At 41.2% G+C, this 518652-nt stretch overlaps 5 protein-coding genes and 1 pseudogene across 11 annotated transcripts; all 6 read left to right on the top strand.

Annotated features, from left to right (window-relative positions):
• Window positions 1-23438: 23438 nt before the first annotated feature.
• GRAP2 (GRB2 related adaptor protein 2) lies at window positions 23439-84083 on the top strand. Of its 3 annotated transcripts, XM_037847235.1 has the most exons (9): window positions 23439-23665; window positions 40058-40125; window positions 65136-65227; window positions 72542-72633; window positions 75704-75823; window positions 79659-79827; window positions 81570-81752; window positions 82951-83073; window positions 83692-84083. In XM_037847235.1, exons 2-9 carry the CDS (start codon window positions 40116-40118, stop codon window positions 83869-83871), a joined length of 969 nt encoding a protein of 322 aa, XP_037703163.1. In that variant the 5' UTR covers window positions 23439-23665; window positions 40058-40115; the 3' UTR covers window positions 83872-84083. The 3 variants fall into 3 exon arrangements, with proteins under 3 accessions (XP_037703163.1, XP_037703164.1, XP_037703166.1); XM_037847236.1 differs by lacking the exon at window positions 40058-40125; XM_037847238.1 differs by lacking the exons at window positions 23439-23665; window positions 40058-40125; window positions 72542-72633.
• A 54-nt stretch (window positions 84084-84137) lies between these two features.
• Window positions 84138-93153, top strand: LOC119543136 (annotated as a pseudogene).
• A 13749-nt stretch (window positions 93154-106902) lies between these two features.
• Window positions 106903-138326, top strand: FAM83F (family with sequence similarity 83 member F). Its single transcript, XM_037848189.1, has 5 exons — window positions 106903-107493; window positions 125906-126073; window positions 126602-126723; window positions 128049-128743; window positions 135776-138326. Exons 1-5 carry the CDS (start codon window positions 107011-107013, stop codon window positions 135823-135825), a joined length of 1518 nt encoding a protein of 505 aa, XP_037704117.1. The 5' UTR covers window positions 106903-107010; the 3' UTR covers window positions 135826-138326.
• A 13783-nt stretch (window positions 138327-152109) lies between these two features.
• Window positions 152110-467219, top strand: TNRC6B (trinucleotide repeat containing adaptor 6B). Of its 5 annotated transcripts, none has more exons than XM_037846118.1 (26): window positions 152110-152306; window positions 258490-258564; window positions 271575-271663; window positions 315003-315070; window positions 398919-399006; window positions 403528-403549; window positions 418714-419055; window positions 421413-423755; window positions 426152-426310; window positions 429416-429591; window positions 432082-432156; window positions 433056-433101; window positions 434335-434483; window positions 435563-435724; window positions 439692-439814; window positions 448111-448242; window positions 448525-448620; window positions 448826-449018; window positions 455380-455517; window positions 457729-457905; window positions 459292-459438; window positions 459697-459792; window positions 461759-461983; window positions 462456-462526; window positions 465226-465365; window positions 466369-467219. In XM_037846118.1, exons 3-26 carry the CDS (start codon window positions 271619-271621, stop codon window positions 466754-466756), a joined length of 5601 nt encoding a protein of 1866 aa, XP_037702046.1. In that variant the 5' UTR covers window positions 152110-152306; window positions 258490-258564; window positions 271575-271618; the 3' UTR covers window positions 466757-467219. The 5 variants fall into 5 exon arrangements, with proteins under 5 accessions (XP_037702046.1, XP_037702044.1, XP_037702043.1 ...); XM_037846116.1 differs by lacking the exon at window positions 435563-435724 and adding an exon at window positions 273952-274040 and having other exon boundaries at window positions 466369-466756; XM_037846115.1 differs by lacking the exon at window positions 435563-435724.
• Window positions 265860-267236, top strand: LOC119541833 (keratin, type I cytoskeletal 18-like). Its single transcript, XM_037846120.1, has one exon. It carries the CDS (start codon window positions 265897-265899, stop codon window positions 267190-267192), a length of 1296 nt encoding a protein of 431 aa, XP_037702048.1. The 5' UTR covers window positions 265860-265896; the 3' UTR covers window positions 267193-267236.
• Window positions 467220-483831: 16612 nt separating the features above from the next.
• Window positions 483832-517508, top strand: ADSL (adenylosuccinate lyase). Its single transcript, XM_037847097.1, has 13 exons — window positions 483832-484050; window positions 487137-487340; window positions 489012-489056; window positions 490861-490940; window positions 506778-506949; window positions 507147-507193; window positions 507765-507855; window positions 508344-508413; window positions 508550-508697; window positions 510031-510121; window positions 511886-511975; window positions 516474-516650; window positions 517391-517508. Exons 1-13 carry the CDS (start codon window positions 483880-483882, stop codon window positions 517475-517477), a joined length of 1473 nt encoding a protein of 490 aa, XP_037703025.1. The 5' UTR covers window positions 483832-483879; the 3' UTR covers window positions 517478-517508.
• Window positions 517509-518652: the final 1144 nt, after the last annotated feature.

Here is a 518652-nt window from a genome sequence, read left to right as displayed (position 1 = left end):
TTTAATTGAGATATATTCACATACCATACAATCATCCATGGTGTACAATCAGCTGTTCACAGTACCATCACATAGTTGCGCATTCATCACCCCAATCAATTTTTAAATGCAATTTTATTGAGATATATTCACATAACATACAGTCCTTCAAAGTGTATAATCAGTTGTTCACAGTATCATCATATGGTTGTGCACTTATCACCACAATCAATCTTTGAACATTTTCATTACTCCAAAAGATAAAATGAAAATTGAAATAAAAAAGAACATCCAAAACATTCCATTCCTCTCCTCCCCCCATTGTTGATTTACTTTTTTTAAAATTAAATTCAGTTTTATTGAGATATATTCACATACCATACAATCACCTATGGTGTACAATCAACTGTTCACAGTACCATCATATAGTTATGCCTTCATCACCCCAATCTATTTTTGACCACTTCCCTTACACCAGAAATAATCAGAAGAAGAAATAAAAGTAAAAAAGAACACCCAAATCATCCCCCCAATCCTTATTTTTCACTCAGTCTTTGTCCCCATTCTTCTACTCATCCATCCATACACTGGATAAAGGGAGTGCAATCCACAAGGTTTTCACAATCACACTGCCACCCCTTGTAAGCTTCACTGTTACACAATCATCTTCAAGAGTCAAGGCCACTGGGCTGGAGTTTGATAATTTCAGGTATTTACTTCTAGCTATTCCAATACATTAAAACCTAAAAAGCGTTATCTATATAGTGCATAAGAGTGTCCACCAGAGTGACCTCTCAACTCCATTTGAAATCTCTCAGCCACTGAAGCTTTATTTTGTTTCATTTCACATCCCCCTTTTGGTCAAGAACATGTTCTCAATCCCACGATGCGGGGTCCAGATTCATCCCCGGGAGTCGTATCGCACATTGCCAGGGAGATTTACCCCACTGGGAGTCAGGACCCACGTAGGGGGCAGGGCAGCAAGATCACCTGCCGAGGTGGCTTAGCTAGAGAGAGAGGGCCACATCTAAGCAACAGAGGCATTCAGGGGGAGATTCTTAGACACAGTTATAGGCATTTCCCTGTTAGACTGTGCTCTAAGATTCAATTCTGAGTTTACACTTTGCAGTTGCCTCCATATTGGTGAGGCATTATAGTATTTGCCTTGGTTTCTGGCGTACTGCTAAAAATGCTGTCTACAGGATCCATTCACCTCCTGGCATGTCTCACAGCTTCACTCCTTCTCGTAGTTGCTCAATATTCCATTGCATGCTGTGGGAATTTGTTTTTTGTGCTGCTTGTCTTGCAAAGGCAGAGGAGGTGGAGGCGGCCAATTTTCCTCCTTTTTAATTACATCTTTTTTTTTTCAGACTCCTCAGGGGGAGCCCTGGGCTGAACGAACAATTGAAAGGGACATAGGGCAGTACGAACTAGCCCCCAGGTCATTTAGGTTGAGATGGATATTTTGCTTCCTAATTCATGTTTCTTCTTAAGGACATAGCTGACCAGTTCCCAAAATTCCAATCTAAAGTGCCTCCGCTGGGAAACCAAGTACAATAAGCTTCAATAGTTTGAAGTAGATTAAGTAACTGAGTTTCTTTTACAAGGCAGTTAGCCGCCTTTAAATGCTGTTGTAAGGTTTTAACATATAGAGATTGTTCCTTTGTAAGTCCTGAGTCCATGATGAAAGAAAAACTCTCGCTGAAACTAAGCATGTTGGCAGCTATCCCAAGCGGGTGCCACTGTTCCTTACTTTAGGGATGAAAAATTGTAGTCCAGATGAAATTTTCTCCTTCTAAACGTGCTGATTGCTTCACCTGGAAATCCTGATGCTGCGCCTCACACGGGGCACCAATTGTGGTTTTCTGTCCAGCAGTTACCACAGTGATGCAATGAATTACTTGAGACAAAGGTCAAGAGAGGCGAGAGTGAGAACAACTCAAAGTAGAGTGTCCTCCCCAGCAATTCTCATCTCGGTTTTTATTGAGATTTTCGGGGTAGGGAGACGTGCTGGCACTTAAAGCTGTTTAAGGAGGCAGGAGGGGAGGCAGGACATTTTGACCTTAATAACACAAAGATCAACAGGCAAGTAGACAACAGATAAACCTGGCCTTGGGAGTGGAATGAACTATGTGCAAGAACATAGCGTAGCAAAGTGAGACATTCTAGTTTACAATATTTTATCTACAGTATGCATACACCACAGTTCATCATTCTGTTCCTCAGTCAGTGTACCCTTAGGCATCTCCACCCATTGCAAATCATGAATTCTGCCTCCATAAACACCAATGTGCAAATGTCCATTCATGTCTCTGCTCTCAGTTCTTCCAAGTACATACCCCATAGTGAGGTTGTAGGACTTTATGACCCCTACATACCTAGCTTCTTGTGGAACCACCACACTGACCTCCAGAAAGGCTACACCATTCTGCCTCCTCATCAACAGTAAATGGGTACATCCCTCTCTCCATGTCTTCTCCAGCACTTTTACCCATATTTATATTTTTTCCTACAATTTTATAGATATATTCACATACCATACAATTATCCACAGTGTACAGTAAGTTGTTCATAGTTTCATCATATAGTTGTACATTTATCACCACAGTCAGCACTTGAACATACTGATCACTAAGAAAAAGTTTTTTGGGGCGAATAATAAAAAAGATAATAAAAAGGAAAATAAAATGTCATACAGTACAACTCAATTAATTTTTGAATGTTTTCCTTACACCAAAAAGAATAAAAATAAGAATAAAAAATAAAAGTAAGAAAGAACACCAAATCATTCCATTCCCCCATCCCATCTTACTTTTCATTTAGTTTTTGTCCCCATTTTAAAAAAAAGAAGTTTGAGCTTAGGGTTAAACAGTGTCAGCAGTAAGATTCAAACAGAAGGATTTCCCTAAAACCTGGAATGATCGGCATGTGTCTGTCAGCTCTCTAATCACACACACACAGTCTCATTTGGGTTGATAAAGTGATATGCTTATTACTTCTAGGGAGTATGTGGCCCCCAAACCTTAAATGATGCTTGGGACTTGCCAATTCATAGCTCACATGAAACCATTCCCTTTCCTCTTTCATTACTTTGCATTAAGGTGGGTCAGTTAATTTGCAATTTCCCTAGTGAATCACCAGACCAACCGCCACAAAGATAATGTACCAAATTGATTTCAAGCCCTGACAAGCATCCAGACCCAAAGAAGACTAGATGATCTAAAATAAGAAACTGCACACATACAAAAGAAAAACTGTTAAAATCCATAACAAATGTGTTTATTTTTAGTTTTGTTTCTCCATCCTAATATTCTCTACCCCAGCTCAGATTTGATTAATTTCTCTATGTATTTTTAAGGAACACATAAATTTTCAGAAGCATCTTAAATGAACTATCACTTTTTTTAAAAAATGGAGAAGGGGTATAATTAACCTTTTTTATAAAAGTACGACACATCTTCAAATAAGCAAGATAGAAACGTATTGGTTTAATTAAGATTTCTCAGAAAGAGACTATCATCAACCCACAGAAGAAAAGAGAAGTTGTGTATTTTTACAACTTCCTGATTTTCTCATTTGCACTTCAAATATGAAATTTTTATCTGACTCACTCCTGTGGTGAAAACTTGATTTATAATGTGTTTCAATAAGCTATTAAAATTTTCAATCATTAGGGCTTTCTTTTTCTATTCTCCTTTTTTCCCTACTACCAAACTCACTCACTGTAGAGATGCACTGTGACACTGGCCTAAAGCAACAAATATTGATGTTTCCTTGCAAGCCTATTTAAAAATAAAAAATAAAAAAACACAATCCTGTTAGAATCATTTGTTGGAATTAAACAGCTGTCTTTAGAACCTCTTTTTTTCCTTTTTGGAGAGCTATGTATCTATATTTTGGAAAGACAATCCTAATTTTTAGATCTTCCTATATTCTCTAACCTGCATTTTAAAAAAACTTTCTTCAGAAAATGTTTTCTTCAATGAATTTTCTGCCCTAGAAAAATATCAAAATAAAAGCCTGCTATTATATACAGTAGTTCAAAATGGATGTGCTTGATAACATACCAGAATTGAATACATTACATATCAGTAGAAAAACCATAAATAAAAAAGTGTGGATAAATGAATATCATTTACTCATGTTCAGCACTTTGTGACATGAACAAAGAATATGTAAGCCACCATTCTACTATTGTTGTTTTTACAGACTAACAAGGAGTTCAATTAATTGTGTTAGTTGTAGATTACATGTCAATTTATTATGTATGTTAGTCACCTGACTACATACAAATGCTCAGTGTACTCATACCATCAAATATAATTATAGTGATGGTACATTTGAGACAAAATTACCCAAGAGGTAATTGCCCAAGAGGGTAAATTTCTACACCTGAATCTGTTTTCTGGCTACCCCAATTTCTATATTTTGAAATGGAGGGAAGAAGCAGAGTATTTCATGTCACAAATCTGTTGCCTCTTCTGAGAGACCTTCACCAACCTCACTAACTACTTACAGCTCCCCATCCTGCTCCTTTCAGCATCACTTTATTTCTTTCATGGCACTTGTCTTATGATCTTGTATCATGTACTCATGTATTTGTCCATTTGCTCATTGCCCTTCTCCACCACCAGACTGGAAGTTCCTTGAGGGCAGGGACCTTGCACATCTTATGAACCACTGTAATCCTGTTGCCTAACAGGTATCTGGTACATAGTAGGTACTCAAGAAACATCTGTTGAGCGAATGGCCAAATGCCTGAACCATTCTGCCTTGGAATCAACCTGCATTGATTCTACAGCTTTGTATTAGAAACATGACATTTAAAATATATAACCTAGCCTATGAATTGTCAAGTAAAATTCTGGAGTTTTGAGTGAACATTTTCAAATCAATCAACAAATATTTCTTGAGTACCTGCCATTTGTACAGCTTTGTGAAGGCTATAAGGAATATAAAAATTAAAAATGTTTAATTTGGTTAAGGAGATTTATCCCTTAAATAATTCCAAAATATACAAATGATAAGGTAGAAGAAACAACTCAGTTTTTGCTTTAGAACTGCCCACTTCCACAATGCTCTGGCAAGGCTGTTTCCTACTCCCCCACCACCACCACCACCACCACTTTACCGAAATCATAAGAGGAAATCATGTAAATTATCAAGTGGCATTAAACTGCTGACCCACAATCTCTTATCCAAATCCCTTGGGACTAGATGAGTTATGGAATATAAATTTTTTGGAATTTTGAAGGGTAATGCAGTGTCTATACCAGATATTACATGATACCCATAGTAAAGGTGGAGCAACTCTACAGAAATACATTAAAATATCTGCAATCGAACATGTAAATACTCCCACCAGATAGACTACATTAAGACTATAAATGGCCTCACTTGAGTTCCGGGTCAGGTTTTCCCACTAAATAAATTAGAAAAAAAAAAAAGTTTTCAAAACTTTTTGGGTTTCAGAATTGAGGCGCTGAAAAACTTTATCCATAGACTTAGGGCAATAATGACACCAGCATCTAAGTGGTTGTGTGCCCAGCAGCATCTCTGGAAAGACACACTTCAGGTGGTGCTATGAAGAGGGCAGCTCAAGTGTCTGCACAGGTGTTGCCTATTGATAGTTGTGCCACTCAGGAGGAAATAGGCTCCAGCCACGATTGTTATGGGAGGATGATTATAGAAGAATACCATGGCATTAGGGGTGTTACTGGTTTCATGGAAAGAACACTGCAAGGGAAGGGGAAAACTTTTTTGACCCCCAAATATGTTTTCATTCATTCATTCAGCTAATAATTTTCAAGAGCTTACCATGTGGCAGGCTGCTCTCTAGGCTATGGAGAAACAGGTACACAAAATACAGTTTAATGGCTACTCATTACTGACCGCTCAGCATGTGCTCCCACAGTAATCTTATTTGGGGACTTCACATACCTCATCTCATTACTTTAATTAGGATTCCAACAGCATGGATGTAAGTCCTGCTCTACTAAGGCTTAGCAACTTCTCTGAACCTCAGTTCCCGCACTTGCAGCATAAGGAATAATTTCCCGACAGGGCTACAAGAAGAAGAAATAAGGGGTGGAGGCTGAAGTAGAAACAGCCTCCTGTAGTCAGGGGGAAGCCTTGGCCACGACGAAGCTTCTAGAAGTGGGGAGGGACGTGATGGCGTCACACTGCACAGACCTTGTCTCACATAAACAGAGCCGCATCACCCTTTTGTGGCGGCCTCGTTGCCCTCCCGGTTGAAGACTGAAGGGAAAGAGAGTCGGGCCGGAACAGGCTGTTCCAGGCCTCCACCCACCCCCACCTCCAAACCAGAGCATTTTACCTGCGGGGAAGATCCAGCTGCTCCGGGTGTCACGGCCTTTTCCCGCTCAAATTCAACGCCCTGTGCGAAGTCTCACCGACCAACCAGTCTCCTCCAACCAGCACCAAGTGCCCAGGCCCCACCCCGCTTCCGCTTCCTCTTTCCGCCCTCGCACTTCCGGCCCCTCCTTAGTCTAGCTTTCGCCCCTCCCATGTTCTGGGAGCCAGGTGAGTGCAGGTGGGTTTGAAATGCGCGGGCCAGGAGGCTTGGAATGGAGTGAAGCCACTTATCTTCATTTCACAATCTGCTGGGCTGTGGTGCAACCCTAATCCTCCTTTCATAGAATAATTTTTTACAATTTGTGTTGCTAGTGTAATTTTAACTGACTAGAAATGCCACCTGCAGCAGATTTCCGCCTCAAAGGACAAAGAACTTAATAGTAGTCTCTAGAGATGAAAAGAGCAGTGTGTGTGCAGGGCAGTGATGGAGCAATTCCTAGGAGAGACGTGGGTACTGCTGACAGGCAGTCACTGATTGATTCAGCAGATCTTCAGTGAGTACCCACTAGGTGCCAGACATCAGCCAAGCATCAAGGACCCAGAGATAAAATCACAGAACCTACGCCGAATTGAGTTTATAGGCTAGTGGAGGTGACAGATACTGTCAGAGAACATCATGACAAAGTAGGTATAGTATAACGAGTGAGGAGAGAGCATCTAATTTTGCCAAGGAGTATTTAAGGGAAGGCTTCACAGAAGAATTTACATCTGAATTGAATCTTCAAGGATGATGGGGAATTCACTGGATAGACAGAGTAAAGTAGGACATTAGAGGCCCAGGACACATCATGTGTACAGGCATGAAAGCTGAAAGAGCCTATTATCTGGGTAAAACTGCAAGTACTGTAGTTACTATGGCTGTTGCAAAGGCTGTTAGTGGAATAGCAGAGGGAGATAAAGTGGCAGAGGGAAGTCAGATGATGAAGAACCTGGTACATACTACTGAGTGATTTTAACAAGTAAGCAATGAGTAGCCATTGAAAATATAATCAAACCCACGTTTTAAAATACCTTGGTAGGCAAGTGGACTACTGACTAGGAAGGGGGAAAGAGACTTAGAAAATAGAAGACTAGTTAGTAGGCTAAAGTCAATCCTATTACTTTAATCGTAATTATAATGGTAATAGCCTACATTATTGATACTGACATGTAGATTGGTAAGTACAATATAAAATGATAGGAAATATGAAAGAACTTGGTGTGTTTGAAATACTGCTTCGCTGGCTATAATATAGAGTAGTGCAGGGAGTAGCCAGAAAGAAATTTAAAAGGTGGCCTGGAAACAGATTGTTCTGGGCTTTGAATGTCGTGCTAAATGTTTGGACTTTATTTTATAAAGTAGTGGGAGACAAACAGCATGTATTTTATACATTGTGGTATAGATTATGAAGTTTTTAATATGAATATATTATGTAAATTTCAAAGGAACCCTGAAAAGTAGATATTATTATCCCCTTTTACAAGTGAGGAAGCTGACATTGGGGAACATGGATTCATTCTACATTATTGAGTACCTGCTACATGCCAGACACTATGCTGGGCCATGGGAATACAAGGAAGTTATAGTCTAATAGAGAAGGCAGGAATAAATTAGCAATTATAGTACAACGTAATAAGGGCCATGATAAAGGCAAGCCTACGGTGTTATCCGAGTAAGAGGGAGGTTTGTCTAAATCCACATAGTCAGGGAAGACTTCCTGGAGGTGACCTTGAACTGAATTTGTAAGAACAAATAGGTTACATGAATTGCCCAGGAATATTGAACTAACCAATCAGATTTATCTGGAACTTGAACCCCAATCTCCTGAGTCCAGATTCTATGATCATCCCCCTGCCCTAGGGACCAGTCTTTGGTCCTTGATGTTGACATCCCCAGTCACAAGCCTACCTGTTATATTTTGAGAAGGTTTTTTCTTTTTAAACCCATTATTTTCTCATTTTGGAATGGATCTCTGGTGCCATTTGAAAAACAGATCAGAAGCGGAACAGAGGGACCAGTTAGGGGAATGTTCTAATAGTTCTGGCAGTAAGTGATGAAGGCCATAATTAGCAGAAGTCTGGAGTGATACTCCTCTTTCACATACACTCTTACATGTAATGTTAAAGGGGTAGAAGTTCCTGCACTTAGCTTCAAATGCATGTGAGAGTGAGGGAGAAGGAAGAATCTACAGTGACTCTCAAGACCAAGATGAGGAACACGGTCTAAGGAGCAGGGTTGGCAGGAAAGATGATGAATTCTGTTTTGGACATTTTGAATGTGAGGAGCCTGTGGTGCAACGAGATGAAGATGCCCAGAAGGCAGCTGAGTAGAGAGTACTGGAACAAAGGAGAGCTTTGTTCTGAGCTACATTCATAGACATCGGAGAGTAGTCAGCATATTGAAGTGATTGAAGAGGCAGATGAAAATATGAGAATAGGACAAGACCAAAGACCTCTGTCCCAGGGAGGCCAGCAGTGGTGAGTGAGTTGATTAAGCTCTGCAAAAGTGTAAAGCATTTGCTGGCCTAGAGGAATTAACTCTTGTTAAAGCAACAGGAGTCCTTCTTACCTGCTTTCCCCTGTATGGGGCACCAGAATTTAATTGCAATGCTGCGGCATCCACAAATACAGATGTCATTCTATGATAATAACTGGTTTATTTCTTTGTTTCTGAACTCAAGTTTTATAGAAGAGAACAAAGTTTTCTTCACTTGGTTTCTGGGATACCATGTCTTCTCATTTCCTTTGCTGGTTACTTCTCATTTCTCTCACCTGTCAGCTTTGGCAAGGTCAGTCCTGAACCTCTTGCCTTTTCTATCTCTATACATTCACTCAATGGCTTAATCCAGCCTCATTACTCTCAACACCCCTCTATACTGAAAACTCTCATGGCTCTATCCTTAGCCCTAACCTCTCCTGATCTCCATCTAACTACCTTCTTTATGTCCCCACTGCTATGTCTCAGAGACATCTCAAATTTAATATGTCCAAAACCAAACTCCTGATCTTGCCTCCCAAGTCTGCTTCCACACTGTCTCTCGTGTCTCATGAAATGACAAATCCTTACTTCTAGTTTTCAGGTCACAAACCTTGGAGTCATCTTAGACTCCTCTCTTTCTCCCACAAGCTTCACATAATATCCATCAGCTTACCTTTGTAGTACATGTTTGCTATCAAGACTAGATAATAAATGGCTTATTGATAGTACATCTCAATACATGATGAAATAATAGTATCCATGTTTCCAAAGTTTATGGTTACCCTATATATTCAGAATCCAACCACTGCCCACCACCTCCACCTCTTTAATTCCCTGTTCTAAGCCCCGACCACCTTTTGCCTGCACTATTTATTACAGAAGCCTCTTAACTGGGTTCTCTGCTTCTGCTCTTGCTCCCTTATGATCTCAACACAATTGTCAGAGTGATACTTTTCAAATGTAAAACCTAAGTCAGAAGATGTCACCCCCCAACTCAGAATCTTCCATATGCTCCCATCTCATACAGAGTAAACTCCAAAGGCCTTGGAATGGCCAGCAGGGCCCTACGTGTTCCGACCCCAGCTCCTTTCTCTCACCTCCATGCCGACTCCTCTCCACCTCACTCACTGCTTTGAACATGCTCTCACCTTAAGGCTTTGCACGTGCTTTTTCCTGTACTTGAAAAAAACTATTTCCCCAGATATTCATAGTTCTTGTCCCTCATTTTTTTAAAATTGAGGTAAAATTCATATAACAGAATTCTCCATTTTAACCACTGTAAAGTGTACAAGACTGATATTTAGTACATTTACAATGCTGTGCAACCATCACCATTACCAAATTCCAGAATATTTTCATAATCGCAAATTGAAACCCAATACCCATTAAGCAGTCACTCCCCATTCCACTCTCCCCCCAGCTTTGGCAACCACTAATCTACTTTCTGTCTCTGTGGGTTTGCCTATTCTGGATGTTTCATATAAATGGCATCATACAATATGTGGCCTTGTATGTCTGGCTCCTTTCACTTAGCGTAATGTTTTTGAGAGTCATCCATGTTGTAGCATGAATCAGAACTTCATTCCTTTTTATGGCTGAATAATATTCCATTGTATGGATGGACACAGGTTATTTCTAGCTTTTGGCTATCATGAATAATGCCGCTATGAACATTGTCATACAAATGTCTGTTTGAATCCCTGTTTTCAGTTCTCATGGGTATATATCTAGGAGTAGAATTGCAGGGTCTTATGGTAATTCTATATTTAACTTTTTGAGGAACTACTAACCTTTTCTACAGCAGCTGAACCATTTTACATCCCCATCAGCAATACAAGAGGGTTTCAATCTCTCAAATTCTTACCAACACTTGCTATTTTCTTTTTGTTTTACAGCCATCCTAACGGGTGTGACGTGGTATCTTGTGGTGTTGATTTGAATTTCCCTGATGACTAATGATTTTGAACCCCCAAACTTTTTTTCTGGACTTGCTCAAATATCCTTTGATCTCCCAAAATGGAAATAAATGATATGGATAACAACAACAAAAAAAAATAGAATAAATAAAACCAAAAGTTGGTTCTTTGAGAAAATCAACAAGATTGAAAAACCCTTAGCTAGACTGACAAAGTCAAAAAGAGAGAAGACCCAAATAAACAAAATAATGAGAGGGGGAACATTACTGCAGATCCTGAAGAAATTTAAAAAATCATAAGAGGATACTATGAACAACTGTACACCAACAAACTAGATAATTTAGAGCAAATGGATAATTTCCTGGAAATACATGAACAACCTAGACTGACCAGAGGAGAAATAGAAGACTTCAACAAACCAATCACAAGCAAAGAGATCCAATCAGTCATTAAAAAGCTTCCTACAAATAAAAGCCCAGGGCCAGATGGCTTCACAGGAGAATTCTACCAAACTTTCCAAAAAGAACTGACACCAATCCTACATAAATTTTTCAAAAAATTGAAGAAAATGGAACACTACCTAACTCATTTTATGAAGCCAACATCAATCTAATACCAAAACCAGATAAAGATACTACAAGAAAGGAAAATTACAGACCAATCTCCCTAATGAATATAGTTGCAAAAATTCTCAATAAAATACTTGCAAATCGAATCCAAAGACACACTAAAAAAAATCATACATCATGACCAAGTGGGATTCATTCCAGGCATGCAAGGGTGGTTCAACATAAGAAAATCAATCAATGTAATACAACACATTAACAAATCAAAAGGGAAAAATCAAATAATCATCTCAATAAATACTGAAAAAGCATTTGACAAAATTCAGCATCCTTTTTTGATAAAAAACACTTCAAAAGGTAGGAATTGAAGGAAACTTCCTCAATATAATAAAAAGCATATATGAAAAACCCACAGCCAGCATAGTACTCAATGGTGAGAGGCTGAAAGCCTTCCCCTAAAGATTGGGAATGTGACAAGGATACCCCCTGTCATCTCTTTTATTCAACATTGTGTTAGAAGTTCTAGCCAGAGCAATTCACCAAGACAAGATATAAATGGTATGCAAATTGGAAAGAAAGAAGTAAAACTATCATTATTTGCAGATGATATGATCTTATATTTGGAAAATCCTGAGAATTCGACCACAAAGCTACTTAAGCTAATAAACAAGTTCATCAGAATGGCAGGATATAAGAATAATGCGAGGAGGGGCAAGATGGCGGCATAGAGAGGAGTGGAAGCTAAGTAGTCCCCCTGGAACAACTACAAAAAACCAGAAACAACTAGTAAATAATCCAGAATAACTGCGGGGGGACAAACGAGACCATCCACTCATCATACACCAACCTGAATTGGGAGGAATGCCCGAGAACACAGCATAAAATCTGTAAGTAAAACCTGCGGATCCAAGTCGGGAGACCCCCTCCCCCATAGCCCGAGCTGCAAAGCCTCGTGGTGCCAGAGAGAAGCTCTCTCCCAGCAAGCGAATATAGCTCAGCTGAGCTCCAACTGGGGTTTTAAGTAGCGAGTGTGGAACTGCTCACTACAGGTACGTATCCCCAAAAAACAGACAGAGGCTTTGGGTGACGACTGACCTGGGAGAGCCGGAGGGTCACCTTGGACTGGGTCTGAAGGGGACTATCTGTTTCTTTTTTGGCTCAGTGGAGAAAGCCCCAGTCATTTTCAGTTTCCAGGGCTATGAAGTGGAGAAGGGTGGAGACAGCCCAAGCAGAGAGTGAGACCATTGAAATGCTAATGACCTTCACCTGGGGGCTCTGTCTTCTCTAGGAGGAAAGGGGTGGGGCCCTTTCCATTCAGAACCAGACCCCAGAGCCTGGGGGAACACGGCCATACCTCCTCACACCAGTCAAGAATTATAGGCTAACAGGCGTCACCTGCTGGGCAGAAAAGCACAGTGACCCCAGGCATCAAAGGGTGGAGCAATTTTCTAAGACACACCTGCAGAGAAGCCAGATACTGAATATTTCTTCCCTCTGGGACCTGAGCCTGTTCTGGTCTGGGAAAACCTGATTTGGATAACCAAGGAAACCATGCCTAGACAACAGAAAATTACAACCTACACTAAGAAAAACAAAGTTATGGCCCAGTCAAAGGAACAAACGTACACTTCAACTGAGATACAGGAATTTAAACAACTAATGCTAAATCAATTAAAAAAGTTTAGAGAAGATATTGCAAAAGAGATAGAGGCTGTAAAGGAAGCACTGGACATGTATACGGCAGAAATCAAAAGTTCAAAAAAAACTAGTAGAATCTATGGAAATGAAAGGCACAACACAAGAGATGAAAGACACAGTGGAAACATACAACAGCAGATCTCAAGAGGCAGAAGAAAACACTCAGGAACTGGAGAACAAAACACCTGAAAGCCTACACGCAAAGGAGCAGATGGAGAAAAGAATGAAAAAATATGAGCAACGTCTCCGGAAACTCAAGGATGAAACAAAGTACAATAATGTACGTATCATTGGTGTCCCAGAAGGAGAAGAGAAGGGAAAGGGGGCAGAAGCAATAATAGAGGAAATAATTAATGAAAATTTCCCATCTCTTATGAAAGACATAAAATTACAGATCCAAGAAGCGCAGCGTACTCCAAACAGAAGAGATATGAATAGGCCTACGCCAAGACACTTAATAATCAGATTATCAAATGTCAAAGACAAAGAGAGAATCCTGAAAGCAGCAAGAGAAAAGCAATCCATTACATACAAAGGAAGCTTCATAAGACTATGTGTGGATCTCTCAGCAGAAACCATGGAGGCAAGAAGGAAGTGGTGTGATATATTTAAGATACTGAAAGAGAAAAACCGCCAACCAAGAATCCTGTATCCAGCAAAGCTGTCCTTCAAATATGAGGGAGAGCTCAAAATATTTTCTGACAAACAGACAATGAGAGACTTTGTGAACAAGACACCTGTCCTACAGGAAATACTAAAGGGAGCACTACAGGGTGATAGAAGACAGGAGTGCGTGGTTTGGAACACAATTTGGGGAGACGGTAGCACAACAATGTAAGTACACTGAACAAAGGTAACTATGAATACGGTTGAGAGAGGAAGGTGGGGAGCATGTGAGACACCACAAGAAAGGAGGAAAGATAAAGACTGGGACTGTGTAACTTGGTGAAATCTAGAGTGTTCAACAATTGTGATAAAATGTACAAATATGTTCTTTTACGAGGGAGAACAAGCAAATGTCAACCTTGCAAGGTGTTAAAAATGGGGAGGCATTGGGGGAGGGATGCAATCAGCATAAACTAGAGACTGTAACTAATAGAATCATTGTATTATGCTTCCTTTAATGTAACAAAGGTGATATACCAAGGTGAATGCAGATAAGAGGGGGGGATAGGGGAGGCATGTTAGACACTTGACATTGGTGGTATTGTCTGATTCTTTATTCTACTTTGATTTAAGGTTATTTTTCCTTTTGCTGCTTCCTAGCTGTCTTTTTTTTTTTTTTTTTCCTCTTTCTTTTTCCTCTCTACCTTCTTTGACTCTCCCTCCTGCCTTGTGGAAGAAATGTAGATGCTCTTATATAGATAATGGTGAAGGTGGTGAACACATAAATGTATGACCATGCAGAAAACCGTAGATTATTTACTTGGGATGGAATGTATGGTGAGTGAACAAAACCATATTAAAAAAAAAATGGGTTGATGACAAAACCTCGAGGGCAATATACTGAGTGAAATAAGCCAGACACATTAGGACAATTATTGCAGGGTCTCACTGATAGGAACTAATTATAATATGTAAACTCATAGACATGAAATATAAGGTACCAAGATATAGGACGAGGCTTAAGAATGGGGAGTGGTTGCTTATTATGAGCAGAATGTTCAATTAGGATGAACGTAAATGTTTGGAAATGAACAGGGGTTTTGGTAGCAAGATGTGAGAATAACTAACAGTGCCGAATGGTGTGTGAATGAGGTGGAAAGGGGAAGCTCAGAGTCATATATGTCACCAGAAGGAAAGTTGGAGGTCAAAAGATGAGAATGTATAAAACTGAATCCTATGGTGGGCAATGTCTATGATCAACTGTACAAATACTAGAAATCACTTCCATGAACCAGAACAAATGTATGACAATACAATTAGAAGTTAATAATAGAGGGACGTATAGGGAAGAACTATATACCTATTACAAACTATGTACTACAGTTAGTAGTATTTCAAAATTTTTTCATAAACAGTAACAAATGTATTCTATCAATACTACGAGTCAACAATTGAGGGGGGTTGGTTAGAGATAGGGGAGGATTAGAGTTTCCTTTTCTTTCTTTTTTTTTTTTTTTTCATCTTTCACTTTATTTCTTGTCTGGAGTAATGAAAAGTTTCTAAAAATTGAACAAAAATTAAGTGTGATGGATGCACAGCTGTATGAGGGTACCCAGGGGCAAGTGATTGTACACTTTGGATCTTTTGATAATTGTATGGTATCTGAACAATCTCAATAAAAATGGAAAAAAAAAAAAAAGGAATAATGCACATAAGTCAGTATGTTCCTGTACACTAATAATGACCAAACTGAAGAGGTGATTAAAAAAAAAAATTCCATTCACAATAGCAACAAAAAAAAAATCAAGTACCTAGATATCAACTTAACAAAGGATGTAAAAAAACCTCTACATAAAAAATTACAAAATCTTACTAAAAAAATTAAAAAGGACCTAAATAGATAGAAAAATATTCTGTGCTCAAGGATAGGAAAACTAAACATTGTTAAGATGTCAATTCTACCCAAACTGATCTACAGATTTAACACAATTCCAGTCAAAATTCTAACAATCTACTTTGCAGACCTGAAAAAGTTATCAAATTTATTTGGAAGGGAAAGGGGCCTTGAACTGCCAAAAAATCCTAAAAAAGAAGAACAAAGTGGGAGGACTTACACTTCCAGACTTTGAAGCCTACTATAAAGCTACAGTGGTCAAAACAGCATGGTATTGGCATAAAGATAGATATATTGATCAATGGAATTGAATTGAGGGTTCAGAAATAGATCCCCAGACCTACGGTTGATTGATTTTTCATAAGGCCCCCAAATCCACTGAACTGGGACAGAATAATCTCTTCACCAAATGGGGCTGGAAGAACTGGTTATCCATATCCAAATGAAGGAGGACCCCGACCTCACACCCTAAACAAAAATTAACTCAGAGTGGATCAAAGACCTCAATATAAGAGACAGTACTATAAAACCCCTAGAAGACAATGTAGGGAAACATCTTCAAGACCTAGTATTAAGAGGTTGCTTCTTAGACCTTATACCCAAAGCACAAGCAATGAAAGAAAAAATAGATAAATGGGAACTCCTCAAATTTAAAAGCTTCTGTATCTCAAAGGAATTTCTCAAAAAGGTAAAGAGGCAGCCAATTCAATGGGAGAAAATATTTGGAAACCATGTATCCGATAAGAGACTGATAGCTTATGCATAAAAAGAGATCCTACAACCCAACAATAATAATACAAACAGCCCAGTTATAAAATGGGCAAAAGATATGAAAAGACATTTCTCTGAAGAGGAAATACAAATGGCTAAAAAACACATGAAAAATTGTTTATCTTCACTACCTATTAGGGAGATGCAAATCAAGACCACAATGAGATATCATCATCTCACACCAGTAAGAATGGCTGCCATCAAACAAACAGGAAACTACAAATGCTGGAGAGGATGTGGAGAAATTGGAACTCTTATTCATTGCTGGTGGGACTGTATAATGGTACAGCCACTGTGGAAGACAGTTTGGCGGTTCCTCAGAAAACTATGTATAGAGTTACCCTACAATCCAGCAATTTCACTTCTCAGAAAATTTGAAAGCAGTGACATGAACAGATATTTGCACACTGATATTCATAGTGGTGTTGTTCACAATTGCCAAGAGATGGAAACAATCCAAATGTCCTTCAACAGATGAGTGGATAAACAAAATGCGGTATATATAGACACAATGGAATACTACACAGCAATAAGAAGGAATGAGGTCATGAAACATATGACAACATAGATGAACTTTGAAGATATAATGCTGAGTGAAATAAGCCAGACACAAAAGGAGAGATATTGTATGTTACCACTAATGTGAACTCTGTGAAAAATGTAAAATAAATGTCTTATAATGTAGAATATAGGGGACCTAGAGATAGTCAGAAGCTAGTGAAGGGGGAACGGTAATCTAATATGTACAGATATGACAGTGAGGGTGAAATTAATGGTGTGGGAATGGTCAGGTGTCACTATGGTTCGTTAATGGGTTTATAAGTATCAGTGGCACATTGAAGGCATGTGTTCGTAAATAGTTGTTTAAAGGCATATAACCCACAGAGTAGGACCACAAACCTAAATAAGTGTTAGCATGATATAAGGTATGACACTGGTGCAGAGGGTTAACAACAGAGTGGTATGGAAAAACTACCCATTATGTATTAATGACTATATTTAATAGGAATATCTTACCAACTCCACATTAATACTAGGGATGAATAATTAGAAGCTGATAAGAGCTCTGGGATCTGTTGTGTTGTGATAATTGTTTAATGTTGAGAGTGATGATGATTGCATAACTAAGTGAAGATAGTGTAAGAAACTGACCATTTATCTTGGGATAGAATATATATTAAGTAGAGTTAGGAACCCACTACTTAATAAATTAAGCCCTTGACTTGAGGCTTACTCTTGTGAAATTTAGGGGTGTAAAATAGGAGGCTGAGCCCTCCTATAATTTTGCCTAAGAGGCACCTCCAGGGAACCTCTTTTGTTTCTCAGATGTGGCCTTTCTCTCTCTAAGCCCAACTTGGCAAATAAATTCATTAGCCTCTCCCCCCACCCATGAGGGACATGACTCTCCCTGGCAATGTGGGACATGATTCCCAGGAATGAGCCTGGCCCTGACAGTGAGGGATTGAAAATGCCAACTTGACCAAAAAGGGGAAAAAAAGAAAGGTAACAAGCTGAGGTCACAGTAGCTGAGAGATCTCAAATAGAGTCGAGATGCTATCCTGGAAGTTTCTCTTATGCAGGCTCCAGCTAGACATCCCAAATGGCCATGGTATGCCATGCTCTTACCAAAAGTAGACCCCAAATACCTAGGCCCCTACCTTAGATTCTATAAAAGATGCACTCGCTAAGTTTTATCTTTCAAAATCTTAAATCCACTAGAGTGTTCCTACACCAGACAAGTCCTAAAACCCAGAGCCTCTTTAAGATCATCAATCAGATGCAGCCCTTTTCCCCATACTATTGATACCCCATTTCAAAATGAATGTTAGGGTGCTTACTGCCTAGACATCCCTGAAGATGGAGAAAGATTGAGTGAGAGGAAGGGGTAGAAACAAACAAGGTAAGATTTAACAAAGGTCTACGAATAATGAAACTTTACATAATTATACATATTTTTTTTTTTGATGCTGGGGTGTTGGAATGGCTGGAAGGAGGTAAATAACATGGTAGCCTATAGCATCCTTTGGAATTTGCTCTATAGCTGCTCGTTGAATTGTGCCTTGAAGGTCTTCACCTTTCTGTATATACCTTGTATTTCATAATAAGGAAAGAACTGAAACTGTGGAACTGTAACCCTTAACAATTTTGAAATTACCTGTGTGACTGCTTGTTGAGCTGTACATCGAGAGCTGACACCTTTCTGTATGTATGTTGTATTTTACAATAATGGAAATGGCTGAAGTTGTGGAACTGTGACCCATGACATTCTTTGAAATTTGCTAATTGTGAAATTGTGCTTTGAAAATTATCACTGTTATGTATATATGTTAAAGTTCACAATAATAATTTTTTTAAAAAAAGGGAAAGGGTTGTGTTTCCCTTCCTGTGGGATAGCACCCTGTAAAAAAGTTCCCTCCTTATTGGGGGCTGTTTTAGTTTCTGCTGCTAAAACAAATACCATACAATGGGTTGGCTTAACAACAGGAATTTATTGGCTCATGGGTGCTGAGGCTAGGAAGCCCACATCCTCCAGGAGTCAGGATCTTCTGGATGGCAGACAACCTTTGGGATTCCATAACTTTTCTGTCACGTGGCAATGCACATGGCAGTGCCTTCCTTTTTATCTTCCAAGTTCTGCTGACTTTCAGCTTCTTACTTTTCCTGTGACTTCTTTTTCTATATCCAATTTCCTTTGCTTATATGTTTCAGCCATATTGGATTAAGGCCCACCCTCATTCAGTGTGGGTGCACTTTAACATTCTCAAAGGCCCTATTTACAAATGAGTTCACATCCAGAGGCCCGAGGGCTGAGACCTGAACGTGCCCTTTGTGGGGGACATGATTCAGTCCCCAATAGGGTTCAAGTTGAAAACGCCATATTTCCTAGGTAGCACTATTCAACATTTCCCTTTCCTTCTCCCTCCCCAGCCATGGAAGTTTAGGGACTCACTGTTTAACCACTTCAAAAACACTGTCCTGGGAGCTGCTGAAGAATAAGGATTCAGTGTTTGAAATCTTAGCAATGGAGCTATTCAATATAACAAGGAAATCCAAGAAGGTCCTTGGGATATGAAGGCTAACAATCTCAGACCAGAACACTTTCTGACTTATTCTATGAGGACAGCATGGCCCTAATACCAGAGCCTGATAAAGATACTACAAGAAAAGAAAATCACAGACCAGTGTCCCTCATATATATAGATTCAAAAATACTCACAAACTGAATCCAACAGCACATTAAAAGAATTATACACCATGATGAAGTGGGATTTACCCCAGGCATGCAAGGGTGATTCAACATAAAAGAATCAATTAATGTAATATATCACATTAGTAGGACAAAGAATAAAACCACATGATCATTTCAATTGACAAAGAAAAGGCATTTGACAAAATTCAGCACCCCTTCCTGATAAAAACACTTAGAAAACTAGGAATAGAAGGGCACTTCCTCAACATGATAGAGGGCATATATGAAAAACTCACAGCTAACATCATACTCAATGGTGAAAGACTGAAAGCTTTCCCCCTAAGATCAGGAACAAGACAAGGATGCCTACTGTCACCGCTGTTACTCAAAATCATACTCAAAGTTCTAGCCAGAGTGACTAGTCATGAAAAAGAAATAAAGGGCATCAAAATGGAAAGGAAGAAGTTAAACTCTCCCTATTTGCAGATGACATGATCCTCTACATAGAGAATCCTGAAAAATCCAAAACAAAGCTACTAGAGCTAATAAACAAATTCAGCGAAGTGGCAGGCAAAAATCAAGAGGCAAAAATCGTTGGTGATTCTGTACACTAGTAATGAACAATTGGAAGAGGGAATCAATAAAAAAATTCCATTTATAATAGTGACTAAAAGAAATAAATATCTAAGAATAAATTTAACCAAGGATGTAAAGGACTTGTACTTGGAAAACTACAAAACATTGCTGAAAGAAATTAAAGAAGACCCAAATAAATGGAAGGACATTCCTGTTCATGGATTGGAAAACTAAATATTGTTAAGATGTCAATTCTACCCAAAGTGATACACACATTCAACATACTTCAAATGAAAATTCCAACAGACTTCTTTGCATAAATGGAAAAACAATCATCAAATTCACATGGAAGAGTAAGCAGCCTTGAATTGCCAAAATCATCTTGAAAAAGAATGACGTTGGAGGACACACACTTCCTGATTTTAAAATTTATTATATAGCTACAGTAGTCAAAACAGCATGATACTAGCACAAGGGCAAACAGAGAGATTGGTGGGCAGATATAGAGACCAAGAGAGTTCAGAAGTAAACCTTTGGCCAACTGATCTTTGACAAAGATGCCAGTTCCACTCAATAGGAAAAGAATAGTCTCTTTAACAAATGGTGCTGGGAGAACTGGATAGCCATATGCAAAAGATTGAAGGTGGACCCATACTTCACACCTATACAAAAATTAGCTCAAAATGGGTCAAAGACCTAAATATAAGAACTAAAAGTATAAAACTCCTAGAAGAAAACATAGGGAAATGTCTTCAGGACCTTGTGACAGGCAGTAGTTTCTTAGATGTTCCACCAAAAGTACAAGCAAGAAAATTAAAAATAGGCAAACAGGACCGCATCAGAATTAAAAACTTTTGTGCCTCAAAGGGCTTTATCAAGAAAGTAAAAAGACAACCCACAGAATTAGAGAAAATATTTGGAAACCATATTTCTGATAAGGGTTTAATATTTAGAATTTATACAGAATTTCTACAATTCAACAACAAAGAGACGCGCTACCCAATTAAAATAAGGGGAAAAGGCTTGAATAGATATTCCTCCAAAGAAGATATGCCAATGTCCAAAAAGTACATGAAAAGATGCTCAAAGTAATTAACCATCAGGGAAATGCAAATCAAAACCACAATGAGATACCATCTCACACCCACTAGAAAGGCTACTATTTAAAAAAAAAACGGAAAATAACAAGTGCTGGAGAGGATGTGGGAAAACAGGAACACTGCATATATTGTAGGTGGGAATGTAAAATGGTTCAGCCTCTGTGGAAGACAGGCTGGTGGTTCCTCAGAAAGTTTAGTGTAGAATTACCATATTGACCCAGCAATCCCACTTCAAGGTATATACCCAGAAGAATTGAAAGCTGGGACTTGAATAGACATTTGCACACCAATGTTCATAGCAGCACTATCTACAGTTGACAAAAGGTTCAAGCAAGCCAAGGATCCATCTACCAAATGTGATATATACAATGGAATATTATTTGGCCATAAAAAAGAATGAAGTTCTGATACATGCTACAACATAAATGAACCTTGAAGTCATCATGTTGAATGAAATAAGCCAGACACAAAGGGGAAAATACTATGTGATCTTATTTACATGAAATACAGAGAATAAGTATTTCCATGAAGTCAGAAACTAGAATACAGATTACCAAGGGCCCAGTGTGGGGGTGGGGTATGGGGATTTAATGTTTAATTGGTGTGGAGTTTCTGTTTGGGGTGATGGGAAAGTTTTGGCAATAGATGATGGGGATGGAGGCACAACCTTGTGTATTGTAATTAACACCACTGAATTGTATATTCAAAAAGGAAAAAAAAGGGAAATTTTAGATTGTATGTGTTAACATACACACACAAACCCATAGAACTGTGCAACATAACGTAAACAGTTCACTGAAGTTAATAGCAAAATTATAATAAAATTGTTTCATGAATCATAACAAAGGAACCCCACAAATGCAAAATGTTAATAATAGGGAAAACTATGTGGGTCAGAGGAACTCTGTACCTCCTGCATGATGTTCTTGTAAACCTACAACTGCTCTAATTAAAAAAAAAACAAAACAGGTCAACGTTGAGATGTTATTGTTTTAAATCAGCAACATATAGTTATCTTTGGAATTCTATCTTGTGGAAATAGTAGGGACCCTGTTCAGAGGGAATTTGGATTTAAGAAAATTTCACAAATTTGCATTAATAAAAAGAAAGCCCATTATTAAAGAGTTAAGAATAGCAACTGATTTCCTTTAACTCATTCAACAAATATTTACTGAGCACCCACCATGACCAAGGTACTCTGCTGATTCAACACCAGATTCTTCTTTTTTATTTCAATAAAAATGTTGAGCAATTACAACCAAGAAATTTTTCAGAGAAAAAATTGTCTTGAGCAAGATGTAGTCATAAAGGGGCAAAGAGATAGAAGAGATTTTTTTTTTTTAAAAAAAAGGATTCCATATCATATTGCAGAATAAGTTTAAATTTTAGAGCCCCCAATTGAGTCTTATATGATACCCTCCCTCTTGACCTTCAAGTGGTTAATGCCAGAAACACCCTTGTGTGCCAAAATTTCCCTCTTTATCTCTGAAATCGGAATAGTGCCACTTAACAAGTAGCATTGTCTTTAATTTTGTGCAAAAGATACAACACTGGCAATCATTCTGTAGCACAAGCAAAGAGAAAGGAAGAGGCCTTCACACATTGACTTGGTATTGAGTAGCGGGTGGGGGGAGGAACTTAAATAGGAGGGTGAGTTATAGATTTGAAGGTAAGAGCTAAAAGTTGAAGATGACAAAAACTTTAGGTCAGTGAAAAACCTTAAAATACTAGAAATCCTTTAGTCCAGCCTTCTCAAGAGAAAGCAAAGGCCCAGAAATCTAAGTAGCTAGTCCAAGCTTATCCCTGACTGGGGCAAAATTGGGGTTAAAACTCAACCCGTCCCGGAAATTTGTTTTCTCTTCTTTTTCTTTTTTTTTTTTTTTCTGTTTTATTTTTAAGGGTAATATTTTGGGCTTAGTGCAATAAGAAAGCATTTTCTCTAAGATTTTAACATTGTGAGTAGTTCAGGATGGTATTAAGTAAGTTCACCACAAGGAACCCTGATGCTTCTCAGGATGCATGGATATCTGAAGAGAAAATGAGGGGTTTTGCTTAAGACCAGCTGCAGCTTTTTCATGGACCTTCTGTAGGATTACACATTTTCTTATGTGAACATAAGTTTTTGGGGGGAGATTGTTAAAACTGAAACCAAGCATAAAGAAGCAAAAGTGTTTCGCTGAACTTCCTGCATTTTAGTTCAACCTTGGCAGCAAGAAAACAAAACCACATAATCTAAGGCTCACGCCCAGCTCTGAAGCATTGTATCTGCTAGTTCCTGTGTGGTTTGCCTACTGACTGCAGGGCTGGCTTGGGGTAGTTTAGAGGAGGGAGTAGGAGGTGGGCAGGAGGCGTTCCTGATGGGTCTCTGACCTGCACCCTCTTTTAGTGTGGGACTTGGAAGAGGGTATAAGGTGGAACCGTGTTATGGAATGCAGCAATTCTGATGTTTGAATTTCATCTTCCTTCTTGCAAGAGAGGATTCTAGTAACTCGGTGTCAAAGCCAAGACATAGATTCAACCTCTTCTCTTCCAACAGGTATGTCATTATTACAACATCAATACTCTAGGAATCTCGAACAGTTTTCTAACTTGCAGAATGTTTTCTATGAGTCAGATCTAACTAAAAAGGGGCCCCGTGAGCTCTGTAAATATTGCTTTTAATATTTTGGCCCATCACTCAAGGTCTCTAAATCTTTTGCTGTAATCTTAGGTAATAAAATTCAGCTTCTGTCAGACAAACTGAGAGGAGACTTGTTCCTCATCCAGCCTACAACACGCAAGCTTCCACTAATTAGCCTCTGAGCCATCTTAGAGAAAGACTTTAGACCTTGAGGTCACAGGTGTGAAATTCCATGTCACCCTGTTCAGCATTTAATCCAAAACGGGAGCAGGAATGGGGTGCTGAGCAGCAATGAATGAACTCCGGTGCTCCAAGGCCAGGATTCCTCTGGATGCTTCCATTTCTGCGTCTATGAGTAGTCATCTTACCATTACGAACAACACCAATTTGAGTTTCTTTACGAAAAGAAAGCTTTACCCTGGGATGTATTTTGAGAGGGTGTTCTTTGTCCTTGTCTCTTTATTGATATTAGGCTAGGTCCCTAATGCTCTCTCCAGTGAGGTGTGCAGGCTGTAGAAGGTACTTCCTGTTTCTTCCAGCTGTTCCCTTTGCCCACCAAAGCTTTCACTAACCTCAAAATACCGTATTTACATCCCTGAAATTAGGCCTTGTTAAGAAAGTGGATATAACTTAATATTGAAAGTATACATTCCCAGATAAATTAGAAGAGGGGCAGAAATGTTTAGGATCTAAAACTCCAATGGAAAAGATTTGCCTGTGCTTATGTTATATGATCTAAAGCTGGGAAACCTCAGGATGAAGGATCTTTTGTGCTATACAACCACATTTATCATAAACTGTTTAGTTCTTAAATGGGTCCTTTCTGTCTCAGTTTTAGTTTCAGGAAGAACATTCTGTAGAAGCCTTTGTATATAAAATTTCATTTTATAAAACAATTTAAAAGTGATCCTTTTTATAAAAGGATCCACTATTAAATGAAGAATACTGTAAATAGAGCACTTTTAAATACACTTTCGATGTATTTATCGATTCCCAGAAAATGACACCTGCTTGAGAAGGCTGTTACTGACTCGCAGAGGTCCTGCCTAAACTTGAGCACAACTTGCCCCTTTTCCTAGATCAAGAAAAGTCTGCAGTTGTTCAAAAAGGTCATTAAGAGTGATTCAAGTTGGCTTTTTAAAAATTCTGCTTTGTACCCTTTTTGAGAACTTTATTTTTGTAAAGAGAGACAGCCCTGTATCATTGAATCAAATTGCCTTTTTAGATTGAATTTTGCATGTTTCCCATGTCATAAGCTGTAGTCACACTTTCCCTAAATTGGAATAGGTTTTATCTTTTTAAAAATGACTTTACTGATTGTATGGTGTGTGAATGTATTTCAATACAACTAAATTTAATAAAAAAAAATGACTTTACTGGAGCAGAGAGAAAGGAGGTGAGCAACCTGTTCAATTTGAAGAAATCTCTATGGCTAATACAATATCCTTTTGAATATCTTCTACATCTTAGGCCCTGAAGAAAATACTCTCTTTTTTTGTTTGTGTGTTTGTTTCAGTTGTTCTATGTCTACCTCATAGGGATATTATAAGAATAAATGAGTTAACAAAGATAAAAAATGCTTTAGGGAAAAGTCACTATGAAAATGCAAGATGAGTCATTATTAATTATTTCTTTGAATCTTGATCATTCTCTTCCTACTTCTTCTACAAAATGTGTCCCCCTTACTGCCTGAAGCTATCTTTCTTAGAACCATTAACTTGGGGAAGAGCTGAAAGGTTCCTAGTCCCCACAGGTTTATTGATTCCCAGAGAATAACACATGCTTGTGAAGGCTGTGACTGACTGGCAAGGGTCATGCCTAAACTTGAGCAGAACTTACCTCTTTTCCTAGATCAAGAAAAGTCTGTAGTAGTTCAAAAAGGTCATTAAGAGTTATGATTCTGTTAGGATTTCTTAAGTAACAGTTGCTGCCAGATACCAGTGCTGGAGACAGAGTCTTCTTTCATGCCCCCATAAAACAAACACAAAACTTGTTCCAGAATATCCTCGAGCTGAGTTATTTGAACCAAAGGGTAGGGCCCACTGGACCCCATGTTGTCCACCCAACGTATTTGCCCAACATATCTTGATCTGTAAAACAACAGCACAGGTTCATAAGTCTCTGTCTTTTTCTTTTTCTTTTTTTTGTTTTTGCCACTTTACAATTCTCAGGAAAGCATAACCTATCTTAACAAATAAACCTTTTTACAGACATTTTATTGAGCATTTACTATGTGCCAGGCTTGGTGTTAGATACTGGGTTCTCTAACAATGTTAATGTTAGGTTTCAGTAAGTTTGAGCCAATGGGAATTCAGTAAATAGTTTTTAAAACAGTTTTCTTTTTCAAAATATGATTCACAGACACATATTCTAGAGAATTAATAGACACAATTACATCATACATGAAGATAAAAATTGTACATGTTCTCCAAAGAAGATGTAAGACATCTTATGAAGATGTCTTATGAAGAAAATGGCCAAACATAAAAGCTGAAATATTAGTATAACGAACACATATACTCACAACCTAGGTTCAACACGTGCTGACTTTTTGCCATATCTGCCTCATCTACATGTATTCTTTTCTAAACTAGTTGTAAGTTGCAGACAAAATGATATTTCACCCCTAAATAATTCAATACGCATCTCAGAATAAGGACATTGGGGGAGTGTTTATTTGTAAAAAAAAAAATTTAATTTAAAAAAAGTAAGGGAATTCTCCTATGTAACAACGATACCATCATCACACCTAAGAAGATGAATAGTAATTCCTTAATGTCATCTAATATCTAGTCCATATTTAACTTTTGCCCCCCCCAGTCTTTTACACCCTAAAAACAAAAACAAAACAGGATCTAATTTTTAAAATGGAAAGTACATTTTGCATTTGAGTTTTATGTCTCTTTATTTGACATTGAATTTTTTTTAAAGGTTAGGCCAGTTATCTTGTAGAATGTCCCACATTCTGGATCCATTGTTTCCTAATGGTATTATTTAATTTGTTCATCTACTCCCTGTATTTCCTATAAACCTAAAGTTAGAACTAAAGGCATGATTAGATTTGGAGCGAACATGTTTTACAAGGTGCCACTGGGTGCTTTACACTGCATTTCAAGAGGCACATAATGCCAGGTTGTCCCACAATTTGTGAAGCTAAATTTGATCATGGATCTAGGTAGTGATCACACTCTAGGGATCTCTCTGGAAAGGTATTCTTTTCTCCTTTGCAATTAGCAAGTAGTCTGAAGGGGTGACATGTTGGCACTGTGATAATATCCTATTTCCCAACAAACTTTCACCCAGTGGTTTTAAGTGATAATCCTTGCCTGAATCAGTTTTTCCACTGGGGGTCTTATAAATGTGTAAACACTTCGAAAAAAGGATTAGACACGCAGATTCATCCTTATCAACAGCAGCGGTTGCAAATATTTATTGAGTGCATAAGTTCAGGTAATAATACTAATAGGTAACATTTACTGAGTGCTTGCTGTGGAGCCAGATGGCCGGGATTTTAGCCCAATACTCCACTCACTAATCGGATGAACTGGGGCAAGTTAATCAACCTTTCCGAGCTTTGATTTCTCCAGCTATAAAGTGAGAGTAATAGTATCTTTCTCATCAGGTGGTTTTGAGGATTAACTAATTTATATGTGTAAAGTTCCTAAAACAGCATCTGTTGTTATTATTTTCCAAGTGCTGTTCTAACACCTTGCAGGTATCAACTCACTTAATTCTCATAAGGGCATGATGAAGAAAGTGCTAACATGGTCTTTATTTCACGAGTGAGGAAACTGAGGTACGAAGAGGTTAAGCAACTTATCCAAGGTCACTTAACTAGTAAGTGGCAGGTGGTCTGATCCCAGAGCATTCTCTCTGAGGACTGGAACATGTAATAACAAGTGACACAAATGGAACTGAATGCAAATTGGTTAACAGGATTCCCACTCCCCACCCCCACCAGGTTTCAAGTCATTGAAAATCTAGGAACATTGCCTCCCAAATACATTTAGGTTTCATTCATCTGAATAAGAATAGCATTCTATTGCTCATGGTTGAATGTACTTATTTCATTTACATAGCTTAAGGCTCTGCACAAGAAACTTTAAACATAAAAGATGACACTGGAGACTGAATGCTGTAGGAGAATTGTGAAGGAATAGGGAGGGGAAAAAAGGAAACCACAAAAGGAACATACAAGATGGCAGTTATAAGACCTCAGGGCCTCGGGGCAGAAGATGATATTTTTTAATATAGTTGGGGGGAGAACTCCCCTTCATTTTTCACATTCCTGTACTGTATAAGATTTCACCACTAAAGCACAAGAGTATAAGCCATTATCAGATTTATAAAAGACAACATGGGATTTCTTTAAGAGACGATGGATGGGATTTCTTTACGGGACCATGGATGACTCTTGTTAGTAGGAAACTTTCCTGGTTGGTTATCTTATATGCTCAGATATTCTGTAGGTCACTCCGTGGCTTCTGGAATGTACAACTTTATACAGAAAAGGCCTTACATACAAGGTATTGATCCATGCCCCTTCATTAGCATTACAAATGGATTCCACTACTGCATTAGGAGTTTTATTCATCCCTTAAATTGCCATTTCAGAAAGCTCCCAAGTGTAATTTTCAGAAGAGAACTAAAGATAAATGAGAAAAATAGTCCAACATTAATAATGTTTTTTATGCATTTCTAACACCGTCGTTGCTAAATTGGTTCTGCCCTTTTATGTTTGTTTTTTTTTTAATGAAAAGCAGCCTAATTGATCAATTGGTCATGAGAATCCTTTTTTGTTTGTTTTTCTCCACACTCTCAGCCTTCTAGAACCAAAGGCTTAATGTGGAAGCCTAGAAATGGCTTATGATTTGTGTCTTTTGTCTGCTGCTTTACGAGATAGTATTAGAAATAAACTGCTGAGAACTCAGTAGGAACTCAGTAACTAATAGTAGCTAGCTCTCTTTTTAAATATGATTTTAAAGAAAAATCTTTCTAAATAACTAGGAAATATTGCTAGGGAATTATACAAGTAGAGGAAAAAAACATTGATTTGTAATTTGAAATTTCTATTCATCATTTTATAAGTTATGGATTTTGGTATTTTTATGGGGCAAAACGTGAGGTCAGATGGCTGAAAAGATTCTCTTCCTCCAAAATATTTAATCTAAAAATGGGGGATGGGGGTTATTGAGTCAGTAGGGCTAGACAGAAAAGATCTCAATCATATATGAAATCTAAAAAAATCTATATTATATCAATTCAAGTTGATCATAAATATGCTCAATATGATATCCATAGCATACAGGTTTCTTAATTGGCAGAGGAAGGAGGAAAATATCACAGATACATATGCAAAACTGATGAAAATATGGAAACCCCTCCAGAAAAAATGTGCCTGGGCACACACAATTTTACATATGGATCCCTGGAGTCCATCCATAGATCTTCCATAGGAGAAATTTCCTTTATCTGTAGTTATTTTACGATGAGCCTTAAAAAGCTTTAAAAAGAGTTTCATACATTATCTCATTTGATTTGGCAAAGATCTTTGAGGTATAGACCACATATTTTACCTCCCATTTTGCAGAGTGGGAAAAGCAAAGCTCTGAGAGTTTAAGTGACTTGCTCAAGGTAATTTTACTTCTTTCGCCTGGGCTTAGCACAAAGGCTAAATTGTAACCCAGGCTTCTTTCCACGACACTGGTAGCAACTGGTAGGAACACAGCATTCTGGAGAGGTAGAAACCTTTGACGCAGCTTCGGGAAATCTGAATTTGGGCGCTACTGTGCATGGAACTAACTGCGTGACCCTGAACAAGTCGTAGAACCTGTTGGGTCTCTGTTTCCTCTTTGGTCAAGTGACAGGGTAGATCACTTGTTCTCTGAAGCCCCTTCAGTTCTCTGTTGAAAACTATCTAATCCCACTGGGTCTGAGAACAGAGGGAAATGACCTTTTCTGCTATTGAAGGCGAGACCCCTTGCCCTTCTTGTAGGTCACAAGAGCTGGCGTGCAACACTTGACGGGCTTCTACATAATGTCCAGGTCCAGTTAGAAACTACAAACGTTCATCATGTTTTTTGTAGACTGCTTGGGAGTCTTTCTGCCAGTGCCTTCATTTTCCTTCAGGGCTGCCTGTCTTACACCATTTATGCTCTAAGCCTGCACTCTGCATCAAGCAGACATACCACGGTGTTTTATCATCCCTCTCGGGTAGTTCCATGTATAATATGGAAATAAATAATGCTGATGGGCTTATTAGGCTGCTAGAACCCTGTCTTTCTAAAGAGGTAATTCCTTTTAAAAGACACAGAATCTTGCACCTGAATTTTCATTGAGTTACATCTTTAATGTCACTGAAATGTGCTTGGATGTCAGACGCTCAAGAGAGGGCCTGCAGTACTGAACCCAGAGGCCCTGAGATGAAGAAAGAATGAGATCAAGCTTTTTGTGGTATTTAAGTATTTGGAAAATCTTTGGGTCAATATAATTAGGAAAATTTTTTTATGTTTATTTTTTTAATTAAAAACTTCCCATAGCGTATGCTGCAAATATACAGAGTCCCATTTAATTCTTTTTTAAGTGCTTTAGTCAACATAAGTAATCTGGGTCTTTCCACCAAAATAAAACAAACAGAAAACATACTTCATCTCATGCTCTGTGTGTCAATAAACTAGGGCTTTCTAACCTCGGTTGTCAAATGGTGGCATCTCAGAACCAAAGGGTTTCTGCCCATGGCAGGAACCACCCTCCCCGGGCTCTTGGGCTAATCCGTGCCAAGTACTAGTAGCACGGGCAGGCTGGCTCCCTCGGTAACCAGGACCATTTCTCGGTCTTTTGGCTCTTTAAATTTTTGAAGCGGATTTCAGGCTGGCACACAGAGTTATACGAATTTTTTATGGAGAGATGTATAATTTGGTCCATCTTGAGTCAGGTCACTGGACTGTGGGAGGCAATATGGCCCAGCGATGAGAGTGATGGAGAGTGAACTTAGCTCTCGCATTCTGTGTTCTATTCTCAGCCTCCAGCATGACCCTGTGTGCTCCAGGCACTCCTCTGTCCTTGAGTGAAATGCTACTGTTCTTTAATCCCCTAAAAAGGAGACTTAGGAAGATTCATAAATTGCCACCCCAAAGCATTTTTTATATCACTGATATAATATAAATATGCATTATCTCATTTATACAATATATAACATGGCATTTTTATTTAAAGAAACTCATTTTGTGAAATTTTGGGTTCCTAGATCACTATTTTCAAATAGACCACTAATTCATTTTATAAACCATGAAGCTTTAAACCCAGATACAGTGTGAGGCTGTGACTTGCCACTTAATATCCCTTAAATATCCAAATATCTCCCTAGCTGGAGAGAAATTCCCAAGACCTAGAAGAAGGAAGGTGGAGCTCTTGGATAGTAGATTTTGTTTTTCTCCACCTAGATTCACAACTTCCAGTTTTAAATATAAGGAAATAAGATTTACTACACAGCCAACTTTGTCAGCTCATATTAATTCATAAAGTGAAGGGTCAGTTCGTTGCTATCATCAAGAGAGCATGCCACAATACTTTGTCATGTACACACTATAAAAAAATTACCTGTCTGGTTACTTCAATTCATCTTTTGCCTATAGTCAGCAAACATTCCTTCCATCCCAGATGTACTGAGAACATTTAGGATAACAACAAAAACAGAAAGAGAAGGATCATTTTCTCTAACTAACAATTTATTAGGGAAACTAGGACAGTCAAATAAAAATGTTCCTGCAATGCAAAACTCATGATAAGGAGAAAACAGAGTAAGTGGCTCAAGGTGGGGCTTTTTAGAGAGGGCTTCTAGGTGGAGGTGCACCTGAAGGGCAGGGGGAGATGGGTTGGCAAAGAAGTGTAAATTCATCCCCAGATACTTTGCACTTCAAGGAATTCATAGAGGAAGAGGGTCTTCTTCACTGAAGATGGGTTTATTTTGCAAAAGAGAAAGAGTAAGAAGGTTCCTATGAAATTTTTTTCTTGGCGATCTAGAAATTAAACTTCAGCCAATGGAAACTGTACCTCGAGCTCTTTTTAACCAGAGAGCCTGCTCTTCCCCCACTTCTAGTCATGGCCCCTAAGTTTTCTTTTTCGAGTGTAAATATCCTTAGTTCTTTTTATCACTCTTCTTTTGATGTGGTTTTGCATGTTCTCAGCACTTTAACTACTCACCTGTGGACTGTTTCCAGCCTCTCCTAAATCACAGTGCCCAGAATGGAACAGAGCTCTCCAGAAGTGGTCTGACAATGCAGAACACCACAGGCCGGTTGCCTCCCTTGATCTATACCTTATACTTCTATTAATGTGACCCAAGAATGCATTAGCCTTTTTAACATTCATGTCATACTGCTGACTCATACTGCAATTGTGGTAGATTAAAACTCATGAGTTCCCATGAGCTACTGGTAAGCCAGATCTTCTTTATCCTGTACTTACACTGTTGTGTAAGACACAGGGGGTTAAATGAAGAGATATTTATCACTATTACACATAGCCATATTGAAAACCTGTCAGAGTGCTTCACAGCTGGCATATTAGCTCTCTCCATATTAGCAGGGAGTACTTACCTGCTGGCTTAGTAGCTGGTCTCATACATAGCTGGATCCCTAGAAGAAGCCTCAAAAGAGTCAGGACTTTATTCTCTCCTTCCTTTGGATAAATTGTCTGCAACTCTAGACAAATCTGCATCTTTAGACCAATTAATGAGCATCAGTCTTCCTGACTGTAAAACAGTAACAGTTAACGGCCATTTTCCTCCTAAGCATATGCGACAATGAGTTGGATGTCTGCAAAACCCTAAGTAAAAGTTATTCAGAGGCAGTGTTAAATGAGAGGAGAAAAATTTTATTTCAGGCTGTCAGCAGCCTTCAGAAGATTTCTTTATCCTTATCACTATACATCACAGTAAATGACAATCCTTTTTGCATCTGTTTTAAAGATATAACTGTGTTATCTGAATTTTGGTTGTGGTAACATCATGTGATGTCAGTATAATTTTAATGTAAAGTTTTTTGTAATTTGAGTAAATGCCATAAGGTATATCTGTTTCATTGAAAGGCCCCATTTAAAGTGATTCTCTTCCCTCATCCCCTCCCCCAGCTTCATCCTCACCCCTACCCTCTTCCGTTAGTTAGTTAAGAGGACTAAAGAGACCTTGAAGTTGAGGTTTCGGTCAGACTTTTGAAAACTTCTAAAAGTCTTACCAGACTAGCTTAGCGGTTCATAGGTTTTCATCCAAAGCAGCGAGCTCACAGGTAACTTGTATGATATTTACAATTTCAAGCTAATAGAAATGTCATCTTTCAAAACTTGTCCCTGTTAGCAGTTCCTTACAGAAAAGTGCAAGGAACATCCAAACATTTCTAGTCTGTCATTCTAATGGAAATTTAATGCTGCTTGGTGACCTTGTATTTATTGATTGGAGTAATCCCCCCACTCCCCACCACAGATTCTGCTCTTAGGGCCTTGCAACTCACCGTGTGGTCTCAGGACTGGTAGCAGCAGCAGCACCTGGGAGCCTGTTAGAATTGAGGCTCTCAGACCTACTGAATCAGAATCTGAATTTTAAAAAAGATTCTTATGCACAGTAAAGTTTGAGAAGAACTGATCTAGGGTGAAGGGATTTCACCCCATTTTACCTAGCATCTACCTTGTGTCATTATACAAAACATACAAAACTGCATTTGATGTTTATTAATAATTTAGAGTTGTTAGTTAAAATTTTACAAATTTGAAAGTACTAATATACAAATACACATGCAGCTATTTCATATATATATATATCTAGCTCTAAAGTACTCTTGCCTTTCTGGGTTCTTGTAGAACAGTGGTTCTCAGTTGGGGACAATTTTGTCTCCCCTGCCTTTCCCTGGCCAGGGACATTTGGCAATGCCTGGAGACATTTTTGGTTGTCACACCTTGGGGAGGGGAATCTATTGGCATCTAGCATGTAGAGGCCAGGTCCAAAGTATCAATAGTGCCAAAGTGGAGAAACCCTGTTGTAGAGGCATGTGAAAGACTCAGTTGCACAACCATAAATAGTAGAATGCCACTGCAAAATGTGGCTATGTGGTCAGGCAAAGAATAAACAGGCTGGCAGTGGCCTGAGTGATGTTGGTGGGGACATGGAGGACAGGGAATAGAGTATCCAGCCGCAGGTAAGAGGCAACATTTAGGACAGACAATAATAAACAGTGCCATGCACACAAAGGCCGTCAGCTTTAGGTTAACAGGGCTGGGTTCAGGGACTGAACACCAGGTATGAGGAAAGGAGGGCTGGAGGGGAGGTAGGAACTGGCAAAAGACAGGTAAGGCTTCTCTCCAAAGTGGATACTAGGTATGATCTCAAAATCATGTTAGGCCAGGAAAACAAGGAAGGATTTCGGGTATTCAGATAGGAAAAACAAAGATGGATTTCCAGTAAATCCAGTAAGATTTGGAATTTGGAGCAAGGCAGAATCCTGCTTGTAAAACTGGGACACCTCAGAGCCAGGCCAGCTGCAGGAGGTGACCCGATGCTGAGTTAGTTGTGTTCAGCTGGAATGAGCTTCTTAAACCCCTCTCAAATGAGGAAAGGATTAGTGCTGAGTCTACAATATGGTTGACTTGCAAGAAGGGTCAAGTGCTTTCAGCCATGGAGAAAGACGGGTAAGGAGCAAGCCAGGCCCTGACATTGGCTGCTGAAAAATCACAAGATAAGAGCTGGAATAAAATTGGAGAGGTCTTTTGGGTTGTTTCCCTACTGTACTGCACCTAAATCGTTTCAGGAAGAGATTTAGTCTTCAAGTTTAAAATTTCTAGAGAAAGATTTCTTAAACTCGTTAATGTCTCATAATCCATTTAAGTCAAGACTTCCTGCCCATTGCTAACCTTAAATGCTCCTTACTGGAATGTGAGCTGACTCTCTTTATCTCACCCTATCTCCATATAATATGCATGCTAACGTTCAGCAAAGATAAACAACGCAAACCACCCTCCACCACTGCCAAGCCCAGCTTCCCTTTTCCTAGGCTAAAGAATCTCAGTTTCATTTGTGTGTCATCCATCCTTTTAATCCCTTTGTTATTCTCTGGACCTTCTCCAAGTCTTGCCTGCTGTGAGAGTCACCACTGAAATGTATTTATTAAACATACACTTGGTGTAGACTGCCCTTTTGACCATGGAAAGCAAAGAAGGGAGAATATAATAGAATACACACCGTTTTGTTGGTTTCATTAGTCTCTCTCTCCAAGGAGGTGTCAATCTTCGCAGCGTTTATTGTCTGGTTGAGAGCAATAATTCTTAGGCTAAGTTTCTCCTGAAGTCTTTTGGTCGTCCTGTGGATGCTGTCACTTGACCTTCATCTAAGGACAGTAGAATACACTATCATATAAAATTGCTCTAATATGAATTTAGCTGTAAATAAAACTGGGATAAATGCATTTGTTTAGTTCCAGAGGAGCTATTATATTGCCATGTGGATTGTGTTTCAAATGAGCTACAAAACAAAGTTCTTTTGCACTGAAAGGGATTCATTCAACTGAATTTACTCACTTTGCTGCAACCAGATTAATTTCATTTCATGTCATGTCCCTAAGCAGAAAAGAAAATTGAGTGGCAGCAAGCTAAATGGATATGTTGATGCATCTGACAACAGTGAGATTTATTCCAACTAGATTACAACAATAACAGTGTCCTGGTTGTTTTGACTTCTGTTAAATGGTTCCAAAAGTACACCACTTTATTACTTGCTTTGAAACACAGTAAAGTTACGATAGATGGGGATGCTGTGGAATGAAAGAGAACACAGATGAGTAAAGAGATGAGCATTCCTCCCTTCCTAGAGCTTGAACCAGACCTTCACTCCCCAACATTATAAAACATGAACATTTTATTCTCTACCCATGTTCTAAAAAGCCATCATTTTATATTTTTCAATTGTTTCACATGGCCCCGCTCAAGCTATACACCCGTTCCCACTTGCGGGTTGAACAAGCCGTGACCGTGCACCTGCCGTGTGCTCAGCTCTCTGCAGAGTACCGCTGCCAGCCCAGTAGCAGGCCAGCATCCCTCACCTCGCTGCATCCTCCGCTTTCTGATGCAGCCACACTATCCATTACCAAAGCTGCCCTCTCACCCTTCTCCAGGGACTCACATTCTCTGCTGGGTCCTCTCCTCTCATTTCTCCTGAATTGCTGACTTTATCCTGGCCTGTGCTTCTAACGCAATGAGGCTGCTAGTGGAAAATTCCCTGATTTCTATAGGTAGTGGTTTCTATAGGTAGCAGTTACTTTCCGAAGGAAATAGCTTGTGGAGGTGAGCCTGTGGTGTCACAGGGTTGTTATATGGATCAAATATAAAAAAAGCAATTTGTAAATGGTAACATGCTCTCCAAAGGTAAGATATCACTGTATTAGATGACTTTATAAAAGCAGCTGGATGACATATAAAAATTCAGTAAGGCTCGGTAGCACAGTTGGAAAAGAAAATTAGAGAATTTGGGGCAGTGATCCTACCATCAATAAGCAACATTTTTTACAACCAAAGTACTCCCTTTTGTCAGGAACAAGCACTCTGTTCCAAAAACTGTCAGTGTCCGCTCACCATTCTGGAACAAGGCCGTCTTCACTCTTGCTCAAACTAGAGTTCTCCCTGAAATGCTCTCCCATCCCCTGCAGAGCCGCTTTCCAAAATCCTACCCAGTCTTCAAGGGGTAGCCCCAAACCTACTCCTCTTCCCACCTGTTTCCAGAGAGAATTCATCTCTTTCTCCTCTGCTCTCACACCCGATTTAGGTGTCAATATTATCAGTGTGGGCTTCCGTCTCGCTCACTCACCCCTGAACTACTGGAGGGCAGGGGCGTCCTGGCATCTCCTGCAGCCTCGGCCCGGGATGCTCTCAGCCCTGAGCTGAATGAAACTGAACTGAAGGAGCAGCTCAAAGAAGAGTGACGGGAGGGTAAAGGAGAGAACTCCACAGGCCGGAAGTGCCCTGCAGGAAGGTTTTCCCTCAGAGGCAGATGGAAAAGTCCTTACTTGGGCAACTCTAGGATTCCTCTGCAATGGATCAGGGGCTCATAAAAACCCTACGAGTGAGGGGTTCATGGGGCCTCGTTATTATAAGTTTATCTATGTTTAATGAAAAATGCCACTTTTTAGCATACTAAAAAAAAATCCTTGAGTTATTTTGTAATTTTAGTACTTTACCTTTGGCAGAGTAGAAAGGGTTTTTTGTTTTTGTTTTATTTTGTTTTTCAGCCCCATCTCTGAAACAATTCGCCATATCACACTTACCAAGAAGAGGTGCTCACTACATATTTTTGAAATAAATTAAAATATTATGCACATCTGAACAAAAGATGCCCTCAGTCATTTAAAACCATGAGCAAAGGGTATAGCTTCCGATTGTTTCTCTATTTGTGTTCATTAGAAAGCACAGAAAAATGGGGAGTTGGGAAAAGGATCTAACACTGTTAGGAAAACTGCATTTATGACAGCAATTGGTAGTTTTATTTACAGTGATTTGATACACGACTAATTGGGGGATTTATGTCATGGGTTAAAACTGGGTTGTTACTATAATAGAAGATTCGCCTGACCCCTCGCCCAATATCATGTTCTCTAGCATTGCCTCTACTGTTTCATCACAGCCCAAAGTGCCCCCCTCCCTACAACTCCAAGCGATCCAGTCCTGGCACAGACCCCTAACCTAAAACTCCAGCCAAATTTCCTTAATGTACCTTCTCCTCTTCACCTGCCAGACGCTCCTTGTTCTCAGACACTGCACCCTGAAACTGGGAGCTTTCAGCGAGTTAAAAAGGGAAATATAGAATTACCTAACTCTATCAGTATTTTAAGTATTCTTGTAGACTTAAATGAGAGCTCTTGTACAAAACCACTTGAACTCTTTCTTAAGATATGCTAATTTACTCTCTTTGATTGAACTGTTGACCTTCTGGATATCTGACTAGTTATTACCTTGAGTATGTTTGGAACTATTCTTGCCCTAGCCATTCTAGAATGTAATTAGCACTAGGATATTATTATAGAAGCACATCACCTTGGGGTGGGATTTCATTAGACGGTGCAAATCGAGCAGAATTGTGCATGTTTCATGCTCAAAAAATCCATAAGGAAAATTCATGATGTTGGGGGGAAAGTTAAAATTGATGATATAGCTAAGCCCTCTCTCTCTCCTTTGCCTTTGATTTGTATAAGAACCCAAACACAAAGAGGGGACTGTGTAGCTTCTGTTTGAAAAAATGAAAGTAACTCTGTTTTCTCTGAATTATGCTTCTGCAATTTGGCTTCTGTCACAGCTCTAGGTCAACCAAAATCAAAATAATGTATTGTACAGCTCTAGCTTTTTCCCCCAAGAAATGCATAGCATTTTAAAGGAAAAATCCCACTGATCTTTGCAATATCAGCTATTATAGAGGATGAATATTCTTTAGGAGGAAGTTAACAAACATAGGAAAACTGAGACCCAAAGAGGTGCAATAACTCATGCTCCACTCTACACACTCCCATTGCTTCTGCTGCCAAAGGAGCTCTTTATTTCCTGAATTAAAAACCATTTCATGCTGCCTGCTCGGTTGTTTCATTACTCGCTCCTAAGTTTGAGATTCAACCATTACGAAACCTTATATGAATAATAGTAATCCAGGTTTTTGTTCCTGGGATCCCAAAAGGTTGCCATTTCTAGTTCATTGCAGGGCATTTTAGATGCCCTGATCAGGCTCTAAATGATTGAAATCATCCAGAGAGAGCTTTGCTTGATTCTGACAAGTGCCTCGTTTGTAAGTCAGTATGTGTTTTAATACACTGAGTTGTGTCATATACACGACAATTTCTTATTACTGTAACATTTTTCCTTAATTGCAAAAATATTTCTGACCTGCATTTTTTCTTGTTGTGGCTCTGTGTGCAAGCAGAGTCTTGTTTGCCTCAACAATATATTAATAATGTATTAATTAGCTTCCCAGTGCTGCCCAAACAAGGAGCCCAAAGGATTCATCTAAATCATGAAATTTGCAATGAAGCTAACACTCTGTTAATTATATTTTAAGGCCCATCTTAGCTTAGGTGGTATAGCAAAATTCAGGCCTAACTTTAAAGAGAAAAATAAGAGAAACCACCCAGTTAAGAAAAGCATTTGTTTAGCACTTGTACAAATTCTGTGACTGGATGTTAGGTTTAATCTCCTATGGAGAAATATTTCAAAAAAGGAAAGTGTTCTGTAATCAAATGTCTCCATGGAATAGAAGAAGGGAATGGAGAGGATGACTTTGCACAAATATTACAAAGGAAATAGCATGAAGAATTGGGCTGAGGAATATCACATCCAGTTTTGCTGGTCTGTCCCTGAATTACAGATTACAGAGCAGACAAAACATGTATCCATATGTGTATTCCACTAAATCTTTTCTTCTGGTTCCTTCAACATTTAACAAATATTTACCAAGTACTTTGTGTAAGCACTGGGGTAGGTCCTGGGCTGGGTATGAAGTTGTATAAATAAAAGTGTATACAAAAACACAAATTCAGTGCTGACTACATACTAGGCACTGTTCTAAGCACTTTAATGTATTAATCCATTTAATCCGAACCAGTGAGGTAGGTTCTGTTGTTGTATCCATTTTAAAGATTAGGAAACTGAGGCTGTAGGGGTTATGTGAGCTCCCTCCTTGGCTCCAGAGCCCAAACTCTTAACCGAGTCACCAATAATTTATCTGGTTATTGTGGGGATCCGATGTTAGACAGCAAAGTGCTAGATCAGACCATGAACTCAGTGTGACAAATTAGCAGTGCATCTTGATGGCCTAAAATAGTAACTCTCGACCCAGGCAGACCTGTGTACAGTGTCAGAAAACACTTGGACTGGTCAGACTGTGTTTTCCCCCAGCTCAGGACATGTACCTGTGCTCCCGTGAGGGCCCATCCGCCCTCATGCCCCCAGCACACACCGGGACCCACACACTATGCACGCAGCACTTTGTTGCAGAGTTACGTCTTACCCCGAATTTTATCAGAACCCTGCTAAGAGCCAGGAGCTATCATGTTCTTCCCGTTATGCCCAATGTGTGAACACTGATAACACATCTAAATTCGAAGAAAATCAACATAAGTCATCTCAGTCAACCTGAAAAGTCTAGTGACTCATTCATGCCCTCCTTGCAGGCTCCTGCTGGGCCGCCCTGGTTCTCCTGTACCAGCCTGCAGGCCCCCTGCAGCCAGGGTGCAGCTCAGCTCTTGATTGCTCTCCGCAGATCGGACCACCGTTGTCTTTTCTCTTGTGCAGGCATTTGAGCTGCTCGGCGAGCTGCCACCGTTCTGCGTTGATCATAACCTCACTGCTTATGCCCCAAGGTAGGCCAGACAAGGTCGCCTTGGGAAAGATAATAGGAAAAAAAAACGTGCCTGCTTTTTCAGCCTCAGGAGTACATTCCATCACCTCGGAGGTAAAATCGTAATATCTAAATGCGACACGATTTATGTCAGGTCACATAAATACAAACAAACGTGTGGATGCTTAAACCGTGTCTGCCCTGATTGCTGACAACAAAACAAAACCAAACAAACTTGCTGTCTCATTAGAAAGACCAGACCTGGTGGACCAACTAACCAGAACACAGAATAGAAAAATGAGCTCTTTAATTTTTGTGGACACACACACATGCATGCACACATTGGCATAGGGAAAGACCACATGGCAACTAGCTGTCCTGCCAGTGAAGGACAATTATTATATTCAAGGATTTTCTTGTTTAAATTTAAACTAGTCACATGAACTTAATGAGGTTTCCTGAGCTTAGTGTTAGGCCCCATCCTCAAACTTTGAGGTCTGGCATCTCTTTCAGCCACTAGTAAGGCAGTAAGCAGAATAGATAAGAGCAAGAACTCAGGAGCCAGATGGCTGGGTTGCAATTCAGCACTACCATTTACCAGCTGTGTGACCCTAAATAAGTTACTTCCCCTCCCTGTGCCTCAGTTTCATCACCTGTAAAATCGGAATAATATCACTAAAACTAACCCAGGTGGGTTCATTGCGAGGATTAGGTAATACAACAGATAGTAAAGCATTTAGAATAGTGCCTAGTTCGTATATGAGTTATTTGTAATAGTAACTTGAAATAGGCTCACTTATCCTGGAAGGAAACCATTGGGTTCCTTTTTATTTTTAACTTTACTCTTTGAATTGCTTTAATCTCATTTCTTCTTCTTTTGTGCTCTTGGAGAAGCAGGACATCTAGCTGTCCTCGGAGCACAATTTTTCCTTTCATTAAAAACCATTATTAAGTCTCTTCAAGTTTTTCTTCTGCAGTAAATGATCCTGATTATTTAATGGTTCTGTTTTACATGCTGTAATCATTTGTTTGAACTTCTCAACCATCTCCAGATTTAGTATGCAAAGAAATATTGTCTGAAAATTTGGTTTTGGAATTCCTTATCATCTGTCACCCCATTAACTCAAATGTTTAAAACCCAATGTTCATAAGAGCCAAGTCAAGTTCATTACTGCATTGTTTAGTTGGTTTTACTCGGTTACAGTGTTATAACCACCTAATTCTCAGATGCATAGCTCAGCAAGAGCAGGACCAGAAGAGACTGTAGATCATTCGTTTGTTCATTCATTTATCTTTTACCGAGGGCCTACTATGTACCAGGCCCTGTGCTATGCTCTAACATTGCAAATAAATTACTCCATACTTCGAGGAGCTTACAGCCTGGGAAGGTTGACACACAAGTAAACAAATCATTGCAAATGCCTTGTATTAGGTGCCATCTTAGTTTGCTTAGGGCTGCTATAACAAAGAAACACAAACGGGGTGGTTTAAAACAACAGGAATTTATTCTTTCACAGTCTGGAGACCAGAACTCTGAAATTCAGGTGTTGGCAGGGCCAGGCTTCCTCTGAGGTCTCTAGGGTTCTGCCGGTGACTTGCCGGGAATCCCTGGCCTTCCTTGGCTTGTGGCACAACTCAAGCTCTGCCTCCATCACATGGCTGTCTTCTCTCTGTGTCCAAATTTCCTCTTATAAGGACACCCATCAACTAGATTAGGGCCCACCCTAATCCACTTTGGCCTCGTCTTGATTAACAACATCTTCAAAGATCCTATTTCACGCTCACAGGGCCAGGGGTTAGGACTTATCTTTCTGGGGGGCACAATTCAATCCATGATGGGTATGATACCTGAAGCGACACTGTAGGGCCAGGATGCTGTCAGGACATAAGGGAGGGAGAATCCAGCTCTACCCAGTGTGTCAGGGAAGGCTTAAAGAGAAGGTGACATTTGAGCCATATTAAAAGATGGCAAGAATTGAGCACAAGAGAGAGAGCGCCTTCAAGGAAAAAGAAACCCCAAGGAAAGATTTGTCTGTAGTGTGACCAGGAAACTTGAAGTGGTGCTGGTGTTGGCATGACCAGGGCCCAAGCTCAGGGAAAGACGCAAAGGCATAAAGCTGAGCAGGTCAGCAGGGGCCAGGCCACACAGTGTGCAGACTCAGAAGTCTGGGCTTCATCCTGCAGGCGTGGGGACCCAGGGAGGGTGTGCAGGCAGAGCAAGGGCAAACGGGATCCACGCAAGCAATGAATAGGGGTGGACTGGAGCCATGTGAGACTAGCGTCAGGCTGGGAAGTGGGAAGCAACTGCTAGCATCCTGGAGAAAACTCGCTAAGGAGGGGGTGGTGTAAAGAAGGGGGTCAATTTGAGGTTTTCGTCAAATATAGGGTTTAGAGACCCGTTCAATGGGGGTGCCAGATTTCGGGGAGAGGAAGAAAAAAGAGGGAGGAGTCCAGAAGGAATTCCAGGTCTTGGGTACGACAGCAGTGAGATCTAGAGGGACACAGAGTGCCAAAATGGGGTGGATACAAGTTGGCACAAATCCGTCTCCTGGAAATGCAATTCAAAGCACACATCCTGCTGAAGATCAGAAGGGAATGTCAATGGCATGTGCAAAGAGCAGTATATGTATTCCTTACTAGTCATTCTTTCTAAAGTATGCCTTAATATATGTGGCACTTATGAGCTAAGATAATATTCATGTAGGAGTTTTCATTTTTAATTTTCTGGCAAATTTTCAAATATAAGATTTTAGCATTATTTCAGATATTTAAGCCTGATATAGTATATATCTACTTATTTATTTACCTATTTATTATCTGTCTTTCCCCCACTAGAATATAAGCTCCATGAGATCAAGGACTTCACCTCCTTTGTTCACATCTGCATCCCCAGCCCTAAAACCATGTTTGACTCATGATAGGTGCTCAATAAATATTTGTTGAATAAATTAATGAATTTCCATGTGCAGAAAAAGAAACCATTATTTCCTTTGCTAATGAGGAAAGAAAACGGAAACAAAAACAAAAACAAAAAAACTCTAGACTTACAATGGCTTTTCACTAACAGATCCAAATTTGCAAAAATGGAACTGAAGTGTAAAAGCTATTTTTCTCCCTGCAGCTCTACTTCTGGGAAAATCACAGCTGCCAGCTTAGATGGTGGTTTTAACTGCCCAGTTACAAATTCTGCATAGTTGTACATGTTGGCAGAGCTCAGCTTCCTTAAATGCTGTTGGATCAGTAAGGAAATTGTGATTTTTCCTTATTGATTTAATGCCAGTTCCTCTTTTGTGAAAAATCTTATGTGCTGCTCATGGGAACACATATACTAAAAACTGAACATTAGGGGCCAGAAATTAAGTAAGTTACTCACATTCCTCTCCAGTCATGTGTTGGTAAACCATTTCTACTTTGAGGTTGGAGTGTTCAGACATTTCTCCCTTTAAATTTAGCAGAGCGATTATTCCTCCTGGTGGATTGCACATATGCTTCTTTTGATCTGCGAAATAACTCATTCCTGGATGAACTTTAAGCTCCAGAGAAACGCATGTAAAATACTGTTGATGACTCATGGGAATAATGCTTCATATTTTCATTACTCCAGGATGGTTGCACCAAACCACTGGCTCCAAGAGAGGGAAGACCTTTGGGCCACCGCATTATATCGAATTAATACTAATAATAACAATCCTTTTCATGGATTTTACTCAGTAATCTCATAGGGGCTACAGTGTAGCAAACATGTCATCAGCAGACATTTATCATGAGCCAGACATTGTGCTAGGTCCACAGACTACAATAGGGGTAAGACTTGGTTACTGTCCTCTGAGGTTTACAAGTCATCTGGAGAATTAATTCCACAGAGTGAAATTAACAGCGCTAATGAATGACACAGTCAGGGCTACACAGGGTTCAGAAGAGGACAGGGGTAACCATACAGCATTCCCAGAAGAGGTGGGCTTGAATTTAAGTCGGACCGTGAATTTGAGCTGGAGTGAGAAAAGGAGAGCAGTAGGAACATTCAAGGACACTATTGCAAGAGAACCTTGTTTGAGGTGGGAGTTGTGGCAGATATGGTTGGGGACATATTGGGCACGGCTTTGAATGCCACTCTAGGGACTCTGAGTCCGTACCATAAGTCAAGTGGAACCATTCAAGGTTTTGGAGCAAAAAGGATGTGTGAACTGAGCAATGCTTTAGAGAAACTAAATCCTGCAGGGGTGGGTGCTGTGAATTTAACCAGGGATCTTGCAGACTCAGATGTGAGCCTGACCTAGGGTGGTGATAGGAAGGTTGTCCTTCTTAAGGATTCGTATAAAATTGTGCCCCAACCTGCCATACTGTCTCTGCACCCTAATATTGTGACATTGCATGCTGCTTGGAACTGATCTCATTCCTTTAGAGTGTCACAATTTGTACGTGGAGTAGGTCCAGGCAGTCTGTACATAAACCTCAGAGAATCTAGGTAACATAGAGTGTACACACTGGGAGGAGTCTTAAAGACTCAATTTACAGATCTGGAGAGCCTGCCCTTGCTCAGGTTCACAGCTTGTCAATGATGGATTCAGGCCATGACCTCAGATCTGACTGCCCTCCAGCAATGCTATCCAAGCTGGTCCAAACCCTGCTTGGAGGTGTTATAGACAAATTCTGGCAAATCAGAAGAATTTCAGATGAGTAAAGAAGCTGCTTATATGCAAGCATCTTAGATATGGGTTTTCTTGCCCTACTTGAGATAGTTAAATCTCCTCTCCTTTACTTGTTCCCTGGGTCCCCGAGGATCCAGGCCCTGTCTGAGGCTCCCACCTCATCTCTGCTGACTCCCTGTCTTGCTGCAATCCCTCAGTACCTTTCAGCTTTTCCTCTGCCCAACACTCTGTTGTTCCTTGCTTCCCGCCATCAACTGTGCCATCCTTTTAGCCTGGAATCCTTTATGGCCTGCAGGAGACCCTAGGCAGCCTCAGCCCTTCCCCTCGTGGGCTAAAACCTCCCTCCTTGGAGCTCCCCTGCCACCCTGCACATGGCTGAATCACTGTGTCTCCATGATGATTTATAATTGCCTGTTTATGGGCAGGGACTGTTGGATATGCATCATTTAATACCCAGTGCCTAGCACAGTGCCTGAAAACACTAGGCACTTAAATGTATGATGAATGAATGAATGGCATTTACCTATTTGCCTTCTTGGTGCATTCATTCATTTAATAAATATTTATTGAGCACCTGCTTGTGATCAACACTGTGGAAATTGCACTTAAATGTCAAAATGTACCTATGCACTCAAGCTCCAAATTATGCTCATATAAATTATGCATGTAGAGTGTTAACACGCACACCCAGCAGAGACCACACGCATATCTACAAATACCAGAGCTAGCAAATGCAGTAAACTGTGTGCCTGCCAGATGTCCCTGAAATTTACAAAGAACGAAGGACCAAAAAGCGACAGTTGCTCCCTAAGCCCTATAAAAGAAAAGAAAAAAAAAAGGGAGGGGGGGGTGATGCAAAAGAACAGAAGAACCTCATGCAGAAGGAAGTGGCTATACTTTTGATGTGTTTTTTTTTTTTTCTTACCCTGTGCATTTGAGCTGGGGGTGGGGAAGATTTATAAAAGCATTCTATGCTGAACAGGTTCATGTAATTCTGAGTTCCTCCAGGGCTGACTCTCAGGAGTGGTTTGGAAAATCCATTGCCATGCACGAGTCGGGCGATTGTTTTTTATTCCACTGGAAATTGTTAATGGGGAGTGCATTAGTGGCCCCTTATTGCTTTGCCTGATAGCGAGACAGCAGGTTCACCCAAGCAATTCTGGAACCCTGATCACTGCCAATTAGGGGAGCATTGTCTGGCTGACATAATCAAGTGAGTATAAATATATTTATCATGATTGGAATGGGAAAGGGAGAGAAAAGAAAGATTGAGGAAGAAGCTGCCACCACCCCCCAGCCTTGCCCTGCCTCCAGCCTGGGTCAAGCCCACCGTGTCACCTGCTGTCCAGCAGAAGGGTCACCAGCTTTCTGAGATGGAATGCACAGTAGTGATTTCAGGATTAGAAGTGTTTTTCCCAGAAGGGGCCCTGTCTCTCCTTATTTCCCTCCCCTCACTTCTCCATTTTTTTATCGTATTCACTTCTGTAAATGTTGAATAGAGAAGAGAAGCCAGATGCCACATTGATCACATTTTAATTCGGCCCTGTTGGCCATGCTGCCCTCACTTAGCTTATCTGCATTTCAAAGTGATGGCAGTGAATATTGCTGCCAAAGCACCGACCACCATCACTGTCTGCCTGGGAGTGCAAGGCAGTCTGGCATTGGGTTTGTTTGTCACTTATGGAACTTTTATGGGAGTACCTGTGATGTGTCTCAGAGCTGGGCTTGAAAGACCCGGATAAAAATAGTCCTCTGTGGGGACTAGAAATGGGACAAATTTCTCACATTTAAACAGCTAAAAAAGGAGACATGTTTAAGTCACATCTGATGACATTCTTGTTGTCTGGCTGAAGAGCAGGATCTGTTTACATATCTGCACAGATTTTAAAATGCAGGCTGCGTCTATTCATCCCCAAACAAATGGCTGCGGTCTGCTACAAATGACCGAACCCCATGGCTATTGGGGCAGATCAATGACAAAACTCTTCTCAGGGCTGAATTTCAACTCTGGTGCATGCCGGGCCAGTCCAGCAAATGCATGACATTTTCCCCTCACCCTTGACTGTTTGATAATGGCCATTTATGGAGCCAAATGGATTTCAGCTATTTTCCTCGGCCCCTTGTCACATGTATGCTGCTGTCTCAGCACTTGGCTCTCAGGACCCTTCTCTGTTGATTACAGCAGGGTAGAGGGGACCCCTCCCTGTGTCTGCTCCCTACGTTCTGTCTTCACAATTGCAAACTGCTCTCAGGCTGCCTTCTCGAATTTGACAAAACTATATTATTACCAGTATGGTAGATGGGCTACATGAAGACGTAAGCAGGAAGGTGTCGGTACACTAAATAAATAAGGCACCTGTGTGGGAGAAAGGTCACTTACAGAGATCCCTCTTCCGAAAGACATCTGACCACCTGCCCTTTCCTGTTTAAATTTTCCTCCTTTGGCCAATCTCCTTTCACCAGGCTACCAGAAAATGTGTTTCCTTTGCTTTCCATATTTTAGTGGATGAAACACCTCTGTTTGCTGTCTTCCACCTCTTGCCAGATATATATATATATATTGAAAACTAGAGCTCATTTATCTCCAGGGGAGAAAGAAAGCCATTCTATACTTGCCCGTTAACAAATTACTACTCAGAGGCACAGGGGTTCTCCTTCTCCCTCTCCATTCACCACTGTCCCTTGTCCCCACTCCGCTCTCCCCTCTCCTCGCTCCCTCTCTAATGGGTAATTTGCTTTGTCCCAACCTTGGGACCAATGTTTCTCTTCAAGTTGGCTTAATTCTCTCTCACTGGTTTTTGTTTCCTTGAAGCAAAGAGATTTCTCTGCTCTTTCTTTCTTGGAGTCTGCCTTTGAGGAACGTGACTGTCTCCTTTGGGCCTATTTGTTTCGTGAGCTGTTTCAATTAAACCCCCCGGCACCTGCCGAGGAGCCTACCTGTTGGACACTGTGGGTTCGTCCAAAGTTCGCCCCATTTGAAAGCTGGACGGAGTTGGCCATCTCAGTGCTGACTCTCACCTCATCCGCTGGTTTTCTGCTGTGTAGGTGGGGTAGGAACTAGCCATCTGCCAAGAGAGAGTGCGGCACATGAATCGAACTTGAGTTCTCGAGTCAGGGAGAGCTGGTTTGTACAGCAGTGCAAACGTGGGCATGCGGCTTCCCGCTGTGAGCTGCACTTCCCTTGTTACAGATGCTGATGGGAGCAACAGAATGGTCTGTTCATTTTTGCTGTTTTGTAAAGTCAAGCAGACTGTAAAGGGCCTGGTCTAACTGCACAATGTTGTGCAAATTACATATAGCTATAAGAAGGTATTTTTTTCCACCCCAATTTTATTATAAGTTTTTAAACATACAGCAAAGTTGAAAGAATTTTACAAGGAACACTCAAATACATAGATTTTGCTATTAACATCTTACAATAGTTGCTTGATCATATGTTTATTTGTCTATGCATCCATTTCATGTATTTTTGACCTGGACGTTTAAGAGACATTTACCATTGTATTTGATGCATGTCATTTATTATAGGGCTAAGACCTCCAGAACATGCCCAAAGCTCTTGACCTGGTTAGACATTACTTCTTGCATTGTTCAGACTCTTTTTACTCAGGGAGTATTTCTAAAAAAGTTTAAAAGAAGAAAGAGAGAGAATGGAGTAGCAATTAGAAGAAATGAGTGCTGATCTTGGCTTTAGTCCCTGACTGGACAAAAATTTATGTTTTGTTTGCTTTTCTTCTCCTTTCCACACATAGCTTTTGTGAGCATTCAGGGAGGAAGTCTAGGGCTCATTGTTCTATGGGAGAGAAGAAAGAAAATAGAATGAACTGAGAGAACTCCTGCCAACATCAGGCTGGAAGGCCACCTGCTTCCTGCGTCTCCCCACCCTTTACCTACAAACTTCCCTTCTGTATCTACACTCACCTTGTCCTCTTTCCTTCCCCTTCAGAGAGGAGCTGCCTCACCTGCTTCACCTGCACAAGGTATCCCAACCCCACCCACTGTTTACAAACGCTTCTCCTACAAGATCTCCCTGCATGAGCTCCTTCTTACCCAGGGTTTTATCAACCATCTATAGGGAAATAACCCCCAGATTTAAGTCTCTATCCGGCTCTTTTGACTGAGATCGACATCTACATATTCAACCCCTAACTGGGAAACTTTACCTGGATGTCACACAAGCCTTTCAAACTCTTCCCAAATTATCTCCTCTTCCTACATTCCTTTATCTTAGGAAATGCTATCACCATCTGCCATATTGCCCACAGCAAAAATCTGAGAGTCATTCTAGAACCGCTTTGTCCAATATGGTAGCCACAAACCACATGTGCTGTTGAGTACTTGAAATGTGGCTAGTCCAAACTGAAATGTACTGTAAGTGCAAATACACATCAGATTTCAAAGACTTAGTTTGGAAAAAAAAATTAGCAAAAGATCTCATAAATAAAATTTTATATTGATTTCATGTTGAAATGATAATATTTTGGATATATTGGGTTAAATAAATTACCAAAAATAACCTCCTTGTACTTTTTAATGTGCTACTAGAAAATTTAAAGTTACATTTGTGGCTTGCATTATCTCTTTATTGGACAGCACTTCTCTAGACACTTCTCTGCCTCTCAGAGAAGTGCCACTTTCAGTCAGTAAGTCAAAGCTCTGGCAAAGTTCTGGTTCTGGCATCTCACAGGTTCAGATAGCAGAGAACCCTGGTTAAGTGCACAGGGTGAGTTTGAATGCTGGCCCCACCACTTTTGATCTACGTGAACCTGGGCAATTACTTAATCTCTTTGAGCCTCAGTTTGCTCATCTGTCTATTGGGTATAATAATAGTTCTTACTTCTCAGGTTCTTGCAAATATTAAATGAGATGACATGTACAAAGCACTTATTGTGGAGATAAAAGCATTTGCAAAGGCCCAAAGTCAAGAAAAATGGCATGGTCTCTCTCTGCCACAGTTCAGGCACTCATTATTTCTAGCAAAAACCACTGAAGTAGTTTTTCCATCTCTGCTTCACCCTGCCCTCCAATCCTTCACAGTGCCAACCAGACTGAACATTTCCTAATGCAAATTTTACAAATAATTTCAGTGGAAATTAGTCCAAAGTCCTTGGCGTGCTATGCAAGGCCCCCATGATCTGCCCCCCACCCCGAATCTCTAATCCCAAGTCCTGCCAGGCCATGATAGCTGTAATGAAACAGCTGAAGGTTTCCCGATCCCATTTGCCCACATCATTCTCTTTATCTGTGACATATGTACTTTCTATTCTGCCTGGCTAACACTGAGGCCTGAAGACTCAGTTCAATTGTAACCTCATTTGGGAAGCTTTCCTCGATCCCTCCTGCATCCATTTCCTCCCCAGGCTGGACTGATCCCCTCCTCTCTGCTCCTCGACCACTTTAGGTTTTGCAACTATATCACACTACTCTCACTTGTTTGGTTGACTCATCTGTCTGTCCTACAAAACTGTGAGCTGTCTGAGGTCTAAGACTGGCTGGTCCACTCCAGATCTGCACGCTCAGCACAGTTCCTGGCACAGAGTAGGGCTCAGATGTTTGTGAGTGAATACATAAAAACATGTATTCACCGAGAGAGATGAGCACGGTGAGGGCCCAGTGAAAGAATACAGCAGGATATCTGAAGGCGAAGCCAAAGAGAAGTCATGGCCTTCAGACAGAGCCAGGAATGAGAAAAAAGAATCTGGGCAAGGAGTCAGTAATGAAGGATTTGAGGTGAAAGAATATAAAAAAAAGAGACGATCATTAAAAGAATGGAATCACATTTACCCTGTTGGTGGTTTAATAACTTCCTCTAAAGTGGTTTCAGGAAGAGACAAGGTTCTAGAAAGGCACAAATCATGTAAAAGAAGGATGAGGTATCCACTGATTCAAGGAATTATTTGTCATGAGGACTAGATACACGGGTGATACAAGTAAATGTCAACCTGGTGACCACGTGATGGAACTACTAATAATTTACTAGGGCTAGTGTCCAGGAATCTTTTACTATGGTGCAAATGCCAAACATGGAAAAATTTGACAAGTTATAGGTATGAGAAAGTAGATGGTGAATTTGAAAATAGCTATGTGAAATGCCAGAACAATCACAAGAGAAGTATCAGGATATGTAGGCGGACTTGGAGGATTCCTGCTTTACCACAAATGTGGATTGCAAGAAAATTCACTTAGAGAAACAGAAAACCCAATATATAAAACCTACTTATCAAAACACATAGTATTCAGAATACATAATGCCTTTTGAACCACATGATATTAAAAGTAGCAAACAACCCTAGAAAGGTAGAAAAAATAGGGGGTATGATAATTTGTGGCTCAGAGAATATATAAATGAGAAAATATATACTTCTCCAAGCAAACCACAACCTTCATAAGGACATCTAGAGACTTTGTTCCAGGACCTGAGGTGTGATCCTAAATACTCACCCACTCCCCTGCTTTCATGAAAGAACATGTGGAACAGGCATTTGGGTGAAGTAAGGGGGGACAGAGAGAATCGAGGTGAAAAGGTGGAAAAATAAAATGACTCCCTGCCATTATTAACTGCATCTCAGTCTACCACCTTTGATATGTCTGTGGGAAAAGTAAACTTTTGGGACATACTTAAAATTATTACTAAAAATATTATATACTAACTTATATACTAAATAATTATCCACTGCTTATTTGAAATTCAGATTTAACACGTGTTCTGTGTTTTATCTGGCAACCCTACTTGGAGAGGTATACATTTTCTTTTTCATACATCCTATGAGTCCCAAAGTGGCTAAATAGTTGTGAGCCATTGAGGAATATGCATAAAAGTAATAATAACTCACAATTGTTGGGTGCCTTCTGTGTTCTAGACAACATACTAAGTTGTTTGTATGGATGCATTCACTTCTTCAGAAGAATTCCATACCACAGATGCTATTATTGTTCCTGTTTCAAAGGTAAGGAAACTGAGGCTCAAAGAGATTAATTATGTTGCTCAAGGTTATCCAGATAGCTTATGATAGAGCCAGGATTTGAACGCCAGTAACTGACTGCAAAGCCCATGTGCTTGTCCACGTTCATCAGGATGGCGGCAGCACCAGGCAAGGGGTGGGTACACCAAGTACCCCAAAAGAATAAGAGAATGAAAGCACAAGGTATGACAGGGACAGGCCCCAAGGAAAGCCTTGAAGGAGAGATTAAAGCTAGACCAATTGCCTTTAAGTAAGAAAAATATGCCCTAACTCTAAGTAGATGCAGCCCTGCTCCAGGACTCACAGCTTGAGTAGCAGAACATGGGATGGATTTAATCAACAGCCCAATCCCCCTGCAGCCTCAGCCACGGGTCCTTGTGCAGTGAACAACCTGCACAACTGCACACAACAGCCTGAATTAGAGGACAGAAGGAAAACCATCTCAGAGGCAAGAATGAGAACAATGAGAATTCATTTAATAAAGCATGTTTGCATGGGGTAGGTAGTGTTTTGAAGGCATTTTAGACAGACAAGATGGGAAGAGATTGCTGAAGACTCTAAATGACAAAAGAAGCTTGAGTGACTCTGGGAGGTAATGTGATATCATTGACAAATTCTGAATAGGAAATGACCCACAGAGAGTGTGTGTCAAAGTTTCATCACAAGAGGATCTTTGCTCCTTCAAGCAGGCAGGATGGGTGGATAGAGGATGGTGACAGGGGAGCTAAGGGGACAGCAGCCTCCTGAAAAGACTTAACAAAAGGAAACTCAATGGATGGGAAAAAAGGGGGGGGGGGCAGGGGGCAAGGGAGAGGGGAACAGAAAACACAAAAAAGGGAAAATGAGCGAAAAATTTGAACTACTTCCACTTTGCACTTCCCCAGGTATGGCCCTGATAGACATGGCCCTATTATGGTTTGTTTTCTTTTCCTAAGGAGTTATTAGACTGGCATATCAGGAAAGGGTCACAAGCGTGGCACATCTTGATTTCAGCAAGGCATTTGGGCCCATTTTTTAAGATATCACAGTGAACAAAATGAAGAAATTCAAGCTGAGTGATAATTACATAACCTGGTAGATTAGGTTGATAATCAAAGAATGCTGATGAAAGGGTTAATGCCAATCTGGAGGGAGTTTTTAGGAAAAGAAACTGGGTCTAGAGATAACCAACTTGCTTATTATGGTCACAGTTACTGAATGAAGGAGCTGGAATTTGAACCCAGCTCTGCCTGGCTTCCAAGACCTTGTTTCATTTATTATGGAATAAAGACCAAAAGGGCTAAAGTTTACTTATGAAGAAAGAGCTGGGAGAGATAACCAGAGGGTAGGAATACAAATCCATGCTCAAAGGAATTGTGATGGACAAAAGCAATTGGCCAAAGGGAAGAACAAAAACCAAGATGAAAGTCAAAAGGTTAAACATGAAACCCTGCATTTTGGTTCCGAAAAATAATCCATTGAAGAAGTGGAGCAGCCTGGCTTGACAGCTCTTCATGTTGGAAAACACTTGAGTTTCTATTGTAGTTGTTGTTGCTTAACTCCCTAACAGCCAATAATGTAGCACAATTACAAAAATTCTACAGATAAAGCAATCAGTAGTCCCATTCTACCCAGCCCAGCTCAGACCATATCTAGAATGCTGTGTTCAATTCTAGGTAGTGCATTTTGAGAATAGCATTGAAAAACTGATATGTGACCTGAGGAAATGACCAGGAGACCAAGGATCTGAGAATGAGTGAAGACACTGGGGATTTTTAAGCTTAGAAGCAAGAAGAATTTGGGACTTCTAGCCTTCATTTCATATGGTTTGCTTCTTAGGGCAGATTTCAAACTAAGGAAATTATCAGGGAATGCTTGGGTTTAATATACCCAATTCAGAAAGCCATTAGGCCCTCTTTTGAATTCCATCTCTCCCCCATGCCCACTGGCTATCATTTCAGTGAACCGGGGAAAGACTGGACTTTCTGGGACACTTCCAACTTTGAGAATCTAGGATTTGAAGCCCTATTGATTGAACCTGGCAATTAAAAAGTGAACTATTTTGAACAAGGTAAATACAAGTGTGCCTCAGTTCAAGGAATCTCAACTTATGAAGATCTAATTTTCCCAAAAAAAAGGCTAGTTATAAGTAATTTGCAATATCATCCCTTTCAGTGGCAAGTTTTTAGTACCTTTACAGGGTGACTTGACATATAAAAATATAATTACCTCCAGCTTTTCAGTGGTTGAGCAAAGCAAAGTATGCTGTTTTATGGGGTTAATGTCCACTTTTGCAAGCCTTGAGACCAGGGAACCGAAAAATGACCAGCAATCCAATAATAATCAGGGGTTGGGGAGTATAAATTAAAGTGACAAAAAGATTAAAGTGGTTATGGTCATGCAATCATCTGTTCTACGTTTTTGTGCTTTGCCCAAATAATAATTAAGGTAGCAAAGAACACAAATCCTAAGGGGAAAGAGAGGGGAAGTAGCGCAGATTTGTAGGATTTGTGAACAATATTACCGCACTAATAACAATAGAGCAAGAGGGTGGAGGTTTTCAAATATGTGATAACTGAGCCAAGCTTTCAGAGCCCAAATCAAAAAAAAAGAACATGACGTGAACAGAAGGGAAAAGAGAAAGAGAACGTGAAAGGACCATAAAATCCTGGTGATACATTTGAGGAGAAATCATGATGAGAATAGAAAATGGGAAGAAAAAAAAAAAAAATGAAGCCTAGGGATTTGTAAAATGTCTGTCTTTCTGTTTCTCTCTTTCTTGCCCTCTGCTCACATCCTCTCCCCACCCTACAGGCCTTCTACCCTTTTAACAGGGCTCATTAAATGACTTCTGATTCCGGGTGGGTACTTTTAATGCTTCATTTATGTTTGGGTTTTGCCAGCAGGATTCATGATGTTTCTGTAGACGGTGGGTATTGCTTTAGGAAACAATAAGGATAAAATGAAGAAATGGCAAAAGATAGATCAGTCTCCCAGCGGAGTGAGGCTAGAAGCCTCTCATCAGATTTGGTGGGTTTTTTGTTTTGTTTTTGTTGTTTTCGATTAACATTTTTGTGGTGTCATTTTAATAAGGAAAGTTTAAGAGACTTAGAAACAAAAGCATTTTAGATTCACTTCTAACTAGGTCCATGTTAAGTTTTTTACGGCTGTTTCAAGGAGAAAGCAAAATATATTGTGGAGAAAGTTGATGATGGGAAAGATAGAAAACTCTGACATCTGTTTCAAGAGAGAGAGGGAGAGAGAGAGAAAAGAGAGAGAACAGAAAAGCAACAAAAGAAAGGAAAAGGAGAGCAGCTTGGAAGTTTATTAGCTGAAATTTCCTTTTTTGCAATTGCTTTAAAGCTCCTGATTGCTAGGTCCAGACCAGCCGAGTTTACTGCAGTCTTTCACCAGGGAGTTAATGGGATCTAATTCCTCGGGTATGTGAGAATTGCTCCCATCAATTTCTTGGCTGAAGGACAGCACCCAGGAAGATTCAGGGGCCCAAGCTAGTTAGCAATTCTCTGGAACTGGTAGCAGGGCTTCGGTTATTTTGTCAGTAGCAGGAGAGGCAGCACGGTGAAGTAAAGAGAGCACAGACTTTGGAGCCAACAGATCTGGAACCTCAGTTTCCCATCTATAAAATGTGGGCAATAATAGCACGTGTTGCACAGGTGACTGCTGGTAAAGTCCTTGGCACATGATGATAGACCCTATCAATAAATGGTGACTCATTCTTAGCTGGTTCCTGTTTCTAGAAGTTGACAAGGCTCCATCAGTGCTTCCTATTTAAAGATAACAAAACGGTGGCTGAGCTCTGTGAGGGACGGCAAGGTTTAGAAACCAAATCAGTTCTCTGTTTCTCAATCCTTCCGTTCCCCCACTTCCCTGGTTATTGCTGTCTTCACCCTTTTCTTACAGGGTTGTCTCTATTACAATGTTTTGTATCTTCTGGTAACATTGCAATCAGAACTTCATAATAAGTAGAGAGAAGCTAGCGCTTGCCCAGGGTAAGTGAGGAAAAGGGAGGCTGGAAAGTTGAAAAGGAGTATATGGTTGATGGGTTTACACTTTTTAAAAAATGTTTGGAATTTTTTTTCTCTACAAGAAAGGATGGTAGATAACTGAAATGCAAAAATGCTTTGGAGAAAGGAACACTAAACTGTTCAACAACAGGGATGAGCCAACCATTCTATAACCTCTTCGCAGCAACACTGTGGGATGAGGATTATTATTTCAATTCCTGGTGAAGAAACTGAGGCACCAGTAACCATAAGATTACCCAGTTACCAAGTAAGCAACAGACCTGAGATTTGAAACCAGGTCTCTCCGATACCCACGTGCTGAGAACTTCTCACTGTGTAGTGCAGCCTCACCCTGCTGACAGAGGCAAGTTAGGGAAATAATAGAATTTGTTTATATACATTATACTTAAAGAAAAATATACTTTTCTTGCCAAAAATATTTGAAGACAAATGAGATTTTATGTGATGTGCTTTGAACTAAAAAAGTTAGATTAAATAAATCAGACTGGAGTTGATTGAGCGAGAGTAAGGTAAGACCCAGAACTTCCATTCCTAAGTATGATACTGATCAAATGTGGCCTGATGTGCACAAATGACCAATTCCTGAAACACTGGGGTTTCAAAGGGAAAAAGAGTTTATTGCCAAGCACAAAGCAAGGAAAACAGATGGCCTCTGGGCCTAAAGCCTATTTCCCAAACTCCCCAAACTCTGAGAGTTTTATAGCATCAAAAGAAGGGCAGGTTTTAGGATAATGAGTGTAATGGCTCCACATGAAGTTAGAGATGATTTAATTATTGAGCATGTGCAGATTGATTGCATGCCTAATCACAGAGCATAAGTAAGAAAATGGCGGCTATAACACGTTAATGGGCATGAGTTTTAGTATTATAATGAGGTTTAGATCTCTTATAGGTTAAGGCTTAAGCTACTGCACATGTAGGTGGGCCGATTTTGGTTAGATCTGGCTTCATCTAGTAAGATAGCTTAGGAATTGGGGTGGGTTAATTCTGGGCTGACTCAATTTCCTTCATTAAACACAAGTGATCACAAGACTTCAAAGTTGTAAAACAGGATAAGGGGTACAAGGGGGGCCAATTATGAGTTATCACAAGGCTTTTACAATCATCAAGATACAATCATTTTCAAAGATCAGGGTATCTGGATTACAGTTCAGTGAATTTCAGAGGATTCAGGCATTTATTTTAGGCTATTCTACAATATACTAGAAAGTAAACAAGGCATCTATATAATGATTCAGTAATCATAATTATTTGTCAACTCTTAACTTCTAGGTTACAGGTATATACCACACAGAATTCAAAACAAGGACCCAAACAAATACATGGACACGTATATTCATAGCAGCATTATTCACGATAGCCAAAAGGTGGAAACAATTCAAATGTCCATCAGCTGATGAATGGAGAAGAAAATTGTGGCATATCCATACAATGGAATGTTATTCAGCCTTTTTCCATAAAAAAGGAAAGAAGTACTGATACTCGTTACAACAAATACATGCTACAACTTGGATGAACCTTAAAAACATTCTGCTGAATGAAAGAAGCCAGACAAACACAAAAGATCCCATATTGTATGATTCCATTTATATGAAATATCCTGAATAGGTAAATCCATAGAGACAGAAAGTAGATTGGTGCCTGCCAGGGGCTGGGGTAGAAGGGAAAAGGGAATAAGTGCTTAATGGATACTAGGTTTTCTTTTGGGGTAATGAAAAGATTACTTGATACTAGGTAGAGGTGGCGGTTGCTCAACATTGTGAATGTACTAAATGCCACTGAATTGGTTATTTTTAAATGGTAACTTTTATGTGATATGAATTTCATCTCAATTTTAAAAAAAGAGTAAGGTAAATAATCCAGAGAAGGAAGAGCAAATGGCTCTTTGTCTTGAGCATCAACAAATGTACAAAGTGAGTTGGGGGAGGGACCTGCAGGGGACCTCGTCTACTTCCCTCTCCTCTCACCACCACCACTTGGGGGGTGGCAAGTAAAACAAAAACAAATCAAAACAAAAAAATCCTTAAGCAGAAAAAGAGGAACTAATTAAAAAGAGAAAAGCATCTTTGAAACTAATGAAATCTCTATAATCCACGGTGAATGAAAGGGACCTGCAGAACAGCAGTTTTATTAAATAAGGATATAGGGGACTTAGAGTGACTCTCTTGTTGTATCAAGTTTGCTTCGGTAAGCCTTTGAAAAACATTATATTTATTTGACTTCCAAACCTGAAAGCCAAGTATCTTCTAACTGGGGAAATGGTTCCACTTGGAAAATAGGAAATAATCACAAGGCAAGGTCAAAGGGTCCAGGTGGGGCTAGGTACCCCAGGTGGGACTGAAACCCCAAGGGGTTGGGAGAGGGTCTGCAGGAGGTGCACTGGCAGAGAGGGGCCAGTCTCCCTGTGAGCAATTATGGGCTGAGCTTGAGGCCCATCCCAGACTGGGAGGCGAGAGCTCACGTCCCAGCCCACGCACGGCTCAGAATCTCACTCAAGTCACCTGTCCATTAGTCACCTGTCATCAGAGACAGCTCTGTTGGCCACTGTCAGCAGACAAAGCAGTGAGAGGACAAACTGTTTTGTAGGGGACTAAGAAGATACCTGCACACAGTTCAGGAATGCATGGGAGATGGGGAGCACCCCGATGACTCCTGCTCATAAACCACTTCCTTGCCAACTCCAAGACTGGCATCGGCCAACGAGCCACCGATGAATTACTGTTCTTGGACAAGCTGCAGAGGGCCCTCTCCAGTTCCATGTGTTCACCCCTTCAGTGATGCCAGGGGATTTATGCTTTCCTGAGGCTTAGGAAGGGGAAAGAATGAGTCACCCAGGGACAAGAGAAAAATAAGAATGTCCTGTATCTGCAAAGTCACATAAAATGGAGGCTTTTAGAGGGTAATAAAATCTCAGCCAACTAGTCAGAAATGATTTGGTGGGGTATATTTTGCTTGTTTTGCTAACTTAAGCTGCAGTAAAATCAGTAATGTTTATATCCCTTAGAGAGTGCACCTATGGAAACAGGCCAGGTCCTCTTGAAAAGGCTGTTTATTCTCTTGGGATCCTGAATGTGTAAAGGAACAGTCTGCATCTCTGACATGGGGAGTCCAGATAAGCATAGAGACTGTTGGCTGTAAATCTTTTCAAGCAGAGGCCCCTGATAGCCACATCCCAAGTACACGGCTATCTGCAGGCTCATCTGGTGCAGGCTGGGTGGGGGGAGCCGGAGGCCCTACCTGAGTTGGTTGTAGCTGCTACGATTCCAACTGCCACTGCACCCTCTGCAGCTGGTCACAGATCCAAGTCTCCAGAGAAAGCAGAAGGTGGATCTTAATAGAGGAGGATTTGAGGACCTCTGATGTCAAGGCCCCAGAGGATGAGTTAGAAGTAATTCAAGAGCAAGCACAGTAAAGAAATAGTTAAGTCTTCTTATATATCCAGTAAGAAGATTAACATTGCCAACATGGCCAGCTGATTAAGAGGTATCCTGTAAGCAGGGATTCTGCTGGTTGAGAATAGAGCAAAAAGAATTGCAGTTTGAGAGCCCAAAATGGGAAAAGGCCAGTCTTTTTTCTCTTGCCTTTGCTCAGCCTTTTATTTATTTATTTATTTATTTTTTTTACTCTAGATTGGTTCTGGTCTCTAGAGGAATATTTAAGCAGCTGCCAACAGGTGACCTGAAAGGTAGCTGTTGATCGTATGCTTAGAAATTTTCAAGCCATCTGTAACCTTCCTCAGTGGCTGTTCTGTGTTCAATGCCCAGTAACAGGAAGTAGAATCTGCAGAGGTTAAGGCAGACAGGCCCCAAACAGAGCTGTAAGGTTCAGAGAAAAAGAAAAACTCACAGTAGAGATTTTCAACCCAGAATCATTAACCTGGAAATAAAAGCAGGAGAGAGGGGCTGGTCACCTTGAGATGAGTGAATTTAAGCATCAGAAAATGAGTTGAAGATGACTTCCAATTCTTTTCCATTTAAACAATTCTGTATTTTATGACTTTTAGACTCTTTGAAATGTTGCCATTTATATATACCTTAAAATTCACAAAAGACAATGAGGACAGTCACCAAACCTGTCTAGATAAAGGTTATAGGGACTCGAGAGGCAAAGAAAAGTTACCAGATGAAATTGACGATTTGGGGTGCACCATTGCCCTCTATTGGATTAAATAAATCAGACGTCTTAGTTTGGGTTTGTGTTTCATTATCTTTGACTGATTTTGCCAAGAAGTCAGGTCACCTTTGAGTGGGAAATTAATTGAACCTTGTAAATGGTTCCTTCTGCTGCCACCCTTTCCCTGAGGAAATCAATTATAGTAGTAACTGTGATGGCAGGTCATTTATCATGTTTTCATTCATTCAACAAACCCTTACTGCATGCCTACTAAGCACTGGCTAGGTATTGTAGGGAATCTAAGAATACATAATAACAACAACCACCACCCTTCATTGGACACCTACTATGTGCCAGGTTCTTTATGCACACTAATATACAACCCACCTCATGGAGCCAGTGGAAAAGGAAACTACACACTCAGGAAGTAAGTGGCACATCTTGGATTTGAATCCAGGTCTGTCTACACCTAAGCCCATGCTCTGTCCACTAAGCTACAACCCTTCCCCTCAAGAAGTTTACAAACTGTTAGGGGAGACAGGGTATAGATATAGTTGTCTACACCAATGGTCAGCAAACTACAGCCAGTGGGCCAAATCCAGCTCACCGCCTGTTTTTGCATGTACTGTGAGCTAAGGTAGCTTTTACATTTTTAAACGGTTGAAAAAAAATCAAAAGGAGCGTATTTTGTGGCATGAAAATTATATAAATTCAAATTTCAATGTCCATAAATAAAGTTTTATGGGCACTCGCCACACCCACTTGTTCCCTGCTGTCTAAGGCTTCCTTCCCCACTATGACGGCATGGCTGATGGGTTGCCACAGAGACCCTGGGGACCCCAAAGCCAAAATATTCACTCTCTGGTCCTTTACAGCAAAGGTTAAACGACCCTTCGTCTATACACCCCAAAGTGGAATGTGATATCTCAATAGGAGAGGTTTTGCAAGTGTCTTGGGAGTTAAAAAGAGGAGAGACTAATATTTATTTAGCCCAGTATATGTGATGCTGGAGGGGATGTACAGGTGTGTTCTAGGACTCAATACATGAAACCCAGTCTTTTAAAATGAAAAATTAAGAGGTAGTTATTTGCATAACAAATTTTTCTTTTCATTTTATAAAGGGATTCACCACAGGGTTCCTTTATAGAGTCAGCCTCAACAATGCATGCTAATATGATTCCATTAACAAATACTCTATTCAAAATAACTTTTCAAGAACATACCTATTGTGTACAGTGAGGCTTAGCTATAATCATTTTTTTCCTCTGGCAGTGTAAGGTTTCCTACTTCTGAAAAGGAATTGAGCTGGCCTTGTCAGTTCAGTTGGGGGAGGAAGCTTGCTGCTTTCTTGTCGTCTCCAAGATAAGCTTTACCTGACAAATGCAAAGGCTGTGGATTCTAAGTCTGCCTTGTGTGAAGTTACATAGCTGGTGTAATTGTACATTTTTAGCTAAGCTCCTCTCGGTAGCTGCAGCAAAAGTCCTAAAATGTAAATTCTTCATTATTCTAACACTTCATTTCATGCACAAGATAAATTAATAAAAATTACATTTGCTGCTGATCTCCTTAAAATATGCGACAAGCACTACTTATAAAGAGCAATGTTTCTGTCTTCTCTTTTTTTAAAAGACGTTATCTTACCTGAATTACAACATAAACTGGAGCAAATCATAAATATTCAAATTGGAGCTCTCGCCGACAAAATAGGAAATGGTATCACTGATTCAATTTAGGACACATCTCCCTGTTTTGCTGGGTCCAGAGCTTGAAACTTCTCATAGCCTTGAGATATTATGCAATTGCTCGTTTTAAGAGATACATAAAACAGAAACCTCGGCTATTCATAGCCAACTTAAAGAAGCTGAAATTGTTCAAGATCTTTTTTGCCAAAAACCATTTGGACGGTAAATACATGTTTCTGGACAAATCCACTTAGTCTGGTTTTCAGATGGAAGTGTTTTTAAAGAGCTGTCTCATGGCTTTTGTTTTCTTCTTCTGTGGTGACTATGTTTTGGAAGTTGTTAAGCATTCCCTGTATATAGTCTGAATATTTTTCAGGTTCTTTGGCGGTGAAAGACGCTGAAATGGAAATGCAAGGGCAGAGGAAATCACGCCTGGGACAGACCCGTGTGGTGCTGCCCTGTGGTGAAGCAGGTCTGTGGATCCAGGCCGCTAACGGAGATTATGTGCAATTCTTTAAGAGGGTAGTGAGAGAGACGTGGAGGGCTGCTGAGAAGCAGGGTTGCCATTAGGGGCCAGACCACAGCATGGTTCTGAGGTGGGCTTCCTGGACAAATGGCACTGTCACCTGCAGGAGGGAGGCTGACGGAGGGGACCCGATGCTGCCGATTCTCAGTATGTATGGCTTGCAGCGAAGCAGCCATTTCTAAAGCTGGAGACTGACAGGGAAAGGACATTTGTTCCATCTGTTAGGTTCTCTGAAGAGTGGTCTCTCCCTTCATCTCCCCCTGAGGTCAGAAGCAGTGAAATTGCAAACAGCAGCAAGAAAGCTCAATTGCATTCTTGATGCTGTACTTTTTTTCTCTCTCTTTCCTTCGCTCCCTCTCCCCTCCTCCCTCTCTCTTCTCTTTTCTCTTTTCTCTCTTGGGATTGTTGCTACCTGGTTTTTATCTCCATCATTTATTTTTTCATTTTCCAAACATAGTCTGTGGGGATGGCAGATACAGGTTATATAAATACGTAGCTAATGAATAAACGTGCTAGTTTGTCGTCCCCCCACCCCCGGTCGTAATTTAAAACTTTTAAAAATGAAAACTAATGGATACTAATGGAATGGGATATAAATTTCCGTGCATTTTAATGATCACCCAGAGGACCGACCCCTGGTGTGGCACATTTACACACCCTCTGCCATCAGGGGCTCTTCACAGTTTGTGAAGCCGGATGCTTTGAACGAAAGCAGAGCGGACCCCGCCCCACCCTGAGCACTGCTGCCTGCCAAACAGCATCTGAACAGATTCCGCTTCACAATTGGAAATGGAATGAAACAAAAATTTTTAAAATGATTTTATGAAGAGTGGGCATGTTTAATTTGATTTTTTTCAGCCAGAATTGATATTATAAGCTGGGGAGCTCTGTGAAATGCCTGTGTCTGGGCTTTGCCACACTGCCTGCCTCCTGGGGGGAAAGCAGAGAAAAGAGCCGCTCTTGGGAAGCAAGTTTATTTCTGCCTCAGCCGTCTCATGGAAGTGACTGACAGCCAGCCTGGGCCGGGCACCCAGGCCTGATCTGAGTTACATGCAATGTCGGCAAGATCTTCCTGTGCTCAAGGTCACATCTAGAGCATGCTTAGATATTTTTTTCATCCCTAATTTATGTGACTTTCTAATAGGTTTAGCATTTGCCCTCCTCTTGTCTCCATCCTGCTTATTAAGGTAAATTTGCATGGAAATGGGATCTTGATTTTCAGGGCTGTTTCACCTGACACTTGATCTCTTGAGAAGACCACGTCCACTGCTGATACCTTGACAGTGACCCACAGAAGCCCGTTCCCTGAAAACTGGAGGCCAGGCCTTAATTAGGATGGGCTTTGCATGTTAAAATACTGAGGTGAATCAAACCAGAAAAGGCATTTAGCATTAACTAAAGAGGGCGGGATACTCCTTCAGGCTGAGTGGGTCATTCTCAGTCACAAAAATTTTAATTAGCCTTAGATAGATCTTGAAGAAAGCGTATATAAAAGTGTTATTTTTATTGTTTGGAAATAAATCTTGGCTCAGAGACATGGCTATGACATTTTACTTTGGCTCCTGAGATTTTTTTTTGCTTTGCTTAATATCTATCTTTGGAATTGTTAATATGCATATCTACAAATTACCTTTGGAACAGCAAGAAAATATTGAAAAACACAGAGACGAGGCCCACTGCTGAAGTTGGCTTGACTCCTCCGATCTCCATGGGCTGCACCCGCTCCACCTTCCTTCTCTACTCAGATCTGGTCTACTGGGGCTGAAACTCCCACCCAGAGGACAATTGTGGTCTTAGTTTACTGGTCACTGAAAGTCAATTAGGCTTGAAGGTTACTTGTTAACTAACCGAAATAAAGAGTTTGAGACCTAGACACATTTCAAAAAACACACAAATGCCAAACAAAAGCTTTCAAGACTGTGTGTGTCCTGACTGTAGGCTGTCTTAGCAGAGAATCAAAGGATTTGATGATTATGGAGAATAAGCATCAAATTTCAATGAGAAAAAAATTGCAGGGGATGTGAGAAATCAAAATGAAACTTTCTTTGCTTTTGGCCAAACTACCTTTGCTAGGGAAAAAGTCATTCTGTAAAATTATTTTTGAATACAAATAATACTTAACTTTGTATGGTGTAATGCTTTGCATTCATTATTTAGCTTAATCTCACAGTATCATGGGTTGAATATTACGATCCCCATTTTACAGATGAGGAAAAAGACTCCAAGGGCTTTAATTTCTTGCCCGAGATCATACGGCTCTTCAGCGCCAAAACCAGGACTCAACCTACCTTTCCTTCTCTTATATTCCTGCATCTCCTAAAAAAAACAACTACATTTCACACTAATCGCAGTGTGTAAGCTGCCTTGCTTATCTTTACTCGGGTCCCATGCATTAGTAGAGGAGCCAGTATTTTAACTCAATTCAGAAATATTAAAATCAGGATTTCCAAAATGTACTTGGCTTACCCTAAAATAATAAAATTAGGAATCCAACCACTCAAGACTCCCTGCTTGAAGACCAGAATGCTTTCTACACTTAAACCATGCAGAAGGACGTCAAGCTCCCCACTGGCCAGTGCTGTCTAGCTCTCTTAAACGATTCAGATATAAAAGAGAAAATGGCATCTGTCTAATTTACGCTGCCTGGTTAAATATAGCTGCCAAGGGACGGCCTCGGGACAGTGTTTACAGAACAGACTTCCCAGCCCCTTGAGCCTCAAGTTAAAGGAATAGCCAGCCTTCCGTTCCTAGCCTCCGGAAACGGGATGCCCCAGAAATGGTGACCAGCCACGGTAGGCAAAGGGAAATGAAAGGAGAGGGGAAGAGCTGTCAGTGGCCTTTGTTTCCTCCTTCTGGCCTCTTGGGATTCAGAGGATGATCAGGGGAACCAGATCCGAAAGGCTCAGGCCACGCCTTCCACCAACAGAAGCCCTTGCTGTGCACTGCCTCTCCTGCCCCAGCCTGGAGACATCCGACCACCCCCCTAGGACCTGCCAAGACTGCTGCACATCACCAACTTCTCTGTGGCCCCTCTCCTGGCAGAAAGGCACAATGACCCCATTGTTTCTCTTCCAGCTTCAAGTTACGAGATGGAAGCCATTGCCAAGTTTGACTTCACCGCCTCGGGTGAGGACGAGCTGAGCTTCCACTCTGGAGATGTCCTGAAGGTAGGTGACGTGGGTCCCAGAGGAGCCACGGGGAGTTTAGGTTACTCGAGTCTGACAATCCATGCCTTTGTCTCTCAAGAGCTACACACAGTTCTCTTTTTAAAAAAAGAGGTGCAGTGGAGGGTCATGTAGTCAACAGGGTTCCTTCTGAGCACCCATGTGCCAGACACCAGGCTGGGCGGTGGAATTACAAGGCTGGCGAGACTCCTCCCTTGTCCTGAGGTGCTCATGGTCTGGAGGAAGAGCGGCCAACGGGCTGTTACAGATGCTCTTACCCGAGTGCTCGGGGAGCACCGGTGAGGGAACAAGTGATCCCACCTTTCAAGGTTGTAGGAATGTATATCAGTATCAAGTGTCAGGGAGTGCAAGGAAGGTGAGTTGGGCTTTTTCAGATGAATTCACCAGACCAGCCAGGTGGGAGGTTGTCCAGGCAGAAGCACCAGCTAAATCTTAGAGATGGGACAGTCTGGGCCAAATTCAGGGAGTATCATGAGGTTCAGGGTCGCTGGAAGTTATAAGAAGAGGCTGCAGGTGGGGGTGGCCTGGAAAATGTGACTGGAAGAGGTGTGGCTTGACAAAGGCCATGCATGCTCAGCCACTCAGACCCTCTTAAAACTTGTCTTCAGCCAGCCCTTGAGTTGTAGTGGCCACTTGCTGAGCTGAAGAGGACTTGGACTTCTCCCCCCTTCCACGCACTGCACTTGTTTCTCAGATATGTTCTCAGACTCTGCGTCTTACTTAGCCCCTGTTTTCTGCAAAAGAGCACAAGCCCTTTAAGAAGCCATTTGGGAGTAGGTGACACCAGTGATCCCTGCCTGGCCTCAGAGCACCCTTGGGTATCGTGACCCCTGCATTGAGTCTTGGTTTTATCGTATGATCTCAGTCAAGTAATTGGAGTCTCAGTTTCCTCTTCTGTAAAGTGGGGATCATTCTGCTCAGACGGCCCTTCTCAGACTGCCTGAGAATTATGCTTTGTAATTATCAGTATATGATGGGGTGACTCAGAAAGTGTCCGTGAAACGCAAACCATGCAGAATTGCTTGTTTTGGAAGTTGAACACCCCCGGTTTTTAGCCTTCCCATTGCTCTCAGCTTGCACAATCTGGTAATGGGGTTGTAAAGAGTAGGCCTGCAGTGTTGAAGCTTCGCAAGGTCAAAATATTGGTTGAGCAGCCGACCCAGGGGAAGGTGGCTTTCACTTCTTTGGATCTTTGAGATCACAGAGGGACTCCCCATGTGCTGGGCAATCACTCCATTGTCTTTGGGGTTCTGAAACCATGAAACCTGCCACTCTAGAGCATCCTTATTCAAAAGAGGATAGGAGCCAGTCCCCACCCCTCATCTCCCATTGGAAACAGAACCTGATGTCTTGCTTAACTTTTCTGTATTCCCCAGAAAAAGAAAAGGGGAAGGAAAAAAAAAAAACTTTCCTCAACTCTGCTTCCTCCTCCATCTTCTTTCCTTGCCTTTGCTGCCAATACCAGAAGGAATTATCTACAGTGGAGCCCCCACTCCCTCATTTTCCATTCATTCCACAACTCTCTGGAATCTGCCTTTTACCCCCAATGCTCTTTTAAAGCCCACCAATGATCTCCTTAACGTGACATAGAACGACCCTACTAAAACGCCTTAGAACTAGGCCCTGTTAACGTCCTTTTCTCCCTTGCTTTGGTGACCATCCACTGTCTTGCTTCCTCTCCTACCTTCCTGAACACTCTTTTAGGGCTCATTTTTCTGTGTTCCTCTTCCTCTCTCTACCCTGAAATATAAGCTTCCCTGAAGGTTTTGCCCTTGGCTTTCCCATTGCTTTTGTCACCTTGAGCCATCTCATCCACTTCTCCGGCTTCCACTCTCATCTCTGTGCTGAAGACCCTCAGGTCCACAGCTCTTGCTCTAGCCCCGACCTCTCTCTTGAAGTCCAGACCCACTTGTCCACCTATCTGTGGGTGTCACCATGTGGCTATCTGCTCCTAACTTGGAGTGTCCAGAATCACAATCAAAGCCCCACACCCACCTCACCCCACTTCTACCCAAACTGCTCCCCTCTCCATGTTCTAAGTAATACCATAGGTCAGTCACTGAACCAGGAGCCTCAGTTGTCATCAATCCCTAAATTCCTGGTGATCCAGGACCTGGCTGAATGGTTGCAGGCATTATTTCCATGTCTCAGCAAACCTATGAGGTAAAGGCTACTTTTCACTCCATTTTACGCAGGTGAAAACTGATGATACAGGGTGAGATCACTCGTCCAAGGTCACACAGCTAGAATGTGACTGAGCCAGGACCTGGAGGGAACTCTGTCTGACTCCAAAGCCTTTCTCCTAACTCTGCTCCGAATAGTCTTTTTTCACTTTCTCTCTCAAGTAATCTTGTTCACTAGAAGGGAGTGTGGTGCAGTCAAAAGGACTGTGGACTTCGGGGCCAGCCAGATCTCACTGCTAATTTCTGTTTACTAGCTCGGTGGCCTCGGGCAAGGCATTTGCTCTCCCTGGGCTTCAGTGTCTTCATCTAGAAATGGAGATAGTATCACTCTTGCAGGGTTGTGGAAAGGATTAGAGCTAACAGTCTGGGCCCAAAATGGATGCTCAATAAACAGTCACCATATTATCAAGACTACTCATTCCTGCTCCCTCTGACTCTGCCACCACTGCTGTCTGTCTCTTCCCCCTTCAATCATTCTACCTATTAGTCCCAGAGGGATCTTTCTGGAAGACAGAGCTGATCATATCACTTTCTTGCTCAAAAGCATTCAGTGGTGCCCCATTACCAGTTGATTGAAATCGAAACCATTTGGCCCCAACCTACCACTCAAACTCATGCACACATGCAGACACACACACATGCACACACACACGTGCGCACACACACACACGTACACACACATGCATGCACACACATCTTTGTGTACCTCATGCCTCCAGGTCACACTGCAATTCACACACCCTCCTTTCTCAGCTCTTCCCTATAAGCGTATTTCAACACCTCTGCCATGAAACACTCACTGATCCCCTCCCTCCCTATAGCCCCAGCAAAATTAATCGCTCCCTCTTCAGCTCTTCCACGGCGTTTCACACACACTTCATTTGAGGCACTTATGGTCTTGCCTCATGTGACGGTTATTTACGGGCATGCTGTCCTCAGTGCTCCCAGGCACCCTGTATATCCCTCTCTCCTTGCTGCCCTTACCCTGCAGGATCCTAACTACCTGTTTGCGTGTTGGCTACTCCACCAGCCCGAGCACTGTAAGGTCAGGGGCTGTGTCTGCTTCAGTGTCTAGGGAGGCACAAAGTTGTCCCTTCCTAAACGCTGCTGAATGAATGAATGGCTGACTCCTCTCCTGGCCCGGGAGCTCCCCGAGAGCAGAGCTATGCCGGGTCATCGCTGTATCTTCCCAGTGTCTAACACAGCTCATGGCCCCACATAGGTACTCAGCACCTATTTCTTGAATTGTTAAATTGCATTTCTGCAGGCTTATTTGAAATTTCATGAGAAAGCCAAACTCCTCCTTCTGTTCACATTCTGTCCATTGCAGCTGTGCCGGTAAAGAGAAAAATGGAGAGGGGCTTGTTGGTTGATCCTCATGGGAAGTCTGCACCGTGGTGGTTACTGTCCCTGCCTGTGGCTTCCTATGGACTGACTGCAGCATCTTTCCCTCCCCTCCAAAGCTGCGTAGCAGGCCACAGGGTCCTCGCAGTTGTTTCCAAAGCCAACTCTTGACTGCCCCCACAATTCACTTCTGGGATGCTCGTCTCTTGTTTGATCTCCGGTGCCAAAGACTAAACAGTTTTTCGTTAGAATGTGCAAACAAAATGTCTGAATAGCTCACCAATCACCCACCCTCTCCGGACTGTGTGCTCCCGGGACAAGAGCCCCAGCTTAATCTTCTCTGTGTTCCTAGCACCTTACAAAGTACAAGCTCACTAGATACTGCAAGGATTAGAAAACAAGATAGTGGACAGGGTAGAGAACTCCTGCTGAATACTTAGATCCCACTTCTCTTGTGAGAAGTCAGGAATAGGGTTTTTCATGTTTATGTAGCAAATCTCTGTGCCTGCTCCAAGCCTAAGACTCATTACCTATTTGAATTTGCCAGTCATTTTTGAAAAAAAAAAAAAAAAAAAATCTCTTGACCCAGCCCATTTCTACCTGCTTCTGTAATGCTGCTAGCCTGACCCATTTCTTCTTACTCAACCAGTGACCTAAGAGCACTAAGAGTTAATCCTACATAATTAACTTCTTCAATACTCCAGATTTCTGCTGTGCCTCTAAGAACTATAATTCCATCCAATTTTGAAATTCTTCCAACTGTACACTTTGCCCTTCTCTTCCCATGTCTAACTTAATTCTCAGGCCACATAACCCAGATAATTACTCTCTTAGACAACATTATGAGAATTACGGTATAGCAAACTTAAGTGTAAAACTTCATTTGTTTAGGCTGAACCCCTTGTTGGGTTGACTTGATGAGTACAAGAGATAGGGGGAACTGAATAGATGGGGAGATGAGAACAGGAAGTCTGGGCCCGGGGCCAACAACGGCAAGAGGAAAACACCTCCCCCCAAATACTTTTCTTTGCAGAAAATTAGATCTTTTAAAAATCTTGCCTTCTATATGCCATAAAAAGCCTACAGATTCATCTCTCTGGAAACACAACCTCAGGCAGACCAAGCACCAAGTGGTGGAGAGAAATGGCCGGCATTGTGGGATAATCTTTCCGTTTCTAGAGGAGGTAAATGGGTGTGAGCCATGATTACTAAAATTACAGCTGGTTTCAGGTCAGAGAACTAAGTACAAAAGGCAGTTCTTACTGCGATGAGCCAATTTCCAAACAGCCACTTCTACCTCATACCCACTCCCCTGTGTATCTGACGTTGTGGCTCTGGCCAAACACCCCATCCCCCTGGAATGGGAGAAAGGATTTCCAAGGCCAGGCATTCAGGAGAGATGGCATGGAGTAAAATGTTCTTGTGTTCTTTATATGAACACAAGGCCCCGGGTGCTGAATTTCCTAGTTCTTCTTTTGACCTAGATTTTCTTCTCTCCCCTCTTCCCCCGAGAGTACACATACCCACACAACCTGAGTGATACCAGCAGTCACCTTTGAGGTTAGAAACTATAAAATTGTCTGTTCTCAGCAATTCTAGAACTCAAATATGGGACACACTTCTATTTCTTCAAAAACAGACACATATAATACTTGAAAGAACTTATAAACCCTTCGGCTTCTTCAGAGCTGGTGTCTTCCATCATAAGAATATCACATCTTATAGAAATATGTAATAAAAGAATATACACACTCTCTGAAGGACTTTCATGTACCAGGGCTCATTTGAGCCTCACATCAGCTCTGGGAGGTGCTAGGTGGTTATTATTATCCCCATTTTTTCAGATGGCTAATTGACTTGCCCAAGGCCACACAGCCAGTGACAGAGTCAACTAGACACCAGATCTTTTCACTCCAAACTCATTACTCTATCACCTTTCTTCTACCTTGGGAGTGATACTAGAAATAGGTCATCATTGCTTCTCAATTACTTAGCTCTCTCCAGTTCTCTTCCCATCTCTTTCTCTGGGTCAGAGAAACCAAGGGACCCATGACTTCAAGTCTACGCACACTCAGATGACTCTAGAAACCCAATCCTCAGCCTGGACCTCTCTCCCAAGTCCAGACACATATACCCAGTTGCTCACTGGGCTTTTCTTCTTAGAGGGTTCCTCAGGCAACTTGTACAATCTGGAGTCCACAGTTTTCCTTCAGACCTGCTCCTCCTCATGTATTTTTCTATTTTGATAAAAGGTATCACCACCCATTCATCCCAAGCCAGAAATCCCGTCATCCCAGAATCCTCCTTAGCTTCTGTGAACACTCACCAAATCCTGCCCATTTTGCCTCCTAAATTCCTCTAAAATTTGTCCTCACATCTTAGCCCCATCCCCCAGCACCTCTTGCCTGGACGACTGTGTCTTCCCCCTGTTTCTCCCCAACTTTGCTCCACCAAGCCACCTTCACACTCTGATATGGAGCCCTTTCTTAAATCTAATCCTTACTCTGTTCTTTTCCTGATTAAAATCCTTTAATGGCTCCCCATAACTTCCAAGATGAAAGCCAACTTTTCAGCCTGGGCCACAAGGCCCTGTGCCTCTAGCTTCCCCTTTTTCCACTCCTGAATTCACAGTTTAAACTGCAGCTTTAGTTCCCAGAATGTGCCGCACTTCCTCACATCCTGGATGGTGCTTCTGCTGTCTAACATCACCTGGGCAGCTCCTTTCATTACCTGGGCAACTCGACCCAGATGGCCTCTCCTCCAGGGGAGCTTCCCCAGCCACCTCCTGCTTCCCCCTTTATCACAGTACCTCTATCAGTTTAGGCATTTTCAGCTGCAAGAAGCAGAAGCTGAAAATGGCTTAAACGATAAGGGTGATTTCTTCTTTCTCATATAGAGTGGTACGTTGGAGGGCTCCTGAGGTGGTTAGCTCAGGGGCTCAATGAAATCATCAAGGTTCTTTCCACTTTTTGCTCTGCCACCCTCATCTAACTTTGTTCTTCAAGTCTATGGCACATATTTTAGAAACATTCATGGGGGAGTTAGTAGCAAACATTTGGCTTTTAAGGGTGAATCTCATTTTCTGAAATAACCAGAAGCCAAGAGAACTGAGTCTGGTGAGTAATGAGTAATCAAGGTAGATAATAATATCTGGGATCCTGGTCAAGCTGGGACCTTGTTTTGCTCATAATCTGGCTCTAAAACTTAGTTTAGAAAAGGCACCCCAAAGTATCTTGAGTTATGTCCAAACTCTGTTTAACATGGAGAGTGTGAACACAAGGAGTAATTATTTTCAAAGCTGGTCCCTACAGGGATGTTTAAGTTTTAATCTGCTTATTTAAAAATAAAAATAAATTAAATTTTGAAAAAGTTTCCTGGTTACCTGGCAGAGAAGATAGGACCATGGAAAAAGCACCCTTGTCCTCCCTCCATTTGCCCAGTTGCTGAGATCCAGGACAAATGATTTTCCAAGAAAGAAGGAGAAAGAGGTTGAGGAAATCTGGGAGTCCGGGAGGCCAAGCCACAATGGGGTGACATGAGTGGGTGGCACAAGTGGACAGAAATAGTTTGGGGCCAAGAGAAGCCCAACTCCAAAGGAAAACCCACTACTTCCCCACTGGGCCTGGGATAAATCCTTGAGCAGTCTTTTAGTTCCTTTAGCTTATTTTCCTCTTAACTCCGAAAGGGTGTTCTTTGCCTTGAAGCTCCTTTCTCTTACCTTGCTGTGTCCTCCCTGCAGTGTCTTTGTCCTTCATTCTCTTCCACATAGATCTTAAGTAACCAAGAGGAGTGGTTCAAGGCGGAGCTTGGGAGCCAAGAAGGATACGTGCCCAAGAATTTTATAGATATCCAGTTTCCTGAGTAAGTATTTCCAGCCTGCTGAGATGGGCCTACCCACACACACTCCTCTTACTTCTTTGGTAGTTGCTAAAATTATCTGTGCATACCCAAGATGCTGTAAAAAATGGCTGCCTCTGGTTAGGGAACCACACAACTGAAGGCCCAGGGTGGGAGGAAGATTTATTATATTTCACTGCATCCTTGTTCTCTTTTGAACTTTATACTCTGTGCATGAATTTCCTATTTTAAAGTTTGTATAAAATAAGGCTATAAACTGAAATCATCTATAATGATTGCAATCACAGCACAAAGTTTCCAAGAATTCCAACAAGGGCACTACTGACCACCCCACTTGAAGAGCTGCTACTTCGAGGCATTTCTCTGTTACCTCCCGGCTCTACTTTCCGTCCTAACCAGGCGTGCGGACACTCTCACCTCCTCTGAACTAACTATGCTCACACCAGTGAGAGAAGTCAGTGTGGGGAGAAGGGGGAACTCCCTTCATAAAGAGGAAGTGAAAAATTGAGATTGGGTCTTTTTTGTCTCAAGAGTTGACCACAAGAGTTAGAAAGAAATCTGATCTTGTCGCAAAGCCCACGTCTAGTCCAAAGAGCAAAGTTTTGTTAGAAAACCACAGTGGTATTGGTGACTCTGATAGGTGCAGCCACACCCTTCTTGGTAAACTGTTCTCCATCTGTAGAATGACTGTGGATCTCCCATGGGCCGGTGATGCCACCTGGAGACCCTGTCTGTCTCCTCTCCTACTCTCATACCTTCTCCTTGCTCCTCAGACCTCCAGATCATCCCCTCCCACTTCCAGGGTCGCTGGGAACAATACAAGCCACCTGAAGAGAACCCCCCTCAGACCCTCTACCACCTCCATCCCCCTCCTGCAACGGGGCTCAGGCACTGTGCCTGTCCTGCAACTGTTGGGAACGAGCTGGCTGTGCTTCCAGCAGAAATTCTCCCCTCTCTCGCCAACGTCGACTTTCTTTCCCTCTCAGCAGGATCATTCCCAATAGCAAACAAATCTGCTGCAAATTCTCCCATCTTATTAAAAAAAAAAAAAAAAAAAAAAATCCCCTCGATGTGATACCCCTTCCAGCCACCACTCCATTTCTTCAAAAAAATTGTTTGTACTTGCTGTTTCTGACTCCTCTCATTCTCTCTTGAGCCCCTACAACGCCACCGAATTCCTTATTGTCAAGGTCCTGGTGATCAACGGGTCCCAGCGGTCAGTTCTCGGTCATCTTCTCAGCATGTTTTGACCAGAGGCATCTCTTCCTCCCACTGAAACACTTTCTTCACTTGGCTTCTGGGACACCCTCTCTCCTAGTTCCCCTCCCACCTCCCTGGCTGTTCCCCCTCAGTGTCCATTGCTGGCTCCTCCTCATCCCCTCCAGTCACCCTTCTCAGTGAGTTCATCCCCAGGACCACATTTTAAATTATTCCTCCACTTCCCATTCCTGCCCCTGCTCTTTGTTTTCATTTTCTCCATAGCACTTGTTGTCATCTGACATACTATATATTTTAATTATTTTGTTATTTATTGTCCACCCTCTTACCCCTACCCCCCACTAGAATGTCCGTTCACTGCGGGCAGGGGTTCTTGTCTGTTCGGCTCTGTGGTAACCCCAGTGCCCAGCAGGGGGCCAGCACATAGTAGATGTTTCGTAAATAGCTGTTACATGAATCGCTTTTGAATGATACATAATATCGAAACCCTGGCCACTCATATCTAATGTGTAATGTGTGGAAATTTCTGCAAGCCTTAAAAGAAGTCACCTATCAAGTTCCGGTTGGAGGACAAATGTGTATTTTCTGAACAGTCCTCCTAGCTGCCTGCTGCACCCCCCAAAACGTTCCCTTTGAGATATGGTTGCTGAAGAGCAGGTCCTATCCCATTCCCATCCCTTACATTTCCTACATGAGGCAACGATGGGGTGGCTACTGTGGTTGGCACTGCGGGCTTGTATGGCAAACACTCTGGCAGGAGCTCCGGGGAGATGACCCCGGAAACCCCCTGTTTCCAACCCCTCAGAACACAACCAACTTCCTCCACAGTCCTAGATCTGGAATGAGGACCTCCCTCTCATCACCCCGGTGTCGGGTTCAGGTCCCTAAACTGTAGATAGCCCCAGGGACTGCCTACAGAAGGATCCAAACTCTGTCCTCTTGAGCATCCACCTGAAAGGGGCCGCCCAGGGGCAGCCGTTCCAGCGGCCACCTTGAAGCTGTGTGACATGTGCCGCCTCCAGCAGCTGAGTGACTGCAAATGCTCATTTTGCTTTTCTAGGTTGAGAGAGGTTTCTGGCCTCCTGGCCACTGTTGGCCTTGCCCCCGTGTAAGTGTGTCACCTTTTCCATGAACGCCGTGAGCGTGCAGCAGCACTCCTAAGGCTGCCCCCGGCCACTCTCATCAAAGAACTCTTTCTCCTCAATTTCTCCTTTTCCACAGTGAGATTATTTTCCAGCCTGAATTTTTTTGAAGGGCTGAGGGGCTGGCTGTGTAGACGCTGCTCTCTCGCTGCTGCCAGCTGAGCTCATTTCCATGTATGTGCAGGACTCTGGGTGTTTGCGGTCTCTGCTGGGTACACTGAGCAACCCCCCCCCCCCAGGTAGAGCAGGCCCCAGGGCTCTCTCTCTTCTTTAATTCCCCAGGGGGGGCTCTCCAGGCTGGCGGAGACCTCAGACTGGGAGGGAGCACCCAAGGCCCTGCCCGATTTGGTGGTCCCTGTGGGTGTCTCCCAGAGCATCCCTCCCACAGCTGCCGGCAGGCGGCTGCTTCCCGCCTTGAGTCACTCCCACATGGTCCCAGTTTGGTGCAGTGCCACATTTCCATGATCCGAGTTTTCCAAGCTGGGGAGAGACTTCTGGAGGGAAGGAACAAGGAGGGCAAATCAAGGAGATCGCTCGCTTGCCTTTCCTGAAGATTTATGTACTTTCAAAAGCGCCTGGCCCCTCGTTCGCCTCTCTTCTGTCCTCTGAGCAGAGGCCCCAGACTCTCTCCCTTTGGGTCCTCTCGCCTCCACTTCCCCCTCCTGTCACTCACAGAGCTCACCACCGTCCTCTTGTTTCATCCCACCCGACAGATGGTTTCACGAAGGCCTCTCGCGGCACCAGGCTGAGAACTTGCTCATGGGCAAGGAGGTTGGCTTTTTCATCATCCGGGCCAGCCAGAGCTCCCCAGGGGACTTCTCCATCTCTGTCAGGTACTGGCCATTCCCAACACCACGTGAACCTTCTCGCCTGAAACTTGCCCAGACTACTGAAGCCCTGTGGTGGTCTCTCAAACATGAACAAGTGATCGGAAGCACAGATGGCGGGGGGTGGGGGGTGGGGTGGGGTGCATGTATGTATGTGTGTGTATGTGTGTGTGTGAGGTGGCCTTATCCCCTGGGGTGCTATGCATTTCCTCCCTGTAACACTTGTTCATAATTCCTCAGTACACTGGTGTGTGTATTAACAGTTATTTGTACACTCATCTGCCTCCCCCTCTGGCCCGGGGGCTTCTGGAAGGACAAGATTTTTATCTTCTTCACCTTTACACCATTAACAGTGCCCTGCATACGGCAGAAGTCCAATGAATATTCATGGAAGAGAGAACTCCCAAATGTCCACAAGCCTCTTGGGATTTAAATCTTAATTTTTTTTTTTACTCCTGATATATGTCTGAAGCAGGGCCAGAGAAAACCAGAAATCCCGAGTTGTTGCTGTAGGGTGCATGTGCAGTTGTAGGTAGCTGTATAAAAATAAGGGCTGAAGAGGGACCTCAACCCAGGACCATGCAGCAAAACTGAGAACAGGGCAGTAGAGTCAAGGAGGGCAGGGGATGAGGGGGCTGTAACAGCAAAATCTCGCTAACACGCAGCCCCCAGGAGGAAATGACTCAGCCCAGCCATAAGCATGACTCAGCCCCAAACTCAGAAGCCCCAAGTCTGAACACACTCTGCATGTGGTCAGCATGTCGGAGATTGCAAGTCACCTGTTGGCCTTGGTGACCGCATTTGAAATTGCAGGAAATAATGCTGACGGCAGGACAGAAGGCATGACAACCTGTACAGTAAAACCTTACTGTCAAGTTGACAGGAAACGCTGGTCAAGCCTATCAGATATTTTGAAAGGCATGCAGCTGTATTGCTTTAGGTACATAAATCCAGTCCTGGGTACTCAGGTAATAAATGGTGGCCACTTTACTCTTTAGAAAGAATGGATATTTTAAAGAACAGGCAAGAATGACTTACAAATAGTGGGTTAGCCATCGGTAGCACATGTGCTTCTAAAGAGATTGAAAGGTGTTTGGTTTCTTTAGCATTGCTCTTGCAATCTTGTTAAACTCTTGATTTTCCTTAATTAAAGCTACTGTTTTCACAGCTTGGGCAATGGTAGGCTTTAGCTCAGGTCAGTGTTGGTGTATCATAAATTCTAAACTGGTTAGTCTCAGTTCATGAGATTTTACTCTATTAATACACCTTACAAGTCAAACTTATTTCTTAAGTGTCCACATTATAGACAGGACCAAGTAAATTGTTAGATTGGAGGGAATCTCTTGGAGACTCTGGTTTGCCTGAAGGTGACTCTGACTTTTTCGGCTAGGAATTCTGGTTTATATTTCCTTTTTTAAAGTGAATTCTACAAAACGGTTAGCCTTACTTCTGGCAGTCTTCCCCTGATACGAAGGCAGTTCAGCTTCTTGTTATAGTGATTATTACCGTAATCATTATTACATCTTCTGCAGAAATGTGGTATAATGTATTCCAAAGCAAAGCGTTTTTATTTATTTATACATCTGCTTTCTGCCACAAGCACAGATAATTAAGAGCTAATTGCAGTTCTACCACTTAGTGTTTGTTAAGTACCTGGAACAATAGACTTGAGAGTCTGGAGCCCTGAGTTACAGGCTTTTCTCTGCCCCTCTCGAGACTATGGTCAGGACCATTCTCTCTCCATAGACCCTGATGACCAACTGCAACCCTGACATCCGTCCTCACAGTTTACGAAAGTGAAATGGTTAATGTTGCACACTCTGAGTTCTTTGACTACAAGACGGTAGATGCATAATTATAATATCATAAGAATATTTTCCTCCTCCTCACCCAGATGTGAGGAGTTATGACTGTGAGTCAAGCCATGTGGTCTTAGAAGGAAGGGGAAGAAAGATGATATGTGATCCCAATATGTTGTTTTCTAACCCAAAACAGTCCAGCAGGAGGTTATTGTACAACCTTGGGCTTCACTTGGCTCTGAGCAGAGCCCAGCCCATAGGTAGGAGACTGAAAGTGAAAATCCAGGGACCACTAAATCCATCCCAGGGAAACCTCCACTATCTTTCAGGGTATCTTTACTCTCCAAGACCCTTTAAGTTCTAGGCTTTTTTACTGGATCAGGCACTTGGTATCGTTGGTACTAGTTCATTTTTAGATATGAACCAAATGTACTTCCACTGGAAAAATAAATTAAAATGATTTGGCAATGGAGTAAGAATGGAATGAATAGTAAAGGCCCCATCCCGCCTTCCCAGATGAACAATATCCAATTTCTCCAACCCTGGTACAAAGCGCCTCATCACTTGTGAGCCCACGCTGGTGTGAAAAGGTTCTGATCCAAAAGAACTCAGCATGTTTAAATGGTGTAGCATTGGAATCAGAGACCCGAGGCTCTTGTCTCATCCCTGCCCTTCACTCACGGTGACCTTGACCAAGCCCCTCCACCTCTCTGAGCCTCAGTGTCCCGTCTGTAAAATGGAGAAGTTAGGTTAAACAACCTCCTTTCCAATAGTAAAACTCTACAATTCTGTATTCCACTTTTTTTTTCAGAAGAGCTCACAACACATTGTAACTTAATTTATGCAAAACATAAACCAAGTCCAAGAGCTCCCCATTAAGTAGAGAAAAAAATGTGCGGTCGCAGTTGATTCGTCGGGGGGGGGGGGGGTGGCGGCCGGTTGCTAAATCCTAGGCTCTTAGGATTGCTTGGAGGGTACCGGCGGCGGGGGCTCTTTCCCGGAGGCGAAGGCGAGGCGGGGGACTTGGCCAGGTCCCCGGCGGGGTGGCGTGCAAAGTATGGAGGGCGGCGAGAAAGGAACAGGTGGGACACGGTTCTTTTAGGGTGAAGAAGCCAAGAGAGAGAGTTTATTAGGGGAGAGTACAAGCTTATAACGGGCGGTCTAGAGGGCGGGGTAGCTGTAGAGGTTAAAGGCTTGGATTGGTTCTGAGAGGGCGCGGAGGTTGATTGAAAAGGGGCGAGAGTTGCTCCGGTAACGGTGTCTGGCAACAATGTATGCGCACTGGTGGTGATGGGAGTTGCACTGGCAATGGGGAGTGTCCGGGCAAGATAAGGGGGTGGGGAAAAGGCGGTTCCCTCCGGCAAGCCTCCCCTAACAGTGTTATTTTGGGTGAGGAAACGGGGCCTGCCTCCGGCCTCACTTTCCCAGGCCCGGGGGGCTGCGGAGGGCGCTGTCGCCCGTGCCCACCACCCTCCCCAGGGGCTGATCAGGTCCCCCAGCCCAGGCCCGCCAAGTTGAAGCACATAATCAGTGTCCCGCAAAAATGTGACTAATTTCTTGGGGAAGAGGGTAATTTCCTACTGGGCAGTGCTAGTTTATGTGCTTAAAGGAGACACTTCAAAGGATTTCTGATACCAGAAAGTTAACAGGGGCTTAAAAAAAACACTCCCGTCTGAGTGTTGATGGACTCATTAGCATGCTACAGGATTCACCCGTGCAGGTGTTGCCATGTCTCAAACAACTTTATAAAAAATGCCTGGACCTCATAGCACTGGAACATTTTTTTTTTCTTGGTCTCATGCAAATTGCCTCCTGCTGATGTAAATCCCTCACCCTCCTAGTGTAACCTGTGTCCTGAGCAGTTCCTCCTGCCTGCCTCCTGTTAAAGCTTGACTAGTACAGCCCACCTACCCAGTGATGAGAGCCACAGATATCTACATTCCCTCCCCACACAGAACTCTGGCATCCCTGTTGCAAGCAGCCTGGGAGGCGGGAACATTATCACCGTGTAATGTACAATTTGGATCTTCATTAATCTCCAGGCACGAGGATGACGTTCAGCACTTCAAGGTCATGCGAGACAACAAGGGTAATTACTTCCTGTGGACAGAGAAGTTTCCATCCCTAAATAAGCTGGTGGACTACTACAGGACAACTTCCATCTCCAAACAGAAGCAGATCTTCCTGAGGGACAGAACCCGAGAGGATCAGGTACGCTTTGGGTTCCTAGGCTGCCCCATCAACTCCAACTGGAGATTTAGGTGGCCCGAGTACTGCATGAGCCGCCGAGAAAATCCCTTTGATGGGCAGGTGCTCTGAGCATTCACGAAAAGCAGAATAACTCTGAAGTCAGACAGATCTCAGTTTCATGTTTCCTAGCTATGTGACCTTGGGATGTTCTCTGATCCTCAGTTTCCTCATCCATAAAATGGGGATATCGTGGCATCCACCTCATACAGTGGTTGGAATGTTAGAGAAGATAAGGTGTCCCCCTCCCTTTCATCATTCTAACCACTCTGTAAGCACTCAATGAACATTAGCTCTTATATTGTTTTGTTATTTAAGTTTTCAGCCTGAGCTCAGGAGTTGCCCAAGGATGAAGGAGTTGAGGGCTATAGATGGGGATGTCGGAGGGCAGCCTAGAGTCTGGGACTAAAGTAGCAGGGAGGGCTTTGTGACAGCATTGGGTGGGGCGACACTGGAGTGGACTTGGTATTCTTGCTTCTTGGAACTGTTTGGAATATGGAGTATTGCCTAGTCGTAAATGTGTAGTTTTTGCACCAGACTTTAAATCCTGATTTCCTCTCTAACTACCCACTTTCTGAGTATCAATTGTCTCATCCATAGAGTGGAGATATTAATAATATATCCTCCCCTGGGCTGTTGTGAGGAATAAATGAGACAGTATCATTACAACACTTGCCACAGTGCCTGGTTCATAGCAGGTGCTAAGGAAATGTTAACTTGCCTCCCATAAGTAAATTCACACACACACACACACTTTACATTTTTCAAAGGAAATCACATGGTTGTAAGAGATGTGCGTTATAAGAAGAAGCATTGACTGGAGTAGTTGAAATCACAGGGACGTTTTTTTGGAAAAGACATTGGTACTCCTGAAGCAACATGTGCTTTGGGGGAAGTAAAGCAAACCCTCCCTTTCAGGAAATCGGTTGATTTTAAGCTTGAGAAGTTAGAGTTAAAGGAGAAAAGGGTGTTCCCACCAAACACACACAGGAGTTCAAAAGGAAAGCAAAGGTGAACCGAGACCATGCAAATTCTTTTAACCAGGAAAGGGACAGAGGTATTAACTTACTAGGATGTGCATTCAGAGAGGAGAAGGGCAACATGAAACTGCATTAAACTGGATTAAATGAGTTAATATTTGTCAAGAGCTTAAAAGGGTGCCTGGCACATGTGAAGCCCAGGGCCCCGTGGAAGTGTTTGTTAAATAAAAATAACAATAAAGCATTTCTGATTTGCGAGGCTGCTACAGCATTGAGCAGAGAGGCCTTGCTCCTCCCCAGCCAGCCCAGCGGCAGGCCTGGTTTCCATGGTGCTGCAGGGACGTGGCTGTCCGGGTCTCTATCGCCAGGTTATAAACGACAGCTGAAAATAATGCACAGTCAATAGCTGGGCTTATCTGGAGGGTAGAACGTCCAGCAGTGTGGCGACATGCGATAAGGAGTGGCATTGTATCGGTAAAATGGAATGTTTAAACTTGGTTGCACAGATTAAAACAAGCCTACTGGGGAAGGACTCAGTGGGTACCATGTGGAAATTGTTAGTCCTGAACCAGAGATCCGAACCCCCAAAACTGGGAGGATCTGAAAAAGTGGGGGTCTGAACCATCGAAGCTCTTTCAGCTGCCTTCCCAGCCCCTCCGTCTGCTGCTTCTTGGAACCATGGCGAGCAAAGGTGGATGGTCGCATCATCTTTGGTCTCTCTCCCAGGGTCGCCGCGGCAACAGCCTGGACCGGAGGCCCCAGGGGGGCCCTCAACTCGGTGGGGCTGTGGGAGAAGAAACCCGGCCGTCAGTGAACCGGAAGCTGTCGGATCACCCGACTCCCCTTCCACCGCAGTACCAGCAGCCGCCTCCGACGCAGCGGTATCTGCAGCAACACCATTTTCATCAGGTAGCTCTAGAGAACGAAGTGGGGGCCTGGGGGGGCCCTGCCGCCCTCCCTGGCTCAGGCTACCCAGTCCCATTGCCACATGGTGTTTGAAAACTCCCCCCAAATGCTGGAAACAACCATAGCAAATAATTGCCCAAGGTCTGTAGTCGTCCAGGGGCTGCCTGCCAGGGAAGGAGCGTCCCAGGCCCAGCCCAGTGTCATCGGTTATGGTCACTTACTGAATTCCTGAAGAAGATCCCAGGCCCCCCAAATGGCAGAACACTACTCTTGGCAAAGAGGTTTCTGTGAATTAAATGGCTCCCTGCCCGAAGATCCATGCACACATTCTGTCTTTGAACTGGAGGATTCAGCAAACAATTGCTTCATTTTCCTCCCAGCACAGTTCCAAATCTATTCACGCCCCTTAGCCCATCTGGCTGTGGTGATCCATGAGAAAGAAGGATTAACGCCCACAATGGAACCTGCTTATTTATTTATTTGTTCCCCGCCTTATTCCAGATGGGATTTTAGACGGCTTATGGAGCTGGACTACACAGCCAGATAACATCATTTGTAAATTCCTTAGCAAAGCATTCAGAGTCCTTTGTGAGCTGCCCATATCTATTTCCCCAGCCTCCTCCCCTACTACTTCCCACCTCCCCCACTCCCCACACAAACACACATCCAGCAAGGCTGCTCTACCTTTGGTTCCTGAATGCTCCATTGTGTTTTCTCTCATGTGTTTGTGGCTTTGCATATGCCATTCTCTCTGCTGGCAATGCCCTTCTCTGGCTGGTCCTACTTCTCCATTATACTGGAGTTCAAACCTCGCCTCCTCTGTGAAGCCTTCCCTGAATACTCAGATGGATTAGGTTCTCCTCTACTTGCTAGAACACTTACCACATAAATTTGGGTGATTTCCCCCTCTAAACTGACACTCCATGAATGCAAAAACCATCTCTTTCTTTATGGCTTGTGCCTAGTAGATTTTTAGACACACGGCAGAAGACTGAGAAAGATTTCTTGAATAAATGAAACCTGCCATCATCTTTGCCAGCAGAATCTAAGTTTCCTTTGTCCTCCTCCCTCTCTCCATCCCCTACAGCTTGTGATCATTATCTGCAAGTATTCCCCGAGTACTGTCTAGGCCCACGGCCTCCAAGCAAGGAAAGTGAGGGGTGGCAGGGCTGTGACAGGTCCTCTGTTACATTGTTTCCAGGAACGCCGTGGAGGCAGCCTTGACATAAATGACGGGCAGTGTGGCATCAGCACGAGCAGTGAACTGAATGCTGCCCTCATGCATCGGAGACACACAGACCCTGTTCAGCTCCAAGTGGCTGGGGTATGTGAACATTTCCCCTCTGGGCTCACTAGGAAGAGGCTGCAGGGACAGAGCTCAGTGGAAGAGGTGAGAGGGGAATTAGAGAATCAGGAGAGATGTCAGCCTGCACTGAGATCGCAGTAGGGGTGGCGGGAGCCCCAAGAGCACGGGCGGGAGAGGGTCGGGGACAAGCAGATCCCGGACTAGTGGAGTCCAGTGTGTTCTCTGTGCTCCTGTTTCTTGGCTCCAGTTCCGGTGGTGGGTGACGCTGCCTTTATCATTGTGATCCATCTGGGCTGTTATCTGGGGCACGTTGCTATTCCGCTTGTCACTTGACGAAAATAAACATATCACCCATTGATGCAGAAAGAGGAGTTCTCAAGGATTCTCCTGGAGCCTTGGAGAATAACATCTCTGTCAGTAAAAGTCCCGGGTCTGAAGATTGACTTCGCTCTGGGCTAAGCGTCCTGGCTCTGCTTTAAGTTGGCCACGGGGTTTTTAAATATCTCCGGAGAGCCGTTTGTCAGCCTTCGGAGAGGTGGCTGTGGACAGCTTTACCGTGCGAGCAGCCCGCAGATCACCTTCCGTGTAAAGGGGGCTCCCCTGGCTCAGGAGACCCTCTCTGTGTTTTCCCAACAGCGGGTGCGGTGGGCCCGGGCGCTGTACGACTTCGAGGCCCTCGAGGACGACGAGCTGGGATTCCGCAGCGGAGATGTGGTGGAGGTCCTCGATAACTCCAACCCATCCTGGTGGACCGGCCGCCGGCACAACAAACTGGGCCTCTTCCCCGCCAACTATGTGGCGCCCATGAGCCGCTGAAGCTCTTCCGGGGGGTCAGATGCTCCGTACCTGAAGCCGCCAGCAGGAAACGGGGCAAGGAAAAATGCCAGAGCCTCGCTCTCTTTTATTTGCCTATGTACACACACAGACATTTTATAATAGTAATTTATTAGCAATTTGGTTGATTGGTTGAGATGAAAAGTGCTCCAGCGGAGATTTACATTCACGCGTATTTGTCTACCGCCCTCCATGGGTGTGTAGAAGGCAGTTGGGTGGGTGGTGGTTGGGGATTGGGAAGGGTGGGGGCAGGGAAAGGAAACTGAAATTCTTCCTGTCCTGAAGATCTCGCTACTTCCTCCTTGTCTGGGGAATTTTCCCTGAGAGCAGCCAAGCAGAGAGCCACGCCCTGGCATTGGATGCAGAACAAGGTGGAGTTGGACTTGTCTGGGACATGTTCCAGCTTACCTGCAAGCCCCACTCACCTTGAAGGTTTGCACTGGGGCCTCCCTCCTTGTCTCTAAGGGGTGGGCACTGCTGGATTAAGAACTAAGGTGCAGCTGTCCCAGCACCACAAACAGCCCAGCGAGTCTGAGCTTGGGGCGGGAATGGGTGAGAAGGTGAGACAGGAGAAGCAGGTGTTCTGGGGCCTGTTGCAGAGACCCTGCTGGGCAAGCCTCCCTTCTGGCCTCCCAGCCAGTGCTCAGCCGAGACTTCCACCTTCCTCAAATGAATGTTCCTAGGAAAATCCTCACATCTTCCTGGTGGCTGACCTAGGAGAGATTCTCCAACATGGAGCCAAGTGCTGGGAAATCAAGGGATTTTTCACAAATTCTCCAGTGGCTTATTTGGTTTCATCCCCGTCTCCCTGATTATGAAGGAAGCAGCATCCTGGATTCTGCAGAGTGTTTGGAGAAGCCCTGGCTGAGAAGGCTGAATTTTAGAGCCTTCGCTCTGTAGTGACGAGGGTGTCTCTTTAGGCTCTGTCGTTGTCCCTCTTGATTTTCTGTGTTTTTGAAGATGCCTTGCCCAGGGGCCCAGAGAGAAGCCCACTTCACAGGAGTATTTCCTAGTGTTTGATCAAATGATTGATTGACCGTGACCCCAGATCTGGCTTTGAGATGAGCCTCCTGTTCCATCTGGCTGCAGCCATCCTTCCCCTAGAGCTGAACCCCACTGCCTGTCTGTATGCGTCACCTCAAACTAGAGCTGTGTTTCCTTGTGCTCGCCCTGGGGCTGTGCAGCACATCTCAGCCTGACTGGGAAGGAAGGGGCACTGCAGAAGGAAGTCCAGTGTTTCATGAGGTCTGGAACAAACACATCTGCACTGGGGGTTCTTAGAAGGATGTGTGTGTGTGTGTGTGCGTGTGCGTGTGTGTGTGTGTTTGCTGAGACATGAAAGAAAGTGCTGGTGAGGGAGCCTGCGAGGATGGGGGGCTGGGAGGACTGTCCCTTCATTTTCTTCCCAGCCGTCCTGCTCTATGGAGGGACGGGGGCAGCCTTCATCGCAGGTGACAGGAGACAGTTTCTGAGTCAGAAGTTAACTGTCAGTGTAACGTAAGCTGTGTCCCTTGTGACTCCAAATCTGATTCTCTGATCCCCATGATCCCTTTAGAGAAGAAGGAAAAAAGAAAGGACTCTGCGGTGGGTATCGGGAGGGAAGAGAAAATAGCCTGGAAGAGGCAGTGGGGAGCAGAGAGCGTGTGAGGAGCGTCTCACAGCCCCTGGAAATGAAAGCGTGGAAAGGAAAAGGTATCCAAGACATTTCAAAAGATCCAGGAGCAGCGTGAAAGGCACAAAGGAAGGAGAGGGCACGAGAGGTTAAGTGGGACGAGTGAGGAAGACATTGGCGCACTGAGTCAGTGGGCGGACAAAGAACAGGAAGGCGGGTGGGGAATTAGAGCAGAGAAGTGAGCCCTGGGAAAGGCAGGGGGGAGCAGAAACGGCAGCGAGAAGGACAAAAGACGGGAAAAGGAGCACAAAGGCAAGGAAGACCTCATAAGCTATTTTGGTGCTAGGTAGTATGAGAATGTCACAGTAAATAAAAGCCAAACGCAAAAATGTTTGATTTTACAAACCACATGCTTTAAACAGCCCACAAACCTCATCCACTCGTCGTCTGATTCCGTGGGAGGACCAGCCCCATTTAAGACAGAGGTCAATGATTTGGTTCTTGTCTAGATTCTGTGCCTTGAAATGCTTCTCAGGAAAGCAGTAAAAAAGCAAGTGACCTTTTTTAGAGGGGCTGTCTCATATCTGTGTCACATTCCAATCCCAGGAGGGGGCAGGGAGTGAGAACAGGAGATGGCAGGGAACACTGGCCTGGAGAGGCTGACCCTTAGGTGCAAGTGGAGCTTTCAGAACCTCTGGACCTAGGTGTTCTGTTCCACTAATGGCCATTTGAGCGGGGGAACGGGGGTATCTTTTACTGAGGTGCTAAAACTGCAGTGGCCGTGCTTATCAGTGTGGCTGCAATTCAGGAGGAAGCCAGAGGGTCACCCAAGCAAGCCCCCATCTCCATGGAGAACAAGGGCTTAAGGGACCAAATTAGGAGGACAAGGACCAAACTGTCCATCCTGGGAAGGCCCCGCCCTCCTCAGCCTCCTGGCTGCCTGGAGGGAGTGGGGGGGGCGGGTTCAGTGCAAGGGGCGTGTCCACTCAGCACCTCCCACCAGTCACACAGCCAGCCAACAGGACATTGTCTTTGACTTCAGCTAAAATGCTCCATGTGACCTGGAGCAGGGAACTTCCAGAGAAAAGCTGGTTCCTGTTGGACCCTTTGAGGCTTGCTGCATTTCAAATATCTGGCACCTCTTGCTGCCTATTAACTCTTAGATCACCTTGGGTGATCCAAGGCAGGCATTCTTAAAATTTAATGTGAAGATTCCGAGTCTCTCCCATTTCTAACAAGCTCCTAGGTGATGTTGCTGATCCACAGACTACACTCTGAGTGGCAAAGCACTTGGCAGTGAGCTAAACCATCTCCCACAAACTTCTAATTGGATTCCTTTTCTGGGGATAGTCAGGCATTTTTATTTGTTGCTAATGAAGAAGTCACTTAGGCTGTGGGACAGGCATTTAAAACTGTCACAATGACATCATTCATATTTGGAGACACAGATGACTTATATTTTAGCTTCTTCACCTCCATCCAGAATCAGATAACTATAGAGTAAGAGCCATTCAGATGAAATACACACCAGAGTTTCCTAATAGCAATTATTTTAAACCCTTGCAGAGGTTACATAAGAAGTTGTGAAAGCTTTTTCAGGAAATCTCTAAATGTAAAATTGACTCCCATCAGGTGTAGCCCTTGTTGGAGGCAGGGGGATGGCCTGTATGACATCACTAGACCTCAGCCAATCCAAAGAAGCCATAAACAGCCCCCGCTGGAGACAGATTAGCAGGGTCAAAATATTTGCCCTGTTGGCCTTGTCTAAAGTTAACACTCTAGCTTGCTATACCACCAGGGGTGAGAAAAACATTTACTGTCTCAATTCTTCTCTTTAAATACTCCACTTCTCTCCACCAGCACAGCCATGCCACCATCAGCTCTCACTTGGGCAGCGATATTGGCTTCCACACTTTTCTCCCTGCATTCTCTCTTGCCCCCTTCCAGTCCATTCTCTGCATAGAAGCCAGCATGATTTTCATAACAAATAAATCTAGTTCACATCTCTCACCTTCGCATTGCACTTAAGTTTAAATCCAAAGTCCTAATGTGTCCTGTGAGATCTGGCCCCTGCCCTCCATTTCCAGCGTCCTCTTGTGCTTTGCTCCCTTGCTCTTATGCCCCTGCCCCACTGGCCGCCTTTCAACCTCCAGATGACCAAAGATTTGTCCCCCAATCCTTCACACGTACTGTTCCCTCTGCTTGGAAGGCACACGCACTGCTCTTCACCTGGCTAATTCCTATTCATCTCTTGGTCTCGGTTCAAATGTCACCTTCTCAAAGAAGCTTTCCCTGCCCCCTAATCTAAAAGATTCCTTCTCCCCAGGTTCTCTCATGGTTCCCTGTGCATCTCCTGAACATGCACAGATGATGGCGCTAGATGCTAGACTGATTGGTGTGACCACTGGGCTACAAGCTCCCTGGGGGCGGGATCTGTCTCGTAAACCATTGTACGCCCGGTGTCTAGATGTGCATTGCCCACAGAGGCTCCACCAAGGTTTGGTTAATGAATGAATCAGAGAAACCTGCCACATCTCATCGATTCATTTGTTCTGTAACCCAAATGGCCAGCCTTACAGACCCGTAGGTGCAAACCAGGTCATATGAACACTGATGTCCAAGTTATAGCAATTTTAGTCACCTGCCCTCCAAACCTCCTCCAGTGACACCTGAGGGCCCAAGGCAGGGAGGCTGGATCACTCGTGTGCTTAGGCACTGGTCTGCTTGTGTCTTCTAGCCTGGCTGCATTTTGTCGCCACCACACATCCTTTGCTGCCAGTGCCTTCCCTGATGCTGTGAATCCACCACGCACTGCATTTCTCTGCTGGTGGCCTGATCCTTCAGGAAACCAAATTTGCCCTGAAGTCTATGTAGCAATTGGGTTGGGATGGAGAATGGCCAGCGCCCAACCCTGAGTAGTCTTTGTCCCTGGGCCCCAGGGAGATGCTGCTTGGGCCCAGGGTCCCTCACAGTCTTCCCTAACACAGCTTGTTTCTCTGCTCACCCAATCTTGCTTTCCACCTCTTGTCTCTCTCCCCTCTCTCTCCTTGTTGTCCCTTTCTCCTTCAGCTGAAAAGAAATGCCCCTATCCCTCTCCTCTTGTGCAAAAATTACACATAGGGGCCCAGAGGGCATGCCCCCAGCGGTACAGCCTGTGCTTAGCTGGAACACCTGACAAGAATTCATTCATTTTAAGCCAGCAGACACATTCAGGGCACCTCCTAGGAGCCAGGCACACTCCGTCCCCGTCCCTCCCATCTCTTGCCTCTGTCCTCTCTCTGCGTCAGTGCTGTGGTTGCTCCCACTTCTCCCCTGGGCAACTGCAGCAGTCTCCGAACTGGTCTCCCTGCCTCCTGGCTGCCCCCCCCCCCGCCCCAATCCAGCCTCCATGCGGCCGTCAGACAGATCTGATTAAAATGCAAAGCTGAGGATGGCCAGCTCCTATTTAAAGTCCTTCAGGGGCTCCCCACGGCTCGAGTCTAAACTCCTTAGCTTAGTGCTAAAGACATTTTGTGATCTGGCTGTTGCCTGTTTGTCAGCCGTAGCTCCCGCCTCCCGGCTCCCACACACCCTTTTATGCAGCCATGTGGAACTATTCGTGGTCCCCAGAGAGCCATGCTGCCTCAGTTGGCTCCTCTGGGACTTCTGCTCTCTGCCTCCTGCCCGGAATGCCTTCCTCTGACCAGCGCCATCCCAGGACTTGCAGCGATGGTGGGAAGTTGTCTATCTGTGCTGTCCTATACAGGAGCCCCATGCCACACGCGGCTATTGGGCATTTGAATTGTGGATAGAGCAAGTGAGAAATCAATTTTTTTATTTAATTTAACGTAATTTAAATTTAAATAGCCACATGAGCCAAATGGTTACCTTATTGCACAACGCAGGTTCAGACAACCACCGGCCTCTTTGAAACACTCGGCTCGGGGCTCAAGGTCTCCCCCAGGAGGCCACCCCACCTTCCTGGCTGATATAGATGCCCCTCCTTTATATTCAGTGGCACACCTGTTCTGTCTCTGTCCCAGTACTCAGAACACTCAGTAATACATTGGCCTGTCTCCCCCACTGGACTGAATACTTTTGAGGGCAAGAGCATGCAATTCACTCAGGAAATAAATGCAAGGGGGTGCTGGCAAATGTTTAAGAACTGGCTCTGAGGTGAAAGCCCTGATTTGTTGCATTTGCCAATTGCAGCGGTGTAACTATACCCAACACAGCCGATTCCAAGCTGCCAAGATGACATTATATGACGTGGATTTGGGAAGAATTGTGCACAGATGTGTACAACTGGCTCTAGTGAGCAGGTAGAAGCCGACTCCAGCACGCCACTGCAGAATGAATGAAGTGTGCTGGACACTGGGAATGAAAACTAAGGCTTCAGGCTATTTAGGGAGAGTTCTATTCAGACCTCACGAAGCCGGGCATCCAGGTGCAGGCCCAATTTCAGTTTGGACCCAGAAGATACAAAGCCAGGGGGTCATGTCTTTGACTTATTCAGGAAGAGGCCTTTGTTCCCTTCCAGTCCTTTATTTTTAATACTAAGACTTATCCAGGCATCTCCTGAGCCCCTCAGACTAGTGAAAAAATGAGTCAGACCGAGACGGTGAAGACAAGGGGATCAGTTAGGAAGCTTTTGCCAGTAAGAAAACGGAACCCTGACCAAACGTGTCCTAAACAACAAGGGGTTTATGATCTCCCCCCACAAAAAAAAACACTCCAGAGGTGGTTCTCTCCCCTTCTCTCCTCAGCTCCACAGTTCCCTCAGACGCTACCACCTCCAAGCCCCTCATCCCCCATCCCCGCCACAGGCTTTAACTTTAGCTGAGACACCCCCTACCCCAGGGCTCCCCGAAATCCAGTTCCCCTCCCCCAACCCATCTCACGCCCCAGCTCCCGAACCTCAGGGCTGCCAGCACCCAGTGCCCCTGTCCCTCCTGAGAATTGGGATGTGCTCCCCAAGCCCCGTCCCCTCCACTGAGGACCCCCTTTTAAAGGCCTCTTTCCCTCCCTCTGATGCTCCCCTATCCTACCCTTCTCCAATCCTTTCCTGCCCCTCCCACCCCTCCCCCATCCTGGGCCCCCCTGCAAAAGTGGGGTATGGAGGGGGAGGAACCTGCAGAGGGAAGGAATGAAATTCTGATGGAGTCAGAACCCCTTATCCACTGCTGCGGCCAGGTGCCCCAACATGGACTGTCTCTGTAGAGTGACAACCAAGAAATATCCTACAAGATGAGGACACGCCTCTCCAGGCCAATTCTCCTCCTGCAATTGTCCACTGTCGTCACAGATACCTTAGAAGCCCCAGGACAGGAGCTGCAGGTGAACAGTCGAGGTGGAGACGGAATACAAGGAGAGCACACTGGAAAAGCGCAACTCAAGTCTGGGCTTCCTCGGCATGGTGGCACTGACGACCCACCCATCGGTGACGGCCATCCATTTTCATTGCCAAGATCATTCCCGGTGGGGCTGCGGCCCAGGACAGCTGCTCCAGGGTCAACAACAGCATCCTGCTGGTCAGTGACATGGACATGCAGCAGGTGACCTGCACAGCAGTGGTGGAGGCCCTCGGAGAGGCAGGCGCTGCTGTCCGGAAGCCCCCTGCTGAGAGGGCCGTGGAGATCAAGCTCATCAGGAGGCTGAAAGGGCTTCGCTTCAGCCATGCAGGGGGTGTGGGAAACCAGCAGGTAACAGCATCTGCTTAACGAAGATCATTGTAGGGGGAGGTGCCCACAAGGATGAGAGGTTGCAGACTGCGGACAACATCCTGGCGGTCAACAGTGTGGGGCTGGAGGACATCACGCACGAGGATGCTGTGGCAGTGCCAGAGAGCACATATGACATTGTCTACCTAAAGGTGGTGAAGCCCATAGTGACAGCTGTGCTCTCCCAGACATCACAACCTCTTACTTCCAGCTCCTGAACGAGATCAGCCGCAGCAGCTACCTGGGCACTGACTACCCCACAGCCCTGAGCCCTGCTGCCCCTTCCTGCTACACCCCAGTGGCCAAGGACCTGCTAGGGGAGAGGGACATTCCCCGAGCACTGAAGCTAGGGGCCCTGCTGATCTCAGTGGGGAGATGCAGAAGAGGAAGCAGCTCCTCTCTGTCAACAGGTTGACTTCTGCAGGCTGCCACTGTCCTGAAGAATGCAGATTAGATGATCACCATCTTCACTCAGTATAAACCGGAAGAGGACAGCCAATTCTCAGCCAAAAGCCACGAACTTTGGAAACAGCTCATGAACAGCAATCTGGGCTCAGGGACTGCCTCCCTGCAGAGCAGCCCTAAAAGGGATTTCTACATCAGGGCTCTGTTTAACCAAGGACTGTGGCTTTCTGAGCCAGGCCCTGAGCTTCCGCTTTGGAGATGTGCCGCAGATAATTGACGCCAGTGATGAGGAGTGGTGGCAGGCCCCATGGATCCACTTGGACAGTGAGACTAACGACATTGGCTTCATCCTCAGCAAATGGCAGATCGAGTGATGAAAGTGGTCAAGGTTAAAGGCCAACAATTGGGCTCCAGCTCTGGATCACAGGGTCAAGAAGACGCTATAGTGAGGTAGGAGACAGTGATGCAGACGGAAATGCACTGTGCTCCCCCCATCGTCACCCTTGTGTCCACTGAGGAAAAAACGATGACTTTTTCTCCAAGTCCCTGACTGTTTGGATCCTGTGTTCCCCACATGACACGGCCCAAGAGGGAGTACAAGATAGATGGCCAAGATCACCACTTTGTGTCATCCCAGGAGAAAATGGAGGACAGTCAGGTGCACAAGTTCGTTGAGGCCGGCCAGTACAACAGCCACCTGTAGGGGACCAGTGTCCAGTCTGGGTGAGAGATGGCTGAGCAGGAGAAGCAGTGTACCCATGATGTCTTGGCCAATGCCACACGGCAGCTGCAGGCAGCCCACCTACATCTGTCACCATCTTCACCATCCCCACTCCCTGGAGATTGTGCTAGAGATTAACAAGCAGATCACAGAGGAGGAAGCCCGCAAAGCCTTCAACAGAGCCACCAAGCTGGAGCAGGAATTCACAGAGCGCTTCTCAGCCATCGTGGAGGGTGACAGCTTTGAGAAGATCTACCACCAGGTTCAGCACATCACCAGGTACCTTTCAGACCCCTACATCTGGGTCCCGGCCAGCCAGAGAGGGGCTCTGCCTCCTGCCCTGACCTGGCCTGGACTCGCCTCATTGCCCTGCCCCGATGTGGACCAAATCACCCAAGCCCTTTGCAGCCCCAGCCTGCCTCCCACCCCTTCATACTTATTTCCCTTCTAACTGGATCCAGCCTACTGGAGGTGGGGGACATTCCTCTGCATGTATCCCTGTACCTCAGAACCAGGCTTCTGAACCCCAGGAACCTGTGGTCCCGGGGGGAACTGGGCTCCTGGTCCTAAGCCCTTGCTCCTCAGGACCCCCACCCACTACCAGCCCCCAACGTGCACACAAACCCACTGGGGGCACCTGACTTCCCCCATCTTCTCCCATACACGTTCAGAAGTCAGGCCCCCCTCCTCGAGGAGCACCCCACTGCAGGGGTACAGGGCCACCGCCCTCTCCTGACGCTGGATCTGGGCTCACTCCTGCCCCATCATAACTCCCCATGTCCCTTAATTTCTCTTTTTTTTTCCCATTTTTTTTCTTTGGGAGGACATCACTGTGGGCCCCCTACCTTCCGCATGCCACCCAACTTTTTTCTTTGCAAGTTTGTATGAATGGAAGGTCTAACTGTGTTTTGTTTTTTTTTTATCCTGGGATCTTTTTGGGAAAGGGGAGGCATGGGTCCAGGGTATGGGGAATGTGGGAGGGGGGTGGGGGCAGCACGGGTCCAGGCTCCAGGAGCTAGGGAGATGCTGCCTTCTGCAGCTTATTTATTTTTTCCTTTTGAGAGCAAGAGAAAGAGAGAGAGACTTGGGGTGAGGGTGGGGGAGTCCAGATATGGGGCAGTTCCTGCCTTGCTCAAGCCAATGGCTCAACCACGCCAGCCTCTGCGTGTCCCTGGCATCACTTTTAGTGGCTGTTGCAGTCCCAGACATCACATGCAGATGTGACAACATCCATGAAAAAGAGGGACATTCCCTCCCAATTTTAATTAGTGATAAAATCCTTTCCAGAAATGCTTCCGCAGTTACACTCTCAGACCCCCTTGGCAACGGCTGGATCACCTGGCAAGGGAACGGAACCACCAGGATGGGCTTAGATCACTCAGGATTCACCTTCTGGGGCTGCAGAGGGGCCTGTCTGCCCTGCCCAGGACCCTGCAGGGGCAGAACCTGGGACCCCAAGCAGGGCTCTGCGCACAGAAGAGTCCGGTGGGTGGGGCAGGGGCAGGGAGTGGCTGTCGAGACCCAATCTTCAGGGAATCCTAGAGGAAGAGTCCCAAATTTTATGACCAGGTCATTCCATGAATGTGAGAATTAAGGAACAAGAAGGTGGAGAGAAGGGGAGCTGTGCTCCCCCAACTTTCCCCACTCTAGTTGCAATGCCTACATGGACACACACACACACACACACACACACACACACACATTCATCAGCCTTGCTCTCTGGATTCCCGCATAAAGACTAAGCCAGCAAGTTTGAACAGGTGCCATGTTGTTCAAACAAACCAGACCCAAGTAGAGTGCAGCTTGCGTCTGCTGCCGCCTGGGACGGTCTGTCCTGGTCCCAGCATCTTGCTCACCCCTACGCCACAGGGGCTTCTGGGTCTGGCTCTACCCGGGGTCATTTGTGGCCACAATCTGCTGCGGGTGATCCCACTTCTGCCCGTCTGAATTTCCCGGGGCAGGTGGCATCTGCTCCAGCGTGGTGTCTCACCTCCCCGGCTCTGACCTGGTTATGGGGAGTTGCTAGGTAACTGCTCCGCAGCCTCTGCTTCCCACGCTGGAGGAGGTGCAGTTACCATGGCGAGTCTGGATGAGGTGGTGGGTGCAGAGGAGACGGAGCAGGGTCTGGGAACCGGCGGCCTGGATCGGGGCCTCACTCCCTCCCAGCTGCTGGCCCTTAGGAGGGCTCCTAACCCCCCTGAGCCTCAGTTTCCCCACCAGAAAAGAGAAGGAGGGGCTCAGTTTCTTCTTGCTTTAAACCTCTGATGCACATAGATGGCATAAACTAAATAAACACTGATCCTCAGACATACACACACCCCCACCCCAGGTAAGGAATGACTCAAGATGGGTGTGGAAAATAAATGGACTTGAGTTATTAGGCTTTAAGGACATTAGAGAAATTAGCAATCCTGTGTCTCCATTAGGACAAATAAAAGTTTCGGAGATTCTCCCTTCTGTTGGCAGAAATTTAGCTTCTGGAATCCCTGGGGGTCCCCAGGTCCTTTTCCAAAACTAGACTTCTTAAGGAGTAAACTGCGGGGTGGTCCCCTAAACACACCTGGCTGGCCAAAGCGTGATGTCATCAGGCAGGGTTCTACCTGTTCCTGGGCCCTGCTGGCCTTTCCACCCCAGCTGGAGCCACACACAGGTCTGGCCCTCCCCAGGCCACCGGAACCAATCCCGACCTACAGGGCGGCCTGTGGGCAGCCTCTCCGGGCCGCGGAGCCTCCCACGGTTCTGAGACCCAGCCCCCACCTCCTTCCCTAGTTCCTGTAATGAGATCCCCAACCAGGCCCAGATGCCGGGACCTGGGAACACCCAGCAACCCCTCACCCCACCCTCCTCCTGCTCTTGCCAACCCCCTTTGCAGAATGCAGAGCCCTGCTGCTGGATTCCCTCCCTGCCTGTGGGCCCCAGCACCTCGGCTCCCCTGGGACCTCGTGCGGGAGCCCCTGATGCTGCTGGCTGCTCACAGGTGGCTCCTGTGGCCCCGGAAAGGCTGGACCCCATCCCACCCCCGGAGCTGATCTGTCTTCTGCCTTCCCTCTACCTCCTCTGTGACCCTCCTCCAGGGTCCAGCTCTCAGCCTTCCCCACCCACATCCAAGCATGGTGAACAGGGTCCTGCCTGAGCATGTCCCAGGATGCTAGTGTCATATCAAGGAACACTCTCCACCCTCCTCCACAGCCGAGTCTTCCCTGGTTGGACAGAGAAGAAGGAATTCCCACCTGGTACTTAGGGAGCAAGACCCATTGGGCTGTCATGGTGAGAAGTCCGAGGGTATCTATTTCTCAGCTGCCAGTGGGATCTGGGGCAGGCTAGAACTTCCCAGCCCCGTAGAAAAAGCCCCATCCAGGAGTTGTATATCCCTGGTCCCACACTCCTTTCTAACTGCCCTACTTTTACCTCCAGGCATGTGGAAAAGTGGAAAAGGCACAAGCTTTGAGTCGGACAGACCTGGGCCCCAGTTCCAGCTCTGCCACTTACTGTGTGAGCTTGGACAAGTTACTTGTCCTCTCTGAGCAGGGTCATGAGAAGCAGATAGTATTATAGGAACCGTTTGATAGGGGCCAAGCCAATGGTGGGTACATGATGAAATGTTCGTTTTCTTCATTCTTTCCATGTTTCAGGCCAAGCAACAGGGCATGGAAGCTGACCTTCCAAAGCCAAACTGGGAGGGAACCCACGTCCATGTCTGAGGCTCCTGATCTCTTTTGACCTCTCTGCCCTTCTCGTGAATGTCGCCTGCCCTGGCTAGGCCCTTCACCTCCACTGCACCACCCACCTTGGCAGACACAGCCTCCTTCACCACCTCACCTCCACCACACCCCAGTGACGGGTAGCTGCAAAGGCCTCCTCCCCTTGCAAAACTTGTCTGTCCTGTATTCAGTCCCCCTTAGGGTGGGGTGAGGTCCTCTGCACCTACCAAACTGATAACTTGCTGATGGAGCAAATCAATTTGTGCCTTTGGGAGACCTCACCCCTCTCCACCTACTTCCGGGTGATGGCTCCCCTTTACCGGCAGCCTGCAAGGGATAAAGTGCTGATGGTCTTGTCAAATAACTGAGTGATTCTCAAAAGGAGAATGCCAGGCCAGGCAAGGGATCAGCAGCACCCTGGGGCTGCTGTTACTTCCTCTGGGCAGAGGGTGGGGTCTTCCTGCCTCCAGGCTCTCCACTACTTTGCATATCACCCCACTCTGATTAGGCTCTTTACTAGAAAAGCCTCCCACTGCCTCCCATTTCCTCCTCCTGCCACCTGCTGCTTGGGATTCAGGATGCCTCCCAGTGTCCGGGAGTGGAGTGGAGGCAGGAATCGGTGCTACTCTCAACCCCTGGACCATGCCCTGTGCCCTGCGTTCTCCTTTGGTGATTTTGCTCATGTAGCCCCTCCCCTGGAGCGCCTTTCCTTTCTACTTACACATGTCTGAACCCTAGGCACCACCCTCACAAAGGCGCCTTTGATTCTGCGCTTGGCCTGGAGCAGCCCCTCCTGCTGAACCTTCTCCTGGCCTGGCCTCTTCTGACCTTGCACCCAGGGCCTGTGCTCTGTGAGCTCCGGGCTCCAACCGATGTGCCTCTCAGTCCCCGAGGACAGGGATGAGCAGACACTTTGCAAACACATCATTCCGGCCAGGTCCCTTGGATGGGGGTCAGGACTACTCTAGAGTTTGTCTAAATGTGTTTTAGACATGCCCTGGTTCCCGGCAGTGCCAGAACCTGAGTGCTCAGTCCCAGCAGGCCTGACCTCCGGAGCACAACCTGCCTGGCAGGGATGAAGAAGGCTCACCTGCTCCAGGAACTCCCTGTTTCTGTGCTGCTGCCAGGAAGACGTGAGAAAAGCTCCATCCCTCCTCAGGCTCTCTTCATCAAACTTCCCCAGACTCAGATCTTGAGCAGCCTCCTCCTTCCAACACTAAAGTTGTCGGAGCCCACCGTGGGCTCTCCCTGCCTCGGGTCCAGCCCACGCTCTCGCCAGGGGCATCCATCTAAAGCACCATTTTCATCCAGCTGTTTCCCAGTTCACATATCATCCACTGATCCCAACTGCAGACAGTTAACCCTGGAATTCCAGGATTTGAGAACTTCCATGATGCAGCTTGCATTTCTGGCCAGTCTGTGGCCAGTCCCCTGTCCTTCCTGCATTTCTGAAACACATATGCATGTAAATATTTACACATGTGCACACAAACACACACATATGCACATTTGCACAAATGCACTCTGTCATGGGTTGAATTGGGTCTCCCCCAAAATAGATATGTTGAAGTCCTAACCCACAGTACCTCAGCGGGTGACCTTATTTGGAAATAGGGTCATTTCTAATGGAATCTGTTAAATTAACATGAGGCCAAACTGGATTAGGGTGGCCCTAAGGTGCCTGGTATCCTCATGAGAAGAGGAAATTTGGACACAGACACAGAGAAGACGGTAGGGGGACGGAGATGCCACCAGCCAAGGATTGCCCGTCACACTGGAGGCCAGGAGAGAATCATGGAACAGGTTCTTCCCTGCAAACTTCAGAGGGAGCCTGGCCCCGATCCACCTTGATTTCATGCTTCCAGCCTCTGAGCTGGGAGACAACACATCTCTGCGTTTAAAGCCACCCAGTCTGTGGTAGTACTTTGTTGCTGCATCCCCAGGAAACTAAAACACACACTTATACACAGACATACAGACACTCAAGTGTTCGCTTATACACACATATATGCACAAGTGCACATTTACACACACACACGCACACAAATGCACACATAGACATGTGTGTGTACTCATTCACATACACCATGACCCGACACAGTGTGCTGATTTAGTGTGTATTTGGCTTGAGTGTTACATGCATTCATTCACGCATTCACTCATTCATCTAGTCTCCATCCCTGCAGTGTCAGGTCCTCTATTAGAGCTGAGGATGCAAATATGAAGGACACACTGAGCCCTTTAAGGGCTGGTTTGTGTTCCACCACCCTGCAAAAGCCTTCCCAGCTTCTGAACACTCAAGTACCTGCTTCTGCTTTTGAGTTTCTTTCATAGCTTTGTCTAAACGGACTTTCTGTGATGATGGAAATGTTCTATACTTGTATTATCCATTGCGTAGCCACATGTGGCTATTGAGCACTTCAAATGTGACTAGTATGACTGAGGAACTGAATTTTTAAGTTGTATTTAATTAATTTAAATTTAAATAGCCACTCATAGCTAGTATCAACTGTATTGGACAGTGCTGTTCTACTGTATAGCCCACCTGGCCCTTGAGTCCTGTGGACTTGGTGGCAGGTGGGCCTGGCTTTGGGTCCTTAGCTGTGTGACCCTGGTCAGGTTGCTAAACCTCTCTGAGGCTCAGCTCTTTCAGCCATCACATGAGGTGTTGAATTAAATGTGAGGATGAAATGAGCTAATCTATGGAAAGCCCAAAGCACAGGGCCTGGTGCCCAGGGAGTGCTCAGAAAACATTTGTTGAATCTGAATTCTCTAGAAACTAAATAATTGTTTGTGGATGATGATCCCTAATTTATACTGTTAACCTTAAGTCAATATTTTTAAAGGCTTCAGAATATATTCAATTGGACTGAAATATCGTCGAATTCCTACCTCTACCTTGTCTTCAGGGGAGAGCTAGATGGTTGGGGAGATAGAAGAGCTTTGGAAACCCCTTTGTTTTCTCATCACTTTGAGCAAGTCGAGGAGGAGGCCCCTGTTTTTTCCTTAAGTCCTTTATGACGCAGTTCTCCAGATGTGTTTGCTGATAGAATGATTATTTTCATTGAGAATAATACTCAAAATTCAATCCCCCCCCCAAAAAAAAAAAAAAAATCAGGCAGAGCAGTTTGCAGTGATGTGGGGGATTTTTTTTTTTTAATCTTCATTTTATTGAGATATATTCACATACCACGCAGTCATACAAAACAAATCATACATTCAATTGTTCACAGTACCATTACATAGTTGTACATTCATCACCTAAATCAATCCCTGACACCTTCATTAGCACACACACAAAAATAACAAGAATAATAATTAAAGTGAAAAAGAGCAATTGAAGTAAAAAAGAACACTGGGTACCTTTGTCTGTTTGTTTGTTTGTTTCCTTCCCCTATTTTTCTACTCATCCATCCATAAACTAGACAAAGTGGAGTGTGGTCCTTATGGCTTTCCCAATCCCATTGTCACCCCTCATAAGCTACATTTTTATACAATTGTCTTCAAGATTCATGGGTTCTGGGTTGTAGTTTGATAGTTTCAGGTATCCACCACCAGCTACCCCAATTCTTTAGAACCTAAAAAGGGTTGTCTAAATTGTGTGTAAGAGTGCCCACCAGAGTGACCTCTCGGCTCCTTTTGGAATCTCTCTGCCACTGAAGCTTATTTCATTTCCTTTCACATCCCCCTTTTGGTCAAGAAGATGTTCTCCATCCCATGATGCCAGGTCTACATTCCTCCCCGGGAGTCATATTCCACATTGCCAGGGAGATTCACTCCCCTGGGTGTCTGATCGATGTGGAGGTTTTTAAGCTAAAAAATAATTTGGTCCAGTAAATATTTATTGCACACCCTCTGGGCTAGAGCCTACGGGTGGGAGGTGGCAAACAACACGTAGTCACTCATCCTGGGAAACATAATCTAATGGTGGAGGCAACATGTATGCCAGCGATTGTGTTGCCCTCTGACTTTGGAGGTGAAGCCCTTGGAAGGGGCCAGTTCTGGTTAGGCCAGGTGGCATCTGAAGAGGTGGGAGCGGGATTAAACCCTGACTTGGGGCCTCAGGTTGTCTTAGTCCATCTACTTCATCATCAGGAATCCTCTCCTTCTGATACCAAACCAGCAGAAACAGTCAGAGCACGAGGCAGTGAAGAACAGAGGGCAGAACTAAAGCTAATCACTTTTGGTCACATCTCCAGTGACCAGCTCTTGCTTGGGGTCACTTCAGTCCCAAGACACACAATAAGCTGACACTGACAAATGACCGCTGGACTAGGCCCCAGGGGAGAAGGGGTCAGGGAGGGGTCTCCAGGTGGGAAGAAGCAGCAAACACCTGGGACCTCTTCCCAAGCAGGCCTTTGGTTCCACTCTGTCCTCTGTCCCCTTCCTGATCCTGGGCCCCCACTGCCATCGGAAAGCTCGAGGCTGGAGAGAGACCTCCTGCCATCTGAGCCTCCCAGGAGGGCATGAATGCCAAAATCCTTCTTCATCTTTGAAGATGATCCAAAATGTTCTGTGTCCCCTACTGCACATGTTCTCTCTTACACACACCCACAACACACACACATACGCAATCTCACAATCACACTGTGCAATTGAATGGCCCCAAGAAGGACTCACACTCAATCTTATTGCCTTTTGCATTCTAAGTTCTTACTCTTATATTCTTACTGATCCATGGCAGGGGAAGAGAGGGAATGCTACCCAGTTTTAAGAAAGAATTCCTGGTTGGTTTGAAATAAAGAGAGTGGGCATTGGAGGTAGGGAGAGCTGGGGTGAAAGTCCAGTGGTTAAGGTCTAACACCTGGGAACATCACGATGCATAGTGGAGAGCCTTCCGGCAGCAGGGGCTCCTTAAGTAGAGACATGACATGGCCAGGAAGGGGAAACAGACTAAAGAGACCTGCAGATTTGGATCATAAGTGGCCTTGAGATGCTTGGACTTTAGCCTAGGGACAGCAGGGAACCTTTGAAGAGTTTTTAAGCAGGAAAATATCATGATTATATTTGTATTTTAGAAGGTACTTGAGAGGAGAAATCTCAAGTTGGGGAGACCAGTTAGGAGGCCCTTACAGGCTAGAGATGGTGGGGAAGTGGGTGAGTGTGTGACAGGGGTGGAGAGAACAGGGCTGATGGGGGGAATATCACAGAAGCAGCCCCCATCTGGCAATTATGGAGAGGGAAGAGTCAAAATGAGTTCCTTGTTTCCTCTTGGGCAACCAGGTGGATGGTGGTGTCATTTCAGAGGAGCAATAGGTGTGGGGAGCAGAAGACAAGAGGATGTTGGGTTCCGCTTGGAACATGTTGCATTGTGGAGGTGACCGGCAGGCAGCCTGATACATTAGTATGGAGTCAAGGAGAGCGTTCCATCACTGAGATAGAAGCGAGAGTCATCAGAGTGACTGGGAGGCAAGATTGCCAGTGGCACCTGTGGGGTGGAAAAGACAAGAGGCCAAGGATGATCCCTGGCAGGGAGGTGAAGAAACACCAGGCAATCGTGGTGTCTGGGAAAGCAGGGGCATTTGCAGAGTGGTTAGGGGAGAGTGAGCCTAGAAGCTTCCAGGGCTATAGATACAACAAAATCCCCAGTGTCAGGAAGAGCTATGATAACTTGTCTAGTATGCAATGAGTGCTCAGTAAATGATTATTGAATAGATAGATGAAAGCCTCAGATAGGCTGCAAACTGACAGGTGAGAGGTCTCACTGCATTCATTTCTACAGGTAGCACAGTAGGTCGGAGTCGAAAGTTGCTCAGCTTGTTCGGAGCTAGGATCTATGTCTCTGGTCCCCATGAAGCCAGCTATAACCACGTCCTTAGTCTCACTCTCTCTTGGAGAAAGCAGCAAGCAAGGGTTTTGTAGAACTGGTGTAACAAGAAGTTAAGAGTTAACAAATGATTACGATTACTGAATCATCATTTAGTTGCCTTTTTTACTTTCTGGTATATTGCAGAATAGTCTAGATTAAATACCTGAATCTACTGAAACTCACTGAACTGTAACCCAGATACCTTAGTCTTTGATTATGATTGTATCTTTACCTTATGATAGTAAAGCCTTACGGTAAATCGTGACTGGCCCTGCTTGTACCACTTTATCCTGTTTTACAACTTTGAAGTCTTGTGATCGCTAGAGAGCCTTTAATGTTTATTAATGAAGGAACTTGAGTCAGCCCAGAACTAACCCACCCCAATTCCTATCTTACTAGAAGAAGCTAGATCTAACCAAAATTGGCCTGCCTGACATGCTCAGTAGCTTAAACCTTAACCCATAAGTGAACTATACCTCATTATAATACTAAAAATCATGCCTATCATCATGTTAAGGCTGCATTTTCTTACATATGTTCTGTGACTAGGCATGTAATCAGTCTGCACATGCTCAATAATCAAATCATCTCTAACTTTGTCACGTCAAGCCGTTATACTCATTATCCTAAAACCTGCCCATCTTTTGATACTATAAAACTCTCAGAGTTTGGGGAGTTTGGGGAGACAGGTTTTAGGCCCAGAGGCCATCTGTTTTCCTTGCTTTGCACTTGGCAATAAACTCTTTCTGTCTTTGAAACCCTAATGTCTCAGGAATTGGTCATTTGTGTTCATCGGGCAGAAAATCCCTGCATTTGATGGGTAACAGTGGCAGAGAGACCCCAAAGCCTTACAATAGGTGCTCATGACACACACTGCTACAGAGAGAAAAAAAGTCACCCCTGGAAAACTTATCTAAGAATATATCATGAGGTGGGCTATTTAGGGATTCAAATTACACAGGAGGGCCTGGGAAAAGAGACATGTGCAGGGGGTGGATGCAGCTACAATTAATGTTAACTATAAGGTGTCATATCTGTACTGAATGCACAGCCCGTGGCACATGGTAGAACTGACGAGAAGGTGAATTAGAGCCAAGTATCCAGGAGGGAGGAGGGCGGAGGGAGGAGGAGGAAGGAGGAGGGAAGAGAGCTGCTGGAGGAGGCATCATTTCCCAGGAAGGTGCTCAGTCCTCTTGGGCAAGGTGGCCTCCAAGGTGGGACGAGCCACCGTGATGGGGCCCACCTGGCTCCGGGAAACTCCAGGTCCAGGACCAGAAGGACCGGTAGAGGACCTGGGGCTTTCCTAGGGTGTCCGTGCCACCTGGAGTGTTTCCGGACAAGAAATGACTTGGCCCAACATATAGGCCTAAGTCTAAAAAAGATCCATTTCCCAGAGGGTAAGGTGGAAAGGTTTTTCTAAAAATCTCTGTAATAATGCACAGAGGATTTAGCTGTGCAGTAGGGTAGGAAGCCTGGGGGTCAAGCCAAGGGATTCTCTCCCAGCATTTCCATTTGCCAACTGACAACCTTGAATAGGGCATCTCACCTCCCCTAGCCTCATTTTATTCACCTATAGTTCAACATCATAATGATCCCTTTCTCGGTCTACCTCACCAGGTCAAACTAGATAATTGTACGTAAAATTTCGGTATCTAATTCCCGAGCCACCAGGGCAGCTGGTTCCCAGGTCTGATTTCTCCTTTTCATTCTCAATGCCAAGCAGTTATCTAGCACCCATGAACTGCTCAAAATCGTTGGTTGAATAAAGAAGTCATTGGCATGCAAAGGCTAACAGGACAAAAAGATCTTAGTGTGCTTCACATCAATTAGAATCTAGGAAAGATCTTTTCCAATGTTCAGTGTTACTAAAATATTGCACTCTGCTTCTAACCCGCTGTTCAATCCCAACTTGCATTGCATAACATTTGTGCTCCTGGAGAGCACAAGCCTTGTCTTATTCATTCCACTCCTGGGAGGCACCTCCGTGCTGGCAAGCGCTTGGTTCTGTTCAGAGCTGCAACCCCAGGTCCAAGAACAGGGCCTTGCACTTAGTAGGGCTCAAAAAGGATTTGCTCAATGAATGAAAGCTTTGTAACCCTTAGCACAGCATTAGGCATTCAGCAAATGTTTGTTGGATGAATAAATGATTCAACAAGGGGAACACTTTCCCTTTCTTATGTCCCTTTCTAACATTCTCAACCGTGGCAGTACAGCAAAGTGGGCAGGTGGGCAGGCTCTGGAGCCAGATGGTCTGGGTTTGAATCCAACTCTCTATCTTCCAGCTGAGTGACCTAAGGTGAGCTACTGAACTTCTCTGTGCTCCAGTTTTCTCACCTATAAAATGGGAATAAGAGTAATTTTTCCAATAGGATTCTATAATTCATTTAAAGTATACATAAAGTATTTAGCACAATGCCTGGCATATAGTAGTTGCTGCTATATATTTTTTATGATCATTTCAATCTTCTTCTTTATAAACTTCAGTGGCTCCCCTTTAGCTTCAGAATTCAGTCTTGGCCCAAACGTCCCTCCCTTTACTGACAGTGACGTGGGACCAGACAGTCTCCTAAATAGTTTACATCTGTTAACTCTTTCCTTCCTCATGACAACCCTGTGAAGTAGGACTTATTATTGTCCCTATTTCACTGACGATGAAACTAGGGCTTAGAAAGGAAAAGTAATTTTCCCAGTGACACACAGCTAATACAAAAAAGGCCAGATTCCATCCCAGGTCTGACAGCCTCCTAAACCCTCAGTAAGCAACGTGCAGTCTGCAGGCAAGTGCTGCCAGCATCACCAGGGACCTTGTTAGAAATACAGAATCTCAGGCCCCACCCTGACCTATGGAGTCAGAATCTGCATTTTAACAAGAAACCCCACCCCCACCAGACGATTACTCTGCACAATAAAGTCAGAACCGCAGTCATAAATCACTTTCTACCAGTCAGATAGGGCTAATTAAATCAAATACATGCTCTCATTTAACCCCAACAACCTGGGAAGTTAGCATTATTAACCCGTTTTACAGATGAGGATACTACAGCTCTGAAAAATTAAGTATCTTGAGCTGAACCTATATGTGCCTGATGCCAGCCTGTTACCATGACCAGAACCAATCTCAACCCCCTCTGCCTGGGAGGTCTTCACTCCCTTCTGCTCCTTAAATCCCTCTTATCCTCTTAGGTTCCACTCAAAATCCCTTCCTGCCAGGCGAGGACTTTCCTATCCATATCCCACTGGAGAGGTTCATTGCTCCTTCTACCCGAGTTCCCACAGCACCCTGCAGAAACCTTTCTCTTGGCCCTAATTCATTTGTTTAATGCTTATATTATTTTTATTATTTATTTACAAACACTCTATAACCACCAAGCAAAAACTTTCCCTTCCTCCCTGCCCCCATCCCCTGCTGAACCATTCTTTGATTTAACAAATAGGTACTTAGCTCCTCCCATGTGCCAGGCACATAGTAGGATGGAGAAAATATTTGTTGGACGAGTTTGCTACCAAAGCATTTCTGACGGTGTTTATTAAAGAACTTTCATCACCCTTGTGTTATCCTCTTCCATGTTTGTTTGTCTGATCCTCCCACTGCCCTCAGCTTCTCTTGACCCCAGGGCATCAGGGCCAGGCATTGGTATTTATGAGTGGAGTGTTACTAGGAGTGAGGCCCTCCAATTCCCAAGAGTGGCAAAGGGCACAGGTGACATGGGGAAAGGGGACCCCCTGCTCACCAGCTCCACTATTTGGACTTACATAGGATGCCAGAACTGACTATTGTCACAAAATTTGCAGATATTTGCAGATCCAACCCTCTAATTTGTCCAGTCTATCAAAGGAAGGCCCAGAAATGTCAGGTGACCTCTTCAAATTCTGTGAAGTTAAAACCAGGTCCTCAATCACCTTCCATTGTTTCACAAAATAGAGACAGCAAAGGTGGCTTTGATGTCCAGGAAAGAGCTCCAAGACATAAAGAGGCCCCGAGACTGCCTCTCCTTAACAGGGGACCCGGACAAATGCATGTCTCTAGGCCTCAATTTCCTCATCTGTAAAATGAGGGGATTGGACAAGTTTCTAATGCTCCTTCCAGCTCTCAGATGCTGTGCTCTGAAATGAGAGAAACGTGAACCTTTGGTTGCTATGATCTGAAAATATTTTGAATGTGGAGAATCAAATTGTACAGCAGCACACAAAAACTAATATGTTAATGACTAAGAAGATTGTATTTAATCCGATGGGAACCAGCAGAGCTGCTGCAGCTGCTGGTGTGTGTGTGTGTGTGTGTGTGTGTGTACATATGCAGCTTCCTTCCTTGGGCTCAAACATACATTTTGAATCACTAACCTAGTAATCAGGCCTCTGGCAGCCCATCTTGCCTAAACACATACACACACACACACACACACACACACACACACACACACACACACACACAGGCACGCACGCACACATGCTTCAAATTAAAGTGGGGGAAATATTCCACCGCTGTTACTTGCATCCTTTTTGTGTTTGGGTGGCTTACTTTTAATTTTTTATCTTTAAGAAATTTTTATAGCGGTGAAGGTGTTGGATCGACAACCCCTGGAGGCCTTTCGAGAAGAGGCTCAGAACTGGGTCGCGTGAGTGGGGAGCTGGGGGTTTCGTCAGCCTTTTGCTCTCCACACCAACCGCCCCCTCCCCAGCCGTCACATACAGCAGCAGTCTGCCGGGCCAGCTCCCGCAGGGCCCTCAGATCCTCGACGGGGGGTGCGCAGACCCGCTGCCAGAGACGCGCACCGGCCCCAACACGTGCTCGGGGCCCTACCCGCCGGGTCAATGAACGCGCACACGCGACGGGTCTGACGGGGGCCAGCCGCAGGGAGCGTCGAAGAGCCTGGGCCAGAGGCCGCACGTGGGCCCCAGTACGGCTCCGCTCCAAGCTTCGTTCCACTCGGGAGCTCCTGACCCCAGCCCGGCCCGGCCCCGGCCGCGTGGGCGGGGGGCACCCCCCCACCCCTCCCCGCCCGACGGCCGCGCCCGCGCTCGGGGCCGCGCGGATTGGCCGGCGCGCGTCCGCGGGGCGGGCCGAGGCCGACCTCGCCGCCAGGTGAGGAGCCCCGCCCCTCGGCGGCTCCAGGTGCGGCGGTGGCACCTCAGGGCCGCTGGCTGGGGCCGGGGCTGGCGGCGGCCGGGGCGCCATGGCCGAGTCCCAGCTGAGTTGCCTGGACGAGGCGCACGTGAACGAGAGGGTGACCGAGGCGCAGGCCGCCTTCTTCTACTGCGAGCGGCGGCGGGCCGCGCTGGAGGCGCTGCTGGGCGGCGGCGAGCAGGCCTACCGCGAGCGGGTCAAGAAGGAGCGGCTGCGGGACTTCCTCTCCAGCCGGGAGCGCCAGGCCCTCCGCGCCGCCTGGAGCCCCTACGAGGACGCCGCCCCCGCCGTCCGGGGCAAGAGCAAGGCCAAGGCCAAGGCCCCGGCGCAGGCCCGGGCAGAGTCCGGCGAGTCCCTGGCCTACTGGCCTGACCGCTCCGACACCGAGGTGCCCCCGCTGGACCTAGGCTGGACCGACACCGGCTTCTACCGCGGCGTGAGCCGCGTTACCCTCTTCACGCACCCCCCCAAGGAGGAGAAGGCGCCGCATCTCAAGCAGGTGGTCAGGCAGATGGTCCAGCAGGCCCAGAAGGTAGGCCCTGCGCCCGCCCCCCGCAGCGGAGGCCCCCGCTACCCGCACCCCAGGCCGGCGTCTCCGAGGCTGGGCCTAGGGCTGTCTGGAAAATGGGTCCAGAGTCCGCCCTCATCCCCTGGGGCTGTAGCGAGGCGTCTCTAGAGGATGGACGTGAAGTGTCTGGCAAATTACAGAGATGCCGGAGAGATGTTAGTCATCATGATTACAGTGTCCAGAGGCGCTGGCTTTTTTTCTCCGCTGGCGTTTCTGTCTCCCTGTCCCTTCCCTTTCCCGAGGGAGGCGAGGGGGCTGTGGGGCTCTGTGGTAAAGTGGGCCACTCAAAGGTCTTGATAATAACCTATATGGTTGGCAAAACACATCCGTGGTCCTTTCTCCTTCAAAACAACCCGCAGCGCGTGGGTGGTAGTGACCGCCCTCCCTCCCCGCCCCCCCATGTCCCGCCATGCTAGCCCGGCCCCCTCACCTTCCTTCTGGGCCGCGCACTGGAGCTCAGGCAGCCTGGAACCAGTGAGGGATTGGATTTTGAGCACCTAGTATGTGCCAGGCACTATTCTGGGCACTTTGAAAAGGCAGGTCCCCGGCCTTAGCAGCTCAGGAAGAATGCTCCCACTTATCGCTTATGGCATCAGCTCGGCTTGAGAGTTGAAAGGAGGAAGCATTTCCCGGGCAGCTGGTTAGAAGGCTTGGCCCTGCGGGGGGTGGGGGGTTGTGGGGCAGGGGGAAATTTTTAACCTTTACGCAGTAAAGGTGGGGTAGGGTTTCCAGTTAAAATACAGGCTGGCCAATTAAATTTGAATTTCAGATAAACCACGAGTTTTTCAGTATCAGTCTGTCCCAAGTGGACATCTGAAATTCAAATTCAGAGCGCTCTGTATTTTTATTTGCTAAATCTGGCTCCCCTACCCTGAGATTTGTTAAAAAAAGAAAAGGGGAAAGAAAAAAAAACACACCAACAGTCTTTGGTGACCAATTCAGAATATAAAACAGGGGTGGTTTGAGGTCACCATTTTAGCCCATCTAGGGGAGCGTGGTTGGAGTCCTCTTACTCCTGGAGGCTGATGGGGCCTGGGGAAGGAAGATTGACCTAGGAAGGTCAGTGGTGGGCTTGTCTTTCTCAGAGGGGTGATCTGGATTGTTTACTTAGACTGGAAGCCAGAAGAAGGGGTTAATTTTTCACTGTCCATATTTCCATAATGCCTCTCTAAGTAATTCCTCCTGGTCTGACTGAGCTTTCTTTGTATATTGCATTCTGCAAAAGCAAAATGCAAGTTTGAACACAGAGGAGGGGAAAGCGAAGTGGGTGGCAGTGATGGGCAGTAGACTGCAGCTGGGGTTGCCTCATGTTGTAATACTTAACAAAGCCTCGATTTATTTAGTGTTTAATGTATGCTACCCAGTGTGCTAATGATTTACCTGCACTTTATCATTCACTTTCTGCAGCAACCCAGTGAGGTAGGTATTTTCCTTATTTTTAGAGAAAAAGATATCAGGATTCAGTACAGTTAAATGACTTGCTAAAGGTCACATATAGCTAGTAAGTGGCCAAGTCGAGATTCAAATGCCAAAGCTCTTGCTTTCCCCCTGCCTTGTACCCTGCCATGCTGTCTGAAGAGCTGGTGCAGCAGGATGAAGCCAAGAAGGTGGAATGAGCTAGCATGGTCATTTTGGGTTGTATACCTGTTCCCACTGGGCTCTCCTATGTCGTGGGGTGTTTTTCTCTCTTTAAATATTTGGCAACAGAAACTTTAACAATTGTGAACCGATCCAATGTGTACATATTTAACCAGAAATTGTTTCCGGATTGCCCACTGTGGATCAGGAACTAGTCATAAAAAGGATATGAGCTGTGGCCTTTGTCCTCCAGGAGCTCACTCAAAAGCTGGGGGAAATTGCTGGAAGGAAAACAGAGTTTTTGAGGCTGGGAGTGCCTAAGCTGGGAAGACTTCCTGAGGGAGGTGAGTTCAGAGTTGGAAGGGAAGAGGGAAGTAAACTGGAATGGGCAGTTTCTTGGTAAGAGACTGTGAGCAGGAGCCAGAGATGTTTACTCCAGAAACGCAAGCAGGGTTGATTGGCAGGAGGCAAGATTTTCCTGGTAGGAACTAAGTACTATGTGGACCCTGATGCAAAGGTCCTAAAACTTCCCATGGAAGAAGCAGCTTTTGGTGCTGTCTGTGCCCACCTTCTGCAACTGTTAATCACTGTCTTTCACATCTGTGTCTTCTCAAAGAGTTGGCAAAGTGGGTAGGTCAGAGAGCTTGATCCTTTCTCACAGGTGAGAAGAAAAGGGGAGTGCCCAGAGGTCATGAGGTTGGTCATAGGCCAGCCCAGAAGTAGAGCCTAGATCCTACACTTCTGCTCTAAGGCTGTGCCCTCTGACTTTCACAGCCTGCCCCTCCACCCCTGCATGTCTGATTGGGAAGCAACCGTCCTTGGCCATTAAATTAGATCCTACCGCCTCCTTTCCCCCCTGAGGGAGGGAGTCTCCTGTCAGAGTCTGACTTGACGGGAGGCATATGAGGTGATTTAGTGTAGAGGCCCGGGGGGGCTGCCCACGTGAAGGCCAATTGTGTGCTGGACCGTTGCACGGTTTGGCTCATTGACTCCTCAGCATAACCTGGTGAGGTGCTGGCATTTTTATTCCCAAATGACAACAGGAAACTCAAGCTCAGGGGGAGTTGTGTGACTTGCCCTCGATCACAGACCGGTGAGGGATTCCATTTGGTTCCTGGTCCTCTGGGATATGGAGCAAGGAGACAGGAGCCTGTTTACGGGGGACGCTTAAAAAATACGCATGGGGAAGAGGGGCAGAGGGTGGTGAACAGTGAGCAAACAGCGCAGGCTGGGGTGGAGATGGACCCATGTCGGGTGGGAGGAAGCCCTGCTATCTGCTCTCTGGGCCTCAGCAAATGACACGAAGTCCTTCCCAGGCTGTCTGATAACTGGCATTCGGACATTATGCTGTGTTTGCTGGTGGGGTGAGGTTTTCTTCCCCTTTGAGTTATCTGCTTATTTTAGTGTCACCAAATGATGTTCTTTATCTGCTTAAACTACAGGCAGAAAGGGTGCCTTCAGGGACCCAGAAAAGAGCTCCCGGCCTGACCCATGTTAGCAGAGAAGACCAAGGGACATTGCTGATGTTTGGGCTGCTAAGATTTCCCTGTAACTGCCAGGAGGTGGCCTGGGAGACACTTCGGTTCTTATTTACAAAGCCAGAGACGGAGAGCCAAACAATTGCAATTTAGAGCGGTCAACGAGTTGGAAGGACAGTGCTTCCATTTGGCCATTTGACAGATATTTCCAGGTCTACTGTGCATGAAGCACTTTAGTAGAAAACAGACTTGTAAAACACTCTCTGCTCTTAAAGATTCACTGTGGAATCCTCGCTCCAGAAAGGTGAAATGTGTCTATTTTAGGCCAAGGACAAGGAGATTACACAGCTTCTCTAGGTCCTTGATCAGGATTACCAATGATCCCACGAAGATTATGAAAATGACCCAGGAGGGGGGTTGCTGGAATAGGTCATTGTTGTTAACAGGTGCTGCTCCTTGCCTGGGTGACTGGGGAAGGGGTGGGGAGGGTAGCCAGGCTGTTCCCTGTCCTGTCCCCTTTCCTTCAAGGCCCAGCACAGATGCCACCTCTTCCTTGGCACTTTAGATTCTTGATCCAGAAATGAATTTTCTCAGACATGGGTCCTTGTTTTTACTACTCTGTGTGCCTGGCACGTGGCATCTTTGGCAGAGCCCAATCTTTCCTTCCTCTTGAATTGGAAGCTTTGACTCTATTCTCCTGCCCTCAGTTTCATTAGTGGGGCCCCAGTGGGGGCCTGCACTGTCACAGGCTGTCAGTTATTTGTTTAAATGATTGAAAACCGTCTCTATTGGCCACCCATTCCTCTAGAGAAGCAGGTGACTGGAGGAGCTTCTGTTGAATTGTACATTACCCAGGGGGCTTCTTTAATTCCCCATTGTAACAAGCTGTCTGTCAGCAGAGAGAGGAGTGCTCCAACTGGGGGTTCAGGGGTGGAGGTGGGTCAGAGAGATCTGGGGAGAGGCTCCGGAGTAGGAGGCATGACTGGAAGAGATTAACAGCCTTGGTTAGAACCTGTGGGTAGCTGTTGGGGCATGAACATCTGGGATACAGATGCCAGGAGGTGTGGCAAAGTCTGGGAGTCAGAAGATCACCTCGCCACGAGACTGGCTGTGCAGATGGCAGCCTCAGCCACTGAGGCTTAATCGGTGCTTCCCTCATTGAGCGAATTGTACTGAGCACCTCCCCCAAGGCACTGTGTTGGACATTGGGATTACACACACACACACACACACAAACACACAAACATACATAAATATATATTTAATGATACTAGTTTGTGAAATCTGAGAATCTGAGAATACATTCGTCAGCCATTTTACCACCTTGTTTGAGAGCTGGTTCCAATGCTTGACCTGCTCCTAATTCCTCCCCACTTCCCTCCTTCCCCTTTTCTCCTCTCCTTCCAGCTCAGCGACACAGTTGACTTTGTCCAGGAGTGCCTAGGCTGCCTTTTAGAAGCCTGACCTAAGTGCATAGACACCCCCTCCCCCTCCCCACACCAAACTGGCTGACATCCCTACCCTTCAGGGTGAGTGCAGAGCAACAGGAGGCTTCTCAGGACAACCTGGGGACCTGGAGGCCCCCACGCTGTCCCCTGGGCCCAGCCCTTTCTCCCCACTGCAAGTGGCTATTTCGCAGCAGCTTTGTTTTGGAGGCTCTGGGCAGCTCCGGAGCCCCTGTTTCCTGTCTCATTAAGGCTGGTGGATCCTGAGACAGCTGCAGCTCCAGAGGTGAGCACCTCCCCGCCCTCCGGGATCTTGCCCCAGCCTGTCTGGGCATCCTTGTCAAGTCCCCGGCACTTTGGCTACTGCTTTCTGAGTCTCCTTTCTGCTCAGTCACTGATCCCAGTAGCTGAACACCCAGGCTGTGGAGACACAGCTTCATGTCAGGACAGAAGATGGGCCCTGAGGTTGGAAGGTCTTGGTTTCTCTCCTGGTTTGGCCACTTGCTGGCTGTGTCTCCTCCCTGTAGCAAATCACTGACCTGTGGAGGCTCCTCACCTGTAAAGTGGGGAGGATAATACCTGGGTCTCTGGATGCTGGAAAAAAAAAAGGCAGAAATGGAAAACTGAGGGTACCTAGAAAGTATTGCACACGTAGTTATTCTGGAAAGTAACTGGTGCCGTCTGTCTTTTTCACAGAGCAAGGGCGGGGTGTGTGGCAGAATCTTCCCTCCCAGGAGGCGCGGTGGCCCCAGCCGGGAGGTTTGAGTTAGGAGTTGCTTCTCCTTGGTAGGGTTGGAGGGCCTGTGCGTGCGTGTTTCCCGTTTCCTCCTCTGAGTGAGAGGGGAGCAGCTGCCCCCTGCGCTCCTTTATCTGTTGGCCTTGATTTGTCTGTGGCGGTTTGTCAGGGTGGCTGTCTGCCTGCCTCCCAGCTCGCCGTCTGTGGGAACCCTGGCGACCACTGCTCAGGCCAGGACAAGCAGGAAGGTTCAGAGACTCCCCTGTGCCTAAACCGGGGATCTCCAACGGTGTTCCCCTCACACAGTCATCCGGAAGGTGTGATGACCGCCCAGGCCCAGCCCAGAGAGCCCAGGGGCAGTCTGGAAAGTTGCTTTTCTCTTGCACTGAGGGAGGGGGCCCCTGTCAACCTGGGGTGGTGCTTAGTGTTAGCCATGAGGTAATTGTGGCCTGGGACTGTTTCCCTCTGTGGAGGGGATGAAGGACAGGCTCCGCTCCTTTGTGGAGGACACCCTAAAATCTGACGCTTTCAGTCCCTGAAACTCTGAGGATGAGTTAGAAGGTAAAAGCTGGGCCTCGGGAAATGGGTGCCTCCTTCACAGCCAGCTCTGCGCGGCAGCGGTCTCAGGAGCGCAGGCCTGGGAGCCGGGGGAGCCGGGGAAGCCGGGTGCCCTCCTTGCTCTCACTCGCTCCCTCCTCACTCACAGGGTGACCCTGGGCAAGTCGTCTGACCTTGCTGGGCCTCTGTTCCCACATCTGTAGAATGGGGGCAGTCCTTGCCTTGCTTGCTCTCACGAGATTGCTCTGAGAATCTAATGCAAGACCACAAAAAAGCACTTTGAAAAAGGTTCGAGTGGCGAATGCAGATGAAAGAGGTTTCTTTTAAGAGGGGTTAACATGTGGAGCCAGAGGTGCCGTGCGTATTATTTCCTTCAGTTAATCCAACCCTCAACATCTTGCAAGGGAAGTGGCATTTTCACCGAGGCACAGAGAAAGCTCAAGATCCTGGAACTCGGGAGAGGCCAGCTGAGATTCCAGCCCAGTCTGAGTTCAAGGCTTGTGTCCTGCTGCAAATGCAGGTTACCCTTGAGTTGCCCTCTGGGGTCATCTGTTGCCTCTAAAAGTTCCAGAAGCATTCAAAGTATTTGTTGCTGGACAGACCTGGGAATTTTATGGGCTAGCTCGGGAGACAGACAAATGCACATGTGCCAGTGCTCTGATCCTGCTGGGTAGGGAAGGTTCTGCTTGCCTGGCAGCATCAGGCAGGTATCACCGGGAAGCTGGGTCTGGGTAGCTCCCGGGGGCCTATTCTGTGCCCTTCCCTGCCAGGCTGAGTCCTTGATGGGGTCCTCAGCCCAGCAACGCTCACTCCCTCCTTGTTCCCACCCCCTGGAATGCTGCCCCAGTGAAGCCGGTGGCCACATCCGCCTCCCTCTTTTCAGTGTCCACAAAGCAGAGCCTGTTCTGGGGCAAGCTTTCAATCCGAGCTGGGAGGCGGGGAAGAGCAGGGCAGAGACAAACGAGCCCAGGGCAGGTCCTGGCCGACAGCCTGTCCCTGCTCCTGGCACTGTCCTGGGCCGGCCGGGTCACTCTAGCCACCCCTGGACCTCCCCCTGCCCCATCGTGCCCCTCCACCCCACCCCAGGTGCACGACCCTCAGCCTTTGCTGGAGTCGCCGCCATTCCTAGTTCCTTCTCTGAGATCCGTGGAGTCTGTGAACTTGCTAATGATCCTAGCATCTCAGCCCTGGAAGGGAGACTAGGGTATTACCATTTGTTGGTTTCTCTGGCCTGGGTTTCCAGCTAATCTGGAAGCTCGTCCCTGGCCTGGCTTTGTGCTGTGGTCATGATCCTGCCTGACCCGCGCAGTCCCGGCCGGGTATGTGGGAGGCTCCGGACAAGTTGTGCTTCTTGCTTGGCTTTTTAGCAGTGAGTCAAAAGATGGTTGGGACAGGGCTGGGAGCTCGGGCTGTTTACCGTTACATGGATCTTGGAGGACAGACTGTGGGTCCCGAACTCCCCGTCCCAGGAGGGTGCCAGGGCTGGTTTCCGGACTGCCTGGAGAGGCTCCACATTTCTTCACTCATCCGGTGTATTTTACTGAGAACCTACTATGTGCCAGGTACCAGGAATTTACAGACAAGTAAAACAAGGACCCTGCCCTCAAGTCTAAAAGAAAGTCTAAAAAATAAACAAAAAAACCCAATTATAATATGGTGAGTGGGTGGGTGGTGTTGATAGCTATTACTTATTGAGTACTTAAGTGCCAGACACTTGCCAGCCCTTTTAGAATCTATTATTTCATTTAATTTCCACAATCACCCAGCGATTTCCATTTTACAGATGAGGAAATGCGTTCAGGGAATGTAAGGTCACACCTGCTGGTGAACAGTGGAGCAGATGGGAACTGAGGCGAGCCTGACTCGTCCCTTCCTGCCCACCGAGCTCCAGCAGCACTCTGCGTGGGTGCGGAGGCAGAGGCAAGCCCCGGCGCAGAGGGCAGGGGCACCCCACCCAGGCAAGGAGAGGCCAGGCGAGCGGAGCCCTCCCGAGGGGATTCACAGCTGAATTCACCGGTTGTGAAAGAAGAGCAGGGCAGGCAGGGGGTGGGGCGTGGGTGCAAAGCCGAAGGAGCGTGTGCACTCACACTCTTCCTGTCACCTGAGTGCCCTCCTGGCTCCTCACCAGCCACACCCTTCTCTGCACTCTCCACCTGGCCTTCCCAGGTAACATCGCCTGGCCCTGGCCACGCAGGTAGCCTTAATGCTTCTGAGAACCTCCCGGGGCAAACTGCCAGCTCTGGTTGTTGTGCCCTGACGGACCCATCAAGAAACCTTGGCAGGTGTCGCTTGAGTCCTGCCTTGCTCTGCCCCTGTGTCCTCCTGTGCTGAGAGCTCCCGGCTAGGAACCCAAACCAGCAGATGATCCTAAAAATCATTTGTGTATCTTCGCTAGATTATTTTTTTAGCAGCTGATTTATCTTCCTAATTATGTTTAGCTTTAAGCTAATGTTAAAATGAGCTTGCATTAGATAATTTTCACTAATTAACACCAACTTAATGCAGGGGAAGTCATCCCAGAAGCATGCCGTGGGGCAGGGGAAAGCTGGCCTAGGATCTTTAAAAGCGTCGCTCTGCTCACTTCCTGTTAGGCCTAGTTGACCTTGCCTATGTGGGTACATCCGTCCCCTTCCTCTGGAGACCCACCCAGGTCTCGTGGTATGTCCCTTTCATCATCCTCATTTGGGATGTGGGTGTTTACTGACAGCCTCAGAGGACTAGGCCATCTGAGCCTGGGGGGTTGAGGGGTATGCAGACGGGAGAAGGGGCCTCGGGGTTGGGAACAGAGCCCCACTCGGGGCTGAGCCGTCTGGGGGAGGAAGCCGGCCTGGCTGGGTGGAATTGGGCTCCAGCCGCTGCCGGTGCAGCAAGAGAGCCTGGTGTTTAATGATGTCTAATTAGTGAGCCTGAAATAATGTAACATGGCTACAGGCAGCTGGGAAGCCTCAGCTGACACCACACAGATGCCTCGCTGCCGGGGTGGGGGCAGCCCAGCCTCCAAGCAGGGAGCAGGACCCGTAAGAACCCGGGTCTGGGCTCTGCCCTCTTGGCGGGTAAGGCTCAGCCCCAAATGGCGTCCTCGGCTCCCCAGGGAAGCCCCTACTTGGGGAGATTTCGGTTTAGAGCATTTGCTGTGCTCCAGGGGCATAGGAAGGAATGGCAGGCTCTGTCCCCTGCCCCTAACTGACCAGAGTTCAGGCGTGAGGGCCAGAGCTGCCAGGTGTGCCCGGAGACCACAGAGTCATCTTGTGATGGGCGTGAGTTCACTGTCAGGGGGCTGGAAGACCGTGGAGGGAGGGCTGTGTTAACCTGTGTCACCTGTGCTTGCATCCATCTGCCTGGAGGGAAAACGATTGGCAGTCTCCAACAGGCCAGCATCCTGCCAGGCTGCAGTGAGTGCGCATGTGAGCCAGGCATTGCTGGGGAGGGAGGGCAGGGTCTAGCCCTGGATTCCATCCAAGCACATCTCATTTCTCTCCTCACCAGAGCCATGAGGTAGCTCGTTTACAGGTGAAATCCAGAGGGGCTTTGTGTAACTTGACCAAGGTCTCACAACTGGTGGGGAGCCTCTCACCCCAAAGCCTGTGCTTTCCCCACCGCGGTACACTTTGGACCATGAGGATTTAGCGAAATGACTATATGGAGTCCATGGGTGGGAGGAAGCCATGGGGCAGGGGGGCAGGCAGTGTCCCGGGTTCCGGCAGCACAAGCCCCTCCCTCGTGGTGATGCGGACCCCTTTCCCGTGCCCTCTTCTCACCTCTTGTACCACAGAATGCTCAGGTCAAGCTTTGTTATTCAAATGTTCACACCCAAGCTTTTAAATGTTGGCAATAATCCAGACCAGCAGCCCTGTGGCAGCCTTGATGACAAAAGAAAGTGCTTGCAGTATTTTAACCCACCTCCCCTCGGAGCTGGCTACTTTCTGTGTCCTGGAGCACCTTTCCGGGCCCCGGTGGGGTCCGTGCCAGTTCCCAGGAGCCTGGCCAGCCGTGCTGTGCTCTGGCCGCGGTTTTCTGAGCTCTCAGGCTGCCCAGGGTGCGGCTTGGGCACCCGCGTGGCCCGGAGAACAGTGCATCGAGCCGACTCTTCAGGTAGTCAGGCCCCCTTGCCCTCAGTCAGTTCCAGGGTTGACCCTGGTGGGAGGGGGCATTTCTAGGCTCTGGGCACGGTGCTGCGCCGGGGAAGGACACCTCCCCCTTGCTGGTGCGTCCTCCGAAGGGACGGCGTGTTCGTCTGGGCGCCCCGTCTAGCTCTGGGCTCGTGGCCCTGCGTGCCTCACCTCCTTTAAACCCAGAATGGCCCTGGGAATGCACCATCTCCACCTGAAAATGAGGACGGACTCTACTGCTGGAGATTCCCTCACCTGCATTCACAGCACCTGCGGGGCGTGGGCGGGGTGGGGGCGGTTTAAAATGCCTTTTCATGAGCCTGCTGAATCAGAATCTCTGGAGGGGGCCCTGGAATCTGCATTTCCATAACCCCAATACCCCCTTCTACACTGAGGTTTGACAGCCCCTGTCCTATACCCCTCAATTCCTCTCTTTGGGGAGAGCAGAGAGGGAGATTCCACAATCTCAGCCAGCTGAAGCAGGAGGCTGGCCCCACCAGACAGATGGGGCCCTCCCCACCCTGAGAGGCCTTTCGGGCTTAAGGTGTTGGGGAGCGGGGCTAGCCCCATTCGCCTTGTAGCACGTGGGGGCAGGTTATCCCCATTCGCCTTGCAGCACGTGTACAGGTTAGCCCCATTCGCCTTGTAGCACGTGGGGGCAGGTTATCCCCATTCGCCTTGCAGCACATGTGTGCAGGTTAGCCCCATTCGCCTTGTAGCACTTGTGTGCAGGTTAGCCCCATTCACCTTGCAGCACATGGGGGCAGGTTGTCCCCATTCACCTTGCAGCACATGTGTGCAGGTTAGCCCCATTCGCCTTGCAGCACGTGTTTAATGATCCTTCACGACTGCACAGCGTTTTCCTGGGATTTCAAGGGCATGATCTCATCTGAACCTCCCGGCAGCCCTGGGAGGAAGGCAGGGCAAAAGGGCAGGTGAAAAGTCAGGCTCCGAGCTCCCGAGTAAACAGTGGGGAAGCGTAGACAAACCCTGGAACCGCGGCTTCCGGCTCGGCACAGCCCGGGTCCAGCAGGCTTGTCCTGTGGGCTTTCATGGTTTCAAACCTTGGATCTGGGTGGGGAATGGCTGGGGTTTAGGCGGGGCTTTTGCTGCTGGTGCCTAGAGCTCCCTGTAAGCAGAGCAGAGGAAACCAATGAGGAAGGGGATGATGTCAGTGTCTACCTGATGCATTTCGATTTGTATCCTGGTTTTGCATAACTGGAGGCAGGCTGGGGTCCCAGGTCTGGGGTCAGGAGCCTAAGCTTTAGTCCCACCTCTGCAAAGACCTGTCTGAGACAGCCAGGTGCTGTCCAAGTTTCCTTCTAGCTACAAGACTCTGCAAGCGGGGATGTCCTTTGGTGCAGGGCCAAGTACAATGGCACAGTTTGTGCCCTGCACATGTGCTCGTCTGAAGGCATGTGTGGGAGCTGGCAGATACGTGTCTCCCACGCACCCTGGTCCCACTTGCAGGCCTTGACTCTGTCACAGGGAGGACAGGGTGCCTTCTGATAATTTGCACAAAGGTGCTCGCCATGGGTGCTGGCAGCGGCCCTGCCTCCTGACCTGATTTCCTTGGTGGGGGCTTTTACCCCGTGGCGGAGTAGTGTCCTCGTCGTGGGCTGGCCGCTTCTTTGCAAAGATCTTGGGTAGCACGAAGGCAGACACCAGACCTTCGAGCTCCTTGGGCAGTAGTCCCGAAAGGTACCGACTTCTTTTTCTTTCTCTGTGCCCTTAGTTTGAGGAAGGTCAACTCTGCCTTTCAGCAAAAATATCTAACAAGGAATCTTGCTCGGCCTCCTTTTTTTTCCTTCACCCAGTGATTTGACATTGATAAAATAAACAGGAAAGCTACAGAGCTGTATCCAACAAATAAAACCATAGATTTGAATCTCCCTCCATTTAGACATGAGGGTGGAGACTGTGAGAAATCAGATGGCCCCTGCCACCAGGAGCCTGCAGCCTCGGAGGGGACAGAGGTGTTCAGCAGACATTACAAGGAAGTGCCGTTTGCCTGGAATACAATGTGGGCAGGAAGGAATTGGGGATGCAGGATGCATAGATGTTGCACAAGGGTAGGAAGAGTGGTTGTCACAACTGAGAGTGATGCTCCTGGCGCACTACTGAACATCCTATAGTGCCCAGGACAGCCCCTTACAACCAAGAATTATCCGGCCCCAAAGGGCAGTAGGGCCGCAGTGAGAAGCCCTGTGTACGAACTGTAGGTTATCTGGTGCAGCTGGGACCAAGGGACAGAGGTGAGACCGGGCCCATGGTGAAGCTGGAGTGGAGGAAAGAAGCTGATGAAGACCCTGTACATGCCAACCTAAGGAGTTTAGACCCCCCCCCCCCCCCCCCGAGGGCTGCAGGATTGTCTGCTCATCGGTCTGTTGTTTTAGGAGGCTTACTGCCTTGGAGAATGCACTGGAGGGCAGTAACAAGCAGGAGAGACCAGTTAGGAAGCTATTTGGGTAAGGAATGAGAAGGCTTGGAGCCCAGCAGCAGTGCCAGCGGGAGCAGAAGGAGTTGGCCCCAGAGGTCACCGAGGAGGTGGTTGCTGAGTGGACTCGGCAGCCAGCTGGGTTTGGGCAGGGGCAAGGAGGAGGAGTCCGCATCATCGGTTTCTGCTCAGGCGACCGAGGATGGGTCATGGTCCCTGTTCGCCGAGGATCAGGTGGCCAGGGGCCGAGTTCAGACGCTGGTTGACTCCGTAGGTGTGGAGATGCAGCCCGACGGTGGCGTTTGTGTGTGGGTCATCCAAACACCCCAGGGGTGTCCGTCCCCAGCCGTCTTGAGCAGAACAGCCACAGTGCGTTGGGAGGGTAAAGCCCTCTGTTATTTTTGTTATCTAGTGATAATTAAGGAGTCCAGAAAGAGAATTGGAAAAGCTGGCTGTTTTTAATTAAAATTGAATGACGGAGAAAAGGGAATTCTGAGGCTCTTGAACCCCCCACCCCCACCCGTCCCTGCCACTCAGGCAGGATGTCAAGTGAGGGCACATTGAGCTAACGAAACGCTGGCTGAGAAGTATGACATCAGAGCCCCCTTGCCAGCGTGCCCGTGACAGCTTCTAAAAACCACTGCCATCTCAAATTAACCTCTCTCCGGGGTGTTGCACAGCAGTGGTGGCCAGGTAGAGGACGCGGGGAAAAGGGGACAGTTTTTCCCTCCTGAAAAGGTCCATTTCTGAGGATTCGGAGCCCCTGCTGTCCTTTTTCAGAACCTGGCTTTCTGTCTACACTGGGAGTCTTGAAGTCAGGGTTGGTGTGGGGAGGTCACGTGGGCACATTTGACACCCAAGCAGAGGGAGCAGGAGTTGGTTTTCCTGGGCCTGATGCCGCCGAGCTGAATGTCAAGCGGCGCCCTCGGAGACCAAAGCGGAGGGTAATTATCACTTCTCCTCCAGGACTAGATTGCAGCAGTCTGAGCAATTGATTTTTTTTTTTTTAACTATGATATTTCACTGTTTAATTGGTGGTGACACAGATGGCTGGCTCTCACCAGGGTGCTGCAGACTGAGCCTCCTGAAGGCCTGGCCCTTGCGGCTCCCTCCTCCCCCCGACTGGTGTGATCTTCTCATGTCCCTAGGCAGACGGGAGAGAGGGGCAGGTCGGCTTGGCTGCCTGGCTTGCCTTCTCAATTACATAGCAAGAGTAAGATCGCAGATCTGAAGGCACCTGGGTGAGGCAGCTGAGCCATCCCCAGGCTGTACTGAGAGTGGACTCTGAGCTGGAACAGTGGACAGTTTGGAGATTAGAAGATCGTGATGGACTCTGGCCTCGGACAGCGCTTGTACAGATGAGATAGAGATCAGGAGCACAAAGACATGGATCCATGCTCCAGAACCTGCCGCGGAGAGCTGGAAGCCTGCAGTCTGCCACGTCGGGCCCCAGCCTTGTCTCCCACCAAGCCCCCTCCCAAACCGACTCTGACCTGCTCCAGCCAAGCTGGAGGACTGGAATGTTTGGGTTTTTTTGTTTTTTTTTTGTTTGTTTGTTTGTTTTGGCCCTAAAGTGCAAAGAGCTGATTGTATCTCTCTCTTCATGGTCCACTGCTCTCCTCGATCCAGGGAAGGCCCCTCTTGATTTGCTTTTCTCCTTCCCTTCCATGCCCTTCTCCTTCCGTAGGCAGCCACTCTAATTGTTCAGGATATGTCCTTCGATATGTTTGTGTCCTTGAGAAACATGCAGTGTTGTCTTATGTAGTCAGTTTTTGTTGACATAAATGGTATTAGGCTGTAGCTCTCATTGTCTAACATTTAAAATGGAACCATCCATTTTAAAAAGAATTATCTAACTCACGGCACATGGAACTGGTTCACTGCTTCTGCCTGAAACAAACCACGCCACTGTTACATTCCTCACATTTCACTTGCCCACTCTTCTAGCAATGCCCGACGAGGTTCCTGCAACTCCTTACTCCCAAAGAAAGCTGCGGTGAACATTGTCGTTCCTGCCACCTGAGAGACCTGTGCAGCGATCCAGGAGCTCCAGTGGGGCGCGTCGCCAAGTCGTGATGCTGGCGGTGGCTGTGCTTAAAGCCACTGAGCACTGCCCTCGGCTCCTCAGAACAGCTGCACCAGTTTTCCCTCCCGCCTGCAGTGAACGAGGGGCCCGCTTTCCCACGTACCAACCTCAGGATTATCCAGCTTTCCAAGTTTTACTTAATCTTATAGTTGTAAAGTGGTATTTCTTGCTCATCTCTTTTAATTTGAATTCTTCTAATTACTAATGAGGTCTGCTTCTCTTTATGTGCTTATTTCCCATTCACGTATCTCCTCCTGGGAATTGCCTATTCTTATATCCCTTGTCATTTTTCTAATTAGTGTCCTGTGATTTTCTTGCTGGTTTGCGGAATCCCTTGTATATTTTTAATTCGTTTTGGCTGTAGACAGGGTAGATACCTTCTCCCATTCACCTGCCGGTTCCTTTCGTCTGTGCTATCTTGCTTTGAACAGAAAATCCCTAGTTTGTCAAATTCATCTTATTTATTTATTTATTGCCATATGGTTTCTGCCTTGGAGATCTTATTTAAAAATCCTTTCTTACCCTATGTCATGAAGATATTTTCCTACATCTCTTCAATTCCCTTTTCAGTTTTATCTTTTACATTTAAATATTTAGCCCAACTGAAATTCGCCTTTATATATAGTAGGGATCCATCTTTATTGTTCTCTCTATAGTAAGCCAGTTGCCAGCCTCCTTTCTCCACTGCGTTGTTTTAATGCATGTGTGTGTATGTGTGTGTGTACATATGTTTCTGGTTTCTCCATTCTGTTTCCTTTGTCTATGTGTCAATTCCTTTCTACCTCAGTTCCACAATTCTTACTACTATAGCTTTGTAATACGTCTTACTATCCAGTAGGACGTGTCTACTTTTAGCTTTCGTTTTTCAAAATCGGCTTTTTCCTGGGCCTTTGTTCTTCCTCATGCATTTTAGAAGTTTTTGAGTTCCTCCAAAAAATTTTACTGCATTTTTAACTGGAATTGCATTGCGTTTTATTGATTAATATGAGACTTGGATTTTTAAAATATCAGTAAGCATGATTTATCTTTTCATTTATTCACTCTTTTTTCAAATGTCCTTTAAAGGCATTTTCAAACTTTCTCCATAAAGATATTCCTAGATTGGTATGTTTAAATTGCAATTGTCAGTTGTTCTGGCTGAATTCTCTTATTCTAAGTTTTTCTCTTGACTGTACTGGATTTTCTATAAAAATGATTATATCGTCTCTAAATACTTTTTTGCTAGTCATTTTGTCTCTTCAGTCCTTATATCTTTTATGTCTTTTTCTTGTTTCATTGCATTTTCAGGATCACAGGCTGGTAGTATCCTTGACTTGGCTGAGATTTCAAAGGAAGGCCGCTAAAGCTGCTCTGTTAAGCCTAATGTTTCGTGTGGGTTTTTGGTGGATAGCCCCTCTCAAGTTCCCTCCTATCCCTAGTTTTCTGCGAATTTTAATCACAAATAGGGATTTACTGTCATCAAATACTTTTTTTAAAAAAATCAAATACTTTTAAAAGACATTAAGATAATTGTATGATTGTCCCCTTTTTGACCCCATTAATGTTGTGATTAAAATAATGGATTTTTCTATGTTGAGTCATCCTTACATTCCTAGGATAAACCTTACTTGATTATGATGTGTTATGTTTACTCTTTTAGAGTGTTATCCATGCCATTTGCATGTTCAGATTCATTGGTATGTAATTAGTCTTAATATTCTTTTTACCATTTTTACTAATTTCTTAAATCTCTATTATCTCTATATTTACTTCTTTTTCATTCAGTATTTTATTTGCTTCTCCTCTCTTTTTGTCAGTCTTGCCAGAAGTTTATCTATCTTGTTTTGTCCTTTTAAAGAATCAGTGCTGTCCCCTCCCCATGTGAGGCTATGCAATGCAGTGAAATGAAGCCTGGAGTCAGACAGACCCACCCGAGTTCAAACTCCTGTTCTGCCACATGCTAGTTTGGACACCTTACTTTGTCCCTCTGCCTTTACTTCCTCATCTGTAAAATGGGAATAACAATCCTTCCTTGTAGAATAGCTGTGTGGGTGGGTTAAATTAGAAAATTTACATAAAGCACCAGAAACCGTGTGGGGCACACGGGAAGTGTTCAGTGCGTGTTCATTCCTGTCCTCCACACCTTTATTTGTGCTCGGCTCTTTGCTTGAAATGCCCACTTGTCAGGCCCCTGCTAGCCCATGTGGCACCTGTGTGCGAGTTAGAAAAAGGCGTCCCTCCCTCGGGCAGGCACAGCTCCCACCCGTCCCTCAGCCCGGTGCCCGTGGGCATGGCGGCCCTGCCCACTCCGCTCCTCAGTTTTCCTCTCAGCTCGTTCCTCGTGGTGTCCAAAGGCTTTGTGTTGTTCAGGTTTCAGCAAGATTCCTCGGTGACATCTTTCCCACCCTCCCTTGGCTGTAATTAATCTCTCTCTCTTTGCACTCATATCGCATGCCATTCATGCAGCTCTCAAGGCATGTATCCTCCTTTACCTTATGTTTTAGTTATTTCTTGCAAACGTCTGATTGGTCCAACTGGATTAACCCCTTAAAGTTAGGGAGGGTTGCTTACCCGTCTTTGGATTATTTCTCTGCCATGGGCTCAGCAGATGTTACTTGTGTGAATGATTGAGTATCAAATGCAGGAGCTAAGGAGAGCCTTAGGTGATACTGTGTGAACTGGGGGGTGGAAGTCTTTAGAGGCAGGGGTGATGTTGGGGCACATGGGTTGAGGTGGTGGTGATGGTGAGGACGATGGGGTTGGAGGGGAACACTACTGAGCTAAGCACATTTGCGGTTTTTCTCACTTATTCTTCAGGACAACCTGATGAGATGGGTGCTACTATGATGTCCATTTTCCCGCTGAGGGAGAGGGGCACCGAGCAGTCAGAGGTGGAAGTGGCATGCCAGGCCTGGTGTCCTGACTTCAGAGTTTGCACTTTCAGCCTCTGACGGATCACACTGACCACATGGGGTATTTGATGAGGACTCACCGCTTACCGGGGATTGTTTTATACTTTACAGATGTTATCTCTGTTACACACTTCTATTATACATTGTTATACAGTCCTAGCAGCAAATGTATAAAGTGCAAGGCATCTCCACTTGGCTGATGGGGAAACAGAGGCTCACAGAGGTTAAGTGACTTGCCTAAGTTCACATAAAAAGAAAGTAGTGGATCCAAGGTTAGAACCAGATCTCCCTGTCCCCAAAGCCCACACCCTTTCCTTGCATCATGTGCACAGTGTTTGGGGCCAATAAGAAAACCCTTGCAGCTAGAATGGAGGAGGGTTCCTGTAGGAAATGGAGGAAGCTAAAGTCAGAAAGGCAAATCTGCCTCAGGCTGCAGAAAGCCTGGCCTTCCAGGATGGATAATTAGGACTTACTTTTATAAATAAAGGGGCCTGAGAAGTGACCTTGATTTGAGGATGGTGTGGGATGGACTGGACACCTGGAACCAGGGAACCCATGCTGACTGGAGCTCTGCCAGGATCTGCACTTGGGGAAGTACAGGGCTTTGCGCAGCTGCAGGGAGATCAAAGCACCAGGCCTACTGAGAAAGTGATGTTTGAGCAGGTCTGTGGCTTATGGTAATGAACCCATCCCTTGTATCTCAGCAATTGCATCTCCTTGAGCATGCTTGTTTCCCCTAGGGAATCAGGACCAACTTGTCCCTACCCCCTTGATCTATCCTGTATGGCTTCTGGAGAATTCTCAGGGAGTGTGGTGGGGATTTGTCAAGGATGAAGTAGAAGCTGCATAGCCGCACCCTCAGGGGGTTTCCCAGAGCAGAGAGCCTGTACCCTGGCCTGGATGTGCTCAGAGGCAGGTGGGGACATGTAGGACCCATGAATGGGGCAGATGAAGTTTGGCTCTTAGCCACCAGTTGCCCCAGGCTGAGCTGGTCCTCTCTGGGCCGGGGTGTGGGTATAGGTATGCAGTCGTGACGGGATTCTCCGGTGCCTGTCCAGGTCATTGCTGTGGTCATGGACCTCTTCACCGATGGCGATATCTTCCAAGACATCGTTGATGCTGCCTACAAGCGCCGGGTCCCAGTGTACATCATCCTGGATGAGGCAGGAGTGCAGTATTTCCTGGAGATGTGCCAGAGCCTGGAGCTCACTGACTTCCGTATTCGGGTAAGTTGCACCACTCAGGTGGAGCCAGGAGATGAGGCTGAGCCTCCCTCTGCCTCCTTTCTCTGCCTCCTCCCCAGCTCAGTGGCTCAGGTGAACTTCAAGATCTCAACCCCTTTCCTTCTGTCTCATGAACCAATAAACCCTGGATTACATGCCTGGTGTAACTTTCATCCCAAGGCTGCTGAGGCTGAAGGAGGCAGTTCCGGCCTAGTCCTGGGGTGCTCGGTCTGCGGAATCTCTGAGTTCACCGTGAGGCTCAAATACTGGGACTCTGGTCCTCTTTTGGGGACCTTTGGAAATAGGCAGGGGCCACCCTGAGCTGATCCATGCCTGAAGCATGATTTGGTGACTTCCTTCTGCCCTCCCGATGTTGTTCCATCTGTAAGGCCTCAGGAAGCAGAGTGTCTGGTGAGGACAGAGCCAGCGGGCAGGGCCCTGTGGGCAAGAAGGCCCCTCCTCTGCCCAGAGCCTCTTGGGCCCGCCCAAAGCGGGTGACCACGCTTTCACGCTTTCCTCCTCTCTTGACAGAACATCCGTGTCCGCTCCGTGACAGGTGTTGGCTTTTGCGTGCCCATGGGGAAGGTCAAGGGCACTCTGTCAGCAAGGTTCCTGATGGTGGATGGTGATAAAGTAGCCACTGGATCTTACGGGTGAGTAAGGCCTTTGCTTATGGTAATTGTCCAGGAAGATGCCAGCCTGAGACTTCTGCAGTCACACGTTTAACAGGTGTCATCTGACCTAGTGACCTGTCCGGGCCAGTCCCTTCCTTCAGCATCCTGGTTAATGGTTTACTCAAGAAAGACAGTCAACCTGACTGTTACTGGGCATTAAGCACGGCCTGTCTTTCATGGTTCGTAGCAACCAGGTGCATTTTGAGGCTAGTGGTTAGGCAGAACAAGCAGGAAGTAGAATGGACCACATCTGGGATAGAATTGTGAGGGCGTGGCGTAGAGAGTGTGGTCTCCAGAATTCTGATTCAATTCAGAATTGGGACAATTGGGGAAAAAAAAAAACTATCAACTATGTTTTATAGCAATGTTAAATTTCTTGACCTAGATAACTGTTCTTAATGAGGTCCCATAAGTGAATATCTTTGTTCTTAGGAAAAGTACATGGAATTATCAAATGTTTAAGGAGGATGATTTATGCAACGTAACCTCAAAATGTTTAGGTAGGTAGGTAGGTAGAAAGAAAGAAAGGTGTGACAAATGTGGCAAAAAGTGAAAAGTTTATAAATCTGGGTATCTGGGTAGGGGGTATATTAGAGTTCTCTGAATTAATTTTGTATTATTTTTGCAACTGTCTTTTAAGTTTGAAATTATTTCAAAAATAAAAAGGTGTTTTATTTTTTTAATTAAATCTCCGGGAACATGAGAGCCTATGTCCCTGCCCTCCAAGTAGATGAAAATCTAGGTGGGGAGAAGAGACCTGGGCACACGTAACAATTAATAAGTAACACAAGCCCTTTTACATGGTTAAAGCATGGGTGTTGGCAGATACCCAGTGCTCTAAAAATTCAGAAAAGGACCACTGGGGAATGGAATAACAATAAGAGCAGTAGCAGCCGCAGGTACCATTTTTAAGTGTGTGTATGTGCCAGGTACTGAGCTAAATGCTTTATAGAGGTTATTTCATTTTAACCTCACAACCCTGTGAACATAGGCCCCTACGGCCCCATTTTACAAGGCATAAAGTCAGCGAATGTCAGGGCCAGGTCTGAGCCCAGGCCGCCTTCTCACACCCTTTCCCTGCACCTACTATCTGCTTTCTGCATTGAGGCCCAAACCTGGAGTAAAGGGAGGCTTTGGGTCGAGGAGGGAGAGCATCCCAGGGCGAGGGCTGGGAGGCAGCGGGAAGTCAGGCTGCAGTGTTGGGGCAGGTTGGGGCGGGGGCGGTGGGACACTGGGGTGGACCTGCCGAGGAGCTGCGGCAGAGCTAGGCACACATGTCACGCTTTTCTTCCCCACCTTGCCAGATTCACCTGGAGCTCCTCCTACATGGACAGGAACCTTCTCCTCCTCCTGACAGGGCAGAACGTGGAGCCCTTCGACGTGGAGTTCCGGGAGCTGTACGCCATCTCTGAGGAGGTGGACCTGTGTCGGCAGCTGGGCCTGGCCGGCGGGGCAGGCAGGCTCAGCCTCCACTACTCCTCCACCGTGGCCCGCAAGCTCATCAACCCCAAGTATGCCTTGGTGTCAGGCGGCCGCCACCCGCCAGGGGAGATGATGCGCAGGGCTGCCCAGCAGCAGCGGGAGGCTGGCGGCCATCCCGAGGGGCAGGAGGAGGGCGCCGGAGGGGGCGAGTCGGCCCGGCGCCTGGAGAGCTTCTTGAATGACCTGGTCATGCTGGAGCAGGTGCTGCCTCCCGTGGAGCCCATCCCCTTGGGAGAGCTGAGCCAGAAGGATGGCAAGATGGTCTCTCACCTGCACGTGGACCTGAAACCCAAGCCCCGGGAGGGGCTTGCCCGAAACGGCAAGGGAGAAACTGCCAATGGAGAGGCTGCCCCGGCCAAGGAGGGCAAGCGCTTTGGCAGCAGGCTTTTCATCCGGCGGGCCAAGAGGCCGGCAGCTCCCAACGGCATGGCCAGCTCCCTCTCCACTGAGACCTGTGCTGAAGCCGAGTTTCTGATGGGCAAGAAGCCCAATGAGGATCCCAGTGCTGACGTCTCAGGTGAGCCCCTCGTCTGCACCCAGGGCCCCCAGGCCCCTGGCCTTGCGACTGGTCCTCGCAGAGAGGCCACGTGCTGGATGGAGAGAGCAGGGCCTCTGGGTCTGCACAGCCCTCAGCTTCATTCCAGCTTTGGCCTTCATCTATCCTGTGACTTTGGGCACATCATTGTAGTTCTGAGTTAGTTTCCTTTTCTCTAAAAGGTGACAGTGACATCTGCCTTGCCCACCTGTTCTGAGGATACAAAGTGCTGAGCGTGGAGTAGTCTGAGAGCTCTTATTATTCTACTAGAGGGCATTTCCTAGTAGCCCTCACAGGACTCAAGCCTAGCAAGTTTCTCTCTTCTTTCTGACATGTTCCCCCCTCCCTGCCCCACCCCCATACCCTCTAATTTGCTTTTCTAAGTGATATCATACAATTTTTGCCCTTATGTGCCTTGCTTATTTCACTGAGCATAATGTTTTCAAGGTTCTTCCAACTGCAGGTTGTCTCAGAATTTTATTCTTTTTGTGGCTGAATAATATTTTGGTGTTTTTGTCTTTGCAAAGGAAAAAATGGAGGCACAGTGCAGCTGAATGGCAGAGCTAAGGCTCGACCCTTGGCTCCAAGTCTAGGGCTTTCTAGCAAACCTTGTTCCCTGCCGGGTCCCTTGTTGTCAGGATCTAGCCTAGGCAGACACACCCCACCCTCCCCTGCCACCCCACCAATGCCCTGACCCACTTTCCTGGTTTCTGTTGTTTGACTTGGCTCCTCCCTGTGTTTGTTTGCTGAGTGGTGTTTGCCTGCTGCTTGTCCTCTGGGAGAGAGCACTCCTACTGGCCGTGGCTTTCTTCCTGGCTCTTGGATCCCCTGCAGCCCCTGGCCTTTATCTCTTTCTCCAGAGCAGTCTCCAGAGAGGCCTTTCAGGAGGGGGCGGCACAGCCTCTTCTCTTTGCAGCCTTCTGAGTTGAAGGGGTTACCATGTTGGGCCTTCTCCCTCAGAGGCTGTGGGCATTGTCAGGAGGAGAGCTGGGCACCCTGGTGGGTGACAGCAGGGCCCAGGGTCTTGCCCTGGGCAGCCGGAGTGCTCCCAGGACCCCCAGCTTTGCCCCGACTGCAAGTGCCTTGAGCTCAGGGACTACTGGCATCTTCCCCAGCACTTGCACCAGAGCCTAACATAGTCTGTGCTCAGGCAGCATCGGATAAATTTGCTCCTTAAAGTTAGATCGGGCCCTGGAGTCTCTGTGAACTTGGGCATGGCAGGAGCTTCAGGGCTGTACCTCCATTCACTCAGGAAGCATTTATTGTGTGCCTCCATGTGCCAGGTACTGAGCTAGGTGCTTTCTTTCTATCTCATGTCACCCTCACAACAACTTACTGAGCGTGGAGGTGGCCGGTGGAAGCTCTGAGGGGTGACTTAAGTGGTCCCAGGGCACAGTAAGTGGTAGGGGCCAGGACTAAACCCTGGCCTGCGCCCAGGTCCTGGGGCCTGCCCCAGGAGGGATGGCTGGCTCTCGTGCCTGTGCCTCTGCCGTGCCCCTGTCCCCACCCCCATCGGCCCCTGCACCAGCTGCTGTTGCTCTGCACCTCTTGTTTGGAGGAAGTGTTGCCATGGTGAACACCTGGCAGGGAGGGGAGGGGAGGGGAGGGGAGGGGAGCTCAACCGCAAAAGGGGCCGTTCCCCCAGTCCTGGCTGGAGGTGAAGTGGAAACCTTCTCTGCCTTCAGCCTCTCCCCGAGGTGCTGTTTCCATAGAAACAAAAGGCCCATTCTCTTGTCTGTTCCCCACTGGGTCTTTCTGCAGCTCCCGGCACTGGGTTCTCAGGTTTCCTGCTTGGGGGTCTTGGGCTGTCACTGCCCAGCTGCTCTCTGGATGTTCACACACTGTGCCCGGGAGCCAGCCGAGCAGGCCAGGACCGAGCCCTTAGGAAGCCCCTCCCCAGCGTGTCTGACACCCCGATGTGGGGGTCAGGAAGGCCCAAGAGACACCAGCAGGGTCACCTGGGCCTTCTCCATCCTTTGGAAGAAACAGAGTGGCCCCCTCCAGCACTGCCTCGCCCACCTGAAATTCAAGTTTTCTAACAAGGCTTTCCTCTCACTGCTCTTTCTCTCCCCAAAGGAAGGAGCCCCTCTCCCAAAGGCCCTTTTTCTGGCCTCCAGCCTCTCAAGAACACAGAGGCAGATGGGAGTCCTACTCCTGGCAGCCTGGGGCCCAAGGCCGAGTGGCTCTCTCAGGAAGCCTGCCACTGCTGTCTGGAGGAAATTGCCCTGGGGTCTTCCTGGGGCCCCTTCAGGGACGGCCTGTTTCCCTGTGAGCGCTGAGATCCCCATCAGCACAGCCGCCCCGTCCACTTCAGCTCACAGTCCTTTGCTGCCTGTTGCCTGGACACATCCTCCGGCCCCTGTGGGCCTGTTTCCCATCTGGAGGGGAAGGAGCTGAGCGGGGGAGGGTTTCCAAGGTCCCTTCCGGCTCAGATTCTGACTTGTCAAGGGAGAACCTGGGAGATGACAGGGTGGGCGAAAAAGAGGGGAATAGAAAAAGCTAAGAGCTGACATCCTGTAAAATTGCTTGATAAAGTATATCGTTGGCAAACTGTATGCAAATGTTTGTGAGCCCAGATGTGGCCCTTGGGAGAGCATTGCAGAAGCCGCTTCCTGTAGGTCCTGGGTCTGCCCGCGTGGTTTGAAGGCTCACAGCCCCCTCTAGTGGCGGGAGCTGGGCACTCCTCTCGCCTTGGCTCTCGGCTTTTGTGCCGGGTGCATTTGGCACCTTTCCCCACGGGCTTGCCGGGGCCCAGCCAAGGGCTTGGGCCAGGCCCCTGGGCAGAGATCCCAAAGCTCAGGAAGCAGCAGGCACCTGGAGTCCCGTGTTGAAAATGCTTATGCCTGGCCCCAACCCTTGAAACGATTGTGTGCGGCTGGGCTGGGCTCAGGAATCTGCATTTTAAGCAAGTGTCCTGAGGGTTTTCCCAGGTACAGGGCTCCTTGGTCCAGCAGACTGCAGGTGACATGCAGGAGACTCAGACAAGGCTGTACCCTCGAGGTGGTGCCCCTGGGGGCCGTTCAAACATGCTGGCTCCTTTGCTCCCACACGCCAACCCAGACGTGCTGTGCAGCAGTTGCTGGTTTGGGGGCAGGGACTCCTTTGGCTTCATTTGCTGTGGGGTCACAGTGCCCAGCACTCTACTGAGAGATGTACTCAGTAAGCAAAGGATTGAGGAGGCAGAGTCGGTTCCCAAGTCGGCTGTGGGTGGGAGCCCACCTTCAGCTCTGAGAGCCTTAGGCAGTTGGATTGGATGGGGGTGGGGATGGGGATGGGCCAGGGCTGGTGTGACACCTCAATATGGTGCAGCGGGGACCCTGGAGGTGACATTCCAGGTCACCTAGGCCAGCAGGAGCATCCTCAGGAGCCTACTTCCCAGACAGTCTGTTTTTCAGTCTGGATCATTAAACCTGCAGACCCCCAGCCCTTGGGCCCAGGGCTCCAGGTTTCCTTTGCCCTGCTCTGGCCTTTCCATTGCTTTCGGTGGCCTGTCGCCAGGTATCTCCTGAGTCCCCCTGGTACCTGACAATCTGGTAGGTACTTGGGGTACTTACCAAGTAGCAGAGGTCTCTGCCCTCAAGGAGATCACTGGGAAATGGCCAACACTTTTGCAAATGGTTAGGAGAAGGAAGAAAGGAACAAAATTGACCGAGTACCTTCCCTGTGCTGGGCAGACATGGTGCTAAATTCTTCCATGTAGAGTCGATGTAGTCCTCACAGCTGCCCTGCCTGATGACATTATTTCCCAAACACGACCTGCGGGGTTCAGAGTGTGAGCCCCTGTGTCCACAGTCACATATAAGAAAGCAGCAGCGTGGTGTCCTGCCTCCCAGGGCCTTCCCCAGAAAATCACGGCTGTCCCCACCGTTTCCCTGTGTCTCCAAAGACTGCTGGGTCCAGGAGCCCAAGTGTATGACTGACTCCTCCCCCAGTATCCCACCGTCCGGGAGGAAGGTGAGGGCAACAATTGACTTCCCAGTGTGCCTTGGTGAGTCCCACCAGGTCATTTCCTTCCCGAGATCCCGAGTGGAGGCTTTCTTCCCAGAGCTTGCTGAGGGGTCCTGCAGTGACCATTGCCCTCCCAGAATTTTCTCGGGTTCTCCCGAGCCCCAGCTGGGCAGCGCGGTCTGACCCCCACCTACAGCTTACAGTGCCTCGGCTCACAGTGGGGGGCCGCAGGCTCCGGTGTGTCCTCCTGGGGCTGGGGGTCCCATGGCTCTCTCCTGGAGGTCTGGGCCCCTGCCTTGGCTGCAGTGTTGGGGAAGTGGTGCTGGTTTTAGACCAGGGTAAGCCTGCCCGAGAGCTGTCTTGCTAAGGCTGGATTTAAGAATCTGGGGTTGTTCCTGAGAAGGGTGGTGCAGGCCCGAGCCGGCATCTGGAGGCTGCGATCTGATCTGAGAGCTCACGTGCCATTCTCAGCAGGGAATCCCGATGGATGGCGCAGCACTGGCGAAGGGGTGAGCGAGTGTCCTTAGAGTGACTGACCCGCTCAGCTCTGGAGGAGGGTAGTTGTCCTTGTTCCCGCTGTCCTGCTTTCTCTGGGGCCCTGCCAGGCGTACATCACCCTCCAGGGAGGTGAGGGCGGATGCGACACCCATTTGACGCCACTGTTGTCACTGCTGTTGGTATTGATAAAAACCCCTCAGTGGCTTGCCATTGCCTGCTCATTTTAGTCTGCAAGTAGATTTTTATTATATATTTGTGTAATGTCTGCTCTGTGCCAGGACTGTTCTAAGATCCTGGTACAAGGGTGAACAAAAGGGACAAAGTCTCTGCTCTTATGGAGCCTGTGTTATCCCGGGGAGGGTGGCAGGGACGGGCCAACCCTTTCCTAAAGGGGCGTTTGAGCAGTGATTTGGAAGAGCGTCTGGGGGAAGAATCTTCCAGATAGAGGGAATGCTGACGCTGAGCCCTCTGGGAAAGTGCAGCCCATCATCCTTGTCGCCGTGGCCTTCCCTGACCCTGTCCCCTGCCACCTCTCTCCACACTAGTTGTGGGTCCCGAATGCCCTGAAGCCTCCCCTTCTGTGCCCCTACTCCGTGCACCTGCTCTACATTTAGTGGCCCTTTCCTCCTCCTCCCTCCTCCTCCGTCAGCTCCCTTGGGCCACCCAGAGCACATGTATTTTGTTTAAAAAAACAAAACAAACTATTCATGTTTTCTTCCCCATCCATCCGCCTCAGTCCTGCCAGATACTGCTCACAGGCAGGTGCATCAAAGGAGGGATGGGGCACAATTTCCTCAAACCAGTTCCTCTGTCAGAGGCAGGGGATGAATTCTGAGTACAAGGCGTCGTTCGAGGCTCCCCCACAGCCTGAGTTAGTGAGGAGGGAAGCACGTCCTGACAAATGCACCTTCCAGCCCCAGCCTCCAGAAGAGGCTCTCTGGGAAGGAGCTGGGGCAGAGGGAGGTTTTGGAGTCTGGCTCCCCTGCCGGCCCTGCCCCCTCCCACCCCCACAGCTGCACTCCTTTCCTGCTGCAAGATCTGCAGGTAGGTGTGCCTACCTGTCTCTGAAATGCTGCTGCCTCTGGAGAGGAGCTTGGCGTCTGCTTAGTAGGCCATGCAAATAACCCAAGCCACCAAGGAGAGGAAGTGGGGAAGGATGTGCCTGTCACAACAGTGAGGGTACTACAGAAAGGCAGAATTTATCACGTTGGCAGAGCCACCCCTGGCACAGCGCTGGGTGCCCCGGCCAAAGGGGCTGGGCCACCTCCCTTCCCCCATCAGCTTCCCATGGGCACAGCCATCTTTCTCCTCGGGGCTCTGACTGCATCCACATTGCCTCCCCGCAAGAGGAGGAGGGCTCTGCTGGATTTGTAGTAAGCCCTGTAGATCTGGTGGACCGCAGCCGAAGGGCGGGCTCAGGGGCCTTGCAGTGGGCTTGTGGGAGCGGGGAGGGAAGGGGCCGCCAGAACTAGAGCTTGAAGTCGGCTCTGGTTAGCATCTCTCTTGCTAATGGCCCGGAAGAGGAGGCAGACGCCACCTTAATTAAATTCACAGCTGAAGTGATAGTGGAAGGTGGTGTGAGCACCAGGGAGACAGTCCTGGCTGTGTAGAGAGGAACTGGCAGGAAGTAACGGAGCAGGTTCCACCTGGGAGAAGGGCAGCCGGTGCTGCCGAGGTCTCCAACACCACTGCCGCCTGGCACCGCCTCCCTCTTGCCGAGGTCCAAGAGCAGGGATCCAGCCTGAGGCGTCGCCAGCCCGTCGCCAGCCTTGCCTGGGACTGCAGAGGGAGTGGAAATGCCTAGTGGGGGCCTGGAGATGAGGAGAAGCTGACTTCTTTGGCTTTCTCTTCCTCCTCCTTTCACCTCAATGCAGTGTTCCTCTCTGTCCTCTACCCTAAAACTGTCTGCCCCCCCAAACACACACACACAGTGTAATCCCACAGTGCCTGGCTCTCAGTAGCCAAGCTGCCTCCCACTCTGACCGGGCAGCCTGCTGTGGTGGAAGGAGCTGAGACCCTGCATTTAGAAGCCCAGCTTCTGGTGCAGGCTCTGCTGGGCCCTGTGAGTTGCCGGCTTCACTGTGCTCGGCTGTAAAATAGGGCTAACGACACCTGTGTGGCAGGTTCCCACCTGCGGGGTCTAAGGATGACTGCGGCTGCGCCTGGGAAGCTGCACACAGCACTGGGGAACCAACCGCCTCTGGACAGAGTTAGACATCAGTGACGGTCACTGCAGAGTCTTGAGTCCTTCCCAACCCTGCTGAAGGTGGGAGACGGCAGACAGCGCTCCCCCTGCTTTTTACAGAACTGCAGTGGGAAGGCATGGCTGACAGATCCCTCGTTGCTGTAACAGGAGGGATCTTCTGAAGCTGCCAGGACAGGAAGGATCTTTCCTTTTGCTTTCCTGGGTGCCCTGTTGACCTGGTTTTAAGATCAGCGGCCTGGGAGGGAGATAGTAAGCCCAGCCCCCAAATGTGAGGTGTGGGCTGCACTCAGGAGATGGGCTGGAGGCGAGAGCCCTCTGGGTTCACTGACACCCTGCCCTGCCTGTGCTCCTTGTCTTCACAGGTAAAGCAAGTCCCAGTTCTGCCAAGCCCAGCAATTGCGTGATTTCCTGAGCCACAGGACAGCAGTGGGCAGGACCCGTGAATGCCCCAGACTGGCTGCCCACCCCCTGCCCTGTGGAGGGCACAGGACAAACCCTGCACCAGTTTGCACATCAGACCCCTGCCAGCCTCCTGCCTGGCAGCCTCCATTCCGGCCTGAGGGACCCTGAATCCCAGACAGGAGGGTCCTCAGCATCTCAAGGCAATCACGTCTCCACAAGACGACTGTTGGCTGGGCAGGGGTCACCACGTCCTTTTTTACATGAAGTGGAAGTTTGAATAGTGTTGGCTCTCCTTTCTGCCCTGCTCGCTCCCTCTGCCTGGCCTAGCCCGGCCCTGTAGACCCCCAGATGGGGTGAGAGTCGTGTCCTTATACCTCAATGTGATGGGATCTCCAGGCCCCCCCCCGGCCCCCCCACTTATCTTTCTTTCCCTTCTCTGGGCCTCCCAGGGCTGCAGGTTCCCCCAAGAAGTTGGTGGGGTAAAAGGGAAGGGGGTGTGGCTCTGAGGCAGGGAGCCCAAGGTCCAGTCTTGCTCTGGCCTCTGAGTGCAGGGAGGAAGATGCAGCCTGGCCAGCTGGGGCCTTCCTGGCAGAGTCCCCGCAGGCCCCTGCTCGGGATCCAGAGCAGAGTGAGGGAAAGACGCTGCAGCCTTCCCTCAGCCAAGGGCAAGATTTGATGCCACCATGTTGAGAGCCCTTCACTGAGGTCTGCTTTCCCTCTGGGTGGTTCTTGGCGTCTCGGCCCTGAGTGGTCCAGGCCTCCTTGGCTGTTGCCTGCTGCAAGTCCTGACAGGGGGTTCCTATGGTGTCCTCACCTGGGGCTGCCCCCTCCCCTTCATGTGCCTTGATCTGCTACCCGAGGCCAAGGGCTGGGTTGTGGGAGGCCGGCCCCGTGGAGAGCAGTGTTCGCCCTATTCCCTGAGATCGTCCTGGGTCCCCTTCACCAGCCAGGACTTATGTGCCTTCCCTGGTTCAGCCAAAGACCAGCCTTAACCTCCTGCCAAAAGTCAGGCTGTACTTAGGAACCTTGGCCTCCCTGTGTGAGGCTGGCCTGATTGCCCCGACTCCTGGCCAGGGGAAACCAGCCCACACTGCCCCCTCCCCGCCTGTGGGGCAGGTGGGGGGCCTAGGGAGAGTTCATGAATGGACAAGGGAAATGGCCAGACTGTAGACTCTGCTGATCCTGCATCAAGCAGAGATGGAGGATCCAAGCCACAAGATGAGGGGCCGGAACACTGGTAGAAAGGACCTTTTTTCTAGCCTTTTGCTTTGTAACCAAACTTCTGTCCTCCCTTCTGGAAACCCCTGGGACACCACCAGCACCTTCGGGGAGGGGCATACCTCTCAAGGCCGGGAAACATGCAGCAATACTGGCTGTGCTGTGGTAAACCAGATGTTCCTGTTAAGAAGGCAGGAAGTGGGGGCAACACATTGCACTCATTTCAGGAGAATCTGATCTCTGGGGGTGGGGGGAGGGCAAGGAAGAGTGAGCCTGATTCTCAGGGGCCTCCTCTGTTAATCCTGGGGTTAGGGGGCAAGGGATTGAGGCTCCTTACCCCCCTCCCTGAGCTTCTGTGTGGATTAACTTCCTGGGAAGTGCTTCCTTGTGTACCGAGGCCTGGCAGTGTGGCACGTGCTCATTCTGGAGAGGCAGGGAGCGGGGTATGTTACACATCTGCTCAAAGTCGTTCACAGATTAGCCACCTCTAGAGTCTTGAAAGCATGGGACATAGATGGGTGCATTGCAGTGGGGAAGGGGACCCCCCTCAGAGTGGGGGTGGGCACCTTTGGGGTCAAAGGGGGAGGCCGGGGGAAGAGAGCAGCTTCTGAGCAAGAGAAGCAGGCCTACCTCATCCCCTTCCCCTCTACTGACCTAAAACGCCCCGTTCCCTGCCCTGAAGCACCAGATCAGAAGTTCCAAGTCACTGCTGCCTCAGTTTTTCCATGTGCCCAGTGAGGTCACTCTCATTTTCTTCATAGAATGAAGGGGGAAGGGGAGAGCAACTCCATGTAGCTGGACGGGTGCTGGCCTTCAAGGCAGGACCCCGTGGGCAGGGCACTCTCCCCTCCGGCCTCGGTTTCTTCTTTCTTACAGAGGCTTGAACAAGATGGTCTCTGACCTCCTCCAGCTCTGAAATGCTAACAGTATTCTTAGGAGAGAGACTATAGTCCAAAGGTTTCTGAGGATCTTGAAGTCATAAAATGGAGCTCTTAATGTTTGCTTGTCTGCCAAAGCTCCGGCCCACTCAGCTCTGCCTCCTGGCTTTGCAGTTTTTACTCTGCCCTCTGTGCTAGCACTTGCACATGTTTGTGAAATATTCTCTCTGTCATCAAATCTCAAGGGAACATCTGGCGTTCCCAGTTGGATGGCAAGTTCAAGGGCGGATCATGCCCTTGGTCCCTCCGTGGCAGCTTCCACAGGCTGGAAGCATGGGAAAGGCTGCAGGAGGAACGGGGATGAAGCAGCAGAGCACCCCAGGGCCTCGGTCTGGCGCCACCGCCCCTACCCTCCATCCCCACCAAACCCTGCTTCTCCAGGTGGAGCGTCAGCAATTGGCACTGCTCTTTTGGAAGGCCACCCCCCCCCACCCCCCCCAGTGAGTAGAGGCACAGGCTGAGACCCCTCAGGCTCTGCCACTGGGTTCTGCCTCACGAGGCCAGGATGCACAGGACTCGTGCACAAGGCTGGGAGGCTTTCCCTTGAGCTTTGGTGAGACTTCCCAGCTCCTCAACTCTCTGTTCTCTGGGTGTGGTTAGTTCTATCCCTGATTCCTCAAGGGTGCTTTCAAGACTACATCTGCTAACACCACTCACTGCCTGCTGAGAACTTTATTTATGGGCTAGACCAAAAAGAAGGCCTAGAGAATTGGAAGAAACAGGCCTGGAGAGGGGAGCAGCTTGCTCAAGCCACAGCAAATCACAGTAGAAGCCAAGGAAGGGAAACTGGCTCCTTTTTACTACTTTGTTGCTTTTCTTTTTCATTTATTGAGCACCTACTATCTGCCAGTCACTGCTAGATGCTTTACTCCTATGCAGGTTTTCGTTCTAAGAAAAGCGAAGTCAAAAGTTTTCCTGTGTATTTGGGGACTGAGCCTCATACAGTCGTGTGCTGAACAGGGCAGTTCTTATTATGCCCACTTCACAGATAAGGAGGTACCCAAGTCTCCTGAGATCCCATGTCACGTTAAGTACAGACTGAGCCAGCTCTCCTAGGCCAGGGCTTCTCGACCTCAGGACTATTGACATTTGGGGCCAAATGATTCTTTGCCATGGGGAGCTGTGCTGTGCATGGTGGGATGTGTAGCAGCACCGTTGGCCTCCACCCACTGGATGCTACTAGTGCCCTTCCCAGTTGTGACACCCAAAGATGTCCTGGACATTGCCAGATTGCCGCTGGTTGAGAGCCAACTGTTGTAAACCATGCAGCCCCAGTGGCCCGAGCAGGTTGCTTCTCTGTCTGAATGGCTTTCACATGAACTCCACTCTGTGAAACAGTCCTCTTTGTTTGGCAGAATGCTTTGGCCCAGAGAGATTGGCTGACGTGCCTCTGGTCTCCCTTTCTGGGATGTGCATCCAAATCTTTCTGTCTTAATCACCTCGCTTAGCTCTTCACTCCCCAGCACCCCAGAACAGGTATGTTTACGTGCACACATCTGCCTTATTCCACTCAACTGCCTGTCAGCTTTCCACCCAATCTGCTCCCCTTCTCTCAGTCTGTTAAATTCTGCACAGAAAGCACCTGTGTGTCCCCACCTCAAAGATGTGACCAGAGCTGATAGCAGAGAGCCTTCCCTGTTCCTTGACTCAGGCCAAGCAGGAATCACTCCCTCGAACGTCCTGATCACATTCTGAATGAGCATCGGCAAAGCCCCGCAGCAGCTAATTAGCCCTGCTATGAGACACGGGTATAGTTTATCATGTAGTGATGCTCCGTGATCATTCTTCCTTGCCCAGAGGACCCAGCTGCTGTCAATGTGATTGCACTGCTGTTCCAGTGGCAGGAGGTTTGGTACAGAGCAGGAACCCCGTGATCAGTGAGCTGAGTTAGACCAAGATTGAGAGGATGCAGGATGTTCACGTTAGGGGAGAAGGGCAGGAGGAGGCAGGTGCGGAAGTGAGTGTTTAGGCTAAATAATTGCTGGATCAGCTCAGAGCCCTTGCAAGGCTAGGCAGGCCTGAACCTGGGGCTGGACTTCCCCCTACTGCCCTTTGAAGCTCTTGCCCTTCCAGCTACAGACTTAGGAAGGTGCTGCTTCCAGACACCTGCTGTGCAGTGTGGTGCTTCTGCCTGGCATGACAGGGACCCATTCTGCCCTTGGGGTTGTGAACCTGAAGATAGGCTCCGTGAGTAGAGTGGCCTTGTCTGTCTTGTTCACGGCTGTATCTGCGGGATCCGCTCAGTACTTATTTGTGAAATGACTGAAAACTTGACAGCCATGCAGTATGGAGAATAAGCCCAGCTGATACACTTGGGAAGTGTCAGAGGTTCTCGAATTGGCCATGACCCTTTCAGTCTTGTTCCTGACTTCTGAGATCACACATGAGAACTGGATGGGATTCTGTCCTCTGCTGTTCAATCTCTTAAGGGCTGGGTTTATCAAAACTCTCTCCTGACCCAATCCTTTCCTCTGGGAAGGATCCTTTTCATCTCCCAGGCCCTTCAGACTTGGTGGAACCAGGTCTTGAGGCTTCTCTGGCTGCTCAGGGATGGCCCTCTGCATGCTTCCTCCTAAAAGGCTAACACAGAAGCAGGGTGGGAGGAACCAGGCCTTGAGTGAGAAAATGGGTCCAAAGCCATCCGACCTCCCGTTACCCAGACCCTCCCAGAGCCCTTTCACCACACCATGTGGCCTCTCCAGGTGACAGCCAGCTGGAAACCAGTTTTCATCCAGAAAAGTGATGAAAAGTCGGCATTGTCTGCAGCCTCTAGAAAGCAGCTCCAGGAAAGATGTCCTAGAAGGAAACCGGGTAGGACCTGCTCCAGAAGGCAGCAAGTGCATGGGAGCCTGGAGAGGGAAAGAGGAGGCAGGAACCAGGCAGTGTGCCCACAGCACCTGCAGTCCTCTGGGCCAGGCAAGGAGACGATCCCGTTGTGTGCTGAGAGCTGTGCCTCATGATGCCCTCGTTCCTGCAAGTGGCTTTGGCCTCCTGGCTCACCTCTTCCCAGAAGCATCTTGGAAGTTGGATGGTTGGTCAGGGGAAGGCCCTTGCCCAGCAGTGTTGGAAGGCTGTAGCCATTTGTTCATTCAATGGATGTTTGCTGTGCACTAGGCCTGGGGATAAAATAGTGAGCAGGGAAAACCCATGAGGTCCCTGCGTGGGTGGAGCTCCTGGTTTCAAGGTGGTTGGGGTTCATGTGGCTTGCTGTCACCTTAGCTGATGTAAGCAGTGGTGGGAAGACAGGTTTCAGAACAGGAAGACTCGTTTGGGCTGGGATCCTAACTCTGCTGCTGAAGAACTAAATGACCCCAGCAAGCCACATCACCTCCCTAACTTCGGTTTCTTGTGTGGAAATCCTGAGTATGTGGGGGTGATTACGTGCCGCTCAGTGAACAGCCAGGGCTTCCGGGGTGCGTTCTCTCAAGTGGTTTATTATTTTCCTCTAGGGACATTCTTGCCTGCATTGTCTCCCCTGTTTCCTCCCTGGATTTGCCACTTTCATGGGTGGCGTTGGCACAGGCTTGAATTCCTGTCCAGCTGGAGCAAGTTTCAAGGCCCAGGCTTTGAATGAAAGGCGGAAAAAAACTGCCAGGGGTGCTGTTTATAAGCAGCTCTGCTCTGCGTGGCCCCACATGTCCCCTCACTTCCGGGCCCCCCTTTAGCCTGGGTTGTTGATTTCGTGGGTGGAAGATGGCCGTCACCTTATCCAGTTGTGCCAAAGTCCCCACTCATAACTTTTCTTCACAGTTTTGGGTGAAATAAAAAATTATTTTTTAAAATTTCGATACTCCTTTGTGTATAAAGCACAAATAAAACCTAAGGCAAAGAAAGAGAACCTGTCCAGAGAAGACTGCCAACCCAGCACCAAGCCACTTGACTTTCCAAGCCAGGCCCAACTCCAAACCCTCCTCCAGTTCTGCATGTCGCCTCTGGTGCTGGCCCTCACTACAGCCGCCCGTACCCCGGCTGGGCCGGGAGGGGCTCAAGCACGGGACAGGGGCCCAGGGCCCAGCGGAGGCGGCCCTAAGAGGACTGGTTCTGGGCTCGCCTACTCGAGAAGAGCCGAGGGCATCGTGGACTGCGGTGAAAGGCTGACACCGTGTGGCCGCTTGGCGGCAGGTCTCCCTCTGGGTGAGGGTGCTGCGGCCTGGAGGGGCAGCTAACGTTTTCTGTAAAGGGCCACAGAGCAAATATGCTGGGCTGTGGGGTTTCTGTCACAGCTACCGCTGTTGTAGCACTAAAGCAGCCATGGGCAACATGTAAGCAAATAAAACCACTGAAACTTTATTTATGGACACTGAAATGTGATATTCAGACCATTTTCATGTGTCACAAAAAAAATCTCTTGATTTTTTTTCGACCGTTAAAAACCATGAAAATCATTCTTAGTTTGCAGGGTCATGCAAAAACAGGTGGCAGCCGGATTTGGCCCGCAGGCCCTAGTATGCCGAGGGCAGGGCTCCTCTGGGCCTCTGCTCCCAGCACCAACTCTCAGCTGTCACACTGGGATCCTTACCTTGTCACTGTTCCCGTCAAGAGGAATCCACTTGTCTCTCCCCTCCCACCAGCCAGATTGTTGCCACCAAGCCCTCCTCTTAACAGAAACTCTGGAGCCATCGATTTTCACCCATGTCATAAGTTTACGTAAGTAACTGTCAGGTGCCCAGCCCTATGCTAAGGGGCATACGGGAGCCTGCAGTTTAACCAATATTTATTTAATGTTTACTTTTATTCATTCATTCACTCTTTTGTTCAAACAAGCTTATTGAAAACCTGCTGTGCCCCAGGCACTATAAGACAGACCTGTCTCTGCCTTGATGACGTTCATAAGCAACTCAGAAAGACAGATGCTGGAAGGCAAGTGTGATGATGGGGAAACACAAGGGGTGTGGGAGCTCAGAGGAGGTACTTAACCTGCAAGTGGTAGTCAGGGAAGGCTTCCTGGAGGAGGAGTTTGATCTCTGAGCTGATACCCGAGGAGTGAATGGGGGAGGGAGGGAACAGAGCAAGGCATTCTAAGAAAAGGTCAGAACCTAGAAGGAACTTTGTCTTTGAGGGGAACCATAAGGACAGGCATCAGGGACATAGCAAAGACTCAGACACGGCATCTGCCCTCAAAGGCCCCTGATCTGATGAGTGAGAGGTTGTGATGAGAGGTTTAAAGACGTTTTCTCTCTAGCCTTTTAGAATTGGTTACCACTGAGCCTAGAGAAGGTAAGTGATGGTGGGCGGTGCTCCTAAGGCTGTAAATAATCCCCTTGGCCAAGGCTCCACAGTGGTACTGAGGAAATCTGGGGTGGGGCGGGGGAGGAGGCTGCCTTCTCTGTCTTGAGGCCTCTTAGAGGAGGAGGGGCTTGGACTCAGCTTTGAAGAAAGTGTAGACTTGGGTACACAGAAGGGAAGGAAGGGGCATTCTTGGCAGCAGAAACTACACGGACAAACTCCCTATGGAGGGAATGGGCACAGTACGGCTGAGGGGCCACCGGGAAGGTCTCTTGAGGGGGTCCCAGGGAGGGAAGCTTCCTTCACTGGGGGCCAATCCCAGGGGCCTTCACCATGTGAGTCACAACAACCCCAACAGGCAGGAATTATTTTTCACAGTTACACTGTGGCCATGAGCAATTATCTAACCTCTCTGTGCCTCAGTTTCCTCCTCGGTATTGACCTCATAAGGTTACTGTGAGGATTGAATACATCGAGACATATAAAGTCGCTAGATCTGTCTTCACATCTTGTGACCTGTGCAGCCCCACAGGGCCCCGTGCTGCAAAGGTGAAGCATCCTGTATTTGCTGTAATGCTCTGCTGAGGACATCTTAACATTCTTAATAATTTTTAAGCAAGGTGCCCCACACTTTCATTTTGTACCGGGCCCCACAAATTATGTATATGTTCCTGCCAGGTACATAGCATGTGCTTTAAATATGTTAGAGTTTTATAATTATCTTATAGTCTAGAATAACAAATCTGATTCAATATACTCATTTAAGAAATGAGGAAATTGACGTGTAGCTTGTTTACGTGACTTGCACAGACTTAGAGCATGCAAGCTGCAGAAGGAAGTCTGGGGATGGAGAGATGAAAATGGCGATCTTGGAGGTGAAGGTAGAAAAACAACCCATCCCATGCCCCTGGAAGACATAAGGAGAGAAGGGCAGACAGGGTCCTTTGAAGGAGCTTCGAGAGAGAGATGATAAGAAAAAGAGCCACATGAACAGTTGTAGAGGTAGGAGGAAAGCTGGCTATTTTGAGAAGCTGAGAGAGGATTCTCAGAGTGAAACATAGTGGTGAAGTCATGGAGACAAGGACTGAAAAAGTCTCTTGGATCTTGGCCATAGGAGGTCATGAGTGAGCATAGAGAAATGAGTTCCAGGAGAGAGTTAGGGCTGGAGGCCTGGTTTAGAGAATGAGGGAGCACCGATGGCAGTGGAGATGGCTACAAGTCTTTATATAAGAAGCTGAGAAGGAAAACAGAGAAAAACAAGGAAGGAGAGAAGGAAAGAGGCGATTTGAAGAGGGTGGGAGAGGAGCCAGATCCAAATTAGGATTCAGACGAAAGACACACCAGAGGCAGTAACTTAGGAAGAGGTGTGTGCTGGTTTGAATGTATTATGTCCCCCAGAAAAGACCATATTCTTTGATGTAATCTTGTGTGGGCAGACATATCAGTGTTGATTAGATTGTAATTTGAGTGTTTCCATGGAGATGTGACCCACCCAACTGTAGGTGATAACTCTGATGAGATAATTTCCATGGAGGTGTGGCCCCACCCATTCAGCATTGGTGTTGATTACTGGAGCACTATTTAAGAGCTCAGACAGAAGGAGCAAGCCTACTACAGCCAAGAGGGACACTTTGAAGAAAGCACAGGAGCCGCAGATAAGACACAGTTTGAAAATGGCCGTTGAAAGCAGACTCTTGCTCCAGAGAAGCTGAGAGAGGACAAATATCCCAAGTGCAACTAAGAGTGACCTTTTTGTGGAACTGCAGCCTAGAGAGGAAAGTCCTGGGAGAAAGCCATTTTGAAACCAGAACTTGGAGCAGACACTGGCCGTGTGCCTTCCCAGCTAACAGAGGTTTTTCTGGATGCCATCAGTCATTCTCCAGTGAAGGTACCCGATTGCTGATGGACACTTTATGGCCTTAAGACTGTAACTGAATAACCAAATAAACCCCCTTTTGTAAAAGCCAGTCCATCTCTGGTGTTTTGCATTCCAGCAGCATTAGCAAACTAGAACAAGACGCATCTCTTTTCCTGAGTCTGTAGGGAAGCAGGGGACAGGGTTGAGATAATAAAGACTATGAGGGTAACTGGTTGTCTCCCCAGCTGTGTTGGTGAGCCCTTGAAGTAGACATCTTAGGGCTATAGGGTAGCATGGGTACCAGCTGGCTCATTAGAGTCTGGCTGCCTGGGTCCATCTGTGGTGGCCTTGGGCGAACAAGTTAGCCATTCAGTGCCTCAGTCTCCCTTTCTCAAAAACGGGGATAACCATGTTTGTTGTGAAGATTAACTCTATGATCCATCCACAGCCCTTAGCACTGTGCCTGACACACGGCAAGGGTTCACAAAACGATAACTGCTAAGATCTGCATTGCCTGGGTCTCTTGTGAACTTCCTTGCATGTGTCCCAGTGTTGGGTGGTCCAAAGAGGAGCCCAGTGTTTGCTGCTTCACTGAGAAGCTTTTCAGGAAGCGTGGTCATAAAAATTGAGGGATGATTTAGAAGTGGTGTAGCGTCTGTCACAAGGGCTTTGTTGCACAATAAATACTACCAGACTTGTAATAAATGCTTATGAGCACGTCCTCTGTAACCAGCACCTTCCGAGAGTTCTCCTCTTGGCCTTTGGCTAAGGCCACACCTACTGCCTGACCCCCAGTGAGCTGTATCAGCTGTCAGCTGTCCACTTGTCTTTTGGATTAGGTTCTTTTACAGGGATCTTCCCGTTGTTATAAGCTTTGAGATTGAAGAACGCTTTACACAAGATGCAGAACAGTGGATATGATATGCTACCTTGTGTGTAAAATGGGCTGCAGGACAGGGGAGTTGGTGGATAAGGGTAGAGAGAATAAACACCTGCTTGCTTGTGTATGCATAAAATATCTGTGTAAAGGAACACAAGTAACTGGTAAAGTTTATTATCTCTGGGAAGTAAACAAGGGTGGAAGCAACAATTTTCATTGTACGTACTTTTGTACTTTTAAAATTATGAACCATTTTATTATTTAAGACACATATTGAGAAATAAATAGCTGTATAAATCTTCAAAAAAAAAAAGAAAACTAGATATAGAGCTACCATTCGATCCAGCGATTGCACTTCTCGGTATATACCCGGAAGATCGGAAAGCAGTGACACGAACAGATATCTGCACGCCAATGTTCATAGCAGCATTATTCACAATTGCCAAGAGATGGAAACAACCCAAATGTCCTTCAACAGATGAGTGGATAAATAAAATGTGGTATATACACACGATGGAATACTACGCGGCAGTAAGAAGGAACGATCTGGTGAAACATATGACAACATGGATGAACCTTGAAGACATAATGCTGAGCGAAATAAGCCAGGCACAAAAAGAGAAATATTATATGCTACCACTAATGTGAACTTTGAAAAATGTAAAACAAATGGTTTATAATGTAGAATGTAGGGGAACTAGCAGTAGAGAGCAATTAAGGAAGGGGGAACAATAATCCAAGAAGAACAGATAAGCTATTTAACGTTCTGGGGATGCCCAGAAATGACTATGGTCTGTTAATTTCTGATGGATGTAGTAGGAACAAGTTCACTGAAATGTTGCTATATTATGTAACTTTCTTGGGGTAAAGTAGGAACATGTTGGAAGTTAAGCAGTTATCTTAGGTTAGTTGTCTTTTTCTTACTCCCTTGTTATGGTCTCTTTGAAATGTTCTTTTATAGTATGTTTGTTTTCTTTTTAACTTTTTTTTTCATACAGTTGATTTAAAAAAGAAGGGAAAGTTAAAAAAAAAAAAAAAGAAAAAAAAGAAAAAAGATGTAGTGCCCCCTTGAGGAGCCTGTGGAGAATGCAGGGGTATTTGCCTACCCCACCTTCATGGTTGCTAACATGACCACAGACATAGGGGACTGGTGGTTTGATGGGTTGAGCCCTCTACCATAAGTTTTACCCTTGGGAAGACGGTTGCTGCAAAGGAGAGGCTAGGCCTCCCTGTATTTGTGCCTAAGAGTCTCCTCCTGAATGCCTCTTTGTTGCTCAGATGTGGCCCTCTCTCTCTGGCTAAGCCAACTTGAAAGGTGAAATCACTGCCCTCCCCCCTACGTGGGATCAGACACCCAGGGAAGTGAATCTCCCTGGCAACGTGGAATATGACTCCCGGGGAGGAATGTAGACCCGGCATCGTGGGATGGAGAACATCTTCTTGACCAAAAGGGGGATGTGAAAGGAAATGAAATAAGCTTCAGTGGCAGAGAGATTCCAAAACGAGCCGAGAGATCACTCTGGTGGGCACTCTTACGCACACTTTAGACAACCTTTTTTAGGTTCTAAAGAATTGGGGTAGCTGGTGGTGGATACCTGAAACTATTAAACTACAACCCAGAACCCATGAATCTCGAAGACAGTTGTATAAAAATGTAGCTTATGAGGGGTGACAGTGGGATTGGGAATGCCATAAGGACCAAACTCCACTTTGTCTAGTTTATGGATGGATGTGTAGAAAAGTAGGGAAAGCAAACAAACAGACAAAGGTACCCAGTGTTCTTTTTTACTTCAATTGCTCTTTTTCACTCTAATTATTATTCTTGTTATTTTTGTGTGTGTGCTAATGAAGGTGTCAGGGATTGATTTAGGTGATGAATGTACAACTATGTAATGGTGTAAACAATCGAAAGTACAATTTGTTTTGTATGACTGCGTGGTATGTGAATATATCTCAATAAAATGATGATTAAAAAAAAAAACTATTAAAAAAAAAAAAAAAAAGAACGCTTTACAAACACTTCTGCTTCACAGCCACAAGAGGCCAGTGTGAGGAGTGGAGGAAGTTCTCTGTGCCACAGAAATCAGAGCTGGAGCAGATCCAGTTGGCTCTACCATCCTAAGCTTGTGGGTCATAGCAGAATCATTTGCAGAAATTCCTGTTGCACTGGACTTTGTCCAGGCAAGGGCAGAGATCACAGAACAATCTCACAAGGGAAAAAATGGGAAGGCTTGTTTGGGATGGCTCAGAGCACTTTTGGTAGTGATCCAAGATAGCTATCACTCATTAAATCTGTCTTCCCCTTCAGCAAAAAGCCAACTGTATAGAACACCACATATAGAGCTCTAAGAATAGTGTAGCACTCCAAGAACAAAGTGCACTTGGCCTGCCTATAAGTGTGCAGGGCTTAGAAAGTCTTTTTACTCTCAAAGCTGGGTAGGTTAGAACCACCAACCAAAAACCCAAACCCAAAACCAAAACTGAAACATTTTCCCTAAGTAGCACCCAGAGAGGAAATAAGAAAGAGAGAGTAGGAGAGCACCCTAGCATATCATTCTCTGATTCAGGGGATGGGTGGACCACGGCATAGCTGTAAGCCCTAGGGCAGTGTGGTAGATTGGAGCTGTATGTACCCCAGAAAACCGTGTTATTAAACCTATTCCATTCCTGTGGGTGCAGACCCATTGTAAGTAGGACCTTTTGATGTGGTTACTTCAGTTAAAGTGTGGCCCACCTCAATCAGGATGGGTCTTAATCCTATTACTGGAGTCCTTTATAAGTGGAAAGAAATTCAGACACAGAGAGAAAGCTACAGGGAGCAGCCAGAAGGTGAAATTCAGTGGAACCCACAAGAGAATGGAGAGGCCAGAAGAGGCCGCCATGTGCACTGCCCCGTGACAGAGGAGCCCAGGACCAAGGATCACTGGCAGCCAGCCCAAGGACTCCAGTCTTTGGGAAGAAAGCATTGCCTTGATGATGCCTTGATTTGGGCTTTCTTTTAGCCTCAAAACTGTGAGCCAATAAAATCGCATTGTTTAAGCCAAACCATTGCATGGTATTTGCTTGAGCAGCCAAGGGAACTAAAACAGGCAGTGTCTGACAAGCACTGCACACCCCACCCCACCCCCAACTCCACATCCGCACTAGGCTGAGTGAGTCCCAAAGTCCTGTAACAGGTGGTAATTTGTCATTTGCTGTGGCAGGAATTTGAAACCTTCATCCTCCACAAGAAATAGTTGATTAATTTATTGGCTTCCTTCCAGTAAATGTGGGAAGGGAGGACAGGAGCCATCCAAAGCTGTGACTCTGAACGTTGAGGGCTCTGAGCCCAGAGAAGGCCCTGAACCATAGCCCACTGTTCTTTGGAAGGAGAAATCCACATGTGAGTCTCTTCATGAGATTCTGGGAAGAAGTTCTCCTTAACAGTGGTTGGCTCTAGTAGTGGGATTATTGGGAGCCTTTTATAACTCTCTGTATTATCTGAAATTTTTACTCAATGTTACTTTTATGACCATAAAAACAGAAATGTTATTTGGAACTTATTTTCCCTATTCTCAAGTGGGCAAACATGACAGGGTTTTAAGCTTCCTGCTTTTTCCCAGGAAGGGACAGCACCATGAGGTGGAATGGAGAGAGAGCTGAAGGCATCTCAGAGATGAAGATTCTAGGAAGACTAGACTTTTACAACTCCTGGCTATGCTTGTCCTGCTCCCTACCCCAGGGAGCAAATGTTGCCAGTCACCTTCATATCACCAGCCTCTTGCCTAACTAACCACAATTGGTTCTCTGTGGAGATGCAACTTCCTCTGGGAAGCCATTCTTGTCCCTCCAAGATTGAGTCCCTTTCTCCTTCCAAGGCACCTTATCCTATTACTCAAGGTGATTATCTGTTTACCTGTTGGTCTCCCCCACTAGAGATGAGGTCCCAGAAGGCAGAGAAGGTATTCTATTCATCAGTGTAGCCCTTGCACCATAGGAGAGTGCCTGACATGCTCAATAAATATTTACTGGATGATTATTTATTTGTGATCAGAGTGCTGTAAGGGATACAAGGATGAAAACAGCACCAGCTGTTTCAAGGAACTTATAATTGAGTTGGGAAGACAGATGTGTCCAACAATTAAACATAAAACCAAGCACTAGATTAAGGGTTAAAACAGAGATACAAGCAACAAACTATGGAGATAAGGAAGGCTTTGGACCTTGAACATTTTTGTCAGTGTGTTTACTGGTTCAGAATCACCATATGAGAATGCTGGTGTGAGGTGTCTGCATGGAGCTGTAAGAATCCAGGTTCTCAGGGGCTTTATTAGAACTTGTCTGATCTTTTTTTTTGCTGGCAGTTGCCCGACGAATACCTGCCATTTAAACTTAATTGATGTTTGTGAAATGCCTTGTCTTCCTCTGCTGAAAGCTCTAAGTGTTGAGCATTATTACGCTGTTACAGTGGTTGTTTTCTTATTAAAGCAGTGCCAACGAGGTTACACAACAGCTTGGATCAGGAAATGAACCGAGGGCGATGATCGCACTGAAGCTACAAGGGATGGGGATTTGGGATGGTTGTTAATTACCCGAGGCGGAATGCGGGCTGGAGTCCAGCCCGGTGCTCCTGGAGATCATTTCGGTCCCAGAGGCTTGGGGCTGGCTCTCTGGCAGTGGGTCTTAAGCATCCTTGCCCTCCCCTGGCTAGAATGTCAGATTTACTTCACTGAAAGCTGCCACAGAGCAAGAACCCAATGGCTGCGAGCCAGGAGCACATGTCTTGCTTGGCATCAGGGGCTACCCTGGAAGGTTTCCAGGAGCTGAAGGGCTGTTCCATTTGCATGCAATAAATTATTTATTTCTAAAGCGATCTGTTCTTTATCTCTTTTCCACTCTATTCCTCTGTGTTTCCGGCTCTTGAGAACTCTCTCCAAAGACTGAGATGGAGATGAGTGGGCAGGGGCCAAGGAGGGGAGACCTTGACACACAAAGATAGTAGAAATGTCCATTTATAAAGCAGAGAAAATGAACATAGATGTAGATGGGCTTCTGGTTAGGAAATGCTAGGGTTATTTAATTTAGGGTGGGAATGGCTGGGGGCTGGGAGGAGGATGCAATGGAAGCCATGACAACGTCTCTGTATTTGGTCCCCAACAATGTCACTAAATGTTTTTAGGGTGTTGGGTTGGCTGACAAGTAGGATTCTGAACAAAAAGGGGAGAAACTAAAGCACAGAGAAAAGAGGGCAGACTCTGGAGTTGGACAGACCTAGGACCAAATACCTGGTCCCCCAACTACTTTCTCTCTGGGTGACCCTGAATTGTCTTTTGAGCCTCAGTTTCCTACCTGTAAAATGTAGGTAATGTCAAACTCACAGACTTAACGAGATAATCTGTAAAGAACTCAGCACAATACTCGGCACAGAGGAGGCACGCAATAAATGGCAGTCTCTATTCACATCAATTTCTTGCCAAATAACCAGAGCCGATCCAAATTCCCTAGCAAACAATTAACCTTAGCACAGCGAGTCTACAGCTGACTGACGCACCTGTTTGCCCAATAAGGTGCTAGGAAAAGACTCAGCGGAGTCAAAACCAATGGTATAAGCCCTTGCTGTCGGACGGGCTTTCTTGCTTGTCCACCAATAGTTTGAAGAGTTGATGTGGGAGTGACATCTTGCCAGTCCAATGATGCACACAACAGCCCACACTCCTCTCTTCTGAAGGGATAAATCAAGGAGCCGGCACCTATAGATTCCGTTATTAGTCAGTACTGGATGAACAGAGGAGCTTGGGACGAACAGCACGAGGGCAAGGCACGAATGCGTTAATAAATTATAATAATAGTAAACGAAAGACGATGGTTGCGCCAAGCGAGCTCGGCCGCCATCATGCTCTAGTTTCTCCTTCGCCTCGCTGCGTCCGCCACCGAGGAAGGAGCCTCTGGGATGTCGACGGGGTGTGGCCCCGAATGATTGGCGCAGGTAGCTCAGCCAATCCAGCTCGTCAAACGGGAAGCATTTAACCAATGAGGGGCGACGGCAGCGGCGAGGAATTGGAGGGGTGGGACAGCAGCTTGACGGGCACAAAAGCCAGCCAGTGAGAATTGGAAGCATCCTCCCTGCGGCCAATAGAGTGGGTCTCTGGGCGGGCCCCCTGTGTTTGTGTTGTGGTTTGGGGGGAGGGAGGCGGAGGGGAAAGTTTGTTTATTTTGTTTTTAGTTTCTGGGGTCCCCGTGTTTCTGGGAAGTGAGGCGGGAGGGACTGACCCCCGGCACCCCTCATTCGCCTCACAACGTCGCCTCCGTAGCCTGCAGAGAAGCGGGGACCGCGCGCATCGCATCGCCTCAGAGCGGAACGCCGCGCACTCGGAGCCGACAGCGGCTCAGCGGTGAGTGGAGACCGACGGCCAGTGCCGTCCGCCCCTCCCCCGCGCACCGCGCCGGTCGGAGCTGGGCCGCCGCGGGTGGGCGAGGACGCCCGCGGGAGCGCGCGGCGCGGATCGGGATGTCAAGCTGAGGCACGGCGTGTGCGTGTCCCCGCGACTGAGCGCGCGCACGCGCGGGGCCCGGCGGCTCGCGCGGTGAGGGCCTTGAGCGCGCGCCCGGGGGGGTGGGGGCGGCCCTCTGGTGGGTTTGAGGAGAGGGGCGCGCGCCAAGATCTTGCGCTGCCGTAGGGGCGGGGCGGGGGGCGGGGAGGACGAGGCGAGGGCGCCCGGAATGGCCGGAGTGCGGGCGGCGGCGCGCGCGCGCCCGTGGCGCGGGACGTCACGCGCCGGCAGGTGTGAGCTGGGGGAGGGTTTCCGGGTGGGCCGGCAGAGTCAAGTTCGCTTCCCGTCGCTGGGGAGGGAATCCCGGGCGGCCGCTGGGAGGTCGGGCCTCCGAGTCTCCTTGTCCCTGCTCAGCGTGGAGGGAGGACCTGGCCCTGATGGAGGAGCGTTTGCATTCCGCTACTTATCCCAGGGCTGAGGGTCCCACCACCCGTATCCCCTGGAGCCCTGCCTTTGTGGCCGCGCACTCAGGAGGCTCTTCAGACTTTCGACTAGGAAACGTGGGTCTGGAGGAGTAACCGCAAGAGAACGGCCCCGGGGAGGGTTTTTTGCCTCCCCTGGTCCGGTGCCCACTAGTTTCAACCCCTTAGTGGCTGAATATCCGATTCAGTTCAGTGCACTGTAGTGGCTGACGACGCTTACCCAGAAAGAGTAGGCTCTTCTCAGGCGCCCTAAGGATCTTAATTCTTTGGGCATTGGTTGTTAGCCTGGGACTTTTCAGGCCCTTTGCTTTTCCTTGTCATTTTATTGCTTTTTAGTATCTGTGCGAGAGATTGAGCGAGGGAGTAGAGTTAATTTCAAGTTGGTTACTTGTATTACAATATAAGCAAAATTATGCAACAGAAAGTTGGCCAGAGATATTTCTTCGTGGTTAGTAAATAAAAAAACCAGAGTTGGTGAATAAAACATCATTAGTGCCCCTCCCAACAGTTAAGCATATAGAATTGGAGAGTTTAGTTTACACCTTTGCATTGTGTAAAAGTTTAAGAGTAGAGGCTATTTTCCTCCTTGTGGGAAATTTCAACCAGATGATAATTTGCCTATTGATTTGGAGAAGGATCAGTGATCTTGGTTTGAAACTAGGTTTATCTTCTTAAATGCCTGTTAAAGAGCAGAACTTTCAGCATGCTGTCTTGCGCTTATACAGCGTGTGGTATCCCTGTAGGTAGGAGATTTTTTTTTTCCTAATTTTCAACTCAAGCCTGTGGGGATAGATGCCTTTACTGTTTTATGGGTGAGAAAAAGAGTTTCAAAGAGCTGTGTCCAGAGCAACGCAGCCAGGACGTTCAAGGGCTTGGGTTTAGACTCAAGTCCAACTGGTTTCAAAGCTCCTGCTTGTTCCATTTTGCCTCCTAAATTATAGTGAGGAAGAAAGGAAACTGAAAAGAGGAATAGAAAAGGGGAATGCCTCCAAGATTAGGTTGCCCGTACCTAATTTAAGAATGTAATGCTAAATTAAGTTTGTTCTTGGTGTTTAGAAATTAAGAGCAATTTAAAAAATAAACCTAAGCTTTGTTTTTATTTTCTGTTTGATTTTTATAAAGATAAATAAAACTGCATTTTAGTTCATACGCCAAGGCTTTCATAGCCCTTTGTGCAGATCTCTGCTCCAGTAGCTTGCTGTTGTGGTAAATCCTGCACACTCTTCCAGGGACCAGATGTCTGTCTTTGCATCTAGCACAGTGCTTGGGACATGGTGGGGGCACAGTAGATGTTTGTTAACTAAGGGGCAAAGTTTAAAATTTAATGACTTAAGGTACATTTTAGTCGTTGAATCACACAGTTTTTGTTTAATGGGACAATAAGAAAGTAAATAGTTGCAGAACACATGTTCTGGAAGCATACTTAAATGGAGCAACTCATGGCATCTTGAGAAATTTTCCCAGTTGTCTAGATCTCTCAATTCTACTTATCTGCTTCAGCTACTGTGCCATTCTGTTCTTCTTTTCACTTCCAGAGTTCTAAAAGAGGACAATAATCCTGATTGAGTCCTTTCCTTCACTACTCAGTTATTTAAACCTTGGCAGTCTGGCTCCCAACTGCACGCCTCCACTGACACTTTCTCTAAGGTTGCCAATTGTCCAGTGGTTCTCCCAGAGCATCTTTTCAGACTTCGTCCTGTTTTGTCTCCCTGCAGCAGCCAATCCCTTTGAACACCCTCCCCTTTTAAAAAATTAATTTTAAAAATTACATACAGTAAATGGACTTTGTGTACACCTCTATGAATTTTTTTTATTAAATTCAGTTTTATTGAAATACATTCACACACCATACAATCATCCATGGTATACAATCCACTGTCCACAGTATGATAACATAGTTATGCATTCATCACCACAATCTATCTCTGAACATTTTCCTTACATCAGAAAGAACCGGAACAAGAATAAAAAATAAAAGTGGAAAAAGAACACCCAAATCATCCCCCCATCCCACCCCATTTGTCCTTTAGTTTTTATCCCCATTTTTCTACTCATCCATATACTAGATAAAGGGGGTATGATCCAGAAGGTCTTCACAATCACACTGTCACCCCTTGTAATCTACATTATTATATAATTGTCTTCAGGAGTCCAGACTGCTGGGTTGGAGTTTGGTAGTTTCAGGTATTTACTTCTAGCTATTCCAGTACATTAAAACCTAAGAGGTATTGTCTATATAGTGCATAAGAATGTCCCCCAGAGTGACCTCTCGACTCCATTTGAAATCTCTCAGCCACTGAAACTATTTCGTCTCATTTTGCATCCCCCTTTTGGTCAAGAAGATACTCTCAGTCCCACGATGCCGGGTCCACATTCATCCCCGGGAGTCATATTCTGCATTGCCAGGGAGATTGACACCCCTGGGAGTCGGGTCCCACGTAGAGGGGAGGGCAGCGAGTTCACCTGTTGAGATGGCTCAGTTAGAGAGAGAGAGGGCCACATCTGAGCAACAAAGAGGTACTCGGGGAGACTGTTAGGCACCATTACATACAAGTTTAGACTCTCCTTTGTGGTAATGAGCTTCATAAGGGCAAGTCCCATGCTCGAGGGCTCAGCACATCAAACCGCCAGTCCCAATGTTTGTGACAACATCAACACCAGTCCAGGTGAGGATGTCCAACACATCCGCACCTTCCCCCAGATCCTCGGGGCTGGGGAGGGGGAGGCTGTAAATATATTTTTTATTATCTGCCCAAATTACTCTGGGATGTGTCACTATTTCACTCCAGGCTATACTAACCTACCGTATCTCACTTCCTATTCAAAGTTCCATGCAATTGTGGTGTTTGAACAAATCGACTGTAGAGTTGTACTGTTTAGAAAATTTAGATCCTGTACCAAATAGATACCTATTCCCTTGGTCTCATATGGAAGTTGAAGTTTTAAAACACAATTAGTTTCAACCTTTACCCTTTGGCCTAGCTTGCCCTGGTCTTAACCAGACCTGCTTCATTCATATCACTAATTGAAGTCTGGGCTCTTTTTCAGCTTTTTTTTTTTTTTTTTTGACAGTGGCTGTATGCACTAATACTGACATTCATATCTGCCGAGCTCTAGCTCTGAGTTTCAGGTGTCTCAGAGATATGCATTGTTCCAGAGACCAATCAGGTTATACGCTAGGGGATCAGCATCTCAAAGTTTAGAGATAGGCATTACAATTCAGGGGTAGAATTAACTGCTGTAAGAGTTTACAAATCTAGGGACTGTTGCAATTATTATGTCCACATTAGGCTATGTTCTAAGATTCAATTCTGAATTTACACATTGTAGTTAGTCCATATTGGTGAGGCGTCATCCCTCTCACCATGTTTTCTCCAACACTTTTACTCATATATATATATTTTTCTACAAATTTTATAGAGTTATATTCACATACAATACATTTATCCACAGTGTACAATCAGTTGTTCATGGTATCATCATAAAGTTGTACATGTATCACCACAATCAGCACTTTAACATACTGATTACTACAAGAAAAATTGTTTTTTTTTTAGCAATAAGAAAAAAATGATAAAAAGAAAAATAACATGTCATACAATACAATATACTTGTAAGGACAGCAAATAACACCGCTACCAAGAATCCCATATTCCTCCCCTATATCCCCCTCTCATATACATTTAGCATTGGCATATTGCCTTTGTTACATTTAATGGAGGTATATTGCAATGTTACTGTTGACCATAGACTCCAGTTTGCTTTATGTTTTTTCCAGAATACCATTCCCTTTTCAAATTTCTACGTGGTTGACATTCATTTGCTTTCCCACACCTCTGTGAATTTTTAACACATGTATAGATTGATGCAACCACCACCCCATTTAGGATACAGAAAGTTCTAGCACCCCCAAAATTCTTCATGGTGTTTCTTTCACTCACCCTTTTCTTAATTTTCTGTCTTTTGTTATTTTTTTCTAATGTTTTACTGTCCTCCCTTTTGTCTTTTTTTGGGCATTCTTTTCCTGCCTTCTGTCTCAGAGGTAAGATCAGAGGCTTAAGCTGCTGCTGCTTTTTAATTTTGTTTTGTTTTCCTCTTTTTCTACTCTCTGAAAATGCCCTTTACTTTTGGGGCTTAAATTATCTCTCATCTCCATATATATTAACCCACATTTCCATCCCTGACTTCTCTTTCATACTCCGAAATAGCATCCATATTTACCTGCTGGGAGTCTTTGCTATTTCATATTTAGTATTTTTAAAGCTAACTAATGCCTCCCAAACCAGCTTTCCCATCAGATTTTTCTATATTTTTGATGGTGCCATCATTCTCCCTAGCTTGCAACCTGAGGCACTTGGAGGGGCTTCTAATAGTCTCCTGTCTGGGACAGATCTGGGGTCCTGCCACTTTGTTGCCAACTTGGGTTTTTTGGACCGAGGGAACGTGGTAGTTGTAGCACAACTTCCCTGGGGAGAAGCCCTTTAGTAGCTCCCGAAGCACTTAGACCTGTTTGGGATTTTTTTTTTTTCCTGTGAGGCTCGGCATGATCTGGCCTCTGCCTGCCTTTCCATCGTTTTTTCTCACCTCTTTTACTCACCTTTTCTGACATTCTAACTAACCAGTCCATCTTTTAGTTCTTCAGATTATCCAAGCCTTTTCCAGCCCTAAGCTTTTTGTACATACCACTCCTCTCTGGCTTGGACTGTTCTTTCCCCACTTCTCCTACAGTCTTCACCCACCTCATTTCAGGGTTCACATGTAATTGTCACTTCCTTAGAGAGGCCTCATCCTGTCCGCCTCACACTCTCAATTAGGTCTCTCAGAGCTCCTTTTCTTTTTCAGTAACTCTCACCACAATTTGTGATTTTTTAAAATTTGTTTGTTTAATATCTGTCTCCCCATGGGCAGGGACCATGTCTCTTTTGCTCACCATATCTCTGGAGCCTAGCTAAGTGTTTGGCATACAGCTGACTCACGGTAAATATTCCTTGGCTGTGTTGTGAGTCTGGGCTCTTGCTTTTATTCCCTACCTTGTAGTTTCTGGTAGCCTTGCCTAACCTTCGGCCTGTTTGCTTTCGGACTTGATCCCACCATTGGAGGTCTTACCCCATAGAAGTAGGTCTGAAATTGCTGAAGACAACATGGATGCTATTCTCCTGAATTGTAACTGTGCTTGAAAGCCCGTACCACCAAGCCAGACAAGATCTATACCATGACTGAGCATTGCACCTTGGTTTTCCAGGCTGGGGTCAGTGCCTGCAGCTGTGTTATTCTGCCCTCGTCCCAACTTTGATTTCTACCGGCTCCCCACCCAGCATGAGGCTTCTGAAGACCTTTATACTTTCCTGCTGAGCCTGCTTGCCCTTTGACATTTGCCAGCCTTTTGACCTTGAAATAACTGCCTCTTATGTCTCACCCCTACATATTGCCCCCACACTAAGCTTCCTGAAACACTGCTTTGTTTATGTCTCCTGCCTGCTCCCAAGTCTACCACATGCAGTTAAGTTTGAAAACCTTCCATGGTGCTTCACTGCCCAGAGGGTTTAAACTCTTTAGCCTGTTATTTAAAGCTCTCTGGACTAGCAGTGTCTAATAGAAATAGAATGTAAGCCACAAAAATTTTCTAATAGCCACATTAAAAAAATAGAAAGGGTTGAAGTTCATTTTAAAAACATTTTATTTAATTCACTATATCCAAAAAAATTTTATTTAAATATGTATTCAGTATAAAAAATTACTAATGATATATTTTACATGCTCTTTTTCACATTAAGCCTTTGAAATCTGGTGAATATTTTATGCTTACATGCATCTTAATTCAGATTAACCACATTTCAAGTGCGCAGTAGCCTCATGTGGCTAGTGGCAACCATGTTGGACAGTACTGCTCTGAATTGCGTCCTCAACATAGTTGAGGGGCCAAACTTGGGTGATTCCAGCTATTGGCCTTTTGATGACTCTGTTCACCTCACCTAAAACCAGCTTCCTTATCCAGATACGCTCACTTCTTGCAGAAACTCAGGAGACCCCCAAGACAAGATCATCCCGAATTTAATTGTTACCATCTCCTGTAAACCCTTCTAACATTAATTTTTTTGGTAGCATTGATATTTCATATGTCAATTATAATATTTGTCAATTTATATTGTAATCAAAGGTAATTTTTATATTATTTAACAACTAATGGAATTGGGTGCCTGAAGAATTGGAACTAATGCTGGCCGTACACTGGCTGTATATCTCAGCTGTGTGCCAGCTGACAGCTCAGATTGTCTTGGGTCATTTATTGTCAGCGTCCCCAGTAAGATTGTGAGTTCCTGACCGGGCCTGTAGTAGGTGCTCTATAAATATGTTCAGTGAATGAACAAATGCTACCCTGTATTTTGTTTTAGTCTTTTTGTGTGGTATGTTTTCTCTTTCCAGTTAGAAACTAAAATATAAGCCCTTTGAGGACAGAGACTTTGAATTATGGAGTACATGGCAGGTTTTCTTGATTATCATAAGGAGCGGTTTCTCATCCTCTGAATGTAGATTTGCTTCTAAAAAATGTTGAGATAGGATAGTGGGATTTCAGTCTGGGTGAAATTAGGTTTGACTTTAACATAATGAGACTTATTTGTGTACATTTGTGTGGTTTGTAAAGTGTCTCTGAAAGCAGTTTCCAAAGAAGAATTCCAAAATAGTTCCAAAGAGATAGCCCAAGTTTGCTATTAGAAAGACACTGAACTCTAATTCAAAAGTCGGAAGTGGTCAGAAGTCCTGGGTTTATTTTTATTGTAGATATTTGCTTGAGCACTTACTATGTTCTAAGCAAGGGAATGATTGAGAATTCAAGCACTATACTAGTATGATAAAAATGCTACCTTAACACAGAGGTGGAGTGATTAATCTTCCTAGAAAGATTTCATTCCTTTCTACTCCTTTACACTTTACTTCTTTTGAGTATGGACTGTACTACATCATGTTTCTGGATCTGTCTGTCCTATTAGATTGTGGGCTTCTTAAAGAGCAAGTCTGTGTTGTCTTCATCTCTGTATCCCTGAGCCTGCACTGTACTATGCTTTACATATTGTAGACACATATTTGCTTAATAAATAACCCCAAATAAAGTACTTAGCTTTGCAGAGCCTCGGTTTTTTCTTTTACAAGTAGGGAATTCTCTGCCTCGGAGAGTTGTTGAAACTGCAACCATAATAATCTTTTAAAACCGCATGTCTGTCCTGTATGTGTTATACTGCATTGAAACATTTACTTAAAAAACAAGTGTAAATCTGATGACATTTCTCCCTTCTTAAAACTGTTAATGAGGCCCAAAGGCCCTGTCACTCCCACCCCCTCTGAAATGGGAACACCATGAGAATAATACTCTGTCTTGTTCATGGAATGCCCAGTGAAGACCCTGTGTGGGTCAGGGCCTCCGTGGGCTCGTTTCCTGCCATTTTCCCCTTTGCTACCTGTACTTTCACCACACTGACCCTCTTCTAGTTCCTGGAATCCATATTCCTTCCTCCCCAAATATGCATGTGCTTTTCCATGGTCTGGAAAACCCACCACACCCATCTTAGTTGTTGTACTTCACTCCTCAGAGCTCAGTTTATGTATCACTTTTTAAAGTGATTTCCTGATCACCCCTGACCCCAGGTTAGGAGATTTGTCTTGTTAAACATTCAGAGCATTAACAGTTATAATTAAATAATCATTTGATTTGTGTACTATGTTTCCCTTGTTAGGACATAGCTACATGAATAAGAAGACTTGTCTGTATTGTTCACTTACATATCACTGGTAGCTAGCACTGTGAGTTGTACATAATAGGTCCTCAATGTCTTTCAAAGGAAGTTAGGACAGAAAGATAGGAATTAAAAAAACAACTAGTTATTCTAATGGTATTCAGTAAATATGTAGGGGTTGGGAGGGACTTCCCTTTTTTCCTATTTTCTAAATTTTTGCTTGTAATAGGTAAACATTTTAAGAATATAAAAAGAATATTGTAATTAAAATTTTAAATTTATCTGAAAATTTATATAATCATCATAGAATTTAATGAGTATCCTTTTAATACTGTTTGTAGAAATGATCAGAATGTTTATTCTTTTAAAAATTTTGTTAAATGTGAGAGACTAATTTCACCAAGCATTTGAGTGCATACTGGGTGCTGAATGCTCTGCTAGAAACTAGGACTATAAGGATGGGCTGATAAGAGAAAATCTTTGCTCCCAAGGTGTGTACACAGCCAAGTGGATGAGGCAGATGTGTAGACAGGTGAGTGCCATTTGGCGTAATAAGTGGTATAATACACAATTAAAGGTATGGGGCAGAGGGTGAAAAGGAGAGTCATCAACCCAACTGGGAGAGGTCAAGAAAACCTTCCCAGGGAAAGAGACACCAACACAAAGCCGTGGAGGAAAAGGGCATTTCCAGCAGAGGGAACAGCCTGTGCAGGCATGAAGGAGCATGTTTAGTATATGGAGAAGCTGATGTGGGGGTTCAGGGTCAACAGCTGATTTACAGGTTAACTGCGACATGTCAGACTATGGACTACACTGAATGTTAGAATTGAAAATGACCTTAGATATAATGATCTGATTCAGTATATTTTAATTCAGAAAGGATATTATAAACCTCTATTTAAAGATGATAATCATAATCATAAACCAGAATGCTGCTTGTTACTTCTTCTTAATATACTTACTTGAGAATCTTACCCATTCCATGCAAATGATTTCAAGTGGAATAAGAAAGTGGTAATTCATTTAAACTTACCTGTTTGAGCAGAGAGTAAAGGAAGTGACCTCTTAATCACCTGAGTCACGTGTCTATGCCTTCTCAAGTGGACCAGTGAAAGGGATGAAGTGAGAAAGGATTACCCAGAAGGACCTCTGGGTGCATGTACTGGGAAAGATGGATTCTACTGCTTGAAGGTCTTTACATGTCTTTAAGACTCTGAGTAGTGCACTGAGCTAGCTTTAGTCTAATTGGATTCTCAACCAAAATTAAAGAAAGGAAGATTAATTGAATGGAAATCTAGCCCATTTTCCTTCATTTAACTTCCTTTTCATTTCATCAGCCAGCTCTTTTCTTTCCTGTCCTCTTCCATTCCTCCTCTTCTGCCCTATTTCTCTAAAGCTGTTTCTCTTTTACCCCAATCTACCCCATCTGTTGCCATTTTCCATTCTTTTATTGTTAAGTTATTTTTAATTACAGTTGTGGGACGTCTGTACTTTGGTTGGCTCACCAGTGTTTCTCAGCTTTCATATTCTGAGCTTATATCTTTCACAACGGGAGGAGGTGACTAAGCTCTGGTAGTACTGATCAGAGGATGCTGATTGACCTATCATAATGTCATATGGCTAAAAATTCTCTACATCCACTTATTGACCCAGAATACAAGAGGTTAGGAAGTAATGGAAGGAAGGGGGAATGGTGGAGTGAGTATAGCTTATTTCAAGATGTTTGGAAACGAAAGGAAAGAGAAAAACAGAAGCTGGATGGGGTTGAGAAGCAACGACATCTTAAGGTAAGAAAGAAGATCTATTTAAAGGTGTACGGGAAGGACACAGTGGAGAAGGAAAAATTGAATGGGACAAGGGGACAGGTAATTGATGGGCCCAGGCCACCAGATTCCTTCCGTGGACATAGGTGGAGTGATAAGCATTAGAAGGAGGAACAAGAGAAAAGGGAGAGGTCATGGGTTCTCATCTTGGATGCCCACATTTGGAGCTTGAAACAAGTTTACACGACTGTTTTTTCTGTGGCACCCAGCAGAATGGTTTGCATGGGTTAGGTATAAAGAGTCAAGGAGAGAAATTCAAAGGATTGAAAGAAGATACTCACATAACTTTAAACTTGTTCCAGTTACTGCATCACACTATCTGTAGTTTATGACAGATTAACATGTTTATTAACACTATATCTTGTGAATAGTACAGTTACATTGTATTTTTTCCTGAGAGTGTTAATTTATCAAATGTGTACATTTAAAATGTATCACAGATTTTTATTGTGCTATCTAGCATGTCTTCATTTAAACAAGTAAATATCCTAGGAGCCTCAAAAAGTACAAACAGCCCATGCTTCCTAACCTGGAGAGGCCCTAGTCCATATATCATGAGACATGTCTTAAGTACCAGCTGGGTACAAGGTTCTGATGTGGAGGAAGGAGAGCTGAAAGTCCAGTATGAAACTGCTGCCCTTCAAGGAGCTAGATATTTTTCCTCCTGTGGAAACCTCGTTGATGGTGTACATGGTTGGTAATATTTTTTTTCATAAGGAGATATTTTACCCAGATGTATCTCCCTCTGGAAATTCTAAATATAGAATCTCTCCACTTGGAGGTACCATGGACAACAGATTTTAAAATAATCTTTCACCAATTCCTCTTTGTCAAACTTCTTTTTGTTATAGTAGAGTTTTATAGTTCTACACCAATGTGTTTGAAATTTGTGATGTTTTTATTTGGCAGTTTGGCTCAATCCTCTTAAACAAAAGAGCATCATTACTCCTTCCTGTTTAAACTGTGCAGGTGGGTCTGTGGATTGGTATAAGGAGAGGAGATCTGTTTATGCCCTCATCCCCACACTATATGGCTGCTAGACCATAGAAAATTAATGAAAAGACCCTTTGTAGGAATAACAAAAACAAAAGAAAAGAATGAAAATGCAAAAGACATCATTATTTCAAGCCAGAAAGTGCTGGTTTAAAAACTTTTAAAAGGGGACCTTCTGCCCTGCACAGCTTGTGCGCCTGCCTCAGCACATTGTGACACTACCTTGAGCTTCTGGAACCTGCCATAGCCAGTTTACCACTGATGCAGCGTGTTTGCTTTGGAAGCAGATGTTCTCCAGACCTTTATTTACTGTATTAAAAAATGTGTATTTTCTCGTTTTCCTTTAACCTTCTATTTTTCCAAATTTGGGTTTATCATTCAGAAAGGTAACTCTGGAAGCTGAGAGGAGCTTCTGCCTCACCTCCCTCTGAAGAGTTGTGAACTCTCTTGGGTCCCATTATTGGTAACCACCCTTCCAAAACCTGAATCTTGAAATCCTGAAGCACTGAATCTTGAAACATTGTCACATCCTTTAGTTAGCTCTTCTTTTTCTCTGTGGCTTTGGACTTTGACCCTCTCATTTTGGTTTCCATGCTATCATGATTCTAAGTCATCTATGGGCCATCTCTGGATTATTAAAATACTGTCTGCCAGTTGTCCTGCCCCTAGTTTCTCTCTGGAAAATATTTCCTGCATACTCTTTCCTTTTCCCTTCTTTATCAACTTGTGCTTTCTTATTCTGTGAAATCCAAACACCTGTGCCTGAGCCAAGCCCCTTTACTGCTTCCATCTATCAGCTGTCATACCCTAGTGTTGAATCTTTGCCTTCTCCCATGCAGTCTTTTCCCCATTTTCTGTGATTTTCTCCCTTTTTGTCTCCATGCTTTATAAAAACTTTATGTAAAATATTCTCCCCACTTCTGGATGTGAATCCATTTTTCTTCTTACTCTCAAAATGCCTTCTCTAAATTTGTCTTCCTGGGAGCCTTTCGTAATGCCTTCTTTGTTTGGATACACAATTTGTTTTTATTGATAATGATTGTGACTATAATAACTAAATAAATAAACCTTGCTAATTGTACTTATTAGTTCCAGTGGCATTTTTGTAGATCATTTGGTATCGTACACAATGATATCACCTGCAAATAAAGACATTTCTTTTTTTTTCTTCTCTTCTCTTTGAGTTCTAATTCTTGCCTTACTGTATTGGCTAGGACCTCCAGTATCATACTGAATAGAAGTGATGTGAGGGACCATCCTTGCTTTCATAGTCTCAGGAGCAAATTATTTAGTCTCATACCATTAAGTGTGATGTTAGCAGTGTTTTTCTAGTTGCCCTTCATCAGGTTGCAGAATTTCCTCTCTGTTTCTAGTTTGAGAGTTTTTATCAGGAATTTTATCAAATGCTTTTTCTGCATGTATTGAAATTACCATATGGTTTTTCTTTTTTAGTTTATTAATACGGTGAATTATTTTGATTGAATTTTGAACGTTAGCCAACTTTGCATTCCTGGAATAAACTCCACTTGCTCATGATGCAGTATCTTTTTAATATATTCTTAGATTTGATTTGCAAAAAAATGTTGAAGAATTTTGCATTTATGTTTATGAAGAATATTGGCCTGCAGTTTTATTTTCTTGTAATATCTTTGTCTGGTTTTGGTGTTGGTGTAATGCCAACCTTATAGAATTTGTTGGGAAGTTTTTCCTGTGTTTCTGTTCTCTGGATGATTTTGTGAAGAACTGATATTATTTCTTGTTTGGTAGTATTTTTGATAGAATTCCCCAGTGAAGCCATCTTAGCCTGCTGTTTTCTTTGTGGGAAGGTTTTTAACTACAAATTAAAATTTAGTAGTTGCTGTTCAGGTTATTTTTCTTCAGTGAGTTTTGGTAGTTTGTGTCTGTTAGGGAAATTATCCATTTAATCTACATTGTTGAATTTATTGGAATAAAATTGTTCATAATGTTCCTTTATTAGCCTTTAAACATCAGTACAATACGCAGCAATGTTGCCTCTCTCATTCCTGATATTGGTAATTTGTGTCTTCTCTCTTTTTGTCCTTTCTTCTAAAAATTTTATAGTTTTAGCTCGTACATTTAGGTCTCTGATCTATTTTGAGTTAATTTTTTGTGTATGGTTTAAGGAGAGGATCCAATTTCATTCTTTTACATCTAGTCCTTCCAGCACCATTTGTTGAAAAGACTATTCTTTCCCCACTTGTCTTGGTACCCTTGTCAAAAATCAAATGACCATAATGTAAGGGTTTAATTCTGGGTTCTCAATTCTGTTTTGTTGGTCTGTATGTCCATCCTTATACCTCACTGTCTTGATTTTTGTAGCTTCGTAGTAAGTTTTGAAATTAGTAAGTTTAAATCCCCCAACTTTGTTCTTTTTCAAGATTATTTTGGCTATTCTGGGTTCCTTGAATTTCCATGTGATTTTTAGGATTAGCTTGTTAATTCCTGCCAATAAGTAAACTGGGATTTTGATAGGGATTACATTGAAATCTGTAGATCAATTTGGGGAGTGTTGCTACCTTATAATTTTAATGCATGGACGTGAGGTGTCTTTCCATATTTCAGCAAAGTACAAGTTTTACATTTGTTTTGTTAAATTTATTCCTAAGTATTTTACTGTTTTTGATGCTTTCATAAATGGAATTGCTTCCTTAGTTTCATTTTTTTTAATTTGCTTGTTGCTAATGTGTTTTGTACAGTACAACTGATTTTTGTATGTTGTCTTGTGTCCTGTAACTTTGCTGAACTCCTTTATGAGTTCTGACAGTGTTTCAGTAGATTCCTTAGAATTTCTGTATACAAAATCATGCCATCTGCAATAGAGGTAGTTTTATTTCTTTCTTTCCAGTCTGGATGCAGACGTCCTATCTTATTCCTGATTTTAAGGGTAGAGCATCCAGTCTTTCACCATTAAGTTGGATGTTAGCTGTGGGATTTTGTAGATGTCTTATCAGGTTGAGGAAGTTCACTTCAATTCGTAGTCCGTTTAGTGTTTTTTTTTTTTTTTTTAATCATGAAAGTATGTCACATTTCATCAAATGCTATTTCTGCGTCTGTTGAAGTGATAATGTGGTTTTTGTTCTTTATTTTAGCGATGTGGATGGTGTATTACGTTAGTTGATTTTCAGATATTAAACCAGTCTTGCATTCCTGGGATAAATACCACTTGGTCATGGTGTTTAATCCCTTTTATATATTGCTGGATTTGATTTGCTAGCATTTTGTTGAGGATTTTTGCATCTATCTTTATAAGAGATATTGGTCTGTAGTTTTTCTTTTTTTATGATGTCTTTGCCTTGTTTTGATATCAAGGTACAATGAATTGAGAAGCGTTTCTTCCTCTTCTGGGTTTTCTGAAGAATCTGTGAAGAACTGGTATTATCTTTAAATGTTTTGTAGAATTGCCAGTGAAGCCCTCTGGTCCTGGGCTTTCTTTGTAGGAAGTTTTTGATTACTAATTCAATCTCTTTACTTGTTATAGGTCTTTTCAGATTGTCTGTTTCTTCCTGAGTGAGTTTCAGTAGTTAAATCTTTCTAGGAATTTGTCCATTTCATTTAAGCTATCTAATTTGTTGGTATACACATTGTTCATGCCTAGTAATTTTTTAATGGATGCCAAACATTGTAAATTTTACTCTTTATATTCCTATAAGTATTATTGAGCTTTGTTCCATGATGTGGTTAAGTTAGTTAGAATCTGTTTGATCCATTCAGGTGTTGCTCTTAAGCTTGGTTATGTGGGTATGGGATAACATTTTGGATTAATTTTCCCCACTATGAAAGCAGACCCTTCTGTTGCCCCATGAATTATGAAGTTTTCCACTCTGGCTGGTGGGATTAGGCCCTATTCCTGGCCCAGTGTGAGCTCAGTGGATTGTTTCCTTTAATCCTTTTCAGTCGTTATTTCCCTGGCCTAGGGTATTTCTTCACGTGTGTGTGCTGTTTTAGTACTGGGATGACTACCCTAGGGAGACCCCTGCCATCTCTAGAGCTTGCTCCTCTCCAGGACACAACCCCGCAAACTCTAGCTGCCTTGGTCTTCCAGAATCTCAGCTCCTTCTCCTCAAGTAAGGGAGATCTCTGAGCTCCCCACTCCCTTCTCTGTGGCCTGGAAACTTTCCCCAGGCAGCAAGCTAAGGCATTTGTAGGGCTCCCCCTTGTTTGTTTACCAGTCTTTCAGGGATCACTGTCTTTGGTTGCCTGATGTAAGTGTGTTGAGAACTATTGTTGCATATATTTTGACCAGTTTTTTAGTTGTTTCAGGTGCAAGGGTGAATCTGGTCCATTTTTCTGAAAGTGGAAGTCCTGCTTTTTCTTAAATCGTCTGAGGAATCCTTTAAGAATTGCTTCCAGATGATGAGATATTCTTCGGAATTTCTGTAGGGGAAAACATCTTTATTCTTTCAGTTTGGATTTGATTTAGAGGAGCAACCAGGAGATTTTTCAGGTCTGGTTAAATGATTTGTCTGGTTAATACCTTTTGGGGACCAAAATGAATTCAAAGTAATGAGGCTGATTTCCTGTGATTTACAGACTTGTTTGGAAGCAGAATAGGAGTTGCAGTATACTTTGTGTGACAGCAACAGTGTTGAAATAAGTATAAAACTTATCTTAAACAATAAATCTCATTGAATGTTTCTATATGTTTGCCGGTATATATTTAGTTTCTTTCATTTATATTTATAACCTTACTTAATTGCTTCTTAGTAAGCTTTCTAAAATTGTTTTTATGTGAATACCCTTTCTCCAGCTTGATTATAAACTCACTGATGTCTGAATACTTTTGTACATTTCCTCACTACATGGCACTCTTAACTATGGAAGTTCTTTAAATTTTGATAGTCAATTAGCTCATTTTCTGTGTAAGGAAACTGAGATCACACTGTACGACATAAAGTGTGTAAAATTAATCTTTTCTACCTGTACATTATAATCAATGCCTTCATAATTATAGTTAAAATATATTTACCTAAGACATTGAATTTCATTAGCATGACCATGTACATGCATTTGTCTTACTCTGTAGAAATTATGTGAATGACCTGGTTCAGAGAAATGCCTTGACTCTGAATATATTATGTAATTAACCAAGAAGTAGCCTAAGAACTTAGTCGACTGTATATACACTACTTTTATGCACCTTAATCACGGGATAAAATTCTTTTTCCACAGTCTTTGTTTCTAGCACCTGATAGTCCTATTAAATCCTCCCTTCACCTTCAATTAGGAAATATAAGGACTTCAAAAAAATATTGCTAATGGATTAAATTCTTAGATTTTTAGCTTTCATACTTTGATTTTTTTTTAATTTCATAATTTTAATTTGGATACTGTTTTACTTATGTGTTGTCCACTTGATTTGCTCTTTATACTTGATATCCTAGTTTCTTAGTATTTTTTTGTTGTCTTCTTTTATTTTTTCTCCTTTTTTCTTCTAATTCTCTTTTCGTTTTAAGTAAAAGGAAGTTTACAATAGGAGAAAAATTTATGTATATGAGGTGGACTATTTTCAATCCACATTTTCCCTGAAGTTTTTTTTTTAATTCATTTTATTGAGATATAGTCACATACCATGCAGTCATACAAAACAAAGCATACATTTGATTGTTCACAGTGCCATTACATAGTTGTGCATTCATCACCAAAATCAATCCCTGACACCTTCATTACCACACACACAAAAATAACAAGAATAATAATTAAAGTGAAAAATAGCAATTAAAATAAAAAAGAACGCTGGCTGCCTTTGTTTGTTTGTTTTTTCCCTTCCCCCATTTTTCTACTCATCCATCCATAAACTAGACAAAGTGGAGTGTGGTCCTTATGGCTTTCCCAATCCCATTGTCACCCCTCATAAGCTACATTTTTATACAACTGTCTTCGAGATTCATGGGTTCTGGGTTGTAGTTTGATAGTTTCAGGTATCCACCACCAGCTACCCCAATTCTTTAGAACCTAAAAAGGGTTGTCTAAAGTGTGCATAAGAGTGCCCACCAGAGTGACCTCTCGGCTCCTTTTGGAATCTCTCTGCCACTGAAGCTTATTTCATTTCCTTTCACATCCCCCTTTTTGTCAAGAAGATGTTCTCCATCCCACGAAGCTGGGTCTAGATTCTTCCCTGGGAGTCATATTCCATGTTGTCAGGGAGATTCACTCCCCTGGGTGTCTGATCCCATGTAGGGGGGAGGGCAGTGATTTCACCTTTCAAGTTGGCTTAGCTAGAGAGAGAGGGCCACATCTGAGCAACAAAGAGGTATTCGGGAGGATCCCTGAAGTTTTTAAATTCATTTTTAAATTCATTTAGGATTTCATAAATATCAGTGATGTTTTTGTATTTCTTTTGGCCTATTTGTTGTACTATTTCTGATGGCCCCGTGTTTTAGTTTCCTTGGCTGCTCAAGCAAATACCATACAATGGGTTGGCTTGAACAATGGGAGTTTATTAGCTCACAGTTTTCAGGCTGGAAGAAATCCAAATCAAGGCGTCATTAAGGTGATGCTTTCTCCCTGAAGACTGTGGCGTTCTGGGGCTGGCTGCCAGTGATCCTTGGTCTTTTGCTCCTCTGTTGCGTGGCAGTGCACATGGTGGCCTCTCCTGGCCTCTCCCTTCTTCCTCGGGTTCCCTTGACCTTTAGCTTCTTGCTTCCTGTGGCTTTCTCTCTGTCTGAATTTCAGTCTGTTTATAAAGGACTCCAGTAATAGGATTAAGACCCATCCTGACTGAGGTCGGCCTCCCCTTAAAAGTACCTCATCAAAAGATCCTACTTATAGTGGATTCAAACTCTCAGGAATGGATTAAGTTTAAGGACATGTTATTTTGGGGTACATAGCTCCAAACCTCCATACCATGTATTTTTCAGGGATAGTAAAAACCACAATTTAGTAAATAATACATGTAAAGGTAACATTATCCTTTGTTTCCAGGATGTAGCAACAACCAGTTTTGCTTCAAGTTTTAAGGAGTGTTTTGAGTTATTTTTCAGTCTTTAGTTTCTTTGAGTATGAGCGGCTTTAGGCAAAAAACAATTTGGGGTTCTTCTCCACCCCATACATTTATTGAAGGAGGTTTTCACTGTTTTCATGCCTACCAGTTGTGAAATGAAGTTCCTGCTTAGCAGCGTTGTTTTTAGCATTTATTAGTTGCTGGGATGGGGAAGGGGCATCAGAAAAGGAGAAGCTGGGAGAGGGAGGAAGGAGAGAGAGAAGGTGGAGACAGGAGGAGGTGGATTAATGTGTAGTAAAAAAATATTTAGCCAATTTTGTTTCTTATAGGTACAAGGATTTAAAATACAATGCTATATTTGTCTTTATTAAAATAATGTTCATTCTGTCCCTGTTTTGCATGTGAGATCTTTAAATTACTCTTCACTGTAATTAATTGTAGGTTCTTAGTAGTCTTATGTCTTAGTTCTTGCTTTAATTTGGCATTATAGTTTTCTCATATAGAGACCTTTAAGTTTTGCATGTTTGGTTATTGTCATTCAGTCATATATTATAATGGAATCGGTACATAACTGGGCCAAATTATATAATTTTCCTAATTCGTAGATATTCTGTTCCTTGATTTTGTGATCCAGTAACTACTTGGATTCTGTAACTTATTTTTTTATTTTGATACTTTTAATGATTTAAATTGGTGCTTATTAACTTTTTAAATCCATGTTCCTTTTTGAATCAATAAAAATCTCAGCCTTCTTTTTTTTAACACAAAAAGGAAAAATCAAAGCATTTTGACAAAGCACTGCTTTTTAAACTTTGTATCTTCACCTCATTCTGATATCCCCTTCCTTTCAAAGTCTGATTTAAATGTTGCATTTATTGAGAGGTCTACTTAAAATAATGGTTGGTGCAGTATAAAACTATTATGACTAATAATATCAGCCATATCTTTATAGATATTCAAAGTAGAATATTTTTAATACCTACATGTTTTAGGAAAAATTAATTAATTGGAATTTCTAGAAATATTTTTTAGAAAAAATTATGTATTTTAGAGGACTTTAATTGGGCCATTTTAATTTAAAAATATACATATTTAGGTTCACAGTCCCTTATTGATAAGTCTTACAGTTAGATGTATTTTAGAATTCAGAATTTTTTTATTTTTAAAAAACTAACAAGATGCAATTACCAAATATTATATAATCCCCCTGCTGGGTCAGGGGCAGCACTTAATAGTCCAGTGCATTGATATTTTAACAGCCAAAGCTATGACTATTCTCACTACTGTGATAGGCTATAAATAGTCTTATGTCAGTTCAGGTCAGCTTTTGCTGCCACTCAAGTTCAGATCAAATTTTGCCACCAAAGGGATTGCGGAGATCTTTTGGTTTGCAGATTTTTTTTGGATTTTGAAATTTTATAGTTAAGAGATTATGGACCTGTGTTTACTTTCCTAGTTCTAGCTTCTGTTACTTTTGTTCCCTTCAGAAAATGAAACCTGCTTTCCTTTTTCTCTTCTACAGGATATGAGATTAAATCTGTTCTCTACAGACCAGTTTAATAGAAATTAGGACAGCTCTTCACAAAGCTTGATACCTTAGGCAGCTGTCACTGTCACATGACCCCTCCACTAGCTACTTCCTACACTTGACTGCCTTTATATTAAGAATCTTGCAGTTTCCCTCTTCTCCACTCCCCTTTCAGAAGTGCTCTCTGTAATAAATAGTATGGAAGAGGGATTTAAAATTTGTAGTACTTCACATATACCCCATCTCAAGTAGTAAGGTTTCTGAAGGAGCTGCACACTTTCTCTGGACTGACCTTTCCTAATTTCAACTAATGTGGTAGCTTAAAAATATATCTTTGTAAAAGTAGCATGTGCTTGTGGTAAAACAAAAATCAAATAGTATAGATATATAAATGAGAAGTAAAAGCTTTTTCCTGTCCTACCCACCTAACCAGCTTTAACTACTTGTTTTGTAGTTCTTCTAGGGCTTTGGATCCTTGTAAATTAGCTTTTTAGTTCAGACATTCCAGAGACCAGTTTGGTAAATCCTGAATAGGCATTGTAAACCCACCTGGATTGATTCTGAGTTCATTGTGTATTAAACTACAGAGATGATCTTTTTCATTCTAGCAGGTAGGTGTAAATTTTATTTCTAGTATTGTAAGTTCAACATGCATGGTTTTGAAATGTGAATTAAATACATTTGTTGAATATTAATTATCCCTAATTGAAATTGTATATTATCCATACACAAAAGTAGAAATGAGATAAATTATCAATATTTTTAGCAAAAAATAATTACTTAAAAGTCAACAACAGTACTTAGTATTTGATGGTGAGGTTTTCTCACTTTTAAGAAGTAGGATATTGGCTCATTCACCGGGTCAGTAGTTCTTAAGGTAAACATATAGGCAACTGGAGGCAGATGTAGTCCCAGTGATTACTTCGAAGAACATTAATGTAATTATTTGTGTTCTTAAACCCATGATAAATGTAAGAGTAGAATGCTCCTAAATATAAATGTCCTTGGGAAAGTATAAACTTTTGTTTTATATGTAATCCAGATTCTTTCATTGTCTAGCACAAGAAACATTTATTGAGTGTTATGTCAAGAACTGACTTCACAGTAGAGATAGAGAGTGATGGGAAGCTAAAAAAAATTTCTAAGTCAAAATAAGGCCATTAGATGCACCCTTTTAAATGAGGAAATGTTAATAAGCATTCACTGAAATGTATTCAATTTAGGAACATTCAATCTCAAATTGTTTGGTCCCAAGTCCCTAACTGGCACTGTCCCCCCCTGCCCCGGCCATCCCTACAGGTCTGGGATTTTTTTTTTTCCAGTCCTTGTACCTGGAGTCATGTATGTGGGACAGCAGAAATAAATAACCATTGTGGGTTCCAGGACGTCTGTTTTCCCAGCTTAGAGCCTGAGTCCTTGTTCTTGCAGAGTGCAACATAGACGACTTTTCTTTTTAAGTGAAGGTCAAGGGCTCGCTGTCTTCCTTTAGTGACAATGAGTCGTTGTCCTCTTGTGGTGGAAGCTTGTTAGAATTCAGTACTCTGCAGTGAACAGGAGCTTCTCTGACATGGCCGAGAATTGTGGGAGTTGGCGGAGAGATTTCTAAGGACCCTATGCCAACACTTCGACTGGTGGGGTATAAGAATCTAATGGTCTCTTTTCCTTTTTATTGGTATTTTGAAGGGGCTGGGAGAGACGGTCTATTATATAACAAAAAGCCTCTAGTCATTAAGGAAAGATGAAGGAAAAATTGCTAGTTGATGAAGAGAAACTTGACCATAAAATTAATGTAGTAGAAGTAAACTGTGAAGTAGAACTAACATAAGGATAACAAACAAAAGGTTGCCAGAAAGTCAGAGAAAACAATCTCAAATAGTAGAAGCCAATCAGTGGATTAAAGAATAAGAATCAAATTTTAAAAAAGAGCTGATTATTTTAGGCCGTTAGGTAGAGCTTAGAAGAGCAATATAATTGGCTAATATAATAGGAAATGGTAAACAAGTTTAAGAGTCAGTAAAGAATGTAGTTGTGGAGAAGCTATTTTAGAGTATATGAATTCAGTACATTTAAAGAATGAAATATTTAAATTATGAACTTCAAAAAAGGTATTACATACATTAAGAGTACGCTTTGTGGCTATTGCAGATTCTAAATTTTATGTTTATCATTTAGGCAAAAATAAATACCATGTTCTTAGTTAAAAGCATCATTTCTTCATTTTTATCTTTGTTTCCTTGAATTATATGAATTTTATTTTAATTCAGGATCTATTTGCCGACAAATGTGAGCTTTCATTGTTCTTTTTTTTACATATTTTTCCTCAGGTTGGTTAGAGATTACAAATCACTGTCACACTCTGTATTTCATTTGATCATCCCTTGAAGTAGCTAGAGAGAGGGTTTTTAAAATAAACTTTATTGACATACAGTTAAATTGTCAGATTTTAGGTGTAGAGTTTGATGAGTTTTGACAACTACCGTGATGAAGATACAGAACATTCTCATAACCTTCTGAGTTTTTTCTTGCCTCTTTGTAGTCAGTCCTCCCTGTTATGCTCCAGGCAGTTACTAATATCATCATTCTGGTTTGCTAATGCTGCTGGAATGCAAAATACCAGAATTGGATTGGCTTTTGTAAAGGGGGTTTATTTGGTGACAAATTTACAATGCTAAGGCCATAAAAATGTCCAAACTAAGGCATCAACAAGAGGATGCCTTCACTGAGGAAAGGTCAGTGGCATCCAGAGCACCTCTGTCAGCCGGGAAGGCATGTGACTGGCATTTGCTTGTCCTGGGTTGTGTTTCAGCATCTCTGTCTCAGCTCCTGTGTCTCCTTGCTTCTTTCTCCTAGGGCGTTTCTCTCTAAGTGTCTGGGGGTCCTCTCTTAGCTTCTCCAGGGCAAACTTGGGGCTTCATCTCTTAGCTTACCATCTCCAAGCATCTTTCTGTCCACATCTTTGAGCATCTCGAAGAGTTAGCAAGCATCTGGGTCTCTCACAAAGCTCTTAGCTGCTCTGAGCTCCTATCTGTGAGGTCTGTTATAGGACTCCAGTGCTTTAATTAAGATACACCCTGAAAGGGTGGAGTCCATATCTCTGTGGAAACAGTTTAATCAAAGGTCTGGCCCAGAGTTGATTGAGTCACATCTCCATGGAAACACTCAATCAAAAGATTAATGTCTGCCCTCATAAGATTGCATTAAAGAACATGGCTTTTGGGGGACATAATATATTCAAACTGGCACAGTCATCATTGCTTTATATTACTATAAATCAGTTGTGCTTCTGCTGTCTATTATTATAAATTAGTTTTGTTTGTTTTAGAATTTTAAATGAAACCATGCCGTACATATTCTTTTGTGTCTGGCTGCTTTCACTAAACCTAAAGTTTTGAGATTGATCCATGCTAATGGGCAAATCAGTAGTTTGTTTTTGTTGCTGAGTAGTATTCCATTGAATGGATATGCCATGATTTGTTTATCCATTTACCATTTGTTGGACATTTGGGTAGTTTTCAGGGTTTCACTGTTAACGTATAAAGTGCTGTGAACATTCCTGTACAAGTCTTTTGTGGAATATGTTTTCATTTCTCTTGGTTACCTAGGAATGGAATTGCTAGGTCATTTGGTAAGTCTATCTTAAACTTTATAAGAAACTGCCAAATTGTTTTCCAATATAGTTGTATCATTTTACATTGCCAGTAGCAATGTGTGAGAGTCCAGATATCTTTACAGAATTTAATTTTGTTGGTCTTTTTAATTTTAGCCATTCTAGAAGGTGTATAGAAGTATCTCACTCTGGCTTTGATTTGCATTTCTCTGATGACTAATGATGTTGAACATCTCTTTTGCTTATTGGCTATTTGTATTATCTTCTTTTGTGTAGTATGTGTTCAAATCTTTAACTTAGATATTTTTAACTATTAAGTTTTAAGAGTTCTTTATATAGTCCTGGTACAAGTCCTTTGTCAGATATGTATTGTGGATATTTTCTTTCAGTCTGTGGCTCCTTTTCATTTTCTTAATGGTATTTTTTGTAGAGAAGATATTTTTATATAATAACATTTTTTTTATTAATGGTTAATGCTTTTTGTGCCCTGTCTAAAAATTGTTCACCTACTTTAAAGTTGTGAATATTTTCTTTTATTTTTTCTGATAGAATTTTTGTATTTTATAATTTCAGTCTTTACACTGAGGTCTGTCATCCATTTCAAATTAATTTTGTGTATGTTGTGAGGTAAGGGTCAAGATTCATTTTTTTTTCCATATGTATATCCAGTAGTTTCCGTTTGTCTCTTTTTTCCTTATTGCCTTGGCATCTTTGTCAAAAATCAGTTGATCGTACATGTGTGGGTCTGTTTTTGAATTCTTTTTGGTTCTCTTGACCTGTACATCTTTCCCTACAATAATACCACAACTTCTTTTGTCTTGCAAAGAATCTGGTAACATAAGTCCACTAACATTGTTCTTTTTCAAGATTGTTTTGGATATTCTAGATTCTTTGCATTTCCATATAAAATTTAGAGTAAGATTGTCAGTTTTTGCAGAAAAAAAAAAGCCTGCTGGAATTTTGATTTGGATTGTATTAAATCTATAGATTAATTTGAGGAGACGTGATAGCTTAGCAATGTCAGATTTTCAATTCATAAACATAGTATATCTTCCCATTTATTTAGGTTTTATTTAACTTCTCTCAGCAGTGTACACATCTTGCACATAATTTTTTAAATTTATCTTTCAAAAAGGTGCATTTTATGATGTGGGAATTCTGTGTCAATAAAACTGATAATTATCTGTAAGTATTTTTTGGTTTAAATACAATATTAAATGATTGTTTATAAATTTTGTTTTCCAATTGTATGTTAGAAGTTTATATTTAACAATACAGTTGACTTCTATGTGTTAACCTTTATTTAATGACTTTGCTAGTTTTAGTTATGATTCTAGTACCATTTTTGTAGGTTCCTGAGTATTTTGTACAAACACAATTATATATTGTTTGCAAATAAAGTTTTACTTCTTCCTTTCCAATCTTTGATTTCTTTTCCTTACCTTACTGTACTACGTAGTACTTCTGTTGTTATGTTGAAAAGAAGTGGTGTAAGTGGACATCCTTGTCTTTTTCTCAGTCTTAGGGGGAAGCATTCAATATTCCACCATTAAGTGTGATGTCAACTGTGGGTTTTTCCTGGATGCCCTTTCTGAAGTACAAAACATTCCCTTCTGGTCCTAGTTCACCGAGAAGGATTTTTATGAATAGGTGTTGAATTTTGCAAAATGCTTTTTATGCATCTACTGAGATAATTCTGTGGTTCCTCTCATTATTTTATTAATAAATAATTGAACTGCACTGACTTATTTTGAATTCTAAAACAACTTTACATTTCTGGGATAAACCCTACTTGGCCATAATGTATTTTTTAAAATATTGTTGGGTTTAATTTGTTAAAATTTTGTTAAGAATTTTTGCATCTGTGTTCACGAGGGATGTTTGTCAATTGTTTTTTATTGTTATGTCTTTGGTTATGTTATCAGGGTAATGCTGACCTCATAAAATGATTGAAAGGTTTTCCCTTTGTTTCTGTTTTCTGAGTTTTTGTAAGATTGGTATTGTTCTTTCTTAAATATTTGATGTGATTCTCCATGAAAGCCGTATAAGCATGGAGTTTTTTTGTGGGATTGATTTTAATTACAGAATAAATTTATTGAAGAGATACAAGGCTATTCATATTTTCTATTATGCCTGTGTCTATTTTGGTAATTTGTGTCTTTCAGGAATTTGCGTACTTCATCACAATTGTGTAATGTAGTGGCATAGAGCTGTTCTTAACATCTTTTATTATCCTTTTGATGTCTGTAGTACCTATGGTGATGTCCCTTCCTTCATTTCTGATACTGCTAATTTGTAGTTTCTTTTTTTTTAATTCTTCATCAGTCTAGTTAGAGTATTTTCAATTTTAGTGATGTTTTCAAAAAACTAGCTTTAAATTTCATAGATTTTCTCTATTATCTTACTTTCTCCCATTGATTTCTGGTATTACCTTTATCGTTTCATTTTACTTGCTTTGGGTTCCATTTACTCTTCTTTTTCTAGCTTCTTTTTCCTAATATTGATATCATACCTTTCTTTTTTCCTAATAGAAGGATTTAAAGCTATAAATTTCACTCTAAGCACTGCTTTGGTACATCCCACAAATCTTATCTGTTGTGTTTTATTATCATTAAATTTGAAATATTTTCTCATTTCTTTTGTGATTTCTTCACTGACCCATGTGTTATGTTTATTTTTAAAATTTTCACATATTTGGGGATTTTCCAGATAACTTTTTGTTGCTGATTTCAGATTAAATTCCATTGTGGTTAGAGATCATACTCTATGTGATGTCAGTTGTTTGAGATTTATTGAAACTTTTGTTATGGTTGTCTTTACTGAATCTTCTATATGTATTTGGAAGGAATGTGTTTTCTGCTGTTTCTAGGTGTAGTGTTCTATTAATGTCAATTAGGTCAAGTTGCTTGATTGTGTTGTTTAAGCCTAATATATGCTTATTCCCTTTCTACTTATACCAATTTCTAAGAGAAAAGTACTGAAATTTTCAACTATAATTGTGGATTTTTCTTATATCTCTTTTCAGTTTTGTTCATTTTTGTTTCATGTATTTTGAACTCTATAATTAAGTGCATATATGTTTAGGATTGTTGTATCTTCTTGATGAATTGTGCCTTTTATGATTATGAAATGACTTCTTTTATCTCTGATAATATTCCTTGTCCTGAAGTGTACTTTGTGTGATAGTAATATGGTCACTCTGGATTTCTTATGATTAATGCTTGCAAGGTGCAAGGTATTATCTTTTTCCATCATTTTACTTTCAACAAGTCTATGCGTTTCTGTTTAAAATGAGTTGCTTTTAGATAGCATATGGGTGGATCTTGCTTTTTGTAATCCAGTCTTACCATCTTTGCCTTTTAATTGAAGTGTTTAGACTGTTTACATTTATGTAAGTTTCAATATGGTTGGGTTTAAGTCTACCATATTATTTGTTTTCCATTTATCCCATCTGTTTTCTGTTTCTTCTTTTCTCCTTCCTGGCTTCTTTTTTATTGATTTTTTTACTATTCCATTTCCTCTGTTGGTTTCTTAGCATAAATCTTTGTTTTCTTTTTATAGTAGTGGCTCTGGGGTTTAAATTTGCATCTTTAACATATGCAGTCTGCCATAAAATAATACTATTCAACTTTATAATTATTCTTTATAATGTAAGAATTTTATATTCTTTCACTTTCCCCTTAAAATTTTGGACTAATTTTGTCATACATCTTATTTCTATATATATTATAACCCCCACAATTCGTTGTTATTATTTTTGCTTTTAATGAAATTTTAAAAACTGGGGGAAAAAGTATTTTACATTTATCCACATTTCCATTTCTCTTCATTCCTTGTTTGGATTTGAGTTCCCACCTGGATCATTTTTCTTCAGCTTGAAAAGCTTTAACATTTTGTGTTGTAAGGATCTGCTAGCAATTAATTCTCTCAGTTTTTGTTTGCTGGAAAATCTGTTTTTCTTTCAGTTTTGAAGGCTTTATTTGCTGCATATATAATTGTAGGTTGACAATTTTTACCTTTCAGCACTTTAAAGATGCCTTACTGTTGCCTTCTATCTTGTATTGTTTCCACTGAGAAGTCAGCTGTCATTCTTAGCTTAGTTCACTGGAATGTAATGTGCCTTTTTTCTGTGGCTGCTTTATAAGATTTTCTGTTTCCTCACTGGCCATCAAATTTTAGCAGTTTGATGGTGTTTTTTGCTTTGGTGTTGTTTTCTTTGTGCTTGTCCTGCTTGGGCTTCCTAAAACTTATTGACTCTGGGTTTAGAAATTTCAATAAAATTGGAATAGTTTTAGCCATTATTTAAAAATATTTTTTCTTCCCCTCCCTTAACACATGTTTTTTTAGGAGTCAGATTACATTTTAGACCACATGATATTCTTCCACAGGTCGTTGAGGCACTTCTCAGTTGTTTTAGTTCATGGGCCTTTTTTCCTATAGTGTCTATTGTGCTTGTAGATCTAACCAGTGAATTTTTCTTTTCATTTATTGTATTTTTCATCTCTAGAAATCGTGTTTGGTTATTTTTCATATTTTCCATTTCTTTCCTCAATTTGTTGATGCTTTTCTTTAAATTCTTGAATATGCCTGTAATAACTTTTTTAATCAAATTTTATTACTTAATTTTATGTCCTTTCAAATATTGTTCCTTCTTAAAAATTATCATCATAATTGCATGACAAAAAAAAAAAACACCTTAACTTGAAAGCTGTATCATTTGCTTTTAATTAATGGCTTTTTTAAAATTTGAATTTCATTGAGATATATCATATACCATACAGTCATCCAAAATGTATCATTCACTTTCAGTTAAAGGCTTTTTAAAAAGTTTTATTGAGATATATTCACATACCATACAGTCATCCAAAAGGAACAGTCAGTGCTTCACAGTACCATTACAGATTTGTGCATTCATCATCACAATTAATTTTTGCACATTTTCATTACCACAAAAAAAAAGAGAGTAAGAACAAAAATTAAAGTAAAAAACTACACTCCAAACTTCCCATCACCCCATCCCTCCCTATTATTCATTTACTTTTGTCCCCATTTTTCTACTCATCTGTCCATACACTGGCTAAAGGAAGTGTGAGCCACAAGGTTTTCACAATCACACAGTCATACAGTGTAAGCTATATAGTTACACAATCTTCTTCAAGAATCAAGGCTACTGGGTTGCAGTTAAACAGTTTCAAGTATTTCCTTCTAGCTATTCTAGTACACTAAAAACTATGAAGTGATAGCTATGTAACACATAAGAATTACTTCCAGAATGTCCGCTCAACTCCAATTGAAATCTCTCAGCCATTGAAATTTTATTTTGTTTCATTTCTCTTCCACCTCTTGGTCAAGAAGACTTTCTCAACCCCATGATGCCAGGTCCAGACTTATCCCTAGGAGTCATATCCCACATTGCCAGGAAGATTTACACCCCTGGGAGTCATGTCCGATGTATGGGGGAGGGCAATGAGTCTATCTGCCGAGTGGGCCTGGAGAGAGAGAGACCACATCTGAGCAACAAAAGAGGTTCTCTGGGGGTGACTCTGAGGCACAATTATAAGTAGGCTTCACTTTGTTTACAGGAACAAGCTTCATAAGGGCAAACCCAAAGATCGAGGGCTTGTCCTTCTAAATTGGTAGTCCCCAATGCTTGTGAGCATATCAGTAATTCCCCAGGTGGGTAAATTTAATATTTTCACATTTTCCCCCAGTCCCTCAAGGGGATTTTGCAAATACATTTTTATTCTGTGCCCAAACTGCTCTGGGATGTATCAGGGCTTCACACTAACCTATACAAACCAACAAGATCTCACTCCCTATTCAAAGTTCCATGTAATTATCGTGTTTGAATAAACTGACCATACAGGTTAAATTGTATAGTGTGCTACCAAAAATATAGATTTTGCACTGAATGCACTTTGGTCTCACACAGAATTTGATGTTTTAAAACACCATCAATATCATCCTTTACCCTTTAGTCTGATTTACCTTTGTCCTAGCTAAGTCCATTTCACTCATATCTCTAATTGAAGTTTGATCTCTCTTTCAGCCTCTTTAACATTTGCTGTATGGGGTAATGCTGACATTCGTAGCTGCTGAACTGTGACTCTGAGTCTCAGGTGTCACACAGATACCTGAAATTCCAGGAACTGACCAGGTTATACACAAGAGCTTAGCATCTCAGACTTTAAAAATAGTCATTACAACTCAAGAACAGATGTAACTGCTGTAAGAGCTTACAATCTAAGAACCTTTACCATAACCCTTCCTGATAACTTACGCTCTTAGATTCAGTTCTCAGAGTTTACACATTATAGTTAGTCCATATTAGTGAGACATTATGTGTTTGTCTTTTCATTTCTGGTTTATTTCACTAAACATACTGTCATCAGGGTACATTCATCCAGTTGTATACCTCACAACTTCATTCTTCTCATAGCCACTCAGTATTACATTGTATTTTTATACACCACAGTTTGCCATTATGTTCATCAGTGGATGTACCCTTAGGCCACCTCCATCCATTGCAAATTGTGAATACTGCCACCTATAAACCCCACTTTGCAAATGTCCATTTGTGTCCCTGTTCTCAGTTCTTCCAAGTATATATCCAATAACAGGATTGCAGTACCATATGGCAACCCCATGCTTAGCTTCCTGTGGAACCACACACTGCCCTCCAGATGGGCTGCACCATTCTACTTCCCAATCAACAGTGATTAGGTACATCCCTCTCTCCAAATTTTCTCCATCACTTGTATCCTTCTGTTTATTTTTTTATTTTTTTAGGTCTGGGAATAATTCTTTATTATGCCAGAAAATAAAGAGTTGAGTTGAAATTTATAACAATGCCTTACTTCTCCTAAACTATGTAAAAGTTTGGAAAGCAAATCTAGTTTATATAAATTACATGTTATTTTTATTTAGATGTGATGGGTTTCATACTGTTATTTAATTTATAAATATTTTAAGTTTTCCAGTTTTAACTAATATGGTAATCATTATTACACATTACCTACATAAATAAAATATTTTTGGCATACTCAATAATTGTTAGGAGGATAAATAGGTCATGACACCAAAAAGCTTGACAAGGCTGACCCAGTAAGGAAATGCACAAAATAGAAACTTTTTTTCATGAGTGGTGAGAAGTTTGTTAACGATTCTTTTCTCCTTATATATTTTATCTTATATTTTCTCCTTGTATTATTTTCTCCTTCTATTGAATCTTGGATGAACCCTCCTTATACAGCTGCTATGACCCCCTGGAATGCTTAGCACCCAGCATGAAATTCTCTCTGTCTACTCATTGCTAGGGGTTCTCTGAAATTTTGCAACCACATCAGTAAAACAATAAATATTTATTCTATACTCTTCATTGTAAAACTTTGTTCCTCTGAACTCTTTTCATGTTTTACTTTTTGGCATATATTTCCTGGATTAATTTTTTTTTAATTTACTAAATTTTGTTTTGAAATAAATTCAGTCTTACAGGAACAATTGCAAAAACAGTACAAACCCTATACATAAAACTCCATCATACCTTGGTCCCCCTCCCCCGATACCCCGATCCACCACCTTTAACATCCTATCACATCACCATTTCTTTCTTTCCCTCCCTCCCTCCCTGTCTATTATCCGTCATCTATTGCTCTGTCCTCTAAACATAGAAGAGCAAGCTGCACGTATCTTTGAACAAGCAATGTAATTCACATATACCTTTCCCATGATATATATTATATCTGATATAATATATACCATGAAGAGTGGTTCTAATAAGTCTGAAGAGTGGTCCTAATAGGTCTACCTTAAGGAAGCTGAGAATTTTAGGGCTTGGAGTAAGGTTTTCCTGGTGGCCTTTCCTAGGTGGACCCCCAAAAGACCCATTTCCATGCCCTGGCACCAAGCCCAGGCCCACACCCCATCCTGATGGCATCTGAACTTGTCATCTTCTGGGCCACTTTATCATTGTAAGTCTATGCTCCAAAGATACACTGCTTCAAGGAACAACTCTTTGTGTTGTTTCTAAACCTCCATTTCTTCATCTTACTAGAGGTTAGCCCACAGAGCCGTTAAGTAGTCCGTGGTCTCCTTCATGTTCCTCATGTCATCACTCTTGTACTCTTCCAGCAGCTTCCGGAGGACATTGTCAGATGCCATCACCACACCATATCTGGGACCCAGTTCTTGAAGTAACATCTTTTTTTCCTTGTTTTGCACCTCTCTTCCTTACAGGAACATGCGTCCACATAGGAATCATTTGCTACGGAGGCCCTCAATGACTGCCTAGAGCCTCTGTTTATTTTTTAAACAGATTTTTTCACACACCATACATTCCCTCCTGAGTAAACAATCAGTGGTTCCCTGTATAATCACAGTTTTTCATTCAGCACGACAATCTATATGACATTTCCATTTCTTCTGTAAAGAAAAAGAAGAGAAAAAAAAATGACAACTAAAAAAATAAAATAAAAATACAGTACAATACAATAAAAAGGTCAGATAACAACACCAGTGCCAAGAATCCCATACCTCTCCCTTATATCCCCCACCTTACATTTAGCTTTGGTATATTGCCTTTGTTACAATTAATGGAAGCATATTACAATGTTGCTGTTAACTATAGACTCTAGTTTGCATTGATTGTATTTTTTCCCCAATACCATCCCATTTTCAACACCTTGCAAAGTTGACATTTATTTGTTCTCCCTCATGTAAAAACATTCTTATATTCATACATTTAATCACAATCATTAACCACTGTAGGTTTCACTAACTTATACAGTCCCAGTCTTTATCTTCTATCTTTCCTTCTGGTGTCATACATACCCCTAATCTTCCTCTTTCAACCGTACACACAGTCATCTTTGTTCAGCATACTTAAGTATTGTGCTGCCTTCACCCAGTATTGTGCTCTCCATTTCTGGATCTGTGCAAACAGTTTTCTTGAACATTCTATGGTCCTTCAGCATCAAATGCCCGATTTCTACCCTCTTTTTATCTCTTGATATCTTCATTTCTAAACTCTTCTCCAAACCTCTTTCTCCTGTCTTTTTCTATCTGTCAGTAGCACTCCCTTTGGTATTTCTTGTAGAGGAGGTCTCCTGTTCATGATCTCTCTCATTGTCTGTTTATCTGAAAATATTTTAAACTCTCCCTTAATTTTGAAGGACAGTTCTGCCAGATACAGGATTCTTGGTTGGCAGTTTTTTTCTTTCAATATCTTGAATATCTCATATCACTACCTTCTTACCTCTATTGTTTCTGCTGAGAGATCCACACTTAGTCTTATTGTGCTTCCCGTTTATGAGATGGATTGCTTTTCTCTTGCTGCTTTCATAATTCTCTCTTTGTCTTTGACATTTGAAAATCTGATTAGTAAGTGTCTTGGACTAGGTCTATTTGGATCAGTTCTTGTTTGGGGTATGCCACACTTCTTGGACATTTTACGTCTTTTCATTGATTATTTCCTCTCATTGCTTCTGCCCTTTTTCCCTTCTCTTCTCCTTCTGGGATACCTATAACATGTATATTCATACACTTCATGTTGTCATTCAGTTCCCTGAGACCCTGCTCCTATTTTTCCATTCTTTTCCTTATCCTTTTGTGTGTAGGATTTCAGATGTCATATCCTCTAGTTCACTTCTGCTTTTCCAAGTCTGCTCTTCTTCTGCTTTTCCAAGTCTGCTCTTGTATGTCTGTATGTTTCTTCTATCGTGCCTTCCATTCCCATAAGTTTTTCCATTTGTTTTTTGAAGCTTACGAATTCTTCTTTATGGTCACCCAGTGTCTTTTTTATATACTTCTCTTTTGTCACATTTTTTTTCAACTCAATGTGATTTATAAGATTTGTTTAAACATCCTTAATTAGTTGTTTCAACTCCTAAATCTCAATTGAGATGTCAGTTTCTTCCTTTGACTGGGCCATATCTTCATGTTTCCTGGTGTGACTTGTGATTTTTTGCTGGATAGGTATCTGATTTTCTTAGTTAGTTAATTCTGGGGGTTGTTTTCTCTCTTTTGCCTAGGGTTTTCTTGTTGGTTGTCTTTGAACTTTTGATTTCTGGCGTATACATGTCCAGTGCTTCCTTTACAGCCTCTATCTCTTTTGCAATATCTTCTCTAAACTTTTTGAATTGATTTAGCATTAGTAGTTTAAATTCCTGTATCTCAGTTGAAGTGTACGTTTGTTCCTTTGACTGGGCCATAACTTTGTTTTTCTTAGTGTAGGTTGTAATTTTCTGTTGTCTAGGCATGGTTTCCTTGGTTATCCAAATCAGGTTTTCCCAGACCAGAACAGGCTCAGGTCCCAGAGGGAAGAAATATTCAGTATCTGGTTTCCCTGCGGGTGTGTCTTAGAAAATTGCTCCACCCTTTGATGCCTCAGGTCACTGTGCTTTTCTGCCCAGCAGGTGACGCCTGTTAGCCTATAATTCTTGACTGGTGTGAGGAGGTATGGCCGTGTTCCCCCAGGCTCTGGGGTCTGGTTCTGAATGGAAAGGGCCCCACCCCTTTCCTCCTAGAGAAGACAGACCCCTCAGGTGGAGGTCATTAGCATTTCAATGGTCTCGCTCTCTGCTTGTGCTGTCTCCACCCTTCCCAGAGTCACAGCCCTGGAAACTTAAAATGACTGGGGCTTTCTCCACTGAGCCGAAAAAGAAACAGATAGTCCCCTTCAGACCCAGTCCAAGGCAACCCTCCGGCTCTCCCAGGTCAGTCGTCACCCAAAGCCTCTGTCTGTTTTTTGGGGCTGCGTACCTGTAGTGAACAGTTCACACTCGCTGCTTAAAACCCCAGTTGGAGCTCAGCTGAGCTGTATTCGCTTGCTGGGAGAGAGCTTCTCTCTGGCACCATGAGGCTCTGCAGCTCGGGCTATGGGGAAGGGGGTCTCCCGACCTGGTTCCGCAGGTTTTACTTACAGATTTTATGCTGTGTTCTCGGGCATTCCTCCCAATTCAGGTTGGTGTATGATGAATGGATGGTCTCGTTTGTCCCCCCGCAGTTATTCTGGATTATTTACTAGTTGTTTCTGGTTTTTTGTAGTTGTTCCAGGGGGACTACTTAGCTTCCACTCCTCTCTATGCCACCATCTTGCCCGAGTCCTCTGTTGGTTGTCTTTGATCTCTGTCTTTTCTCTGTTTCTTTTGCTGGGCATTTGTCAGATTGGCTCTGCCCCCCAGGTTTCCGCCCAAATCAGGCACTCACTGTGGCCTGCCAGAGGGATTAGAGGTAGGCACTGGGCACCCCAGCAAGTTCACTTTGTGTGGCAGATCTGCTGGCTTCCAGTGGTGTTCTGTTTTTCGCTGGCCATCAAGACCTGGGTTTGTTTTAGACCCCTGCTTCAACAGTTGTGTTTTCCATATTTGTCAGCCAAAACAGGGCTGGGTTTCCATAAATGATCAGCTCCTGTGGTCCTAAGAAAGGGTCTAGAACATCTTTTTAAAGGTGATTTAATTCCGTTGCACCTTCCAGACTGTCCAGTAGATGGCTCTGTTTGGTAAATTAATTGTCCTCAGAGGCTGCTTTGCCTCCAAGCACAGGCCACATCTACACTGAAACTGCGGGATTCCTGTGCCCTCACTTTGCTGGTCAAAATTTGGCTTGATGTGGGTTTCCATCTGTGGCAAAGTACTCCCTCAGCTGACGCAGTACTCTAGCCATCCTCAAAGCATGGATATGACTGACAGCTGCTGTTTTCTTCAAGGGTGGGGGAAGGGCTTTCAGACCCAGGGCTGGAAACACAGTTTCTGTCCATGTTTTCTCAGTCTCTGTCTCTCACTGACCTGGGCCTTGAAACATCCTCTCCTGTCCCTCAGGTCTTCAAACGCTGGGGGTGTGTGTCATTGCTGTGAGAGATTTTATAGACTCTGTCCCTGGTGGGAGGGGTCCTGTCTGCTGATTCTGTGCCTTTCCCACATGGGGAATGAGTGAGGGGGAGGGAGAGGACTGGCTGGTCTGGGACAGAAGATTCCTACCTGATATTTCTTCTCTTTCTTCAATTTGGCATTTGCAGGGTCCTTCTCTGGTATGTATACTTCTCCAGAGTTTCAGACAATTCACAATTGTCCTTTTTTTCATTGAATCTCTGGAGAGAAGTTTTCAGTAGCTGTTTACATCACCATGTTGATGATGTCACTCTGTGATAGCTGTTTTAAAATCCTCATCTGCTAATACCATCATTTTTGTCATTTCTGGTCTATTTGTGTTGACGGATTTTTTTTTTTTCCTTCTGGTTATGGGTCATATTTTCCTGTTTCTTTGCATGTTTAACAAACTTTGTTTGGACTCTGTCTGTTGCAAATGTTACATTGTTAGCTATCTCAAATTTGTTGTCTTTCTTTAAAGAGGATTGAGTTTTGTTTTGGAAAGCAGTGAAAAGTCATTTTTTTTGACAGATTGACCCTTTCTAGGCTAGTTTTTAAACTCTTTTAGGGTGGTCTAGAATAGGCTTATTGTAGGTTTTTTTTTTTTTTTTTTTTAGCCGATTGACTATGGTGTGACTCTTGCAGGGTCTCTCCTAAATTCCTGGGTTATTCAATAAAGTCTTTCTACTCTGGTTGGTTGAAACTCAGATGTCTCCCAACTGCATGTAAACTCTGGGAACTGTTCAGTTTTAGTCTTTCCAGGTGTTGTTTTTTCCCCAGTAGTTTGTCTTGCCTGGCTTTGTGGAGTTTCACGCTACATAGATTGATATTTAGCCAAAGACTGCACAAGACCTCTATGCAGATTGTTGGAGCTATTCCTATACGTGTGGCTGTTTCCTCCCTGGTACTCTGCCTTGCAGGTTCTAGCCACCACGGTCTCCCCAAACCCTTAATTTTTTAGCTCACTGTGCTTCACCAGGGTTTTCTCTCCTGGTGTGTCTGGAAAGCACCTGATGCAAATAGCCAGAGCCATTACAGAACTTACCTGTTTGGCTCCTTTCTCTCAGATATCAGTCCTAACACAGCGCTAACCATTGTTCAGTGTCTGAAACCATTATTTCATATATTTCATCCAAATTTTTAGTTGTTTATAATGGGAGGGCAAGTCTAGTACTGGTTTTTCCATCATGGCCAGAAGCAAAAGGCAAGAGGTATTGTTTTTTTTTTTTTTTTTTTAATCATCATTTTATTGAGATATATTCACATACCACGCAGTCATACAAAACAAATTGTACTTTCGATTGTTTACAGTACCATAACATAGTTGTACATTCATCACCTAAATCAATCCCTGACACCTTCATTAGCACACACACAAAAATAACAAGAATAATAATTAGAGTGAAAAAGAGCAATTGAAGTAAAAAAGAACACTGGGTACCTTTGTCTGTTTGTTTCCTTCCCCTACTTTTCTACACATCCATCCATAAACTAGACAAAGTGGAGTTTGGTCCTTTTGGCTTTCCCAATCCCATTGTCACCCCTCATAAGCTACATTTTTATACAACTGTCTTCGAGATTCATGGGTTCTGGGTTGTAGTTTGATAGTTTCAGGTATCCACCACCAGCCACCCCAATTCTTTAGAACCTAAAAAGGGTTGTCTAAAGTGTGCGTAAGAGTGCCCACCAGAGTGATCTCTCGCCTCGTTTTGGAATCTCTCTGCCACTGAAGCTTATTTCATTTCCTTTCACATCCCCCTTTTGGTCAAGAAGATGTTCTCCGTCCCACGATGCCGGGTCTACATTCCTCCCCGGGAGTCATATTCCACGTTGCCAGGGAGATTCACTCCCCTGGGTGTCTGATCCCACGTAGGGGGGAGGGCAGTGATATCACCTTTCAAGTTGGCTTAGCCAGAGAGAGAGGGCCACATCTGAGCAACAAAGAGGCATTCAGGAGGAGACTCTTAGGCACAAATATAGGGAGGCCTAGACTCTCCTTTGCAGCAACCGTCTTCCCAAGGGTAAAACTTATGGTAGAGGGCTCAACCCATCAAACCACCAGTCCCCTATGTCTGTGGTCATGTTAGCAACCATGGAGGTGGGGTAGGCGAATACCCCTGCATTCTCCACAGGCTCCTCAAGGGGGCACTACATCTTTTTTTTTTTCCTTGTTTTTCTTTTTTTTTTTTTTTTAACTTTCCCTTCTTTTTTTAAATCAACTGTATGAAAAAAAAAGTTAAAAAGAAAACAAACATACAATAAAAGAACATTTCAAAGAGACCATAACAAGGGAGTAAGAAAAAGACAACTAACCTAAGATAACTGCTTAACTTCCAACATGTTCCTACTTTACCCCAAGAAAGTTACATAATATAGCAACATTTCTGTGAACTTGTTCCTGCTATATCCATCAGAAATTAACAGACCATAGTCATTTCTGGGCATCCCCATAACGTTAAATAGCTTATCTGTTCTTCTTGGATTATTGTTCCCCCTTCCTTAATTGCTCTCTACTGCTAGTTCCCCTACATTCTACATTATAAACCATTTGTTTTACATTTTTCAAAGTTCACATTAGTGGTAGCATATAATATTTCTCTTTTTGTGCCTGGCTTATTTCGCTCAGCATTATGTCTTCAAGGTTCATCCATGTTGTCATATGTTTCACCACATCGTTCCTTCTTACCGCCGCGTAGTATTCCATCGTGTGTATATACCACATTTTATTTATCCACTAATCTGTTGAAGGACAATTGGGTTGTTTCCATCTCTTGGCAATTGTGAATAATGCTGCTATGAACATTGGCGTGCAGATATCTGTTCGTGTCACTGCTTTCCGATCTTCCGGGTATATACCGAGAAGTGCAATCGCTGGATTGAATGGTAGCTCTATATCTAGTTTTCTAAGGAACTGCCAGACTGACTTCCAGAGTGGCTGAACCATTATACAGTCCCACCAACAATGAATAAGAGTTCCAATTTCTCCACATCCCCTCCAGCATTTGTAGTTTCCTGTTTGTTTAATGGCAGCCATTCTAACCGGTGTTAGATGGTATCTCATTGTGGTCTTAATTTGCATCTCTCTAATAGCTAGTGAAGCTGAACATTTTTTCATGTGTTTCTTGGCCATTTGTATTTCCTCTTCAGAGAACTGTCTTTTCATATCTTTTGCCCATTTTATAATTGGGCTGTCTGTACTATTGTCATTGAGTTGTACGATTTCTTTGTATATGCAAGATATCAGTCTTTTGTCAGATACATGGTTTCCAAAAATTTTTTCCCATTGAGTTGGCTGCCTCTTTACCTTTTTGAGAAATTCCTTTGAGGTGCAGAAACTTCTAAGCTTGAGGAGCCCCCATTTATCTATTTTCTCTTTTGTTGCTTGTGCTTTTGGTGTAAAGTCTAGGAAGTGGCCGCCTAATACAAGGTCTTGAAGATGTTTTCCTACATTATGTTCTAGGAGTTTTATGGTACTTTCTTTTATATTGAGATCTTTGGTCCATTTTGAGTTAATTTTTGTGAAGGGGGTGAGGTAGGGGTCCTCTTTCATTCTTTTGGATATGGATATCCAACTCTCCCAGCCCCATTTGTTGAAAAGACCATTATGGCTCAGTTCAGTGACTTTGGGGGCCTTATCAAAGATCAGTCGGCCATAGATCTGAGGGTCTATCTCTGAATTCTCAATTCGATTCCATTGATCTATATGTCTGTCTTTGTGCCAGTACCATGCTGTTTTGGCAACTGTGGCTTTATAATAAGCTTCAAAGTCAGGGAGTGTAAGTCCTCCCACTTCGTTTTTCTTTTTTAGGGTGTCTAGCAATTCGAGGCATCTTCCCTTTCCAAATAAATTTGATAACTAGCTTTTCCAAGTCTGCAAAGTAGGTTGTTGGAATTTTGATTGGGATTGCATTGAATCTGTAGATGAGTTTGGGTAGAATTGACATCTTAATGACATTTAGCCTTCCTATCCATGAACATGGAATATTTTTCCATCTTTTAAGGTCCCCTTCTATTTCTTTTAGTAGAGTTATGTAGTTTTCTTTGTATAGGTCTTTTACATCTTTGGTTAAGTTTATTCCTAGGTACTTGATTTTTTTAGTTGCTATTGAAAATGGTATCTTTTTCTTGAGTGTCTCTTCAGTTTGTTCATTTCTAGCATATAGAAACATTACTGACTTATGTGCATTAATCTTGTATCCCGCTACTTTGCTAAATTTGTTTATTAGCTCTAGTAGCTGTATCGTTGATTTCTCAGGGTTTTCTAGATATAAGATCATATCATCTGCAAACAATGACAGTTTTACTTCTTCTTTTCCAATTTGGATGCCTTTTATTTCTTTGTCTTGCCGGATTGCCCTGGCTAGCACTTCCAGCACAATGTTGAATAACAGTGGTGACAGCGGGCATCCTTGTCTTGTTCCTGATCTTAGAGGGAAGGGTTTCAGTCTCTCACCATTGAGTACTATGCTGGCTGTGGGTTTTTCATATATGCTCTTTATCATGTTGAGGAAGTTTCCTTCAATTCCTACCTTTTGAAGTGTTTTATCAAAAAAGGGATGTTGGATTTTGTCAAATGCTTTTTCAGCATCTATTGAGATGATCAATTGATTTTTCCCTTTCGAGTTTTTAATGTGTTGTAATACATTGATTGTTTTTCTTATGTTGAACCATCCTTGCATGCCTGGAATGAACCCCACTTGGTCATGGTGTATGATTTTTTTAATGTGTCTTTGGATTCGATTTGCAAGTATTTTGTTGAGGATTTTGGCATCTATATTCATTAGGGAGATTGGCCGGTAGTTTTCCTTTTTTGTAGCATCTTTGCCTGGTTTTGGTATTAGATTGATGTTAGCTTCATAAAATGAGTTAGGTAGTGTTCCATTTTTTTCAATGTTTTGAAAGAGTTTGAGTAAGATTGGTGTCAGTTCTTTCTGGAAAGTTTGGTAGAATTCCCCTGTGAAGCCATCTGGCCCTGGGCATTTATTTGTGGGAAGATTTTTGATGACTGATTGGATCTCTTTGCTTGTGATGGGTTGGTTGAGGTCTTCTATTTCTTCTCTGGTCAGTCTAGGTTGTTCATATGTTTCCAGGAAATTGTCCATTTCTTCTACATTATCCAGTTTGTTGCCATACAGTTGTTCATAATATCCTCTTATAATTTTTTTAATTTCTTCAGGATCTGCAGTTATGTCACCTTTTTCATTCATTATTTTGTTTATATGGGTCTTCTCTCTTTTTGATTTTGTCAGTCTAGCTAGGGGCTTGTCAATCTTGTTGATCTTCTCAAAGAACCAACTTTTGGTGATATTTATCCTTTCTATTGTTTTTTTGTTCTCTATGTCATTTATTTCTGCTTTAATCCTTGTTATTTCTTTTCTTGTACTTGGTTTAGGATTGGTTTGCTGTTCATTTTCTAGCTTCTTCAGTTGATCCATTAGTTCTTTGATTTTGGCTCTTTCTTCCTTTTTAATATATGCGTTTAGTGCTATAAATTTCCCCCTTAGCACTGCTTTTGCTGCATCCCATAGGTTTTGGTATGTTGTGTTCTCATTTTCATTCGTCTCTATATATTTAGCAATTTCTCTTGCTATTTCTTCTTTAACCCACTGATTGTTTAGGAGTGTGTTGTTTAACCTCCAGGTATTTGTGAATTTTCTAAGTCTCTGATGGTTATTGACTTCTAATTGTATTCCATTGTGGTCAGAGAATGTGCTTTGAATAATTTCAATGTTTTTAAATTTATTGAGGCTTGTTTTATGTCCCAGCATATGATCTATTCTGGAGAAAGTTCCATGAGCACTAGAAAAGTATGTGTATCCTGGTGATTTGGGATGTAATGTCCTGTATATGTCTGTTAAATCAAATTCATTTATCAGATTGTTTAGGTTTTCAATTTCCTTATTGGTCTTCTGTCTGGTTGATCTATCTATAGGAGAGAGTGATGTGTTGAAGTCTCCCACAATTATTGTGGAAACATCAATTGCTTCCTTTAGTTTTGCCAGTGTTTCTCTCATGTATTTTGTGGCACCTTGATTGGGTGCATAGACATTTACGATTGTTATTTCTTCTTGCTGAATTGCCCCTTTTATTAGTATGTAGTGGCCTTCTTTGTCTCTCAAAACATCCCTGCATTTGAAGTCTATTTTATCTGAGATTAATATTGCTACGCCTGCTTTCTTTTGGCTGTAGCTTGCATGAAATATTTTTTTCCATCCTTTCACTTTCAGTTTCTTTGTGTCCCTGTGTCTAAGATGAGTCTCTTGTATGCAACATATTGATGGTTCATTTTTTTTGATCCATTCTGCGAATCTATATCTTTTAATTGGGGAGTTTAATCCATTTACATTCAACGTTAAAACCGTGAAGGCATTTCTTGAATCGGCCATCTTATCCTTTGGTTTATGTTTGCCATATTTTTCCCTCTGTCTATTAATATCCTTTATTGTACCCATACCGAATCTCTTTAGTACTGAACCTTTCTCCAAGTCTCTCTGTCCTGTCTTTGTTTCTCTGTCTGTAGGGCTCCCTTGAGTATCTCCAGTAGGGCAGGTCTCTTGTTAGCAAATTCTCTCAGCATTTGTTTGTCTGTGAAAAATTTAAGCTCTCCCTCAAATTTGAAGGAGAGCTTTGCTGGATAAAGTATTCTTGGCTGGAAATTTTTCTCACTCAGAATTTTAAATATATCGTGCCACTGCCTTCTTGCCTCCATGGTGGCTGCTGAGTAGTCACTACTTAGTCTTATGCTCTTTCCTTTGTATGTGGTGAATTGCTTTTCTCTTGCTGCTTTCAGAACTTGCTCCTTCTCTTCTGTGTTTGACAGTGTGATCAGTATATGTCTCGGAGTGGGTTTATTTGGATTTATTCTATTTGGGGTTCGCTGAGCATTTATGATTTGTGTATTTATGTTGTTTAGAAGATTTGGGAAGTTTTCCCCAACAATTTCTTTGAATACTCTTCCTAGACCTTTACCCTTTTCTTCCCCTTCTGGGACACCAATGAGTCTTATATTTGGACGTTTCATATTATCTATCATATCCCTGAGGTCCATTTTGATTTTTTCAATTTTTTTCCCCATTCATTCTTTTATGCTTTCATTTTCCATTCTGTCATCTTCCAGGTCACTGATTCGTTGTTCAACTTCCTCTAGTCTTGTACTATGAGTGTCCGGAATCTTTTTAATTTGGTCAACAGTTTCTTTAATTTCCATAAGATCATCCATTTTTTTATTTAGTCTTGCAATGTCTTCTTTATGCTCTTCTAGAGTCTTCTTGATTTCCTTCATATCCCGTACTATGGTCTCATTGTTCATCTTTAGTTCTTTGAGTAGCTGCTCTATGTGCTGTGTCTCTTCTGGTCTTTTGATTTGGGTGCTTGGGCTTGGGTTATCCATATCGTCTGGTTTTTTCATATGCTTTATAATTTTCTGTTGTTTTTGGCCTCGTGGCATTTGCTGAACTTGATAGGGTTCTTTTAGGGTTTGTAGACCTATTGAAGTCCTTATCTCTAATTTATCAGATCTACAGCTTCGTGGAGTACACTTTCTCTAACTAACCAGCAGGTGGCGTCCACGAGCCACCTGTTCTCCACAAGCCAGTTCTCCCCTGCTTAGCCTTTTTGGTGAGTGGGGGAGTGAGTCTTGTGGGGCCCAATTGGTGTACCAAGCTTGCGTGTGTAGTTGGTGTTGTCTGCCCTGTATGTGGGGCGTGTTTCTGGGCAGTCGGGGCGGGGGGGTGGCCCTAACAATCAAATCTCCCTGATGATCCTAGAGTTTTAACGCTGCTGCAATAGTCTAATCCTTCAGTTCAGTCCTGCCACAGTTTGTCTCTGTCACTGACCCACAAGTCTTTGGTATTGGCGTATGGCTCCTGAGACTTGCAAGTGGGCCCCTCTTCCAGGCTGTGCACCCCGGGTCCTCTGTTGAGGGATGACTGTGCTATGTCACAGGTGAGTGCCGTCCCCCCAGGGCAGTTCTGCGCTGCTGGGCTGTGTAGGGAGGCTCCCAGTCTGCTCAAATGATGGCTGAATGGGGCTTTGTTAATTCACACTGCTCCACCTTCCCAGCTCTGGGACAATCAGCTGAGGTTGCAGGGAAGGCTAATGTCCACGCCCAGTATTGTGGGGTATGCCTGTTATTTGAAGCACTTCCGTCACACTGGGTTGTCTGGGGCAGCTCTGGGTTATGGGGCTGGCGATGGGCAGGAGTGTTTCCTGTCCACCAGGATGATGGCTGTGAGCGGACACCCCCCTTTTCTTGGGAAGTTGTGTTGTTTAGTGAATTTTCTGAGCCACTGGATTATTGCCTTTTGTCTCAGAGCTCTCTTAGTTCTGCTCTTGACTTGACGTGCCCAAATTGCAATTCTTTGAAGCTTTCTGTATTGAGCTTCTTAGAGTAATTGTTTTAGAAAAAGCAAAAAGGATTTAAAAAAAAAAAAAGGGCCCTCCTCAGAGATCTAATGGGTTATTGAAATGCTAATAGACACAGCAACCAGGGCCATTAAGGAAAGGTCCACAGGGCAGAGAGATCAGCTTTTCTTCGGGATTTGCATATGCGCCTCAAGGCCTGAGCTCCGCCCTTCCCCTTTCTGTGTTCACCAGAACTCCAAAAATCCTCTGCTTTTATTTTGGAGTTTTTCGTGTTATTTTTATTTTTTTTTTTTCTATGCCTGTCTCCTCTCTGCTGGGCTGGCAGCTTTCAGATTCTCCGGTGTCTGGTCTCAGTCTATCTATGGTTGGAATCTGGATCAGTAGAATGAGTTTCCGATAAGAGCAGCCACTGCAGTTCTCCCTTCTCCTTCCCGGAGCTGACAGCCCCTCCTCCCACGGGACCGAGCCTGGCAGGGAGGGGCGCGGGTCCCCTGGCCGCAAAAACTTACAGATTTCGCTGATCTCAGCAGTTCGACATTTTCATGAGTGTTGTATGAAGTATGCCCAAAGACAGATTGCTCTGTGGTGTCCAGTCCACGCAGTTCCTGGCTTTTTACCCACTTTCCTGGAGGAGTAACTAAAACCTACAGCTCACCAGTCTGCCATCTTGCCCCAAGAGGTATTGTTTTTATCTTCAGTTTACAGGTAAGGAACCCAAGCCCCAAAGCATTTAAGGAATTCATCCTCTAGCACTCCTTTTCCCCCAAAAGGCAGTCTTCATGTTTGTATCCTGAAATCCACATAATTCACCAGCAGCCACAGTGAGCCCTCTTTATTCTAGACCTGGTATTGGGAAACATTTTCTGTAAAGGGCTACAGAGTAACTATGTTAGGCTTCGTGGGCCATGTAAGGTCTGGGTCATGGTTGATTTTGTGTGTCCACATATCTAGGTTATGGTGTTCAGTTTGTCAAGCAAACACTGGCGTGGTTGTTACTGTGATGGTCTTACATGGAATTAAATCATTGGTCAGTTGTCTACCTCCACAGCTGATTGAGTCTACAATTAAGGAAAGTGCTTTCAGCATTTAGAGGCGTCATCTCATCCAATCAGTTAAAGGCCTTAAAGGGAGAACTAATGCTTTCAGCAGTTAAAAAGAAGACTTTCTAACTCTACTCGAGACAAATAGCTTCTCCTGGGGAATTCAGCATCACCTTTACTGAGTTTCCTACTTGTGGCCTGCACCTTCACTGGGTTTCCATTTCCCATGGTTACATGAGCCAAATACTGTAATAAAACTCTTAATATTTACATGTTACATCGTGTCGGTTCTATTTCTCTGGAGAACTCTAACGCATTCCCTCACATAGTCTTTGGTTTCTTTTGCAAATTTTTACAAGTGTAAAAGCTGCTCTTAGCTAGTGGGCTGTTCTAGTTTGCTAATGCTCCGGAATGCAAAACACAAGAAATGGACTGGCTTTTATTAAAGGGGATTTATTTGATTAGACAGTTACAGTCTTAAGGCCATAAAGTGTCCAAGGTAATGCATCAACAATTGGGTATCTTCACTGGAGGATGGCCAAAGTTGTCCGGAAAACCTTTGTTAAAGCTGGGAAGGCACGTGTCTGGCGTCTGCTCCAGAGTTCTGGTTTCAAAATGGCTTTCTCCCAGGACGTTCCTCTCTAGGCTGCAGTTCCTCAAAAATGTCACTCTTACTTGCTCTTGGGTTGTTTGTCCACTCTTAGCTTCTCTGGACCAAGAGTCTGCTTTCAACATCCATCTTCAAACTGTCTCTCATCTGCAGCTCCTGTACTTTCTTCAAAGTGTCCCTCTTGGCTGTAGCAGCTTGCTCCTTCTGTCTGATCTTATATAGTGCTCCAGTGATTTTACTCAGACCCATCCTGAATGGGCGGGTCAACACCTCAATGGAAATTATCCAATCAGAGACATCACCCACAGTTCGGTGGGGCACATTCCATGGAAACACTCAAAGAATTACAATGTAGTTAATACTGATAGGTCTGCCCACACAAGATTACATCAAAAATAATGGCATTTGGGGGGACAGAATACATTCAAACCGGCACATGGGCCATACAAAAAACAGGCTATGGGCAGGTTTTGTCCTATGGATGATTGTATGCTGACCCCTCCTCTAGATTGTGATGATTTAATGCCTTGGACTTTGCTAGGCCCTTTTACCCATCAAAACTCATGTGCTTTCTATTTATTCCCTCAGTATTTTGTTAACAGCAAGATTGAAGCTTTTGATTTGGGGCAGGCATATTCATCATCATTTCAATTTTCAAATAAAGAAACTGTGGTTCTGAGAGGTTAAGTTCTAGACACACAGTAAGAGGCAGAATAGGGACTTAAATAGACTTAATTCTATCTGTTCAAAAGACTGCTTTCTTCCTTCCCTTCCCCTATGACATTTGAAGCTATCCACTATACTACCTCTAGAACTGACAGAATAGCTAACTTGATAAATAAATTGGTGCTAAGATGTTATTGGATGATAATGGCATAATGTGTTTCTCATCCATAAGAATTACAAATATATAGGCTTCCAGGGTTGGAAGACACATAAAGACATCAAGGCTAGACTCTTGCTGAAATTGGAGTCCTTTCAACAGCATCATTGACAGCTATGCAACTTTTGTTTGAGTACCTTGACTGCCTCCATGGGCAACCACTAGTTTTGGTCTTGACTTCTGGGGTAACCCAGAACAAGGTCATTCTCCATATGGAAGTTCTTCATATGTACTCCCTTCCACTGTTGACCAGATTTTTTCCAAAGGTTTTGGGTAGAATCATTGGCTGCTATTTACCTCATGGTCCTAGTCTCTTTTCTCTTTATTTTGGTCTTATGAATACAATGCTCAGACATTAAAAAGCAATGAACTGCTGATACAGACAACAGCATGGCTGAATCTTAAAAAACATGCTGAGTGAAATAAACCAGATGCAAAAAAAAAAGTGCCTAATGTATGATTCCATTACATGAAACTCTAGAAAAGACTGATAAATCTAACTATAGTTACAGAAAGTAAATCAGTGGTTGCTCAGAACTAGATATGGGGTGACACAGATTGACTGGGATGAGGCGTAATGAAATTTTGAGGGTGATGGAAGTGTTCTATTTTGATAGTGCTAGAGATTACATGGGTATATAAACATGTCAAAATTTATCAAACCGTATACTTGAAGTGAGGATATTTTATTACAGACTATATCTCAGTAAAGTTGATTAAAAAATATACAGTTCTCAGAAATGAATGTGGTACTTTAGCAGTGGTTCCACCAGTACAGGGTATAGTAGAACGATTACTTCTTATTATATGGGTGCTTTGCATCCCTGATAATAATTTACTTGTTTAAAGGAACTTCATCATATTGTTGGTCAATATTAAAATCATAACTTCACTAAAACCTCTTACATAGGTATTGTTATCAACCCATACAAAACCCCTTCTACTTTTACGATTGATTTCTTAAATATATCCTCTGCCTCCCAGAACACTTTGCTCATCATAGCACTGTGATAATAGCATTTACCTCATTGTGTTGTGGTTTCTTTAAGTGTCTGCCTTTCCCTGATTAGACAGTGAGCTCCTGCGGAGCCTTAGTTCCTTTTGTGTGCTTGGAACCCAGCATAGTAATTGGATGTAACAGGCACTCAGTAAGTATTGTTTGGATGAATTCTAATGAATAACAGAATAAACTCATTCTTTTGAACCCAGCTCAGATTTACCTCCTGCAACAAGTGTTTTCTGATTTTCTACTACTGAAGATTATTAGGTTAGGTGTTTTGCCTGTTTCCGTCACTAACACCCTGGCTTATCCATCAGAATGTACCACTGTTTCCACACTCAAGGATGTTCACTGCACTATTCATAATAGTGGAAAGTGGAAAACAATTTACCTGCCCATCAACAGGGAAGTGGTTAAATTATGATTCATCATGGCAGTGAAATTCTGCTTTCATTAAAATAATATATTTAAAGAATTTTTAAAGACATAGAAGATGCAAAAAATTACATGTGTAGTCTCTTGGTTTAAAAAAGAATTATATGAAACACATATAGAAAAAAGACCAGTAGATTATATACTAAGATGTCAGTAGAGCTCATCTCTGTGTAGGGAGATTTTCAGAAATTTTATTCTCTCTCCTCCATTTCCCTTCATTGTCCATTCTAGAGAATGTGTTCCTATAATCAGAAAAAAGCTATTGAAAATGTAATTGAGAGGAGACAAAGGAGACATAACAGCTACTAATGTGGGATCCAAGAACAGAAAAATGACATTAGTGGAAAAACTGGGAAATGAGATTAAAGTTATGCAATTTAGTTAATGTGTATGTAAATGTTAATTTCTTAGTTTTGCTAATTGTACCATAGTCATCTAATGTGTTAACAGTAGGGGAAGCTGGATGAAGATGATATGAAAACTCTCTTTACTATCTTTGTAACTTGTCTGTAAGTCTAAAATTATATCAAAATTAAAAGGAAAAAAACATGATTACTAATGAATTATAAGCTCTTTGAGGATAGAGACTGCGTCTTGTTCATCATGGGATACTTTGGGCTTTTTTAGGCATACAGTAGATGTTTACTAAATATTTACTGAATGAATAGAGATGAAATTGTGTATTTTCTCAGTTTCCTGTCATTCCAGTGATTTTGAGTTGAGGCTACAACCTTTTCAGGCAATTTTGAATTTTGAGTGTGTCATTCACACATCAAATTTATGTTGAACATTTATCATGTGCTGTATACTGTGCTAAGCCCCATAAGAAGTCAAGACAGTCCTCGGAACAGCAGTGAGGTAGTAGATGAGATGAAGTGCAAACAGGTATTTATAACAAGAGGCTGATAAGTATCACCTGAGAAGTATTAAACAAACTATTGTGGCGGTGGAGAAAAGGAAGACAGCATATCCATTTGGGAGATTAAAGAATTCTTATTTAATCTTATTTAATCTTATTTAATCTTATTTAAGGAATTATTTAATCTTATTTATTTAATTTTTATTTATTTAATTTTTATTTATTTAATCTTATTTAAGGAATTTGTATTTGAATTTATGGTGGTAAAATTCTACCATCATGTTTCAAGAAGAAAAGTAAACATCTTTGTATTTAAATTGAGGCCTTTGATGCTCACCTAGAGATATTTTGCGGGAGGGGGAGAGACCCTTTCATTGACTCTTGATCATAGAGGGAGAACCAGCCCTGCTCTTTCTTCTTGTTCCTGCAAGCAAGATATGGTCCTGAGGTGGAAAGGAGATGTGGAAGAAACCAAAAGGAGTGCAACAGCCCTTTCTCCAGAACTCCATTACATCCCTTGATGTGTGTTTTAGAAGCATGAAGAGTGGTGGACTATAGATTTTAGCTATGAATCTATTATGTAGTTCTAGTAGTTATAACTAAAATTGGTAAGACTCTTGCATTGTTCATATATATTTATAGATGTATGTGAAACACTTATTGTATATGGTGTATTCATTCGTTCATTGGACAGGTATTTATTGAGTGCTTTACAGAGGCAGATTATCTAATTCAGTCCCATTGCAGGCTCTCTGTAAGGGAGAGGAGTCTAGGATTATTATTATTCTTAATTTACAGGTGGCCATTTGCAGCCCAGAGAAGTTAAGTAACTGAGTAGTTTAATACTATCCAGCTAATATGTGGTAATTTCTAGAACCCATGTTTTTCCTAGTCTGCTTAGTAGGTGCTCATTTTCTGAACATAAACATTTTTGAGAGCTAAGTGAAATACTAGTCAGTTTCACTTTCTGACCTTATTGAACCCAATCAATGGGTTAGAACAAGGAAATAGTTTTCCTAACAGGAAGCCGGGTCCCTCCTTTCATACCTCACACACTGTAGAAGTTCTTCCAGTCTGTTAAGAAAGCAACAGTCTGCTGAACTTTACCCTGTGTACTTTTCTTTTGTAATAATGATTAGAAATTTTCATTTTTGAGTCACATATATTGTGATTCAGTATTTTGGCATTTGCTGTGCTGTAAGAAGAGGTTTAATTGCTTTTACTTTGTTTGATGGGAATTGAACATGGATAACTAAACAATTTTTTAATTACACAAGTAATGAATATTTATTGTAGACAAATTCAGAAAATACACATAAGCACAAAAAATTTAAATTACCCATGATCACTATATTCTCACTACCCAGAACTAACCACCATCATTTTGGTGATGCTCTTTGCTATTTTCCTAGGCAATATGGGGTGTGTGTGTGTGTTTGTGTGTGTGTGTGTGTGTGTTAATATGTATATGTATATATATACTTGTGTGTGTGTGTATATATCCTTTTCTATACATATATAAATTAGGAAAAAAATTTTCACAGATGTGGATCATACTATACGTATTGCATTGAGATGTGCTTTATTCAAATATTCAACTATATATTGTGAACATCTTTCCATGTCAGTAGACTTTATTTTTTTAAAATTCGATTTTATTGAGATATATCCACATACCATACAATCACTCATGGTATATAATAAATTGTTCACAGTACCATTATATAGTTATGCATTCATCACCACAATTTTTGAGCATTTTCATTACCACACACAAAAAACAATAAGAATAAAAGTTAAAGTAAAAAGGAACACCCAAAACATCCCATACCCCCCATCTCTCCCTATTATTGATTTGCTTTTGTCCTCATTTTTCTGTTCATCTGTCCATACACTGTATAAAGGGAGTGGGAACCACAAAGTTTTCACAATCACATGGTCACACAGTGTAAGCTATATAGTTACACAGTTGTCTTCAAGAATAAAGGCTACTGGGTTGCAGTTCACCTCTGCGAGAAGGCCTTCTTGGACCAAAAAGGGAAAGAGAAAGGAAACAAAATAAAGTTTCAGTGGCTGAGAGATCTCAATAGAGTCCAGAGTTCATTCTGGAAGTTATTCTTATGCATTATATAGATATCCCTTTTTAGAAGGTATGTGATGTTTTTTAAGGCTTTAAAGTTACACATTGTCAAGCTGAAGTAAAGTTTTGATATAATTAACGGAAACTCTTCATGAAGCATCCATATTCCTGTCTGTACTGTTCTAGTTGGCTAAAGCTGCCAGAATACAAAACACTAGAATTGGATTGGCCTTTATAAAGGTGGTTTATTTGGTTACAGAGTTACAGTCTTAAGGCCATAAAGTGTCCAAGGTAAGGCATCAGCAATCAGGTACCTTCACTGGAGGATGGCCACTGATGCCCAGAAAACCTCTGTTAGCTAGGAAGGTACATGGCTGGTGTCTGCTCTGGAGTTCTGGTTTCAAAATGGCTTTGTCCCAGGACGTTCCTCTCTAGGCTTCAGCTTCTCTCCAAAATGTCACTGTCAGTTGCTCTTTGGGCGTTTGCCCTCTCTTAGCTTCTCTGGAGCAAAAGTCTGCTTTCAAAGGCCATCTCCAAAATGTCTTGGTAACCTTCAGCTCCTCTCTCAGCTTCTGTACATTCTTCCAAGTGTCCCTCTTGGCTGTATCAAGCTCATTCCTTCTGCCTGAACTTATATAGTGCTCCAGTAAACTAATCAAGGCCCATGCTGAATGGGTGGGGCCATGCCTCCATGGAAATTATCCAGTGAAATATCTCACCCACAGTTGAGTGATCACATCTCCATGGAAACGTCCAATCAAAAGTCTCCAACCAAATCAACACCAATACATTTCCTGCCCACACAAGACTGCACCAAAGATAATGGCATTCTGGGGGCATAATACATCCAAACTGGCACATGTACTATATGAAGACTTCATGAAAGTACTTTTCCAGTGTCTGAGTAAAAATTATTTATGGCTAATTAATGGTTAATTAGTATTGAAATTCAGTGCTTACTTTTTAAAATGAAAATTTTATTAAAGAAAATTTGTTTTTTTTTAAGCCTCTTGGTCAGCCTACAAGCTCTGCTGGGCTTCTGACAAAGCTTTTTACAAAGCTCCCCAGGTGGTTCTGATGAGCAGCAAGGTGTGGGAAGCCCTGCTTTACACCAGGGCTGCCTGTATCTTCTAGCAGAGTGAACATGGTAACCTGCTGGTCTGGCAGCACAGCCCATGTTCGCCTGGTACCAGAACAAAGTTACTTCGAAGCCTTCAGTTTTAATTTAGAAATTCCTATTTAATTTGTATTCTTCTCCACAGAGTATTGTTTTATGTTTTAAAAAGAATTCTTATGGTTTCACTATTTGTATTTAAATCCCAAATCTAATTGGATCTTATTTTCTTGTGTGCTATGAAGGCGGGGTGCTAACTTGAATCTTTTTCAAATGGAGAACCGTTTGTCCTTATGGCATTTATTGAATTATTTATCTTTTCTCTACTGATTTCTCTACTGAATTGCCACCTTTATTATATACCAGATTTCAACATACAGCATACATAGGTCTATTTCTGGGCTCTGTTCGGCTATATATTCCTGTGTGAGGACCATGCTGTTTTAGTAACCATGGCTTTGAAGCATTTTTGTTAGGCAAGCAGCTTGTCTTATTATGTCACTCTCCTGTTTAGACATTTTCAACTTTAAATCCAAATTTCTTTTAAGAACATACAATGACATTGGTGATCATATCTGTACCCTAGTGCAGCCTCATCCCTTGCCACTCACCATAACCCATTTCCTCTAAATCTGATCATATCCAATTCTAAACTTCTTGCCATTCCCCAAGTGTTCCTTACTTTATCAAACTGCCATGCCTTTGTGCAAGTCTTCCCCTTTGCCTGCCCTCTTCTCCTAATGTGGGTGATTTGTCCTTCAAGATCCAGCATAGGTTCATCAGTTCTGTGAAGCCTTCCCATATTCCTCCTGGGCTGCAAAAACCTTTATCCTTTGTGCCATCTTAGCGCTCCATGCATTAAGTACAACTCTCTCATAGTACTTAATCTTTTGTCTTGTATCCAAAGCTCATAGCACAAGATGATTTGTTACACTCAGTTTTAAAAAATAAAACAGTAGAATTCTTTGAAGTATCCCAGTACACAAAGCTCCTTTAAGAGCCTGCTTGCTGTTTTTGGACATACTGTTTCCTTGGGCTGCATTGCCTAGCAATTTCCTGCTTAAGCTTTAGGACTCTGTTCAAGGGTCACCTCTGGAGAAGCCTGCCTGCCCTTTCCTCTCAGCAGAGTTCCCTGCTTACTATCACTGCGCCTTGCTCATGCCTCTGTTGGAACATTTTTCCTAGTACTCTATAGCATAGTGCACATCTGGAAGTATAGTGTTGTTTGGTGGTTTGCCTTTGGAATTAAATATCCTAAGTTCTACATCTGGCTTTCCCAGTTTCCAGTTTTTTGTTTAATATTTCTAAACCTCAGTTTCCTTATGTTCCAAATGGCAATAATGATAGTTCTTTCCTCATAGGGTTGTCATGAGGATTAAATGAGATAATGCCTATGAAGTACTTGGCCCTGTATCCATCTCATTGGTAGGCCCCAATAAATGTTTGCTATTATTATATTTTTCCCCACTTGACTTTGTATAAGACTTTCTCTTATTTATCTCTGAAAACCAATACTTAGCACAGGCAGGGGGTAGACTGATGAATAAATTACCAACTGTCCTCAAAATTTTCCTTTTCCTATTTCACTTTTCTCAGTAGTGCCATTGTTCTCTTTACAGTAATAATTAACTTACCTTCTCATTCAAAACAAAAATTTATTGAGTGTTTACCATGAGCCAGGCACTGTGAAAGGCCCTGGGTATATAATGAGAGAAAAGATGTGGCCTCTTTTCATTGGAGCTTATGATATAGCAAGGAAAGTAGTTAAAAAGGAAAATAAAAATAAATAAAAACATTAGAATTTGGGGTTCTTAATACTGTTTGCTCTACTTTTGTATATGTTTTCAAATTTTCAAAATTAAGTAAAGAATTGAATAAGAAATTGTAGAATGTTATGGACAGTGACAAAAATGAGTAAAAGCTGCCTTAGGAACTCACAGGGAGGACCATCATAGATAAAGAGGCTGGGAAAACTTAGGGAGTTTACCCTTAAGCTGAGATTGTGGATTGAAAAGGAGCCAGCCAAAGGGGAGGGTGTTCCTGACAGAGGGACTAGCATGTACCAAGCCATAGAGAGGAGGGTCTTCAGGGTAGTTAAGAAACTGAAAGACCAATGTGGCTGTATTGGAGTGAGGAAGAATGAAGAGAGATGATGCTAGACAGCAGGTAAGCAGAGTCCTTATCACTTAATATCTTGGAGACCAAGAGGAGGAGTTCAGATTTTATTTCTGTTACAGTGTGTTACGTTGAAGACTTATAAGCAGGGAGTAAACTGATCTAATTCACATTTTTAAAAGATGTGTATCAAAAAGATTGGAGGGAGGAGATGGCAGCACAGAGAAGAGTGGAAGCTAGTTAGCCCTCCTGGAACAACTAATAAACAACCAGGGGCAACTAGTAAATAATCTGGAATAACTGTGGGGGGACAGATGTGACCATCCACTCATCATACACCAACCTGACATGGGAGGAATACCGGAGATCACAGCATAAAATCTGTAAGTAAAAACTGTGGATCCAAGCCAGGAGCCCCCTCCCCCCATGGCCCGAACTGCAAAGTCTCGTGGCACTAGAGAGCAGCACTCTCTGAGCAAGCGATTATAGCTCAGCTGAGCTCCAGCTGGGGTTTTAATTAACAAACGTGGACTGCTCAATACAAGCTACGAATCCCCAACAAGCACAGAGGCTTTTGGTGATGAATGACCTTAGAGAGCTAGAGGGTGGCCGCAGACTGGCTCTGAAGGGGGCTTTCTGTTTCTTTTTTGGCTCAGTGGAGAGAGCCTTAGCCCTTTCCAGTTCCCAGCACTCTGATTCAGACAAGGGTGGAGATAGCACAGGCAGAGAGACCATTGAAATGTAAATGACCTCTCCCTAGGGGGTGTATCTTCCCTAAGAGGAAGAAAGTGGTGCCAAGCTCTACTACCTGTCTTCCATTCAGAACCAGACTCCAGAACCTGGGGGAAAACAGCCATGGGCCACACCTCCTTATACCAGTCTGGAGCTACAGGCTGACAGGCACCACCTGCTGGGCAGAAAAGCACAGTGACTTGAGGCCTCACAGCGTGTACCAATCTTCTAAGACACCCTCAGGGAAACCAGGTACTATTCCTTCCTTCCAAGACCTGAGCCTGTTCTGGTCTGGGAAAACCTGATTGGGGTAACCAAGGAAACCAGATGCCTAGACAACAGAAAACAACCTACACTAAGAAAAACAAAGTTATGGTCCAATCAAAGAAACAAACTTACACTTCAGCTGAGGTACAGGAATTTAAACAACTAATACTAAATCAATTCAGAAAGTTTAGGGAAGATATGGCAAAAGAGATGAAGCATATAATGAAAACACTGGGTGTACATAAGGTAGAAATCAAAGGTACAAAAAAAGAACTGGCAGGAGCTATGGAAGTGAAAGGCAAAGCAGAAGAGATGAAAGACACAGTGGAAACATACAACAGCAGATCTCAAGAGGCAGAAGAAAACACTCAGGAACTTGAGATCAAGGGACCTGAAAGCATACACACAAAAGAAAAGATAGAGAAAAGAATGGAATAATATGAGCAACATCTCCAGGAACTTAAGGACAAAATGAAATGCAGGAATGTACATGTCATGGGTGTCCCAGAAGGAGAAGAGAAGGAAAAAGGGATAGAAGCAATAATAGAGGAAATAATCAATGAAAATTTCCCATCTCTTATGAAAGACATGAAATTACGGATCCAAGAAGCACAGCGTACCCCAAACAGAATAGATCTGAATAGGCCTATACCAAGCACTTAATAATCAGATTATCAAATGTTAAAGATAAAGAGAGAATTCTGAAAGCAGCAAGAGAAAAGCGATCCATCACATACAAAGGAAGCTTGATAAGACTAAGTGTGGATTTCTCAATAGAAACCATGGAAGTAAGAAGGAAGTGGGATGATATATTTTAGATACTGAAAGAGGAAAACCACCAACCAAGAATCCTATATCCAGCAAAACTGTCCTTCACGTATGAGGGAGAGCTTAAAACATTCTCTGACAAACAGAAAATGATAGAGTTTGTGAACAAGATACCTGCTTACAGGGAACACTAAAGGAAGACTGCAGACAGAAAGGAAAAGACAGGAGTGAGAGGTTTAGAACACAGTTTTGGGAGATGGTAGCACAGCAGTGTAAGTACACTGAACAAAGATGACTGTGAGCATGGTTGAAAGAGGAAGGTTGGGAGCATGTAGGTCACCAGAAGGAAAGAGGAAAAATAAAGACTGAGACTGTATAACTCAGTGAAACCTGGTGCTCAACAATTGTAATAAAAGATACAAATATGTTTTTACATGAGGTAGAACAAATTAATGTCAACATGCAAGGTGTTAAAAATAGGGTGAGATTGGGGGGAAAATACAATCAATGCAAACTAGAGACTATAATTAACAGAAACATTGTATTTGCTTCCTTTAATATAACAAAGGCAGTATACCAAAGCTAAATGCATATGGGGGGGAGAGGGACATAGGGGAAGTGTATGGGACTCCTGGCACTGGTGATATTGTCTGACTCTTTATTCTACTTTAGTTTATGCTATCTTTCCTTTTGTTGTGTTCTAGCTGTTATGGTTTTTTTTTTTTTTTTTCCCCTATCTGTTTCTTTTTTCTTTTTCTTTTGTCCCTCTACCTTCTTTGACTCTTCCTCCTTTGTGGAAGAAATGGAGATGTCTTTATAGATACTGGAGATGGTGCTGAATACATAAATACTTGACTATACAGGGAACCAACGATTGTTTACTTACGATGGAAGGTATGGTGTGTGAACAAAACCATCGTAAAAGAAATGGGTTGATGAAGAAACCTTGAGGGCACTATATTGAGTGAAGTAAGACAGACACATAAGGACACATATTGCAGAGTCTCACTGATATGAACTAATTATAATATGTAAACTCATAGACATGAAATATAAGTTACCAGGATATAGAATGAGGCTAAAGAATGGGGAGTGGTTGCTTATTATGAGCAGAATGTTCAACTAGGGTGAACTTAAATATTTGGAAATGGACAGGGGTGATGGTAGCATGTAACGAGAATAACTAACAGTGCTAAAAGGTGTGTGAAGGTGGTGGAAAAGGTAAGCTCAGAGTCACGCATGTCACCAGAAGGAAAGTTGGAGGTTAAAAGATGGTGTCCTAGTTTGCTAATGCTGCAGAATGCAAAACACCAGAGATGGATTGGCTTTTATAAAACGGGGATTTATTTCGCTACACAGTTACAGTCTTAAGGCCACAAAGCGTCCAAGGCAACACATCAGCAATCGGGTACCCTCACCGGAGGATGGCCAATGGCCTCCGGAAAACCTCTGTTAGCTAGGAAGGCAGCTGGCATCTGCTCCAAAGCTCCGGCCTCAAAACGGCTTTCTCCCAGGACGTTCCTCTCCAGCAAGCTTGCTTCTCTTCAAAACATCACTCCCAGCTGCACTCTCTTTCCTCTTTGAGTCAGCTCATTTATATAGCTCCACCGATCAAGGCCCACCCCGAATGGGTGGGGCCAAGCCTCCATGGGAACATCTCATCAAAATCATCTCCCACAGCTGGGTGGGGCACATTCCAAGCAAATCTAACCAGCACCAAAAATGTCTGCCCCACACAAGACCACAAAGATAATGGCATTTGGGGGACACAATACATTCAAACTGGCACATTCCACCCCCTGGAACCCAAAATGACATTATCTTTCCAAATACAAAATACATTCATTTCATCACAATATCACAAAAACTTAAATCATTTCAGTAACAAAAGTTAAGTACAAGATCCCATCAAAATCAATTATAGGCACAGTCAGTCCCAAGGCACAATCTTTCTTTAGCTGTGGATCTGTGAACTTAGAACAAGTTATATGCTTCCAATATACAAAGGAGAGACGTTCATAGGATAAACATTTCCATTGCCATAAGGAGAAACAGTAAGGAAAACAGGGTTAACAGGAGCAAAACAGTTCCTAAAACCCACAGGACAAAGTCCATTAGATTTCAAAGTCCGAGAGTCACTAACATAACAACGTTGCATCCTTGGGGCTTGAGAGAGCTGGAGCCTAACCCTTCCCAAGGGCCTTTTCGTCAGCCCTTTCCTCTCCAAACGCTTAGGTGAGTGCTCCAACATTTCCACACATTGGGGAGACCACCTTCTCGGCCCCACCCTCCTCAAACATCGGGGCAGCTCCCGGATTCCCTTCCATCTCCGGGTCACATGCTCAACCCCTTCAGAACAGTGTGGTGGCAGCCAGGCTCTCCCCAATTCCCTGGAAATGTGCTCCACCCTCTTTGGGACCTGAGGTGGCAAAACTCTTCCAGAGCATCGAGGCGGAAAGCCCGCCCTCGACCTCCAGGACAAACTCACCCTTTCCATGCGTGTGGGCTGCTCTGCTCTCCCAGCCCGAGACCTCCTGACGCCAGACCTCAACCTCCATGGCTCTGTCTTTGAAGAGATTTTTCCTTTAATTTTTTCCTTGTCTGTCTCCTCCAGTCCAGACCGGCAATGGCTCTGTCTATAAAGCTCTCGCAAAAATTCTGTTGGCTTTGCATGAAGCACACAGGGGTCAAAGCCATTAGACAACAGGACTTTCCACAAATCCTTTCTGCTTAACTCCTTTTCCAATCTTGGCTTGTACTGAAATGGCGGCTGGGTTCCATGTTTGATTATATCCTCATGTTGGGCTGTAGCTTCTGGGATTCCACCCCCTGGAAGCCTGTAATTTTCCAAGCCATCAACTTCTGGTTTCTTTGAACCCAAGAGTTCAGTTCTAAGTTTATCTCTCTCTGCTCGCATTTTACTATAAGCTGCAAGGAGAAGCCAGGATATGTCCTCCACACGTAGTCTGGAAATCTCCTCAGCTAAGTATTCCAGGTTGTTGCTTCCAGATTCTTCCTTCCATCTGACACCAGGACTCAATTTTGCCAAATTTTGTGCCACTTTAAAACAACGATCACCTTTCTTCCAGTTTGCAACAACACATTCATCATTTCTGCTCAAGTCCTCATCAGAAGTGTCTTTAGAGTCCATATTTCCACAAACAGTCTCTTTAAAGCAGTTTTGGCCTTTTCTATCAAGCTCCTCACAACTCTTCCAGAAACTCCCCATTATCCATTTAAAAAGCCGTTCCAACATGTTTGGTATTTGCAAACCCAGCAGCAAAAGCACCCCACTTCTCTGGTACCAAAATCTGTCCTAGTTTGCTAATGCTGCAGAATGCAAAACACCAGAGATGGATTGGCTTTTATAAAACGGGGATTTATTTCGCTACACAGTTACAGTCTTAAGGCCACAAAGCGTCCAAGGCAACACATCAGCAATCGGGTACCCTCACCGGAGGATGGCCAATGGCCTCCGGAAAACCTCTGTTAGCTAGGAAGGCAGCTGGCATCTGCTCCAAAGCTCCGGCCTCAAAACGGCTTTCTCCCAGGACGTTCCTCTCCAGCAAGCTTGCTTCTCTTCAAAACATCACTCCCAGCTGCACTCTCTTTCCTCTTTGAGTCAGCTCATTTATATAGCTCCACCGATCAAGGCCCACCCCGAATGGGTGGGGCCAAGCCTCCATGGGAACATCTCATCAAAATCATCTCCCACAGCTGGGTGGGGCACATTCCAAGCAAATCTAACCAGCACCAAAAATGTCTGCCCCACACAAGACCACAAAGATAATGGCATTTGGGGGACACAATACATTCAAACTGGCACAGATGGGAATGTATAAGACAGTGAATCTTGTGTTGGACAATGTCCATGATTAACTGTACAAATATTAGAAATCTCTCATGAACTGGAACAAATGTATGACACTATAATTAGAAGTTAATAATAGAGGGGCATATAGGAAATAATATATACTATTGCAAACTATATACTACAGTTAGTAGTATTTTAACATTGTTTCATCAACAGTAGCAAATGTACTATACCAAAACTATGAATAAATAATGGAGGGGGGTGGTTAGGGATATGGGGTGATTTGAGTTTCCTTTTTTTGTCTTATTTTCTGGAGTAATGAAAATGTTCTAAAAATTGAAAAAAAAAACCAATTGTGGTGATGGATGCACAGCCATATGATGGTACCATGGGCAATTGATGGTACACTTTGGATCTTTGGATAATTGTATGGTATGTGAACAATCTCAATAAAAAAATAAAAAAGAAAAGATTGGAGGGAACAGGGCTGGAAACAGGCTAGTTGCAAGGCTATTGCAGTATTTTAGGCAGGAGGTGATAATAGCAAGGGAGATGGAGAAAAGCAAACACATTTAAGATATGTTTGAGAGATGGACTCAGTGAGACTTGCTAGTAGATTTGGAGTGTGAAGTGAGGGAGGGATAAGAATCAAGATTCTGGCTTGGAAACTGTATATTGTGCCATTTACTGAGATGAAGAAGACTCAAGCAGGAATAATTTTGGGGGAAGGGTGGAGTCAGTAGTTAAATTTTGATTATCTTAAGTTTGAGATGCTTTGAGGCACCCAAGTGGAAATGTCAAGTAAACAAATGAATATAGGAGAACAGGAGTTCCAAGGAAAGTTCTGGGCTGCAGATACAAATTTGCAAGTTTTCAGCATGGGTATTATAAATAAAACAATGGGAATGGATGATGTTACTTAGGGAAAGGGTAAAGAAAAGGGGGCTAGGTATTAAGTTCTGAATTACCGTTAATGTTTAGGAATGGGGTCAGAGGCGGGTGAAGGAGAGAAGTAAGAGAAGCCCAAAGTGTAAAGGAAAACCAGAAGAGTGAGGTGCCACAGAAGCCACGGTATCCCCAACCAGTGTCTAGCACAGTGCCTGGCCAGGGCTGGTGTTCAGTAATTATTGGTTGAATAAAATCAATAAAAGAGATTATTTCAAAAAGGAGAGAATAGTTAACAGAATTTAATTCTGAGAAGCCCAGTAAGATGAGAGCAGTGAACTGTTTGTTGAATTGGCAGCATGGATATTGCTGGTGATGGAGATGGAAGTCTTATTGGAATGGACTGAACAGAGTGGATGGGATGTGAGAACGGGCAGATAGCATATTTTAACACTATAACAAAGTTAAAACTTCAACAAAGTTTAGCTGTGAAGGGAGCAGAGAAGTGGAGTGATAGGTGAAGGGGGATAGCAAGTCTTAAGAAAATTTTTGTTTTTTAAGAGGGGACATACTATCATTTAAATATATGCAGGTGGGAATGATCCAGTGGAGAGTGAGTGATGGCTAATGGAGGGAAAAAAGAGAATAATTGCAGACTGGAGTACATGAGTAGGAGAGAGGGCTTGAGACGCAGAGCATAAGTAGAGAGATTGTTCTAAACGAGGTTGGTGACTTTTTCTGTTGAAATAGGGGAAAGAAAGGGAAATGTGTTCAGATTCAGGTAAGTTTATATAATTGGTCATGAGAAGATGACAGATGGCCAGTTTTGTCTTGGCTTCTTACTTCTCAGTGAAGAGAAAAGACATCAGCTAAAAGTGGGGAGAGTTTTGTAGGAAGGAAAAATGGGTAACAAATAGCCTTCTTCAGGAGGGGGGATATTGGAAAGCTACCTTGCTAAAGAAATTTAGTAGGATTGCCAATTAAAATTGAGTGTCCATTTGGTAATCTTGAATTTATGGTGAAACATCATGAATAGCTGAATGTTTTTTCATCAGTATTCTTGCCATGAAAAAGGCAGTTTGGGGGTTTTCACATTGTGGAGTATTTTAGTTTCCTTATTGCTGAAGCAAATACTATGCAATAGGTTGGCTTAAACAGTGGGAATTTATTGGCTTTAAGGCTAGGAGAATTCCAAATCAAGGTGTCTCCAAGGTGATGCTTTCTTCCCTAAGAGTGGTGTTCTGGGGCTGGCTGCCAGTGATCCTTGGTCCTTGGCTCCCCTGTCTCCTGGCAAAACACATGATGGCCTCTCCTTTCTCTTCTGGGTTCCTTTGACTTTCAGCTTCTGGTTGTACCCTCTGTAGCTTTCTCTCTCTCTGTCTAAATTTCATTGTGCTTATAAGGCACTCCAGTGAGAGGATTAAGACTTATCCTGATTGAGGTGGGCATACCTTAACTGAAGTAACCTTATCAAATGGACTTCCAGTGGTTTCATACCCACAGAAATGGATTAAGTTTAAGAACATGTTTTTCTGGGGTAAATAGCTCCAAATCATCACATGGAGTTTGAGAGGAGACAATGGAAGAGAGTTGAAATAGAAGCTGCATAAAGAGAAAAATTAAAGTCAAGAGAGGAAAGATGGGGTCAAGGAATTGAAGGTCTCACTTGAAAAATTGAAAAATTGTTTTCAGAGGCACTTAAGAAGGTGAGATAGAAGGATCAGACAGTTGAGTTTGGAGGTGATTTCAAGATGGATTGAGTTGAGTGTGAGGTGGAGGATGCGGCCAAGGCAGAACAAAAGAAAAGGTCCTTGGAGCTGAGTGTTTTACAGAACTGAGAGGCCAGGGTGTTTGACTGGGTTACTCTTGTAAATATTTTTATTTATTATTTATTTACTTATGTAAGTTGTGTTGAATGTGATAAGTAATTGTGATGGAGAGTTGAACACTGAGCCAGATGTGCTAAATATCAGGTAGTGATAAGTGTTCTGCAAAGAATTGAAATTGGGTTCTCAAATAATTCTTTGGGGCTCTATGGTTTCTTTAGATTGGGTGGCCTGAGAATGCTTCTCTTAGGAGGTGATATTTATGCTCATATCTGAATGATGAGTAGGGAGTATAATAGAGGCTGGGGGAACAGCTAGTAAAAAGGTTCTTAAGTGGGTTCAAACCTCATGCCTTCGAAGTATAGAAAGGCCAGTGAGACTGGAGCTTAGTAGGCCAAAAAGGGTGAAATGAGGTTGAAGTGTGGTAGGTACTAGATGATGAAAGATTTTGCAAATCATGGTCAGAAGTTTGGTATTTATTCCAAGTACCTTGTGGTGGACAGTCTCCAAGATGGCCCCAACTTATTCTCACTTCCTGGGATTCAGTCCTTTGTGTAGTTCCTTCCTACATTGAATAGGGCTAAGCTGTGTAACCAGTGAGATATTATGTGATTGATGGTGTGATATGTGACTTCTGGGGCTAGGTCATAAAAGACATTGCAGCTTTTGCCTTGCTCTCTTTAATCATGCATTCTGAGAAAAGCTGCCCTCCATGTTGTGAGGACACTTACGTACCCTGTGGAGAGGACCTGAGGCCTTCAGCCAATAGCCGCCATGTGAGTGAACCATCTTGGAAGGAGATCCTCCAGCCCCAGACAGACCTTCACATGACTGTAGCCATTTAGACATATTTCATTCATAAATTTTTGGTGTGTATCTTAAAAGGAAAGGACCCTTTTTAAAAAACATACGCATAATACAGTTATCACATCTAAAAAATTAATAATTCCTTAATATCATAGAAAAGTCAGTATTCAAATTTCTCCTTTTAACAGTTGGTTTGTTTACATCAGGAACCAAATGAGGACCAACCTAACATTTGGTCGGTATGTTTCTCCTCCCTCCTCCACCCCCGCCCTGATTTATTTTAAACATAAACTTGGTCATTTGTCCTATAGTTTCTCACATTCTGGATTTAGCTAATGGCTGCCTATGATATGTTTAACATGTTCCTCTATCCTTGTATTTCATATAAACTCGTAGTGACACATCTAAAGGCTTAATCTAATTCAGGTTATTTTTGTTTGTCAAGAATCCTGTATAGGAGGTGTTGTTTAATTCCATTAAGAGGTACCTAACCAGTGGTCCATCTTATTACGATGTTAATAGCTATTGATAATCAGTGCCTAGATATGTTAATTTAGTGAGGTTTGCAAAATGTTGATATTCAAATTCTGTCGTTTGTCTCTTGTCTTAATTCATTAGCTAGAGAAATTTTCCCTTTTCAACTATGTGGTTAATCTGAGTTACACTTCATTCAGGAAAGGTAAGTTAAACGATTCTTTCCCTGTATCTACCAGCTTTCAAAATAATGTTTGATTCCTTAGTGTCCTCTCAAAGGAGATCAATGAGGTTTTTTTAAAAATAGCATCACAAATTCATAAATTTTTTAACATATTTGAATACATTGCAGTTATTATTTTTACTGTTGCTGATATTGTCCCAGCCTTGACCAGTGAGTGGGAGGAATATCTTCAAGTTGGCTTCTGAAGACTTTTTATGGCTTCCTTATTTTTTGATATGACAAGATGTCTAGGCTCATCTTGTACATTTCTTGTCCCAGACCTGGAGCCAGCCATTTCTTCAAAGAACCCTGGTTCCTTTCAGGAGGAAGGGAGATACAGAGGCACATTTTGGATAGCAGAGTTTTAAATAGATGCTTATCAGAATCTGTATAGAGTTCAAAAAAGGTCTTTTTTCACCTTGAATTCAAATGAATAGGAATCTTGTCCTTTTGCTTAATATAAGAAATATGGAGTATTTTCATGTTTTTGCAGGGAAATAGGCAAATGAGTGTTATACATAGAAAAAAAAGAGGTTTTAACTCCTCTTTTAAATTGTATGTCCTCTTTTTGCCTTATAGTGAAAAGAATGCTAATAAACTTTTCATATATCTGGCTACATAAAACCCCAGTCAGTATTTGAAGATTATCATAATAGCATTTGGTTGATATATTTCTTCTAGGTCTCTTTTTATCTCTAGGTTACTGCCTCCCTGGAAGTTCCCTTCCCACAGACACACATCTTGTTGGCATTTTAAAGAGAGTATGGCATTTTGTTTAGAAAAATTTTGATTTTTCATACTGCCCTCAGCTTGTGAAAAAAATCTTAGTTTTTGTGGCAGGCATAATGAAGCCTTGTTTCTGGATATTTTAGTCACTAAAAGTACTTTCTTATAGATGGAGATAGACATATACAATTAGAATAATTGTATATTTAAATTATAAATTAAGTAAGAGGGAAGGGAATATTGCCACCTTAAGGGAAGACTCTGGAATGTAGAAAATTTTCAATATTTAACAACTTGGTCCTTCTCTTTCTCCCAGTATTCATGATCTAGTTCAGTGTTATACATGATGTATCAAGTTTTTCATTCATTCATCCAACAAATACTTATTGAGTACTTATTCTGTATTAGTCATGGTACTAGAAACTGTGGATAAAGAGGTAAGCAAAACATGTTACACTGACCATCACAGAATTTTTTATCTAGTAGGAGAAAGACAGTCAAGCAATCATATAAATACATATATAATCATAAACCCTGATTTTTAGGAAGTTACAGGGAGCTGTAAGAGTGGATAACTGGGGGTTGTGATTAGTCTGGGAGGCCAGGGAAGGCCTCTCTGAGAAAGTAACATTTAAGCCAAGATTTGGAGGAAAAGTGGGAGTCGACCAGGTGATAATTTGGATCAGGACCTTCTAGGCAGAGGGGCTAGCACGTGTGGAGCTACTGAGGCAGGAAAGAGCATGAATCCTTGGATGAACTGAGGAAGGCCCGTATGGCTGGAGACAAGGAGGGAGACATGGTGGTGGGGGAAGAGCTAGGGAGGTAGGTCTTCATGCAGGGCACTTTTGGCCTCGATCTTCCTTAGAGATCCAGAAATGCAGCCATTTAACCCTTGGTAACCCAGACACTAAGGTTCAGCCATTTGCCTAACACTTCCCAGGACCCTTTGGTCCTGCTCAGGGGATGATGCTGGCAACCCTGAGTCTAACTTCTCTCTCCCTACTTCCTGAGGGTCCTCAGTTAATAAAGGAATAATTTAAAAATTATTCCTGCTTTCTTTGTACCTAAAAGTAAAAGAGATTTTCTGTTATAAATGGAATTATTTTTGGGTAATCTTCAGAAAACTTTTATTCCAAAGATACACTCAGATACAGTTGCACCTTTAAAATCATTTAAATAATTCCACGGTTCCAAAGTCAAATCTACAAAATAAGGTATATTCAAAGCCATCTAACTTGAAACTTTAAAAGTCTTCAAATGACTTTAATCCCTCATCTGATCCTGACAGCAACCTTATAAGGTGGATATTTATTATTTTCTTCATAGTATGGGAAAGGAAACTGAAGCTCTGAGAAATTAGGTAATTCTCCAAGGTCAGCTAATAAATGGTGAAGCAGTAATGAAACTAGGTCTTCTGACCACAAAACCAGTGGTCTTTGTGCTCTGTTCCTCCATTCACAGTGAATGCAAGGGTTCTTAGTGTATTTTGATCTCAATATCTACAGTTTATATTTTTTAAAATGGAAGAATAAGTTATAAAAGTTTAAAAAGTGATTATGGGAGACAGAGAGGACTAGGATAGAAGGGAACAAAAATAGAAGCTAGATGGCTTTGGATATACCTTATTTTGTAGATTTTACTTTGGAACCGTGGAATTATTTAAATGATTATAAGGCAAAGTTAAATTTAAAAAAAGAAATCATTCTTAAAAATTGAAAATAACAAGAAACAAGTGAATCTCAACTTTAAACCTCAGTAACTTTTTACATCTTAGTGGCATATACCCTAAGGACAAAATGAACTGCAAAAAGCAAATGAACAAAAACAACAACATCAAAACCCTTCATCTATACTCATAACATTACTCATAATGTTACTATTATTATTCTGAGATTTGTGCGTATTGTCAGATAAGGCGAATAAATAATTTTGTGATAGTCAATCATTTTCAGTATTGTTGAGACTTAGATTCTCCAAGTAGAAGAAAGGTGATATAGATATGAAATAAAAGAAGTTAAATAAAACCCTGTTAACTTGATTTTGAATTGGACGTATCAATATGAATTCTTGATTTATATTATCTTAAAAAACAACTCCTATCCCAATCCACCTAAAAGGCCTAGAAACAAGGACCAACCAAGTAGTAATGTGTAGCCTAGTGCCTAAATTCTATTAACGTACCAGTTCTCACTAAAAGGAAATATGGTTCCTTGGGGAAATGCTGATCCAGGGCTGGGGCAGGATTTGTACAATTTGAACTTTGAACTTGTTGTTATACTACCTAGCAAGGATGGCCTCAAAAGACCATGCAGAGGGTCACATCAAAAGAACTCATGAGCATACATGAAGGGACTCACTTTGACCAATGATAGGACAATTTGAATGTCAATAAAAATATTAGCTGCAAAAGTTGTGAGTTCATAATGATACTTTTAAAAAAAATCTTATTGGTTACCATCAAATTAGTGCTACTTGATACAACTCTATTTTTGCTTTAGGGGAAGATTTAAACTGTATATTTATCTTCCTTATCTTATACAAACTTCTAACTCTAACTACTAATATAAAGGAATTACAGAGGATAGAGGAATGTATTAAACAACACTATAAGATCTAATCATAAAAATTCAGACTATGGGAAACTCTACAGGACAAACAACCTGGCCTCTTCAACAAATAAATTGCATAGGGAAAAAAAAGAGAGAGAGAAAGTGAGAGGTGGAGGAGAGGAGTCTGTTGATTAGGAGAGATTCAGGACCATGTCAGACAATCACAGTCTGTAGACATGAAATGGATCCTGATTCAAGCAAATGAACTCTAAAAAGCACGTAAAAATAAACAGATAAACAAAACCTGTTTGACATATATGAGATAATCAGAAATTTGAATACTTATTGGTTACTTGCTGGTATTAGGATTGCTATTAATTTTTTAAAGTGAACGTGGTAATGGTATTATCAATTTTTAAAGAGTCTATGTATCAGAGATAAATACCAATATGTTTACATTTATAAATACCGATATGTTCAGTGGATTTACTTTAAAACTAAAGGAGAGGTGTGAGTAAAGATGTGGGTGGAGTATAGATGAAACAGTGTTGGTCAGCACCTGATGATTATTTAAACTGGATGATTAGCACATGAGGTTTATTATACTATTCTGTCTACTTTGGTAGAATTTTATATGATGAAATTTTTAATGTCCCTTGAGAATTCATAACCATAAACTGGCCCTGAATGGATGTGGGACTTGAAATTGTATAATTTATTGAACATGAAAAATTCAACCTGATAATTTAATTTAAATTGGTCATACATTAGTATTATCCCCAGGAATCTGCCAGAGTAACACAAATCTTCTCAGGAGAAAAATACTCTACTTAGGACTCAGTGAAGTCCCACAAATAAAATTCCACAGAATAGAAGCCCACAATGAAAAATCACAAAACATGCAAGAAAACAAACCCAGTGAGTGAGTTGGCAGAAACAACAATCAAATTTGCAAAGATGACAATAGTGTAATTATTGGAGACTGAATATAAAATAAGTATATTTAATGTTTTTAAAGAAATAAAAGCAAATGTTGAAAGTATAATGAGGCACCTGAAGCCATCAGAAATAGTCAGGCTGAAAGTCCTGTATGTAGGGGCTGGGTTTTTCAACTGTTCTGTGTCATTGTAGAGTCATCTACATTTATAATAATGCATTTGTCTATTTTGTTTAAAAATAGCAGTAATAAGAACAAGGTAAATTTGAAAAAGAACCATTTTAGAAATGAAGAAAGTGATTATTAAACTCAGTAGTTAGTGGACAAAGTAAACAGCAGATTAGACACAGATGAAGAGAGAATTAATGAACTTGAAGAGTTCAAGAACTTGCCCACAATGTAGCCCAGAGAGACAAAGAAAAAACATAAAAGGGAGATTAAGGTACATGGAACATAAAATGAGAAGGTCTAACATAACATCTTATCAAAGTTCTAGAAGGAGATAATAGAGAAATGGGGTGTGTGTGAATAGGGTATTTTAAGAGATAATGACTGAGATTTTCCAAAATTGAAGAAGACCTGAATCCTCTGAATCAGGAAGTCCAAGCAGAATAAAAAAGAGAAATATCACTTATTATATACATTAGCAAAATATAAGATCTTAATAGAGGCCAGAGAGAAAAAGCAGACTAATCTCATGTTTTTGATTGCTAAAGCTGCTGGAATGCAACATACCAGAAATGAACTGGCTTTTTAAATGGAGATTTATTAGCTTGGAAATTTACAGTTCTAAGGCCATGAAAATATACAAATTAAGGCATCAAGAGGTAGATACCTTCTCTGGGGAAAGGCTGATGGCATCTGGGATTACTCTGTCACATGGGAAGGCACGTGGCTGGCTTTGCTGAACCTTCTTTACCAGATTTAACTTCTGGTTTCAGTGGTTTTCTCCAAAATGTCCCTGGGCATCTGTCTTAGCTCCTGTGGGTTCTTGCTTGCTTCTCCCAGGGGCAAACTCTGGATTACCTAACTTGGCTTCTCTGAGTTCTTTCCAATATGTCTCTACCATTTATCCTCTTGTAGAGGACTCAGCAATGGAACTAAGACTCATTGAATGGTTGGAGTCACATCTCCATGGAAACAACCTAATCATAAACGCCCACCTACAATAGGTCTGCCCCCACAAGATTGGATTAAAAGAACATAGTCTTTTCTAGGGTGCATAACAGATCCAAACCAGCACATCTCAGACCACATAGTAATAGCTGACTTCTCGATATGACACCGGAAGCCACAAGACAGAATGCTGTCATCAGGATATTGAGAGAAAAATAACATTCCTTCAAGAAAATGTCAAACTAAAAATATTTTAAAATAAAGACCATTTTTATGAATGGAAGAAAGTGGAAGAATGTTTTTGAACTTTAAGTTTTAACAATAGTTAAGAGCTTAAGCTTTGTAGTCAGGTTGTGTGAGTTCAAATCACAGTTCTGCCAGTAACTATGTTATTTAACCTCTCTGTGCCTTAACTTCCTTTTCTATAAAGTGGATTACAGTATTACCTGCCTTGTAGGGGTATTTTGATAACTAGGTGAGCTGTTACATAAAGTATTATAACTGGTATATAGTGTGTATTCAGTAAGTGTTACATATTACTATTACCATCTTTTATTGAATTTAAGATGTCATCAGGGAGAAACTAAGATGGCGGCTAGATGAGACAGGGCGAAAAACACCTCCGTGAAAAACACTAGATAAAAACCAGAAAGTGACCCAGAATACCGGTTACAGCGATGTGCCAGCTGGACAAGTTCTGCTAGTTCCACAGGGGCCGTATACTTGGTGAAACTGGGAGTCTGCATTCTGAAATGAGTTAGTAAGCTGGCTGGAAGCCCACAGCTGCGCGGCAGTCTGGGAAAGCCAGGGCTTGGCATTTGGAGACTGACTGGCTCTTTAAAAAAAAAAAAAAAAGGTAAAACCCAGGAGCGGCTACAGTTGCAATAGTGGGAACCACGCAGTAAAACACAGCAGGAGGGGGCTGGGCCAGCCTCCCGGTGTCTGGCCTGGAAGATAGCCCACTGCAGATACCCTCGGGGCCGGGGGAACAGACGGGAGAGCCGGAAACAGAAAGAAACCCCGTGGCTCGCAGCTGGCTCCCTGGAGGGCTGGATAAACTCCTGCCCAGGGCCATACCCACAGCCCAGAGCCCCGCCAGTTGTCCCAGAGCTGGGAAGGAGGAACTGTGCAAGGAGGGGAGTGTTGAGACCCCCTGATCGGCCATCTTTGCATCAGGCTGAGAGGTTCCCCTGCACGGCCCAGTGGCCCGGGGCTTCCCTTGAGGGACGGCGCGCACTAGAGACATAGCAGGCATTCCCTTGGCAGAGGTCTTGGAGGATCGCGGCTGGACAGGGAGACCCTCTCGGAGAACCCAGGGACACTATGCCAAGTCTGGTGGTTTGTGGGACAGCGAGAGAGATGGTCTGGCTGAAATTAAATGAAGGCTTAGACTCTTGCGGTGGCCTTGAATCTCTGGGAACCTGGGGGATTTGAATATTAAAGCTGCCCTTCCTCCCTGGCCACCCATACACACGCCCCACATTCAGGGCGGATGGCTCTAGCAACACACCCAAACTGAGTTCTCCAACTGAACCCCACAAGAATAATTTCCCCACACACTGCGGGGACAAGGTGGAGAACTGACTTGAGGGGTATAGGTGACCCACAGATGCCATCTGCTGGTTAGTTAGAGAAAGTGTACACCACCAAATTGTGTTTCTGAAAAATTAGATTGTTATCTTTTTTTTACAACTTGAAAGAACCCTGTCAAGCAAAGCAAATGCCAAGAGGCCAAAAACAACAGAAAATCTTAATGCATATGATAAAACCAGACGATATGGAGAATCCAACTCCAAACACACAAATCAAGATATCAGAAGAGACACAGTATCTGGCACAATTAATCAAAGAACTACAATCGAGGAACGAAAACATGGCAAAGGATTTAAAGGACATCAAGAAGACCATGGCCCAGGATATAAGCGACATAAAGAAGACCCTAGAAGAACACAAAGAAGGCATTGCAAGAGTAAATAATAAAATAGAAGATCTTATGGAAATAAACTGTTGGCCAAATTAAAAAGACTCTGGATATTCACAATACAAGATTAGAGGAAGCTGAACAACATCTCGGTGTCCTAGAAGTCCACAGAACAGAAAATGAAAGAACAAAAGAAAGAATGGAGAAAAAAATAGAAAAAATTGAAATGGATCTCAGGGATACGGTAGATAAAATAAAACATCCAAACTTAAGACTCATTGGTGTCCCAGAAGGGGAAGAAAAGGGTAAAGGTCTAGAAAGAGTATGCAAAGAAATTGTTGGGGAAAACTTCCCCAACCTTCTACACAATATAAATACACAAAGCATAAATGCCCAGCGAACTCCAAATAGAATAAATCCAAATAAACCCAGTCCAAGACATATTCTGATCAGACTCTCAAATACTGAAGAGAAGGAGCAAGTTCTGAAAGCAGCAAGAGAAAGGCAATTCACCACATACAAAGGAAACAACATAAGACTAAGTAGTGACTACTCAGCGGCCACCATGGAGGCGAGAAGGCAGTGGTATGACATATTTAAAATTCTGAGAGAGAAAAATTTCCAACCAAGAATACTTTATCCAGCAAAACTCTCCTTCAAATTTGAGGGAGAGCTTAAATTTTTCACAGACAAAACGAATGCTGAGAGAGTTTGCCAATAGAAGACCTGCCCTACTTCAGATACTAAAGGGAGCCCTGCTGACAGAAAAACAAAGAAAGGAGAAAGAGATACAGAGAATTTTAACAGACATATATAGTACCTTGCATCCCAAATCACCAGGACACTCATTTTTCTCTAGTGATCACGGTTCTTTCTCCAGAAGGGACCATAAGCTGGGCTGTAAAACAAGCCTCAAATTAAAAAAAAAAAAATTTTTTTTTTTGAATATACTCAAAGCACATTCTCCAACCACAATGGAGTACAAATAGAAGTCAGTAATTTTTGAACTGTAACTCCACTGTTTACTTCCTCCATGATATAAAATACACAAACTCTAATGACAAATCAGTGGTTCTGAACTCAATGTAAAATATGTAATATTAGACAACTATATAAAGGTGGGGGAATGGAGGAGTATAGGAACATAGTTTATGTGTCCTATTGAAGTGAAGGTGGTATCAAAGAAAAACAAGATTGTTATGGATTTAAGAGGTTAATTTTAAGCCCCACAGTAAACACAAAGAAATTACCAGAGAATATAACCATAGAGATGAAAAGTAGAGTTTGGGTAAAGAGAAATGGGGGAAGGGGCAATGGGGAGTTAAGAAATGAGTATAGGGTTGCTGTTTGAGGTGAAGGGAAATTTCTAGTAATGGATGGTGGGAAAGAGCATTACAACTTTCTAAATGTGATTAATCCCACTAATGGAAGGCTAGGAAGGGGGTGGAGTGGGAAGATTTAGGCTGTATGTATGTTTCCACAACTGAAAAAAAAAAAAAAGACAGTCTAAATAGATGACAATTGAATGCCAAGGATGAACTTGAATGGGATTGGAGGATGGAGGACAGGCTTAAAGGGACACAGTTAAGACATAAGGAAAAGGAAATATAGAATGTAAGCTTTGTATCATTGGTGAATCTCTTGTACTTCTTAGCTGCACTTAATGGGATTGCATAAAAGAATGTTCTTGTTCAAGGGAAGTGTATACGTGAATTCTGGTGTATGTTCAAGGATGTGTGCATCTAACTCATATGTTCAGAAGACAGAGCAATAGATGATGGATGATAGGGAGGGAGGGAAAGAAATAACGATGTGACAGCATGTTAAAGTTGGTGGATTGGGCTATCGGGGGAGGGGGGTCAGGGTATGATGGAATTCTGTATATGGGGTTAGTATTATTTTCGCAACTGTTCCTATAACTTTGAATTTATTTCCAAAAAAAAAAGGTGTCATCAGTTAAAAGACATACTGATATTTTATGTTCCACTAAGAAAGAAAAAATTTTGTCAGTTAATTGTAAGATGTGAGATGGCATTAATTGCAAAATCTATCTGGATTTCAGAAATATTAACATGGAAAGAAAAAATGTACATCTCAGAATCGATGAGATACAGTATTTTGATATCAAATTTTGATCAAGTCCAGGAGAAAATATATGCAATGTATGAAAAATAATAACAAAATCAACCAGTTTGAAGGGGGAACTTGATGAAAGTATTCGGAACTAAGAATGAAATGTGCGATGCCCATGGCTGGAGTGTTTTGTATATAAAATACCCAAACTTAAGAGAGCTGTTTTACTTTCATTTCTTCAGAAGTGAATGTGAACTACAATTGAACTGCCCTTGAGTTGGATTAAAATTTCCCCGTGACTGTTACTTAAATGAAAAGTATTCTTTAACATTGAATTGGTAGGCAGTAGCGTGTGAAAAGGCCAGATGTTGAATATAGAGCATGTTTGATAAAACAGAAGTTTAATATGCAGCTGGAATAATAGCATTCTTCTGCAGGTGTTTTTTTTTGAACTGTTTTCAATTTTCTTCTCCGCTCTGGGTTTTGATTACCACTTCTGTGTAGTTGAGAGGAGATTTTTGCTAATTTCTTACTAGCTTGGGGCTTCTCTGTTTTCGTTGGTCTTATTGCAGATGAGTGTTAAGATTGCAATATGTGTTAGTGCATCTAAGCATCAACACTCTTTCCAAACATTTTGATTTGGTTAGATCATCTCAAATCATTATTGAATTTCTAGCTAGAGTGCTATCATTTAATGATACCATACATTCTGGAAATCCTTACAGTTATATTACCACAAAGGAAAAGAAGATTATGCTCATTCAGTTATTAGAAAGATATTTTTGTTCTTTGGATTATTACAGTAGCTTCTTAATTCTTCCTACCTCTGTGTGCTTTTATCAGTTGAAAATAAATGAGGCTACACATGATGAAAAATCCAACTTTGCTTTAAACAAATAGAGATTTATTTTTTTCTTACACAACAGAAAATTGAGAAACAGGAAGTGCAAGGCTGGTGCAGTAACTCCACAATATTGTCAGTGCCTCATATTCCTTCTATCCATCCTTAGGTGTTTCTCTGTTGCGGCAAAGTCCCTTCCCTGCTTTCCTCCCCAACACTACCACCTCTCCATCCCTGCCAGTTGTTGCTTTCCAAATAGGAAGAAGGGGGAAGAGAGAGGTTCAAAAGGTGTGCCTCATCTAATGATATGCATGCCATTGACCAGAGCTGTGACACACGGTTACTTCTCTTCATAAGGTCAGGAAATGTAGCTTTCCAACTGAGCGTAGGCTTACCCCCAACTATATCTGGGTTCAAGTAGGAAAGGTAAGGAACTAGTATTTTTTTTTCCTTGTGCCTTCTTAGTCTGTGATGTTTATTTTTCTAAAGCATGTGTTTGAATAATTCAGCAAACATTTACTGAGTACTTGCTCTATGCCAGGCACTGGTAATATAAAGATGAGAAAGGTACCCCATTCGTCCCACAGTTGATAGAGGAGATGGACATCAAGGCAAAAAATTATAAGTACTACAACCAATAAGACTCACACTCAAGGCAGATGTGATTGACAATTATGGTAGTTCATCCCCATCATCATAACTGTACTCCTTTTACCTAATGATTTTAGCCTAGGCCTTCCATGCAGTTTCACTCCTGTGCATCTCCCACCACCAGCCCCAGGTTATTTGCATTTTACTGAGATGATTGTCTTAGAAACATGAAACATGACTATGATGCCAACTGTGGAAAGCATTGCCTGTCACATTGAACATATGGTCCGTAAAAAAATGGCCAACCACTAAATGTCAGGATTATGACCAACATTTTATAAGACTTCATATTCCAGATCTTTAACCACAGGGAACTACTGCAATGGCCAACTCTTCTCAGCAGTTCTGTGAGGACAACTATCAGCTGTTAGGAATGGGTCAGAATAAAGCTCAGCTGTTACCCAGTGAAGTTAAAATCTGATTGTTACGGAAGATCAGAGGAGAGGTCTGTTACTCCAGCATAGCATTGTCTTTTGTGGAAGCGTCTGAATTTCCTGCAGAGGCATGATGTTTCTATTAATTGAACTCTGGGTCAACTTGCAGTAGCAAATAGGCTGTGTGACATCACTGCCCCTCAAAAACTTGAGTGAGCTTAGACTTGGAAAAAGAGTAGTGGGGCAAGATGGCGGATTGGTGAGCTGTATGTTTTAGTTACTTCTCCAGGAAAGTAGGTAGAAAGCCAGGAACTGCATGGACTGGACACCACAGAGCAATATGACTTTGGGCATACTTCATACAACACTCATGAACACGTCGAACTGCTGAGATCGGCAAAATCTGTGTTTGCGGCCAGGGGACCTGCACCCCTCCCTGCCGGGCTCAGTCCCGTGGGAGGAGGGGCTATCAGCACTGGGAAGGAGAAGGGAGAACTGCAGTGGCAGCTCATATCAGAAACTCATTCTACTGATCCAAACTCCAACCATAGATAGACTGAGACCAGACACCAGAGAATCTGAGACCAGCCAGCCCAGCAGAGAGGAGACAGGCATAGCAAAAAACAGCAAAGAAAAACTCCAAAATAAAACCGGAGGCTTTTTGGAGTTCTGGTGAACATAGAAAGGGGAAGGGCAGAGCTCAGGCCCTGAGGCTCCTATGCAAATCCCGAAGAAAAACTGATCTCTCTGCCTCCTGGATCTTTCTATAATGGCCCTAATTGCTTTGTCTCTTAGCATTTCAATAACCCACTAAATCTGCAAGGAGGACTTTTTTTTTTTTTAATCTTTTTTTTTTTTCTGTTTCTAAAACAATTACTCTAAGAAGCCCAATACAGAAAGCCTCAAAGACTTGCAATTTGGGCAGGTCAAGACAAGAGCAGAACTAAGAGAGCTCTGAGACAAAAGGCAATAATCCAGTGGCTGAGAAAATTCACTAAACACCACAACTTCCCAAGAAAAGGGGGGTGTCCGCTCACAGCCATCATCCTGGTGGACAGGAAACACTCCTGCCCGTCGCCAGCCCCATAGCCCAGAGCTGCCCCAGACAACCCAGTGTGACGGAAGTGCTTCAAATAACAGGCACACACCACAAAACTGGACGTGGACATTAGCCTTCCCTGCAACCTCAGCTGGTTGTCCCAGAGTTGGGAAGGTGGAGCAGTGTGAATTAACAAAGCCCCATTCAGCCATCATTTCAGCAGACTGGGAGCCTCCCTACACAGCCCAGCAGCCCAGAACTGCCCTGGGGGAACGGCACTCACCTGTGACATAGCACAGTCATCCCTCAACAGAGGACCAGGGGGTGCATGGCCTGGAAGAGGGACCCACTCAGAAGTCTCAGGAGCCATATGCCAAAACCAAGGACTTGTGGGTCAGTGGCAGAGACAAACTGTGGCAGGACTGAACTGAAGGATTAGACTATTGCAGCAGCTTTAAAACTACAGGAACACCAGGGAGATTGATTGTTAGAGCCACCCCGCCTCCCTGACTGCCCAGACACACGCCCCATATACAGGGTGGGCAACACCAACTACACACGCAAGCTTGGTACACCAGTTGGACCCCACAAGACTCACTCCCCCACTCACCACAAAGGCAAAGCAGGGGAGAACTGGCTTGTGGAGAACAGGTGGCTCGTGGACGCCACCTGCTGGTTAGTTAGAGAAAGTGTACTCCACGAAGCTGTAGATCTGATAAATTAGAGATAAGGACTTCAATTGGTCTACAAATCCTAAAAGAACCCTATCAAGTTCAGCAAATGCCAAGAGGCCAAAAACAACAGAAAATTATAAAGCATATGAAAAAACCAGACGATATGGATAACCCAAGCCCAAGCACCCAAATCAAAAGATCAGAAGAGACAAAGTACATAGAGCAACTAATCAAAGAACTAAAGATGAACAATGAGACCATAGTACGGGATACAAAGGATATCAAGAAGACCCTAGAAGAGCATAAAGAAGACATTGCAAGACTAAATAAAAAAATAGATTATCTTATGGAAATTAAAGAAACTGTTGACGAAATTAAAAAGATTCTGGACACTCATAGTACAAGACTAGAGGAAGTTGAACAACGAATCAGTGACCTGGAAGATGACAGAATGGAAAATGAAAACACAAAAGAAAGAATGGGGAAAAAAATTGAAAAAATTGAAATGGACCTCAGGGATATGATAGCTAATATAAAACATCCAAGTATAAGACTCATTGGTGTTCCAGAAGGGGAAGAAAAGGGTAAAGATCTAGGAGGATTATTCAAAGAAATTGTTGGGGAAAACTTCCCAAATCTTCTAAACAACATAAATACACAAATCATAAATGCCCAGTGAACTCCAAATAGAATAAATCCAAATAAACCCACTCCGAGACATATTCTGTCAAACATGGAAGAGGAAAAGCAAGTTCAGAAAGCAGCAAGAGAAAAGCAATTCACCACATACAAAGGAAACAGCATAAGACTAAGTAGTGACTACTCAGCAGCCACCATGGAGGCGAGAAGGCAATGGCACGATATATTTAAAATTCTGAGTGAGAAAAATTTCCAACCAAGAATACTTTATCCAGCAAACCTCTCCTTCAAATTTGAGGGAGAGCTTAAATTTTTCACAGACAAACAAATGCTGAGAGAATTTGCTAACAAGAGACCTGCCCTACTGGAGATACTAAAGGGAGCCCCACAGACAGAGAAACAAAGAAAGGAGAGAGAAACTTGGAGAAAGGTTCAGTACTAAAGAGATTCAGTATGGGTACATTAAAGGATATTAATAGAGAGGAAAAATGTATATGACAAACATAAACCAAAGGATAAGATGGCTGCTTCAAGAAATACCTTCACGGTTATAACGTTGAATGTAAGTGGATTAAACTCCCCAATTAAAAGATATAGATTCGCAGAATGGATTAAAATAAATGAACCATCATATGTTCCATACAAGAGACTCATCTTAGACACAGGGACACAAAGAAATTGGAAGTGAAAGTATGGAAAAAAAATGTTTCATGCAAGCTACAGCCAAAAGAAAACAGGTGTAGCAATATTAATCTCAGATAAAATAGACTTTAAATGCAGGGATGTTTTGAGAGACAAAGAAGGCCACTACATACTAATAAAAGGGGCAATTCTGTAAGAAGAAATAACAATCGTAAGTGTTTATGCACCCAATCAAGGTGCCACAAAATACATGAGAGAAACACTGGCAGAACTAAAGGAAGCAATTATGTTTGTTTCCACAATAATTGTGGGAGACTTCAACACATCACTCTCTCCTATAGATAGGTCAACCAGACAGAAGACCAATAAGGAAATTGAAAACCTAAACAATCTGATAAATGAATTAGATTTAACAGACATATATAGAACATTACATCCCAAATCACTAGGATACACATTCTTCTCTAGTGCTCAAGGAACTTTCTCCAGAATTGATCATATGCTGGGACATAAAACAAGGCTCAATAAATTTGAAAAGACTGAAATTATTCAAAGCACATTCTTGGACCACAGTGGAATACAATTGGAAGTCAGTAACCATCAGAGACTTAGAAAATTCACAAATACCTGGAGATTAAACAACACACTCCTAAACAATCAGTGGGTTAAAGAAGAAATAGCAAGAGAAATTGCTAAATATATAGGACGAATGAAAATGAGAACACAACATACCAAAACCTATGGGATGCAGCAAAAGCAGTACTGAGGGAGAAGTTTTTAGCACTAAACGTATATATTAAAAAGGAAGAAAGAGCCAAAATCAAAGACCTAATGGATCAACTGAAGAAGCTAGAAAATGAACAGCAAACCAATCGTAAACCAAGTAGAAGAAAAGAAATAACCAGGATTAAAGCAGAAATAAATGACATAGAGAACAAGAAAACAATAGAGAGGATAAATATCACCAAAAGTTGGTTCTTTGAGAAGATCAACAGGATTGACAACCCCTAGCTAGACTGACAAAATCAAAAAGAGAGAAGACCCATAGAAACAAAATAATGAATGAAAAAGGTGACATAACTGCAGATCTCGAAGAAATTAAAAAAATTATAAGAGGATACTATAAACAACTGTATGGCAACAAACTGGGTAATGTAGAGGAAATGGACAATTTCCTGGAAACATATGAACAACCTAGACTGACCAGAGAAGAAATAGAAGACCTCAACCAACCCATCACAAGCAAAGAAATCCAATCAGTCTTCAAAAATCTTCCCACAAATAAATGCCCAGGGCCAGATGGCTTCACAGGGGAATTCTACCAAACTTTCCAGAAAGAACTGGCACCAGTCTTACTCAAACTCTTTCAAAACACTGAAGAAAATGGAACACTACCTAACTCATTTTATGGAGCTAACATCAATCTAATACCAAAACCAGGCAAAGATGCTACAAAAAAGGAAAACTACCGGCCAATCTCCCTAATGAATATAGATGCCAAAATCCTCAACAAAATACTTGCAAATCGAATCCAAAGACACATTAAAAAAATCATACACCATGACCAAGTGGGGTTCATTCCAGGCATGCAAGGATGGTTCAACATAAGAAGATCAATCAATGTATTACAACACATTAACAATTCGAAAGGGAAAAATCAATTGATCATCTCAATAGATGCTGAAAAAGCATTTGACAAAATCCAACATCCCTTTTTGATAAAAACACTTCAAAAGGTAGGAATTGAAGGAAACTTCCTCAACATGATAAAGAGCATATATGAAAATCCCACAGCCAGCATAGTACTCAATGGTGAGAGACTGAAAGCCTTCCCTCTAAGATCAGGAACAAGACAAGGATGCCCGCTGTCACCACTGTTATTCAGCATTGTGCTGGAAGTGCTAGCCAGGGCAATCCGGCAAGACAAAGAAATAAAAGGCATCCAAATTGGAAAAGAAGAAGTAAAACTGTCATTGTTTGCAGATGATACGATCTTATATCTGGAAAACCCTGAGAAATCGACGATACAGCTACTAGAGCTAATAAACAAATTTAGCAAAGTAGCAGGATACAAGATTAATGCACATAATTCAGTAATGTTTCTATATGCTAGAAATGAACAAACTGAAGAGACACTCAAGAAAAAGATACCATTTTCAATAGCAACTAAAAAAATCAAGTACCTAGGAATAAACTTAACCAAAGATGTAAAAGACCTATAGAAAGAAAACTACATAACTCTACTAAAAGAAATAAAAGGGGACCTTAAAAGATGGAAAAACATTCCATGCTCATGGATAGGAAGGCTAAATGTCATTAAGATGTCAATTCTACCCAAACTCATCTACAGATTCAATGCAATCCCAATCAAAATTCCAACAACCTACTTTGCAGACTTGGAAAAGCTAGTTATCAAATTTATTTGGAAAGGGAAGATGCCTCGAATTGCTAAAGACACTCTAAAAAACAAAAACGAAGTGGGAGGACTTACACTCCCTGACTTTGAAGCTTATTATAAAGCCACAGTTGTCAAAACAGCATGGTACCAGCACAAAGATAGACATATAGATCAATGGAATCGGATTGAGAACTCGGAGATAGACCCCGAGATCTGTGGCCGACTGATCTTTGATAAGTCCCCCAAAGTCACTAAACTGGGTCATAATGGTCTTTTCAACAAATGGGGCTGGGAGAGTTGGATATCCATATCCAAAAGAATGAAAGAGGATCCCTGTCTCACACCCTAAACAATAATTAACTCAAAATGGACGAAAGATCTCAATATAAAAGAAAGTACCATGAAACTCCTAGAAGATAATGTAGGAAAACATCTTGAAGACCTTGTATTAGGCGGACACTTCCTAGACCTTACACCCAAAGCACAAGAAACAAAAGAAAAAATACATAAATGGGAACTCCTCAAGCTTAGAAGTTTCTGTACCTCAAAGGAATTTCTCAAAAAGGTAAAGAGGCAGCCAACTCAGTGGGAAAAAATTTTTGGAAACCATGTATCTGACAAAAGACTGATATCTTGCATATCTAAAGAAATTCTACAACTCAATGACAGTAGTACAGACAGCCCAATTATAAAATGGGCAAAAGATATGAAAAGACAGTTCTCTGAAGAGGAAATACAAATGGCCAAGAAACACATGAAAAAATGTTCAGCTTCACTAGCTATTAGAGAGATGCAAATTAAGACCACAATGAGATACCATCTCACACTGATTAGAATGGCTGCCATTAAACAAACGGGAAACTACAAATGCTGGAGGGGATGCGGAGAAATTAGAACTCTTATTCATTGTTGGTGGGACTACATACTGGTCCAGCCACTCTGGAAGTCAGTCTGGCAGTTCCTTAGAAAACTAGATATAGAGTTACCATTCGACCCAGCGATTGCACTTCTCAGTATATACCCGGAAGAACGAAAACCAGTGACACGAACAGATATCTGCACGCCAATGTTCATAGTAGCATTGTTCACAATTACCAAGAGATGGAAACAACCCAAATGTCCTTCAAAAGATGAGTGGATAAATAAAATGTGGTATATACACACGATAGAATACTACACGGCAGTAAGAAGGAACGATGTCGTGAAACATATGACAACATGGATGAACCTTGAAGACATAATGCTGAGTGAAATAAGCCAGGCACAAAAAGAGAAATACTATATGCTATACCACTAGTGTGAACTTTGAAAAATGTAAAACAAGTGGTTTATAATGTAGAATGTAGGGGAACTAGCAATAGAGAGCAATTAAGGAGGGGGGAACAATAATCCAAGAAGAACAGATAAACTATCATGGGTAAATTTAACGTTCTGGGAGTGCCCAGGAATGACTATGGTCTGTTAATTTCTGATAGGTATAGTAGGAACAAGTTCACAGAAATGTTGCTATATTAGGTAACTTTCTTGCGGTAGAGTAGGAACATGTTGGAAGTAAAGTAGTTATCTTAGGTTAGTTGTCTTTTTCTTTCTCCCTTGTTATGGTCCTTTTGAAATGTTCTTTTATTGTATTTTTTTTTAATTATTATTATTTTTATTTTTTTATTTTTCATACAGTTGATTAAAAAAAAAAAGTTAAAAAAATAAGGGAAAAAAATATGTAGAGCCCCCTTGAGGAGCCTGTGGAGAATGCAGGGGTATTGGCCTACCCCACCTCGATAGTTGTTAACATGACCACAGACATAGGGGACTGGTGGTTTGATGGGTTGAGCCCTCTACCACAGGTTTTACCCTTGGGAAGACTGTTGCTGCAAAGGAGAGGCTAGGCCTCCCTATATTTGTGCCTAAGAACCTCCTCCCGAATGCCTCTTTGTTGCTCAGATGTGGCCCTCTCTCTCTACCTAAGCCAACTTGAAAGGTGAAATCACTGCCCTCCCCCCTACGTGGGATCAGACACCCAAGGGAGGGAATCTCCCTGGCAACGTGGAATATGACTCCCGGGGAGGAATGTAGACCCGGCATCGTGGGATGGAGAACATCTTCTTGACCAAAAGGGGGATGTGAAAAGAAATGAAATAAGTTTCAGTGGCAGAGAGATTCCAGAAGGAGCCGAGAGGTCACTCTGGTGGGCACTCTTACGCACAATTTAGACAACCCTTTTTAGGTTCTAAAGAATTGGGGTAGCTGGTGGTAGATACCTGAAGCTGTCAAACTACAACCCAGAACCCATGAATCTCAAAGACAATTGTATAAAAATGTAGCTTATGTGGGGTGACAATGGGATTGGGAAAGCCATAAGGACCACACTCCACTTTGTCTAGTTTATGGATGGATGAGTAGAAGAATAGGGGAAGGAAACAAACAAACAGACAAAGGTACCCAGTATTCTTTTTTACTTTAATTACTCTTTTTCACTTTAATTATTATTCTTGTTATTTTTGTGTGTGTGCTAACGAAGGTGTCAGGGATTGATTTAGGTGATGAATGTACAACTATGTAATGGTACTGTGAACAATCGAATGTACTGTTTGTTTTGTATGACTGCGTGGTTTTTGTGAATATATCTCAATAAATGAAGATTTAAAAAAAAAAATAATGGCCAATATAACGTTCTTTGAAATTTGCTTTCTAACTACTTGTTAAATTGCACTTGGAAAGTTATCACTTCTATGTATATATGTTATATTCTACAGTTAAAAATATAATTTTAAAAATTGTTCTATAGCTACTTGTTAAATTGTAATTTGAAAGCTATACCTTTTTGTATACATGTTATATTTCACAATAAGGAAATAACTGAAACTATGGTAGTATAACTCATAAGAACTTTGGAAATTTCCTAAATATCTACTTGTTAAATCATATTTTAAAAGATATTACCTTTCTGTATATATGTTACATTTCATAATAAGGAAATAACTGAAACTGTGGAATTGTAACCTATAATATTCTTTGAAATTTGCTCTCTATTTCTTAAATTGCACTTGGAAAGTTATCATTTCTATGTATATATTTTATATTCAACAAAATATATGATTAAAAAAATAATAATGGCCAAAAAAAAAAAAAAAAGAAAAGAAAAAGAGTAGTGGGACCTGATTAGGATGTTGTCCAAAGCACTCTGTGGAACCTCCCATTACAGCCAGTCAAGGAGATTACAAAACTGGCTGCACCTCTCATCTCTTCTAGGAAATCTTTTCCAGTCTTCCACCACTTCTAAAGAATTGCAATTTTTGCTTCCATGTTTTTGCATAGAATGCCAAATATAGGTCAATAAATGGCTATGAAAAAGAAGAAAAAGAAAATAATACTTCTTAATATCTGTTAGCCAAAAAGCATTTTGTTAGATTTTGGTTTTCAGTGGTGGGGTTGTATTGATCAGCCTGTATGTGAGAATATGAGCTTAATTGTCCCACAAAAGCAGTTAGAGGAGGAATCTATTAATTTATTTGAGCAGCTCTATCAACATTGTTCTGAAAAGAACCAGTTGGAATATGGTGTCAGTATGCTTCATCACGCTAAAAACTTTGACAATGGCAGGTAGGGTTATCAGAGGGGGCCACTTAGGGGCTCCGTGGCACCTGGCCTTGGGGCTGGGGATATGGATGGAGGGGGTAGGATTAGAGACCTCTTGCTTACCTGCCCCATTAGGGGAATTCACCTTGGTAATGAATTGGGTGTCATGTAGCAGAGCTCAGCCATACTTACATCTGATTGTAGTTTGGGCTGTATTCTCAGTGGGCCATGAGGCTTTAGAAGTTTTTGAGCAAAAGAGTGACAAGATCAGATTTATTTTTTATTTTAAGAGCAATTCATGCTCTTTGTAAAGAACTTGAAGTTTATAAGGTAGAAAATGGAAAATCCCCCATCCTGCTCCTCAAAGTTACCTGTTTTTAAAGGCTTTTATAAGTAATCTGCCTACCTTTTTCCTATTCTTTCTAGTATAAAATATATATACATAACTGTATTATACTGTATATGTCTATTTTATACATTATATAATATATATATAATTTGATTTTCCCAACAGGAGATTAAATTATATTATACATTAATTAAATTAAATTATACATAACATTTTGTGACTTGGCATTTTTATTTTAACTTAACAAGATGTTGTAAACGTCTTCCAGATTACATTTGCCTCATTCTTTTGAATGGCTGCATAATATTTTATAATTTATGTTACCAGTCTCTTAGTGGTTGACATTAAGTTGTTTTCAGTTGTTCAAGATTACAAATAATACAACTGCAATAGCAGTGAACATCTTCATACAAATATATTTGCATGTCTGTGAGTATTTTTTGTAGAATTCATTCTTAGAAGTGTAATTGCCATATCAAAGAAATACATATTTTAAATTTTGTTAGATGCTGTCCTATTCTCTAGAAAGGCAGTTTATATCCCACCATCAGTGTATGATAGTGCCTCTGTCTCCAGAGGTATTTTCAATCTTCTTAATCTTTGCCGGCTTTCTAGGTGAAAAAACATCTTACTGGGCTTTATTATTTTTTATTTTTATTATTAGGTGTGTTTTTATACAATTTTTCCTTTTATGAATTGCTTGTTTTTTTTTTTTCCCTAAATAGTTACCTATTAGGTGTGCTCATTTTTTTCTTAACAATACAGAAGAACAAGGATTTTTCCAGTATCCCTTTTTATTTGGTGATAGTTTTTTTTTGGCATAGAAAATTTTTAGATTTTTATGTAGTAATGTTTACTGGTAATTTCCTTTATGGCTTTGGGGTGAAATTATGCTTCTAGGAAGATCTTTCCCAATTAAAGATTATAAAAATATTCTTAGCCATGATTTCTTCTACTGTTTTTGTATTCCTTTTTTTAAACAATTGAAGTGTTTGATTTCCCAGGAATTTTATTTTGGTGTATAAAGAAGGATATATAATGTAAAGAATGTACTTTCCCATCTCTACTCCCACAGTGGTTGACCAGTTTTTTCAAAACAATTTGTTGAATAATTCTTTTCCCCACTGATTCAAAATGTCCTTTTGATCATAACTTCTTATATAAGGCACACTTCTTTTTCCCCCTTCACTGTCAGGAACCCCAACTTTGGTATCAGTAAGATTAGTATTATACTGGATGGAGACTGGGGGGAAGGGGCGCTGAACCTAAGCGACATAGAGGGTTGTGGTATCAGAAATGAATAACATCTGGAAGGGAAGATTTAAATAACTTGAGTTCTTTTTAGATAGATTGGGTTGGAGTTTGGAAGGACATTGTGGTAGAGATTTTTAGCAGGCTTCCGAATTCTTTCCTCATTTTGGCCCATTCCTTCCTCTTCTCTCTAAACCACTAATTCTCAAACTTGACCCTACATCAGACTCACCAGGAGGGCTTGTTAAAAACAGATTCCTGGCTTTCCCGGTGAGTTTCTGATTCATGAGGTCTAGGGTAGGGTCTGAGAACTGACAAAGGTTCGCAGGTGAAGCTGATGCTGCCTCTGGGGGCCGCACTTTGAGAACCACTGCTCTCGACCAACCCCTCTTCACTTCCATCTTAGGTTACTCTCATGGTTTCTAGTTTGGCTTCTTTTTCCAGTTTTCCTGTCCTTTGACTCCTCCTGACATAAATTAGGATTGTAGTGGTAAGAGAAGTGGACAGAAGGAAAAAATCCTGAAAGACATTTCAAAAGCAGGATTACTGGGCACTGGGCTTTGGAAGCTGAGTAGATGTGAGGGACAAAGAAGCAGAAAGCAAAAGAGGCATTTTCCAAACATTGCTCCAGAATTACTTTCTAAATCACTTCTTTCATCTTATTTCCCTATTCAAGAATCTGCAGTGAGATAAATCTAAAATGAGATTTATTTGAATAAAATACAACTGACAGTTGACACCCAACCAGTATGGTTTCTCCTGTTTTGTCTAAGTCAAATCTCATTATGACAAATGACTTTGCAAGTAGATGTCTGCATTACAAATACTTTCAAACCTGAGCCAGTGACCTACTTTGCGCAGTATCCAATTCAACAATGCCAGTTCAGCAAACTAATTTGGATAGCATTTTAGGACTTGTAGAATTTAATCTGAAGTACTATAGTACATTTAAATAAAGAACTGTCAGTTTCTAAGGTTTAGCTAAAACCCTGTTTAGAAATCTTGTTTATTGTATGTATCTTATTATTTTTTTATCTCACGTACTATGCTTTCTGTATTTACCTCTTTTATTATGCTTGCTGTTTGGCCATAAGGGAAAAAAAAAAGGAAGGCACTATGCCAAATGTTCATGTTTTCTATTATAAATGCGGATGAGGCCAGTGTGTGTTTGTACAGGTAGGATGAAATTAGCAAATGACAGTGAAGGCCCATTTATCAAGCTCAGTGTTGCTCCTGGATTGGAAAATAAGAATAAAGAAGGTGGCTTGGATTTTTAAGATCTTTAGTATATGACATGCTTTTCTTTTACTTTTTTTTAATTTTTAAAAGCTGATTTTTTTTATTATGCTTTATTCTTGTGTTATTTGGTCCCACTTGTGTGGGAGAGATTTAAAAAATGTGAGCATTATACCCAGCTATAAAAGAGTGCTAAATATTTGTGTTTTTTTAATGAACGGCTTTATTGGCATATCACAGTTTACATACCATAAAATTCATCCATTTTAGATATACAATTTAAAAAAAATTAGTAATTTCCATAGTTGTGCAACCATCATTACAGCTCAATTTTAGGACATTTCCATCACTCCAAAGAGAACCCTTGTGCCCATTTGCTGTCCCACTCCCAGCCCTGGGCAACTCCTAATCTACTTTATGTCTCTATGGGTTTATCTTTTCTGGACATTTCACATAAATGGAATCATACAATATGTGGTCTTTTGTCTGGCTTCTTTCACTGAGTATAATGTTTTTGAGGTTTATTCATGTAGAATTTATCAGTATTTCGTTCCTTTATACTGATGAGTAGTTTTCCATTGGGTGGATATACCACAGTTTGTTTATTCATTCATCAGTTTATGGACATATTTAGGTTGTTTCTGTTTTTTGGCTGTTATGAGTAATGCTTCTGTGAACATTCATGTATATAATTATTTGTTTTGACAGTACATAAATCATTGATAACCACATGAAAAATATTTAAAAGTGAAAATTGGGAAAATTTATTGGAAAAATAGTTTTAACCTGAAAATAAAAATCTTATATTAGACCATATCAGGTATATCAGGTTGCTTTTTATTAATTATGCTATATTAATGCCTTAGCCCTTGAAACCCTTTCTAGACTTGTAATTCAGCAATAATCCTTTTGTTTTACTAAGGCGATAAAGCCTCATATAAAAGAGCTTCACACTTTAAAAAATATTTTTATATTCATTATCATTTGAGCCTCACAACTGCCTAAATAGCTGAAGAGGACAAGTATCATTACCTTCATTTGTTGCTACCCAGAGGGCATTTACACCCATATTCTCCGGTCAAGACTATGCATATATTTTGTGGTGTACACACAGAATAGGGCAGTACCAAAGGACTACTCCTGTGTGTGGTACACATTCACATAGCTCATTCATTCCACAAACATTCATTGAGTATCTTCCCATAGGCCAGGCCCTGGTGCTAGATGTTGGGGAATAAAGATGTGAAAGATTTAGTCCCTGCTCTCAAGGAATTAACTATCCATAAAGACTGTGTACAAGAAAATAAATATTACTGAGCCATGGGAACCCAGAGGAAGAGCATCTAGCATGGCAGGGCTGGGGGGGACGAGGAGGAGGGTCTCAGAGTATATTGTTAACAATAATAATAGGTAGCACTTACCTGGTGCTTTGCAACAACCCTGTGAGGCAGCAATATTTTCATCCTATTTTACCGATGAGGAAACTGTGAAACTGGTGTTAGTAGCTTGTCTAAAGGTCACACAGTGAGTAAATGGCAGATCTGGAATTTGAACCAGGCAGTCTGGCTCCAGAATCTGTGGTCTCCTGAGGGGTTTCTCAAAGGAGGTGACACCCAGGCTGTACTTTGAGTGACAGTTTGTAGTCCGGCAGAGCACTGAGTGGGGGTCTGTCTCCATGGTTTCCTACAGAGAAAACTTATCAGGAGTAAAGATAAAGAAAGCATATGGTTGTGTGTGTGTGTGGCCAACTACTTATGAAAAAAGGTGAGGGGCAAGAGATGGGACTAGACAGACAGTGTTCGATAATGAAGAGCCCTGGAGGCCATCTAAGAAAATTGTGTTCTGGGATCCAGTTTTAAAGTTACACTGAAGATACCACTTTTCCCTTTCGATTAATTATTTTTCTTTTGCTTTAAATCTTTTTTTATTGTGAAAAAATATCATGCAGTCAGAAAAGTGCATAAAATACAGATATAATGAATTATTTAAAAATAAACACCATTGAAACACCAAGGTCAGGGAATAGGATGTTGCCAGCAACTCAGAAGCCCCTTCTTAGTGACCTTTGCCACAGACTGTCCCTCCTCCTCCCACTTACAGGCAAACGCTTTTCTGGTTTCTTTAGTTTCCTTTTTACTCTTACCACCTATGTACCTCTAAACACTTGAGAACTGCCTGTTTTTGAACACATGGAGTTGCATACTGTTTATCCTTTTGTATTTGGTCTCTCTCACTCCGCATTGAGTTTGTGAGATTCATCTATGTTGCGTATTGCTATTGTTCTTCATTTTCGTTGCTATGGTATTCCATTTTATGGATATACCACAATGTATTTATCCATTCTACTACTGAGAATATTTGGGTTGTTCCCGGTTTGGGGCTATTACGAATAGTGCTGCTCTGGGTATTTTGTATATGCCTTTTGTTACCCATGTGCGTGAAGTCTGCTGGCTGTATACCTGGGAGTGGAATTGCTGGGTCATGGGGAGTATACCTATCTTCAGCTTTAGAAAAATAATGCCAGACTGTATTCCAAAGTGAATATAACCGTTGACATTCCCACCAGTAGTTTATGAGAGTTCCCATTTTCCGTATCTGTCAACACTTGTTATTATCAGACTTTTAAATTTTTAACCATTTTGGTATTTAATGGTATATCATTATGGTTTTCTTTTGTACTTGTCTTGTGTACTATTGAGGCTAGACACCATTTCATAATGTTTACATGTCATTTAGATTTTCTTATGTGTTTGTATGTGAAGTGCCTCATTCAGGCTCTTGCTCATTTTTCTATTGGGTTGTCTGAGTTTTTGTTGTTGTTTTACTTGTTAGAATTCTTCATTATTTCGAATATGAGCCCTTCATTGGCTATATGTAGACTGCTTTTTTATTTTCTTAATGGTGTGTTTTTTTTTTTTTTAATTAAGTTTTATTGAAATGCATTCACACACCATACAATCATCCATGGTATACAATCTATACAATCCACTGTCCACAGTATGATAACATAGTTATGCGTTCATCACCACAATCTATCTCTGAACATTTTCCTTACATCAGAAAGAACCAGAACAAGAATAAAAAATAAAAGTGAAAAAAGAACACCCAAATCATCCCCCCATCCCACCCCATTTGTCCTTTGGTTTTTATCCCCATTTTTCTACTCATCCATACACTAGATAAAGGGGGTGTGATCCAGAAGGTCTTCACAATCACACTGTCACCCCTTGTAATCTACATTATTATATAATTGTCTTCAGGAGTTCAGACTGCTGGGTTGGAGTTTGGTAGTTTCAGGTATTTACTTCTAGCTATTCCAATACATTAAAACCTAAGAGGTGTTATCTATATAGTGCATAAGAATGTCCACCAGAGTGACCTCTCGACTCCATTTGAAATCTCTCAGCCACTGAATTAATGGTGTCTTTTGATGAACAAAAAGTCTGAATTTTTACGTAGTCATATTTATCTCTTTTTCTTTTTTATGATAGGAGCTTTTTGTGTCCTCGTTAAGGAATATCCTTACTTCTAGGTTATGAAAGCACTGGCCCATATTATCTTCTAAAAGCTTTATTTTTTAAATGTTTTTTCTTGTAATTTTTATTCTACTAACATTTTTACGACCTAAAATTTCCCCTTTAATCCCATTCAGATATATAATTCATTGCTGTTAGTTACATTCACAATGTTGTGCTACCATCACCACCATCCATTACCAAAGCTTTACAATCAACCCAAATAGAAATTCTGTACAATTTGAGCGTTAACTGTCCATTCCCTACCCCAGCTAAGCCCCTGGTGAGCTATATTCTAGATTCTGACTCTCTGAATTTGCTTATTCTAATTATAAAAGCTTTAGTTTAGATCTTTCACATTTGGGTGTACTGTTCACCTGACATTGGTTTTTGAGTATAGTAATTCTTAACTAAACAGTTAGAGTTCTTCTGCCTTCAAGATTTTTAAAAATGTTTTGTCCAGTTTTCTTGGCTGTCCTCTGCAGGATAGTTGGTCTGAATTACCTTGTTTACCATTCCCAAAAGCAGAAATTTTCTTTTAAAGTTTTAGTTTCACTTTGGAATAAAAATGAGCTGATCTCTCCTATTAATGTATATGCTTATGAAATAAATAAAAAGGACTGAAAACTATTTAGATCCATGATTGATTCTATTTTTTAAATATTGTTTTATATTTAAGAGACAAAAAAGAAGCTTCTCTTTTACCTGTGCTTCTTTCAGCTATAAAATACTGTTAGACAACTTAAGGCCTGTCATATGAAATGAAAATGGTTGTAATTATTGCAGGATAATTTCAGCACATTAATCACAGCAAAAATTTAAATGAAAAAATATCTGCCGTTAAACATTAAGACTTTGATAAAAATAGTTTAACCATGGTAATGGCCATCCACCCCTACACCCCGCCCCCCTTTCTCTGTTTATCCATAAATTTAAACCTCTTTTTTGGCCAGAGATGGACTGTATGCAAATCACATCTAGAATGCTTTTACTTTGTGCTGCAAAATTTGAAGAAAATGTTTTCAGTTTATGGCAACTAGATCCGTGACATATGATGCTCCAGGAAATGTTTTTACAGTGCGCAAGATGCACGGAAACAGAATAGCAAACTCACATCATTATTGGCAAGGAAGCACTGGCTACGTGGCTGATGTTAAATTTGCTTTTAAGACAGCTAGATCAAGAAATGTCTGAAGAATCTCAGACTGTAGCAGTGAGATGATTTTGCAGTTAGTAAACACAGCCTGGGGAGCCATGGTAAGACAGTTTCTTGTGAGCCATTTGCAGCTTCTAAGAGGAGAGCAGTGCAGGCGCCAGACAGCAAAACCTGACATGGCCCCCAGGGAATGTTGCCCAGGGAAGTAGAGCCTCTTGCCAAGCGTTACTGAGAGAGAGACTCCTTGCCCCACTGTCACGTAGAGCCTCACCTTGCTCTGACCATTTCTGTCTGTGAGGCTCACAGTTCACAGTGGTCAGCTTGGTTGTAGCTGAGAAGTTCAGAGTAAGCGTTTGTATCCTGGAAAATTAAGGCTCAAGAGCCATACACTTCCTTGCTTCCCAGGCCTTGCTTAAACCACTTCCTTGATCTTTTTAAATTAGTTGTTCCCAAAGAGGACTCTCTCCTCCTCGTCCATCCATGGGGGTCCATGAAATCACAGCTACTTTAATAATACTAATAGTATATTATAGGCCTTTTTAACTCATTCTCTTATGAGAGTCTGGAGGAATTTTCTGGAGGCCACATGACACGTGATACTGCAAAAGACTGAATGAGAAAGCAGATATTAGAATAGCTATCATCTCTTAAAGCTAGACATAAAACATACTAAAAATTTAAAACAATGCCACTTTTCTCTAATTTTTGTCCTTTATAATATGAATATTTTTAGTGTAAAATATGTTAATATGTAATGGTTTATTATTGATATTTTTAATGAATTAATAAATATTTAAATTTTTCATAGTGTTAATTTCCAATATGGTAAATATCGATAGTTATAACCCACATAAACAAAAGCTCTTTGGGGCCCTCAGTAATTTTTGAGAGTGTAAAGGGATCCTGAGACCAAGAAGTTTCAGAATCACTATTTTAAATCCTATTGATTCCACTTGTAATCCCAGATTCTCTCTGAAGTCTGCAGATTGTCTGTTCCACTGTGATCTCTGCATTCTCTGAACTTTGCCACCCAGCTTAGGGCTTGATTTTTGTGGAATCACTTTTTGTACTAGTTTTCTTCTTATCTATAGTAGAAGGCCCCAGAGGATAGGGACCATGTCTTAAATGAGAGTTTTTTAAGACTTCCGAGGTGTATAGTGCTGGGCACAAAATAAGCAGTTATTATCGATTATTCATGTTATTGGTATCTACAGTATCAATCTTAAAACATGCCCAACTCACTGGCTTTTCAGAGAAGCCATGTAAATTTTAAAGTTGGCGAACAATTTTAATAGAAATTGACATTTGATTTTTTAATACAATTTTATTGAGATATATTCACACAGCTTAGAAACCATCCAAGGTATATAATCACTGGCTCACTGTGCCATCACATAGTTGTACATATAGTCCCATGATCAAATTTAGAACATTTTTATTACTCCAGAAAAGAAATAAATATGCTCCCATACTCCTTATCCCTCCCATATTATTGACCCATAGTATTGGTGTGGTACATTTGTTACTGTTGATGAAAGAGTATTAAATATTACTGTTAACTACAGTCCATAGTTTGCAGTAGGTACATTTTTATCAGTGTAACCTTCTATTATTAACTCTCTTTAATAGTGCTCTAGCTCATGAGACAGCTTTTTAATATTTGCACATTAATCACAGACGTTGTCCACTACAAGGTTCACTGTGCTATACATGCCTGTGTTTTAACCTCCAACTTACCTTCTGGTGACATATATGACTTTAAACTTCCCCTTTCTACCACACTCACACACCATTCAGCACTGTTAATTATTTTTACAATAACGTGCTACCATCACCTCTGTTCTTTTCCAGATGTTTAAGTTCAACCTTGTTAAACATTCTGCACTTATTAAGCAACCACTCCCCATTCTTTAGCCTCATTCTATATCCTGGTAACCTATATTCTATATTTTAAGTCTCAGAGTTTACATATTATAATTAGTTCATATCACTGAGACCATGAAATATTTGTTCTTTTGTGTCTTGACATTTCACTTAACAAAATGTCCTCGGGGTTCAATCATGTTGTAGCGAGCTTCAGGACTTCATTCCGTCTTGCTGCTGAATAATGCTCCATTGTGTGTATATACCACATTTTGTGTATCCATTAAGCTGTTGATGGACACTTGTGTAGTTTCCATCTTTTGGCAATTGTGAATAATGCCACTGTGAACATTGGTATGCAAATGTCTGTTCGTGTCCCTGCTTTCAGATCTTCTGGATATATCCCAAGTAGCAGGATTACCGGGTCATAAGTCAGCTCTATTGTTAGCTTCCTGAGGAACCACCACACTGTCCTCCACAGCTGCTGTACCGTTTTACATTCCCACCAGCAGTGAAGAAGTATTCCAATTTCTCCACATCTTCTCCAGCACTTGTAGTTGCCTGTTTGTTTAATAGCAGCCATTCTAGTAGGTGTGAGATGATATCTCATTGTGATTTTGATTTGCATTTTCCTAATAGCTATTGAAGCTGAGCATCTTTTCACATGTCTCTTAGCGACCTGTTTTTCTTCTTTGGAGAAATGTCTATTCACGCCCTCTGCCCATTTTTTTAAAAATGCAATTTTATTGAGCTATATTCACATAGCAGATAATCATCCAAAGCATACTTACAATCAGTGGTTCAGAGTATCAAATACTTGTGCATTCAACACCACAATCAATTTTTGAACATTTTCATTACTCCAAATAAAATAAAATATAATAAAAATAAGAATAAAAATAAAAAAGAACACCCAAAACATCCCATAGTCCTTATTCCCGTCCATTATTTATTTATTTTTTCTCTTTATTTTCTTACTCATCTGTTCATAGATTGGATAAAGGGAGTGTCAGTCATAAAGTTTTTACAATTACATAGACACACTGTAAAAGATACATAGTTATACAATCATCTTCAGGAATCAAGGCTACTGGATTACAGTTCAGCAGTTTCAGATATTTCCTTCTAGCTATTCTAAATACACTAAAAACTAAAACGGGATATCTATGTAATGCATGAGAATAAACTCCAAAATGACCTCTTGACTCTATTTGAAATCTTTCAGCCACTGAGACATTATTTTATTTAATTTCTCTTCCCCCTGTTGGTCCAAGAAGGCTTTCTCAGTCCCATGATGCCAGAGCCAGGCTCATCTCTGGGAGTTATGTCCCATGTTGCCAGGTAGATTTACACCCCTGGGAATCGTGTCCCATGTAGTGAGGAGGGCAGTGAGTTTATCTGCAGAGTTGGCGTAGAGAGACTGTGCCCATTTTTAAATTGGGTTGTTTATCTTTTTATTGTTGAGTTGTAGAATTTCTTTATATATATACTGGATATCAAACCCTTAACAGATATGTGGTTTCCAAATATTTTCTCCCGTTGAATTGGTTGCCTTTTCACCCTTTTGACAAAGTCCTTTGAAGCACTGAAGTATTCAGTTTTGAGGAGTTCCCATTTATCTATTTTTCCTTCCATTGCTTGTTTTCTTTGGGTGTAAAGTCTAAGAAACTACTGCTTATCACTGGATCTTGAAGATGTTTCCCTACATTTTCTTCTAAGAGTTTTATGGTACTAGTTTTTATGTTTAGGTCTTTGATCCATTTTGAGTTAATTTTTGGATAGGGTGTGAGATAGGGGTCCTCTTTCATTCTTTTGGTTATGGATATCCAGTTCTCCTGACACCATTTATTGAAGAAACTGTTCTGTCCCAGTTGAGAGCCTTATGAAAAATCAGTTGACCATAGACCTAAGGGTCTATTTCTGAGCTCTCAGTTTGATTCTATTAATTAATATGTCTATATTTATGCCACTACCATGCTGTTTTGACCACTATAGCTTTATAATATGCTTTAAAGTCAGGAAGTGTGGTACCTCCCACTTCATTCTTCTTTTTGAGGATGTTTTTGGCTATTGGAGGCCTCTTACCCTTCCAATTAAAATTGATAATTAGCTTCTCCATTTCTGCAAAGTAGGCTGTCTGTTGGAAATTTTTTTGGTACTGCATTGAATCTTTAGATCAATTTGGGTAGAATTGACATCTTAACGACATTTAGCCTTACAGTCCATGAACATGGACTGTCTTTCCATTTATTGAAGTCTTTGATTTCTTTTAGCAGTGTTTTGTAGTTTTCTGTGTACAGTCTTTTACATCCTTGGTTAGGTTTATTCCTAGATATTTGATTCTTTTAGGTGCTATTATAAGTGGAATTTTTTTTCTTGATTACCTCTTTAGATAGCTCATTACTAGGGTGTAGAAACACCATTGATTTTTGCATGTAGATCTTGTATCCTGCCACTTTGCTGAACTTGCTATTAGCTGTCCTGTTGTTTTTTTCTGGATTTTCTAAATATAGGATCATGTCATCTACAAATACGAGTTTTATTTCTTTGTTTCCAATTTGGATGCCTTTTGTTCTCTGTTTCTTGCATAATTGTTTTAGCTAGAACTTCTAGCACAGTGTTTCATAGCAGTGGTGACAGTGGGCATCCCTGTCTTATTCTTGATCTTAGAGGGAAAATTTTCAGTCTGTCACCATTGAGTATGATGTTAGCTGTGGCTTTTTCATGTCTGCCCTTTGTCATATTAAGGAAGTTTCCTTTGATTCCTACCCTTTGAAGTGTTTTTATCATGAAAAGATGCTGGATTTTGTTAAATGCCTATTTTGCGTCAGTTGAGACAATCGTGTGGTTTTTCCCCTTTTAATTTGTTAATGTGGTGTATTACATTAATTGATTTTCTTGTATTGAACCACACTTGCAAACCTGGAATAAAACTCACTTGGTCATGGTGTATAATTCTTTTAATATGTTGTTGGATTTGATTTGCAAGTATTTTGTTGAGAATTTTTTCATCTATAGTCATTAGAGAGATTGGTCTGAAGTTTTTCTTTTATTGTAGTATCTTTATCTGGCTTTGGTATTAGGGTAATGTTGGCTTCGTAGAATGGGTTAGATAGTGTTCCCTCTTCTTCAATTTTTTGCAAGAGTTTGAGCAGGAATGGTATTAATTCTTCTTGGAATACTTGGTAAAACTCGCCTGTGAAGCTGTCCAGTCCTGGGCTTTTCTTTGTTGATAGGTTTTTGATGACTGATTTGATCTCTTTACTTGTGATTGGTTTGTTGAGGTCTTCTATTTCTTCTCAAGTCAATGTAGGTTGTTTATGTGTTTGTAGAAAGTTGTCCATTTCATCTAAGTTGTCTAGCTTGTTGGCATACAGTTATTCATAGCAACCACTTTTGATCTTTTTTATTTCTTCAAGGTTCATGACAATGCCCTCCTCATTTCTGATTTTATTTATTTGCAGCTTCTCTCTTTTTGTCTTTGTTAGTCTAGCTAAGGTTTGTCGATTCATTGATCGCAAAGAAACAACTTTTGGTTTTATTAATTCTATTGTTTTTTTATTCTCCATTTCAATGATTTCTTCTCTAATCTTTGTTATTTGTTTCCTTCTTGCTTTGGGAATAGTTTGGTGTTCTTTCTCCAGTTTCTCCAGCTGTTCAGTTAGATTGTTGATTTTAGCTCTTTCCTCCTTAATGTTTGCGTTTAGGGCTATACATTTTCCTCTCAGCACTGCCTTCACTGCATTCCATAAGTTTTGACATGTTGTGTTCTTGTTTTCATTCATCTTGAGATATTTACTGATTTCTCTTGCAGTTTCTTCTTTGACCCACTGATTGTTTAAGAGCATGTTGTTTAACCTCCATATAGATACATATATATTTTCTGGTTCTCTGTTTGTTGTTGATTTCCAGCTTCATTCCATTATGATCAGAGAAAGTGCTGTGTATAATTTCAGTCTTTTTAAATGAAGACCTATTTTATGCCCCAATATATGGTCTATCCTTGAGAATGTTCCATGAGTACTTGAGAAGAATGGGTATCCTGTTTTCTTGGGATGCAGTGTTCTATATATGTCTGTTAGGTCTAGTTCATTTATCATATTATTTAGGTTCTCAGTTTCTTTATTGATCCTCTGTTTAGTTGTTCTATCCATTGGAGAGAGTGGTGTGTTGAGAGTAGTTTTCTGGTAGAGTTGTCTCTTACTACCCTCAGTTTTGCCAGTGTTTGCCTCATGTACTTTGGGGAACCTTGATTAGGAGCACAGATAGCTATGATTGTTATTTCTTCTTGTTGAACTGCCCCTTTTATTACTATAAATTTCCTTCTTTATCTCTTATAACATTATTGCATTTAAAGTCTATTTTGTCTGATGATAGTACAGCTACTCCAGCTTTCTTTTGGTTATTTATGTGGAATAATACCTTTTTACATCCTTTCACCTTCAACCTATATGCATCTTTGGGTCTAAAATGAGTCTCCTGTAAACAGCATATAGAAGGATCATATTTTCTAATCCATACTGCCAATCTGTGTCTTTTGATTGGGGAGTTTAATCCATTAACATTCAAAGTTATTGCTGTAAATGTTATAAGGCTAAGAAGGAGAAATACTCTCCCTCTCCAATAAAGTCCCTGTATTTATCCTTGAAGGTGTATAGTGTTATTTGAAAGTAGAATTAAATCATATATAAGTGATTAATACATTAATGTATATTGCAAACTCTAGGGCAAGATTAAATTATTTTAAAAAGGAATGTACTTACTGATTGTGATGAATGCACAACTATATTATGGTACTGTGAGCAATTGATTGTGCACTTTGGATGATTGTATGATATGTGACTATACCTCAGTGAAAAAGAAAAAAAGAAAAAAAGTTATTGTTGTAAATGCAGTTCTTGATTCAACCATCTTATCCTTTGGTTTTTATTTGTTAGATCTATTTTTTTCTCTCTCTCTTTTTATCCTTTAAGTTAACCTTAATAATATTCTTCAATTCTGTACCCTCCTCCAGACCTCTCTTGCTTGTCTTCTTTTCATCCAGCTGGACTCCCTTTAGTAGTTCTCCTAGGGCCAGTCTCTTATTAGTGAATTCTCTTGGCTTCTGTTTATCTGTGAATGTTTAAAACTCTCTCTTATTTTTGAAGGACAGATTTGCTGGATAGAGAATTCTTGGCTGGAAATTTTTCTCTTTCATGATCTTAAATATTTCATACCACAGCCTTCTCACCTCCATGGTGTCTGACGAGAAATCAGCCCTTATTCTTATTTGGCTTCCCTTGTATGTGGTGAGTTGTTTTTCTGTTGCTGCTTTCAGAATTTTCTCCTCTTCAGCATTTGACAGTTTAAGTACTGTGTGTCTTGGAGTAGTCTATTCAGATTTATTCTGTTTGGAGTACGTTGGGCTTCTTGAATTTGTGTATTTATGTCTTTTATAAGGGTTGGGAAATTTTCAGCCATTATTTCTTCGAATATTTTTCCTGGTCCCTTTCCTTTTTCTTCTCCTTCTAGGGCACCCATGATGCGTATATTTGTGTGCTTTGTGTTGTCAGTCATTTCCTTGAGACCCTGCTCAAATTTTTTCATTTTTTTCTTTTGTCTGTTCAAATTCGGTTGATCTGTCTTCTAGCTTGCTGATTCTTTCTTCTGCCTCTTCAGATCTACTGTTGTGTGTCTCCAGTATATTTTAAATTTCATCTACAGTGTCTTTTATTTTCATAATATGTTATTTTTCTATGTATTCTTTCAGATTCTTCTTTATGCTCTTCTAGTGTCTTCTTGATATCCTTTATTGCTTTATACACATTTTCCTTCATTTCTTTGAATTGATTCAGGAGATTTGTTTTCACATCTTTGATTAGTTGTTCCACATTCTATATCTTCTCTGACTCTTTGATCTGTTCCTTTGGGCCATTTCTTCTTGAGTTTTGGTATGCCTTGCGATTATCTTGATGGGTCTATTTTGAAGGTCAGTTTCTCTCTCATCTAGGATTTAGTTTTTGCCTGGGTTTGTATTAGGGCACTACTCTGATAGTTGGGTTGTCTGTGTTTCTTGGCCAAAACTGAGCCAGGTACCCATGCAGGGAGTGTAGACCAGCTCCAATGGGCCTGGGATAGGGTCTGGAGTGGCTTTGAAAAGCCCTGTGTCCTCTGCACTTTCCAGCCCTCTCAGCAGGTGGCAGTGTTCAGAGACTTAATCATCCACAGAATCTGTTTACCTCCTGGAGCCCAGGCAGTGTCTGATTGGGTGGGGCTGAAACTGTGGGGTTCCTGTACCCTCATTTTGCCAGCCAACATCGGACTCATTGTGGGGCTGTGTCCCCCACTTTACTTGTGGTGGAAGATTCCCCCAGCCGCCTCAGTCATCAGCTGTCCCCCAGGCAAGGATGGGGCCTCCTGCTGCTATTTTCCTCAAGGGTGGAGGATGGGCACCAGGACCCAGGGCCGGAAACAGTCTCTGTCCACGTTTTCTCAGTCTTCATCCCTCACTGACCTAGGCCTTAAAATATCCTCTCCTGTCCCCCAGGTCCCCAAACAGTTGATTTGGAGAGTTTCTGCCTGGCTACTTGCTGCTTTTAGGTAAGATTTTGTGGTTCCCTCCCTGATCCTCCATTTTGGAAGCTCTTCCTTGCTCCCCTTTTGTATTCTGCCCTCCCCAGCGGCTTAAATCCTGCAGTGGGTCCCTGTAGGCTTGGGTCTCTGTGTCTGGAAATTGGGGGGGGTGGTGGATCTGTCTCTCTGCTGTGAGAGATTTTATAGTCTGCGTTCCTGGTGGAAGGGATCCCGGCTCCTGCCTCTGCGTCCAAGCTGCGTGGTATTGAGCGAGGGGGACAGAAGTTTCCTACCTGGTAGTTTTCTCTTTCTTCAATTCAGCATTTTTGGGATCCTTCTACAGTCTATACCTTCCTCCAGAGTTCTGAATGAGTGAGAATTTTCATTTTTTTTGCTGAGTCTCTGGGGAGAGGCTTTCAGTAGCTGTTAATGTCGCCATGTTGATGACGTCACCTTGACATTTGATTTTAAAAGACTCCATAAAATTAATGCACAGTACAGAAAAACAAATGCCTTTTGATCATACGTCATCATAAATTGTGTACAAATGCTGAGCAGATGAATCTATTTAATTCTTACGTGGCTGACATGTGTAGTAAAACCTGGCGATAGGCCTTTGCTCCAAACACCCAGCCCAGGGCTGTGTGCTTAGTAAACATTCCTTAAACCTGGTTGAGTTGAATCTGCTGTTTCAGTAGCTTTCTTGGCTGTTCTTATAGCTGCAGTCTTTATTCCTTATCACACTTGCCATACCTCCAGTTGACCTACAGTTGTATTTAGATTTCCAGAAAGTAGCCTTAAATTTTCATGTCCTGTTAAAGAATTGACAAGTTGTTCTGGGACTAGACTGAAGGGCATGTGAGTTGACCCAAATGGTTTAGTAGCCCAAAGTGGAGCACATGCCCTTTTCTTCATTCCTGCTTCATACTGAGATTGGTTCTCTTAGGCAACCTTCCCTGGCTTCCAGGTTATAAGAATGTATTTAACATCTTTATGGCAAGGTCCTACCATCAGTCCCAGAGTTCCCAGGAAGTCTGGGAGTCCTCATGCAAGTAGCGCACCTGCCCTGAGAGCCTAGCATTACTTTACCATGATAGTCCCAGAGCAGAGAATAGGCAGGTGGCCTATTCATTGAATGAGTGAATGAAAAAGTGGAGTCTGTACTGTGATCCTGTCTATACTGTTGTAACTGATGAACAGCATCTTTATTGGGGTAAGCTCAGATTATCATATTGAGTTGACTTTATCTTTTTCCTAAACATTTTATGTGTTTGTTCTACAAGAGTGTGTTGGAAATGTTCCTTGTGCTGGCACTGTATTCAGTGCTGGCAATACAGAGAGAAATAGGATTTAGACCCTGCCTTGAGGAAGCTTATAACCTAGCAGTGTACATATTCATGAACAAATCATTACACTATTGTGTGGTAAGCCTAATAGAAATATGTACCACATACAGTTGTTAACTCAGAGGAAGGACCCATCCGGACCACGAGGGGAGGGGCATCAAGAAAGACTTCAAAGAAAAGTTTCCCTATGCCCACATCTTGAATGTTGACAAGAAATTTGTCCTGTGTGTGGGAAGGCAGTCCAGCTGGAAACAGCATGTTCAAAGGCAGGAGCATGTGAAACCATGTGGTGCTTAAGGAATACTGAAAAAAATTTGCTGGGGTATACGTTTTGAGAGAGGAAACAATTGTGAGATGATGCCAGAAAGGCCAGCAGGTTCCAGGCCTTGTATACTATGCATTGGGAATTGAATTCTGTCTTGAAGGTAGATGAGAGATGTTGCAAAGGCAACATGGATTTGTATTTTATAAAGGTAATTCTAGCAAAGGTAGGGATGAGGGTGGGGTGGAATGGATCTTGAGATGAAATACAATTGGGATGAGACTGGTGAGAAAGAGCACCAGATCTCGGGCAGTGATAGTGGGGATAGGGAAAAAAAGCACATACTGGGAAATCTGAGATTAGAATTGATGGAATTTGTTGAGAGGAGGGAGCTGATGATGCTTCCAGATTTCTGATTTGCCGAAGTGAGGCAAGGAAGAACCACCCAGTGTAAGGAGAGGATTAGCTTTGTTTTGGATATGTTGAGTTTTTGGGACCTGCAGTGTATAAAATGGAGACGTCCATTGACTTTGGGCAGGTAGAGAGATTTGGGAGTCATCCAAGATCCAGGTGGTAGTTAAATCTACGAGAGAGGATCAGGGCTTGTGTGTATAATAAAGAGAAAAAGGGAAGCACAAACTCCTGAGGAACACACCAGCACTGAAGGGACAGGCAGAGGAAGACTATCCAGCAAATGAGACTGGAAAACAATGGGCTAAGAGGTAGCAAAAATAATGAGTTTTTCCCTTCCTGTTGTGCCCAGTCAGACATGGAGTATCAGAAGTTGGCTCAATCCTTGAAACTAGGGACTGGGTTTGGTTCCCTCCCCAAACCCCCCCACATACAGCACAAAAGCCCCCCCACCCCCAGTCTGACACACACACACACACACACACACACACTCTCTGCAGTCCATGGTGGAAAGCTGAAAACAAACAGTTGTGATGAAGGCTTGGAGACACGGCCAAGAGACTAGGAGCTAAAACACAGTGCCTCCAGCTCAATGACAGAATCTGCAGGATCCTTGATATCGAGAAAGGGAAGGAGCTCCAGAGTAACAAGAGTATCTGGTGGTTCTGATTACCAAATACTAAAGGTGATAAAGCAGGAACAAATGAATAGTATCCATTATATTTGACAACCAGAATTGTTAGGGACAGAAATGATGATAATTAGTAAGTGAATGTGAGGATTGGACATTGAGACCACAAATGTAAATGGCTTTCTCAAGAAGCTTGACTGGGAGAGGAAAGAGAGGAAGGAGGGCACAATAATAGCTGGAGGAGATTTTGGGATTAAAGGGGATGTTTATAGGGATGGTAAGACATGAACATTTTTACAGAATTTCTGAAGTGTCAAACTGAAGTAAAAGTGGCCTGAAGCTGCAAATGTACTGTTTCTAGATCTTGGAATACTAGTAAATCTCTTGTATATTGGTGTCTAAATTCATTAGCCTGTAGTCAGGCTACCTCCACTTGTGCTCCTTAGGCTTTTGATGTTATTATTCATGTTAGTTAACTAGGTGCCTCCTTGCCACTTGGGCCAGCTGCCCCACTCACAGATTGAACGTGTGGCTCCCTCCTGCCTGCCACTGAGTCTCCTGCATCCGTGCTCATCTCCAGGGAAGACCGTCTCCACCTCCTTGCTGGTTGTTTTACTCCTTCACATCTAATGCGTCACTTAAGATGTTTCTCCCAGACTTCTTCATGAAGTTAGGCCAGTTGTCAAAGATGTAGGCAGGAAGGGTTTCTGATGTTATCTGTGACTCAGTTAAAGTTTATGTATATGTTTAATAGTCTGCATCCCAAAATTATAGTAGATACCAAACTGATAACAGTCATGAGTCCTGGGAAGACCAGGGAAGTCCTGGGGAGACTGGGAAGACAGTGGTCAAGGACTTTACACATATTGCTTAGAATTTTTTAAATGGGAGTTAAAAATTAAATTTAAAAAAGAATCATGCTGAATAACCAAGTTTGGAAATGAAACCCCTGTTATATCAGAGATGATAATAGTAAAGTGAAATAAATATAGTTTGTCAAATATTTATTTCTTTCAATTTATCATATTTCCTAGGAAAGATCTGAGTTTAGTTAGGTACCTGGCTACGGGTCCTCTTGAAGTCTACTTGCAGTTTATCAGAGCCTGGGGTTTGATTTAATCCAATATCCACTGAACCCTCCCACCACCTGTGTGAATCCCAAGACCAGTTTTGTGACTCTGGAAGAGACTAAAGAACAGTGGAATGATTCAGAATAGTTTCCTGCTTCTGCTATCCATGATAAGATGGTAGAATTACAGTGTAGTTCTGAATGTTTGGAAACAATGTTTTCAAGGAATTTGCCATTATCCACACCTTCGGAAGGAAGATAGTGCTGTAGATAACAACAAGTAGATAATTCCAAATGTTGATTTTATAATTAATTTTTATGCTTATCTTGAAACTGAGTGCATCCATTAAAGGAGTTCACATGCCTGTCCCTGTAGAGAAAATAATGAAGTTGTTCTATAAAAACTGGATGCAAGAGGACTTGGAAAACTGCTCAGTTTTCCTCGCTTGCCCGTCTCTCTGCTTTAACTCGTTTTTCCCCCCACTGAACGCCAGCAAACATCTTGGACCAACTGCCAGGTAGGCAAAGGGCAGAGTTGATCACTGTCTCCTTCTAAACTCGTCTGTGAGAAAGATACCTAATTCTGGGCTACTTTATGACATTGGTATAGAATTTGGACTAACAATAAGTCTAGAGAAGAAGAAGTCATGTTTTAGTCTGGGCAGAAACTTTAATTAGAATACAGAACTGAAAATTAGTCAGTGTTCTTATGTTGATTGTCTGTGGTTGACAAAAAGTTCAAGAATCCAGTCATTCTCTGAGGTGTTAGAGGTCGTGTGTAACCACGTAGCCTTGCATCCTTAGTGAGGACCTAGCTTCTTCCGCTTTTATCGTTGTCATGTAATGAGGAAGCAGCAGTACTGAAATTCTGACTCACTGATTACATCAGGATTCAGTTCAGCTTCCCAGTACCAAATTCAGAGATGTGTGAGACATGGTCCTTGCTCAAAGGAGTTTCTGTTGAGTGGAGAAAGCAGACCTGCAGGTAATAGCAGTAATACTGTATATCTCAGAGGAGGAACTGAGTTCCAACCACGGAGAGTACAGAAAACTTCTAGGATACAACACTTGAGGCAGGCCTTCAAGGAGGCGTGGAAGGGAGTTAGGCAAATGGTCCTCAGCAGAGAGTGTTGTGGGAAACTATGCATAGTCTGGACAAATAGAATGTGAGATGATGGGGCTGGAGGGATCTTGGATTTTACCCTAAAGGTAATGGGCACTTACTGATTGAATTTAAGCAGTGATGTACCTACAGGTCAAATTTGCCTTTTAGAAAGAAAATTTGCTAGGAAATGGGGTGGGGGGGGGTAGAGAAAATAATTAAATGTCGCTATTGCTTATCACAGCATAATTCCATCTGAGATTTGTTTATTCAAACAATGTTTAAAAAATAATCTAAAGTAGAGGACATCAATTCAGAATTCACTGAAGCACCACTTCAAATAATATGACATAATGTGGGACAAAAGCTGTAACTTCCAATCCATAGCCATGGGGAATGGAATGTGCTTTCTTGGACAGAAGCATTAGATTGATTGTGAAACTAAGCGGCCAACTTCCAAATAGTGACAGGCTTTCTGACAGCAGTGCAGTAGCTAATCATGGTTAAGCTTCTGCTGGGCTCATCCAGCATCTTTTTTTTTTTTTTTAAACCACATTTGCATACACAGGTAGGGATTCTGGTCCAACCTTGACCAGGATGTCCTTCTGCCATTTGTTTCTGCCATTGTGAAACAAAGGAACTGGCTTGGGATCTCTTAATGACTAAAACTAATTGGCCATTTTATCATTATATACAGTTAGACATATATATATATACACACGTGTATGTGTATAGAGAGACATTGCATCATGAAATAAAAATTTCACTATATTTATTAGCAACTTGCTATGATTTGATTTTGAAGAGGCTATTCCAACCATCATGTGGGAATGGATTGGGGAGGGGCATGAGTGGGACCTGGGAGATCAGCTAAAAGGTTCCTGCAAGCCACAGATGACAACAGCAATGGAAATGAAGAATTGTGGTTGGATTTGACGTACATCTCTTGAAAGCAGAAATGACAGGACTTGCTAATTGGCTTATACAGAGGAGGCTGCAGTAGGGCGAGAAATCCAGGAAAAGTCTCAGGATTCTCACCTGAGCAACTGGGTGGATGGTGGTGACTGGAGAGGAACATGTCTGGATGGGGGATGAAGAGTACAGTCTGGGACATGCTGAATCTGAAATGATTATGAAACATCCCAATGGAGATGTTGAAAAGGCAACTTGGTATTTTTCTGGTAGAAAAATAATGCAAAATAAGAAATAAAGGTTTTTTTTTTTAAATTAAAGCAGTTATAAGTTTACAGAAACATCATACAGAAAGTATACTGTTCCCATATAATCCCCTCTCACACAGTTTTCCTTATTAACATTTTGCATTAGTGTAGTACCTTTGTTACAATTGATGAACCAATATTATAATTATAGTATTAACTGTAGTCCGTAGTTTCCTTTAGCGTTCACTCTTTTTGTTGTACAGTTCTGTGGGTTTGTAAGTGTGTGTGTGTGTGTTATACAACCTAAAATTTCCCTTTTTATCTCTTTTTGAATATACAGTTCACTGTTGGTAATCACATATGCAAAGTTGTGCTTCCTTCCCCATCATCCATTACCAAAATAATTAATTAAGGTTAATACAGATTTTAGTGTTTCTTCTGCAAGTGTTTCAGTTTACATTCTTAATAACCTTTGCCTTTATCAAGCATATGTTTGGTGCTCTACCCTATATTAAACGCTTTATACATATTTCATTTAAACTGCGAAATAGTCCTATGAAGAAGACACTGTTACTGTTCCCGATGCTTGATGAGGATGCTGAGGTCTTGAGAGAGTAGGCCACTGGTCTGAGAAGCAATAGCCTGGATTGTTACTAGCTTCCCTGGATTCAGAGCCTGTGCTTCGCCACTCCCCATAGCATCTTGCTATGAGTGTGTGACTCATGATTTTTTTTCTCTTTTCAGGGTTTTGGTTTTTTGCACTGAATGTAGCCTAGACTCATCTTCACGGGCTTGTATAGCCCCAGGATACTGTCAAAGGTAAGTTTTTAAAATTTCTGTCCACCATGTATTGACAATGAAAAGAAAGTCTTCATTAAAAAGAAGAAAACTGTACATTTTGATGTTATTTCTTACTGAAGTTCTTATAGAAAAGTATTTAAGATAGCATCACATTAGCCTTTACATTCATACTTTGGTGTCCATGTATACCAGTCCCTTTAAAAAAGCACTTGTATATAGATTGACACTGACATTGAAATTGGTGCTTCAACCTATAAAGCTTAGAACTTAGTTCTTAGGATTAGCAATTCCACAGTTTTAAGTGAGTATCTTCCTAGTTTCTTTACCTCAGATTGTTCCCTGCTCCAGTCCTTAGTCCACATTACTGCCAGAGTTAACTTTCTCAACTGTAGATTTAGTCACGTCACTCCTTTGCATCAAAATTTCGCATGACTCCCAATTGCTACCAATGTTATCCTACAAACCCCCTTCAGAACATAAATCTAAGGCATGTTTCTGGGTTCTTTGGTGAATTCCTATTTGTAAGTCTTACCAGACCATTTTCTGTTTCCAAATACATAGAGCTTTTTCACAGCTTTGTGCCTTGGTATTTTAGTTTCCTAAGGCTGCTGAAAGCAATATACCATGAAATGGTTCAGCTTGAAAAACGGAAATTTATTTGCTTATGGTCTGGGAAAATGTCCAAATCAAGGCATCATCAGGGTGGTGCTTTTTTCCTGAAGACTGCCTGCTGGCTATCCTTGGTTCCTCTGCCATATGACAAGGCACATGGTGGCATCTCCTGGTCTCTTCCTTCTCTTCCGGGTTTTGTTGATTTCAGCTTCTTGCCTCCATGGCTTTCTCTTTTTCTCTGTATTCATCCTGTCTTAAAGGACTCCAGGAAGATGATTAAGACCCATCCTGACTGAGGTGGGTCACACCCTAACTGTAGTAACCTCATCAAAAGATCCTACTTAACAGTGGGTCCACACCCACAGGAATGGATTGACTTTAAGAACTTGCTCTTCTTGGGTATATACTGTTTCAAACTACCATACCTGGTTAATGCTCTTCTCTTTTCTTGGGGTTTGGAAGAGAGGAGAAGAATGCAACTATCTCCTCTTCCTTTTTATAGCTTTTCTAATGTCTCCTCCCAGAATCTCTGGGAAGAATTTTTTTCATCTGTGTTCTAAGAGCACCTGCTAGTCTCACAGTAATAAAACATTTATTATTTTACATTATAGTTATTTATTTGTATCTGTCTCCTTTACTAGTCTCTGAACCCTTTGAGACTTCTTGGAAAGGAACTAACTTTTTTATAGTGCCTGTTGGCTGCTCATGGATACTCTGCTAAGAGCTCTTCATACATTATTTAATTTATCCATATAACACCCCCTCCTGCCCAGTTTTATGGATGAAAGTAATGAGGATTGGAAAATTAAGTAACTTCCCCAAGATTACACAGCGCATAAATGACAAAGAATAATGGTTCTGTTCCTTTAAAGCCCAAGTTCATTCTACTATACCACATTAGACCAGCATCATTTGGCATGTAGTACTGACTCAGTAAGTGTTTATTAAATTGATATCTATTGCATGATAATGGACTTCAGCTGACTGACTCAGTCATTCTTACATAGAAATTCATTGAATGCATATTAGATGCCAGGAACACAGTTCTAAGTGAGCTGTGAATGCAGAGATGAGCAAGACATAGTATCTGGTACCAGGAGGTTAACAATCTAATAGGGGAGGCACCTGTGTAAACAAATAAATCCAATTAACTGTTACAGATCCCATAATAGAATTCAGACAGGTTCCTTTGGGGGCACTGAGGAAGGAATCATCAGTTCCACCTAAAGATGGATGGATCAGGAAATACTTTATAAAAACCAAGTCTTAGATGATGAGTAGGATGTTCACTGGTTCACCAGGGAAGAGAATGAAAGAGTAACATGAACAAAAAACATGGACACCTAAGACAATCTGGCATATTTGCAAAGCTGTAAATAGTTCAGTGTGACTGGAACAAAGGGAACAAAGAGGCCTGACAAATGAGGCTGGAGAGACAGGTGTGCTCTAGAGAGCTTTGAACATATTAACATATTTGCCAACTTTAATAGAAGACCTAGCAAAAATACTGTATGACGTTTAGTCATTTACCCTGAGTCTTGTCCTGTGTGTGCTGAGCACTGTGCCAGGTCAAGACTGTCCCATCATTTACCACATATGGCAAACTGATGACAGCCGTGAGGTAAAATGATGTGCTGTGTTGTCACATCATCATATGACAGCTTTAGCACCACGTGTACACCCCTCCAGTTTATTTTCATCTAAGTAGGGACTTTGTCTTGACTTTCCCCTGACTCTGTCAAACTGATAAACTAGACATTTTGTCACTTCTCAACTGGAATCCTTGGGTTACCATATGATTTACACTGCCTACTTTATTCTCCTTCCATTTTGTCAAAAGGACGTAAAACTGACTTAGACCCTTAGGCACAACTGTAAGTCATGCTTTCAAGTGAGAATGCCATCAAGGGTTTTTCAAGAAACACATATTAAAAAAAAATTAGAGAGAGTTCCAGAACAACAGAAACATGAGAACAAATTAAATAAAGCACAAATAGAATAATAGGTTTTGACATAACATGTAGTAAGTAGGTGGATAATATGGTGTTAATCAGGAAAGAGTTCTAGAAATAAAAATTAACTTGATATTAGAAGGGTAGAGAAGTGAATTGATGATGAAGGGAAGCGATTTCAAAAGGGACTATGAACTAGAATGGCATGTACTTAGATGGAAATTAGGTTTATGGAGAGAATGGAAAGAAGATTTACTTGAGTGGAGTAGAGTAGAGTGTGTTCATTGGGAGTAGCTAGAAATAAAGTTAGTGAAAATCTTGTGAAGTAAAATTATGTTATTAATATTATGATAATGGGATAATTAGGAAGATAAGATTGATGCAGAAAACTGAAATTAATTCTCAAGAGTTTAAATGTCATATATACATTGGAGTTGAAGGGGACCCAATACTTTTCTCTTTCCTGCCCAACTTCAGAACCAAAGGATGTACAAGACAAAAGAGTAAAGCAAGTGAAAATAAAAATTTCACTTTTATTACTAATAAAGGTGATATAGGAGAACCAACTTATAAGGACAACTGGGCTTCCAGGTACTATATTCCAGAACTTGACAGTTTTACCCTCCCAGCAGCACCAGTCTGGGGAAGGCCTGTGCCTCTTAGAAGAAAGAAGCATCAGAGCAGAATGGGATCCCCCAAGGGAAAGGGGAGAGGAAGGGGCTGTCCTCGTGAAGCCCAGTTTCTCCTTCCAGATTCACTAATTTGATAAGTTACTTCATTCCTGACAGTATGAGTTAGGGATACGATGAGGCCAGGAATATTAAACAAATTGATGTTGTTCCCCACCCATCAACCCCCGACACACATGAAAGGAAGCATCTAGAGTGATGATGTTTCCTTCCCTAACGTTACTCAGCTTTTGTCTCTTAATGCATTGGTCTTACCTAGTAAGTCTGGGTCCGCCAGGAGTGAGCCTGTCCTGTAGGGGAGAGGTGGTCATCAGGACAGTCCTGCTCTACTTGTGGGAGGACAGTACCCTGCTACCAACCACCATTGGTAACTCACTGTTCTCTGGGATATTTTCTTGGGACCACTGGTGGGCAAAATAGATTTTGTCTCCAGAAGATTCTAAAATAGATCAGAACAATATATAAATTATATGAACTCCAAGGCTAAATTATTTCGGCATTGCCTTCACAACCACCAAATTCAGAAAGTAAGCCTACCTCCAGCCCAAGAGCTGTTATTTCTGGTAAAATTTGGCAAGACTGAATACTGTACTTAGTCTTGCCAAAGACTGTGGTAGAAACTCATTGGTATCTGAGGGAAGGAGGATAGGCAGAGGCCCTCTTGGTTTTAGCCTTACCAAATGCCAATTGGTCCCTGACTTGGATACTTATACTCAATTTGGAGAAATCTCCCAGTTGGAGGTTAAATTTGAACTGGGTCTTTACCCTATCTGGAGAAAAATCTATCACTGCATGATGCCTTCTCTTTAGAGATTAGTATTTGAAGCCTTGCTGTCGTTTTACAAAATTTAGGGATTTATAGTGGTGGCACCCCCAATTACCAAGTCTTATATGAGCTTCCTTCTTTTCTTCCTCCCTCCCTTCCTCCTTCCTCCCTCCCTCCCTTCCTCCCTTCCTCCCTTCCTTCTTTCTTCCTTTCTTCCTTATATGAAGTAAAGTCAGAAACCTTTTAATATCCGTTTCCCACTTGAATCACCTATATAAGCCTAGCACAATTTAAACCTAGAACTTCACTGGTTTTGTAATGATGTGCTGTTTGAAATTCAGCTGCCTTGTAGTTTACGGTTATACTCTCTAACATCTAAAAGGCCTATATGAAGATAGTCTCTTTTCCCTGAAGTCTAATCTTGCCTCAGCCATGCCTGCTTAGGAAAAACTGCTCCTGCATAATTCAAGGTGAACTAGCAACCTTCTGTATACTGAAGCCACTTAGGCCCACCAGTGCCCTCTTACCTGTGCTGAGGCCAGCACAGCTGACATTTGCTTGCTAGGCCAGAGCGGCCGGTTTATGCTGAGCTGACGTTTAACTGAGCTTTCAGTAGTACCACTGCCATCGCCAACGTGACCGACTGTGGCTTGTTTCTTTGCTGAGGCTTATGTGCCTAGTGCATGCAGCCTTGTCTCTATAGAAACAGCCTTTTTTCTGAAGAAAAAGCTGCAAAACTGTCATCACCAAGGTCAAAATACTGTGTGGCCTATGGTTTATAAACTTCTAGTGTAGCCTCAGTAGTTAAAAGTTCATGCACAAGAGTAAAAACTCAAATGGCTTAATGGTAAGCCTCTACAAACTGCCAAGGTCAAAATACTTTGCCCCCTCACTAAAGTCTAAGGCCTAGTGTCCTGGCCCCAACTGAAGCCTCAAAATTCCCACATGTATTTTACTCCCCAAATTTTACTTCATGTCTGTTTCTCAAGATTTCAGACCCATGTACCAGATGTTAGGGTCTGCAAGAGGCCAAGTAAATAGCACTCCTCTTCTCTTGCCTGAGTTGTATAATGTTTCAGAAACTAGACAAAAGGATAAGACATTTGAGATACCAAAATTGCACTTCTTTTACTAGTAAAGTTATAATGGAGAATATGACTTTTATCTACAAACAAGAAAACTTCTTAACACTGAACCTCAAAATTCAGTTGGCACAGGCACAACTGTGAGGTCCTGCCCCCCGCAGGATTTATGGATGCAGGATGCATGCTCTTTGGTGGCAGCTGGCTTCCAAGAGGAAAGGAGAGAAAGGGGCTGAGCTCCTCAGACCTTGTTTCTCCTTCTGAGCTTAGCATTCAGAGATAGAGGGGCCAGGAGTGAACCCTCCAGGAGGGGAAGACACTTTCCTTTTTTACAGCACATTCAAATGAAAATGGCATAGACACAAATGGAGATAGGAGACTAAAGGGAAAATAAGAATTCAGAGTAGAAGATGCTTTGTGAGTTGTTCATCAACTTGTACTTATTTTTTTAAGGTTTTTTTTTTCCCTGAACTTTTTATTTTGAAATACTTTGAAACCTACAGGCCAGATACAAAAATACTACAAACTCCATACCTACCCTCTCCCAATATGCAGATCCACCAATTTTAATGTTTTGCCACAATTGCCATATCATTCTATGTATATCAATCCATTTTCTGAACACTTGAATGTAGGTTGTATATATCATGTTCCTTGAGCACTTAACTACTGCATGTACATTTCCTAAGAATAAGGATATTCACTATGTAACTACCTTAAGTATTTGTCAAGTTCAAGAAATTTAACATTGATATAAAATTTAGTCCATATTCCTATTTTTCATATGTCCCAATAATGTTCCTTTGAGTCTTTTCTCCTCCCTCGTTAGACCCTATCCATTATCATGAATTCCCTTTTTTTAAAATTTTAAAAAAATTTTTTTATTATTTTTTTAATTGAGATTGTTCACATACTGTACAATTATTCAAAGATCCAAAGTGTACAGTCAGTTGCCCATGGTAACATCATACAGCAGTGCATCCATCACCACATTTTAATTTTTTTTTCAATTAGAACATTTTCATTACTCCAGGAAAGAAATAAAGACACACACAAAAAAGGAAACTCAAATCCTCCCATATCCCTAACCAACCCCCCTCCATTATTGATTCATAGTATTGGTGTAGTACATTTGTTACTGTTGATGAAAGAATGTTAAACTACTACTAACTGTAGTATATGGTTTGCAATAGGTACACATATTTTTTCCTATATGCCCCTGTATTATTAACTTCTAGTTATAGTGTCATACATTTGTTCTAGTTCATGAGAGAGATTTCTAATATTTGTACAGTTAATCACGGACATTGTCCACCACAAGATTCACTGTTTTATACATTCCCATCTTTTAATCTCCAACTTTCCTTCTGGTGACATACCTCACTCTGAGCTTCCCCTTTCCACCACCTTCACACACCATTCAGCACTGTTAGTTATTCTCACAATGTACTGCCATTACCTCTGTCCATTTCCAAACATTTAAGTTCACCCTAGTTGAACATTCTGCTCATAATAAGCAACTGCTCCCCATTCTTTAGCCTCATTCTTTATCCTGATAAATTATATTTCTTGTCTATGAATTTACATATTATAATTAGTTCATATCAGTGAGACCCTGCAATATTTGTCCTTATGTTTCTGTCATTTCACTCAATATAGTGCCCTCAAGGTTTCTTCATCAACCCCTTTTTTTTAAAGATGATTTTGTTCATACACCATACATTCCGTCCTGAGTAAACAATCGGTTTTCCTTGTATAGTCATGTGTTTATGTATTCACCACCATTGTCTCTATCTGTGTAAGAACATCTCCATTTCTTCAACAAAGGAGGAGGAAGAGTCAAAGAAGGTAGAGTGACAGGAGAAAAAGAAAAAAAGAGAGAGAGGAAAAAAAAAAAAACAGAACATGACAGCTAGGAAGCAACAAAAGGAAAGACAGCATTAAACTAAAGTAGACTAAAAAGTCAGACAAGGTCACCAATACCAAGAATCCCATACCGTTCCCCTATGTCCCTCCCCTCCCCCATATGCATTTAGCTTTGGTATATTGCCTATGTTATATTAAAGGAAGCATAATACAATGTTTCTGTTAACTATAGTCTCTAGTTTTCATTGGTTGTATTTTTCCCCCAATCCCACCCCATTTTTAACACCTTGCAGTGTTGACATTCATTTGTTTTACCTCATGTAAAAACATATTTGGGCGTCCATATCCCGAGTCCTGGCCTCTCGCCTCACTCCCCAGACAACATGAGCTTCACCACCCGCTCCACCACCTTCTCCACCAACTACCGATCCCTGGGCTCAGTCCAGTTGCCCAGCCACCGGGTCCGGCCGGCCAGCAGCGCGGCCAGCGTCTATGCGGGCGCCAGGGGCTTGGGCTCCCGTATCTCCGTGTCCCGCTCCTCCAGCTCCCGGGGCAGCTGGGGGTTCGGGGGCCTGGCCGGCGGGGTGGCCGGGGGTCTGGCGGGAATGGGGGGCATCCAGGGCGAGAAGGAGACCATGCAGGCCCTCAACGACCGCCTAGCCTCCTACCTGGACAGGGTGAGAAGCTTGGAGACTGAGAATCGGAGACTGGAGGGCAAAATTCGGGAACACCTGGAGAAGAAGGGACCCCAGGTCAGGGACTGGAGCCACTACTTCAAGATCATCGAGGAACTGAGGGCTCAGATCTTTGAGGTTTCTGTGGACAACGCCCGCATCGTTCTGCAGATTGACAATGCCCGGCTGGCTGCAGATGACTTCAGAGTCAAGTACGAGACGGAGCTGGCCATGCACCAGTCTGTGGAGAGCGACATCCATGGGCTCCGCAAGGTCAATGATGACACCAACGTCACCCGGCTGCAGCTGGAGGCGGAGATCGAGGCTCTCAAAGAGGAGCTGCTCTTCATGAAGAAGAACCATGAGGAGGAAGTAAAGGGCCTACAAGCGCAGATTGCCAGCTCTGGGCTGACTGTGGAGGTGGATGCCCCCAAGTCTGAGGACCTCAGCAAGATCATGGCAGACATCCGAGCCCAGTATGACGAGTTGGCTCAGAAGAACCGAGAGGAGCTGGACAAGTACTGGTCTCAGCAGATTGAAGAGAGCACCACAGTGGTCACCTCTCAGTCCGCTGAGATAGGAGCTGCTGAGATGACACTCATGGAGCTGAGACGTACTGTCCAGTCCTTGGAAATTGACCTGGACTCCATGAGGAATCTGAAAGCCAGCCTGGAGAACAGCCTGCGGGAGGTGGAAGCCCGCTATGCTCTGCAGATGGAGCAGCTCAACGGGGTCCTGCTGCACCTGGAATCGGAGCTGGCACAGACCCGGGCAGAGGGGCAGCGCCAGGCCCAGGAGTACGAGGCCCTGCTGAACATCAAGGTCAAGCTGGAGACTGAGATTGCCACCTATCGCCGCCTGCTAGAAGACGGAGAGGACTTCAGTCTCAGCGACGCCCTGGGCTGCGGCAACTCCATGCAAACCATCCACAAGACCACCACCCGCAGGATTGTGGACGGCAAAGTGGTATCTGAGACCAACGACACCCAAGTTCTGAGGCACTGAGGCAGCAGAAGCAGGGTGCCCTCTGGGGAACCGGTGACCAATAAAAACTTCTGCATCTTCAAAAAAAAAAAAAATATTTGTACCTTTTATCACAATTGTTGAGCACCCTAGGTTTCCCTGAGTTATATAGTCTCAGTCTTTATCTTTCCTCTTTCCTTCTGGTGTTCCACATGTTCCTAACCTTCCTCTTTCAACCATACTCACAGTCATCTTTGTTCAGTGTACTTACATTGCTGTGCTACTATCTCCCAAAACTGTGTTCCAAACCTCTCACTCCTGTCTCTTCCTTTCTGTCTCTAGTGCTCCCTTTAATGTTTCCTGAAGAGCAGATATCTTGTTCACAAACTCTGTCATCTTCTGTTTGTCAGAGAATATTTTGAGCTCTCCCTCATATTTGAAGGACAGTTTTGCTGGATATAGGATTCTTGGTCGGCAGTTTTTCTCTTTCAGTATCTTAAATGTATCACCCCACTTCCTTCTTGCCTCCATGGTTTCTGCTGAGAGATCCGCACATAGTCTTATCAAGCTTCCTTTGTATGTGATGGATCGCTTTTCTCTTGCTGCTTTCAGGATTCTCTTTTTATCTTTGATATTTGATAATCTGATTATTAAATGTCTTGATGTAGGCCTATTTGGATCTATTCTGTTTGGGGTACCCTGCACTTCTTGGATCCGTAATTTTATGTCTTTCATAAGAGATGGGAAATTTTCATTGATTGTTTCTCTATTATTGCTTCTGCCCTTTTTCCTTCTCTTCTCCTTCTGGAACACCCATGACATGTACATTCCTGCATTTTGTTTTGTCCTTAAGTTCCTGGAGACATTGCTTATATTTTCCCATTCTTTTTTCTATCTGTTCTTTTGTGTGTAGGCTTTCAGGTGCCTTGTTCTCCAGTTCCTGAGTATTTTCCTCTGCCTCTTGAGATCTGCTGTTGTATGTCTCTGCTGTGTCCTTCACCTCGTGTGTTGTGCCTTTCATTTCCATAGATTCTGTCAGTTGTTTTTTTGAACTTTTGATTTCTACCTTATGTATGCCCAGTGTTTTCATTATATGCTTCATGTCTTTTTCCATATCTTCCCTAAACGTTCTGAATTGATTCAGCAGTAGTTGTTTAAATTCCTTTATCTCAGTTGAAGTGTAAGTTTGTTCCTTTGACTGGGCCATAACTTTGCCCCTCCTAGTGTAGGTTGTAGTTTTCTGTTGTCTGGGCATCTGGCCTCCTTGGTTACCCCAATCAGGTTTTCCTAGACCAGAATGGGCTCAGGTCTTGGAAGAAGGCAGTAGTTTCAGGTCTCCCTGAGGGTGTGTCTTAGAAGATTGGTACATCCTGTGAGGCCTCAAGTCACTGTGCTTTTCTGCCCAGTAGGTGGCACCTGTCAGCCTGCCACTCCCGACTGCTGTAAGAGGTGTGGCCCATGGCAGTTTTCCCCCAGGCTCTGGGGTCTGGTTCTGAATGGAAGGCGGGTAGTAGAGCTTGGCACCACCTCTTTCCTCTTAGGGATGATATACCCCCTGAGGAGATGTCATTTGCATTTGAATCATCTCTGACTCTGCTATCCCCACCCTTTCTGGGTCTGAGCACTGGGAATTGAAAATGGCTGAGGCTTTCTTCACTGAGCTGAAAAAGGGACAGAAAGACCCCCTTCAGGGTCAGTCTAAGGCCCCCCTCAGTTTCACTCGTCTGCCAGAGACAGCACCTGGTCCTCTGGGCTCTCCCTCCCTCCCAGAGAGGTCCTCCAGCTCTTCAAGGTCAGTTATCACCAAAAGCCTCTGTCTGCTTGTTGGGGATTTGTAGCTTGCTAATTAAAACCCCAGTTAGAGCTCAGCTGAGCTATATTCGCTTGCTCAGTGAGTGCTGCTCTCTAGCACAGCGAGGCTTTGCAGTTCAGGCTGTGGGGTGAGGGGGCTCCCGTCTCGGGTCCACAGTTTTTACTTTCAGATTTTATGCTGCAATCTCAGGCATTCCTCCCAATTCAGGTTGGTATATGATGAGTGGGTGGTCACCTTTGTCCCCCCAAAGTTATTCCAGATTATTTACTATTTGTTCCTGGTTGTTTATTAGTTGTTCCGGTGGACTGACTAGCTTCCACTCCTGTCTATGCCACCATTTTCTTCCTTGCCGTGTCATGTATTCCCTTTTATTGCTGTTGTCTCTTTAGTTGCTCTTTAACATTTATTGAGCACCTATTAATGTACCAAGTTCAAATATATTATTAGTTAGTCCCCAGAATAGCTATTGTTCCCAAATTTCAGTAGGGAAACTGAAACTCAGACAAATTGAGTAACTTTCTCAAGGTCACACAACAAATTAGCATTCAGGTCTGTCTGAATGCTTCAGTTACAGCTACAGCTTTCTCTCCCAGCTCCAGTCACTGTTCTCCTCTTGCCCCTGCAGGCCTAACAGTGGTAAGGAGCCCAGTGTAGCCACTGGGTGCTTTAGTATCCTTTGTCAGCTTCCCTTGTTTCTACTCTTAACACTTTTGAAAATTGAGCACTGGAGTAGTAGAGAAGGTAAGACTTGAACTGGGCCTTGAAGAATGGATAGGATCTTTGTAAGCAGATAGGGGATTTTAAGAAGTGAGTGTAGGGTCAAAGCCTTGGTAACAGCCTTGAAGATGGGGGGAAGGATGGGGAGAGTACATGACAGATGACAGTGTTCCATATTGGGGATAAGGAAAAGGAGTCACTGGGGGAGAAAGAGCAATGGCTCTCAGAGATGGGATGAACTAGAGTAATCAGACAAGTTAAGCTACAAAGAGATTTAAGAGGAACAGGGGGGCCTAATAGATTCCAGAAAGGATGAAACTAAAAAAGCTTTAACTGAGTGAAAGGGCTGCAAGGTAGGTGTGGCAGCCTTTCATAGAGGAATATGCCTACTGCCAACCCTGCTTCCTCTCCTGCCCATGCCTCCCATTGGATTAGCCCAGCCACCAGCCAGAGGGAAGGGAGCCCATTGTTGGAGTCTCCTGGGACACAGAGCTGGGTAGAGAAGAGTGGAGCTTGGATCTGGAGAGGCCAGAGAAGAGTAAACTGCAGCAGGCCAAGGACTTGCCATTAGTGTGGCCCTGTGAGCATGGAGTCCCAAGGTGTCTCCTTAGTCAGCTATGTTATAATGTGTCATCTATGAAATGCACTCTGTTAGCTATAGTAGAATGAGAACTGTGAAGTAATTTGAATGCCAAATCTTTCTAGATATTTTATTGTTTTTCCAGTGCATAATTGTCATAAACAGGTGAGGGGCAAGATCAAAGAGAAGGCCTGTTTCACTTGTCATGAGCCTCAGTAGCTTGTTTTATAGAGGGAGTGGGCAGTATCAGTTAATGTGGGAATGAGTGAGTGGAGTTGATCGAGAGAGCATCTACTCTACTGATTTTATGCTTTACATCATGTAATTATACATCTGATCCCCAAAAACCTTTTTAGGTAAGAACAGATATTTTGATGTTCCTCAAACATGTTCCCACCCCCACCCCCGAAAACATGAGGAAAAATTCCTGGAAGTGCCTTTCTGGCCTCAGGTCCTGTAGCTGGTAATTGAGAAGCCTGTACCAGAACCAGACCGCCGGGTGCTAATTGCCAAGGATACATTGTCAGGCATCTTTTTGGCTTTTATATTTTGTAGCCATTATAAATACTTTTAAAATACTTTTAAAGTATTTGAAAGGTTTTATAATATTAGAACCTATATATAAAATGAAGATTTTTTTTGTCAGTTTGAGTAATTATTCCTCAACAATTACATACTTAGTAAATTAATTTAAATGTTACATAAATTTTTAGTCATTTCCTTTTGGTACATTTTAATTGATAAAATTTAACAAACTTGCTTGACATATTTTATTCTTAAAGGAAAAACTTCTACTTCTTATTGTCTTGCCTTATAAGCCTGTTCTCGTATAAAAAGAAATGGACATTTAGTTTATTAAGCAGATTTTCTTAAAATAAAAAAGTGGGATCAACCTTTAGAGTGCATCTTAATTTCATGTTATAAAAATCTGAGAATGTTGAACACAAATTGTAAAGCCAAGAAACCCCAGGCAATTCCAGTAGCCTAGCCTAATACCCAGGCACTGTGAACTGCTATTGCAAAACAACTGGTAGGCTTCCTTTCTGACAGGCTGGGGTCTGTACTGTACGAATTGTTAAAAATTTTCAATACCACCTCTGCCAAAAGCCAAGTAAAATGGAGAAAGAAAGCTGTTTAATATAGATATTATATTTAATACATGTGTATTTTACATATACATACAAACTACTTAAGTTACTTAAAGTAAATTTTTCACAGTGTTCATGGCAGCTCTGGTGACAGAATTTCAATGTAAATCTTTGAACAAATATTTGCATGGAATTCCTTATGTATATTTTTTCTCGTCTCTTTTAGGCAGTATTTGCGCGTTTCTGCAGAGTTTTGCACAGTCTGTTCCCATGCAAACCAATGAAGGAGAAATATCTGAAGAAAGCAGCTCTAAGGTCAGTAAATTACTGAAAGTACAAACAAGATGAGCACAAATTAAACCACAGAGGTAGTGGATGAGTAAAATGGATGTTTTGTGTTATGTGAATTTAAAAATTAGTTTGACTTAAATTAGAATCTAACCTAAGATTGAGAAGGTTTTTTCTTCCCAAAATACAATTTTGTTACTTTATATACAAATTATACTGAATGCACAGAACTTTATGATTCTTTTTTAGAAGACTAGCACTGAATCTTTCAAAAAATTCATTATGAAAGTTATATGTGCCCCTTATAAAAAATTAAAACATATCAGAACAGGTGAAAATTAAAGCCTTTCCTTTATTCCTGCTGCATAGAGGCAGTCCCTGGTAATTTTTAGATATTTTGCTATTGTGAATTTTTAAACGGTAATTTGGTTTGGTTTTTCAAGCTAAAAGTAGAACATTATCATTGTCAAGCTGTATAGATAAATAGTCATGTATGTGTTTATCTATTTCCCTATTTATGCCTGGCTCCATGTCCTGCATTTCCTTGAATCTTACTCTACCTGGTCATATGAGACCTTCAGTATCACCTTCACTTCCCTCTTTCTCCACTCAAAATTGTCTCCTCCGTCCAGGGAGCATCTGAAGGTATCTTACATTTTCTCCTGAACAGTACCTAGCACCCACAGCATTATATCCTGCCCTGAATCCACCTGAAGTCCTTTGCTGCTTCCAATACACTGCTACCAGCACTCTCCATGGGAGTGCTTGTTCCTTCACCTGAGCAAACAGTGGAGAGGTGTCAGAATGTCACTGGGTTTCCATCATCCCAGTCCTCACTGCCTGTTGGCGCCATGCTCTGCTTCACGGAGTGTTAGAGAAGCTGTGCTCTTCTCAGCTCTTCTGTATTTTGTGAGCTGGGCTTCAGAGAAGCAGTGCTTGTGCCTGAAGTCTCAGGGTTCCTCAGGAAAAGAGCTCATTCTGCTTCTTCCTGAATCCCCTCTCTCTTCAGGATTGGGTAGAAGGACAGATACCATCCTGTCCTCTTGTTTTTCTTCCCATCTCACCAGATCTCTTCCGTCTTTCTGTAGCCAAGAGAGTTATCTATAAACTGTTCTTCAGACTCAGCTAGACCCTGAATCTCATTTAGGGTTAGTTGGAACCTTTGAGGTGTACACATATACATGCGCACTATAAATCCTCCTCAGACACACACATGGACGCATACAGACACAAAAGGTAGACACACTCCTCAGAATTTCTGAAATACATGCATACCCTTGCCCAGGATCCTAATTCATTAATTTGTAATGAAACATGATTTCTACGATCCTCTGACTAGTACATTCTTTCCATGGAAAGTTAAATTGTACCTGGGAGATTGCTTGGTGACCAAAACAGAATATTTTATTGTCATAAACTCAGTTTTCACCTCTTTCTGGAAAAGAAAGGCTAGATTTCTTGATTTTTTTAATTCTGAAAAGTTTATCAGTTTACAGTCAATTAAACTAAAAAGAACATTCTTTTTATACTTATAGTAAGTAGATGCTTCTCTTATCAGAAATTAGAGTATAACTTCAACTTCATCAGTCTTGCTGTTTTTGTGTTTTTTTTCTTTGTTTCTCTTTCTTTAAAACCTTATTACATTTGGAATGATTTGATTTTAATGCAGGAATTTGTCATAATTAGTGCTATGCTAGTAATTTGTGAATGTCTGTTAACAGAAATAAGTCAGAAAAGGTAGCTGAGTTTGAGGGAAAGTGGGGAATTTTTAATAAAACAGTGATTTTGAGCTAAATTCATTCACATGTTTAAAGAAATAATTCTTGAGTGCCTGTTATGTACTGAACTCAGGGAATACAACAATGAACCAAAATGACATGGTTCCTAGCCTCAAGGTAGTGGGAGACACAAAATAAACAAACATAAAAAAATATGATAATTACAGATTATGGGTCAGAGTAGGAAGAAAATAAAATAAAATAGAGACTGGGAGGACAAGCATAGATTGGTCAGGGAAGGCCTGTCTGAGGTGACATTTCAGCTGAGGATGAAAAGATGAAGGAATAGGTTATGCAAAGAGTTGGAAGAAAAGTGTCCTGGACACAGGCAACAGCTGCGAAAGCCCTTGGCCTCTTCCAAGATCTGTCAGAAGACCTGTGTGGCCAAGTGCCTGGATAGGAGGTTGGAGGTGGAGGCAGAGGCCTTGCAAGGCCTTGAAGGCCATGGTATGGAATGTGGGTTTATTCTGCATACTGGGAAGCCATTGAAGGCTGTTCAATTGAGGAGTAACGTGATATGATTTGCGTTTTTAAAAGATGACTCGGGCTGCTGTGTGGAGAATGGATTGGAGAGAGGCAAGAGTGGAAGCAGGGAGCCCAGTGAGGAGGCAGTTGCAGTCATTCAGGTGAGAGAGAAGATGGGGACTGGATTAGTGTGGTGACACTGGAAATGGAGGAAAGACAGACTTGAGGTGAATTTTGGAGGTAAAACTGACATGACTTGTGGATGAATTGGAATACTTTCCATCATAGAAATCAAGAAGAGAATTTCAAGAAAAGGAGTGATCAGTAATGTCAGATGCTGCCAAGAAGTAAGAAGGTTCATAACTAAGAAAAGACAACTGAATTTGTTTAAGAGCTAATTAAAGGAAAGGACATGAGAAAACTTTTTGAGGAGATGGAGATGTTCTGTATCTGATAGGTATGTGGGTTACACAGATATATCCATTTGTCAAAATGGTATTACTAAAATTTGTGTATTATAATGTATGCTCATTTTACCTGTAAATTAATCATAAGCAAATAGAAGTGGATGATGAATGGAGGTATAGATGAAATGAGTTGGCAGAATGTTGATAACTCTTGAAGCTAGGTGATGGGGACATGTTGGTTCATTTATACTATTCTGTTTACTTTGTATGTGTTTGAAATTTTGCAAAATAAAAAAATTAAAGAGCTTATTGATGGTGTTCAAGATTTCCATTTCATTAGTGCAGGAAGGGCAGAAACCAAATTTTATGGGTTAAAGAGAAATTAAATGGAAAGAAAGTAAGAGTTATGCCTATAGTCTGCCGTACAAATTTAGGAAGTTTGGAAGTAAATGGAGAAAAGAAGTAGAATAGCAATGATGAGAGGTTGGTTCAAGGGAAAGATTTTTTAAAAAATGGAGTAGGCCTATGCATGTTTGAGAAAAGAGGGAAGAAATTAGTGGAGGACGGCAGAGAGGATAATTATGAAAAAGTGTTCACCAGATTCATGAACTTGAAGGAACTTGGGCATCAAGGAATCCAGTCCCCTTGGGCCACAGTTAGTGACTGAGCTCGGGCCTGAATCCCGCTCTTCTGATTCCTGTTGGAGAGAGATTTGGAGAGGGGAGGAAAGAAAGTGGAGTTTTCTTAGCATTCTTATGCTTTTCTTAGCATTGCCTCTGAAATAGAAGTCATTGTTATTTGGAGAGTATAAAGTGCAAGTGCAAGATTGAGGACTTGAACTGACAAGCTTAGATTTTCTATTAAGGAGGACAGGTCAGTATAGTTTTTAAAAATCCATATAAGTGTTGTGGAACTAAAAAGCAGGGATGCTTAGAGTTGAACAGAATTGGTCAAGGAAGTCTTGGAGTATGTGAATGCTGTTGTTCTATTAAAGATATAGTCTCTGAAACTTTCAACATTTTCCAAAGCCTTTTTTTTTCTTTTTTTGGAGAGAATGTTTGTTTAAGTTCACGGATGGACCAGGGACAATTTGTTCTTTGACAGTGGGAAAATATAGACATCAATCTCTTGAGTTTAGAATGACTCCTTTTCTCTGCCTTAAGATATAAAGAATGAGTTTCCAGAAGACTCCTGTACATAGGCCATACATAATTCTTGAATTAAGTACAAGTGTTCTTTCTTTTTTCCTTGGATATTTTACCTCTTTCCTTTCCTTCCTTCCTTTTATTAATTCAGCAAATATTTATTGAGCACCTACTGTGTGCCAGGAATTGTGCTACATACTGGCGCCTAAGAGTTGCCCCATTGAACTAGTGGGTGGGTTTTTTTGTTTGTTTGTTTTGTTTTTTTTAATTCTTGGAGCTCTGAGCATTGTGAGTGGAGGCAGGAACAAAGAATGTTAAATTTCAAATAAGTTTAGAATTGGCTTTTTTCCCCTGAATGGTCACTAGAATACAATTTTGTGTGACCTAATAACTTTCTTCAAGAGAGTTCTGCTATTTGAGTGAAAGGAAGAGTAGTTAACAGAGTTATTATTAATGTGAAACTTCAGAAGCTCCTGATTATATCCTTTGGAGACACAGTGGCTATTCCTTATATTTTTCTCAAGGACTACTTCAAGGTTTATTTAATTTCCCTGTTGTGAATGTGCGAGAGAGAAAATTGAATGTAACTAACAGTTACACGTGAATCTGTCTTATTGTTCCACACTTCAAGAAGTTAAATATGAAAATTATGTTCTGTTAAAAGTCTTGATGACATATCAGGAAATCTAAAGGCTGGAGTATGTAGCTCGCTGGCCTGATTCCCTTAGAGAAAGAATCACATGACCTCACCTATGGACAGTTATGTAGCTATGTTGTCAGTTTGGTCTGAAAATGGACACTATTTTACCTGTCATATGTGGCTTTGACACTTGAATGCAATGATCAGTTTTCTTAGTGCCAAGTCTTAACTATTATGTAATGGAGTAGAGATTACTAGAGATGTTTCAGTTCTATTGTGGATTTATTGACATATCTCAGACCTCAGTTATTTATTTATATTGCGGCCCGCCTTTTTTTACCTTGAAAAAAATCTTTTTATTTTGAAATAATTTCAAACTCACTCACTTCCTCCCTCCCTCCCTTCCTTCCTTCCTATGTACATATCTACCTATGTATCTATGTATCTATGTATCTATGTCTTTATCTTCTAAACAATTGAAATTAGGTTGCATATATCCTGCTCCTTGACCATTTAATACTTCCATTCATATTTCCTTTGAACAGTGATATTCACTTATGTCACTTCATTATGTACAGTTATCAAGCTCAAGAACGTAACACTGATATAAAGCCTATATTCCAGTTTTTCCAATTGCCCCAATAATTTCCTTTTTGTCCCAGTATTGTACCTTCTTTTTTATTCATTTTATTGAGACATTATTAAAAAATGACATACTTTTATAGTCAGTTATTCAGCTAATTCTTTAATTTAATAAACACTTATTGGACACCTACATGCTGATGTTCTAGGTGCAGGAATGCAAAATATGTAAGGCATGGTCCCTGCATGTGGTGTAGTCTAGTTGAGGGAGCTTTTCAGACTGTGAGGGCTGCACCAGTGGTATCAACTGTGCACTTTGGGGATTAAGTCAGACAATTAATTCTTCCTGGAAGGAATCTCCACAATGGAGGAGGTAACACTGAGATTTTGTAGAAGAATAAGTTTTTTTGTTTGTTTTTGTTGGTGGATGGGTGGTGGGGTTGGGAAAGTCATTACAAGCAGAGGGAATAGCATGTAGCATGTAAGTGGAAAAGCATGACAGGAGATGGAGAAAAGGTTAGAGTATTTTTCAGGTATCTCTGATATCTTGCTGTGTATTAAACCACTGCAAAACTTATTGGTTTAAAACCACCACCACAACAATCTTTTATTATCACTCATGATTCTGTGGATTCGTTGGGTTCAGTAGGGTGGTCCTTCTGCTCCAGAGTGGTGCTGGCTGGGGTTGCCGTGATCTGGAGGCCCAACTGGTCAGGAATATCCAACGTGGCTCACTCTCATGGCTGGCTGTTGGTGTTGGCTGCCAGGTGGGAGCTTAGTTTGAAGCTGTTGACCTGAGCGTCAAGAATCTCTTCCACATGGACTTTCTAACATGGTCTCTCTACATGGCAATTCTAAAGTTCTAGAATAAGTAGAACAAAGTGTCAAAGAATACCATTAACACAAGCCAGTCAACAATAAACTCCTAGGCAAGAGAGAGAAACTGACTTTCAGAGAAAACTTATCAAGATAATCAGATGCCTAGATATCAGCAAAAAATTAAAAGCCAACTGAGAAACAAGTTATGGCCCAGTCAGAGGAACACATGAAAACTTGATTAGAACAACTAATCAAAGGTGTTCAAACAAATCTCCTAAATCAATTCAAGGAAGTGAAGGAAAATATGGTTAAAGAGATAAAAGATAATTAAGAAGATACTCAGTGAGCATAAAGAAGTATTTGAAAGTATGAAGAGAAACATTACAGAACTTATAGAAATGAAAGGCACAATAGAAGAAAATACATTAGAGGCATATAGTAGCAGATTTGAACAGGCAGAAATTTGAAAATAGGATAATCAAAATCTCATAGAAGAACACATGGAGGAAAGAATGGAAAAAAAATTGAACAGGGTCTCAGGGAAGTGAATGACAGCATGAAGCACACAAATATATGTATCATGGATGTCTGAGAAGGTAAAGGGAAGAGAAAGAGGGCAGAAAGAATATTTGAGGAAATAATAGTTGAAAATTTCCCAGTTCTGATGAAAGATATAAATATACATGTCCAAGAAGTGCAACATATTCAAACCAGAATAAATCCTAATAATACATACTAACCAGAATGTCAGATGCCAAAGATAAAGAGAGAATCCAAAAAACAGCAAGGGAAAAGCATTTCATCACATACAAGGGAACTGCAATAAGATGAAGTGCCAATTTCTCATCAGAAACCAAGAAGACAGTGGTATGATGAATTTAAGGTACTAAGAGAAAAACTGCCAGCCAAGAATTCTTTATCTGGTGAAACTGTCCTTCAAAAATGAGGGAGAAGGCATTGGCTTCCTTGTGAGACCAAGGGAGGAGATGTTTGTTTATTGCAGGATCTGTATTTTCTGTAGTCCATTAGATGGTTTGACTTGTGTGGTCAGTTTATTCAAACACCATAATTCCATGGAACTTTGAATAGAAAGTGAGATTTGATAGGTTTGTATAGGTTATTGTGAAACAGCGATACATCCCAGAATAATTTGGGCAGAGAATAAAAATATATATGCAAGTCCCCCCCTGGGGAGTTGAGGGAAAATGCAGAAATGTTGGACTTCCCCACCTGGGTTGTTGCTGATATTCTCACAAACATTGAGGACTGACAGTTGGTATGCCAAGCCCCCTATCTTGGGGCTTGCCCTTATGAAACTCATTGCTGCAGAGAGGAGGCTAAGCTTGCTTGTGATTGTACCTAAGAGCCTCCTCCTGAATGCCTCTGTTGCTCAGATGTGGCCCTCTCTCTAGCTAAGCCAACTTGGCAGGTGAACTCACTGCCCTCCCACCTACATGGGACCTGACTCCAAGGGGTGTAAATATTCCTGGCAACACAGGAGATGACTCCCGAGGATGAGCCTGAACCCAGCATCATGGGATTGAGAACATCTTGACCAAAAGGGGGAAGTGAAATGAAACAAAATAAAGTTTCAGTGACTGAGAGATTTCAGATGCAGTTGAGAGGTCACTCTGGTGGGCATTCTTATGCACTATATAGATATCCCTTTTTAGGTTTTAGTGTATTGGAATAGCTAGAAGTAAATATCTTGAAACTATCAAACTGCAACATTTGTGTAACTATGTAGCTTACATGGGGTGATAGTGTGATTGTGAAAATCTTGTGGATCACACTCCCTTTGTCCAGTGTATGGATGGATGAGTAGAAAAATGGGGACAAAAACTAAATGAAAACTAGGGTGGGATGGGGGGCATGATTTGGAAAACAGATTTCTTTTTTACTTTTATTTTTTATTCCTATTTTTATTCTTTCTGGTATAAGGAAAATGTTCAAAAATAGATTGTGGTGATGAATGCACAACTATATATATGATGGTACTAAGAACAGTTGGTTGTACACCATGGATGATTGTATAGTATGTGAATATATATCAATAAGACTTAATTTATATAAAAAAAAACAAAAAAAAATGAGGGAGAGTTTAAAATACTCACAGATATACAGAAACTGAGAGAGTTCATCAGAAAGAAACCAGCACTACAAGAAATACTAAAGGGAGTTCTGCTGGCTGAACGGAAAAGACAGGAGAGAGAGGCTTGGAGTAGAGTGTAGAAATGAGTATCATCAGTAAGGGTAACTAAAAAGGTAAAGAGAGCCAAAATAAGATATAGCATATAAAAAACAAGGTATAAAATGGTTGAAGTAAAAGTACTGCCTTCATAATAATAATATTGAATGTTAATGGATTGAACTCCCAGTCAAAAGACACAGATTGGCAGAATGGATAAAAAAAACTTTGATCCATTTATATGCTGTCTACAAGAGGCTCACCTTAGACTCAAGGACCCAAAGAGGTTGACAGTGAAAGTTTGGAAAAAGATATTCCGCTCAAACAGTAACCAAAAAAGAGCTGGGGTAGCTGTACTAATATTGAGCAAAAATAGACTTTAAATGCAAAATTGTTATAAGAGACGAAGAAGGACACTATATATTAATAATAAGGGGCAATCCACCAAGAAGAATTAACAGTTGTAAATATGTATGCACCTAACCAGAGTGCCCCAAAATATATGAGGCACACACTGGCAAAACAGAAGAGCAAAATAGACATCTCTACAATGACAGTTGGAGACTTCAATACATCCCTGTCTTCAATAGATAGAATATCTAGATAGAGAATCAATAAAGAAACAGGGAGCTTGAAAAATACTATAAATGAACCAGACCTAACAGACATATAGAGAACATTGCACCTGAAAACAGCAGGATATACATTCTTCTTAAGTGCTTATGGATCATTTTCCAGAATAGACCACATGTTGGATCACAAAACAAGTCTCAATAAATTTAAAAAGATTGAAATTATATGAGGCCCTTTCTCTGACCATAATGGAGTGAAGCCAGAAATCAGTAACTAGTGGAGAACTGAAAAATTCAAAAATATATGGAGGTTGAACAGCACACTCTTAAACCAGTGGGTCAAAGAATAAATTGCATGAAAAAAAAGAGGATCTAAGATGTGGCATAGAGAGGAGTGGAAGCTAGTTAGTCCCCCCTGGAACAATTAATAAGCAACCAGGAACAGCTAGTAAATAATCTGGAATAACTGCAGGGGAAAAAACGTGACCATCTACCCATCATACACCAACCTGAATTGGGAGGAATCCTGAGATCACAGCATAAAATCTGTAAGTAAAAACTGTGGATCCGGGCTGGGAGCCCCCTTCCTCCACAGCCAGAGCTGCAAAGCCTCATGGAGCCAGAGAGCAGCTCTCTCTGAGTGAGCGAATATAGCAAAGCTGAGCTCCAACTGAGGTTTTAATTAACAAATGTGGACTGCTCAACACGAATCCCCAACAAGCAGACAGAGGCTTTGGGTGACTACGGACCTTGGAGAGCCAGAGGGTGGCTGCGGACTGGCCCTGAAGAGGGCTTTTTGTCGCTGTTTCGGATCAGTGGAGAAAGCCTCAGGCATTTTCAGTTCCCAGTGCTCTGACCCAGGCAAGGGTGGAGATAGCACAGAGAGAGACCATTGAAATGTTAATGACCTCTCCCTAGGGTCTATCTTCTCTAATAGGAAAGGATGGGGCCCAGCTCTACTACCCACCTTCCATTCAGAACCAGACCCCAGAGCCTGGGGGAAAACAGCCACGGGCCACACCTCCTTACACCAGTCTGGAGTTACAGGCTGACAGGCGCCACCTGCTGGGCAAAAAGCACAGTGACCTGAGGCCTAACAGGTGTACCAATTTTGTAAGACACATCCTCAGGGAAACCAGATACTGAATATTTCTTCTTTCTGGGACCGGAGCCTGTTCTGGTCTGGGAAAACCTGATTGGGGTAATCAAGGAAACCATGCCTAGACAACAGAAAACGACAACTACTACACTAAGAAAAATGAAGTTATGGTCCAGTCAAAGGAACAAACTTACACTTCAACTGAGATACAGGAATTTAAACAACTAATACTAAGTCAATTCAGAAAGTTTAGGGAAGATATGGCAAAAGTGATGAACCATATAATGAAAACACTGTGCGTACATAAGGTAGAAATTGAAAGTTCGAAAAACCAACTGGTAGAATCTATGGAAATGAAAGGCACAACGCAAGATATGAAAGACACAATGGAAACACACAATGGCAGATCTCAAGAGGCAGAAGAAAACACTCAGGAACTGGAGAACAAGGCACCTGAAAGCCTACACACAAAGAACAGATAGAGAAAAGAATGGAAAAATATGAACAACGTCTCTGGGAACTTAAGGACAAAATGAAAAGCAAGAATGTATGTGTCATTGGTGTCCCAGAAGAAGAGAAGGGAAAGGGGGAAGAAGCAATAAGAGAGGAAGTAATCAATGGAAATTTCCCATGTCTTATGAAAGACATAAAATTGTGGATCCAAGAAGCGCAGCATACCCCAAACAGAATAGATCTACGCCAAGACACTTAATAATCAGATTATCAAACTCAAAGATAAAGAGAGAATCCTGAAAGCAGCAAGAGAAAAACGATCCATCACATACAAAGGAAGCTTGCTCAGACTATGTGTGGATTTCTCAATAGAAACCATGGAGGCAAGAAGGAAGTGGGGTGATACATTTAAGATACTGAAAGACAGAAACCACCAACCAAGTGTCCTATATCTGGCAAAACTATCCTTCAGATATGATAGAGAGCTTAAAATATTCTCTGACAAACAGACAATGACAGAGTTTGTGAACAGGAAACCCTAAAGGAAGCACAGCAGACAGAAAGGAAAAGACGGGGGTAAGAAGTTTGGAACACAATTTTGGGAGATAGTAGCACAGCAATGTAAGTACACTGAACAAAGATGACTGTGAGTATGGTTCAAAGAGGAAGGTTAGGACCTTGTGGGACACCAGAACAAAAGATGAAGAATAAAGACTGGGACTGTGTAACTCAGAAACCTAGGGTGCTCTTCGATTTTAATAAAAGGTACAAATATGTTTTTACATGAGGTAGAACAAATGAATGTCAGTATTGCAAGGTGTTAAAAATAGGGTGGGATTGGGGGGAAAATACAATCAATGCAAACTAGAGAGTATAATTAATGGAAACATTGTATTTGCTTCCTTTACTATAACAAAGGCAGTATACCAAAGCTAAATGCGTATGGTGGGTGTGAGGGGGATAGGGAAAGGGTATGGGACTTCTGGCATTGGTGATGATGTCTGACTCTTTATTCCACTTTAGGTTAATGCTGTCTTTCCTTTTGTTGCTTTCTAGCTCTCATGTTTCTCTTTCGCTCTCCCTCTCTCTTTCTCCCTCTCCCTCTCTGCCTCCCTCCCCTCCTCTCTCTTTTCTTTTTCTTTTGTCTCTCTGCCTTCTTCGACTCTTCCTCCTTCTTTGTGGAAGAATAGAGATGTCCTTATGTAGATAGTGGCAATGGTGCTGAATACATAAATACGTGACTATACAGGGAACCAACAATTGTTTACTTAGGATGGAATGTATGGTGTGTGAATAAAACAGTCTTAAAAGAAATGGGTTGATGAAGAAACCTTGAGGGCCATATGTTGAGTGAAATAAGACAGACACATAAAAGGCAAATATTGCAGGATCTCACTGATATGAACTAATTATAATATGTATACTCAAAGACATGAAATATAAATTACTAGGATATAGAATTAGGCTAAAGAATGGGGAGTGTTTGCTTACTATAAGCAGCATGTTCAATTAGGGTGAACTTAAACATTTGGAAATGGACAGGGGTGATGGTAGCATGTTGTGAGAATCACTAACAGTGCTGAAAGGTGTGTGAAGATGGTGGAAAGGGTAAGCTCAGAGTGACATGTGTCACCGGAAGGAAAGTTGGAGGTTAAAAGATGGGAATGTATAAAACAGTGAATCTTGTGTTGGGCAATGTCCATGATTAACTGTACAAATATTAGAAACCTCTCCCATGAGCCAGAACAAATACATGACAGTACAACTAGAAGTTAATAGAGGGGCATATAGGAAAAAATATATATACCTATTGCAAACTATATACTACAGTTAGTAGTATTTTAACATTCTTTCATCAACAGTAAGAAATGTATTATACCAAAACTATGAATCAATAATGGAGGGGGTGGTTAGGGGTATGGGAGGATTTGAGTTTCCTTTGTTTTTGTCTTTATTTCTTTACTGGAGTAATGAAAGTGTTCTACAAATTGAAAAAAATTAATTGTGGTGATGGATGCACAGTTGTATGATGGTACCATGGGCAATTTATTGTACACTTTGGGTCTCTGGATAGTTGTATGGTATGTGAACAATCTCAATAAAAATATATATATATTTTTTAAAAAGCATGATGAAATATATATATATTTTTAAAAAAGCAATTTATCTTTAAAAAATAGACCAAAATAGTTCAAAAATAGACCCTAACATCTATGGACAAATGATATTTGACAAGGCTGCTAAGTCCACTCAACTGGGATAGAATAGTCTCTTCAACAAATAGTCCTGGGAGAACTGGATTCTACATGCACAAGAATGAAAAAGGACCCTTATCACACACCTTATACAAAAATTAACTCAAAATGGATCCTAAATACAAGAACCAGGGCCATAAAACTCCTAGAAGTGAATTTAACGAAGCATCTTCAGTATCTTGTGGTAAGCAGTGGTTCCTTAGACTTTACACCCAACACACAAGCAGTGAAAGAAGAAATAGATAAGTGGGACCTCCTCAAAATTAAAAACTTTTGGGCTTCAAAGGACTTTGTCAAGAAAATGAAAAGGCAATCTACTAAATGGGAGAAAATATTTGGAAACCACGTATCTGATAAGGGTTTAATATCCAGAATATATAAAGAAGTCCTAGAATTCAACAATAAAAAGACAGCCAATCCAATTAAAAAATGGTCAAAGACGTGAATAGACATTTTTCCAAAGAGGAAGTACAAATGACTAAAAGACACATGAAAAGATGCTCAAAATCACTACCTATTAGGGAAATGCAGATGAAAACCACAATGAGATATCATTTCACACTACTAGAATGTTCGCTGTTTAACCAACAGAAAAGTACAAGTGTTGGAGAGGATGTGGAGAAATAGGTACACTCATTCACTGCTGGTGGGAATGTAAAATGGTAACAGCCACTGTGGAAGACAGTCTGCCAGTTCTTCAGAAAGCTAAGTAGAGAATTGCCGTATTATTTGGCAACCCTATTGCTATGTATATACCCAGAAGAACTGGAACTAGGGATGCAAGCAGACATTTCTACACGAATATTTATAGCATCATTATTCACAATTGCCAAAAGGTAGAAGCAACCCAAGTGTCCTTCAACTGATGAAGGAATGAAGAAAATGTGGTGTATACATACGATGGAATATTATTTAACTGTGAGAAGGAATGAAGACCTGATGCATGAAATAATAAGGATGAACCTTGAGGACATCATGTAGAGTCTAATAAGCCAGACATAAAAGGACAAATGTTGTATGATTTCACTGATAAGAACTAATTATAATAAGCAAACTCATAAAGTCAGACTCAAGAATGTAGGTTATCAGGGAATAGAATGGTGGTAGAGAAAGCAATGCTGATATTTAAATTGTGCAGAATTTTTATTCAGGTTGATTTTAAATGTTTGAAAATGAATAGTGGTGATAGTCACACACTATTTTGAATGTAAATAATAGCACTAAATGATATTGGTCAATGTGGTGGAAAGGGGAAATTTTGGGCCTTTTATGTTACTACAAGGAAAGTTAGAAGATAAAATATGGGACTGTTTAACATAGTGAACCCTGTTTTAGAACATGAGCTGTGGTTAATAGTACAGATATCAGAATGTTCTTTCATGAATTGTAACAGATGTATGACACTTTTACAAGGTATTAATAATAGGGTGGTATAGGGGAATGATACACCTAAAGTAAACTATAGTCTATAGTTAACAGTAATATTTTAATATTCTTTCCTCATTTGTAACAAAGGTATCACACTAATGCAAAATATCAACAATAGGGGGTATATGAAAATGTATTTTTCACACGGCTTTTCTATAAACCTACGAATATATAGATAATAACAATAATTTTATATAAAAACATCCTAAGTGAAAAATACCAGACAGAAAGTACTATATATTGTATGATTCCATATATATAAAATGCAAATATCAATAAACTTATAGAGACAGAATTAGATCAGAGATTAATAGGGCTGGGGAAGGATAGAGGGATTGAGAGGTGACTGCTAAGGGAGGTGGGTTTTTTTAGTTTTGGAGTAATGAAAATGTTGTAAAATTGATTGTGGTGATGAATGCATAACTCTGTGATTATACCAAAAGCCATTTATTGTACGCTTTAGTTGGATTGTATAGTATGTGACTATATTGCAATAAAAATGCTTTTTTAAAAAAGTGCTTGTTTCTCAACTACTTTTAAAAAAGAAGAGAAATTTCAAATCAAAAAGCTGACTTCTACAAAACCAAAAGTTGGTTCTTTCAAAAGATCCACAAAATTGACAAACCTTTAGCTAGACTGATGAAGGAAAAAAGAGAGAGGACACAAATACCTAAAATCAATAATGAAGAAGGGGACATTACTGCCAACCCTACTGAAATAAAAAGGACTATAAAAAGATACTGTGAAGTACTTTACACCAACAAATTAGGTAATCTAGATGAAATGGACAAATTCCTAGAAACACAAACCAAATACACTGACCCAAGAAGAAATAGAAGATTTCAACAAACCAATAAGTAGTAAAGAGATTAGTAATCAGAATCACTGCAAGAAGGAAAAGCCTAGGACCAGATGGATTCACAGGGAAATTTTACCAAACATACCAAAAATTAACAGCTATCCTGCTCAAACTTCCTAAAAGTTGAAGTGGGGGAGGGGATACTCCTCTGTAGTTCATTCTGTGAGACCAACATTACCCTCATACCCAAGTCAGAGAAAGATAACCAACAAGAAAAGAAAATTACAGACCAAAATCTCTTAGAATAATGATGCAAAAATCCTCAACAAAATACTAGGAAACCAAATCCAGTAGCACATTAAAAGAATTGTACACCGTGATCAAGTGGCATTTATTCCAGGTTATGCCAAATAAATTATCAAATAAATTATGATAATGTCAACATAAGAAAATCAGTTAATGTAATAGACCACATTAATAGAATGAAGGAACAAAACCACATGTTTACCTCAGTTGACCCTGAAAAGGGATTTGACAAAATCCAGCACCCCTTCTTGTTGAAAAATACTTAGAAAAGTAGGAATAGAAGAAAACTTCTTCAGTGTGATAAAGGGCATACGTGAAAAACCCACTGCTGACATCATACCTAATGATGAAAGACTGAAAGCTTTCCCTTGTAAGATCAGGAACAAGGCAGATGCCCCATTACTACTGTTGTTCAGTTTGTACTGGAAATTCTAGCTAAAGCAATTTGGCAAGAAAAAGAAATAAAAGGCATCCAAATTGGAAATGAAGAAGTAACACTTTGACTATTTGCAGACAATATGATGATATGTGTAGAAAAATCTTTGAAAAATCCATGACAAAGCTCCTAGAGCTAATAAATGAAGTCATCAGTGAGGTGTGATACAGGATCAACACCCTAAAATCAATAGTGTTTCTAGACATTAACAGCGAACAATTAGAAATGGAAATCATGAAAAAAACTTCCATTTTCAATAGTAACTAAAAGAATCAGATATCTAGGAATAAGTCTAAACAAGTATGTGAAGGACATGTACACAGAAAACTAAAAAACATTGGTAAAAGAAATCAAAGACCTAAGTAAATGGAGGACATTCCACGTTCATGGATTTGAAGACCAACTATTGTTGTCAATTCTATCCTAAGTGATTTACAGATTCAGCACAATCCCAATAAAAATTCCAACAGCCTGCTTTGCAGAAATGGAAAAACTGGTCATCAAATTTATATGCAAGGGTAATACCCTGGACAGCCAAAGCCATCTTGTAAAAGCCGCAAATTGGAGGACTCACACTTTTCCAATCTTAAAACTTATTAAAAAGCCACAGTCATTAAAACTGCATGGTATTGGCACAAGGACAGGCATGTAGACCAATAGATTGAATAAAGGGCTCAGTTGTCACCCCTGACATTTATGGCCAACTGAATTTTGACAAGGGGGTAAAAGACCACTTAATTGTGAAAAAATACTCTCTTCAACAAATGGTGCTGGGAAAACTGGACATCCATATTCAAAAGAATGAAAGTGGACTCTTTCTCACACCATAAACAAAAATCAACTCAAAATGGATCAAAAACTTGTATGTAAAAGGCAGAACTATCAAACTCGTAGAAGAAAATGTAGGAAAGCATCTTCAGGGCCTTGTGTTAGGCAATGGTTTCTTAGACTTTACATCCAAAGCAGAAGCAACAAAAGAAAAACAGTAGATAAATGGTGCCTCATCAAAATTAAAACCTGTTGTGCCTCAAAGGACTTTATCATGTAAGTAAAATGACTTGGTGTGGTACTTTTGTTACAACTGATGAAAGCACATTTTTACAGTTGCACTGTAAGTATAATCCATGGTTTAACTTAGAGTTCACTGTGCAGTTCAATGGATTTTTTAAAAAAAATTATTCTAGTACTATATATACCTAACATCTCCCATTTAATCACATTCACATATCCATGTCAGTGCTGTTAATTGTGATTACAATGTTGTGCTCCTGTCACCACTATCCATTACAAAAGAATTTCCTTCATTCCAAATAGAAACTCTGTACATTTTAAGCCTTAACTCCCTATTCCCTACTCTCATTCAAGTTCCCTGATAACCTATATTTTAGATTCTGAATCTGTGAGTTTGCTTATTCTAATTATTTCATATCCACGAGATTATACAAAATTTGTCCTTTTGTGTCTGCCTAACATGAAGTCTTCAGCATTCATCCATGTTGTGGCATGCAACAGAACTTCATTCTTTTTTACAGCTGAATAACTTTTCATTGTGTGTATATACCACAGTTTGTTTAGCCATTTATCTGTTGATGGATACTTAGGTTAATTCAATCTTTGTCAATTATGAATAACGCTGCAGTGAACATCAGTGTGCAAATATCTGTTTGAGTCCCTGCTTTCAATTCTTCTGGGTATACACCTAGAAGTAGGATTGCTGGGTCACGTGGCAGTTCTATACTTAACTTTCTGAGGAACTCTCAAACTGTCTTCCACAGCAGCTGTACCATTTTACATTCCCACTAGCAATGAATGACTGTTCCTATTTCTCCACATCCTCTCTTAACACTTGTAATTTTCCATTTTTTTTTTTTTTTAAGATAGTAGCCATTCTAGTGGGTGTAAAATGGTGTCCCATTGTGGTTTTGATTTACATTTCCCTAATGGCTAATGATGTTGACATCTTTTCATGTACTTTTTTGGCCTATTCTTTTTTTGAAAAATGTCTATCCAAGTCTTTTGACCATTTTTTAATTGGGTTCTTTGTCTTTTTGTTGTTCAGTTGTAATATTTCCTTATATATTCTTGATATTAAATCCTTATCAGATATGTGGTTTCCAAATATTGCCCCCCATTGTAAACCCACAACTTCTCTAATAATAATAAAAAAGATATTAGAACTTAGAATAGCATCAAACTTATATATAGCAATTGTGGGAGGTAGAAGACAGTTGAGCATGGCCTTCAAAATTTGGAGGGAAAAGTGTACTAAAAATTTCATATTCAATTATGTGTGTGTGTGTAAAATAAAGAATTTCAGTCCTGCAAGGTCTTCAACAGTTCATCTCCCATATGCCTTTTATGAGGAAGTCACTGGAATATATGCTCTATCCAAACCAAGTTGTGAAGCATAAAAGAATATGATGTAGGATTTGGGAAACAGATGCTTTAAAGTAGGAGAGATGGGAGGGAATTCTAGAGATGAAAGGAAGAAACGTCCCTAACAAGATGTCAGTTGTTTAACAGGCATGGAGAGCAAACACTCAAGACTGGATCAGGAGAAAACCCCTGAGGAAAGTCTCCAAGACAAGAGTGAAACTGATTACCTGAAGTGGTTGAACTTAAGAGATTTACAGCCCTCTTGAAGAGTTTGAGAATGAATTAGTGAAAAATACATAATAAAGTGGTTCTCAAGGATGTGGTGGAGCGGGGAGGCACGGGGGTATGAAAAAGTGGCGCGGAGGACATTTTTAGGGCAATATAACTATTACATATGATATTTTAATGGTGGACATTTGATATTATGCATTTGTCAAAATCCATAGATGTTAAAACCCATAGAACAGCAAAGAATTAAATGTAATGTGAAGTGTCAACTTTAGTTGATAATACTATATCAATTATGGTTCATCATTTGTAACAAATGTACCACACTAATGCAAGATGTTGATAGAGGAAACTGCAGTTGTGGGGGTGGGTAGAGGGAATTAGAATATGGAATTAATGAGGTGTAGTTTATTTTTTTTAAAGCATTTAGGTATTAAAGAGTAAAAACGAGAGGCTAGTTGGGGAGTGTCACGAGACCGAAAATAATTTTTCAGATTAAGAGAGATTACAAAATATTATGTGTAGGTTGAGAAGATGGATTTCTGGAAGGGGAGAAAGAATAAATGCAAAAGAGAAAAAGGGTTACTTATATAGTATGGGCCCAGAGGAAGCAGTGTAGCCTAAGTCAAGAGTTAAAATAAAGGTAAAGAAGTTAGCCATGCAGAACAGTAGAAAAGGAAAAAAAAATGAAGATGCAGACTCATGATACAACCATGAGAAGAAGAAATGAGGACTCTTATGTGAAATAAGTTCTCAAGATAATCTTGGGCATTGTCATTTTCAGAAAGTAAGGACAGGGGAGGATGCCTAGTGGATGGGTTTGGAGTCTTGGAGGAGATTGGAAAAGGTAAGAATAAATGAGTGAGAAGTGTGGTATGGTAGGTCAGACATGCAATCTGTCATTCAGTGGAGGGCCTGCCATGTAGAAGGCATTCAGAAGTGATTGAATGAATGAGTGACCAAAAGGGAGGGCTGGGTTAGATTTTGGGATCCACAAAGGGAACGTTTCCCTCCAAGTCTCAGCACCAGAAGTGGAAGGGGTGAACAAAGGGTCAGGGTTGTATGCTAAATGTTACAGGCCACCTTGGGAAGGTCACAGGAGGAAGTGCAAGAAGAGGTCAGACTTAAAGCACCTTCCTTCCCAGCCTTCTATTCTAGGAATACCTTGCACTTCAATTAAACTGCAGTTCTTTCTGCTAGGCAAACAGGATCTGTTCTTTACCCTGCTGTGCTTTTACTCTCTTCAGACCTTTCCCTTTATTTGGGCCCATGAAGTTGCGTGAATCAATAATCTTCTTTCTTCTTTGTAACTACAACTAAGCCCCCCCCCCAAAAAAAAACCAACGACTGTTACTAAATTTACAAATATAAAAATGTTTTTGCATGTGGGAAAGCAAATGAATGTCAACCATGTAGAAATTTGAAAAGGGGATGGTATTCAGGAAAAAACATAATCAAAGCAAATTGGAGTCTATGGTCAACAGTAACATTGTAATATACCTCCATTAAATGTAACAAAGGCAATATGCCAATGCTAAATGTATGAGAGGGGGATATAGGGGAGGAATATGGGATTCTTGGTAGCGGTGTTATTTGCTGTCCTTACTAGTATATTGTATGACATGTTATTTTTCTTTTTATCATTTTTTTTCTTATTGCTAAAAAAAAACAGTTTTTCTTGTAGTAATCAGTGTGCTCAAGTGCTGATTGTGGTGATAAATGTACAACATTATGATGATACCATGAACAACTGATTGTACACTGTGGATAAATGTATTGTATGTGAATATAACTCTATAAAATTGTAGGAAAATATATATATAGGAGTAAAAGTGTTGGAGAAAACATGGTGAGAAGGATGATGCCTCACCAATATGGACTAACTACAATGTGTAAACTCAGAATTGAATCTTAGAACATAGCCTAACGTGGACATAATAATTGTAATAGTCCCTAGATTGTAAGCTCTTACAGCAGTTAACTCTATCCCTGAATTGTAGTGCCTATCTCTAAACTTTGAGATGCTGATCCCCTAGCGTATAACCTGATTGGTCTCTGGAACAATGCATATCTCTGAGACACCTGAAACTCAGAGCTAGAGCTCAGCAGATATGAATGTCAGTATTAGTGCATACAGCCACTGTCAAAAAAAAAAAAAAAAAGCTGAAAAAGAGCCCAGACTTCAATTAGTGATATGAATGAAGCAGGTCTGGTTAAGACCAGGGCAAGCCAGGCCAAAGGGTAAAGGTTGAAACTGATTGTGTTTTAAAACTTCATCTTCCATATGAGACCAAGGGAATAAATTATCTATTTGGTACAGGATCTAAATTTTCTAAACAGTACAACTCTACAGTCAATTTGTTCAAACACCACAATTGCATGGAACTTTGAATAGGAAGTGAGATACGGTAGGTTAGTATAGGCTGGAGTGAAACAGTGACAAATCCCAGAGTAATTTGGGCAGATAATAAAAAATATATTTACAGCCTCCCCCTCCCCAGCCCCGAGGATCTGGGGGAAGGTGCAGATGTGTTGGACATCCTCACCTGGACTGGTGTTGATGTTGTCACAAACACTGGGACTGGCGGTTTGATGTGCTGAGCCCTCGAGCATGGGACTTGCCCTTATGAAGCTCATTACCACAAAGGAGAGTTTAAACTTGCATGTAATGGTGCCTAAGAGTCTCCCCCTGAGTACCTCTTTGTTGCTCAGATGTGGCCCTCTCTCTCTCTAACTGAGCCATCTCGACAGGTGAACTTGCTGCCCTCCCCCCTACGTGGGACCCGACTCCCAGGGGTGTAAATCTCCCTGGCAATGCAGAATATGACTCCCGGGGATGAATGTGGACCCGGCATCGTGGGACTGAGAGTATCTTCTTGACCAAAAGGGGGATGCAAAATGAGACGAAATAGTTTCAGTGGCTGAGAGATTTCAAATGGAGTCGAGAGGTCACTCTGGGGGACATTCTTATGCACTATATAGATAACACCTCTTAGGTTTTAATGTGTTGTAATAGCTAGAAGTAAATACCTGAAACTACCAAACTCCAACCCAGCAGTCTGGACTCCTGAAGACAATTATATAATAATGTAGATTACAAGGGGTGACAGTGTGATTGTGAAGACCTTGTGGATCACACCCCCTTTATCTAGTGTATGGATGAGTAGAAAAATGGGGATAAAAACTAAAGGACAAATGGGGTGGGATGGGGGGATGATTTGGGTGTTCTTTTTTCACTTTTATTTTTTATTCTTGTCCTGGTTCTTTCCGATGTAAGGAAAATGTTCAGAGATAGATTGTGGTGATGAACGCATAACTATGTTATCATACTGTGGACAGTGGATTGTATACCATGGATGATTGTATGGCGTGTGAATGTGTTTCAATAAAACTGAATTTAATAAAAAAAAAAAAAAAAGAGATCAGAAAATGCTTTCTAGAAAAAGTAACTTTGAAGGATCAATAGAAGTTCACCAGAAAGATGGGGTGAAGAAGGACCTTCCAGGCAGAGGTGCTGAAAGGTGAGCACTGAATGCAGGTTAAGTGCCATACAGTTTTAAAGGAATCAGTTTTGTAACTTCCTCCAGCTATACTCTGTAGGCTGGGAGCAAAAGGGAAAAAGGTAAGGCAGGAATGTCCTAAAAGCAGGTGAAGTGGAGCAAATCTAGGATATTGAGGAGAGAATTAATGAACCTCCCTGTTCATGTAGGCAGGTGAAGATGTAAATTAAGGTCAAAAAGTGTTCAAGAAATTTGTAGAAAAGAAAAATTAGAATGGGAGGGACTGGAAATGGACTTGAAAAACAGAGGAAGTGGCATTGAGAAGCAGTGATCTTTCTGACCTTTTTTTGTTTTTAATCTTATTTTTTTATTGTAGAATATAACATAGATACATAGAAGTGATATCTTCCCAAGTGAAATTTAACAAGTAGAGAACAAATTTCAAAGAATATTATAGATTAAAGTTCCACTGTTTCGGTTATTTCCTGATTGTGAAATATAACATATATACGAAAAAGTTAATATCTTTCAAAGTATGCTTTAACAAGTAGTTATATAGGAAATTTCCAAAGTTGTTATGAGCTATAGTATCATAGTTTCAGTTATTTCCTTATTGTGAAATATAACGTATATACAAAAAGATGATAGCATTCAAATTACAATTTAGCAAGTAGCTATAGAGCAAATTTCAAAGGATGCTATGCGTTAGTTCCATTTCACTTCTTTTACTTCTAGCTATTATGATACCCCAGCAACTAAGAAAAAGAAAATTATATAAAGATTCAGTATTTGTAATCCCTTGATAAATTCCATTTTTTCTGTTGCTGCCCCTTCCTCTAGTTTAATCACTTTCCCAATCTTCAGGGATGCATAGGCTGAGACCACTCTAAGTTCATGTTAAAAGGGGTGTCAACTTTATGAGAAAATAAGACATATCTACTTGATCTTCTTGAAGAGGCTATTGCCTCTGTTTTGGGGGACTTAGCTGGCATAGGAGTTCTCTGAAGAATTTAAGTTTCTGTAGAATAAGCTTAGTGAGTGAAACTTTGAGTATTAGATGGGAATCCGGGTATTCTTTAGGTTTTTTCGGGACTACTGTTGACTTGGGCTTATTATATTGTGGTCATTTGGCATATCTAGCTGAAGCTTGCATAGGAGTAACCTCCAGGACAGCCCCTTGACTCTGTTTGAATTCTCTTAGCTACTGAAACCTTACTTGATTACCTTTCTTTTCTCCCTTTTGGTCAAAAAGGCATTCTCAGTCCCTGAATGCCAGGGTCAGGCTCATTCACGGAATCCATGTCCCACATTGCCAGGAAAGACTCATTCATCTGGGGGTCCTAACCCACATCGGGGAGGAGGGTGATGAATTTATTTGCAGAGTTGGGCTTAGAGAAAGTCCACATTTGAGCAACAAAAGGGGTCCTCTGGAGGTGACTCCTAGGCATAATTATAGGTGGGCTTAGCCTCCCCTTTACAAGCCTAAGTTTAACCTGAGCAAGGCTCAAGACCAAGGGCTTGACTTACTTACAATGCAGAGGGTTCCTAAGTTTACATAGCATATGTTATGTCCACGATAATCCATCCATATCTCACATTATCATCACTTAGTTGTACAGTCCTCATCACTCTCCAGTTTAAACAAATCTCATGACCTAAAACATCTCGTAGCTCTTGTCGGCTCTTAATTATTTGTCTTTAGTATTTGTGTAGTACTAGTATAGTATTCCTATTAATTATAGTCCCTAGTATGCAATATGTAGATTTTCCCCATACATCCTTCTGTTGTCCACTCTCTGCTAGTGTCAAACCTTAGAAGTATATTGTGCCAGCCCCCATCTGTATTTGTGGTGCTGCTCTGTGGAAACATGTCTTTAAACAACCCCTTTCAATCCTCTTCACCTTCAATACAGCTCTGATAGTTATAATCCCATTAACAAACAGCTGGCACCCCTATCGATTAACATACTTTTGAATTCACCATCATTAACATATCTAAATATATTTGCTTATCATTCCCCCTCATAGCTACTATCTATCACTAGGTCCACTATATTCTGTATTACAAGACATTGATTTTAAATTGTTCAGAGAGTTCATAGAAGTGATAATATATAATATCTCTCCTTTTGTGTCTGATTTATTTCACTCAGCATTGTATCTTCAGGGTTCATCCATGTTGCCAGATGTTTCCAGATCTTGTTCATTCTTACTGCTGCATAGTATTCCATCATATATATATATATACATATATACACCACATTTTGTTTATCCACTCGTCTGTTGAAGAACAGTTACATGTTTCCATCTCTTGGCAATTGTGATCAGTGCTGCTGTGAACATTAGTATAAAAAAGTCTGTTCATGTCACAGTTTTCAAATCTTTTATGTATATGTGGAGAAGTAGAATTTTGCCGAATTATAGAGTAATTCCATATCTAGTTCTCTGAGAAACCGCCAAACTGTCTTCCTCAGTGGCTGTACCATAATACATTACCACCAGCAATGAATAAGAGTTCCAATTTCTCCACATCCTCTCCAGCATTTATTGTTTTCTGTTTGTTTAATGGCAGCCATTCTTACTGGTGTGAGATGGTATCACATTGTGGTTTTGATTTACATTTCCCTAATAGTGAAGATGAACATTTCTTCATGTGTTTTTAGCCATTTGTATTTCCTCTTTGGAAAAATACCTTTTCATATCTTTTGCCCATTATAATTGGGTTGTTTGTACTACTGGTTAAGTTGTAGGATTTCTTTATATATGCAGGACATCAGTCTCTTATCAGATACATGGTTTCCGAATATTTTCTCCTGTTGAAATGGCTGCCTCTTCACTTTTTTTTTTTTTTGGCTTTTATAAAAAGGGGGTTTATTTGGCTACACAGTTACAGTCTTAAGGCCATAAAGTGTCCAAGGTAACACATCGGTAATCGGGTACCTTCACTGGAGGATGGCCAATGGCATCCAGAAAACCTCTGTTAGCTGGGAAGGCACGTGGCTGGCATCTGCTCCAAAGTTCAGGTTTCAAAATGGCTTTCTCCCAGGACGTTCCTCTCTAGCAAGCTTGCTCTTCTTCAAAATGTCACTCACAGCTGCACTGAGTTCCTTCTCTTTGAGTCAGCTCATTTATATGGCACCACTGATCAAGTCCCACCCTGAATGGGTGGGGCCATGCCTCCATGGGAATATCTCATCAGAGTCATCACCCACAGCTGGGTGGGGCACATTCCAAGCAAATCTAATCAGCACCAAAACGTCTGCCCCACAAGACTACATCAAAGATAATGGCATTTGGGGAACACAATACATTCAAACTGGCACACTACTATTAACCCATCTTATGTTAGATGGTAGCAGAAGAAAAAATTTTAATATATAAACATATTCATAGCAAAATAAGATAAAAATATGTATAATTATTAGAGTCCTAATTTAGGTAATTTGTCACATGGACATATCTGTCATTTCCCAATACTTCTTCCACAGTGCCTTGCTCTCAACAAGCTCCTCAGCTGGATATAGTTCTTTGCCTGCTGGGATGATGCCAACCTTTATTCTTTAAGGGTCTGGGGCATTAGCAGTCCTGCCGGGATTGGGTTGGGCTAATTTCCCATTGACTTTTTTTTTTTTTAATTAAATTCAGTTTTATTGAAATACATTCACACACCATACAATCATCCATGGTATACAATCCACTGTCCACAGTATGATGACATAGTTATGCGTTCATCACCACAATCTATCTCTGAACATTTTCCTTACATCAGAAAGAACCAGAACAAGAATAAAAAATAAAAGTGAAAAAAGAACACCCAAATCATCCCCACATCCCACCCCATTTGTCCTTTAGTTTTTATCCCCATTTTTCTACTCATCCATACACTAGATAAAGGGGGTGTGATCCACAAGGTCTTCACAATCACACTGTCACCCCTTGTAATCTACATTATTATATAATTGTCTTCAGGAGTCCAGACTGCTGGGTTGGAGTTTGGTAGTTTCAGGTATTTACTTCTAGCTATTCCAATACATTAAAACCTAAAAGGTGTTATCTATATAGTGCATAAGAATGTCCACCAGAGTGACCTCTCGACTCCATTTGAAATCTCTCAGCCACTGAAACTATTTCGTCTCATTTTGCATTCCCCTTTTGGTCAAGAAGATACTCTCAGTCCCATGATGCCGGATCCACATTCATCCCCGGGAGTCATATTCTGCATTGCCAGGGAGATTTACACCCCTGGGAGTCGGGTCCCACGTAGAGGGGAGGGCAGCGAGTTCACCTGTCGAGATGGCTCAGTTAGAGAGAGAGAGGGCCACATCTGAGCAACAAAGAGGTACTCAGGGGGAGACTCTTAGGCACAATTACATGCAAGTTTGGACTCTCCTTTGTGGTAATGAGCTTCATAAGGGCAAGTCCCATGCTCGAGGGCTCAGCACATGAAACCGCCAGTCCCAATGTTTGTGACAACATCAACACCAGCCCAGGTGAGGATGTCCAACACATCCGCACCTTCCCCCAGATCCTCGGGGCTGGGGAGGGGGAGGCTGTAAATATATTTTTTATTATCTCCCCAAATTACTCTGAAATTTCCCATTGACTTTTTTTTTTTTTAATCATCATTTTATTGAGATATATTCACATACCACGCAGTCATACAAAACAAATTGTACTTTCGATTGTTTACAGTACCATTACATAGTTGTACATTCATCACCTAAATCAATCCCTGACACCTTCATTACCACACACACAAAAATAACAAGAATAATAATTAGAGTGAAAAAGAGCAATTGAAGTAAAAAAGAACACTGGGTACCTTTGTCTGTTTGTTTCCTTCCCCTACTTTTCTACACATCCATCCATAAACTAGACAAAGTGGAGTTTGGTCCTTATGGCTTTCCCAATCCCATTGTCACTCCTCATAAGCTACATTTTTATACAACTGTCTTCGAGATTCATGGGTTCTGGGTTGTAGTTTGATAGTTTCAGGTATCCACCACCAGCCACCCCAATTCTTTATTTATTTATTTATTTATTTTAATCATCATTTTATTGAGATATATTCACATACCATGCAGTCATACAAAACAAATTGTACTTTCGATTGTTTACAGTACCATTACATAGTTGTACATTCATCACCTAAATCAATCCCTGACACCTTCATTAGCACACACACAAAAATAACAAGAATAATAATTAGAGTGAAAAAGAGCAATTGAAGTAAAAAAGAACACTGGGTACCTTTGTCTGTTTGTTTCCTTCCCCTACTTTTCTACATCCCACCCAGATTTTTTTTTTTTTTTTTTTTTTTTTAATCATCATTTTATTGAGATATATTCACATACCACGCAGTCATACAAAACAAATTGTACTTTCGATTGTTTACAGTACCATTACATAGTTGTACATTCATCACCTAAATCAATCCCTGACACCTTCATTAGCACACACACAAAAATAACAAGAATAATAATTAGAGTGAAAAAGAGCAATTGAAGTAAAAAAGAACACTAGGTACCTTTGTCTGTTTGTTTGCTTCCCCTACTTTTCTACACATCCATCCATAAACTAGACAAAGTGGAGTTTGGTCCTTATGGCTTTCCCAATCCCATTGTCACCCCTCATAAGCTACATTTTTATACAACTGTCTTCGAGATTCATGGGTTCTGGGTTGTAGTTTGATAGTTTCAGGTATCCACCACCAGCTACCCCAATTCTTTAGAACCTAAAAAGGGTTGTCTAAAGTGTGCGTAAGAGTGCCCACCAGAGTGATCTCTCGGCTTGTTTTGGAATCTCTCTGCCACTGAAGCTTATTTCATTTCCTTTCACATCCCCCTTTTGGTCAAGAAGATGTTCTCCGTCCCACGATGCCGGGTCTACATTCCTCCCCGGGAGTCATATTCCACGTTGCCAGGGAGATTCACTCCCCTGGGTGTCTGATCCCACGTAGGGGGGAGGGCAGTGATTTCACCTTTCAAGTTGGCTTAGCCAGAGAGAGAGGGCCACATCTGAGCAACAAAGAGGCATTCAGGAGGAGACTCTTAGGCACAAATATAGGGAGGCCTAGCCTCTCCTTTGCAGCAACCGTCTTCCCAAGGGTAAAACTTATGGTAGAGGGCTCAACCCATCAAACCACCAGTCCCCTATGTCTGTGGTCATGTTAGCAACCATGGAGGTGGGGTAGGCGAATACCCCTGCATTCTCCACAGGCTCCTCAAGGGGGCAATACATCTTTTTTTTTTTTCCTTGTTTTTCTTTTTTTTTTTTTTTAACTTTCCCTTCTTTTTTTAAATCAACTGTATGAAAAAAAAAGTTAAAAAGAAAACAAACATACAATAAAAGAACATTTCAAAGAGACCATAACAAGGGGGTAAGAAAAAGACAACTAACCTAAGATAACTATTTAACTTCCAACATGTTCCTACTTTACTCCAAGAAAGTTACATAATATAGCAACATTTCTGTGAACTTGTTCCTACTATATCCATCAGAAATTAACAGACCATAGTCATTTCTGGGCATCCCCATAACGTTAAATAGCTTATCTGTTCTTCTTGGATTATTGTTCCCCCTTCCTTAATTGCTCTCTACTGCTTGTTCCCCTACATTCTACATTATAAACCATTTGTTTTACATTTTTCAAAGTTCACATTAGTGGTAGCATATAATATTTCTCTTTTTGTGCCTGGCTTATTTCGCTCAGCATTATGTCTTCAAGGTTCATCCATGTTGTCATATGTTTCACGAGATCGTTCCTTCTTACTGCCGCGTAGTATTCCATCGTGTGTATATACCACATTTTATTTATCCACTCATCTGTTGAAGGACATTTGGGTTGTTTCCATCTCTTGGCAATTGTGAATAATGCTGCTATGAACATTGGCGTGCAGATATCTGTTCGTGTCACTGCTTTCCGATCTTCCGGGTATATACCGAGAAGTGCAATCGCTGGATCGAATGGTAGCTCTATATCTAGTTTTCTAAGGAACTGCCAGACTGACTTCCAGAGTGGCTGAACCATTATACAGTCCCACCAACAATGAATAAGAGTTCCAATTTCTCCACATCCCCTCCAGCATTTGTAGTTTCCTGTTTGTTTAATGGCAGCCATTCTAACCGGTGTTAGATGGTATCTCATTGTGGTCTTAATTTGCATCTCTCTAATAGCTAGTGAAGCTGAACATTTTTTCATGTGTTTCTTGGCCATTTGTATTTCCTCTTCAGAGAACTGTCTTTTCATATCTTTTGCCCATTTTATAATTGGGCTGTCTGTACTATTGTCATTGAGTTGTAGGATTTCTTTGTATATGCAAGATATCAGTCTTTTGTCAGATACATGATTTCCAAAAATTTTTTCCCATTGAGTTGGCTGCCTCTTTACCTTTTTGAGAAATTCCTTTGAGGTGCAGAAACTTCTAAGCTTGAGGAGTTCCCATTTATCTATTTTCTCTTTTGTTGCTTGTGCTTTGGGTGTAAAGTCTAGGAAGTGGCCGCCTAATACAAGGTCTTGAAGATGTTTTCCTACATTATCTTCTAGGAGTTTTATGGTACTTTCTTTTATATTGAGATCTTTGGTCCATTTTGAGTTAATTTTTGTGTAGGGGGTGAGATAGGGGTCCTCTTTCATTCTTTTGGATATGGATATCCAACTCTCCCAGCCCCATTTGTTGAAAAGACCATTATGGCTCAGTTCAGTGACTTTGGGGGCCTTATCAAAGATCAGTCGGCCATAGATCTGAGGGTCTATCTCTGAATTCTCAATTCGATTCCATTGATCTATATGTCTATCTTTGTGCCAGTACCATGCTGTTTTGGCAACTGTGGCTTTATAATAAGCTTCAAAGTCAGGGAGTGTAAGTCCTCCCACTTCGTTTTTCTTTTTTAGAGTGTCTTTAGCAATTCGAGGCATCTTCCCTTTCCAAATAAATTTGATAACTAGCTTTTCCAAGTCTGCAAAGTAGGTTGTTGGAATTTTGATTGGGATTGCATTGAATCTGTAGATGAGTTTGGGTAGAATTGACATCTTAATGACATTTAGCCTTCCTATCCATGAACATGGAATATTTTTCCATCTTTTAAGGTCCCCTTCTATTTCTTTTAGTAGAGTTATGTAGTTTTCTTTGTATAGGTCTTTTACATCTTTGGTTAAGTTTATTCCTAGGTACTTGATTTCTTTAGTTGCTATTGAAAATGGTATCTTTTTCTTGAGTGTCTCTTCAGTTTGTTCATTTCTAGCATATAGAAACATTACTGACTTATGTGCATTAAACTTGTATCCCGCTACTTTGCTAAATTTGTTTATTAGCTCTAGTAGCTGTATCGTCGATTTCTCAGGGTTTTCTAGATATAAGATCATATCATCTGCAAACAATGACAGTTTTACTTCTTCTTTTCCAATTTGGATGCCTTTTATTTCTTTGTCTTGCCGGATTGCCCTGGCTAGCACTTCCAGCACAATGTTGAATAACAGTGGTGACAGCGGGCATCCTTGTCTTGTTCCTGATCTTAGAGGGAAGGCTTTCAGTCTCTCACCATTGAGTACTATGCTGGCTGTGGGTTTTTCATATATGCTCTTTATCATGTTGAGGAAGTTTCCTTCAATTCCTACCTTTTGAAGTGTTTTTATCAAAAAGGGATGTTGGATTTTGTCAAATGCTTTTTCAGCATCTATTGAGATGATCAATTGATTTTTCCCTTTCGAATTGTTAATGTGTTGTAATACATTGATTGTTTTTCTTATGTTGAACCATCCTTGCATGCCTGGAATGAACCCTACTTGGTCATGGTGTATGATTTTTTTAATGTGTCTTTGGATTCGATTTGCAAGTATTTTGTTGAGGATTTTTGCATCTATATTCATTAGGGAGATTGGCCGGTAGTTTTCCTTTTTTGTAGCATCTTTGCCTGGTTTTGGTATTAGATTGATGTTAGCTTCATAAAATGAGTTAGGTAGTGTTCCATTTTTTTCAATGTTTTCAAAGAGTTTGAGTAAGATTGATGTCAGTTCTTTCTGGAAAGTTTGGTAGAATTCCCCTGTGAAGCCATCTGGCCCTGGGCATTTATTTGTGGGAAGATTTTTGATGACTGATTGGATCTCTTTGCTTGTGATGGGTTGGTTGAGGTCTTCTATTTCTTCTCTGGTCAGTCTAGGTTGTTCATATGTTTCCAGGAAATTGTCCATTTCTTCTACATTATCCAGTTTGTTGCCATACAGTTGTTCATAATATCCTCTTATAATTTTTTTTAATTTCTTCAGGATCTGCAGTTACGTCACCTTTTTCATTCATTATTTTGTTTGTATGCGTCTTCTCTCTTTTTGATTTTGTCAGTCTAGCTAGGGGCTTGTCAATCTTGTTGATCTTCTCAAAGAACCAACTTTTGGTGATATTTATCCTCTCTATTGTTTTTTTGTTCTCTATGTCATTTATTTCTGCTTTAATCCTTGTTATTTCTTTTCTTGTACTTGGTTTAGGATTGGTTTGCTGTTCATTTTCTAGCTTCTTCAGTTGATCCATTAGTTCTTTGATTTTGGCTCTTTCTTCCTTTTTAATATATGCGTTTAGTGTTATAAATTTCCCCCTTAGCACTGCTTTTGCTGCATCCCATAGGTTTTGGTATGTTGTGTTCTCATTTTCATTCGTCTCTATATATTTAGCAATTTCTCTTGCTATTTCTTCTTTAACCCACTGATTGTTTAGGAGTGTGTTGTTTAACCTCCAGGTATTTGTGAATTTTCTAAGTCTCTGATGGTTATTGACTTCTAATTGTATTCCATTGTGGTCAGAGAATGTGCTTTGAATAATTTCAATCTTTTTAAATTTATTGAGGCTTGTTTTATGTCCCAGCATATGATCTATTCTGGAGAAAGTTCCGTGAGCACTAGAAAAGTATGTGTATCCTGGTGATTTGGGATGTAATGTCCTGTATATGTCTGTTAATTCTAATTCATTTATCAGATTGTTTAGGTTTTCAGTTTCCTTATTGGTCTTCTGTCTGGTTGATCTATCTATAGGAGAGAGTGATGTGTTGAAGTCTCCCACAATTATTGTGGAAACATCAATTGCTTCCTTTAGTTTTTCCAGTGTTTCTCTCATGTATTTTGTGGCACCTTGATTGGGTGCATAGACATTTACGATTGTTAATTCTTCTTGCTGAATTGCCCCTTTTATTAGTATGTAGTGGCCTTCTTTGTCTCTCAAAACATCCCTGCATTTGAAGTCTATTTTATCTGAGATTAATATTGCTACGCCTGCTTTCTTTTGGCTGTAGCTTGCATGAAATATTTTTTTCCATCCTTTCACTTTCAGTTTCTTTGTGTCCCTGTGTCTAAGATGAGTCTCTTGTATGCAACATATTGATGGTTCATTTTTTTTGATCCATTCTGCGAATCTATATCTTTTAATTGGGGAGTTTAATCCATTTACATTCAACGTTAAAACCGTGAAGGCATTTCTTGAATCGGCCATCTTATCCTTTGGTTTATGTTTGCCATATTTTTCCCTCTCTCTATTAATATCCTTTATTGTACTCATACCGAATCTCTTTAGTACTGAACCTTTCTCCAAGTCTCTCTGTCCTGTCTTTGTTTCTCTGTCTGTAGGGCTCCCTTGAGTATCTCCAGTAGGGCAGGTCTCTTGTTAGCAAATTCTCTCAGCATTTGTTTGTCTGTGAAAAATTTAAGCTCTCCCTCAAATTTGAAGGAGAGCTTTGCTGGATAAAGTATTCTTGGCTGGAAATTCCTCTCACTCAGAATTTTAAATATATCGTGCCACTGCCTTCTTGCCTCCATGGTGGCTGCTGAGTAGTCACTACTTAGTCTTATGCTGTTTCCTTTGTATGTGGTGAATTGCTTTTCTCTTGCTGCTTTCAGAACTTGCTCCTTCTCTTTTGTGTTTGACAGTGTGATCAGTATATGTCTCGGAGTGGGTTTATTTGGATTTATTCTATTTGGAGTTCGCTGAGCATTTATGATTTGTGTATTTATGTTGTTTTGAAGATTTGGGAAGTTTTCCCCAACAATTTATTTGAATACTCTTCCTAGACCTTTACCCTTTTCTTCCCCTTCTGGGACACCAATGAGTCTTATATTCGGACGTTTCATATTATCTATCATATCCCTGAGGTCCATTTCGATTTTTTCAATTTTTTTCCCCATTCTTTCTTTTATGCTTTCATTTTCCATTCTGTCATCTTCGAGGTCACTGATTCGTTGTTCAACTTCCTCTAGTCTTGTACTATGAGTGTCCAGAATCTTTTTAATTTGGTCGACAGTTTCTTTAATTTCCATAAGATCATCCATTTTTTATTTAGTCTTGCAATGTCTTCTTTATGCTCTTCTAGGGTCTTCTTGATTTCCTTCATATCCCGTACTATGGTCTCATTGTTCATCTTTAGTTCTTTGAGTAGCTGCTCTAGGTGCTGTGTCTCTTCTGGTCTTTTGATTTGGGTGCTTGGGCTTGGGTTATCCATATCGTCTGGTTTTTTCATATGCTTTATAATTTTCTGTTGTTTTTGGCCTCGTGGCATTTGCTGAACTTGATAGGGTTCTTTTAGGGTTTGTAGACCTATTGAAGTCCTTATCTCTAATTTATCAGATCTACAGGTTCGTGGAGTACACTTTCTCTAACTAACCAGCAGGTGGCGTCCACGAGCCACCTGTTCTCCACAAGCCAGTTCTCCCCTGCTTAGCCCTTTTGGTGAGTGGGGGAGTGAGTCTTGTGGGGCCCAATTGGTGTACCAAGCTTGCGTGTGTAGTTGTTGTTGCCTGCCCTGTATATGGGGCGTGTTTCTGGGCAGTCGGGGAGGGGGGGGTGGCCCTAACAATGAAATCTCCCTGATGATCCTAGAGTTTTAAAGCTGCTGCAATAGTCTAATACTTCAGTTCAGTCCTGCCACAGTTTGTCTCTGCCACTGACCCACAAGTCTTTGGTATTGGCGTATGGCTCCTGAGACTTGCAAGTGGGCCCCTCTTCCAGGCTGTGCACCCCGGGTCCTCTGTTGAGGGATGACTGTGCTATGTCACAGGTGAGTGCCATCCCCCCAGGGCAGTTCTGGGCTGCCGGGCTGTGGAGGGAGGCTCCCAGTCTGCTCAAATGATGGCTGAATGGGGCTTTGTTAATTCACACTGCTCCACCTTCCCAGCTCTGGGACAATCAGCTGAGGTTGCAGGGAAGGCTAATGTCCACGCCCAGTTTTGTGGTGTGTGCCTGTTATTTGAAGCACTTCCGTCACACTGGGTTGTCTGGGGCAGCTCTGGGCTATGGGGCTGGCGATGGGCAGGAGTGTTTCCTGTCCACCAGGATGGTGGCTGTGAGCGGACACCCCCCTTTTCTTGGGAAGTTGTGGTGTTTAGTGAATTTTCTCAGCCACTGGATTATTGCCTTTTGTCTCAGAGCTCTCTTAGTTCTGCTCTTGACTTGACGTGCCGAAATTGCAATTCTTTGAAGCTTTCTGTATTGGGCTTCTTAGAGTAATTGTTTTAGAAAAGGAAAAAAGTATTAAAAAAAAAAAAAAAGGGCCCTCCTCAGAGATCTAATGGGTTATTGAAATGCTAATAGACAAAGCAACCAGGGCCATTAAGGAAAGGTCCACAGGGCAGAGAGATCAGCTTTTCTTCGGGATTTGCATATGCGCCTCAAGGCCTGAGCTCCGCCCTTCCCCTTTCTGTGTTCACCAGAACTCCAAAAATCCTCTGCTTTTATTTTGGAGTTTTTTGTGTTATTTTTTTTTTTCTATGCCTGTCTCCTCTCTGCTGGGCTGGCAGCTCTCAGATTCTCTGGTGTCTGGTCTCAGTCTATCTATGGTTGGAGTCTGGATCAGTAGAATGAGTTTCAGAGAAGGGCTACCACTGCAGTTCTCCCTTCTCCTTCCCGGAGCTGGCAGCCCCTCCTCCCACGGGACTGAGCCTGGCAGGGAGGGGCGCGGGTCCCCTGGCCGCAAAAACCCACAGATTTCGCTGATCTCAGCAGTTCGACATCCTCATGAGTGTTGTATGAAGTATGCCCAAAGACAGATTGCTCTGTGGTGTCCAGTCCACGCAGTTCCTCGCTTTTTACCAACTTTCCTGGAGGAGTAACTAAAACTTACAGCTCACCAGTCTGCCATCTTGCCCCGCCTCCCTGCCATCTTGCCCCACCTCCCTCTTCACTTTTATGAGAAAGTTTTTTCAGGCACAGAGGCTTTTGATTTTGAGGAGTTCCCATTTATCTATTTTTCTTTCGTTGTTTGTGCTTTGGATGTAAGGTCTTAATACTAGGTCTTAAAGATGTTTCCCTACATTATCTTTTAGGAGTTTTATGATATTGTCTCTTATATTGAGGTCTTTGATCCACTTTGCCTTGGTTTTTGTATAGGGTGTGAGGTAGGGGTTCTCTTTCATTCTTTTGGTTATGGCTATCCAGTTCTCCCAGCCCAATTTGTTCAAGAGACTGTTCTGTCCCAGTTCAGTGGACTTGGGGGCCTTATCAAAAATCAGTCAACCATATATCTGGGGGTCTATTTCAGAACTCTCAATTTGATTCCATTGATCAGTATATCTGTCTTTGCACCAATACCGTGCCGTTTTGACCACTGTACCTTTATAGCAGGTTTCAAAGTCTGGAAGTGTAAGTCCACCCACTTTGGTCTTCTTTTTTAGGATGTTTTTCGCAATTCGAGGCCCCTTTCTCTCCCAAAGAAATTTGATAACCAGTTTTTCCAAGTCTTTCAGTAGGTTGTTGGAATTTGGATTGGGATTGCATTGAATCTGTAGATCAGTTTGGGTAGAATTAACATCTTAATGTTTAGTCTTCCTATCCATGAGCACGGAGTATTTTTCCATCTATTTAGGTTCTTTTTAATTTTTTTTAGTAAAACTTTGTAATTTCTATGTAGCGGTACTTTACATCCTTGGTTAAGTTTATTCCTAGGTATTTGATGTTTTTAGTTGCTATTGTGAATGAAATTTTTTTTTTGATTGTCTCTTCAGTTAGGTCATTACTAGTATATAGGAACATTACTGATTTATGTGCATCAATTTATATCCCACCACTCTGCTGAATTTATTAGCTCAAGTAGCTTTGTGGTCAGATTCTTAGGATTTTTCAAATATTAGATCATATCATCTGCAAATAATGACAATTTTACTCCTTCCTTTGAATTGGATGCCTTTTATATCTTTGCCTTGGCTAATTACTCTGGCTAGAACTTCTATCACAATGTTGAATAATAGAGATAACAATGGGCATCCTTCTCTCATTCCTGATCTTAGTGGGAAGGCTTTCAGCCTCTCACCATTGAATACTATGCTGGCTGTGGGTTTTTCATATATGTCCTTTATCATATTGAGAATGGTTCCCTCAATTCCTACCTTTTGAAGTGTTTTTATCAAAAAGGGTGTTGAATTTTGTCAAATGCTTTTTCAACATCTATTGAGATGATCGTTTGATTTTTCCCTGTTTGTTAGTGTGTTGAATTACATTAATTGATTTTCTTATATTGATCCACCTTTGTATGCCAGGAATGAACCCCACTTGGTCATGGTGTATAATTCAATTTGGATTGAATTTGCAAGTATTTTGTTTAGGATTTTTGCATCTATATTCATTAGGGAGATGGGCCTATAGTTTTCTTTTTTTGTAGTGTCTCTATCTGGTTTTCATATCAGGGTGATATTAGCTTCATAAAATGAGTTAGGTAGTGTTCCATTTTCTTCAATTTTTTTAAAGAGCTTGAACAGGAATGATGTCGATTCTTTTTGGAAAGTTTGGTAAAATTCCCCTGTGAAGCCATTTGGCCCTGGGCTTTTATTTGTAGGTAGGTTTTGGATGATTGATTGGATCTCTTTGCTTGTGATTGGTTTGTTGAGGTCTTCTATTTTTTGTTGGGTCAGTCGAGGTTGTTCATGTGTTTCCAGGAAATTGTCCATTTCCTCTAAATTGTCTAGCTTGCTGGCATATAGTTGTTCATAGTATCCTCTTACAATTTTTTTTGCATTTCTTCAGGATCTTAGTAATTATCCCCTTCTCCTTTCTGATTCTGTTTATTTGGGTCTTCTCTCTTTTTCACTTTGTCAGTGTAGATAAGGGTCTGTCAATCTTGTTGATCTCAAAGAACCAACTTTTGGTTTTATTTGTTCTCCATTTTTTTTTGTTTGTTTGTTTCCAGCACATTTATTTATGCTTTAATATTTGTTATTTCTTTTCATCTACTTGCTTTAGGGTTAGTTTGCTGATCATTCTCTAGCCTCTTCGGTTGTTCAGTTAGGTCTTTGGTTTTAGCTCTTTCTTACTTTTTGATATATGCATTTAGAGCCTAAATTTCCCTGTCAGCACTGCCTTCGCTGCATCCCACAGGTTTTGATATGTTGTGTTCTAACTTTCATTTGTCTCTAGATAATTTCCAGTTTCTCTTGCAATTTCTTCTTTGACCCCTTGGTTGTTTAGTAGTGTGTTGTTTAACCTCCATATATTTGTGAAAGATCTGGTTCTTTGGTGGTTGTTGATTCTTAGTTGCATTTCATTGTGGTCACAAAATGTGCTTTGTATAATTTCAGTCTTTTTAAATTTATTAAGACTTATATTGTGCCCTGGAGAATGTTTCATGGGCACTCAAGAAGAATATATACTGGTACTTTGGGGTGTAATGATCTATATATGTGTATTAAGTCTAATTCATTTATCATATTGTTTAGGTTCTCAATTTCCTTACTTGTCCTCTGTCTAGTTTTTCTATTTATAGAAGACAGTGGTGAATTGAAGCCTCCTACTGTTATTGTAGACTTGTCTATTGCTCCCTTCAGTTTAGCCAATGTTTGTCTCATGTATTTTGGAGCTCCTTAATTGGGTACATAAGCATATGTGATTGTTATTTCTTCTTGGTAAATTATCCCTGTTATTAATATATAGTGTCCTTCTTTGTCTCTTATGACATATTTACATATAAAGTCTATTTTGTTCGATATTAGTATAGCTACACTAGCTTTCTTTTGGTTGCAGTTTGTGTAGAATATTTTTTCCATCCTTTCACTTTCAGTCTCTTTGTGTTATAAACAGCATATGATAGGTCATACTTTTTAATCCATTTTACCAGTCTATCTTTTAATTGGAGAGTTTAATCCATTCACATTAAAAGTTATTATTGTGAAGGGAGTTATTGAACCACCCATCTTATCCTTTGGTTTTTAGTTGTTGGATCTATTTTTTATCCCCCTCTCTCTTTTTTTCCTTTAAGTTACTCTTACTAATACTCTTCAGTTCTGTGCTCATCTCCAGACCCCTTTCTCCTTTCTTTTTTTATTTCAGTTGGTAGAGCTCCCTTTATTGTTTCTTGCAGGACAGGTCTCTTGTTAACAAATTCTCTCAGCATTTGTTTGTCTTTGAAAATTTTAAACTCTCCCTCAATTTGAAGGAGAGCTGTGCCAGTTTGAATGTATTGTGTCCCCCAAATGCCATTATCTTTGTGGTCTTGTGGGACAGACGTTTTGGTGCTGGTTAGATTTGCTTGGAATGTGCCCCACCCAGCTGTGGGTGGTGACTTTGGTGGGATACTCCCATGGAGGCGTGACCCCACCCATTCAGGGTGGGCCTTGATCAGTGGAGCCATATAAAACATGCTGACTCAAAGAGACTGAATGGAGTGCAGCTGTGAGTGACGTTTTGAAGAAGAGCAAGCTTGCTAGAGAGGAATGTCCTGGGAGAAAGCCATTTTGAAACCAGAACTTTGGAGCAGACGCCAGCCATGTGCCTTCCCAGCTAACAGAGGTTTTCCGGACGCCATTTGCCATCCTCCAGTGAAGGTACCTGATTACTGATGTGTTACCTTGGACACTTTATGGCCTTAAGACTGTAACTGTATAGCCAAATAAACCCCCTTTTTATAAATGCCAGTCCATCTCTGGTGTTTTGCATTCTGCAGCATTAGCAAACTAGAACAAGAGCTTTGCTGGATAAAGAATTCTTGGCTGGCAATTTTTCTCTTTCAGAATCTTAAAAATGTCATACCACTGACTTCTCATTTCCGTGGTGCCTGCTGAATAGTCAGTACTTAGTCTTATGTTGTTTCCCTTGCATGTGGTGAATCACTTCTCTCTTGCTGTTTCCAGAAGTTTCTCCTTCTCTTCAACATTTGACAATCTAATCAGTATATGTCTCGGAGTAGGTTTGTTTGGATTTATTCTCTTTGGAGTTCGCTGGGCATCTTTGTTTCACCTATTTATATCATTTAGAAGGTTGGGGAAGTTTTCCTCAACTGTGTCTTGAAACACTCTTCCTAGCCCTTTACCTTTCTTTTCTCCTTCTGGGACACCAATAATTCTTACATTTGTGTGCTTCATGTTGTCCATCATTAGTCTGAGAGCCATTTCAAATTTTTCAATTTTTTTCCCATTTGTTCTTTTGTGTGCTTGCATTCAATTATCTGTCCTCAAGTTCACTTATCCTTTCTTCTGCCTCTTCAAATCTGCTATTGTGTGTCTCTAGTATATTTTTAATTTGATCCCCAGTGTCTTTTATTTCCATAAGTTCTGCTATTTTTTTATTTACTCTTTCAAATTCTTCTTTATGCTCTTGTAGAGTTTTCTTGATTTCCTTGATGTCTTTAGCCATCTCATTGAACTTGTTTTGGAGATTTGTTTGTACTTCTTTAATTGCTCCAATTTTGTGTCTCTTCCAACTTTTGAATTTGTTCATTTGGTTTATCCATATCTTCTAAATTCTTCAAATTCTTTATAATTTTCTGTTGGCTTCAGGACATTTGCTTATTCAATAGGGTTATTTCGGGAAATGCAGGATTACTTGAGTATTTATATACAATTTGGTAAAGCTATAGCTTGCTGGAGTGGTTTCCCAATCCTACCTGCAGGTGGCGGTGTGGAGGTACAGCTTGCTGGAGTTCAGTTTCCCTAACCTACCAGCAGGTAGTGCTCTCTAGTAGGTCTTCTCCGACTTCTCCCGTGCAGTGGGCGGAGTCCAAAGCGTATGGGGAACCAATCAGTGCACCGGATGTCCATGTGCTGTGGGGAATACCTGTCCTGGGGCTGCCATGTTGGTCCTGACCTGGTAGGCAGGGAGTCCGCTCAGGGGCACCCTAAGATGGAACATGGGCCCTGCCTGCCCACCCCATTTGCCTTTCAGTCTCTGAGGTGTGGGAGGGTCTCCTGATCGTTGATATGGCACCTGTCCCTTCCCAGCTTCTCGGCCATTATACTCCCTGGATTTCTGTGGTGGGAGAGCAGTCGCTGCCGTTCGGTTCTTTCTGACTGTGGAGGTTCACCTCCCCAGCTAACCGCCAAGGTTGGTGCACAGGAATTCAGAGCTGCTGCTCACTCCCTTGCTCCATGGCAGTCTCGCTACTGCCGCCTTGGGGTGGGGCGGGGGGGTGCTTTGTCAGTCCAGATGGGGAACAAACTCACCCTGTCCCTCAAGCTGCCGTCTCTCTTCCATTTTTGTTGGTGTCCCCTCCAGGTATTGTGGGGGACCCTCTGTGACCGGTCACACCCTGAAACTGCAGTTCCTGGCGTCCTCCAGCCCCTTTCTAGTTGCTTTCATGGAGGAGAAGCCTGTTGTACCTCATCTGCTCCACCACTTTCCCTGGAAGTCCCCTGATCTGTTTTTATGCCCTCTTAGTTGATGGAGCATGGGAAAAGGTATGAACCCTAGTGAAGGAGATAGTATCTTCTGGGGAATAGCATTTGAATTAGCACTTAAAGGAATGAGTGGGGGTTTGAAGTGTATTTGGTTCTAGGGTAGGGAGTGTAAGACGAGGACCTTTAGGCGAGAGGCACAGCATTTTTGGTTTGTGCACCACCAGGGATTCTGAATGGGTGAGGCAGGGGCAGATAAAGCTGTTATGATCATTGAGGCAAGCTAGCTGAACTTTTACAACCTCAGGATAGGCAGTAGTATGTCACTGAAGAATTTTGATCAAGGATGTGATGTAGTCTGATTTGCATTTTACAAAGTCCACTCAGCGTGTTTTGGAGGATGGATTTAAATGGGATGGAACACAGTAGCCCAAAGATCAGGGAGGAGTCTTTTATAACAGTGAAAATTACCTGACAATAATGGGAAGAGAGAAGGGGTGAGGGATGTGAGAGCTATTTAAGAGGTAGAATCTACTACAGTACTTGGTGATTGGATGTGGACTTAAGGAAGGAAGACAGAGGATCTCTCATGATTATAGATTTCATTTTGGGGAATCTGAACAAATGGTGGTATCATTCAGAGGGATGGGAAATATATATTAAAAAAAAAGGAGAGGAAATTTGGAAACTGCCATGATATTTCATACTGGAACTATTGGGTCATCCAAGTTCAGAGGACTAGTATGCAAAAGGGGGAGTGAAGTTACAGATTTTGAAGCTATTGTAGAGCAGGCTGTTAAAGTTGTGGACTTTTCTATTATTTCTTGCTGTCATTAATTGTGGTTAATTAGAAATTGATTTAGATAAACTCATTTTTGCATCTAGTAAATGGTGGCCAAGGTCCACAATTGAGAGGTCTTTAATTGGAGAGGAGTTTTAAAGACTAAGGATTGAGGAAATTTCATAATACATGTAAGTGGAAGAATAGTCACTCTTATTTTCGAGAAAGAGGTTTAGGCCTGAATTTCCAAGGAACTTAATACATTTAAATAATATGTCACCTTTTTTATTTCTAATTAAGGGATAACATTTGTATAGTTAGGTGCATAATACGCAAGGCTCAAATTTTTTTTTTTTACATATATGTACACTCTTGTAACCACCACCCAGATCGAAATATAGATCATTTTCAGCTCTTTATGATGTTCCCTCTGTAACATTGGTATCTCCTTCCACCCACCCCCCTTTGTTTTTTCTTCTAGAAGTTTTAGAATTTTGTACACATTTAGGAAGGAAGAATCCTCCCTCTCCATTGGCAAAGCTCTGTCTGTAGGCTACAGAACCAGGAAGTCCATAAGAGCAGAATAAAAGTAAAAACCTGGTTTGAATTTTACAGTAGATTTTGTTATTCTTGCTTACCCTTCCCACAGTTTTTCTTTTTAATGGAAAAAAAAAAGAAACCTCCCAATTTTTTTGTCTTTTTTTGAAACTTAGCCTCTCTAATACTTTCTCATCTTCTCTAGTGTTCCTGAGAAAATAAGGCTCTAGAGAGGATGGTAGAGCTTTTTGGAAAGCATTTTGTTATATTTGGGTTTCATTTTGGTGTATGTATTTATGTTTCTGTTTGTCTTCCATTTTATTAGGTCCTATAAGGAATAGACTGTGTTTTTCTAAGTTTGGAATAGTGCCATCTATCTCTTTGAATACATCTGTTTGATTTTTTTAAATCATACCTGTTGGGAGAGTTTTTGTAGGACTGATAGACAGTGTTCTTCATAGAGATAGTGTTATCCCTGTCATGATCTTCTATTGACCAATAAACCTTCTGGAATAGCAAAATGCTTTTTTCTTTCCTTTAAATATTTGTATTGAGAAATAAACTATACATATAAAAGAGAAAAGAAAAATATGTATATACCATTAAAAGAATAATTATAAGAACAAATACCCATATACCTACTGCATACACCAAGAAATAGAGCATAATCATATTCCAGAATCTCCTTCTGTGCCTCTCCCTGATCAAATCCCCTCCCTTCCTCTCTAAGGTAATCACTAGCCTAAGTTTTTTATTTGTCATTCTCTTTATAGTTTTAAAAAATGATATATATGTTTTTAAAAAACTATATACACCCACACACAGAGGCATACTCTGTGTGTGTTTTATTACCCTTTACTTTATTGTGCTTCATTGTTGTTGCGTTTTTACAAATTGAAGTTTTGTGACAACTCTGTCAGTGCCATTTTTTCAACAGCAGGTGCTCACTTCATGTTTCTGTGTCACATTTTAATTAAGGCATATACATGGTTTTTTAGACATAATGCTACTGCACACTGACTAGGCTACAGAATAGTATAAACATAACTCTTACATGCACTGGGAAACCAAAAAATTAATGTGACTTGCTTTATTGTGGTGGTCTTGAACTAAACTGCAGTATCTCCAAGGATGCCTGTGTGTGTATATACACACACACACACACACATGTGTACGCAAACACACCCACATACACATACATGGTTTTTATATATATGAAAAGTTTCTCTAGGATACATATATGTCGAGAAGTGCAATTATGAGTTTTGTAGGGCAGATACACGTTCAAATGTACTAGGTAATGACTCACTGTTTCTCAAAGTAGTCGTATCAGTTTACCCTTCCACTAGAAGTGGATGAGTGTTGTTACTGCTCCACATCCTTACCAACACTTGGCATTGCCCAACTTTTAAATTTTAGCCAACTTAGTAGTTGTGAAATGGTATTTTGTGGTTTTAATTTGCATTTTCCTCATTGACCTGAGATGGAACATCTTTTCATATGGCTAGGGATCATTTATGTATCCTCTTTTTTTTTCTTTTTTAATTAAACTCTTTATTCTGAGATAATCATAGATTCACAAGCAGTTATAAGAAACAATACAGAAAGATCCCATGTACCTTTATTCACTTCCCCCCAATGGTAACATCATATGCATCCTCTTTAGTGGAATTCCTGCTCAGTATTTTGCCATTTGTTTCTGTTAAGTCGTTTTTATCCTGTTGATTCATTGGAGTCCTTTATATATTTTATATGCTAATCCTTTCTCACAGTTTTATGAGTTGCAAATTAATATGCTTGTTGCAAATTAATATGCTTCCTTTTTTCATTCTGCAAATCTAGTCACCCAAAGTGAGGTGCCTAAGCAGACTTGGATGTTGAAAGCCATCAGCCCAGCCCACTGTACTAGGAACTGTAGTGAAATGACTTTAAGATTCAGGCCCTGGCATTAGAGTGAGTCGCATCTTAGTGACTGCTGCTGACTTGTGGTACTTGCCTTTACAGGTGGAACAGGAGGATTTTGTAATGGAAGGGCATGGAAAGACTCCACCTCCTGGTGAAGAAAGCAAACAGTGAGTCATGGTTTATTTTAAAAGGGTTCCATTACAGATTATCAGAAGCACTTGGGTTAAACGTGTTGAGGGCATGTTTGCTGGGGATGTAAATATTGGGGATGTTGTAGGCCTCACCACTTGCTTTGGTGGCTATTAATGCATTGCTTCCATTTATAGATTGACTCATGGGAGGTCAAGAAAGTTGGTCCTGTAGTCTTTCACACTTGACTAATCAAAATTGTTGTAACACTTCAGCAAAGCGTTAAGACTCTGATTTGAACTACGTTTGGTTGATTTCCAAAGAAAGTATAAAATGGTATGTTCTTTACTTAGCAGTGCCTTTATGAAGTGAACTAAATTAATAGACTGTTTCTCCACATTGCAAGCACAAATTTATTTGAATAGTACTTCCTGAAATTCTATTCCATTTAGTTATTTATACTTCTGATCTTTGTTTAAATAACAAGTTGTTTCCCTAAAGGAACAAGAATTATAAATAATATACCTTGGCCAACATTCTAAATAATTCAGGATATTTCTTCTGGCTTCTTAAGGGGTGATTAGATTTGAAACTGAAATTAGAAATCTGCCGGGAGCTTTTTGATGGCTGTGAATAGATTTTTTCCTTCCCTCTGTCATAGAATTTGAAAAAATTGTGTTGCAGAGCAGACTGATTTTTCCTGTGCCTTTTTAAAGGAAAAACAGTTAAGACTGGTTTAAAGTACCGACATAACTACTATTTTTTATTGAAGCAGTAGTCTCCTAAATTGAATGGGACAGTGATTCATGAAGTTAAGTGAAAATCTGAACAGAGAAACTCCTCTCCCTGTCTCTTTTTTTCCTTTGAAAACAAAAAAATTTTGGCTTTAGCTTATCTTATGAAAATTTCGTCTCCCAAATGCTTACAGAGTGGTCCATGCTGCCACGAGGCCAGATTCATGAAAGAGAATGGTTTGTCTTGTATTTGTTGTGAATGGAAACCAGGATATTTTCACAGCTGGTGTAATTTGCTAACCAGGCAGTTTAGTTTAAAATATAAATCCAAAGTCTGCTGAGTTCTGTTGGATGCACTTATATTCCACATAGACTGACACAATCAATTCATCTTTAGCAAATTAATGTCAAATATGTAGTCACAGTGGAGTTACAGGAGGAACAGTTTAGGTGTTTCTCCCTGCCCACTTGTGCAGTCCCCACCCCCACACCTGGTCACAGGTCCTGTAATACAAGAATCATAGCTCCCATTTGTCAGGGGTTTTCTGTGCACAAGTTACTTTAAAAAAATTCCTGTTTTAACAACTTTCAAGTAAACAATTCACAATGTTGTGCTACCATCACCACCATCCATTACCAAAACTTTCCCATCACCCCAAACAAAAACTCAGTACCCATTAAGCATAAACTCCCCATTGCTCCCCACCCCCACAGCCCTGGTAACCTATAATCTACTTTCTGTCTCAGAGTTTGCATATTCTCATAATTTCATGTTAGTGAAATCATACAACATCTCTCCTTTTGCACCTGGCATATTTCACTGAATTATGATGTCTTCAAGGTTCATCTGTGTTGTAGCATGTATCAGAACTTCATTCTTTTTTATTGCTGAATAATATACCATTTTATGGATATACTACATTATGTTTTTCCATTCTTCTATTGATGGACGCTTTGGGTTGCTTCCACCTTTTGGCAATTGTGAATAATGCAGCTATAAACATCAGTGTGCAAATATCTGTTCAAGACCCTCCTTTCAGTTCTTTTGGGTGTAGACCTAGAAGGATTGTCAGGTCATATGGTGATTCTGTGTTTAACTTTTTAAGGAACCTCCAAACTGTTTTCCATAGTGGCTGCACCATTTTACATTACCACCACCAATGTACAAGGGTTCTTATTTCTCTTCATCATCTTCCATTTTTAAAATAATAGCCTTTCTGGTGAATGTGAGGTGGCTTTGATTTGCATTTTCCTAATGGCTAATGATGTTGAACATCTTTTCATTCACTTGTTGGTCATTCGTATATCTTCTTTGGAGAGTGACTATTCGAGTCCTTTGGCCCCTTTTTTTAAAAAGAGTTTTTCCCTCTGGTTACTTTCAAATTTTTCCTTTTTATCTCTGGTTTTTGTGATAACTGTGATATGCCTAGATGGGGTATATTTTGTATTTGTCCTACTTGGATTCACTGAGCTTCTTGAATCTATAAATTTATGTATTTAATCAAATTTGGGAAAAGTTTGGCCATTATTTCTTCAAATATATATTTTTTTCACACATCTACTTTCTCTCCTTCTGGGAATCCAATTACACATGTTATACTAGTGCTGTCATCAGGAACCTGGCTTCTTTTTTTTTGTTTTGTTTTTTAAGCTTTTTATTGGGTAACATATATACAACTCAAAATTTCCCATTTTAACCACTTTCAAGTATGCAATTCAGTGGTATTAATTATATTCACACTATTCTGCTACTATCGCCACCATGCTTTACCAAAACCTTTTCATCACTCAAAACAGAAACTCTATACCCATTAAGCAATAACTTCTCTCCTCCCCTGTCCCCGACCCTTGGAAACCTGTAATCTAGGAACCTAGTTTCCTGGGAACCTGTAATCTCGGAACCCAGCTTCTTTACACTTGTGCCAGTTTGAATGTATTATGTTCCCCCAAACGCCATTATCTTTGATGCAGTTTTGTGGAGGCAGACGTATTAGTGTTGATTAGATTTGAATTCTTTGATTGAGTGTTTCCATGGAGCTGTGACTCAATCAACTGTGAGTGAAATGTTTGATTGGATAATTTCCATGAAGGTGTTACCCTGCCCATTCAGGGTGGGTGTTAATTAAATCACTAGAACCTTATGAAGACTTCACAGACAGAAGGAGCTCAGAGCAACAGAGAGTGACATTTTGAAGAGCAGCTGCAGCTAAGAGAGGACAGAATGCTCCAAGAGCAACACTTTGGAGAACACCATTTTGAAACGCAACCTGGAGGCAAGCAGACACCAGCCACATGCCTTCCCAGTTAACAGAGGTTTTCCGAATGCCAACGGCCTTTCTCCAGTGAAGGTACCCTTTGTTGTTGCCTTACCTTGGACATTTTATGGCCTTAAGACTGTAACATTGTAACCAAATAAACCCCCTTTATAAAAGCCAATCCGATTCTGGTGTTTTGCGAAAGGGCAGCATTAGCAAAGCGGAACAGCACTTTTCTATTCTGCTATTCGTGGCATATCATATTCTCCTTACACTAACCCCTTTCATGTTTCTATGATGGCTGCCATAGGTCCAAATACCACATGAAGACACAAAATCCCATAAAATAAAAAGGTCTGTGTTTTTCTTATGTGCCTCTTTTTAAGATTTAAAAATAACTTTTCCAAATGCTCCACTCACACCTCATTGACCGGAACAAGGCCACCCCTCAATTAATCAGTGACCATGGAAATAGGACCACCATAATTGGGCTTAGTCCAATCAGAATCTGTCCTTGGGATGGTATGGGGCAAAATCTGGGTCTCACAGTATGGAAGAAGGATACTGAGTTGGGAGAGGGATGGGCAACAAACATGGCCATCTACACTGGAGAACTCAGGTTTTTCTATTTCCAAATCCTAGAGCCATTGTGTCTCAGGAGCAGGCAGTTTGCACACTCTTTCCTGCAGGGGCTTTGAAACTGCCATCTCCCATTTTGTCCCTTGGGATCCCTGCATTTGGGGTTCCCAGTCCTTTTTAATCCATAGTGCAAATACACGATAGCTATTTTTATTATAAAGCACTTGTCTTTACATGAGAGGCTATAGAAAACAAATGTCATTTAAAAATTAATTATGGAGAAGTCACAAAAATTGGTAAAACTTTCACAATGTTTATTGTTATGGTCCCTGAACCACAGTCCCTTTGCTCATTTTTAAATTGAGTTATTTGTCTCTTTGTTCTTAAGTTGTAGGAGTCCTTTATGTGTTCTGGATATTAAGCTTTTAGCAGATGTATGGTTTCTGCCATTCTGTAAATTGTCTTTTTCCTTTCTTAATAAGCATACAGAAGTTTTTAATTTTAATGTAGTCTTATTTATCTGTTTTTTCTTTTGTTGCTTATGTGCACAAGGTACTTTGCTTGTATGCTTTGTTAGTGTTATTTCCTCTCATTAACAATATTTTGTTTCCAATTTACTCAGGCATCAGAGAGGTTAGGTAACTTGCCCATGTTAATGTAGCTTGAAATGGCTGTTAGAATTTGAACCCAGTATTTCTCACCAGAGTGTTTTATCACATGAGTCTCTGGAACCCAAATCCTTTGTCAACCTTGGATGCTATTTTCCTGAAAAGTACTGTGGTTAGCAAAACTTCAGTTGTCAAGATCAAAGTCTCATTGACAAAGAGGGAGTTGGGGAAAAACAATGAAAATGACATTAAACCTATTTTTAAAACATAGATGAAAGGTCTGTTCTCTAGCGGGTATATGTTTCCCAAATAAACCAGTCTTTATCTTGAAAAACCTGCTCTAGTAGGTAACCCCTATCCTGAATCAGCTTCTTTAGGTAATCAGGAAACATTGCTGAGGTAGATTCTCCCAGAAGTTTTATGTAATACAAACTGTACTTTTAAAAGAGAGTTTCAGACAGCCCCACTGGTCTTGAAACATCATGTGTTGTATCCTTGCCATTCTCCCTCATTTTGTTTTCACAAGTTACACACTGTCAAGCCTTCTGACAGATTAATTCTGTTTTTTCCCCCTGGGCCTGGTCCGCTATTGTATATTGAAGCAATAAAGCAGAAATAAGTATAGAATTTTTTTGAATCACCTATTTACATATTGTTCCCATTTTTCCATTGGCTTATTTGTTTTTATATCTTTGTAAGGGCCCTTTAGATATTATAAACACACACACACACAAACTTTGTTGGTTGAAGTGTTTTAGATATTTTCTTCCAGTCTTTATCTGTTAGCACTGGGGTATCTTTCATACTAATAAACCTTTTAAAATGTTATGTAGTGGTGGGGCAAGATGGTGGCATAGGGAGGTGTGGAATTTAGTTAGTCCTCTTGGAACAACTAGTATATAGCCAGGAACAACTAGTAGATAGTCTGGAACAACTGTTGGGGTACATCTGTGAATGGACACACATTGTACACCAGTCTGGAATGAGTGGAAAAGCTGAGATTGCAGCATAGAACTGTGAGTAAAGCTCCCCAAACTATGGAGCTGGCACCACTCTCCCTCTGGCATGGCAGGCTGAGTTGGAAGACTTCCCTGTGGGAAAAAGAAGCAGTCTACTAGGAGAAAGGGAAAGTAGCTCAATCAAGCTCCAGTTGTGGTTTTAATGAATGAATTTGGACCACTAAATACAAGCTATGAGCACAGATAAACCTGGAGCAAGCAGGAAAGGAACCCGGAGATTTCTCCTGGCAGACAGGAGGCAGGGCTGAAGAAAAGAAATACATATATAAATGGAAAAAAAAAAAAAAAAAAAAAAAAGAGGCTTTTGGAATAGGCTGAGCTCAGAATAGTGGAAAAGGTCTGTGTCCCCCAAAAAAGGGGAACACAGAACTGGGCACCAAGTCCAGTTCTTGACTGGTAACTCGGGGGCTGGGTACTGGGTCTGAAAAGGGGATTTCTTTCTTTTTCCCTTTTTTTCCTCTCATTCTAAGTAGCTTGTTAGAGAAAGCCTCAGGCATTTTCAGTTGTCAGTGGTGACCCAGGCAAGGGTGGAGTTAAGACAGTCAGAAAATCAAAGAAAGAAGTCAAGTATAGGAGATAAATCCCTAAAGGGCTTATCTTCCCAAAGAAAAGGGGGAAGTGGCAGCTCTCCCTCAGACAACTCAGACCCTAGGGCCTGGGGTAAAAAAACAAACAGAAACAGCTTAAGCCTGGCTTCTGACATTCTCAGTCCCTGGCTGGGACAGGGTCTACTGAGAATTAAAGGCAACATACCTCGTTAAACCAGTGGGGAGCTACTGGCTGACAAGCACCACCTGCTGGGCAGTATAGGAAAAGCACAGCATCTAGAGGCCTCACAGGGAAGTCTGACAACTTTCTGAGTCTCATCCTCAGGGAAACCTGATAGTGATTACATGCTTTTCCTGAGACCTGGGCCTATATGGTCTGGGAAAATATGATTGGGATAATCAAAGAAACCATACACCTAGACAACAAAAAAAATATGAATCACACTAGAAAAAGCAAAGATATGGCCCAGTCAAAGGATCAAACTTACACCTCAATTGAGATATAGGAGTTGAAACAAATAATTAAAGATCTTCAAACAAATATGCTAAATCAATTCAAAAAGCAAATCAGCAAGTTGAGAGAAGATATGGCAAAAGAGATGAAAGATATAAAGATGACATTGGGCAAGCATAAGGAGGAACTTGAAAGTTTGAAAAAACAATTTGCAGAACTTATGGGAATGAAAGGCACAATAGAAGAGATGGAAAAACACTGGAGACATGCAACAGCAGATTTGAAGAGGCAGAAAAAAGGATTCAGGAACAAGAGGACAGAACATCTAAAATCCTATACACAAAAGAACAGATGGGGGAAAAATGGAAAAATATGAGCAGGGTCTCAGGGAATTGAATGACAACATGAAGCATGCAAATATACATGTCATGGGTGTCCCAGAAAGAGAAGAGAAGGAAAAAGGAGCAGAAAGAATAATACAGGAAATAATCACTGAAAATTTCCCATCTCTTAGGAAAGACATAAAATTACAGATCCAGGAAGTGCAGCGTACCCCAAACAGAATAGATATGAATAGACCTACTCCAAGGCACATAATAATCAGATTATCAAATATCAAAGACAAAGAGAGAATTCTAAAAGCAGCAAGAGAAAAGTGATCCACCACATACAAAGGAAGCTTGGTAAGACTATGTGTGGATTTCTCAGTAGAAACCATGGAGGTGAGAAGGCAGTGACATATTTAAGATACTGAAAGAGAATACTGTCAACCAAGAATTCTATATCTGGCAAAACTGTCCTTCAAAAATGAGGGAGAGTTTAAAATATTTTCAGGCAGACACAAGAGTTTGTGAACAAGAGATCTGCTCTACAAGAAATACTAAAGGAAGCACCAAAGGATGGTAGGAAAAAACAGAAGAGAGAGGTTTGGAGAAAGAGAGTAGAAATGAAGACTATCAGAGTAAAAAGAGAGAGAGGGGAAAAAAATAAAAGTAAGATATGACATATAAAATCCAAAAGACAAAATGGTAGATAGTAGACAATATATTGAGTGAAATTAGCCAGAAACAGAAGGACAGATACTTTATGGACTGATTAATATGAACTAACATTGATGAGCAAAATTTGAGAGTTAAAAGTTGAGAACACAGGTTAAGAGATAGAAAGAAGTTAGAAAATGGGCATTTGATGCTGGAGGAGTACATGAGGTTCAACAGGATTGATTATATAGATCCAGAAATGGATAGCCTGATACTCTGTGATGGTAGCACAAAATTGTAAGGACTCTGAACAGAGATGAGTGAGTATGGTTGAAAGTGGAAGGCTAGAGGCATGTATGACACCAGAAGGAAAGACAGAAGATAAAGACTGGGATTGTATAATTTAGCAAAACTGAGAGTGGTGGTCAATGATGGTGACTAAATGTACAAATATAAGAATGTTTGTTTTTAAAAGGGGGAGAACAAAGGAATGTCAACATTGCAAGGTTTGAAAATTGGATGATATTGGGGAAAAAATCCAATCAGTGCAAACTAGAGTCTATAGTTAATGGTAACATTGTAAGATGCTTCCTTTAATTGTAACAAAGGCAAAATACCAAAGCTATATGTCTATATAATGGGGCTATAAGGGTCTGATATTGGATTTTTGGTGGTGGTGGTGTTGTCTGACCTTTTCATTGTATATTTTTTTAGTTTTTCGTCTTTTATATTTTTATTCCTCCTTTTTTTCTCCTTTTTCTCTTTCTTTGCAGAAGAAATATAAATGTCCACATATAGATCGTGGTGGTGAATGCATAATTATGTGATTATACTGGGAATCATTGGTGGTGTTAGAATGGATTGTATGGTGTGTGAATAAAACTGTTTAAAAAATAAGCAGAAGGATGCAAGTGCTGGAGAAAATGTAGAGAGAGGGATGTACCTATTCACTGTTGGTAGGGAAGTGGAATGGGGCAGCCCATCTGGGGGGCAGTGTGGTGGTTCCACAGGAAGCTAACTATGGAGTTGCCATATGGTCCTGTAATCCCATTATTGGGTATATACTTGGAAGAACTTAGAGCAGGGACATGAATGGACATTGCACACTGGTGATTATGGTGGCCGTATTCATGATTCGCAATGGATGCAGGTGACGTAAGGGTACATCGACCTATAAACGGAATGTGAACTGTGGTGTACACCTACAATGGGATATTGAGTGGCGGCAAGAAGAAATGAAGTTGTTGAGGTATGCAGCTAGGTGAATGGACGTTGATGACAGTATGTTGAGTGAAATAAACCAGAATCAAAAAGACAAACATTATAATGCCTCACTAATACGAACTAACTATAATGTGCAAACTCTGAGAATTGAATCTGAGAGCATAGGTTATTAGCAGAAGACTTATGGTAAAGGTTCCTAGATTGTAAATTCTTAACAGCAGTCACATCTATTCCTGAGTTGTAATGGTTATTTCTAAATTCTGAGATGCTGAGCTCTTTGTGTATAACCTGGTTGGTCCCTCAAATTTTGGGTGTCTGTGTGGTACCTAAGACTCATAGCCAGAGTTCGGTGGCTATGAATGTCAGCATTGCCCCATATGGCAAATGTTAAAGAAGCTGGAAAAGAGATCAGACTTTAATTAGAGATATGAACAAAATGGACTTGGTTAGGACTAAGGTAGGCCAGACTAAAGGGAAAAGGATGACATTGACTGTGTTTTAAAACTTCGACTTCTGTGTGAGAAAAAGGTAGAGATGTTTATTTGGTGGAAAATCTGTATTTTCTGTAGCATACTGTATAACGTAACTTGTATGGTCAGTTTACTCAAACACCATAATTATATGGAACTTTGAATAGGTTGTGAGATCTAGTTAGTTTGTACAGGTTAGTATGAAACCCAAATACATCCCAGAGTAGTTTGGGCAGAAAGTTAAAAGTGTTTGCAAAGCCCCCTTGAGGGACTGGGTTAAAATTGGAAATATTAAACTTCCCCACCTGGGGAATTACTGATATTCTCACAAGCACTGGGGACTACCATCATAGTAGGCCAATCACTTGATCTTGGGGCTTGCCATTATTAAGCTTGTTGCTGCAAAAGAGAGGTTAAGCCTACACATAATTGTGCCTAAGAGTCACCCCCAGAGAATGTCTTTCATTGCTCAGATGTGGCCTCTCTAAGCCAACACTGCAGGTAAGCTCACTGCCCTCCCCCACTATGTGGGACATGACTCCCAGGGATGAGTCTGGGACCCAGCCTGGTGGGATTGAGAAGAAAAGGGGAAGAGAAATGAAACAAAGTAAAGTTTCAGTGGCTGAGAGATTTCAAATGGAGTCGAGAGGTCATTCTGGAGGTTATTCTTATGCATGAAATAGATAACCCTTTGTAGTTTTTAGTGTATTAGAATAGCTGGAAGGAAATACCTGAAACTGTTGAACTACTTTCCAGTATCCTTGATTGTTGATGATGATCGTATAACTGTATAGCTTATATGGGATGACTATGTGATTGTAAAAACCTTGTGGCTCCCACTTCCTTTATCCATTGTATGGACAGATGAGTAGAAAAAAGGTGGACAAAAAGTAAATGAAAAATAGGAGGGGAAAAGGAGTATGAGATGATTTGGGTGTTCTAGTCTACTTTATTTATTTATTTTTTTATTTCTTGGAGTAATGAAAATGTTCAAGAAAATTGATTTTGGTGCTGAATGCACAATTATATGATGATACTGCAAACAAGTGGTTGTACACTTTGGATGATTTTATGGTATGTGAATATATCTCAGTAAAATTGCGTTTATAAAAGTGTTAAATAGTAAAATCTATTAGCCTTTATGGCTTCCATGTTTTTTGTGGTTAGAGAAGTCTTCCCTACCTTAACATGATGCAATATTCTTGATTTTTCTGCTTCACTTTTTATATTTTGACCTTTAATTGAACTGGTACTTATTTTTTGTATAGTATGAGGCCGAGATTTGACTACATTTTTTTCCAAATTGATTTCCAAAATGGCTCTTGTTAATTAGTGTTAGCCTGTATGAATAGCCTGATTTGCTGTTAGGCAAGTGGAGTGTAGGATGGTAATATAACTTGCCCAAGGTCATAAAGCAAATTCTTCTAAGGATTAGAACTAAAATTATTTTTATTAGCTGATGTGTGCCACTTCTCTTGTTACTTAATTTAGTATTTTAACCATAGTTTCTAGAAGTCTTGATTAAATTATTTCCTTGATGTTTATTTCAATGGAACTAAATTGTGTTGATAGACTGATTAAGGTAACTGATTAAGGTAACTAAGAGACCTATTAAACTCTCTTTATTAATTGACTTTTAATATTAAGAAATTCCTGTGCTAAACTGTTAATATTTAGATCAGTTATGCTGAATTCTAGTGTGGGTAAATAAAATTTAAACTTTAAATACTACGTATAACTTTAAATACTACGTATATATTGTTTCAATATTGTTGCCTTTTAATAAGCTTATTTACTATTAGTATATCTAATGTAATCATTTTCCTGAGAATATGCCTTTAAGAGCTACTGTAGCAAATCAGACAGGTTAAGTTTATTGCCATATAATTACTACATTAAAATTACACAGCTTTAATCATATGATGCAGGGGTAAATATAAAAACTATTATAGCTCTTCAAAAAGCAGCATAAGCAGGTACTTGTTCATAGATTGTGTTTGACCATGCTTTTATTGAAGGCTTATTTCAGATAAAATGTTTCTACCCAGGCAGGCTTTAGATTTAGTTTTGTTTATGTAGGTCTTATTTATGATACACATAATTATCTAGATATTTGTGTGCAGGCCATTTGTTATAAATGATTTTGAAGCTAAATATTAGCTTGGGTGTCACAATGAGATGAGTTTGGCCCTGTCTTCATTTTTGTCTGTTTCCTTTTTTTTTTTTTTTAATGTGTATATAACTTAAAAACAAGTATAAGCTTTAAATCTCCACTCGAAAATTGACTCATTCTCAAAAGATACTTAATTTTTCTTTAACCTGATAAAATTCTTCAGTTTTTCTAGTAAATTTTTGTTTATTGAATTTCTTAATTCTTTTGGTTCATTTTACAAAAGTTTGTTCTTAAAAATAACTGTCAGTTCATAATGTATTTTATAGACAGTATCCCCTTTTTAGGAATTGTTGATAGAATTAATTGTATCTATTCCTGTATTTCATATTTCTATTCCCTTAGGGTACTGTCTTGTTTGATAATACTCTCTAGGGTAGGGTCTGTTCGCACCTAGCATGGGAGACCTGTAAGGAAATTGAAATGTTGAGGACAGTTTTATATTGATGATTCAGAGGGAAGAATAAAATTTACTGAGTCAGCACTGTTCTTCATACCCCTTTGGGGTATAATATGCTTTTGTGCTTGAGGTACTGTTTTTTCAAATGTTTTAATTCTCATGTCTTGACTAAATTCTTTCTGATTTTATTCTTCCCAACTTAAATGTCTATTCATAAAATGCATTTTTATTCTTCTGAATTATTAATTATAATTAAAATACAGATCTTTCTGAAGTCCTGACAGTTTGCCCTTCTTTATCTTATATTTATTGCTGTTCTTATTCTAACTCCTTAACCTATATCTGTATCTTCCTTGGATTCATTTTTTAATGCAGTACAACTTTTTTTGTTTAATCAATTTTATTTTGAAATAAATTCAAACTTACAGGAACAGTTGTAAAAACAGTACAAACCCCATACATAGAACTCCAGCATACCCCGACCCCCCTCCCCCGATACCCTGATCCACCACCTTTAACATCCTGTCACACCACCATTTCTTTCTTTCCCTTCCTCTCTCCCTCCCTCCCTCCCTCCCTGTCTCTCATCCATCATCTATTGCTCTGTCCTCTGAACATATGAGAGGAACTGCACATATCTTTGAACAAACAATATAATTCACATATACCTTTCCCATGGACAAGAACATTCTTTTATGCAATCTCATTAAGCACAGCTAAGAAGTTCAAGAAATTCAACATTGATACAAAGCTTGCATTCTATATTTCCTTTTTTTTTTTTCCTGTGTCCCATCTGTGTCCCTTTGAGCCTCGTCTCCTCCGTCTTCAGATCCCATCCAGGATCATCCTTGGCATTTAATTGTCATCTATTTAGACTGTCTGTTTTTTTCAATTGTGGAAACATATATACAGCCTAAATCTTCCCATTCCACCCCTCCCCAGCATTCCATTAGTGAGATTAATCACATTTAGAATGTTGCAATGCTATCACCTTCTCACCATCCATTTCTAGAAGTTTCCCTTCACCCCAAACAGAAACCCTACACTCATTTCTTAACACCCCATTGCCCCTTCCCCACTTCTTGTAACCCATACTCTACTTTTCATCTCTATGGTCATAGTCTCTGATACTTTCTTTGTGTTTACCGTGGGGCTTAAATTTAACATCTTAAATCTATAACAATCTTGTTTTTCTTTGATACCAACTTAACTTCAGCATGACACATAAACTATGGTCCTGTACTCCATTATTCCCCCACCTTTATGTAGTTCTTGTCGAAAATTACATATTTTACTTTGAGTCCAAAACCACTGATTTATCATTACAGTTTATGTATTTTAGATCCTGTAGGAAGTAAATAGTGGAGTTACAAATCAAAAATGCAGTAGTATTGGTATTTATATTTACCATGTGATCTTTACTGGAAACCTTTATTTCTTCATGTAGTTTCAGTCAATTGTTTAGTGTCCCTTCCTTTCAGCCTGCTCAGCTCCCTTTAGTATTTCTTATAGGATTGATCTACTGGTGCTGAAGTCCCTCAGCTTTTGATTATCCAGGAATGTTTTCATCTCCCCCTCATTTTTACCCTCCAGGTGTTTGTGACTTCTTCAAGTCTCTGGTGGTTATTGACTTTATTTGTATTCCATGGTGGTCAGAGAATGTGCTTTGAACAAATTCCTTTTTTTTTTTTTAATTGAGGCTTGTTTTTATGTCCCAGCATACTGTCCATTCTGGAGAAAGATCTGTGATCACTAGAGAAGAATGTGTGTCCCGGTGACCTGGGATGTAATATTCTATATATGTCTGTTAAAATTCTCTATATCTCTCTCTTCTTCCTTTGTTTCTCTGTCGGTAGGGCTCTCTTTAGTATCTGAAGTAGGGTAGGTCTTTTATTAGCAAAATCTCTCAGCATTTGTTTGTCTGTGAAAAATTTAAGCTCTCCCTCAAATTTGAAGGAGAGTTTTGCTGGATAAAGTATTCTTGGTTGGAAATTTTTCTCTCTCAGAATTTTAAATATGTCATACCATTGCCTTCTCGCCTCCATGGTGGCCGCTGAGTAGTCACTACATAGTCTTATGTTGTTTCCTTTGTATGTGGTGAATTGCTTTTCTCTTGCTGCTTTCAGAACTTGCTCTTTCTCTTCAGTGTTTGACAGTCTGATCAGAATATGTCTTGGAATGGCATTATTTGGATTTATTCTATTTGGAGTTCGCTGGGCATTTATGCTTTGTGTATTTATATTGTGTAGAAGGTTGGGGAAGTTTTCCCCAACAATTTCTTTGAATGCTCTTTCTAGACCTTTACCCTTCTCTTCCCCTTTTGGGACACCAATGAGTCTTAAATTTGGATGTTTTATTTTATCTATCATATCCCTGAGATCAATTTCAAGTCTTAAATTTGGACGTTTTATTTTATCTATCATATCCCTGAGATCCATTTCGATTTTTTCGATCTCTTTCCCCATTCTTTCTTTTGTTCTTTCATTTTCTGTTCAATGGTCCTCAAGGAGGCTGAGTTGTTGTTCAGCTTCCTCTAATCTTGTATTATGAGTATCCAGAGTCTTTTTAACTTGGCCTACAGTTTCTTTAATTTCCATAAGATCTTCTATTTTTTTATTTACTCTCGCAATTTCTTCTTTATGCTCTTCTAGGGTCTTCTTTATGTCTTTTTTTTAACATTTTATTTTGAAATAAATTCAAAGTTATAGGAACAGTTGCAAAAACAATACAAACCCCATACACATTCCTTAACTCCCCCCCCGATACCCTGATCCACTAACTTTAACATGTTGTCACACCGCTATTTCTTTCCCTCCCTCCCTCCATCTCTCCCTATCTAACATCCATCATCTATTGCTCTGTCTTCTGAACATATGAGAGCTAGCTGCACACATCCTTGCACAAACACTATAATTCACATATACAATTCCCATGAACAAGAACATTCTTTTATGCAATCCCATTAAGCGCAGCTAAGAAGTACAGGAGATTCAACAATGATACAAAGCTTACATTCTATATTTCCTTTTCCTGATTTCTCAGCTGTGCCCCTTTGAGCCTCCTGTCCTCCATCCTCAGATCCCATCCAGGGTCATCCTTGGCATTCAATTGTCATCTACTCAGACTTTTTTTTTTTTTCCTCAATTGTGGAAACATATATACAGCCTAAATCTTCCCATTCACCCCTTCCCTAGCATTCCATTAGTGGGATTAATCACATTTAGGATGTTGTAATGCTATTGCCTTCCCACCATCCATTACTAGAAATTTCTCTTCACCTCAAACAGCAACCCTACACTCATTTCTTAACTCCCCATTGCCCCTTCCCCCATTTCTCTTAACCCATACTCTACTTTTCATCTCTATGGTCATATTCTCTGATAATTTCTTTGTGTTTACTGTGGGGCTTAAAATTAGACTCTTAAACCCATAACAATCTTGTTTTTCTTTGATACCAACTTAATTTCAATAGGACACAAACTATGTACCTATACTCCTCCATTCCCCCACCTTTATATATAGTTCTTGTCTAAAATTACGTATTTTACATTGAGTTCAAAACCGCTGATTTGTCATTAGAGTTTGTGTGTTTTATATCATGTAGGAAGTAAATAGTGGAGTTACAATTCAAAAATTATTGACTTCTATTTGTATTCCATTGTGGTCAGAGATTGTGCTTTGAATATGTTCAACTGTGTTTTTTTTTTTTTTTTTTTTTTAATTTATTGAGGCTTGTTTTATGTCCCAGCACATGGTCCATTCTGGAAAAAGATCAGTGATCACTAGAGAAAAATGAGTGTCCTGGTGATTTGGAATGTAAGGTTCTATATAAGTCTGTTAAAATTCTCTATATCTCTTTCTCCTTTCTTTGTTTCTCTGTTGGTAGGTCTCCCTTCAGTATCTGAAGTAGGTTAGGTCTTTTATTGGCAAACTCTCTCCGTATTTGTGTGTCTGTGAAAAATTTAAGCTCTCCCTCAAATTTGAAGGAGAGTTTTGCTGGATAAAGTATTCTTGGTTGGAAATTTTTCTCTCTCAGAATTTTAAGTATGTCATGCCACTGCCTTCTGGCCTCCATGGTGGCCGCTGAGTAGTCACTACTTAGTCTTATGTTGTTTCCTTTGTATGTGGTGAATTGCTTTTGTCTTGCTGCTTTCAGAGCTTGCTTCCTCTCTTCAGTATTTGACTGTCTGATCAGAATATGTCTTGGAGTGGGTTAATTTGGATTTATTCTATTTGGAGTTCCCTGGACATTTATGCTTTGTGTATTTATATTGTGTAGAAGGTTGGGGAAGTTTTCCCCCAACAATTTCTTTGAATACTCTTTCTAGACCTTTACCCTTCTCTTCCCTTTTTGGGACACCAATGAGTCTTAAATTTGGACGTTTTATTTTATCTGTTGTATCCCTGAGATCCTTTTTGATTTTTTCGATTTTTTTCTCCATTCTTTCTTTTGTTCTTTCATTTTCTGTTCTGTGGACCTCTAGGACACTGAGTCTTTGTTCATCTTCCTCTAATCTTGTATTATGAGTATCCAGAGTCTTTTTAATTTGGCCAACAATTTCTTTTATTTCCATAAGATCTTCTATTTTTTTATTTAATCTTGCAATTTTTTCTTTATGCTCTTCTAGGGTCTTCTTTATGTCCCTTTTATCCTGCTTCATGGCCTTCTTCATGTCTTTTATATCCTGTGCCATGTTGTCGTTCCTCGATTGTAATTGTTTGATTAATTGTGCCAAGTACTGTGTCTCTTCTGATATTTTGATTTGGGTGTTTGGGATTGGGTTCTCCATATCATCTGGTTTTATCATATGCATTAAGATTTTCTGTTGTCTTTGGCCTCTTGGCATTTGCTTTGCTTGATAGGGTTCTTTCAAGTTGTAAAAAAAAAAAATACCAATCTAATTTTTCAGAAATACAAGTTGGTGGCGTCTACTTTTTCCAACTAACCAGCAGATGGCATCTGCGAGTCACCTGTACCCCTCAAGTCAGTTCTCCCCAACTCTGTCTCTGTGGTGTGTGGGGAAATTATTTTTATGGGGTTCAGCTGGTGAACTCAGTTTGAGTTTGTTGTTGGAGCTGTCTGCCTTGAACGTGGTGCGAGTGTCTGGGTGGTCAGGGAGGCAGGGTAGCTTTAATATTCAAACCTCCCTGGTGTTCCCGGAGATTCAAGGCTGTTACAAGAGTCTAAGCCTTCATTTCAGTTTTGCCCCAGATTTTCTTTCGCTGACCCACAAACCATCAGCATTGACGTAGCGTCCCTGGGTTTTCCGTGCGGGCCGCCCTTCTCAGCTATGATCTTCCAGGATCTCTGCTGAGGGAAGGCTGTGATACGTCACTAGTGTGCGTCGTCCCTCAAGGGAAGTCCCGTGCTGCCGGACCATGCAGGGGCGCTCTCTGCCTGATGCAAAGATTAGCCTATAATTCTTGACTGGTGTAAGTTCTGAATGAAAGGCAGGTAGTAGAGCTGGGTCCCACCCCTTTCCTCTTAGAGAAGATAGTCCCTTGGGGGAGGTCATTAGCATTTCAGTGGTCTCTCTCTGCCTGTGCCACATCCCTGTCTGGGTCACAGAACTGGGAACTTAAAATGGCCGAGGCTTTCTCCACTGAGTTGAAAAAGGAACAGAGCTAGTCCAAGGCGACCCTCCGGCTCTCCAAGGTCAGTCATCACCCAAAGCCTCTGTCTACTTGTTGGGGATTCGTACCTCGTAGTGAGCAGTTTACATTTGCTAATTAAAACCCCAGTTGGAGCTCAGCTGAGCTATATTTGCTTGCTGAGAGAATGCTTCTCTCTGGCACCTCAAGGCTTTGTAGCTCGGGCTGTGGGGGAGGGGTCGCCCGATTTGGATCCGCAGTTCTTAATTACAGATTTTATGCTGTGATCTTGGGCAGTCCTCCCAATTCAGGTTAGTGTGTGATGAGTGGACAGTCACGTTTGTCCCCCTGCAGTTATTCCAGATTATTTATTAGTTGTTTCTGTTTTTTTTTAAATTGTTCCAGGGGGACTACTTAGCTTCCACTCCTCTCTATGCCGCCATCTTGGATCTTCTATCTTCTTCATGTCCTTTATATCCTGTGCCATGCTCTTCTTCATGTCCTTTATATCCTGTGCCATGCTCTTGTCGACTGTAGTTCTTTGATTAATTGTGCCAAGTACTGTGTGTTTTCTGATCTTTTGATCTGGGTGTTTGGGTTTGGGTTCTCCATATCATCTGGTTTTATCATATGCTTTAAGATTTTCTGTTGTTTTTGGCCTCTTGGCATTTGCTTTACTTGATCTGTAATTTGTCGGAACTGCAGCTTGGTGGCGTACACTTTCTCTAACTAACCAGCAGATGGCATCTGTGAATCACCTATTCCCCTCAAGTCAGTTTTCCCCAACCTTGTCCCTGCGGTTCGCAGGGATCTGATTCCCGTGGGGTTCAACTGGTGCGCTAAATTTGGGTGTGTTGGTGCTGTCTGTCCTGAATGAGGGCCATGTGTCTGAGCAGTTAGGGAGGGGGAGCAGCTTTAATAATCAGACCTCCCAGGTGTTTCCGGAGATTCAAGGCTGTTCCAAGAGTCTTAGCCCTCATTTCAGTCTCGCCACAGACCATCTCTGACACTGACCCATAAGTCCTTGGTATTGGCGTAGGTTCCCTGGGATTTCTGAGCTGGTTCCCCTTCCCTGCTGTGCTCCTCCAGGACCTCTGCTGAGGGAGGGCTGCGCCACGTCACAAGTGTGCGCTGGCCTCCAGGGAAGCCCTGGGCCGCTGGGACGTCAGGGGTGTTCCCAGCCTGCTTCAAAGACGGTTGAATGGGATGCGTTAACTTCCCCCTTTTCTCACAGCTCCGCCGTCCTAGCTCCGGGACAGTCAGCCGTGGGTGTATTAAAGGCCACTGTCCACAGCCAATAATGTGGCATGTGCACAGGGCTGCAGGAAAGATTCCCCATCACACTGGGTTTCCTGGTGCGTCTCTGGGCTGTGGGCCTGGCCCTGGGCAGGAGTGTCCCCTGCCCGCCAGAGATGGCTGCAAGTCATGCGGTTTTTTTCTCCTTTTGGCTCCCCTTTGCTCCCCTGGCCCCAAGACAACCAGCAGCAGGTGTGGGGAGGGGTATCCTCCACACCAGACACCGATGCGTTAGCCCAGCCTGCTCCATCCATGCTTCACTGCGCGGCTCTCCTGGTCATATCGGCAGCTGCTCCTGGGCTTTTTTTTTTTTTTTTTAAAGAACTAGTCTGTCTCCAAATGCTGACCCACCATTTTCCCACACTGCAGTGCGGCCGAGGGACTTTCAGCCGACTCACTCACTCATTTCAGAATGCAGACTCCCGGTTTCACAAAATGCATAGTCCCTATGGATTCAGCAGACCTTGTCTGGCTGGTGCATCGCTGGGACTGGTGTTCTGGGTCACTTTCTGGTTTTTATCTAGTATTTTTCACAGAGGTGTCTTTTTGCCCTGTCTCACCTAGCCGCCATTTTAGGTTCTCCCTGCAGTACAACTTTTAAAAGTTTATTCTAATCCCCAACTCTCTCCATTAAGGAGTCCTTTTATTAATATATTCCTTCTTCCATATTGAACTATACAACGTAACGTTAAGCTCTTTGGAAGCCGTTGTTTTGTGTGTTTGTTTAAAACTTTTGGTTGTAGCTCTCTGGCAATTTCCTAAATACAAAATGAAAAATTTTTTAATCCTCAAAACACAAACTTTGATATTTTCCATGGGAAAGTTTTTCAGTATTTTGTTTTGTGCTCTCTATCATTAGGTTTTCACCAGGTTCTTCTTCTTCTTCTTCTTTTTTTTTTTTTTGAATCATTAAAATATGTTGAAATAAGCTTGTTAAGAAGTACCAAATTGAACTTTCGTAAACTTGACATTAGAAGAATACTTAGGTTTTCTGTATTATCTTGCCAGATTATTTTTCAGAGAGAGGAAATGAGTTTTATTTTCAAGTTAATTAGTATTCTGAAAATGCCACAAAAAGGTTCAGTAAGTGATAGTTTATGTTCATGGAATTTTTGCTGCTGGTAATTTTAATAAAACCATAAACACTTTGTGCTAGATTTTTGGGAAACTTTCAGTTGCTAATAAATTTCCTAATTTGCATTGAACTTCCTTAAAAAGATGGATTCTCTAAATATGTTGGCATTTCCCAAGTGTCTCAGAATCATAATAAATAAGTTCTGAATTCTTTTTTGTGAGGTTTCTCTTGGATGTCTGAGCCATGAATGAATTACATCAAGAGTAATTTCAAGAGACACGTATTTCACAATTAAAAATGACTGCAAACTGTTTGTGTTCCTTTTTCTTATAGGCTAAGGTAGTGAATTTTAAACAACAATGATTAGGGAAATCATACAGTCCTCGGAATATTGCAGTTATTTAATAAATATCTTGTTTATATTTTACCTATGGACAAAGAATATGCCTTTATGGAAAAATATTACTTAAAATGCAATATGTATTTATTCTGTTCCTTGATATTAGTGTTTTAAGGCTTCTTTTTTGGAGTTATTATTCTATCTTGTAGCCATGAAATGCTTTGAAATTCTCAGCATTATGTATATATAGTTAAAGAAATACATGTCCAACATCAAGAATATTCAATGGTGTCATGAAGAGGAGTGTTCTTGTTTGCTAATGCTGCCGGAATGCAAAACACCAGAAATGGATTGGCTTTTATAAAGGGGGTTTATTTGGTTACACAGTTACAGTCCTAAGGCCATAAAATGTCCAAGGTAAACGCACCAACAATTGGGTACCTTCACTGGAGTATGGCTAATGGTGTCCAGAAACTTCTGTTAGCTGGAAAGGCATGTGGCTGGCGTCTGCTCCAAGTTCTGGTTTCAAAATGGCTTTTTCCCAGGATGTTCTTCTGTAGGCCACAGCTCCTCTTCAAAATGTCACTCTCAGTTGCTCTTGGGGCATTTGTTCTTTCTTAGCTTCTCCAGAGCAAGAGTCTGTTTTCAATGGCCGTCTTCAAACTGTCTCTCATCTGCAACTCCCCTCTCAGCTCCTGTGCATTCTTCAAGGTGTCCCTCTTGGCTGTAGCAAGCTTGTTCCTTCTGTCTAAGCTTATATAGTGCTCTAGTAAACTAATCAAGGCCCATGCTGAATGGGTGGAGCCACACCTCCATGGAAATTATCCAATGAAAGATCTCACCCACAGTTGAGTGATCACATCTCCATGGAAACATCCAATCAAAAGTCTCCAACCCAATCAACACCATTAAGTTTCCTGCCTACACAAGACCGCATCAAAGATAATGGCATTTTGGGGGACATAATACATCCAGACCAGCACAAGCAGCTAATTTTTATTTCTCCAAACTTTATCATCACTGAGGGTATGGATACAGGTTCCATACCTAGTGCTCTGCCTGGGTTTCCTTTTCCATTGAGGATCTGTGTGATCTAAGGAAATGGCATTGAAGTAGAGGGGGAAAAGAAGGGAGTGCTGCAAGGTAGTGGCAGGCAGTGAAAGGTCAATTAAGGCTTTATGCTAGCTCCTGCGCTGTACAAAGACAGATTTTAGAAAAGTGCCTGGTACATAGAAAGTGCCAATAAATACATACTGAATGAATGTAGCTGTCAATAAATTCTCATTGACTTTTAAGAATCCCTCTTTTAGGCATTCACTTTGAAGATCCGAAATCTGAGGTAGGAAGATCAGTGAAAAGATAACAGGGCATGTTGACCTTATAATCAGTGCTTTCTTCAATATGTTCCAACAGACTTGATTTTATCACTATTCTTTAACAATTGGCACCTGTGAGCCAATTGTCAGTTATTGCCTATTTTGTAGAAAATGCCTTTGTATCCAAGTCTGAACTTTTTCTTTTCTTTTAAGGACCTCCATAGGAGCCTTTAGCCTATCTATGCATATTTTCACTACTATTTAAAGGAACTTCTTGCTTCTGCTCAGTAACTCACCTTAAGGACTTCTATGCATATCTGGTTTCCTTCTCCCTTGCATGCCATTGTTCAGATGAGGAGACCCTCCTTTCTGACTAGAAGCAAATCTAGGTTTTTTGGGGGAATGCCTGTTAAGAAAAAGGAAATGAATTTCAAATACAAAATCAAGTACAAAAGTGGGTATTTATTTACAATGAGGAAAGAAATCACACAAATATGGCAACTTTTAAAAAACTGAAAAATATTTTAATTCATTGCCTAAAACATCTTTATGAAACGTCTTTTTTTCCCTACATTTTTTTGGCTGTATATTCTTTGGTCACCTCGAGATTACAGTGATTTCTGAGATATTTTCCAAAAGGTGAATATATGGTGTGCCTGTTTAGATGTATTGTGTCTCCCAAAATGCCATGTTCTTTGATGCAAACTTGTTCTTTGATGCAAGTCTTGATTTGGTTGGAACCTTTGGCTTGAGTTGTTTCCATGGAGATGTGACCCACCCAACTGTAGGTGGTAACTCTGATTGGATTATTTCCATGGATGTGTGGCCCCACCTGTTCAGCGTGGGTCCTATAAAAGCTGGAGCCCTATAAGAGCTCAGACAGAATTAGCTCAGTGCTGCAGCCAAGAGAGAGATTTTGGAGATGGCCATTGAAAGTAGACTTTTGCTAGTCCAGAATTTGCCCAGGAAAAACTAAGAGAACACCCCCATATGCCTAGAGAGAAATGTCCTGGGAGAAAGCCATTTTGAAACCAGGACCCCAGAGCAGATGCCAGTCATGTGTCCGTGCCTTCCCAGTGTCTGGACGCTATCAGTGTCCTTCAGTGAAGGTACCCTATTGTTGATGCCTTTGTTTGGACACTCTTATGGCTTTAGGACTAGAACTTTGTAACCAAATAAACCCCCTGTATAAAAACCAATCCATTTTTGGTAATTTGCATAATGGCAGCATTAGCAAACCGGAACAGATTTTGGTACCAGAGAAGTGGCGTGCTGCTGAGTTTGCAAATACCAAACATGTCGGAATGGCTTTTTTAAATGAATAAGGGGAAGATTATGGAAGAATTGTGAGTAGCTTGATAGAAAAGGCCTAGATTGCTTTGAAGAGACTGTGGAAATATGGACTCTAAAGATACTTCTGATGAGGCCTTGAGCAGAGTGAATGTGTCATTGCCAACTGGAAGAAAGGGGATCCTTGTTTCAAAGTGGCAGAGAATTTGGCAAAATTGTGTCCTGATGTTGGATGGAAGGCAGAATTTGAAAGCAATGAGCTGGGATACTTAGCTGAGGATATGTCCAGACTATGTGTGGAGGATATAGCCTGGCTTCTCCTTGCAGCTTATAGTAAAATGCAACAGGACAGAGATAAGCTGAGAATTGAACTCTTGGGTACAAAGAAACCAGAAACTGATAGTTTGGAAAATTCTGCGCTTCCAGAAAGTGAGACCCCAGAGGCTACAGCCTCTCGTGAGGATTTAACCAAACATGGAACCTGACCACCATTTCAGTACAAGCCAGGATTGGAGATGGAGTTACCCAGAAAGGATTTGTGTAAAGTCCTATCGTGTGATGGTTTTGACCTTTGTAAACTGAATGCCAAGCCTACAAAATTTTTGTGAGATCTGTGTAGACAGAACCACTGCTGGTCTGGACTGGAGGGGTCGGAGAAGGAACAAATTGAAGGAAAAATTTCTTCAAAGATAGAACCATGGAAATTGAGGCCTGGAATCAAGAAATCTCAGACAAGTAGAGCAGAACAACCCATGGACAATGGAAAGGGTGAATTTGCCCCGGAGGCAGAGGGTGGGCCTTCCTCCTAGATGCTCAGAAGTGTGCTGCCACACCAGGCCTCAGAGAGGGTGGAGCACATTCCCCAGGAATTGGGGAGAGCCTGACCACCACCCAACTTTTCTGAGTGGAAGAGAGTCCAGGTGCCGCCCTGATGTTTGAGGAGGGTGGAGCCGAGAAGGTGGTCTCCTCAATGTGTGAATATGTTGGAACACTCACCCCAGCATTTGGAGAGAAAAGGGCTTCTGCATAAGCCTTTAGAAAGTGTTGGACTCCTGCTCTCTCAAGCCCCAAGGATAAAACATCATTTTGTAAATGACTCTCAGACTTTGAAATCTAATGAAGTTTGCCCTGTGGGTTTTAGGAACTGTTTTGGTCCTATGAACCCTGTTTTCCTTTCAGTTTCTCCTTACAGCAATGGGAATGATTATCCTGTGACTGTCCCTCCTTTCTATATAGGCAGCAGATAACTTGTTCTAAGTTTCACATGTCCACAGCTAGAGGGATATTTTTCCTTAGGACAGACCACACCTGTAACTGATTTTGATGGGATCTTGTACTTACCTATTGTTACTGAAATGATTTAAGTTTTTGTGATATTGTGTATGGGATGAATGTATTTTATATGGAAAGATCGTGTCATTTTAGGCTCCAGGGGGTGGAATGTGCTGGTTTGGATGTATTATGTCCCCCAAAACGATATGTGCTTTGATGCAGTCTTGTAGGGGCAGACGTATTAGTGTTGATTGGGTTGGAATCCTTTGATTGTTTTCATGGAGATATGACTCAGTCAACTGTGGATGAGACATTTGATTGAATTATTTCCATGGAGATATGGACCCCGCCCATTCAGGGTGGGTCTTGATTTAATTACTGGAGTCCTATAAAAGAGCTCACAAACAAAAGGATCTCGGAGCAGCTACGAGAGACATTTTGGAGTTGGCTGTTGAAAGCAGACTTTTGATGACACTTTGGAGATGCTAGCCCAGTGTTTGCTCTGGAGAAGCTAAGAGAAGACAAAATGCCGCAAGAGTAACATTTTGAAGAATGCGCAGGAGCTGAGAGAGGAGCTGAAACACAACCCAGGGTCAGCAGAAGACAGCTACCTGCCTTCCCAGCTAACAAAGGTTTTCTGGATGCCATTGGCCTTCCTTAAGTGCAGATGTACACATGTTGATGCCCTAATTTGGACATTTTCATGGCCTTCAGACTGTAAATTTGTAACCAAATAAACCCCCTTTATAAAAGCCAGTCCATTTCTGGTATTTTGCATAATGGCAGCATTAGCAAACCGGAACATAGGGAGAATTCAGCATTTCCTCTACTATTGTTGACCAAAATATGGTTTTTATTACAGATAGATTAGAAAAGTTCATTTTAGCCTCACAACTTGTTACTGATAACATCCTATAAATTTGTAAGGTTGTTACCAACTTTGGGAAAACCTCTATCAAGTGCCTCAGCTTGATATACACTCTAAGTATGCAAGTCTTCAGTTTTTCTAGTGTGTTGACTTAATCTGAAATACTCTGAATTAATGTATTTATATCATGATATGATCTGGCCCTGCACATTTCTGTCATGATAAAGGGCGAGGCCCAGCAGCTGCTGTTCATACAGAATGGTTAGCAATAACTTAACCATACATGGAAGTGGCTGAGAATCACAAACATGTATCCACTAAACCCAAACTAAACGTATCTCCAACCTGAGTTTCCCTTGGTGGATCCTCAAAATGCCTGCAGCCCCTTTAACACCATTGCCACAAGGGGAGCCATGATATGATTGGAGGGGGGCAGGGAGTTGGGATGGAAAGAATGGAAAGAGACTGTTGTCTTAACAAGTTGTGATAAAATATCTTGCTTTTGCAAATTTCATCAAAATAAGGGGTAATTTGGACATATTCTTAGGGCTCCTCCAAGGCCCTTGGGAGGGGCCCATGAGAGTGAGGTGCTCTGCAGCTTAAGCTTCATTAGCTTTGCAGTGAAGCCATTTCTGTTTTGACCATTCTGGTCAGGTCCTTCTTTTAAGCCCAGCTCAGCTAAGCTGTACAGTATTTGCCTTTTCTAGCTCCTGAGTCTCTGAAGATGAAACCATACAGTTAACAATTTATCTTAACCTTCTTGTTAAACTGTCTCCTGTATATGTTTTACCTCCCAATTATAGGATTTTCAGTGGTGTCTTCTTTTATATCCTATAGGTACCTACATATTCATGCACTCATTCATTCTTTGGCTTATTTGTTTGTTCATTCATTCAGCAACCATTTGTTCAATTCCTTGTGTGCTATGCCCAGAAATAAAATCTGCATGCCCTTCCCTTAAGAATCTCACTGTTTAGAAGGGGAGGTACCAAGGTAAACCAGTAACAATAATAATAGGATATGAAGGTACTACCCTAGAGGTATGCACAGGGGTGCCAGGGAGCACAGAGGAGGGCTCTGGGCTCAGTCTGGAGTGTCAAGAAGGCCTCCTCCAAAAGCAAATTCGATATCTGAAGTTTGGTTCTAAAGAATTTGTGGTGCTTTTTCCCTTTTTTAATGTCCTCTAAAGGTCTGCTAGCATTCTCATTTCCAAGTTTACTGGATTCAGGTTAGTTGCATTGGAGATTTCCTTGTAGTTTTGGCTACTGTTTCCTCCTCCTAACTTTGTGGGCTCTTAGAGTATGGGCAACACTTGAGTCTTACATTTACATATTCTTGTCAGCCCTAGTTGCGGTGGTTTGGTCGTAGTGAAGTTGGAGAGGCTTAGAAAAAACCTTTGCCTTTCTTATGTTGCTTACGTGGTAAACTTCTACTCCTTCTTTAAGACTGGTACAAAATCTCATCTCTCCTGTGAAATCTTTTCTGACTGCGCCAGTAGCTTACTCTTTGTATTCCCATAGCTAAACCATTTTGTATCTCTACTTATACGTTCTTTGGGGCACTTCCCATCCTGTATTTTAATTACATGTTGAAATGTCTCTCTGTTAAGGTGTTCGTAATCATTTTGGTACCCACCTCCCAACCTGGTCCTAGCGTAGCATCTGATACATGGCAGGTGCTCAAAAAGTGATTATTGACTGCATGAATACATGGCGAGTCCAGAGTTTGGAGTCTTTATTTTTTAATGAATTGATTGGTCTTACTATATTTCATGGTCACGGATTGCATTCTTTACAACAACCAAATAGAATCTCCCAGATAGAATTGAACCTGTATACTTTTCTCCACCTCCACCACCTTACCTGGTCCAAGCTACTACCCCTTACCTTGATGGCCATAATCACTTTCTGTCTTGTTTCCCTTCTTCTGCTCTTGATCTTCTGTAGTTATTCTCAATATAGCAGACAGCATAAGCTTTTAACAACATAAATCTGATCTTGTCTTTTCCAAAGTGGTTGTAAGACAGACATCCATGGGTCCTGGGCTATTTTTTTTTTTTTTTTTTTTTAGGATTTGGAAATTTCATCTCAAAATATAAGAAAAAAGGTACCTGCATCCCATATTAAATAATATGGTTTTATTTATTTTTATTTTGCTATCTTATTTTAAAATAATTTTTATAACTTTACTTCTGAAATCCTTTGGTACCAACCAATTTAATTTGCAATTAAGGTTTCTTAGTTATGCGTATTTGGGGATTTTTGCAAAGTAAGGATTGTGTTCAAACGTAATGAAATTTTTAAATATTAAATTTAACAATTCATAGATTGTTACATGTTGACGTTTAAACATTTATTATTTTTATAGCTACAGATTTCTTTTTGTAGTTTGGACCTTTATGAATGTATTTTTTCAGGTCCCAAACATTTTCCTGGGCTCCTGAAAAACTTGTAAACCCTAGGTGTTAGGTGACGCTTGACAAATGGATAAGGTAGTCTTGTTCACTTTCCTGTGACTTTCTGCTGTTCCTAAAATAAAATCCTTTCTGTGGCCTGCAAGATTCTATGCGTGACATGACTCCTTTCTACCCCTTCAGGATCATCCTATCCCCGCATTCATGTATCCTAGCTTTCTGATTATCCCTTCTGTGTCCTGGACCCATCGAGCAGTTGTTCATCTTGGGGCCTTTAGGTTTGCTTTTCTACTCAGCATAAATGTCCATCCCAAGTAAAGCCTTCCCTAACCACCTGATGTAAAGTGAGCCTCTCCCAGTTAGCCTGTATCTCATTGAACTATTTTCTTCTCTGCCTTTTACTTCTCCCATGAGGATTTTGGCTCCATGTGGACCTCAGCTGTCTAGTTCACTCCTGAATCCCCAGCACTTAGCAGAGTTGCATGTAGAAGGTAGTCAGTACATATTTGTTGCACAAATGAGTTATGTTATTAGATTTTGTCATTTTGAACCATCCTAATGCTTGCTATAAACCTTTCATGGCCATACTGAATTACTCTCTTAAAGCTGGTGAATTCTATGTGCTTACATTTTACTTAGGATTTTTGGTATCTGTTGTCACAAGTCAGATTGGTCTACAGTTTTCTGTTTTTTGCACCATCTTAGTTCGAGTATCAGCAATATGTGAGCCCTATCAAAGAAATAAGTAAACTTTACCTTTTATACCCCCAAGTTATGGAACAATAGTAAAGTCTTGGTAGAATTCACCCAGAAAAACCATTTTGGTCTGCTGTATTTTTAGTGGCTGTTTCTTTGGATATCTGACAGATTTCTGCTATGTTTTTGTTGTTTTTGTTTTTCCTAACTTTTCTTGAGTTTGTTTTGGAGATTTGCATTTTCCTTTACTATCATCCATTTTATTTAAACTTCAAGTTTATTTACGTAAGGTTATGTGTAATTCTCTTACAATTAAAAAATTTTCTTCCAAATCTGTGGTTATGATGTCCCCTTTCTTAGCCCTAATGTTTATTTATGACTTCTCTCTTTTTTAAACTAGATTTCCCAGAGGATTATCTACTTTTTAATTTAATTTTTCAAGACAAAAAATATTTTGCTTTTATTGATCCCGTAAGCTCTTGTTTGGTTATTGCTTTATATTTATGCTTTTATCATTATTAATTTCTCCTTTGGATTTATTTTGTTGCTCTTTTTCTGGATTCTTTTATTTGAATGCTCAGATCATTATTTTTCAATCTAGTTCTCTAACAAAAATATTTTGATTAGTGATGTATATAGACTCCAAAGGTGCCAGCTATGAAAGATGACACTTATTTGAATGTGTAAGTTCTGGTTTATTTATTTGAAAAAAATAATAATTGATTTAAAAAAATATTTTGTATCTTTACCTTATAATGTAATTCTAAAATAGTGTCTAATGTTAATATGAAAAAAGTACATTAAATACATCACTGCATCCAAAATATCTGGAAACATAGGGAAAATAATGAATTTATTATACTTATTTCATTTAGATGAACGGTTGAATTAAATGCTTATGTTTTCCGACTTTTTAGACACCCTGTTATTTAGCACTTACAAAGCAACACATATGAACATTTGTAAAATACTCTTCAATGGAGAAAGAAAGACTTAAAATTCAGTTTCATAAAGAGATCGTGTCTGTCACAAATTAGAACAAGGCGGCTGTACAGTCTCCATGCATTTTAACATACTGCACATGTTCCTCGTAAGTAAGCTTTCCGTAACTCATCTGGAAGGTATTGAAAGGATAAAAATAGACTAAATATTCAAAATTTCCATCCTAGGAGTTTCCTGCTTTTGCCTACATCTCAATTGTCAGTCTCGGTCCTGGCTCCTACTCCGCTTAGTGCTGAGCAAAGACAGTGGCAGCATTTTACACCACAGATATTCAAGCTGCCTGATCGTCTAGGCATTGGCCTCTGCCTGCCCTGAAATATCTCCTTTCCTGTTCTTCTGGAGCTAATGAGTGGAAAAAGTGAAGGAAGGAGACTGAGTAAAGACCCAGAAGCAAGAATGACAAACGTATGGGATTCAGAAGTATTCCTAGGTTTCTTTTCGAGGAAAATTGGTCTTGGAGAATCCATCAATTCTCTGCTCACTGGTCTGTCAGATTATAATCCAACAGTGTAGTTTGCTTGGGAGAAACTCACTGTGGGATCTGACCTTTTTTGGTTTATAGAAATAAATGGAATCTGATAGTCTTTGCCTGTTTTCTACCATTTTAGTTACCTTTTTTCCTGAAGCAGTCCTCAAAACAGGTGGGTGGAAGAGCATTTCTGGAAATGATATGACTTTCACTTCATAAATTCCTTATATTTGGGTGGCAGATTTCCTCCTCTTCAGTCTGGCACATCCGAAAAGGCAGTGCCCGTTGTGGGGATCCATGTAATTCATTCATTCATTCACCTACCATGTGGGGTTCAGTGAGTGACCTCACACAGCAGTGAAGGAAGCCATGGCGTTTGCTTGATATAGTTTATAGTCTAATGGGGAAGACCAACATTAACTAAATTCTTGCACAAATAATTAATTGCAATTATAATCAGTGCTATGAAGAAGTAGTAAAGGATGTTATTGAAGAGTTTAACAGGAAGACCCCGTCTAGACTAGGAGGTCAAGGAAGGCTTTCACGTAACTTTTGAGATAACAAGTTTAGGAATAACAGAACTGCTAAAAGAAAGAAGCCAACCAAGTACAGAGTTTTAGAACTGAAAGAAACCACAGATGCTGAGACTAGTCCTCACAGTCTACAGATGCAGAAACTAAGGCTCAGGGAGGTAAAGGGACTTGCCTACTAACTGAGGTTACACAGTATGTTAGCTGCAGAGTGCAGCTGCAAACCCAGTATGGGCTTGTTAGGCAGGTAAGAATCAAGATGCATATGGAGAGGAGAGGTTTAGAGTGATGGAAACCAGGTAGGTTTTTAATTTAGTACCTACTCTCTGTCAGCTGCAGAGCTGCTTCCTCAGGTGTGGGGGTGAGAATTAAAGATGACTCAGACCTGCTCTCTCTTAGAGGAACTCAGTTTGCTGTCACTGTTGCATAGTTGTTGTTTGGGGCTTGGGGAAGGACTTACCAAACACACGTGCATGCACACACACACATACACACAAACCAATAAATGTAGAATTCAGAATTGGGAATTCAGTCCCTGTTCTGCTGTTGTCTGGCTGTGTGTATTGGGGTGTCACTTAACCTCTCTGAATCAACATTCACAGTGTATACTTTGTTCTTTTTTTAAAAATGCTTTGTTTTTTTCTATGCCTTTTAGGAGCTCAGTAGAGGTCAGTTGTGCTCTCTATTTCACCTTAGTCTTTCAAAACTAACGTCTCTTGTTTGTGTAAAGCTTTGTTTAATCCCCCTTCTAAAGAGCAGTTTGCCAGCCTGTGCTGGCCTAAACTGCTAAAGAATAACTGTAACAAGCAAGCCAAGATCCAGGATCTGCAAGGATCGTTAGCAACTGAGCATATTTCTATAAACCAATGAAGGTTTTTATATTTTGTTCATCTGTTACCCTTATGCCATTGCCACTTTCACATGCAATATCTGTAGGCGGAGAATATGAGATAACACCATTTCACAAATGAAAGTGAATGGAAAAGGGCTGCTTTCCCTTTAAGGCAGTTTCACCACCACCACCAGCTCCCTCCCCTTTCCTGATTGACAAAGCTACCCAAAGTCACATGATCCGCCTCTATTTGAAGGTCACAAAAAGCTGCTTCCTTTAGAGACAGAGGGGGAGAGAGAGAGCAAGAGGGAGAGTGAGCGAGAGAGTTAGTTCAAGCCAAAATGGCCGACAGAGTCTCTGCTGGTTTCTGAATATTTAAAATACAAAAAACCAGATAGACAAAAAGAAATCATTTTTTGGACCTTTTTTCATTTCCATTTCTACCTTGTATGCCTCAATTTGCTGGATTTAAGCACTGCTGCACTTTATGAGGTTGGTAAATATTTTCAATTTTTTAAAACCAATTGATTTATATGGATCTTGTCTAACCGTTTCACTAGTGGTGTTGCAAATCGACATTTGTCTAGCATGGAGACTGGCTTCAGACATTTCATGAATCTGTGTAAATCAGACCTCCTGTGATGTACTTTTGCTTCGGCATTTTAAAAATGTAAGAGCCTTGGTAAAATATTTATATTTTGGAGTGGTTTAATTGCACTTTTAATTTACATGCAGATTTTCATCATCATTTCTACCTTGCAAATAAGTGGAGCTGTAATGGAAAATTTGATATTTAGAAAGGTTTTTAATAAACACATACTCCCCCTCCTCCTTTAAATCTGCTGCAAAAATTTGCATAAATATAAATGGGTTTGCATTCTTTCGGCTGCTAAGGCCGACAAAGGATCTGGGAGGGCAAGCACTAGAACGAGAAAGCCTTTTTTTTTTTTTTTTTTTTTTTTTAAACTGGGTCATCCTTCCTAGAGAGATATAAAACCTAAAATGAGACCTGATACATTTTAAACATCAGGTTGGGGGCGAGTGCACACTAGGAGGTTTGGGGTTTGTAGATTCCCCTGCTTGCAGACCTCCCAAGCAATATATGGATCAACCCTCTCCTTTCTGCGCGCGCTCATTTGCACTAGGTTTCTGTGTTCTCAAATGTGCAGCCAGATGCGCTTTTATTTTGATCGTGGTTTGAACCAAATGCTGGGACTGTCTTGAAAACATGGTGTTTTAAAGATACAAACGGCTAGTTGCCCTGATAAGAAATTATTTCTTTGGCATTTTCTCCCTTTAGATTGGTCTTCTCTGTTTCTCGCTAAATCAGTTTTTGTTTAATTTTATACAAACGAATAACTGGGCTTTTCAACACAAATTCAGTGTGTGTATGGTTGGCTGCATTGGCCATAAATCCATTGTGAAATGGTTATTTAGGGTTGCATAAATAAGTAGCTGGGTTTGTGATTGTTAGTAACCCCTGAAACTGGGCAATGCCTGAAGTTAAATTCCAGTACTCCTGATGCAGGATTCTAGAAGCCTGGGAGCTGGGAGGGAAAAAAGCTGAAAACTTGCTTTCTCAGAGCCACCTCCCCCTATCATTGTGAGAGTGTGATGTAATGCTTCTTGGTCTGGTGGGCTGAAAGGATTGTAGTTTGTGATGTGGCGGGTAAATTGCCCCCACCGCTGGGTAAATTACCCTACCCTCCTCGGCACATCCCTGGCTCTTGAGAGGCCTTGTTTTCTTTTCTCTTTTTTTTCTAATTTGTATCCTCCTGATTTATGCGGTGGCATATTGGCATGAGAAAGAGACTATTCTTTTAAATCTATTACAAAGTATAGTTTAGAAAAGGCATTTAAGATATGCAAATAGTTTGAATTGTCATATCCCCATCATTAAATACGTAGACTTGGATTAAAGCTAATTAAGCATAAATGGAATAATTTTGATCAGAAGGAAACAGTGTTTTTTGTTGTTTCCTTTTTAATTAATCTAATTATAAGATTCTTGCTGGGCTGGAAAGTGTTAAAAAATAAATAAAATGGAATAAATGCTGGACCGTTTTGAAAATTTGACAATCTGGAAGAGGGTGTATAGTGCTTTCAAAAGCTTTTATTCATTGTTAAAATGGATTGGCCTCTTGTGCTGAAAATGGCCTGTTTCTTTGAGCCAATTGTGTGTAGATGAAGGGACTTTCACGCTAATTTAACAAAAAGACTTTCTATTTGAATACGTAAAGATAATTAAAGTCCTCTGTCTCTAAAGAGCAAATGTTATTATTTTTTAAATTAATGTTGTCATTGTATTGGTAATGGGAGTACGTAGAGAAGTGGCTGTTTAGATTCAATGTAAATTTTTTGGTGATAAATTCAGCTTTTGTGTGGGAGGGATTGAAAACATTGCATTCAAGGAGTACTCTGGGACAGTTTTTTTACAGTTTGGATTTAAAAGAAAAAGACAAAGAAATTACTATAGTGATTTGGAGTGTGGCTCTGTGGTAACCTAAGGAAAATTAGAAATTAGACTTCTGGTTTGTTTGTTTTTTTTGTTTTTTCCTTTTCTGAAAATGAAAGCACTTATTTGGGGCTTCACTTGTTAAAGATGATTCATTTTACGCCAATTTCCTAAGTTGGCCTTAGAGAGAAAGAGAAAAACCTCAGCTTTCCATGTTTTACGTTAGCTTGTTTTGTTTTTGTGGACTGTACACATGTGAATGTCAGGTTAATTCAGTTTGCAGAAGCAGGGTGTTGCTCTCTTAGGCAGTAAAGAGAGTGATAGAATGAGCATTAACAGAACGCCATCTGATTCTTTGAAATGTCTTTATAAATATACTTTTCTCCTAGACAGGTTTAAAGGTGAGATAAATAAGACCTGGTTTCACATATGTGAAGCATTATGGTCCTGGTGAGTTTCAGAAGTTCAGCTGCCATTTTGGATCTTAGTTCCTGCAGAGTCAATCCTCACAGCACACCAAAACTATGGTAATAAAAATGAGTAATAAATCAAGTGTGCAGATGGATGGTATTATATTTGTGCCTTTTCTTTCTTCTGGTAGTGCGAAATGAAGCTTTAAGAAGTTTAGAGTTATGGCTGGTGTTATGAGGAGCAAAAGCTAGGGTATTAGAACTTGGATGTTGTGGTTTTTCTTTTTAAAAATGAGATGGCATATGCAGAAGGAGTTTCTTACTGGAGAAAGTGAATATAATCCTTACTAAAACTCCCCCTCACCCATCCTTATTTTTTCATGCTGGGTCTATTGTGATTTATAGTCATAACTCATTATTCACAGTGCCACTCTGTCTCAGAAAGATTTATTATTATGATTTTACCAAAACATCACAAAATTGATAGTGCCTATCTATGAGATGTGGTATCTTACTTTTAAAGTGTTCTTCAGTCCTTTCATCTGGTTCCTAGAAATGAAGCATTGGCATCTTTGATATATGGTGCTAACTCAGCTCTGTTGTTAAGCTTAGAGTGGCCATTTGTTATTCTATATTGCCACTAGGACAATCCTTTAAAAGTAAACTTCTGAAAATTGAAGCGAAGACTTCTAAGACTTTTCCAGCTCTTCAACTCTGCAAGAGACACTGATATAGTGATAAGAGATAATGAGACCTTCAGGTCCTGGGGGCAGGCCGAGGCAGCAACATAGTGGTCACCTTGCCCGGCTGCCCCATGACTGAAAAGTTTTGGGGAAATTTAATTTGTATAACTCAGATATAGTATAATCATTGACCATCTGCAATTTAAACTGGACAAGGCCCTGAGGCAACAAAGCTGAATGTACTTTGTCCCTACCTTCAAGGAATACCAAACCAGCAAGGGAGATACTCAGGTGAAAGAGATCAGCATACCTTGCTGGTGTACATGCGATATTAGAACAGGTACCTGCAACAGAAGTATCCTGAGTGTATGCTTTAGGATAGCCCTTGTTTAAAGAAGCCCAGTAATTACCCCTTTATTAATTTTTAGTCTTCATTTGTGTATTAGATTTTCTTTAAGTGGAACCTGTGATTTAAAGTTGGGGTTTCTGACCATTGGCTGTACAGTATTGTTCATGGATTTACACTAATCCGACTTCCGTCACCTGCATCTTGTGATTAAGATTGGTGGTGGAGTGGGGTGGGGCAGATCGAAGCCACTTGGCCTGAAAAGGGATTAAACCCATGATGGTGAACTTTTTAACATGGACTCCTTCCTCTCTCCCTCCCTCCCCTCCTCTGCTCTCCTCCCCTCATACCCCTGTGTGTGTCAGGTACTATTGTAGGTCATGGGAGATCAAAGAATTAATTTGGTCTGTCCATCACCATGAACAGCCACTTAATTCATGTGGAAATATATGCTATTTGGTGATTTGAGTTATGACTAGGGTAACTCTACAGTTTCCTTCACCTTACGGGCTTTTTTGTGATAATCGGGGAATGAATGACAATGTTTGTTTCTGGTAGTTCCTGGTAGTTCTAGAAACATCCAGTTAAGCTTTGACAAGGTACTCACTTTACCCTTTTTCTTGAGCTCTGCAAAACTATATCCTCTAAAAACTATCTTTTGAATTATTTCTGAGAGCAGTACAACCTCAAGTCTCCACCCTAGTTACTCTTATCACGTCCTTCAGTTTTACTTTTTAAAATACCCCTTGTAGTATCATCATCTGAAATTATATTATTTGTGTACAATGCATCTATCCCCATGAAATTATAAGCTTTCATGAGAGCAAAGAAACCTTATCTTGTCTGTCTTGCTCACTGCTGTATCCCCAGCATCAAGAACACGGCTTGGCAGGAGTAGGTGCTCAATAAAAAAGGTCACCAGGACTAGTGATATGACTCCAGGCCCTTTTCCTCACCGGAAAAATGGGGATAATATGTTCTTGTGAAGCATAGAGGAAGGGCTGCATGTAAGGGCCTGGCACCTGGTCTCACTGTTTAGCGTTTCCTTCCCCTTTGTTATAGCACCCCTTTGTTAAATAAACCAGAAAGGCTTTTATTGCCCCACAGAATGCCTCCGTTCTTCCTTATGACTATCCAAATCGTGAAGCGTGTGCAGCGATTGCACTGAGCATCAGCCTGGACCAGGACAGGATCAGTGCAGAGCCTTTTCTTTTTATTCAAGTCCCTGCATTCCTTTGGTCTGATGTCATCTCTTCACACTCTCCAGTTTCCTTCAGGCTCTGCTCTGTCATGTATCCATATTTGCTTGGCTGCTTTTCATACCTTCTGTATTTTGCATCAAAAGGTTCTCAGTCTTTTCAAATGAATTACTCTTAATTCATTTTACAAGGCAAAGGAGAAAACAAAATATGGTGCTTTTTCCTTCAGTTTGATTGTTCTGGGTCTGTATATGTAAATTCTGTTTATTTAACTAAAGTAGTAATATTTTGACTTAAAAGGTAAAATAAAAATTTAGGTCTATTGCCCATTTGGTACAATAATGTCAAATTAATGTGGGTGGCATAGGAATGAGTTTAATTCATTGACCCTGGAATATGTTTTTAAAAATTTCAGAAAATTATGATCTATTCCCTCACTCATTCAGCAAATAATTATTGAGTACCAACTATGTTGGTATCGGGATAAGTACTAGTGTAGAAGTAATATGAAGATTTTCTCCAGGCACCATGGCTGAAGTTAGAAAGATAGTTAATGTGAGAAGGCTGGCTGGAATAAGATGTTGGGTGATGACAAAGGAGGGACACCTAACCTAAGTAGTGGGAAAAGCTTGTACAAAGACCTTGAGACAAGAGAGCACATTGGAATGTTTGGGGAACTGCATATAGAGTACTTGGAAATGGCTGCAGTGATGATCAGTGAAGTGAGAGATGAAACCAAAAAGAGAAACCTTGACTAGATGGAGAAGAGTCTGTATGCCATGTTTGGAAGTTTTTGTCTGGAGAACAATTGGAGGGTTTTAAGCAGGAGTGTCACCTGTATGGTTTGGAATTTTGAAAGATGACTCCGGTTGTGTTGTGGAAAATGGCTAGAGGGTTGAGTATAAGACCAGATGATATTGCAGTAATCTCAAGTAATGGTGGCCTGAACTGACAGCTGAGTTGCATGGAAGTGGATGAATTCCAGGGATATTTAGGGAGAAGATTTCATAATACCTGATCACTAAGTATGAGAAGGTGGGGATTGGTGGAGCTAAGGATGACACCATGTCTCTGGCCTGGGTAAGTGAATGGTCCCTGAGTTAGGGTCCATTTAAATGAGAGACAAGCGTGGAACTGAGATAAAGAGTTCAGTTTTGGAGTTATGGACTCTTGGGGTTTCAAATGCAGAGACCTAATCTGAAGATAAAGATTTGAGTATCATCAGTAGCCCAAAGTTTACAAAAATTTTCCTTTTTAAGTTGATTTCTTTGGTAAGATATCCAAAGATGGCATGCCAGGTGCCATTGGGTGCTATTAAGGGGAAGCTATTTTATAAAGAAAATAAGGCCGTATACTGCTCTGTTACTACAGTGGTTACCATTAGGAATACCAAAAGAATTAGAAGGAGGGGAAAGACTAATGTTAGCTGGGTTCATCAGAGAAGACTTTAGGAGGCCCTCATATCTGAGCTGAGCCTTAAATATTGGACAGAATTTGTGATGAGTAGACCCTGGAGGGTGTGGTATTGTAATTGGAGGAAAGCAAAGGAGGACTAGGTCTGTGCAGAGAGAATTGATGAGAAGTTAGAATATGTGTAGGGGAACTGGGGGAATGAGGCAAGGGTATCACACCAGTTGTGTGGTTTGGATTGCCGTGGTAAACAGTGGGGACCTTTTGAAAGTTTGACAGCAGTGTGATTCAAGTGGTATTTTGAGAATACTAATACGGCAGTGCGCTGAAGGAGAATTTAGAGGGGAAGGGGATGAAGGGGTGCCTCTAGAATCACGGAGGCCAGTAAGGAGACCAGGGTCAAAGGACAGTTGTATAAAGGCCTGCTTTAAAATTGTGACACTGGGACTAGAAAAGGGCCAGAGGCTCCAGGTTTTCACATTGAATGATGGGAATCTTCAGCAGAAATGAAGATGGTGAATTCCATATCAGACATACTGAGTTTGAGAAGATGGTGGGATTTCGAGATGGAATTGTTTCGTAGGCAGCTGGCAATGTAGAGCTGCAGCTTGAGAAAGAGGTCAGAAGCAGAGATAAAGAATTGGAAGTCTTCCACATAGAAGTGATAGTTGAAGCTCAGAGTGGATGAGATCACCATGGGAGAGTAGAGAATAGAAAAGAGAACTGAGGATGGGACCTTGGGGACAAGAAGAGAAAGAGGACCTGGGAAAGGATTAAAAGAAAGGTGGCTGTGTAGGAGGACAGCCAGCAGTCACTGGAGATGAGGGAAGACTTGTCAGTCACGGGTGTGGTCGGCAGTTTAGATGCTGCACAGGAAGAAGAGTATTTGGTTATGGCAATGTTCCCAAACCTGATCTTGGAAAGTGTTCCATTGGGAAAGGCTTGGAAATCATTAGGTTGGTTACACTGTCCAGTAGAAATAGAATGCATGCTACGTGCATTATTTAAATTTTTCCAGTGGCAACATTAAAAAGTGAAAAGAAACAGGTGAAATTAATTTTAGTAATAGACCATCTTTTATATAACCCCTATATACAAAGTATTATCAATTTAATGTAATCGATTTTAAAATACTGAGATGTTTACATTCTTCTTTAGATACCAGATCTTGGAAATGTAGTGTGTTTTTTTACTCTTGTAACACATTTCAGTTTGAACATTAAATTTTCACTGGAAATGAAATTAGATTTAGATTTTATAAAATTTACAGTTGAGAAAAGTAAATTTACCTAAAGTTTTTCCAAACATACAAGTTTTCCATTAATGGAAATGAGTAGCAGTTTTTAAATTTAATTTTAAATTAAAATGAGGTAAAACTTAAAATTCAGTTTCTCAATCATACTAGCCTCATTGCAAGAATGCATTGACCACATATGGGTACCATATTGGACAGCGTAGAGTTATGCAAAGTAAACTAGGTTATTTACAGCTAATGTTGTCTTTGGATATATCCGGAATGGCTTTTTACCATCACAAACATTTCGCAGGGATAGTGTTTTCTCAGAACACATGTAGGGTTATCCTAGTGGAATTTATAGAATTGCAAAGGTCTAATCCCTGATTTGCAGATGAGGGGACAAAGTTTTTATGAAAGTGCACAAAATCCAAAATTTGTAACAGGAATTTAAGAAGTGGTTTTGGCTGAGATCAGAAGGATGGCTCATTGGTAGAAGTTCATAAACATTCCAGTTTGTTGCATGTTTCTGAAATGCTATTTGTGGAGGCTGGTATTAAAAAACAAATTCAGTTGGAGGGGTGGGAGCATTTCCTACCCCTTTCTGTAAATTTATTTTGAACTCTGCAGCCAGTGAGATGGTGGTTCCCGGGGGGTGGGGGTGAAGGTGGGGGTGTGTGAAATTAGGATCATGTATTCTTGGCAGCTTTAAGTCCCTGGTCCCAGCCTCTTGGTGTGAGTGGAGGTGTACTGGGGAGAAAGGGTGCTGAAGGGATAGTTGTTTTGTGCGTGTATCTCACTTCTCTTTGGTGATATGCAGGCTGCTAGACCTTAGACTATCACATGCATTTTGTATTCCTTGCCATCCTGGGTCAGTACAATTAATATTTACTAAATTTGGGTTTTTCTTTTTAATTTATAAAAAGCTGGTTTAAAGATTGTTTTATTTAATCATCTCATTGATTTTAAACTGCTTTGTAGTCATTAAATAGACCTAAGAAGTAACCAGTAAAGGTAGAAATGAACTTGAATTCTGCTTGAAACCAAACCTGTTCACATTGGAGGGTGAGTGGTTGTGTTTAGTTGCTGTACCATTTTCATTTTAGCTAACATAAAGAGGCAAATTCTTCTATGAAGTGCCCTGCAGGAGTTTGAGACCTATTCTTGAAGGCCTGTGTTGTTGTTGTTTTAACCAATATGGAAATTAATCCCTTATGTTTTTGTTTTCCTTAAAAGTGCATATTGGTTATCCACTTACTCCTTTGTAAAAAACAGACTGAATAGTTGTGGGTATTGCCTTTTAGTGCCTTAATAAGAACAAAGACCTAGCAGAAGATCCCTCTCTAACCCTCCAGGAGCCTGAAGCAGATAGGTTTGTGACCAGGGTGTGGCCTTTCGGTGCCATCGTTTCTTTTACCCCTTTGCTTCCAGAAAATAATTGCTGTATTTTTTATGCCAGGAAGTTCCTGTTATAAACTGAAGTTAGGCAGATAATTGAGTGGCTTAGAGCAATGGCTTTCAAACTTCTGGATCGGATCCACTGGAAGAAATAAATTCGCGTTGTGAATTCTATATACGTGTGAATGAATACACTGAAACAAAAGTATATACTTTCTGATACTATGTGTAATGCATTCTGATCTTTCCTATTCAAGTCCATTTTGTAAAAACAAAACAAAACAAAACAAAACAAAAAAACAATGTTCATGGTGATCCACTAAGAGTTGTCTCCCTGCAATTTGAAAAAGTTTTTTGGGGGGGTCGGGGTGAGGATGGTGGTTGGCACTTTTGCTCACCATATTCCAGAATATGCTCTCCTGTTTTGTTGGTCTTGAGAATCAAATCCACTCAGTTATCACACCAACCAAATTCATAAGCAGTTTATTTTTAAATGTTAATTGATTACTTCATTATGTGGGAGATGGCTATTTCTGGTGTCTGGAATGTTGTCATCCCTGTCAAGGTATCCCATTCAGATCAAAAGGAGTTGATGATCCGTACTGAGAAAGATAAGATATAAATATATATAAATATAGTTTCCAGGTTTTAAAGGAACTTTCCCCCAAAGTAGAAAACAATTTAATTACCAGATTATGTACTTTGTACTCTTTTGAACAAAAGCCCCACAGAACACTGCCATACTCTTTTTTTTTTTTTTTTGAGGGGTGCTCTCCCTTTTTTCCAGGTTCCATGAAGACCCATCTCTCAACTATTGTCACATCCTTACTTCAGATGCACTTCAATACAGTTGATTAGTAGAGCATTTCCCACTGTTTAATGTGATACTAATAGTTTACTGGCAAAAAAGGTTCCTTTCCTGATTAAATTGAATTAAGCTGGTCTGTGCTTAATGCAGGACTTCCAAGAGCCCTTAAAGTAGTGGGGTTTTTTGTTCTTGCTTTTTCGGCTCAATTTGGTGAAATGTGTGGCTAGCTTTAGCCATCCCCTCTTTTCCAAGTCAGTTATCCCATTCTAAAACTATATCCTAGTCAGCAAGCTGGATTTGGGAGTTCCCTAAGTCTCATCAGAGACACTTTAACACAGTGGTTCCCAGTCTTGAGTTTCAGGGACCCGTAACATTTTAAAAACAATGTTGGGGTCCAACATGAGTTTTCAGTTTTAAATTTGTTAAGGAAAGGTAATTTTAAAAACTCACCATATAGTATCATTATTTTAAAGGAAAAATATTTTAACAAAAAAGTAGAAAGGGCAGTCTCAGTCTATGCCATCTCATTAAATCAGATAATTTCTGCTTTACAAGAACCATTACATTGTTTCCTTTTTTCTTTTTAAAAAATTTTCTCATAGATCGGCACAGGTACCAAAGTTCCGTATTTGGGAACCACATCATAATTATAGACCATCTCTTAGCATGTACTATAATTAACTAGGAGCTTGCTGGTTTTTATTAGCATAACTCATAGAAATAAACCTTACTTCAAGTTCTGGGGCTACCTTACTTCATTCATTCTTACTGACTGCAGTGATAATGGTTTCATTGATTCATACTTTAAAAAAAATTACTTTGTTCCTTTTGAATGTACTGTGGGCAGATAACCATACATCTTCATGCAAGAAAAAAAAGAAAAAACAACTCAAATCCATTAGGAGCTGAGCAGTTTATCTAGAATAATTATCAATACCTATAGCAAAGTTTAGCTCATTTAATGAGGTATACAGCCATGGTGATTATGTAAAAGCAGCAAAGAGGTCACAGTGATCACTTAATATACATTTTAACCAGCCTTTTGGCTCTCCGTGAGCTATGAATAATGGCCATGACATATTTTCCATCATATTTTGTACATTTTAAATTTTAAGTCCATCATTCCGTGCTCACATTTTAAATGACAAAGGCCTTAAATCTGGCAACCTCACAATAAATGTTCCTCTGCCCTTTCTCCCAGGGAATGAGTTTCGTTGTGCTTCTTAGCTGCACTTTATTTCTGTAATCAAGAGGAGCCTAGCCAGCAGCCCACTGGCCTGCCCCTGCTGTGATAATGTTATCAGCTGGTCATGGGAGTGGTGGCCCCAGCAAGGGCTTTGACTCCTCATATTGAAGAGTCCTGGGGCAGAGAGAGGAGGAGGGAGAGGTTAAAGATGTTGGGTGTCAGGTGTTTAGAAGCAGGAACATGCAGGGTGAACTGGAGTTTGAGCAGGGTATAATCTAGGTTCTGGGTTCTTGGAAGATGTTTATTACATAAATATTTATGGAGCATGTATGATTTATCAGGTACTGTGTGATGCTGGGAATACAAAGGTAAAAAAGGCTTGACTCGTATCTTTGGAATTCAGCCAAAAATGTAAACGAATAGACACACAGTGAAATAAAGACAGACACATGATACCAAGTGATCCCAGAGGTTGGAGAGGTCTATGAGTCTCGGAAGTCTCCACCAAAGAGGTAATATTTGAGCTGGGTCCAAGAGGGTAAATAGGAGTGGCTTGGCAGAGGGGATGGTGCAGTGGTTAAGGACTCAGGTTCTGAAGGCAGGACATCTGTGTGAACTTGGGCAAGTAACTTCATTTGTGTGCCTCAGCTTTCTTATTGAGAAATGGGGATAACAACAGTACTTACCTCAAAGAATGGTTATGAGGGTTAAATGAGAATTTGTTTCAAGTGTTTAGCACATTGCTGTTTTCCTTATTATTGTTGTTAGCATTTCAGGTGGAGGAAATAGCATAAACAAAGGTAAGGAATTAGGAAAAAGTCTGGGAAATGGGGAGGCATTAGTGGGACAGGAGTGTTGGCTGTCTGGAGGAGAGTGGAACAGTAGGTTGGAGTTGTATTCTGATGAATTTTGTATTCTAAGAAATTTAGGTTTTATCTTGTGTAAAATGTTTTAAAATCAGCATACCTCAACTGATCTCCATACTGAGGATCTGACCGAGAAGGCGAGATTGGGACAGGCAGTTAAAACAAGAGGTATGATTGGAGAAAGCAAATTAAAAGATGGAAAGGAGAAGCATCAGATTTTAGCAACACTTGTGAAGTGGAATCTATTGGATATGATGAGAAAGAGGGTGGAGTTGTGGGTACGTCCCCAGACAGGTGAATGGGCCATGTCATGAACCGGGCTGGCCATTCAGTGGCTGAAGCAGGGGCTTTGGGTGTGTGATGGAGTGAGGGTAGGGGGTGGCAGGCAGTGCATTTTGCTTTGGATATGTTTTAGGTGTTACCAGGATATTTGGTATAACTTGGCGAGTGGAAAATATGGGTCTGGAGCTCAAGAGAAGTTTGGGAGTGATTGATGTACATAGAGAGGGATGGTCTAGGCCCTGGGAGTGGCACTGATCCCTTCTCAGATGATCAGGAGAGTGGGATGAGAACAGGAAAGAGCATGGTGCAAGAGAAACTGGACAGAAAGGTGTTTAGGAGGAATAAAGGATAGTCCTCAGGCTCCTGCCCCAGGGGAGGTCAGCTGAGCTAAGCCATAAATGTGGGCAATTAGATTCAGCCTTGAGGGGCTCAGTGCATGGAGGTCCATCGAGGCCAGCACGGTTGCTTGCCTCTGTTGTCACACCGGGAAGTCTCCCCGCTGGTATCCTGTCTCTCTGTATGGCTACTTTGGGCACCTCCAGGCCAGAGACTAGTTGTGCACCCATCTGTAATCTGAGCAGTCTCTGACACACACACAGAGCGTGCTCAGAGAGTGTTGTTGAGTGAATAGATTAATCAAGGATGATTTGAATTAACTTAACAAATGTTTATCGAGCACCTTTTGTGTGCCAGGAATTATGGTAGGCTCTGGGGATAAAGCAGTGAACAAAATAGATAAACGTTCCTGTCCTCGTTGGGCTTACATTCTAAAGCATAAACAGGAAGGCTGAGGGGAAGAAGCGAGTAGAGAAGTGACAATTGAAAGTACAAGGGTGACCTTTGTATCTTAGTCCTCTCTGCACTCTGAGCCTGGCATTTGGTAAGGTTTGTGGACTTGAACATAGGAGAGAGAGGGTCAGAGAAGAGACCTGGGGATCGGGAGTTGGCTGGGGATTTGCTGCAAGATGAACAGGTTAGCCTTGCAGAGGGCAAAGGACATTGGGAAATGGAGGGAAGGGTGGTTGAGGGATAACCCTGGGAGGCATCTTTGTAAAATTAAGAGGTGGAATAGGGAGCCTGAAGAAAAATGGAAACCTTGGAACAGTGCCCCCTCCCCCTCCAAGAAAGGGCCAGGGGAAGGGAGATACAAAAAGAACAGTGCAGCAGCTCCCAGGGCTTAGTGGAGAGAGCCTTTATTTGTCACTGCAGTGTCTGTGACTATGCAAACTTCCCTTCAGCAAGTGACGGTGAAGAATGTGTGAGGAGGATTGGCCTGGATAGGTTGAGCATAACCAGGGAGTGAGGTCTTTGGGGGCAATGGTGAGTGTTTGGCAGAGTTCAGCCTCTGCAAATGGCCTGGAAGATTAGGGAGGGAAGGGATCTGGGTTGGAGGAGTTTTTGTGAAAGGAAAAGGTATTGTTTCCTGCGTGTTTCCTGTAATAAACGCCAGGCACCTGTTTTAAGTGCTTTACATATATTAACTCATTTAATCTTCACAAAGACTGTATGAGCTGGCTGCAGTTATTATCCCCATTTTACAGATGAGGAAGGTGAAGCATAGAGAGGTTCGGTATCTTGCCCAAGGTTACACAGGTAGGAAGTGACCCAGGCAGCCTTGGCTGCTGAGTTGGTACACTTGACCATCTGCTATACTGCTTAAGTAGAAACTTAAACACAAGATTGTCCCAGGCTAAGTAGCTTTGTAATAGTTTCCTGAAGTGGCTGGGCCAGCTTTCCTTCTAGGATAGAACTCTCACTTTTCCCCACCTACTTTGCTCATGCCTGAAAGTTCTTTAATGGGGAACAATGAAGGCCTAACCTTTCACAATTAGGGAAGACTTTAAATGCAAATGAATCTAGGAATTCTTTGAGCTGCTGCACCTATTCTACTCACCTGCCTTCCTCCCCCCACACACAGAACAACCCGAGAAGCTGACTGACGCAGCTGACTGACACTTCCACAGCTTGAGGGATGGAGGGACTAAACAAAAACCTGGTTGAGGTGCAGGGCCTAAAAGGAGGAAAAATTGTCTGCCTTGCCTGTTGCAGAAATATTGGTAGTGTCTGTTGGGCTCAGAGGATACAGTTCCTAGTTTGACAAGCATAGGCATGTGTACCCTTTCAGGGGAGAGTTCCCTTAGGTTAGGCTAGGTAGCATAGACTCTTCCTGATAATTATTTGGAGTTCTGCAGTTGTGTGAGGAATGGGTTAGACTAAGGTAGCATGGACTCTTCTAGATAACTAGTCGGACTTCTACAGCTGGGTGAGGAACATGGTCCCAGCCCTGTGCCCTCCACCTGCATGTAAGGCCTGTGATGGATCACTCAGGGTCTAAGCCCCTGGTAAACCCAAGGGAGACATCCTTTAACCATTGCCTGGAGGCCATTTGGAAGCACAAAGGCTTTGCAAATGAAATGTGTGGATAGTTTTAGCCTTCTGTATAGAGAAAGAATTACTGTAGATACAACAGTGTATATTCTTGGTAGCTCAGCATTTTGCTTGCATTCTTTTAATATCTGGCTTTGTTGTTGAGGCAGTTTAGAAGGAGGGCCACTTTATCTTCCATCTCTTCAATGTCAACAAATTTTCCTGGTTTTAAAAGAAACAGCATACCAAAACCACATAATCTTACCTGACAGGCAAGCATATCTATTTCAGATATTGAAGATAAAGAGCAAATAGATCATCTGGCATTATTTGCTGGCAATTTTTAGATTTACTCCTGATCCTCATGTTTTCTGTTGAGGCAATGTGTTTGAAATGTCTTACCTGTCAGGACCTTTTTAATTCTGTTTGGTTCGCTATTAGGAAGTGGCTTTTGGTCCTTGTCTTTATTTTACTAAACATTGCTAGGATGGCCCATCATGCATCATATTATTAACACTTTTGTTTTTAAAATTGCTTACCTCTAAATGGATTTTTAACAACGTTGTCATCTTCTGTCAGGTGTCAAAACCTATTATTTTGTCATGGTACTTGACAGAACCTGTTAGGTCTAAAACCAGAGAATCCACCCCTAAGATGAGTGCATTCAGTGGTCCCAACACTCTCAGGCCAAGATTATCACATTAGGGCTAGTTGGCAGCTTTATTTGAAAGTCAAGGTAGAAAATACAATCTATTTATTCCCCAGACCTTCTCCCTCATCCCCACCCTCACTCCCAATCCTGGTACTGTACTCCCAAAGGGGTCAGTTGGTTTGCTCATTTTTAGGTTATTGAATTCTTGCTGGTGTTTCTTTACGTTTCCTCTTGTTTTGGTCTGGTGCAGTGGTAAGACAGACGAGGTTAAGTAGGCAGTTATGGCCCATTTTCTTCAATAGGTTCTCTCTGAGGCTCTGTGTGGCTAAATTGAAAAACACTGCTCTGAATCAATTGTTTTTCCACGAGGCTCTGTGCTGGGAAGGGCATGAACTAATACTCATTAAGTGCCTTTTGTATAGCAGGTACTTCACATTAACTCATTTAGTTCTCATGGCAACCTGATATGGAGAATGGTGTTCTCTTCATAAGAAAAATGGAGTGCAAAAAGCTTATTAACAGGTTGGGGCCACATAAACTCAGTGCTGGAACTCCAACGTGTGTTCTCTTTCCAAGCCGTCTTATGAAATGCAATGCAGAATAACTTGTTGATTGATTGGATGAGTCCTTGTTTGGCAAAGTGGAACATCTTAAGTAAAATATGGATGTGAATGGTGGGAACTGAGGGCTTTATGGGACTCCTCAGCTCTGCATCCATAATCGATAAGAGAGCACAATGAAGCCTGCGCTCATGGCTGCAGAGCCAGAAGCCTTCAGGGGCAGGTGGCCTCTGAAAAGCATTTTTCATATTGAGCAGCATGACAGGTGAACAAAACTAAAAAAGAGAAATCACTGAATGATAAAAAAACTTTATTTCAGGTAATTAATTGAAAGGCCAGATTGATTAATAAAGAGATATTTGTTAAAGGATCTTAATTGTGTCGAGTTTAAGTAGTAACTCTTAAAGTGTAATCAAATAGAGGGCTTATCAAAGCTATAATAGAGAAAATAGAAATCATTTGTAATTAGACAATAATTAAAGGCAAGTACATGCCCAGTGATTTTAAAGTGCTTGAAAACAATTAGTTTTTTTAAGTAGGTTAAACATCTGGGTTACAAGCTTGTTTACATTATTAATTAACTTAGCAAACCTGTTCTTCATATATGATGCAAAGGTGAACTTTAGTTTGTCCATCTGAATTATCTCAAATTCTAATTTAATGGATACCTTTTTTTAAAAAGATACTTTTATGTTATTTTTAAAAATTTAAATGCAGTAGTTCTTCTCTAATTCTTCTCCTTCCAGAGCAATTCAGTCCTAAAGCTTATCAGGTAGGCAGAGCAAGATAGGTGGCTTGGCAAAGAGTGTCAGAGCCCCAGGAGGCTGAGGAGGGCCCCCACATAAAGGGAAAGTCTGGTATGGGGTATCAGAGCTGAAGAGGGGTGAGAAGGTGGGGGAGTGGTGGTAGCAGCAATTGGAGATTGGTTAAATATAGGAGGGTTGATCAAATAGGTAAATATATTAAGGATAACAGGAGCCAATTCTTGCTGTTGGAAAAAGGAGTTATCGAGGAGAAACCAGAATGGATGCCATTGGATTGGAATCAGAAATATTTGTGTGAACTCAAGGATTTTAATGTGTGTGTATAATTTAGATGTAACATGCATGCATGCATGCACATGTGTATTTATATGTGTGTGTGCGTATATATCCATACAGACATGCATACATAAATTTCCCAGCTCTGCCTGCAGAGACATGGAATGTGCCGGGAGGCAGCAGTACCCAGCGGCCGTGAGCACATCAGTGCCAGATCTTGACTTCTAAACACCATCTTATACAAAAAAGAGCCCAAGCTTCTTGGAGAAATGACTGATTACAGGATTGGGACAGAAAAGTTTAAGATGAACCTGGAGCATCATGCACCAGAAAGGAAGGAGGTCCTCAGAGGATTATGGAGACATGTCATAAGCACACAAACCAGTTTGGAGACTCTCCCACTGGCCAAATCTGAGATATTTTGATCATCAAAATATTTTAAGTGAGAGCCGTAGATCAAAACCTATTGAATAAAATAGAAAACTGGTAGTCCTCACACAACTCCACCTACCTTGCAAAAAAACCTTTGTATGGACTCATGAATAAATTGAGAGTTTAAGAATAAGGATTTCACAGTACCTCATACAAAATACTTATTGATTGCAGAAGGGGAAAAGAATAACTTTACAGTGGAGAAACCTGGCAGACACCACCTTAACCAAGTGATCCAAGTGAGCATTGGCAGTAATGGGACAAACTGATTCTTTTGCCATAAAGACCATTGCTAGGACAAGAGGCGAAACTTGAATGGGGCCTGAGGATTAAATGATAGTAATATATCAGTGTTGACTTCTGGTTTTGATGGTTGTATTGTAGTTACATAAGAACGTGTTTTTGTTTGCAGGAAAATATACTAAAATATTTGGGTGATAAGATGTCAAACTGGCAATTTACCCTTTGTGGTTCAGAGAAAAAAAAGTTCTTTGCTGCATTGCAACTTTTTTTTATAAGTTTGAGATTTGTTTCAAAAATGAAAAAGGGTTTAAAAAGTAATGTTATTGCTGTAACCTTAAACCATAAAAAGTACACTTACACTCCCTAGGGATGCCATTGATAATACATGGTCTTCTAGGCATTTTATTTTATCTGTGGATGAATGTATAGGTAATAAATATTGTAGATCATACCTAGTACTTATTATGTGCCAGGCACAGTACCATTCCTAGAGATTACAGTGGTCAGCAATCAAAAGGCAAAGCTCTTGCCCCCCCCCCCCAGCCGTGTAGCTGCATGACGTTCTGTTACTGGGAGGTGCTATTATTCCTTTAAGCTGTCTCTCATGAAAGACAGTGGAATGTGGTGGTGGTTGGAAGTTTGAGCTCTAAATTTCTGTCCCCAGTCTACCACCGACTGTGAAATCTTGCTCTACGTCACTGTGCCTTGGTGTCCTTATATGCAGATTGGGGGTGTTACCGGTTTCCATAAATAGGACAGTTGTGAGAACTGCATGAAGTGATACACATGAAGTGCTTACATTTGTACCTGGCACATGACAAGTGTTCAGTAAGTGTTAGCTATTATTGGTGGATATTTAGGTTATTGTTTTTTTCTTTTACGAATTATCTTAAAATTACCTATGCACATTTTTGCATACTTATGCTTTAGAAACTTTTCAGAATTCTTGGTGACCTTTCTATTATGAAGCTTTTCTTTTAATGGATATGTTAATTTGATAGAATGATGTGAAAAATGAAAAACTAAATAGAGAATGGGGTATGGGAGCTTCATTTGTCTGCAATATGAGCAGTATGGAATATGAGATACCAGCTTAGTTCCAGATTTATCTCTTCTTCAATTGTTGGTCTACTAACAATATTTAGTTGGAAATTTATATGGAATTTTGCTCAAGTTTGAAAGGATTGCTTAATGGTATTTATTAGGAAATGTCAAGTTACTTTTGTCTGAAGTAGCATGAGTCAAGAACAAGGTTTTGAGTACTTTGCCTTACAGACTGAAAATAAGAGAAAGGGGTAAATATTATTCATTTGTTCTAAAGTAATTTCATTTGAAGTTTATATTCCTGTGTACCCTGCTTCAAACCCTGCTTTAAACATCTGAATAGGTTTTAAAAACTCAAAATGGCTTCTTTCTTTCTTTTTTTTTTTTTTTTTTTTTTTGCCACTGGCAGACCTATTTTGCAAATGACCAAAAGTGTAAGATTAGAACAAAATGTTAGTGAAAACCTGGGTAAGAAAAAAGGAACTAGCAAGAAAGGTCAAAAAGAGTGTGGAGGGAAGATGGATGGAAACTCCTGTACAGTAGGAGATGTGCTTAAAAACTGGTAAACAGAAAGAAGGTTGTCTTTCAAAAACAGACAACCCATTGCTTGTATTAATCTGATTAATTTATTTCCTTGAGATAGCGAATGACTTGTTTGTCAATTTGGAGAGGCATAGCTCACAGTGCTGGATAATGACAACCCCCCCACCCCATCCCCCACCCCAAACCCACCCCCACACAGCATAGTGAAGAGCCTGGTGTTTTGTCCATGTTGCTGGCCCATACAGAGCTCTGGTTTTTGAAGATGTGCTGAAGGGTCGCATCCATAGAATGCCTGCTGTGATAGCAACAGCAGTGGGCTGAGTGGAGGGATAAGTGGAGGTGGAAGGGCATGCTTCAGATAATCCATCTGGAAGTCTCTACCCACTGTGTATCTCAAAAGTTATAGCCTGTCAGTATCGTTTCTATCCATTGTACTTTGACACTCTTTTTGGCTTTTCTCTCTAGTCCCTTCTTACCCAGGTTTTCAGTAACATTTTGATCTAACTCACTTTTAATTTATTGAGGAGGGCATAAGGCTTAGACTGTGTCTGAGATTATTTTCTTAGACTATGATGAGGCCAAGTTCTGTATTGAATAGCTTCAGTTTTGCAGGTTGGCATTAGCATATTAGCAAGTTTTGAAAAGTGCTGTTGAGTATCAGTCTGTCTTTTTGACTATGGTAGAGGGAAATGAATTAGGGTATTCACACTTTTAACAAACTTACTGGTAGCTCAAAACAAAACACATTTTTGGTCCTAAGCTGTTACTGCTTCCCAGCCAGGTTTCAGGATACTATAGTGCATCACAAAGACCTAACATGTCACAGCATGCCAGGTTTCCCCCACTGCCTGGGGTCTGACTCTCCGCTTAATGGATTCCCATCAGGGTTGCTACTGGCTGTATGACCCGGCCTCCTCTTTCCATCAGTCCATGTCCCACCACTTGCCCTCCCATAATAGAAGTCAGGTTTATGAGTAGACTCTTTTCTTCTACTTTAATCTCTTCCAGGTATGTCATAAAAATGCCAAAAATGTTCAAGTGTGCAGCACAGTAGGCACAATTGGGAAGATAGCCCCCCAATTTTTTAATGATTTATCCTTTGATAAATTCTACTACTTATGAAAAATATTTACAGTTACAATAAGTTCCATATTTAAGATAAGATTTTGAGATGTGGTATCTTCTGTGTTACTGTATATATATATATAGCCTTAGGTTCAGTCATCAGAACAGTCTCATGTGGTGAGGGCTTCTGCTTCTGCTGGTCTTGTTTTGTTTTCATTTCCTGCCACACGGCAGGTGCAGCTAAGAAGTACCTTCAGAAACTGCTGAAAATTCAGGCCCCATCTTTCTTAAGGGCGCAGTGATCTAGAAGCCAGTAGGCAGTTAAGATGTGGAGTGGACAGTGGCTAGCATCATCTTGGACCTCCAGCTTGCCTTTTCTTGCCCTTTATGATGTCCATCTCATTTTTTCTTTCCTTTGTTAGTTTTCTTTTTCCCCCCATCCATTGCCAAATAGTGTCTCCTTCTTCACTCCTCCACTTCTCACCCCTGCTCACCCCTCAATAAATGAAGGGGTGTGTTTAAAAAAAAAAAAAAGGGAAAAAGAGAAGAAAAAACATTTTATAATGCGAAGTTTTTAGCCCTCAACATCTTTGTATGTTGCTGTCTCTTTAAATTTTTAGAGGCTATGAATATTTTGTGTTTTGTATTTCACAAGCCATCTGTCCTGTGTTCCAACTCCATGGGTTCTTTATTGCTTAATTGTAAGAGAAAGAGATATGAGGGCAGGAACGTTTTATGTGCTTGAGAATCTCAGTCCTGTAAAAAGTAAGAGTCTAATGTTTATTCATTCAGGTAAACTGGGCATGTGAGTTCAATTCTTTTCTTCCTTGTGGGGATGCTGCTACCTGCGGCCAGGACCAGTCTTTCTCCAGATTCACCTGCTGCCATCTTGGCTCCCAGGAACAAGCAGAGCCCAGGCAGCAGACACTTACCTAGCTGTTAACCTGCCCTTCTGCTTCCTAGGTTTCAGCTGTCTTCAGAAAAATGCTGACAAGTGACTAGCTAGAGTAAATTTTATATGTTGCAAAGCAGTTTGCGGAACTAGGGTTTTAATGTTTGCACCACTATTTGTAAGGATGATGTATCTCTAAGTGATACATGTGTAACCGACCTGGGCGGGAGGGGGAGGTGAGGTGGGGTGGGGGTTTGCTCCCCAGCCTCGTTGATAGACTCTTTTGTGAGAATAATTCACAAATATTCTGTTAACGACAGAGCCGCCTGAGGCTATCAAGAAGCTCTGCAATGCCACCAGCTATTGTTCTCTTCTGGCTACTGCTGCTTTTTGTTTTTGTAGATACCAACAGTTCTCTGAAATAGGGATAGGAAAAATGTAGTTGGAGTCTGAACTTCGTTTTCGTTTATCTAATGAAATTATTGATACTAAGGACCCTCGTCAGTTATTACTTTGAGAATATTGATGTATTTTTATCTTACTAAACCACATGCTCAATGTTTGCATTTTGAAAACAATGTTCGACCATGTGGATAGGGCGCTTTGCCTGGCACACATTAGTTTGACAGTGTTGTTAATTTCAGGTGTATTTCACAGATGTCCTCTAATCAGGATGAGCAACTGCTCCTGACTGCTCTTGAACCACACTGGAATGTACCGAACCCCATTTCCTTCAGTTGGTTGACTTTGTTCTCATAGGGAAAATTGTCAAGGTCTTTTGTCTGTTTTGTTCTCTGATGTACCCCAAGTGTTTAGAAGAGTGCTGGCATTTAGAAGTTTAATAAATATTTGTAGTGTCATAATAAGCAAACAGATATAATTAAATAAATAGGTGGCCTTTACAGCTTATTTATGTAAGGCAAAACAAATTTTTTGTGTATCAGTGCTGAAAAGGATTCCTTCCTTGGTGTTTACTAGAGCTCTGAAGATTCCTGATGTTTTATGTGCTGATTCTGTGGCTTTTGTTTTAAGAAGTAATTTAGACACACTATATTAATGTAATCCCCAATAATCACAAGATGAGCCAAATTTTGGCTTCCCCAAAGAAGCAGTAATAATAATCAGCCTAGAAGCTTGTAGGATCTGGGTGGGATCCATTACTGAATTTTGAAAGTGAGCCATTAATTTGAAAATTGACATTTTAGCATGGGGAATTTTAAAAAAGTAATTGAATAATTATCTGAAAAACAAATAGAATTACCAGTCTTAAGATATTCTCAGCTTACTATATTACCTGTTTTTAAAATGTAAATTACTAAAAGTGTTGGATGCTTATCATCCATAGAGCATTTTATTTTAAGTTAATCAGCAGGTTGGAAAAGTAGCTCTGAATCCATAAGTGCAATGTCAATGCTATCTCGGGGGGAAGAATTCCAGGAAGTGGATTCGGGAAGCCAAAAGAGATTTTGATGATTAGAAAAGTCTTGGATTCTGAGGTTAAGGTGGATTTTATTCCTCTCTTCTATCACAATAAAAGGGGTCAGGCAGTTCACAATAGTATTTTAGAGATTATGTAATGGAGCCAAATACTGGTGTCTATTTCAGAGCTACCTCCTTTGCTTCCTTACCTCTTTAAGCCTCATTTTCCTCGACTTTAGAATGTGGTTAACGGAGTTTACCTTAGAGTATGAGGATTACATGTTTAGGGCAGTATCTGAAACATAATGAACTCTGAAATATTAGATATTAATATGGTTTTTAAAATGTGATTTCTGTATGATATGCTAATTCAAGAAGTTACTAGGCATGAGTAGATGATTAGGAATTATTTCTAGAGATCAGCAGAGTTCCTTTTATATACTTAAATGATTCCCTGCTTAAAAATAAATTTTTAAAAGGTATTATTTCAGTAGAAACAGAAAATATAAGAAATTTGGGACTAAACCTACCAAGACCTCCAAGGAAGAAAATATGAAACTGTATTAGGAGACATTAAAATAAGACCTAGATAACTAGTCATAGAATTTGGTTGTGTTCATGGATAAGAGGACTTAAAAAGATGTTAGTTCTTCCTGTATTAGTATATAAATTCAAAGCAATTCCAATAAAAGTCCTAATATTTTTTCTGAAATTTGATAAACTGATTTAAAAATTTATATGGAAGACAGAAAGAACAGAAATAACAAATAGGAAGGACTTACCCTACTAGATACTGTGATTTATCATAAAGCTCTGGTAACGAAGGCAGTGCGGTGTAGATGCAGGGGTAGGGATAGATCAGTGGAACAGAACGGAAAGCCTAGACACAGACCCCCAAGCATACATGGAACCTTGCTCTATAAAGCTGGCCTTACGCCAGTGGGAGAGGTGACAGTTGACACTGCAGATTGGGGGGGGGGAGGATGAACTTACCAGAAAATGGTGCTGGGGTAACCCATATGGAAAAAATGAATCCAGATCCCCACCTTCCATCATATACAAAAATAAATACCAAGTGCATTCAGGGTAAATGTGAAAATTTTTAATACTTTTAGAAACAAAGATAGGAGAGTACCCTTAACCTTGAGGCAGGGATGTTTTAAACATTATACGAAAATTTCCTCATAAATGGAAAAAAGTTGATAAATTTGTGTTCATTAAACTTAAAAACAACTTATATCCATCAAATCTCATAGTAACAAAAGTGAGAAACTAGATGTCTTCAGCACATATGGTCATCAAATTATTTGTATCTGAAATAAAGAAAGAATTCCAATGATTCAATAAAGAAAGAAACCTAGTAGAAAAAATAGACCAAAGAAATAAATAGGAATTTCACAGTAGAGAAAATCCAAATGGCCAATAAATAATGGAGATCTTTAAGTTAATTAGTAATCAAGGACGTGCAAATTACACCAGAGTGAGATGCCATTTTACACCCATCAGATTGGCAAAAATGAAAAGATTTGAAAATACCAAGGATTTGGTGAGGATATAGAGCAGTGGAGGCTTCTGTAATCTTCAGGTGGGAGTGTACATTCTAACCACTTTGGAAAACAGTGTAGCAATATCCAGTGAAGGTAAAAAACATAGACACCATAGGATCCAGCAGTTTTAGTCATGGGCATGTACCTACCCCCAGAATTACTCTTGCATATAGGCATATACAAGGATGTTTGCAGCAGCATTGCTTGTAATATTCAAATCTGGAAATCTAGACGGCCCTCAGAAGGAGAATGGATAAATATTGTCTATTAACACAGCAGAATTCATTTACATGAGTGAACTATAGCTAATGCATCACCTAAATGAATTTTAGGAACATTAATATTAAGTAAGAAAAGCAAGTCACAGAAAAATAAAATAGTATGATTTCCATTTATAAAATTCAAAAATACATAAAACTAAAAATACATTGCTTAGGTTACAAAGCATTATGTTGTAAAGCAAGGAGATGCTAAGCATTCTGTTGAGGATGGTGGTTAACTCTTTTTTTTTAATTCATTTTTATTGAGATATATTCACATACCATGCAGTCATACAAAGCCTACATTCAGTTGTTCACAGTACCATTATATAGTTGTGTGTTCATCACTGAAATTAATTTTTGAACATTTTCATTGCCACACACAGAAAATAATAATAAAAATTAAAGTGAAAAAGAACAGTTGAAGTAAAAAAAGAACACTGGGTGTTTTTTGGGTTGGTTTGTTTGGTTTTTTTTTTGCTCCTGTTTTTCTACTCATTCATCCGTATACTGGACAAAGGGGAGTGTGGTCCATATGGCTTTCGCAGTCACATTGTCGCCCCTTATAAGCTACATTTTTATACAATCTTCTTCAAGATTCAAGGGTTCTGGGTTGTAGTTTAATAGTTTCAGGTATTTACTGCTAGCTATTCCAATTCTTTAGAACCTAAAAAGGTAGTGTATATTGTGCATAAGAGTGCCCACCAGGGTGACTTCTTGGCTCCTTTTGGAATCTCTCTGCCACTGAAACTTATTTCATTTCCTTTCACATCCCCATTTTGGTCAAGAAGATGTTCTCCATCCCACGATGCCAGGTCTAGATTCTTCCCTGGGAGTCATATTCCACGTTGCCAGGGAGATTCACTCCCCTGGATGTCAGATCCCACGTAGGGGGGAGGGCAGTGATTTCACCTGCCAAGTTGGCTTACCTAGAGAGAGAGGGCCACATCTGAGCAACAAAGAGGCATTTGGGAGGAGGCTCTTAGGCACAATTGTAGGCAGGCCTCGCCTCTCCTTTGCAGCAACAGTCTTGCCAAAGGCAAGTCCCATGGTAGAGGGCTCAGCCCATCAAAGGTGGTTAACTCTTATAGGGTAAGAAGGGATTGGGAACGTAAAAGGGTACGAGAGGCTGCTGGGTACTGGAAGTCTTCTATTCTTAAGTTGGATGCTGGGTACATGGACGTGGGTGTTCATTGTTCATGTATAACATAGTTCTTCTTTTGTATGTATTAAATATTGAACAATAAACATTTTGCAAAATTAACCCCTGAACTTTAATTGTTTTTCAGAGTGGAAAAATAACAAAGACGTTAAGTCTCAATCCAAAAAGTAATTCAAGCATTGAATACTTATGTTTAAATATGTTTTGAATTCTTTGTAGATGAGAGATGCTTGAAACAGGGAGCAGAGAAGGCCCAGTGATCTTTGTTTGTTATGTCCCACGACTTTGGCTTTGAGAAGGCTCTGCCAGTGCAGACGTGACATTGTCTCAAGAGCCACCTGAAGGGGGTTTTAGCAGCTTGTGAAAACAGATTTGAGCATTTTTAGGGAAGCAACAATAAGCTTATCTCCTGTTCGCTTTCTTTTTTCTTGGCATCTAAGTAATTGAGCCAGATGGGAAATGTTTCCCACATTAGGTTCTCTTTTAGCATGTCAACCATTTAGTTTTACTGTCCCTAATCTCCTGTTGATAAGACTTCAAAATGTGAGTAGTTGACTAAGAGAGTCCTATTTACTCCAGTCAGAAGTTGATAGTCTGTTCTTGGAGCAACTTTGCCTTAGAACATTTACTTCCCCACTGTGGATTCTCCAGTACAAAAGCTTTTAATGATAGTGTACACCTATCCCCTTCTATTCAAATCATTTACTTAACAGATAGTAACAACAAAATAAACAGAGCCAGCTTTCCTTTCTTCTATCCTGTCTGGACATGCTGGTCTGGTTCACAATCGAAAAAGCCCAAAACTTTGTCTCATCAAAACAACATGGAGAATTCAACGTGAAGGAAAGAATAGCTAGATTAAGAGCAAGGGCCTGGGCATCAGCAGATCTAGGTTCAAACCCCAGCTCTGCCATTTACTTTGTATAAAATCTTTGTGATTTACTTAAGAGCCTCTGAACCCTAGTTTTCTCTTAAAATGGGGATGATAATAGTCCTTTCCTTTAAGGATTAATGGGCTAACAGGTGAAAGGCATATGATTTTTACTGTGGTTGTTATTCCTGGACCGACCCTAATTTTTATCTAAAAAGCAAGAGGTGTGCCCCCTTGGCCAGCTGTCCCTCCCCCATCCCCGGCCTTCCCCCCAGGCTTCTGAAGGATGCTTTTCAAATCTCACAAGAGGCCATCTCTTCTTACCATTTAACTAATTGTATGCGCATAGGCAAATCCCACAAAATCTTTGAGATGGTTTCTTCATCTGTAAAACAGAGATGGCAATAACTGTGCCATGGGTTTGCTGCACAGATTGAGAGTCAAGTGCGATGAGGCAGTTGGTATGAAAATGCTCAGTCATCAGAGGCAATGATGATTGGTTTCCCTGGCTAGCAACCAGCACTGGCCTTGCGAAGCAGGCCTGTTAGTTTTGTTATTCAATTGGACAGAGTTTGATCTTTATAAAATAGCTTTGAAGATACATGGCTTGGACAGTCTTTTTCTTAAAATTGGGAAGGGAGTTTGTGAATTGGTTTCTGCTTGCCTATTCTTTGAGAACTATTAATACTGTGGTCAAAATAATTTTCTCTAATACTTTATATGCATTGCTTTCCATAAAAAATGGGTAGATGAGTCTAGACTTGTTTACATTTCTTTAGGTACTGTATACCTCTTACTGCCGTAGAGACTGTGAGAAGGGGCTTAAAGACTGGGATTGGAAACTATTAACATACTGTTGAAAACAAACATTCTTTGATATCCATCTTTCCTAAAAATTAATTCAAGTAAATTATAAGGAAGAGATAATAGCTTTATATGCTGTGGTTTACTAAGGTTTATATCATCCTTGAATTTGTCCTTTGCCATCCTCTCTTCATGCTTCCTGGATGAACTCATTACTCCCAGGATTTAGCTTCCTTGTGCACTGTAAGATTCTTATTGCCAGCCTGACCACTCCTCTGAAATGTTTCCAAGTCTTTGTTCAACACTGCTTTCTGGGTGCTGGTGCACCTCAGTTTCACCAAGTCCTAAACTGAACTCATTAATCTCTCCTGCCCTCCTTTCCCTAGCCCCAGACCTATATAGTCTTCCTCCCTTGTGCTCTCTGTTGACTGATAGCCCCTTCCTTTACCAGTCACCCATTCCAGGAACCTGGAAATTATCCTAGTCCAGAGGTTCTCAACACTGGCACTTTTATATTCTGGGCCAGATAGTTGTTGTGGGACTGTCCTGTGCATTGTAGGATGTTTAGCAGCACCCTGCCGTCTGCCCACTAGATGCCAGGAGCACCTTGCCCCTTTGGCCATGACAACCAAATATGTCTCCAGAATTGCTAGATGTCTGGGGAGGGGGGGTGGGGGGTTGGCAGAATCACCCCGGTTGAGAACCACTGTCCTGGATCTTTATTTTTCTCTTACCTCCCACAGTTGCCAAGCCCTTTTGGTACTGCTTCCTGAATGTCTTTCTGAGATTTCTTCTTTCCTCTATTCTCCCTGCTTGCACCTTAGTTCAGGTTCTTTCCATTGCCTGAACTATTTTAGTAGTACCAAGAACACCACCTGTATTGAGTATCTGGTATGTGTAAGACATCATGCTTGCTGCTTTAATATATCCCGTGTAATCCTCACCATAAACTTACTGTAGGTCCCTGAGTTCTGAGCACCTGAAACCCAGCTCAAACTTAGAAGCCAGAAGGGGAACTTACATGGACTGTGTTACTAGGAAGCCCAGGACTGGACCCTTCTCTCTATCTCTAATCTGTAAATGGTGTGCTTTGCTTGAAGCTCTCCCTGCGGGGCAGCCGGAAGGCACCTGGCACGTCCAAGCCCATCTTGTCCCTAGAGCTCTCCATCCTGGAGAAAGACAGGAAAACGGGTATCACTGGGAGAACTCAGGCAGAAATCCGTAGGAGGGGCCAGTCCCTCACCTCCAACTACCATGTGCAGGACGATATCCCCATTTTTCATGTAAGGAAACTGAGGCTCAGGTAAGGTGAACTGTGTGCCTGCGGAAGGTTTCTTTGTGGGTGGGGCTGGGTGGCTCTGACTCCAAAGCCAAAACTGCTTGCATTAACGTGTGCCCCTCCAGACTCCTCTATCCTCTTTCGCTCTTCTCCTGCCAGATAGTCTTCCTTCACTTCAAGCCTTAGCATTCTCAAATGCAAACTTGGTTGTTTAATTACTTTGCTTAGATTCTCTCAGTGGTTGCTCACCAAGATAAAGCCCAAATTAGGCTGAAAGACAAAGCCCTTTATATTGGGCCCTAATCTGTCATTTCCTTACTTGTACTGAGGACTCTAGCGCCCCACTGCTCATGCCTGTGCTTCTGCTGTTTCCTTGGGCTGGTGGAGTGGCCAAGGTCTGTGTTTGAATCTTCTTGGCTCTCCTGCCTACTAGCTCTGTGACCTTGGACCTTGTGACCTTGCCCTACTCACTGTCCCCCTAACTGAAGTCTCTTCTTTAAGACTGTAAACGTGGCCTTCACCAGGAAGGCCTTGCTGGCCTCTTTCTGTCTCGACCCTCTTCACCACTCCATTATTAGCCTCTGTATGTCTTGCTGTTAGCACTTCCATTCATATGCTCATTGCCAGAATTTTGTTATTTTTGAAAGCATACCTTTGGAAAGAGATTAGTTTGGAATTTTTGTGGCCTTTGGGTCTGGACACAGGCCAAGGTTGTGGACTCTGTGTACTGGGTTTCTACATGCTTCCAGCATGTGTAAGTGTCCTCCATAGCTGGGCAGCCTTGCTCTTGCCTGTAATGCCTTGGCCTCCACCAGTGGATGGTTCTGATTTCTTATTCATGTGGCCTTAAGCAGCATTGTCCAGTAGGACTTTCTGAGATGATGGAAATATTCCATATCTGTGCTGATACGGTAGCCACCAGCCACATTTGACTACTAAGCACTTGAAATATGATCAGTGTGACTAAGGAATGAATTTTAACATTTTATTTCACTGTAGTTCATTTAAATTGCCACATGTAGCTAGTGGCTACCATATTGGACAGCTCAAGTCCTACCTGTTCATACTAGCCTAACCCTTACTTTTAGATGAGGCTTTATGTCTTCTCTAATTTGTAACTTCTGATACTCAAGGTCCTCTCTTTTATAGCTGGGATGTGTGCCTCACGCCTGCTGCATTTGGAATAAACTTGTATTGACATTAAACAAAGCAGATCTCCCTTGGAGCGCCTCGTTTTCAGCATTTCCCTGAATGTTTTTTCTGTGATCTCTTCTACAGAAATGACTTATTTTGATTAAATGTGACCACTGCTAAAGAAAAGTTATCTTTTTTGGTCAATTCTAAGATACCCCAATTTTTTTTTTTTAGATTTTAACATCTTTGAAATCAGGATGACTCTTAAAATTGATGGCAGCTTAACATTGAGTCAGTTTAATTGGCAGTGTTTTTTCTTATTGGTGTTTCTTGTAATCACTGTAATCTTGTAATCCTAGATTTTGATACATTTGGTTAGTGAGTCATACTGCCACGTTGGGAAAAAACAGTGGTTGGTGAAGGTTTTATTTTAGTTAGACACATTTTCTATGACTGTATCAGTTATTAAGCATCTGTTTTTCAGCGCCAAACTCACCCTTCTGTACTCTTGTTTTGTGAAGCTAAAGCTGGGACTCTGCAAACCATATTTCTGCGTTGCCTGCCTCCTGGCTCTTGGCAGTGCCGTTGGGGGGGGGGGGGTGTGTAAGGATGACTGCAGGGCCAGAGAGGGAAGAAGGAGCTTGCTCCTTCCTGTCTGCTTCCCATTCCCATGATGGTCACTTGTGCAACACTTTTGTGCCTCAGTGGCCACAGCAGTTCCTTCCTGTAGCAGCAGTTATGTCCATTTTCCATCTTCCTATACTTGCAGGACCAGCTTCGGCTATGAAGCTGGCACCTGACCAGAGACCCCTCCTCAGAGTTGCAAGGCCCTTGTGCCAAGCCTCTGCCTTTGTTTCCCCAGCCCTAGCATAGATGCCATCTCTCCAGTACCTTATGTTCTCAATCTGTTTGTTTGTTTGCCTTTTCAGTAATTAGTTGACTTTATACCTAGTTAACCATTCTTTATATTATAATCTCTGTTAAAATAATGGCTATGGTTTCTATCTCCTGAGTGGACCTTGACAGATACCTAGTAAAGTCAACAGACCACCAGTACTTGGTGAGCTGCATCCAAGCTTCTCTTGTACACATGATCTGTTCTCTGCAGTCACCTACCTTTTGGGAATGTAAACCTGATCACCTCAGCCTTCCCTCTCCCAATTCTGAGGAAAAAGGAGAAAATTCTTCACAGGGCCTGCAGGACCCTAGGCGGTCCAGTCCCTGCCTACTACTCAGCCTCACCTCACACCTCGCTTCTCTCCTCTTTGTGATCCACTCGCACTGGTCTTACTTAGTTCATTTCCTCACCAGCCAGGTTTCTTCCTTCCTTCCTATGCTCTTCCCTCCTGCTTAAAGTGCCTGCCCCTCTTCTTGCCTATCCAGTGCCTTCCTTTCTTTAGTCTCTGTTTAATTGTGACTTCCTCTGGAACACCTGTCTGAGCTCCCTGCTGAGGTCCCTGCCCCCTCTGCATGGGCCTTGTTCCTCCTCCAATGCTCAGCACTTCCTGTCTACACTGATACCTGTTACTCTCTAACAAGTGGCTCTTCCCCCAACCAGATTAGCTTCTTGAAGGCAGTGATTAAGTCCATGTTTGTGTTTTTGCTTTTTCTTTTCTTCCTGCCAAGTCTTCTGTGCACATTGCATATGCTCAAGAAATATTTTTTGAATGAACAGTGGTAAGGAACCTTTAGCAGGTATCTTGATGGCAAATCCGTTTTTATTGCAAGCTAATAAACTTCAAGCAGGAAAGTCTCTCTCACTGTGCATCAAATTCAGTAAAAATACCAATAAGGAGCTGAACCAGGAGAAAAATAATGACATATTAAATTGGAAGTCATGGTATGTGAGATTGCTGCTGTCTTGTAATACTCAGGTGAAAAGACAGATTAAGAAACCCTGTGTACCTCATCGAAGCCTAATTCTTATATTGACTTTTACATTAGCTCCTTCCCTCCTCTCTCTTTCATAAATAGCCATGAACTCCTCTTACTTCCTTTCTTTGAATTGCTATTATTCCCAGATTGGGTTTTTTCCTACAATATGAGCCCACAATGTAGGGATGTTTGCCCTTTTGAAACTTTCTTTTAATCCAATACAGTGCCTTCTGTTTGACTGTAGACACTGTTTCTTAATGCTTGTCTCACAGTCGTTCCCAAATTATTCTTTTGTTCAAACTGAATTTTATTATTTCTGCATCTCTAAAATCACTGTAAGATGTTAGGGCTGACAGGCACCTGACGTTGGCTAGCCCAGTTCCGTCTCTCTTACGTGTGACCCAGAGGCAAAGCCAGGGCTGCCAACCTTACCTTGTGTTTCCATGACTGTGAGGACTGCAGACCTGTATGTAAAGCAGTGTGGGAAAAGATGTACAATGTGACTAGGTAACTTCTTTCTAAACTGGCCCTAAACACAGATCTAAATCTGTGTTTCTTTAAAAAACAAATATAAAAACAAATATTGATAGTGCAGATATTGAAAAGAGTGCACTAGCATGAGCAGCAGTCTGTCTGAAAGAGGAGTTGCAACTGTTTTGAGCCAAGAAAATATTACTGCATAAGCTTTGAAGGGGACAGAACTTACTTGTCTCAGTAGACTCTAATATGATTGTTAATACCACATACTTTATAAGTTATGGCTATTATTTCATATTTATAATTATATATAAGTATGGCTACTATTTTCAAGAGTGCTTATATTCTTAGACAGACAGTGACCTAATTTGATAATATTAGAAATAATTTTAGAGTTCTGTTTTGTAGCACCTAAGTGATGTCAGCTGTCAGCAGGGAGAAGTGAGTGCTGCCTGGAAAGCTTTTGTGGGCAAGACTGAAGTTAGACCCTGGTACATACGTACATGTAATTGGATGGGCATCCCCTTTATTCCTTTGTTTCAACAAGCCACTTAATGAAAGTGTATGAAGCATGGGTGGTACGGCATGACCAGAGGAAAAGCAGAAGGTGACAGATTACGGGCAGGGTGGGGGAGTTTCCCTGGTGACCACAAGTGAAGTTTTGTACCGGGAGGCATGGTAGAGGAGACGGGAAGTGAGTTGAGGCCAGACGAATGGTGGACTTTGAGCGCCAGGCACAGGAGTGGGAACTTGATTCTGATGGGTAGGGTGAATGCATTGTCCAAACTGGGACCCATTTTAGAGGCAGCAGGTATAAACTGAACTCCCAGGCATCATTCTGGGAAGCAGATTCACTGCTTCTTGAGTTTTCAGACTGATCTGGGAAGATGACCTGTAAAGTGATTAAAAGTCAAATAAACCTTAATTGTTACAATTACCGCATTGTATGGAAATTGTTTTACTTCTCTCCAAGTGACCTGGCTGAGCCGCTTGAGGGTTAGGGGCTGTGTCTGGCTCAACTCTGTATCCCCAGGGCCAGGATTATGCCTGGCACTTAGTAGATGAGCAGTAAATATTTGCTTTTAAAATGAGTAGATGTTCTGGGCTTTCAGGAAGAAAGATTTAACTGGAAGACTTTATGGAGGAAACAATATATGAAGGAGTGAGAAAAGTCATTTCTGGAGGTGGAAGTAACGTGATGGGGGGTCCAGGATGGGGCATGTGGGCCAGAAGAAGCCCTGCAGGAGGCTGGAGGGTCTTTGGTTGCAGCCACAAGGAAAGGGAGTCATGGAAATGATGGCAGGCACTTTCCCCTTTTGTAAGGTTGGGGCCTTCTCCATGGCCCAGCCGTGCCAGCAGCTACTCTCATAACCTCCACTCTACCCTGCAATTTTTGGCTGAGAAAACCTGTGTGTCTGTGGCACAAGCTGTGCTCTGGCCACACGGACCTTCTTGCTGTGGGTTACAGCAAGTTTGTTCCCACTTTGCACCTATAGACTTGCTCTTCCCTCTCCCTAGATTGCTTTTCCCAAGTGGCCTAAAAAACAAACCACACACACAAAAACAGCAACCAGCTCAACTCTCTTCAAGATCCCTCCCTGCCCCTTATCCAGAAGAACCCATTCTCTGCCCCTCCGCTTGCTTGTTCTATCCCTTTACCCTGCCCAATTTATTTTCTTCATCATATTGATCAACATTTGAAGTCATACTTTTTGTTAGTCTGCTTGTTTAATGCCCGTTTTTCCTCACTGGAATATAAGACCCATTTCTGTCTTGTTCTCCTCTACCCTCAGTACCCAGAACAAGGCAGAGCCTATAATGGGCACTAAGTGAATGAATGAAAACAAAAACAGGTTTTTATTACAGAGGGAGACCCATTTTGTTTTAAGCAAATCATTTGTAAACTTAGGAACTTTATTAGGAACAAATTGTGATAACGCTCACAACTGATCTCATGGAGAGTTGTTGCCTGTAGATGAAGGGTGGAGCTTTAATAGGCGAGCATTTTAGCGTGTCCTAGCTTGAATGCTCTGGCCTTATGAACTGTAAATCCATGCTGGCTACTTGTGGGTTTTGTAATGTGTAGTAGGGAATCCTTGATAAAGGGATGTTCTGATTCACTTTGCCAAGCCCTTGAGAACTCTCCTTGGAGAGGCCACGGGGGTCCTGGAGCTGAAGCCAGAATTACAGTGTGACCGGCACCTGGTTTAGGCATGACAGTGGGTATGAGTGGATTCAGATGCATTTTCCACCCTTCTTGAAGGAGTGGAGGTTTGAATCCTGTGCCCCCAACCTACTGGAGAGCTTCTGATGGCTTTGAAGGGACTTAGAAGAGTGAGGGGAGAACTATTTGATACCTGCTGGAGGCAGTCAGTAGCTGTCCGAGTGTGTATGTGCCCAATAGTTCAAGTGTTTGCTAAATCATTTTATCTTCTTAGAAATTTTTTACCTTTTGGTTAGCGCATTTAAGGTTTAGTTTGGTGTTCAAAGTTTCGTTTGCCATCTCCTTTCATCTTTTTTTTTTTTTTTTTAAGCAGGAGATGCACATACAAAAACAAAAAGCTTAACTGGAAACCTCGAGTTGGCCCAGAAGAATTGGCAGGCGTTGTGATTGTGCTTTCTTTCTTCACTTGACTTTCCCTTTTAAAGCTTTTGTTTTAGGAAAAAGGAAATTGGTGTGTTTGGAGAGCAGTTGTTAGCTTTTCAAGACTGGACTCGCTGGTCTAATTTGTTAAGGGCCCAGAACATGGCAAATAAAATAGGTGAAAAAGGTAAAGCTAAAGCAGACACGTAGGGGAAAGCAAACTGTAAATTTTAACCAAAAAGCCCCATCTAACATGCTTTTAGCAAAAAAAGTTGGCTGTTTCTGGGAAGCTTTGGGTTTCCTGATGAATGTGACATTCCCCCAACGTGTGGTAGTCCCTGCCCCTCTTTCCACTTTTACTGTCCATACCTGCAGCATTCCTTCTCCTTGGGTCTGGACACCTGGCTGGGCTAGCATGAGGAAGTTTCTAATTCTTTCACCATTTCCTGTGACACAACATGGCAGGTAGTTTCCTTTCTGTCAGGGCAGTTGTTTCCTCATTTCAGGTGTCTGAATTGTTTGACAGTAGTACTTACCTATATTGCTAAGATTTCAAGCGTGTAGCTTGAGTGTCTAGCTACACTCAAGATGTTCCTGGAGCACTATTCTTATACCAGCTGTGTGCTCAGGAAAGAGATGAATGCAGACTTGTTCAGTTGTTAGTTTTCTCTTGGAGGAAGTACATCAGGGTGAAGATTGTTGTCTACCTTCCTTCCTATCCACTTTATGGACTCCTTCTGTTTACCTTCCTGCTCCCCCTGCTTTGCGACACCCATGGATGTGTTGCCCAAGCCTGCTTATCCCAGGTGTCCTGTGTATTGGAATTAGGTGGTTGCTTGGAGCGTGGAGTCCAAATAAGGGGTGGTTTAATTGAAGGATCTTCATGGCAAGAGTCCTGAAGTTAAGGTGTCCTGGCCCATCCGTCTCTTTTTCCATTTTAAGGTGTAGCTGAGAGGCGGGATGACTCATCCTTAATAATGGGCACTCTCACCTCCAGAAGTGCAGACACCAACACATTCTTCTCTTCGGAGTCCCCTCTACTCTCTCATCTGCAGCATTCTCTTTTCATGCTGTCTCATAGCCCCCCTCAAGGAGATAAAATTAGGGAGTCACTGATACCTTAGATACCCATTTGCAGCTTCTATCATGACTGATCTGGGACAACCTGGATCTTCATGTTTTGGGGATACTTCATAGTTACCTCTGTGTACAACTATATAAAATGCTGAAGTGTCAGCAATAAAAGAGTTCACAGGGAAATGGGAAGGAGAAAGGGCAGTTTCTGGGGTAGGTGAAGGCCTTGATTTGTACCTGAGGGAAGGAGAGTGCATGCACTCCAGGCGGGGAGATGCCCACGTCAGAGAAGCAGAGGTGGGAATGGAGGATTCTCACTGAGGAATCCTGGGACTCCCATGGGAAGCCTGGTGGCATGGTCTTTCTTCTGGATTCAGGATACCGGTACTGTCTGGACTACTCGTTTGACTTTCAGAACCATTTTAAATTATTTACTCAAATAAAATGTGTTATATTATATTGTTTTTTTTTAATTAAACTTTTTATTTTTGAGATTACTGTAGGTTCACATGCAGTTGTAAGAAATAATTGAGATCTCATGTCTCTTTTACCCAGTTTCTCCCATGGTAATATTTCTTGCTATATTATCTTTTTTAAAATTTAATTTATCTGTATGGTTAAAAAGAAGGGTATACAGGGAAATCTTACAGCCACAGCTTTTCCCTCTCTTAGGCAGCGGTATCACTCCTTTCAGAATCTCTTTTCATTTATGAAGAATTATGTGTAAGTCCCTCCTTTTTCTCATACACATAGTAGGATAATGGGCATACTTCTTTGCATCTTGCTTTTTAAATTTAACAATATATCTTGATGATCTGTCTTTATCGGTACATCAGGAGCTTCCTTGATCTTTTATAATTGCATAGTATTCTCTTGTGTGGATAAGCTATAATTTATTTAACCAATCCTGTAATAGATGGACTGTTTCCAATTTTTTGCCATTATAAACATTGTTGCAATGAATAGCCTTACATACATAATTCTCCACCTGTATAATTATTTTTGCATGATAAATTCCTAGACGTGAGATAACTGGGTCAAAGACTATGTTAATTTTGATAGATAACTGCCAGATTGTCTTCTCTAGAGGTCAGACCAGTTTTTATGTTTTCACTAGCAATATATGTGAGTGCCTTTTCCCCCAACACCTTTGACAGCACTGTGTCTTACCAGATTTTATCTTTGCCAGTTTGTAAGTGGAAAGTAGTATCTCAGTATAGATACCACTACTCCCTTGTAGAGAACACAGTGAAGCATCTTTTCATTTTCAACTCTTCAGTTCCTTCTGTGTGAACTGTTCATTTCCTTCACCCATTTTTCTATTGGGTTGTTAGTCTTTCCTTGTTGATTGTGGGAGCTCTTTATGTATTATGGAACCTAGCTTTCTGTGATATACATTGCAATAAATTTTCCCAGCAAATACTAACTTTTCCTGGTGAGTTTTGTCATAATTTTTTAAAATTTTTCTGTAGTCAGATAAAGTGATCATTTGTTTATGGCTTCAGAATCAGTAACATTTTCACTCTGCAATCTGAAAAGAAAAGTTATTCACAGTTTCTTCTAGTGCTTTACTTTGTTTATTTTCTTTTCTGTTTGTTCTTTATATCTTTATTAACATTTAAATCTTTTCTTCCTCTGGAGTTTATTTTCATGTAAGGTATGCAGTATGGATCCACTTTTATTCAGAAGTGGCTGCACCTTCTAAGGAATGGTGTATGTTTCATATCTTTTTATATTCCCCAGAACTCCTTCCCTAGTGCTTTATACATAATAGGTGTTTGATGTGGAGGAGGAGGAAGGCACTGCTGCCAGATGCAACTGCAGCAGTATTTACCATGTGCTGGGTATTGTTAGGTGTTTTCCATCTGTTATATCTAATCAATACGCAACCACTTTCTCAAGATAAGTGGTACAACCCCCATTTTACAGATGTAGAAACTTACTTAGAGGCCAGGTAATTTCCCCAAGTTCCTATCATTAGTGTCAGAGATACGTACAATTTCACCTTAAGCATGTCAGACTCCAAGCCCTGTGGCTTTTGTCTTTATTGCAGTGTGGAAGAGGAACACCTTGGTGAAGAGGGGCTTGTTTGTTATAATTGACCATGCTGAGGTCTGGAATATGGGAGATGGAATCAAAAGAACTTTGGAGACATTGGAAACTGAGGGTCCAGGAACACAAAGAAATATTGCATATATTCCATTTAATAGAATCCTTAGACTCAAATGACATATAGAAAGCATACTTCTCAACTGAAAGGAAAAAAAGTTAGATCCTGTTGATAGCTTGTTTGGAGAAATGATCTGTATCCACTCAGAAAAACATATTTACACACAACTATTACTTAGAATAATGGTAGATCATTCACTAAACATATCCCCCAGATTATCTAAGTAAAAATTAGATGCAAAAATTATGTGGTATATAGAGGCTTGAATATTATTTTGAATGGAGTTAGGCATCCTGTATCTGATCCTGAAGAGTTAAATACAGCTAAATGTGAACCTAGTTGTTACCAAAAGACTCTGTGTAAGTCATATTTTAAATTTTGAGCCATTTTCCCATTGGTGTATAATTTTAGTTCAAGATTTGGGTCATGTAAGTTCATAAGTTAGCTTTATTCTGTAGTTGACTAATTATTATTAATATTAAACATGCTTATCTTTCAGAAATTTACATTTCCCTCAAGGTAATTCAGTTATTATCATTCAGCTTACTAAATTTAAATGATGACTCCTGGCACACAAGAACATGACTTTCAATTTTTATTTTTCTAAAAATAGAGCACAAGTTAAGGGTATTGAGAAGTAGGGTACAACTGTCACCTGTGGAGTCCTGAATTTAGAGTTGATGTACTTCTCAGCTAGTTTTCCCAGCACCAAGATAAAGTGTCACAAATAACACTCTTTCTCAGTTGATTTCCAGAATTAGAATAACAGGCACAAACTTAATAAAATGGTAGTATGCGGTATAATCAGGAAGCTTACATGCTTCCTGTCTTACTGTTTACAATAGATAGTGTGTGATCTCTGAAGAAAGTCCAAATCTCTTCCGTATAATTTCTGATATAAAGTGCTTGGTTTTTTCTTAATGCACAGATCTAGAAAGGTGTGGAAAAATCACATTCCTGGGTGGACTACATTATGACAAGACTCCTCCCATTTTCCCTGCCTCTTTGTCATAAGCACACATCCGCCCTAATTGACACGTGGTCAGAGGAGAGCCAGCTGCAGTATTCGAATTCTCTTCCTTTCATTCCTTAAATTTGAGTAATGCTTTTAAAGATTTCCGTGCACATTATTTAACGCCATCTCTCGTGTGTAAGTGTAGCCTTGAGAAAGTGGCTTGGACAGTGTAAGAGGGAGGGTCCAGAGCTTGAGGAGAGTGGGTTCCCCCAGTTGAGTGTGCACCCTCCCCAGTCCCCTTCACGTGTGTGTGAGGGTAGAAGACCTCCCAGAACTACTGGTTTCTTCACTGGGAGTAAATTCGCAGGGATCTGAACCTCAAACCAAGCTTCCGAATCAGTGTCTTCAGAAATGAGACCCTGTTATTATTTATGTTTTTATTATAAAAGAATTGTGTTGGGCTAAGCATGGAGGCAGGCAAAGAAGAAAATACAAATAGCAACATAGAAACAAAAGAATCTGAATGCTTGTGAAAGTAGTTCCACTATTTACTGAGTTCTTGATTCTTCTCTCAGATAACATGTGCCTTAGACCTGCGGATTCTGATTGATAAACTTACTTGCTTTCCTGCTGAGGAACCATATTTCATCGCTATTCTGTACTGAATAGTCCTTTCAAAGCCCTGGCTTAGACTCTTATTCCTGATTTTCTTCTTGGTTTCTTTGCTGTTGAATGCTGAGGGTAGAGTGCTTTTCTGACTTCTGTGGGTTTCTTTGACCCTTAAGGTTTAACATAGTTTTAGTGGTTCCAGGGTATAAATATTAGAGTATGTGGTATAGCTCTCATCATGATGAGACTTGTTTGGATATTTGTAAAGTCTACTCATAATTTTGGGCTCTCTTTAGGAACCTGTCATATTAATTGTAGCATATGGGCAGGTACTTTCCATGAGTAAAATGTGAAGTGGTGTTGTTATAGCAAAGATTTATTCATCAAATTGCAGCACAATTAAAACCTAAAGGATCCTTTGAGATTGAAGAAGTTTATTTTAAATATGCAAAACCACAAGAATGGTTGAAAACTTAGCAGCTTTGATTGGGAGCTTCTGTGTAAAAACACCATATAGGCATTACCGATTGAATGAAACTTCAGGAAAAATCCAATGAAGATGCTGGTAATTTATGGTGGTCCAGAGAGTTAATGCAGTGAGTTGTAAGGGTAAAGATTTAAACAGAAAATTGCCTTATTAAGCTCTCTTTCACAGGAGACTGCATTGCATTTAAAAATGAAACTTGACACCCTTATAGGAACGTTATCCGTGCGGAAGCTCAGATTTATAAGGAAACAGTGTCTGGGGTAAAATTGCAGCTGATAAAGAGACCTCACTTAAAGGGCTGTATCAGTCATGGTTCTGGCAGGAAAAGAGAGCCATTGTAGGTATGGAAAAGTTTTTCCTTTAGCACCTTGTTGTGAGATACAATTGACATTATTAAATGCATGTATTTTCAGTGTACAGCTGAGTAAATTTTGAAATACTTATACAAAAGATATTTGCTTCATCCTTGAAATCTCCTTGTGCTCATTTGTAGTCCCTCTGTCTTCCTCTCCCAACCCAGATAATCCCTGATCTGTTTCCTGTTACTATAGTTTGCATTTTGTAGACTTAAACAGTATATACTCTTCTTGTCTGCCTTCTTTTTGCATCATGATTTTGAGGTTTATTCAGGTTGTTTGTATCAATAATTCATTCCTTTTATTGCTGAGTAGTATTCGATTGTATGATGTGTCATGATTTGTTTATCTGTTCACCTATTGATGCACATTTCTTAGTTTCCAGTTTTAAGCTGGAAATAAAGCTGTTATGAATATTCATTTAGAAGTCTTTGTATGAATGAATGCTTTCTTTTCTGTAGGGTAAATGCCTAGGAACAGAATGACTGGGTCATATGGTAGATGTATGTGCTAGTTTTTAAGAAACTGGCAAACTTCCAAAGTGATTGTACCATTTTCCATTCCCACCAGGAGAGAATTCCAGTTGTTCCACCACTCGGTATGGTCAGTCCTGATAATTTAGGACATTCTAGTATATTTGCCTGTGGTAGCACCTCACTGTGGCTTTAATGGCTTTTCCCGAATGACGGATGACGTTGCGCATCATTTTATGTGCTTATTTACCATCTGTAGATTTTCTTCAGTGCAGTGTCTGTTCAAATCTTTTGCCCACTTTAAAATTTGGGTTGTTTTCATATTATTGAGTTTTGAAAGCTCTGTGTGTTCTAGATGACAGTTCTTTATCAGATATGTCATTTGCACATATTTTCGCCCAGTCTGTGTGGCTTATCTTTTCACTTTGGTAACAGTGTGTTTTGAAGAGCAGTTCTTAATTTTGATAAGTCTAATTTATCATTTTTTTCTTTTATGGATTGTGCTTTTGGTGTTTTATCCAAGAAATATTTGCTTAGACCCAAGGTCACAAAGATTTTTATGTTTTCTTTTAGAAGTTTTATAGTTTTAAGTTTTATATTTAGGTCTGTGATACATTTTGAGTTAATTTTCATAAATAATGCAAGGTATAAAGTAAAGTTCATTTTTTTATATATAGCTATTTAGTTGTTCCAGTACCATTTGTTGTAAAGCTTGTCCTTTCTCCACTGAATTGCCTGTGCACCTTTCTCGAAAATCAGTTGTGTATATATGTGGGTCTGTTTTTGGACTATTCTCATTGATCTCTTATCAGTCTTGATGCCAGCATCACGCTGTCTTAGTTGCTAGCTTTAAAATAAGTCTTGATGTCAGGTAATGTAAGTCCTTGAACTTCGTTGTTTTTTAAAAAGTTGTTGGCTGCTACTATACTGCATGATTTTTCTGTAAACCTCTAAATTATGCTTAAAAAAGAAAAAAAGACACCCCACCCCACCCCACCCTCCCAAAAAAGTTGGCTTTCTGGGTCCTTTGTATTTCTGTGTATATTTTAGAATCAGCTTATCAATTTTTACCCAAAAGAAATTCCTGCTTGGATTTTGAGAAGGATGGTGTTGAATGTATAAATTAATTTGGGAAGAATTGATATCTTAACGGTATTAAATCTTCTGATCCATGAACACAGTGTATCTCTCCACTTACTTAGGTTTTTAAAAATTTCTCTCAGCAGTGTGCTACAGCTTTCTGTGTATAGGTTCTGCACATTTTTGTCAGATTTATCCCTAAGTACTTCATTTTTAAAAGCTGTTCCAAATGGTATTTTAAAATTCAATTTGTTTCTGATTGTTTGTTGCTAGTATATAGAAATGCAGTTGACTTTTATATATTGATCTAGTATCTGCAGCCTTGCTAAATTCATTTATTAGTTCTGGTAGCTTATTTTTGTAGAATCCATTGGATTTTCCAAGTAGGAAAGGTTTTAATAAAGCAATTAAAGGGTTACATGCCCATCAGAAAGTCTGGGGAGAAGACATTCACAGAGGCTGCAGTTACTGTCCTTGGTCCCCAGGAAAGCAGTGATCTCAGCTGCCTGCAGTTCCAGTGTAGCTTTAGCTTATCTGGAAGCTGTTGCAAAAGTGAAAACTCCTGTCTGCTGTTACCTATCTACTTGCTGCTGTTTCCAGAGAATATTGACTCCTTTTCTGCCTTCCATACCTCAAGTAGGTGCTGTTTCACTGGCAGCGTCTAACCTGGAACCAGTTGGGGAAAGGTATCCTGGGAAGTGTAGTTTCAGGCCTTTCCTTGCAATGCAGGGAAGACTGTTTAGGGGGCAGTGATTGGTGCCAGGTTGACAAGACAGTATGGCACAGAGATACGTGTAAGGTCCTGCATTCCCTAATGGAGACTGACTTAGCAGTACTGTGAAAAAATAGGGGTGTTAGGTGGCTGTAATTGAGTAAAATGTGATTTCCAAGAATGTGAACTGGCTGTATGGCTGTATTAACAGTAGCATATCAATCATCTGGGACCAGGAAGTGGCAGGTCCGCTCTATTTGATGCTGCTTTACCTGATTTTCCGATTAGTATAGACAAACTGGACCATGTTTACGGGATAATGACCCCAGTGGTAAGGGGTAACGGGATAATGACCCCAGTGGTAAGGGGATGGAACACTGTGTCATGTGTGGAATGTTTGAGGGAACTGAGAATGCCTCAGAGATGCATGATGGGTAACTACAAATATTTCGAAAATTTGTTCTGTGGGATCTGAAAAGGAAGGTTTAGGACCAGTGGGTGGAAGCCATAAGGAGACAATTTCCAGGGCAATGTAAGGAACTTCCTTCACAGCTGCACCAAGATTGAATGAGGTTGTGCGTTCCCTTTGTTAAAGAGATTGCTGGCTGTTCAGCAAGAGTATATAAGGCATAAGATAAGGGGTTTTAAATTCGAAGTTCCTCACATAACATTTTAACTCTGAAATTCTTTGCAGGGAAAAATTCCCCATATCATGGGATACAACTTTTGCCACACGAAATTTCTGAAAGTGAAAACATGTTCTATTAAATATATTATTGCACTTTATTTGATCTGAGTAATTCCAAACAAGCCAATTCCTTGTATGTGCCTCAAAATATGGAAAGTGAGGATTCATGAAATGCATAGTCAGAGACTATGTTTGCAAAAGCCTTACAGCCATATTTCATTTGATCCTCTGAAATCTGCATGCACCCTATAATTAATGGCACCCTTCAACTACTGGTGCCTTATATTTGCGGTCTCTTAAGTGGCAGTTGTCCTTGCTAATGCACAAATTTGAGCCTAGCTATTCCTAGTGCCATCATTTCAGTGGAGTTTCAGACGTGGTCGGTACTACAGGAGTTGTTTAATTGCCTTTAAAAATACCTTTATAAAGATTACACTGTAATGTGGCATTGAGACACAGAAAGGATTAATGAGACATAAGCTTGATATTAATGAGGTTAATATTTATCCTTGGAGAAATGACTACAATGCCATGTTTTCTTGGAAAGAAACAGCCAAGTGCATTACACATGGGCTACACAAAGTAGTAAGGACATTCAGCATCAGGTTGGAGTTAGAAACAGAATTTTCGGCTCTACCCCAGACCCACTGAATGAGTACCTGCTTTTTAACAAGAAGCTCATTCAACTTGGAGAAGCACTGCTTTACACAACCTAGAAAAGGAAGAAAACCCATATGTAGAAGAAGCTATGTTAAGTTTTGTTTACCAGTGTGTGTGAAAGGATTGCCTGTCAGGTCATATGATGCAACTGAATACAGAAGAAATTTCCACATCCTTCTAAATTAATGAAAAGTGCTTTTACCTTGTTTTTGTTTTTTAAGTTTAATGTTACTGTTTCCTTCCTATGAGCCACTCAGACTCTGAATGATTTCTATGCTTCAGAGGTGTTTGGTCTTGTCTCCTAATTTAATATCACGTGCAAATTACATTAGCATCCCATTAAATCCCCTCAGTCAGATCCAGCAAATGAAAAAATGTTAAGAACAAATCCAGCACAGATATTTGGAGTACCCTACTATGCAATTTCCTCTGCTTGAATGAATATATTCCAACAAACTGTCTTTTTTTGTTCATTTTTAATTGAAAACACTCTAAATGGGTACCTTGAACACTTGCTTAAGTCTTCAGTGCATTCCTTTTGTTAATTTTTCTCACCCCAAATATGCATGTGGTATCATTAATCCTTAATTGCTTATGATTGTTAATGGTTTGTGCCTAGTTATTTCCTCACTGTTTTATAAATTGCCAAGATTACCTTTTGTCTTTTAAGGAAATAAATGTCTGTACTAGTCATATATATTATATATGCTTTGAAAAGCTCTGTATAAATCTGTGTTGGTCAGAGTTCTTCATGTGCACGTAGTAGAATTCACTCTCACTGGTGAAAGAGTTTACTAAATAGTGATGCTATCTCAGCATTTTAGGGAGGCTGAAGGTCAGATGCCTCCCAGCACCACCTCACTGGGAGGGGAGGTAGGGTAGGCAAGGGAGCATTTTTCTTTTCCTGCACGTTCAGGAAGCTGCTCTTATAGGTTTTGGTTCCTGGACCATGAAGGGGCTGCCCTGCACCCCAGCAGTTCTCTATTTAAAGTCATACAAGTACACCTCATTGACAGAACTTAAATTGCATCTGAATCTCTAATGGTAAAGGAATCCAGGAAATAGAGTTCTTGCAAGCCTGATGGAGATTGGAATTGGTGTTGACTGAACTGATGCACATGTCCAGCACCAAGTCAAATAATAGCTTTTATTGCTAGTGGATCACTAAAGAAATTATTAAAGAATTGTGTTATGAGTTGTGTAGTAAAGGGCCATTTCAAATACCCCTATGGTATCATATCTATCATGTATCTAATGTACTGAAGACAAGGAACACTTGATCAATAAAACTATAACAACTTGAACTATGTTAGGGTGAAGTCTAGATTTAGAATATTTTTGGAAATGCGTATCTGTGAATGTCAGAAATAAATGATTTCTAAAATTCCTTTTGACCCTTATGTGATATTCATAAAGAGTTATTAGCAAAATGGCTTAAAGTAGAGGTCCTTAAAAATTTTTAAACAGGTGACCAAAAGATGAATCAATGTTTGACACTCTTTTGTTAATTGACCTTTTTTTGAGATAATTGTAGATTCATGTGCAGTTGTAAAAAATAATATAGGGAGATTCCTTCACCTGGTTTGTGCTGGTGGTGACTTCTTGCAAAACTATAAAGTACATTATCACAACCAGGATAATTGGCATTGATTTAATCCCCTCATCTTCAGATTTCAGGAAGTTTTACTTGCTGTTCTTGTTGGCTAGAGCTGCTGTTACACAAAATACCAGAAAACGGATTGGCTTTTATGAAGGGGATTTATTAGGTTACACATTTACAGTTTGCAGGCCATAAAAGTGTCCAAACTAAGGCATCAGCAAGAGGATACCTTCACTGAAGAAAGGCCAATGGCATCCAGAACCCCTCTGTCAGCTGGAAGGCATGCGGCTGGTGTCCGCTGGTCCTTTGCTCCTGGGTTCTGGTTTCAAAATGGCTTTCTCCAAAATGTCTCTGGGATTCTGTCTCTTAGCTTCTCTCTCTCAGCCTCTATGCATCCTTGCTTGTTCACCCAGGGCGTTTCTCTCTAAGCGTCTGGGGGGGGTCTCCTCTTAGCTTATCTGGGGCAAACTATGGGCTTCATCTCTTAGCTTAGCATCTTCACATGTCCTTCTGTCTGCATCTGCAAGCATCTGGGTCTGTGTTGGCTCTTAGCTTCTCTCTAAAATGTCTCTCTCCACTTCTCTGAGCTCCTCCTCTCTGTGAGCTCTCGTAAAGGACTCCAGTGATCTAATCAAGACCCACCCTGGTCTCACCCACAGTTGTGTGAGTCACATCTCCATGGAAACATTCAATCAAAAGTTTCCACCCAACAAGATGGATTAAAAGATCATGGCTCTTTTGGGGTCCATAACAGTTTCATACCGGCACACTTGTATTCTTGTGTGTGTGTGTGTGTGTGTGTGTGTGTGTGTGTGTTTAGTTTTATGCAATTTAACATGTGTAGGTTCTTGTGTCCACCACCACTGTCAAAGTCCAGAACAGTTCCATCACCTCAAGGATCCCTAGTATCACCCATTTATAACCATACCTGCCTCACCATCCTCCTGCACCCTGAATCTCCTGGCAAACATTTGTCATTTCAGAAATGTTATAGGAATATAACTGATACACTATGTAATATAGACATTATGTAACCTTTTTGGATTGGCTTTTTTCCACTCAGCATAATTCCCTGGAGATTCATCCAGGTTGTTGGCATATAAATAGTTTTTACCTTTTTATTTTTGGGACTCTTTTATGGTATTGGCTTACTTGTGGCATGCTTGTGGTGTGCTTCTGGCACATTCCACGTGTTGGATGTGTCTTTTGGGTCTGTTCACTGCTGTTGGTCTGGATTGGGAGGGTTGATTATGACTAGGATCAAAGGTGCTGCTACACTTACCACCAAGCAACATGGGTAGGTTTGATATATGTGGAGCTGTTCTGGCTGTTGGTCTGAATTGAGATTCTTATCTTTTCACTCCAGTCAGGACATTGGTGCTTTCAAGTATGAAATTGTCAGCCCTGTCTCTTTCATTTTTAAGGCATAGGCATTGTGGGCTTGGGGGCATGAATTCAGTAGCCATTGGTGATGATTCTAGTTTGTGGAAAGAAGGTAACACCAGATAAACTCTTACCTGGAGTATCACAAACTGTGAATTCACTTGTCTGAAGTGCTAGTACTTTCAAAACACCAAAGGCACTGCAAGCTGTGTTCAGTGTTACTTCCAAAGTGCTGGTAAAGTTGGAAGGCAGAGAGAGAAGAAAGGCACAGGTTCTTGCACCGAAGGTACTGCCTGGGTTGTGAGACGAGATAACAGCTGTTCAGAAAGTTAAACTGAGAGCCCTAGGAGGGCAAGCATCAGGCCTGGCGGATGTTGTGAGGGCTGTCCCCCCACCAAAATGGAAGCCCCCTTAGAGCAGGAACTTGGTTTTGCTTCTGCTGTGTCTGCAGTGCCTATAAAAGTGTCTGCCTCAGGTTAGGCACCCAGCAAACATTTGTTAAAGGAATGAATCGGTCCCTGGGTATCCTGGAAGAAGGAGGTGAAACATGGAGGAACCAACCTCTGGCCACCAGAGCACTGGTGAAAGCAGCCATGCTACAGAAAAGTCATTCCATGTACTCTAATGCTGCCAATGACAGAGGTCATCTGCCCTGGGACACCACAAGGGCCAGATGAGAGGCAGGGGCATGGTTGGGGCACACATAGGAGGGGAGTACCTTATGAACTGTGGTTGTTGGGGAAGGTTACATTGAAGCAGGTGGATTCTGAGCCAGGACTTGAAAATGGGGTAAGATGTTACTGGGCAAAAGAAAGGATTGCTTTTATGTCAGGTGTGTGAAATGGCTGGGGGAAAAGGTGGAAATTGGTACCATCCTATGAATGACCTTGAATGACAGCTCTAGGGAGCTGTAGTCCAGATATTATAGCTAAGAGCTGTATCTGATTCAGCAGGTTTTTAGGCATGCCAGCGTCCCTGCTCCTCAGTGCTCTGAACTTGCATGCAGAACAGGGTCTTGCTATCCCTAGAATCAGGCAAAGAGTGTTTTCCTTTTTATTCAGTTACTGAATTTCTTTAAAAAAGTTGCTTTTAATTCTTTCAACTAACAGCTATTGTAAAAAAGAAAAATGTACTCTTTCTCTACCTTAGAGGTTCTTAAGTTTCTCAAGTAGTTTTGGCTTTTTACCATTCTAGATTTATTCTAGGTTATAGTGGTTATCCTTCCTTCTGACTTTTGACTAACCAAGTTGTACCTCAATTCTTTCAGTATGGAGAAAAGTTGAATAGAAGTGACATGAACTTGTCTATTACAGAGGCATATATTGGTACCTGGTATTATAGCCCCAGCCCCCAGAGAGTGCTTCTTAACCTTTTTCATGTCAGAACACATAGAAAAAAGATATGTACAGCACACTGGGGTAAATGGATGAGTTTAGTTTTGGCTGGCAGCCCCAGGTTCTAACTGGGAGCCCCTGAGAGCTGTAGGGATTTGTGGCTCAGTATTCCATGCACACCTGTAAGTCATGCACACCTTTACGCCTTTCATACCCATAAGCCATTCTTAGCACAAAGTAGGGGTGGTATAATTGCAGGTAGTATTGCTTGGCAAGTAGCAGGAGCTCAGTAAATATTTACTGAATTTGTTGAATGAATCAAAAGCAATTTAGAAGTGATGGATTTTACATCTGGTGGCTGTGTATTTAGAGATTAGAGAGACTATAACTTATCTTGCCTTTCAGAGTTAGAAGCAATTGATGGTCAAGTGGGACCCAGTGAGTTACTTGGCATGTATATAGGGTTACTGATTTGGAGGTTTCATTTTTGAGGTATAAATAAGATATTTTTTAATAATAGACTATTTTTGGAGCAGTTTTGGGTTTCCATAAAAATTGTGTGGGAAATAGAGTTCCCATATACCCTTCTCTCCCCTCTTTACACAGTTTCCCCTATTATTGTCTTGCATTGGTATGGTGCATTTGTTATAATTGTTGGAGCAATATTGATACATTATTATCAGTGAAAGTCCACAGTTCACATTAGTGTTCAGGTTCACTCTCTGTTATACATTTCTGTGGGTTTTGACAAATGCATAATGTCATATATCCACCATTACAGTCATACAGAATAGTTTCACTGCCCTAAAAATGCCCTGGGTTCCACCTATTCATCCCTTCCCTGGAACCCATGGCAACCACTGATCTTTTTACTGTCTTTATAGTTGTGCTTTTTCCAGAATGTCATATAGTTGGAATAGATACAGTATGCAGCCTCTTCAGACTGGCTTCTTTCACTTAGCATAATGCATTTAATGTTCCTCATCTTTTCAAGGCTTGATAGATCATTTATTTTTATCACTGCATAATACTCCGTTGTATAGATGTACCACAGTTTGTTTAGTTATTCTTCTGTTGAAGGACATCTTGGTTGCTTCCACTACGGGGCAGTTATGAATAAAGCTGCTATATATTTGTGTGAAAGTTTTTGTGTGGAATAAGTTTTTGTTTCGTTTTGTTTTTAACTCATTTGGGTAAAATATCTAGGAGTGTAATTACTGGGTGATCATATGGTAAGACCATGTTTAGCTTTGTAAGAGACTGCCAAGTGTCTTCCAAAGTCGCTGTACTATTTTGCATTCCCACCAGTGATGAATGAGGGTTCTTCTTGCTCAGGGTTCTTGCCAGCATTTGGTGGTGTCAGTGCTTGGGATTTTAGCTATTCTAACAGGTGTGTAGTGAGATCTTGTTGTTTTAATTTTCAGTTCCCTAATGACATATGATGTTGAGCATCTTTTCATATGTTTATTAGATAATAATGTTCTAAAGTATAGATTTAAACAAGAATTTAGAGCAGTGGTTCTCAACTCTAGCTACAAGTTAGAATCACTTGGGGGAACTTATAAAAATCCCCAGAAAGTCCTATGTAATTGACCTGAGATGTTGTCTGGCCATGGTTTTGTTGTTGTTGTTTGGTTTTTGGATTTTGTTTTGTTTTATCTTGTTTTTGGAAACAGTCTCAAACTTACAGAAAAGTTTCAAGTATGGTACAGTTTGTTTTTCTTTTTTCCTTTTTTTTTTTTCTCAAATCATTTGAGAGTAAACTGCTGACTCCATGCCTTGTCACCTGCAGCTGTTTTCCCAATACTAGAGTATGTTTCTAACAAATAAGAACATTCTCCTAAATACAACCAACAGAATAAAACTGTTAATTCTGGTACATTACTACCGTTTAATTTTCAAACCTTATTCAGCTTTCAACATCTGTCCAGTGATGGCTTCATAGTAAAAGGTTCACACTTTGTATTTGGTTGTCACTTGTCTTTAGTCTCCTTTGGAACAATGCCTCAATCTTTCCTTGACTTTCATGACCTTGAAACTTTCGAAGACTTGGGCCAGCTATTTTGTTAGAATGTCTTTCAGTTTGGAGTTGTCTCATGTTTCCTCATGATGGTATGTTTGAAAGGAATATCACGGAAGTGGTGCTGTGTTCTTCTCACACACCTATTAAGTAGCTTATGATTTCAGTTTATCCATTACTGATGAAGTTCACAGGGATCACTTGATTAAGGTTGTGTCTGCCAGGTTTCTCCTCTGCATAATTACTCCTTTCCCCTTTATAATTAATAAGTGTTTTTATGGGAGGTGCTTTGAAACTATGTAAACATTCCATTCATTGTCACTTTCAATTTATTCATTTACATATTTCTATCTGTGTTGTCTTGTGTTTTCCTATGTTATACAAAGGCATATAATCTCTATCATTTATTTTATCATTTATTTTGATGTTCATATTTTCCCAGATTTAGTTTGTAGGAGTCCCTTCACACTGGCTTCTGTTACCATTTGACATGTCCTGTCATTCTTTGAGTACTTCCTTACTTTCTGCAAACAAGTATTCCAGGCTCATTTTGTACTTTCCTTGCCCCAGCCCCCAGAGTAGCTCTTTTTCCAAAGAGCTCTGATTCTGTTAATGAAGAACAGTATTTAGAAGTTTCTGGGTGCTAGGTGTGTTCTTTGCTCTTTGGGTTTTGCTGTTCCCAAGCCCTCAGAAGCAGAGCTAGGGAATGAGTCCATGTGTGTATTTGTGTATATATGTATATATATTTGCATACATGAAGGAATACACAAACAATGCACACAGTTATGTCTGCATGATTAAATCTACCAGTATGTATTGAAAACCATGAGTTTATGCCAATGACTAATTCTAATCCGAGACCACAGAGTTCACTTGAGTTTTCTCCCTTCCCATTTTTGTAACTCCTTTCAACAGTGAGAAACCTGACGCTCATTACCCTTAATGTGTTTATCTATTGATCAGTTCCTCTCTATGTAACAAACCTCCCATTGCCACCAATGAGGGGTGGTGGCACGTTGGACTGTAAGTCAGCATCAGGATTATTTTGAAAGTTCCCCAAATGATGCTAATGTGCAGCCAAGACAGAGCACTATTGGATTAGAGGAAAGGGGAACCCTGCTATTTGACTTTGTAAATGATTTATACTTCATTTTTAAGTGAATGCCAAGTTAAATCAGTTTTGACAAAATAAAGTCTTCCTAAGGAAGTGAAACTTAAAGAGAAGACTTGATTCTACCAATATGTACAGTAAAGTATTAGAATTAAAGCACAGCCTGTCTCCTGGAAAGCTTTGAAAAATATTTGTTTTATAAATAAATCTGCTTATAGTGAACATGAATTTTCAATTCCTTTCCCTTAGTTACCTGTTTATAGGAAAAATACTTGAAAAGGTTAGCTGTTTTTTTAAAGTATGTGTCTCATTGAAGACAATGCTTTTTTCTTTAGATTTCATTTTTAAAATAAACCTTTAGTTTTAGAATACTTTCAGACTTACAGAAAAAAAAGATTTTTTTTTTTTTAATTAATGCCTTTTAAAGCACCAAATATTTAAACAGGAGGTATTTAGACTGTGATTGCTCCTTTGCTGTAGTCAGTTTTATTATATAAAACATGAAAGTCAAGTCAGTGTGACTTGGGCATGAGGAACCCCATCCTCTACATCCATTTGCTGTCAGAGGAAGCAAGAGGCTCTAGAGACAAATATAACAGAATCTGTGGCCAGCCTACCTTAGATGGTCAGCATCCGTCTTGTCAATTTTGTAAATTCATTTTCTTAAAGTTGTGCACTACTGCAAGTGGATTTTCGTCAAGAACTTCACAGTTACACTGATGGTCACATAATTTGAAATTTCCAAAGAAATCCAGACTCAGACCTCAGAAAATTTCAGTGAAATCTCTTCATTGGTTGTATTTTTAAAATTTTTATGGGAGTTACCTTAGGATGTGAATCATGTGCACTTTAGGCTTTTGTATATTTATGGCCAGAGGCGCATAGGAGAAAGGCCAGTATTTGTAAATGTGGACAAAGTCAGTGAAAACTTAAAATGTAGAGAAAACACATTTTAAAAAAAATTCCTATTTTCTTGAAGTATTAATTAGGCAATTGATTAGTTCTTGGGCACTCACCTCAGTGTTGAGCCTCCATTCCTTTTGTGTAAGTTGAGGGAATTAAACCAGATCTCTACTTTCCCAACTTGAGTCCTACAGGAACCATCTTTGTGATTTTGGCTGTATTTGCCAACAACTTGTGCTATTGTTTCACATTTTTCTTTTCTTTGACTTGAAACCATGGATTTGATGTGGATCCCCTAAATCCAACACAAGTATCAGTTCAGTACTCTGGGGAACTGGGAACTGGATCTCTAACTTCTTCCTCTTCTGAAATTCAGTAAGCATTGCATCTTGGGTTTTCCTGCCTTTAACTTTGAAGTTACACCAATAGTTGTTTATGTGTTTTTTCCAGTTGAGATAGAATGGAAGTTGACATTAGAATAAATATTATATTTTTCAAATGTAAGATATAAATTATGTTATCTTAATTTCTTAAGATTCAGCACATTTCTTAAAAACGACAGTGTTTACTATTGTATATCATTTTTATTCCATTTGAGGGGAACGAAACCTGTTGACCTTGATTCATGTTTTGTAGAAGGATGCAGTTGTGAACTCCAAAGGGGAGTACATTGATTTGTTGGACATTCAGTAGCTGCCTCTAAAAACATTGGTAGGAAATGTGTAAAACATATGGTATTGATAAGGTGGAGGAAAAATAGGGGATATAGAACATAGAGGGAGTTTAATGTTCACTACTCTGAAGATGTTATAGGAGGATACCTAAATTGTGATAAATAAATTTGTACCGTAACGGAACTAATATATTCTGCATTATTTGTGAGGAACGTTGCCAGAAGCCAACTGAATATTGTTACATGTTCACATCAGGTCCTTTACGGAATACTTTACTGAGTAGAAATATATGAATTCTTTGAAAGAGAGAGAGTATGTGTGTGTGTGTGTGTTGTGTGTGTGTGTATTCCTTTAGGAAGATATTATAAAAGCTCACTGTGAGTGGGCTTTTTAAAGTGTCTTTGAAACCAAACTTAATGTTTGGTTTTGTTTTGAAAAAAGGGTGACAAACTGAGATATGAGAATAACTAATTTATCTTGAGTTTTATGCATCCTCTTAACTGAAGTAAAATACTGTGTTCTGCCCAGTCACAGAGATGGCACGTTGCCTTGCATACCATCTTCATATTTTTAATTTGCTACCAAAGTGGACTGTGAATACAGATGTATAACCTTTTGGTGTGACATTACTTTAACAGAGAGAAGGAGCAAGAAAGGGAAGAACAGTTAATGGAAGACAAGAAAAGGAAGAAAGAGGATAAAAAGAAAAAAGAAGCCACTCAGAAGGTGGGTTTAATCAATTAAGTCTGTCTTTACATCTGTCAAGCATCCAGAATAGATAACTGCCTTGGCTTGGATAGCTGATATTTCAGGAATGCTGTTTGAGGACATTAATTTGTTTAAAAGTTTTAAAATTTGAAAGTAGGAGAAACTTAAAAGGCCTGCATTGGTGCTACAGCTGATTTTATGTAAACAATTTTGAGAAAGTCAATTCTTATGTACCATTTCTTCTTTGTACAGGCATTTAATCTCTTTCTTAAGACAGCTTGCTGGAGTTTGCCCTGGGGCTATCCTTTGGGTCCACCTGTAGGGTTGTTGTTTAGATGAGTCTGCCTGAGAAGGATCCTTGGGATAATTCCATAAAGTAACCCCTCTTAAAGAGGATCCAGTGAGCACGCTTAGTACTCTGTAGATATAGCTTTAATGCCATGGGGGAGGGTGAAGAGGAGTGAGAAGGAGGCTCTCTGGCGGCTGCCTTCTCTCTTCCTCTCTGACCTTGACCAACCCTCCCCTGGTCTGGCCTGACTGGGTCCTCCCCTGCAAGCACCTCCCCAATTCCCCCCGAGTCTCTAACGTATCATACCCTTATCCCCTTCTTGAGCTCCCACAGCCTCCAGTCCACCCACAGTGCAATGAAATGGTTCAGTCTGTGTGTGGGGGTGGGGTGGGCAGGGGGTGGGATTGGGGAATTTTCTTAAGGAAAAAAGGAAAGACGCTAAAAGAAAAAAAAAAGAGCCAGCAGCTGCCAACTGAAAATCTTAGTTAAAATGCATGTCTGAGAAGGCTGTTCGAAGCAGACAGTGGCTAGCACGCCTCCCTCCCCTCATCAGCCTTGGCGGTTGTCTGCTCTTAGTCACTTCCCTCGCCTCGCCATTTTCCTAGCATCAGCATCACCTGACTTGGGTTCTGGCTTGGCAAGGTTGGTTTTGTTCCTTTTTTGGAAGCAAGCAGTTTTACTCCAGTTCTTGTTAACTGCTACCTGGGTGGCAAGGCCCCACTGTGGGCTAGGTTTGAGTGTCCCATCTTTGAAGCAAAGTTTAGGGAGATGAAAACTGTTAAGCGATTTAAGGGAACTCTAGATTTAGGATAGAGTCAAGGCAATTTATTGAACACAAGCCAATGCAGGAAACAATGGACACTGAATATATTTTCAGTATTGTTGGGTATAGAGTTCCCCATAATTCAGTTTTCTGAATTATTGAAATAGATCATTTCTAAGTGCCAACATTTAAAAAGAAATCCTGGAAATATTTTCTGAATTAGATACATACAACTGTGCTATGTTAAACATTTGAAATGTTATTTTCCCTTTTTTCTTGACTTCATTAAAAGGAATATTTGTTATTGTTTGGTGCTGTTATAGACGATTGCATTCTTTAAGAGCTTGTCTGTTTTTGTGTGTCTATTTCTATTAATATTGTGTGCTCACTGTCACATCTTTATGCTATTAGGGCAGTTGGTTCTAATGTGTTGCTTTTAATCTATTTCTTGAGCTTGTTAGAATTGTCTGGAATGACAGTATAAAGTCTGAACAGAGAAGTCAAATAACAGCTCAGAGGCTTTTTTGTGCTTGCTTTGGGCACGCAGTCATAGCCCGTGTCATTGAGGTTGTGATATGTGTGTCCATTGGCCGTGGGGCGTTGCTGGTGCCCTGGTGTTGGGCCCTGGCTTCTGGGCTCTTGTCTCTGTGCCCTGCACATGCTGACCCCTCCAACTGGAGTGACATGAAATTGAACCTCAGCGAAAGCTTTCTTCCTTCAGGGCCCTCACATACATATCTTCTACTAAATCCTTACAAAAATTGGATATTGCAGTCCAAGGGAGTGGATTGCAAATAGGCTGGACCTTTGGGACTTGGGCAAAGGCTGTTAACAATAAGATGCCAAATAGAGCGATTGTTTTAGACAATATACACTCCATCTTCAGTCTTAACATAGACGACAGTGTTCTCATGAACTAAAGTTATCAATATCTAAGAATGATTAAAATATGCATCTGTAAATTTTCATTGTGGATCCCACTAGTGAAAAAATTATTTAAATAAAAGATGGTGTGGTTGTAGTCTAGAGTGAATTGGGATTATTGCTGTTGAGAATATGGTTTATGCAGCTGGACAGTCTCCCTGGTGTGATTGTTACCTGCATTAAGCATTGATTGCATATTCGAGGTTGGTTGACACAAACTGGCACCTAGCCTTTGAAGTTGTTTTATCATACTGAACCACTGAATAATTTCAGAATGAAATTCAGATTTAGCAGTTTTCTTTAAGAAGAGAGTGCAAAGCGTACCATGTGATAGTCTTCGTGGTTTTCAACCTTTATTGTAGAGACAGTGCCTCAACCATAAAATGTGCTATGATGGAAAGAATCATAGAGAATGTGCCAGAGTCTCTATTGTGCAGTCATTCAGTCAGCAAGCATTTGTGTTGCCTCTTCTTAGTGCTTCCACATCTTTCACGCTGCTCACCCCATTATTTTATAATCCTCTGTTTTTGTCTGTTTTCTTTAGACTAAGTTTCGTGAGGTTTTACTCATATTTGTATTTCCAGTGTCTTGGGCAGTGTATGGTGTGTAGTAGCCTCCCAATGAAATGTTTGTTGAATAAACGACTGCTCAAGAATCAATGATGGCAATGTAGTTTTCTTACAGAGGTGACTTTTACTTAAAGCTAGAATGAAATTACTTCCACACAGAAATTAAACACGAGCTTTCCATTGTGTTCAGCGGCTCCGGCAGTTTGCTCTTTCTAGAGTCATCACTGAGTACACTGGGTTAGATTTCCATTCATGAGAGAGGTATCAAAGAAGGATTCCATTCCCATTCATTAGGCTGATGCTGCTAAAGGAGCATTGTTTAGTGCTGGCAGATTTTGCTTTGATCATCAGGCTTTTCACCCTCTGGGGGACAGCTCTTTTAATAGAACCTACATTAAAAGACTTATTTGAAATTATTTGGTTTGTTGCTTACAACTGGGGAAGGTGTTGACTTCCTGTATAACTTATCTTCAAAATGGCATTCTAAGAAATATTTACAATGGTACAAAATCTAAACTGGCTTAAATGCAAATCAGTTCATTCTTAGATAAGTGGGATTATAGAAAAATTATTCAAGAATATTTTTCAGTAGAATTTAATTCTGTGACGTTAGGCCTGGGAAACATTTCATTCATTTTAAGATGCTATCTACCACAAATTCAAGACAGAAGAATCAGCTTTTCCTTTAATTCATGAATGTAAGAAAAACTCCAGGAGGTCATACAAGTGAATTGTTGACCTCGGATTCAGTGTCTGGCAATAGTGTGCTAGGATAAATTGTGATGTGGGCTGGTTAGTTATAGGATATATCCTCCAAAAATGAGTGTCTTTTCATAAACACCCATTGCAGCAACCCAGTATGGTTACCAGCCACAAATAATCAAACCTCTTATTTCTTACATGAATATTTTCATTGCAAAAGTAAGATATCCAATATAAAAACACTTTGCAAGATAAACAGTTGAGAAAGGGAGGGGGGTCAGAATCACCCATAATCTCAATAATGAAACATAACCCCCTATTAGAATTCTGGCATATTACCTTTTGGATGTTTTTCCTTATGCATGCTCTTTTGTGGTTTTGTTTTTATACATTACAGGGCATGTATAATTAGGTGCCCTCCTTTATTTTACTTCTTAACAATATTAGAAACAGTTTTCCGTGTGGCTCCTAATCATCATTTCCAAACTCTCAAGCCATTATTATATTTGGCATGTGCAACCTTTTAGGTTAATCATGTCCATAGATGTATTCATTTTATTAAATAAAAAAATACTTTTAACAAAGCACTCTTTATTTGTTCAAAATTTACATATTTCAATCTTATTGCTATATTTTGTGCTTTTCCATAAACTTTGATAATAACAGCAAACATTTGCTGAGCCTTGGCATATCTGATTTAATCGTCACAACCCCTTGCGGGGAGATACTGTTATTATCTCTATCAAGCAGATAAAGAGAGCACTGAGGTCCCATAGCCAGGAAGTGGGAGGGCTTAGTTTTGAATCCTGTTCTTGTATGATGACCTTGGCTGCCTCTGATGATGTTCCCCCATCCCTCTCCACCCCCAGCTTCTGCTTTCTAGATGTAAGATCTAGTATTTGAATTCGTACTTACGGAGGAATCTTTTTGTCTCCATGGCTAATTTAGTTTCTGGGCCACATCCATTGTTAGTTTCTAGCCACAACAGTCAAAATGGTTAACAGCATTACTGCTACATGGACCTGATCATTTAAAGGGAGTGCATTTCTTTTTCTTTTCTTAGTATCTTTCCTAATGGTGGTCACATCAGTTGTAGTTGAACATAACGGTTATTGTCTTTTGAAGGGTGTATAAAATGACTCCTAGGTTCTTTTTCTTGATTTTAACTATGCGTGGGTATCTGACAGCTTGAATTATTTGGACCATCAGAATTAAAGTAGTCTTACGAGATAGTTCTGAATTAGATAGTGAGTTGCATTTACTTATGTCTGTTAATTTATTTTATTTTGCAGGTCACGGAACAAAAAACCAAAGGTAAGATTTTCTTTTTTTAAGTCAGAACCTCTTGTGTTGAGATTTTATGCTGTTGCTGACTCATCCTCCAGTCCACTTGAAAAGAGCTGGTGGGTATAGCAGTAATTAAGGTTGGTTGTTTGCCCTCACTGAAGAACAGTAATGACAAATTAAAATTACTTGTAGTAGTGTTTCTGGTTGGCCTTAAATTATTTTGGAAGTAATTGAGATTAGAAAGAGTCATACCTTGTTTTGAAAGTATATGGGTCATGATTTTGAACTGAACTTTTTTAACACTTTTCTCAGAACCACAAATGCAAAACACCAGTTCCTAATTTACAGACAGGAACTGCAGAGGGTTGTTAACCACCTTGATCCATGACATGCACTGGGTCTGAAAATTGAATGTTACATCTAGGATGTTCATATTAACTTCTGAGCTAGAGCCTAGAATATGCTTTTAAAAAACATAATAAGTTTTGAGTACGCTCTTTTACAAAATAGTGATGTACTTTCCGCAGAAGCAAATGTCCCTCATGTCAGTCTCAACCTTAATATCTGTATCTTTTTTGAGTCTTCTCTCCTGTTATTTTCATTATCCAATTTTGTCTGATGATAGTCATACTTTAAGTCAGCTCCCCTTAAAAATGGGAGACTTAATTCTTTGAGACCGGTACTCTACCTCCTATCCTTATCCATCTAAATATGTAGTTCTCAACTAGTATATGTATAGAGTCATTTGCAAAGATTTGTCATAATAAACTAGCCCAGGCCTCCTCCCAGATTTTGACAGTCCCAAGGCAACAGCCTTAGCAGATGTATTTTGAAAAGTCTCCATAGATGACCCTGGTACATGTTCCAGGTTGAGAATCACTGCCCTGGATGAAGATGATAAGATGTGACCATGATAACTTGGAGGAGGTTATAAGTGATGAGGAGAGGTCAAGGCTTGACAGGAGGCTGTCTAATGATTGGATTTTTCTTTGTTTTGTTTGGTATTGTTTTTTTGTTTTGTTTTGTTTTTTTAATCTTCATTTTATTGAGATATATTCACATACCACGCAGTCATACAAAACAAATCGTACTTTCGATTGTTTACAGTACCATTACATAGTGGTACATTCATCACCCAAATCAATCCCTGACACCTTCATTAGCACACGCACAAAAATAACAAGAGTAATAATTAGAGTGAAAAAGAGCAATTGAAGTAAAAAAGAACACTGGGTACCTTTGTCTGTTTGTTTCCTTCCCCTATTTTTCTACTCATCCATCCATAAACTAGACAAAGTGGAGTGTGGTCCTTATGGCTTTCCCAATCCCATTGTCACCCCTCATAAGCTACATTTTTATACAACTGTCTTCGAGATTCATGGATTCTGGGTTGTAGTTTGATAGTTTCAGGTATCCACCACCAGCTACCCCAATTCTTTAGAACCTAAAAAGGGTTGTCTAAAGTGTGCATAAGAGTGCCCACCAGAGTGACCTCTCGGCTCCTTTTGGAATCTCTCTGCCACTGAAGCTTATTTCATTTCCTTTCACATCCCCCTTTTGGTCAAGAAGATGTTCTCCATCCCACGATGCCAGGTCTACATTCCTCCCCGGGAGTCATATTCCACGTTGCCAGGGAGATTCACTCCCCTGGGTGTCTGATCCCACGTAGCGGGGAGGGCAGTGATTTCACCTTTCAAGTTGGCTTAGCTAGAGAGACAGGGCCACATCTGAGCAACAAAGAGGCATTCGGGAGGAGGCTCTTAGGCACAACCATAGGGAGGCCTAGCCTCTCCTTTGCAGCAACCGTCTTCCCAAGGGTAAAACCTGTGGTAGAAGGCTCAACCCATCAAACCACCAGTCCCCTATGTCTGTGGTCATGTTAGCAACCATGGAGGTGGGGTAGGCGAATACCCCTGCGTTCTCCACAGGCTCCTCAAGGGGGCACTACATCTTTTTTTTTTCCTTGTTTTTCTTTTTTTTTTTTTTTTTTTAACTTTCCCTTCTTTTTTAAATCAACTGTATGAAAAAAAAGTTAAAAAGAAAACAAACATACAATAAAAGAACATTTCAAAGAGACCATAACAAGGGAGTAAGAAAAAGACAACTAACCTAAGATAACTGCTTAACTTCCAACCTGTTCCTACTTTACCCCAAGAAAGTTACCTAATATAGCAACATTTCTGTGAACTTGTTCCTACTATATCCATCAGAAATTAACAGACCATAGTCATTCCTGGGCATCCCCAGACCGTTAAATAGCTTATCTGTTCTTCTTGGATTATTGTTCCCCCTTCCTTAATTGCTCTCTATTGCTAGTTCCCCTACATTCTACATTATAAACCATTTGTTTTACATTTTTCAAAGTTCACATTAGTGGTAGCATATAATATTTCTCTTTTTGTGCCTGGCTTATTTCGCTCAGCATTATGTCTTCAAGGTTCATCCATGTTGTCATATGTTTCACAAGATCGTTCCTTCTTACTGCCGCGTAGTATTCCATCGTGTGTATATACCACATTTTATTTATCCACTCATCTGTTGAAGGACATTTGGGTTGTTTCCATCTCTTGGCAATTGTGAATAATGCTGCTATGAACATTGGCGTGCAGATATCTGTTTGTGTCACTGCTTTCCGATCTTCCGGGTATATACCAAGAAGTGCAATCGCTGGATCGAATGGTAACTCTATATCTAGTTTTCTAAGGAACTGCCAGACTGACTTCCAGAGTGGCTGAACCATTATACAGTCCCACCAACAATGAAAAAGAGTTCCAATTTCTCCACATCCCCTCCAGCATTTGTAGTTTCCTGTTTGTTTAATGGCAGCCATTCTAACCGGTGTTAGATGGTATCTCATTGTGGTCTTAATTTGCATCTAATAGCTAGTGAAGCTGAACATTTTTTCATGTGTTTCTTGGCCGTTTGTATTTCCTCTTCAGAGAACTGTCTTTTCATATCTTTTGCCCATTTTATAATTGGGCCGACTGTACTATTGTCATTGAGTTGTAGGATTTCTTTATATATACAAGATATCAGTCTTTTGTCAGATACACGGTTTCCAAAAATTTTTTCCCTTTGAGTTGGCTGCCTCTTTACCTTTTTGAGAAATTCCTTTGAGGTGCAGAAACTTCTAAGCTTGAGGAGTTCCCATTTATCTATTTTCTCTTTTGTTGCTTGTGCTTTGGGTGTAAAGTCTAGGAAGTGGCCACCTAATACAAGGTCTTGAAGATGTTTTCCTACATTATCTTCTAGGAGTTTTATGGTACTTTCTTTTATATTGAGATCTTTGGTCCATTTTGAGTTAATTTTTGTGTAGGGGGTGAGGTAGGGGTCCTCTTTCATTCTTTTGGATATGGATATCCAACTCTCCTAGCCCCATTTGTTGAAAAGACCATTATGACTCAGTTCAGTGACTTTGGGGGCCTTATCAAAGATCAGTCGGCCATAGATCTGAGGGTCTATCTCTGAATTCTCAATTCGATTCCATTGATGTATATGTCTATCTTTGTGCCAGTACCATGCTGTTTTGGCAACTGTGGCTTTATAATAAGCTTCAAAGTCAGGCAGTGTAAGTCCTCCCACTTCGTTTTTCTTTTTTAGAGTGTCTTTAGCAATTCGAGGCATCTTCCCTTTCCAAATAAATTTGATCACTAGCTTTTCCAAGTCTGCAAAGTAGGTTGTTGGAATTTTGATTGGGATTGCATTGAATCTGTAGATGAGTTTGGGTAGAATTGACATCTTAATGACATTTAGCCTTCCTATCCATGAACATGGAATATTTTTCCATCTTTTAAGGTCCCCTTCTATTTCTTTTAGTAGAGTTATGTAGTTTTCTTTGTATAGGTCTTTTACATCTTTGGTTAAGTTTATTCCTAGGTACTTGATTTTTTTAGTTGCTATTGAAAATGGTATCTTTTTCTTGAGTGTCTCTTCAGTTTGTTCATTTCTAGCATATAGAAACATTACTGACTTATGTGCATTAACCTTGTATCCCGCTACTTTGCTAAATTTGTTTATTAGCTCTAGTAGCTGTATCGTCGATTTCTCAGGGTTTTCCAGATATAAGATCATATCATCTGCAAACAATGACAGTTTTACTTCTTCTTTTCCAATTTGGATGCCTTTTATTTCTTTGTCTTGCCGGATTGCTCTGGCTAGCACTTCCAGCACAATGTTGAATAACAGTGGTGACAGCGGGCATCCTTGTCTTGTTCCTGATCTTAGAGGGAAGGCTTTCAGTCTCTCACCATTGAGTACTATGCTGGCTGTGGGTTTTTCATATATGCTCTTTATCATGTTGAGGAAGTTTCCTTCAATTCCTACCTTTTGAAGTGTTTTTATCAAAAAGGGATGTTGGATTTTGTCAAATGCTTTTTCAGCATCTATTGAGATGATCATTTGATTTTTCCCTTTTGACTTGTTAATGTGTTGTAATACATTGATTGTTTTTCTTATGTTGAACCATCCTTGCATGCCTGGAATAAACCCCACTAGGTCATGGTGTATGATTTTTTTAATGTGTCTTTGGATTCGATTTGCAGGTATTTTGTTGAGGATTTTGGCATCTATATTCATTAGGGAGATTGGCCGGTAGTTTTCCTTTTTTGTAGCATCTTTGCCTGGTTTTGGTATTAGATTGATGTTAGCTTCATAAAATGAGTTAGGTAGTGTTCCATTTTCTTCAATGTTTTGAAAGAGTTTGAGTAAGATTGGTGTCAGTTCTTTCTGGAAAGTTTGGTAGAATTCCCCTGTGAAGCCATCTGGCCCTGGGCATTTATTTGTGGGAAGATTTTTGATGACTGATTGGATCTCTTTGCTTGTGATGGGTTGGTTGAGGTCTTCTATTTCTTCTCTGGTCAGTCTAGGTTGTTCATATGTTTCCAGGAAATTGTCCGTTTCCTCTACATTATCCAGTTTGTTGCCATACAGTTGTTCATAGTATCCTCTTATAATTTTTTTAATTTCTTCAGGATCTGCAGTTATGTCACCTTTTTCATTCATTATTTTGTTTCCTTGGGTCTTCTCTCTTTTTGATTTTGTCAGTCTAGCTAGGGGCTTGTCAATCTTGTTGATCTTCTCAAAGAACCAACTTTTGGTGATATTTATCCTCTCTATTGTTTTTTTGTTTTCTAGGTCATTTATTTCTGCTTTAATCCTTGTTATTTCTTTTCTTGTACTTGGTTTAGTATTGGTTTGCTGTTCATTTTCTAGCTTCTTCAGTTGATCCATTAGTTCTTTGATTTTGGCTCTTTCTTCCTTTTTAATATATGCGTTTAGTGCTATAAATTTCCCCCTTAGCACTGCTTTTGCTGCATCCCATAGGTTTTGGTATGTTGTGTTCTCATTTTCATTCGTCTCTATATATTTAGCAATTTCTCTTGCTATTTCTTCTTTAACCCACTGATTGTTTAGGAGTGTGTTGTTTAACCTCCAGGTATTTGTGAATTTTCTAAGTCTCTGATGGTTATTGACTTCTGATTGTATTCCATTGTGGTCAGAGAATGTGCTTTGAATAATTTCAATCTTTTTAAATTTATTGAGGCTTGTTTTATGTCCCAGCATATGATCTATTCTGGAGAAAGTTCCGTGAGCACTAGAAAAGTATGTGTATCCTGGTGATTTGGGATGTAATGTCCTGTATATGTCTGTTAAATCTAATTCATTTATCAGATTGTTTAGGTTTTCAATTTCCTTATTGGTCTTCTGTCTGGTTGATCTATCTATAGGAGAGAGTGATGTGTTGAAGTCTCCCACAATTATTGTGGAAACATCAATTGCTTCCTTTAGTTTTGCCAGTGTTTCTCTCATGTATTTTGTGGCACCTTGGTTGGGTGCATAGACATTTACGATTGTTATTTCTTCTTGCTGAATTGCCCCTTTTATTAGTATGTAGTGGCCTTCTTTGTCTCTCAAAACATCCCTGCATTTGAAGTCTATTTTATCTGAGATTAATATTGCTACACCTGCTTTCTTTTGGCTGTAGCTTGCATGAAATATTTTTTTCCATCCTTTCACTTTCAGTTTCTTTGTGTCCCTGTGTCTGAGATGAGTCTCTTGTATGCAACATACTGATGGTTCATTTTTTTTTGATCCATTCTGTGAATCTGTATCTTTTAATTGGGGAGTTTAATCCATTTACATTCAACGTTAAAACCGTGAAGGCATTTCTTGAATCGGCCATCTTATCCTTTGGTTTATGTTTGTCATATTTTTCCCCTCTGTCTATTAATATCCTTTTTTGTACCCATACCGAATCTCTTTAGTACTGAACCTTTCTCCAGGTCTCTCTGTTCTTTCTTTGTTTCTCTGTCTGTAGGGCTCCCTTGAGTATCTCCAGTAGGGCAGGTCTCTTGTTAGCAAATTCTCTCAGCATTTGTTTGTCTGTGAAAAATTTAAGCTCTCCCTCAAATTTGAAGGAGAGCTTTGCTGGATAAAGTATTCTTGGCTGGAAATTTTTCTCACTCAGAATTTTAAATATATCGTGCCACTGCCTTCTTGCCTCCATGGTGGCTGCTGAGTAGTCACTACTTAGTCTTATGCTCTTTCCTTTGTATGTGGTGAATTGCTTTTCTCTTGCTGCTTTCAGAACTTGCTCCTTCTCTTCTGTGTTTGACAGTGTGATCAGTATATGTCTCGGAGTGGGTTTATTTGGATTTATTCTATTTGGGGTTCGCTGAGCATTTATGATTTGTGTATTTATGTTGTTTAGAAGATTTGAGAAGTTTTCCCCAACAATTTCTTTGAATACTCTTCCTAGACTTTTACCCTTTTCTTCCCCTTCTGGGACACCAATGAGTCTTATATTTGGACGTTTCATATTATCTATCATATCCCTGAGGTCCATTTCGATTTTTTCAATTTTTTTCCCCATTCTTTCTTTTATGCTTTCATTTTCCATTCTGTCATCTTCGAGGTCACTGATTCGTTGTTCAACTTCCTCTAGTCTTGTACTATGAGTGTCCAGAATATTTTTAATTTGGTCAACAGTTTCTTTAATTTCCATAAGATCATCCATTTTTTTATTTAGTCTTGCAATGTCTTCTTTATGCTCTTCTAGGGTCTTCTTGATTTCCTTTGTCTCCCGTACTATGGTCTCATTGTTCATCTTTAGTTCTTTGAGTAGCTGCTGTAGGTGCTGTGCCTCTTCTGATCTTTTGATTTGGGTGCTTGGGCTTGGGTTATCCATATCGTCTGTTTTTTTCATATGCTTTATAATTTTCTGTTGTTTTTGGCCTCGTGGCATTTGCTGAACTTGATAGGGTTCTTTTAGGATTTGTAGACCAATTGAAGTCCTTATCTCTAATTTATCAGATCTACAGGTTCATGGAGTACACTTTCTCTAACCAGCAGGTGGCGTCCACGAGCCACCTGTTCTCCACAAGCCAGTTCTCCCCTGCTTAGCCTTTTTGGTGAGTTGGGGTGTGAGTCTTGTTGGGTCCAATTGGTGTACCAAGCTTGCGTGTGTAGTTGGTGTTGCCTGCCCTGTGTATGGGGCGTGTTTCTGGGCAGTCAGGAAGGGGGGGGTGGCTGTAACAATCAAATCTCCCTGGTGATCCTAGAGTTTTAAAGCTGCTGCAATAGTCTAATCCTTCAGTTCAGTCCTGCCACAGTTTGTCTCTGCCACTGACCCACAAGTCTTTGGTATTGGCGTATGGCTCCTGAGACTTGCAAGTGGGCCCCTCTTCCAGGCCGTGCACCCCGGGTCCTCTGTTGAGGGATGACTGTGCTATGTCACAGGTGAGTGCCGTCCCCCCAGGGCAGTTCTGGGCTGCTGGGCTGTGTAGGGAGGCTCCCAGTCTGCTGAAATGATGGCTGAATGGGGCTTTGTTAATTCACACTGCTCTACCTTCCCAACTCTGGGACAATCAGCTGAGGTTGCAGGGAAGGCTAATGTGCACGCCCAGTTTTGTGGTGTGTGCCTGTTATTTGAAGCACTTCCGTCACACTGGGTTGTCCGGGGCAGTTCTGGGCTGTGGGGCTGGCGATGGGCAGGAGTGTTTCCTGTCCACCAGGATGATGGCTGTGAGCGGACACCCCCCTTTTCTTGGGAAGTTGTGGTGTGTAGTGAATTTTCTCAGCCACTGGATTATTGCGTTTTGTCTCAGAGCTGTCCTAGTTCTGCTTTTGACTTGACCTGCCCAAATTGCAAGTCTTTGAAGCTTTCTTTATTGGGCTTCTTAGAGTAATTGTTTTAGAAAAAGAAAAAAGGATTAAAAAAAAAAAAAAAAAAGGGCCCTCCTCAGAGATCTAATGGGTTATTGAAATGCTAAGAGACAAAGCAACCAGGGCCATTAAGGAAAGGTCCACAGGGCAGAGAGATCAGCTTTTCTTCGGGATTTGCATATGCGCCTCAGGGCCTGAGCTCGGGCCTGAGCTCTGCCCTTCCCCTTTCTATGTTCACCAGAACTCCAAAAATCCTCCGCTTTTATTTTGGAGTTTTTCGTGTTGTTTTTTTTCTATGCCTGTCTCCTCTCTGCTGGGCTGGCTGCTCTCAGATTCTCTGGTGTCTGGTCTCCGTCTATCTATGGTTGGAGTTTGGATCAGCAGAATGAGTTTCCGATAAGGGCTGCCACTGCAGTTCTCCCTTCTCCTTCCCGGAGCTGACAGCTCCTCCTCCCACGGGACTGAGCCTGGCAGGGAGGGGTGCGGGTCCCCTGGCCGCAAAAACTTACAGATTTCGCTGATCTCAGCAGTTCCACGTTTTCATGAGTGTTGTATGAAGTATGCCCAAAGTCAGATTGCTCTGTGGTGTCCAGTCCACGCAGTTCCTGGCTTTCTACCTACTTTCCGGGAGGAGTAACTAAAACATACAGCTCACCGGTCTGCTATCTTGCCCCGCCTCCTCTGTTTTGTTTTATTAGACTAGCAGGCTGCCAAAGCAGGTCACAAAGTGATGGAAGACTAGTAAAGCCACTACTGGTTCTTAGGAAACTTGGTGATGGAAAACACATTCTCAGATGACAGGACATTACTGTAATATATTTCTAATCAAAAGGAGACTATAGTCTGGGGTTTTGTAGTGATTTATAAAATAAACTTAGATAAACCATTATTAATTTTAATTATCTTACTTAGAGGAAATGGTATTCTCCCATTGTACATTTAGCCAGTTCCCAACCCAAAAGTAGGTTTTCTTTTGGAAGTATCTTTGTATGTAAATTTCTTGTTTGAAATATAAATTATACTTTACTATAGAAATAGTGTTATTGTTACTGGCTCAGTGTCCATATTTTCTAAAGCAACATGCTGTCTAGGAAGGATTTGGGCACATAAGTATTTATATTTATAAGACATTGTGATGATTTAAGGGGACAACAGATGAGAAAATTAGCATTTTCCTGGAAAATCTGGGCACTGTGGTTGCTGGAACATGGTGGTTAGGTTCCTAGGTCTGGCCACAAATCTAATGCTTATGAAACCAAGTACTATTTGTGCTATAGAACCAAGTTGGCTCTGTGTGGGAAGTAGTGTTTCTACTGGAAAATTCAAAATCCATTCAACATTCTTGTTCAAAAAATTTTTTATTATATTTTTCTGGTACTAGATCAGGTCTCAGAAACACATTCCTCTTTCCTTTGCCAAAGTCTTAAAAATCAGACTTTCTTTTCTACTCACTACCATATTATGCTTCCAATTAGGGTCTTTCTCCTACCTACTGTGAAATGGACGAGGGTCAATTTCCATACTCTCACTCCTTCCTGTAAGAAAAATTAAGTAAAATAATCCTAAAGTGAGTTGTGAGTCTGTTTAGGGTCTCCTATGGGGTTTCGTTGTTAGAACCAGCAAGTGGTCAGGGAGTAAAAATAAAAATTATCCCTTAGGTGTGTTAGACTGTAAGTAACCTTTCTCCTGCCCAGTTTTTCAGTCACATCTTCATCTTCATTCCAGGGAGCCTGTCTAGGCACTCTGTGTCTTGTTTTTCTGTTCCCTCAGCTGCAGTTTCTGGGTTCCATTCCTCTCCCCAAAGATGTCTTCTTCCTCAGGCAGTCTTCCCTTTAACTCTGAATCCAGCCCTCTTTCCCCAAGACCCAGTAAGAAAAAATAAAAGGCTGTTTTGGTGCCAAGTCTCTCGTTGAACAGAGGAATGAAGTAATATTTTTCCATATTTCGGAGAAAGAATAGATTCACTATGTATTCTTCTTTTATCTTCCATTATTTAACAACAGAAGAATTAGTGGTGAGAATTTTAGAAGAACAGGACAGGGGTTTTAAGTGGGGCTTATGTGAAGGCATGGGATAAATAATAAAAGGCACTTAAAGCGAGAACTAATGTCCCCCTTTGATGGATATTAGACTTAGACTCAAAAGAGTCTGACAGATTGATATAATAGACGAGATTTAAACAAGATGAAATTTAACATGGATAAAGGATACTAACAAGTTTAAGACCCAGTGGTATGACTATATATTAAGGGAATTGGGACATAGTAATTTAGCCATGTTAAAAAGATGTTGGGGTGATGGTTGGCTTAAGGAGAGTTATCCATATGAAATGACTGATTTATGAAAGCTAATGTGGCCTTAAGTTGTATTAATGGAAATACAGTATTTAGGAAGGGATATGCAGTTCCTCTAATGGGCACTACACTGTGGAAAGAGATGAACCTCCATGGATCATATGGAGATTGGGCCAGATTGGTCAAGGAATTATACCTGTGTCACCTCAGAAAGGGTTAAAACCTGGGGATATTTAGCCTAGAGAAGAGGCCTTTCAGGGGGATTGAGGAACTGTTTTCAAATACTTGAAGGGCTCTGGCAGCCACCACCACTTAACAGGTCCTTGGTAAATGTATGTTGTGTGTTTTGTTCAGTGACACTTGTTCTGGTCCCAAGAGGACCAGTGGTGAGTGAAGGCAACAGGGAAAAGCTTCCAGCTCAGTTTAAGTTTAAAATCTCAGATATTGTTGTCCAGTATCTTGCCCGTTGACTCCACTTGAACATGGCAGAGGGACAGTACCTTTCCGTCAGCGTACCCTAGGTTATGGAGCATTGCAGTACATTTGGCCACAATTCTAACATAGTAGTACCGGATTTTCCCCCAAGTAAATAATTTACAGACTAAACTGCTTACAGCACCTCCACACTTGGAGTGACACCTACATGTTCTAACACTGGCAGGGGCCTATGGCTCAGAGATGGAAAAGGCTGCCTCTAGAGGAATGAATGTAAGGTATTGTAAGACGTGTGGCCCAGACACATGGACATGAAATAGTCTTGAGGGGAGGTGATGAGGACTTGAACCTGGTGAAGAACAGTGATGGTAGAGAGAAGGGAATGGACTGGAGAGATGCTTCTGTTCAACAGAACTAATGTTGATCAGAGGATGGTGTGTGAGGGAAGGAGAGAAATCTAAGATGCCTTCCTTGTTTTTTGACTTGAGGCAGCTGGTTGGATGATGACTTCATTCTTCATTCTTTGAGCTAGGAAATACTGTTGGAGATGCTGGGGAACAAGTTTGAGGGTGAGAGGAAGGGTGAAAGAGCTCTGGGTTGGAATAGTGATTTGGGAAACATTTGTACATAGGTGATAGTTAAAGCCTGAGCATGGCAGTTTGTACTTTAGGAACTTAAATGTTGGAAGGCTCCAGGCCCCACCTAAAAAACTCAGATTTTTTAAAAGATACAACTCTTGGTCAAATTCAGCTGCCATTTGGTAACTCTCTTAGGGCATAGTCAAAAAAGCAGAGGTAGACAGCTGTGGCCCAGGGCTTGGGTCTGACTTACCACCTGTTTTTGTGTACCGCCCATGAGCTAAGAAGGTTTTTTTGTTTGTTTATTTGTTTAATTTTTTTTTTCAGTTTTTAAGGATTTGAAAAAATTAAAAAGAAAAATATTTCATGGGATATGAAAATGACAGGACATTTGTATTTCAGTGTCCATGAATAGTTTTATTGGAAGACAACCACACTCATTTGTTTACATATTTATGTCTAGCTATAGGGTTGAAGAGCTGTGTAGCCTGCAAAGCCTAAGATATTGACTCTCTGGCCCTTTACAAAAAATGTTTGCTAACCCTTGGTGAAGAGGGAAAGGAATGACCAGAAGTGTCAGAAGTTGCAGAAGAGTTGAAGAAAAGGTCCAACGGGGTCCATCAGACAGGCAATTAAGATTTCTGGTTATTTAATGAGGAGAGAAGCTTTCAGTCAGATGTTCAGAGCAAAAGCCAAGATGCATTGGGTTCAGGAAGGTAAAGAAAAGGAGACAGTGCTTCGGGGTTTCTGAAGCTTGTTCAGTGGGCCTGGACCACTGGCTGTGTGGCATCAGACTTGGAGATTGTATTGCATTATCATTTAATGTTCTTCAGTCATGGGCTGCCTGAAGAAAGTTTCAGCCTAAAATAATGTCTTTTCTTGAGTTTGTTTTTTAATTACTACTTCAGAAATTTTTTTTTTTAATGTTTGGTACCATCAGGGTAGTTATAGGAAACCTTATCGGTCCTATGTAGCAATTGGGTTTGTGTTGCATATATACTTAAAAATTAAAAACTTAGAAACCTGCCTGTTTCTGAATTCTCATAGATTAAAGAGTTTTTTATCTGCAAAAGTGGCATTTTACTAAATTTTTTCAAAAATAGAGCAATTGAAAGTTTAAACTGTAGGATGTGAGAATGATGTAAGATAAAGGAAATGGGGAAGGGGAAAAGATAACAGTCATTGGGGTACAGAAATGGTTTTTAGAAGTAAATGAATAGAAATGAGAAAATAGAATACCTAGTAATATCTTTATTTCCCTTTGATACAGAGATCATGTTATATTCCTTTATTTTGAGCAGCTCATCTTCAGAAACATTTATACTATAATCTAACGACCATTGAGATTTGGAAGAGAAAAGAGAGGGCCTGAAAGGTAACATGTTCAGTCTTGAGGATTCCTCCCTCTTTTGTTATCTTCTGATGTTCTGGAGTGTGGTGTGGCATACACACTGATTTTGATGACTTTGATTTGGACATCGGGAGTCAGATTGGGCTAGGCATCCTGCCTCACAGCTGCATTGCTCTCCAGTTAGAGTGCCTCGAATTCTGATCGGTCTTTAAGTGCTTAAAGTTCCTTGAATTCAAAGAAAGGTGCAAAAAAAAAGAAGAATAATAATTCACTGAAATCCTGAAATACCATTTCCTTGTAACTATTTGTGCTGCAGGCCTTTTCTGGACTCTGCATCCTGGAGTGATTGATCTTCTGGGTCAGAGCTCCTTATTGGAAGGAAAGTAATTGAGGCATGGTCCCATCTTTTAATGACTTTATCTTTTACTGTCCATTCTGTCTCTGATGTAATGGTGGGAAAATGCCTAAAGAGCTTCTGCAAGGAATCTTGCACTATGATATGATGCTCGTCGGATTTCTTTGGTTAAAACAGTGCTGTGACTGCTGTAAAATTAGTCAGACTGGTCTTCAGACCTCAGCCCTGTAGGCTGCCCATTTTGTTTTGCAGGGCTTCTAGCTGCTATGACTGTGTTAAGGCATTAGCAGACCTGGTTAACTTAAAATGAATGTTCTGGCCCTTTTATATAGAGGCAACCTTGCATACACATAGCTACTTCCACCTTATAAACCAGTTGGGAAGAATCCCAGCCTTTGCCGAATTCTTGTTTATTCACATAGTAAAAGGAAAAGGGATTGGGAATCCTCTAGACTTAGACAGAAAACCAATCTTTATATAATTAATCTCTATTTGTTAATTTAAGTTTCTCATCCACCAGCTGTTATAGGTCATGCAGAGCTGTTATAGGTCATGTTATTAGGCAATGGCTAATTTATTTTCTTAAGTCACACATTTATTCTGCTCATGAGATTATGAATCCTCTGATCTTCCTTCCTTACTGGGAGGCCCAGTACTGCCTCATGATTGGCTAAGGTTAAACCCAGAGGCTGTCTTAAAGTTAATCCAGGGTCTACTCTTTTCTCTGGTACTTACAGTATTTGGTCAGTGTCACTGGTGGTATAGATTAGGTACCCTGATTTCTGATGATGTGTCTCTCTCCTCATAAAGGGGTCAGTTAAATCACCAACATGTTGGCCCAGCATCATTTCAACCGTTTAAAGCAGCACTGCCACTAGAGCTGGCCCTCACTTTGCTCTGGATGGCAGGGGATGTTAGCCTCAGAGTCATCTCAATTGTCAGGCTCAGTGATTATTTCAGAACTGCTGCCAGCCTCCATTTGCCTGGGAGATTTTCATGGAAAGGGTGGGGGTCTTTTGTAGGATGAGGCAAGAGAGGTGCAGATCCAGGAGAAAAATCTCTGTAGGGTTGAGAGGGGAAAGCCAAAGGGTCCTGCACAGTGCAGCTTCATATTGTCCCACACATTCCCATACTTCCTGTTTGGGAAGTTTTAAAAATTTTAAAAATTGAGGTAAAAACATTAAAGTATTTAAAGTAAACAGGAAAAGTATCTACATTTTCAAATTCTTATTTTTAAAAAAAGTTGAAAAAGCACACAAGGGACACTTTGTAAGAGATTTACAATATTTCTAATGTTCACACATAGGGCAGAGCAATAGTCTTAGAGTTCAGGTGGCTGTAGAAACCAAAACCAAGTCAAGTTTTGTGATTCTCTAGGCCTGAGTTTCCCTGTAGGGTCTCTTCTGTGTCAGACCCTAAGAACAAAAAGATGAAAGATGGGTCCCTGCCCTTGAGGAATTTTCGGCCTGGTGAGGGAGAAGGGCCTGGCCTGTAAATGGAGAATTTCAACATATATGGTAAATTCAGTGGTAGAGAGAGATGACACAAAAGAAGGGTCCTCAGTCCACCCAGTCCAGGGACTTCAGGAGAGGTTTCTCAGAGGTAGGTCTTTAAGACTGTGGGTAAAGGGAAGGGCCTTGGGCCCAGAGCCTTTGAACCTTTACCAGGGAGGTTGTCTGAGCCCATATGTACAGATATCTCTGTTCTCCAGGGAACTCCAGTTTTCATTGAGAGGAGTTGATGAAGATTGCTTCCCTCTGCCCCTTGATCAATGCATTGTGATTCCATGATACTGCTGTCTTTGAATCCTTGTCACTGTCCCTCCCCACCACCACCACTACCTTCAGTAAACTGAAGATGCTGTGGAGGCTTTGGAAGGACTTTGTCCCTTGAGAGTACAGTGAAAGGAGAAGAGTCATCTTATTAGAATCGGTCTCATGTAAGCTGTCTTAAAAATACTCTTCAGAAAAATGTATTTGGTTTCAAAGACCTCTCTCCCAACCTCTCTCTTTCAGTGCCCGAAGTGACGAAACCAAGTTTAAGCCAACCAACGGCCGCCAGCCCGATTGGCAGCTCTCCATCGCCACCAGTCAATGGTGGCAACAATGCCAAAAGGGTGGCAGTGCCGAACGGACAACCGCCAAGCGCCGCCCGCTACATGCCTCGGGAGGTGCCGCCGCGATTCCGTTGCCAGCAGGACCACAAAGTGTTACTAAAGCGTGGGCAGCCCCCTCCACCGTCCTGCATGCTCCTTGGGGGTGGAGCGGGGCCTCCTCCCTCCACGGCACCTGGAGCAAACCCAAACAACGCACAAGTGACAGGAACGCTGCTGCAGAGTGAGAGCGGGACTGCACCAGGTATGGAGTCAGCATCGGTGAGAAGTTTCACAGCTACCAAAAGTTGGTAGTGGTTCGACTTTGCACTTGCATTGCCTGGTGTAAAGTATACAAAAATCATTAAATTATATAGAGCTATTGGAATTACTCAAAAAATGAGAGGGTGTGAAATGTGTATAGTCATTTCTCTTCTGAAACTGGGTTTTGTTGTTCTGTAAGTGTGTGTTCTTGACGTATGAGGCTAATGTAGCTGTGGTTTGTTACTGCTGGGTTTTGTTTTTTTTTTTTTCCTTTTCAGACAAGAGTATTACTACTTTGAGCCTCCATAGTTCCAGTTGTCACCACAAGTATGTGCTCAGGGTCTGCTTGAAAGTGGGGCTAGCTTAGTGTAGAAGCTTGTTCGGAATCTTCAGACACCTGTGAATACACTTACAGAATGCTAGGAGTATAGAGAGAATGGTCTCTTAGATAACAGTAATAGAATCTGGAGAGGATACCAAAGAATACCATTCTATAGTCTATCAATAGATTTTTTAAAATCAGTATTTCCCTGAATTTTTACCTATTTGGTTAAAAACTGTGTGTAGAACATGTGAGAGTAATTAACAGCACTGAATTATATATGTGAAAGTGGTTAAAAGGGGAAATTTTAGGTTGTAGAAATGTTATTAGAATAAAGATTTTTTAAGAAAAATATATGTAGACACTAGGGATCTTTAGCTGGAGGGTTCTCCTAGAAGTTTTAGAGTTTTTAATATATGAAAATCAGCTAGAGGCTAAGAATCTTCAAATACCTATTTTATTAGGTGATTAATTTCCACTTATCTCTTAAAATGTTTCTTGAGACTATATTAAAATTCAGAACTTGAACACCATCATATTTGGCAAGGACAATGAATGGATGGTTGTCACCAATAGGATGCTTTCTTTTACTTGTGAGTTTGAACTTAGAATTGCCCAGAAAATTGTCACCAGCTCCTTGTGTGCAGAGTGAGGGTGGTGACACAGGCTTCATGCAGAGGTCAGCCCGATCCACAAAGCTTCCCTGGGTTGACTGTCAGGCCAGCCTGGAGCAGAAAGGGGAAGGCTTCCTGGCCCTTTCTTCCTGACTCCTCATAACCAGTTGCGAAAGGAAGCATGTGAGGGGTGGTCATGTTGAGTGGCTCTGCTGCTGAGAATACCCAGACCTGGAGGTAGATCCTGAACCAGTGTGAGTCAGATCTCCTGTTTACACTACTAACACCAAGGAGCCCCTAAATCTCAAGAGTTTGGGATTATATATTGCCTTATCTTACATGATTCTATATAAATACTTTTTTTCAACTTCATGTTGATTTAAGACTGCTTGGTTAAAGGACTTAAAATAAGTTTAGAAGAAATTATCTAATAAAAATATGCCATTTTTTTCCTGCCATGTATGGTAAATTCCTCCAAAATCTGTGCTGAGCTGGACTAGTTTATCAGATTAAGTTTCTCAGGGTGAGCACTATCTGGTTCATGCTGTATGCCCCCAGCATCTAACTCGGTGGACATTCATCATTCAAAAGATGCTTACTGAGCAGCATTGCACTGGCCACTGTGTGGAATTTAAACGTATGCAAGATAAGTTCTTTGCCTACAAGGTGCTAAAGTGGGAGAGGAAGACAAGAACATAGTTAACTATAGCACTGACTAAAATGGCTCTAGGCAGAGAAAGATTATTTTCAGGTGATGAACTCAATAAAAAGCTTCATAGAAGAAATAGCACTTGAACTAGGACCAGAAAGATGAGTAAAATTTCAGTGTGTGAAGTCAGGAGGAAAGACATTAGGTTCTGATGTGGGGTGACACCTACGTGAGAAGGCACAAGTTATGGTGGAATTTCAAGTAATGTGGAATGTGGGCATCTACATAGAAAGTAGTGGAAGATAAGACTAGAAAGAGAAAGGTTCGTTGGTCCCAAGCTCATGGAGCATCTTGATCAGATGCCAGACCAAGGAGATTCGTTTTATTCTTATGGACTGAAGAACTGTTAAAGCTTTGCATACAGCAGTGATATAATCAAAGGTGTGCTGTAGAAAAATCACTCCAGCAAGGTGTGTTTAGAATAGATTGGACATAGCGAGTCAGTTTAGAGTGTTACGGCAATTGTCCCAAGATAGAAGGCTGTTCCCTGTCAATTGGAATTGCAAGGAGATAGGTTTGAGAGATGTTTTGGAGTTAGCAAAATAAAACAAGCAGGTGAGATGGAAGAGAAAAGATTGACTAAGACCATTTGTGATAATGCAGTTTAACCAGCTAATGGGGAAATGTGGTGATCTCTCTTAAGGGCAGTCTGAGTTTAAGGTGTTAATGTGTCTTCCAGATGTAGCTGTGATTGATAAAAATATCTTTTCCAGATTCAACCCTTGGAGGTGCTGCTGCTTCAAATTATGCAAATTCCACTTGGGGCCCGGGAGCCTCCTCCAACAACGGCGCCTCCCCCAACCCTATTCACATCTGGGACAAGGTGATTGTAGACGGGTCTGACATGGAAGAGTGGCCTTGTATTGCCAGCAAAGACACTGAGTCTTCTTCCGAAAACACCACCGACAACAGTGCCTCGAACCCTGGCTCTGACAAGAGCATGCTGCCAGGAAGCACCACTGGGGGCAAAGGGAAAGGGAGCCAGTGCCAGTCTGCAAGTTCTGGGAGTGAGTGTAATCTTGGGGCCTGGAAATCTGACCCTAAAGCTAAATCTGGTCAATCTTCCAACTCTACTGCAGAGAGCAACAATGGACTAGGGAATTGGAGGAATGTGAGTGGTCAGGATAGGATTGGACCTGGCTCTGGCTTCAGCAACTTTAACCCAAATAGCAACCCATCTGCCTGGCCAGCACTGGTCCAAGAAGGAAATTCTAGGAAAGGGGCATTGGAAACAGATAATAGTAATTCCAGTGCACAGGTTAGCACAGTAGGTCAGGCATCCAGGGAACAGCAGTCAAAGATGGAAAATGCGGGTGTTAATTTTGTTGTCTCTGGCAGAGAACAGGCTCAAATTCATAACACTGATGGACCAAAAAACGGAAACACTAACTCCTTGAACTTAAGTTCACCAAACCCCATGGAGAATAAGGGAATGCCTTTTGGAATGGGATTGGGGAACGCCTCCAGGAGCACTGATGGCCCTTCACAAAGCACTGGAGATCGAAAGACTGGGAGTGTTGGATCTTGGGGTACAGCGAGGGGGCCTTCTGGAACTGACACAGTCTCTGGACAAAGCAATTCTGGAAACAGTGGGAACAATGGAAAGGATAGAGAGGACTCCTGGAAAGGAGCTTCTGTTCAGAAATCAGCCGGGTCAAAAAATGACTCTTGGGACAATAACAGGTCTACGGGTGGGTCCTGGAACTTTGGCCCTCAGGACTCTAATGACAACAAATGGGGTGAAGGGAACAAAATAACATCTGGGGTCTCTCAGGGAGAATGGAAACAGCCGACTGGGTCTGACGAGTTGAAAATTGGAGAATGGAGTGGTCCAAACCAACCAAATTCTAGCACTGGAGTATGGGACAATCAAAAGGGCCACCCCCTCCCTGAAAACCAAGGCAATGCCCAGGCTCCCTGTTGGGGAAGATCTTCCAGCTCCACAGGAAGTGAAGTTGGAGGTCAAAGCACTGGAAGCAACCACAAAGCAGGAAGTAGTGACAGTCACAATTCTGGCCGTCGGTCATACAGGCCCACACATCCTGATTGTCAGGCTGTCTTGCAGACTCTTTTGAGCCGAACTGATTTGGACCCCAGGGTGCTTTCAAACACTGGCTGGGGCCAAACTCAAATTAAGCAGGACACAGTGTGGGATATTGAAGAGGTGCCAAGGCCTGAGGGGAAATCTGACAAAGGAACTGAGGGGTGGGAGAGCGCTGCCACACAGACCAAGAACTCAGGGGGCTGGGGAGATGCACCCAGCCAAAGCAATCAAATGAAGTCTGGGTGGGGGGAGCTCTCAGCCTCTGCAGATTGGAAAGACCCCAAGAACACAGGGGGCTGGAATGACTTTAAGAACAACAACTCTTCCAGCTGGGGAGGAGTACGACCAGACGAAAAGACACCTTCCTCTTGGAGTGAGAATTCCAGCAAGGATCAGGGGTGGGGAGGTGGACGCCAGCCCAATCAAGGATGGACTTCTGGAAAGAATGGTTGGGGAGAGGAAGTTGATCAGGCAAAAAACAACAATTGGGAAAGTTCTGCAAGTAAACCTGTGTCTGGGTGGGGTGAAGGAGGACAGAATGAAATTGGAACTTGGGGTAATGGTGGGAATGCAAGCATAGCCTCAAAAGGTGGATGGGAAGATTGCAAAAGATCTCCAGCATGGAATGAGACGGGCAGACAGCCCAATTCCTGGAATAAACAGCACCAACAGCAGCAGCAGCCACAGCAGCCATCGCCACCACAACCAGAGGCTTCTGGTTCATGGGGAGGCCCACCCCCACCCCCTCCAGGCAATGGACGACCTTCCAATTCCAACTGGAGCAGCGGGCCCCAGCCAACCACCCCGAAGGACGAGGAACCCAGCGGTTGGGAAGAGCCGTCCCCACAGTCAATTAGTCGGAAAATGGACATCGATGATGGCACTTCAGCATGGGGAGACCCTAACAGTTATAACTACAAGAATGTTAATCTGTGGGATAAGAATTCTCAAGGGGGCCCGGCACCTCGAGAACCAAACCTCCCTACCCCGATGACTAGTAAATCAGCATCAGGTAAGAAACGACTTTTTCTTGCAAGATATGATGAGAAGAAGTCCTAAACCAAGACCTTTTTATTAAGCTGCATTTATTCAACTTAGCTTCGTTCTGTCTTTCCTATGTTTTTGTTGTTAACAGAACTTTTCTTTTTATAAAATGATAGCATTAGCAGATGGCAGTAGTACATTTTATTTAATGTTCTTTCTTGGCAGAAGGAAAAGATGGCACCCTTGCTTTAGTCCCACCCCCCCAAAATAATTTTTTTTTTTTCAATTTGTATTAGTCTGCAGAACCCATAGTCTTTTATCTTGCTAAAAAAACTGTGCCCTAGATTATAAAATAAAGGATTAAAATAGAAGAAGTAGACTAGGTTTCCATTCTGGTTCTACCTGTGATAGATTCTTTGTGTTGTTCCAGAAACTCTCAGAATGCTGTAGCAGAACTGGTATCTGGGAGTTTTCACTCATTTTCCGGATGATTTTTAATGAGTAACAAGAAGCCTTGTTATCTCATGGTAATTGGTGGCCCAGAATTACTGAATTTTAAAGGAGAGTTGTCAGCAGACTCTTTCTTTGATATTGCAAGTTGTATATTTGCACGTTTTTAAAACTTTCTTCTTTCCCTATTTGAATAGGAAATATCAGACCTAGTAAATTAAAACTAGTACTGGTGATGTGTACATGGCCATGTAGATAAGGTTGCTTGTGGCCACACATTGAAGGCAAAACTCTAGAAACATGAAATGCCACTCACGAGGGAACTGATCCAATAGCATGGTTTACTTAGAAAAATAAAAAAGGGAGTGCCGGTGATGTCATACTGAATTAGTTTAGTGTTGTCAACTTGAATGTCCCCATAAAGCACATAGTTCAATGAATTGTCTTCTTTTCAAGCCTTCTTTTATTTAAAATTAATTGAAATATTAATTATTAGTATCCCCTCCCCCAAATAAGCCTATCTTGTTTGATCATTCAGTGAATCCTGTTCTGCCTCACTTAGCAATTGATTATTGGGGGTGGGGTGGGGGGGGTGGAGCTATAAAGTAATTTTTTTTAAATTGAGATGAAATTCCAGTTAAAGTGAACAATTTGATGGCTTTTAGCATATCCACAGGGTTTTGCAACCACCATTTGTATTTACTTCCAAAATATTTTCATCGTACCAGGAGAAAACCTCATACCCATTATAAATGATTATTTTAACTAGTTAAATTTATTAAATATTGAAAAGAGTGAGGAAGGAAATTAAGATTTACCATTAACTCACTATCTGGAATTTATCTAAAATAAAACTTTCTTACATTAAAAACAATTGTTTGCATACATCAAAACTTGGAAACTGTATAGATAAGCAAAATGTGATAAATTAAAGGATCTCTGCCCCTAGGCTCTTTCTCCACAGGTAATGTTTTAGAAGTTTGTGTCTCATTCAGAATTTTTGTTCATACCTATAGAAATCTAAACATTGTAAGCTATCCTTTTAAAATTTTCCACAGAAGGGACTGAACTCTATTTATGTATACATGTATATGTGTGTATATAGATAAGCTTTCCATATTAGACATACAATTCTATCTTTTGTTTCATATATAGTATTTTGTGGATGACCCATAATTGATCTAAATAGTCATCTTTTTTTTTTCTAATTAGTGAAGTTGTAGGTTTACAGAACAATCATGCACTAGTCCCCCTCCTTTTTTTAATTCATTTTATTGAGATATATTCACATACCATGCAGTCATACAAAACAAAGCGTACATTCAGTTGTTTACAGTACCATTATATAGTTGTGCATTCATCACCAAAATTAATTTTTGACATTTTCATTACCACATACACAAAAATAAGAATAAAAATTAAAGTGAAAAAGAGCAATTAAAGTAAAAAGGAACACTGAGTGCCTTTTGTTTTATTTTGTTTTGTTTTTCCTTCCCCCATTTTTCTACTCATCCATCCATAAACTAGACAAAGGGAAGTGTGGTCCACATGGCTTTCCCAATCACATTGTCACCCCTCATAAGCTACATTTTTATAAAAATCGTCTTCAAGATTCATGGGTTCTGGGTTGTAGTTTGATAGTTTCAGGTATTACTAGTCCCCTTTTTGATGGGACAGTTTTGTTGCTTCCAAATATTCCACTAGCAGTGATGCATTGTCATACATATGATTTTATCTCCTCTGATAAGTATACCTGTGGTATAATTTCCTAGCACTGGAATTATTGGGTCAAAAATTAGTTGCATTAAAATTTTTTTGAACTAACATTGCCATTTACCCTCCATGAAGGTTTAGCCAGTTTATATTGCTACCTGCAGAATATAGGTGTGAATGTTCCTTCCCCTTCCCCCCAACTAGACATTACAGTGTTTGATTTAGCAATTGTTCTTAGAGATACGTTTCCTTTCTTCATAGTCTGGAGCAAAAGCACACCACCTGCTCCAGATAATGGTACTTCAGCTTGGGGTGAGCCAAACGAAAGCAGTCCTGGGTGGGGTGAAATGGAAGATACAGGAGCATCGACCACAGGCTGGGGGAACACACCCTCCAGCGCGCCAAATGCCATGAAACCTAGTGAGTACACGGCATTTTTATTTTCAAGGGATTCTGGGTTAACTTGGGGAGGGGGGTGTCAGACATTTTGGTGAGGGCTGTTGAGTGTTGAGACCACTGTTTCACTGAGGGTCAGGACCTTGAGAGTTAAATAAATGGTTTACAGCAAATGGTGGTAAGTTCGTTGAACTTGTAATAATGTTAAGATATTTACAATGGACTAAAAGTCAAAAGACTGTTTTGTTTTGTTTTAAATTAGATTTAGTATCTGGCCAGAATTGAGATTTTGATGTGATTTTTTAGCCCAAAAATCTAAATTTGTTCTACCATATGTATTTTGCATTCCCACTCTTTTGTTAGTATAATTTAAAATAAGAGTCCTGTGCTTTATAATTTGGAACATGATCTCCCCTGCCCAATGACTTTGTCCTCCTCCTCCTTCTTTTCCCCCTCATCTCTATTCTCATACATCTGCCCACATAGGAACATTGAAGGTTTTTTGAACCCAAAAGAAGTTTTCTTATTTGAATTTTTTGAACAAAGCATGTCATGCTGCTTCTTAATCATTGGAAATCTAAGTGATACTTGATCCACAGGAATAGTCACAGTAATTTGCAAAACTGTAAAATGATGCTATGGAATGTCTTGTTGGATGTTCTTGGAACAAAAGATTCTGTTTCAAGTGCCATTTTCACTTGTTTGTAGCTTTCTCAAAAATACTCTGACTTCTATTTTCTACAATATAGCAGATTTAAGGGATTGTCTTTCTGTTAAATGATGTGGCCATACCAAATGCTTAAAATTTGAACAAGAGTTAAAATTCCTTTGTGAGGTATAATTGTGTGATATTTGGGGCTCTTATAGTGCCACACAAAGAAATTTGATCTTAGCTATATTCTAGAATTTCACACTTGTGCCTACATAACCAGAATGAATTTTTGAAAGTTCAGATCCCTCTATCGAAATTGCTATATAAAGATTTGTTTTCATCAAGATTTTCATTATAAAATCAGTTGTATCATCAAGTGGGCTAGAAATAGATCCAAAATGCTGTTGGAAGACAATAACAGAGACTTGACACAAAGAGTACCTTCAGGATGTTTATGCATCTTTACCTACCTCAGGATCACCTTTCTTCCATCACAAAATCCTCACTTTTCTCCAGATTCTAAAAATTTCTTCTCCTCTTCGGGATCTTCTGTAGTTCTAGTTCATGCCCTTTTTCTGGGTAATTTGATTGTGTAATGCACATAGGAAGGGGCTAGATTATCACAGACTGCCAGTTGATGCTGATAGTTAACATGATCTTCTCTGGTCTGCATATGTCTTAAATTTAATGTTACAGGTCTCAGGTTGAAAATTAGAGCTCTCTTTTTTTATCTTTTCTGTAAGAAAACATTAGGTAAAAGTTCAGTTTCTTTCTCTAAGAGAAGGGTTACCTGGATGTGTTTTTAATAAGGGGGTCAGTTATGTTTTTTTATATTGGGTTTTTAATTTCTCTTGCTTGCCAGTGGATGGTATAACAATATGATATATTATATTATTATAATATAAACCAGTTTATATTTACAAATATAAACCAGTCATTTAAACTTATCATCCCATACACAAGGAGACAATTTTGGTTATCAGTGGCCCTTCCAGTGGCAGGGAAAAAGCACTCCATCCCTGCCACTTGCTGCCCAGTCAGCAACTCCTTTATGTGGCTAAGATAAAACCCATGGATTTATCAGATTCACTTTGTTTGGGGGTGAGATGCCACAGTTGGAAGAAATCAAGTTCCCTGTGCATTGTGGTGCTTGATTTTAGCCTAGGTCGCTGTCATAGGCCTGTTCCTAGGGAGTAGTCATAAGAGGGAAAAGCCTGGAAGAGCCACTTTTCTGGCTTCAGACTTCGTATGAAGCTATCTAAATCAAATGACTGCCCTTTCCCCAAATGTCCTGTCATTTGGTAAAGTGAAGGTGTGGTGTGACTGGAGCTACTAGGAGAGAGAATGGATTTCCCCTTCTAACATTATTTCATACAGCATTATTCAGAGTGTAACCTTCAGTTCCATGCAGTATTTTTAGAGATAAATTAAAGATTTATTCCAACCTGCAAATTAAAGACCTTTGTTTTGAAGGGGTTGTTGGTAGAATAGACTAAGGGTACTAACATCCTGCTTCCTTGAGTCTTAGAGCCCTCTTCTGGACTTCTGTCTGTCCTCCTCCCTTCTCTGTCCTCCATATCTCCTCCTCCTGTCTTTAAAGACCATTGCTTACCCACTGTCTTTGCCTAGGATCTTTTTAGTATCTAGTAAGTATCAAGTATATGAATCTCATAAGTTTCAAGTTTCCATGGCTATGTGAATTTCTCCTTTCGCCGTAATTTTGGTATTCATCTTATAAATTTTTCTTTTTTTCATTCTCTTTTTTTCTCTCCATTTCATCCCAAATACTTGTTCTTTATCATACCTCCTATTTTAATGTCCATCATATATAAAGAACATAAAGTATTTTAGGGAGGGTAAAACTGAGGACTGCAGTAAATCATACTCATTAAGAAGAACAAATTTCTCTTACTTGAGATATGAAATTTCTTATATGATTCTAGCCTTTCATCTGAGGGCCATTTTGACCTTAAAATCTGGAGCTAAACTTAAGTGCCTCATCACTTTCAAGAATAATAAAATTGATGATCCATGCAACAACATGGATGAACCTTGAAGACATTGTACTGAGTCAGATAAGCCAGACACAAAAGGTATATTGTATGGTCTCTCTTACATGAGATACCTAGACAAAACGAACTTAATAGAGACAAATGGTGGTTTATAGGTTACCAAAGGCAGGGGGAGGGAATCATAAGTTCTTCTCAATTTTGGAATACCTATGAACTTGGTGTAAGGGGGAAAGCATTGAACCAGAAAGTCTTGATTTTGTGGTTTGTTGACTTACTCTAGGGTATTGAACCTTTATGGATTTCAGTTTCTTGTTCTCTAAAATGGGAATAATATCATTTGTCCTGCCACGTGGATGGGAGTAGGTCAAATCGCAAATACATTAAAATCCTGCGTCTGCAATGAATTATTGTGGTTATTGTTAAATGTAGCTATTGCATACAATAATTGATTCTTTCCATAAAAAGATTCCAAATCTATGCAAGATGGCTGGGGGGAGAATGACGGGCCAGTGACAGGAACTCGCCATCCCAGCTGGGAAGAGGAGGAGGATGGAGGAGTCTGGAACACCGCCGGCTCTCAGGGAAGTGCTTCCTCTCACAACTCTGCAAGCTGGGGACAAGGAGGAAAGAAGCAAATGAAGGTAGTCCACTTATGAAATAACTGAGCCTGTTTATTCATTCTTAGAAGACAGAACTGAGGCAATTTTAATGGAAAGAGTGGGGCAGCTGGAGCTGTCAGGGTCCTGAAAGCAAATGACTACTCGCCCCTCCCCTGTTGGGACCTTGAAACCTTGAACTGCAAAACTTTTTCAGTGGGTAAAATGGAATTTTAAAAGATGAGAGTGGATTTTTTCCTGCTTTGAGTTTCCACATTACAATAATTCTTTGGAAGCTGTCAAGGCACAGTTTATAAGTGCTTTGTGCGTTTGCATTCGAAAGCCAAAGACATCTTTAGAGTAGATCTCCATGAATATGTAGATGAGAAACCAAAGTCAGATAATACTGGCTTCTCCAGTGGCCATCAGCATAACTGGATTGTATCTGATTTGGGAAATTCCAAGGCCTGGAATGGAACCCTTCTCCCATCAAAGTGAAATACCAATTCATAATCCCACTGTAGGTACTGAATGATTTATCTCCATCCTGAACCACCTGGTATTATCTTAGAACAGCTCAGTTTCCTCTTTGAATTGCATAATTTGATGAGGACTTTGGTTTTTAACCTACAGAATTGGCTTTGAACCACCCTCTCAGCAGAAGCACTCTATTTTCATTCCAGCCTTTCATTGGACGAATGAATTGTTGGAAATAAGAAATGGGCAGCCATATACTTGACTGCAACATGAGAGCCTATGAAACGCTTTACAGCTAATATTCTCCCAGGTTTCAAATGCCAGATGCTGTTTAGAAGGTCTTCAGGTAGCTAAGGCTTGTGTCTTTTCATCTGCTTTGTCATTAGGATACTGATTTTTTTCTTTTCTAAATACCTTAATTTTCTTATAATAAAATTATAGATTGTTCCTACTAGAGGCAATTTGTTTAAGCAGTCATTCACAGGTTTCACTCTTTTAAAGACTTGAACTTCCAAGGAATTATTCAGTAAGATTTTCAGAGATTTTTTTTTTTTAATTAAATTCAGTTTTATTGAAATACATTTGCACACCATACAATCATCCATGGTATACAATCCACTGTCCACAGTATGATAACATAGTTATGCGTTCATCACCACAATCTATCTCATTTTCAGAGATTTTTGTACTCTTAGGTTGCCTAGTCTGCTTTTGGCTTTCTTTTGGTTATTTATAAATTAACAATCAGACCAAATTGAAAAACAGTACAAAATACTGCTGACTGAAAGGAAGCAACTGAGGAAAAAGTACTGAATAACCCCAGCTGGGTAGCAGCCAAGATTTAATAATTAAGTTCATCGGGAATTGAGCTGTTCAGCTCCATAAACAGTGATTCTAGCCTCTTACCTGAGAGCTGTTTTGACCTTAAAACCTGAAACTGCCTCATCACTTTCAAGAATAACATCAATATGATCCATGCGACAAGCCAGATAGAAAAAGACAAATATTGTATGATCTCACTTACATGAGATACCTAGATGACCCAAACTTCGTAGAGACAGATGGTAGTTTACAGGCTACCAAGGGCAGGAGGAGGGAGTTATGGCTTAATGGGTGAGTAGTTTCTGTTTGAGATGATGCAAAAGGAGGGGTCATGGATTCAGTGATAGTAGCACAATATTGTGAAGATAAATAATACTATTGAATTGTATACTTGAATGTGGTTAAAACAGAAAATTTTGTACTCTATATTGGTTACTATGATAAAAAGTTTTTTAAAAGTTGATAAGACAAGTATCATCACAACACATACAATTTTTGCCTGTGGAATGCACAAGGCTTGTCTCCTGCCTCTGACTTGTCCCCATTCTCGTTCTACCTGCCATCTCCATAGAAGGAAAAGTGGAACCGATGATCAGTACCTTGTCACCTTCTCCCACCCCCCACCTTTTGTGTGGGCACATGTACACACAATCACCTCTGCCTCTTCATTGTTTCTCTTTTGCAGTGGCAACCAATGCCCTTTATACTATAAAATGAATAAACAGATGAAAGGACTGCATGAATGAGTTCCTCATTGCAGCCACACAGAGAATAATGACCATTTAAAATAACCTCCTTTCCAAAAAATGCAATGTCATCACACTCTTCTTTCCTCTTAAATACAAACTAGCTTGGGTTATAAGGAGAGCAGTCTACTGAAAGGAAAATGCTAGCATACAAAAATGATAATTTAGAAAATCCAATATTTGCTTCCTTATATTTAAAAATAGATATAAAATAAAATAAATATAAAAAATAAAAACTCAAGCTGATTGTTTACTTTTCCATTTACTGCTAGTTGAGTGCATTGAATCGTATTAAATGAAAGCAAATTTAACTAGAGGCTTATTAGTCATTTAAACCAACAGATAAAATATCAAAATAACTGCAGTTAAAGAGGAATAGTTAAGGTTCTGAAAGGCAAACTCTTGGTTTTACATTTTCAGTCAATACTCAGATATGAGGTTGGAAAAAAAAATAATTTGGTTCTGAGGTTATACCATTTCATTTCTGTAGTGCTCACTAAAAGGAGGAAACAGTGATTCATGGATGAATCCTCTTGCCAAACAGTTTTCAAATATGGGATTGCTGGTGAGTTTTATTTTTCTTATCTGTAATGTGTCCCAACTTTTATGCTAAGTACAAATTTTAAGACCACTGCCACATATAATAAAAATTACAGATTTAGAAACGCTTAAGCAGTGTTCTTGATCTTTTAGATTAAACAATAGTTGTGCATGCTCGCTCACCTGCCCTCTTTCTCTCTCTCTCTCTCTCTCTCTCTCTCTCTCTCTCTCTTTCATCTTCCTTTAATGAAATACTCCGAAGTTTAAAGGTTTGGCTTTAAATTTTTAGTCCTTGTGTCCTTTTCTCTTAGGAGGGTTGGGAGGCACCCTGAGCACTACTGTACCAGTTTTAATACTACGTGTTTTTTAAAAGCAGCAACAACAAAATAACTAGAAAAAACCTGTGCAGCTTAATTATATGGGGAATTCTTGTAGAATTTTAGATTTCTTTATCTCTTGGGAACACTGTGCGGATACCCTGTCTCTGGTTGCTAAAAGACAAATGACTTTTCTTGGCTGCACATTTCAAGATTTGATGATTCGAGAAGTCATGAGAAGTTGTCATCATTTGGCTGCCATTCATAGAATTTGATCCTAGGTTGATTGAAACTTGTGGGAAGGGGTTTATTTCTCTAAGCAGCTGTTGAGTTATTACTCTGTCAATAGATTTACTGAAGCTAATTATATATGAAAATTGAACTTTAAGAATACAGGCATCAAAAGCAATCAAAATTAGTTGTGTTTTTAAAAAAATCAAAACTATTATTAAAATTTTATTATTGTCTTCATTCCAGATTAAGGTTTATTTCAAAAGTACCTTATATAGTGCCAGTAGTAAAATGTGACTCTCCCATAATGCCATGTCTTTTCTGTTCCAAACTGGAAGCTCTCTAATCCACTCTCACCTTTTTCTTTATTTTTCAGAGTCAAACTGAAGATAATCCAAGCAGTAAAATGGATTTGTCTGTAGGTGTGTATCATTCACTGATAGTAGTGTAATATATTGGTGTTAATGGTATCCTCTTAGGTTCCTCTGCTCAGTTTGAGTTGGGATGGGTGCAGTTCAATAGATATTTGTTGAACCCTTGTTCTGAGTAAGGTACTATGTTAAACTCAAATAACTGCAAGAGCCAGAAAAGTAATGTGAATGAGTGATGAGTCCAGGTGCAAGAAAATGGGAAGTGGAGGGCATTAGTGAACTGGAGGGCATATGTGCCGCCTAGAGGAGTCAGCCTTGCTCAGCTCTTAGCAGTTATTGCCATGGAAGAATGCAGGCTCAGCATTGCCAGATCTTCCAGTTTTTCAAGAGAGGGCAAAAATGCAGATAGATATTGAAATTCTGATTTTTAAATATTGAAAACTAATTCAGATTTTTTAAATGCTGTATGGGCCCAAACAAAATATGTCTGCTAAGCCTTGCCAGACACAGCCCTCAGGCTGCCAGCATTGTCTACCCTGGAATATTTCTTTACTGACAGACTCTCCCTTTGCAAGTAGTAAGGATGCAATGCCAGCCCTTAAATTGTGGGATTTTCACAATGATGCTGTTTCTCACCCTGGGGAACTTAAAAGGAATCAAACCAAGAAGAAAATAAAGCCATCCTGGGTAGCAAGGGAAGGTGGTCTCTGATCCTTGATGTTTTTTAATATGAGAATAACTGAAAAATAACTTTCCTGGGGCACTGATCATGATGGTGTACAATAGCAAATTGAAAGAGCTGCAAAAGAAAAATGGGCCTAATGGTTGAATCTGGGAAACTGTATCAGACAGCCTTTCACAGGTGATGTCGACACATCATCTCCTGTGTTCAACTCAGAGTTCTAAATTTTAGGGCAAGAGCTAGTCCTCTTTCATCTTTTTATTCCCCATTTTACTTTTCACAAGCCTGGCCATTTAGCAGATACTAATGTAACAAAAAGAAACAAATTTTCTCACTGTGATATTGGAATTTATGAGCAAAATGGATTCATCAAACACATCAGCAATCAGTATAAATCTTTTTGGCCAGATTTTTGCTAGGCCAGCCCAAAAGACCCATATATCCCAGGGAGGGACAGCATCAGCTGGAACCAACAAGAGCTCTTATGGTCTCTTCCCCAGAGAGCAGAAAGCTCAGTCCCAGCACTCCAGGAAGGATGGTGGGGCAGGTCACTCTTGGTCATTGATTCTTGAAATTTTCACTCTGTTTGTGCTGTTTTCCAGGGAGCCTTCCAGATAAAAAATTTGATGTGGACAAGCGAGCAATGAATCTCGGGGATTTTAATGATATCATGAGGAAGGATCGATCTGGGTTCCGTCCACCTAATTCCAAAGACATGGGAACCACAGATAGTGGGCCTTATTTTGAGAAGGTGAGTTGAACCCTTTTTAAGAATACTAATTTGTGAGAACCACTTTGGTTTCCTTTTGTCTTTTGAAAAATGATGCCCAGAAGAAGCATAGAAGTACTGAATACTGAACTAAATTAATGAGCAGAACACAAATATCACCTACATTTAAGTAGTGACACGAAAGTAGTTAATGACAGTAGATGATTATGTAGATGCTAAAATCATCTGTCTTTGAGTGGGTATTTTGAAGAAGGGCTAAGTTTTGAAAAATTCATCAAAAAAAAAAAAACGTTGGCAGGGGCCCATGGTCTGACTTTTTAAAGTGGGGAAAGTGCAAGCTCAAAATGTGTAGAAAAAATTTTAGAACTTTATTCTGAATTCCTTTTTCTGCCACTCTGCAATTACAAATCAAATTATGGAATTTTGTTAAATACCCTTTGTTTTCTAAGGTTTACCTTTTGGTTTTAAAAAGGTGACCCAAAATTTTCTCTTTTGCTGTTTCTGAAAGATCTTTTGTTTTCTTTTGCCGTTTTCCTAAGGATCTGTTTTTAGTTACAGTGGTATACTTTTCCAGTTCTCAACTAACTGTTTTAAGCAACTAATTTATACCTATTTGTTTTGATATTTAATATTTCTAGTGGAGGAGGTTGTTCCTTGATTCAGCAGTGTCCCTCATGTTCAAACTTAAGTTAAAACCAGAATTTTTAGATTTGGCACAATTTTGACACCATCAGTGCTGGTCTAGACAGCAGCAAATTCACAAGAAGATTGCTCTGGCTTCTGTTTCCACAGTTGCATAGTTAGAGTAATCAATATTAGATATATAAAAATAAAGTGCCTGGCAAATTTTTGTCTTCCTGTAATGTACGGAAAATGTCACTAACTTGAGAGGATGAGAAAAATCTATATCAAAGTGGATGACAGATGGTGTCTCTTGGGCAAAGTACGATGATTATGATCAGATGCGAAATCCATCCACATTTATTGCTGATACACTCTGACTTTGTTTATTCTTAGTGTTTCTCTCTTTTTCCTCCTTGCATTCTGTTGCTTCACTAACCAACACGCATTGTGATTGGCTAACTACTACTACTTTTCAGCTGACTTTGCCTTTCTCCAATCAAGATGGGTGCCTTGGGGATGAGGCTCCCTTCTCCCCTTCTCCCAGCTACAAGCTGTCTCCCTCTGGTTCCACACTACCCAACGTCAGCCTTGGAGCAATCGGCACAGGGCTCAACCCCCAAAACTTCGCTGCTAGACAAGTAAGGAGGCCTCTCAAATTTATAACTGCTTGGCTGTGGCCTCTCCTCAGCCCTGGTCTGCAGTTTATTGCATCATTTGTCTGTCTTGGGAAATTTGTTGATTACTGAATGCACAGAATGATGTTAAGTGTAGGTTTTAGTTCTTTCAGCCCATAGAACCCCATCTTTCTTCATTTTTCTGAGCATGGATTTTATTTTAAATGTTTCTTTTGTCTTCTCGTTTTGGGTCATAAGTTCACATTTAATAATTTAATAACTGACTTAGGAAAATGTTAGAGGTTAAATAGATACCTTTTTATGATCTGGTTTAGCAATATATTTGCCATTTTTAACATTAGGTTGTGTGGCAGGTAATGCTTTTGAGGTCTTTGCAATTTAACAAAACTGCAAGTTCAAAAATAGGAGCAAAACTAGTAAGATTAAGTATCAGAGGGTTACAAAATTTTAAAATCTAGTGTCTTTAAGTTTAAAATATAATAATTACCTGGAGAAAGGTAGTTTTGATATAAAATAATGAAGTTTTGGAAAGAAGAGAGATAATGCTCAAACTTAGCAGTGTTTCATTCGACCTGGAACAGCTCCTTTCCTAGGGCCAGATTTGGCAGTTCTCCAAGGAAGAGTTGTGCAGTGGAAACAAAATTGGCAGGTCTGGTGGGATGAAGCCTCCACGCTTTCCCAGGACTGAGGCTAATGCAGCAGGGTTGTGTCTGTCGCACCACAGTAACTTTCTTATTGTAATTTTTGCAGTGGAAATAAGAAATTTGGAGCCACAGTTCCTTGTGACAATAATTACAAAAATGATTACTTTCTCGGCCGTGGTTTGATGACCACTCATTTGTCTTAATGGCCTTCACCTCAGTATGTCTTGGGAGAATATTTGATTATTATCTATATCCATTCTGTTTTCATATGATGACTTTTACATATAAATTAAAGGATGATATACAACAGCATCTCTTCCCTTAGTCTTCAAGTTGCATATGTTTTCCATATGGTTTCTAATTATTGCCTTAGAACATTTAAACATAAAGGATTATACCATGTCCATGTGTTCAGATTGGTTATCTCTGGATTGGGAGTTCAGGTGACTTTTTGTTTTCTTCTTTATATTTCACTGTTTTTCATGTTTCCGTAAAGGACATGGATATGTGTTACTTACATAAACAGAAAAGAAACAATTATATTATTGTTTGGGGGGGAGGCTCTTTCATTTTGAGTTGAGATACAGAAATGTAAAATAGTCTTAAAACTCTTTTGGTTAATGGTGAGTATAAATATGGGTTCAGGGTCACATAATTATCAAATACTATTAGTACATTAACTTTAGAATACTAGACTAGCACATCTAGGTGCATCAGACTCTAAGAAAAAGACATTCTTCAGTTTTGACCTGTAGTTTGCTCTAAAATCCATAACTAGGTTGATACATATGCTCTATCCAAATATGGTCATGGTTTTTTCAGACTGTTTTCAGAGTTAATATATTTCATAATTTAAAATAAAATAAAAATTATGGTTTTAATTTTCCAAATCACAGAAGATTTCAATAAGTTGGTAATTTCGTTTTTAATTTACACATTTTTCTGAGTTAAATATTACCAATAACTGTGAGGACTTAGATTGTCATAAAAGCCTCAGGTGAAACCATAAAGCTTTGGAAATAGATAAACCAACATTAACATACATACTGTTTCGATTCCATTTTCCTAATTTCTAAATATAATCCGAATAAAATGTCAGGGTCTAAATAATTGCCACTAAAATTGTCACTGTGCAAGATAACTGCATCTGAGCCAAGGAGACAATCAGCTTTTGAGCCAAGATACTATATAAAAATATAGGGAAGGTATTTTTTTTAGTAGATTACTGTTGGCTTACTTATACTCTTATCCATTTGAGATATGAAAGTGTTTTGAATGGTTTTAGAGGCACTTGATAATGAAATCTAAAACCTTAAATGGGGAGCTAGGTATTAATCTATTTACTGGGAATAGGCAAGTAGGGCTAGATTTTACAAAAACTAAAAAAAAAGGGAATCTTTTAAATTCTTGTTATCAACAGAAAGGTTGACATTTAAAATCACCCTCACAAAGCTGTTTTGGACCTGCCGAAACATGGGTTCTGACAAGGACTTTAACTACTAGGAACCCTGCCACTTAAGGACCAATTCATGAATAGTTGATTCCCAATAACATGGTCATTACTTTAATGGTAAAGTAGAAATGAGAAAGATCTTAGCAGAATATTCTTAGTATAATTAATGTTTTCAATTTTCCTGAGGATAATAAGTAACCAACTTCCAACTCCCACATCCTCATAATAATTAGAGCCAAGCCATTGCACCTTGTAGTGACAGTTTGATTAGAAAGGCAGGAGAAGTAGAGATACCAGATTTTCTGGAGTTAAAGGTTTTTTCATGTTTAAATGGTCCTTTGGGAAAACATAAAATTTATGGTGGATCTTTGATTTTCTTTTATGAGATACACTCAGATTTTAGTTGCCATTTCTACTTTATGTTCATAATAATTTTTATTTTAAGTGCTTTTAAGTTCATTAATTTCCCTGTAACTGTCCATCAATCTATTTTGAATCATAAAACCATCAAAATATCTTTAGTGTTCTAGACTGTAATGATACCATTACAGAATTCTTCATTAAAATTACCTTAATCCCCATCCCAGGGAAAAGATGATAGTGGTGGCTTCAATTCAGAGTATACGTATTTGGTGTAAGCAATGGTGCAGCTGTTTTCACTGAGGATGTTTAGTGGGACATTTCCAAGGGTATGAAATTCGTTTTTGCAAATGATGTGCTCATCCTACAGACTAAGGCTTTATCCAGTTGGGGGAATACAAAGAGGTGGGAAGTTATTAAGCTGATGTTGGAAAGACAAGATGGAAAATAACGATAATATGACTTGATTGGTGCTATCAAAGAGTTTTGAAGTTTTTTGAGAGCATAGAGGTGGGTTTAGTTAATTTGAGTGGGAAACATGGAAGGTTTTGGGAAAGACTTGATTTATGAAGATGACTCTGAGCTAGGCCTTGAAGAGGCCAAGTGAAAACGGTGTAGAAAACCTCAGGCAGAGAGAACACAGTGTCATGTTATCAAATACGGTTTCTTCGCTGAAGGACTTTTCTCTTCTGGAAACAAGTCAGAAATGAAGAGCAGTCATAGAGCCCAGAGTCTGATTAGAACAGTCTAGAAATGCCCCAATGAGTTGGTCTTCCAGAAATGAGGTAGTCAGGTTTGCTTTTAACTAGACTGTGATATTTATGTATTTGAATGAGAAGTTACAGGTGAGTAATGTCTGTTTTGACGTCCCTGTAATGACTTTTTACTTTTTCCCGTTTTTATTCAACTGAGCGATTGATTCAGGTTTCCTAATCTAGCAAAGGGGGCTAACCAGATCCAGGATAGGGAAGTGTGTCCAGATCTGGAGTGGGGTCTTTAGGGATCTAGGCTCACAGTCTGATGGCAGTGATTTTATGACTGAATTAACCAGTTCAGAGAAGTAATGTCATAGTGTTGTTTTACAATTACTCAATTTACAATTTACAATTTACTCAATTTACAATTTACTCAAAATGGTTCTCAGATTATAAGATTTGTGAATTAACTTGGTAAAGCCTAATCTTTAAAAGTAGAGTAATTGAAATAAATGTTGATATTGCCTTTGTCTTTAAATCACAAAAAAAAGTTTAGTGCTTATTCTAACATTTGACTAAATTTAACCCTTTTAGTTTATAGAGTGCATCAGACTGCAGGGTTAATGATGACAGGTCCATTATTCGATGTGGATGATTTTTCTGAGTGTTCCAAGATCAGGAACTTCTTAGTTAAAAAATTCTCTGATTCTCTGGAAAACAGTACATAGTTCTTATGTGGGATGGAAAGTCTGAACCAGTTGTTACTTGCATTTCTCTTATGTTAATGAAAAGCCTCACTGTTGCTGTTACGTTTACAGGGTGGCAATCATGGTTTGTTTGGAAATAGCACAGCACAATCGAGAGGTATGCACACACCGGTGCAGCCACTAAATTCTCCCAATCTCCGGGCGCAAGTGCCTCCCCAGTTTATTTCCCCCCAGGTAAGCAATTTTAATTTCCACCATTCAAAATTAAAGGCCCAGCAGGTAGCTATCAGTTGTTAATTGACTGGTTTTGTGAGCATAAAAAGAATAGTAGTTACCAGTCTAAAATGTGAAAAATCCAGGTGCCAGGGATAAAGGTTTTTAAAACAGATTATCAGATCTCATTTTTAAATTGTATCTTGCATACAAGGTAGATGTTCTATGTGTAAAGCATTAAGATTATATTCCTTTTAGATCTCCTAATTATTTTTCCAACACTGTATTTGTAAAATTCATGTAATTTTTATAAGTTCTGATGTGTATCAGCATTCAAAAGTTGGCTGGCCTTGAGGATTCACCATCAGATAAAAGAGGAGAACTGGTTATTTTGAAAAATGTTGAGGGATATGCTAAAACACTTGAGTGGATGCTCTAGGGTGTGGTTTTAGAAGTAATAAAGTGGTAGGGACACCTGATTAAAATCTTACTCAAAGAGCAGCTATGTGTAGGATACAGTGCATTGTATACAAGGGAAACTCTTTAGGTCCATTTATGGATAGGAAATGGGCAAGAAGTTGGCTTGGGGAGAGAGGTGAGAGATTTGTGCCAGCCTACCACCCACTCTTCCTTGTACCTCTTTGTGAGAAATCAGCTCGGAGTAGCAGAGTAAACACGGACATTCCCCTGTAAGGTTTCAGCATGTGGCCTTAGTTCTCCTTAGAAGGTTACTTTAATGACCTAACATTAATAAGAGTTTTCAGTCTGTCTTATCCTTTAAAAGAGGGTAGGGGCACTTGCTAGATCTGACCAGTAGGTTGTAAACAGTTGTTTTTGTTGTTGTTTTGTTTTCTGAAAGGGCTTTTAAGACAGGAACCTAAAATAGTTTTTGAGACCATAATCCGTAGATTTCAATACCTGCCCCACCTCCACTCCCCCTACACGGTTCTGCCTGGGAGGCTGGGACTCTGTCCCTCAGCTTCTCTCTCTTTACCCTTTCCCTCTAAGTTCCAGTCATCCTTCAAGCCCCATTTCATGATACGTCCTCTAGGCAGAGCCATTCCTGATGTCCCCAGCACTCCTCAAGGGCAGCATCTTCTTAACTCTTGGAGCACTTTCCAACATCCCCTGGTTTCAGGCCAACAGTCATTCCGTGGTTTTCAAATGTCTTCCATGCAACAGGTACTGTGTTGGAGATGCCCAGATGAAGAAAACAGCGTCTGTCCTTCACAGCCTCTTGGTGTTGATGAGGCAGGGCAAGGCATGGAGGACAGTAGCAGAACAGTCGGCAAATAATTAGACTACAGTATGGTGACTATTGTATAGAAGTGGCTAGCAGAGTTTGAGGAGTCAGGTGAGGCTTCCCACTTGTGGTGACATTTGAACTGGGTGTGGAAAAATGAGTCAGAGCTTGCTGGGCACAGCCAGATCAAAGGTGCCTTCTTGGCAGCAAGAACAGCGTATGCAAGAGGCAGTGATGTCTGGATCGCCATGGCATGTTTGAGGAAATGCAGTTAGTTTGAATAATTAAATTTGATCCTGTGGAAGCATATGTATGCTTTCTAGAGTGTAATGGAAAGAAACTAGGCAGGAAGTTTGGGACCAGGTTTGGAAGAGCTTTGTCTTACCAAGGAGTTTAGTCTTTGTCCTACAGGCCTGTGCTTGTGAATATGATCAATGACCATTATCTGAGATGCTAGTTAAAAATGTGGTTCCTGGTCATCCCCAAGTGATTATTAGATGCACCATGAAGTTTGGGTAGTACTGCTATATAGATAATAGAGCATCAGGCAAGATTTTTCAGTTGAGCACTGATACAGGAAAATTTATGTTTTAGAAAAATAACACTGACAGTAATATAGAGGGCGTGGTTGAGAAGAACTACCAGAGCAAAGGAGACCAATTAGGAGGCTAGTACGTAGTCCAGGTAAGGCAGTGCAGTGGGAATTAAAACCTTATTTTGAAGGTCACTGATGATCTTTGCATGGCCAAATATAGTGGTTTGTTCTCCATTCTCATCTCATTTGATGTATCAGCAGCATTTGACACAGTTGATCACATGAACCTCTTCTCACTATCTACAGCCATTGCCAGGCCATCTCACCCAGTGAGGTGACTTTAAATACTGATAGTTCCAGAACTGTGTGTGCAGCCCAAACCTCTCACTCCACAGATCTCTTCTTGGATGCCTAATAGGCATGCTAAGTTGACATGTCCAAAGCTGATCTTCTGATTTCACCCCATGCACTCCTCCAGAAATAGCCTCCTCCTCCCATTCTTGTAAATACTCAGGCCACAGCCCTCGGAGCCCTTTGTCATTACTCTCACATTCAGTCCAGCCACAAATCCTCCCTCTAAAGTTGATCCAGAATCAGACCATTTCTCACCACCTCCATTAATACCACCCTGGCCAAGCCACCACCATTCCTCTCCTAGATTATTGCAATGGTCCTGTGACTGGTCTTTTCCCTGCTTTATTCAACAATTTCCTGTTCTCTACCCAGAGGTTGGACCAATCCTTGGAAACTGTGCTGTCCAGTGTGGTGGCACATGTGGCTATTGAGCACTTGAAATGTGGCTGATGCAACTGGTGAATGGAATTTGTACTTATACTTAATTTTAATTAACGCAAATGTAAAAAGCCACACGTGGTTAGTGACTGCCATATTGATTTGCGCAGTATAGAACATTTCTGTCATCACAGAAAGTTCCATTGGACAGAACTGTCTAAACCATAAGCTAGATCATGTTACTTCTTTACTTGGAACCCTCTCGTGGTGGCTCGCTCTCTCACTGAGAATACAAATTAGTCTTCACTGGCCTCTGAGGCTTTTTGTGACCCTCCTGCTCCTGCCCCACCCTGCCCCATACGCTATACTCCACCCATTCGTTCAGGCCCTAGGATGTCTTCCAGACTGCTGCATGGCTCAATCCTTATTTCCTTCAGCTCTCTGTTTCAGGGCTCCTTTATCAGAGAGGCTTTCCCAGGCCCAGCTGTGTAAAACACACCACTGCCGCCACCACCAACACCATTGCTCTCTACCCTCTCATCCTGCTTTATATTTCCTGTGTTCCTATGTAATAAGCTTCCCAGTGGCAGAGGCTGCGTCTGCTTTGTTCACTGCTGGATCCTGAGCACTTAGAACTATGCATGGCGTATGTTATGAGCTCAATAAATACATGTTGTGTCATTTCTGCATGATTTAGAAAGTGCAGTTGTTAGGAAAGTGGAGTTAAATTAGTCTTGAGACTTAGGTGCCACAAATCTGTCTTTATGCCAAAACTCTTATCTATTCTACTTGAAAAAGAAAAGTACTTGTGTACCCCTACATTTTTGAAATTTGCTTGTATAGCAAAATTCAGTTAACATCTATCTAACGTATAATAGGGGCAGAATATTAAACAGTGGAATCTTCCATTGTTTCCCTATTTCTAGATTTAAAAAAACAAAGCTGTTGGTAGCTCAATTAAAAAAATAATAATAAAGACACTATAATAACCACAATGAAAGTTTGAATACTGGAGAGAAAATTCTTCTAGAAGCTCCCCACCAAGATAGAACCCATGTCCCATTCAGACTTTTCCATGTACAGGCTTGTTTTTCACATAATTGCAGTCATGGTAACCATGTCCTGCTGTTTTTCTCCATTACGACATAGTCTTCATGTTGATTCTTCTTAATGATGGCGTAAGGTAGACTTACCTTGATTTACTTAAACATTTCCCCCCATTACTGGATATTAAGCTGTTTCTGATATTCCTCTGTAATAATTAATGCTTCAGAAAAATTCTTATACATAAATCTTTGCCCACATTATTTCTAAATTTAGATTCCCAAAATGAAATTTCTGGGTCAAAGCATATGATCATTTAAAAATAATATAAATAATTAAAATATTATCAAATTTTACATCCATTTTAGCCACTTTATAGGGCAGAGTATTTCATGTAAACATAGAAATAAGATATTGAAACTTACCTTTAAGATTTATTTACAGATATTCTAGGCTTTGGGTGTCTTCAGTTTGCCTTTTTCTCCTATTGCTGAAATACACAGAAAGTAACACTTTCCTACAGGCTTTTGTCTTGCTTTTAAATTCGTGTCATTTTGCACCTGCAGTGCTTAGTTAAATGCTATATTGACTCCAACAGGAGCATCACTTTCTCCAACCCAGCTGGAGATTGAAGGGCTTTTAAGCCAGAATAATTAACTCTCTGCCACAGGAAATGTGCAGACCTGCACTTTAATTACTCTGCATCCCAGGTATGAACAGCTGTTTGCCAGGAGCCTAGTTGTGCTTCTCTCTGATCCTTTTTATTCATTGGAGAAAGGCAGTACATCTGCAATCTGAAGAATGGAGAAGTTGAGCAAGGCTTAGAGAGGAAGTCCTCATAAGTGTAAACTATATTATAGTCTTTGTGATTGTCAATTTATGGGGCATATTGGATGCTAGCATGTAAATGTAAGTTTAAATGTAAGCCTTGTGTCAGCATTCCTTTCCTTTTCTTCATATTCTTGCTATATTTATCTGTCTGTCCATATATCCTGAAAACCGTATGTTATTTCTTTTTGTCAGTTCTTCCCCTTTATGTAATGAAATCATACAGTGTATAGCCTTCTCTAACTTTTTTTTAACTTGACATTGTTCCTGAGATTTTCCTGGGTTGATTTGGGCAGTTGTGGTTCATATGTTCATATTGTATGACTATACTGTAATTTATTTGCTTGTTCTACTCTTGATGGACATTACCAGATTTTTGCTCTTAGCAGCAGTGCTCATCTCCTAAGACATCTTGTCTCCTAGGATGAGTTTCTCAAGTGTACTGCTGGGCCATGAGCTTATTTTCTTTTACTTTAAATGGTGGTTTATTTAGCTAAGCTTGAGTAGTAGGAAGGCTAAAAGAATAATGCGCTCTTGTTGAGGGATGGGGTACATTCTCAACATGAAAGAGAAATGGTTGATCCTGAGATCAGCTGACTTGTTAGTAGAGCTTTTTTAACTAAACAAAAAAGAGATATACAAGCACAGACAACAGCCATTCATTTGGGAGGCAAAATAAACAGAGGGCATTTCCAGTGAATCATAGAAAAAAACTGTGGAAAGGAGGCTGGAAACAATGTGGATAGCCCAGAGCAGCACTGTCCAACAAAAATATAACACAAGCCACATAATGTGATTTTAAATTTCCTAGTACATTAAAAGAAGTAAAAGGGAACAGATAAAATTAGTTTTAATAATGTATATTCTTTAACCCAATATATTCCAAATATTAACATTCCAACATGTAATCGATATTTTTAAATGATTAATAAAATTTTTACTTTCTTTTTTTTAATACTGAGTCTTTGAAATCTGGTGTGTATTTTACACTTACAGCACATTGCAATACAGGCTAGCCAAGTTTCAGATGCTCACTAGGCACATGAAGCTAGTAGTTTAACAGACAGCCAGTGGTTTTGGCCAGCACGGACCTAGAGCATAGTTACTAAGTCAAACACGTTTAAGATTTGCACTGAAGAATTTCATGGGTCATTGAGGTGTGGTGAGCTAATACTGGTTTGGAATACGGTATAGAAAGTGTGGGATATATCTTTTAATACTATACCCCTCCCTAACCTCCTCCATTCCTGCTATGATGGAATTAGAACCATTATATCAGAGGCGATGAGTTAAGTTATGCTGATGAGCATTTGGGTGAACTCAGAGGTGAAGAGGAGTTATATTGCAGGAAATTGTGGAGAGACAAAACACGTGGATACTCACTTTGTGGTCACATCTGGAAGGAGTCTAACGGTTAAAACAGGAAATCAAACAAGGTTTTTAATTGGTTGGTAACACTTAGCGTAGAGAGGAAGCAGCTGGGAGAACTATTACTTTAATCCAAAGTACTTTCCAAATGGATAGAATTGATAGTGAAATGAAATGGGATCTTGGAAGCAAATGAGTTTGTGAGCCAAGTATAGGAAATCTGAACTTAGAGGTTTCTACTAGAAAATGTCAGAGAAATGGATAGACATATGTTCTTGAGAATGTGGCAGAGATGGTGGCTCAAAAGTATTAGGAAACTGAGAAATTTAAGTATGACACTAAAGAAAGATAAAAGGGAAGTATCAAAGGGGGAGACTTTCTGATTAATTCAATTTTTAAAGAGACATTTTCCAAAGATTGAAAACAAGGATAGCTATAAGAGTAACACTGGCATTAAAGAGGTTTTTCTTAGGAACATTATAACACAAAAGAAGCTGAGCCTTGGAAAAAAGTAGGCAGGTTTAAAGAGCCTTTCAAGTTCTGTTTGGTGCAATATGGCAACTGGGAAAGGAATCACCACTTAGGACTAATTGTATAATGTTGACTGATTGCAAAGTGGAAGAAAATTTTTACTACTTGTCCTCTAAGTTAAGAAGGATGTTCAAACCGAAAGGGCTAGGGCAAATTGAATCCTACAGCAGAGAAAGAATTTGCAAAAAGAATTGCCAAGTCCTCTTTGTGATTTTGAGACTTATTAGGGGTTCTTCTGTGCCCAAAGGAAGCCCAAATATTCCCTTTGCTACTAATAAAACTGATACTGGAGTATGTGACTTGCCTCAGGCAAGTGAGCTTCCTAATAATTCTAAAATCACCCCACCCTGCCCCCAGACCTGGAATGAGGTGGTCCTCCCTTCAGTTCTCTGCCAAGGAGAGGAGAGAGGGCTGCGGTGTTGTGCTGATGATGGAGTCCCCCTGAGCAAAGCCTCAGATCAGAAATGGGGGAGAAGCACCTCCCTCCCCACAAGGAAGTGAGGAGAATGGGGGAAACGTTCAAACAATGGGTTAAAAGGAGAAATAAATAAAGTGGCCTAAGACTGGTGATCTTGGCAAAATTCTAGACTACATTATCACAGAGATGGCTTTTGAGTACCTACACAGGAATCAGTAATCATAGTTTGCTAACAGGTTTTGACTTAACTCATTTCCTTCATTGTTCGGTTAAAATATAGTCGATATAGTCATTGTATCTCTACTTGAACAGGCCATTTGATAAGCTGTCTCATTGTTTTGGATGAAATGGAAGAAAAAAATAGAGGCCAAATGCTAAAAAGTTTTCATGGATTAGTAAATGGTTAACTATTTCTGAGTTCCAAACCCTCAATTTCAGGTTGGAGAGAAGTTTTTAGTGGGATGCATTGCTGCTAGATTATCCCAGCTCCATCAAGTTTGACATTCCTTCAATGACCAGATGACAGAACACAAACTGGGAATAAATGGAATAGGGTTGAAGAGAACCTGGACTCTGAGAGCCCCACATTCAGAGCGTTGGGTACCATGCTGTCCAGATGTGGCTTGGGCCCAACAGGATGGGAGGGTGAATGGACTGACTCTTGAGTTAAAATATTAAAAATAAATTAAAATTTAAAACCAGCTGCTTACATATTAACATTTAGAGATGAGGAAAATGAGGCAGTCAGAAAAGTGAATAAGTAACTTCCCTTGGTTCACACAGCTTAGAAATGGCAGATCAGGGGTACAAGCCCAGGGAGTCTGACTAGCACTGAACAGCTAGCTTCTTGCTGCTCATGGGGGAGAAATTTGTTTGGGGGCCAAGGGGATCCACTGGGTTCAGTGGATGAAAGTATAGGGAAACTCATTTCAAGTCAGTTAAAAAATCTTATGAGCAGTCCAAAGATGGTAGAGCATTGTTTCTCTGTCACTTACAGGTCCTCTAGCATAGCCTAGCTCACTTGTGAAAATCAAAGAGAAGGAATGGGAGCTCTGACTGCACCCCTGGCCAGTTGACCCTCCAGGCTCTTTTGCACTGGGAGCCTGCACCTCTGTGAGGGAGTAGAATGAGGAGTCATGAGTTGAAATGCCGTGTCTTTTATTTACAAGTTGATATATACCTAGAAAAAGATATGTGCATGTATTTATCACCTACATAGCAGAAGTACGATCTTTTAAACATTTATTTATTAGCTTTATGCAGTTTGGTATATTGTTTTATGGTGTATTTCCAGTAGTAACTTCTCAGTTAAACAAAAACCATATTTGCACACAATTTTTTTTCCTTGCAGATGTTTTCCTGATTGTAAATTTCATAGTTTTTATTGTAGAAAAATTAGAAAGTTTTAGAATAAAAAGCTCATTTCATCTCACTGCTCAGAGATAACCATTGTTAATACTTTGATTTATTTCCCCCAGTCGTATACTTATCATAAATATTTTTCGAAGTAAAAGTTGACAACACTTGCTTTAGACCTATCAAGATTCTTTTCACAGAAAAATAATTGTTTTATTTTGATGCTTTTGATGCATTCTGAAAACTCCTTTTTTTGAGCTAGGTTTCTGCCTCAGTGCTCAAGCAGTTTCCCAACAGTGGCCTGAGTCCAGGTCTTTTCAATGTGGGGCCCCAGTTATCGCCTCAACAAATTGCCATGCTGAGCCAGCTTCCACAAATTCCCCAGTTTCAGTTGGTAAGTGGCAGATCATCCTCTTATAGCTAAAAAAGTTTATTTGTGTGTTTTTTGCTTCATTTATCTTTGTCAGTTTTTGTATGCAAAATATTGAGTATGTTTAAGTGTTAATATATCAGCCCAGCTGGAGATAGATATAACCCATAGACCAGGAATTTGGTGATAAATTCCTCATTGGAACTTTTGATGTAGTGACCCATATTTAATTCACAGACCCTTTCAGTATTCTCAGGAAGTCAACTTCAAGCACCATTTGGCCCTCTCTCTTTTCTTGTTTTGTAGGCATGTCAGCTTCTCTTGCAGCAGCAGCAACAGCAGCAGTTGTTGCAGAACCAGAGAAAGATTTCTCAAGCCATGCGCCAGCAGCAAGAGCAGCAGGTCTGTGCTTTTTTAAGTCAGTTGTAGGTGTAGGATTGGAAGGGTCCCTCTGGAATAATCTTTGTGAGGCGTGCATCTCAATGTAACCTCTTAGATAGCAAAAAAGAATCTCACATAACCTTTTTCTGTAGAGCTCAGGATATTTGCTTATTGTTTGTCTGTTTTTCCTCGGGACCCCTCCTTGGGCGGGCCTCCCTACCTGCAGATTGCTCGGATGGTGAGTGCACTCCAGCAGCAGCAGCAGCAGCAGCAGCAGCAGCAGAGACAGCCGAGCATGAAGCATTCACCCTCCCATCCTGTTGGGCCCAAGCCACATCTGGACAGCATGGTACCCAACGCTCTGAATGTGGGGCTCTCAGACCTTCAGACCAAAGGGCCAATACCTGGATATGGTTCTGGTAAGTTGTTAGTGACGAAAACTTCTGTTGTTTTGTTTTTAATCTGCGCATCATATTCTATACCTCTAGGGGTTGGATGTAAATTAGTCTTAGTTTTTACAGCAGTCATACAAGGTAGGTAGATATTCTTAAACTTGGTTTTATAGATGATAAATCTGAGGCTCATGGAGTTGCGAAGACTTTCCGAAGCTCACCACACGACTAGTAAATAGCAGAGACAGGGCTCCAACCTCTCAGCCACCTCTCTGCAGCCTCTCTGGCTCCAAAGCAGTCTTTCACTACAACCTGCTTATGAATGGCAGGCTGCTCCCTTCAGGAATTTTTAAGAGTCAATTTAAATGTTTGTACATGCTGTGCGTGCCACACATGTCTGAGGTTATGATCTACTAAAATAGATACAAGTTGAAAAGTTTAGCTCTATTGAAAAGATTGCCTTCTCTTGAAAAAAGTGAGGAATTAAAATTATAGGGCAAACTGTTACAATTCATCTGATATTAGTATTACTTGGATTTAAATAGAATTAACAGAAGTAAGGTGATTATACTTTTGACATTCATCAAGAATTTTTGGCAGGCAGATCATACATCGCTCTTTCAGAGCTGGGGAACATGTTTTAGGCAGAATTCAATCCTTGAGGGCAATAGTGATTTAACAATAATTCAAAAATTAAAAAAGGTGCCATGGCAGTGGGTTTCTTCTGAAACTGGAAAACATTTAGATTTTAGTAAATAAGATACTGTTCTGTGCAAACTCAGAAACAAGAGTTGGGGGAGAACGGAAGTCCGTGCTCCTAGGTGACAAAATAGGCCCTGCCCTCTTGGCTCTGGTTGACTGGTCTTCTACCTGGGCACCCACATGCAGGACAAGCAGAGACTTCCCAGAGTCCATGATCCTCAATAGTTTTAAGGAAATTAATTTATGAAAGTGTATTCTTTCTTACAAATGATCTGTCTGAGAACTGACTTATATTCAAATAGCCTTTTTTCTACTTGATACAAATGAATGCAAAATTCCACATGCCTACCTCTTCCTGTGGTAGGAAGCTTGGCATAAGAATTTGGATATTTTGACATGTGTTGAGTTGTTCTGAATTTCCACACAGAATTGCCTCTGCATCCTCGTTTGTCAAAGAACACGTAGTTCTTGAGAAAAAGAACTTTTAACTGGTCAGCACAAAGCAAAGAGCATCTGAAAGCTGAAATGGTCCCTTTCACATCTTCAAACTCAAGCAGTTCTTTTCAGCTCTTCTTAGTACTCACCTCTAGGATATGTCATGGCTGGAAAGAAATACCTTTTGTCAAATAGCTCAAGCACTATAGGATAGTGACACTGATTCTTTTAATTACACGAACATTTTCAGAAAGCAACAGGTAAAGCCTGTGGAAAAACATTTATATAATTCTTTTTAGGCTGGGTATGTGTTAGCAATTAGGTGTTAAAAACCTAAAATCATATGATGTATTACTCCAGTGATAGTTGGCACTTAGAAAACGTTTACTATTTCCTGCCTCCTTTTAAAAAGTAAATTGATATGTTGGCCATGAATCTATTAGTTTTTAGCAGCATATTCCTTTATCATTTATTAAATACATAGAAACATTTTTATCATGATGTCTTGTTGGTTTGGTGTTATTTATGATTGTTGTACTTGGTTCTTAATTAGTCCCAAAGGCTGAAGGATCAGAGTTCAATATAGACATATATCACCTTTACTGGTAAAATTTCATGTTTTTTATCATACTCCTGTTTCATAAATAACTTGAAGCTTTAGTTATGTGTTATATTATTCCAAACTAAATAAGGATAAATGCGTCTGGCTTATTAATTTTTTTATGTTTTAAAACTTACTAAACCATTGACAAATTAAATATATTTGGTCTTTATCACTTTAATTGTGGCCTAACTACTTATAATATGCCTTAAATGATGCTTTTTAAAATCTATTTCTTGAAGTACAATTTTCTTTAATTCACATTACCACGTTTAATTTGAATTGAAAAATAAAGTTTGAAACTTAAAGTCTCAGTTGGCTAATTCTTTAATGAGCTAAATATGCAGCCCTAAGAATTTGATGAAAATGTGCTTAAAATGTGTGAAGATATATTTTAAGTTTTTCCAAAAAACTCATTTGGCAAAATGCAGTAAAATGAACACTATTTCAGTGTTCCTAACACTGAGTATATAAATCTAAAAAAAGATATCTCTAGATGAAAGAGTAGCAAGAATAGTGAAAAATTTCTTAATGTTTCTTAATAAAGCCTCTGTTAGTATATGTATTCCCAAAATTAGAAAATTTAATGACTCTTAGAACTGCTTAACTAATCCTCTTATAAATCAGATGTTTTCTAATTCTCTGCTTACAGCAAAATGGAAAACAGACCTAATTGAGTTGTCGGGTGATAACGAATTGTGTAAAACCTATGTCTAGTATCTATGTGATATGTTTGGGGAAGCGCAGATACCTAAAAAAGAATTCAAAGAATTAAGTGATATAAATGTTATTTATGTGGAAAATATATTTGAGCACTTTGTAAAAATAACATAGTGCTGTGTTGTAGGTGATTTTGGTTGAAAGGGGTTGTTGAGAGTCATGTATGTCACTGACTAACACTAAAATTTAAATCAGTACTTGTATGAACTGGTACAAAGTATGACACTGATACATAGAGTTAATAATAGAGTGGTATGTGGGGGGAAATGCTTATTGCAAGCTACAGACTATAGTTAACAGTAATACCTTACAATTCTTTCATCAAGAGTAACTGGTGTACCACACCCATATTGAGAGGCAATAATAGGGGGAGATAGGAGATATGGGGTGTTTTGGGTTTTCTTTTTTTGTGTCTATCTGATATTTTTCTTTTTGGAGTAATAAAAATGGTTTAAAAGTGAGTATGATGATGACTGCACAAATAAGTGATGATACTGTGAGATACTGACTATATGATTTGGATGGAATATATGATAAATGCATGTATCTATAAAACCTGAAAAAATAAAAACACAAAACATGTAGGAATAGAGCCAAGTGAACTCTGTCTTATTCTGGTAGTGTCATAGTCTTAAATGGCTATCTGAACTCATTGAGGAATAGTCACTTGTCTCAATAAAAAGTGCATTTTCAAATGAAAATTTCGCATTTTATGTTTAAAAATTCATCCGAATTTGTAATATATTTATGTGTGTGGTATACCCAGTCAGAAATGGAGTTGTGCCTATTGGAGATAATAAAATTGGCAGAACAGTGCCTTGAGACTATACTAGGGTTATGATTGTGTCAATATCCTGTGTGCATGTAGGCATGGTTTAGAACTGCTGTGTTGGGATGGGTGATTTCCATTATTTATAATGATTGTGAAAGCAATAGTGTGGTGTGTTTTTTTTCCTACAAAAGAAATGTGCAGTGGAATATAAAGAGAACTACAGACAAAGGGAGTGAAAGAATGATCAATTTTAAGGACAGATTAATTTTCACGTGTTTCTTCAGGGAGGAAGACACTGAACTGTATGTTGAACCAAGTGGTAGTAACGAAAAGACGATGAATTAGCATGTTTAGAGGCAGTGGAAAGTATTTCTGGTGTGGATAGATAAGGTAGGCCAGGGTTGAATTGCAAGGATAAGATAGATTAAAGGGGATATACTGGTGAAATGAGCCCCAGGGAAGGCAAGGGACATGTCTAATCTATATTTGTACCTCAGCTCCTAACATGGAGCCTGACACAGATGAGGTACTTGAAAAAATATTCATTGACCTGAACTATGTGGTTTGATTTGATATAAAGTTATGTCTCTGTGATCTGGCAAATGGAGCCAGTTGGTGGACTGAAGAAGTTTGGTTTTGATAAAGTAGAAAGTGCATAAAGCTAGTATTTTCCTCCTTTAGGTATGGTAACTCATAAATAGCCCAGCGCTCCCCTCTACCGTTTGTTATTGCAGCCACTGGAGCACAGTGCCCCAGAATTCTTTTCATCAAGATGTGTTGAGCACATGCAGTATCCTACTATCACGCTGTTTACTAAGTAAGAAAACTGACAGCAGAAGAAAGACACAGGAGAGTTAGGTGCAACCTTGCGTTAATTTGTCCTCTCACAGTTTTGGGTTCATAGAATGAACCTTACAAGGCAGTTTCATTTTCTTTTCTCCCTCTCATACCCTTCAATTTTTTTTTTTCCGTACCCAAACCTTGTCATTTAGTTACACTGCTGCATAGTGTGGTGGCACATGATCTCCAGGTTTATAATGAGAAAAACACCTACTTTACTTTTTTTAAGTAGGTGGAACTACTTAAACTCTTCCCTTTCCTAAGATTTACAACTCTTAATTTTCTGCACTTCATGTGTCACAAAATAAATCTAAGCAGCTGAAATTAAATAACATTAATTCACTATGAATTTTACGGAAATTTTTGAGCAGTTTTAAAGAAAATTAATGTGTAAGGAAATATTCCTTACCTTCTTACTAATCCTTAAAATTTTCTTTTTAATCTTATCGAGAATCCTAGGTTATTTTCAAAAGCTCTTTCAAATGCTTATGGAACTGAACTTTCCGGTGGCCTGGAATCCAAGCATCCTGGGCTGCTTTTTTCCATCAAAGGCAGAGCTCTAATTTGCCCAAGGAGCAACTTGCTTAGGCCATTAACACATATTCAGAGAAAGTCCTTGTTCCTTTCCAACCTCCCTGTCCTCCAATCTCATTTCATTTCAGCTATATAGGGAAAAAGAAGAAAATGGCTTAAACCTTTCTTTTTATTATTTTTAATTTTTTTCTCCTTTTAAAAGATCATCTAATTTGAAATATTTCCATCTTTTCCTAAAGATTTCTGCCCCACCTCCTCCCACCTCCAAGCAATCTCTTAGACTAGTAAATTCAGTTATAAACAACATAAAAACATGGTGTTCTTTATATAAATAGCAACAGTTTAAAATGGGTCAAGAAGGGTTTGGACTAGATTTGAACTTCATTGATTATGCATTTATAAAACTATCCAGGCAATTAGAGGAGAAAGCGTGACTTGGGCTGTCAGCGGGATATGGATAAATGGAAGTTGAGAGCCAATAGGTGTCAGTGGTGGAGGAGCGAACAGGATCTCCAGATGCTGAGAGGGCAGAGTGGGTGCAGTGTGGAGGCTGGTCTGGCTGGAGTTGCATATTTTCTTGGGTAGGCATGGATTGGCTTTGGGTTCCTGCAGGCCCCCTGAGCTTTGGAATGGTGGGAACCCTGCCTGCACTTTTGCTGTCAGTGCTGCATTTACCGTGGCTCCTTCTCATTTTTCTGCAGTTATGCATTGTTCTTTCCGTCTCTGTTTCATTTGTTTATTTTAGTCCTTATTTTTACATTTTTTTGAGAGGCAGTTTGAGGAAGTGTTACATACATGCTGACCCAAAATGGGTGGTGGACCCTGCAAGGCGGCACTGACAAGCCTCTTGTATGTCGTTTTCACCCATCAAGCCTGTGCAGTGAAACAGATCACCCACCAGACTCGTACCTGTGGGCTCATGGCAAAGTAAACCTTGAACCTCTGACTGCCTATTCATGCTTTCATATCTTCCTCATTGCATGAACACTTCTTTCAAATTCATCTCTCGGATTCCACCCTGACCCCCTTCTAGCCCATTCTCACACTGCCAGTTCTTTTTCTAAAACACAAACGTAGTTACTGCTGTTTCTCTTACTTAAAAATTTCTTTTTCTCCTGCCTCACAGAAGAAAGGTCCACAGTCTTTGGCCTGATACATAAGGACCCTACATGACATGACTCTTCCTTTGCCCCCTGTCTCTTGCCACTCTCCACCTCGCTTCATCCCATTGTTAACTAAACACTAGAATCATATTGAACTTCTGCAACGTTCCCTAAACACTCTTGATTGTCATGAGTTGAGTCAGAGCTTCTGTACTTTGTTTCCTTTAGTTGCTCAAATACCTATCCTTAGCATGTAGATCAAATGTCCCTTCTTCTGTGAAACTTCTTTCATTCCCCAGATACCCTTACCATAACCCATGAGCTGCTGTTAAATCATATTGGCATGATTTGTGGACATCTCCATCTGAGTTGGAGAATCCCTGGTCGCAGCATACTGTCCAGCACAAATGTTAGCTGCATGAATAAGTGAATGCATGACTGTTCTGGGATAGTCTTGAATGACAGTCATACACTTTTCATACTGTAACAGAGTCATCACTTTTTTAGCAAGCAAGAGCCATGAGCTGAATTTTTAATCAAAATATCTGTTCTGAGTGGGTTAAACTTTCTGTGACTCAGTCTTGGAGCGATAAATGAAGGCATTCCTGGGTTCAGTCTTGGAGTGCTTGATTACTAATACTCAAAATTTACAGAAAGATAAAATGTGTTTCCCCATTTTAGGCTTCAGTTCTGGTGGCATGGACTACGGCATGGTTGGTGGGAAGGAGACTGGAACTGAATCTCGCTTTAAACAGTGGACCTCCATGATGGAGGGACTGCCCTCTGTAGCCACGCAGGAAGCCAGTATGCACAAAAATGGTAAGAACAAGCAAAACTTTGTGAGTTGGAGCTATTCTGATGACTCAGTAGCCCTTGATGAAACCCATCTAAAATTGTTTTGAAATACAGATCTTTTGCTTTTTCCTAATGAGTCTCTTGATTTTTTTTCCCCAATATCATCTGATCACCTATGGTAGGAAGGTTGGAGTTGTATGTATGTCAAATTACAGGGAAATTTAAAGTGCTAATCCTAATTAAGGGGAGTAAGATCTCCCACCATTGGTGAGATTGAGGACTATTATAGTAGCAGTAAACTTGGGGACCCATTACAATAAAGCCCTATGAAATTGGCTGAGAAAACAGAATCAGTTTGTGGAGTTTATTTTGAGGTGCAGGAGAGCACAACGAATAGGTATATATCGTGCTGATTACTTGAATCATATTAAATTCATCAACTTTTTAAAAACTCCTGCTCTTTAATCTCTGAAAGTTGTCAGTAGATCAGTACATGAGATTTGGGTTTTCTGAAAAGCTTTCTAAATTTTTTTTTTGAATTAAAGACAACATTTGAGGACGTTGCAGGCTTTGGTTGTGAGTGTGGGTTGTTACTTCCTCTCCATAATTCTCTGTAAAGGCTTCTCCAGTTCCTTGTAAAACAGATAAAAGGTCTCAGAACCTTCCTTCAGCCTTTGTTTCAGTGTTTGTTTCATTTGACAGTAATTCCGTGGGATTCAACTGTCGCCATGAGAACCAAGTATAAATAGGGATCTGGCTGTTCTTGGTGCAGGCCTTTGGCAGGCCTCGGCCCCAGCCGGGTCATTCAGTCCAAAGATTTTCGGGTTTCCTTTCAGGCCACTCATTAATGTGCCTGTCCTGGAGGTCAGTGAAGTGTCACGTGGTGTTCTCTGTGCCATCCCTAAGCATTATCATTTTGTTTCATGCTCCCAAATCAAGAAAGATTGACAGAAATTATAAAATCTGTTTCTGGACTGAATAATCCAAGCTCAGCATCATTTATAGCTTTGGGCACTTTCACTGCTTACTTAGGCTGATGATTCTCTGGGTCCCCTTGTTGTCCCTAAGGACATGATAAGTTCATGAAAGTGAATATGAAATGGCATGTGAAAGGATTATCTGCAAGATAAAATATCCACTTGCCTTTTTAGAGGTTATAGATGTCTTCCCATTTCCTTAGCAATCTCTCAGGTTATTGAGTTTTTCATTTTCCACTACTTCACTGTAATGTGCCCCTGAACCGCATTCCTGCCAGTAGCTTCCATAAAAGCAAATGACAGTTTTGATTAAACTCCTGTTAGCCCAAACCAGATTATTTTAATCACTTTGTAAACAAATATTTTAGTACTTAACTCTGGAAATAATTTTTCCTTTGCATAAATAGCTCATTAAGAATAGATAAAGTGATACAATGCATTGTAGCATTCATTTGAGAAATCAGTAGAATTTCCACAGATAACTATAATTTTATTTATTTTGCTGATAGTTTGAGGGAATTTTAAGCTTTTAATTTTTTTCCTGCTCAGTAGCATATAAAATGCATGAAGGGGGCATTGACAAAACCACGGAAATGCTCTCAAGAAAGCAGTTGCAAAGGATTTGCTGTTCTTCATATGTGAAGCCATAGATCTCAGAGCTGCAGAGCTCACTGCTGATCTTGTACTGGCAGAGACCGTTTGTGGGAATTCCATCTCATTGCCTTGGAATTTAAACCAATTGCAGATGCTTTTTTCTCCAGTGGACTCTCTCTGTTTCCGCTGCTTCTTCCAGCTACACTAGTCCTGATCAGTTCTTAAAAACTTGGGGGGGTAGCGTCAGTAGAAATGTAGTTAAAACCCTCTTATTTGCCACAAATTGTTTAGTATTTTTTCTGTTTCTCACTTATGAATCATTAGCCTAGAAACTACGGGGAGAATGATATAAGTAGTTTGTGAAAGTTTCATTAATTTCATAAGACCATAGAATTTTAAACCTGAAAGGAACATTCACAATGAAAACAGACCTGTGTGCATGAGTGAGAAACTGAGAGGCTCAGAGAAGTGAAATGAATTGTCCATGGTCATTACTGCTTATTAATTATATACTGAGTCTCAAATGCAGAATCTTACTCCAGTGCACTTTCTACTGTATGCACTTCAGAATGCTATGTTTGAGTTACTCTGAATAAAAGGTAGACAAGTGCTGTTCACAGGAGCCCTTTCTCGGTATGAATTAATATTCCCTCTGCTTTCTCAGGCACTATAGTGGCCCCTGGTAAGACCCGAGGAGGGTCACCGTACAACCAGTTTGATATCATCCCGGGTGACACACTGGGTGGCCATACGGGTCCTGCTGGTGATAGTTGGTTACCTGCCAAATCTCCACCAACAAATAAAATCGGAAGTAAATCCAGCAATGCCAGCTGGCCTCCAGGTACTGTCCAGGAATTGCTTTCTCTGGGTTAACGTTTGTTGTTTAATTATTAATTTCAGGTTCTAAACAGATTGCTTCTGCATCCCACTTCACTAGGGGACAGTCAAGTTCATTGTTTTTCATTCCGTAATTTTTGTCTGATTAAAAAAGCAAGGCATGTGCTATGTATGTACTGTGGGGAGGTAGAAAATTTTCATTAGGTGGGGGTCTCTGCTCTCTAGAGTTCAGTCAGGAAGATAGGGTGTGAACCCGAATTAGCTAAAGGTAAGTTATTCATCGGTAAACAACCTCACAGGCACATCACCCAAGGAATTGGGAAGAGTGGAGCCTGGGGGTCAAGGAAGGTGACATTCAAGGTGGTACTTGACATTCATCCCATGCACAGAATTCCTTGTAACATGGCTTCTTTTGAAGTGTCCGTTGAGTTGATTTGTTGATTCATTAAGCAAGTATTGTTTATCAGTGTGGTGCCAGGTGTGCTGTAGTGGGTGCAGTAGAATAATGTGTCAAAATTTTTTCTTTCTTTTTTTTTTTTGACCTAAGTAATCTGTTTTCATTGTAGAAAAATTGGAACACTTACGTAAAGGAAAAATGAAAACAGGCATTCCATAAATTTGGTATTTGTCCATCTAGACAAATGTATATTTTTGATATGAATGTGTATGGTTAATTTTGTTAAAGTAGGATCATATAATGCCTGTTGTTTTTCCTCATCATTATTGGGAAAATAAGAGTTTATTAGTTCTCCCACATGACTTTAAATATAATCTAAATTGACTAGAAAAAAAGTTGTAAATTCTCAGATACAGTCCAGGCATTTCTCAAGAGGTGCTAAATTATTCCCACTTGTTGTCCCTAGTCATTCTATGTAGTAGGAGTCATTTGAATTGCATTTTCTTTTGTGCATTCTTAGCCAGTTCCTGATGAGGAAAATGGAAAAGGTCACTGATATTCAGCCCAGATTTTCTACCTGTTCTTAGCCTAGCTGCCTGGACAATTCTCATGAGTACTAGAGTACTTGATCCTGCTTTCCCTTTCTCCAGGCCTTAATTTCCCTGGGAACAGGAAGATCAGGTACTGGGGCCAGGTGTTGATGAGCTGTGGCACCAAGTTCTCTACCACAGACAGCAGACAGAGAAGGTTGATTTGTTATTCTAACGCAAAGATGCGGATGCTGCTAGAAGAATGTATGTTCATAGTAATTTTTTATTTCATGATAAAAACCTGGAATAAAATAGTTTCAGTGTTTAGATGTTTCACTGACGCATTTCCTGTATAAAAAAATAATTGTTATAAAAAAAAACCAGTCCATTTAAAAACAAAAACAAAATCTGTCAGTATTTGAACAATCTTCCTACCTCTAATTATTTGTTCTTCTCGTCTCAGAGTTCCAACCAGGAGTGCCATGGAAAGGTATCCAAAACATTGACCCTGAATCTGACCCCTATGTCACCCCAGGGAGTGTGCTTGGGGGTACAGCCACATCTCCCATTGTAGATACTGACCACCAACTTCTGCGGGATAACACCACAGGTAAATGAGGGGAGCATCCTCTGAACTGATTATCTCCTCACATCTTCACATGTGTCAATCTGTTTCTTCATTGTGTTTGCTAATACTGAATAATTAAACCAGAAAACATAAGAATATATAGCTTTCCACATTTAATTTGTAGATATTTTTTTGTTCTCCCTTCTACTGAAGGTTAAATGAAATACTGTCAAGCTTTCACTGGTTATGCTGACATTTATCTGCAATATTATCTTCTCATTCTTCACTTATCTTCTAAAGGGTCTAATTCTTCCCTCAACACCTCGCTGCCTTCACCTGGTGCCTGGCCCTACAGTGCCTCTGACAACTCCTTTACCAACGTTCATAGCACTTCAGGTATGAATGTGACCTACTTGTTCCCTTTTATAAAATAAGTTAGAGTTCTTAAGGAATACCTTTACGGAAGTTGAATAGCATAGTTGAGCATAAGTTATCCCAATACCTCTTACATTGAAGTGAATCACTGATTTAACTGAACAGACTTTCATGAAGCATACCTATTAGGCATGTCTTCAAGGAGCTTCCAGTCTCATAGAGGGAGGATGAGATGAGTACAGCTTTAGAACCAGGTAGATGATGGCTGTGGGTGTTCAGAGAGAAGAGGTTTTATGTCCTAATGGCACTGGTGGGTTTCTTCAGAACAATCTGCCAAGAGGATCTAGGGCATGGGAAGAATCGGTTAAATCCAGGTTGTTATTCCTAAGGCAGCCAATTAGTTTGCACTCCTCTAAAAATCCTTCCATTTATTGACAAAGGCAGATGGCCAAAGGAATGAAGAGGGCTTTGATTAATTCTCCCAATCATATTTGTTTAGTTCCTCGTGTGTTTTTAAAAGACAATGGGAAATGGAAAAGTTGGAGATAATAAAGCATTTGAAGTCACTCACTTAGCTAGCACATTGCCTTATTGATTAATAGAAAGATTATAAGTAATTGGCACTTTGGTCTTGCAAAAGTTGGGCCTTAAGCCATTCAAGTCCTAAAGGCTTCTGTTCCTTGTTTGGGCAAAAGCAAATAAAACAGATCTTTAGCTATACCTACCCAGATGCTGCAGGTTAATGGCCTACAGATTGTCTTATCTTTTTCTTCCTGCTCCTGTGTCAGCAGTGCAGCAATACCTCCCATTTATTGAATGTTCCTGCCTGCCAGGTATTATGCTAAGCCTTCAGCATGAATTCTTATTTTACCCTTTCCGAAGTCCATAAAGCAGTTCTGTGTTTCTCCCATTTTGTGAATGAAGAAACTGAGGTTCAAAGAGCCGGTATAATTTGCCTCGGGTCTGAGCTACTGTATAGAAGAGCCAACTCAATATTCCATGTTTCTAACCACCAACCTACATTGTACTTTTGTAGGACTTCTTCTTTCCTCTAAAAATTGATTTTCACCTAACTCTGTTACTCTGATTGCTCTTATCTCAGGCCAAACTATCTCATCTTTTGTCTGTAAATCAACGTTGACCTGACAGATGACCCAAGAATCACTTCAGACCTGTCTAAAACTGAAAGTGTACTTCTCCACCCCCAAAATTATCTTTACTTCTTAACTGAACTCTTTCTTTTTCTCAATGATGCTTTAATGCATCACTTAGTCACTAAATTTCGGTGTTTTCTCGCTCTTCCTTCTTTCCGTCCTCTTTGGATCCAGGCAGTGGCCACATCTCCTCAGTGGTTTAACCTTCATCCATCACTCTCAGATCTGACTCTTCTGTCCCAGTCTGTTTGCTGTCACCCTAGTTCAGACAGTGCTATAGGCTGAATCTACTGCAAAAAACTCCAGAAACTGCATTCGTGGTCGTCTTTACCACTCTGCCCCAATGAAATGTTGTTCAACCAAGAATTAGGGGAAAACTTATTCAGTACAGAGAGTGTTTCAGTTGAACCTTGGTTTACATTTCCCTGTTTTTCTGAGGCCATCCATTTATATAAATCCCTCAAAAACTGTTTTTGCAAGCCTTTTACTGACAGCCAAGCATTCTCTTTCTTCTGTGTATTGAACGTATGTGATACTGCCCAGGGTTGCCAATTCTGTTGTTCATTTGTTCTGTCTTCTATCTTAGCTTGAGGTTCTTTGGGAAAAGTGCTTTAAGTTCAATAGGCCCTTAGTGAATATTTGTTGGTTTTTTTTTTTTAATCTGTTTGAATGTTAATATAAACTCTAGGAACAATATTATTTTGTATTGCTATTCTTGATATATGAACTTACTATTATATTTTTTTGGAATATAAGTGTATATGTGTTTATGTGTGTGTAGACAAAAGTGACTCATCCAACCGTACTCCTTCCTTCCTTTTCTCTTCTTATAGCAAAGTTCCCTGATTACAAATCAACATGGTCCCCAGATCCCATAGGACACAACCCCACTCATCTCTCCAACAAGATGTGGAAAAACCATATTTCCTCAAGGAACACTACTCCGCTGCCCCGCCCACCTCCCGGTCTGACCAACCCCAAACCATCATCTCCCTGGAGCAGCACAGCACCCCGGTCAGTCAGGGGATGGGGGACACAAGAGTCACGGCTTGCCTCAGGTAAGAAGGATCTCCCAAAAGGAGTGTCATTGTTCAGCCATGAGGGGCTTATGCCAGTCAACACAAATGTTTAAGACAAGATGGAGTCTTCATAGGCTAGGCAATCACAGTTGCCCTGTAAAGGAAACATTATCCCTTGTGTAAAAATTGCAGTCAGTACAAGGCAAGGGGACCCAAGAACTCTTGAGGCACAGATAGAGTAAAAATGACCAGCTGCAGAGTGAGTGCACTGGGGGAAAAATATTACCGTACAAAGAAGCCATAAGAATGCAGAGGGATCAAGGACTAGTAGAAGAGAATTGGCTATGCAGTGGAAGGATAGAGAAGGTCAGAGTGGGGTAGAAATGAGAGAAGACAATTTATAAAAGGAAGAATTAACATTGTGGACTACATGAAAATGCTTCTTGTTCATGATTTTCCCGAATTTTTGAATTGCTGTTTCTAATCCAATCTGTTTTCTGGTTGCTCACAGCCTCTACCTGGAGTGATGGTGGCTCAGTTCGTCCTAGTTATTGGCTGGTTCTTCACAATCTCACTCCACAGGTAATCATGCATTCTTGTGGCTTTCTAGGTAGAATTTGATTGTTTTAAGAGAAAGGGAAACTCAGAGACAAGGAAGGTTGGCAGATCTGAACTCTTTTTATCACTTGGTCACTTCAGAGAGGCCCAGCCTGCAGCGTGTGGGTCTTCCCACCCAAGGTTCACGGCCCATTTCTGAAGGAGGGATGATGGCTCCTCCGCGTCTGCTTTGGGGATGACATTAACACATGTAGTTTATAAAACAGGAGAATGGGGTAGTATTATCTGGTAGTTTCTGTTCATCAGTGATAAACTGCTGTCTAAATCTGCCTGCTGGAATCTGGAACCAAGGCGGGGAAAAGGGTGTTTAAGCTACACACAAAAATTTGTTTTTGTGTTATTTATCCAACAAGACTTGAGGGCTCAAGGTTCAACATAAACATTATTTATGTTTCATAAATAATCAACCATCCATCTCGTCTCTGATAGCTTAAATGCCATATAGTGCTTTTAACTTTCCATCTGTTACCCTCTTTGCATGTAGATGGCAAAATTTTGCTGTCATCAGAACATGCTCATTGGGTTGTTTCTGCAGGAGTGTGGTTAGTTTGCTCCAAGCCACCCACCCTCTCCCCTTTTTATCAGCATCATTACAATGAACACTTGAACATTTTTTCTCCGAGTGAGGTTAAGTGAATCTGTCAAAATTAAGCCTGTGACCTTCATCTGGACTTGATGGCACAACTTTTACCTCATTAAATGGAGTCAGTTATGCCACCCTCCCTTTGATATATAGAAAGCATTGTCTGGTATTTCGTTCATGTATGGATTCATACACACTTTACTAAGCCAGCATTTCCCAGACTGTTCCCATGGGATGTTAGTTGGTCTCTGGCCCAGTGTGTAATATGCATAATATTGTGTATAGATTAATATGCAGTATTTACTGGGTTAAACAAAACTAAGCCAATTTCTTTACGATGAGACTTCCTAGACTCTTCAGTATGCTAGTATGTGTATGTATTATGAGTCTGTGTGGGAAGAGGCGCAAACACAGTTTCTCCCAAACTTGTTTGCCCAGTGAACCCATTTGTGGGGAGCGTATCAGAGGACTCTTGTTTCCAGGTATATGTTGAGAAAGACAGTTTTCCTAAATACAGTTACCATGAGGAAAGGTCTCCATATCTAATCACGTCAGCTGAAAGTTGCAGATTATTTACCTAATAGTTGGTTGAAATATGAAGCATGTATATGACCTTTCTGAAAATTATATAAGCCTCATTATTTCTGAGGGTTGTCACACACTCTGATGGCCATGTGGTTAGGATAGGACACAAGCAGTAAGGAACACGCTGTTTTAAAGGAACCCAGGCAAACTAAAAAGCTGTTCGTTTCTTTCTGTTTTTCTTTATTGATGTATTTATTGATTTGTCATTGTCGTTATTCATCATTATTATTAGTATTGTTATTTTATTGTCTGTTCACTTATATTTCATCATATGAAAACTAGTAAGTACATGCGTAAATGTGTACATATTGAGTATGTGGGTTGGCTGTGTTTGTATTAGGATAATTTCAAAAATCAAACACCCCTAATAGTAGACCAATCTCCTTCATGGCTTAAATGCAAGTTATAGGATCAAATCTTTGATACCTGGATTGGTTTACTTCTCACCACCTAAAATTTGTTTAGAGGACCTCTGTCCTGAAAAAATAACTTGTGACATATACTGACATGTGGTCGACTGTCACTTACAAAACAATGCTGTTTCTCCAATCATTTTCAGTAAAGAGCCCCAGCAAAAAATGCCAGTTTTCATCCTGCAGGGTTTTCATTGTGAAACAGCATAATGTTTCCACTGCTGCTACCAGTAGCCCAGCTTTTTAGGGCTATTCCAGTAGTAATCTGTTTCCCTTCAGAAGAAATGAGCAGAAACCTTGGCCTGAGCGAGTTAAAATGCCTATTTAAGATCTTGATATAAATTAAGTTAATCGAAGTCTATAGATTTGTTCATCTGAGTCATAGGTTAGGGAGATTATCTTTAATCCCTGAAAATCTTAAGTAGTTAGACTCTGACCAAGGTGTACTACAACTTTTGATGAAATTGACGGAGGGCAGCAAAGGCCATGGTCAGGGTGGTATTAGGAAGTAGAGTCCTACCTTGAGACGGTCGAAGCCGGAATAAGACAAAACAGCATTGAAAAGGCCCGAGAATCGGCCAGCCGTTGGCCTCCCAGTGTTTAGCATTGCTTTTCTTAGGTAGGTCTTTGTCTTTGACTCTTTGTTAACTGGGGAGATGGAAGAATACTACATTAGTACTGAAGTTGAGGACTTTGCATGTTAAATCCTTCTCTGCCTTTTAAACTCAACAAATTAATACATGCTCTCGGGTTTACATCTTGAGAAAAATAGACCACAGATTGAATCATATGCTTTTATTTTGGACTGTACTCATGCAGACTTTTATATATGCTGAAATGGGCACATTAGGACTCAGCATAGTCCTTTTTAAATATCTTAAAATTTGCCTCACAGAGACCTCTGTATTCTCTGCAGTTTTCCCTATTTTGAGTTTTTCATTCATGTCTCCAAGACTGTTTAATACTGATAATATTATTAACAAACCAGAAGTCTTTCTCATTCTCAAGTATGGTGAAGTTCCCTTGACGTCCTTTCTTGCCCCACCTCCAGCTTGTATCTCATGAATGTCGTTACTCCTTAGATTGATGGGTCAACCTTGAGAACGATCTGTATGCAGCATGGCCCACTGCTGACATTCCATCTGAATCTAACCCAGGGCACTGCCCTGATCCGATACAGCACCAAACAGGAGGCAGCCAAGGCCCAGACTGCACTGCACATGTGAGTATGCCATCTTCCCTCCCTTAGACAAACACGCATGGAGAGACGCACACATAAGTATCTGGGCACATACTTATTTAAACAAAGATACAGGAGATTATGTACAAAAACGGCACCACCTTGTAAGCAATTACAAGTGGTGGGCACTGAGATGGCTGGGCTTTTCTATCTAAGAATAAATTATCTTCTGTGTCATAGGCAGCAATCAGAATTCCAAGTTTAAAGGATGTGTGAAGCAGCAAATAAATTTTAAGTATATAAAACAAAGCCAGTATTTATGAAAATGCTGTCATGATGAAATACTGTGATCTTGTTAGGTAGCAGGGTTTTTACCTGAAGTAGGCGGGGACTGGATCAGACTTTGACCATCCCCTTCACTGCCACTGTTAAAACTGTTGAACAGGAAAGGGCTGCCTCCCTTTGGCCACAGATACCAAGAAAGAAATATACACAGAGAGCAAGCAAGGGGCCAGAGCAGCAAGTCCAGACCCTGAGATGATGGAGCAGCATCAGGGGCCTTGGGATGTCATGGTACTTTGGGTGTGATCTTTTACCTCCTGTGGAGAACACATGAGACTAACCTGATCATAAAAATCTTCTAGATGGCCCCATTCTCCCCCTCCCTTGCTACTTGCATTGTTCAGAACAACCAAAAAAAGAGACGATGTCTTTTTTGATTACTAAGTTGTCTGAAATATATAAACTCTATTCACTAAGTGTATACTAAGTGCCCTTTGTAGCCTTTGGATATCTTGAGATTTAGTGGTATCTTGTTGCTTTAAATCCTACTTCTCAATCACCTAGAGGTCTGGTTGGAATGCAAATTCTGATTCCATAGGCCTGGGGCCGGGCCTGGAATTCAGCATTCTGGCAAGCATCCAGAGATGTTGATGTTGCTAGTCCAAGGAGCACACTTTGTTGAGGACTTCACACACTCTGTCCTACGTGTGTTTTAGGATTTTCCGCAAATCCATGGCTCTCTTTTCCTCCCCCCTTTTCCCAGGTGTGTGTTGGGAAACACTACCATCCTGGCTGAGTTTGCCACTGATGATGAAGTTAGCCGCTTTCTGGCACAGGCTCAGCCCCCTACACCTGCAGCAACCCCAAGTGCACCGGCAGCAGGTTGGCAGTCACTGGAGACTGGCCAGAACCAGTCAGATCCCGTCGGACCTGCTCTGAATCTTTTTGGTGGGTCCACAGGGCTTGGGCAATGGAGCAGCAGTGCTGGTGGCAGCAGCGGGGCTGATCTTGCTGGCGCTTCATTGTGGGGGCCCCCAAACTATTCTTCTAGCTTGTGGGGAGTCCCAACTGTGGAAGATCCCCATAGGATGGGCAGCCCTGCTCCTTTACTACCTGGTGACCTTCTGGGAGGAGGGTCGGATTCAATCTGAACTTAGAACTTTCAACTCTGACCTCGTGACCTTTTTTGGAACAGCAGCAGCACTAACTTGACCTTTTCGTTTTTTTTTTCAACTTGCAATAAATACATTTTTAAAAGGAAAAAAGAAAACGGAGAGAGAAAAAAAGGTGGGTCATTGACAGACTGTCTGAGCACATAGTTGCCTCCCTTATAACTTCAGTTTTTTCGTTTGGAATATGAATCCAAAAAGAGAACATATCACTCTTGAAATACTTGAATCATGAACGCCAACCTAGAAAGACAATGTGAAGCAAGTACACATACCATTTAAATTTAAACACAAAAAAATTAAAAAAATTAGTTTCTAGTTTTTCACTTTTTTCATGTTATACGGAAGTTGTTGCTAAGAAACATATATACTGAAAAAAAAAATAGCTTTTTAACTTTGTTTGCACTGGGTGTGTTTCCGTCCTTAGGTCTACCATGTTGGGGAGGGAGGGGAATTCAAAAGAATTGTTGGGGGTGGGGGGGGAGGGAAGACTTGACGGAGCCTCACTTTAAAAACAAAAACACAAAAAACCTAAAAAAAAAAAAAAAAAAGGAAAATATTTGTGATTGGCTGGTTGATAAATACCAGTGTGTTCTGGCACATGTAACTGCCCAGGCATGCTCGTTCTGGTGTGTGTGTGCACGTGTGTTCATGTGCATCCACATGCATCCTTTTCTCTGTGTGTGTGTGTGTGTGTGTGTGTGTGCACGCACGCACCTGTGTCCTGCCTTCCTCCTCTTCCTCCTCCGTTTCCCCTGCCCTGATTTCTCAGAAAGCTGCATTGCTGACAGTCCACAGGCTGGCTGGCCGGCCATCTGCTTTACATTTTTGGTTTTTTGTTTTTTTAAAGCAACTCCATTGGGCTGCATTAAGATGAACAGAGTGCTTTTTAATGATTAAAGCAGGGAGCTCCTTTACATTTGCAAATTAGCCTGAGTGTGAGTTTTCTCTAGCTTATTCTTCTACCCAGCAGTAGAGTGGAGCACTGCCAAGTCCCGAAAATTAGGAGAGCAGGAGGTACCACTTGGAGCAACTGTATGTTGATTTATTTCTGTTTTTCAATGTGAGTGCCCACCAGCCGCCTCTGAATATCTGTTAAGTTACTCACAGGCCTTTTTGTCAGTTTGAATGGGAACAGAAAGTAAGATCATTTTAAACGGTGTGATGTCTAGAAAGCAGAAAAATTGTGTTCCCTTTTCCTGCCATTTAATAGCCTGTGTAATCAGGTATAAGCAATTCATTGCAAAATCAGGTGATGCTGAATTAAATACTTCTATTGATTCTCTTTTTCATCTTATTAAAACAAAACAAAAATTTGTTGCTAGCCGCCTCCTGAAAGCACCTGCAGCTCCTCCCTCCCTGCTCCTCTTGCTGAGCGTTACCTGTGCCAGGCCTTGGCTTGTTACAGCACCAGGCCATCACTGACAGAAACGTTTACCTAACGAATGTTCTTAAACCAGTATGTACTTCAAGCGTTTCCTTTTGTTTCTCTGTGTTGTGTATTTCCTGTGTATGTGGTTTTGCTTAGGCAGGTATAACTTAGCAAAGATTTTAAAGTATTGCACCTTTTTTTTTTTTTTTTTTTTTTTGGTTTAGCCCTCTTATTTTTTTTCCTTGTAATGTTGTTTTTTTTTTTATTTCGGTATTTAAAGACTTTTTTTTTTTAAGCATCGATGTAGTAGTACTCTGGGTGGAATAGGGGGCAACTTTTAATCCACAGTTATCACCAACATGTATGTGCTTATGTTGGAATCAAAATGTATAAAACTGCTTATTGTGAAGAGAGTTATAGCCGACCGGAAGGGATACCCCTTTATACAAAGCAGATGGCTGGGGCTGTGGGCGGGGGTGGGGGGAGGGGGACTGTATGTGGGTTACGTGCTAGCACTTGTGTGGACATCCCAAGTCTGGATTATACTGTTTAACATAAAGTGCCGACATTCTGTACCAGCAAATACCTGCCCATTCCAACCCTTGGTGGGAGCAGACCTCTACTGTCCTCAGTAACTCGCTTGCTGCTAGCGAGGACAAGGGAGTTTTTCTTTCTTTAGCATCTTCAGTGAAGGATACAACAATGCCTAGTGTATTTGACTTTTAACTTGTGTCTCTGTGTAAGGGCATAGGTGGATATGTGTAGAAAAAGGCAAAGCATGAATTATTTGCATTTAAGTGGCTCAGCGAGACAAAGAATGGGAAATCCTATAGTCCTTTTGGCTTACCCTGTTGATAAACCTAGCTTCAAAAGAGATTGACATGCATAATTCAAATGAACATGCGCTCACACTAGTTTTTATTTTTATGAACCATTGGTGGGGAGGTAGTCAAACATGAGTTGGCAGTGTTTGGGGTGGTTCCGTTGAATGCCTGGTAGGAAAATAACCATGCCCTCCCCCTGCTCTCCAGTTTTCATCACCACCCTGCTCTCCCACCTCTGCCATGTACAAAATGTCTTCTTCCAGTCCCCATTGATTGCTCTCTGGGTAGTGGAGCAAAGCCCTTCCCTGTGTGATGTCCTCCAGATGAAGAGCAGCTGTGTTCAGACATCTGCAGGTAGCTAGATCTAGTGTTGCTGGGCCCGGAGCACGTCTCCAGGCTCCCGTGAGCCAGTGAAGACTGTCCACTGCTGCTCTTGGCTCACTGCTGTGTCCTGCCGCGCCCTCCTCGCCTCCTGCCTGTTGGCTCCTTGACCTGCACTCTGGGTTAGTTGAGTTCCTTACGATACTACGGTGAAAGCCGGGTGCTAGAGCCCCTCTTGTTTACAAGACATAATGAGGGATTTGAAATATGTAAAAATAAACACGAGAAGCTAAAATGTTCTTCCATCATAAGTTTAAAGGGAAAAAAATTAAAAGCTTAAAAAAAAGACCAAAAAGTACGTATATATATACATATAAATATATATTTTAGATGAAGACTAACTCTGGGAGCATTTAACAGTGTTTTTGTTTTTAACATTTATTTTCCTGCTTTAAAATTTGCAAGCATTCTCAGGAATTCTAGGGTAGGAAGCCAGTTTTTTGAAGATGGTTTATTTAACCGTATCTTATCCTAGATAGACGGCTGTTTCTTTCCTGTTAAAAAACTTTTACAAGTTCCTGAAACTTCAAAAAGTTTAAAAAATTTTTACTTAAAAAATATAAAAAGAAAAGTCTCCAAATGTTATTGTCATACTGGGGATCACACATTTTAAAACATGTAGAAAGAAATATTTTTTAAAAATGATCAATTTAGCAGCAGCAGGTAAATTCATTATCTTTTTAAAAAAATGGGAGAAAGGTTTAAACTTTCTAAGCGCTTTATCATGGATTCATTTGGAATTATGTATAATTTAATGGGAGAGTATTAGGTATATATGAATGGGAATAACATCACTTTGTTCCTTTCCATTTAAGACTAAACTGAAATCTCCCCTAGTTATTTTTTTTAAGGAACCCTTCTCCCTGCCCCACCCCCACCCCAGCAAAAAAAGAGAGGAAGAAAGGAATAGCTTAAAAAAAAAGTATCTCTAATCTGTAAAATAGAGTGTATGGTTTGGATTGCTGAGAATCTATGTAAAGAGTTAGGAAATATAAGTTAATAATTTTTGGAACAAATTTTAAATATAGGCATTACTAGAGGAAAAATATCTATGGACTGTTCTATTAATGAGGAATGTCTGTCTTACCTCCTTTGTTTGTTACAGGAGGAGAAAATATAGAAGAATCTAATAAGGAACAAGTGATTTTACTTCTTTAGCTCCCAGCTACTGTTGTGCTCATTTTAATTGCTGTTTTGAAGATCTGCTGCTTAATTATCCCCATCCCTCAGCTAGAGATGCGGAGTATTTCCTTTCAGTTTTTGGTGATCTTGAATTCTCCTTTTATATTCCCTCCTGGGGCCAGGGGTCAGAATTCCCAAACATGACCACAGCTTCTTTTAAACACCTAAGCTTACTAGTGGGAAAGAAACTCCAGCTCACCAGATAGAAGGGAGTGGGGGTGGGGTTGCTGCCTGCAATTTCTCTAAAACCGCTTTAGTGCCTTCGTACATACACCCAGACATCCTGAGCAGGGGGCATTGTGGGTATGTGCCTGTGGTCCAGTCACTCCACAACATCAAGAGGCTTGCCCATTAAGGAAGTTGGAGTGGTTCTGGACAGTCCCCAAAGGCAGTGGGCTAAATTTAAAATAACTAAATAAATAAAAATCAAGGAAGTTGGAAATGGTTTCATGTCTTGAAAATGTGGAATGCCAGGTTCTTGCCCTGTGCTGTGTGCTCTCCATTTCTGTGCACTGATGTCTTCAGGTGTGTTACTGTGACCGCTGCAGTGATTTGGAAAGTATTGGGCCAGTAGAAAGGGGCTCCTATTTTTCTTCTTTGTCCTCCTTTGTCGTCCTCCTCTCCCCTGTTTTTGTCAGTTGGCTGGAAGCTTTGCATTATTGGTTGGCAGTGACCTAAGAACGAGATATAGTGAGGATGTAATGGAATAGAAAAGCTCTTTTTTTGCTGTGGTATTCTTTGACAAGAGCCATGTCTGCTGCAATGTTAGGTGACTTTAATACTCTTAAAAAAGTTGATGGGAGGGTCTTCTCTTCTGCCACATTCTGGCATATGTACAGAGTCTTGCTGGTCACCTCTCATTGCAGATTTATTTTATGAACATTTTGATCACATAAACTTGAGCTTTCTGCTTTCTTACTAGTTTCCCTTTAAACACTTGAGTACTAGTAGCTAGAAGTGAACAGGTCTGAAACATCAGAGGCTTGGTTTCTGTTTGTTATGTGAATAGTCAAAAGAAAAGAAACACTAGTAGAGGAAGGGATGCCTTTCATCAGTCTGGGGACCTCTACTCTCAGTTGAGATCCAGTGCCATGACCTAATTTTAGGTCTTTAAAAAAAAACAAAGTACAGATCTCCGAGACACTGTGAAGAATTGGAAGGCCCATGTAGCATCTCTGACCTCTCAGATCTTATCCTTTCATACTTTTCATTTACAGCAGTCACAGAGGTTAACATAGCAATGCTACAAATTAAGGTTCCAAAGCGAATTCTTTCATCAGTGACCCCCAATAAATCAATATTTTCCATTTATTGCCATTCAGTGTTTTATTTGTAGCAACTCAGTTTCCTGTTACTGTGGTTCCTGTTTTACCCACCACTTCTGACATGAATGTAGCATAAATTTGCAATTGCATCTTCCAAGTTCCTATGGGTTGAATGTGGCATGTAAGGTATGCATGCAAAAAAAAAAAAAAAAGAAGAAAAGAAAGGGAAAAAAGTCCCTAAGAATTTGCAAGAGCCTTTATGAATATATCTAGCAGAAACTAAGATTTTATGGGATATTAACTTGTTGCAAATATTCATTCTCACTTTCACCACTTTTTTTTGGGGGGGGAGTGTACATTTTTTAGTAGGTTAACAGCTGGATTCCATTTCAACCTCACATGCTGTGTACTTTTTTCATTTTCTTTTAATTTTTGTATTCTGTCTTCCTGACACTTCTCTTAAACAGAATAAACATACCTGTGTGCTGAGCAAAAATCTTAAGCCTGTTTCCCTCTGCACTGTAAACCAGATGTTTTTAGCAGACTTGGCTGTAATAGCCATCTCTAAGATTAGGGAACAGTTGAGTCTGTGTGTAGAGAAGATCCCATTCTTCCCCATCTTCAGAGTTAAAATTCAACATAAAGTTTTGTAAGTTATTATTTTGGGTTCGGGGTTTTCCTTTTGTTTTTGTTTTAAGTATCTATAAGGTCTTTAGGAATAGAGATACATCTTTAGCTGGTAAAGAAAAATCGTAGTTTTTCTTCTTGAGTGTTTTTGCCAAGTTTTGTCACACTTCCTGTCTATGCATTAACTACACTTCTTAGTGTTACTGCAGAAATAAACCTTGTTTTTTAAATTGTTTTCCTTTCTGCAAGTGTACAACTAAGACCTTGTGTGATTGTGCAGATGAAAAATACTCCAGTCTGTGTTTATAAAATGATTGTCAATCTTGCAACCTCAGCAGTCTTTCAGAAAACAGGGTGCTCTCACTCCCTGCCGCACACTACACCCCACACCTTCTGCTTTCTTATCTGAAAGTACAGGGTGTTCATCCAGTCTAGAAACAGGCAACTATCCATAATGTTGAGGACATTGTCAATCTTTAAAAAAAAAAAAAAAATTATATATATTCCCAGACTTTGTGCATATCTGTAATATGGTCTGTAGGTTTATTGCCAGTGCCAAAGGTGTGTGTATTTTCAGAGATGGTTCCCATTTGTCAGTGATAGTGTTTTTTTTTCTTGACCTTAAATTTGACAAAGGGGGTGGCTATATCACATTCTTAAGATTTGGAGTAAGTTTCAGATCGAACAATCTATGAACATTGTAGGTTGATAACAGTTAATGCTCCCACCCTGGCCATCATTCCCCACCCCCTTGCCAAAGAAAAGAAGCCATGAATATTTGCAGGATGGTGAAGGTGAACCAGGTAAGGGACTCAGATCTACCGCCCACCAGCTGGGCAGCCATGCTATCCAGATATGTGCGGTCACTTGGACTGTTGACCTAACTTTTGACTAATTTTTCACTATGATCTCTTGTAGTACCCTACCGCCACCACCACCACCACCACCACCCCCAAAAAAAGTGGAAAAAGTGACTGAAACTGCCAGTGTTTTCCTCACAAAATTCAGATAGTTTCCTTTTCAATTAGCTGTACACCTGAATTTGTTTTTAATAAGTAACTATGCACACCAGGAAAAATGCTACTCACCTGACCCAAGAGTCTGCCAGGCTCAGTCATTGGTTCTCCAACGTGACAACATTTGTTCATCGGAAGGGAGAGGCCAGATAGACACCACAGGCAAGAAATGTTCTCAGTCTTAAATAGAAGACAAGTCATGTTTCCCTAAAGCACTTTGTGCCTCAATTTAGTTTTGAAACTGTAAATTACTTGCATTGGAAATAACTTCCCAATTGTAATTGACTTATTTCTAGCCAATATTACTAAGTGGAATTATTTTTTCAGTAAGTGAAATTACTCTTTACTGCTGATGGTAAACAGCAAAAGAAAGTTGTACAGGTAGCATACAGTATTGTTGTTGCCTAGTTGTGATGTGAAGTGCTTTTCTTTCCCTTCTCCTTCGCTGGTTTTCTGAACCTCCCCCTGAATCTGTCGTCAGGCTACTGAAATGTGCATTTCTCAGAGGGGCCTAAAAAGGTGGCTGGAGGTGAGATGCAACAGCCTTACTATGGGGACTAGCCTTATAGCAGAGCTTTGCGGAGAGGAGGAGAGTATATTCTCAATGGCTCTCCACAAATGAAAAGGGGGAGGGTATTTATGCAAAACAAAAACCCTTTGGAACCTTAAGAAATTATATACCTTTTAAAGGTAGTCTAGTTTCTCACCAAGTTATGCATTCAGCATGACACTTTTTGCCAGAAAATTCGGGACAAGTTAGAATAAATGTGTGTAAAACACCACCTCTACCCTCCTTTTTAATTTCTTCCAAGGAATTAATTACTTAAATATAGTATTTCTGAATGTGCCTTTGTGAGTACAGAGACTGTCTGCTTTAGGAAGAAGCTACCCATTGGGATAAAACAAAAAGATGGTCAGCTTATTCTTTAAGGAAGTCAGACTTTCTCCTGAAAGTCCCCGGGGTTAGCTGTTAAGTTTTCTTGAGCATCTATATTGCACAGTGTAGAGTTGTGTGGTAGAGTCTGTGGGACTTGGCGAGGTGATCATTAGGTGACATGGAGACCCAGTTTAGTCCAAGAGTGCAGGTTGAATTTATGGATCTGTATTGCCTAGTTTTCTCTGTGTTTATGTGCGTGTGGCGTGTGGCTGTGGTTGTTGTATTTTTTAATTTTTCTGTAAGCACTGGAGAATTGGAATATGGTGATATTTGTGACACATTCTGCATGTAAATCAGGCGTTTTCTCGCTTCCACTGTGGAGTGGGCAGCACATTTCCGCCCTCTGAGTCTGTGTCCTGAGAAGGCAAGTATTTCTCCAAATTGAAGTCGTATAATTGCCATTTATCAAACAGGGTACTATATGCAAGGAAAAAGGTTTTGAAAGAGGAAGATTGAAATGGCTAGGAAAGAAAAGAGAAAAATCTGAAATCGTATTTTATTTCTTCAGACCTTTACAGTTAAACGTGGAAATCTGCAGTGTGTCTTCACTTGTTTTTATGTTTGTTTGAAACAATTCCACCTCTTCTCCCCACTCCCTGTCTTCTAAAGAAATACCAAGTGAATGCTAAGGGCCATTTCCATAATTCCTCAGAGCTCCCCCAAAGAGGAAACAGTCCCTCCCTGCGAGACCCCTCCAGCTTCCTCCAGGAAGACAAGGGAGGAGCTTTCTCGGCTTCACGCTCATTCCTCTCTAATGGCCTTGAAATGTATTATTATGCAAATGTGAATTTTGATACTGAATTTCAGAAGAGGTTGTTGGGTTTTTTTCTTTTTTTCAAAAAAAAAAAAAGGTCCCATATGTGGTCGTCATTGCTTCTTTATTTTGTAACGTGAGTTGTGAGTTGTAACTATGCATTCTGCAAAAGGGGGCAGGGGAGGGCAGAAAGGTCGGAGAGGAAGTAGCTTTGCATCCTTATTCTACAGTTTCTGTGTCCATGGTATCCCCATGTCCTGAGGGGAAGGTCAGCACGGAGAGGTACAAAGAGACCTCCGAGTCCACCCTGTCGCTGGCAGGTCTCGTGGCCAGGCAAATTCCAGGGGCTTGCAGTTGCTGTCAACAAATGGTGGTACAGGATTCTCGATCCTAGCTGCGCAGTATTAATCCAGTGTGACCATGGGACCCCAAAGGCTCCCGTGTTCTCTGGGAAAAAGTTACTCATCCTTTCCTGAATCCAGAACCCTTTCAAGCTCAGGAAACCGTGCCTCACTCGTGCTGACCTTAAAGTTACTGTTTATGTCAATTTCAAAAATCTTCCTCCTCTCTACTTTTTAATTTTTTTTTTAATTTTTAATCTTTTTTTTAAGAGTCGTAAGTGAACTTTTAATTATAAGGAAATTGTCTTGCTCTCTGGCAAAGAGGGCTGTTGTCTGGCAGGCCAAAAAGGATTCTCTTTCCCATCCTCTAGCCCTTGGCCGAATGTAACCTCTCAGCTCCCCTTACGTTTATGAAGCTGTATGTAGCTAGCGAGCATGAGGCGGTTGGCATGGGAAGGCCGCTGTCCTCTTCTTTGCCCTGACAGTTCCTCTGTTGATCTGGCCTGTGGAAAACCATGGTGCCCGCATTGCTCTGGTCTAGGCATTATTTGCAACACACAGTATCAGAAGCCAGCAATTGCTCTGCCTGTATTCAGTGTTTTCCACACAGCAATTTCTGTTGTTAGTGTTCACAGTACTGTAAAGAGTAATAGACTTGATCACAGTCTCCTCGTGCCGGTGCCAGGCTGCACGGGCACAGTCTCATCAGGGTTCCAATCTGTTAGATTGCCTTTAGACAAAAAAACAAACAAAAAAGTGAAATCCTGGCGTTTCAACTGTCTAACACAAAACAATACCTCGAGGTACATTTCCCCCCCTGCAGTGTAAACCCTTACTTCCTCTCTCTCCTTTTCTGACATCAATGAGTTGTCCTTTTAAAAATATGAATGTGTAAATAGCAGGATAACTTTTTAAAATTTTTCTTTGCTGTGAAAGTAACCCTAAAATATGATGTTTTCCATTTTTTTAAGCCATCAGAAGTTTTAGACCTTAAAGAAGGAAAAAGCAGAGTAAGTCAGGGGAGTAGATTTGCATTTGTGGGGTGTTTTCCTCTCGTTCCCTCCCCATGCACAGTGACAGCATACCGCTATGTGAACCCTGTCTAGAATAGATGCCATCTGTTCCAGCATTCTAGTTCCACAGGGTGGTGGGTGTCTCAATGTATCTCTGCCAGAAGATCCATCCCCTCCAGGGACAGCTCTCAACGTTAAAAACAGACACACACCTTGAGTGACTGAGTAGCACCTGTAGTACACAAAGGGTGTCTCAGTTTGCTATTTCAGTTTGGAGCTGTAGAATTCACAGCCTTGCCACTTTGTGATGCTCTGAAATTTAGAAGGAAACTCATCTAAGGAGATGTGCAAACAACTGCCCTGAAAAGCACGTGCATCCTCAGGCCTTCCTCATATCCATGAGTCTTAAAGCTGACATGAAGTAGAGGGAAATGTATTTTAACAAATGCTGCTTGCCAGGATCCATCAGCTACTACTCTCCTAGATTGGAGCTCCCACAAGGCAGGGTTGGAATGGATATTTCTGAATAGCTGCTTCTTCACAAACAATCCCCTTTCCCCCATTTTAAAATAAATCCTTTATCAAGAAGCCTTTTTTAGTTTGAACTCACTGATCTTGGTATAGTGACAACTTCCTTTAAGGGGAAGAAGCTTGCTCATAAGTGCGTGCATATTACCTACCCACCTTCTGATTTGGGTGCTGTCCACCAAATGATTTCGTTCTGTTCACTTGGAGGCCCCTTTTCTGGTCATTCTCCTTCCTCTAATCCCCTCATAGTTTCTTCTTGCCCTTATATCCCTTCTGTGATGCTCCCAAAGGGCTTTGCTAATCTCTGCACTTATTTCCTGGGACACACCCCCACCACCATTCTTTGCACACACCAGTGACCAAAGTGTATGCAGTGATCTTACGGAAGACATCAAAAATGGTGCATGCACTGTGAGTGTGCTCACAGAGACACGTGCACAAGATTCTGCACCCTTGGCCTTAATCTCAGTATGACTTAAGGTGCAGGAACATTTTTAACAAGTTTTAAAAAGACAAAACCCTTCTGGGAGGCAAAAAAGAAAAAAGTTAAAAAAAAAAAAAAAAAAGGTACAGCTTTACAGCAGCTCCGCTGTGCCACTATTTGCTCATAATGTCACATTCTGTGCACACCGTGCCCCATCCCTCTCTTGAGTAACCAAAAACAGCCAACAAAAGCAACCTGAGGAGAGATTTCTGGACTATTTTATCTTTCTCCATTTAGACGGAGATATGAAATGCTGCTTTGGGTTCCATAAGCCTAGGGGTTATGTTTACATAGTAAAATACATCCTACCAAATCAGGAACAGTGAATAATGGGAATCATTCGGTGGGAGATAGGTCCCTGAGGTCCAACAAAAGAAGTGAGATGACTTGGGGGTAGGGGCAGAGGAGGAGAGATGGAGAAATATTTTAATTACTTGTGACATGTTGCTCCCTTCCTCCTTTTCTCCTCCTTTTGCTTCTCTCCTTGCTCCCCCTCCCCCCACCTGAAAAGAGAAGGGCATCAAAAAGAGGCTGGAATTTTAAAAGGCAGCTTTCCAACGTTGCACAAACAGGTAACAGGAAGGTACAGCAAAAATCTTCTCATCTGAAACACTGTCAGCAGAAACAAAGCCTGTAAAAATGACTAAGTAGCTGCACATATTGATGTTCTTTGCAAGTTACCTATAAGTGTTTTGTTTTTCTTATACTTGAAATAGCTTTTACAATGTTATTTTGGTGGCTTTTCTTTTATCTCTTTTGGTGAACAGTGGAAAAAGTTGATGATGGTATTTGAGGAAGCTTGGGTGGGGGGAGAAAAGGGAGGATATAGCATTGTTTTGTTTTGTTTTGTTTTTAAAGGTAGGTTTAATTGAACTCCCATATGTTGAAATTGCTCCTCATATTACTGGTTTTACATGGACACAGAAACTAGGCACTTTAGAGGTGCACTTGCATGGCAGGCTGGGCCCCCCTTTATTTTATTTTACTTTTTTAGTATAGTGGTACTTAAAATCACTGGTTCACTTAAAAAACAAACAAAATGTTAAACTCTACTAATGTACAAATAAGCTGAAAAGTTGCATTTTATGTGTATTTTTTGCCATAGCAGGTACTGTATTTCTCATGCTGGATTTAAAAAAAAAGAAAAATCAAAAACAAAAAAACAAAAAACTAAAGGGTGGTGTTTTATTGGATTGTGACAGGTTGAGTAATAAAGGAATTAAGTCGTCGTCATTTCATTAAAACTGAGAGATGATGTAATGCATATATAAGAGTTTTCTGAAGGGTTTTTTTGGGGGGGCTTTTAAACAGCTTATTTTTGTTTTTGTTTAGTTTTTTATTTTATTTTATTTTGGAAAGATATGATTGTATTACGTGCAACTCAGTTGCTTACATTATAACTACAAAATATTTTTGGGTTCCTGGAAAAAAAAAAAAAGAAAAAAGACTAATAAATGTGTTTGGCTGCTAAGCATTTACTGTTGTGGTTTCCTGCTTTATTCTGCCAATTTAATTTGCTCAGTTGTCAAATGTTTATATTCTTTTTACTCTTCTTTCTCCCTACTCCACACATAAAAACTATCAGATTCAAACATCTGAATTTGGGCCTCAACTTTGTCTGTCTTGTCCACTTGACGTTTTTGGTGTGAGGGATCGCATTGGTGGGTTGGCTCATATTGCTTGCTGCCTGTCACAGTGCTGACTGTGGCCTTCCATACGGTAGGGTTCAAGTTCTCCAAAAGAAATTGATGTTTTCCTTCTACCTTTTGTTGTCTTTTTTAATCCTTACGTGCACTTGGAATGAAAAGAGGAGAGAAGATGCATGCCCAGAGTGTGCAGCATCCCGCTGATGCTGAGCACAAGGAGGGTAACTCCACCAGCCAGCTTTGTCTGGAAATCTCTCCTGCAAAATGTTCTCTGCCTTCCTCCTGGTGCTGCAACACTGCCAGAAGCATTAATAACCTTAATCTTCAGACTAGGTTTTCCCCATCTAAGCATACAGTTTCTTATTCGTTGTTCACTGCTAAAGTAAGGACTTGGTAGACAGTCGTGTGATAATGAAATGCCTCCAGAATGGCAGAGGAGGAATGCAAAGAAACTTCATATCTGACTTAATTCTCAGTGTTGTATGAAAGTGTTAAGCCCTTAGACATGAGGAAACGGAAGTTCAGAGTAATTTAATTAGCTAGTAATAACTGACATTGATTGATGCAAGGCATTCTACTAAGCATACCACTTATATCACTCATTTAATTGAAACTTGTCTCAGCCGCTGGTGAAACGATACTGGAAACCCAGATCAGATTCAAAAGCCTGTGCTGTTTTCATCATGTCAGAAGGCCTCTACTGAAAAACACCTTGATTTCTGAGAAAATCTAGGGGGTGGTCTTAAGCAAGTATGTTGTAAAGAAAAATTGGAAAATGTGGGGGGAGGAGAGAGTATTAGCTGTTCACAAACATCTTAAGTCCTATCAGAAGTAAGTGCTTTTCTGAGGAATAGAGATCATTTCAAAAACGATGAAGACCTCCATCACCAATGACTATTTTAAATGTTAAAGATTCAGAAATGGCAAAGTGAGGAAGGCATTGTCAAATTAAAAGTGATTGCCAAGACTTGAGCATCTAACATAGTCTTCTTCACCTCTGTGTGCTCTACTTAGGTAACTCATTCCTTTAGTCCACCTCGGCCACCCATTCCCACTCTCACCCCAAATTGCTCTCCTCCGGAATTGCTTATTTCAGATCCTTGACCACGCCCTCCCATCCTCCAGCTTCGTGATGCCGTCCTCTCCTTTCTTGCATCTGAGACTTCTGGGTTCTCTTTATAAAGCCTCCAATAACCTGGATTAAGGCCCACCCTGATCCATTTAGCCACAATTTAACTAAAAATAATAACATCTTCAAAGGTCCTATTTAAAATAGGTTCACGCTCACAGAGATAACAGGTTAAGATTAAGAACATGTCTTGTTGGGGTACATAATTCAACCTACCTGAATAATAAGTAAAATGTTTTAAAACTATTTGGTTCAAAAACCAAAAAGATATAAAAATGTACATTCGGAAATTTTGCTCCAGCTCTGTCCTGTCTTTGTGCATCTCCACCCCAATTTGTTAGCTTATTGTTGGCCCTTTCAGTGCTGTTTTATACAAAGATAGGCAAACATATATTATTATGAGAAAGGATTCTTTTGATTTGTCTGTTAGAAAAAGTTACTGGTAATCAATGAGAGTATGGTTGGAGGAAGGGGAGAGGGCAGAAGATGTTTCCCAATGCTAAGGAGTGAAGTGGGGAGAACAAATTTATTGAACACAGGGGTCCTGAGCACCGGGTTAGGGAGTCTGCGTCTATTCTTGCTTTTGCTTCTCACGGCACTCCCGGGGATCATCAGCCCTATTTCACAGGTGAGAAGACCCAAGTGCTGCAAGATTAAGTTACTTTCCCAAGTCCCACAGCACACCTAATAAGTGGCAATACTAGGGATGGTTGGTAAAGAGGTAGCCTATATATACACACACACACACACACACACACACACACATACATATATACATAACATACATATGATTCCATGTTAAAGAGACCTGGGCAAGTGAAGATGTTTCTATAGAAGAGACCTGTGCATTTAAAAAGAAAGGAGGCAAAACTGGAGAAATTAAAGTTCAAGAAAAAAAAGAGGATCCCTTTTCCATGTGAAAAGATTGAGGACTGGGAGTAGGAAAAGCAAAATGAAGCAGAGGCAAGACTGAGGACTGAAGACTGAGGACACTGTTGAGTTTGCAATTGTCACAATGTAAAGTGAGAATAGTAAACTTATCACAGTACATATCAAAGTGATAACAGCCCTGAAGCACTCTGTGAAGAGTGAGAAGTTGCAGGGATCAAATTCATCTCCCCAGAATTCTGTCATCAACCTCGTTTTGATTTGCTAAAGTTGCCATTATGCAAAATACCACAAATGGATTTGCTTTAATAAGGGGATTTATCAAGTTACAATTTTTACAGTTCTAAGGCCATGAAAATGTCGAAATTAAAGCATCAACAAATGGATACCTTCACTGAAGAATAGCCAATGGCGTCCAGAACACTTCTGTCAGCTGGGAAGGCACGTGGCTGGCGTCTGCTGGTCCTTTGCTCCTGGATTGTGTTTCAAAATGGCTTTCTCCAAAATGTGTCTGGGCTTCTGCCTTCGCTCCTGTCTCTCAGCTCGTGTGTGTCCTTGCTTCTTTAAGGTATTTCTAAGTATCAGGGGGTCCTCTCTTAGCTTCTCCAGGGCAAACTCTGGGCTTCATCTCTTAGCTTAGCATCTCCAAATGTCCTTCTATCTGTATCTCCAAGTATCAGGGCCTGTATTGGATCTTAGTTTCTCCAGTGAACTAACCAAGATCCACCCTGAATGGGCAGGGCCACAGCTCCATGGAAATAATCTAATCAACATGTCACAGCCTAATTAAAAGACTAGTAAGTCTGCCCCCACAAGATTGCATTCAAGAACATGGCTTTTCTGGGGGACATAAGAGATCCAAACCTGCACAAAACCCAAAACCAATCCTCTGCATCCCAAGAGAGGAGGTGGAGGAATCCCTCAGTCAGGAGCCCAGGTGGGCTTCTCTGATGGCAAAAGCATTCTGGAATATTGGCTGCACTGAACTCTGACTTGCTAATTCTGGAGTCCAGGTGGAGGCATGAAGATTCCATGGAATAAGGACACTGAAGAGGTTTTAGAGAGATTTGGGGCAATGCAGGAAATGCAGTGTCAGGATCTAACATATTGTGGCTATTGTGGGTCTTACGTCTCTCGCTAGGCTAGGCTCCTTTTGGGTCGAAATCCTTATTCACTCACTCACTCATTCAGTGAACATTTACTGAGCACCTATACTATGCCAGATCCTGAGCTAAGTGCCATAGACACAGGGGTGGCCAAGACAGATATGATTCCCACCACCTTTCCCATCAGTGGGGAAAGCAAATGACACTGAACTCTACTGAGAGTTCTAAGAGAGTCTATAAGATACCAGACCCTCAAGACCCAGAGGCGGGGAGAGAGAAAACTACAGGGGTGTTCAACAAGTTTTTGAGTGAATCCATAAATAAAGGGGGAGTGGAAAGGTGACAGAAAAGAAGTTATTGTCAGCGAAGAGATCTTGAAGACTTAACCTCTAATCAGCAACTTTTCATGCCCCTGCAATATGGTAATGGGGAAAGGGGAGTTCACATCAGCAAACCAGCTGGGAAGTGGAATCCCCCTGGGAGCTCTCATTTTAGTGGGGAGCTTAGAAACAAGTAATTTCAAAGTAGCATAGTACCTGGTACTGTAGCACAAAGAAAAGGTGAATTTAGCTCTGTGCAGAACCAGTACTCTGGAGCCTACTGGCCCTGCATTTAAATCCTAGATCTCCTACATAGGAAATCTCAAAAAATTACTCAACCTGCCCAGGCCTTTGTTTTATCACCTACAAAACTGGGATATGATAATAAAAAACACTCCGTGCATTGTGCCGAGTGCTTTACTTGCATTACCTTATTTAATAATCCTGAACTCATAACTCTGGTACAAAGATTAAATGAGATCACGTGGAACATGTGTGTAACTCAGTGAGTAAATAAAACTGTTGGTGGTTTTGTTATCGGCCAAGCAGAGTAGAGAGTGGGACCCTCAGGGGGCATTTTCTAGACTGGGGAGGGAAGGAGTTAACGGCGAGGTACTCCAGCCTGGAGGAAGGCCTTCACCAAGCTGCAGAAGTGTGACCCTGAGGTTGTGTGCTGGGAACCACGCAGCATAATGGCTGAGTGCAGATTCTGAAGTCCAGCTCCACCTACTAGCTGCGTGAGCTTCAGAGAGTTATCAGTTTCCTAGTCTGTCAGCGCTTGTTGGAATTCATTTTTACTGCAGTTTGGCGCAAGGGGTAAACGTGATGCTCCCTGAAAGCCCATTGCCCTTGGGCACCTGCTTTTCTCCCCAGAGCCGCGCTTGGTGCCAGGCAGACAGTAGGAGTAGCGGTGGGCGACAGTGACAAATAACACATTTAAATAGTTAAATTTAAATTAATACAATGTCCTTAAATAATAATTTCAAACACATAGAGGGCTTTCTACGTACACCAGGCATCCATCCATGTTGTAACTCATTGAATCCTTACAAGTCTTGAGAGGCAAGTATTGTCGAACCTTTTATCAGATGGAGAAACTGAGGCGCATCCCCTAGCAGCGAGCAGCCAAAATTCACCTCACCCTGTACGCGCCAAACGCCCTGAGCTTCAGGGACCGGCCCAAGCGGAGGAAGTCCCGCCCCGAGTGGAGGATGTTCCGCCCCTTCCCGGCCTCCAGGCTTCCGCTTCCGCCCGTGTTCTCCTTGTCCGCTCCGCACAGTAGCGTGTTTAGGATGGCGGCAGCAGGCGACTGTGGCGGGCAGCAGGTGGCCAGCGGGTCTGACACCTACCGCTCGCCGCTTGCTTCCCGTTACGCTAGCCCAGAGATGTGCTTCTTGTTTAGCGACGGCTGCAAATTCCGGACGTGGCGGCAGCTCTGGCTGTGGCTGGCGGAAGCCGAGCAGGTAACAGGCCCCGGGGCTGAGGTGGGGGCCGGGGAGGAGCGCCTGGCGATTCCGCTTCAGCACGTGCTGGCCTTGGCGCCGAGTGAGGGCTTAGTTGCCCGGGAAGCAGCTCCCCTGCTATTTTCGGCCGGGTGTCCGGGTTCCGGAGGAAGGCGAGAGCAGGAGGAACGGGAGCCGCCAGCTGTTGCCTCATGTTTTTAGTCAGAGGGTTAGCGACGCCTTGGTTGCGGCAGAAATGCCGCCTGTCGTTTTAGGGAATTCACCTTGGCCATTCGTGCAAGAGTACATTGCTAGCCACGACATTGAGCGCTCTTTGCGTGTTACTGTGCTGATATCTTTACACGTCTTTTCTCTTTTAATCCCTATATGGCTTTGCAAACAAGATGATGTTCTCCCCACGTTTTAGGGGAAAAAAACCAAACACGTTATTTGCCTTAGGTCACAGTACACGGAACTAGGATTTGAAAGTACTTCAATACAGAGCTCAAGAGTTTAGCCATTTCGTTAGTGACGGGATCTGAAATCGGGGTTCTCTGGTCCACTGTTTCTGCTTCACCGAGGAGGCAGAATCAGGATAAAGGTTAATTAGATGGGATTTGTTTCTTCTGTAAGGGCTGTAAATGAAGCCGCTCTGTCCAGCGTTTCAGAATAGCTCCCGAGGGACCTTCCCGGCAGAGTGAAGAAAACTGAACGTCGTGATCCAGAGAGCTGTTATATTTCAGAGGAAAGTGCTACAACAGGCATGATGGCACTCTTCTGACAAATGGCCTAGTAAAAACTGAAACAATCTGAATACATGTTTAGGACCTTGGTATAGTGGAACTCACCAAACGGGAAAATCCTAGATTTTCCCCAGCCGTATCACTGTGTCGGAAATAAAGCGGTACCTGTAAGGGAATAAAGGCTCACTGGGTTCTGGAGGAGAAAAGAATTTATTTATGATCTTGCAAGAAAGGGCACACAGCCAAAAACGTGGTAGCCGGAGCCGGAGAGGAAGAAAATGGCAATGTTTTAATCTCCTGTTCCTAATGCGCAAGTCCCTCCCCTGTTTCCCCATTGGCTGGGCACTGCAGAGGTTACAGCCTATCCGAGAGAACTACCTAGCCCATCTTTGAGATTTTAATTTTTACAGCCTATCTGAGAGAGCCAACTATCTCATTATTGAGATTTTGAATTGATCAGCCTATCAGAGAGAGTTCATTCAGCTTAAATTTCCTGCTGGGAGTTCCCACCTCTGATTTTACCTTATATCTCTACATTCCAGTAAGCATGGTTACTTTTCCATATAAAGAGCTGGCACAGATTCTTTCTTTCCTTTACCACAGGGCTTGTTTAAGCTGGTTCTGCCTCCGTTTTCCCTATTCCATGCTGTCTCTATGTGAAAGCTAAACTTATCCCTTTCTTACAACTGTGCTTAAGAAAATCAAATGATTTAACAGTAGCAGACATTCATATAGTACCCCAGATGTGCTGGGCATTGTTTTAAGACTTTACATATATTAGCTCATTAATCCTCCAAACAGCCCTGTATGGTAAGTACTATTATTCTTTGTGTTTTTCCTATTAGGGCATGGAGGCACAGAAAGATCAGTTAGCAAAAGTAGTAGTAGAAGATGACATTATATAGTGAGTTGTGGTTTGTGAATGGTTTGCAGGTACTCTGATTTGATACTCTCATTTCCATTCTATAGATGAGCACAGTGGTGCCCAGAAAGACGACCAAGGTCATCATAGTGGGTAAATGGAATGTAGGGTCATGTAGGGTCATTGGAATATGTGTTCTTTACTTAGTCCAGTCCCCACATTGCCTGAAATGCACACAGTTTTGGTAGCCTCTTTTGGGGTTGGATTATCTAATTAATAAGACTATCAAAATTAGCATAAATTACATAATAATTTAGTAGTTAACAGAAGAATGAGAAGTTAGAAGGAGTGCAGAAAAGGAGTGGGGAAAGTATACATTTTGAGGAGATACATTACAGTGGAGGAGGAAGTAGTGTGGCCAGGCTTCCCCCTGCTGCTTTGCTTTGGGAGGAGCTCCCTGAGCTGTCACCTGCTGACTAGGTGTCCAAGGCATCTGCCACATGAGGCTACAGAGCACCTGAACTGTGGCTAATGTGACTGAAGAAGTGACTTTTTACTTTTATTTGATTTTAATTAATCAATTTGAATTTAAATAGCCACTTGTGGTTCATGGTTACCATATTAGACCTTGCAAATCTAAAGAGCAAGAGCCTCCCTGGTGTCAGGACTTGGGAGCTTCAAGTGAGGCTTGAATATATTTTCATTTACCAGCATATTCATTCAGCACTTTGGATCCAGTGTTTGGAGTTATTTAGGCTGCCAGGTTTTTTTGTTTGTTTGTTTTCTTTTTTTGCCAGCCTAAGTTTTCCAGAGAAGTGTGAATGTAAGATGTTGTTGATGTGTTTGTTTTCTCATCAACATAACCTTGAATTGCTTTTAGTTTTGCACTGAGATTACTGTACATCATTTGCCTACAAAGCTATTTACAGACTTCCAGGTTTCTCTAAGTATATCCATATGGGTCAAATGTAAAACTGTGGCCTGGGTCCCACACTTGGGGTACTCATGTGCCAAGCACTAACACTTAAGCAATAAATAAAACAAAACTCACCCATCATGGAGTTTATATTCTAGAGGGAAAGGACAGGCAATAAACATGCAAAAATGTCATGTGATAAGTATTCTAAATAAAGCCAGACTAGAGAGATGCAGCATGACACAGGAGGGTGTTACTTTACATAGAAGTTGAGGAGGACCTCTCTGAGATGACATTTGAGCTGAGAGATGAGTGTGGGATGGAGTAAGTGAAGCAGAGATAGAAGAGCAGTTAAACAGTCAAGATCCGGATTACATTTTATATTTTGGAGTTTACTTAAAATAATAGTTAAAATGATTCATTGAGAAGATCCCACCCCCACACGCTCTTAGCTTGGTTGCCCCAAATTTAAGGATTGGGAGATAGGGTGTAACTGCTAACATAAATAAATCTTTTCTCCCTGTCACTTTGATTCAAAGAATTGTGATGCCTGAGGTTATTTGATTTTATTTTGCCTGTTCTGCAGATATTGGGTTTGCCTATCACAGATGAACAAATCCAGGAGATGAAATCAAACCTGGACAACATTGACTTCAAGATGGCAGCTGATGAAGAGAAACGGTTACGGCATGATGTGATGGCTCATGTGTACACCTTTGGCCACTGCTGTCCAAAAGCTGCAGGCATTATTCACCTTGGTGCCACCTCCTGCTATGTTGGAGACAACACAGTATGAGTCCATAGTGTTTTGTTTCCACCTAGGACTCAATCGTTTTAATTCATTTTGTATTTCATTTTGCCCACTTTTAGGAAGTAACTCCTTAAATCTTTATCTTTTCAGGGTTTCTTGGCTGTACGTGCTCAGAAATTTTCTTCTTTGGTATCTTTCCAATCTAAACCAAAAGCACTTAGTCACCTCCATAAAATAAGACCAGCAGATACTGCTCATGCACTGGTATGCTGTACATAAGCCAAGATCTTAAGCAGTTTAGGGGCTGAAGTAATTCTCCAAAGAGCTTTTCTTTCCAAGTCCATTATAACTCCTACTCTGAAAAGATGGGTTGCATTATAATTGTTAAACGAAGCTTTTAATTAACAAAAGTGTCTTATAGTCCAACATGGAAGAGTAAGGTCAAGCATTTTCCGGAAGGTTTATTGTGTGCCGGGCATCATACCTGTCTTACTTCATTTATTTTTCAAAACCACCATAAGAGGTAGATGATACTGTCCCCATTTTTTAAACAGCTTTATTGAAGTGTACTTTACATACAGTAAAATTTACCCATTTTAAATATACTGATCGATGAGTTTTAGTAAATTTATACAGTTGTTCAGCATTCGTCACACTTCAGTTTTAGAATACCTCCACAACCCAAAGAAGTTTTCTTATGCCCGTTTGCAGTCCATCCCTGCTCCTGCCTCCAGCCCCAGGCAACCACTGACATGCTTTCTGTCTCTGTAGTTGTATCTTTTCTAGAAATTTCATATAAACAGAATGATAGACTATGTAGTCTTTTGCATCTAGCTTTATTATCCCCATTTCTGCAGACGAGGAGACTTATGGAAAGGTTGAAGAACTTGCCTGAGGACACACTGGTAGGGAAAGATATTAGTCCAGATAGAACAGCTCCACAGTTGATGCTCTTAATTATAATGCATCTGTGGGGCCAGAAAGCAGATTCCAGATCCATTTCATTTTCAAGAACAAGTCAGTATTTTTTAACCTGCCCCAAATACTTTTTCAGTAGACGTGGTACATAAATAAAGGAATCTATGTATAATTGGTGGGTCAAATAATGGAAAAAGTAAAACTTTAATTTGTAATATCCTTTTTTATGAGTAGTCAATAGTTGGGGCTAGAAGTTACTGTCTCAAGTATTGGAGTTGCCTGAAATGCTTATGTCTCTTACTTCCCTTAGGGGCAGTTTAAATTTCTTAAACCTTTATGTTTTAGAGCATGACTTTCTTTAACAATTACATACATGAAAAAAAGGGGAGATAACTAATGGAGTGTGCCAAATGGAAGTTTCCCAGAGACTGACTAGCATTCCTCTCTGGGAAGACAAAAACCTTGTTGACCTGGACATCTGTGCAATATTCAGTATGGGGCTTTTCCATTAGAATTTTGAGTCATTTGAAATACCACATAAATAAGGCTTTATGAGTATAAAGGTTTTTGTTTCTTTATGGCTCCCAATAGTATTCTTGTCTAAGTTGGTGTGCTTTTAGAACAATAATCAGGAAAAACAACTTCTATTAGTTTCTTGTGCTTGCACAGGGATTTTACTAATGGTCAGAGGCAGCCAGCTGGGAAACCCAGTATGATGGCCAAAAAGAGTTATGTAATTACATTATTTAAGCAACACTGTTTAATGTAAGACCATTGCATTTTCCTTTGCAGGACCTGATTATTCTTAGAAATGCATGTGACCTGCTTTTGCCAAAGGTAAGGAGTTGGCAGAGCTTTCCTACCAGCCTTAGATTCCCTATAATAGGAGATGGGGACCAATTAAGAGTCAGTGCATTATGATCCTGGCCTGGATCTAACAATGAAGGAGAAAATGCCCAAAATGACATTATTGGGATAATTGAAAAAATTGGAATATAGACTGTTTACTTCGTATCAGTGTTAAATTTCTTGCAGTATTTAATGTGGTTACATAGTGAATATCTTTGTTCTTAGGAAATAATATATAGACGTATAGAGCATGACGTATGCAGCCTACTCTGAAATGTTTAGAAAATAAAAAGGAGGAAAAGAAAGGCAACAAAATAATGTTTCAGTGGCTAAGAGAATTCAAATAGAGTCAGGAGGCTATCCTGGAGATTATTCCTATGTAAGCTTCACCTAGATATGCCAAATGACCACAGTATGATAAGTCTAAGTCAACAGTAGTCCCAAAAACCTTAAAGAATACCTGGATCCCTATCTGAGACTATAAAAATTTCACTCACTAAGTTTTTAATTCTTCAGAAACTTAAATCCTTCAGAGAACTCCTATGCCAGCTAAGTCACAAAACCCAGAGGCAATAGCCTCTTCAAGAACATCAACCAGATGTGTCCCCTTTTCTCATAAAGTCGACACGCCTTTTCAACATGAACAAGTTAGGGTGGTCATGAATATCGGGAAAGTGATTAAACTAGAGGAAGGGGTGGCAAGAGACAAGATGGAATTTAACAAAGGATTATGAATACTGAATCTCTATATATTTTTCTTTTTCTTAGTTGCTAGAGTATTAGAATAGCTAGAAGGAAAGAATTGAAATGGTGGAACTGTAACCCATAGCATCCTTTGAAATTTGTTCTGTAGCTACTTGTTAAATTGTAATTTGAAAGCTGTCACCTTTTTGTATATGTGTTGTATTTCACAATAAGGAAATAACTGAAACTATGGTACTGTGATTCATAAAAACTTTGGAAATTTCCTTTATAACTACTTGTTAAATCATACTTTGAAAGATATTATCTATTTGTATATGTGTTATATTTCACAATAAGGAAATAACTGAAACTGGAACTGTAACCCATAATATTCTTCGAAATTTGTTCTAACTGCTTGTTAAATTGTACTTGGAAAGTTATCACTTCTATTTATGAATGTTATATTTTGCGATCAAAAAATATGATAAAAAAAAGAAAGTAGGTAAATAGATACATAGAATGAGATAACAAATGTGGCAAAATGTTACAAGTTGGTAAATCTAGGTATCCAGGTAGAACTATACTGGTGTCCTCTGTATTGTTTTTGTTTTATTTTTGCAACTTCCCTGTAAATTTGAAATTATTTTAAAATAAAATTTTCTTAAGCCAATGCCTTGTTAATCTAAATATTATTATCATTTGAAGGTGAATGAGTCCTATATCTAATCTGTAGAAATATTTGTCTCTTCTTGATTAAAATACTAGAAGTGAATGCTTTCTTAAGCATAGCCTTTTAAATGCAAAGCATTCTAACCAGAGGCATGTTGCTGGAATGAAGAGGTAAGGATTATGATGTAGTCTTGTCTTTCTGCATGAATATGCCACTGAGCTTACAATCCTGCAGTGATAGTTTGTGACTTACTAGGTGGTCAATTCAAGTGTCGGACATTGGTTGCTATGAATTCTTTAAGGCACTTGGGGATGGAAAGAAGGTGCCTTCAATAAGCTGGAAGTCTAAAATTATGTAGAGTTGTCTAAATGTTTAGTTCATATTCAGCCTGAATTCAGCCTGAATTCACCTCTTTCTACCACATGGTTTTTCTTGTAGCTTGCCAGAGTGATCTCCCGGCTTGCCAGCTTTGCCAAGGAAAAAGCCAATCTTCCTACCTTAGGTTTCACACATTTCCAGTAAGTGATATGATTATGTCTTGGGAGTTGGAGTTGATTCTGTGCATCTGGGTCTTAGTATTCCTTCAGCTCTTCTCTTCTCTGCAGTAACCATTGGATGAAGTGTCCCAAAATATAACTTAGGATCTTTTGAAATGCTTGTGAGGAATGAACCCGATGCCTACCTTAAAAGCCTTAGCTGTGGAAGAGTAAATCTAATAGCTGATTTGGGAAGCTTTCGGAAATATGTATCCAGAGCCTTAAAAAGCATTCATATTCCTTGATTTAAGTAATTCCATTCTTGAGAATAAAGCCCATGGAAGTAATCCAGATGACAGGAAAAGCGTTGTGTACAAAAAGCTTTGTTAACCTATTTATGAGAGTAAACATTAGAAATCTAAACATCCAGCAAGAAGAGAATAATGTGTGGTATACCCACAGGTTGGAAAACTGTGCAGCCATTAATGTGATTCTTGTAAGACTAGTAATGTTATGAGGAAAAAGACAACATATAAATTGCATACAGAGTAGAAGAAAGTATGACAGGGTGTTAAATATTGATTACTCTGGTTTATGAGATAATGGGGCCAAGTTTTTTTCCTGCTTTTTGTATTTTTTATTTTTTTTAAATGCGATTATTTTTTATGATTACCAAATAACACCCGTTTTTCAAGGCTGATGGTTTTGTGTTTTGAATGTTAGTGATAAGTTATGAGTGATGTTATTTGAGTGGTGGTGTACTAGCATTTGCCTTTTTTTTTTTTTCAAACTTATAGGACAGTTAAAAAATAATAAAAACCCCATACAGAAAAATCCATCATACCCACATCTTCCAGATATACCAATTTTAACATTTGCTGCATTTGTCATATTTTCTCCATCCATCCGTCAATTTTCTGAACATATGAGTGTATGTTATAAAGGTCATGCTCCTTGACCTAATACTGCCACGTATATTTCCTAAAAACAAGGATAGTCACTTAAGTAACCACCTTAAGTGCAATTATCAAGATCAAGAGCGTTAACGTTGATATAAAGTTTACAGTTTATATTCCTATTTTTTTCTTTTGTCTTTCTTTTGGGCCTTTTCTCCTCCCTTATTAAATCCTGTCCAGGATCATGTTTTGCATTTAATTGCCATTGTCTGTTTTGTGTGTGTGTGTGTGTGTGTGTGTGTGTGTTTGTTTTGTTTTTTTTAACTCTTCATTTTATTGAGATATATTCACATGCCATGCAGTCAAACAGAACAAATTGTACATTCGATTGTTCACAGTACCACTACATAGTTGTACATTCATCACCTAAATCAATCCCTGACACCTTCATTAGCACACACACAAAAATAACAAGAATAATAATTAAAGTGAAAAAGAGCAATTAAAGTAAAAAACAACACTGGGTGCCTTTGTTTGTTTGTTTGTTTGTTTCCTTCCCCAATTTTTCTACTCATCCATCCATAAACTAGACAAAGGGGAGTGTGGTCCTTATGGCTTTCCCAATCCCATTGTCACCGCTCATAAGCTACATTTTTATACAATTGTCTTCGAGATTCATGGGTTCTGGGTTGTAGTTTGATAGTTTCAGGTATCCACCACCAGCTACCCCAATTCTTTAGAACCTAAAAAGGGTTGTCTAAATTGTGCATAAGAGTGCCCACCAGAGTGACCTCGGCTCCTTTTGGAATGTCTCTGCCTCTGAAGCTTATTTCATTTCCTTTCACATCCCCCTTTTGGTCAAGAAGATGTTCTCCGTCCCATGATGCCGGGTCTACATTCCTCCCCGGGAGTCATATTCCACGTTGCCAGGGAGATTTGCTCCCCTGGGTGTCTGATCCCATGTAGGGGGAAGGGCAGTGATTTCACCTTTCAAGTTGGCTTAGCTAGAGAGACAGGGCCACATCTGAGCAACAAAGAGGCACTCAGGAGGAGGCTCTTAGGCACAATTATAGGGAGGCCTAGCCTCTCCTTTGCAGCAACAGTCTTCCCAAGGGTATATCCTGTAATAGAGGGCTCAACCCATCAAACCACCAGTCCCCTATGTCTGTGATCATGTTAGTAACCATCAAGGTGGGGTAGGCCAGTACCCCTGCATTCTCCACAGGCTCAAGGGGGCTCTACATATTTTTTTCCCTTGTTTTTTTTAACTTTTTTATTTTTAAATGAACTGTATGAAAAATAAAAAAATAAACATAAAAATCATAATAAAAAAAAAAACATACAATAAAAGAACATTTCAAAGAGACCATAACAAGGGAGTAAGAAAAAGACAATTAACCTAAGATAACTACTTTACTTCCAACATGTTCCTACTTTACCCCAAAAAAGTTACCTAATATAGCAACATTTCTGTGAACTTGTTCCTACTATACCCATCAGAAATTAACAGACCATAGTCATTCCTGGGCATTCTCAGAACATTAAATTTACCCATGATAGCCTATCTGTTCTTCTCGGATTATTGTTCCCCCTTCCTTAATTGCTCTCTATTGCTAGTTCCCCTACGTTCTACATTATAAACCATTTGTTTTACATTTTTCAAAGCTCACATTAGTGGTAGCATATAATATTTCTCTTTTTGTGCCTGGCTTAGTTCACTCAGCATTATGTCTTCAAGGTTCATCCATGTTGTCATATGTTTCACGAGATCATTCCTTCTTACTGCTGTATAGTATTCCATCGTGTGTATATACCACATTTTATTTATCCACTCATCTGTTGAAGGACATTTGGGTTGTTTCCATCTCTTGGCAATTGTGAATAATGCGGCTATGAACATTGGCGTGCAGATATCTGTTCGTGTCACTGCTTTCCGATCTTCCAGGTATATACCAAGAAGTGCAATTGCTGGATCGAACGGTAACTCTGTATCTAGTTTTCTAAGGAACTGCCAGACTGACTTCCAGAGTGGCTGAACCATTATACAGTCCCACCAACAATGAACAAGAGTTCCAATTTCTCCACATCCCCTCCAGCATTTGTAGTTTCCTGTTTGTTTAATGGCAGCTATTCTAATTGGTGTGAGATGGTATCTCATTGTGGTCTTAATTTGCATCTCTAATAGCTAGTGAAGCTGAACATTTTTTCATGTGTTTCTTGGCCATTTGTATTTCCTCTTCAGAGAACTGTCTTTTCATATCTTTTGCCCATTTTATAATTGGGCTGTCTGTACTATTGTCATTGAGTTGTAGGATTTCTTTATATATGCAAGATATCAGTCTTTTGTCAGATACACGGTTTCCAAAAATTTTTTCCCATTGAGTTGGCTGCCTCTTTACCTTTTTGAGAAATTCCTTTGAGGTGCAGAAACTTCTAAGCTTGAGGAGTTCCCATTTATCTATTTTTTCTTTTGTCGCTTGTGGTTTCGGTGTAAAGTCTAGGAAGTGTCTGCCTAATACAAGGTCTTGAAGATGTTTTCCTACATTATCTTCTAGGAGTTTTATGGTACTTTCTTTTATATTGAGATCTTTGGTCCATTTTAAGTTAGTTTTTGTTTAGGGTGTGAGGTAGGGGTCCTCTTTCATTCTTTTGGATATGGGTATCCAACTCTCCCAGCCCCATTTGTTGAAAAGACCATTATGACCCAGTTTAGTGACTTTGGGGGCCTTATCAAAGATCAGTCGGCCATAGATCTGGAGGTCTATCTCCGAGTTCTCAATCCGATTCCATTGATCTATATGTCTATCTTTGTGCCAGTACCATGCTGTTTTGACAACTGTGGCTTTATAATAAGCTTCAAAGTCAGGGAGTGTAAGTCCTCCCACTTCGTTTTTCTTTTTTAGAGTGTCTTTAGCAATTTGAGGCGTCTTCCCTTTCCAAATAAATTTGATCACTAGCTTTTCCAAGTCTGCAAAGTAGGTTGTTGGAATTTTGATTGGGATTGCATTGAATCTGTAGATGAGTTTGGGTAGAATTGACATCTTAATGACATTTAGCCTTCCTATCCATGAACATGGAATATTTTTCCATCTTTTAAGGTCCCCTTCTGTTTCTTTTAGTAGAGTTATGTAGTTTTCTTTGTATAGGTCTTTTACATCTTTGGTTAAGTTTATTGCTAGGTACTTGATATTTTTAGTTGCTATTGAAAATGGTATCTTTTTCTTGAGTGTCTCTTCAGTTTGTTCATTTCTAGCATATAGAAACATTACTGACTTATGTGCATTAATCTTGTATCCCGCTACTTTGCTAAATTTGTTTATTAGCTCTAGTAGCTGTATCATCGATTTCTCAGGGTTTTCCAGATATAAGATCATATTGTCTGCAAACAATGACAGTTTTACTTCTTTTCCAATTTGGATGCCTTTTATTTCTTTGTCTTGCCAGATTGCCCTGGGTAGCACTTCCAGCACAATGTTGAATAACAGTGGTGATAGCGGGCATCCTTGTCTTGTTCCTGATCTTAGAGGGAAGGCTTTCAGTCTCTCACCATTGAGTACTATGCTGGCTGTGGGTTTTTCATATATGCTCTTTATCATAGTGAGGAAGTTTCCTTCAGTTCCTACCTTTTGAAGTGTTTTTATCAAAAACGGATGTTGGATTTTGTCAAATGCTTTTTCAGCATCTATTGAGATGATCATTTGATTTTTCCCTTTCAAATTGTTAATGTGTTGTAATACATTGATTGATTTTCTTATGTTGAACCATCCTTGCATGCCTGGAATGAACCCCACTTGGTCATGGTGTATGATTTTTTTAATGTGTCTTTGGATTCGATTTGCAAGTATTTTGTTGAGGATTTTTGCATCTATATTCATTAGGGAGATTGGCCGGTAGTTTTCCTTTTTTGTAGCATCTTTGCCTGGTTTTGGTATTAGATTGATGTTAGCTTCATAAAATGAGTTAGGTAGTGTTCCACTTTCTTCAGTGTTTTGAAAGAGTTTGAGTAAGATTGGTGCCAGTTCTTTCTGGAAAGTTTGGTAGAATTCCCCTGTGAAGCCATCTGGCCCTGGGCATTTATTTGTGGGAAGCTTTTTGAAGACTGATTGGATCTCTTTGCTTGTGATGGGTTGGTTGAGGTCTTCTATTTCTTCTCTGGTCAATCTAGGTTGTTCATATGTTTCCAGGAAATTGTCCATTTCCTCTACATTATCCAGTTTTTTGCCACACAGTTGTTCATAGTATCCTCTTAAAATTTTTTTAATTTCTTCAGGATCTGCAGTTATGTCACCTTTTTCATTCATTATTTTGTTTCTATGGGTCTTCTCTCTTTTTGATTTTGTCAGTCTAGCTGGGGGCTTGTCAATCTTGTTGATCTTCTCAAAGAACCAACTTTTGGTGATGTTTATCCTCTCTATTTTTTTGTTCTCTATGTCATTTATTTCTGCTTTAATACTTGTTATTTCTTTTCTTCTACTTGGTTTAGGATTGGTTTGCTGTTCATTTTCTAGCTTCTTCAGTTGATCCATTAGTTCTTTGATTTTGGCTCTTTCTTCCTTTTTCATATATGCGTTTAGTGCTATAAATTTCCCCCTCAGTACTGCTTTTGCTGCATCCCATAGGTTTTGGTATGTTGTGTTCTCATTTTCATTCGTGTCTATATATTTAGCAATTTCTCTTGCTATTTCTTCTTTAACCCACTGGTTGTTTAGGAGTGTGTTGTTTAATCTCCAGATATTTGTGAATTTTCTAAGTCTCTGATGGTTATTGACTTCTAATTGTATTCCATTGTGGTCAGAGAATGTGGTTTGAATAATTTCAGTCTTTTTAAATTTTTTGAGCCTTGTTTTATGTCCCAGCATATGATCTATTCTGAAGAAAGTTCCGTGAGCACTAGAGAAGTATGTGTATCCTGGTGATTTGGGATGTAATATTCTATATATGCCTGTTAAATCTAATTCATTTATCAGATTGTTTAGGTTTTCAGTTTCCTTATTGGTCTTCTGTCTGGTTGATCTATCTATAGGAGAGAGTGATGTGTTGAAGTCTCCCACAATTATTGTGGAAACATCAATTGCTTCCTTTAGTTTTGCCAGTGTTTCTCTCATGTATTTTGTGGCACCTTGCTTGGGTGCATAGACATTTATGATTGTTATTTCTTCTTGTTGAATTGCCCCTTTTATTAGTATGTAGTGGCCTTCTTTGTCTCTCAAAACATCCCTGCATTTAAAGTCTATTTTATCTGAGATCAGTATTGCTACAGCTGCTTTCTTTTGGCTGTAGCTTGCATGAAATATTTTTTTCCATCCTTTCGCTTGCAATTTCTTTGTGTCCCTGTGTCTAAGATGAGTCTCTTGTATGCAACATATTGATGGTTCATTTTTTTTGATCCATTCTGCGAATCTATATCTTTTAATTGGGGAGTTTAATCCATTTACATTCAATGTTATAACCGTGAAGGCATTTCTTGAATCAGCCATCTTATCCTTTGCTTTATGTTTGTCATATATATTTTTCCCCTTCTCTATTAATATCCTTTCATGTACTCATACCAAATCTCTTTAGTACTGACCGTTTCTCCAAGTCTCTCTGTCCTTTGTTTCTCTGTCTGTAGGGCTCCCTTTAGTATCTCCAGTAGGGGAGGTCTCTTGTTAGCAAATTCTCTCAGCATTTGTTTGTGAAAAATTTAAGCTCCCCCTCAAATTTGAAGGAGAGCTTTGCTGGATAAAGTATTCTTGGTTGGAAATTTTTCTCACTCAGAATTTTAAATATATCGTGCCACTGCCTTCTCGCCTCCATGGTGGCTGCTGAGTAGTCACTACTTAGTCTTATGCTGTTTCCTTTGTATGTGGTGAATTGGTTTTCTCTTGCTGCTTTCAGAACTTGCTCCTTCTCTTCCGTGTTTGACAGTGTGATCAGAATATGTCTCGGAGTGGGTTTATTTGGATTTATTCTATTTGGAGTTCGCTGGGCATTTATGATTTGTGTATTTATGGTATTTAGAAGATTTGGGAAGTTTTCCCCAACAATTTCTTTGAATACTCTTCCTAGACCTTTACCCTTTTCTTCCCCTTCTGGAACACCAATGAGTCTTATATTTGGACATTTTATATTATCTATCATATCCCTGAGGTCCATTTCGATTTTTTCTGTTTTTTTCCCCATTCTTTCTTTTGTGCTTTCATTTTCCATTCTGTCATCTTCCAGGTCACTGATTTGTTGTTCAGCTTCCTCTAGTCTTGTAGTATGAATATCCAGAATCTTTTTAATTTGGTCAACAGTTTCTTTAATTTCCATAATATCATCTATTTTTTTATTTAATCTTGCAATGTCTTCTTTATGCTCGTTTAGGGTATTCTTGATATCCTTTGTATCCCATACTATGGTCTCATTGTTCATCCTTAGTTCTTTGATTAGTTGCTCTAGGGACTGTGTCTCTTCTGATCTTTTGATTTGGGTGCTTGGGCTTGGGTTATCCATATCGTCTGTTTTTTTCATATGGTTTATAATTTTCTGTTGTTTTTGGCCTCTCGGCATTTGCTGAACTTGATAGGGTTCTTTTAGGAATTGTAGACCAATTGAAGTCCTTGTCTCTAATTTATCAGAGCTACAGCTTCGTGGAGTACACTTTCTCTAACCAGCAGGAGGCGTCCACAAGCCACCTGTTCTCCACAAGCCAGTTCTCCCCTGCTTTGCCTTGGTGGTGAGTCGGGGGGTGAGTCTTGTGGGGTCCAATTGGTGTACCAAGCTTGCGTGTGTAGTTGGTGTTGCCTGCCCTGTATATGGGGCGTGTGTCTGGGCGATCAGGGAGGGGGTGGCTCTAACAATGAAGTCTCCCTGGTGTTCCTGGAGTTTTGAAGCTGCTGCAATAGTCTAATCCTTCAGTTCAGTACTGCCACAGTTTGTCTCTGCCACTGACCCACAAGTCCTTGGTATTGGCGTATGGCTCCTGAGACTTGCTAGTGGGTCCTTCTTCCAGGCCGTGTACCCCCTGGTCCTCTGTTGAGGGATGACTGTGCTATGTCACAGGTGAGTGCCGTCCCCCCAGGGCAGTTCTGGGCTGTTGGGCTGTGTAGGGAGGCTCCCAGTCTGCTGAAATGATGGCTGAAAGGGGCTTTGTTAATTCACACTGCTCCACCTTCCCAACTCTGGTACAATCAGCTGAGGGTGCAGGGAAGGCTAATGTCCACACCCAGTTTTGTGGTGTGTGCATGTTATTTGAAGCAGTTCCGTCACACTGGGTTGTCTGGGGCAGCTCTGGGCTATGGGGCTGGCGACGGGCAGGAGTGTTTTCTGTCCACCAGGATGATGGCTGTGAGTGGACACTCCCCTTTTCTTGGGAAGTTGTGGTGTTTAGTGAATTTTCTCAGCCACTGGATTATTGCCTTTTGTCTCAGAGCTCTCTTAGTTCTGCTCTTGTCTTGACCTGCCCAAATTGCAAGTCTTTGAGGCTTCCTGTATTGGGCTTCTTAGAGTAATTGTTTTAGAAACAGAAAAAAAGAAAAATTAAAAAAAAAAAAAAAAGTCCTTGCAGATCTAGTGGGTTATTGAAATGCTAAGAGACAAAGCAATTAGGGCCATTATAGAAAGATCCAGGAGGCAGAGAGATCAGTTTTTCTTCGGGATTTGCATACGAGCCTCAGGGCCTGAGCTCTGCCCTTCCCCTTTCTATGTTCACCAGAACTCCAAAAAGCCTCCGCTTTTATTTTGGAGTTTTTCTTGGTGTTTTTTGCTATGCCTGTCTCCTCTCTGCTGGGTGGCTGCTCTCAGATTCTCTGGTGTCTGGTCTCAGTCTATCTATGGTTGGAGTTTGGATCAGTAGAATGAGTTTCCGATAAGAGCTGCCACTGCAGTTCTCCCTTCTCCTTCCCAGTGGTGACGGCCCCTCCTCCCACGGGACTGAGCCTGGCAGGGAGGGGCGCGGGTCCCTTGGCCGCAAAAACTTACAGATTTCGCTGATCTCAGCAGTTCGACGTGTTCATGAGTTGTAGGAAGTATGCTGAAAGTCAAATTGCTCTGTGGTGTCCAGTCCACGCAGTTCTTGGCTTTCTGCCTACTTTCCTGGAGGAGTAACTAAAACATACAGCTCACCAATCCGTCATCTTGTCCCCGCCATTGTCTCTTTAGTTGTTCTTTCTTTTTGCTTTATTTTTAAATTGTGGGAACATACATATGACATTAACTTTCCCATCTCAACCACACTCAAGCAGTGAAATTAATCACAGTTACAATGTTGGACTACCATTACTGCCTTCCATTACTAAAACTTTCCCATCTCCTGAAACAAAAACTCTCCATTCCCCCGTCCCCATCCCCAGCCACCTACACTCTACTTCTGTCTTTATGCTAGCTTATTCACCAATGTTTTCTTTAAATTTCCTAGTTTTCTGAGTGTTTTTATCATGAAAGGATGTTGGGATTTGTCAAATGCCTTTTCCATGTCATTTGAGATGATCATGTCGTTTAGTTGTGTTGGGGTTTTTTTTTCCTTTTTTTTTGCTTCATACTATTGTGGCACTTTACATTGATTTTCATATGTTGAACTATCCTTATATTCCTACAATAAATCCCACTTGGTCGTGGTGTATAATCTTTTTAATAAACTGTTGGATTCAGTTTGCCAGTATTTTCTTGAGGGTTTTTGCGACTATGTTTATAATGGTTATTGGTCTGTAGTTTTCTTTTCTTGTTCTGTCTTTATCTTGCTTTGGAACAAAGGTAATGCTGGCCTTATAAAATGATTTAAGAAGTGTTCCTTATTCTTGTATTCTTTAGTTGTGACTGAGAGGGATTGGTGTTAAATTTTCTTTTAAGTGTTTGGTAGAATTCAGCAGTGAAGCCATCTGAGAGGTTTTTGATTACTGATTCAATGTCTTGTTATTGATCTGTTAAGATTTCCTATTTCTTCTTGTAGCAGATTAGGTCATTTGTATGTTTCTGGGAATTTGTCCATTATATCTAGGTTTTCTAACTTATTAGCATATAATTATTCATAGTACTCTTTTAAAATCCTTTTTATTCCTGTAAAGTCAGTAGTAATGCCCCCACTTTTGTTCCTGATTTTACTTATTTGTGTTCTCTTTTTTGTCAGTCTGGCTAAAGGTCTGTTGATTTTACTGATCTTTTCCAACAGTTTTGGTTTTGTTGATTTTCTCTATTTTTCTATTCTCTTTTCATTTATCTCTAATCTTTACTATTTCTTCCTTCTTACTTTGGGTTTAGTTGGCTCTCCTATTATCTTTAGGTGTGAAGTTAGGTTATGTAATGTAGGCATTTAGACCTATAAATTTCCTTCCAAGAACTGCCTTTACTGCATCCATAAGTTTTGATATGTTGTATTTTTGTTTTCATTCGTCTCAAGATATTTCCTAATTTCCCTGTGATTTCTGCGACCCATTGGTTATTTAATAGTGCATTTTTTAATTTTCACATGTTTATAAATTTTCCAGCTTTCCTTGTGTTATTGATTTCTAGCTTTATTCCATTGTGGTTTGAGAAGATATAGTGTATGATTTCAATCTTCATAAACTTATTAGCTCTTGATTTCTGGCCAACTATATGGTCTATCCTGGAAAAGTTTTCATGTGCACTTGAGAAGAATCTATTCTGCTGTTGCTGGGTGGAGCATTCTACATGTTTTCATTAGGTCTAATTATTTGCTAGTAGTTCCTTATTAATGTGTTTAAATTATCAATTATTGAAAGTGGTATATGGAAATTTCCAACTTTTGTTGTAGAACTGTCTATTTTTCCCTTCAATTCTATCCATTTTTCCTTTGTATATTTTGGGGCTCTGTCCTGAGGTACATGTATATTTATAATCACTATTTCCTTCCTGTATTGAATCTTCTCTGTCTCGTCATCTTTTTTGACTTAAAGTCTATTTTGTCTGACAATATGTAAGCAATACAGCCCCTTTTGTTTTTGAGTAATTTTTTTAAATTCAGTTTTATTGAGATACATTCACACACCATAGAATCATCCACAGTGTACAATCACCTGTTCACAGTACCATCATATAGTTGTGCATTCATCACCACAATCAATTTTTGAACATTTTCCTTACTCCAAAAAAAAAAAAAGAATAAAAATCACGGTAAAAAAGAACACTAAACATTCCATACTCCCCATTCCACTTTCATTTCAGTTTTTGTCCCCATTTTTCTACTCATCTGTCCATACACTGGATAAAGGGAGTGCAAGCCACAAGGTTTTCACAGTCATACAGTCACACTATATGTAAGCTACATAGTTACACAATTGTCTTCAAGAATTAAATCTACTGGGTTTCAATTTGACAGTTTCAGGTATTTCCTTCTAGCTATTCCAGTACATTAAAAACTGAAAAGGGATATCTATATAATGCATAATAATACCTTCTACAGTGACCTCTCAGCTCCATTTGAAATCTCTTATCTGGTTCTCTTTTGAGTACTGTTTGCATGGAATATCTTTTTCTACCCTTTTACTCTCAACCTTTTTGTGTCTTTGTGCCTAATATGAGTCTCTTGGAGGCAGCATATAGGTGGATCGTGCTTTTTCATCCAATCTGCCAATCTCTTAATAGAAGAGTTTAAACCTTTGACATTTGAGAGTAGTAATTGAGAAAGAAAGGTTTACTTCTCTCATTTAGCTACTTGTTTTCTGTATGTCTTACATGTTTTTGTTTTTAAGTGTACTTTTTTGTTTCTCTTCTCTCCTTTTCTCTGTATTTTCTGGATATTTTCTCTGGCTACCTTTGTAATTTACAGTTGATATCTTAAACTAATAAAAACCTAGTTCAATTTGGACCAACCTAGTTTCAGTAATATACAAACTGTCTTCCTTTATCTCTTTGTCCCTCTCCCTCTATATTTTTGTTCTCTGAGACTACATCTTTATACATTGTGTGCTCATTAACATAGTTTTAAAATGTTAGTTTACACATATGTCTGTAAAGTCATATGGAGCAGAAAAGCAGATACAACCAAAAGTACAATAATAATGGGATTTTATATTTACCTATGTATTACCTTTACCAGTATACTTTATTTTTATGCCTTTGAGTTACTAGATAGTGTTCTTTTACTTCAGCCTGAAAGACTCCCTTTAACGATTCTTATGAGTCAGTTTATCTGGTAATGAACTCTGTCAGCTTTTTTTTTTAATCTGTAAATGTCATAATTTCTCCCTCATTTTTTGAAAGACAGTTTTGCCAGATACAGAATTCTTGGCTGACATTGTTTTGCTTTCAGCACTTAAATATGTACTCCCACTGTCGTCTTGCCCTCATGGATTCTGACAAGATACCCACACGTAATCTTACAGAAGCTCTCTTGCCATGACTCATTGCTTCTCTCTTGTCACTTTCAGAATTCTGTGTTCATCTTTGGCGTTGACAGTTTGATTATAGAGAGGTTGTGGTGTGGGTCTATTTGTGTTTAGTTTGAAGTTTGTTGATCATCTTTTGTTAAATTTGGAAAGTTTACAACCACTATTTCTTGGAATATTACTTCTGCCCCTTTGTCTCTTTTCTCCTTCTGAGACTCCCACAATGAGTTTATTGGTACGCTTGATGGTGTCCCACAGGTTCCTCAGGCTCTGTTCGCTTTTTTTCATTCTTTCTTCCTTCTGCTCCTCAGACTGGATGATTTCAGTTGTCTTAACTTCATGTTCACTGATTCTTTGTTCTGCCAGCTCCAATCTGCTGTTGAACCTCTAGGGAATTTTTAATTTCTCTTACTGTGGTCTTCAGCTCTGGTTCCTTTTCAAAATTTCCATCTCTCCATTAGTAATCTCTTTCGTTTTCCTGATTTTCTTTAGTTCTTTGTCCATGTTTTCCTTTAGCTATATGAGCAGATTTAGACTATTTTTAACAAGTCTTGTCTGATATATCTGTTTTCGTTTCCTAGGCTGCCCAAAGCAGATGCCATAAAATGGGTTGGCTTAAACAATGGGAATTTATTGGCTTACAGTTTGAAGCCAGGAAAATGTCCAAATCAAAGCATTATCAAGACAGTGCTTTCTTCCTGAAGACTGGCTCCTGGCAATCCTTGGCTCTTATGCCTCATGGCAAGGCACATAGTGGCATATGCTGGTCTCACTCAGGTTCTGTTGATTTCCGCTTCTTGCTTCCTTGGCTTTCTCTCTGTATTCATTCCATTTATAAAGGACTCTAATAATAAGATTAAGACCCATCCTTATTGAGATGGGTCACACCTTAACTGAAGGAGCCTCATCAAAAGTTCCTACTTAGAATGAGTTCACACCCACAGGAATGGATTAACTTTAAGAACATATTTTTGGGGGGTTACATAAGGTTCCACACCATCACAGTGTCCCAAGTCTGATCCTCCTCATTGATGGCTTCTGATGCTTTAATACTCTGCTTTGCCTGGGTCATTGCTTCCTCTTTCTTTGTAGGTTTTGTAATCTTTGGCTGAAACCTGGGCATTTTGATATTTTAATGTGTTATAACTGGAATTACAACTCTGAGGCTTCTGTTTCTTAAACTTGTATCCAGCTAGTGTTATGACAGAGCTTTCCTTGAATGCCAGGAGCTAACAAAAAAGAAAAAGAAAAAATGGAAAAAAAGAAAACACCTTTCCAGGTCTTTGCGGATTGACCTGCCTCAGAGCATATCCATACCATGAATTCAGAGAAAAGCTCCAGGTCAAAGCATAGGGGCCTCTGTGGTTCTTCCTGTACATGCGTCTTGTCTTGGACATGTGATTGTGGCCCTAGGAATTTCCCTATTTGTAAGAATAAGATGCCCTCTCTTTCCTAGGAAACAGTTTCCTCACAGTCCTGGGCACTGTATGTCCCACAGCCAGCAATCCCTTGCCTATGTAACCGTAACTTGACTGCTTTCCCACCGCGTTCTGTAAGGAAGTCTTATGGGCTGCCTTCTGGATGCAGCACACATTCTGACAATTGGGCCAGACAAATGCTCCCAGTGTGTGCTGAGGTTTACACTTCTTTCTCCAGAACCAGGACCAGGGAAGCACCCTGGGAGCATGGGCAGCTCTACACCAAGCCAGGAGAGGCCAGCCTGGGCGCCATGAGATCCTACTGCTCTTAAGTTGCCTTTTTCTTGATTCCATGTTTGCCCTGTTACTGCCATCCTTTAACTGTTGTCTGTACCTTTGAGGAAGATGCCTTTTCCAGTTCCTGCTGGTTGTTCAAAGCTTGTGGGTGGCATGGAATCCTGAAGTTTCTCAGTCCTCCAACTCAATCATGGTCTGCCTTATGTTCTGATGGAGTATCGCTGTGGTATCAATGGCAGTGTCTCCTGTGACTTCTAAAAGCCTGTTCAGCTTAGTGTTCCTTAAAGTTAGGCCTCCATTGAATGGAAATTGTTCAGGTGAAAGAGCCCTCAGTCACGTGTGTCTTGACCATGGCAAATGTTTCCTTCTTGCAGGCTTCTCTGCACACCTAGTGTTGCCTGTGTTGAGCTCCTCTTCCACGCCCATACCTCCTGGAATGCAGTCATTCCAGTGTTGTCTAGGAAAAGTGTACTTACAAAAAGCAATTGGCTGCCATAGTTAGCAGGCATTAAGAACTCAGGACATGAGTGCTTAGGCATCACCTCGTATGTCAGTCCATGCAGTTTTGTTCTAAATAATAGCCTTTTTGAGATGTGATTCACACACCATATAATTCACCCTTTTAAAGTATATGATTTGCTGTTTTTTAGTGTATTCACAGAGTTGTGCATTCCTCACCATAGTCTAATTTCAGAGCATTTCATCAACCCCGAAAGAAACCCTATTACCCATGAGCAGTCACTCCCCATTTCCCCCAATCCCCCTGCCTCTTAATACCTCTAATCTACTTTCTGTCACTATGGATTTGCCTATTCTGGACATTTCTTATAAATTGGATTGTATAATATGTGATCTTTTGTGACAGGATTCTTTCACTTAGCATAATGTTTTCAAGGTTCATCCCTTTGTACTTCATTTCTTTTTATGACTGAATAAATAAATAATACTCCACTGTATAGATTATACCATGTTATATTTATCCATTCATCAGTGTGACATTTGGATGTTTTCCACTCTGGCTATTATTAATGATGCTGCTATGATCAAGTCCACACAAGTTGTTATTTCTTTGTTTGTACCAGTAATCTCTTTGCAGCAGTTAACTTGGAAAACTGTACTGTGAGTAATTTGGGGATGTACTACAGCTTGTGCCTTGATGTCACCAGCTGTCAGTATTCATTAGTCTAAGTAATTAGACTAAGTAATCTCCTAGAACTTGGACATTATTGCAGTTTATTCATATTTATGTTTTATTTTCAAAGACAAATTTGCAATGTATTGATTTAGACTTCAGGTTAAAAACAAAGCTATTTGCTGTTGTATTAGAAAAGTGTGTCCTTTTGTTCTCTGTGAGGTTATTCTCTACAACATGGCTGGCTCCTCAGAAAGGCCTTTCTTAACTGCCAGTCTAAAGTAGCCTTCTCCAGTTTCCTCATCCTGTTATATTCTTTCATAGCTTTTATAATCTCAAGTTACTTTGTCAATTTTATTTTATTTCTTCACATTATAAGCTCCATTGAACAGGGGCAGGGACCTTGTTTGTTTTGTTCACTGTTGTATTTTCAATACTGAGAACTTAACTAGATTTTTGGCAAATATTTCTTAGATGAAATGTATAGTATATTTCTTGTGTGTATAATAGAGTTCTGCCACGGTCTGGGGATTTATCCATGAATAAAACTATTGTCTATTAAATTAAATTGCCTCTTGAGAATGAAGAAAGGACTATGCTAGTAGCCCATTAGTTTTATAGTCTTTAAATACCCATAAATGACATTGAGTCCCATTAACTGTCATTTGGTCTAACTGTTTTTAGCTCTTGTCTATGTTAGTTTCTCCAACCCTTACTTTAATTGTTCCCCATCCCAGGAGTAATGGGTTGTTATTAGAAGAAGCGATGAAGTTTTTATGATGTCAGCCTTGGTTTGAGACTTCTATATGTTCTCTTTGGGTTGTTTTCAGGCCTGCTCAGCTGACCACAGTTGGGAAGCGTTGCTGTCTTTGGATTCAGGATCTCTGCATGGATCTCCAGAATTTGAAGCATGTCCGAGATGATCTGCGCTTCCGAGGAGTGAAGGGCACCACCGGCACTCAGGCGAGCTTCCTGGAGCTCTTTGAGGGAGATGAGCAGAAGGTATTCTGAAAGCCACCCGTGGGACACATGAACTCCAGGCTGGCCTCCAGGGTAATAGGAGACATTCAGGGACGGGTGGGGTCTTTGGACTGGAAGAAGTGCAGAGGGCAGAGACCTGGGGAGGTCAGTATGCTGAGACATTTTCCTACTAGTAGACACACCTGGATTTCTATAGGGATGTGTCTTTTCTCTCCAAGGTAGAGCATCTTGACAAGATGGTGACAGAAAAGGCAGGATTTAAGAGGTAGGTAAGTGGGAAGAGTGTTGGCCTTACCATCAAGTGGGTAGCAGTCCTATGCTTGGTACACCTCTAGGTTTGACCTTAACTTTTTCTTTCTTGGTTCTTCTGCCCATTTCCTTCCATTGCTGGCCACATTTTATTTTCTTATAGTTTGGATTCTATTTTCTTATAACCTATAAGTACAAAAGATAACTTTCTGAGTTTTTAAAATAACCTCACCCATCTTGTTGCTCTTTTATGTACTTTATTGAGGGCCTCCAAAGGGTTGGTCTGAAATCCGACATGTCCATTGAGGGCCACAAGGCTCCACCATCGCTCCTTCTGGGCTGTGGCAGGACATGGGCACACTGGACCATGTTTTCTCCTCAGGCCGTGATAGGTGCCTGGGTATTAGTGAAGAGGGTGGAAGCACAATTTGTCCCAAGATCAGGTTATCAGTCAGGCCCCCTGGGCTCAGTGTAACGTAGCATACCGGCAATACCAGGCTTTTGCTTAGGAGCTGTTTTTGCCTGTGTGTTGGACAAAATCACATTTTGAATTATTTAACTTAAGGTTCTTTTCTCTCTATTTATAGGGCTTTCATCATCACAGGGCAGACCTATACACGAAAAGTGGATATTGAGGTGCTGTCTGTGCTGGCTAGCTTGGGGGCGTCAGTACATAAGGTGAGTGGTGGTGGTTTGGAGCAGGGTGGGAGCTTTGGGTACCATAGACAGATCAAATTAGCCTCAGGTTTCTACTTAATTTTGTTTCTCAAGAGATATCAAACATCAGTTTTAACAATTTGTAGCTTATAGATGGAGCCTCTTTAAGGTGTGTTAAAGGGAAAGACTGGTCTTAGCCTTCTCATTAAAGTTTCTCCAAGGTCTGCAATATGGCTTCCTTGTTCAGAGGTATGTTAAAGTTAGTCTTGCCATTGTCTTTCCATGACGTCTTAAGTAGTGCTTCACTGAAACGTTTCCACACTCCTTGAATTTGCCATCCCAGCTTTCTAGGAGCAGAGAGAGAGTCTGAGCTCCTGGGAGGATGGGCTGATCTTTAGCTCAGCAACCCCACACTGAAGAGTTCATGTCCTTCATCAGTCTAGTCCCTGCTCCCAGATTCCTGCCTATGTAAACAGTGGGATGATGCCTGTTTCCCTGCTTTCCCCCAGATTTGCAGTGACATACGTCTCCTGGCAAGCCTCAAGGAGATAGAGGAACCCGTTGAAAAACAACAGATTGGTGAGTATCAGATGGCGGCCTGGGAGCACCACAGAGATGCTGGGGAGGCTTGCAGATGAGTGTTAATAGCTCACTCAGCAGCATGCTCTCCTCTGAAGTCTTTCTGCCTTGGCTTCTTGTCCTTTCATGTATGTAGGCTCGAGTGCAATGCCGTACAAGCGGAACCCCATGCGCTCAGAGCGTTGTTGCAGCCTCGCCCGTCACCTGATGACCCTTATCATGAACCCGCTGCAGACAGCAGCTGTGCAGTGGTTTGAGCGCACACTGGATGATAGTGCCAACCGGTCGGTGGAGCGGGGACATCACAGCCAGTTGGGGGGAGGCTAGGAGGAGGACCTGGAAGTACAAGGATGTATTTAAGTATCTCTACTTTCCCTCCTCATCCCCAGGAGCCTGGAGTATAGTGTGGGGGGGAGGGGGCAAGAACATGAAAGGGCAGTTCGGTGTGATAAGTATATCCAAGGTACAGTGGACCAAAGAGGAACAAATATTTAGTACTGGAGGAGTAAGGGAAAACTTCACACAAGAGGTGATGCTTTCAGACTTAAGAAATACAGACATTTTTAAAGACAAGATCAGGAGCATGTATGAAGGCAGAAAGGTGGGAGAGAGCACTGTTTAGGGAGTAAATAATAGCCGGGTAGTGCTGGGAAATGAAGTCAATATGTGGCAAGAGATGAGGCAGGACACTGTCATGGGTAGGAGCCAGTTTTTGAAGGGCCTTGTAGGCTCTGGAAATGGCTTTAGATATTATTCTGAAGACAGGCATGTCAGGTGCGGTGTTTTGATGATCAAGTGACATCTTGATGAGTCATGAGATGGGTCAGAGGTCATTCGTAACAACTAATAAGGTATCAGTATTTGCATATGATTTCCTACTTCATGGATATAGTTATAAATTAAAGCAATTTCACATTACTTTCATTTGCTTGCATTGTACTGGGTTTTCTTTCATGGAGAAGGAACTATAGTTAAAGTTAGCTCTCTGTGCATAATCCAAGGTTTATCTGTGAAAATAAGCCTGTGAATACCTTCAGAAGGCAGCCATTGAATACCTTTTGTCATGATGTGACCTAATCAGATTAGCCAGTAAAACATCCTGGCAACAGTTTAGAGAATTACTTGGTAAGGGACATGGATCCAATCAGACTAAGTTGGAGGCTACTTTTAAAAGTCAAAGTCTATGCTGGCATAGTGGCCGCATGAATGGAGAAGGATAAAGTTGAAGGCAGATTGGCTGGCCTTGGTGGTTGATTGGAGTGACTGTATTTAACTCTGTGATGTGCTAGTGCCATTTACTGAGGCTGGAACTACCAAGAGAAGAAGAGCAGGTTTAAGTTGATGAGCAGGAGGGAAAGAGAAAGTGCCTGAATTCAGTTTGGGTTTGAGGTACCTATAGGTCAGCCAGGCGGAGCTCTCCAGTTGGTTATAAGGCTTGGGCAAGTGGACCTGGGCTGGAGGTGATAAATTTGAGGGTCATCAGGATTCTGGGTTAGTTGTAGTCATAAGACTAAAGGAAATTGTTTAAGGAGTACATATGGCCTGGGAAGTCAGAAAGACTTAGACAGCATGTTGGGACATATCCTTTATTAACTAAATTGACTGTTTGTTTTCTAGCCGTATCTGTCTGTCCGAGGCATTTCTTACTGCAGATACTATCTTAAATACGCTGCAGAACATTTCTGAAGGATTGGTGATTTATCCAAAAGTAAGAGACGTCAATAAAAAAATTTTTTGTGGACTATTAGGGAGTGCTTGAAATGTAGGAATGAGTGTAATCTTTTCCTGCTCTGGGTGAATATGTCATGGGAGATCTAATTGGAGTTCTGCCAGCTGGAACTTTTTCTTGAGGTCATAACATAAGCTCTAGGGAATTAACTTTCCATGGAATTCATGGACACGTTTATGAAAAAGAGAAAAAGAAGATCTTCAAATTGGCCTAAACTATCCACTGGCATGAGTCATCAGCTCTGCTGTGCTTAGGCAGAGTAGAAGGTTCCATCTGCCTGCTTCTAAGTGTAGCAAATGGGTACATTTCCATCCTATTCGGCTCTTGAAGTCGAACACTGAAAGTGAACAAACTTGAGGCTTTAGGAATCATTCTTAGGAAGCAGCTTTTTCAGAAGTTTACTTAAATCGATATTTCTTTTTTTTTTTTTAATCAAAATAATACTCTGGAATAACCTTGCATTAGACCACAAGGGAAATGTCAGCAAATTCCTCACATATTATTATAACTGTAGTTATTGACTGTAGTTCAATGAAATTACAAAAGAACAAAAGGATTGGTGCTCAAAAAGAAGCCTATATACCCACAAATTAAGAAAACCTATTTCTGAACAGTGGAAGAGATCAAGAAAAACACAAACTAAAAGTTATGAAATAATCTGAATTGAACAAAAACAAAGCATTGCCTATGTAAATAAAGATAAAGCAGTATTTATAAAGGGGTTATATTATTAAATTCATTCATTATAAAATATAAAATTAAAAAAATAAATGAATGAACTCAGTTTTCAGCTCAGGAAGCTAGACAAATGAAATCAGAAACATGAGGTCAATCACAAATAAAAAAAATAATATATAGTCTAGAAATTACAAATTATAAACCATTTCCAACAAAAATGGTACTGATTAGGAAAACCGAAAATGTTTAACTATAAATTACAAAAATTAGGAAAAATTAACAAGTATAATAAAAAATAGAGAGGGGCAGGGAACAACTTGAGGGGCATAAAAGGACATAACCACAGATACAAATATGATATTTAAATTACATGATTGTACAATGGGAAGGCTGCTCTCACCACCACAAAAATTAGCCAAACTACACAGGGACCCAGAAGGGACCACCTTCTGCTTCTTCCCATTCCAAGGATTCTTCCAGGCAGTGATGTCAAACCAGTCGAAAGGATGACAAAGTGAATATCCAACCACTTAATTTAATATAGTGACACGAAATTCAGTAGAGGGAACAACAGATTAGTATGTGCAGATTCAAACACATACCCCAAACATTTTGAGCACTCAGTTTCTAAATGACTTTTATACCCTGATTATTATTCTATAACACAAACAACAAAAGCTTCGAAACTTCTGCTTCGAATGTTGTCACATTGGAGTACTACCTCTAAATGCTGTTCATTGTGTTTGGGACTGTTCTTCTCATTATAGTGGGATTTCCATTACCAAAAGGCATGAGTTCCATTGCTGGGGTATGTGGCATTTCCACCTTTAATAAAAGCTTGACTCTGCTTGGCTGAAAAAATAAAGGCAAACAAAGACTCTGGATTAATAAGAATACTGAAAAATATGAAGTATAATGAAATAACTCATTATTCTATCCTTTCTCCATGAGTATCATAGATTTCCCTCTTGTGCATTTTATTTGACATAGTTGACATCCTACTGTGTGAATGACTTTTAACCTTGAGGCATCATTTTTGACTCTTCACTCATTCTTTTCTTCCAGGTAATTCAGCGGCACATCCAGCAAGAACTCCCCTTCATGGCCACCGAGAACATCATCATGGCCATGGTGAAAGCTGGGGGTAGCCGCCAGGTTCGTAACCCTTGGTGTTTCTGGATGAATTTAGGGCACGCCTTTAGTCTTGCTCTTCCTCCTTCAAGAAGGATGGATGAAAGGTTTGTCACCTTCGGTGACGGTATTAGTACAGGGCAGTGGATGTACTCTGTTATAGAATAGGCTTCTTTCCGGAGGGTGATTGTGGTGAACTTGTTTTATCATAAGTGAATTACTCAGTCACTTGTGAAAAAGGCCACTTGGTGAAGGAATTAGGTTTGAGCTTCTGTAAGAATTGATGGGAAGTGAGAAGGAAATTGGAACAGATGGGTCATGAGGCTTTAGGGGGAAGAAGAGCTGGGGAAAGGTATGCTTCCACGTCAGCCTTGCCCTAAGATGTGGCCGGAGAGCTAAGATCCAGATGGAGTCAAAGTTTGAGAGGAACTACTTCAGCCTAGAGGGGTTTGTGCACCACTGTGTAGACAGTATGGACGTGAAGTGTCTGGTGACTGTTTTTGTTTTTGTTTTTTTTTAAATTTTATTTTGAAATAAATTCAAACTTATAGGAACAATTGCACAACAATACAAACCCCATACACAGAACTCCAGCATACTCTGACCCCCCCTCCCCCAATACCCCGATCCACCAACTTTAACATGATGTCACACTGCCATTTCTCTTTCCCTCCCTATCTGTCATCCATCATCTATTGCTCTGTCTTCTGAACATATGACAGCAAGCTGCACACATCCTTGAACAAACACTATAATTCACATATACAATTCCCATGAACAAGAACATTCTTCTATGCAATCCCATTAAGCTCAGCTAAGAAGTACAAGAGATTCAACAATGTTACAAAGCTTACATTCTGTATTTCCTTTTCCTTATGTCTCAGCTGTGTCCCTTTGAGCCTCCCCTCCTCCATCCTCAGATCCCATCCAGGATCATCCTTGGCATTCAATTGTCATCTATTTAGACTGTCTTTTTTTTCTTTTTTTCAATTGTGGAAATACATATACAGCCTAAATCTTCCCATTCCACCCCCTCCCTAGCATTCCATTAGTGGGATTAATCACATTTAGACTGTTGTGATGCTATCGCCTTCCCACCTTCCATTACTAGAAATTTCCCTTCACCTCAAACAGCAACCCTACACTCATATTTTAACTCCCCATTGCCCCTTCCCCCACTTCTCGTAACCCATACTCTACTTTTCATCTCTATGGTCATATTCTCTGATAATTTCTTTGTGTTTACTGTGGGGCTTAAATTTAACCTCTTAAATCCATAACAATCTTGTTTTTCTTTGATACCAACTTAACTTCAGTAGGACATGTCAACTATGTTCCTATACTCCTCCATTCCCCCACCTTTATATGGTTCTTGTCAAAAATTACATATTTTACATTGAGTCCAAAACCACTGATTTGTCATTAGAGATTGTGTATCTTGTATCATGTAGGAAGTAAATAGTGGAATTACAAATCAAAAATTATTGACTTCTATTTGTATTGCATTGTGATCAGAGAATGTGCTTTGAATATATTCGGGTTTTTTTTTGTTGTTGTTGTTGTTTTTAATTTATTGAGGCTTGTTTTATGTCCCCGCATATGGTCTATTCTGGAGAAAGATCCATGATCACTAGAGAAAAATGAGTGTCCCAGTGATTTGGGATGTGAGGTTCTATATATGTCTGTTAAAATTCTCTATATCTCTCTCCTTTCTTTGTTTCTCTGTCAGTAGGGCTCCCTTTAGTATCTGAAGTAGGGCAGGTCTTTCAGTGGCAAAATCTCTCAGCATTTGTTTGTCTGTGAAAAATTTAAGCTCTCCCTCAAATTTGAAGGAGAGTTTTGCTGGATAAAGTATTCTTGGTTGGAAATTTTTCTCTCTCAGAATTTTAAATATGTCATACCACTGCCTTCTCACCTCCATGGTGGCCGCTGAGTAGTCACTACTTAGTCTTATGTTGTTTCCTTTGTGTGTGGTGAATTGCTTTTCTCTTGCTGTTTTCAGAACTTGCTCCTTCTCTTCAGCATTTGACAGGCTGATAAGAATATGTCTTGGAGTGAGTTTATTTGGATTTATTCTATTTGGAGTTCGCTGGGCATTTATGATTTGTGTATTTATATTGTATAGAAGGTTTGGGAAGTTTTCCTCAACAATTTCTTTGAATACTCTTTCTAGACCTTTACCCTTCTCTTCCCCTTTTGGGACACCAATCAGTCTTAAATTTGGACATTTTATTTTATCTGAGATCCATTTTCGATTTTTTTCTCCATTTTTTCTTTTGTTCTTTCATTTTCTGTTCTGTGGTCCTCTAGTACACTGAGTTGTTAACTTCCTTTAATCTTGTATTATGAGTATCCAGAGTCTTTTTAATTTGGCCAACAGTTTCTTTTATTTCCATAAGATCTTCTTTTTTTTTTATTTACTCTTGCAATGTCTTCTTTATGCTCTTCTAGGGCCTTCTTTACATCTTTTATATCCTGTGCCATGCTCTCGTTCTTTGATTGTAGTCCTTTGATTAATTGCGCCGAGTACTATGTCTCTTCTGATATTTTGATTTGGATGGTTGGGATTGGGTTCTCCATATCGTCTGGTTTTATCATATGCTGTATTAGTTAGGGTTCTCCTTGGAAACAGAATCAATGAGAGATGTCTCTGATTATCAAACTGTAAAAGTGACTCACACAACTGCGGGAGCGCACGAGTCCAAATTCTGCAGAGCCGTCAACAAGCTGTCAACTCCAAGGAAGATGTCCGACGAACTCCTCGGGAAATGAACCAACAACTTTGACGAACTCCTCAGGTAACGAACCGGCAACTTTGACGAACTCCTCAGGAAACGAACCGACAACTTTGACGAACTCCTCAGGAAACGAACCGACAACTTTGACGAACTCCTCAGGAAACGAACTGGCAACTTCGACAAGCTACCCAGGAAATGCTTCACTGAGCAACTGAAGAAAGAAGTGAAGGTTCTCTAATCGTTCGGCTTATAAGCCTCCAACTGATCACCCGGACCAAATCCAGCCAGTTGCATTCTTTCATTGTGGAAGGCATGCCCCTTGATGAGTCATCAGTCAGCTGCAGTCAATTGACTGATGATCCAACAAACCAGCCCGTTGGTTTATTAACCAGCCTCAAATATCCTCACAGCAATCGTCAGGCCAGTGCCCGCTTGACCAGACAGCTAGGCCACCTAGCCAAGTTGACACATGAACCCAACCATCACATATGCTTTAAAATTTTCTGTTGTTTTTGGCCTCTTGGCATTTGTTTTGCTTGATAGGGTTCTTTCAAGTTGTAAAAAATACCAATCTAATTTTTCAGATCTACAACTTGGTGGCATACACTTTCTCTAACCAGCAGATGGCATCTGCAAGTCACCTATTCCCCTCAAGTCAGTTCTCCTCAACTTTGTCTTTGTGGTGTGTGGGGAAATGATTCTTGGGTTCAGTTGGTGAACTCAGTTTGGATGTGTTGTTGCTGCTGTCCGCCCGAAATGTGGGGCGTGTGTCTGGGTGGTTAGGGAGGCAGGGCAGCTTTAATAATCAAATCTCCCGGGTATTCCCGGAGATTCAAGGCTGTTGCAAGAGTCTTAGCCTTCATTTCAGTTTTGCCCCAGATTTTCTCTGCTGCTGACCCACAAGTCCCTGGCATTGATGTAGCATCCCTGGGTTTTCCGAGCGGGTCCCCCTTCTCAGCTGTGATCTTCCAGGACCTCTGCTGAGGGAAGGCTGTGCTACGTCACAAATGCGCGCCGTCCCTCAAGGGAAGCCCCGGCTGTGCAGGGGCGCTCCGAGCCTGATGCAACAATGGCTGAATGGGGTGTCTCAAACCCCGCCCCCTTTTCGCACAGCTCCGCCTTCCCAGCTCTGGGACAACTAGCTGTGTATGCACCCAAGGCCACTGTCCACGGCATATATTGTGGCGTGTGTGCGGTGCCGTGGGATACACTCCCCATCACACTGGGTTTCCTGGTGCAGCTCTGGGCTGTGGGTATGGCCCTGGGCTGGAGTGTCTCCAGCCTGCTGGGGAGCCGGCTGCAAGCAGCGTGGTTTTTTTGTCCTTTTGGCTCTCCCCTCTGGCCCCCTGGCCCTGAGAGAATCAGCAGCGATCTATCCTCTACGCCAGACAGAGAGGTTGGCATTGTAACTGCAGCCACTCCTGGGTTTTTTGTTTTTTTTTTCTTAAAAAGAAGTAGTCTGTCTCCAAACGCCAGCCCCCGGTTTCCCCACACCGCAGCGCAGCCATGGGACTTTCAGCCAGCTTACTGAATCGTTTCAGAATGCAGACTCCCTGTTTTACCAAGTGCACGGTCCCTGTGGTTTTCGCAGACCTTGTCCAGCTGGTGCATCGCTGAAATTGGTGTTCTGGGTCACTTTCTGGTTTTTACGTAGTATTTTTCATGGACTTGTTTTTTTGCTCTGTCTCACCTAGCCATCTCAGGTACTCTTGGTGACTTTTTAAGAGCTTTCAAATGCCCTCTGTTGGTTGTAAGCTGACACTGCTTCATTATCTTTTTTTCAGGATTGCCATGAGAAAATTAGAGTGCTTTCCCAGCAGGCTGCTGCTGTAGTCAAGCAGGAAGGGGGTGACAATGACCTCATAGAGCGTATCCAGGCTGATGCCTACTTCAGTCCCATTCACTCCCAGTTGGACCAGCTACTGGATCCTTCTTCTTTCACCGGTTGTGCATCCCAGCAGGTAAGCATCCATTAGAACATGTCTGTGGTGCTGAAATCTACCCTAAATGCCTTTTTTTACACTGCTGGGCTACAAAACCTGGAGTACTTTGATGTTTCTACTTTATGGTAGGATATGGTGGAATGGGGTTAGTTAGAATTCAGAGGAGGTTGCTAGCTAAAATGTAAAAATTTAGCTGTTGAGTTGTGTTAAATATTTTTCTCATGTGGATTTATCTGAATTTTCTTTTGATCTAGAGAGAACCTGTGTGGTAAGATGGACAAAGATTGGGTTGTGCTGTCAGGTGGATCTGGGTTCAATCCTGACTGACATTTACTGACTGACAGGTGAAAAGCATCTGTAGATGGTAGATCTAGAAGAGGAGAGTGATTTAAAGAATATTTAGGAGGTTTAATCACTTCATTTTGTTTTTTGATTGAATAGAGGTGGAAGGGAAGAAGAAAGCAGCAGGGAAGATTTTAGCTTGGGTAATTAGGGCAGGAAAATTAAACCCACTGAGAGAACACAGGCTGCACTAGTTTGTGGGGAACGATGACTTATGTCTGTGGGCATGGGAGGTAGACTTGCCTGGGTCTAGGGAAAGACTTCTGACAGGCATTCAGAAAAACAAAAGCTCAGTGGTGGGGTAAAAGCCTTATCAAATTTTAAGTGGCAGTGATAAAAACTGACATTGAAAAAAATACTGTCAACTTATAGCTTAATGTTTTCTTTTGTCTTACGTTTCCTTTCATCTTTGACAGGTACAGAGATTCTTAGAAGAGGAGGTATATCCCCTGATAAAACCATATGAAAGTGTGATGGAGGTGAAAGCAGAGCTACGTGTCTAGAGCCAGAGGACAATTAAACAAAAATTCATGGTTGGTTTTGTTAACTTTTATTAATGAGGCACAAAAATACTGTTACTATAGTGCTTTATTTTACTTCAAGACAAATTGTTAACCTTAAGTTAATAAAGCACTTTTTTCTTTCCATGGTGCTTTCACATATTTCAAGTTTTACAACAAAATGCATTGTACTTGTGCTCTGATTTTTATAACAACACCAATTTGCATAAATAATGTAGCTCATAGCTTCCTTTTTCTGTTACTTCAAGGCCCTTCTCCCAGGGCCCTTCGGAACTGGTCTGTGTCCCCTTCATGAGTCTCTAGCCCTGTTTTGATCAGTTAAACGTGGGCAGTTCTGAAGATCTAGAATAAATTGAACCAGTTCTCAAATAAGAGCCTTAACATGAAGTCAATCAACAGTAAAACCCAAGGCAAGAGAGAGAAACAGACCATTAGAGTAAATGTATCAAGATAATTAGATGCTTAGACATCAGCAAAAAATTACAAGCCATATTAACAAACAGGAAGATATGGCACAGTCAAAGGAACAAATTAGAAATTTGGAGGAGATACAATTTGAAACAACTAATCAAAGACGTTCAAACAAATTTCTAAATGAATTGCAGAAGATAAAGGAAAATGTGGCTAAAGAGATAAAGGATATTCAGACACTAGGTGAGCATAAAGAAGAATTGGAAGGCATGCAAAAAAAATAACAGAACTTACAGGAATGAAAGACACAATACATGAGATTAAAATACACTAAAGGCATACAACAGCAAATTTGAACAGTCAAAAGAAAGGATCACCAAATTAGAAGACAGGACATCGGAAATCTTACAGGCAGAACAGAGAGAAAAGAATGGAAAAAATTGAGCAGTCTCAGGGAATTGAATGACAGCACAAAGTGCACAAATTTATGCATCATAGGTATCCCAGAAGGAAAAAAAAAAGGGAAAGGGGACAGAAAGAATATGTGAGGAAATAATGGCCAAAAATTTTCCAACTCTTACTAAAGACATGAACATACATATCCAAGAAACACAACATTACTCCAAACACAATAAATCCTAATAGACCTAGTTCAAGACACATATGCATCAGAATGTCAGATGCCAAAGATAAAGAGAATTCTGAAAGCAGCAAGAGAAAAGCAGTTCGTCATGTACAAGGGAACT

Source organism: Choloepus didactylus, chromosome 8 (genome assembly GCF_015220235.1).
Source record: "Choloepus didactylus isolate mChoDid1 chromosome 8, mChoDid1.pri, whole genome shotgun sequence".
Taxonomy (NCBI): domain Eukaryota; kingdom Metazoa; phylum Chordata; class Mammalia; order Pilosa; family Megalonychidae; genus Choloepus; species Choloepus didactylus.
This window is presented reverse-complemented; position numbering and strand designations above follow the sequence as displayed.

Bases quoted from the DNA above. Each gene is read 5' to 3' on its own strand.
- TNRC6B (XM_037846118.1), top strand. From the start codon at position 271,619: ATGCAAACCAATGAAGGAGAAATATCTGAAGAAAGCAGCTCTAAG. The intron at 403,550-418,713 runs GTAAGATTTTCT...TCTCTCTTTCAG, and splicing joins CACGGAACAAAAAACCAAAG to TGCCCGAAGTGACGAAACCA. The intron at 433,102-434,334 runs GTGTGTATCATT...GCTGTTTTCCAG, and splicing joins TAAAATGGATTTGTCTGTAG to GGAGCCTTCCAGATAAAAAA.
- FAM83F (XM_037848189.1), top strand. From the start codon at position 107,011: ATGGCCGAGTCCCAGCTGAGTTGCCTGGACGAGGCGCACGTGAACGAG. The intron at 107,494-125,905 runs GTAGGCCCTGCG...GTGCCTGTCCAG, and splicing joins TGGTCCAGCAGGCCCAGAAG to GTCATTGCTGTGGTCATGGA. The intron at 128,744-135,775 runs GTGAGCCCCTCG...TTGTCTTCACAG, and splicing joins TCCCAGTGCTGACGTCTCAG to GTAAAGCAAGTCCCAGTTCT.
- LOC119541833 (XM_037846120.1), top strand. From the start codon at position 265,897: ATGAGCTTCACCACCCGCTCCACCACCTTCTCCACCAACTACCGATCC.
- GRAP2 (XM_037847235.1), top strand. The intron at 81,753-82,950 runs GTAGCTCTAGAG...CATTGTTTCCAG, and splicing joins AGCAACACCATTTTCATCAG to GAACGCCGTGGAGGCAGCCT. The intron at 83,074-83,691 runs GTATGTGAACAT...TTTTCCCAACAG, and splicing joins TTCAGCTCCAAGTGGCTGGG to CGGGTGCGGTGGGCCCGGGC.
- ADSL (XM_037847097.1), top strand. From the start codon at position 483,880: ATGGCGGCAGCAGGCGACTGTGGCGGGCAGCAGGTGGCCAGCGGGTCT. The intron at 508,414-508,549 runs GTGAGTATCAGA...TCATGTATGTAG, and splicing joins CGTTGAAAAACAACAGATTG to GCTCGAGTGCAATGCCGTAC. The intron at 516,651-517,390 runs GTAAGCATCCAT...CATCTTTGACAG, and splicing joins CCGGTTGTGCATCCCAGCAG to GTACAGAGATTCTTAGAAGA.